The following is a 576,716-nucleotide window of genomic DNA, read 5'->3' as shown; positions in this document are numbered from 1 at the left end:
ACCCGGGTTCGATTCTGGGTACTGCCTGTGCGGAGTTTGCAAGTTCTCCCTGTGACTGTGTGGGTTTCCGCTGGGTGCTCCGGTTTCCTCCCACAGCCAAAGACTTGCAGGTGATAGGTAAATTGGCCATTGTAAATTGCCCCTAGTGTAGGTAGGTGGTAGGGAATATGGGATTACTGCAGGGTTAGTATAAATGGGTGGTTGTTGGTTGGCACAGACTCGGTGGGCCGAAGGGCCTGTTTCAGTGCTGTATCTCTAAATAAATAAAAATAGGACTGTTGCCATGTCTTATTGACAAAGGTGAAGAGTTCTACTCACCCTTGCTATTCTTGTGAGGTCTTCCAAGCATTTCCTGCACTGCATACAGGACCTGATGATGATGTTCCTGGTGATGAGACTCTCTTCAATCTCTCTCCAGGCCTCATATGCATCATGTTTATAGATCCTCCTCTTATTAACTGGAAACAGAATCCCCATCTTACCCTCATCTCTTCTATGAGGACGTCAAAGTCTTCAGAAAACTATGGGGCTTGCCAGTAACTTATCCTTCAGCAGCTTCTTCCTCCATCGCTCCAACATCAAAATTGGCTAAAAGGAAACGTAACCTCACTTTAATTCCCCTTTTAAATGGATCCCTTCTGGCCTATCAGAAATTGCGTCCTGAAAGTGGGCAGGTTTCCCATTGTATCAGCGAAACGGGTGGAAAATCCTCCAATCAAAATAAGACCAGGAACTAAAATAACCCAACTCTCAAATTTTATGCAGCAAATGAGTTTTGGACTCACCTTGCAACCCACTCACCCAAAACCCACCAAAGTTAAAATTGAGGCCTACAGGTCAAGAAAACAATTTTCGATTATAAGGGATCCTTCTTTGATGTAAAAGAAGGTCCTTTGAAGATTGTTGATGAGCAATATCTGAGTGGGTACACATTACTATAAACAATGAGTTAATGATTCAGGAGCTGTGTGTCTTCAGGGTTGTATAAACCTTACCTCCAAGGTGGATATCGGTCTCTTCAAGGTGAGGTCCAGAGCATGCACGGCAGCTGTTTGATTCTTGGCACCTATTAAAAGCAGAATTATAAGGTAAATTCAAAGATCCTGCACTACAAATGAGCAGCAGTAAAAACAGAAAATGCTGGAAATATTCAGCAGGTCTGGCAGCACGTGTGAAGAGAAAAGTAGGTCTGTGACCTTTCATCAGACTGTGTTCATCGTGACTGTGGTTCATAGATAGGGCTACAACACTGTAGCCCCACATCTCTTAACTATATTCCTTTCAAATGACAGTGTGAGATCAGTGAATGTATCCATATACTTTCAGATACCAATCACCAAGAGGAATTCACACAAAATAGCAATGCAGAGGATCACAATGAAAATAAACAATAAATTTTATTTTGTGTAGCCCAACATGGATTGAAACAAGAAAGAAAACCCAGTGAGGACAGATTTCCTATTAAATATGATGACATGGACCCATTGCATGCAGTCAACCACATTTATGTGTCACCTATGTCGAATAGGCTACAGAACTAAAAGATCTTCATACAGATGTCTCAGAGACATCTTTTGTTGAAAACGTTTTGTTAATTTAGATTTTCCCTAAGTATTTAAAATCACATAAAATAAGAGAAAAATGTGTTTCCATCACAAGTTAACATTGGAAATGATTATTTTCTGAACAAACAAGCACTGAGCTTTACGCTAAAATTCAGGAGTGGAGTCTTGCAATTTCATTATGTAGATATGCAAAAGTGATATACTGAGATGATACAAAAATTGGCCGTGTGGTTAATACTGAAGAAAAAAGCTGCAGACTGCAGGAAGATATCAATGGGACCGGCAGGTGGGCAGAAAAATAACAGATGGAATTCCGTCAGGAAAGGTGTGAGGTAATACATTTGGGCAGAGCAAACGAGGCAAGAATACACAATAAATGGTACGATACTGAGAAGTATAGAGGAACAGAGAAACCTTGGAGTGCATGGCCGCAGATCCCTGAAGGTAGCAGGACAGGTAGATACGGTGGTTAAGAAAGCATAGGGGATAATTTCCTTTATCAAATGAGGCATATAATATAAGAGTAGGGAGCCTATGCTAGAACTCTATAAAACACTAGTAAGGCCGCAATTAGAGTGCTGAATATAGTTCTGGTCATCGCATTACAGAAATAATTTGATTGCATTAAGCGGGATACAGAGGAGAGTTACAAGGATACTAATAGGAATGAAAATGTTAGATAAGAGGAAGGATTGAATAGGTTGGGAGGTCAGGCAGCATCTATGGAGAGAGAAACAGAGGGCTGAGTTTTCTGATCATGTTGCCAGGAGCTGCGACTGTTGTATGATTGCTTTAAGAGTCATGTCCTTTTAAGAACTCAGTATGCAAATGAGCTAAGTACCAGGGTGTAGTCATGTGACTAGACGCCATGTCCTCTCTGCATTGTAACACTCTGGACAAAGGTTCTGCATATATTTTGCTCTGTATTGTATATACTAGTTTAGCTGTTAATAAACACTCGAAAGATCTTCAAAGAACTGGAATCCAATTACCTCATCGTGTTGCTTAAGATAACACAAAGAATCTAATGATATGGTGGCAGCGGTGGTGACAAGACAAGATATAAGCTTGGTGATCATGGGTAAAACAGCAAAAAGGATTTAAGAGCAAAAGAGAAAACAGAAGAGAAAATTTGAAGCAACAAGCAAAGAAACTTTAAAACAAATACCTGAAAAGAGTAAAAGAAAGCTACATAGAGTCATAGAGTCAGACGGCACAGAAACAGGCCGTTTGGCCCAACGCACCTATCTATTTTAATCCCATTTTCCAGCACTTGGCCCGTAGCCTTGTATGCTAAGGCATTTCAAATGCTCATCTAAATACTTCTTAAATGTTGTGAGGGTTCCTGCCTCTACCACCCCTGCCGTCAGTGCGATCCAGATTCCAACCACTCTGAGTTAAAAATGTTTTCCTCAAATCCCCTCTAAACCTTCTGCCCTTACCTTAAATCTATGCCCCCTGGTTATTGACAACTCCACTAAGGGAAAAAGTTTCTTCCTATCTATGCCCCTCATAATTTTGTATACCTCAATCAGGTCCCCCTCAGTATTCTCTGCTCGAAGGAAAACAACCCTAGCTTATCCAGTCTCTCTTCATAGCTGAAATGCTCCACCTTAGGCAACATCCTGGTGAATCTCCTCTGCACCCTCTCCAGTGCAATCACATCCTTCCTATAGTGTGGCGACCAGAACTATACACAGTACTCCAGCTGTGGCTTAACAAGCATTTTATACAGCTCCATCATAACCTCCCTTTGCTTATATTCTATGCCTCAGCTAATAAAGGCAAGTATCCCATATGCCTTCCTAACCACCTTATCTACCTGTGCTGCTGCCTTCAGTGATCTATGGACAACTACACCAACGTCCCTCTGACCCTCTGTACTTTCTAGGGTCCTACCATCCAATGTATATTCCCTTGCCTTGTTAGTCCTCCCAAAATGCATCACCTCACACTTCTCAGAATTAAATTCCATTTGCCACTGCTCTGCCCATCTTATCAGACCATCTATATCGTCCTGTAATCTAAGGCCTTCCTCCTCACTATTTATGACACCACCAATTTTCATGTCATCTGCGAACTTACTGATCATACCTCCTATATTCACGTCTAAATCATTAATGTACACTACAAACAGCAAGGATCCGAGCACCAATCCCTGCGATACACCACTGGTCACAGTCTTCCACTCGCAAAAACAACCCTCGACCATCACCCTCTGCCTCCTGCCACTAAGCCAATTTTGGATCCAATTTGCCAAATTGTCCTGGATCCCATACCTTAGAAGGCTGAGAGCGGAAGCATTGCAGAAAAGCAGGTGATTGGGTGAGTCATTGTGCCAATGATCGAAAGATCCTGGTAAAAAAACGAGCCTTTGAAGAGTTTTTTAAAAATCATTTTCTAAAGGCTCTGTGTGAGCAAGAGAAAAAAAAAGAGGAAAACCCTGAAAAGTCACAAACTGAAAAAAAATTAAGTCCGATAGTGAAGTGAAAAAAAAAGCGCAGAAACCCCCAAACACAGCAGAGCCTCCATTAATGCAGCCACAGCTGAGAGGAAAAAAAAACATTAAACCAGTCAAGCATGAACAAGGTAAATAAACTCTAGCCAAAAAAAAGCAACTGGAACTATGAACAGTTCTATGAATTCCAATAAGCAGCTGTGTAAACATTTCAGCAAAGTAATGAAAGAGAAATAAACAAACAGGGAACACTGTCAAGCACCTGTTACACTACATTATATCAAGGCAACCTAAAAAAAATTAAGGGGTAACAGCACAGAGTTAATAGAACAAATTTTAAAACAAGTTTTAAGCCACAAATTAAAAAAGTCATAATAAACAGAGTGCTGAAGGCACACACAGAGCTGAACAAAGTTAAATATAGATTAAAAAGCAAAAGAACAGCAGAAGGATGTATGTCAAATTTCCCAGCATGAACTGGAAAGCCATTGATATCCTATCCGTGTTCAAACTTTTAAAACTCAGGATGCAGTTATGCTTCATAGACCAAGCATATAATTGTGCAAAGATGAGTGACAGGTCAGATGATTGGTCAGAATATAAAAAATGGCAGAGAATGATTAAAAGGTTAAATAGGAGAAAAAAATTAGAGTATGAGAGGAAGCTAGGTAGAAATGTAAAAACGGATAGCAAGAGTTTCTACAGGTATTTAAGAAGGAAAAGAGTAAGGAAAGTGAGTGTTGGTCCTCTGGAGAATGAGAATAGGGTGTTAATAGTAGATAATAAGGAAATGGCAGATGAAATAAACAAATATTTTACTTCTGTCTTCACTATAGAGGATACAAAAAACATTCCAGTCATAGCTATAAATCAGGAGGTTGAAGGAAGAAATTGGTGAAATTACAATCACCAGGAAAGCAGTACTGAGCAAACTGATGAAGCTGCGGGTTGACAAGTTTCTGGGTTCTGACGGGCTTCATCCTAGGGTCTTAAAAGAGGTGACTAATGTGCAAGTAGATGCATTGGTGTTAATTTTTCAGAATTCGCTAGATTCTGGAAAGGTTCCATCAGACTAGAAAGTTGCAAATACAACCCCTCTATTCAAGAAGTGGGGGGAAGCAGAAAACAGGCAACTGTAGGCCAGTTAGCTTGACGTTTGTCGTGGGGAAGGTGTTCGAATCGATCATTAAGGAGGCAATAGCTGGGCACTTAGAAAAACTCAAGGCAATCAGGATTAGTCAGCATGGTTTTGTGAAAGGGAAATTATGTTTAACCAATTTATTGATGTTCGTTGAAGGAGTAACATGCATTGTGGATAAAGGGGAGCCTGTTGATGTACTGTACTTGGATTTCCAGAAGGCATTTGACAAGGTGCCACATAAAAGGTTATTGTGCAAAGTAGAAGCTCATTGTGGAGGGGGTAACATGTTAGCATGATAGATGATTGGCTGGCTGGCAGAAAACAGGGAGTATGCATAAATGGGTCCTTTTCTAATTGCTAGGATGTGACAAGTGGAGTCCCGCAGGGGTCTGTGCTGGGGCCTCAACTTTTTACAATTTAAATCAATGACTTATGTTTCGAATGGGTAGTTAATTTAATTTTTTTCCCTCTGATCAAATTTCCCCGTTTTTTTCAACCATCTGTTTGTGACTAGATTAGTGATTGAATTTCTTTCCCTCTCTTAAACCCTAATAATAAATGACTGCATCAACAACATGGTTTTTAAAGTTAAAACAAAGATGTAGGGTTTATTAACACACTCTTAAACTGGGAAGGGGTTTAACTTCTCCACGCACACTTATAAGCATTCAGGGAAAGGTTAAAGGCATAAAGAAGGCAAGGACATTTACTACATAGAAACTTTGGTTGGACAGACTGGGCTTGTTTTCACTGGAGCTTAGAAGAGTGAGAGGAGACTTGATTGAAGTATCTAAGATCCTCAACAGTCTTGACAAGATGGATGTGGAAAGGATGTTTCCTCTTGTGGGTGAGTCCAGAACTAGGGGGCACTGCTTTAAAATTAAGGGTCGCTCTTTTAGGACAGAGATGAGGAGAATTTTTTTCTCTCAGTGGGTTGTGCGACTTCAGAATTCTTTGCCTCAGAAGGTGGTGGAGGCGGGTCATTGAATATTTTTAAGGTGGATGTTAGGCAAGGGAATCAAAGATTATCAGGGGTAGATGGGAGTGTGGAATTCGAGTCAGAAACAGATCAGCCATGGTCTTATTGAATGGCAGAGCAGGCTTGAGGGGTCGAATGGCCTACTGCTGCTCCTAATTTGTATGGTCATATGGTTGTATGGTTGCAGAACCAGAGAAGCAGTTTGTGAAAATACTGATAGCATATGGAAAGGAGGGGTTATACAGAATCAATACCTCTGGCTTATCTGAAGAGGACCAGAAAGATCCCACAAAGATATGGAAAGTGCTGGAAGATCAGTTTTGGGTAAGAGTGAATTTTAGAACTCATCGCCTGGAATTGATGTCCTACAGGCAACAGCCATCGGAATCAATTGATCTATTCATCAGTAGATATCGTTGAAAGGGCAATAAATGCAATTTTTCAGAAACTGAGCTGTAGGAGCGAATAATGGAGCTGGTGATTGTCTCAACATCTATTGAATTGTTTCAAAAAGACCTCTTGGAAAAAAGAAAGGTCACAGCATTGCTGTTCTGCTAGAAGATGGCAGGAAATATGAAGCCATTGTAGCTGAACAACAGTATCTGCAAACACTAGGTACAGCAGTATCAGCACGGTAACCAGGTCACAAAAAGCAAGCAAGCTGTGTGCTAAGTGTGGTCTATCCCACTCACCATGAGGTTGTCCTGCATTTCAAGATCTGTGCAAGTCGTGCGATGCAAAAGAACACTGGGCCCACCTATGCAAGAAATCTGGCTCCAAAGACACAGGCAGAAGTCAAAATAGAATGCAAACAAACAGAAGACAAGCACAGCAACATGGCAACAGCAGCAAGTAGATCGCCAGAGACCTGTGTAAACACAAGCCAATACACGAAGTCCACATTAAAATAAACCTATGACAAGACTCAGAGTGGAGCAATTCTCAGCCAGAAGACAAGCAGCCGTTTCACATTGTGAACCTGACACATTGTGTTGATGAAGTCAAACAACTGGAAGCTTTTGGTACTATTAATATCATGTGCCCAAAGAAAGTTGGCAAACACACACTCAGGACTAAGAATGACACAGGAGCAAGTGCAAATATCCTACCAGTTTGAATCCTTAAGGATATCTACTGGGGTCATTGGAAATTAATGATACAACCAACAACTACAAAGTTAACTGCATAAAATGGGTCACCCATCCCTTGCAGTGGCACACGAATAATGCGATGCAGCTATAGCAAGTCGGCATAGAAACCATAAATATTTTACCTGGTAGACACGAGCGGACCAGCTCTGGCAGGACTACCAGCATGTAAGAACCTCAACATCGTGACTATCCACGAGATCACCAAGGTACCCATTACAGCAGAAGAGACCAAAGGTACCCGCATTGAGTCAGTCCACCACCTACGACAAATGTACCCGGACAGGTTTGCGCCCATAAGAGATTTCAAAGGCGATGCCTTACTGCACCTGAGAGAGGATGCAATTCCATCAGCTAACCCTCCCAGAAAGTGCAGCGTGCATATACGAGAAAAGCTTAAACACGAGTTGGATAACATGGAACAAAATGGCATCATCCATCGTGTGCATCATCACACAGACTGGTGCAGCTCAATTACGTGCGTACTAAAGAAGGATGGAGCAATCAAGGTATGTCTAGATCTGAGGCATCTAAATCTCTCCCTAAAGAGATGCCCCCACAAGATTCTAACACTAGAGAAATTGAATCCCAAGTTCACAGGAACCAAATTCTTCTCCAAGTTGGATGCTAAACATGGATATTGGTCAGTACACTTAGCGAAGGAATCTCAGGAAGTCACCACGTTCAGGGCACCATTTGGAAGATATTGCTTCCAGAGACTACCCTTCGGCTTATCTGTCAGTCCAGCTCTGTTTCAGCAGCATATGGACAGAATTACAGAAAACGTGCCTGAATGTATATGCATTGCCGATGATATTGTGGTAATGCGCAAAACCAAAGAAGAGTAGATTGAAATCTTCATTCACTGATGGCAGTAGCTCATCGCGAAGGGCTCATTTTTAACAGCAATAGGTACAAGGTGAATGTAAGTCAGATCAATTTCTTTGGCTCCATCTATTCAGGTTGTGGAATCCGTCCTGACCCAGGCAAAGTTGAAGATGTAAGGCATATGCCTACTCCACAAGACAAAGATGATCTACAGAGCAGCCTTGGATTTTTCAACTTCTTGGCACCATACACTCCAAATTTTTCTGACAAAGCATCAGCATTGAGAGAGCTCTTAAAGAAAGACGTACCATATGTATAGCAGGAGAACCATCAGTATATGTTTGAGTCTCTCAAACAAGCATTGTCAGCAGAAACCTGTACCCTGCAGTACTATGATCCAAGAAAGAGGACTGTCCTGGAAGTCGACGCCTCACAGAAAAGGCTAGGAGCATGCATTCTACAGGATGGCAAACCAATGACATTTGGATCCAAAGGTTTATCCTCAGCACAATCCAATTACTCACACATAGAACGTGAAACACTTGCTCTGGAGTTTGGGATCACAAGGTTCCACTCCTACCTGTTGGGTAGTTCACTGTATAAACTAACGACAAACCACTGGAGTTGATCTGGCGCAAACCATTGACAAGCGCACCACCTCCACTACAGCAACTTTTAGTGAAAGTACAACTTCGACGTCTGCTACAAACCAGGAACCAAAGGGTCATCTCGTATGCACTGAGCAAATTGCCAAATCTGAACAAGAATGAGGAAGTCCCACTGGATCTACAAGTGGACAGCATGGACATCGAGGTGGAAGATGTGCTCAAAATCAATTTACTGCATTTTGGTCAGCACAAATGTGACCAGCTGCAATCAGAAACAGCCAATGACCCACAACTGAAGGCACTGCAGAGAGTCATCATAGAAGGATGGTCTGATACGATAAAAGAGGTGCCAGAAACTCTCAGATGCTTTTGGCCTTGTAGAGATGAAATCGGTGGGCTGAATCTCATAAGCCCAATGCCGATTTTGGCGGCAGAAGAAAAAATGGCGGCCCGCAAAGAGCCGTGATTCCAAGCGCGGCAGCTCATTTAAATAGCTGGGGCAGGCCGCCTCCGCCCCCCAATCACATGGAGGGGGCGGGCTGTTCGTCCCTGGCAATGGTGTCAGCTGCCCGTGTGCAGGTGCTGGCGCTATTTTTAAAGGGCTGTTAGCCCAAATGGCATATTTAAATATTTGTAAAAGATTTAATCAAATTAAATGAATACATCTCTTTCGACCCTCTCCCACCCCAGCAATAACAATTAAATTAATTATTTGCCCCTACCCCCAAAATACTTACCTTTACCATCTGACCTTCCTCCCCCCACAAACTACACAAGCTTTCAACTACATCCCTTCCCACCATCTCTTGCACCCATGACGTTAATTTAACCTCGTTCCCCACATACCCTGCCCCCCCGCCACACTGATAAATATGCCTCCTCCCCTCTCCCCACCAGTGTTGCGCCTCGTTTCCCTGGATGGGGATCCGAAGGCACGGGAGTGTTGGCCACCAGGCCAAAGATTTCCTATCTTTATACTTGTAAATTTTACGATCTCTATCCCTGTATAACTAATTTTGATATTATCCAATTTTACATGTTTTTACTTGTAACGTACGAGACTTATCTTTGGAAAGAAAGGGGATGTTGCATGATTGCTTTAAGAGTGATGTCCCTTCAAGAACGCAGTATGCTAATGAGCTAAGTACCAGGATGTAGTCATGTGACTAGAAGTCATATCCTCTCTACACTGTAACAGTCTGGACAAAGGTTCTGTATATAGTTTGCTCTGTATTGTTTATACCAGTTTAGCTGTTAATAAACCATCTAGAGATCTTCAAGGAACTGAAATCCACGTACCTCATCGTGTTGCTTAAGATAACACAAAGAATCACATGACAGCGGCAGGTGCACAAATGGTGACGCTCCCACTTGTCCCATGATCGGCAATGCTGCCACAATTACGCGGCAGGCGGCCATTTTGCATGATGGAGGCTGTCGTCCCTCTAATCGGGTGGTAGGGGCAGAAATTGAGACAGCGTTCATGGTGTCACCTGATGTAGGACAAGATGCTGATGCCATCTTTAAAAGCCTGCCAGTCCTGTATTCACTTTCTCTCTGCATGCGATAGCAGATTACTGAAGCAACACTTCTATGCTGTTCCAAAAAGTTAAAACTCAGCAAGCTGCCCCACTGGGCATCCTTCTGATCATGTCAGAGGTCCGAGCAAGGTTAGCCCTACTGTTCAGTGATGTTTTCCTGATTATTGTCCTCCAGGCTGCAAGGGAAAGGTGGGAGGTCTTCTTCCCCAGCGATGGCAAGAAGAGGACCTCTCACCTGACCTGGACAGAGATCGCAGAGGGGGTTAGTAGCCATGGGGGGTCACACAACGAAACTGAGTCCAGTGTACGAAGAGGGTCAATGACCTCCTGCATTTAGCAAAGGTAAGTGGCACATTCCAAATTGTTGGTATGATCTGGTTGTCATTACACAGTATGCCACGTGGGTGCCACTGCCATTTCAAAGACAGGGAGGTCATAGCAGATTGTTGGTAGATGACTGGCTGCATAAGTGAATCAAGTCTCCCTCGTTAATACCTCAGAAGCGGTTAGACCCATGACAAGTTGAGTCAGTATGCCAGACAAAGCGTCCCCCAGGTGTTAATGAAGCGCCCTTGTCAGTAGAACCATGATGTTGAACATGTGGCAATGTTAAATATCAGCATCCTTGCTCTTTCAGGAGGAGGGCCCATAACAGGAGGGAGATGACCAGGACCAGTGGTGGAGTGCCCAACCTGCATCCTTTAACACAGGCTGAATAGGAGGCACTGCAACTAGCCGGGAACCAAAAACGACACGCCATCTCAGACGTGGAGCTCAAGGTCACAGCGCAAGAGAGCGATTATTAACAATCAGATAAAAATGCAATAGTCATGGTGAATTAGCTCTGGTATGCTGTCCTTAATGGAATGTACGTAGCCTCGCCCACACATGTGTTGCTTTCATTGTATCTTGCAGCTCACCATTCACAGGAGACGACAGACCCCGAGAGACTGATGACAACCTCTGAGGACAAGGAACACTCAGACGATGCACTGTCCCACTCTCCTATACCTTCCACTAGCGCAAATACTTTCACCTTGGTGGGAATCTGTTTGGCTTCACAATCAGGGTCACAATCTGGTGAGAGCACAACACACACGCCCAAGCAGCTGGCTGAGGCTGAGGCAGCCGAGGCCTCCAACAGTCAGAGGACTGTGGGTGGCCAGGCCTATGCTGAGCCATAGGCTAATGATGATCCTCTGGTTTCGGCAGCACAGGGCATGCTGGAGGGAGTGCAGGGAGTGGTAAAGCAACATCTGGCAGAGGTGCCAGAGGCCATGAGTAGCCTTGAGCAGATGGTGGGGAGTCCATCCATGCCATTACTGCTGCCATGTCCCAGGCATATGCGCGCATGGCTTCATTCATCGAGAGGTTGGTGACCATCTTGGAAAGCCACATTCCACAGATGCGCCATGACCAGCAAACCTTCGCCTTGGCCATGAGGTCCACTCAGCAGTGGCAGGGCGAGAGGAGGACCAGGAGTCCGGAGAATGTTCCAGCTCTTAGTTCTTCTCCAGTCAGCAGGGAGGCTCCAAGGCGCCTTGAGAGGCAGGAGGAGGAGAGAATGTGCTCCACATCTCAGGTCTCCCCTGAGGGCGATTCGAGTGTGCACACCGGCTCCTCATCCCCTCCAAGCTCCAGCAGCCAGGCCCCTCCAGACCTCAGGCCCCTAGAAGACACCTGCTGAAGTCATCCCAAGCCAAGAGGCATCATCATCCACAGCCTGCCTCTAGTCCAGCTGCTATCACAGGGGATGTACCATATAGGAGCATACGCAAACGTTTAACAAAGACACCTTAACACACATAATGGGTATTCACGGGTGAAATAGCTACCTCATGTTTAAAGTAATTAACAGTTCATTGGTGCGAATTCTCAGCCTTCATTGATTTCTAACCACATTCCACCATGGCTTGAGTTTGACCCCTGCAATCCCCTCAGACACCTGAATTTATTGGCAAATTGACCACTAATATCATTAACATGCCAATGAGCACGATTACTTGCTTGAGGGCCAGGCAGTATGGAGGCAGAAAACTTGATACTACATGCATGAGGATGAGTTTTGGTCAGAGATATATTTATTGCAATCATGAATTTTGGAAACGCTCCATTATAAGGCTCTGCCTTGCCTCCCTTGCGCGCTGCTCAAGATGTCTGCCCTTCATCACTCAGTTAGGATCTTCCATGGCTGCTTGTCCTTGTGTGCCCTCTGTGTCCTCTTCATCAGAGGAAGTCTCATATTCCCACAAGTCTTCCTCTGGCAAAGCCACCCCCCTCTGTAGTGCCATCTTATGTAGAACACAGCAGACCACAATGATGCGCCAAACTTCCGTGTGGAATACTGAAGGACTCCACCAGATCTATCGAGGCAGCAGAACCGTATCTTCTTCACAGAAATGGCCTTCTCGATGGTCACTCTGATGGAGCCGTGACATGCATTGTCTTGCTCTTCAGCATCATTGCTGGGGTTCCTTACAGGCATAGAACCTACGTCCTCGATGGGTAGCCTTTATCTCCGAGAATCCACCCTTGAAAGTGAGCAGGGAGAGTCAACAGATGTGGATTCTGGGACCGTTGAAATATGAATTAGTCGTGGCAGCTTTCCGATAAAGAACAAAGAACAGTACAGCACAGGAACAGGCCATTCGGCCCTCCAAGCCTGCGCCGATCTTGATGCCTGCCTAAACTAAAACCTTCTGCACTTCCGGGGACCGTATCCCTCTGTTCCCATCCTATTCATGTATTTATCAAGATGCCTCTTAAACGTCATTATCGTACCTGCTTCCACCACCTCCCCCGGCAGCAAGTTCCAGGCACTCACCACCTTCTGTGTAAAGCACTTGCCTCGCACATCCCCTCTAAACTTTGCCCCTCGCACCTTAAACCTATGTCCCATATTAACTGACTCTTCCACCCTGGGAAAAAGCTTCTGACTATCCACTCTGTCCATGCCGCTCATAACTTTGTAAACCTTTATCATGTCACCCCTCCACCTCCGTCGTTCCAGTGAAAACAATCCGAGTTTATCCAACCTCTCCTCATAGCTAATGCCCTCCAGACCAGGCAACATCCTGGTAAACCTCTTCTGTATCCTCTCCAAAGCCTCCACGTCCTTCTGGTAGTGTGGCGACCAGAATTGCACGCAATATTCTAAGTGTGGCCTAACTAAAGTTCTGTACAGCTGCAGCATGACTTGCCAATTTTTATACTCTGTGCCCCGACCGATGAAGGCAAGCATGCCGTATGCCTTCTTGACTACCTTATCCACCTGCGTTGCCACTTTCAGTTACCTGTGGACCTGTACGCCCAGATCTCTCTGCCTGTCAATACTCATAAGGGTTCTGCCGTTTACTGTATATTTCCCACCTGCATTCGACCTTCCAAAATGCATTGCCTCACATTTGTCCGGATTAAACTCCATCTGCCATTTCTCCGCCCAAGTCTCCAACCGATCTATATCCTGCTGTATCCTCTGACAATCCTCATCACTATCCGCAACTCCACCAATCTTTGTGTCGTATTCAAACTTACTAATCAGACCAGCTACATTTTCCTCCAAATCATTTATATATACTACAAACAACAAAGGTCCCAGCACTGATCCCTGCGGAACACCACTAGTCACAGCCCTCCATTCAGAAAAGCACCCTTCCACTGCCACCCTCTGTCTTCTATGACTGAGCCAGTTCTGTACGCAAGTGGGTGCACACTTGCAGAAAGTGCTTTCTGTGGTCTCATACAAGTTGTACATTAATGGAATGAAAAGCCTTCCTGTTGATGAAGCCAGCTGGTTGATCTGTGGGAGCCTTGATGGCCATATGCATGCTGTTGATCACACCTTGGACCTGTGGGAATCTCGCAATGGCCCCAAATCCAAGGGCCCTCTCGGCCTGACTCAAGGTCTGTCCTGTAACGCACATACTCTCGCTGGCCCATCTGAACAGAGGATTGGTCACCTCCTTGATGTAGCGGTGTGCTGCGGATTGAAAGACACAAGAAATAGGAGCAGGAGTAGACCATTTGGCCCATCAAGCCTGCTCCACCATACAATACGGTCATGGCTGATCTTAGGCTTCAACTCCACTTTCCCACCCACTCGCCATATCCCTTGATTCCCCGAGAGACCAAAAATCTGTCTATCCCTGCTTTAAATGTATTCAATGATGGAGCATCCACAACTCTCTCGGGTAGAGAATTCCAAAGGTTCACAACCCTTTGAGTGAAGTAATTTCTCCTCATCTGAGTCTTAAAAGATCAGCCCCTTATCCTGAGACTGTGCCCCAGTGTTTTAGATTCCTTGACCAGTGGAAATAATCTCTCAGTGTCTACCCTATCCAGCCCCTTTAGAATCTTATATGTTTCAATGAGATCACCTCTCATTCTTCTAAACTCCAGAGAATACAGGCCCAATTTACTTAGTCTGTCATCATCGGTCAACCCCCTCATCTCAGGGACCAATCTAAGTGTACCTTCGCTGCACTGCCTCCGATGCAAGTATATCCTTTCTTAAATGTGGAGACTTAAACTGCACACAGTATTCCAGATGTGGTCTCACCAAAACCCTGTATAATTGCAACAAGACTTCTCTAGTCCTGTACTCCAATCCCCTTGCAATAAAGGCCAACATGCTATTTGCCTTCCTAATTGCTTGCTGTATCTATATGCTAACTTTCTGCATTCCTTGTACAAGCACGCCCAAATCTCTGAACATGAACACTTGCAAGTCGCACACTTTTTAAAAAATATTTTGCTTTTCTATTCTTATGACCAAAATGCATAACCACACACTTCCCTACATTATACTTCATCTGCCATCTCGTTGCCCATTCATTTAACCTGTCCATATCTCTTTGTAGCCTCTCTGTGTCCTTTACTCGACAGCTTATCTAGCCACCTACCTTTGTATCATCAGCAAACTTAGATACATTATTCTCTGCCTCTTCATCGAAGTCATTAATATTGATTGCAAATAGCTGAGGCCCCAGTACTGATCCTTGCGGCACTCCACTATTTACTGCCTGCCAACTTGAAAATGCCTCGTTTATGCCCACCTTTTGCTTCCTGTCTGTTAACCAATCCTCTATCCATGCTAATATATTTATCCCCATCTCCATGAGCCCTTATATTGCCTATTAACCTTTTGTGTGGTATCAAATACCTTTTGGAAATCCAGGTATACTACATCTACTGGTTCCCCTTTATCTACCCTACTAGTTACATCCTCCAAAACCTCTAATAAATTTGTCAAACAGGATTTCCCTTTAGTAAAACTATGTTGACTTGTTCTGATCATACTGTGTCTTTCTAAGTTCATTGTTAAGACTTTCTTAAGAATAGATTCCAGCATTTTCCCAATGACTCATATTAGGCTAACTGGTCTGTCGTTCCCTGTTTACTCTCTCCCTCCTTTCTTGAAAAGTGGTGTAACATTTGCCAAGTTCCAATCTTTTGGGACTGCTCCCGAATCCAAGGAATTTTGGAAAATCATAGCTAGTGCATCCACTATATCAGCAGCTATCTCTTTTAGAACCCTAGGGTGTAGATCATCAGGTCTTGGGGATTTGTCAGATTTTAGATTGATAAGTAAGGTAAAATTAGAGTATGAGAGAAAGCTAGCTAAAAATATAAAGACAGATGGTAATAGTTTCTATAGAATGTTTAAGCAAGGAAAGAGTTAACAACGTGAGCGTTGGTCCTATAAAAAGTGAGTCTGGGGAATTAATAATGGATAGTAAGGCGATGGCAGATGAATTGAAACAGATATTTTGCATCGGTCTTCACTATTGAGGATACAAGTAACATCCCAGTATTAGCTGTAAGTCAGGAAATGGAAGGGAGGGAGGAACTCAAGAAAATTACAATCACCAGGGAAGTGGTACTGAACAAATTGTTGGAGCTGCGGGCTGACAAGTGCCTGGGTCCTGATGGACTTCATCCGAGGGTGTTAAAAGAAGTGGCGATTGAGATAGTTGATGTGTTAGCTTTAGATTTTCAAAATTCCCTAGATTCAGGGAAGGTTCCGTTAGATTGGGAAATAGCGAATGTAACTCCTTTATTCAAAAAGAGAGGGAGGCAGAAAGCAGGAAACAGGCCAGTTAGCTTAACATCGGTCTTAGGGAAAATAATAGAAGCTATTATTAAAGGCAATCAGGCAGAGTCTACATGGTTTTATGAAAGGGAAATATTGTTTAACCAATTTATTGGAGTTCTTTGAGGGAGTTACATGTGCTGTGGATAAAGGGGAACCGGTGGATGTATTGTACTTAGATTTTCAGAAGGCATTTGATAAGGTGCCACATCAAAGGTTATTTCAGAAAATAAAAGCTCATGGTATAGGGAGTAACATTTTGGCATGGATAGAAGATTGGTTAACCAAAAGGAAACAGAGAGTAGGCATAAATGGGTTATTTTCTGGTTGGCAAGATGCAACAAGTGGTGTGCCACAGGGATCTGTGCTGGGGCTTCAACTTTTATAATTTATGTAAATGACTTAGATGAAGGGACCGAAGGTATGGTCACTAAATTTGCTGATGATACAAAGATAGGTAGGAAAGTAACTTGTGAAGAGGACATAAGGAGGCTACAAAGGGATATAGATAGGTTAAGTGAGTGGGCAAAGACCTGGCAAATGGAGTATAATGTGGGTAAGTGGGAAATTGTCCACTTTGGCAGGAAGAATAAAAAAGAAGCATATTATCTAAATGGTGAAAGATTGCAGAGCTCTGAGATGCAGAGGGATCTGGGTGTCCTAGTGCATGAATCGCAAAAGGTTAGTATGCAGGTACAGCATGAAATTAAGAAAGCTAATAGAATGTTATTGTTTATCATGAGGGGAATTGAATACAAAAGTAGGGAGGTTATGCTTCAGCTGTACGGGGCATTGGTGAGACCACATCTGGAGTACTATGTACAGTATTGGTCTCCCTATATAAGGAAGGATGTATATGCATTGAAGGCAGTACAGAGAAGGTTTACTAGACTAATACCTGGAATGGGCAGGCTGTCTTATGAGGAAAGGTTGGACAGGCTAGGCTTGTATCCACTGGAATTTAGAAGATTAAGAGGTGACCTGATTGAAACATAAGATCCTGATCGGTCTTGACAGGGTGGATGTGGAAAAGATGTTTCCCCTTGTGGGAAAATCTTGAACTATGGGTCACTGTTTAAAAATAAGGGGTCGCCCATTTAAAACAGAGATGAGGAGAATTTTTTTTTTCTCAGAGGGTTTTTGGAATTCTCTTCCTCAAAAGGCGGCGGCGGAAGCAGAGTCTTTAAATATTTTTTAAGGCAGCAGTAGATTGATTCTTGATAAGCAAGGGGGTGGAAGGTTATCGGGGGTAGGTGGAAATGTGGAGTAATCAGTTCAGCCATGAACCTATTGAATGGCAGAGCAGGCTCGAAGGGCCTTGTGGCCTTCTCCTGCTCCTAATTAGTTTGTTCGTATGTTCATGTGAGCCGCATGGAAGATAGCAGGATCCCCAAAGACACATTGTACAGCGAGCTCGCCACTGGTATCAGACCCACCGGCCGTCCATGTCTCCACTTTAAAGACGTCTGCAAACGCGACATGAAGTCCTGTGACATTGATCACAAGTCGTGGGAGTCAGTTGCCAGCGTTCGCCAGAGCTGGCGGGCAGCCATAAAGACAGGGCTAAAATGTGGCGAGTCGAAGAGACTTAGTAGTTGGCAGGAAAAAAGACAGAGGCGCAAGGGGAGAGCCAACTGTGCAACAGCCCCGACAAACAAATTTCTCTGCAGCACCTGTGGAAGAGCCTGTCACTCTAGAATTGGCCTTTATAGCCACTCCAGGCGCTGCTTCACAAACCACTGACCACCTCCAGGTGCGTATCCATTGTCTCTCAAGATAAGGAGGCCCAAAAAAGAATGTTCATAAGTTTCTCCAATTCGTTTTCTCTGCTGATATTCATTTCCTTAATTTCCTCACTCTTTTTAGCCCTTAGATTACTACCTGTTTCTGGTATGAAACGTGTGTCTTCTACCGTGAAGACAGACACAAAATATTTGTTCAATGCCTCTGCTATTTCCTCATTCCCATGATAAATTTTCCTGTCTCTGCTTCTAAGGGACCAACATTTACTTAAGCTACTCTGTTCCTTTTTATATACCTATGAAAGCTTTTACAATCTGTTTTTATCTTATTGGATAGTTTACTCTCATTCTATTTTATTCCTTTTTTATCAACTTTTTGGTGGCCCTTTGCTAGTTTCTAAAACACTCCCAGTCCTCAGACTTGCTACACTTTTTTTGTGACACTGTAGAGTCATAGAGAGATACAGCACTGAAACAAGCCCTTCAGCCCACCAAGTCTGTTCTGGCCATCAACCACCCATTTTAAACTAATCCTACATTAATCCCATATTCCCTACCACATCCCCACCTTCCCTCAATTCTCCTACCACCTACCTACAATACGGGCAATTTACAATGGCCAATTTACCTATCAACCTGCAAGTCTTTGGCTGTGAGAGGAAATGTACGAAGGTTTCCGCACCCGGCGGAAATCCACACGGTCAGAGGGAGAACTTGCAAACTCCGCACAGGCAGCATCCAGAACTGGACTCGGGTCGCTGGAGCTGTGAGGCTGCAGTGCTAATCACTGCGCCACTGTGCCACCCCGTCTTCTTTGAATCTAATACTATCCTTAACTTCCTGAGTGAGCCACAGATGTGCCTTTCTTGCAGAGTTTTTGTTTTTCAATGAAATGTATTTTTGTTGAACATTTTGAATTGTTTCTTTAAATGTTGTCCAATGTTCATTTACTGCCATACCTTTTAGTCTATTTAACCAATTTATCTTAGCCAGTTCTCCCCTCATACCTACATAATTGGCTTTGTTTAAGTTTAAGATTCTTGTTTGTGATTGAAATATGTCACTTTCAAACTTAACCCACACATGTCCCCGTTGGATCACTGGAATGATCCAGAGACATAAAAGTTTCGGGCTACAGTAATCTTCAGGGCACAGGTGCAAATTGTCATTGAGCAGCGCACAGAAGTCTGTGATGGCCTCTTGGACAGCCGCGGTCTTCTCCAGCAGTTCCGCTCAGGCACTGCAGGTACATCAGGTGAGTTCTATATACTCGCTGCTGTATCTGTGCTCTTTGTTGCATTCTTGGCTCCTGCTGCTCATGTCTGGGAGGCTCCTCTTGCACTGCAGCTGGCTCTTGGACCCGCCTCTAGCGGATTCGCCTCAGCACAGCATAGGGATCCTTGGACCTTTGGCTTCCTTCAAAGGTTTAATTTAACTATCTGTACAAAGATGTTGGAATTTTAGTTACAGGAAGCCTACATTAGCTCCATGATATGGATTGATGTTAGATCCATAACATTTCCAAAAGTACGAGCTATCATGAGTAAACCAACAGCATTTCAGCGCCCTGCACTAGCCTTCCAAAAGACAACCACCTCTACACTTAGAGTTCTTCCAATACCACCACCGCATCCCCCACCCCTGGTTCACAGGCACACCACTTGCAGAGTTCTCCCAACCTCCCCGCCCTCACAGACAATGAAGTTGCCGATTTCTTCCAACCAACCACTTCCCCTAGATAACAGCGGTAAAGTAAATGACACTTTCGAGTCACCGAGGACTCTTACCTCAGTGCCGCCAGCTTTTTAAAGATGCGAATCTGAAGGCACGTGAGTGCCACACGCCCAACACAAGATTGCGAATGCCTGGTAAGATCACTATTAATTCAATTCAGATGTATGCTAAAGAGTGTTTAACATAAGTAAATGCCAATGCTGTTGTGGTGGTGCAGAAGTAGAACCACAGCACTTCACCGCCTCCGACAGAATCAGAACACAGCATTATGGAGTCGAGTTCTGTGGCGGACGAATCCGCGTCAATTCTCCACCACCCCCACCCCCCCCATAAAAGCCTGTCTTACAGAGGAGCATAAAATTCAGCTCAGAGTTAATGTTTCATGTCTGTGACCTTCTAATGAAAAGATTACTGTAGCCCGAAACATTACCTCAGTTTCTCTCTTCACAGATGCTGCCTACCCTGCTGAATATTTCCAGCATTTTGTGTTTTTATTCAGATTTCCAGCATACACCCTATAGAAGCTGGGTTTATTTTCTTTGGAACAGAGCAGGCAGAGAGGAGATTTAACCGGGATCTATAAAATTATAAGGGGCCTAGATAGAGTGGAAAAGAAGGATTTACTACCCTTAGCAGGGAGGTCAATAACCAGGGGATATAAATTTAAAGTCATTTGTGGAAGGATTAGAGGGGAGTTGAGGAGAATTTTTTTCACCCAGAAGGTGGGGCAGGTCTGGAACTCATTGCCTGAAAGGATGGCAGAGGCAGAAACCTTCATACATTTACAAAATACTTGGATATGCACTTTAAGTTCCATAACCCACAGGGGTACAGATCAAGAGCTGGAAAGTGGGATTCAGTTGGATAGCTCTTTTTCGACTGGCACAGACAAGATGGGCCAAATGGGCTCCTTCTGTGTTGTAAACCTTCTATGTTTCTAACTGCTTGAATGTTTTTTTTTTTTAAAACAAGAATTAGCTTGACTTTGCCAGAAAAATACTGCCATCTTAATGATGCACACTGTTATGTGCAAATTGGCCAACAACTTCATATGATTCAAAGATATGCTGTGAGTTGCAGATCTCCAGAACTTGCTGTTCGATTTACACTGCACTGCACACAAACAGCATCTCACCCTTAGTTTTCATGTTATTTTTAAGAACTTACTGGATTTGCACATTAATTACCTATTCAACTTGCCATAGAATGTTAATTCTAGCACCCTTTTAACAATGTGATAATTGTTAATGCAATGTCAATCATCCTGTCTGGCCCAGAAAGAATACAATTGAAACTGTGGAGTCTCCTTCATATAGGTACTGAATTGCTCTTTGTGGGATGTGTCAGCTATGGCTCAGTTGGTAGCACTCCTATTTCTGAGTTGAATGTTGTGGGTTCCAATCACTGTAGTGCAGCATTGTTAGAGGTGTTGCTTCTCAGTCAGGCCTTAAACAAAGGCTCCATCTGCTTTCTTAGGTGAATGTCACAATGGTATTATGAAGAACAGCAGGGAAATTATCTCCAGTGGCCCAGTCAATATTCATCCCTCAATCAACATCACTAAAACAGATTATCTGGTCGATATCACATTGCTGTTTGTGGGAACTTGCTATGTGCAAATTGGCTGCTGCATTTCCTACATTACAAAAGTGACAACATTTTAAAAAGTGTTTCGTTGGCTGTAAAACACTTTGGGACACGTTGAGCTCATGAAAGACACTGAACAAATTTCAGTCTTTTTACTTTAAACATGTGAAATTAAAATTTTTAATTTTTTTTCTTAATTTTTCTGTCTCGCTTTTCTCTTTCTCTTTTAATCAAATCATTCTTTCCCTTTCTTTATTTTTCTTTCTATCCCTGATTTAATACTGAGTTCACCCAGTCTAATTCACCTGTCTTCTCTGCCACTCCTCTTTCCTTTTTTTAATCCTTCAATTTCATTGGTTAAGGAGATACGCTGTTGGCCCAACATTCACTAATGCCCCAGATGCCCTGTTGCTCTCACCACGCCATTATCAGTTCACACTTTCAGCAAGTTATTGAGCAAAACTTGTTAAACTGAAGGGTGCAAGGAAAAGTCTAACAGCGTATGCCACGAGATGCCCTAGTCCAGCAAGATCCAGCCCAATGTTTTAACTTCAGAACTGGCAGGCATCCTTGAAAGTTGTACAGAAAATAAACAAGTGGCGGGTAGTATTGCAAAAATTGACCTAGCCATTATAACAGGACTTAATTTAAACTCAGAAGAACAAAAGAACAAAGAAAATTACAGCACAGGAACAGGCCCTTCGGCCCTCCAAGCCTGCGCCGATCCAGATCCTCTATCTAAACCTGTCACCTATTTTCTAAGGGTCTGTATCTCTTTTCTTCCTGCCCATTCATGTATCTGTCTAGATACATCTTAAAAGACGCTATCGTGCCCGCATCTACCACCTCCGCTGGCAACGCGTTCCAGGCACCCACCACCCTCTGCGTAAAGAACTTTCCACGCATATCCCCCCTAAACTTTTCCCGTTTCACTTTGAACTCGTGTCCTCTAGTAATTGAATCCCCCACTCTGGGAAAAAGCCTCTTGCTATCCACCCTGTCTATACCTCTCATGATTTTGTACACCTCAATCAGGTCCCCCCTCAACCTCCGTCTTTCTAATGAAAATAATCCTAATCTACTCAACCTCTCTTCATAGCTAGCGCCCTCCATACCAGGCAACATCCAGAAGGTAGAAGATAAAAGTCAATTTGGAAAGCACCAAAGGGCAGAAACAGGACTCTTCATTAGAACAGAGGAGATACAGGAGTGATTTGATTGATATGTTTAAAATTATGAAGGGATGGAACATACTGGATAGAGACAGGCTGGTCCAGTGGTTGAGTGATCTAGAATAAGGGGACAGGGGCATAAGATTAAATGTAAGAGATTTAGCAGGAGCAGGAGTATTTTTTTTACACAAAGGTTTGTGAAGCTGTGGAATGCACATTGAATGGAGTTAATGATTGAAACAAAGACATGTCAACCTTAAAGAATATGCTAGATATGTAGTTGAAAGAAAAATGAATAAAGGCATATGGGAGCTGAGTAGGCATATGGAATTAGGACGACTGCTCGTTTGGAGGCTAAACATCAATACGAACTGGTTGGGCTTCGATGTTGTAGTTTCTATGTAATTATATGAAAATTCACCTTTCTTTAATCAATGAGTGATCAATCTCATTTCCCCATGGATGGCACATGAACAAGTTGCTGCATTAACAGAAGAGGCAGTCACTTTCTTCCCACAATTCTCCCTTTCCAATGGCATTAAAGGCTGCATGCATGGAGGAATTCTTGCACCTGGAAACAAAGCCATTATACAGGAAATTTTTATCAATAATTATTGCTTACCCCATATCTGTTCTACGGTCTCCTTCTATGCTGTATCATTCTGTGATACTTATTGTGGTCTAACAACTTACTGTGCACTTTCTACCATGTCTGGTGAATGTACAACACTATTTGGAACCTTTCTCGGTTTTTGCCTTCACAATTGCTGCATCCACTAGAGGGTGCTATTTCACCCTAAAGAGGACATTTCATTGGGCTGCATTTTGCATGTCCGCCACCGAGATCGTCATGGAACCGCCATGATATTAAATACGGCGGCTCATTTAAGTGGCTGGGCTAGACTGCCCCCCTCCCTGATCACATGGAGGGGGCGGGCGATCCATCCCCGGCAATGGAGTCAGGTGCCACTGCTTAGACGCTGATGCTATTTTTAAAAGGCTTCGAGACCTACATTGCAATTTAAAATTTAAAGAGCCATTGGGATGGAGTTTACCAGCCACCCGATGTCGGGGTGGTGGTGGGGAGGTCTGAACAATACCTCCGGGAGAGTCTGCCACAGGCTTTGACTGTGGGAAGGGCCTACCCCATTTTACGAGAGGTGGCGAGGCATTGTGCCGGCTGCAGGTGCAGGGATTGCACCTCATCAAAGCACTCGTAAGTGAGTTAAGAAGAGCACCAAGCTGTGCTTGGGGTTCTCGGGTGATTACAATAACTAAATGTTAATAAATCTTTCACTCACTCTTCCTGCTTCTTATTCTAATTCTTTGTACCCTGTGAGATTTCAACCCTTGCTCCCTCAATGGGCTTGAAGCAGTGGAGTAAGGCATGTCCGTTCAGCGCCTCAGCCTTGCGACTGTGCGCTATGCAGCTGGGCAATGGGTGATGGAGTGCAAAATGAAGGTGGGGAGGATGACAGCAGGACTAATTAAAGGTGAGGCTTTATTGGAATCTTTCTAAAAGGGCACGAGAGTCACAAGAAATGGCTATGTTTTGGCAGGGGGAGTGCGTCCCAAGTCTACCTTGGTCATATATCATTGCACCTTGCCTGTGGTTAAGGGGCTCCTCATCTTGCATCGCCTGGTCAGCTGGCTCCTTCATATCCTCATCATCAATGGAGCCATCATGGTCACTGATGTCCTCATCACTCAATGCCTCCCCACTCTGCAGCACAAGATTGTACCGTGCACAACAGACCACCAAGGTACATGAGATTTTTGCTGAGGCATACTATATTGGTCTAGGCATCTGAATTTCTTCTTCAGAAGGCCAATAGCCTGCTCAATGGTCGCTTCACTTGGCCAGTGGCAAGTGTTGTACCTCTCCTCTGCATTTGTGCGTGGGTTCCTCACAAATGTGAGTATCCATGTTTGCAATGGGTAGCCCTTGTCTCCCTGCAACCATCCCTGAAAGCAAGGCAGGGGTGAATGTAAAAGCTGTGGGTCTGGGACTCCTGATGATCTATTTCACACAGGTCTGCTCTTACCCCTTCATCTCCGTCCCAAACTCACCACCCCGCCAACCTCCGTATTCGACAGATCATCCTCCGCCATTTCCGCCACCTCCAGTGAACACAAGAACACAAGAAATAGGAGCAGGAGTAGATATTTTGGCCCATCGAGCCTGCTCTGCCATTCAAAATGATCATGGCTGATCTTAGGATTCAATTCCACTTTCCTGCCTGCTCGCCATATCCCTTGATTCCCTGAGAGACCAAAAATCTGTCTATCCCAGCTTTAAATGTATTCAATGATGGAGCATCGACAACCCTCTGGGTGAGAGAATTCCAAAAATTCACAACCCTTTGAGTGAAGTAATTTCTCCTCATCTCAGTCCTGAATGATCGGCCCCTTATCCTGAGACTGTGCCCCCGTGTTTTAGATTCCTTGACTAGTGAAAATAATCTCTTGGTGTCTACCCTATCCAGCCCCTTTCAAATTTTACATGTCTCAATTAGATCACCTCTCATTCTTCTTCATTCCAGAGAATACAGGCCCAATTTACTTAGTCTCTCATCAGAGATCAACCCCCTCATCCCAAGGACCAATCTAGTGAACCTTTGCTGCACTGCCTCCAATGCAAGTATATCCTTTCTTAAATGTGGAGACTTAAACTGCACACAGTATTCCAGATGTGGTTTCACAAAAACCCTGCACAATTATAGCAATACTTCTTTATTCCTGTACTCCAATCCCCTTGCAATAAAGGCCAACATGCCATTTGCCTTCCTAATTGCTTGCTGTACCTTCATGTTAACTTTCTGTGTTCCTTATCAAGCACACCCAAGTCTCTTTGAATATTGACACTTACAAGTTGCACACGTTTTAAAAAATATTCCACTTTTCTATTCTTACAACCAAAGTGCATAACCTCACACTTCCCTACATTATACTCCATCTGCCATCTGGTTGCTCACTCACTTAACCTGTCTATATCCCTTTGCAGCCTCTCTGTGTCTCTCTCACAGCTTACCTTTTCACCTACCTGTATCATCAACAAACTTAGATAGATTACTCTCTGTCTCTTCATCTAAGTCATTAATATTGATTGTAAATAGCTGAGGCCCCAGCACTGATCGTTGCAGCACTCCACTATTTACTGCCTGCCAACTTGAAATTGTCCCATTTATGCCCACTCGTTGCTTCCTGTTTGTTAACCAATCATCTATCCATGCTAATATATTACCCCTAACTCAATGAGCCCTTATCTTGCCAATTAACCTTTTGTGTGACAACTTATCAAATGCCTTTTGGAAATCCAGGTATACTACATCTACTGGTTCCCCTTTATCTACCTTACTAAAATCATCCTCAAAACACTGTAATAAATTTGTCAAACAGGATTTCCCTTGAGTAAAACAATGTTGACTTGTTGGAATCATAATATGCTTTTCTAAGTGCATTGTTTAGACTCTTTAATAATAGATTCCAACATTTTTCCAATGACTCATGTTAGGCTAACTGGCCTGTAGTTCCCTGTTTTCTCTCTCCCTCCTTTCTTGAAAAGTGGTGTAACATTTGCCAACTTCAAATCTGATGGAACTGGTCCCAAATCTAAGGAATTTTGGAAAGTCATAGATTGCACATCCACTATATCTGCAGCTATCTCTTTTAGAACCTCAGGACATAGGCCATTGGGTCCTCGAGATTTGTCAGATTTTTGTCCCTTATGTTTAGAGTCATAGAGTCGTACAGCATAAAAACAGGCCCTTCGGCCCACCGCATACATGCCGACCATAATGCCTATCTATACTAATCCCACCTGCCTGCATTAATTCCATATCCCTCTATGCCTTGCTCATTCAAGTACCTGTCCAGATGCCTTTTAAATGTCGCTACTGTTCCTGCCTCCACCATCTCTTCAGGCAGCTCATTCCAGATACCCACTATTCTTTGAGTGAAAAATTTACCCCTTTGATCCCCTTTAAACCTCCTCACTCTCACCTTAAATCTATGCCCTCTAGTTTTAGTCACCCCTACCATGGGAAACAGACTCTGGCTATCTACCCTATCTATGCCTCTCATAATTTTATATACCTCTAGCATGTCCCCTCTCAGCCTCCTTCGCTCCAGGGAAAACAGACCCAGCCTATCCAATCTCTCTTTATAACTCAAGCCCTCCAAACCAGGCAACATCCTTGTGAATCTTTTCTGCACCTTCTCTAGCTTAATCACATCTTTCCTGTAGTGCGGCGACTAGAACTGCGCACAGTACTCCAAATGCGGCCAAACCAACGTTATGTACAACTGTAACATGACGTCCCAACTCTTGTACTCAATGCCTCGGCCGATGAAGGCAAGCATGCCATACACCTTCTTCACCACCCTGTCGACCTGTGTTGCCACTTTCAGGGAGCTATGTACTTGCACGCCAAGGTGTCTGCTCAAGAAGACTCCCCAGGGCCCTGCCATTCACTGTATATGTCCTGCCCTGGTTTAACTTCCCAAAATGCATCACTTCACACTTGTCTGCGTTAAATTCCATTTGCCACTCCCTTGCCCACTTTCCCAGTTGATCTATATCCTGTTGTAACCTTAGACAACCTTCTTCACTGTCCACTAAATCACCAATTTTGGTGTCATCTGCAAACTTATTAATCATGCCCCTTAGATTCACATCCAAGTCATTAATATATATGACAAACAACAGAGGGCCTAGCACTGATCCCTGTGGCACACCACTGGTCACCGGCCTCCAATCTGAAAAACAACCCTCCAATACCACCCTCTGCCTCCTATCACCAAGTCAATTTTGTATCCAATTTGCTAGCTCACCCTGGATCCCACGTGTTCGAACCTTCTGGACCAGCCTACCATGCGGGACCTTGTCAAAAGCCTTGCTAAAGTCCATGTAGACAACATCCATCGCCTTGCCCTCATCAATCCTCTTGGTCACCTCCTCGAAAAACTCAATCAAATTCGTGAGACATGATTTCCCATGCACAAAGCCATGCTGACTATCCCTAATCAGGCCATGCCTTTCCAAATGCTTATAAATCCTGTCTCTCAGAATCCCTTCCAATAACTTTCCCACCACTGATGTAAGGCTCACCAGCCTGTAGTTCCCTGGCTTATCCCTGCTGCCCTTCTTAAATAAAGGCACAACATTGGCTATCCTCCAGTCTTCCGGTACCTCACCCCGTGGCTAACGATGATACAAAAATCTCTGCCAGGGCCCCAGCAATCTCTTCCCTTGCTTCCCATAGCATCCTAGGATACACCTGGTCAGGCCCTGGGGATTTATCCACCTTATTGCGCTTTTAAACCTCCAACACCTCCTCCTTTGTAATGTTGATATGCTCCAGGATATCGATGTTCCCTCCCTTGAACTCACTAGCTTCCATGACCTTCTCCACGGTAAATACAGACGAGAAATATTCATTTAAGACCTCGCCCATTTCCTGTGCCTCCACACCTAGATTGCCACACTGATCCTTAAGGGGACCTACTCTCTCCCCAGCTACCCTTTTACTCTTAATATACTTATAGAATCTTTTAGGATTCTCCTAGTCAAAAAGAAAAAGGAAGCATTCGTAAGGGCTGGAAGGCTAGGAACAGACGAATCCCTTGAGGAATATAAAGACAGTAGAAACGAACTTAAGCAAGGAGTCAGGAGGGCTAAAAGGGGTCATGAAAAGTCATTGGCAAACAACATTAAGGATAATCCCAAGGCTTTTTATACATATATAAAGAGCAAGAGGGTAACTAGGGAAAGGGTTGGCCCACTCAACGACAGAGAAGGCAATCTATGTCTGGAGCCAGAGGAAATGGGCGAGGTACTAAATGAGTACTTTACATCAGTATTCACCAAAGAGAAGGCCTAGGGAAGGGAGTGTAGATAGTCTCAGTCATCTCATTATCAAAAAGGAGGAGGTGTTGGGTGTCTTGCAAAGCATTAAGGTAGATAAGTCCCCAGGGCCTGATGGGATCTACCCCAGAATACTAAGGGAGGCAAGGGAAGAAATTGCTGGGGCCTTGACAGAAATCTTTGCATCCTCATTGGCTACAGGTGAGGTCCCAGAGGACTGGAGAATAGCCAATGTTGTTCCTTTGTTTAAGAAGGGTAGCAAGGATAATCCAGGAAATTATAGGCCAGTGAGCCTTACGTCAGTGGTAGGGAAATTATTAGAGAGGATTCTTCGGGACAGGATTTACTCCCATTTGGAAACAAACAAACTTATTAGCGAGAGGCAGCATGGTTTTGTGAAGGGGAGGTCGTGTCTCACTAATTTGATTGAATTTTTTGAGGAAGTGACAAAGATGATTGATGAAGGAAGGGCAGTGGATGTTATCTATATGGACTTCAGTAAAGCCTTTGACAAGGTCCCTCATGGCAGACTGGTACAAAAGGTGAAGTCACACAGGATCAGAGGTGACCTGGCAAGATGGATACAGAACTGGCTCAGTCATAGAAGACAGAGTGTGGCAGTGGAAGGGTGCTTTTCTGAATGGAGGGATGTGACTAGTGGTGTTCTGCAGGGATCAGTTCTGGGACCTTTGCTCTTTGTAGTATATATAAATGATTTGGAGGAAAATGTAGCTGGTCTGATTAGTAAGTTTGCGGACGACACAAAGGTTGGTGGAGTTGCGGATAGTGATGAGGATTGTCAGAGGATACAGCAGGATATAGATCGGTTGGACACTTGGGCGGAGAAATGGCAGATGGCGTTTAATCAGGACAAATGTGAGGTAATGCATTTTGGAAGATCTAATGCAGGTGGGAGGTATACAGCAAATGGCAGAACCCTTAGGAGTATTGACAGGCAGAGAGATCTGGGCGTACAGGTCCACAGGTCACTGAAAGTGGCAGCGCAGGTGGGTAAGGTAGTCAAGAAGGCATACGGCATGCTTGCCTTCATCGGTCGAGGCATAGAGTATAAAAATTGGCAAGTCATGCTGCAGCTGTACAGAACTTTAGTCAGGCCACACTTAGAATATTGCGTGAAATTCTGGTCGCCACACTACCAGAAGGACGTGGAGGCTTTGGAGAGGGTACAGGATGTTGCCTGGTCTGGAGGGCATTAGCTATGAGGAGAGGTTGGATAAACTTAGATTGTTTTCACTGGAACAACGGAGGTGGAGGGGTGACATGATAGAGGTTTACAAAGTTATGAGCGGCATGGACAGAGTGGATAGTCAGAAGCTTTTTCCCAGGGTGGAAGAGTCAGTTACTAGGGGACATAGGTTTAAGGTGAGAGGGGCAAAGTTTAGAGGGGATATGCGAGGCAAGTTCTTTACACAGAGGGTGGTGAGTGCCTGGAACTTGCTGCCGGGGGAGATGGTGGAAGCAGGTACGATAATGACGTTTAAGAGGCATCTTGACAAATACATGAATAGTATGGGAATAGAGGGATACGGTCCCCGGAAGTGCAGAAGGTTTTAGTTTAGGCAGGCATCAAGATCGGCGCAGGCTTGGAGGGCCGAATGGCCTGTTCCTGTGCTGTACTGTAGTTTGTTCTTTGTTCCTTTATCTTATCTGCCAGGGAAATCTCATGACCCCTTTTCGCCCTCCTAATTTCCTTCTTAAGTGTAGTCCTATATCCCCTATAATCCTTGAGGTACTCGCTCGATCCTAGCTGCTGTACCTGACATATGCCTCCTTCTTTGTCCTGACCAGACCCTCAATATTCCTCGTCAACCAAGGTTCCCTAAACATGCCAGCCTTGCCCTTCCATCAAACAGGAACATGCCAGCAATGAACTCTTCCTATCTCACTTTTAAAAGCCTTCCACTTGCCAGGTGTCCCTTTACCTGTAAATAGCCTCTCCCATTCAACTTTTGAGACTTCCTGTCTGATGCCATTGAAATTAGCCTTCCCCCAATTTAGTACTTCAACCTGAGGACCAGACCTATCCTGTTCCATAACTATTTGAAGCTAATAGAGTTATGGTCACTGGTCCCAAAGTGCTCCCCCACTGACACATCAATCGCCTGCCCATCCTCATATCCTAAGAAGAGGTTGAGTGTAGCCCCTTCTCTAGTCGGGCCACCCACATACTGCTTCAGAAAACTATCCAGGACACACTTAACAAATTCTTCCCCATCTGATTCCTTAGCACTAAGGCAGTCCCAGTCAATATTAGGGAAGTTAAAATCACCTACTATTACAACCCTATAATTCCTACACCTATCTGTGATTTCCCTACATATATGCTCCTCCACTTCCCTCTGACTATTGGGGGGCCTATAGTATAATCCCATCAAAGTGATCACCCCTTTCTTATTACTGAGTTCTACCCATATGGCCTCGCTGGACATTCCCCCCGGATATCCTCTCTAAGTACTGCCGTGATGTCCTCCCTAATCAATAGTACAACTCCCCCTCCTCTCTTACCTCCACCTCTGTCACGCCGGAAGCATCGGCACCCTGGAACATTGAGCTGCCAGTCCTGCCCATCCCTCAACAACGTTTCCGTAATAGCTATAATATAACAATCCCATGTACCAATCCGTGCTCTGAGTTCATCTGCCTTACCTGTAAGGCTTCTTGCATTAAAGTAAATGCAGTTTAGCCTACCAGACCTTCCACGCTCCCTGTCCTGCCCCTGCACGGCCTGCCTACTGGAATTGCTTGCTTTAACCTCTATATTTGCCTCAACTATTTCATCTGAAAGACTACTACTTTGGGTCCCATCCCCCTGCAAGAATAGTTTGAACCCTCCTGAGTAGTACTAGCAAACCTCCCCGCAAGATTCTCCAATACTTTTTCTCTGCTGATATTAATTTCCTTAATTTCGTCACTCTTTTTAGCCCCTACGTTACTGCCTATTTCACATATGGAACTTGTGTCTTCTACTGTGAAGACCGACATAAAATATTTGTTCAATGCCTAGGCCAGTTCTTCATTCACCATGATAATTTCTCCTGTCTCTGCTTCCAAGGGACCAACGTTTACTTTAGCTACTCTCTTCCTTTTGATACACCTATAAAAGCTCTTACAATCTATTTTGATGCTACTTGGCTAGTTTACTCTCATGTTCTATTTTTCCTTTATTATCAACTTTTTGGTAGCCCTTTGCTGGTTTCTAAAACACTCCCAATCCTCAAACTTGCTACTCTTTTTTGCAACATCGTAGGCCTTTTTACTTCATCTAATACTATCCTTAACTTCTTGAGTGAGCCACAGATGGGTCTCTTTGGCTGAGTTTTTGTTTTTCAAAGGAATGTATTTTTGTTGAACACCAACAAACACATCTTCCCCTCCCTTCGCTGTTCAGGATTCGGAAAGACCATTCCCTCCACATTACCCTGGTCCAATCCTCAATCACCCCCAACAGCACCCCCCTTTCCCATGGCACCTTTCCATGCAAGCACAGGAGATGTAATATATGCTCTTTTACCTCCTTTCTTCTCACCGTCTAGGGCCCCAAACATTCCTTCCAATTGAAACAGTAATTAACTAGTTCTTCTTCTTCTTCTTTGGCCTCCTTATCTCGAGAGACAATGGGTAAGCGCCTGGAGGTGGTCAGTGGTGTGTGGAGCAGCGCCTGCAGTGGCTATAAAGGCCAATTCTAGAGTGACAGGCTCTTCCACAGGTGCTGCAGAAAAATTTGATTGTCGGGGCTGTTACACAGTTGGCTCTTCCCTTGCGCCTCTAGTAACTAGTACTTCTTTGAATTTACTACATTGTATTTGCTGCTCACAATATGGACTCCTCTACATTGGGGAGACTAAATGCAGACTGGGTGACCACTTGGCAGAACATCTCTGTTCAATCCATAAGCTTGACCCCGAGCTTTCTGTCACTTGTCATTTGAATTCTTGACCTTGACTCTGAACTTTTTGTCCTTAGCCTGCTACAGCATTCCAATGAAGATCAACACAAGCTCGAGGAACAGCACGTCATCTTTCGACTAGAAACTTTACAGACTTCGGGGCTCAACATTTAGTTCAATAATTTTAGATCATAACCTCTGCCCCTATTTTTTCTTTTCTCATGTATTTTTCATTTGTTCATTTCTTTTTCTCCCTCTTGTTTCTTTCATAATCCCTTTATTTTGTGTTTGGATGGCTGCTATCCTGAGATTCACACCTCATCCAAATGCACCTTTCATAGACTCATAGAGTCATAGAGTTATACAGCACAGAAACAGGCCTTTTGGCCCATTGTGTCCATGCCGGCCATCAAGCACCTAACTATTCTAATCCCATTTTCCAGCACTTGGCCCGTAGCCTTGTATTCTATGGCGTTTCAAGTGCTCATCTAAATACTTCTTAAATGTTGTGAGGGATCCTGCCTCTACCACCCCTTCAGACAGTGTGTTCCAGGTTCCAACTACCCTCTGGGTGAATTTTTTTTCCTCAAATCACCTCGAAACCTTCTGCCCCTTACCTTAAATTTATGCCCCCTGGTTATTGACCCCTCTGCTAAGGGAAACAGTTTCTTCCTATCTAACCTATCAATGCCCCTCATAATTTTATATACCTCAATCATGTCCCCCGTCAGCCTTATCTGCTCTCATGAAAACAACCCTAGCCTTTTCAGTCTGTCTTCATAGCTGAAATGCTCCAGCCCAGGCAACATCCTGGTGAATCTCCTCTGCATCCTCTCCAGTGCAATCACATCCTTCCTATAGTGTGGTGCCCAGAACTGTACACAGTACTCCAGCTGTGGCCTAACAAGCATTTTATACAGCTCCATCATAACCTCGCTGCTCTTACATTCTGTGCCTCGGCTAATAAAGGTAAGTATCCCATATGCCTTCCTAACCATCTTATCTGCCTATACTGCTACCTTCTATGGGCAAGTATATTAAGGTCGCTCTGACCTTCTGTACTTCCTAGGGTCCTACCATCCATTGTATATTCCCTTGCTTTGTTAGTCCTCCCAAAATACATCACCTCACACTTGTCAGGATTAAATTCCATTTGCCACTGCTCCGCCCATCTTACCAGCCCATCTATATCATCCTGTAATCTCAGGCTTTCCTCCTCACTATTTACAATACCACCAATTTTCGTGTCATCTGCGAACTTACTGATCATACCTCCTACATTCACATCTAAATCATTAATGTACACTACAAACAGCAAGGGTCCCAGCACCGATCCCTGCGGTACACCACTGGTCACAGGCTTCCACTCACAAAAACAACCCTCGACCATTACCCTCTGCCTCCTGCCACTAAGCCAATTTTGGATCCAATTTGTCAAATTGCCCTGGATCCCATGAGCTCTTACCTTCTTAACCAATTTCCCATGCAGGACTTTATCAAAAGCCTTACTGAAGTCCATGTAGACTACATCAACTGCTTTATTCTCATCTACATATCTAGTCACCGCCTCGGAAAATTCAATCAGGTTAGTTAGACACCATCTCCCACTAACAAAGCCATGCTAACTTTCCCTGATTAATCACTGCCTCTCCAAGTGGAGATTAATCCTGTCCCTCAGAATTGTTTCCAATATTTTCCCAACCACTCATGTTAGACTCACCGGCCTGTAATTACCTGGTTTATCCCTGCTACCCTTCTTGAATAATGGCACCAGATTTGCTGTCCTCCAGTCTTCTGGTACCTTTCCTGTGGCCAGAGAGGATTTGAAAATTTGTGTCAGAGCCCCTGCTATCTCCTCCCTTGCCTCACATAACAGCCTGGGATACATCTCATCTAGGCCTCGGATTTATCCACTTTTAAGCTAAAAAGCTAATACTTCCTCCCTTTCAATGCTAATATGTTCAAGTATATCACAATTCCCTGCCCTGATCTCTACTACCTACATCGTCCTTCTCCATAGTGAACACAGATGAAAAGTAATCATTTATAACCTCACCTATTTCCTCCGGCTCCACACACAGATTGCCACTTTGATCCTTAATGGGCCCCATTCTTTCCCTGGTTATCCTCGCCCTTAATATACTTATAAAATGCCTTAGGATTTTCCTTTACCTTGCCTCCCCTCTTCGCTCTCCTAATTTTTTTTTTAGTACCCCCTACACTTTCTATACTCCTCCAGGGCCTCCACTGTTTTCAGCACTCTGAATCTGCCAAAAGCCTCCTTTTTTTTCCTGATCCAATCCTCTATATCCCTTGACATCCAGGGTTCCCTGGACTTGTTGGTCCTACCCTTCACCTTAACAGGTACATATTGGCTCTGAACCCTCACTATCTCCTCTTTGAATGACTCTTTTGTTTCTTTACTTGTCCCCTTGGCTTTGTACCATAAAAATATTTGTAATTTAATCTCTCCTGCCCTCCACCCTATCACAGACCTTCCCTTTTGTTCTTCTTTCCCCTCCCCCCTTTCACATGCTCAAAATCTGTTACACTTCTAACTTTTGACAGTTCTGATGAAAGGTCACAGACCTGAAACGTTAACTCTGTTTTTCTCTCCTCAGATTCTGCCAGACCTGGTGAGTATTTCCAGCACTTTCTGTTTTTGTTTCAGATTTCCAGCATCTGCAGTATTTTGCTTTTGTACTGCTGAAGTATGCCTGTGTTGTGGCTGCTTTCCAGGAACCATGCACACAACTGAAGGAGTAGCTTTCGGTGGTTGCAGACTAGTTGGTTATTGATGAAATGGAAACCCTTCCTGTTGCTGAAGGTCACTGACTGGTGTGTTGGAGCCTTGATGGCCACATGCACGCAATCGATGACACCTTGCAACTGGGGGAATCTAGCGATGGACCCAAACCCAATGGTCCTCTCTGCCTGACTCTTCGGATCAGTGTAGGATTGCACATAGGCACCAGCCCTCTTGAACTTGGCATTGGTCACCTCATTGATGCACTGGTGAGCTGCAGTTTGCTTGATTCCACACATGTCCTGTGGATCTCGGGAAAGAGCCAGAGAGGTAGAAGTTGAGTGCCACGGTGACCTTCTGCGCCACTGGCATTGGATGTCCAACATATCCCATGAGTCTCAGCTCACCCTGCAGCATGGCGCAGAGATCAATGATGGCCTCCCTGGAGAGCTGCTGTCTTTACTGACACAGTCGCTCGGACATTTGGAGAAAGTTCAGCCTTGGGCAGTAGATTCTGTCTTGGGAATAGGCCCTTCAGCATGCATGTAGCTGTTGGCATGCCTGTCTGCATCCTTCTGCGATGGATTCACCTCCCCACTCCCCCATTAGGCTGGCCCTCTTGCTGGTCGTGAGGTTAATGATATCCCACCAGTGCTTGGACCTCCTTCCCTCTGAGCTTCCTTGCCTCCTTAATGGGGGCCTGGGTGAATGAGGCCTGTGGCAGGTGTTTTCTCTCTAATTCCTAGGCCTTCCATAAGGCTGGCCCCACCCAACCCCCCCCCCCCCCCCCTCAAAACCTGTCCTTGAGCACCCTCCTCTGGGCAAGTGCCACTGCCCCTATGTGACCCTGGCCACATGCCCCCACATTCTTGGCACCTTCTACCACCTTCTGTTGATGTCTGGCAGTTCAATTTGTGCACCATCCTTCCTGCCACCATAGACTGGCTCTCCTGATGGCTTCGTTAGCGAGTCAGCACTTATCCCCCATTTCCTTACCACCTCGTTTCACCAGGCAGGGCTCTCAAGCCCCATAGTCCCCATGCGCCATTGATAAATTCAAAATGCCCCATAAGGTTTGAATTAATTGGCCTTTTAACTACCTCAATTGGTTTCCCGCCACCTCGATGTCAGAAGTCCTCCGTCCATTATTCCTGTCGCTGGTAAAGTCCAGAAGTGAGGTCAAGATGTTGGACTTCCGGCCAAACACAGTCACTCCCATTTTATGCCTCTCCCTCACCTGCGAACTCGCTCTAAGTGCCTGGTAAAATTCCAGCCATAGCGTCAGAGAGTCATGGGGGCATAGAAGGAGGCCATTGGGCCCATTGAGTCCATGCCGGTTCTCTGTTGGGCAATCCAATCAGTCCCATTCCCCCGCTCAATTCTCGTAGCCTTACAAGTTTATTTCCATCAAATGGCTATCCAATTTCCTTTTGAAATCTTTCATGCTCTCTGCTTCCACCACATTCTTGATAAACAGTTGTTTCAGTCCTCCTAACTGTCAACAGACAAAAGACAGATGCTCTATCCATGTTTTGTCTGTTCTGTGAACAGTTCAAAGTAACAAAGCAGTTTTTAATAAGCTCTGAGAATTCAGCCTTCAGTTTACTTGTCTTTTGGCAACTCTTGAATCAACACATGCTCAAAATGGCATTGTGGTTGCAAACATTGAAGTGCAAATTGACATAGGGCATATAAGATTAGAGAAATGAATGCGTGGCTCAAAGACTGGTGTGATAGAAGTTGGTTCATGTTCGTGGGACACTGGCACCAGTACTGGGGAAAGTGCAGGCTGTACCATTGGAACAGTCTACACCTGAACTGTGCTGGGGCTGGTGTCCTAGCAAGCTGCATAATTAGGGAAGTAGATAGGGTTTTAAACTAAATAGTGGGCCAAGGGTAAAATCTGGGAAGATGTGGTAAATCAAAGAGTAAAGACAACGCAAGAGAGAAAGGTATTAATATGGGAAATGCTAAACACATCATAACAGGAAGGGTTAGAGAGTACAAATCTAAGAGTAAATGAGCAGTCAAGGCTAGACATTACAAAAACAATAAAAGGACAAAATTAAAGGCTGTGTATCTGAATGCACATAGCATTCAACACAAAACAGATGAACTGAAAGCGCAAATAGAAATAATAAGTACAATCTGATAGCCATTACAGAGACATGGCTGCAGGATGACATAGATTGGGACCTGAATATTGAAGGGTACATGACATTTAAGAAGGTCAGGAAGCTAGGAAAAGGTGCCTCTGTTGATTATTGATGGTATTAGCACAATAGAGTGAGATGACCTAAGTTCAGGAAACTGGGATGTAGAAGCGGTTTGGGTGGAGAAGAGAAATGATGAAGGCAAGAACTCACTCATGGGAGTGGTGTACAGGCCACCTAACAGTAACCACAGTAGGACAGAGTATAAAGGAATAAATAATGGGAGCTTGACAGAAAGGTACGGCGATAATCACGGGGGATTTTAATCTATTTATGCACTGGAAAAATCAGATGGGCAAAGATAGCCCAGATGAGGAGTTCACAGAATGTTTTTGGGATAGTACATTCTGGGGCCAACCAGAGAGCAAGCTATACTCGACCTGGTATTGTACAATGAGATAGGATTAATTGATGTACTCATAGTAAAGGTGCCCCTAGGTAGCAGCAATCATAAAATGATTGAATTTTAAATTCAGTTTGAGGGAGAGAATAATGGGTCCAAGACTAGTATTTTAAACTTAAATAAGGGAAATTATGAGGGCATGAAAGCAGAGCTAGCTAAAGTGAACTGGCAAATTAGGGATATGCCAGTACAGATGTAGTGGCAGATATTTAAGGGGATATTTCAGAATACACAGAATCGATACATTCCAATGAGAAAGAAAAGTTCCAAGGGGAGGATCTGTGGTTGACTAAAAAAGGTTAAAGATAGTATCAAACTTAAAGTGAAAGTATATAATTGCGCAAAGATGGGTGGCAAGTCAGAGGATTGGACAACATATAAAGAACAGCAAAGAATGACTAAAAGATTGCTAAGGAGAGAAATATTAGAGTATGAGAAAAAGCTAGCTAGAAATATAAAAACAGGTAGTAAGAGATTCTTTAGATATTTAAAAAAAGAAAAGAGTTAACAAAGTGATGGTGGTCCTATAGAAAGTGAGTCAGGGGAATTAATAAGGGAAAACAAGGAGAAGGCAGATGAATTGAACAGGTATTTTGCCTCCGTCTTCACTATACAGGATACAATAACATCCCAGAAATAGCTGTAAGTCAGGAAATGGAAGGGAGGGAGGAACTCAAAAAAATTACAATAACTAGGGAAGTGGTACTGAGAAAATTGTTGGAACTGAGGGCTGACAAGTCCCTACATCCTGATGGACTTCATCCTAGGATCTTAAAAGAAGTGGCTAGTGAGATAGTTGATGTGTTGGTTTTAATTTTCCAAAATTATCTCGATTCAGGGAAGGTTCCATTAAACTGGATGTAAGAATGAATGTAACTTATTTATTCAAAAGGGGAGGGAGACAGAAAGCAGGAAACTACAGGCCGGTTAGCTTAACATCTGTCTGAGGGAAAATGTTAGAAGCTATTATTAAAGAAATTATAGCAGGGCACCTGGAAAAATTCAAAGTAATCAGGCAGAGTCAACATGGTTTTGTGAAAGGGAAATCATGTTTAACCAATTTATTGGAGTTCTTTGAAGAAATAATATGTGTTGTGGATAAAGGGAATTGGTGGGTGTACTGTACTTAGATTTCCAGAAGGCATTTGATAAAGTGCCACATCAAAGGTTATTACGGAAAATAAAAGCTCATGGTGTGGGGAGGTAACATATTGGCATGGATAGAAACATAGAAAATAGGAGCAGGAGGAGGCCATTCAGCCCTTCAAGCCATTCATTATGATCATGGCTGATCATCCAACTCAGTAACCTGTTCCTGTTTTCCCCCTATATCCTTTGATCCCTTTTGCCCCAAGAGCTATATCTAACACCTTCTTAAAAACATAAAATGTTTCGGCCTCAACTGCTTTCTGTGGTAGCGAATTCCACAGTCTCATCACTCTCTGGGTGAAGAAATTTCTCCTCATTTCAGCCCTAAAAGGTTTACCCCGTATCCTTCGACTATGACCCCTGGTTCTGGACTCCCCCACCATCGGGAACATCATTCTCGCATCTGCCCTGTCAAGTCCTGTTAGAATTTTATAGGTTTCTCTGAGATCCCCCTCACTCTTCTGTACTCCAGCGAATATAATCCTAACTGGCTCAATCTCTCCTCATACGTCAGTCCCGCCATCCCAGGATAAAAGTTTGGCTAGCTGGCAGGAAACAGAAAGTAGGCATAAATGGGTGATTTTCTGGTTGGCAAGATGTAACGAATGGTGTGCCACAGGGATCAGTGCCGGTGCCTCAACTTTTTACAATTTATATAAATGACTTAGATACAGGGACCGAAGGTACGGTTGCTAAATTTTCTGATGACACAAAGATAGGTCAGAAAATAAGTTGTGAAGAGAACATAAGGAGGCTACAAAGGGATATAGATCAGTTAAGTGAGTGGGCAAAGATCTGGCAAATGGAGTATAATGTGGGAAAAAGTAAAATTGTCCATTTTGGCAGGAAGAATAAAAAAAAGAAGCATATTATCTAAATGGTGAGAGATTGCAGAGCTCTGAGATGTAAAGGGATCTGGGTGTCCTTGTGCATGAATTGCAAAAGGTCTGTATGCAGGTTCAGCAAGTAAATAGGAAAGTGAATAGAATGTTATCTTTTATTGCGGGGGAATTGAATACAAAAGTAGGGATGTTATGCTTTAGTTATACAGGGCATTGGTGAGAACACATCTGTAGTACTGTGTACAGTGTTGGTGTCCTTATTTAAGGAAGGATGTAAATGTGCTGGAAGCAGTACAGAGAAGGTTTACTGGACAAATACCCAGAAAGGGCGTGTCATGAAGACCCCCACCTGTCAAGAATGAGGCATATTAATTTCATCAGAGGATCATTAATTTTAAACTATTGCTGGAGTGAAGAAATGATTTGTTTAAAAAGAGATCACCAGACACCTGGTTAGAGGACATTTGTATACTAAGAGACAGTGCTTGGAGAGACAAAGGAATTGCTCACTGATTCAATTAACAGAGATTGAGCTGGGCAATGGTGATCCACATCTTGCCAGTCTAAGAGACAGCACTACACCTACCACCCCCCCCCCCCCCCCACCCACCGAGAACTTTGAAATCCACAAATGCGGGAGTTTGCTTAAACAGTTATTCACATGACTAACCTGCTGGCCAACTTGGAGTTTTGAATTGAATTTGACAGTTTGGTCAGACTGCAGATTGTAACTGAACTTGGAATAAGACAGCCTCTCTCCTGGTTGGTTCTCTCTCGCTTTTTCACAAGCCTCCAGACCTACTGAAGTCGCTGAAACCTCAAGAGAGAAAAGACTCCTACATCGAAACAAGTTGAAGTGTGCACTGGGCCCCAACGAACAGTAAGTCTTACTGGCAACCAAAGACTCCACATTGAACATAAAGGACCATAAATAACTACTAGATATTGCCTCAAACTTTTCCACTTTATTCCTTCTACTTTTTCTGTCTCTATCAACGTGTGTGTTTATCGCGTATGCATGCTAGCATGGTCACATCGTGTACTCATAGTCGTTAACCGAGTTCGAGTTTAAGATTAATAAACTTCCACCTTTCTTATTTAAATCTAAGAAAACCTGTCTGATTTCATTGCCTTACAATTGGAAAGCAGTTAACAAGGATTCACTGAGGGGGGAACTAAAAACACGGTGTTTTTAAAGTTAAACCCTGCTCAGATTAAACCAGGCAAAGGCTGAGAGGGAACCCCTGGACCCCTATCTCACCTGGTTGTAACAATCAGGTTGTCTTATGAGGAAAGGTTGGACAGGCTAAGCTTGTATCCTCTGGAGTTCAGCAGAGTAAGAGGCAACTAGATTGAAATATATAAGATTCTGAGGGGTCTTGACAGGGTGGACGTGGAAAGGATGTTTCCCCTTGTGGGAGAATCTAGAACTAGGGGTCACTGTTTAAAAATAAGGGGTCGCCCATTTAAGACAGAGATGAGGAGAATTTTTTTCTCTCAGAAGGTAGTGAGTTTTTGGAACTGTCTTCCTCAAAAGGCAGTGCAAGCAGAGTCTTTAAATATTTTTAAGGCAGAGGAAGATAGATTCTTGAAAAGCAAGGTGGTGAAAGGTTATCAGGGGTAGGCTGGAATATGGACTTGAGGTTACAATCAGATTAGCCTTGATCTTATTGAATGGCGGAGCAGGCTCGAGGGCTCCTAATTTGTATGTTCATATGTAAGTACGTCAGGGAATAATATTCCAGATTTTCTTGTCAAATAACTGTGAGGCTGATGGCACTCACTGTTATTTATGAACAACTTCAAGCGAGGGGCAGATGCATGGTTAAGCTCAAATATCCAGAAGGTGCTGCCTGAGTTGTGCCCTTCGTTTCACAAAAATGGCATCTCACTGTCTGTCTCATTATTAAATGCATAGAATGTCCTGAAATTGCAGTATTTGTGTGGTAAACTAAACTCGTCATAGAAAATTAAGTCTTGTCCATTCCAATCTAAGTACCCTTTGAATGACATGATAAGTATTACTTACTGCGAAACAACCTCTCTGGCATAAAAAATAACTATCAAAATTGTTAAGACTCATTCCTTCAGGTTTTAATTACATTAGTACATAAGAAATAGGAGCAGGAGTCTGCTGCGCCATTTAACAAGATCATGGCTGACCCTCAACCTCAACTCCACTTTCATGTTTGATCTCAATCTCCCTTCATTCCCCTAGAATCTAAAAATCTATTAGTCTCAGCATTGAATATACTCATCAACTGAATATTCAAAACCCTCTGCGGTAGAGAATTCCAAAGATTCACAACCTTCTAAGTGAAGAAATTTCTTCTCATCTCAGACTTAAATGACTGCCCCGATATCCTGAGACCATGCCCCCTAGTTCTAGACCCTCCAGCCAGGGAAACAGCCTGTCAGCATCTACCCTGTCAAGCCCTTTCAGAATGTTAACATGCTTCAATTAAATCACCTCTCATTCTTCTCCTCATGGGGCAACCCTCTCATCCCAGGAATCAAACTAATGAACTTTTATTGCACCCCCTCTAAGGCAAGTATATCCTTCCTTTTGTACAGAGACCAGAACTGTGCACAGTACTCCAGATGTGGTTTTCAAAAAGTCCTGCACAATTGCAGCAAGACTTCTTACTCTTGTACTCCAATCCTCTTACATTAAAGGCCAACATACCATTTACCTTCCCAATTATGTCACTGTTGCTGGGTCAAAATCCAGGAACTCCCTTCCTAACAGCACTTTGGATACCACATATGGACTGCAGAGGTTCAAGAAGTCAGCTCACCACCACCTTCTCAAAGGCAATTAGGGATGGGCAACAAATTCACCACTCATTGTCCACAAAAGCATGCTGGGCCCTTTCAGTAAAATGTGCTTATCTCTGAAACTTCTCTGCTCCATTGCCAAATTCCTTCTCTGCCCCTTTAGGGTTGAATTTAGTGAGCTCCCAGAAAGGGGCACAGTTCCCGAATGTGAAGTGCTTGGATGGCCCACCGCGATCATGCGGCGGATGGCCATTTTACATACCTGAGGTGATGGCCTCCCCATCAACCAAGGCAGAAGGAAGACACCAGGTGGCCCCCTGGTTTAGCGAAGCCTCCTGGGAGATTCTCCTCCAGGCTGCAAGGGAAAGATGGGAGGTCCTGTTGCCAGCGATGGCAAGAAGCGGTCTTCCCACCTGACTAAGCAAGCCTGGAAGAGATGGCAGAGAAGGTCAGCAGTCATAGGGTCACTTCCCGGGCATGGATTCAGTGCAGGAAGAGAGTCAACGACCTAATTTGTTCTGCCAAGGTGAGTGCTCCATACCTGGTGGAAGGTGCAGGAGAGTCATCTGACTGCGGATCCTCCTCAGAGGTGGAATTTTGTCCCCCTTCCACTGGAATCTCCTGCGGTCGCTGACCTGTATGTGAGAACACAAACGTGTGGGTTAGGATGAGCAGATCTAGTCATGCCAACCATGTGTGATGTGGGTCTCTATAGTTGAACTGTGTGTCATTCCTCACTCTCTTGCGCGGAGACTCTAGTCTCACCATTCGATATGCAGTGGCCGCCCTGGGTCCCTGCCAGTTTAAGTGCCTCCTCCTCCACCATGGAGAGAGGCATAATGTCAGGCCAGTTTTGCATGAGGACTTGCAATCAGAATCTCGACATGGGGAGGGACGCACCACAAAAGCACTGGCAAAGGGGGTCAAGCATCCCCTCCTCCTGACAGATGCACGGCTGGAAGGGACAAGGGGCTGCCACTAGCAGAACTGCCATATTGATTTTTCAGTGAACTATGACTATCTCCCTCTTACCACCTACAGGACAAGTGGGCCCACAACACGAGGGAGACGTCAAAAACTGGCCTGACATTATGCCTCTCTCCATGGTGGAGGAGGAGGCACTTAAACTGGCACGGACCCAGGACAGCCACTGCATAGCGGATGGTGAGATTGGGGTCTCCGCGCAAGAGAGTGAGGAATGACTTCCATGAACATTACAGTTCCACTATGGAGACCCACATCACACATGGTTGGCATGACTAGATCTGCTCATCCTAACCCACACATGTTTGTGTTCTCACATACAGGTCAGCGATCTCAGGAGACTCCAGTGGAAGGGGGACAAAATTCCACCTCTGAGGAGGATCCGTGGTCACAGGATGCACTGTCACATGACTCTCCTGCACCTTCCACCAGCATAGATACTTTCACCTTGGTGCGTTTCCGCTTGGCTTTAGAATCAAGGTCACAAGCTGGTGAAAGCATCATACACGTGTCCAAGCATCTGGCTGATGCTGAGGCTGAGACAGCTGAGGCCTCTGGCAGTCGGAGGACTGTGGGTGGCCAGGCCCATGCTAATGATGAGCCTCTGGTGTTGGTGGCACAAGGCATGCTGGAGTTGCAGAGAGAGGTAATGCAACATCTGGTGGAGATGCCAGAGACCATGCACAGTCATGAGCGGACAATGGAGGAGTCCATCTATGCCTGACAGCTGCCATGTCTCAGGCGTGTGTGTGCACGGCTTCCTCCATTGAGAGGTTGGCGACCCTCCTGGGGAGCCAGATTGCACAAATGCGCACAGCCCTGCACATCATCAGCCATGAGTTCAACTCCACAGTGGCAAGACAAGAAAAGGACAAGGTACCTGGCGTCTTCTCCAGTTCCTCGTCTTCCTCTGATGAGCAGGGAGGTTCAAGTGAGCCTTAAAAGCAAGGAGGAGAGGCTGCCCTCCACAGCTGGGGTCTTCCCTCAGGGTGCTGAGTATGTGGACAGTGGCTCCTCAGCCCCTCAGCCAGTGAGCCCAGATCCAGCAGTTGTGCTGCCTGAAAATGAGTCCTGCACCTGTGCAGCAAACCCTCAGGCAGCCGGGGCCCTCCAGGCCTCAGGCAGCCAGACGATGGCTGCCAAAGTCATCACAGCCAAGGGGCAGCCTGATCAGCAGCCTGCCTCCAGCCCAGCTTCTGTCACAGGGAATCAAACTGCGTAGGAGCACTTGCAAATGTTTTAAGAAATCTACCTAGCCACACTTGGGGACTCACGCGGGTGTAGAACATATGTAATTTATCGATTAATTAAAAGTTCTTTTGTTAAAATCATTAATGATCATTGTTCAAAAGCTTTTTTCCATTATGCCTTTGTTGTGAGAAGTTGACTTCCCCCTTCCCCCTTAATGCAATGCCTATGTGCCCATAGCCGTCATTAACATATGGGGCTGAATTTTATTAGTCCGTCACACATCACGACATGCCCACATGCATCGGCCGCCGCTGAGCCCCCGAGATATTACGTGTGGTGGCTCAATAGCATAGCGGCAACTCGCGGATCCCCTTATATTACGTGGTGGGGGGGGCGGTATCCAGCACCATGATGGATGCTGACACAGCTGATTGTCATATGATGGGGCCTTATTTAAAGGCCAGCCTGCACCTACAGAGGACGCAGAACCAAGCAGCAGTTCGACTGCAGAAATCACTCCAGTATTGAAAAGATAACTTTACCTGCATGTGGACAGAGAGGTGTAGCAGGGTTGCACCATGGTTCAGTGATGCCTCCCTGACCACTCTCCTCCAGGCTGTGCAGGCAAGGTGGGTGGTCCTCTTCCCCAGTGATGGCAGGAAGAGGCCCTCCTGCCTGACCAAGGCAGCCTGGCTGGAGGTGACAGAGGAGATCAGTAGCCGCGGGGCCATCCACTGTGACTGGGTACAGTGCTGGAAAAGGATCAATGACCTGCGAAGAACTGCAAGAATAAGTGCCAATTTAATCAGGGCTCCACTGAAACTAGGTGTGCCCACAGAGAGTGGCACATATGTGACACTGCCATGCCGAAGAAAGGGAGGTTGGGCAGGGAGTAAAGAAGCAACATGAATGGTGCAATGTATGACAGAACTTTCCCTTGTCTGGTGCTCATAGAATGGCACCTACATGAGTGGCTCACTCAGTCGTCGACATGAAGCACCTTCCACCTTTCTGGCCAGCAACCACTTGTGACGTGTCACGCAGTTGAAATTTCATTGTTTTTATCTGCCTCCTTGCTGCTTCAGGTGAAGAGGGCGTACAATTCAAGGGAGGCTACCTGCACCGGTGGAGGCACACGAGACATACAAAGGCTCACAGATGCTGAGGAGGAGGCTCGGAGATAGCAGCAAGCCAGTTGCTGCACTCATTTGGTCATTTTGGACTTTGGGGTCCATGGTGAACAAACTTCCAATTGATATGAACAATGATCAATGTTGAATTTCAGTTCTGTGATGCAATGCTGTTCTAATTGTGAAATGATCTACATCAAGACTGACAATGTCCTCGTCCCATTGTGCCTTCCAGGTGCAAGCTGTGAGCCAACCCTGGCTGCGCGGGTGGCCTCCCACACCTCGGAGGAAGCAGTGTCCCATGACACAAACGCACCTTCCACCAGCACAGGTACAGCCACCTCGATGGGTATCCATTCAGCTTTTGAGTGTGGGTCACAATCTGGTGACAGCACTGCACACGCGCCCGAGCAGCTGACTGAGGCTGAGACGGCCGAAACTTCTGACAGTCGGAGGGCTGTGAGTGGCCAGGACCGTACTGACCCCCAGACTGATGAGGAGCCTCTGATGTCATGAGCACAGGGCATACTGGAGTTACAGAGAGGGGTAAGGCAACATCTGGTGCAGTCTATGCCCCCTTGTACCTTTGGTTATCCAGCAATGGTGCCGAAATCGATGGCCCTCTGGGCCTGGCTGTGAGGACCCAACCTGAAGCGAGCATACTCACTGGCCCTCTGGTGACCCCCCTGATGCAGCAGTGCACTGATGACTGTGTGACCCCACAGAGGTCTCCGGCGGGCCCCTTAAATGCTGCATAGGCGTAAAGGTTAAGAGCCACTGCTAATATGAGGTCCACAGTCTTAGGATGTCCACCGAAGCCCAGGGGCTGCAGATCACTGATGAGCAGGGCACAGAGATGTATCACCACCTCTCTGTACGTGCACAGTCGACTCTAACACTGGTGCTCTGACGTCTGCTGGTATGTCATGTAGGACCTGTAGATGCTCAGTGTTCTATTCTGGCGAGCTCCCCTTGGGGGCTGCTGCTCATGACCGGGGGCCTCTATGTGAACTGTACCTGCCTGTTGGTTTTGCCTGCAGCACATATGGATCCTCAGAAGAAGCAGATCGCACAATCTAGGATGAGCCAGACCCATTTCCATGTGATAAATAAAGTTGCATCCTTCATTTATTTGAAGGTTCCTAACAGGGCAGGGATTGGTGTTGATGGCTACATCAGTTGCTTTCATGGATCAACTATGTGACGTGGCATGGCATTGCCCATCTTAGCTCACACTAACAGTGGCACAGCATGACCACATAAAGATTCTACCAGCTGGATTGATTGCCCCCACCAGCCAGATAACCTTTATGCTCCTCCCGTTTCTGGCACCCTCCCCACACACAGAGTAACTAAAGTGCCATTGCACTTTCACAAACACAAACAAACAATGGCACAGAGGGTACACCATTTACGGAGGAAGGGTATGCAGTATCTCCCTTCATGCCTGCAGAGCTTTCCCTCCAGTAATCCCATTCCCCCACACCCCTCCCTTTTAGTATGCAGAGCTTAGACCCCGATCATCCCATCCTGCCTCCCACCTCCCTTTCAGAATGCAGAGTTAAGACCCCAATAATTCCAGACTTACTGGCACTGTGAGTGAGTACTCCTATTTCTGACGTCCCATCGACTTTTCAGATTTGTGAATGGGACGGCACTTGACAGCCGTCCGTTCAGTGAAAAATGCGTAAGTGTGGAGTGGCAGGCAGTGGGATGCATAATCAGGAAAGGTAAGTAGCACTTTACATATGGTAATTGGGGTCCTGCCGCTGAGCGGTGGTGGGTGGGGTGGCTGCTGCATAGAGGTCCTGCCTCCACCAGTAAATTGCAGCGGAGCCTTCTCAGCCTCGAGGGTCGAGGTGCGCCTCTCGCGGCAGAATTTTACGGCCCTCCCCGCCACAGCCCCTGACGTCAAAGGGCTGGTAAAATTCAGCCCATATTCTCCCATGGCCACTAACACACAATGCAGCTGGTCAAAAGTCTGGGAACACAAAAAGAAAAGAGGCGACAGACTGCATGCACTAAGGTGAGTTTTCATTGCAGTTTCTGTCGATGAACATCAAGGTGGTTGGAAGTGGGTTCTTATGAGGTTGTCTCTTGCCTCCTGGGCACATTGCTCAATCTGTCTGGCCTTTGGTGCAATGTCTTCAGCATCGAGTGCTGCTTGCACATTTCCCTCCTCTGTGTCCTCCTCATCAGTGGAAGGGTGTTGCTCAGGCATTTCATCTTCATGTAAGGCCTCCCCCCTCCACAGGGCTACATTGTTCAGAGAACAGCCAACCACTACGATACACAAGACCCACACTGGGACATATTTCAGAGGTCCACAGATTGATTCAGGCAGTGGAATCTCATCTTTAGTAGCCCAATAGCCTGCTCAATGGTCACTCTGGTGGAGCCGTGGCGAATGTTGTACCTCTGCTCCGCTGCATTGCAAGGGTTCCTTACAGGTGTGAGAAGCCAAGTCATCAATCGGTAGCCGTTTACCCCCAAGAATACATCCCTGAAGTCAGGCAGGAGGCCTGAAAAGCTGTGGCACCTGCGACTGTTGAACTATGAAAGCATCATGGCTGCTTCCCTGGAACTGGGCACAGACCTGCAGGAAACGCTTTAGGTGGTCACAGACCAGTTGAGCCTTGATTGAATGGAAGCCCTTCCTGTTGATGAGGACAGCTGTCTGGTCTGTGGGAGCCTTGATGGCCACATGCATGCAATCTATCACACCTTGCACCCAGGGAAATCCAGCAATGGCACCAAACCCGATGGCCCTCTTGGCCTGACTCTCAAGGTCAGTCCAGTAGCGCACATAGTCATCGGCCATCTTAAACAAGTCATTGGTAATCTCCTTGATCCAATAGTTGGCTGCTGTCTGGGAGACCCCACACATGTCCCTGGTGGATCCCTGGGAATAGCCAGGTGTGTAGAAGTTAAGTGCCACAGGGCCACTGACATACGGTGACCCCCAAATCCTATAGGTCGCAACTCATTCTACAGTAGGGTGCATAAGCCAGTGACGCCATCCTTGGAGAGGCAGAGCCTTCATTGGACAATCAGTCTTCATTGACAATGGTGCTTGGACACTTGGAGGTAGCTGATTCGAGTCCGGTAGATTCTCTGGCGCAATTGGGCCCTTCTTGGCATGGCCAGCTGCTATTGCTTTCATCATAGAGCTTCACTTTCAGGCGCAGCAGCCTGTTGGCCATCCCTTTGTCAGAGGTGCCGCATCACACCACAGGGGTCCAAAAAGACAGGGTGTTTGAGACCCATGCCAGCTGACCTGTGGGCTTACAGTGCTCTGTTGATCCAGAAATGACCCTGTTTTGACAACTGATCTTTTGAGAAATCTCTCAGCAGTGTCCCTGATGACATTCTTGCAGATAGTTGACCTTCCCTTCTAGCTGTATGAGCGAAAAAAGTTATCACACAGCAGTTTTGTTGCCCATTTCAGGCTCTCCTAACCCATTCGAAACCCTAGCAGAGCCACCAAGACCCGAGCCCCCTTGTACAGTCCCAAGACCCTGAGCCCCCTCGTACAACCCCAAGACTCTGAGCTTCATTGCAGAGCACACAGTATCACAGTCCAACAGCGGCCTGCTAACCCGCACCCACCCACCCCACTTCATCTGTGCAGCAATGCCTGGGTCTGCCTCCATGTTAATACTCTGAAGCCTCTTGTCTTGGTGCTGCCAAGTTTTAATGGCCGTAAAACTGAAGGCACATGAGTGCCGCCCGCCGTCCACTAAATCAGGAGCCAACCATTAAATCGCAAATAATGAGATATAAATGCACTAGAAACAACCTCTCATAAATTTACAGTCCTAGAGAGATACAGCACTGAAACAGACCCTTCAGCCCACTGAGTCTGTGCTGACCATCAACCACCCATTTATACTAATCCCATTTTTACCTCTCACATCCCCACCTTCCCTCAATTCTCCTACCACCTACCTACACTAGGGGCAATTTTTTACAATGGCCAATTTACCTATCAACCCACAAGTCTTTGGCATGTGGGAGGAAACCAGAACACACAGAGAAAACCCACATGGTCACAGGGAGAACTTGCAAACTCCACACAGGCAGTATCCAGAACCGAACCTGGATCACTGGAGCTACGAGACTGCTAACCACTGCGCCACCCCAAGCAGCTGCCCATTACATAGGCACAACATTGCCACCTTGGTGCTTTCTTGCCGCTGACAAAATCCGGAACCAACATTACAACGCCAGATTTCCAGACGGACAGTTCCAACACGATTCTCCATCCCCCATGCCATCATTTCCGCTCAAAATGGCGGGACTAAATTCAGCCCTTAGTGTGCAGCGTTGCACTGTCCACAGCTGGATTCATGAATTATGAATGTTCCTTACTGACTAAGTCAGTCATCTAATGCTAAACAGTAGTTCAGTAATATTATTGCAAGTTAGTTCTGATTGGGTTGTCAGTCAAGCAAATGTTCTCATAACACTGATTTCACAACAGCCACACTATTACAAATTATAATTTTTAACAAGTGCTTTACATAGCCAAATAATAACAAATACATTATTTGAACTGCAAAGAGGCATTTCACCCCTAGGAAAAGAAATTTAGCAAAATGAAAATGACTGCAAGTGATAATTATTTAAGCAACCAGAGTGCTGTGCTAGAAGAGAGTATGAATTAATGGGAAATGTTAATTACCCTACATTAAAGTGAAATGATATTAGGCAATTTTCAATGGGGAAAGTAAATCAATGACTCTGACTGCAGTAGAAAAGAGGCCATTCTTTATTTAGTATTTAGCAGTGAGCCTGAGATCATGAAAAAGTGAAGGTTGGGAGCACCATATGATTTGGTTCAATATTTTGGCTCAGGTGGGAGGAAAGAATAATAAAAACTAATGTAGGCGATTCCAAGAGAGTTGATCTTAAGATAAGTCAAGAACAATAATTACAGTAAATTGAGAAATACTGCAGGAAAAAAACACTGAGCATAAATGGGCTGGATACAGCATACAAAGCTCATGGAGCATAAATCATTCACACATGATGATCAGATTTCAGTTGGTTTAGCAAATTATTGCTGCAGATAATTTAATGTTAGTAGCAGATTTCAAGATGGGTCAATTTTTATGTATGAGGGGAAATGTGAGGAAGGCAGATTGGGGTACATGTTTGGTACTAAAAGGAATATGGTAGCATGGTTAACAAGTTGACTAAATGACTGAAAACAATAGTATTGCAGTTAATAAATATTTTTAAATCTGGAAAGATGTAAAGAAAATGCTGGAACCCATGGTTCATTCTTTTTTTCTCTACTTCTCTCATCTGCACATACACACTTGGAATTTCCTCAGAACTGCTCCTTCTCTACTGTTGTACCTGCATCTTGGAAAATATTCTACAATAAAAGTTTTTGCCACTACCTCACCTCTCATCAGTAAGCAACCTCACTTATTTTTCAATACTATGAAGGTAACCCAAACATCTCATTTCCTTTTCCAATTGTGCATTTTGAGTTGGTTTTCAAATGTCCTGTTATCATCCCTGATTTTTCTTTTGGCATCTGCTTATTTAAGATATAATTATTGATTTCTCTTCCTCTATAAAAAAAATAGCTTTATGTTTCTTTTATGCTTTCTCTGTGTCACAAGAACAACTTTTCTATTTATCTTTAACAATGAATACTTTTTTTTGTATCCATAGATGTCCTGTACCGTTACTTACAGTAGCACTCATGTCTTACATTCGTGGTCCTCCTAAAGTTCTATAATTTCTTTCAGATGAGACCCCATGCCTTCAATAGTTGACTGCAGGTTGAATCTTCCTGTAACATACTAAAGAATGTGTTGCCAACTTTACAGTATTAAGGGCCGTCTTTGTAACCAAAAACCTACTTGTATTTCTACAATACAGCAAAGAACAGTACCTCCAAAGCTTTGTTGATAAAATAACATTGACCCATTGTGTACAAAAAATTGTGTGCTTCACAGATGCATTAAACAAACTTTTGGACATTTACACTTGTGAAGTGGCTCATTAGTTGGGTCAGAAATGTTTAACTGTTTTTATTGAAAGTGCCTCATAATTAACTTTTTTTTTCATTTTCACTAATGAAAATACATTCTTAGGAACTGAACATGACTAAAGCAGATGTTCCTGCAATGTATTTAAGGGTTTGCAAATTACAATCAGATAATTTTTTCTGGCTTTTTCAGAGCATAAGAAAATATAGTTATTAATAACAAAAATGATGAAAAGTGTATCCAAAATTCTGTAAGGGCCTACAAGCAACAGTTCAGTCAAGAACCAAAGTAATTCATGATCCATAAAGCACTAGGATACATTAAAACCTACCTAAATGGACTAAAATAAATATACCATGAAATAAGGGTTGTTATGCTTGAAATATTATTGAAGCTTATTGGAAACAAAAGTGGTACGAGACGGTTGAGAAATAACAAATACAATTTTATTTTATTTTATTTTATTCGTTTTTATAGGAAAGAAGCCTAAACTTCAGCTCATTAATGTAATATCTAAAGTTAGTCAAAGATTAAAATGCAATATAAATAATTAATAGATAATTCAAAACCAACATATAGTAAAAGCAAAGGAAACTTAAGATTAATCAAATGATATAAAAGGTTACATATGTGAGAGTAAAAATTATACAGGATATAACTAACCTCTTTGGTCTGTAAACAAATTCTCTTGATTTAACTTATTACAGTGTTCTCACATTCCCTGGGTAATTCAATGGTAAATAATCAAAGCAAAATATACTTTCCTTTCAGTGGATGGTCACTCATTTACATTTTCCTGATTGTTGTAAATTATCTTATATTTTTCACATTTATTGTAGTGAGGCATTCCTAAGCTCATTCACGGATCACCTGACTACATAACTGTAATTTGAAAATAGTGTTAATTCTTTCAAATTTGCCATTTTGAGGTTCCTGACCAAGCAGTGATGCTCTTTTCAAAACTTAGTAGATACTCTCAGTGAAGGAAAGGTGTTTATAGAATGTAGTCAATTTCCAATTTACTGGAACTTCTCCCCATTTTCTGAGTTGACTTATAAAATGGCAGATTGATATTTCACTCCAGGTTTAATTATAAAATTATTCTTCACAGTTCCCTATCATTTATGCAATGTTTAAACAGTGCAAGATTCCAAGCATATATAGAAAATGCTGGAAATACTCAGCAGGTCTGGCAGCATCTTTGGAGGGAGAAGCAGAGTTACATTTCGAGTCAGATATGATTCTTCTTCAGAACCGAAGGAAGGTAGAAATGTGATGAGTTTTATGCCATTGAAAGAGGGGAGGGGAGGAAGAACAAAAGGGAAGGTCTGTGATCAGGTAGATGGTGAGAAAGATTAAAGGACAAAGATGTTGTAGAGCAATACTCCCTCTGGACTTTTATTTATTGATCAATATGCCGTAATCCGAAATGGTCACAACTGCATCCACTCATGCATTCATTAACACGCACACACACGCACACACACGTGTGCAACAGATAGAATGGGAAAAGGGCTAAGCAATTATAGGTGGGGGGGGGTCAGGTTAACCTGTTGAATTCTCTAGAAAGTAAACTCTCATTGGTTGCAGGCCTGAGATGTTTGTAGATTTCCCTCTTGATTGAAAGTTCAGTTGTATAAAGTGCAGATGTAGAATTCTACAGCAGGACACATCCATAGAAACATAGAAAAATAAGAGCAGGAGTAGCCCATTCGGCCCTTCGAGCCTGCCCCGCTATTCATTATGATCATGGCTGATCATCCAACTCAGTAACCTGTTCCCGCTTTCTCCCCATATCCTTTGATCCCTTTTGCCCCAAGAGCTATATCTAACTCCTTCTTGAAAACATACAATGTTTTGGCCTCAACTGCTTTCTGTGGTAGTGAATTCCATAGGCTCACCACTCTCTGGGTGAAGTAATTTCTCCTCATCTCAGTCCTGAAAGGTTTACCTCGTATCCTTAGTCTATGACCCTGGTTCTGGACTCCTCCACCATCCGGAACATCATTCTTGCATCTACCCTGTCAAGTCCTGTTAGAATTTTATAGATTTCTATGAGATCCCCCCTCACTCTTCTGAACTCCAGCGAAGATAATCCTAACCGACTGAATCTCTCCTCATACGTAAGTCCTGCCATCCCAGGAATCCCTTCTGGTTTGCTGGAAAACAAGCTTCTTGGATGCTGCTTTCTGGATGTCTCATTTTCTCTCTTTCTCTCTAGGCTCCCTTTTAAGTTAGAGATGTGTCACATCTCGCCTCCTGGTAGGAGATGCTCTGAGGCTTTCCCCCATGGTGATTGACAATGGCCCAGGACATGGCTACTTCAAACCTTCCTTGTTTCAGAAGAAACCATTCAATTTTAAAGGGTCTCTTGATGGGTTCAAGATGAGAATAATTCATTTATGATGTTTCCACTCCACACCAGAGGAACCCATTCAATTCTGGAATATTTTAGAATGGGTGTAGGATGGGTGCAATTGACACCTGTTAGCTTAGGAGGGAAAACCCTCCGCTGGCTGAAGTCATACCTAGCGCAAAGGAAGATGGTTGTGGTTGTTGGAGGTCAATCATCTCAGCTCCAGGACATCACTGCAGGAGTTCCTCAGGGTAGTGTCCTAGGCCCAACCATCTTCAGCTGCTTCATCAATGACCTTCCTTCAATCATAAGGTCAGAAGTGGGGATGTTTGCTGATGGTTGCACAATGTTCAGCACCATTCGTGACTCCTCAGATACTGAAGCAGTCCGTGTAGAAATGCAGCAAGACTTGGACAATATCCAGGCTTGGGCTGAGAAGTGGCAAGTAACATTCGTGCAACACATGTGCCAGGCAATGACCGTATCCAACAAGAGAGAATCTAACCATCTCCCCTTGACATTCAATGGCATTACCATCGCTGAATCCCCCACTATCAACATCCTAGGGGCTACCATTGACCAGAAACTGAACTGCAGTAGCCATATAAATACCATGGCGACAAGAGCAGGTCAGAGGCTAGGAATTCTGCGGCGAGTAACTTACCTCCTGACTCCCCAAAGCCTGTCCACAAGTCAGGAGTGTGATGGAATATTCTCCACTTGCCTGGATGGGTGCAGCTCCAACAACACTCAAGAAGCTCGACACCATCCAGGACAAAGCAGCCCGCTTGATTGTCACCCCATCTACAAACATTCACTCCCTCCACCACCGACGCACAGTGGCAGCAGTGTGTACCATCTACAAGATGCACTGCAGCAATGCATCAAGGCTCCTTAGACAGCACCTTCCAAACCCGCGACCTCTACCAACAAGAAGGACAAGGGCAGAAAATACATGGGAACACCACCACCTGCAAGTTCCCCTCCAAGTCACACACCATCCTGACTTGGAACTATATTGCCGTTCCTTCACTGTCGCTGGGTCAAAATCCTGGAACTCCCTTCCTAACAGCACTGTGGGTCTACCTACCCCAAATGGACTGCAGCGGTTCAAGAAGGCAGCTCACCACCACCTTCTCAAGGGCAATTAGGGATGGGCAATAAATGCTGGCCTGGCCAGTGACGCCCAGATACCATGAATGAATTTTTTTTTAAATGTCATCATCCCTGCAAAGTCCTCCTTACTAACAGCTGGGGGCCTGTGCCAAAATTGGGAGATCTGTCCCACAGACTAGTCAAGCAACAACCTCACATAGTTACACTCACAGAATCATACCTTGCAGAAAATGTCCCAGACACCACCAGCACCACCCCTGGGTATGGCCTGTCCCACCAGCAGGACAGACCCACCAGAGGTGGCGACACAGTGGTATACAGTCGGGAGGGAGTTGCCCTGGGAGCCTTCAACTATGACTCCGGACCCCATGAAGTCTCATGGTATCAGGTCAAACATGGGCAAGGAAACCTCTCACTGATTATCACCTACTGCCCCCTTTGACTGATGAATCAGTACTTCTCCATATTGAACACGAATTGGAAGAAGCACTGAGGGTAGCAAGGGGACAAAATGTACTCTAGGCGGGGGACGTCAATGCCCATTGCCAAGAGTGGCTCGGTAGCACTATTACTGACCGAGCTGGCCAAGTCCTAAAGGACATAGCTGCTAGACTGGATCTGTGGCAGGTGGTGAGGGAACCAACAAGAGGGGGAAAACCTACTTGACCTCGTCCTCATCAATCTACCTGTTGTAGAGATAGATAGATTCTTAATAAGGGAGTCAAGTTTATGAGGGGTTGGCAGGAAAGTGGAGTTGTGTCCACAAACAGATCAACCATGATCTTATAGAATGGCAGAGCAGACTCGAGGGGCCGAATAGCCTACTCCTGCTCCTAGTTCATATGTTTGTATAAAAGCAAAATACTGCGGATGCTGGAAATCTGAAATAAAAACAAGAAATGCTGGAACCACTCAGCAGGTCTGGCAGCATCTGTGGAAAGCACAGATGCTGCCAGACCTGCTGAGTGGTTCCAGCATTTCTTGTTTTTATTTCATATGTTTGTATGTTCGTTTGTACTTCCAGAGTGGCTACTGTGATGTCCTCGGGTGTGGAGTGAAGTTTAACTGAGTTTAGTATAAAATATGTGAGGCAAAGACTGAGACAGCAGCAGCAAGCTGTTGAACATAAAGGCTTCTTCTTTATTCTGTTACTTTCACTTTCTCTTTGCTAGCATGTGTGGTCTACAGCAGCCTCTAGAATACACAATGCAATTACAATTTCAAAACACTACAACACTACAGCCACCTCTGCTGCATCACAAAATTAACGAATTGTATCCTGACAACGCAGAGCATGTGCAGAGTGATTGCTGACATCATTGGTGCATCTGAACATTTGTTAACTTGCCAATATGTATGCATGAACAATGTCACCACATAATGACGTCAGACGTAATGACACCTGAGAGTTCCCCACCCCACAATGGCCACGATTACTGCCTCCATTCCCCCCCAACAATACCCCGCTCCCTCCCACGATCGCCGCTTCAATCGCTGCTTCTCTTTGCTGTTCCCTCTGCGCCTATCTGCTCGCTGTTCCCTTCCACTGCTCCTAACTGCTAGCTGCGCTATCCCGCCATTCTATCCCGCTCCCAACTGCTCGCCGTTCACTCCCCACCCCGCTGTTTACCCCGCTCTCCACTCACTCCCCACCTCACTGCTTGCACTCCACTCATTCCCACCCCCCTCCCCCATGCTGCTTTTCCAGGCGAAGAGTGAGTAGTGAGAGGGAGTGGCAAGTAGATAGGCACAGGAGGGAGCGGTGAAGGGAAGTGGCAATTGAAGCAGCGATCGCAGGAGGGAGCAGGGTACATTGTGAGGGATGGAGGCAGTGATTGCGGTCATTGAGGAGTGAGGAGCTTGGTTTCGATTTATTTCTTTGTGTTAAATTGAGCAGCGCCATCTTTATTCCTGGCAGCTGCCTGAGATGGCGCAGACAGTGATGTTTTAGTCAATGAAGCTGTATTTGCATATGTGCCAGTACTGCACCACCTAGTGGTTACGCTGTCAGAAAACACAGCCTAAAATTAAAGAACTGACACATCTTCGGACAATAACTTTTTCAGGTGGTCAAACACAAACTGATGATCTTCCTGCCAAAGAAAAGGAATATCTTTCTTAAGTAAATCTCTCAGCAACATAGCTTTGTGTGTAAAATTTGGGCTATACGGAGATAAAAAGTTGAAAAGACTCAAACATAGTTGGAGATATTCCTTGTCCTGAGGTACTGGCATAGAACCAATACCTTCCAGTTTGCTGGGATCAGGTTGAATGCCTTGACTCAAATAAATCGACCCAAAAAGATTTTTCTGGTAGATTGATCTTGCACTTGTGACTATTGAATACAAGCCCCTCTCTCCTTGCCGCCTGCATGAGTGTAAATTGCGGTCATACTCTTGTTTGGTCTTTCCCACAACAGCTATGTCATCTGTGATGCAGATACATTCTGATATTTGGCTGGTAATGCAATCCATGTGCTGTTGAAAAAGATCTTGGCTTATGGAAACACCAAAAGGAAGTCTCTGTAAACAGTAATGAACAAATGGAGTGCAGAATGTGATAACTCCTGGAAGTGTTTTGCCAGGTGGACTGAACAATACCCATTTTTCGCATCAAGCTTAGAAAAGAACTGCGCTGCCACAAACCTCAGGTTTAGTTCTTGCAAAGTGGGGACCTTGTATGGGCTATGTTTGAATGCCCTGTTCAATCTACGAGGATCCAAACAATCATAGATAGCCAACTCTCAGACACTTCTTCCGACCTCCCTCTGGACCATGATCCCACCACAGAACATTAAGCTACTGTCCACAGGACCATTACTGACCTCACCTCCTCCAGAGATCTTCCCTCTACAGCTTCCAACCTCATAGTCCCGCAACCCTGGACAGCCTGCTTCTACCTTCTTCCTAAAATCCACAAACAGGACTGTCCTGGTAGACCCATCTTTTCAGCCTGTTCCTGACCCACTGAACTTATTTCTTCCTAATTTGACTCTATCTTTTCTCCCCTGATTCAGTCTCTTCCCACTTACATGCATAACTCTTCTGACACCCTATGTCATTTTGATAATTTCCAGTTTCTTGGCCCTAACCGCATCCTCTTCACGATGGATGTCCAATCTCTCTACACCTCCATCCCCCACCAGGACAGTTTGAGGGTTCTCTGCTTCTTCCTTGAACAGAGGCCCAACCAGTCCCCATCCACCACCACCCTCGTCCGCCTGGCTGAACTTGTTCTCACATTGAATAACTTCTCCTTCAACTCCACTCACTTCCTTCAAGTAAAAGGTGTTGCTATGGGTACCCGTATGGGTCCTAGTTATGCCTGTCTTTTTGTGGAATATGTCGAACATTCCTTGTTCCAGTCCTACTCAGGCCCCCTTCCCCCAACTCTTTTTTCCACTACATTGATAACTGCATCGGTGCCATTTCCTGCTCCCGCCCCAAACTGGAAAACCTTATCAACTTTGCTCCCAATTTCTACCCTTCTCTCACCTTTGCATGGTCCATCTTCAACACTTCCCCTCCCTTCATTGACTTCTCTGTCTCCATCTCGGGAGATAAACTATCCACTGATATTCATTATAAGCCCATCGACTCCCACAGCTAACTTGACTACACTTCTTCACACCCTGCCTCCTGCAAGGACTCCATTCCATTCTCCCAGTTTCTCTGTCTCCGATGCATCTGCTCTGATGATGCAACCTTCCACAACAGCGCTTCTGATGTGTCTTCGTTTTTCCTCAACTGAGGATTCCTCCCACTGTGGTTGACAAGGCCTTCAATTGTGCCCAGCCCATTTCCTGCATTTCTACCCTCAGCCCTTCCCCTCCCTCCCAGAACCGCGACAGTGTTCCACATCCAGAGGATCATCCTCCACCATTCCCGCCACCTCCAGCGTGATGCCACCACCAGATATATCTTCCCTTCCCCTCCCCTGTCAGCGTTCCGAAGAGATTGCTACCTTCATGACACCCTGGTCTACTCCTCCATTACCTCCGATGCCTTGTCCCCTTCCCACGGCACCTTCCCCTGCATGCAACGGAGGTGCAATACCAGCCCTTTTACCTCCTCTCTCCTCACTATCCAAGGTCCCAAACACTCCTTTCAGGTGAAGCAGCAATTTACTTGTACTTCTTTCAATTTAGTATGCTGTATTCGCTGCTCACAATGCGGTCTCCTCTACATTGGGGAGACCAAACGCAAATTGGGTGATCGCTTTGCGGAACACCTCCACTCAGTCCGAAAGCATGACCCTGAGCTTCCAGTTGCTTGCCATTTTCAACACCTCACCCCCCTGCTCTCATGCTCATATCTCTGTCTTTGGCCTGCTCCAGTGTTCCAGTGAACATCAACGCAAGCTCGAGGAGCAGCACCTGATCTTTCGATTAGGCACTCTACAGACTTGCGTACTGAACATTGAGTTCAATAACGTCAGAGCATGACTGGCCTTTTTTTATATTTTATTTTTTAACCATGTACTTGCTTTTCATGTCATCAAAGTTACTCATTATTCCACTATTAACTGTCTCTCTGGACTAATGCTTTGTCTTTCACCACAAGCATTAACACACTCTTTGCATTTGTCCCATGACAGCTTTGTTATTTAATCTCTCCTGCCCTATCAAACACCTTCCCCTTTGTTCTGTCCCCCACTCCCCTTCCCTTCACTTGCTTAAAACCAAATTATTTTCTAACCTTTGCCAGTTCTAATGAAAGGTCACAGACCTGAAACATTAACTTTGCTTCTCTCTCCACAGATGCTGCCAGATCTGTTGAGTATTTCCAGCACTTTTTGTTTTTATTTCAGACCTCCGGCATCTGCAGTATTTTGCTTTTATATTATTATGGCTAGCTCTATCCTTTTTGACAACACAGATAATGGAACTATGTCAATCAGTGTGCTCTTATACCTTCCTAATGATTCTGTCTGCTTCCATTCTGTCAATCTTAATTTTGAGTTTGCTCTGTATGTGTATGCTGCACTTGTTGGTTGGATCAAATAATAGTGTTGCATCGTCACATAGATGCAATGTGGTGCCCCCTTTGAGACTGCCAATTCTATCAAAGCAGTTAGGATACTGTGAAGTAAGGTCACCGATAGAACTGATCGCTTTGCCTTCTACGATTGATCTGCTTCCCTGTTGATGGCTAATCCCATGTATCATAACTAGGGTTAAGTTTCTACGTGCCTGTAGGCCTGCAATTGCTGGTCCGGTAGTCTGAACAATGTGGAATACTTGGGATGTCCATGCCGACTGATTGTATCAACAGTCTAGCATGATGGAACCCAAGCACAGAATTGCTGACCTATTAGAAACTGTAAGCTGGGTGCTCATAGGTGTCACCATGGCTTGCCACATCTTTGGGTATATATTCTTGAGAATTTACAGAAGGAATATGTTTGCACTCGCCCCTGTATCAACTTTTGCCCATAGCACATGTTTGCCTTCTTTCCTAGGACATATAATCTGTAGGGATGCAAATGCTTCCAGTGGTGTAATGGAATCAATACATTCAGTGACATTCAATGTGTGAAAAGTTCGTTCCTCATGTCCTATGTAACCCTGATTGCCATCATCGTCATCTCCATGGTCATTTCCATTTGCTACCACATGGATTTGTCTTCTTTCATATCCAGAATGGTCCCTGTGCTTATTAGGGTGTGGTACCTTCTTGTTGTCCACTTGACTCTTGTCACGATTCTTGTTCATCCCATCAGGTTTAGCTCTCTTGCACTATTGCTTCCAGTGTCCTTTTGTGCCACATGCTTTGCACACAACATAGAGTGCTGGACAGCTCTTTGGTGCATGTAGCAGTCCGCATCTCTTATAGTTTTTCCAGACTTAGAACCTTTGGCCAATGTACCAATCGTTGGGGTAGAACACAAAGATTGCAGACTTTGTTGTCCTGCAATAATTGCTTCATACTTGCGTCCAGCCTTTACTAGTGAATCAATGGTGTAACCTTTAGGTTTCTCCAAGAGATTCTTCTGATATGCCTTGATCGACATTGAAGAATGACTAATTCAATGATTCGCTTTGCAAGTTCTGCTTCTGAGAAGCTGAAGTCACATCCCTTGTCTTGGCACCTGTTCACGAAATGATCAATAGATTTGTTGTTGATGAAAAGACATGAACTCAAGACGGTGAATCTGAAATTAATCTTGATCCTCAGTTGATTTTCCAGTATAGATCAAATCTTACTGGGATCTTTCTATTCCTCTTCAGATGTATTCAGCAGGTGAAAAATGTTGTTGCCTATAGCAATGCGAATCTTCACAGCTTGATTGCCGGCTAAGATACTGCCCCGCCGACGAACCACATCTTAACTCACTGTTTAAACAAGTTGAACTCGGAAACAAGATCAGCCGCTTTCCGCTTGATGGATGGAAATCAGCTTCAACTATTCAAAGTCCTGGGTAGACCACACCTGGAGTATTGTGAGCAATATTGGGCACCACACCTTAGGAATGATACATTGGCCTTGGAGGGAGTGCAGCATAAGTTTACCAGAATGCAAGGATTGCATTACAAGGAAAGATTACACAAACTAGGGTTGGATTCCCTGGAATTTAGAAGGTTAAGAGGTGATTTGATTGATGCTTTCAAGATATTAAGGGGAACAAATACGATATAGAGAGAGAAACTATTACTGTTGGTTGGGGAGTCTAAGACTATACTGGAAAATCAACTGAGGATCAAGATTAATTTCCGTATTCACCGTCTTGAGTTCATGTCTTTTCATCAACAACAAATCTAACAATTAGAGCCAGATCTTTCAGGAGTGAAATTAGGAAACACTTCTACACAAAGGGTGGTGGAATTTTCAAAGTCTCTTCTGCAAATGAGAATTGATGCAGGATCAATTATTAGTTTTAAATCTAAGGTTGATAGATTTTTGTTATCCAAATCTATTAAGGGATATGGGGCAAAGGTGGGTATATGGTGTTAGGTCGCAGATCAGCCATGGAGCAGGGACACAGAGCTAAATGGCTTCTTCCTGTTCCTATGTTCCTACAGGTAAGGTTGTTGTGCATGGAGTGGGGGAAAGTTACAGCTTTATGTTTACACCATCGGCAACTTATAAGTCAGAAATGAGTGTTAGCTGAGAGGGAATTGGGATGTGAGGTGTTTTTAGCCCCGGCACTGACCACAGTTTCAGCAAAGGCTGTCCCAATAATGGCCAATAACCTTTGTTTTATTCTTTCATAGGATGTGGGCAGTGCTGACAAGGCTGGCATTTGTTATCTTTTCCTCCATGGGGAGGTTAGGATATGCAGCCATGCCAGTCCCCCTCCGGTTAGCTCCGGTTGGCTTCACTTGTGCACCACCTTGTCCTGCAAGAGAAAGGGAAGTGTGTCAGTGAGTGCGGTGCAATCTATTTGGCTGATGTGGATATCATTGTTTAAATAGCTAGCAGTGTGTGAAACCTGTGAGGTGTGGGTGTGAGGCTTGCAGCAATGCTATTGGAGGTGAAGTATAGCAATGTTAAGTGTGTGGTCTGATTGATAGAAATTGTTGGTGGATGAGTGATGAAGATGTGGTGATTTGAGCAATGGCTGAGATTATTGGTGCAGCTGGTAGGATATGGCACTTGAAGATACACTCATTGACCTTGACCACTCTGTTCCCACTGCCTTTGAACTGTGTGTCTGGAAGGCTTCCTTCTCCCTGTGGATACAGCACAACTCTCCTTTTTACCTTCTCAAAGACCTTCAGTGCAGTGTACAAAAACCTTGGAGCCTGCTTTCTCCTCTGTTGTGCCATCCCCCACTCTTGCCCAGGTCAAATTCTCTGCAACCACAACTCTCAGCACCTGCTCCAGCCTCATTGCATCACCCTTTTAAGAGATGCAGGATAGCTTTAATTGGTGTTACTACTCATGATATTGGCACCCTTGCATCCCATTTGGAATTTGGGGTAACAGAGTCAATTAACCTTTTAACCCTTTCACTCTCAAGTTCTGAAATGATTCAAAGTGACAACACCCTTAATGGTAACAGTGGTTATATTTTATTCAGTCTAAGTAAGACTTGACACTTGCTAATGTCTGAGCAGTGGTATCAAAGCACAACAGCAGTACTATTATGCCTTGGGTAGAAGATCTCCACGTAATTACTCCCTGGTTGTGCTCCAGGTACAGTCGCATTGGTCAATGCAACATGTAATACCTCAACCATACCTGTGCTCGGGGAGTCTCCTCTTGTACTTTCATTACACAGCAAAGCCTATGGGGACCAATTTAACCCAATCATTCCTCACTATTATTTGAATGGTCCAATTGCAAAAGATATCCTGTATCCATCTGCCCACTCAGGTCAGTGTGTCCTGATCTCTGACTTCTCATGCTCTGACTCTTATCAGCTCATAGACATTTCAATGTCAAGCAAGAGCAATATGATGGACTTGGCACCCAGGTGTCCTCTCTAGGATTCAAGGCACTATTGTTTTCTCTGCCCTCTATCTGGGCCTCTGGAATTCTGCTAAGGTGTTATCACACAGGAGCTTGTCTGTTTTCATGCTCTGCTAGATTTCTGCTGAATTTTTACCTTCTTACCATTTGGTCAATGAAGGACCAAGTCACAATTCCCCATCAAGTCAACTGTCAGCCGCATTCACCCACGGTGTATATTACAAGTAGGAATAAAATAGTTTAGTATACGATTAAGTGCAACAATGAAAGTAAAGAAGTGTGCAGTCAGCCATATTATTTAAGATAATTTTTATTAATTAGCAAGAAAACCCGATGTAAGGATTTCTCAGGATTCTTACAAAGTCAATGAACAACACAGTTAGCATTGGCAGAGTTCATTCAAATGATCAGGCAGCACAAAGTTGTCATGCTGCCTGCATTGCAATCAACATCCATCACGATCACCCTCAACTGCTTGAGGACAGGCCAGGGACGATGTGGCCACTTGCTGCACAAATGGAACATGAAGACCAATTGAAATTGTGACTCTGGCTATCCAAGTCAGACCATCGCCAACATATTGAACTCTTGCCCTGAGAGATCCATTCCTGGTGGCATCACAAACAATCACACTGCATCAGCTGAAGCTGGATTGTTAACTCCAACATCAAACTATAACTGCTTCCCCAGCCATACAAATATATATGACATTCACAGCATCTGATTTTGGCACCTATCCAATTTAGCCCCCATGGTGTCATAATAGGCGTTTTGAAAAAGAATGTACTCCCTACCCATGCTTTTAAAATATTAAAAACTTAATTATTGGAAATGGAGCATTAGACATGTTTTTATTTCTCTCATGTACATAGTCTGGGAGAATGCAATTAGGAACCAGCCATTATAAACAATGGACTGATTCCAGTTAGCCATCTCATACAAATAGTTACAGTGAAAATGCACTCTAAGGGCATCATTTTGACTTTGAACATTAGTGAAAAAGGAACAATATCTATTTTGTCACCAGTTATACATCTCTCGCGATTGAAAATCTGGAGAGATGTACTACATGTAGCTGATCTGATATTGTCCCTTTTACATTATTGCCCAAAGTCAAAATTAAAGGGCAGAATTTTACCAACCCGCGGGTTCTGGGCTAGGAGGCCGGAGTGGGTGTGGGGAGGTTTTGTCGCAGCGGGCTGGGAGGTGGATTGGCTTCTCGCCACACGGAGGCAGGCAGCCAATTTAAATAATTAAGTCCACTATTGCGGCAATTCTTCGGGGTTGCCGGTATTTTGCTGGTAGCAAAACCACCGCAAGTGGAGGTCATCAGCATCGTGGAGGCGATCTCCCAGTGATCGTCTGGAGGCCATCGTCTCGAGAGGGCCGGTTGGGAGGAAAGACATTCCCCACAGCCCCAATGCTCCATCCGGAGGGGCATCCCCCCTTGGCCATCCAGAATATTAAAATAAAATGTTTCCATTTTGAGGCACCCTCACGCTCTTCAAGCTGCCTCAGCTACGCTCACCTCGCTCAGTCGGACTACCGCAGCTTCAGAGCTGCCGGCCTGCTGATCGGACCAGCAGCATCTACATCCGCAACACCGGACAGCCCACTTCTACCTCCTTCCTAAAATCCACAAACAGGACTGTCCTGGTAGACCCATCGTTTCAGCCTGTTCCTGCACCACTGAACATATTTCTTCCTATCTTGACTCTATCTTTTCTCCGTTGGTCCAGTCTCTTCCCACCTACATCCATGGCTCTTCTGGCGTCCTGCGTCATTTTGACAATTTCCAGTTTCTTGGCCCCAACCGCCTCCTCTTCACTATGGACGGCCAATCTCTCTACACCTTCATCCCCCACCAGGACGGTTTGAGGTCTCTCCGCTTCTTCCTTGAACAGAGGCCAAACCAGTCCGCCATCCACCATCACCCTTCCCCTCCCTCCCAGAACCGCGACAGGGTTCCCCTTGTCCTTACTATCCACCCCACCAGCCTCAACATCCAAAGGATTATCTTCCGCCATTTCCACCACGTCCAGCATGATGCCATTACTAAACGCATCTTCCCCTCCCCTGTCAGCATTCCAAAGGGATTGTTCCCTCCGTGGCATCCTGGTCCACTCCTCCATTACCCCCAACACCTCGTCCCCTTCCCACGCACCTTCCCATGCAATCGCAGGATGTGTAATACCTGCCCATTTACCTCCTCTCTCCTCACTATCCAGGGCTCCAAACACTCCTTTCAGGTGAAGCAGTGATTTACTTGTACTTCTTTCAATGTAGTATACTGTATTCGCTGCTCACAATGTGGTCTCCTCTACAATGGGGAGACCAAACACAGATTGGATGACCGCTTTGCGGAACACCTCCGCTCAGTCCAAAAGCATGACCCTGATCTTCCGGTTGCTTGCCATTTCAACGTTTCAACATCCCCACCTCCCCCCACTCTCATGCCCACATATCTGTCCTGGAATTGCTGCAATGTTCCAGTGAACATCAACGCAAGCTCGAGGAACAACAATTCATTTACCAATTAGGCACGCTACAGCCTGCCGGACTGAATATTGAGTTCAATAATTTCAGATCATGACAGGCCCCCCATTTTATTTTTAGTTATCTTTCCTTTCTTATTTGTTTATTTTATTTTATTTTATTTTGTTTCATCATTAATTTTTTTACAATGTGCCTGCCCACTGTTTTTTGTCATGTTTGTGCTTTGGGCCAGGCTGTTCCATGCTTCTGTCAATTAACACCCTCTATGCACTAATGCTTTGTTTTTCACCACACCATTAACAGGCTGTTTGTCCTTGCTCCATAACCTTCTGGTCAGTCATTTTCTGTGATCTTGTCCTATGAACACCTTCTCTTTGCTTATCTCTTGCCCCACCCCCGCTTTATTTGCTTAAAACCTATTACATTTCCAATATCTGCCCGTTCTGATGAAGGGTCACTGACCTGAAACATTAACTCTGCTTCTCTCTCTACATATGCTGCTCGACCTGCTGAGTATTTCCATCATTTCTTGTTTTCATATTCTATATCCCACCTGTTGTCCTGAATTGGACAGCGAGCCTGGAAGCAGCCAATTAGGAAGGCATTTCTGCGAACATTGCTGAGCTGGTTGCGCAGCTGGCAAGTGCAGGCTCAGACCCCATTTGGTTCCGACATTGGGGTCCTGAAGTCTGCGGTAAAATCCAGCCCAAAGGGTTAGCTGAATCAGGAATCAAATGTCCTGCAATGTTTCGGATCTCAACATCAATTTTACTTTTAGAATTGGTCAACTTGAAAGAAAATATTTGCTAATTTAATCGCATAGTCAATGAAGGTATTAAGCAAGCATTCTGAGTGAACTAGAATTTGCGATCTACTGGACTTTGGAAATCCTTTTGATTATTACTGCAGGGGATAAATTTAGCCCTCATTGGGATCTGCTGATATCAAAAGAAAGACTACCCACCAGCAGCTTCATGCTACTAGCAAGCTTGCAGGATATAGTGACAATACCTAAAGTAACTAAACCTCAACAAGCAAATTTACTAATGAAAGGTACAGGCAAAACAATTGAAAATGGTATAGCCTTGAAAGCATATTGAAGTTGAAATTACACTCAGCAACCCTGGTCACAAATCTGTTAACATGTTCATTTCTTCTTTCTGCTGTTTTAAATAAATTCATTTTATTTCAATTGAACAGAGAACCAGGCTGCCAATTCTCTGTCACCCATTTTGCATTATCAACCAGTACCAATTTCTACACTAATGTACCTAACTACATTCAAGATGTTTTCAATATTCAAGTCGTTTTCACATGCATCCATTCCCTGCTCTCACACCCCACTACCCTTTGCAACAGCATAATCTTTATCTCAACATGAGCAATGTCATGGGAAGCCTGCTGTTTTGTTTAATTCTTTTATAGAATTTCATCTGTGTCAGGTCTGACTAATCCATTTCAGCCCCCTACAGTTCTCACACTAGTCAGGCAGCAACAGCTACCAATCAGCTATGAGCAACCAGCATCATACCAAGCAGTGAAGAAATCACTCATTTTCTTCTTAACTGCAATTTGTGGAGGTCATCTTTCCTGTTAAAATATATGTAATGGAGGATTTTGTTAAAAGGGTGGGCTGGAGGACAGTTCAATACTTGCCACAAGAACCTGGGCAGCCACACTGATAGGCAGACTTATTATGTATTTGGTTTTCAAAGAATGTAAGTTTTGTCTGAATTATTGCAATGTATTTGCATCAAGTCCCTGTGGGAATTCTGTTACATCCTGTTACCTGTTACACACAGATCAGTTGTTAATGTCTAGAACCTAGTCACTGTATTTTATTGTCAGGAGAATTGGAGAGGGAGATTTCAGCTTGAACAATTCACTGTTCAATGAATTGTAAAGGAAAACTGTCAGAGGATGTACAGAAATCATATGCCTTTACACCAGTCATTTCCTCATTACTCTGGATTGTAAAGTTGGTGCAGTGATGAATTGTTCTACACTGTCCTAAAAGATTACATCATCAGCAATATGTGGCCCATTAAAGACTGACGGTTTACTTTGTGCCAAGATAATTTTTGCATAAGGGGAAAACAGAGTTGTGCATATTTGTCTTTTGGCTAACATCAGGGGCTGAATTGTAACATTCAGACCCACTCATAGTAGGGGAGGCTAATAACATGTTGGGAACCTGAAGCGCACTTGTCAGTGGCTTTTAACCTAGCCACTGCCTTTGCATATGACTTCTGCATTTTCCAACCAATTAGAGTGGGAGGGCATGAAGAAGACCCTCATCAGTCTATTTCCGCTCCACTATTTAAAGGGACACTACGAGGGTCAGAATTGAAGAATTGTAGAAATGTTATGAGAGAGCCAGGAACTTCAAGATGATGGCTCACCAAGGCACACCAACACTAAACTTCAGCAATGCTTCCCTGGATATGATTATGATGCTGTGGTCTGTAAGGGCCCACAGGGAGATTCTGTTCCCGTGGACAGGGGAAAAAAAGGTAGCGTCAGAAAACAAGCGCACATGCCTGGATCTCTTCTTTCTTTCCTTGCAGCACAGCGGCGCAGTAGTTAGCACCGTGGCCTCACAGCTCCAGGGACCCGGGTTCAATTCTGGGTACTGCCTGTGCGGAGTTTGCCAGTTCTCTCTGTGTCTGCGTGGGTTTTCGCCGGGTGCTCCGGTTTCCTCCCACATCCAAAGACTTGCAGGTGATAGGTAAATTGGCCGTTGTAAATTGCCCCTAGTGCAGGTAGGTGATAAGGAATATGGGATTACTGTAGGGTTAGTATAAATGGGTGGTTGTTGGTCGGCACAGACTCGGTGGGCCGAAGGGCCTGTTTCAGTGCTGTATCTCTAAAAAAAAAAATTAAAAATAAAAAGAGAGTACATAACACGATGGAGAGCCAGAGGACCAGGAGTGATGGCCACCCTGACAGCTGCAGAGGGGGAGGCACTGGAAATAAGCTGAATCTTGGCATGCCTGGTCATAGTAGATACAGAGATGGGGGTCCCCTAGCTACCTGCTTACAGAATTAAATATAAGACAGCCAAATGGTGTACAACGCTTACTCATGTAGACTTGATGTCAGCAGCCACTGAAATATAATAATCTCCACAATGATGACTTACCTCTCATCATGTCAATTCTAGTTCATGTCTTTCACCTCCCACAGGTCCGCAGAAGGTGTTGCTGGAGGAGGACGAAGATTCCTCAAACGAAGTCACGAACTCTGAGGAAGCACACTCCACCAGCACAGATAGAAACACCTTGGTGGGGTTGCCAAAACAGGTAGTTGGGTTGTCACATGGTGAAGCATATATCACAAGTGAATATTAATAGGTGTTGGAGACTGTACAGCAGTGAAGCATCTCCAATGGAAGGTGTAACATCTTACAAGCACTGCTCGCTGGATGAAGGTGCTGAGTCTTGGGGGTCATCGAAGAAGAGGACTATCCGGAGCAGCAGCAGAAAATGTGTGTGTTCCATCAGCCTTTCCAGATACATTGCACATGATTTGAGAGATTTTGGAGGAATTTGTCTTTAGCATGAGTATCATTATACCTCAGGAAACTGCAGGCCAGTTAGCTAGGAAACTACAGGCCAATTAGCTAGGAAACTATAGGCCAGTTAGCTTAACATCTGTGTTAGGGAAAATGTTAGAAGCTATTATTAAAGACAGTATAGCAGGGCATTTAGAAAAATTCAAGGTAATCAGGCAGGGTCAACATGGTTCAGTGAAAGGGGAATTATGTTTAACAAATTTATTGAAGTTCTTTGAGGGAGTTACATGTGCTGTGGATAAAGGGGAACTGGTGGATGTATTGTACTTAGATTTCCAGAAGGCATTTGATAAGGTGCCACTTCAAAGGTTATTTCAGAAAATAAAAGCTCATGGTGTAGGGGGTATAATATTGGCATGGCTAGAAGATTGGCTAGCTAACAGGAAACAGAGAGTAGGCATAAATGGGTCATTTTCTGGTTGGCAAGATGTAATGAGTGGCATACCACAGGGATCTGTGCTGGGGCCTCAACTTTTTACAATTCATGTAAATGACTTAGATGAAGGGACCGAAGATATGGTTGTTAAATTTGTTAATGACGCAAAGATAGGTAGGAAAGTAACTTGTGAAGAGGACATAATGGGGCTACAAAGGGATATAGATAGGTTAAGTGAGTGGGCAAAGACCTGGTGAATGGAATATAATGTGGAAAAGTGTGAAATTGTCCACTTTGGCAGGAAGAATAAAAAAACGAAGCATATTATCTAAATGGTGAGAGATTGCAGAGCTCTGAGATGCAGAGGGATCTGGCTGTCCTTGTGCATGAATCGCAAAAAGTTAGTATGCAGGTACAGCATGCAATTAGGAAAGCTAATAGAATGTTATCATTTATTGCGAGGGGAATACAAAAGTAGGGAGGTTATGCTTCAGCTATACAGGGCATTGGTGAGACCACATCTGGAGTACTGTGTAGAATATTGGTCTCTATATTTAAGAAAGAATGTAAATGTGTTGGAGGCAGTACAGAGAAGCTTTACCAGACTAATACCTGGAATGGGCAGGCTGTCTTGTGAGGAAAGATTGGACAAGCTTGGCTTGTATCCGCTGGAATCTAGAAGAGTAAGAGGTGCCTTAATTGAAACATAGAAGATCCTGAGGGGTCTTGACAGGGTGGATGTGGAAAAGATGTTTCCCCTTGTGGGAAAATCTCAAACTAAGGGGTCACTGTTTAAAAATAAGGGGTCGCCCATTTAAAACAGAGATGAGGAGACATTTTTTCTCTTAGAGGGTCGTGAATCTTTTGAATTCCCTTCCTCAAAAGGCGGTGGAAGCAGAGTTTTTGAATATTTTTAAGGCTGAGGTAGATAGATTCTTGATAAGCAAGGGGTTGGAAGGTTATTGGGGGATAGGTGGAAATGTGGAGTAATCAGTTCAGCCACGAACTTATTGAATGGTGGAGCAGGCTCGAAGGGCCAAGTGGCCTACTCCTGCTCCTAATTTGTATGTTTGTACGTTCATAGGCCTTGGCACTGATGTCTACATCCATGCAACGAGTGGCCACCTGCATGGAGCATCAGACGCAGCAGTCCACTGGCATGCTGGCTTTCACCAATAACCTACAGACTCATACTGCTATGACAGTGAGGATTGAGGAAAGCCTCACCTTTACCACTCAGCGCTTCACTGATATGCAGCAAAGTATTCTTGGCTCTTGGCGAGTAGAAACGTGGGGGTGGGCCATGAGAGGGCAGATGGAAAAAGGGCACATGGAAGTGGGAATTCTGCTCAACGCATTTCAACTCCTGATCCCTTACCACCTCCCCCTCCCGCAATCAGAGTTCCACATGATGCCTCATGTCCTGATAGTGGGGTCTGCTCCTGCATCGGTGTAGGTGGGGCAGTTTTTTGGGGGACACCCATAGGCTCCAAAACCCAAAAGTCGTCAACCAAGAGCACCTAAGCAGTCAAAGGAAGGATACGAACAACCTTCCTCTAGATCTGCTAAAACCACAGGGTTACTACTACATAGTAGTAGGAAAAGGAAGACAAAGGATTTGTAGTTGTATGAAGATATTCACTTGGGTATTTACCACAGTGTTACAGTGTTACATTTCTGTTCCATGTTTACGAAACATAAAATTTATTTCATATCTCCATTGCTCTGTTCTACCCATTGTTGCCTGCCTCCTGCCAAGTGGTCTTCTGCCTTGTAAAGTAATGTTATGAAAAGAGTTAAAGATAAGCACTGGGTGGCTGTGAGAGGGACCAATCGTTGCTTGTTGAACTGGTTTGTGCTATTTTAACCTGTCACCCGCAGGGAAGCCCACCCACCTTGCCAGGTTAAAACTCCCCTCATGGAGTCTATCACATATTCATAATGATTATTATTAGGACTTTTTTATTTATTTAGAAACACAGCACTGAAACAGGCCCTTCGGCCCACCGAGTCTGTGCCGACCATCAACCACCCATTTATACTAACCCTACACTAATCCCATATCCCTACCACATCCCCACCTTCCCTATATTCCCCTACCACCTACCTATACTAGGGGCAATTTACCTCTCAACCTGCAAGTCTTTGGCTGTGGGAGAAAACTCACGCAGTTCACAGGGAGAACTTGCAAACTCCGCACGGGTAGTACCCAGAATTGAACCCGGGTTGCTGGAGTTGTGAGGCTGCAGTGCTAACCACTGCGCCGACTTAGACTGACTGGTGTGGAAAATGCTATAAGCTCACGTCCCCCAAGTAAAAGCAATTGGTTATAATGTAGGAAGGGACTTTTGTGAGAAGTTTTTACAGTGACTTTTTAAAAATAAAATGGCTTGGTTTCTAGCTAAGTTTAGCAATTTTTGGGACTTTAAAACAACCTGTTTGTAGCTGGTGACTCAAAGAGCAACATGATCCCCATATAAAGTTGAAACAATTTTTTTTCAGTAATTTGATTGATTAGTTTTGTGATAATTCCTGGATCATGAATGGTAATTTAGGAAAAACAGCAATTTCATGACTTGGCTTTCTGCTGATTGGTCTGCCTAATGAATGGATCTGCTTTTCATTGATTCATATTTAGTCAATTGGATACTTAAGCCTACCCAAATCTAACATATAGTGGTTGCTTGACTCAATCATAGTTTTCTACCTTAGGTATGAGTGATACATTTGAGTGATGCTCCACTCTGGATATATGTTAAATGCAAATGTTAATTATGCAGATTATATGCAACTAAATGAAATTCTGTAGGAGTTAAATTAAAAATGAAATCAGCAATTTCAATAGAATTACAAATGCATCCACTGAATATGTTAATAACTGTATCTTTATTAATGCACCTTAATAAACATCACTACTTGATACAGAACAATGCTAAATTGTGAAGACACTTGTACCATTATCCAGGGTAACTTTATATAAAACACAATAATAAGTCTCCAACGTCAATTGATCAATGGCCTTTGATCCTGTTCCAGGTAGGCTTTGAGTAAAATGGCTGTAACAAATTCTAGAGCTTCAGGCCAGGGAGTGCGTAAGACCAATCAGGTGGCGGTGAAGGATAAGGAAGGAGGTACACCTGTTAATTGTACCTTCTTCATTAAGAAAATCCTTATTGATTGCTGTGGATTCCAAGCTGCAGACATCTTCTGCCTGCAGGACTTCCTCAGCAATGGATATTTCGACGTGATGTTCAAGAACATGGCGGGATGCATCAGGTTCCTGAAGGTGTTCATGGAGAAGGGAAACCAGGCGCCACTGTCGATCTTCACAGTGGAGCTGCTTTTCACACTGCCATCACAACATGACCGGGTGGTGACAATTCACCTGTATAACTCCCATGTTCCTGTCGTGGATGTACTCACCTTCCTCACCAGGTACGTCGAGGTGGCCGGCAGCAGCACTGATGTCAAGGACTCATTTGGGATTTGGACCAGCAAGTGGCAGATCAAGGTCACTTTGAAGGTCGATGCCAATGGAGCCATCATCCATCCTCCCTCCAGCTTCGCTATCAGGGGATGTCGAGGCTTCTTGGTCTATGCAGGACAGCCCAGAATTTGTCGCACCTGTGGCACATCTGGTCACGTGGCAGCCAACTGCAGCACAGTCGTCTGCAAGAACTGCAAGAAGGAAGGCCATCGGACCAAGGACTGTAAACAGAGTAAGTGCTGCAACCTGTGAAGTGGGGCAGGCCACCTCTACAAAACCTGCCCTAAACGGTGCCTCAGTTATGCTCAGTCGGCAAGGTCCAAGGAAAGGCTGGGAGAAGGAACAGTGAATGCATCTGGTGCTGAGAAGGAGACTAGCAACCCTCCCTGCAGTGAGGAAAGTCTACCTGAGAAGAAGAAGAAAAAGAAAGGGGAGGCAGCTGCAACCAGTGAGCCAACACCTACCCTGTGCCCGGAAACCCCTCCACTATAGACAGAATCAATGGAGGAGGAGGCAGCAGAAGGACAAACTGGTCAGTGGCAAGTGATACAAAGGAAAAACACAAAGTAAAAACCTCCAAAAAAGAATCAGGCCACCACCCAAACCAGTGGCAAGAGGAGGCTACCATCTGAGATGAACTACGGCCACCCCTCCTCATTGGATGAGGAAGGGCTGGAACGATGGCATCTGCAAAAGAAGCGGCAGAACTCAAAGGAGCTGGAAGATAAAGCTCCCCAGCTCCAGGGCACTGGAAGCTGTGATGGGCCCAGCGTGCCCCAAACCCAAAGCGCTGAACCCAGCGACATGTCCAGCGCATCCCAGCTCCAGGACATCGAGAGCAATGAAGCGTCTGGCACACTCCAGCTCTGGGAAGCCGGGAGCAATGATGTCTTCGAGGAGGAACAGAGGGGAAAGACACCAACAGCAGAGGACAGCCCAAGCCTTGCTGCCGACAAGACTCCCCCCCGATGTCACCCCAGCGGAACAAACCGCCCACGAGTAACCAGGAGGGGTTTCTGAGCCCAACGAATGTGAAACAGCTTGTGTACACTATGGGTATGCAAGAACATACCCAAGGACTGGGACTAGCAAGGACAACTGGTATGGGAAGCAACACTCAACTTTAAAATGGGTATAAAGATTGCTTCAATTAACGTGCATAGCATTAAATCCACTATGCGATGTGTTTCAACCTTGGACTACCTCGCCAAGGTCAAAGCCGACCTGCTGTTTCTGCAGGAGTGTGGAATACCACACCTCAGCAGCTACAGACAATGGTCGCGATGGTGGTCACACGGGACATCAATCTGGTCAGGGGGAAATGATTCCTGTTCCACCGGCCTGGGTATTCTGCTGCGGGGAGGCAACCTCATGATCTCTGAAGTTAAGGAGGTGGTAGGCAGTCGCATCCTCGTGGCAGATGTAATGTACAACAATTCTCCACTCCAGTTGATCAACGTTTATGCCCTGGCTTAATGCAGCAAGCGACTGACCGTCCTCCAGCAGCTCCCACTGCTGCTGGCAACTTCCAGACCAGTCATTCTAGGCGGTGACTTCAACTACATCATTAGCGCAGCTGAACGATCCGGCAGGGACGACAGCAAACTGGATGCTACGTCCAGATTCCTAATGGAAACAGTAAAAGATGCCAAGCTGCACGATGTCTTCAGCAATCCTGCGGAAGGAGCGCAGCGTAGATACACCTTGTCAAGACTGGACGGGCCTGCCCATTTCAGGATTGACTTCCTGTTTGTGTCCCGTGCTTTCACGGTCAGATCCACCGACGTCAAGATGGTGTTCTTCTCTGACCATTGCCTCTTACTGGCTGATTGTCACTTACAGGATGACTAGCAGGTTGGCAGGGGGACATGGAAGCTCAATGCTCCAGTGTTAACCCAAGAAAATGTTGAGGAACCCAAAAGGGATTACAAAGGTTGGAGAACCATGAAACTCCTCTTTGAGTCTCCAGTTCACTGGTGGGAGGCGATCAAGGAGAACATCAAGAGGTTCTTTATCTTCAAAGGTGTTTAGAGGGCGAGAGAGAGACAGAGGGAAATGTCCCGACTCCAGAAAAGAATGCAAATTCTGCTCCGGCTGCAGTCGATGGGGATCGAGGTCAAGGAGGATCTCCAAGAGGTGAAGAGCCAGCAGGCCTCGCTCTTTGCCACAGAGGCCTCCAAGATCATCATCTGGTCCAGAATCCACTCCATTGAGCAGGATGAGATGTGCTCACATTACCTCTTCCAAAAGGTACACACAGAGAGCTCTGTGATCAGCAGCCTGAAGGAAAAGGATGGCTCAGTAACGTCTTAGCAGTCCGACATACTAAGGATCAGCAAATCCTTTTATGTTGGGCTGTATGACGCGAAGCCCACGGACAGCAAGGCTTCCCAGTCTTTCCTGTCATCTATCACGGAGGTCTTAGATGACAGCAAGCGGGAGAAACTGGACAAACCGCTAACTATGGATGAGTTGACAAACGGCGTCAGATTCTTCGAGACGGGTAAAACTCCCGGAAGTGACGGCTTACCAGTTGAGTTGTATTCGGCTCTGTGGGACTGGGTCGGCCCGGACCTGCTGAAAGTATACGAGAGTATGCTTCTGGCTGGCAGCATGTCAGAATCCATGAGGAAAGGCATCATCGCCCTCATCTACAAGTGGAAGGGGTAGAGGGCGGAAATCAGAAATTGGCGGCCCATCTCACTGCTTAATGTTGACTACAAGATTCTGTCCAAAGTCATTGCCAGTTGGGTCAAGTCTGCTCTGGAGTTGGTGATTCACCCTGACCAAACCTGTACTGTACCTGGCAAGAAGATGTCGGATAGTCTCGCGCTACTCAGGGATACGATCTCCTATGTACAGGGCAGGAGGGTGGACACCTGCCTCCCTGTACATGGACGACGTTGCCGTCTTCTGCTCGGATCCGCTGTCTGTTCACAGACTGATGTGCATCTGCGACCAGTTCGAACCGGCCTCGGGAGCCAAAGTTAACCATGGCAAGACCGAGGCCATGTTCTTTGGGAACTGGGCCAACTGATCCTTTGTCCCCTTCACCGTCAGGTCAGACTACCTGAAGGTGCTGGGGATATGATCCGGAAGGGCCAGGGCGTGTACCTGGTCATATTGCCGTGGAATGCTCCATCCAGTTGGACCGTGCCGTATCACCTATCCTTTATGGGAAAGTTTCTGCAGAAAAACACCTTTGACCACAAATCCATCAGGCAATGGTCTGCACGGAATGTCCTCAAGGCCCTACAGGATAAGGAGATGGTGGATCCTGTCGGATGGTTCCCCGAGCAGACTGCCAAGGTCATTTGGCAGAACGCCTCATCACCAGAACTTTCAAACAAGCACTAAGACGTAGCTCAGATCCTTCTTGCATGCCCGGAGTCTCACCCACTCCGCATGCTGTCCTCGAGGTGGCTGTGGTGGGGAAGAGACAGTTGCTCACCTCCTTCTGTAACGTGTCTTTGCAAAGCAGGTGTGGAAAGAGATGCAGTGGTTTTTGTCGAGGTTCATCCCAAGCAGCTCTGTAACACAGGAGTCTGTGCTCTACGGGCTGTTCCCAGGGACGCACACTGAGATAAACATCAACTGCTGCTGGAGGACCATCAATTTGGTGAAAGACGCTCTTTGGTCTGCCCGAAACTTGCTGGTCTTCCAATGCAAAGAGCTGTCCACGACCGAGTGTTGAGACTGGCACATTCCAAGGTCCAGGACTACGTGCTGAGGGACGCACTAAAGCTTGGGGCAGCCACTGCAAAGATTCAATGGGGAAAGACCACTGTGTAATGTCCTCCTGCCATAGTGAACTGAGGGGCTGGACACATGGGAAACCCCTCGGGCTGTATACACCAAATATGGGTTTGCTGTAAAATGTACATGGCATGTAAAATGGAATGAAAGGGTTGTGAGACAACTCACTCCTGCATCGAAGAAAACTGATTTCCTTTGCACTTTTTGGAATGTCAACTTGGTGCTGTTTTGAACTGTTTTGTAATTTTTTTAACAGATTTTTATGAATAAAGTATATTTTTGGATAAAAAATATTGGATCCAGCATACGAATGTGTATAGCTGTGTATTTGTATTCTGTTTTTTCTGTAAGTAGAGTAGAAACAAAATTATAGGGCTGAATTTAGTGATGCCGTTTGGAGAAGGAATGGAGGTGTGGGTAGCCGGAGAATAGCATTAGATGAGTCCGCCCAGAAATCCGATGTCATGATGTTGGTTCCGGATTTAGTCAGCGGCGGGAAAGCACCAAGGCGGCGCTGCTGTGCCGACACAACGGATCTGCAATTTAAATTGCAAAACACTTATCTTTAATACATTTGCATGTATTGAAAGCGATTCAATGGGGGCTGAGAATTAAGTGGACGACGGGCAGCCGTCATGTGCCTTCAGATCCCCGGCCATTGAAAGCTGGTGGCACCGAGGCGAGGCCTCAGTGCCGCGAAGGGTAGGCAGCCATGACCAACATCGCATAGGGGAAGTGGCGGGGGTGGGGGGGGAGAGGAGGCAGTGCTGTGAACTCTGCATGGATGGGCTGGATCTCGGCTGGCAATACCGGGTGGGCTTGGTCTCAGCTGGCAGTACCAGGTGAATTAGATCTCAGGTTGCAGTACAGGGTGGGCTGGGTTTTGGCTGGTCATACTGGGTGAACTGGGTCTTGGGTGTTCTGCAAAGGGGGGCTTGATTTTGGGGGCCAGTATCAGGTGACGATAATGTTGGGTGGCAGTACTGCATGCCCAAACTGTTGGGTGAGAGGGCCCGTTACCCATACTGCTTGGTGAGAGGGTCAGCTATCAGCAAAAGTGGTACTGAGGGTTATTAGCGAGCCTGCTGAGAGAAGTAGCAAAAGGAAAGCTGCCAAGGCAGGGTCGTCTGTGCAAGGACAGCACTCTGGAGACCGACTGATCACCTGGCATGAGTCTCAAAGATCCTGTCTTCTTGGACCCCGGTGGCATGCTGCAGCACCTCCAATGGAGGGAGGGCCAGGAGGCAGCTGCCAGTGCCTGTGAAGCTCCACGGCGAGAGCAACAGCCGCTGGCCATACTAAGAAGGGCTCACCTGTGCCATAGAGTGTACCGGACTCAAATCAGCTACCTCCAAATGTCCAAGTGGATTTGTCAGCAAGGTCTACAGCTCTCCAGGGAGGCTGTGACTGACGTACTTGCCACACTGCAGGACAAGTTGCAACCTATGTGATTTGGTGGTCACCATACGCCTGTGGCCATGAAGATCACCATAGCACTTAATTTTTACGCGTCTGGACCATTTCATTGGGGACAAGTGTAGCATCTCCCAAGCTGCAGCCCGCCACTGCATCAAGGAGCTAACCAATGCCCTGTTCAAGAGGGCTGGAGACTATGTGACAACTGCACCGACTCTGACAGTGAGACTAAGAGGGCTATCGGATTCGTGGCCATCGCTGGATTCTTCCAGGTGCAAGGTGTGATAAATTGCACGCATGTGACTATCAAGGCTCCTACGGACCAGCCAGCTGCCTTCATCAACAGGAAGGGCTTCCATTCAATCAAATTTCAACTGGTCTGCGACCACCAAAAGCATTTCCTGCAGGTGTGTGCCCGTTTCTCAGGAAGCAGTCATGACTCCTACATCCTTCAACAGTCCCAGGTGCCACAGCTCTTCTGGCCCCCTGCTCGTCTTCAGGGATGGATTCTTGGGGACGAGGTAACCCATTGAAGACTTGGCTACTGACGCCTTTGAAGATCCCTCGCACTGCCGAAAGGAGGTACAATACTTAACATGGCTCCACCCGAGCGACCATCAAGCAGGCCAATGGGCTGCTGAAGATGAGATACCTATGCTTGGATCAATCCGGTGGAGATCTGCAGTATGCCCCAGTGAGGGTCTTGCGTATCGTGGTGGTCTGCTGTGCTCTGCAAAATCTAGCACTGCAGAGGGGGAGGCCTTACAGGGATGAGGACACGATTGAATGCCACTTATCCACTGATGAGGAGGACGCAGAGGAGGTTGATGAGTGGGGAGCACTGGATATTGAACCCCTGGCACCGGAGGCCAGGCACAATGAGCGATGGGCCAAGGAGGCAAGAGACAATCTCATACTTATCCACTTCCAGCCACCATGATGGCCTCTCAGAGTAAAATCAATAAAGACTCACCTCAATGCTTGCAGTCTGTTGTCTCCTTTCTACTTGTCTTCCATGTCTAGTGCCCAGCTGAACCACATGGTATGGCTCATGGGAGACTCTATTCAGATGAGGCCTGTGCTTACATTGCCTTCCACTAAGGGGGAAGGGTGAAGTCAGCAGCTCACAATTATTGCATGATAGAATAATCACTTTTACACAATGAAGGTTAATTTCAAAAACAAAAACTTTATTAGAGAAAACAAATGTCAAATGTCAAACATCTGTGAAACCCCAAGTGTCGCTAGGTAGTTTTCTTTATATGTTTACAAGTGCTTCTATGAGGTGTAACCCCTGCGCTAGCAGCTGGGCTGGAGGCAGAATGCTGATACGACTGCCCTTTCATCTGTGATGACTTCAGCAGCTGTTCCTGGCTGCCTGAAGACATTGAGGACCGGCACAGGCACAGGACTCTCCTCAGGTGTCGTGGCTACTAGAGTTGGGCCCAGTGGTGGAGGGGCTGAGGAACTGCTGTCCACACTCAAAGTGCCCTGAGGGGAGCCCCCAGCTGTGCAGGTCAGCCTCTCCTCCTCCCTTTCAGAGCTCGCTTGAACCTCCCTGATGACCAGAGAAGAATGAGGAGCTGGAGAAGCTGTGTCAAGCTCATGGCCAATGCAATGGTGTGCAGGACTGCGTGCATTTGTGGGATCTGGTTCTGCATGAGGGTTGCCAACCTCTCGATGGAGGAAGTCATGTGCTCACATGCCTGAGACAAGACAGCACTCATGGCATGGGGGATGGACTCCTCCATCATCTGCTTATGGCTGTGCATTGCATCTGGCATCTTAGCCAGATGTTGCCTTACTCCTGTCTGCAACTCCAGCATGCCCTGTGCTGACGACACCAGAAGCTCGTCATCAGCTTGGGGCTCAGCATGGGCCTGTCCATCCACAATCCTCCGACAGTCAGAGGCCTCGGCTGTCTCAGCCTCAGCCAGATGCTTGGGCGCGTGTGCGGTGCTTTCACCAGCTTGTGATCCTGATTCTAAATCCAAGCGGAAACCCACCGAGGTGAAAGTATCTGCGCTGGTGGAAGGTGCAGGAGATTCATGTGACAGTGTATCCTTTGAATGCAGTTCCTCCTCAGAAGTGGAATTAGGTCCCTCTCGCACTACAGTCTCCTGAAGATGCCAACCTGCAAGAGAGAACAGAGATATGTGTGAGGTTAGGATGTGCAGATCTCGTCATGCCAAATATGCTGATGTGGGTCTGCAGAAGTGAACTGTATGTGGATGGAAGACAATCCTCACTCTCTTGTGCGGAGACTCCAGTCTCACCATCTCACTCAGCCGCCACTAGTTCAAGTGCCTCTTCCTCAGCCGTGGAGAGAGCACTAATGTCCGTGATGTCTCCCTGCTTTTATGCGCCCTCTTGTCCTGCAAGTGGGAAGAGAGAGATAGTCATGCTTCGCAGAGACAGCAACATGACAGCTCTGCTCATGGCAGCCCCTTGTCCCCCACTGGGGTATCCTATATAGCTCATCCTCCTTTCAGCTCTCAGGGGAGTTAATGGGTATGAGCTGTGAATAAAAGTGGCCTGTGGACAAGATGCAGCTTTGCATCTGTCAGGATGAGGTGATTGAGGTGATGCATAAGCCCCTTTGTCAGCACTTTTATGGTGCCTCCCTCCCTATGTCCCGCTTCCTCCTGCATACCCACATACAAACCCTAAAAAGGAGAAGTATAGAGCTATCACCTTGACAGAACGAAAAAGGTCTTTGATCCTCTTGTGGCACTGTTCCCATGTTCGAAGGGGTGACCCCCACAGCTGCTGACCTCCTCCGCAATCTCCATCCAGGTTTGCTTGGTCAGGCGGGAGGACCTCTTATTGCCATCACTGGGGAAGAGGAGCTCCCGTCTTTCCCTTGCAGCCTGATGGAGAATCTCGAGGGAGGCATCGCTAAACCGTGGGCCACCCTGTGTCTTCCTTCAACCATGGTCACTGCAGGCTTGTGTTCAGCTCCTTGCCTATCAGATAGCAGAGGCAATTGGAGAGGTCCTGGTGCAGCAGAGGCAGCAGAAGGGGCCCTGGGGCAGTAGAGGATGTTCAGGAAGGCACTCCTTTAAACCAAGCAGGAGTGAATGCAGGGCTGGCAGGGTTTTAAATATGGTGCCAGCACCTGCTCCAGAGTCATCTGATGACATATTCAGCATCTCGAATCCCTCCCCATTGCATGATTGGCCGGGCCCCGCGCCTTCATTATTTTAATTGGCCACCCACCGTGTGATCGTGGTGGGCCAACTGCATACATGATGAGCGAGGCAGGTGCTCATTTCCAGGTCTGTCGCCAGGACCCACAACAGGTTCACTAAATCCAGCCCATAGAGTGCATTTCTGATCATATGACATGAAGATTATGCAAATAACATATTATAATTTTGATTGCATGATGGCAAACTAAAATGCTATGAACACTGTATTACTCATTATAAAGTCATAACTTTCTGTATTTCATGACCAATTTGAAAACTTAAAGTGCAGATTTATTCGGGTCTGTTTTATGGAACAATTCATTTTATTAAATTATATATTATTTTCTAACATGAGTTTAGTAATAATACATCACCACTAAGGTAGACTGTAATAATGTCATAAGCGTCTGTTTTAGCTCAGCCTCAATCCACATCACAGAAACTGAGCTAATAGTGGCAGAAATAAAAACAAGAAATGCTGGAACCACTCAGCAGGTCTGGCAGCATCTGTGGAAAGAGAAGCAGAGTTAACGTTTCGGGTCAGTGACCCTTCTTCGGAACTTCGGTTCCGAATAAAGGTCACTGGCTCGAAACGTTAACTCTGCTTCTCTTTCCACAGATGCTGCCAGACCTGCTGAGTGGTTCCAGCATTTCTTGTTTTTATTTCAGATTTCCAGCATCCGCAGTATTTTGTTTTTATTATAATAGTGACAGAGTTGGCTTTTAGAATGCAATCTATTGCTAGTTTAGAATGGTTGTTTGAATCATTCATTATCATAGGTGTATGCTATTTAGTTCTGTCACGCTGTGTTGATGACTTCAAATGTTCCCATTCATTAAGCTTACTAAATCCGTGTCTAACTACAAGGAAAATACTTTTTGCATTGACTTGGCAGTTGAGGAAAATTACACCAATTAATCAGTAAAGAGCTTTATCAAGGCTTTATGGAAGGAAAAAATCTGTTTTCTACCCTCACATTTTGCTATTTTCTAAATCCATTATTGGCAGTAAGAACTTTCAGAGCAGCATTCCGTTAACACTTTCTACCAACATTACTCCACTTTTCACCCACAAAGTGGAGGAAGTAAAATTAGGAAAGGCATGAATGTTGCATTCCAGGTTCAACGTGAAACATTCTCAGGTCAGGTTTAGAGTAATGTATCTTCTACTCTACCACAACAGTGTGCCTTATCCTCAACTTCAGAGAAACACCTCCTACTCCACTGTAATGTGGTATCTTTTCACTTCCCACACAACCATCTTCATGGCTTTCCTATGCAGCCAATTCAGTACTTACTGGCATCAAATTATGATTACTTTAATGCTTCAGATAAAGTTTGTTCAGATTTCCCACCTCCCTTCAGCTAATTCGAGATTTTCATTCCATTAGGCTGGGCTGTATTCCAACCAAGATTCCAGAGATAGCAACACAATATGCCAACTCACTAGCCTTCCTTATTGCTGCTTAACAAATTTAATTTGAAACACGTTTATTCTGATACAAGGAAGGTAATTCTGGGGAGTCATGTCTGCTGACCAGTTCAGTCATTTTGGATTGTTGTATCAGGACCTACTGACTTATTGAGTAATGCTAACATTATAATGTTATTAAGTCTACATGTGAAGAGGTAGCACAAAACATACCATAAAATGAGATGTGCAATTGCTCAGTGCCAGGATTCAAAATGCACTTTGCTGCACATAACATAATATTATATTCTAGATGTGATTTTCTAGCAAGCTTTTTTCCTGCAATTGAATCTCACAAACTTGATTTGTTCAGCTGTAGGATCTTGTCAAAGTTTAAGATTGCATCTTAAAAAGTAGTCCACTTGAATTAGAATTCTAATAGTCACACTGATACTTTTGTGGCAATAAAAAGAAATTTTGGATTAAAAAAACACCAACCAAAATATTGCAGTTTGCAGCTGAGTTCCTGTAATGTTTAATTGATTTGTGTTTGACTGTGTTAGTCTGTTCACTGATTGATGTTCACTGTGCTTAATTGCTTAGGCTTGTGGGAGGAGCTTAAGAGTTTAAGAAACTGAAACTACATACAAGAAAGTTCCGGTATAAACAGACTGAGTTCTGGTTGAGACAATGTGTAGAAATCTTGTAAGTGCTGAGATATTTTAAAGTACTTTAAATGAACTAGTGTCATCTTTGCATTGCACTGAGATAAATCAGATATGTAAAATATCGAGCAAACTGGTAAATACATACAGTTCCCAGCTGGACTAGAGGCAACTATTATGAGACCATTGTCAGGACGCCTTCTCACATCACTTGGGCTTACAAATCATCCACATGATGCATACTTCTTGTGTCACAGCTTTATATTATAAAATTCTATGTAACAAGTTTAATGGGAACTTTGATATTAAAATGTATACACATACATGTAATCTTTACCTGAATAATAACTTGCATTTTCTCTTCTCAACTTGAGATTTTTTTTTCAAATAAAAGTAAGCAGTTGAATTTTGAAAGCAAACAAAAATTCAAATTATCATCTGTATTTTGGCAATAGCCTATAATTAGAATATTTACATTTTTCTACAGCTGTGAGACAAACAAACAGACAGAAAAGGACAGGTGAGAGAGTGAAAGAGAGAGAGAGGGAGAGAGAGAAAGGCACAGACAAAGACAGAAGCAGGAACCAATCACAACATATCAAATGCAATGTTTGCAGAGATCCCTGAGAAAATCAAAATCTAGTGCTGTGAGTCATGGGGTCTCCCCTCCAAGTGCTGCCAGGCCTAAGTATTTTCTCTCCCTTTCCTGCTGACAGACACCAGGGGCAGAATTTGAACTTTCAGACCCGTTCACAGTGGGGGAGGCTAGCAACACATCAGGAACCTGAAAGTTTTAGCAATGCATTTGTCAGTGGTTCTTAACCTAGCCACTGCATTTGCACCTGATTTCTGGATTACACAACCAATTAGTATGGGTGAGTGGGATGATGATTTGCATTAGTCTATTTTAGTTCCAATATTTAAAAGAGCCCTGCAAGGGTCAAAGTTGAAGCATTGTAGAAATGTTACGACAAAACCAGGAACTTCACAGATGGAGGCCTTAATGTGGAAAGGCAGCACAATTCTTCAGCAATGCATCTCTGGACATCATACTGCAAGGGCCCACCAGGAGATTCTGTTTCTCGCAGAGGAGAGGGAAAAAGAGCCTCAGAAAACAAGCAGGCATGGCTGGAAGTGACCAAGGAAGGCAGAAGCAAGAGTGTGGTGGCTTGCATCCAGAGATTCAATGACTTGATCAGGGCAGGAAAGGTAAGAGGCATGGCACATTCAAGTACCCCCCAAAATACCCTTTATCTTCCTTCCACAGCCTTCTCCTGCAATCCTCAGACCAGCACACATTGCAGGTGCAGTCATTGCTCTCTGTTGAACCAGCTGCTCACGTCCCCATCTGAACAGCCACCACTAACACTCAACCTTATCTTCAAACAATGTCACACCCATTCCTCACAGTGACTCTCCACAAATGTTGTCCTTCTATCCTCTCAAAACACTCCACAGCTCACACTCAGAGGTTGATTCTTTCTTGCAGGAAAGGAGAGAACAAAACACCAGGGAGTGACAGAAAATTGGAGGTAGCCATCCAATCATATCCATCATGACAGTTAAGAAGGAGGAGGCACTGGAGATAAGCTAGGTCTCAGCATGCCTGGCCATTAGCAATGGTAAGATGGGGATCTCCTAGCTACTTTCTGACAGAATTAAATATAATACAGCCATATGGTATATGACACTCACTCATGTAGACGTGACATCAGCAATCACTGAAATATGATGAACTGTACAATGATAACTTAGTAACCTGTCAACTTGCCAGTCTTTCATCTCCCACAGATTCTACAAGTGCCACACTGGAAATGGTGCCAGAGAAGGACAAAGACTCCTCAGAGGAGCTCAATCACTCTGAGGAGGCACAGTCACATGACTCAAGCACACCCTCATCTAGCTCAGATACACACACCTCGGTGGGACGATCCAAGGCATTGTTACATGGTGAAGCACACGACACAAGTGAGTAGCAATAAGCAAGTGAGCATCAGGACACAAGGACAGTGATAGAGAGTCCCCATCAGAGGCCCATGAGCCTCCAAGCTCTACTCAACTGATGCTGAGCCCTGGGGGTCGTTGACAAAGAGGACTATTCTGGAGCAGCAGTAGAAAATGTGTGACGTTCTGGCAGCCTTTCCATAGGCATTGCACATGACTGGAGATTGGAGGAGTCCATCTCTAGCATTAGTACCATGATGTCTCAGGCCTTCATGCTGATGTCTACATCCATGGAATGAGTGGCCACCTGCATGGAACATCTGATGTGGCAGGCAACTGAGTGTATGCTGGACCGCAGAGCTTAGTGAGGATTGAGGCAAGTCTCACCTTGGCTGTTCAGCACCTCACTGAGTTGCAGCAAAGTGCTCTCCAGTTGTTGGCTAGCAGGAAAGTGGGGTGGGCCATGAGAGGGCAGATGGAGAAAGGGCAGATGGAAGTGGGGACTCTCCTTAAAGCACTCCTGACCTCTTGACCAACTGCGGCAGATTAACTGAAGGGTGCCCAAATCAGTCCATCCTGGGATCCCTGGCAGCTAAGAGAGTGGTTGTGGCACCCTTGACACACCAAGCTTCTCCTCCTGCTCCTCCTCTTCCTCCTCCTCTGATGATGATGCAGGCGCTGCTCTAATCCTTGCTGCTGTGCAATATGCAAGGCGTGGACCACTACCATTCTGGACACCCTTGCTGGTACATTCTGAAGGTGGCCCCAGATCTGTCTAAGCACCTGAATTTCATCTTCAGCATCCCAACTGTTTGCTAAAGTACATAAGAACATAAGAAATAGGAGCAGGAGTAGGCCATTCAGCCCCTCAAGCCTGCCCCGTCATTCAATAAGATCATGGCTGATCTGCCCCAGACCTCAACTCCTCTTTCATGCCAGCTCGTCCTCGCCCTCAACTCCCCGAGATTTCAAAAATCGATCTACCTCCTCTTTAAATACTTTCAGTGATCTAGCCTCCACAACTCTCTGGGGTAGAGAATTTCCAGACATTCACTACCCTCTGAGAGAAGAAATTCCTTCGTATCTCAGTTTTAAATGAGTGCCCCCTTATTCTGTAACTATGTCCACTAGTTTGAGATTCCCCCACTATTGGAAACATTTTCTCAACATCTACCCTGTCAAGCCCCCTTAGAATCTTGTGCGTTTCAAGAAGATCACTCCTCATTCTTCTAAACTCCAATGAATAAAGGCTTACCCTGTTTAACCGTTCTTGATAAGTCAACCCTTCATCCCTGGAAGCAGCCTAGTGAATTTCTTTTGTACTGCCTCCAATGCCAGTATATTCTTTCTTAAATCTGTACACAGTACTCCACCTGCGGCCTCACCAACACCCTATACAGTTGTAACAAGACTTAGGTATTTGTAAACTCCAATCCCCGAGCAATAAAGGCCAAAATTCCATTTGCCTTCTTAATTACTTGCTGCACTTACATGCTAACTTTTTGTATGCACAAGAACACCCGATCCCTCTGTGCTGCACTTTTTTGGAGTCTCTCTCCATTTAAATAATAGTCTGCCTTTTGAATCTTTCTACCAAAGTGCATGACCTCATACTTTCCTACATTAAACTCCATCTGCCAAGTTTTTGCCCACTCACTCAACCTATCTATATCCCCTTGCAGATTCCTTATGTCCTCATCACAACATGCCCTCCCACCTATTTTTGTTTCATCAGCAAATCTAGATATATTACACTCTGCCCCCTCCTCCAAGTCATTAATATAGATAGTAAATAATTGAGGCCCGAGGACTGATCCTTGTGGCACTCCACTAGTTACGTCTTTCCAACCTGAAAAAGACCCATTAATCCTGAATCTCTGTCTTCTGTGAGTTATCCAATCCTCAATCCATGCTAATACATACTCCCAATACTGTGAGCTCCTATAATAAAAGCAAAATACTGCAGATGCTGGAAATCTGAAACAAAAACAAGAAATGCTGGAACCTCTCAGCAGGTCCGGCAGCATCTGTGCAAAGAGAAGCAGAGTTAACGTTTTGTGTCAGTGACCCTTCTTCGGAACTGACAAATATTAGAAAAGTCACAGGTTATAAGCAAGTGAGGTGGGGGTGGGGCAAGAGATAACAAAGGAGGTCTAGATTGGACCAGGCCACATAGCTGACCAAAAGGTCACAGAGCAAAGGCAAACAATATGTTAATGGTGTGTTGAAAGACAAAGCATTAGTAGATGTGGCTGTGAAAACACCAGGAGGGAAATAGAAAGCAATGAAGGTGAACAAGGTAAAAGAGACAAACGAAAATCCTGTCGGAGAGAAGAGCAGAACTTCTTCAAGGTAGGCATTCCTGGAAGAGAAGTGGCAGTGAATTAAACACTAAAATAAAAGCAAAATACTGCGGATGCTGGAAATCTGAAATAAAAACAAGAAATGCTGGAAATACTCAGCAGGTCTGGCAGCAACCGCTGTGAGCTCCTATCTTGTGCAATAAACTTTTCTGTGGCACCTTATTGAATGCCTTCTGGAAATCCAAATACACTACATCTACCAGTTCCCCTTTATCAACTCTGCTTATTATATCCTCAAAGAATTCTAGCAAATTTATCAAACATGATTTCCCTTTCACAAAACCATGTTGACTCTGTTTGATTGCATTAAGCTTTTCTAAATGTCCTGCTATTTCTTCCTTAATAATGGACTGTGGCATTTTCCCTATGACCAATGTTAGGCTGACTGGCCTATAATTTTCTGTTTTTTGTCTCCCTCCCTTCTTGAACAGGGGCGTCACATTAGCAGTTTTCCAATCCGCTGGGACCCTCCCGGAATCCAGTGAGTTCTGGAATATGCCACTTCCTTTAAAACCCTTGGATGCAGGCCATCCGGTCCTGGTGACTTGTCTGCTTTTAGTCCCATTAGTTTGTCAAATACTTTGTCCCTCATGATAGAGACTGTTACAAGATCTTTCCTCCCATTAGCTCCTTGCTTATCTGATATCCGTGGGATGTTTATAGTGTCCTCCACCGTGAAGACCAATGCAAAATATTGGTTTAAATTATCTGCCATTTCCCTATTCCCCGTTATCAATTCTCCAGTCGCATCCTCCAAGGGTCGCACGCTCACTTTAACTACTCTCTTTCTTTTTATATACCTGTAGAAGCTCTTGCTGTTTGTTTTTATATTTCTTGCCAATTTACTTTCATGATCAATTTTCTCCCTCTTTATTAGCTTTTTAGTCATCTGCTGCTTGTTCCTAAAAAATTCTCAATCCTCTGGCCTACCACTAGTCTTCACCGCTTTGTATGCCTTAGTTTTTGATTGGATACTCTCCTTGACCACCTTTTTTAACCATGGGTGATTCATCCTTCTCATCGAGTCCTTCTTTTTGACCGGGATACAACTCTGGTGCTCTTATGGCTTCTATTGTACCTTTCCTGGGTGCCAGTAATAGGGCTCCTCACAGGTGTTTTCAGCCAAATCTTTGGAGGGTAGCCCTTGTTTCCAAGGATCAGTCCGCGGACTCTGCTTTGAGGCATGAATATCTGTGGGAGACTTGACTGGTGCAGGATGAAGGCATCAGGCACAGACATGCATGATGATCATTCAGTGGTTGCAGATCAAATGAACATTGATGAAGTGGAATCAGTTAATAAATACTCCTTGATGATCATGCGTGCAACCTATGGCTCCCTAGACTTGTGGGAATCCAGCCAGTGCAACAAATCTGAGTGCCTTCTCAGTCTGACTGATTTCATCAATCGGGAAGTGCACATAAGTGACGGCCCTGGCAAACATGGCATCAGTCACCTGGGAGATGCACTTTTGGGCAACAAAATGTGAGATTCTACAAGTAACACCAGCAGATCCCTGGAAAGAGCCAGGGGTGAAGTAATTAAGAGCTGTGGTGACCTTCACCACCACTCACTACTGGCAATGTGTGCTCACCTGATCCACTTGGCAGGAGGTCTTCTTCCAGGAGGCTGCAAATGTCAGCAACCACCTTACAGGAAGGTCTGAGCCTCCTGAGGCACTGGTGCTCAGTTATATCCAGAAAGCTAATCTTCTGCCTGTATACCCTTTGCTGGGGTATTGCCTTATGCGAGCTGGAGCTCTGTGCTCATCTCCTCTGTCTTGTGGAGTGGCAGGTGGTTGAGGAGAAGGCTGCTGTTGCCCCTGCTGGTGCCGCTCCTGCTGTTGCTTCTGGTATTGCTGGTACTGCTCTGTAGTTCCTTATCAGAGGTCCAAGGCACAGCCGCAAAAGCAGCTTTCATGCTACTGTGAAGGCTGACAGCTGGGATATGCGTATCAAAGGCACAAAACTCCAAGACAACAGAAAGCCTTGGAAATCATCTCCAAAGCAACAAAACTGCACTCTCAGAACAAGACCTGTGAGCAAAAGACTTTCACTTAGACAGGGAGTAGCTGTCAGATCTCAGTATTTAAAGCCTTTTTTGGCTGCCAATTGCTTAGCACCATCAATTCCCATTGATCTCTCAGCTTGTTTTACCTGGTGAGTTCCAAGAACTGCAGGAAACCTGCACACTCAGAGTTAACGTCAGAATCCTGGGTTAAATCTGCATATTTAAATACCAGGCCCATCTGCTCCAAGGACGTTTCCCATAAGCTAAAGAACACCCTTGAATTAAAGGCACAAGTTGTTGGGTTCCTGTCGGTCTCCTGACATGCCAGCAGTTTCAGCTACCTGCACAGAAACCAATGCACATTGGCAGGTTAAAATTGTGCCTCCAGGAATCCACCAGAGAGCCAAACATTACATTCCACCTTGTGCTGTTCCAAACATCAGGTTTACTTTCAATGGTTCTGCAAAACACAGTGATACCAGATCAAAGGACCTTCTCCTTCCAGGTTGCCAAATACCAACAGTCAAACTCCAGGACACCTACACAGTCATAGGACTATTCTCAAGTGCCTCCAGAGCCCAGTGCTATCAAGGTACAGAACTTCTCCCCAAATTCAGCCCTGCCCCAGAGACCCTCCCCAATACTGCTAAATACCAGGCATCTACCTTTAACTAGTATATTTGGCATGCCATCTTGTCAAGTATGCTCAGCTTTAAAATGGTAAAGGATAAAAGTTACCTACATATAAATAAATGAATATATAAAATAAAGACACTCATTTACAGTTTTCACAGAATAGTGGAATTTAATCACTATCATCAGAATACCATTTAATCAAAACAAAATTTGACTTATTTAGTCACTGCATAATATTAACCCTGATGTTATCACCTACATGGCATAAGCAGTCATATTATTATAAAACAATAAACCCTCTGACTCACTGAGTATGTATACAGACTCAATGGCCTTGAAATTCCTGACATCCTGTTGCACCACTCGCCTGACCTCGGATTCACTCTGTCTCAAATCTTGGTGCAAGTCAATAGCAATAAAGGGGGCATGTGTGCCCATGCCATTTAAAGTTCTCTCTGGGCCAAGGAATTTCAGAGCGACATTGTGTGACTCTGTTGGGAGTGAGGAGGCAGGAACGGTAGTTTAACTGAAGATTATGATTTTTTTTCAAAACCTCACTGAACTGACAATTGTCACTTGCCAAACTGATATGCAGAAACCAACAAGGTGGGTTTTACTTCTTCTAGGATCTCATCCTGGCAAACAGCGTCCATTTGCCTCATGCAGGGGGAATTTCCAGTGGGTGTAAAGGAAGTGCTACTGATAGAGTTCCTGGTGGCTGATGTCACCCACCAGCTCTGCCTCCCCTTCTCATGTGACCATGGGTGGGAACAGGTAGAAGAACAATCCACCCCACTCTCCCCATTTCTTCAGGACCTGGTATATCACAAAAATAGGGTAATGATCTGGCAGTACCTCTCCTTGTCCAGAAAGTGATGACTTTAGGTTTGCAGAGACCAGGGATTTCCCACCTCCTGTCTTTGGCCAAAAGAAAAATTGTGTACCAAACCTTTATTTTTAAAATCTGGCGAGTAGAAATAGCACGGTGATGTTATATCTAAGTGAACTGATGGTTTACTTCATCCAGTTTACATCATTGTTCTTTATTAAAAAGGCCGAACACTTTATCCTACAATATGTCAGTGAAGTAAGCACTTGAATTTGTGTACAATATTTTATCACATTCTCAAAACATCCCAAAGAATTTCACGGCCATTGAATTACTTCTGCAATATTGTCACTGTTGTTATGTAGGAAAAAGCAGCCAATTTGTACACAGTAAATACAAGATAATCTGTTGGTGGTGGTGCCGATTGACACTCAAATGTTGACCCGGACAGGGGAAGAACTTTTTGCCCTTTAAATAGTGGAAAGGAGACTTTATACGTTCACCTAGACAGACTGAAGTGCTTATTGTAAGTCTCATCTGAAATGTAATGTTGGCATAAAGTTTCCTGATAGTGACCCCTGTAATCATGTTGTTTATAGTATTGGTGTTAGCGTTTCATACATTAAGCTGCTAAGTAGTTAATTAGACAAGACAGTTGTGAGGTTAGGTAGTGTCATTCATTGTTTGTTGGCCAGCTACTGCTGTTAGTTGTGGATCTATAATAACTTTCACACCGCTGATATCAACTAGACGCAAATGTTAACATTATGCAGAGATGCACTGCTGTCATTGAAACATATCTTACTGTACAATCAACAAAACGTCCAAAAGTAATTTGACAAACACCATCTGCCAACGATGCCTACCGAGCAATCGACTGACATTCTCTTCACATGACCGGATTTGTCTATCAGTCCCAGATTAGGTTTTGCAGAAGAGATTAGGAGCAATCAGCCTGATTTGTGCTACCGTCCGCTGATCACTGGCGTGCTTCCCCACTTCTCCCCGTAAACCATAGCCTCATACCGGGGAAATACGAGGCTCCCCTGAGCTAAACTCCAACACCCACTGTTTTTAATCGGCCTGGTTAATAACCTTTTCCATATAATACAAACACAACACATAGACTGCTTGCCTTATTATTGTGACTATTAAAAATATGCAATGCAATTACGTAATCTGTTTTTTCGAATACATTCTGAGCGATTCTATTCGTTTTAGAAAACGTGTTCTTTTTTTAATTGAAAGGAGAAATTGGGTTGCTTTACTAAGCCGAACCAGCGCGGCGTTTATTTTTAGTTGCCACTGGTCACACGGCAAATAGCATTAAAGAGAGATTTATGCAAATCAACTAGAGAAGATCTGCTCCCCTGGAATTAGATTGTGTTTCCAGATCGAGTGGAAAGGCAAATACTTATTAAATGTATAAAATGTATAGAAATTGACACATTAAAATATTAAACACTTTGCTGGCTTGCGGCGGCGAAGCAACATGTTTGAGAACATAGCCCCATCCTGCGGCTTTGAGTTAAAGATAGAATTCAACACGGTCACATCTATTGATATGACCTACAAAAGGAGAAGCACACCATCCGTTGCTCGATCAGTTACACTTCGGATTTGTTTCACATATCACGCAGTTAAAATGACCTGCAGGTGGAGGGGTTGCTATCTGGATCTAGTTCAATCCTGCTATTGGCTTCGCAATGCTGAGATGAGAGATGAAATGTTTGAATTGATACAGGCATTGATTCCTTGCACGTTTCGACTCTTTTTTTAGTTCTCTTGCAAACCGGCGACTGGTTTTATTACGCCAATGAGCAACCTTTCACTTTTCTTGGCGCCACCTTTCGTGATCATCATGTTAAAAGTACATGTGGGCTGCTGGCGGGTGCCTGCTGAATCCTCGCCTCTGCTCTGAATGTTTCCGTGTATTTGACTTTGCACATGATAGCGAGTGAGACTGTTACTGTTCAGAGAGAAAGAGAGATCTCCGGTTTTGTGTTGTGAGCTGCTTTAGTGTGAGACGTGGGTTGTTTCTTGGGGGGGTCAGTGCGCAGGCGTCATTAATCTGTCCATGGTACAAGGCTCTGGGTTAGGATGGGATCATTCTCTGCTCTCATCTCTCTCTCTCTATGTCTGTATCAGCAGGGAAACGAGGCGACCAGTCACCGGGCTCCGGCTTTCCGAACATCTACTGCCTGATCTTGCAATCGCCAACTTCTTGTTGGGTCTTATCTTGTCCCTTCGCACTCCCCACCCTGATCTGTGCCTCCTCTCTGAATCGTTGCCTCTTCTGACATTTCAAGGCGGAGTGGGTGGGTTTGGGGGTGGGTTTGAGGCTCTCAGTCATTCTCATCGGCCTGAGGACTTGGTCAGAACTGCAAACCCTACGAGAGCAAGGAGAGGGGGTGAAAAGAGTCACACGAGGTGTTTTTGTTTTGAATGGCAATGACATGGAGGAAATACCGTTTCGCAAAGTCAAGACAAGAAGGAAGAAGTGTCCCTGCGCCCCGGGCTCGCCTCTGGACACGATCGGCTGCGAGGACGAGTTTGACTGCAAGGAGCTGGAGTCCCTGTTTCAGAATTACAACCTGAAGCTGGAGCAGACAGCGACTCTCAAAGCTTTAGCCATCCTCATCATCATGACAGCTACCCTGGCCATCGTGGAGTTAATGTCCGGCCCATGGTTGACCATATCCAAGGGCTCGCACCCGGTGCACTGCATCATCTTCGTGTCGCTTTTCATTGTCACCAACGTCAAATACCTGCAGGTCACCCAGCTCCAGCAGATCGTCAAGCTCACGTTGCTCTTCGCCTTTACTTTCTCTTTCCTCTGCTGCCCCTTTTCGCTCGGAGCCTACGGCTTGGAGCCGCCGACCTCCTCAGAGCACGGCATGTGGCAGCTCATGTTGGTCACTTTTGTCGCCTACTCCCTGCTGCCCGTCCGGACCTTGCTGGCGATAATCTTCGGGCTGATGGTGGCCGTTTCCCACATCATAGTCACTGCCACCTCGGTGACATCCAGAAGACAACGACTCTGGCGCACGGTAAGTCCTGCTTCACACTCCTCCCCATTCTGTTACTGCAGGAAAACAACTGCTTTAGTGTTTTTTTTTCAAGTAGGACTTTAAACAAAATCTTCGAAAGCATTGTATCTCAGTGCCCTTGGATAAACTTTGAAACATTTTCCAAGTTTTGTTTCGAGGATTCAAGAATCCTTTCCATACTGGGAAATCACTATATAACTGAAGAATACTACAAGACCAGAGACAACTGTTAAAGTTCTGAAACAAAAACACTAAGTGCTGGAAATACTCAGCTGGTCAGGCAGCATCTATGGAGAGAGAAGCAGAGTTAATGTTTCAGGTCTGTGACCCTTCATCAGAGCTGTTAAAGTTGATCAGAAAGCTAGTGACTTTCATTTTCGTAAAAAAAAATCAGCTCCTGTTTATGATTAAAATGATGGATCGTGTAAGAATTATAATTTTATCACCCTTCCCCATCCCATCATTGACAAGGGCCTGCCTGACTACAGAACAGCCACCATTTAATGTCGGTAAATAATTGGTTAATTGTTCATTCTGTGCGGACTGGCTCTAACGCCACACATCAGCACACTGAGCATCCGTTATACCTTGGCCTTTTAATGCAAAAGTATCACTCCCCAATAACAAACTCTGTAAAGCACCTTAGATAAAGATTACGAATTAGAAGCCAGGATACCGTTTGTAATAGTCTGACGGGCGGACTTCAGAAACTGGACTATTGTTTTTGTGAATGGCGGTGACTCCTTCTGCTGACCTCTGTCAAACATTGCATTCATCTCTACATACACTCTGAAAATGATGCGTATCTTTTGTCTAGTGCCAATTATAAGTTACTGATTGAACCGTCACTTCAATGTCCTAAATCAACTTTAAAACATTTTTCCAGTTTTGTTCAGAGTTAGCTAGTGAGTCCCTGCGAAGATTCGGAGCCTTAAAATAAAAGCAAAATACTGCGGATGCTGGAAATCTGAAATAAAAACAAGAAATGCTGGAATCACTCAGCAGGTCTGGCAGCATCTGTGGAAAGAGAAGCAGAGTTAACGTTTCGGGTCAGTGACCCTTCTTCGGAACTCGGACTCAGATTCGGAGCCTATTCCCTGCAGCTCATATAATTCGACACTCAGGACTGATATCCATCACTGAGTAGGAAAGCTCTCGTTCCGGGTAAATAACAGTCAGTAATGTAAATCAGGAACACTTTAGACTCCAGATCTGAACATTGATAAGCGATGACACTGGGAATTTGAGCGAAGGGGTCATTGTAGAAAGTGTCTGCATTGAACAGAGCGCAGACTGGAAGGGTCAGGTTTTGGTGGATGAGTCTGTGTGAAATAATTAACCATAATTAATGTTAGCAAATTACATTTACTCGTCCATAAGGATCTTGGAAGGGCGATGAACAATCGGAAACGGTGCCAGTTTTACCCACTAATGTAACAGTTCATGAAAGGAATTCATCTTGCATTTTGGTTTGTACTAATCAGCCACAGGGATTGATTGGAATACATGTTTTGTGTTCTGCTCCGTAGCTTGTGGCCAATGCTGTTCTATTTGCCAGTGTGAATGTGTCCGGGGTGTTCGTCAGAATCCTGACGGAGAGAGCCCAGAGGAAAGCCTTTCTACAGGCGAGGAACTGCATCGAGGAACGTCTTCGTCTGGAAGATGAAAACGAGAAACAGGTCAGTGGTTTGGTTGTGAAGATAGAGAAACTAAAGATTGCGCAGAAACAGAGATACAAGTAAAAAATGAGCTGTGTGTGAAAAGGGGAATATATCACAATATGAAGTTGTCGCACATTCTCACATGCGTATTGTAAATTTAACGAAAATGAAAGTCTTATATGACATATGTATGTAAATTATACAAATACAATGTAAACTAAGGATAATATACTGATGAATAAATTGTTGTTGAAAGACAGAAAGCGAAATAGTGTGAAATTGAGAAAGATTATGAAATATCTGTAATATTCTGCAGGATTATTAGTGTTGCTAATTAGTTGGGCTTCCGAAGTGCGCAATATTCATTACTGTACCACTGTTTATATTTACTTTTTTTTAATAGCCATCGCTTAGTTTGATCTGAACAGGCTATTGTGTAAAACCTAATACACACATCACATTTTTCAAATGCACATTCCCACGTCTCCAGGTTTTCCTTTTCCATGGGCATTTTATATGTTCAAGGTATTTTCCCTGACGTATTTCATCAGAATTGCAATATGTGTACACAGTCTTAAGTGTCCCTTATAAGTACTAAAAACAGAAACGTCTGTTGGAAATCTGAAATCAGATCAAAAAATGCTGAAAACACTCAGCAGGTCAGCCAGACAGCATCTGTGGAGAGAACAGATGAATTTCCTGGGCCTTTCTGCCACATGATAACCATAACTTTGCCAGAAGGAAAACCCCATTTATGCAGGTCAGAACATATCTGATAAAGGGTTAACTTGTCTGTTCTTGCCACAAATGCTGACTGACCTGCTAAATGTTACCAGCATATTCTGTTTCTGTTATGTGTTCAATATTTTACTTGACATTAATATATATGCTGGAGGGATTCTTGATATATTTTATTATAAGACTATCAACACTTTTCTATTTTGAGGTAAGGAAAGACTTGAGATACTGGAACTATTTCCACTGGAGCAAAGAAGGCTAAAATAAGATTTATGAGGTGTTCAAAGTTATGAAGGGCTTTGATAATGTAAATAGGGAAAAACTATTTACCTGGATGGCGGGGGGGGGGGGGGGGGGGGGGGAGGGGGGGTGGGGGTCGGTGATGAAGGTTCATCAATTTAAAGTGCTCACTAAGAGAGTGAGGAGAGCAGTTAGGAGAAATTTCTTTATGGCAGAGAGTTGACATTTTCTGCAGGAAGTGCCTAAGACAGAGACATTGTACTTTTAAAGGAAAATAGATAAATATTTGAAGCAGATGACAAAACAAGGCTATGGGACTGTGGGATTAGGTTTGGATTGTTCTTGCAAAGAGTAAGCACAAACACAATAGGCTGGGTGGCCTGCTTCTGTGGTATCAATTTTTATGGCTGTACGTCTTCAAAGAGTATTATTAGAGGAATATTGCATTTACTTTCAAGTTGTAACTGTCTACTGATGGAAAGTAAGTTGTTTCCTAATGAAACAAAGTTTTTAGATTGTCAGATTGATAGCGTAGAGGTTCAGTCCCAATGACCAGGAAATAGAACGATTCATATTTTAAATAAAATTAAATAAGTCAATAAATGTTTGCAGGATTTTCTTTTTAGAATGTGTTTAGAATATGTGCTTTGAGTTAACAATCAAAATAAACTGGTGAAAATTAGTAAAATGAAAGCTTTAGTGTGGCTAACATTGCAGAATGCACAATGTACAAATCAAAACTGATTCAAGTAGATTCCCACTTGGACACTATAATTAAGTCTATAGTCTCAGGCGTTTTAAGCACAATGTGAATGCATTAGATTGAGTTAACTGATAAAAAAAAATGATTAGTAAAGTGCAGTGCACTATGATGTGTGATCTGCCAGTTGGATAATCGTCACATTCAGCACATATATTGATCACAAACTAAAAATATCTCTTTTAGAAATGTTTAAATGAATCATTCTGTTACCTTTAAAAAAAATTCTGAATTACGATAGTAAGAAAAGTCAGGGAAAAAGCCCTGTGAAACTTACTCATGGCGTTTCCTCCTGATCTGGACAATACAGCCCCATGTCATAAAATTGAATAGAGTCAATTTATTAATTACAACACTTGTGAACTAAGATTCCTGACTTCAGGAATGGATGCCAAGACTGGCACAAATAGAAAGAGCTGTTTGAGCTCCAGAGTCCAAAGCAGTTTGGCTCCCTGGCCCAATAAAGAAATCCTGTTTGACTCCAAAGGCAAAGAAAATATCAGTTGAAAATAAACTTTGGTACACTAGTGGCCTATCTTGCATTAATCAGCAGGTCCTCTTTCACATTCTCTATGTAAAGAGCATTTTCATGCAGCCTAGCTGACTGACGCTTGATGAAGGTGGAAATACTTTACTGAGTGCAGTCAGCAGAAAACCTTGTGGAGCACATCTACTTAGTTCCTCAGCTCCTCGATGTCTGTATAGTTGCAACCCGAAGAGAGGTAAATTTTTTAGAATGGTCAAACTTGGGCCTGTGTTTAACTGTAAATTGTATAACTCAAGTGACTTCTAGGACACATGTTCTTTAGGGGTTAGCCTGCTTACTGCCAGTGGGAGTGCATCTGGTTTCAATGAAATGCCAGTCAGGTTACTACTGCAGAAAAGTTCTTTACAGGACAATTAATCATAAAAGTTGGCACTGTGTTTTAAACAAACACTGTAGGGCATACAAAGGAGGACAGCTCTCTGCATTACAAATATTTCATCTGGAGTCTGTTTGCCTTCCTGCCCAGCTACATGTTCAATTTCTTAATTTTCCATGGAATTTTATGGAAAAATATATTAAGTGGTATATCTATACTTGTCTTAATTTGTTAGCTGCAAATCTTACTGCCTATATAAGTATTCCAATCTATTATGTCTTCACTAATCTACTTTCTTTCACTAATGATTTTTGCTTTATCTTGTATAGTTGATCTTAGATTAGCTTATACCGTAGCGATACATATAACAAATGCTCTGAATGCTATTTGTTGTAACTATTGGAAACATCATTTGTGCACAATGATTTCTAGAATAAATGCGTGAGATTGTTATGTTACTTTATATGTAAAAAGTTTGCTTTTCTAAATATATCAATTCACTTTGTCAAGGTCTCTGTAACCCCAAAAAGAGTCAATTCCTTAGGAAAGCCTTAGAAAATCAATTTAATTTTATTTTAAAATTTGATTTCCCTTAGGGAAATCCCTTACTCGCAGGATGATGTACAATTTGACATTTTATACAATACTTTTAGGGGATCAGTTGAATAAAATTGCATTAATTCACATTAGATAATATGCAAATGAATAAATTATAATAATGAGAGATATCTAAATACTTTTAGTGATTTCTTAAAACTTATACCTGCATACTTGTAAAGTTTTTTTTTTAAATGTTCCAATAATTTAAAAAAAACCTACCTCTATATCATCTATAATGTTAATGTGTAATTTTCCACAGGAAAGACTTCTAATGAGCCTGTTGCCTAGAAATGTGGCAATGGAAATGAAGGAAGATTTCTTGAAACCTCCGGAAAGGATATTTCATAAAATATACATCCAAAGACATGACAATGTCAGGTAGATCAGTCTGCTTTTGTATTTTCTCTTTCGATGATATTACAACTAATTCTATTACTTATGTGTATAGTTGATGTTTATGATTGAATACCTGGCAAGTGCTATATTAAATATCCTCAACATCTCGCAGCACAGAAGTCCACAAAACTTCACATGAACCTGTAACCTCAAGAACAAATTACTGTAAATTTATAATGCAAAGAACTTAAGAATGAATTAGACACCTACTATTTATTTATTAACAGTGTTAAATAAGAGTAAAAATCTCCTTATATTTTTTCAAATTGCTGCTTGTGTCTTAATACTTATTCACTATGAAATTCCAAACTGGGCTATGGATGCCTAGAACTCTTAAGCTATAAAACATCAGTTACACAGTCCAAATGAAAACAGTATTATAGTAATTTTGAGACTAATTAAAAATGAATTATTATCAAATAATATAGCTTGAGTGGTTCAGAACTCATCAAAGTTACTCAATGGTACTATAATGTTTTACTTTTGTTTTGGTGCCTCAATCATGAGTTTTCAAATAAGCATAATACCTGGAACAGTTTAATATGAAAATCTCACGTCTGCACTGTCATTCTGCCAGCCATTGTAGTTTGTATTGAAGTTAAACTGTATTATAATAATAGTCATGTTTTATAATGCCTTTCTTGTTGGAAGATTTTAAAATGCATTTTACACAATTATATACTTTTTTAAGCTGAAATGCTGCAGTGCAAAGTTAAAACTGAGATCCCATTTGCCTGTCATGACGGTTCAGATGGATTGTAAGGATCCCATGACAGCATTCAAAGGAGACTAGGGCATTTTACTGCTGTCTGGTAACATTCCTCAAAAGCTCCTCAATTTTAATGCCACATGTGGGAACGGCATTTCAGAAAAGTGCTGGAGAGTTGGGCTCAATAAATCTGTTACTATTGGAACAATTATGAGATAGACAACTGATTAAATTTAACACAAAGTGTATCAAATGATGCCGTAGAAACACTGTGCAGCTCTTTCAAGGATAATGTAGAGAATCTATAGTCTAAAAGTGCAAAAATTATATATTCTCCAAGGGCTGTTTTTGTTTATGATAAATTATATTATTTAGACATGGCAAAGCAAGTTATTATAAGCACTGGGCTTTACTACTGACCCCAATTCAGATTTTGGAATTAACCTCAGATTTACCATTAGTGATATTGGATTGATAACAGAAAGGTGCAGTTAAATTCTAATTACATTTGCAATTTGTCCATGATCATTGATGATTTGTGAATTATCAACAACATCCTGGAGATAACTGTAAGGGTACTTTTCAAGAATGTACACAGCAGTTTGATCTATTTTAAATTCAAAGGTCTACTGTTATCCTCTCTTTTCGAAACAGTAATCAGTTCTCTATTGAATGGTAGTGCTACTCTCTCTGAATGAACCTGACCTGTGTACACAGCGGGTCCACTTCTGAGTGGTAATACTGCTTTCAAGCTCTTTAGATTGTCACTATCATCATTGTGATGTGTGATAATGAGTATCCAAAAAATTTTGGCTTTGGATCAATGCTGGAGGGTTGGGAGAAACAACAATATTATTTATGACAATCATTGCCAATAATGCCATTGCAATCAATTCCTAGTCATTGTCTCTTTATACAGCATGGTGTTGTACACATAAACACGCAAGTCAGGATTTTTATTTAAATGCGAGGGTCGAAACCTTGCCCTCGGGTCAGTGTGCTGGTTTCCTGATGCAAAACTGACATGCTGACAGTTTAAAAGGCTCCAAGGAGAGCAGGAAGAGACAATCTGCCCGAAATAGATAAATAGCTAGTTAAGGCTGTTTAATAAGCTTGTTGTCAGCTCGTTAACAGCAAGTTTAGAGTGTTCTTTTAAAGGCACGGGCCTTACTCCGCGGAGCCGCTGTGATATTAAATGCAGCGGCTCATTTGCATGGCCAGGGAGGACTGCCCCCCCCCACTCCCCATGACATGGAGGGGTGGGCGGTCTGTCCCTGGTAACGGTGTCCAGTGCCATTGTGCAGGCGCCAACGCCATTTTTAAAGGGCTTTAAACCCTTACACTTAATTTGAATTTTTAAAGAAATGGTCACTTAGAATTTATTCAAATAAATTAAATAAATGTTTCAAGGCCTTCTCCAACCCACAATGACCAAACAGTTCATTCCTTGCCCTATCCCCCTCTCCCCAAAATACATACCTTGTGCACCTCACCTATCCCCCTCCAAACTTCAATCTTTAACCCTTCCCACAACCCCCTTGACCAATGACATTAGTTTTACCCCGCTGTCCCACTCCGCGCTGAGAAACCTACCTGCTCCACCCCCCCACCCGTGTTTCACCTTACATCAACAGACGGAGGTCCGATGGCACAGAGTGCCAGCCGCCGGCTCCAAATGGCAATGGAACGGTCGGCGGGTGCAGGTAAGTATTTAATTCAGTAATTTGCATTTTATAAATATGTAAATTTGGCTCCTATCTCTGCTGGCAATATGGGGCCAGGATCCCCTGTTGCAACTTCAGACGTCGGGGGGTGGGGGTGGGGGTGGGGGGGCGGTGCTGTAAAATCCAGCCCAGAGTCTCAATCACAAGAGGGATGAGGAGGCACTAACACAGCAGGGAGTGCGTCAAGATGGCACGTCAACAGCAAGAGGCACCATTGAAGAGGGAAGGCTCAGAGAAAGCCCTCAGCCACAGACAACCAGTGGTACATCGTCAGGGGAATCATCTGTAATATCTCTTCACACTGAAGAAGGGTACTTTGGGGAACGGCTTTGGCAGGGTGGGTGGTGTGGGTGGCCAGGCCCTTCTGCATACAGGCCTCACTGGTTCATGAGAGAGGTGTTCAGGAAGACTCCAAATTCCAATTGAAAGGAAAGAAAGACTTAACAGGAAATGGGTTTAAGCTGCTCCAAGATGGGATTGACTAGTGATGAGGAGCAGCATCGGTAGGAGCAGAGGCAGACCTCTGGGCAACAGGGGTGCAGGAGTGAGGAACAAGGGGCAGGAGGGCAATGAAGGCGAAACCATCACCAGAGGGTCCAGCGCCAAAGGAGAAGCTACCGTGACATGTCGCAGCATCTGTGCCTGTGGGAAATATAAGAGAAGGTGGTCATGAGAGATCAGCACAATCAACAGGTGCTTCTGCTGCTTAAAATAATGAGATGACAGCTCATACATTGACAGCTCTTTGCACAGGAGGATTGCCATGCATCGCCTGAACCTTGAGATGTTGAGATCCTTTCACCCTGTCTATGATGAACTCCCATCTTTCCATCTTCAATGTCCCGGTACCTTGCAACTCTGGCCAGATCAAGGGCCAACTCCTCAAAATGCATCAGTGACACAAGCTGAGGCACCCCACTGTCCAAATGTGCCCTCTTGCTCCCCCTGGTGCTGTTCTCCCACTTGGCCTGCGAGGTGAAGAAAGATGCTGTTAGGACAATGCCTCTCTCCCTCATCACTTGCAGCTTTTCATTTGCATATGATGTTGCAATCTTCACTGTATCCTGTTGTCTAATAGCGTTAGGGATATGAACTATGTTTATGGGTCATCAATGCTGTTTTGCGCACATCTCTCCCATGGTCAGGAGAACTCTATGCGTCTTCAGGATGCCCCTCTCTCTTTTGCATTCTGGTGACTACTGGACAGGAGGCATGCCATCGGGGTCCATCTTTGGACTCACCTTGCCAGACCTAAGTAGGTCATTGAAACGTTTTTTGCACTGGACTCAGTTCCTCCTCACTACTCCTCTGCTGCTGGCCTCATGAGCCATCTCCAGTCATACCTTCTTGGTCAGCCTTGCAGACTTTCTCATGCTGGGAACAGGATGCTTCTCCATGCTGTCACTGCCTCCAGCAGCACCTCAAGTGAGGTATCAGAAAAACTGGGGTAAAACCAAGAAATGCTGGAAATACTCAGCAGGTCTGGCAGCATCTGTGGAGAGAGAAGCAGAGTTAACATTTCAGGTCAGTGACCCTTCATCAGAACTGGGGTGTTGCCATGGCATGGGAGCCCTCTGTACCTACTGCCCTCCACTCAGCTGTTCCTTCCATTATTGAGACGTGCAGCAACCGCAGCAATGGCTGCCGCTCGCCCTTTAAATTGGGCCCGCTGCTTCCTGTGTCCTACCTCTTTCCTGCGTCTGCTGCTGCTAATTGAATGGCGAACACAACTCTGAGCCAATTAAGTGAACTTACAATCGAAATAGCAACGTGCGTGCATTGCTGATGCGTTGCAGGGTCAGGGCCCTGAAATGAACACGATGTCAGGGTCTCGACACCAGAATTGAAATCCTGCCCATAGTGTCACTTCAACCAGCTGTGTACTCATATGGGATGCTTCCTTATATCAATGAGCCTGTCACATTTTAGGGATGCTTGCTCATTCTTCCTCAGCAAATTCCAGACCATAAAAATATATTCATGCATACAAACCTGAATACCAACATGAAATGCATCTAAGATAAACTTATAGTTGAGCCTTAACTACTCGCTAATTTTGGTGTGTTTTTGGATATTTATTTTCTTTTGCGTGCTTTCAGTCTCCACTGTAACTACTGGAATAAATTTCCTTCTGCATCCCAATCCTTTGAAACTAACGCACTAATGTGTAACCCACTCCCCGTCTCTGATATAATGAAAGATTCATGCCATTGTAGTAACTGATTATTTGGGATATTTCACACATTACTGGCTGTGATGATATCCTATCATTTGCAACATTCTTGACTTAAGTCCCACAGACCCTAAAGTTGAAAGCTGAATATTTTTGAAAGACTGCTCTGACCATGAAAAGATTGCTGGTTGTCTGTAATGCTGATTCTTTCTTTGTGTTTGTAAACCCCCACCACAATTATCTTACAAAATGTAATCCACAACCCCTCTCAGTAAATCATAATGAATTAGAAATCTAACAAGATGCAGGTTCCAATACTACAGCCATATCTGGAATGTTTATGTTTCACATTTTGAGATAATTGAGACGAGTATGCCCTCCGTTATTTTAGACATTTTATGGGATAGAGAAAGACTTGGTGCAGCAAACAGTCAAATGATTTATTATTACTTCGAAGGCTGTGCGGTTATGTTTCAGACTTAATGAAATATATATGACAGGAGTCCCACAACACTTCTTGTAATGACATCTCGATTGTGTATACAAATAAAACTGAATTGCCATTTTTTGAGGCAAGTATTTGCACTCTGATGCATATAAGCACATTGTGTTAAAAGAAATACAGCTGTACGTTTCAAGTATGTGTATAATGGATAAAATCAACAGTGCAGAAATAGTACTTAAATATACTATGATAGAATTTCAGTGGTTATTTGAAATTTGTGGTGGGGGAGAGCTTTCAAAAAATTTTGACCTCATTCTTAACAATTACAACAACTTGCTTTTATAAAGCACCTTTAACATAAAAAAACATTCCAAGTTGTTACGTTTTATACCCCAAGCATGAAAAAACAAGACTCATGATTTCTGTATGTATAGGCTTGATGCAAGCTCGCTGCCCAGATCGATTTTAGTTTCACTTTTGGAACCATGCCCCCTCAGGGTTGACTGACAGCATAGTGAGCAGTTTTACAAACCCAGCACAGAGGAATCAATCACTGAGCAATCAGACACAACCTATTCTCCCTCTTGTAGACTAAGGAGCTTATTTTGAATTAAACATTCATAAGCATCAAACAGGTGTATATTGAGTTATTTCTTAGAATCCGTTTCTTCCTCTAAGTACGCAAATAATCTTCGCGATATGGAAGTCTCCTATAATGGTGCCAAGATCGATAAAGACATGGTTGTGGTTCAGCGCCATCATTTTGATGAGGTAGATGATCAATATCATGATTGCTAATCAGGAAAGGAAGTGTATCCTTGTAGTCACGATAGTCACAATCTCTAGGTCTGCTCACAATCAAGTGTCACACATTCTACCTGGTGTTGTCATCCCAGAGATAAGCATTGGTACCAAGCATCCGCTTTATCAGCTTAGCTTGCGATAGAGATGACGTGAGCTTGTGGTTGCAATTTGGAGTTTGATGCGAACCCAATCTCCGACTGCGAATCGTGGTTTCCTTGTGCGTGTTCGCTTATTGGAGTATGTTTTTACGTTGTCTTGTTGCTTCGCAATTTCTTCTGCTTTCGCTCTGACTTGCGCAGTGGATGGCGGTGGCGGCTGACCAATCATAGGTCTGGCTACTGTCTCTCTGCTCAGAGCGTGTGTGGTGGATGTATATGTGTGAAGTAGGATATGAATGGATTGTTCAAACATTTTCCCCTCCGGCATGCTAGCTCTCAAACTGTCCTTGATCACCCTGTTGAAATGTTTGACGCCACCATTCGATTGTGGGTTGTATGGTAATGTCAGATGATGGTGAATTCCGTAACTTGCTCAGAACTATGTGAGCTAACTGGAAACAAACTGTGGTCCATTGTCTGTAGTGATAGTCTCTGGCAAACCCCACTTTGTAAATGAAAAATACTGCAGATGCTGGAAATCTGAAATAAAAACACAAAATGCTGGAAATACCCTGCAGGTCTGGCAAAATCTGTGGAGAGAGAAGCAGAGTTAATATTTCAGGTCTGTGACCTTTCAGTTCTGATGAAACTCTGCTTCTCTCTCCACAGATTTTACCAGACCTGCAGAGTATTTCCAGCATTTTCTGTTTATATCTCACTTTGTAAACAACTTATTTAGAATGCCAATGACCGAATTGATGGTTATGGAATTTGTTGTAGCGATTTTCGGCCACTTGATATATAGATCATGAACAACTAGCAAAGAAACATTGATTGCTAGGGGCTGCATGCGCTTCTCTAAAACTATCGACTTGAAGTTGTTGCCATAGTTTTGTTGCCCATGGGGTTGGTTGTCGAGGTGCAGGATTTTTCACTGAGTGTACATGCTACACAGTTTCTGATGAACTCTGCTATGCAGTGACCTATTGCTGGACACCAGATTACTTCACGGGATTGTTGTTTCATCTTAACACCCGTATGTCCTTCCTGAGTAAGATGCAACACCTGCTGCTGTAGCGCTTTTGGGAGAACCACTTGAGTTGCCATCAAACAATGTGAGCTCATTGTGTACTCTGTAGTACAGGACCAGTTCTTCCTCTATTTTGGGAGTCCAGTCAGTTTTTAGGTACTGGCTTAATTTGTGTGGTACGCTGTCTGCTGCCAACTCTGCCTTCAAATCCTCTCACATCACAAGATTCGTGGTCGCGTGCAAAATCACTGCGACTAAGTAGCATTCAATGTCACAAGTCGCTTGGTTATCGCTAATGCTGTCTGCAATAGTAGTGCGTCTAAGCATGTCAGCTACTCAGTTTCATGAACCTATGAGATACTTGACCTCAAAGTTGTACTGATGAAGGCAATCAGACCATCAGTAGATGCATTGAAGTCGATGACCAGATCCTGACATGGCTAACAATGTAGTCAGTGCTAGGTCATCAATGCGGAGGGTAAGCTTCCTACCATAGAGATACATATGCCAATGTTCACAAGCATAGTTGCAGGCTAGTGCTTCCTGCTCTCCAGTGGAGTATTTGCGTCCAGTTTCCGACAACGGCCGTGATGCGTACTCCATTGGTCGTTTGCTTCCTGCAATGTACTGTGAGAGTCCAGCTCCTATCACATTGCCTGATGCATTTGGTGCAATGTACGTTTCTGCATGTGGGTTGAAATGCGCAAGGCCTGGCGGAGATGCCATCTTTGCCTTTAATGTGTCAAATGCTGTTTGCTCTGTGATTGCCCATTCTCATTGTGTATCTTTGTGCAGTAGCTTTCGAAGAGGCTCCACAATCTCTGCGTAATTGGGCACAAATTTGTGATAAAAGTTGGTAGTGCTGAGGAACGATGCCAACTCTTTCATAATATAACCAGGTTGGAAGCACATGAATGGCCTTGATGTTGTTGTACTTAGGCTTTACTCCAGCTGTTGTCACTTTGTACCCAAGAAAGTCAATCTTGGATGTCGTGAATGTGCATTTGTCCTTGTTGAGTGTCAGACTGTGTTGTGCGAGTCGAGTGAGCATCGCAGATAAACGTGGATTGTGTTTCACTTAGTCCCTTCCATGGATGACAATGTCGTCGAGAAGGTTGAGCATCCCCTCAATATCTGACAAGACTGAAGAAACAATCTGTTGAAACACACTAGGTGCTGAACGTAGTCCATACGGCTTTGTGCAATACTGAAACACACCATCATGTGTAACAAAGGCTGTAAGATATCGTCTTCTCTCTGCTAGTGGTATCTGAAGAGAGCTCCCTTGCATGTGGAGCTTTGTAAAGACTGTGGTTGAAATTATGCCAATAGTTCTTGGATAGTAGGGAGCGGGTACCTGTCCAGAATAATTGTTTTGTTGACCGACTTAAGGTCAACACATAGTCTAAGTTCTCCATCGCGCAATGACTAGGTTCGATATCCATGGGGAAAAGTTGATTCATTCAGTAATACTGTCTGCTTCCAGTTGTTTCAGCTCCTGTGACACATCAGCGTGGATTGCAAATGGCAACCGTCTCACATTTTGTGAAACAGGCGGAATTGACCTTTCGACACGAGGAGCATGACAGTGCCCCTTAATCTCCCCAAATCCGGTGAATAAGGAAGGATACTGTAGCATCGATCACATTAATGTATGCTCCGGTGGGGTCTGCAAGTTTGAAGCCAAGCTTATCAAACAGGTCTACCCCCATAAGGCTCCTGCCTTTGGCCACATTGAATGTGTACTTGTTTAGGTTGACATTTTTGTAGCGGACTGGAACTGTGATCATTCCAGAAACTAGGTTAATCAAGTCATTGTAAGCTTGACGAGTGTCTGTCGCAGGAGTGAAAGTTTTGAAAAATAATGACGGTAGAGGTCTTCGCTCAATATGGATACTTTTGCACCCAACATCAAATGCCTGTGATCGTGACTGTGCAATTCCTGATGTGACCCCTGTACATGGGACTGGGCACTTTACTGTCTGCAATAGAATACACGTACTGTATTTCGCTCTTAGGAATAGGTTCCTCCATGTGTCGAACTGACTTAGAATTCTTCTTTGACGACCTGCATACCTTTGTGAAGTGATTCATCTTTGAGCACGAGTTGCACTTTTTCCCTTGTGCCAGACATGGTCTTTTGAAGTCGTTGGTACCTCCACAATTTGTGCACATTTTAAAGGGTGCCTGACCATGATAGGGCAAGTGTTGATGAGCCTGCTGAGGCCTCTTTGTTTGTAACCCTTGCACTTAAACTGATTGAGCAAGCTGTGTCTGCGACCCTGAGCCTGAGGGTGTATTTTTGTGCAACAACTTCAAATCTAAAATGGCGGATTCGATTTGGACAGCTAAGGTCATGGCCCTTTCCAAAGTCATATCATCACCCTCCATGAGCAGGTGTTCCCTAATTCGTGGGATTGAAGTGTTTTCAATTTGTTAGTCACAAATTAGTTTGCATGCCAAATTTGCATAAAGAATCCAAATGATACAATGCTGCCACATATTGTTTTATGGGCTCACCATTTCCCTGACAGCTCTAGCAGAACGTGTTTCAGTCAATCATCACACCTTTCTTCGGGCCAAAATATTTTCCGTCTTTTTGAATGTAGACGTATCATCTGTTAGCTGCTCGAATATACGCTAGCCCTCTGCTCTGAGGCAATGCACAATATCGCTTTCTTGGGGTCGCTGCTACATCCATACCATCCAGACCCGTAACAAGCAAGAAGGTTTCAAACACAAAAATCCATCTGCCCACGGAATGGAAGGATCTCCCGGCGATAATGGGAAAGGGCTGGGGCCGATAAATTTAAATTCTCGCCATCTTCATTGCCAGATGTTATGTTTCGTACCCCAAGCATGAAGAAACTAGACTCACGATTTCTGTGTTTGTAGGCTTTATTCAGATGGCTGCCCAGATCGGTTTTAGTTTTACTTTTGGAACCACGCCCCCTCAAGGTTGACTGACAGCATAGTGAGCAGTCTCACAAACACAGTACAGAGCAATCAATCACTGAGCAATGAAACACAACACAGGTCATTTCACTGAAGTGTTACCAGAAAAAAGTTGGCTACAAAACCAAAGAGGTAACATTATGGCAAAAAGCTTCATCAAAGAGGTAGTTTTTAAGAAGGGTCTTAAGGGAGGAGAGAGTTGGAGAGGCAGAGTTTTGGGAGGGAATTCCAGAGCTGAGGGCCTTGATGGCTGAAGGATGTCTGTCAGTGGTGGATCATATTGTGCAAGGGATTCACTAGAGGCCAGTTCTCAGACAAATGAAGAGTTCTCGGAAGGATGCAGGGCTGGAGTCCATTGCAGAGATGGGGAGCAGTAAGGCCATTTAGTGGGGTGGGTGAGATGTCATTTGAAGACAGAAGAGAATTTTAAATTGGAGAGTTTGAGGACTAGGAGCCAATGTAGGTCAGCGAGCACAGGGATGATGAGTGAACGGGACTTAGTTCGAGATTAGGGATGTGCAGTCGGATTTTCGATGAGCTTATGGTGAGGTTAGGTAAAAGATGCAAGAGGAGAGTGTTGGAATTGTCGAGTCTGGAGGTGACAAAGGTAGGAATGAGGGTTTCAGCAGCAGATGGACTAAGGCAGGGATAGAGATGGGTGATGTTACAGAGATGAAAGTAGTCAGTCATTTTACTGCAGAGGATATATGCTCAGAACCTCAATTCAGTGTGAAATAGGTTGCCAAGGTTGCGAACAAAAAGCATTAACCTGAGGTAGTGGCAGGGAGGAGGATGGAATCATTGGCAAGTATACAAATTTTGTGGTGGAGACTCGAGACAATGCTTTTAGTTTTCCCAAAGTTTAATTGAATGAAATTGTAGCTCATCCAAAATTGGATGTCAGAGGAGTAGGCTGACAACATGAAGGCAGTGGACGGCTTATGTTAAATGGTAGAGAAGTAGAGCAGTGTATTGCAGAGTACATGTGGAACCTGATGCCATGGGCTGGATTTTTAAGACCCCGTGGAGACAGGATTGCAGGCAGGGGTTCCATGAAAATAGGGGGAGCCGCATCAGGACAGCTCCCTGATGCATTCCTGGCACCGGGGTTCTCTCCCTGGGTCAGGCTGGTAACAGGATCGGCTGCCTGCTCCATGGAGGCGAGAAGCCAATTAAAGTGACTAAGGCCCCAATTAGAGGTGATTTTGCAGTTCAATGGAACTCTCCCACTGACGGAGCAGCCCCTCCATCGCACGCAGAGACCGCCAAATCATTGGAGGCGGCCTCCCTGTGGTAGGCTGGGGGACTAGCACAGCCCGAGTCTCCATCACCCAGTGATAGGGCCTCGTGGATGAAGGGTCACAATCCAATCCTGTGGAGGGGTTTCCCTTCCATCCCAATGTCCCTACCATTTCGGGAGTCTTCAGTGAAGCCCCCTTTTTGTTTTTCAGCAAGGGCAGCTCCATGTTGAGGCCCGACCTGCTTCAACAGCGCCCATTTCTCCTGGCGGGGCAGCTGAGACTCCAGAGTTGCCAGCCCTCTGATTGGTCCAGCAGGATAGGGTGCCTGCCTGCCATTCTTAATAGGACGGTGAGTGTATAGGCGGCCAACTGGGAGGCTGCCTCCCAGAAGATTGTGCCACCGATCTCGCTACCAGCATGTGCAGGCTCGGGACCATCATTTAGTTCCAACTTGGGGTCCCAAAGCCTGTGGAAAAATCTTGCCCCATGTCTTTGGTTGATGTCACAGAAGGGAAGGGTTAAATATAGACCCTTTGGGGACTACAGAGTTAACAGTGTGGGAGTGTGAAGAGAAGCCATTATTGGAGATTCTCTGGCTATGTTTGGCAAGGTAAACGCAGAAAGAAGTGAAAGAAGTCCCACTCAGCTCAACAATGATGGAGGAAAAGCTTTGGAGGAGTATAGTGTAGTTAACCTTGTTGAAGGCTGCAATGAAGTTGAAAAGATAAGGATGGATAAGAGTGGATAGTGCATTATGTTCACAGGATGTAATTTGTGATTTTGATGAGGGATGTTTCTGTATTAGGGCAGGGACAGAAACCTGGTTGGAGAGACTTAATCATGGAATTATGGGAAAGATGAGTACAGTTTTTTAAATTTATACATATATACTTTCAGGCCACTTTTACAGCAACTTTGAAATAATGCATATTTATATAGTTTGCAAATAGGGATTTAAATTAGGTTATGTCCTCTGCCATCTTAGACTGTAAGTTAAAATGCTGATTAGCAAATTCAAAATGGCTGTCTCATTAGAAAATGTAAGAAAAATGTATTGTTTGTGAATTTAAAATAGCTATAATTATGAAATAATCAGGAAAGGAAAGTTATTGCAAGAGTTAAAATTTGATGATGTTTTGGTTGTGTTAATCTGATGGACTATTAGCCATTGCTTTTGAAAACAAAAAAATCATAATTGCCAAGAAAAAGAGAAGTCTGAAATATTTTGTCTAATTTTAAGAACAATTTTTTTTGGAATGTTACAAATTAGTACTTTATGACAAATCATATATAATTATTTAAATTGTAACGAAGAAATTCTATTTTAGAATTTTCATCAACATTGGGTCTCTTCAATCAGTGCCTTGTTATAATGGAGACAACAATCTATCTATTATAAATTAGGTAGATAATGAAATGATTAACACATTGATACATGTAATTTCTTCACAGGCTGGAATTGATGAGAAGTTTATAAATATTCAGTGGCGAGTGGGAGCCTGATGACTGCTGTTCACGTGTTATATAAGCCCACTCTGAATGTTTCAAATTTCATATGTTCAAAATAAATATGTTTTTGGCAATGATGGAATCATTCTTCATAAACAGTCCCAGTTGCTTCCATATCAGAGTAAAACAGAGTTATGCCTAGTGCAATTCGCCTGAAATCGGCCAAACCAGCACAAATTACATCCAGTGGAGATCGAGTTTTGATAATCTTTTGCACACTTGTTTAAAAAACATCATGCGAGAAGCCAGCCTGGCTGCAAAATTGGTCAACCCCCAGATCAAATTAATCACCACTACGAGTTTCCACTAATTGTGCATATTTTCAGGCCTTTGAGATCGCTGTAAAATTAAAGTGGCTCTTTTGAGTGCGAAGTGAGAGAAAATGTGATAAGTTAAAGAGAGAAGAGAAGGCAAGAAAGCAAGGTGGCAAGGTAGCAATAAGGGTAATGCTAATCAGAGTGTGTCAGGCAGGGACAGAGCATACAAATTTAAGAGTGCACCAGCAAATAAAGCTAGAGGTTGTGAAAATAATAAAAAGACAGAATTAAACGCACTCTATCTGAATGCACACAGCATTTGCAACAAGGTAGATGAACTGAGAGCATAAATAGAAGTAAACAGTTATGATCTAATTGCCATTACGGAGACGTGGCTGCAGGGTGACCAAGGCTGGGAACTGAATGTTCAAGGGTATTCGACTTTTCAGGAGGATAGACAAAAAGGAAAAGGAGGTGGGGTAGCGCTGTTAATAAAGGATGAGATCAGTACATTAGTGAGAGAGTATCTTAGATCGAAAGATGAAGATGTAGAATCAATTTGGATAGAGCTAAGAAACAGCAAGGGGCAGCAAGCATTGGGAGGAGTTGTTTACAGGACTGTTTTTCAGGAATGATTCTGCCATTACCAAAAACATATTTATTTTGTATATATGAAATTTGAAACATTCAGAGTGAGCTTATTTAACATATTTATAGTGGAAATGTAAGGCACGGTATAAATCAGGAAATTAGAGGCGCATGTAACAAGGGTAATACAGTAATTATGGGGGTCTTTGATCTACATATAGACTGGGTAAACATAATTAGCACCAATGCAGTGGAGAAGGAATTCCTGGAATGTTTACAAGATGATTTTCTAGAACAGTATGTTGAGGAACCCAGTAGAGAACCAGATATTTTAAATCTGGTATTGTGCAATGAGAAAGGAAACATTAATAATCTTATTGAAAAGGAGCTTCTAGGGAAGAGTGACCATAATATGATAGAATTTTACTTTAAGTTTGTAAGTGATGTAGTTCAATCCAAAGCGAGGGTCATAAATCTAAACAAAGGAAACTATGATGGTATGAGAGGCAAGTTGGCTGTGGTAGATTGGGAAACAACATTAGAAGGTTTAAAATAAAAGCAAAATACTGCAGATGCTGGAAATCTGAAATAAAACAAGAAATGCTGGAAATATTCAGCAGTTCTGGCAGCAACTGTGGAGAGAGAAGCAGAGTTAACGTTTCAGGTCAGTGACCCTTCTTCAGAAATAACAAATATTAGAAATGTAAAAGATTTTAAGCAAGTAAAGTAGGGGGTGGGGCAAGAGATAACAAAAGAGATGGTGTTGATAGGACAAGGTCACAGAGAATAACTGACCAGAAGGTCATGGAACAAAGGCAAACAGTATGTTAATGGTGTGCTGAAAGACAAAGCGTTAGTACAGAGAGGGTGTGAATAAACTGTAAAGCACAAAGCACTCCAAGCACAACATTAAAAAATGTAAAAAAACAGAAATAGTAGGTAGGCACAGTAGAAACAAACTAAACACACTAAAATACCTAAAATAAAATAACCAAATAAAAATGAAAAAAGAAAAAAAGAAAAAATAACTAAACATAAAAAGCGAGGGCCTGTCATGCTCTGAAATTATTGAATTCAATGTTCAGTCCGGCAGGCTGTAGCGTGCCGAATCGGTAAATGAGATGCTGGCAGAGTCAGGGGAATTTATGGTGGGGAATAAGGAAATGGCAGAGAAACTAAACAAATACTTTGGGCTGGATTTTAAGAGCTCGCCACCGATCTTGGCAGCGAGCTCAAAAAATGGCGGCCTGCACGCATGAGACACATGCCAAAGAGCTGTTGCAATCTCCCGCTCATTTAAATAGCTGGGCGGTCCGCCCACCCCCTCTTCCCAATCATGTGGAGTGTGCGGGCTGTCCATCCCCATTTTTAAAGGGCAGCCAGCCCTGCTTTCAGATTTAAATTTTAAGAGCTACAACCCCCCCCTCCCCACAAGTTCTCAAATAAATCTTTAATGCCCTTTACCACCCCCCAATAACAATTACATTAACTATTTGTCCTGCCCCCACACAAAACACTTACATTTTAAATTTGACCTTCCCCCCACCCCCAGACTGTACAAAGTTTAAAGTTAAACCCTGCATCCATTATGTTTATTTGACCCTGTTCCCTCGCCACCCCACACTGAGGGCTGAATTTTACCGGTCCCTCAATGCCACAGTGGTGGTGTGGGGGCCGGTAAAATTCTGTTCAGAGAGGTCCGCCTCAACCTGCAACGTCGAGAAGGGCCCACTGCAAATTACCGGCAGCGGGGGGACCTCGGTGTGGCCCCCTCCCACCGCACGGCAGCGGCACCACTGTTAGCATATGGTAAATGGTACTTACCTTTGCTGATTATGCAGCCCACTGCCTCTCCATTGACACTTACTGATTTTTCGATGAACGGGCAGCCATCACGTGCCGTCCCGTTCACGATTGGAAAAGCTGGTGGGTCCACAGAGGCAGTAGGTAAGTTTCTTTTCAGGGGTCTCACTCTGCATTCCTAAAGAGAGGAGGGATGGGGGCATTACAGGGGTCACACTCTGCATATTGGAATGGAGGAGGTAGGGGGTAATACACAGGGGTCTCACTCTGCATTCTTAAAGGAAGGAGGGGGGCAGACAGGGATCTCACTCTGCATACTGGAAGGGAGGGGGGAATACACAGGGGTCTCACTCTGCATTCTTAAAGGGAGGAGGGGGAGGGGGAATACACAAGGGTCTCACTCTGCATTCTTAAAGGGAGGGTGTCTGGGATTACTGGAGGAAAAGCACTGCAGGCATGAAGGGAGGTACTGTGTACCATTCCTCTGTCAACAGTGTACACTCTGTGTTTGTTTGTGTTTGTGAAGGAGCAATGGCACACTAGGCACCCTGTGTGTGGGGAGGGTGCCAGAAAGGGCAGGAGCATTAAGGTTATATGGATGGTGGGGGCAATTTATTCAGCTGGTAGGATCTTGATGTGGTCATGCTGTGCCACTCTGAGTGTTGGCCAAGATGGGCAATGCCATGACACGTCACATCGTTGATCCAGGAAAGCAGCGGATGTACCCGTCAGTACCAATCCCTGCCCTGTTAGGAACCTTCGAATACATGAAGGATTCAACTTTATTTATCACAAGGAAATAGGTAAAGTTCAGCCCTGAGAATCTTACCTCCTCCTCCCTCCCCACCAGTGTCATGCCAGCTTTCCCCAGATGGGAAATTGAAGGTACAGGAGTGACGGCCACCACCCGGAAGATGATAGGCATGTTGGTATGTTTATTTAAATGTATTCATTTTATTGATTTAAATATTGAAATTCAGGTCCCGTTGCCCAGCGGCAAGGAGGCCGTCACAGAGCCTCGCTGCCGTTGAGAGCTTTGTGCTGGTCCCACCCGGCATCAGCCTCCATGGTGTGCTGCTGTTGGATACATATTCCGGCCCCCCCGCCAGGGAGCCCCACGTCGTGGTCTTGGTAAAATCCAGCCTTTTGTGTCTGTCTTCACAGAGGAAGATACAAAAAACCTCCTAGGAATACTGGAGAACCAAGGGACTAGTGAGAAAGAGGACCTGAAAGAAATTAGTATTAGTAATAAAGTAGTACTGGAGTAATGGGACTGAAAGTTGATAAATCCCCTGGACCTGATGATCAAAGTTCCGGAGTGTTGAAAGAGGCGGCTGTAGAGATAGTAGATGCATTAATGATCATCTTCCAAAATTCTATAGATTCTGGAGCGGTTCCTGAAGATTGGAAGGTAGCAAATATAACCCCACAATTTAAGAAAGGAGGGAGAGAGAAAATGGGGAACTACAGACCTGTTAGCCTGACATCAGTAGTAGGGAAAATGCTAGAATTTATTATAAAGGATGTGATAACAGGAAACTTAGAAAATCATGGTAGGATAGATGGATTTATGAAAGGAAAATCACGTTTGACAAACCTCTTGGAGTTTTTTGAGGATGTAACTCGCAGAATAAATAAGGGGGAACCAGTGGATGTGGTGTATTTGGATTTTCAGAAGGCTTTCGATAAGGTCCCACACAAGAGGATAGTAAGCAAAATTAAAGCACATGGGATTGGAGGTAATATGCTGGCATGGATTGAGAATTGGTTAATGGACAGAAAACAAGTTGGCAAGCTGTGACTAGAGGGGTACCACAAGGATCAGTTCTTGGGCCCTAGCTATTCACAATATATCAATGATTTGGATGTGGGACTAAATGTAATATTTCCAAGTTTGCTGATGACAAAACTAGGTGGAAATGTGTGTTGTGAGGAGGATGCAAATAGGCTTTAAGGGAATATAGACAGGCTATGCGAGTGGGCAAGAACTTGGCAGATGGAATACAATGTGGAAAAATGTGAATTTGTCCAATTTGGTAGGAAAACAGAAATGCAGAGTATTTCTTAAATGGAGCGAGATTGGGAAGTGTTGATGTCCAAAGGGACCTTGGTTTCCTTGTTCATAAGTCACTGAAAGCTAATATGCAGGTGCAGCAAGCAATTAGGAAGGCAAATGGTATGTTGGTCTTTATCACAAGAGGAATTGAGCACAGGAGTAAAGAAGTCTTGCTGCAATTGTATAGAGCCTTGGTGAGACCACACCTGGAGTATTGTGTACAGTTTTGGTCTCCTTACCTAAGGAAGGGTATACTTGCTATAGAGGGAGTGCAACAAAGGTTCACCAGATTTATTTCTGGGATGGCAGTATTGTCCTCTGAGGAGAGATTGAAGAGATTGAGCCTGTATTCTCTAGTGTTTAGAGGGCTTGACAGGGTAGATGCAGGCAGGATGTTTCCCCTGGCTGGGGTTTCTAGAACCAGGGGACACAGTCTCAGAATAAGAGGTAGGCCATTTAGAAGTGAAATGAGGAGGAATTTATTCACTCAGTGGGTGGTGAATCTTTGGAATTCTGTACCCCAAAGAGTCATGGAGGCTCAGTCATTGAGTACGTTCAGGACGGAGATCGATAGATTTCTAGATATTAAAGATATCAAGTGATATGGGGATAATGCGGGAAAATGGTGTTGAGGTAGAAGATCAGCCATGATCTAATTGAATGGGAGACCAGGCTCGAGGGATCAAATGGCCTACTTTTGCTCCGATTTCCTCTGTTTCTATGTTAGAACATAGAACATAGAACATAGAACAGTACAGCACAGTACAGGCCCTTCGGCCCACGATGTTGTGCCGAACCTTTAACCTACTCTAGGATCAAACTACCTACATACCCTTCATACTACTGTCATCCATGTACCTATCCAAGAGTCGCTTAAACGTCCCTAATGTATCTGCTACCTACCTCTGACATCTCCCCGAAACCTTCCTCCAATCACCTTAAAATTATGCCCCCTGGTGATAGCCCTTTCCACCCTGGGAAAAAGTCTCTAGCTATCCACTCTATCTATGCCTCTCATCATCTTGTACCCCTCTATCAAGTCAGCTCTCATCCTTCTTCGCTCCAATGAGAAAAGCCCGAGCTCCCTCAACCTTTCTTCGTAAGACATGCCCTCCAGTCCAGGCAGCATCCTGGTAAATCTCCTCTGCACCCTCTCTAAAGCTTCCACATCCTTCCTATAATGAGGCGACCAGAACTGAACACAATATTCCAAGTGTGGTCGAACCAAGGCTTTATAGAGCTGCAGCATAACCTCGCGGCTCTTAAACTCAATCCCCCTGTTAATGAAAGCCAACACACCATACGCTTTCTTAACAACCCTATCAACTTAGGTGGCAACTTTGAGCGATCTATGGACATGGACCCCAAGATCCCTCTGTTCCTCCACACTACCAAGAATCCTGTCTTTAAGCCTGTATTCTGCATTCAAATTCGACCTTCCAAAATGAATCACTTCACACTTTTCCAGGTTGAACTCCATCTGCCACTTCTCAGCCCAGCTCTGCATCCTGTCAATGTCCCGTTGCAACCTACAAAAGCCTTCCACACTATCCACAACTCCAGCAACCTTCGTGTCATCGGCAAACTTGCTAACCCAGCCTTCCACTTCCTCATCCAAGTCATTTATAAAAATCACAAAGAGCAGAGGTCCCAGAACAGATCCCTGCGGAACACCACTGGTCACCGAGCTCCAAGCTGAATACTTTCCATCTCCAACAACCCTCTGTCTTCTATGGGCCAGCCAATTCTGTATCCAAACAGCCAACTTTTCATGTATCCCATGCCTCCTTACTTTCTGAATGAGCCTACCATGGGGAACCTTATCAAACGCCTTGCTAAAATCCATATACACCACATCCACTGCTCTTCCTTCATCAACGTGTTTTGTCACATCTTCAAAGAATTCAATAAGGCTTGTGAGGCATGACCTGCCCCTTACAAAGCCATGCTGACTGTCTCTAATCAAACTATGCTTTTCCAAATAATCATAAATCCTGTCTTTCAGAATCCTCTCCAATAATTTGCCCACTACCGACGTAAGACTGACTGGTCTATAATTCCCAGGGTTATCCCTATTCCCTTTCTTGAACAAGGGAATAACATTTGCCACCCTCCAATCATCTGGTACTACTCTAGTGGACAGTGAGGACGCAAAGATCACCGCCAAAGGCACGGCAATCTCTTCCCTTGCTTCCCGTAATATCCTTGGGTATATCCCATCTGGCCCCGGGGACCTATCTGTCCTCATGTCTTTCAAAATTTCCAGCACATCCTCCCTCTTAACATCAACCTGTTCGAGCATATCAGCCTGTTTCACGCTGTCCTCACAAACGACCAGGTCTCTCTCACTAGTGAATACTGAAACAAAGTATTCATTTAGGACCTCCCCTACCTCCTCCGACTCCAGGCACAAGTTCTCTCCACTATCCCTGATCGGCCCTACCCTCACTCTGGCCATCCTCTTGTTCCTCACATAAGTGTAGAACGCCTTGGGATTTTCCTTAATCCTACCCGCCAAGACTTTTTCATGTCCCCTTCTCGCTCTCCTAAGTCCATTCTTCAGTTCCTTCCTGGCTACCTTGTAACCCTCTAGAGCCCTGTCTGATCCTTGCTTCCTCAACCTTAAGTAAGCTTCCTTCTTCCTCTTGACTAGCTGTTCCACATCTCTTGTCATCCAAGGTTCCTTCACCCTACCATCCCTTCCTTGCCTCATCGGGACAAATCTATCCAGCAGTCGCAGCAAGTGCTCCCTAAACAACCTCCACATTTCTGTGGTGCATTTCCCTGAGAACATCTGTTTCCAATTTATGCTCCCCAGTTCCTGCCTAATAGCATTGTAATTTCCCCTCCCCCAATTAAATATTTTCCCATTCCGTCTGCTCCTGTCCCTCTCCATGACTATAGTAAAGGTCAGGGAGTTGTGATCACTATCACCGAAATGCTCTCCCACCGAGAGATCTGCCACCTGGCCTGGTTCGTTGCCAAGCACCAAATCCAACATAGCCTCCTCTCTAGTTGCTAAGACTCTTATTGGCATCTTCCAAAAGCTTTTGGCTATATATTTTTAATTTACTGAGAAACTCACTACTGTGCGCCAACTTAACTAGCAAATGGTTCTGTACAGATTTTTTTAAGGTCAGTTTCATTATTCAAAATTGGGTTACTCCCAGATGGTGGTCTAGACACTGATTAAACATTTTTAGTTGTATTAATAATATTACAGCAAGTTACCACTCTTAAATGTATCATGGAATATTTTTTGAAGCAAACTTTAAAAAAGAATTACTTTCTACACTGCTATCTGATTGCATCAGTTCATAGCAGATTTTACGGTTGGTGATATGTAAACGAGTTTGAGCAGAAACTTGGGAAAAGAAAACTCTTCCCAAAAATAGCACAATTTTGGGTGGAGCTTGTATCTGGATTACCCAATGCGCTCAAAGCGGAAACTCTACTCCATTATCGAATTAAATTGCACATTTCTGCAGAGGTAATTTGGATGTTTTCTAATTGATGAAATTTTGGTACATTTTCTTTAAAAGGCTCTGAAAATATTATACTTTGGAATATGCTATTTGCATATAAGCAGTCATTTAATAAATAATTCTTAAATGAATCAAAGCTAAAAAAAATTCAAATGCGACCTCACCTGAGTGTTCAGATGTTCCTGTCGTACCCTAAAGTTGTGGCAAAGCAGTTAGGAGTGCCTCTGGAGGACTGGACTGCTCAGTCCTGTATTTCACACATTTGTCCAGATGTGCAAGCAGCATGGGTGTTTGCTGGGGAATATTAAAACTCTCCTTGAACTGTCACACAGCATTTCCTGCTGCTAATGCCCTTGTTAATATAGCTGTTGCATCAAATTAGTTTTGAAGTCAATTCCAATTAAACAAATGGAAGCAACTGTGATTTCATTTTCACATCAACTGAATGAATAAAATATTGTAACCAAATGTACCTATGTTAGTAAACCTATACTCTCTGATGTAGGTGAGTGTATAACATTAGTGCATTTGTCTTATTCTCCTTGGTTGAACGTTAAATTGAGTGAATGCTGATGAGTGTAATAGTGCATAATTAATTACTGTTAACAGTTCTGTAAAGCTTACAGTTTCTCCCTTATAATTTTATAGACCAGTTGCACTGTCAGTATTGCATCTGGACAAAGTTTTGGAACCGGGGGGATCTGTACCGATGGGACGGTCTCCACCTGAACCGATCTGGAACCAGTGTTCTCACGAAACGGATAAATAGAGTGGTCTCTAGGACTTTAAATTAGTGACTCGGGGGGAAGGGAAAGGGAAAACGACAGGGAGTATGATGGTAAATAAAATGGTAAGCAGTAGGTTAACATGTGTGCAGGAGGGTTTAAGTTCAAGGCAGACTATGAAAGAATCAGAAAGGAAGGATAACTCAGGAGTTATTAGAGATGTTGGAAATCATGAGGGTAAGAAAGCTAGCATAAAGGCACTTTACCTGAATGCTCGTAGCATTCGTAATAAGGTTGATGAGTTAACGGCACAAATCATCGCGAATGAATATGATTTGGTAGCCATTAAGGAGACATGGTTACAGGTTGGTCATGACTAAGAGTTAAATATCCAGGGGTACCAGACTATTCGGAAGGACAGACAGGAAGGTAAGGGAGGTGGTGTAGCTCTGATATTCAAGGACGACATCAGGGCGGTGCTGAGAGATGATATAGGTTCTATGGAGAATGAGGTTGAATCCATTTGGGTGGAAATTAGAAACTCTAAGAAGAAAAAGTTATTGATAGGCGTAGTCTATAGGCCACCAAATAATAACATCACATTGGGGCGGGCAATAAACAAAGAAATAACTAATGCCTGTAAAAATGGTACGGCAATTATCATGGGGGATTTTAATCTACATATAGATTGGTCGAACCAGCTCAGTCAGGGTAGCCTTGAGGAGGAGTTTGTTGAGTGCATCCGTGATAGTTTTCTTGAACAGTATGTAATGGAACCGACAAGGGAGCAAGCTATCCTAGATCTAGTCCTGTGTAATAAGACAGGAATAATTAATGACCTCATAGTTAGGGATCCTCTTGGAAGGAGTGATCACAGTATGGTTGAATTTAGAATACAGATGGAGAGTGTGAAGATAAAATCCAATACCAGGGTCCTGCGCTTGAACAAGGGGGACTACAATAGAATGAGGGAGGACTTGGCTAAAGTAGACTGGAAACAAAGATTTTATGGTGGGACAGTTGACGAGCAGTGGAGGACTTTCAAAGCAATTTTCAAAGTGCTCAGCAAAAGTATATTCCAGTGAAAAGGAAGGACTGGAAGAAAAGGGGTAATCTGCCATGGGTGTCTAAGGAAATAAGGGAGGCTATCAAATTGAAAAAGAAGGCATACAAAGTGGCCAAAAACAGCATGAAACTAGAAGATTGGGAAAACTTTAAAGGTCAACAGAGAGCCACAAAAAGGGCTATAAAGAAAAGTAAGATAGAACATGAGAAAAAACTAGCACAGAATATAAAGACAGATAGCAAAAGTTTCTATAAATATATAAAACGAAAAAGAGTGGCTAAAGTAAACGTTGGTCCTTTAGAGGATGAGAAGGGGAATTTATTTATAGGATATGATGAAATGGCCGAGGCATTGAGCAGGTATTTTGTATCGGTCTTCACAGTGGAGGACATTAATAACATGCCAGTAATTGACAAAGAGACGAACGTAGGTGAGGACCTGGAAACAATCATTATTACGGAAGAGGTAGTGTTGGGCAAGCTAATGGAGCTAAGGATTGAAAAGTCTCCTGGCCCTGATGGAATGCATCCTAGGGTACTAAAAGAGATGGCGGGAGAGATAGCAGGTGCACTGGCGATAATTTTCCAAAATTCACTGGACTCTGGGGTAGTTAGTCCCAGCAGATTGGAAAACAGCAGATGTGATGCCACTGTTTAAAAAGGGAGGTAGACAAAGGATGGGGAATTATAGACCGGTTAGCTTAACCTCTGTAGTGGGGAAGATGCTTGAGTTTATTATCAAGGAAGAAATAGCAGGGCATCTCGATAGGAATTGTCCCGTTGGGCAGACGCAGCATGGGTTCATGAAGGGCAGGTCATGCTTGACAAATCTTTTGGAATTCTATGATGACATTACGAGCAAGGTGGACAATGGGGACCCAGTGGATGTGGTGCACCTAGATTTCCAAAAAGCCTTCGACAAGGTGCCGCACAAGAGGCTGCTGTATAAAATAAGGATGCATGGCGTTAGGGGTAAAGTATTAGCATGGATAGAGGATTGGTTGACTGACAGGAAGCAGAGAGTGGGGATAAATGAGTGCGATTCTGGTTGGCAATCAGTCACTAGTGGTGTGCCTCAGGGATCGGTGTTGGGTCTGCAATTATTTACAATTTATATAGATGATTTGGAGTTGGGGACCACTTGTGGGGTGTCAAAGTTTGCAGATGATGCTAAGATGAGTGGCAGAGCAAAGTGTGCAGATGACTGTCAAACTTTGCAGAGGAACATAGATACATTGAGTGAGTGGGCAAAGGACTGGCAGATGGAATACAATGTTAATAAATGTGAAGTCATTCATTTCGGTAGGAGTAACAGTAAAAAGGATTATTACTTGAATGGTAAAAAGTTGCAGCATGCTGCTATGCAGAGGGACCTGGGTGTCCTTGTGCATGAATCGCAGAAGGTTGGTCTGCAAGTACAGCAAGTAATTAGGAAGGCAAATGGAATTTTGTCCTTCATTGCTAAAGGGATTGAGTTTAAAAGCAGAGAGGTTATGTTGCAGCTGTATAAGGTACTGGTGAGGCCGCACCTGGAATACTGTGTGCAGTTTTGGTCTCCTTACTTGAGAAAGGATGTACTGGCACTGGAGAGGGTGCAGAGGAGGTTCACTAGGTTGATTCCGGAGTTGAGGGGGTTGGCTTATGAGGAGAGACTGAGTAGATTGGGATTATATTCATTGGAATTCAGAAGAATGAGGGGGGATCTTATAGAAACATATAAAATCATGAAGGGAATAGATAAGATACAAGTGGAGAGTATGTTTCCACTGGCAGGTGAAGCTAGGACAAGAGGGCATAGCCTCAAGATTAGAGGGAGCAGATTTAGGACTGAATTAAGAAGGAACTTCTTCACCCAGAGGGTTGTTAATCTCTGGAATTCCTTGCCCAGTGAAGTAGTTGACGCTTCTTCAGTAAACATTTTTAAAGCTAAGGTAGATATCTTTTTGAATAATAAAGGAATTAAGGGATACGGTGAGAACCCGGGTAAGTGGATCTGAGTCCACGAAAAGATCAGCCATGATCTTATTGAATGGCGGAGCAGGCTCGAGGGGCCGGACGGCCTACTCCTGCTCCTAGTACTTATGATCTTATGATCTTATGATCAAAGCAACTTTAGTTGCACAAAAATGTAAAACTGGAAGTAGAACTTAACAGTCTGATCAGTAACCTGAATGGACATGTTGGAGTCTAAATTCAACATTGCTGTGCCCGTTTTCAGATCACAGACATTTGGGCAACTGCTAAATTGGTTGGAGTCTTTTTTTTAGGCAACCGTAGCAGCCTCCTGAAATGAGGACAGACCTCATTTCTATATTTTTGATTCAGATGCCTAAATTCGTTGAGACTTATCAGAGACAAAATCTTTATTCATTCACAGGATGTGGGTGTCACTGGCAAGGCATGACATTTATTGTCCATTCCTAATTGCCCTTGAGCAGGTGGTCGTAAAGCACCACTTGAACTGCCAGAGTTCATGTGGATTAAAGTTTCTTGTCGTGGACTTGACACAACTGATTGGCTTGCTAGGCCACTTCAGAGGAGAGTTAAGAGCCAATCACATTGCTGTGGGTCTGGAGTTATACGTAGGCCAGACTAGATAAGGACAACAGGTTTCCTTCCTTAAGGACATTAGTGAACCAGTTGACTTTTTGCAACAATGTGATAGTTTCATGCCCACTATTAATGATATGAGCTTGTTATTTCACATTGTTTTAACTGACTGAACTTAAATGCCCCAACTGCCATGGTGGGATTTGAACTCATGGCCTGCATTTTGTTCTCCCCAAGGCGTCAGGTTCTGTGGCGCGGGGGACCTGAAGATGGCTCCGGATGAAGCCCGCCACGGGACGGCCCTGCCTGATCCTCCTAATGGCAGAGAGGCTCCGTGGTGGCCCCCCATGCTGCTGGGCGATGGGACTTCAATTAAAATATTCATTTCAATAAAATTAACACATTTAAATAGACTTACCTGCGATCATGAGGGCCCACCGTGATCTGTGGTTTGTTTATTTGTTTAGAGATACAGCACTGAAACAGGCCCTTCGGCCCACCCAGTCTGTGCTGGCCATCAACCACCCATTTATACTAATCCTACACTAATTCCATATTCCTACCACATCCCCACCTGTCCCTATATTTCCCTACCACCTACCTATACTAGGGGCAATTGCTAATGGCCAATTTACCTATCAACCTGCAAGTCTTTTGGCATGTGGGAGGAAACCAGAGCACCCGGAGGAAACCCACGCAGATACAGGGAGAACTTACACACTCCAGAAAGGCAGTACCCAGAATTGAACCCAGGTCACAGGAGCTGTGAAGCTGCAGTGCTAACCACTGCGCCACTGTGCCACTGGTGCGTTGGTCGGCACTCCCGCGCCTTCGAATTTCTGTCTGGGGAAGCAACGCACCACACTGGTGGGGAGGGGGGAGGAGGTAAGATTTTCAGTGCGGGAGCGAGGGGGATGGGGTCAAATAAATGTAATGAGTGCAGGGGATGGTGGAAAGGGTTGAACTTTAAACTTTCTGTAGTTTGAGGGGGGAGGTCAGATGTAAAAGATAAATGTTTTGGAGGGGAAGGGCAAATAGTTACTGTAATTGTTATGGGGGGTGGGCAAGGTGCATTATAAGTGTATTTATTTAATTTTGGGGCTTACTTATTTAAAAATTTAAATGTGCTGGCAGGATTGGCTGCCCTTTAAAAATGGCGCCAGCGACTGCACACAGGTAGCTGATGCCATTGCCGGCAACGGACAGTCCGCTCGCTCGCTCCCTCCACGTGACTGGGGGGGTCTGGGGGGGGTTTGCAGGCCATCCCGGCTATTTAAACAAGCCACCGCGTGGGAGATTCCAGCAGCCATTTTATGAGCTCGCCACCGGCAGCAGAAGTGGGCTCTTAAAACCCAGCCCATGTCTCCGGATTATTCGACCAGGCTTTCGATTTCAAGCCCAGTTACATAACCAAAAAGGCCTAAAACTTCCTGAAATATACTTTTTGTAGTGTTGGAAGAAGCAAGCATACTTCTCCTGAGTACAGAAAACAACTGTGGGCTGCTGCCGGCTCCTCCCAGATCTCCTTTCCAATTGCTTCCCCCATTCTACTCTTACTTGTGGGCCTTGGCACTGTCCGAAATTGATTAGGTCCCAGTTGGGGTGACTGATTGGCGTGCGAAGTTTATTGGAATTATGATGATCAGGATGAAAGATGTGTTTAAGATGGTCCTCGCTTCTCTCTGTTCTGGTGTGCCATTGCTGTGTGCCAACAGAATCGTGCATAGTTTCAGCTAAAGAATTTAGGCCCCATAATGGCAAGAGGTGTGACCTTTGCATGTTCAACCTGTCTGTTACCCCAATGTGTTTTGTTGAATGGTAATTTTCTTTGGTCCACTGGCTGGAGATCTGAACTTGTATTTTTAAAAAAACATTTTAAAAAGACAAGCTGCCAGCAAAATCATCTTTTCAGCTTAAAATGATCACCTAATTTGCAACACTGTATCCCACACTGCAATGCTTGTGAGGAGAGAGACGAAATATCTTCTCAGTCCCCAGCAAGAACCAATACCCAGGAACTATCTGTTCTTCCAGCATGCAGGGAAATACTGCCAACTGCTATGTTTGAATGACTGAGTGACTGTCATGTGACAAGCTCTTCCCCAACTGTGGTTTTAAGCCAGTGTTCTCTGCAGCAAAGGAGAAGCAAATGGACTCTGACATGAGCAAACAATAAGTGGGGATCTCTCTCGCTCTCCATTCCAGCTTGAAAGCTTTCAGATCCTGCCTGTTGACTGACCACCTTTGCATACTCCATCACTGTCTCCAAGACACCCACTGAACCAGTCTTCTGCCTCTTCAAACTAAAAGCCTCAGGACCGCCGAATTCAGCTGGAAGTCAGCCGAATCATCAAACACCACAGACTGTGTACCACTTTTTTCCTACGGACTCTAACTCAACCAATCTACCTTTCCTCTCTCTGTAACCTATTTGTGTGTGTGTAAACTCCCAGAGTGTGTGTGTGAGTGAAAGTTGGCGCATTGTTTATTATTTTATTAATTCGGTATAGGTACAATAAAGTTAACCTCTTGCTTTGTTAACTCAAGGAAACCTGTCCGATTAGTTCTTGTTATGATCATAGCAAGTAAGTAATCAAACATCTACTGAATTAGTCAGTACAACCACTTTAAAAAAGAAGTAAACCTGTTGTAGTCAAACAAGGAGAGGGAAAAGAGGGAAGCACTTTGACCCCTCCTCACTTGAACATAACAGAACTTCGGGGGATCACATCAGGGATCAAACCCAAAGACAAATGGGAAATTGGAAGTGGGAAACCAAATTGATCCCTAGCAATAATTTAAAAACTTCAATACAGATTTTCAGTACTAGAGTACTAAAATGTCCACATTCGAGGCCAATACCTTCCAAGAATAGTGAAGTAACCTGGACCAGGTTAAAAGCTGTATTTGTTGAATGTAGCTGGGCAGTAAGAGATTACTATCCATCCAAAAGCTAGGAAGCCTGAAATCCTAAAACTTGTGGCCAACCATTTCAAAATTGAAACTGAAGAATCGGAGACAGGCATAGAATATGAAACAGACAAAGTAACATTAGCTAAGATACAGCTAGAACAGAGGAGACTAAAATTAGAGTTCCAAGAAAAAGAAAGAGCTTTCCAGGAATGGGAAAAAGGTGAATTTCAGGAATGGAAAGAAGAGAGGGAATTCAAGTTAAGGCAGTTCGAACTGAATAGGGGAAGACCCAATGTACCCAGTGAAGGAGTTACCCCTAGCTCTTAAAGTTCTCCCAGTTGATACCAAAGTTCAATAAGGGAGATGTGAAAGCATTTTTCATTTCTTTTTAAAAGCTTGCAAAACAGTTGAAGTGACTAGTAGACAGCTGTTATTGCAAAGCAAGCTAACAGGAAAAGCCCATGAGGTTTATTCACTGTTGCCTGATGAGAGTTCATCAGATTATGAGATGACTAAAAATGCTATCCTGAGTGCATACAAGCTAGTACCGGAGGCATACCGCCAAAAGTTCTGAACTCTCCAAAAGCAGCCAGAACAAACTTAAATTGAGTTTGAAAGTATTAAGCGACTCACTTTCGATTGATGGATAAGATCACTTATGATAGAGTCCACCTATGAAAACCTCAGAGAGGTGATCCTGCTCGAGGAGTTCATAAACTTGCTTGCCCTTTCCATAAGAAACCACGCGGAGGAACAAAAGGTTCCAAAAGCCAGACAGGCAGCAATCTTGGCTGATAATTATATACTTATTCACATGCCCTTTCCCCAAGGGAATCCCTTCCCTAGTCACCTCCAAAAACCTGAAAAGGATAGAAGGTGGGAGGGTGATAGGAGGATGAACAGCCATGAACGAGAAGGGAGAGCTGGAAACACAGGTGGCACTCCTCAGGCCAAAAAGGCTGCTGCTGAGAACAGGAGTGATGCCCAGAAGCCTGTATGTTTCCATTGTAACGAGGCAGGTCACTTTTCAGCTGACTGTTGGAAGTTATGGGGAAAACCCATAAGTTGAGTCAGGGCACACCAGATCAGTGCAGGAAAAGGGGCCCTGCTGGAAAGCACAGCAGACCAGGCTGTGGCTTTAACTGTGGCAGTAAAACTCAGTAAACCTACCACAGAGAATGTGGGGAAACTTAATAAAATCCCTGAGAGTTATCAAGATTTTGTGTCCAGCGGAAAAGTGTCCCCATACCTCTCAAGTAAAGTATGGCCTTTCCCCCAGAGAGTGCATTGAATTCTAGAGTGCTAGTAAATGGTATTGGAGGAAAGTATACGCCCATACCTTTATACCGGTTGCAGCTGAAGTGCGAGCTTAATTCAGGACTGGTAGCCATGGGGATTGTCCCTAGTTTACCTGTGGATGGGGTCAACCTGCTCCTGGGTAATGATCTGGTGGGGGTGCCCACATTCAGAGGCCACTGAGGAACCCCCACGATACTTTGTGCGGGGGCACATTTAAATAGTAGGGATGGAGCGCCCGCCCCCGATGAAGTGTAGCGGTGGCCTCCGCGTCTCCTGCAATGGCTTCCGGCGCCACCGAGCAGGCACCGGCACTATTTTTAAAGGGTTTTAAACCCTTAGAATTAATTTAAATATTTAAAGAAAAACATTACTGATTTTTATTAAATATAAAATTACATGATGGAGGCCCTTTCCCAACCCCTCCAATGGTCGTTTCATTGCCCGAAATGACCATCAATTGGCATTTCATTTACCCGAACTTTCCTTCCCAACTTTCAATCTTTTGCCCTTCAACCCCTTCCAACCATCCCCACATCCAATAAAAATTGATTTCCCTGCTCCTCCACCCCTCCCGCCCTGAAATCTGTATTGCTTCCCCCCTCTCCACCAGGTTCTCGCCTCGGAACCTTGTGCAGAGTTCCGAAGGTACGCAAAGGCCGAACAGAGGCCGTAAAATTGACATGGGATGGCAGGTAAGCCAATTTGAATATATTTAATGGCAATCTACATATGGAGATGAAGGGCTTATCACCAGGCGGGGTGGGGGGGGCTGCACCGAGGTCACCCCGACGCCGGTAATATACGGTGGGCCCTTCTCGACATCGCGGGTCAAGGCGGGCCTCTGCCTGCAGAATTTTACTGGCCCCTGTGCCGCAACTCGCGGTGTCGAGGGGTTGGCAAAATTCAGCCCCATGTGTTACTGCTATTACCAATACAGGGAGAACCATTGAATGCCCGGTTCAATGGCCAGTACAGAGTAATAAAGAGAATTAGCTTGGTGAATTATATAATTGACACCCCAGATTGTAGGAAAAAGCAAAGGCTGCACCACATGAATATGTTAAAATGGTTTCATAGCTGGGAAGGGGACAAACAAGCACAGGTCTGTCAGGCAGTCAGGAAAGAGGAGGGCACAAGGGACAGTGAGGATGGGTTAGAGGGAAGCCTGGTGGATTCCCAAATCGAACCCACTACCATCCAGTTCTTGAAATTGGACACCGTACTATTTAAATGCAGAACAGAAAGGAGACCTAACAAGGCTGCTCACAGCATTTAGCGGGATCTACAGGGACAAACCAAGGTGCACAACCCTATTTCTACGTGATTTGGATGTAGGTGAGACCCCACCCATAAAACAAAACCCCTATCGCCTAGGTCCCAGGAAACTGATCCAAGTTCGGGAGGAATTTCAGACTGAAGACCTAGAAATTAAAGATTTAAATTCTGAAAGGAGACACAGAAAAGCACATAAGCCGAAGGAAAACCCTATGCCCAAAAGGTTTTTCTGGCAGATTTGGAGGGTGGTGATGGGGTGGTGACTGCAAGTCAAGTATCCAAACTGGGGAGGAAATGTGGGCCAGGCTGGACGAGCACAGAAAAAAAACGTACAAAAAGCACAGGATGATTTTTACTAAATTATGAACAATTTGAATCTAGGGTTGAGTTGTCTGATATAGAGAAACTGGAAAAGGAAGATATTGTAGAAATACATGAGGAAATTCAGAGTTTGTTGGAGCACAAGCTGATTGAGCCCAGTCAGAGCAGTTGGAGTTCCCCAGTCGTGCCCAACTCCCCAAGGCTGCTTAGACAGCACCTTTCAAACCCACGACCTCTACCAACTAGAAGGACAAGGGCAGTAGATGCACAGGAACACCACCACCTGCAAGTTCCCCTCCAAGCCATACAACATCCTGTCTTGGAACTATATCACTGTTCCATCACTGTCGCTGGGTCAAGATCCTGGAACTCCCTTACGAACAGCACTGTGGGTATACCTACACTCCAAGGACTGCAGCAGTTCAAGAAGTCATCCACCACAACCTTCTCAAGGACAATTAAGGATGGGCAATCAATTCTGGCCTAGCCATCGATGCCCACATCCCCCGAACGAATAAAAAAAACTTATTTGTGTGTGTGTAAACCTCCAGAGTTTGTGTGAGAGTGTAATTTGGCATGTTGTTTATTGTTTTAGTGCAGCTTAAGTACAATAAAGTTAACGTCTTTCTTTGTTAACTCAAGAAAACCTGTCCGATTGGTTCTCATTATCATCATAGCAAGTAAGTAATAAAACACCTACTCAATTGGCCAGTACATCCACTTTGACCCCACCTCACTTGAATGTAACACTGTCCCACAATCAACTAATCATTGCTCTGCCCATTAGTTTCAAGATAAATGCTAACCACTCAATGATTCTTTCAAATTGCTGATGAGAAACCTTTAGTGGGATTTTTGTATCTGTCTCTAAACCAGACTGAGGTCAGTCTTGGTTTAAGATTAACTTAATATGGCTTGGATTTTGATGTCAGCGGTGAAGTGGCACCACTCACCGCTGACCTCAAAGAAAGTTGCCCACAGGGCGGCACAGTGGCGCAGTGGTTAGCACCGCAGCCTCACAGCTCCAGCGACCCGGGTTCAATTCCGGGTACTGCCTGTGTGGAGTTTGCAAGTTCTCCCTGTGTCTGCGTGGGTTTCCTCCGGGTGCTCCGGTTTCCTCCCACAAGCCAAAGACTTGCAGGTTGATAGGTAAATTGGCCATTAGAAATTGCCCCTAGTATAGGTAGGTGGTAGGGAAAATATAGGGACAGGTGGGGATGTGGTAGGAATATGGGATTAGTGTAGGATTAGTATAAGTGGGTGGTTGATGGTCGGCACAGACTCGGTGGGCCGAAGGGCCTGTTTCAGTGCTGTATCTCTAAACTAAACTAAACTAAACTAAAATCTAGTGATCTCTGTAGCATGGATTTCACCTTTTCTGCATTAATTTGATTCTGATGGCAATGATTAGGATCTCCAGTGTCCAGCAACAGTGATGTCAGGTAAGCAGCAAATAACATTGAAAAATTCTCAGTCAACAAAGCAGGAAGTAAAATATATTGATTATCTTTCATTTTTTAATCATTTTACAGTGCATTAAATAAAGATTAGGGCATACATATAGGATTAAGGTGGAAACTGAAATATAAACAAACATATAAAAAAATTATATTGAAAGCCAATGCAATTTTTATCACAATGGAGAAATTTGACATTTCAAAATTGTAAAATTAGTTTTTCAAGGCCAGAGTGGTTGTTCAGCATTAATTATGAACTTAGAATGCCATGAAAAACCCAGTGTCATGACCGAGGCGGGAGGAGTACATTGTCTTTTCTAGTTTCACTTCTCCACTGATCACAGCATTTCTTTTTTTAAATGTTTACCCAGTTACTGATGCATTCAATCATATACTCTACTTTTTATCCCAGAATAAAATACACCAACCAGGTTTCTTTTCTAAACAGAATTATCAGTTTGTTATAAAACAAGACTTAACCATTAACAAAGCAAAGCATTGAGACACAGATTGAAATATGAAAGTTCCCCTTTTTAAATTCCCCACACACAAACTCACACATACACTGAAAAAAATACAGAGATTCTCTCTGCAGAGGTCTGTTACAAAAAAAAAGACAAAAAAGAATACTTTGGCCAAATACTTACTAATTCTTGAAGAAAAAAGAGAAGATATGGAAAGATGTCAGTTGTCCCTTTTTGGTCTGGCATCCCTTATACACCTAGACAGCTGTCACTGGGATCTTTCTAGAGCAGTTCTTTTCAGGCGAGGTTGAGGATCAGTTTGGCAGGATTTCCAGGAGAAATGTGGCATCAGGGGTTTCTGGCAGGCTTTTCAGGAGAAATGCAGCATCAGTTTCTCTATTTCTTAGACTTGATTCTCATGAAGTTCTCAAAGAGATGGAAGAGGGTGAGCTGATGGTGACTCCTCTCTTGGCTGGTTTTCTCCAACTGTCTTAAAAACAGTTCACACCCCAAAACATTGTCCAAAGTGAAACCAAAAACAATATCTCAAGAGTCAAGCCTTTTGACGCCTATAAATCTTGACCTGTTGCTTCTCTGTAAACATCTTCCCCAGATAACCAAGATTTCTGTTGTTGATTGCTTAAAGCACATGACTCTCAACAAGGCTGTTTTTAAACAACATCTCAGTGTCCGTTCAATGTACTGTCAACAACAAAGCAAAGTCCAGCTTCCATGAAATCTTCAGTCTTCCAATGAATCCATCTCCACAATTTAAATATAAGTCTTCAAAAACATAGGCTGGAATTTTACGCCGCCCCAGCATGTCAGATGGTGGCGTGGGGGTGACGTAACATTGAAGGGCAGGCTCCGGGAGGCCTACCCCACCCCGATTCTGCCTCCGGACATGTTTACGGAGGTCAGGCGGGGGGTGGGAAACGGCCCGCCTGCCCGAGGCCAATCAAGACCTTTAAGTGGCCACTTAATGGCCACTTAAGGGCCACTTAAGGGCTGTCGCCCGCCTCCACAGGTATTTTACTGTACAATTACAGCCTTTACGGTGGATGCGCGACTCCGACGTGAAAGTCGGTGGCGAACCCGCTTCTGCCTAGTCTGGGGATCCCTCCCATATTTTACGGGTCCCCAGGCTTTAATTGTCCCGAGGCGGAACTTCCACCCACTTGAGGGAGGAGGTCCCGCCTCAGTGAGCTGCCAGTCAATCAGCGGGCCGGCAGCTCTTAGTCCCAGCAGCGCCACTGCGAGTGGTGGTCACTGCTGGGACTGCAGCTAAGCCGACACCATGGATCGAGGAGGGAAGGTAAGGAGGGGCATGCCTCACCGGGGGATCGGTCCTTCCCTGGTGAGGCTGGAGTGGGCCTTTGGGGGGATGGAGGGGGTCTTGGGTCCCGGGGGTAGGTTGGGAGGCTGGGGTGGCCCTCAATTGGGCACCCTGTGCCTGACTGCCATGGTCCCCCCCGGGGCGCGGAAATGTCGGCAGTTATTGCTGGGTGGCCTTTCATGTCCCCAGCACACCCGCTTGCCATGGGTAAAATACCCGTGGAGGCGGGTGAGGGCCCTTAAGTGTCCACTTAAGGGTCTTGATTGGCCTTGGGCGGGGGGGGGTGCAATTTCCACCCCCCCCCCCCCCCCCCCGCCTGACCTCCATAAATTTGTCCGGAGGCGGCATCGGGGCGGGTAGGCCTCCCAGAGCCTGCCGCTCAATTTTACGCCGCCCCCATGCCACCATCCAACCCGCTAGGGCAGCGTAAGATTCCGGCCATATACTTAACAAATGATATAGGAGCACTTTCATAACACCAGTTACATTTCATTCAATAAGATATGACTTTTTCAAGGTTTTGTACAGTGGTACTAACAGCGTAAAAGTGGAAGTTAGCATCAATTCAAATGATTTCAAAAGATTTCTGTTTGCAGGGACTTAAAAAATGCACCCTGTGGAGGAGCAAAGAATCACTGGCAGCAACTTCTGGATTTTTGCATTTAGCTGTGCATGTGTGGATGCCAGAAATTTCTGTCAGTTTCACATTTGCAATGATAGTGAATGCTGCTAGTTTCATTATGATCACAAAGTTCAGGCCATTAAGAAGCAGAACTAAATAACGGCGGCACAGTGGCGCAGTGGTTAGCACCGCAGCCTCACAGCTCCAGCGACCCGGGTTCAATTCTGGGTACGACCTGTGTGGAGTTTACAAGGTCTCCGTGGGTTTTCTCCGGGTGCTCCGGTTTTCTGCCAAAAGACTTGCAGGTTGGTAGGTAAATTGGCCATTATAAATTGCCCCTAGTATAGGTAGGTGGTAGGGAAATATAGGGACAGGTGGGGATGTGGTAGGAATATGGGATTAGTGTAAGATTAGTATAAATGGGTGGTTGATGGTCGGTACAGACTCGGTGGGCCGAAGGGCCTGTTTCAGTGCTGTATAACTAAACTAAACATTTAGTTTCAGTCTTACAAGAACCTTTATAGAGACTCTATGGAATATTCCAAGCAAATTCCTTTTTTGTCGCCTGAATATTTTAAGGGGAAGTAATTAATCCTATGATTGACAATGATTTTGTACCACTCCTTGACCTGGAGTGGACACATTTTCTCAGCGTTAAATTGTTGGGTATTATAACCTTGCTCTCACCTTTCCTGATTTACTCTTAGCTTCAACAGGTAATGTATAAAGGCTAGAGGCTAACCTACCAGAATTCATGTAACAGCCCTGAATCCAAATGAACATTGCATGGGATATTTTTGTCGATATGATTGTGTTACGACCAGGTGAGAAAGGTGTCTAGTCCAGCCTTCACCTGGTCTTACCGTAACAGGGTTTTATTTCTAAACATACTGTTTTTAGCTCCCCCTTGGTGAATCCTTGTTCACCGCTTTCCAATTACAAGGCAAAGAAACAAGCACAAACAGGCTTTCTTAGGTTTAAAGAAGAAAAGTTGAAATTTATTAAACTTGAACTTGAACTCCAATTCAGTTGACACCTATGGATATACACCGCACCCATGCCAGCATGCATATGTGATGCAAATAGAGAGAGAAAAGAGCAGAAGAAAAAATAAAGTGGAAAAACAGTTTGAGGCAGTATCTGAAGAGTTTTTGTTATGGTTTCTTCGAGCTCACTGTGGACTCCTTGATTGTAGGTAGATCTTGCTTTTCGTTGGGGCCCAGTATTCTTATTAAACCTTGTTTGCTGTAGGAGACTTTTCTCTCTTGGGGTTCATGTGTCTTCAGTGGATTCAAAGGATTCAGAGAAAGAGGTGGGAGCAGACAGGAGAGATCTTCTCAGTCCAGGAGCAAACAGACACTCTGAGTTCAAACAGTTTGTACAATTCAAAAAACCCCAGGTTGGCAGGCAGGTTAGTCATGTGACTAACTGGTCTGACCATGTCTTGGATTGTATCATCTTAGCAGTCTCTGGAATGCTCCTCTTACACACAATACCTGGTGATCAAGGTCCATTATGGGTTGAATGTGTCAGGGAATGATCCTTTGTCCTTCCAATCACCATCTGTTAATATGCAAATGTCTTTTCCAGCCATGGCTGATCTGTTTAACAAGTCCTCTCTTCACTCCAGTAACAGTTTAAAATCAATGTTCATGACAAACTTAATGTGCCTCACTCTTGGCAGGTGGGGGCCTAGCATGACAATTGAAATAAAACTTCCATATTTTTATTAACAGAATGTTAGGCAAAATAGCCAGAGTATATGTATTAAGTAGGTTAATTTAGTATTTGACAGTGGCATCTCTTTCCGTTACAGTGTGATTAAGGCATCCATTTTCTCCATAGTTATCATGTATCAGGATTAGAATCATTTCTGTAAATATAGTAAATTACAGCTGTGCAAATGAGATACACCACTTTAAGTTAGTCACAAATGATAAGCATCAGATCCTAAAAGTTGCAAAGGATTTATAGAATTAAGTCTCCTTTCACACAGTTTAAGTTAATTAATTGGTTGCATTCACACAAGCGCAGAGAATGCATATTAATTGTAGCAGCACTACGTAGGTTATGGTTACTGGCACAGCCCCAAAGGGAACTGTGGTGTGTTTATTTCTCATCATGATCTTTATCAATACTGTGAACAGTCACTAGGAGTCCTTAACTTTGCTGATGTTCAGGAGTTGGAACTTTTTGAAGAGAAGATTAACATCTGGAATAAATTTGCAGTTAGCTTGGATTTAATGCAGGCTTTTGAAAGGGAGCTGGATGAATTCCTGCAAGTGGAAGATATCTTGCCTTGTAGAAGGTGGGCAAGGACAGGAGTCATTTGTGTATCTGTTAGTAAAGTCTCCTGGACTTGTTTGGTTGCCTTCAGGGAGCAGAGAAAAATTTCCCAGAGCTTTTTTCCTAACTTGGTCGAAGTTTTTTTCTCTTTCTTGCCTCCCCCTGGATACTATGCGACTGAACGGATGGGTTGATGGTGCATGTAAACTGGAAGGACCAGTTGATATCCTCTGACCAATGTATGTCCATTACAAGACTGAGGATTTTTTGAACACTTGTTTATAAGTAAACAAATCAAAGGACTTGTTTGTATTTTTTCCATTGTAAAACTATTCATTACCACAGATAATTTAAACTGATTTCAAAAATGTTATTTAAGCTGACAACTTTGACACATTTCCTTTGAATCTAGTTACTTTTCTGTGGGTTGTGAGATTTCTCTCTAGACTTTTAATTTCTTATGACGACATTTCTACCATACTACTTTATTTCTCTGAGTGGAAGAAGTAGCATTGTGAAGGTGAGGTCGCCAAAAACATTACAAATGAGAAAATCATATTCACATTAGGTAAATGACAATTGTAAGTGAGTTACACATTTACATATATGATTTGAGGAAAAGTAACTGTTAGAATTAGACATTTCAAAAATCAAATCCAATTCTGTGGAGCAGAACTGTTTTGACACCAGTTATGTTAAGAGTGAGGATGATGTGATTCAACAACTTTCCTTGTATTCAGTGGGCACTGAACACATGCTTAATGGTTAAAATGTGAACTTCAGTTGGAAAGTAAAACATTTTATTTGGCTTTGGATAGAATACAGGCTAGTCTTTTTTAATTGCAAAGACTCCATTGACAGGTTTGAGGAATGATTTTAAAATACAAGTTTTATTGACATAAATTTAATAACAGCAAGTATTATCATTGGTGAAGAAATGTCTGGCCATGTCATTTGTTTCCTCTGGGATATCAGCAACGTGCACGGCAACATTCCTGTTTATAATATGAAAATATATAATCTGCAACAAAATGAGAGTATTTGTTAATCTAACATGTTACCAAACAGGTTAATAAAATTTTCTGTCAACTCCATAAATTAAATGAGCTGATCTTAAGCAAAATGAACTTTATGCAGTTTGTGCTGTTTGCAGATATCATTTCAGTTAAACACAATATGCAATTTGTGTCCCATTATTTTTGACTTTTTGTGCTTAAAACAAGTGACATTTGGAATATAACTGCACAAAAGTAGTATGGTACCTGACTTTCATCTACTGGGGTCAATCAGTTTGAAGTGAGTAAGAACACTTGTTAATGAGACCACAATGGAAAAGTACTGAGAGTACTCAGACAAGGGATTCCCAATGGGAAACACATTGGTGGCAAAAATGGTGCAGGGGAAAAAATAAATTTAAACAATTGTTTCAACAAAGGTTTATTGAAAACCTAAGTGCCAAAAGAAAAAAACACAAAAAAAGGAACCATAAATGGCTTAAAAGCACTGATTAAATCTTCTTACCACCACTTTAAGATTCTCCATGCAGCTCAGCATCCAACAATCCTGACCATTCATTTATATCGTTGGATCGGTGTGAACCCAGCTAAAGACCAGTGAAAGATGCAGGTCGATGGCGCTTCCTTCAACTGGCCCACCGGAAAAATGTGTGATGCACAAAAGGAAATGAGACTAGATGTTGTGAGCACCTACCCCCTTTCTCAATGCTATAACATTGATGAACTTGCACACAAGACAGAAATTAACCCCCTGATCTGATCTCCATATTATGAAAGAACTGTTTGATTGAAATTCATTTTTGCAGTCGGCTTTGAACATTCCTGTTGGCACTACATAAGATCTTCACTGTCATGCCTAGATTTTACTTGCAGCTATTTGGAAAAACAGGACTCACATTTGATTTTTCTCCTCCCCCAGCATCTTGTTTGCGGATATTGTGGGCTTCACCAGTCTGGCATCGCAGTGCACAGCACAGGAATTAGTCAAGCTTTTAAACGAACTCTTTGGCAAGTTTGATGAGCTAGCCACGGTGAGCATTTTTAAAAATAATTTTCCAGCTACTTTTACTTTGGCTTTTGTTTAATTTTCTCTTGATTGGTCAGTGAAGAAGGTTCCTTTGGATTTCACTTCTCTGTGTTGCCAAGGATGTATATTATTTAATGATTACTAACAAAAATAGATTGCAGGCTATCAGGACATTTGCTTTTAGTGACCTCCCAATAAACACTTCCTATTGCATGTTAATGTCTTGGACTTCAACCTGCATTAAGAGACCACTAATCTGATTGAGAAAGAAAACCTATCATCTATAGTTAGGTATCACTGTACAATAATAATTTGAATAGAGTGGTAAATGCTTGCTAATTTACAACAAATTAATCAATTCAGCCTCCAGTGTATTCAGTAATGCTTTGAATATATATGTGTTGTGAAATGCAATTTTTACCTTCATTTTGTTCAGACAGCTTTCTTTATTCCAGCATTTTCCAGTGCCTCCTCAGCAAAAACTGAAGTGAGAAATGTTCAACAAATGCTACTGAATAAACGTGAGAACTCCTTGGGGGGGGGAGTCAGCGGCAAAATCTGAAGCCTTCCTTGTTCAGCTACTCATAAGAAGCTGATGTGACAGGCAATAGCAGCATCTTGCCCAATCTGATTTTTACTCTCTCCTGCAGTGACTTCTCCCTGTTCAGGAGCTGAGCAGAGTAGAAGATTAAATGTATTTCTTCTCACTCAAATCCTGCTACAGTTTGTCTTCTAAGTGTAGTGCTATCACAGAAATTGAATGCATTTTCCTTTCGTGAAATACTGCAAAGCTGTGTTAACAATATTGCAGAACAACATGTTTTTAAGTTACCCCTATTTGAAAACATTGCATTTTGAAGTCCCAACCAGAGTAACTATCCTGGCAAATGACAGGTTCTTAGGCATTTTAAGAACACAGGAACTGGAATAAGCCATTCAACCCCTTGAGCCTGCTCGTCAATTGAATTAGATCATGGCTGATCGGTACCTCAACTCTACCTGCATTTGTTCGATATTGCCTAATACCACTTTGAAATTTAATTGAGGCACAACTTTGCCGATATGTGTAAAGCCTCAAAATCAAGGTTGCTATTTTGGAAATGTAACACAGCACGTAATCCTTTTAGGAATCTAGTGAAGGTCTAAAACCTATGGTCCAAGGATGAAAAGAGAAAGGACAGAATAAAGTAATGGTTAGATTATGCAAATATTGGGCATAAAATGCCTGTAGACCAGAGAAGAAATTGAAGACTTAAGGTATGCATCGCAGATGCTTTGGCTGATTGAATACTTTATTGAAGTTTTGAATGTTACGAAGTTTAGCCAGTGTATGCATTACATTTTTTCAAACAAATTGTTATAAGAACACTAGTTTCTGCATATCCCAACAAGTATATGCCAAGGAACCAGATGAAACCTTAACACTCTCACATTACTTCTCACTTTGGAATTATCTAGGGTTTACTGCTCAGTTTTAGGTCTAGAAGATAATGAAATCTGAATCAGCTCATCAAAATGCTTTACAATCCTGGTTTGGATTAAATTTGTCTTTATTTCACCCACCCTCATGTAGCATACCCACAATTCACTTAATGAGTGAGGTAACCCTTTCTGGTCAAATTATCAAGGGGCAAGTGAGAGAATGGGCTGAATTTTACCAGCCCCCTAGACAGAGATCAATAGACTTTTGGGTACTAACGGAATTAAAGGATATAGGGATAATGCGGGAAGGCACAGTTTAGATAGAAGAGCAGCTATGATCTTATTGAATAGCAGAGTCGGTATTAGTTTGACCAGCTTTGCTCGTCTGCTGCTTCCCAGCATTTAGTACAACTACTATTCCATTTTGTGTAAGTTAAACTATGTTTTGAGAACACATCTACGCAAATTAAAAAGTTTGGGATGAGATAGCAGAAGCACTATTTCATATACATATAAAAGTTCAGTAGAAAAGGGAATAATGTCTGAGGACTGGGACAGCTAATGTGATTCCTCTATTTAAAAAGTGAGATAGAACAAGTCCAGGGAGTTATAGAGCAATTAGTTTAATGTCAGTTGGAGGAAAGATGTAATAGAATGAACATCTAGATGGGAATTTTATCTTGGTGGCGGGGGTCTCGACCATTGGCTAAAGCGCCGGCGAGAGCCCTGCATCACCTTCTCTGGGGATGGCCATCCGGATTCTGTGTCAATAAGGCACTTAAGGTGGACAGTGATGGTCCTTCAACAGGATTAAGGACCCCGCTGATGGAGGTCCCGCCTGTTGAGAGCTGTCGGCCAACCAGAGGCCGGCATCTCTTACATTGAACAATGCCACCGCGGAGGCAGTGGCTGGTGCAGGTACTGAACTCACCGGAGGTGCTGGACCCCAGCCACAGCTAAGTCAGGGCAGGAGGGTTTCTTGGGGTAGGGTTTGTAGGGGAAGGGGCTGTAGGGGGCGTTGGCAGCAAGGGCAGGGAGTTGGCTCTCGGATTGCCCCCCTCATGATGCCAGGTCTCTTCATCAAGCACTAAGTGCCTTTTAACGAGGGACCCCCCCCCCCCCCCCACCCACACACAACCCAGGAGCTGGCAAGCAACCTGCACGGGTTTGCTTGACATGCTCCCTGTGCAGTGTCAGGCCCGCCTGACGCTGAATTAATACTGGCGGCAGTGGGATGAGGCCCTTAATTGGGCATTAAGTGCCCACTTAAGGAACTCAATTGGCAGTGGGGTGGAAAGGCCAATCCCCGGACTTCATTTGGGTGGAGTCGGGAAGGTGATGGGGTCCCCCAACCGGGTCCAATTAACTGCTGTCCCGCCTCCCCACGTGACGCGGGAGAGCATAAAGTACCCCACGCCCAGAAACTGAAATATATTCAAGTATAGTCAGTATGGATTTCAAAAGGAAAGGGCATGCTTCACCAATGTTACTGAAATCTTTGAAGAAGTAACTGAAAGGGCTGATCAGGGAAATGAAGTAGATGTAATATATTTCGATTTTCAAAAGGTCTTTGATAAAGGTACCACATAATAGATCCATGAATAAGGTCAAAACATTTGGAGTAAGGGGACACATAGCAGAATGAATAGCAAGTTGGCTACAAAACAGAACACAGAGAGTAGAGGTTTAAGGTAGTTACTCAGACTGGCAAAGGTGTGAAGAGGTGCGTTCCACAGCGATCAGTGCTAGGATCATTTGTTCATCATTTCCATAAATTTTTTTTTATTTGTTTAGGGGATGTGGGCATCACTGGCTCGGCCAGCATTTATTGCCCATCCCAAATTGCACTTGCGAAGGTGGTGGTGAGCTGCCTTTTTGAACTGCTGCAGTCTTTGGGGTGCAGGTACACCAACTGTGCTAGTGGGAATGAGTTGAAGGATTTTAACTCAGCGACAGTGAAGGAACGGCGATATAGTTCCAAGTCAGAATGGTGTGTGGCTTGGAGAGAAACTAGCAAGTGGTGGGTGTTCCCATGCATCTGCTGACCTTATCCTTATAGGTGGTTGAGATCGCGAGTTTGGCAGGTACTGTCGAAGGAGCCTTGGTGAGTTGCTGCAGTGCATCTTGTAGATGGTACACATTGCTGCCACTGTGCATCAGTGGTAGAGGGAGTGAATGTTGATGATGGGGGATGGGGTGCCAATCAAATGGACTGCTTTGTCCAGGAGGCTGTCAAGCTTCTTGAGTGTTGTTGGAGCTGCACCAATCCAGGCAAGTGCAGAGTATTCCATCACACTTCTGACTTGTGTCTTGTAGATGGTGGACAGGCTTTGGTGAGTTACTCGCCACAGAATTCCCAGCCTCTGACCTGCTCTTGCAGCTACAAAATTTATCTGGCTGGTCCAGTTAAGTCTCTGGTCAATGGTAATCCCCAGGATGTTGATAGTGGGGGATACAGTGATGGTAATGCCATTGAACGTCAAGGGGAGACGGTTAGATTCTCTCTTGTTTGTGATGGTCATTGCCTGGAACTTGCTTGTTGAGAATGTTACTTGCCACTTATCAGCCCAAGCCTGGATGTTGCCCAGGTCTTGCTGCATCTGGACATGGGCAACTTCAGTATCTGAGGAGTCGCGAATGCTGAACATTGTGCAATCAGCAGTGAACATCCCCAAATCTGACCTTATGATGGAGGGAAGGTCATTGCTAGAGCAGTTGAAGATGGTTGGGCCGAGGACACTACCCTGAGGAACTCCTGCACTGATGGCCTGGGACTGAGATAATTGACCTCCAACAACCACAACCACCTTCCTTTGCGCTAGGTATGACTCCAACCAGTGGATAGTTTTCCCCCTGATTCCCATTGACTCCAGTTTTACTAGGGCTCCTTGATGCCATATTGGGTCAAATACCGCCTTGATGTCAAGGGCAGTCACTCTCAGTTCAAGTCTGGAGTTTAGCTCTGTTGTCCATGTTTGGACGAAGGCTGTAATGAGGTCAGGGGCGAAGTGATGATGGCAAAACCCAAACTGAGCGTCAGTGAGCAGCTTATTGCTTAGCAAGTGCCACTTAATAGCATTATCGATAACCCCTTCCATCACTTTGATGATGATCAGGAGTAGACTGATGGGACTGGATTGGATTTGTCCTGCTTTTGATTTACAGTATATACCTGGGCAATTTTCCACATTGCTGGGCAGATGCCAGTGTTGTCGCTGTACTGGAACAGCTTGGCTAGGGGCATGGCTAGTTCTGGAGCACAAGTCTTCTGTACTATTGCCGGACTGTTGTCAGGGCTCACAGCCTTTGCAGTATCCAGTGCCTTCAGCCGTTTCTTGATATCATGTGGAGTGAATCCGATTGGCTGAAGACTGGCATCTGTGATGCTTTGGACCTCAGGAGGAGGCCGAGATGGATCATCCACTGTGCACTTCCGGCTGAAGATGGATGCAAATGTTTCAGCCTTGTCTTTTGCACTGAAATGCAGGGCTCCCCCATCATTGCGGATGGGGATATTTGTGGAACCACCTCCTACTGTCAGCTGTTTAATTGTCCACCACCATTCACGACTGGATGTGGCAGGACTGCAGAGCTTAGATCTGATCTGTTAGTTGTGGGATCGCTTAGCCCTGTCTATTGTATGCTGCTTCCACTATTTGGCACGCAAGTAGTCCTGAGTTGTAGCTTCACCAGGCTGATACCTCATTTTTAGATATGCCTGGTGCTGCTCCTGACATGCCCTCCTACATTTTTCATTGAACCAGGGTTGGTCCCCAGCTTGATGGTAATGATAGAGTGGGGGATATGCCGGGCCATAAGGCTACAGATTGTGTTTGAATACAATTCTGCTGCTGCTGATGGCCCACAGCGCCTCATGGATGTCCAATTTTGAGGTGCCAGATCTGCTTGAAATCTCTCCCATTTAGCCCGATGGTAGTGCAAAACAACACGGTGGGTAACCCTCATTGTGAAGATGGGACTTTGTCTCCACAAGGACAGTACCAATACTGTCATGGACAGATGCATCTACGACAGGTAGATTGGTAAGGATGAGGTCAAGTAAGTTTTTCCCTCTTGGTGGTTCCCTCACCCCTGCTGGAGACACATTCTAGCAGCTATGTCCTTTAGGGCTCGGTCAGTAGTGGTGCTACCGAGCCACTCTTGGTGTTGGACGTTGGAGTCCCCTACCTAGAGTACATCTTGTGTCCTTGCTACCCTCAGTGCTTCTTCCAATTGGTGTTCAACATAGAGAAACACTGATTCATCAGCTGAGGAGGGGGCAGTAGTTGGTAATCTTGGTTTTCTTGCCCATGTTTGATGTTATGTCATGAGACTTCATGGGGTCCAGAGTCAATGCTGAGTACTCCCAGGGTGACTCCCTCCCAACTGTACACCACTGCACCCCCACCTCTGGTGAGTCTGTCCTGTCAGTGGGACAGGAAATACCCAGGGATGGTGATGGCGGTGTATGGGACATTGTCTGCAGGGTATGATTCCGTGAGTATGACTATGTCAGGCTGTTGCTTGACTAGTCTGTGGGACAGCCTCCAGATGTTAGTAAGGAGGACTTTGCAGAGTCCACAGGGCTGGGTTTGCCGTTGTCATTACCGTTGCCTTGGTCGATGCCCGGTGGTTCGTCTGGTTTCATTCCTTTTCTTAGACTTTGCAGTGGTTTGATACAACTGAGTGACTTGCGAGGCCATTTCAGAGGACATTTAAGAGTCAACCACATTGCTGTGGGTCTGGAGTCACATGTAGGCCAGACCAGGTAAGGATGGCAGATTTCCTTCCTTAAAGGACATTAGTGTATCAGAAAGGTTTTTACAACAAGCGACAATGGTTTCATGGTCACCACTAGACTAACTTGTTTTTAATTACTGTTTTTTTATATTAATTTGAATTCAAATTCCACCATCTGCCACCATTTGGACTCGGGAAATACTGCAACAAAATACAAGACGACGTTCAAAGATTTGCAGAATGAGACTGCAATTGGCAAATGAACCTCAATGTAGATAAGTGTGAGTTGGTAAATTTTGGTAGAAAGAATCAGGAGATCATATACTCCTTGGAAGAGAAGGGCTGAATTTTCCAATCAGGGTGGGGTTGGATTGGAGGCAGGCAGGCCTGCGATTTGGCACTGCCAGTTGTCATGCTGGTTCTCTGCCACGATCCCGACTCTGAGCCGTTTTCAAAGATGCTGGGTCATGGTCAGATCGGCTGCCCATTAGCAAGTGGTGGGTAGCCAATTATCTGCAAATTAATTGAATTACTGGGCCTATTGAGGCCCCGTTCCTGTACTTACTGGGATTTCCAGTTGATAATGCAGCAGCCCACAGTAGCTGGACCATGCTAAGCCAAAGTGGTGGGCTCAGGGAAGGAATGGGGGTGGGCTGCGATTGTTTACACGGAGACCCCCCCCCCCCCCCACCCCATCCCGCATCAGTAATAACTGCTGATCCACAGCTGCAGCTGTTGGCTCTCCACTGGAGGGGTTGCCCCTCTAGGGTCATCACCAGACAGCTGTGGCCATTTTAAAAATAAAAGAAAACTTAACTGGCCTTCTCCCTCTTTCTCTATCTTCAGATCGGCACTTCTCATTTGGGTGGTGGGGAGGCCAATCTGAGTGCTGGAGGGTCTCACATTGGCCCTCCAGTATTAGGAGACCACCAGCTATCCCTGATTGGAAGGCAAGCCTGCTCCCTGGCCTTTAATTGCCTCCCCCGTTCAAAATTTGCTGGGTGTGTCTAAACCACACCGTGCGGGGTCGGGACCTGGAACTAGCCCCCATGTTGGGTTCTCGACTCCTCAATGTAAATCCAGTCCTTAGTGTTTGAATGGGGTAGAGGAGCAGAGGTATATAGGGGTATAGATAAACAAATTATTAAGATTACCAATGCAGGTTAATAACACCATGAAAAAAAACAAAGTGCTGGGGTTCATTTCTAGAGTGATATAACTGAGAAGTTGTATTAAACTTGTATATAACCTTGGTTAAACCACACTTGAAGTGCTATCAACAGTTCTGGTCTTGATATTGTCATGAAGATCCCCACCTGCCAAGAATGAGGCATATTAATTTCATCATATGAACATTAATTTTAAACTGTTGCTGGAGTGAAGAAATTACTTGTTTAAAAAGAGATCACCAGACACTTGGCTGGAAATACATTTGCATACTAAGAGACAGTGCTTGGAGAGACAAAATAATTTCTCACTGATTCAATTAACAGAGATTGGGCTGGGCAATGGTGATCCTCATCTCGTCGGGGTAAGAGTCAGCACTACACCGCCACCACCCCCCCCCCCCCCCCCCCCCCCCAGCTGCTCACTGAGAGTTTTGAAATCCACAAACACAGGAGTCGTTAAATCAGTTAGTCACATGACTAGCCTGCTGGCCAGTCTGGAGTTTTGAATTGTGCTCACAGGAGTTTGAACAGATGACAGATTGCAGCTGAAGCTGGAACAAGAAATCCTCTCTCCTGGCTGGCTGTCTCTCACTTTCTCACAAGCCTCCGGACCCACTGAAGACACGTAAACCTCAAGAGAGAAAAGACTAAAACATCGAAACAATTAAAATGTGCACTGGGCCCCAATGAACAGCAAGACTTACCGGCAACCAAAAACTCAACATCAAACTCAAAGGACTGTAACTACAATCCATCCATTGCCTCAAACTTTTCCCCTTCATTCTTTTCTACTTTTTCTGTCTCTATCTGCATGTGTGTTTATCGCATGTGCATGCTAGCATGGTCGCGTCGCGTATTCGTAGTCCTTACCTGAATTAGAGTTTAAGATTAATAAACTTCCACCTTTCTTGTTTAAATCTAAAAAAACCTGTCTGATTTCTTTGCCTTACAATTGGAAAGCGATGAACAAGGATTCACTGAGGGGTAGCTAAAAATGTGTTTTTAAGAATTAAACCCTGTTATGGTTAAACCAGGCAAAGGCTGAGAGGGAACCCCTAGACCCCTTTCTGACCTGCTCGTAACAGAAATTTGGGGGTCAGCGTCCTGAATTTGACCCTCAGACAAACGAGGAAATTGGAAGTGGGAAGTCAAATTGATCCCAAACAAAATGAGAAAAAGATTTCAATACAGGTTTTCTTGTGGTTGTGTGTGCCAGAATACTAACATGTCTGCGACTGAAACCAGTAACTCCCCAAGATAGGGTGAAGTAACTTGGGATAACTTAAAAGCACTGTCTGTGGAGGAGTTGAAGAAAATGGCTGAGCAGTGTGGGAACACTATCTGGGCCAAGGCTAGAAAGTCTGAATTCCGAAGAGTAGTGGGCAACCATTTTTCCCTTGAATCTGAAGAAGCAGCAACAGGGATAAAAATAGACTCCGGCAGGGTATTGCTCGCAAAGATACAGTTGGAACAGAGGAAACTTGAACGTCAGGGAAGAGAAAAAGAATGAGAGAGACAGGAGAGAGAGAAAGAAGGAGCCTTCCAGATGGAACGTGAAGAAAAAGAGAGAGAGGAGAGAGAGAGAAAGACCCTTCCAGAAGTAATGCGAAGAGAGAGAGCTAAGGCGGCTTGAGTTAACTAGGGGGTGACAAAGTAACCCCTGTGAAAGCATGGCCGATATGGAGGAGTGTAATTCAGGGCTGGGTACAGAATTGTTAAAACTTTCACAACTGATCCCCAAATTCAATGAGGGAGATGTGGAAGCGTTTTATGTGTCTTTTGAAAAGTTGGCAAGGCAGTTAAAGTGGCTGGCTGAGGCTTGGACTCTCCTGCTACAAAGCAAGCTAACCGGAAAAGCCCATGAGGTTTATTCCATGTTGCCAGTTGAGAGTTCATCCAATTATGAGCTGACAAAAAATGCTATCCTCGGGGTATATGAGTTAGTACCAGATGCCTATTGCCAAATGTTTAGAACGCTCAAGAAGCAAGCTGATCAAACTTACCTGGAGTTTGAGAGAAATAAGCAGCTGGTTTTTGACCAGTGGCTGAGGGCTCTTAAAGTGCAGCTCATCTATGAAAATCTCAGGGAAGTAATTTTTCTTGAGGAATTTAAAAACTCTCTCCCACTTTCCCTAAAGACACATGTAGAGGAGCAGAAGGTTCATAGAGCCCGGCAAGCCGCAGTCATGGCTGATGAGTTTGATCTCATCTATAAGTCATTTCCCAGGGTAAAACCTTTCCTAGTCACCCCAACAAATCTGAAAAGGACAATGGGTGGGAAGGTGATAGAAACCTAAGCAGTCCTGGGAGAGAAAGAAAAGCAGGAGACACAGGGGGTAATCCTCCAGCCGAAAAGGAAGGTGCTGTAAGTAGGAGTGAGACCCAGAGACTTGTGTGCTTCCATTGTTATAAAGTAGGGCATTTAAGAGCTGATTGCTGGAAAATAAAGGGGAAACCTGTAGGGTTAATCAGGACACACCCGCTCAGTGACAGAGAAGGGACTCTGATGGAAAGCACAGCAGAACAAGCTGTGGCTTTAACTGCAGTAAGAGTGAGGCCCAGAACTCTACTGCTGCAAGTGCAGGAAAATTTAATAGGATTTCTAAAGGTTATCAGGGTTTTGTGTCTGAAGGGAAAGTAACCCCATACCCCTTGAGTGGGGCAAGCAAGGCCATAGTAATTTTCAGGGACACAGCAGCCACTAGATCCCTTTTACTGGGAAAAGGCCTGACCTTTACCCCAGAAAGTGCAGTAAACACCAGAATGATGATGAATGGTATTGGAGGGCATTATATGGCTGTACTTTTACACAGGGTGCATTTGGAGTATGACCTAGTTTTGGGACCGGTGACCGTAGGGATTGTCCCTAGTTTGCCTGTGGACGGGGTTGACCTGCTCCTAGGTAATGATTTGGTGGGAATGAAGGTGGTAGCTTCCCCAGTAGTGAAAGAGAGACTGCAGGAGGTCAGAGAGACAAGGCAGTGGCAGGAGACGGTCCCCTGCAGTTTTCCTAAATGTGTAATGAATCAGGCCAAGAGCAAACCAGCTCCCCTAGAGGAGACTCAAATTAGCACTGCAGGCAGATGACCATGAGGTCTGTCTAAGACTTCCTTTGGAAAGTTAGAAGACCCAAGGAATGAATTAAATGAATCTTCCCTAGCTGAGGCTCAGTGAGCCGACTCCAGTACTGAGAGAGATAGCACAGGCTGCCCAGTCTGAAATTGAAGCAGAGGGAGTCCCTGACCTCTACTATTTAAAGAATGAGGTACTGATGAGCAAATGGAGTTCTCCTCACAGACCTGAGGGCAGGGAATGGACAGTGGTTCACCAGTTAGTGGTGCCGCAGAGGTACCAGAGAGAAACATTAAGAAGGGCCCACGAGACTACAGTGGCTGTACATGTCGGTAAACGAAAAACCAAAGCCCGCATAAGACAGCGGTTTGACTGGCCAGAACTCCACAAAGATGTGGTGTAGTACTGCAGGAGTTGCCACATGTGCCAGGTTGAGGGGAAACCCCAACCTACAATGAAACCTGCACCCCTAAGTCCTCTATCAGTGTTTGGAGGACCCTCCAGCAGAGGGCTGGTGAACTATAAGGAACCCCTGCCGAGAACAAAAGGAGAAAGGCAGGAACAAGGCCGGCAAAAGGTTAGAAAATAAAGCGGAAAAAGGGACAAAGAGGGCAGGTTAAAGGAAGTCGTGAGGAATCCCGGATGAAAACCCCTCCTGTCTGGTCAGCGAAACCCAAAGTATTTGAAAAGTTAGACCCCACATCCTCCTATGTAAATGCACACAATAGAAACACCCCACCAGAGTGGCCAACAGCATTTACAGGAACCTGCAGAGATAAAGAAAGTCCTCGATTGCGGAGAAATCGTGAGGATGATGCCTCACCTAGTCGAGGTGCCTCAGGGAGTATAGTAGAATCTGGGCAAATACCTGCAAGCAGGAGTGTCCCAGGGGACAAAGGGAAGATTAGCAAAGAATTATCCCCCCACGGTCAGGAGAAAAGGGAACCAACCATCCCCTAAGGTGAAAAGCCCTTGCATAACTCATCAAAGCACTGAAAGTGAGTTCAGAGCAGAACTGTCCACTGTTGCCACCCCTGAGCAGAACTCTAATGTAGGGCTAATTAAATCTAACCCTGCCCTACAAACCTCAACAAGAACAAAGAAACTCTCGGCAGTCACAGAAATGCGCAAACTGAAAAATTTCCCCAAAAAACACATGTTTATTGGGCTGCCAAAAAGGGTAGTTTAAAACAGCACTGCTACCAAGAAAAGACAGACTGTAACAACTGTTAGGATTTCTGAATGAATGAGAGAGATGCATATGTTTTTTCCTGTACTTTTCCTGTACTCTAGTCCCTTTTAATGAAATGCTCTTTAAAAAAAAAATTGCATTCCATTCTGCTGGGTGTGAAGCTGTCATGAAGACCCCCACCTGCCAAGAATGAGGCGTATTAATTTCGTCATATGAACATTAATTTTAAACTGTTGCTGGAGTGAAGAAATAACTTGTTTAAAAAGAGATCACCAGACACTTGGCTGGAAAAAAAATTGCATACGAAGAGACAGTGCTTGGAGAGACAAAAGAATTGCTCACTGATTCAATTAACAGAGATTGGGCTGACGATGGTGACCCACATCTTGTCGGGGTAAGAGATAGCACTACACCCGCTTCCCCACCGAGAGCTTTGAAATCCACAAACGCAGGAGTGGTTAAACCAGTTAATCACATGATTAGCCTGCTGGCCAACTTGGAGTTTTGAATTGTGCTCACAGGTCAGTTTGAACAGACGGCAGATTGCAACTGAAGCTGGAACAAGAAATCCTCTCTCCTGGCTCTCTCTCTCTCTCACTTTCTCACAAGCCTCCAGACCCATTGAAGACACGTAAACCTCAAGAGAGAAAAGACTAAAACATCGAAACAGATGTTTTTAAAGCGTGCACTGGGCCCCAATGAGCAGCAAGACTTACCGGCAACCAAAGACTCAACATCAAAATCAAAGGACTGTAACTACAATCCATCCATTGCCTCAAACGTTTCCCCTTCATTCTTTTCTACTTTTTCTGTCTCTATCTGCGTGTGTGTTTATCGCATATGCATGCTAGCGTGGTCGCGTCGCGTATTCGTAGCCCTTACCCGAATTAGTGTGTAAGATTAATAAACTTCCACCTTTTTTGTTTAAATCTAAGAAAACCTGTCTGATTTCTTTGCCTAAGAATTGGAAAGGGTGAACAAGGATTCACTGAGGGGGAGTTAAAAACATGGTGTTTTAAAGAATTAAACCCTGTTATGGTTAAACCAGGCAAAGGCACCCCTAGAACCCCTACACCCCTTTCTCACCACTTCGTAACAATATTAAAAGAAGGATATAGAGGCACTGGTGAAGGTGCAAAAAAGATTTACTAAATTGATACCAGAACTGAGCTTATACCTATCAGAAACGATTGAACAGGCTAATGCTAATTTCTCTAGAAAAAAAGAGATTGAAGGGTGACCTGATCGAGGTCTTTAAGAGTATCAAAAGTTTTGATAGAGTAGACTTAGGTAAGATCTTTCCACTTGTTGGCGAGACCAAAACTAGAGGCCATAAATATAAGATAGTCACTAATAAATCCAATAGGGAATTCAAGAGAAACCTCTTTACCCAGAGAGTGTCAAGAATGTGGAACTTGCTACCACAAGGATAGTTGAGATGATAGCATAGATGCATTTAAGGGGAAGAAGATATATAAATGAGGAAAAAAGGAATAGACGAATATGTTGATGGGATTAGATGAAGTAAGGTGGGAGGAGATTCATGTGGAATGTAAGCAACCCATTGGGCCGAATGGCCTATTTCTGTGCTGTAAATACCCTGCAGTATTATGTAATTTCAGGCAGCTTACAGAGCATTTCTCTTATGAATCTTGATGTTTCCCTCTTGGCAACTTTTGGAGCATTTTCCCCACATTATGTTTTATTTATTTTTTTAAAATTTATTTTATTTAGAGATACAGCACTGAAACAGACCCTTCGGCCCACTGAGTCTATGCCAACGAACAACCACCCATTTATACTAATCCTACATTAATCCCATGTTCCCTACCACATCCCCACCATTCTCCTACCACCTACCTACACTAGGGGCAATTTACAATGGCCAATTTACCTATCAACCTGCAAGTCTTTGGCTGTGGGAGGAAACCGGAGCACCCGGCGGAAACCCATGTGGTCACAGGGAGAACTTGCAAACTCCACACAGGCAGGACCCAGAACTGAACCTGGGTCGCTGGAGCTATGAGGCTGCGGTGCTAACCACTGCACCACTGTGCCGCCCCGTTTTTTTTTATAATCTCAAGACACCCTCCAATAGCACACCCACGTGATCATTCCTCAAGTATTTTTTATTTTTATGTGCTCAGAGCTTGCATACATTTTGGTCTTTTAAAGTTGAAATAATAAAACTAACCACAATGTTGCTATTTGTCAGTGTCTGTAGATTGAACCCTTGTGACTTTCTCACATCCACCATATGTTCCAACATCTATCAACTTAATTTCCTGAATCTGCTGAGCATGTAGTATTATGAATTTGGTTACTAACAGTGCTAATATATCAATTTTGCTTTATAAAGTTCAACCTTTACACTGGAGCTATATTAAATCACTATTACTGAATTCAATAACTAATATCATTTGTAATGAATTCAGTTACATTGAATTCAAGATAAAACATTTTAGACAATCCATAATCCAAGAACACGTACAAATTTCCTCACTTACTGTATATTCCCTTATTTTTAAAAAATAAGATTATCCATCTCTTTTAGAATCAATATTAATTACTTAAGAAAAAGAACTTGTCTAATTTATACAAAAGCAAAATAAGCAGATGCTGGAACTCTGAAATCAAAACAGAAGAAGTTGGAAATACTCAGCAGGACTGGCAGCATCTGTGGCGAGAGAAAAAGAGTTAATGTATCAGGCCTGACTTTACAGGTAGGTTTCTACTGCAAAAACCCAAAAAATTAAATACAAATCTAAATTGTTGCTAGATTCATGTATGGAGTTCAAAGGGATATTGTGATGAGTAAAAGAACATCTGTTCTACTTTATGTAAATGCTTGGTAAAGTTTAGTTAAAGACAGGAAAGTAAGAAATTATGCTGAGTCACATGAGCATAGAATTATAGCAATATAATATTTTACAGCACAGGAGGTGGCAATTTGGCCAATTATGCTTCTATCAGCTCTATTAAGATTTATCCACTTGGTTCTACTTCCCTGTCCTTTCCCCATATTGCTTAACATTCTTTTTGAATGTTTATCCACCTCTGATTCAAGGCTATTATTGATTCTCCCTTCACCGTTGTTTCTGTTCGGGCATCCTGTGTCCTAACAACCCTCCAACATCAGAAGTAAATTTTCTAAAAGTCAGTTCAATCCTTTGGTGATGCTCTTCAAATTATGCCCTTTAGTTAACAACTTCTTGACCAATGAAAATAGGCTTCCCTATTACCCTCTTCATTTGGATGGCAAACCAATCAGTGTGTGTGTCCTACTTAAACACTTGGGCCATGAGGTTTTGCTTTGGTTGCAATCAGCAGTCTGGACACAAATTGTGCTAATTTTAGGAAGTGTTTTTTTTTTGGCAAGTTTCTGTTTAAAATTATTTGCACATCAATGAAATCTTCCATGAACCAGCATAATTGGGCAGTATTTTAGAAGGTAAATATTTTCTTGTATTAAAAATACTCCTTGCTATACTTAAGAGTGGTGCAGTTTTATTTATGGAGTAAAAATGGGTTTATCATCAAAAGCATTTAATCAGAGTGTTTAGTTCACCACCTATGAGTAACCCGATTTTAAATAACTGAAAATTACTTTTAAAAAAAACTATACAATACGATTTACTGGTTACATTTGTGCACAGTAGTCAGTTTCTTCGTAACTTAAAAACAGAATTAAAAGCCTTTAAAAGGTGCCTATTAGTGTCACTGCGCCTAAACTGAACAGATCCTTGAAGGGTCGCAAATGAGTGCAATTAACCAGGACTTGCAATGGTGATTAATTTGACCTGGGGAGGTGTCTGTTATTATGGGCGGGACTGGCTTCTAGCATGATTTTAAAAAAAAAACTAGCGCAGAAGTTTACGGAAATTTGATTGGCGCCGGACGTAACTTGCTCTTGAAATTCCTCGATCCTTTGCGCTGATTTGGATGAATTGCGCTGAAAGCAACTGCACAACTCGCACATAAATCGATTTTTGGTTCGAAATATATCTTCCTGATATCTTTCCCTAATCAAGTAAATAAAAATAATTATAAAAAAAAGACTGCAACTCCATTAAGATCAGTTTTGCCAAAGCAGTCATTTGGCTTTGTTTCCAGTTTATAAATGCTGACTGTTTGATCATTATACCAAACCAGTGATTAGAAACAATAATACATAGCTTTCTAAGAATGATGAAGTATCTAGTCCTGGTTTGAATTATCAAATAAATGGAACAGAGATGTGACATTAAGCCGTTATCCATTGAGCTGCTTGGAAGATCTGTTAGAGACCTTGCCAGAAATTACATGAGTAGTAATAGATTTATATACAAGAATTGGTAATTGCCTCCATTGCAAAAGATGAGGAAACACAAGATGGATTATTGTGCTGCTAATTTGAATTTGGACCAATATAATCTATTCTTGAAATTGAAACTATTTTCTCACAATTGATCTGGTTTACATTTATAATAATCTCTCAGGTATTTCTATCTTGTTATGATCCCCATGAAGATCACAAACCAAAAGAATCCAATACACTGACCGGCCCCCCAATTTCAGAAAAAAAAACTGACAAGATATCACCTTTTATAAATTTTACTTTAATATATAGAGCTCAAAGCTTATAAGTTAATTATCAGATGCAACAAAGATAGATCTCACTGATCCTTTGAGCAATCATCTCAGCAAGGCTGGCACCAGATACAGCCACAAAGTCCTTCAGCTCTCAGAACTTTCCAGGTAGATCTCCAGATCCTGTCTTCCAACATGCAGACACAGATGGTGATGCCTTCTTGTCGATAGTGAATCTTTTTTATAATTATTTTTATTTACTTCATTGGGGAAAGATATCAGGAAGATATACTTCGAACTAAGAGTTGATCTGTTTTGTGGGGTAGGTGTTTACACTAAGCTGTGCTGCACAATTCATCCAAATCAGTGCAAAGGATTGAGGAATTTCAAGCACAAGTTACATCCAGTGCCAATCGAATTTCTGTGATTTTTTTTTTTTTGGCTTGTTTTAAAAAATCGTGTTGAAAGCCAGCCCTGCCCACAACACCAGCCACACCCCCAGGTCAAATTAGTTTAAGTTTAAAGATACAGCACTGAAACAGGCCCTTCGGCCCACCGAGTCTGTGCCAACCATCAACCACCCATTTATACTAATCCTACACTAATCCCATATTCCTACCACATCCACACCTGTCCCTATATTTCCCTACCACCTACCTATACTAGGGGCAATTTATAATGGCCAATTTACCTATCAACCTGCAAGTCTTTGGCATGTGGGAGGAAACCGGAGCACCCCGGAGGAAACCCACGCGGACACAGGGAGAACTTGAAAACTCCACACAGGCAGTACCCAGAATTGAACCCGGGTCGCTGGAGCTGTGAGGCTGCGGTGCAGTGCTAACCACTGCGCCACTGTGCCCGCTTCCCAGGAAGCAGCCATGATGCCACCATATTTTGACAGTCCCAGGGGACACAGCTTTTCAAGCCCCTCCACTCGCCTTCAGGGATAGATTCTAGGGGTCAAAGGCTACTCAATGAAAACATGACTAATCATGGCCTTCTGGTCCTCCCTCCATTGGAGGCACAGCATCACACTATGGGGGTCCAAAAAGACAGAGTGTATGAGATGCATTTCAGGTGATGAGCAGCTGCAAAGACGATCCTGTTTTGGCAGCTGCCCCTTTGCTATTCCTCCTGGAAGACTCACTGATGATCCTCAGTTCCCACCCTTGCTGATAGCCGACTTTCTCACTGAGGAATATGAGCACCAGATGCTCTCACCCAACAGCTTGGCCACCTGATACAGCCACCCAAACTTAGCCCCCCCTTGCAGACCACACAAGACCCAGTTCACCCAGTACTGGCATCCAAAACCCAGCCTACCTATGTGGAGCACACAGTCCTGTAGGCTGACAATGGCCTGCATTCCCCCCTCTTCCTCGATGCAGTACTGTTCATGGCTGCTTACCCATCATAGAACTGTGGCCTTACCTTGATGCCGCCAGCTTTCAACAGCTGGGGATCTGAAGGCACGTGAGGGCCGCCCGTTTTTCACTTAATTCCAAGCCCTCCATTGAATCACTTACAATTACATGGTAATGTATTATAACTATATATTCTGCAATTTAAATTACACTCCCATCGCATCAGGATGGCACCACTGCCTTGGTGCTTTCCCGCTGCTGATTAAATCCAGAACTGACATCATGATGCTGGATTTCTGGGTGGACGCATTCAGCGCAATTCTCTGGCCCCTGGCGCCGCCATTCCCGCTCCAAACGGCCTCACTAAATTCAGCACGTGAACTTCATCACACCTTCCCCCTTGGGGAAAAAGAAAGCTTTACTGTAGTAATGTTTTCTTTATAACAGTTACAAAAATACAGTATCAAACATTTTTAACCAATAGATTATTACATACGGTACAGGTAACATTATCATATTCCACAATTACCTATATCATATTTACAAACCCATAAGGTTTAATCAATAACAAAATTAGAATTAGCAGGATTCAAACATCATGAAATTATCATAACGCAAAGCCTTTTTCTGTCTTACACATCTGGATAGAGCATCAGCAATTTATTTGTTTTCCCTACAATGTGTATAATTTTTAGGGTTAATGGCTGTAACATTAAACTCCAGAGAAATAGCCAGATGTTCTTTGTTCTGAACTTTTCTAGAAACACAAGTTGGTTGTGATCTGTATAAACCAGTATTTCCCCCTGACTATTGGTTACATAGACCTCAAACTGTTGTAGACCCAGTACAAGACTCGATGGCAAGTACTTTCTTTGATGTTTATTAAGCTTCCTAGAGAAGTAGCTAACAGTCCATTCCATACCAGCATCATCATCTTGGTTTCTTGATCAAAATGGCCTTTAACTTCACATTGCCATTTGGCATCGAACTTCATGTTTTTCTTTAATAGATTCATCAATGAGGTGACTACAGTGCTGAAATTAGGGATAAATTTCCTGTAGAACCCACACATACCTAGAAATCGTAACAATTCTTTCTTTGTCTTGGGTACAGGAAAATCTATTATTGCCTGAACCTTGACCTCTCATGGTAACACTTGACATTGATCCACAACATGTCCTAAATAAGTCACATTGCCCTTGGCAAACTCACTCTTTGCCAGGTTTATGATAAGGTTAGCTTTGGCCAGCCTGTCAAATAGAGCTCTTAAATGTCGGACTTGATCACTCTATGTGTCGCTGTACACCAAAAGTTCACCAATGTACGCAACACAATTACTCAATTCGGCAATCTCTTGATTGGATAATCTTTTAAATGTAGCCGGTGCAGTTTTTATGCCAAATGCCATGACCTTACATTGGAACAAACCATCTGGTGTCATAAAAGTAGAAATTTATTTTGCTTGGTCGATCCAGGGGACTTACCAATATTCTTCAAGCAAATCAATCTTGCTAACAAAGGTTAAGTTCACCACTCTATCAATACAATTCTCAAGCCTTGGAATTGGATAGAAATCTGTTTTTGTTACAGCATTTACCTTTTGGTAATCTATGCAGAATCTTTGAGAACCATCTGGTTTTGGTAACAAAATAACAAGAGAACACTAATTACTTTGGGTTCAATTATATCATTACTTAACATGTATTGAACCTCCTCACTGACTTTGGCCAATGTACTAGGCTTAAGTCTGTAGGGATTTTGTTTAATTGGTTTAGCTTCCCCTACATCAATTTAATGAATAGCCAGAGAAGCACGACCTGGCTTATCTGCGCATACAGGCTTATATTCCCTCAATAGGACAGTTATATCTTTCCTCTGTTGCTCAGGTAGATGGTGTAGCACCTCATTCAGACCCTCTAACACCTCTGCATTCACTAGCTTCACCACATGAGGCTCAATCTGAGAACTCTCAGTCTCAGACTCATCATCTGGTTCATCACATGCACCAGTATCACCATCTGTATTCTCTACCACCTGTGCTACTGGCTGACTATGTTCACGGACATAATACCTCTTCAGCATATTCACATGACACACCCATTGACTTTTCCGTCTGTCTGGGGTACTACCTGGACAGTTCACAGCACTGAGTTTCCTTTTGATACAATATGGTCCACTAAATCTAGTTTTCAATGGTTCACCAGGCATATGCAACAAGACTAGCACCGTGGGCTGGATTTTACCAAGCCCACGACGTCGGGCTCAATGGCGGGGGTGGGGATGCGGAAGGTTGTTCTGGCAGAGGCCCGCCATGGAGGCCGATGCTGGGAGGGGCCCATCCTCCTAGCGGTGGTGAGGCTCTGTGGCGGTCCCCTACCGCTGGGCAACGGGACCTGTATTTAAATATTTAAATTACTGACATGCGTAAATTTAAATACATTTACCTTAAATCTTCCAACCATGCCGCGATATTCAGCGCGGTGGCTGGCACTCCCGCGCCTTCAGTTTGCTGTCTGGGGAAAGCCAGTGTGACCCTGTTGGGGATGGGGGAGGAGTTTAGATTTTCAGTGCGGTGGGGGGGGTGGGCAGCAGGGTAAAATAAACATAATGGTGTAGGGGATGGTGGGAAGGGGGTAACAAACTTTGTGCCGTCTGTGGGGGTGGAAAGGTCAAATTTAAATGGTGTTTTGGGGTAAGAGCAAATAGTTAATGTAATTGTTATTGGGGGATGGGAAAGGGGCATTAACAATTTATTGTATACATTTTGGGGGGATACTGCTTTAAAAATTCAAATTGACAGGCAGGGCTGGCTACCCTTTAAAAATGGTGCCAGCGTCTGCGCACAGGCAGCTGATGCCATTGCTGGCATCGGACAACCTGCCCTCTCCACGTGATTAGGGTTTTGGGGGGGGGGGCGCAGTGTGGGCCATCCTGCCTATTTAAATAAGCCGCCGAGCAGGAGATCGCGGTGGCTCTTGGCCAACATTTTTTGAGCTTGCTGCTGAGATCCAGCTCCTTATCTCTGGGTTGAAAACTATGTACCTTAGCTGTTGTATCTGCTTGGGTTTTCATCACCTGCTGAGAAGCCTTGAGATTCTCTCTGGCAATCTCACAAGCCTTTGAGTGTCTTTCTTGGAACTCTGACCCATAATCTAGGAGGGTAGTTTCCATCTCCAGTGCCAAAAAAATCCTTCTTAATGAGTTTAAGGGGCTCCCTAACCTCATGCCCAAAGACCAATTCGAAAGGAATGAAACCAGAATTTGGTGTGTTCTTAGTTGCGAATAACAAAAATGATATCCCTTTATCCCAATCCTTTGGCTACTCAAAACAGTAGGCCCTAATCATACTGTTTAGGGTTTGGTGATATCTCTCCAAAGCACCTTGGGACTGTGGGTGAAAAGCAGACAACTTGTGCTGCTTCACTCCCAAATTACACATGACTTCCTGCAATACACCTAACATGAAATTTGATCCCTGGTCAGACTGAATTTCTTTTGGAAACCCATACCTAGTGAAAAACTGGACCAACATCTCAATCATATCTTTCACTGTGATCTGCTTCAATAGTACTGCCTCTGGAAATCAAGTGGACAAATCCTTGATGGTTAGGAGATAATTATGACCCAACTTAGTTGTAGGTAAAGGTCTAACACAATTCACAAGAACACTACTAAATGGTTCATCAAATGCAGGTATCGGTATTAATGGTGCTGGTTTCATTGAAGGTTGTGGCTTGCCAATCATCTGACATGTACGACATGTCTTACAGAAATCAACCACATCCCTGTGAAGCTGCAGCCAGTAAAAATGCACCATTACTCTAGCCTGTGTCTTCCGGATACCCAAATGACCTCCATTTGGAATCTCATGGGCAGTTCTCAAAACTTCACTGCGGTAGGAAGGAGGGGAAACAATTTGATGGACTACAGCCCAATCCTCATCATTGGGCCTCTGGGGAGGTCTCCACATCCTCATCAAAATGTCATTCTTGATGTAATAAGGATATTACTCAGGGACCTTTTTATCCTCTGCCTCAGAGCACGCAATCTGAGATAAGCTCCTCAAATCAGGGTCTGCCTGTTGTGCCACAATCAAGGAAGATCAGCTCAGCAATTCACCATTGTTAGCCTTGGAGCTTTTACCACCAACATCCCCATCCAAATCCTTGAAAAATCTTTCTGCTAACCAAACACCTGAATTGTCCTCCACAATAACTGAATCCAGCTCATCTTGTTTAACCCTATGAGCCTGCGACCTAGTCACAACACAATCTGGGAATATTCTGGGATATTCTTCCTGCAAAACTTTGGTTTCGGTGTCTTAGCTGGCTTCTCTGAAGCCACCCAGCCAAGTCATTTCCTAGCAGAAAATCTCTACCCTCAATGGGCAAACTAGAAATGACACGGACGGTAACAGGACCAGTGACCAAGTCACATTTTAAATCAACCCTATATAAGGGAACAGGTCAGTAGGTTCCATCAACCCACTGAACTAACACCTTCACATTCAGCGAATTTTAAATCAACCCTATATAAGGGAACAGGTCAGTAGGTTCCATCAATCCACTGAACTAACACCTTCACATTCAGCGAATTACCAGAGAAGAAAATCATGTCACCTGTCAACATCAGCGACTGTGCTGCCCCTATATCTCTAAGGATAACAATTGACTTGCCTGCCTCATCAGACAAACATGGGAATACTTCACCCTCAAATAGAAAACTTCTATAGTTTTCTGCAACCTGATTCACTCTATCAGTGAACGTGGGAGAAACTACCTCCTTGTCATGAACGTTACCTGCTAGGACAGTATTTCCTGGGGGGACACCATGTGACTGTATACATGCAACGGGCTTGTTTCTCCATTTCCAACACAGCCTTCACATATCTTTTATGACAAAAGTAGCATGTTGGTCCCCTCGACCCAAACTTTTCCTCCCGCCTTTCTCATTTACTAGCCTGAGGTGTGTCTGTGTCTGTACCTTTGCCATCTTTCTCAACAGAACCAGATCCCTTTTCATTATCAAACTTCCTACCTCTCCAATTTCTCTGACAGCTTCCAGATTGGGGCATGTGACTACTGCTTTGTGAATCAATTCTTAATAATCTGCCATTACTGCAGCATCCCTTACTTTACCAATTTTATGTTCTTCCAGTTGGGACCTTATTTCTGAAGGGACACTATTTTTGAACTTTTCCATCAGAATCACTTCCCTAAGGCTCTCAAAGTCTTGTGCAATCTTCATCGATCTATATTACCTATCGAGCACCATTTCCTTCTCTAGAAAATTCCACATATGTCTGCCCGCTTCCTTTTTAAATTTCTGAATTTCTGTCTGTAGACCTCAGCACCAATTCATAGGCATTGAGAACAGCAGTCTTCCCTTTGTCATAGTCTCGTGAGTGAGCATCTGAAAGAAATGAGTATACCTCCAAAGCTTTCCCTATGAAAGCACTCTATAGGAGCATTGTCCAAGATAATTTAGGCCACTCTAGATTCATGGCAATTTTCTCACATGACACAAAGTACATTTCTACTCCCTCCTCACTAAATTTAGGTACCAAGCGTATATTCTTTGCCAAATCAAAACTAGGAGGAGTTTGCTCTGGGTCAACTTCCACCTCCATTGTATGTTCACTGACTTTGAGCTTTTCCCTTTCCAATTCTAATTGCTCCCTTTCCCTTTCTCTTTCAAATACAGTTTTTTTTTCATTTCTCTTTCTCTTTCTAATTCAAATTCAAGTTTTCGCAGTTTGCTTTCTTCTTTTTCTTTTTCTTCTCTTTCCCTTTCGAATTTCATCTCTATTTTGAATTGAATTCTGGGCTAGTTCTACTTCAACAGTCACAGAAACATCCTTTTCTTGCTCCAGCTTCAAGTGAGGAGCCAATTCTTGGATTATCTCTGCTTTCTTAGCCCCTAGGCTTCCATTAACCCCTACATGCTCTGCCATAGCAATCAAATCAACTTTTTTTTTCAATTGTGGCAATGTACTGAGAGACAAATCTTCTCTCTTAATGATTGCTTGTACATAATTGTACTGTTGCTGCTTACCCACTGAATACAGCCAAAGTAAATGTGAAATCTTGCATGTTTAAACACTGGAAAATTCCAGTGAACCGGTTTCACAACCCAGTCTTAGAGAGATCCCAGATGAACCCCCAATTTTGCTGTGTCCCTGTGGAGATGACAAACCAAAAGAATCCAATGCACCGAACGCAATTTAGAAGAAAAAAACAAATGGACAAGATTTCACTTTTATAAATTTTACTTTAACACTCAATCCAAAACCAACATAAATTAAACCTTAACTAACAGTTAAATCACGGTTGAGATATAAATATATATAGGATAAAGATTACATGTTAACCATCAGATGCAACAAAGATAGATGTCACGGATCCTCTGGGCAGTCCTCTCAGCAAAGATGACACCAGTTAGGGCCACAAAGTAATTCAGATCTCTGAACTTTTCAGGCAGATCTCCAGATCCTGTCTTCCAAGATACAGACACAGATGTGATGCTTTCTTGTCGATAGTGAGTGCTGCAGTCTTCCTTTCAATGTTTCAGTCTTGTCACCTCTGGAATGTCCTCAGCCCTGCTCACAACAGTCTTGATGGTGTGGTTTCACTAGTAACTGTTCAAGGCACCAGGAACAGCTGTTGCAACTCGTATTTGCCAAAGACCAGCTCCCAGAAAACAGGTTAAAAAACAGCATGCTGCTTGACATCAAGGGATATGGGGATAATGCGGGAAAGTGGCATTGAGGTAGATGATCAGCCATGATCTAATTGAATGGCGGAGCAGGCTTGATGGGCTGAATGGCCTACTCCTGCTCCTATGTGCCTATGTTCAACATTTCAGTCTGTAATCTTATAAACTGAAACCTGAGCTCCAGTCACATGTCTCTGGTCAAATGACTGTTTTACTTGGTTTCATGCAGTTTTGATTTCCCCAGCTTTCAGTTTAATTTTCCAGTAAAGGACTGTCTCAGAAAAAATACAAGCTTTGCGTTCAAGGTCAGTGCACCTAGCAGTACATTCAACCAGCCAACTATTCAGATAGCAGTCTGCACATGCGGACTCCATCACAATCTTGAAATTATTTACCTATGTACCATGCCCATGTGATTAGTATGTCCAAGAAGGTAGTAAGACGAGCTGTTCACAAGCCTTGGTAGGAGGTGGGACATTCAACTTTTTAATATTCTTTCTTGGGATGTGAGCATCACTGGGAAGTCCAGTATTTATTGCCTACCCCGAGTTGCCCTTGAGGAGGTGGTGGTGAGCTTTATCTTGGACCACAGGACAGATGTAATTTTACTCATCGCAATGCCACTTAGAACTCTTTGCATAAAGTTAGCAACAATTTAAATTATTTTGAGTATTTCTGTAGGAGAATCTGTAGGATCTCAATGTCTTTTCAGTGTTATTTTATGTATTTTGAGCTTGCAAGCAAAATTGCACCGTACTTTGTCCTGAAGAATACAACAAAACAATAAATTGCATTTATTGAGTACCTTTAACATAGGAAAACAGCCAAAGGTCCTTGACAGCCAAAGAAGGGGATATTAACAGAGTGACCAAAAGCTTATATTGAAATACTTTGAGTGTGTAGCACAAAAACAGGCCATTTGGTACAATTGGTGTAAGCCAGCATTTATGCGCTACATGGGCTTTCTCCCACCATATCACCTTTTTCTCTCATTTGCACCGAGTGTTGCTGGAGGGCACAGAGTGTGAAGAAGGGAGTTTGGTAACTGAGGGCGTACGGTAAGGAGGGGAGCGATAAATTAAGAGAAAGTAAATTTGTCTGCACTGAGAGCTACTTTGAGTGCACAATGTGTCAAGTGGAAGTTGGTGTGTGAGGGAATTCATTGAGGGAGGGTCTACTATCTTGTTCTTTCTTTTGCTACCTTTTTTCATCTTCCAGTAGCTACCTCTCTCTTTGGTACAGGGGAAGAAGCTGATTGGTGAGTAACTAGTAAGTTATTCTACTTCTAATTGCAATAAATAGTTTTTAAAGTTATGGTATGGCAGGTCAGCTTGGCCAAGTGGAATGTATATCCTGTGGTATGTGGGAAGTCATGGGCATAGGACACCATGTGTCCTAGACAAACACATCTGCAGGAAGTGTCACTGACTGTAGGAGCTGGAGCTCCGGGTTTCAGAGCTTGAGCTCTGGGTTTCAGAACTTGAGCGGTGGCTAGAGTCACTGTGGTGCATCCACGAGGCAGAGGACTACGTGGATAGGGCAGTGGTCACACTGCAGGATAGGAGCATGCAGGCAGAGAGGGAATGGGTGACCGCCAGGCAGTCTAGGAGAATCAGGCAGGCAGTGCAAGAGTCTCACATGGCCAAGCTATCTCAAGCGCCACTGGCTCAGTAGGGTGCATATGCTGGGATGTTGGCCGCCTCGAGGACTTCTGCGTTGGAGATACGGTCCTACCACCTGATGCCAAGGATTCTCCGGAGGCAGCTAAGATGGAATGAGTTGCGACGTCGCTCTTGGCTGACATACGTTGTCCAGGCCTCGCTGCCATAGAGCAAGGTACTGAGGACACAGGCTTGAAACACTCGGACTTTTGTGTTCCGTGTCAGTGCACCATTTTCCCACACCCTCTTGACCAGTCTGGACATAGCAGCGGACGCCTTTCCCATGCGCTTGTTGATTTCTGCATCGAGAGACAGGTTACTGGTGATAGTTGAGCCTAGGTAGGTAAACTCTTGAACCACTTCCAGAGCATGGTTGCTGATATTGATGGTGGAGCATTTCTGACGTTCTGTCCCATGATGTTCATTTTCTTGAGGCTGATGGTTTGGGCAAATTCGTTGCAGGCAGCCACATCCCTTTCGATGAGTCTCTGCAGGCACTGTTCTGTGTGGGATGTTAATGCAGCATCGTCAGCAAAGAGGAGTTCCCTGATGAGGGCCTTCCGTTACTTGGTCTTCACTCTAAGACAGGCAAGGTTGAAGAACCTGCCATCTGATATTGTGTGGAGGAAAATTCCTTCTTCTGAAGACTTGAACACATGTGAGAGCAGCAGTGAGAAGAAGATCCCAAATAGTGTAGGTGCGAGAACACAGCCCTGTTTCACGCCACTCAGGATAGGAAAGGGGTTTGATGAGGTACCGCTATGCTGAATTGTGCCTTTCATATTGTCATCGAATGAGGTGATGATACTTAGTAGCTTTTACTAGTAGTCTGAAGAGACCACATCTGCTGACGAGGTCAAAGGCTTTGGTGAGATCTATGAAAGCAACGTAGAGGGGCATCTGTTGTTCATGGCATTTCTCCTGTAGCTGGCGAAGGGAGAGCATGTCAATGGTCAATCTCTCTGCTCGAAAGCCACACTGCGCCTCAGGGTAGACATGCTCAGCCAGCTTCTGGAGTCTGTTTAAAACGACTCAAGCAAAGACTTTCCCCACTATGCTGAGCAGGGAGATTCAACGGTAGTTCTTGCAGTCACCACGGTCGCCCTTGTTCTTATAGAGTGTGATGATATTGGCATCGCGCATGACCTGTGGTACTGCTCCCTCATTCCAGCACAGGCAAAGCAGTTCATGGAGTGCTGAGAGTATAGCAGGCTTGGCACTCTTGATTATTTCGGGGTAATGCCGTCCTTTCTAGGGGCTTTTCCACTGGCTACAGAATCAATGGCATCACTGAGTTCCAATTTTGTTGGCTTTTCATCCAGGTCATTCATGACTGGCGGAGACTGGGCTGCATTGAGGGCAGTATCAGTGACAACATTTTCCCTGTTGTACAGTTCTAGGTAGTGCTCCACCCAGTGGTCCATTTGCTTGCGTTGGTCGGTGATCGTGTCCCCTGATTTAGACTTGAGGGGGGCGATCTTCTTGATGGTTGGCCCAAAAGCTCTCTTAATGCCATTATACATTCCTCTGATGTTTCCGGTGTTGGAGGCCAGCTGAATACCACTGCATGGGTGTTGCCAGAGTCATTTGCACAGCGTCTGGCTGTTCTTTGTGCAGCGCTTCTGGCTACTTTAAGTGCTACGGATGTTAACTCGCTGGGGGCTTTCTTGCTTTCTTGTAGTTCAACAATGCAATGCGCTTAGTGGCTATGACAGGTTCTAGCTCTTCAAAATGAGATTGAAACCAGTCTGCATTCTGCTTCTCACATTTGCTAAAGGTGGTCATTGCTGAGTCATGGATGGCGTCTCTGATGTGGGCCCACTTGGTCTCTGCATCCCCTGCAGGAGTGTTTTGAAGGGCTTTTTCAAGTGAATTTAGAAACTTATGTAACAGCTGTGGGTGAGAAATTCTGTTAGTGTTGATGCGCGGGTGGCCCCCTTCTGCTTGGAGTGATGTAGCTTCTTTGGTTTGAGTCTAACTTTGCTGCACGCCAGGGAATGGTCAGTGTCACAGTCCGCACTGTGGAAGCTGCGTGTGATTTGGACACTGTTTATGGAGGCTCGCCTTGTGACAATGAGGTCCAGCTGGTGTATATGAATATGAACGTAAACTGGCAAAAAACATAAAAACGGACTGTAAAAGCTTCTATAGGTATTAGGTATGTAAAAAGGAAATGTTTGGTTAAGACAAATGTGGGTCCATTACAGGCAGAGTCAGGAAAATTTATAATGGGGAATAGAGAAATGGCAGAGAAGCTAAATGATTACTTTGTGTCTGTCTTCACTGAGGAAGATACAAAAAATCTCCCAAAATTAGAGATCCAAGGGACTAGGGATAATGAGGAATTGAAGGACATTAGTATTAGTAAGAAGGTTGCATTGGAGAAAATAATGGGGCTGAAGGTTAATAAGTCCACAGGGCCTGATATTGGATTTAGACAGACATGGTGAGTGGGCAAGAACGCAGCAGATTGAATATAATGTGGAAAAATGTGAGGTTATCCATTTTGGTAGGAGGAAGAGATGCGCAGAGTATTTCTTAAATAGTAAGAGATTAAAAAATGTAGATGTATAAAGGACCTGGGTATCCTCATCAATAAGTCACTGAAAGCTAACAAGCAGGTGCAGCAAGCAATTAGGAAGGCTAATGGTATGTTAGCCTTTATCGCAAGAGGATTTGAGTACAGGAGTAGTGAAGTCTTGCTTCAATTGTGCAGAAGCTTGGTTAGACCTCACCAGGAGTACTGTGTGCAGTTTTGGGCGCCTTACCTTAGGAAGGATATTATTGCCATAGAGAGAGTGCAATGAAGGTTCACCAGACTTGCTCCTGGATGGCAGCGGTGTCTTATGAAGAGAGATTGAGGAAACTGGGCCTGTATTCTCTGGAGTTTTGAAGAATGAGAGCTGATCTCATTGAAACCTACAAAATATTGAAAGGGATAGACAGAGCAGATGCAGGTATGATGTTTCCCCTGGTTTGGGATTCTAGAACCAGGGGACACAATTTCAAAATAAGGGGGAAGCCACTTAGGACTGGGATGAGGAGAAATTTCTTTACTCAGAGGGTTGTGAATCTTTGGGATTCTCTACCCCAGAGGGCTGTGGAAGTTCAGTCATTGAGCATGTTTAAAGTAGAGATTGACAGATTTCTGAATACCAATGACATAAATGGATATGGGGATAGTGTGGGAAAAGGCATTGAAGTGGATGATCAGCCATGATCATATTGAATGGCGGTGCATGCTCGATGGGCTAAATGGCTGATTCCTTATCCTGTGCTTATCTAGCTTTACCTTGAGTGGATTCCATCGCCAGGAGCTCTGTCACCTCCACAATATCCAGCCATGTATTCCATGGGAGTCTATCCAAGGTTGATACAGGTCTAACATTAACTGCTCTGCTTTTAAGTTCTATCCGTCTAGAATTGAACCTCGGTGCTTGTTTTTTATGGCGTTAACCTGCATTGCTAATTTGAGTGATTTGTGTATCTGTACAGCTCGATCCCTTTTATCATTATGACTTATACTATGCAAGGAGTAAGTGACCTCTTCATTCTTCCTCCCAAATACAGCATCCCACACTTGTCTATATTGAAATGCATTTTCCAATTACATGTCCATTCTGCAAGCTTATGAATGTACTCCCTGTATTTTGTTCCATTCTCCCTTTGCATAACTACACGTCCCAATTTTAAAATTGTACTTCTGATTACAGAGTCGAAATAATTAATGCAAATTGTGAACAACAGTGCTCTCAGCATTAATCTCTGTGGAACACCACCGCCACATTTTGCCAGTCTTTGTTGCTCCCGTTAACACCTGCTCTATGTTTTCTGTTTTGTAGCCAACTTGCTGTCCATTCTTCTACTCGTCTCCTGACTCCACATGTTTTGACCTTAGTCATGAGTCTACTATCCTTATTCCTTATCGAAGGCCTTTTAAATATCCAAATATATTACATTTTCTGCAATAACCTTCTCCACTCTTTGTGTTACTACTTCAAAGCATTCAATTGGGTTGGTCAAGCATGACCTTCTCTTTTCAAATCCATGCTGACTACTTGATTTTATTTTTGGTTGCTGTTGTTTTTCTGTTTTATCTTTGAGTATGAATTCCATTATCTTTCCTTCCGCTGACATTAAACGAACTGGGCTATAGTTCCTGTACTTGTTCTATCTCCCTTTTTAAATATAGGAATCACATTAGCAGTCTACCAGTCCTTCGGCACTATTCCCCTTCCTAATAAATTTTTATGTATCTATAATAGTGGCTTCATTCTCTCTTGCCTAACACCTTTGATAAGTGTGAATGCAATCATCTGGACCAGGTGTTTTATCCTCTCTAGATTTGATCAGTTTGTCAATTATCTCCCTCCGTTCTATTTGAAATGTCTTTTTGATCACTTCTTCTAATGGCATTCCCACCTTGTTAGTTTCCTTGGTAAATACTGAGGCAAAGTAATTATTCAATATTTCTGCCATTTTGCTGACATGACACATGAGTTTATCTTGTGTATCATTTAGTGGCCCTATCCATATCCTGATTTTTCTTTTGTTATTTATGTGCCTGTAGAATAATTTACTATTACTTTTTATATTCCTCAACAATTTAATTCCACAGTTGTTTTTTGACTTCTGTCCTAACCTCTTCATATTTCCTTCTATCATCCTCCTTTATTGTTATGTATTAGCGTATGCCTTTTTCTTTAGTTTCAATTTTATTTTTACCTCTTTATTCATCCAAGGTGCTTCATTGTTGGCTAGTTGTGTTTTTTTTTAGCAGAATATATTTTTAGCAGAATAAATTTTATATTGATCACCATTTTAAATAGTTCCCATTGATGTTCTGTCAATTTTTTTTCCCGTTTTTTTCCAGTTCCAGTCTCATTCCCATAAAATTAGCTTTTTTTCCAATCTATCACTTTGGTCCTCTTCTTACTTATGTATTTCTCAATTATTATTTTAAAGTGTATAATGCTATGATTGCTATTACCTAGATCTCCCCTACGCTTACTTCTCTGATCTGCTTTGGTTCATTTCCCATTATTAGATCCAGTCGTGATCCTTTCTTGTTGGGCTTGTTACATACTGGGTAAGAACAGAGTCCTGAACACACTGTAAAAATCCCATTCCCCTTTCTTTACCTTTTTTGGCAGATTATTCTGGGGTAGTTAAAATCTCCCATTATTATTCTCTGGGGGAGAAATTAGTTGCGTAGCACTGCTTGTGGTGTCAATTCACCAGGACAGGCAGCATTGCAGGCTGCTATCAGTGCAGCCTGTGCAGCATTCTTCAATTATATCAATGAAGAGTGTTGCATGGGCCATGCAGGTTGCAGGCCATGACACTGCCTGCCCTGGTGACTCGACACATGTCTGTGTAGGCATTACACAAATAAATATCTCCCTCTATGTCTTTTGTCATTTCATAGATTTGCCTACATGTTGCTTCCTCCTTCCCCTTCCACTATGAAATTGTATTTAGATTACCCCTATTAACCTGATCAATCCCTTCTTATCCTTATTTTTCTTCTTTTTCAATATCTGTTAGTTTCCTTTTTCCTACTGCCTTTATATTATCACAAATTAATATAGCTATGCCATCCCCAGTTCTTCTTTCCTTGCCCTATCTGAATAGAATATATCCTGCAATGGTTAACTGACAGTCAGGTTCTAGCAGGTTAAAAAGGTAGGTTTTAAAGGATGAGAGATTGGTTGAAAGGCAGAGATGTTTAGGTAGGGAATTCTGGAGTTTAGGGCCCAGACAACTGAAGGCACAGTGTCCAATGTCGAAATAGAGTATATACAAGAGGACAGAGTTAGAAGAATGCAGATTTCTTAGAGGACTGTAGGAGGCGACAGAGATAGGTGGAGCTGAGGCCATGGAGAGGTTTGAACATTTATTTAATTTAGAGATACAGCACTGAAACAGGCCCTTTGGCCCACCAAGTCTGTGCTGACCAACAACTACCCATTTATACTAATCCTACATTAATCCCATATTCCTTACCACATCCCCACCATTCTCCTACCACCTACTTACACTAGGGCCAATTTACAATGGCCAATTTACCTATCACCCTGCAAGTCTTTGTCTGTGGGAGGAAACTGGAGCACTCGGCAGAAACCCACGCAGTCACGTGGAGAGCTTGTAAACTCCGCACAGGCAGTACCCAGAACTGAACCCGGTTAGCTTCGGTGCTAACCACTGTGCCGCCCTGAGGATGAGGATAAGAATTTTTAAATCTAGACATCGATGAACTGGAAGCCAATGATGGTCAGCGAGCACCAAGCACAGGAGGGATCGGTGAATGGTACTTACAATGGTTTAGGAAATGGGCAGGAGAGTTTTGGTGGAGTGCAAGTGTATGGAGGGTGGAAGATAGGATAGGGTTTCAGCAGCAGTTAAGCCGAGGCTGGGTAGAGACAGGCAATGTTAGAGAGAGATGGTCTTTGTGATGGAGAGGATATAGCTCAATCAAATAGTTCGCAACCTCAGTGTCGTGTGTGGTTCAGCCTGTGACAGTGGCCAAGGAGGGTGATGGAAATGCTGGTGAGGGAACAGAGCTGGTGATGGAATAGAGCTGGTGATAGGGGCTGAAGACAATAGCTTTGGTCTCCCCAATGTTTCATTGGGGGAAATTGTGACTCATCCAGGTGGTGGTGATCTTCTTGGACTGCATTATAGATACTCCCACAGTGCTGTCAGTTGCAAAAGTTTCACCCGTATTGATGAAGAAACAGCATATCCGAGTCAGGATGGTGCATGACTTGGAGGGAAGCTTGTAGGTGATGGTGTTCCCATGCACCTGCTGCCCTTGTCTTTCTAGGTGGTGGAGGTCGTGGGTTTGGGAGATGCTGCCAAAGAAGCCTTGGCAACTTGCAACAGTGAATCCTATAGATAGTAGTGGGAGGAGTAGATATTTAATGTGGTGGATGGGTTGCTGACCAAACAGACTGTTTTGTCCTGGATAGTGTCAAGTATCTTGAGTGCTACTGGAGCTGAATCGATCCAGGAAATGGAAAGTACTCCATCATACTCATCTAAGCTAACTGTAAAAAAAAAAGTTCTGAAAAAAATGAACAGAATATCAAGGGGATAAGTTTGTGAACCCTGGTGACAGGCAAGTAAGGCTGCTGAAGGATGCCAGAAAGGAGATGGCAGAAGCTCAAGCAAAATTTTGTAAACCTCCTAAGATATTTGAATTGCTCCAGTGGACTGGAGGGTAGCCGATGTAACACCTGCATCCAAGAAGAGTGAGACAGATAAACAGGACGACGACAGACCAGTAAGTTTAATTTCAGTTCTTAGCAAACTTTTTCACATTAATTTTCATTCCTGAGCAGGAATATCTGGGAGTATTAGCAGGGAGGGTTATCTAATTTTAATGGCTGGACCTCATTGGCATGCCACATGCCGACTTCCCAACCAAAGCAGCCAGGAAGGCAACAAGATGAGACTTCCCAGTTATTAAAATTGGGTGGCTTAGAGGCCACTGCTGGGGACTCACAGGAATGTTCTCGGGCAGAATGCAAGTAGATTGGTGAAGCTCAGCAGGGAAATTGTGGTCTGAAGAGAGGGGATGAAGCCCAGAGCAGTGAGAGACCGGAGATCTCTGAGTGGGGCCTGGAGGAGCACCCATGTTCATCCTAGCCCACAGGAAACCTCAAATAAATTTTTAAAACTTACCTTAATGGGCATTCTTCTGGCCTTGATGCAGCTCCCAGAGGCTTTGGCCTGGCAGGGAAGTCACCACATATTTCCCTGCTTAGGCTTCAAGTAAAAATAGTGTTCACTTGGCAGTATATGTCACTGGATCTCAATCTACACATTTAACAAAGGACCTAGTCAGCTTCCAATGGGTATCCTTGCTGTCTGCAAGCTAAAATTACAGTCAGACAGATAGGGTGGGAACAGACTGGGAAAATTCCCCTGTTCCATTTCGGCTGCTTTCCCCCAAACCCTGACTATTTTCTGTTGGTTGAGGAAGAGTTAAAATTGACCCATTAGAATCTACAACTCAAGATAACAGTAGCAATAAAAGATGCAATTAACCAGGTAGAAACAGAATCCATATGGATTGAGCTAAAAACATAAAAATGGACTGTAAAAGCTTCTATAGGTACGTAAAAAGGAAACATTTGGCTAAGACAAATGTGAGTCCATTTCAGGCAGAGTCTGCAGAATTTATAATGGGGAATAGAGAAATGGCAGAGAAGCTAAATGATTATGTTGTGTCTGTCTTCACTGAGGAATATACAAGAAATCTCCCAGGATTAGAGATCCAAAGGACTAGGGAGAATGAGGAATTGAAGGAAATTAGTATTAGTAAGAAGGTTATATTGAAGAAATTAATGGGGTTGAAGGTTGATAAGTCCCCAGGACCTGATATTTTACATCCCAGAGTATTGTAAGAGGTAGCTATGGAGATAATGGGTGTATTGGTGATCATCTTACAAAATTCTAAAGATTCTGGAATGGTTCCTGCAGATTGGAAGGTAGCAAATGTCACCCCACTATTTAAGAAGGGAGGGAGAGAGAAAACAGAGAACTACAGATCTGTGAGCATGACATCAGTAGTAGGGAAAATGCTAGAAGCTATTCTAAAGGATGTGATAAAAGGACACTTGGATAATAATGATCTGATTGGGCATAGTTAACATGGATTTATGAATGGGAAATCATGTTTGACGAATCTGTTGGAGTTTTTTGAGGATGTGACTAACAGAATTGATGGAGGGGAGTTGGTGGACGTGGTATACTTGGATTTTCAGAAGGATTTGATAAAGTTCCCCACAGGAGGTTGGTTAGCAAAATTAAAGCACATGGAATAGGAAGTAATATACTGGCATGGATTAAGATTTTGTTAACAGGCAGAAAACAGGTTCACGAATGACACAAAATTAGGTGGAAATGTGTGTTCTGAGGTAAATGCAAAGTAGCTTCAAGGGGATTTGGACAGACTTAGTGAGTGGGCAAGAACATGGCAGATGGAATATAATGTGGAAAAATGTGAGGTTATCCATTTTGGTAGGAGGAAGAGATGTGCAGAGTAATTCTTAAATGGTAAGAAATTAGAAAGCGTAGATGTACAAAGGGACCTGAGTGTCCTCGTCAATAAGTCACTGAAAGCTAGCATGCAGGTGCAGCAAGCAATTAGGAAGGCTAATGGTATGTTAGCCTTTATCACAAGAGGATTTGAGTACAGGAGTAGTGAAGTCTTGCTTCAATTGTATAGAACCTTGGTTAGACTGCACCTGGAGTACTGAGTGCAGTTCTGGTCCCCTTACCTTAGGAAGGATATTATTGCCATAGAGGGCATGCAACGAAGGTTCACCAGACTTGTTCCTGTGATTACGGGACTGTCCTATGGAGAGAGATTGGGGAAACTGGCCCTGTATTCTCTAGAGTTTCGAAAAATGAGAGTTGATCTCATTGAAATCTACAAAATACTTAAAGGGATAGACAGAGCAGATGCAGGTAAGATGTTTCCCCTGGTTGGGGATTCTAGAATCAGGGGACACAATTTCAAAATAAGGGATACACCACATCGGACTGAGATGAGGAGAAATTTCTTTACTCAGAGGGTTGTGAATGTTTGGAATTCTCTACCCCAGAAGGCTATGGAAGCTTAGTGTTTGAGTAGGTTTAAAGCAGAGATTGACAGATTTCTAAGTACCAATGACATAAAGGGATATGGGGTTAATGTGGGAAAAAGGCATTGAAGTGGATGATCAGCCATGATCGTATTGAATGGTGCAGCAGGCTCAACGGGCTAAATGGCCTACTCCTGTCCCTGTGTTCCTAAATAATAGTTGGGACCCAGCACATCATTGAGTGGTGCGCTACAGACTACCCAATAGTGGAAAGGAAGTGGAGAGAAAAACATATAGTCAAATATATGAAGAGGGTAAAAAAAAGCAAATCATAATCATGGGGTATTTAAACTACCCCAAAATAAATAGGCTTGGAGAGTAAATGAAAGGGGAGAAGGGGATGCCATTTTTACAGTGCTCACAAGACTCTTTTCTGACCCAATATGTAAGTCCAACAAGGGAGGTAGTACTCTTAGACCTATTAATGGGAAAGTAAATGGAGCAGATGAGAGTAGTAAGTGTGGGAGAACATCTAGGAAGTAATGATTAAAATATCATAAGCTGGAAGATGAGTGAGAAGGATTTAAATAGTGCAAAGAGTAAATTAATTGGCAAAAAGCTAACCATGAGGGAATGAGAATGGAAATAAGGATGGTAAACTGAAGAAAAATATTGTCAGATGAAGAGGTAGAACAAAAGGGGGCAGTATTTAAAGGTGAAATCAATAAGTCAAGAATTGGATGCCATGGATAAATGAAGACATGATAGTAAAATTGAATGTAAAAGAAAAAGCATGGACATTTAGATAAACAATAAAGGAGAGGATGGCAAAAAGGAATATGAGCTTAGGAAAGAGATTAAAAAGGCAATTAGGAAAGGAAACAAAATATTATTTAAAATATCAAAGAATTTTAAATATTAAATTATTCTACAGGCAGTTAAGTAACAAAAGCAAAATTAATTAGGAATAAAGCCACTAAGGAATGAGCAAGATTGACTCATAGAAAATAATATTGAAATGGCAGGGATACTGAATAGAACATCAATACAGAAAATGCTGGAAATACTCAGCAGATCTGGCAGCATTTGTGGAGAGAAAAGTAGAGTTAATGTTTCAGGTCAATGACCTTTAACCAGACTGGGTGATCACTTTGCTGATCACCTCCGTTCAGTCCATAATTGTGATCCTAAGCATCCGGTTGACTATTTTAATTCTCTGCTCCATTCCTCTTCTGACCTTTCTGTCCTTGGCCTCCTACACTTTTCCAATGAAGTTCAATATAAGCTTGAGGAACAGCACCTCATCTTTCGAGAAGGCATTTTACAACCTTCCGGACCCAACAAGGAGTTCAAAAATTTCAGATCATAACCTCTTTCACTTCCTTGTTTTTTTTTGTTTTTTAGATGGCAGCCACTGGTGATGATTCTGCTATTGCCATTTACACCTCCTCTAGACACATATTTTGTTTTTTTTTCTTGTCCCATTGCAATCTCCTTTTGCCTTGCACCATTATCCCTTTTGTCATTTAATCTCTCTGTCTTCACCCTATAATGGACCACCCCTTTTGTTGTTCCCCCTCCCCCTATTCAAAGCACTCTTGATGAAAGGTCATCAACCTGAAATGTCAACTCTATTTTTCACTCACTACAGATGCTGCCGGACCATTGAATATTTCCAGTATTTTCTGTTCATATTTCAAATTTCCAGCATCCGGAGAGGTGAACCAAGAGGAAATGACAACTGTGGAAGTTGTCAAGAGGATATTACAATAATTAAGATCGATAGAAAGGAAATATGAAACAAATATTAAACAAATTAGCCAGACTTAAAGGAGGACACTATAGTGGGTCCAGATGAATTGCACCAGTGGATGTTCAAAGAAACTAGGGTTGTGATAATAGAAGCACAAGTATCTATAAATAAAACTTTAATAGAAAAAGTAATGGTGCCACATGACTGTTGGACAGCAAATATAATTTATATTTTCAAAAAAGAAGATAGAACTTAACCAGGGAACTGCAGACCAGTTGGCTCAATGTCTGTGGTAGGAAAGATGCGAGAATCTTTGCTAAAAGATCAGATAAAAAACATCAAGAGGTGGAGAATATAATAGAGCGAGTATAGATTTCTAAAAGGAACGTTATGTTTAACCAACTTGATAGAATTCTTTGAAGTCACAGGAAGAGTAGATGAGGGCAATTCAGTGGATGTGGTAAAAAATGACTTTAGAAGGCTTTCAATAAGAATTAGAATTAGAACATTACAGCACAGTACAGGCCCTTCGGCCCTCAATGTTGCGCCGACCTGTGAAACCATCTGACCTACACTATTCCATTTTCATCCATATGTCTATCCAATGACCACTTAAATGCCCTTAAAGTTGGCGAGTCTACTACTGTTGCAGGCAGGGCGTTCCACGCCCCTACTACTCTCTGAGTAAAGAAACTACCTCTGACATCTGTCCTATATCTATCACCCCTCAACTTAAAGCTATGTCCCCTCGTGTTTGCCATCACCATCCGAGGAAAAAGACTCTCACTATCCACCCTATCTAACCCTCTGATTATCGTATATGTCTCTATTAAGTCACCTCTCCTCCTCCTTCTCTCCAACGAAAACAACCTCAAGTCCCTCAGCCTTTCCTCGTCAGACCTTCCCTCCATACCAGGCAACATCCTAGTAAATCTCCTCTGCACCCTTTCCATAGCTTCCACATCCTTCCTATAATGCGGTGACCAGAACTGCATGCAATACTCCAGGTGCGGTCTCACCAGAGTTTTATACAGCCGCAGCATGACCTCGTGGCTCCGAAACTCGATCCCCCTACTAATAAAAGCTAACACACCATATGCCTTCTTAACAGCCCTATTAACCTGGGTAGCAACCTTCAGGGATTTATGCACCTGGACACCAAGATCTCTCTGTTCATCTACACTACCAAGAATCTTCCCATTAGCCCAGTACTCTGCATTCCTGTTACTCCTTCCAAACTGAATCACCTCGCACTTTTCCGCATTAAACTCCATTTGCCATCTCTCAGCCCAGCTCTGCAGCCTATCTATGTCCCTCTGTACCCTACAACATCCTTCGGCACTATCCACAACTCCACCGACCTTAGTGTCATCCGCAAATTTACTAACCCACCCTTCTACACCCTCTTCCAGGTCATTTATAAAAATGACAAACAGCAGTGGCCCCAAAACAGATCCTTGCGGTACACCACTAGAAACTAAACTCCAGGATGAACATTTGCCATCAACCACCAGCCTCTGTCTTCTTTCAGCTAGCCAATTTCTGATCCAAAGCTCTAAATCACCTTCAACCCCGTACTTCCGTATTTTCTGCAATAGCCTACCATGGGGAACCTTATCAAACACCTTACTGAAATCCATATAGACCACATCCACTGCTTTACCCTCATCCACCTGTTTGGTCACCTTCTCAAAAAACTCAATAAGGTTTGTGAGGCACGACCTACCCTTCACAAAACCGTGCTGACTATCGCTAATGAACTTAATTCTTTTCAAGATGATTATAAATCCTGTCTCTCATAACCTTTTCCAACATTTTACCCACAACCGAAGTAAGGCTCACAGGTCTATAATTACCAGGGCTGTCTCTACTCCCCTTCTTGAACAAGGGGACAACATTTGCTATCCTCCAGTCTTCCGGCACTATTCCTGTCGACAATGACGACATAAAGATCAAGGACAAAGGCTCTGCAATCTCCTCCCTAGCTTCCCAGAGAATCCTAGGATAAATCCCATCTGGCCCTGGGGACTTATCTATTTTCACACTTTCCAAAATTGATAACACCTCCTCCTTGTGAACCTCAATCCCATCTAGCCTAGTAGCCTGAATCTCAGTATTCTCCTCGACAACATTTTCTTTCTCTACTGTAAATACTGACGCAAAATATTCATTTAACACTTCCCCTATCTCCTCTGATTCCACACACAACTTCCCACTACTATCCTTGATTGGCCCTAATCTAACTCTAGTCATTCTTTTATTCCTGATATACCTATAGAAAGCCTTAGGATTTTCCCTGATCCTATCCGCCAATGACTTCTCGTGTCCTCTCCTTGCTCTTCTTAGCTCTCCCTTTAGATCCTTCCTGGCTAGCTTGTAACTCTCAAGCACCCTAACTGAGCCTTCACGTCTCATCCTAACATAGGCCTTCTTCTTCCTCTTGACAAGCGCTTCAACTTCTTTAGTAAACCACGGCTCCCTCGCTCGACAACTTCCTCCCTGCCTCACAGGTACATACTTATCAAGGACACATTTCGATTGTGCCCATCCCCTGCAGTTTCCTTCCCCATCCTACGCATCCTAAATCTTGCCTAATCGCATCATAATTTCCTTTCCCCCAGCTATAATTTTTGCCCTGCGGTATATACCTGTCCCTGCCCATCGCTAAGGTAAACCTAACCGAATTGTGATCACTATCACCAAAGTGCTCACCTACATCTAAATCTAACACCTGGCCGGGTTCATTACCCAGTATCAAATCCAATGTGGCATCGCCCCTGGTTGGCCTGTCTACATACTGTGTCAGAAAACCCTCCTGCACACACTGGACAAAAACTGACCCATCTAAAGTACTCGAACTATAGTATTTCTAGTCGATATTTGGAAAGTTAAAGTCCCCCATAACAACTACCCTGTTACTCTCGCCCCTGTCGAGAATCATCTTCGCTATCCTTTCCTCTACATCTCTGGAACTATTTGGAGGTCTATAAAAGACTCCCAACAGGGTGACCTCACCTCTCCTGTTTCTAACCTCGGCCCATACTACCTCAGTAGACGAGTCCTCAAACGTCCTTTCTGTCGCTGTAATACTGTCCTTGATTAACAATGCCACACCCCCCCCTCTTTTACCATCTTCTCTGTTCTTACTGAAACATCTAAATCCCGGAACCTGCAACATCCATTCCTGCCCCTGCTCTACCCATGTCTCCGAAATGGCCACTACATCGAGATCCCAGGTACCAACCCATGCTGCAAGCTCACCCACCTTATTCCGGATGCTCCTGGCGTTGAAGTAGACACACTTTAAACCAGGTTCTTGCTTGCCAGTGCCCTCTTGCGTCCTTGTAACCTTATCCCTGACCTCACTACTCTCAACATCCTGTACACTGGCACTACATTTTAGGTTCGCATTCCCCTGCTGAATTAGTTTAAACCCCCCCGAAGAGCACTAGCAAATCTCCCCCCCAGGATATTGGTACCCCTCTGGTTCAGGTGACGACCATCCTGTTTGTAGAGGTCCCACCTACCCCAGAAAGATAAGGTGCTGTATAAGAGACTCCTGACAAATGTCAGGCATGTAGAGTCAGAGACTAGGTAAAAGAATGGATTGAAAGATGGTTGCAGAACAGAAAATGGAAGAGAGGAGTTAGAGGAGGTTTCTCAGCCTGGCAGAAAGTGGGAAAGGTGTCCGACAGGGGTCCACACTGGGACCAATGTTAATTAATAAATAATTCTTGCTCAGAAGTTGAGGTATAGTGTTGAATTTTGCAGGAGATACCAAATTGGGTCTTGTAGCTAATAATGTGGAGGACTGCACCAATTATACAGGAAAACAGAAAAAGTTTTGCTGTTTGAGTGAATAGCAAAATAAAGTCAATGTAGCAAATTGTGAGGTTATTTTTCGTAGCAGGAAAAAGGAAGTCAATTAGAAGAGAAGAAACTAAATGGGGTAGTCAAATAAAGAAATCAAGGAACACATACATAAAACACTAAAAATAACAAAACAAGTTGATAACGCCATAAAGCCAGCAAAGTATTGGGAGGTACCAGAGGAATAGTATATAAAAGCGAGGAATTTTAATAGAAAAGCAAAATACTGGGGATCCTGGAAATCTGAGACACAAACAGAACATACTGGAAGTACTCAGCAAGTCAGACGGCATCTGTCGAGAGAAAGACAGAGTTAGTATTTCAGGTTGATGACCTTTCATATAGAACCTTGCTTAGAGCATGCCTGGTGTACAGATTTAAGGTGATAGGTAGAAGGATTAGAGGGGACATGAGGAAAAACGTTTTCACCCAGAGGGTAGTGGGTGTCTGGAATTCACTGATAGGAATGGTGGTGGAGGCAGAAACCCTCAATTCCTTTAAAAGGTGCCTGGACATGCACCTGAAGTGCTGTAACCGGCAAGGCTATGGACCAGATGCTGGAAGGTGGGCGGCTAGTTTTTTTCAGCCGGCACGGACACGACGGGCTGAATGGCCTCCTTCTGTGCCGTAATTTTTCTATGGTTCTATGGTACTCTGTGTTATTTGGATTTTCAAACTAAAAAATGATATTGACGTACTGGAGAATGTGGTGAAAAGATTCACAATGATGTTACTGAACATGAGGATGTAAATATAAGGAAAGATTGTGCAGGCTGGGAATATTAAGAGAAGACCTGATAGAGGTCTTGAAAATTATGAAGGGATTTGATGAGGTGGGTGTGGATGTTTCCACTTCTCAGTGAATCCAAAGCAAGGGGCATAATTATAACATAACCACTAACAGATCAAGTGAAGAATTTAATAGAAAGTCTTGGAAAGAGAGTGGTGAGAATATAGAACACACTGCTACATGGAGTAGTTGAAGCAGGTAAAATTAATGCATTTAAGGGGAGATGTGATGCATACATAAGAGAGAAGGGAATAGAGGGGTACAAGGGCAGGGTGGGAAGAGGTGATTAGAGTGGAAACAGGTTTGTGTGGACTATAAACCAGTTGAGCTGAATGTCCTGTTTTAGTGCTGTAGATTTGATGAAATTCTATGACATTAGATGAAGTGAGATTTTAAATGCAGACTAATCAAGAATAGCTAGCATTAGGATTTGTTAAAGGCAGGTGACATTTAAAATGGGTGTTTTTGAAGAAGTAACCAATTAAATAGGGATATTACGGTAAGTGCAATGCATTTGGATTTTCAGAAGGCATTCCATAAGATTTTTCACAATTTGTCACAAAAATTCAGATGTTTTGTGCAGGTGGATTTAAAAAATTTTTATTATTCATTCTTGGGATGTGAGCGTCACTGGCTAGGCCAGCATTTATTGCCCATCCCTAGTTGCCCTTGGGAAGTGCAGCAGCATGGATAAAAAGCTGGATGATAGACAGTAAATAAAGCATTAAGGGTGTTTGGAGACGGTTTGAAAGTGGTGCACTCCAGGCATCAGTGCTGGGCAGTGAGCAAAATATCAAAATTTGCTGATAGTGAAGAGGGGCTTTGGCAAAAAGTAAGGAAAACTGTAAAACACTTCAGGTTAGTGGAATGGGCAGACAGGTGGCAGATATAATTTAGTGCTGAGAAGTATGAGGTAACTGGGAAGATAAACAAGTAATGGAAGTATAAAGTCAATCAAGAGCCCTTGAAGATTACAGTTAAAGCTATGGGTTCAAATAGATAATTTCTTGAAAGTATGAGAGCAAGTAGATAGGACCATAAAAAAAGAGTAATTTCATTTTGGGTTTTATAAATGGGCATGTAGATTGTAAGAGTAAAAAATTTAATGACCAATTTGTACAAGGTGATTATAGGCCATAGTCAGAGTACTGTGTGCAATACAGAAAGAGCATTAAAGCCATAGAGAGCACACAGCAATGATGCCAGAGAGAAAAACCTATAGTTAGGAAAAGAAACTTAAAATATTATGATTATTTCCATAGGAACAGAAAAAGCTAAGGAGTTTTGACAAATATTTTTAAATTATGAAGGGTTTTTATGAAGTGAATAGGGAAAGACTACATCTTCTGGCTGGTGAGAAACCACAAATTTAAAATTATTAATAAGGAGAAGATTTAGGGGAAAATAATTTATTTACAGAATTGTTGGACCGTGGAATGCATTGTCAGAGAAAGTAAAGGCATTGACCATTGCATTTTTAAAGCAAAATTGGATAAAAATTTGAAGCAGAGACAGGTAATTGGCTATGGTGTGAGCTAGCACAGACAAGGTGGGCTGAATGGGTTCCTTCTGTGCTGTAAATTTCTATTGTTCAATGGATTGACCGCTCTCTGATTTTTCCCCTCTGCTCAGTGTTTTTCATGGCTAAGCACAGAATCTTACTAGTTGATAAAGCACATTTGCGCCGCTTTGAGCATTGTGATTTTACTTGCTGGCATACTGAGTTGGCAGAGATTATGTGTAACAATTAACCCGGGTTATAATACATTGCTTGCTGAAGTTTAAGCAGGAATCCCACAACATTACCAAATACAAAGTCAATTTTGTACAGGCTAAATGAATCAAATTTATTTACACATGGAACTAGGAGCCCTGAACGTCGGGATCTGTGGCAGGGGGTGCCTGAAGATGGCCCTGGATGAGGCCCACCATGGACCTTGATGCCTGCAGGGTCTGGCCCGATCCTCCCAGCAGCAGCGGAGCTCTGTGGCAGCATGCCCCTCTCCCCCCCCACCGCCCCCCCCTCCCACTGCTTGGTGACGGGACCACAATCACCATAAGCAAATGAATAAAATTAATAGATTTGCATGTACTTATCCTTAATTTTGAAGGCCCACCGTGATCTTTGGCCCGGTGGCTGACACTCCCGTGCCTTCGGATCCCCGTCCGGGGAAACGAGGTGCCACACAGTTGGGGAGGGGGGAGGAGGTAGGTTTATCAGTCCGGGAGGAGTGGGGGACAGCATCAAATAAACGTAATGGGTGTAGGGGATGGTGGGAAGGGTTGTACTTTAAACTTTATGCAGCTGGTGGGGGAAAGGTCAGATGTTACAGGTAAGTGTTTTTGGGGAGGATTGGCAAATAGTTAATTTAATTGTTATTGGGGGATGGGAGAGGGGCAAAAGAAATATATTTATTTAATTTTATTCAATTTGTCTTTAAATATTTAAATAAGCCGGTAGGGCTGACTACCCTTTAAAAAGGCATCAGCGCCTGCGCACGGGCAGCTGACGCCATTGCCGGGGATGGACAGTCGCCCTCTCCATGTGATAGGAGGGGGGGGGGTGTGCGGCCTGCCCCGGCTATTTAAATGAGCCGTTGCACTTGAGATTACGGCGGCTCTTTGGCATGCGGCCCTCACGGGCAGGCTGCCGTTTTTGGAGCTCGTTGCCAAGATGGGTGGCGAGCTCATAAAAACCAGCCCATAGAGATAATAAACAATACAATAAAGTGCAATAAATCTTTCCACAATTGATTTCATAAAGGTCTTTAGCCCTGTTCAGAATATTGTGCTCTGGTCAAAATCTAGGCACTCTTCCCCTTGCTGAATCTCACTGTGCTTATTTTTATCAACTTATTACTAATGAAATGTGGCAAAATAATCTCAATATGATAATAAAATAATAGAAGACCGGACATTATTGTGCCCTTGTTGCTGGGGCAGAAACCTCAGTTACCAAGACAATGATTCAATTCTATTTTGGTCACATGTTACTGAGACTACCAAAGCAATTTTATTCTGTTTGGAAAGATGAGTCTTGGAGGTGGTCTAATTGAAGTTTTTAGGATGAGAAAAATGATTGATAAAGCTAATTCAGGCAGTTTGTTCACTGCGGCAAAGGGCTTGAATTCCAAGGGAAAACAAGTTAAAAAGCAAGAAGATAAAAGCAAAGAAAGAAATCAGGTGGAACTCCTTTATGTAAAGACACATAGACTTGAGGAAAATGTTCTCAGGGAATGATATTCAGTCAAACAATTTAAATTCTAGAGACAAAGGTATTCCTGAAGACAGAAGACATTGGTCAGTAAGGAAGGTAGCTGTAAATATGAGTGGCACAACATTTGTATGCTTTGTGCTCGTTTTATGAGTGGCCATAGAGGTCGAAAATGGTCCTCTGCTCACATGCACACTTTGGGCTGAATTTTATGGGCACCCCTGTTTCGAAGACAGGTGGACCCAGAGAACTGTAAGGAGTGATGGGAGCAGAGGGCCCATCGCCTCCCTGTCACAATGCATTTTTGTCGTTGGTGGAATAGGCCGACAACAACCTCCCACTCAGAGGCCACTTAAGGGCCTCTTCCTGCCGCAGCTGGGATTTAAAAAAAATCGATGACCTCCCTATGGGCTTGGTGGGGAGCCCTCCTCCATGGGCATCTGTGGCCCCATGGAGGGCTCCTGCCAGGAAAACCTGCAACTCCCTGAACCCCCTCCTCCTCCAGAACTTAACGCCCACCCTCCCACACCGCCTCACTTACCTTGGATCCAGGCTCCAGTACTGGGCCTGGGTCCAGGGCCTCTGCAGTACTGGCAGTGGCCACTGCTCCCAGTGGCGCTGCCGATACTGCTGAGCTGCCGGCCCTGTGATTGGCTGGCAGCTTTTGGAGGTGGGAACCCCATCTTCAAAGGAACGGGGATGCCAGTGCTGGGCTGTTAATTGGCCTGGCGCCATAGAATCGCTCTGGGGGTCGCTCCAGCTGCCCAAGATGGGATTCCCCCTGCCATTTCGGCCCACCATGGGCACAAAATCCAGCCCTTCTGATGCGAGTCACTCCAATCACAATGTTGAACATAAAATAAAAGCAAAATACTGCAGATGCTGGAAATCTGAAATAAAAACAGAAAGTGCTAGAAAAACTCAGCACGTCTGACAGCATCGGTGGAGAGAGAAGCAGTGTTAAGGTTTCAGGTCAGTGACCTTTCATCAGAACTGGCAAAGGTTAGAAATGTAATAGGTTTTAAACAAGTAAAGTAATCTTTGGAAGATGTGTGATTGGACCGAGGACCGGAGAGATTAACCGCCAAAATCATGGGACAAAAGCAAAGAGAGTGTCATAGTGATGTGATGAAAGACAAAGCATTTGTGCAGAGGGAGTGTTAATGACAGAATAATGAGCAGCACGAGCCAAAAGCACAAACATGAAAAAAAAAAATAGGCAGGTACATGTTAAAAAAAAGATGGAACAAAATAAAATAAAATAAAAACAAAAAAGGGCCAGTCATACTCTTTCAGACTCAGACAAATCAATTGCTCCCAGACATGGGTGCAGTAGTAGGTATTCCCCTGGCAATACAGCATGATTAGGAGAATGAGCAGAGAACATGCAGAGCATGGCAAGCTGCTAGAAGAGGGAGGAGGAGGAATAGGAGGGGGAGAAGGGCTCTCAGCAGGAAGCCATATCCCTTCAAGGTGTTCTGAAAGCAGTTCCCTACCTGAACTTCAATGAGGAGTGTGTGAGAAGTCTGCACTTCAGTCAGGACATCCTCACTGAAATCTGCCACTTGCTGCAGCCACGGTTACAACCTCAGAGCAAGGTAAGGCTCACAATGCCAGTGGCTGTGAAAATGACAGTGGCCATGAACATTTATGCTCCTTCCAGGCTGGCGGAGATATTTGCACATTCTCATAATTTGCCATCCACTGATACATAAGGGAGGTCACTAAAGCTCTCTATTCATAGAGAGCTGATAACATTTCATTTTTTCTTGCCCAAGAGCAGCAGGTGGACTGAGCAAGCAGGATTGCAGGCATCCCCATGGTGCAGGTTATTGGCTGTGTGCAAGTCGTTTTCTGGGTTCTGCATGTCAACTATGAGAAGTACTCAACTGTTCCCCGATGTCCAGTTGATTTGGGACCAATGGTAGTGAATCATGCAGATCAATGCTGAGTATCCCGGCAGTAGTCATGCTAGCTTCATTCTGTGGCAGTCCACTGTACCATCTACATTCGAGCTATCAAGACAACAGAAGGGTGGCTATTGGGCGACAAGGGCTTTCTGTTGAATATGTGGCTGATGAATCCAGTGCAGAACCCATACACACGTGGACTGTATGCATAAAATGAAAGCCATGCTACCACACGGAATATGGTAGAGTAGACCAATGGGGTGCTAAAAGAATACTTCAGCTGCCTGGATTGCTTTGGAGGAGCTCTGAGTATTCAGCAAAATGAGTTTCAAGATTTAGGTGGTTTGCTGTATGCTGCACAACCTCATCATCATGGCTATGCAGCTCTTGTCAGCAGCTATACAGTGAGCAGCTGTGGCATAGGAGGAGGAGAAGCAGGACAAAGAGGAGGAGGAGGAACAAGAAGAGGAAGGAGGAGGCAACCTGGGCCAGACTAGTCTTTTCCTATGTCAGAGTGATTTGTTCAAAGGTTTTCACCACCTGCTCCAACTACAATGTGCCTTCCCTTTAACAGTTGAAGACTGGTTTGAAGTAGTGCAGGCTAACTTTAACTCATGCTAACCTCTCAACTTTGGCCTCCCTGCTGAGGTGTGGAGGCACTCAACAGTGTGGTTAGTGCTGGCTGCATACTACAATCAAGGTAATGAGCCAGCAGCACAAAGTTGGTGTGCTGACTGCATCCCACTGAATGGGCACAGGGTAATTGCCTTTCAGGGTCTATCCAATTTAGTTTCTTTTATCTGGCAGGCCTTCTGGCCCTTTGCGGATAGACCACATCTCTCCTCCTCTCCACTTTCTCGGCCGAGGCCTCCAGTGCGGAGTGAGAAAAGTTCTGAGTCCGCACTGTCCCATGTTGTGCCTTTCTCTGGTTAGATTCAGTTGTAGAATGACTTCCAGAACCTACTTCTGTCATATTGTCCCCCCCTATTTAAGAAGTGCAGGCTGGCTTTAAGTAGCCTGGGATTGTTTTAACTGCTGCTCGCCTCTCATGATTTTCAGCCACTCAACAGTGCAGTTAGCAGAGGCTGCATGCTGCAATCATGTAAATTAGCAGGCAGTATGAAGTTAACATAACTGCCTGCAATGGACATGGGTTAATCCCACATTGCGATCCCTGTGTCATTAAGCCCAACAAGGCGACCCCTTTTATGGAGATCAACTAACCTAACCACCTCCTGGTGTAATTGAGATCAATCCAAAAAGCACAGTCTAGTTGGACCGAATGGTGCTTCCTATTCCTGCAAATTCTTATCATATTTATATATAGTCTAATGAGTATATGAATAATGTTATTTGCATAGATCTCTCAGAGTACATGCAGAAGAAGCACGGCTTATATTTGTATTGAGAATGATAATTAACCTGCTGGGTGCTAAAGGAAACTCTTTTAACTGCCGACAATGCAAGCTTCAGAGCCATGGAAATTTTTTCCACTCGAAGCTGCAAATTTCTCGTTATATTTTAAGCATAAAAATGTTTTAAATAATAGGTCCAAATAGGACTATACCTTTTAGTTTTAAACATTCATGATCCTAACCAATCTATTTTTGGTCTGCATAATTCAGTAAATAAGCCACCTACAGACACAGCTTCCTCTCAACTTCAAAGTGTGGGATTGTTTTCAGTTGATTTGTCGGCAGTGTTGCAACAGATTAGAGGGAGAATTATTCAGCGCTAAGATTGTGCTGTGTCTGGTGGAGTGCTTGATGTTACTCTAAGGTGGAAAAAGAGTTCTACTTCTTCCTCATCAATGAGCACAAAAAATTGCCAAAATGTTATCACCATTCTTCAGAAGATGAGGAAATTATGTACTGGTCAAACTCTTTGCCAGCTTTTTAAATTAAATTCACATATAATAAAAAGATCGGGATGAGGAAGGTGAACAGGCTTCCAGAAATGTCAGTCAGTGTAATGTGCAAAACTGCCACTATGCTGTCCATTGTGTGTACAATCCCAGGATTACCTACCTAGATTGATTGAAGAGAAGAGCAGTGCTATGGCAGACTATGGTTCAGTGTGAATGATATTTTGCAATGGTGCTGTGGCCCATAAGCCACCTCCCAATCATCAGCAAAGTGATGGAAGGTGTCATTGACAATGCTATCAAGCAGCACTTACTCAGCTATAACCTGCTCACTGATGCTCAGTTTGGGTTCCACCAGGGTCTTGCAGCTCCAGACTTCATTACAGCCTTGGTCCAAACATGGGACAAAAGAGCTGAACTCAAGAGGAGAAGTGAGAGTGACTGCCCTTGACATCAAGGCAGCATTTGATTGAGTGTGGTAACAAGGAGCCCTGGCAAAATTGAAGGGCAGTGGGAATCAGAGAAAAACTCTCCAGTGGTTGGAGTCATACCTAGCACAAAGGAATATGGTTGTGGTTGTTGGAGGCCAATCATCTCAGTCCCACAACATTGCTGCAGGAGTTCCTCAGCATTGTGTCTGAGGCCCAGCCATCTTCAGTTGTTTCATCAATAACCTTCCCTCCATCATAGGTCAGAAGTGGGGATGATTGCTGATGATTGCACAATGTTCAGTACCATTTGCAACTCCTCAGATACTGAAGCAGTCCGTGACCATATGCATCAAGACCTGAACAGCATTCAAGCTTAGGCTGATATGTAACATTCGCGCCACACAAGTGCCACACAATGGCCATCTCCAACAAGAGAGAATTCAACCATCTCTCCCATGACATTCAATGGTATTACCATCACTGAATCCCCCACTATCAACATCCTGGGGGTTACTATTGACCAGAAACTGAACTGGACCAGCCACATAAATACTCTGGCTAGACGAGCAGGTCAAAGGTTGGGAATTCTGCAGCAATTAGCTCACCTCCTGACTCCCCAAAGCCTGTTCGCCATCTACAAGGCACAAGACAAGAGTGTGATGGAATACTCTCCACTTGCCTGGATGAGTGCAGCTCCAACAACACTCAAGAAGCTTGACACCATCCAGGTCAGTCTGCTTGATTGGCACCTCATCCACCAACTTAAACATTCATTGCTGCATCACCAGCACACAGTGGAGCAGTGTGTACCATCTACGAGATGCTATGCAACAACTCCTTCGATAGCACCTTCCGAACACATGTCCTCTACCACCTACAAGGACAAGGGCAGTAGACGCATGGGAACAACATCACCTGCAAGTTCCAGTCCAAGCCACACACCATCGTGATTTGGAACTATATCACTGTTCCTTCACTGTCACTGGATCAAAATCCTGCAAATCCTTTCCTAACAGCACTGTGGGAGTACCCGCACCAGATGGACTACAGTGGTTCAAGAAGGCGGCTCACCACAACCTACTCAAGGGCAATTAGGGATGGGCAACAAACGCTGGCCTAGCCAGCGACGCTCACATCCCATGAGAAAATAAAAAAATCCTGGGATAGGTGTGCGGGTGGCAGGGTAGGGGGAATGTTCAGAGGATGTCGAAACTGGGAAATATGTTGTTAGGTGCCAGCTATAGATTTGAGATGACATTTTGCTTCTTTTCCTTCTCACTATATATTACTTGTCACCAAATTATATCATGAAACTCTCATATCACTCCTTCTCCTGGAGATAACATGTGAACTCCTTAGGAAATAATTCTAACCCCTCTCCCCTGAAGGCACCAGGGCCATGTCAGACAATGTCTTGAAGGTATTGGCTTAAATAGAGGAATCCACAACCTGCACACTAGCTTTGCAGCACTGCTGCCAAGAGATACAGCCACTCAATCCTGTGCAAGCTATTGGAATACAACAACTAGCCATGTCAAGTAGTGCTGCTATTCAGATAGCACTTAGAAGAAGCTCAAGGCCAGCCTGAAGAGCTCACAGATCATGAACAGGTACCAAGAAGGGGCTGAGGGGTAAGAAACTACTTGCACACACACAGCACGTGTTTTCATTAAAATTATAGTAGCAGTAAATTTGTTGCTTGCATGCCAACATTGTTTTTAGCAAGGAATGGAAATGGTGTTTATCAGGTAGCTTGAATGAGGGTTGAGGTATTTGCACACATGTTGGTCTGCAGATCATGTCAGATTTGTGCTGGGAAGGGGACAGATGTTGATGAGTTTATTCATGCAGTGACCAGACGTAGTAAAGAAGAAATGGTCCCCTATATCAGAGTGACAAGAATATTTCTTACAGCCAGAAATGTGTTGTCTTTAAGCTACTGCTCCTGTTTTAATGCTCGTGTCCTAAATATACTTTCATCCCTTGGAGCCTCCATGAAGAGTCTTAATTTTAAGGCTAGGTTATGCTGTAGATAGTACACCAGCACAAGTTTTGAAGACTAAATGTTATCGCAGGATGTCTACAGATGAAAGTCCTCTTTAATATGCCTATGGCATGTTTAATGGTGACTCTGGTAGATGAATGGAGCTTGTTATAGTACTGCTCAGATGAAGTTCTGAGAAGAGCTTGAATGACATCTGCTAAAACTGCCATAACATCATTCAGCTGGATGGGACTGCCCTTCCCTGGTTTCATTCTTATCTGTCCAGTCATAGCCAGAGAATTGCCTGCAGTGGCTTCTCTTCCCGCTCCAGCACAGTTACCTCTGAAGTCCCCCAAGGATCTATTCTCAGTCTCCTATTTCTCACCTACATGCTGCTCATCAGCAGCATCATTTGAAAACACAACACCAGATTCTGCATACATACTGATGATACCCAGCTGAATGTTACCATTACCTCTCTTTGATCCCTACACTGTTTCTGATTTGTCATGCTGCTTGCCTGACATGCAGTACTGGATGAGCAGATATTTCTTCCAACTAAATATTACAAAAACTGAAGCCATTGTCTTTGTCCTTGCCACAAACTACATTCCCCAGCCACCAACCCCTTCCCTCTTCCTGGCCATTTTCTGAAGCTGAACCAGAATTTTCACAACCTTGGTGTCCTGTTTGACCCCGAGATGAACATCCTACCACATATCCATTCTATCACCAAGATCGTCTACATTCACCTTTGTAATATCGCCTGTCTCAGACTCTGCCTCAGCTCATCTGCTGCTGAAACCCTCATCTGTACCTTTATTACCCCGAGATTTGACTATTCTAATGCTCTCCTAGATGCACTCACATCTTCCACCCTCCATAAACTTGAATTCATCCAAAACTCTGCTGCCTTTATCCTAACTTGCTCCTGCTCACCTATTACCCTTGTGCTCACTAACCTTTATTGACTCTTGATCAGGCAATGCCTTGATTATAAAATTCTCATTCTTATTTTCAAATACTTCCACGACCTTGGCCCTCCCTAGCTTTGTCACCTCCTCCAGCCCCACAATTCTCCGAAATATCGCAATCCTCCAATTCTGGCATCTTGCTAATCCCAGTATTAATTGCTCCACCATTGACAGCCCTGCTTTCAGCTGCCTGGGCTCCAAAATCTGGAATTCCCTCTCTAGACCTGTAAGCCTCACTAGCTCTCTTTCCTCCGTTAAGATGCTCCTTAAAACCTACCTCTTTGACCAAGTCTTTGGCCACCTGTCCTAAGATTTCCTTTTGTTTTTTTATATTCTGTCATGGGATGTGGGCATTGCTGGCTAGGCCAGCATTGTTTCCTATCCATAATTTCCCTTGAGAAGGTGGTGGTGAGCTGCCTTCTTGAACCGCTGCAGTCCATGTAGGGTAGGTACACCCACAGTGCTGTCAGGAAGGGAGTTCCAGGATTTTGACCCAGTGACAGTGAAGGAACAGCAGTATAATTCCAAGTCAGGATGGTGTGTCACTTGGAGGGGAAAATGCAGGTGTTGGTGTTCCCATGCATCTGCTGCCCTTGTCCTTTTAGTTGGTAGAGGTCGTGGGTTTGGAAGGTGCTGTCAAAGGAGGCTTGGCGAGTTGCTGTACAGCATCTGTGGATGGTACACACGGCTGCCACTGTGCGCCAGTGGTGGAGGGAGAGAAAGTTGAAGGTGGTGGATGGATGCCGATCAAGCTGGCTGCTTTGTCCTGGATGGTGTTGAGCTTCTTGACTATTGGAGCTGCATTCAACCAGTCAAGTGGAGAGTACTCCATCACACTCCTGACTTGTGTTTTGTAGATGGTGGACAGGCTTTGGGGAGTCAGGAAGTGAGTTACTTGCCATAGAATTCCCACCCTCTGACCTGCTCTTGTAGTCACCGTATTTATATGGCTGGTCCATTTAAGTTTCTGTTCAATAGTAACCCCCAGGATGTTGATAGTGGGGGATTCAGTGATGATAATGCTGTTGGACGTCAATAGGAGATGGTTAGATTCTCTTTTGTTGCAGATGGTCATTGCCTGGCACAAATGTTACTTGCCACTTATCAGCCCAAGCCTGACTGCTGTCCAAGTCTTCCTGCATGCGGGCACGGACTGCTTCACTATCTGAGGAATTGCGAATGGTGCTGAACACTATGCAATCATTAGCGAACATCCCCGCTTTGGACCTTATGTTGGAGGAAAGGTCATTGATGAAGCAGCTGAAGATGGTTGGACCTAGGACACTACCCTGAGGAACTCCTGAAGTGATGTCCTGTGACTGAGATGATTGGCCTCCAACAACGACAACCGTCTTCCTTTATGCTAGGTATGACTCCAGTCAGTGAAGAGTTTCCCCCGATTTCCATTGACTTTAATTTTGTTTGGACTCCTTGATTCCACACACGGTCAAATGCTGCATAATGTCAAGGTCAGTCTCACTAACCTCACCTCTAGAATTCAGCTCTTTTGTCGATGTTTGGACCAAGGCTTTAATGAGGTCTGGATGCTGAGTGGCTTTGGCAGAACCCAATGTGAGCATCAGTGAGCAGGTTATTGGTGAGCAAGTGCCACTTGATAGCGCTGTCAATGACACCTTCCATCACTTTTCTGATGATCGAGAGGAGACTAATGAGGTGGTAACTGACTGGATTGGATTTATCCTACTTTTTGCGGACAAGATTTACCCTGGGCAATTTATCACAATGTCAGGTACATGCCCGTGTTGTAGCTGTACTGGAACAGCTTGACTAGAAGCTCAGCTAGTTCTGGAGCACAAGTCTTCAGTACTACAGCCGGGATGTTGTCAGGGCTCCTAGCCTTTTCTGTATCCATTTGTAGTATCAAAGTTTGTTTGATTAAGCTCCTCTGATGTACCATGGGATGTTTTGCTACATTAATGTCGCAATGTAAATGCGGGATGTTGTTGTTGTTGAGTTTCGAACTCAGCTGGATTTCATTCCTGTGGAGGCTGTGTGGGATAGAAATTTAGATCGCAGCATGTCAGGTCAGCTCCCCGAAGTGTTCCTGCCTCTGGGCCAATTTCCCAGAGGCTGGCTGTGAGTAGAATCAGCTGCCTGCCCACCCACAGGAGGTGGGCAGTCAATTAAGACAGTTAAGGCCTCAATTAAAGACCATTTTCAGAGAGGGCGTTAAGTTTCCAGCATCGCCCCCAATGCATCAGGAGTCCAGCAACGCATTGGAGACGGCTTCACTGCGGGACATCTGAGCTGTGTAACTTTTGAGGCCTTTTAATCATTTACTGGCAGTAATTCTCAAGGTTCACATATCCCCAAACGGAAAGGATGCCATTGCAACCACTTCAAGGAGACTGATGTCTCTGCTACTGCTGTACCTGATGCAACGATGGCTGCTCATCCCCAAATGAAGGCACTTCCATTGCTCTGCTGCTGCTGCTTCTGTTGCTGACCCCTCAGCAGTGCCCATACTGTGAAGATGGTCGGTGGCCATAGCCACTGGCCGATCTGAATGCACCTCCCAACTCTGGAATGGGCTGCCGCCACTAATTGGACGGGGCTCCCGGCCGCAGTCTGTTAATTTAGTTGCCTCTCATAAGATTGCACCGGGGGATGGAACTCGGACACCAGTGTGTTTGGGACCTGGAAATGGTCCCAACAGCCAAGATTTTTATAAGTCCAGAAGATCCTTGCCATCAAATTGGAGCAGCCACCTAGAGATTTGCCTTTCTGAGCTAAAGAGTGCTGGCACCTAGACAGCTTTAAAATGAAGGCATTTTGACATTTGTCAAGAAAGCAAGCATTCACTTGCATGGCTGGTGCTGCTGGTTACAAACAAGCTGCACACAAAGAGAGTGAAATCCTTTGTTGTTGAATTGCTCAGGGACAATGATCCAACAAGTGCATATTGCTGTGTGGTTGCAGTCTATTGCTTCTTTATTTTTTTATTTAGAAATACAGCACTAAAACAGGCCCTTCGGCCCACCAAGTCTGTGCCGACCATCGGTCACCCATTTATACTAATCCTACATTAATCCCATATTCCTACCACATCCCCACCTTCCCTCAATTCCCCTACCTATACTAGGGGCAATTTACAATGACTAATTTACCTATCAACCTGCAAGTCTTTGGCTGTGGGAGGAAACTGGAGCACCCGGCAGAAACCCACGCAGTCACAGGGAGAACTTGCAAACTCTGCACAGGCAGTACCCAGAGTCAAACCCAGGTCGCTGGAGCTATGAGGCTGTGGTGCTAACCACTGTGCCACTTCTTAGACCTTGGGGAAACTTCCCCTTCAGTAAAAGTGCATTACCCTATGTTACAGCTATTTTTCCATTGGGAATCTGATGAGATTTTGAGCTCGAGTGATATATATCCATGACTTGATGGATAGATGCGCACCTTTTTGACTTGCATTACAGAGAATTCTCCCAATACAAATAAGGTGGAATGGTAGGAAATGCAACATTAACACATCATTTGCATGCACTTACCTCAAATTGGTCACGTGCTTATGCTGGTTCCTAAATGCGATAGTGGAAAATAAGGGGGTGCAATAGTGGGCAATGAATCTGTGTAAAAGATGTCTGTCTCATTTCCCTCTGCTGCATGCCTGATTAGTAGTGCAAATTTTAAAAAGGCCAGGGTCAATCTAGGTTTAGCTATCTCGGCTCATTATGAATTTTTGTAGGGTGAGCACTTGGTATAAATTTGGATTGTTAACAATTTATGAGACAATGAGAGTGAAATCCATTTTGGGCAGCAGTGGAAAATGGACGATAGCAAACTTGTTGCCCGTTTTATATCCCGCCCAATCTTCTGTTCCATTGAAGTCAATAGAAGTCATTGCCTTCAGGTGAGGTGTAGAATGGGTTGATGATTCTCTATCACCTATTTTGCACTGCTGCTCAAGACCAATTTCAACCCCAACATTGGGAGTTAGCTGTGGCTCAGTGTCTAGCACTCTCACCTTTGAGTCAAAAAGATGTGGGTTAAAGCCCCACTCCAGAGAATTAAACACATAGACTGCGATTATGTGAGGGCCCCTGACACGGGGATGGAGGGGGGTGGCATGGAGTATTGCGACGGGTGGTTGTGGGGGGGTCGGCGGGGTGGAGGGCCCATTGCCTCCCTGTTGCCCGGCAATCATCCTAGGGCTGGGATAGGCCGACGACAGTCTTCCCATGCAGAGGCCAATTGAGGCCCTTAAGTGGCCCATTAATGGCCAATTAAGGGCCTCTACCTGCCAAGGGGCCTCCACTGTGTGGGGAGGATGCTTTGCAACACTCAGCACCCTCACTGTAGGCTGTGAAGGGGAGGGGGGCAGGTCCCTCCTTCGTGGGCAATTTGTGGCCCATGGAGGACCCCCACCAGGAACAACTTTACCCCTCCCCAGGACCCCTATCCCTTTAAACTGAACGACCACCCCCCACCCACCCTCGCTGGGGTCTTCCAGACTGGACCCGACGACCCCGCCTCACCTGCCAATGTTCTGGGTTTTCACAGTTGGGCCTGTGTTCGAGGCTTCTGTAGTACCAGCTGTGGCCACCGCTCCTGGTGACGTTGCCGATACTGCTAAGGTGCTGGCCCTCTGATTGGCTAGCAGCTCATGTAGGCGGGATCCCCATCCCGTTAAAGTCTTTAAAGGGATGGAGAACCTGCCTCCTAAAACCTGGATTCAAAAAGACCAGAGGATCGCTCTAGGGTGGGCAGAGGCAAAAAAGGCAGAGGTGGGGTTCCCTCTGCTTTTTTGGCCCAGCACTGGAAACCCTGGGTGCAGAATAAAATCCAGCCCATAATCCAAACATTCTCCAGTGCTGCACTGTTGGAGGTTCCGTCTTTCAGATGAGGCATTAAGCTGAGGCGATGTTTTATATTATGTATCTAAGACATTTTTGCAGTGTGATTGAATCAGATTTTGTTCATTGTATTTATGTTTTATCTGGTAATTTGTAATTTTCTAGAGAAAGGGAGAGAGCTACTATTTTGAGATGTGATTGATACTGCAACAAAAGAAGACACAGTGGGCGGCACAGTGGTGCAGTGGTTAGCACTGCAGCCTCACAGCTCCAGCAACCCAGGTTCAATTCCGGGTACTGCCTGTGTGGAGTTTGCAAGTTCTCCCTGTGTCTGCGTGGGTTTTCTCCGGGTGCTCCGGTTTCCTCCCACAAGCCAAAAAGACTTGCAGGTTGATAGGTAAATTGGCCATTATAAATTGTCACTAGTATAGGTAGGTGGTAGGGAAATATAGGGACAGGTGGGGATGTTTGGTGGGAATATGGGATTAGTGTAGGATTAGTCTCAATGGGTGGTTGACGGTCGGCACAGACTCGGTGGGCCGAAGGGCCTGTTTCAGTGCTGTATCTCTAATCTAAGACATTGAGCTGGATTTTATGCTCTCCCTCACAGTGAGCTTGAAGGTGGGGAGAGCATTTAACCAGGGCGCGGGGGGATGGAGGTGGGTGGGGACCCCACCATCTTCCTGAGCCCACTCCAATTAAATCCATGGCAGTGAGGTTTGTGGACAGCCTCCCCATCGCACTGCCAATTGAGGCCCTTAAGTAGGCAAGTAACGCCATTTTAATGGCTTCTTTCCACCGCCCCCAGTATTAGCCCAGCAGTGGGCAGGCCTGTCGCCATAGGGGCAGCATGACAAGCAAATCCATGCAGGTTGCTTACCAGCTCCCAGGGGAGGGACAGTGGTGGGGGCGGGGTGGGGTGGTGTAGGTTGCTGCCAACCCCCTTACACTCCCCTATCTCACGACCTCTACCCCGTGTAACACCTCCCACCATGACTCACCTGTGTCCTGGGTCCTCCACAATCCTAGGCCTCGGGTAGGTGCATTACCAGCAGCAACCATTGCTTCTGCTGTAAAAGAGCTGATTGGCCGGCAGCTCTCAGTGGGCGGGAACTCCATCGCCAGGGTCCTTAATCCTGAGCAAGGCCCACTGCTCCCCAGCAAAGTGCCTAATTGGCTTGTGATGGCAGCAGACTTTCCCACAAAGAGGCAACGCGGGGCTCTCGCCAGCTCTTCAGCCAGTGGGCGAGACTCCCGTCGCCTACATAAAATACCGCCCATTAAATCCAGTAAGTAGATTGCTGCAAATTGGGTAATTGTGGCACTTCATTTCATGTGATTCAAGCACAGCTTACTAAACCAAAATACAACTTAAATTTTTCAGGGGACAAGACCAATTAACAGAAACCCCTGTTAAACTGCTGTTAATTTTTTAAAAAACACATTTTAATAGCAGGTAAGCTGTATATCTACTTCCAACAACATTAACTTAAAATGCCTCACTGAGTGCAGCGTGATTCTCCTGCCAACTTTGTCCTCATTCCTCTCATTACCTCCTCGAACCTTTACAACCCTGCGAGGATTCTTTCCTGCTTAATTCTGGCCTCTTGAGCACTCCGGATTTTAATCTCTCCATTACTGGTGACTATTCTTTTAGCTGCCAAGGTGCTAAACTTTGGAATTCCCTCCCTAAACCTCTCCGCCTCTCTTCCTCTCTTTCCTCCTTTGAGACACTCTTTAAAAGCGAACCCTCAGACCAAGCTTTTGGTCATCTGCTCTAACATCTCCTTTTGTGGTTCAGTGTCAAATGTTGTTTGATTATGCTCCTGTGAAGTGTCTTGGGATGTTTTACCACATTAAAGATGCAGTATAAATCTAAGTTGTTGTTGGTCACTTCCTGCCTATTATGTGACTGATATGAGAAATTCAATGCAGTAGATGACAGGTGTGACTCAAAATGAAGTACATTTATCTGTGATGTGTCATGTTGTTGGCTTTATTTTCCTGTTGGCAATAATTATAGGGTTGAAAACCAGGTCAGCTAAGTAATAGCCGAACTTATACTAATACACCCGAGCACTGTCAGATACTATGCAGGATTTTCCTCAACTTCACCACAGTTTAGTGGCAGTAATAGGTCAGGTAGGTTGGGAAATTAAGCACGACTCTATTTCTACCTTTATCAAATTTCTGCCACAAGTGATAATATTCCCTCGAAATGCCCATTGAATTCTGGATGGACTTATTCAAATTCAGGTCTGCTGTGGATGCTTGCTTGGATTCATTGGCATCATTTGCTTCTGTAAATAGTCTGAGCATCTTGCTTTAATGGGAATTGACTCAAAATGCCCTACATTTACTCGTACAATAGTAGGACCCAGGGGTGCAACAAAAGTACCCCCTTGTGACCTGAACTAGATAGTCATGTCGTTTGCACATGCATAGATGCCCCTGGATTCTTTCTGAAGTTGTACTGAGAAAACACTGGGTAAGATGAGGCCTGATATGAAATCAGTACACTACTTTATTTCACTGTGAGTAAATAAATATAATAACAGTTATGACCAGATGCACTGAGCTAAATCAGAGCAACTTGCCTTTGAGTGATAACACAAAATAATAAACATGCTATGCTTCTCATCATAAATAGGCCATCTTACTTGAGTTGAACAAAAGTACTTTAAATTAAACTGCTGCATTCACCTCTTCCTGGTAAATTATCCTCCTTGCAGCTTTCTATTTAAAAAAAAATAAAATACACCTTTGCAGCCTGTGTCTCTTTCTTGCCTTTTGTTTAATTATCCTCTATTCATAGATGGAAGGGAAGGCCTGAAAAGCTCAATACTGAATGCCTGGGAGTATAGGTTTCCCTATATAGTGGATGTAGGATGTTTATCAATTATCAAGTCAAACTAATGAATTGCTTACAGACTTCGAGGAAAATAACTTAAATAGCATACTAACCATCTCATCTAGGTAGCTTTCTCCCCGCCCCAAAACATGTGAGTACACTTTGCTTAAAAACACCAATATTAAAAGTAACTATTTTCCCAATTTTTTTTCATGGAAAAGTAGTCAAAAAATCCTGAAACATGATAAGAAATAGTGATGCAGTGGCATCAAATGTTGCATTTTCTTTCATTACCACCATTAGCAATGCCAGACATCAACAATGCCTACATACAAATAGCATCAAGTGTTAAAGATCCATCTCAGTGAGTCTGATTAAACATAGGCCAAAATCTCTCCTGACATGTGCTGGAAATTGGATGGGAATGGCTGCTTTAAGCTGTTGGCAGTGCCAGGGTTCTGCAACCATAGCAATGTCCAGAGTCCTCCTCCTGGTGGCTTAATTTAATTTAATCTGACCCCAAGATTATTTCATTAGGGTCAGTAGTGTTTAACAGTCAAGCAAGATGTGAAACCTTCCCTGTCAAATTTATGCAGAGAATCCTGGCTATAGGGAAATCTAGACAAGGACAATTTTCCTCTGCTTTATCACCCCAGGAACACATGCCCTGGGCATAAAGTAAACAAAAAAGGCAGAGATGTTTTACACTGATCTCTACCCCCTTTGTTTTGCTGGCAGACTCCTAGGAGTTTCCCCAATAGGAGGGAAGAGGGTCAGTAATACTGGTCTTATTAAGTATCAGCCCACTCAGATCTGAACAGGGACTATGTGGAAACCTAGGCCAGCCAGAAGGTAAGTTTTGCTTTTCCTTCCACAGGACCAATGGGTCAGACATAGCATAGTGTAGGCCTTTTAGGCTGATGCTTTTGGACACAGCCAGAAGGCCACAAACTGGACAGCCATTACCATTGCTGAAGACCTGAAAAAAGTTCCTCTCCCATTTCCGGCTACTAGGTCTTTGACTTCAGGACTTCCTGTTGTGTGTTGTTGTTGTATTTGTACCTTTGCTAGGGTGTTCTGGAGAAAGTCTTAGACTCCGGATAAAGTCAACTAACAACTCTAATATTTACATTTACTGTATACATTCTCCCCAAGCCTCCTAAGATAGCATCCTCTTGTTTCGACTAGGTGAGAAAGGTGTCTAGGGGTTTGTCACCTGGTCTTATTGTAACAGGGTTTAATTTTAAACACTGTGTTTTGAGCTCCCCCTTTGTGAATTCTTGTTTACAGCTTTCCAATTATAAGGCAAAGAAATTAGCACAAACAGGCGTTCTTTGGTTTAAAGAAGAAAAGTGAAATTTATTAAACTTAAACTCTAATACGGTTCATGCCTACGGATATACGACGTGCCCATGCTAGCATGCACATGTGAGATACACATGCAGATAGGGACAGAAAAGAGAAGAAAAGATAAAGTGGAACAGTTTGAGGCAATATCTTGTTACTGTGCTTCACTCACGGTATAGTCCTTTTGTAGGTAACTCTTGCGTTTCATTGGGGCCCCGTATTCTGCTTAAACCTTGTTCACGTAGGAAACTTTTCTCTCTTTGACGTTCACGTGAATTCACAAGATTCAGTTCCCTGATAGATGAGCAGGCAGACAGGAGAGGAGGTAATTTTTGCTTCAGTTCCAGGAGCAAACGGCATTCTGAGTTCAAATTCTGTTTTAACAGTTTAAAACTCCCCTAGTTGGCCAGCAGGTGGTCACGTGACCGACAGGTTTGACCAGGTCTCTTCTGTATATTGGGGCAGGGACTGTTTCCTTTGTTTCAACACCATCTGGTACTATGCAAATATCCTTCCAGCCAGGGGATTGCAATTTAAGTTTTAATGTTCATGTGGCAAAATCATGTGTGCCTCAGCCTTGGCAGGTGGGTGTGGGGGGGGGGGGGTTGGGGGGGGGAGGTTTGCCTGACGCTCCGTGCTGCTATCTCTTCTTCTACTCAAGCCCATACCATGTGACTGTTACATCCTCACTCTTACATTGGGAGGGGTCTTTCTCACTGTCTTCAGTAAACCCTTTACATCCTTATACTACATCTCCACACCCCCACCCCCAAGTCTTTATCCAACAATTTCTCAAACATATATACATACGTTCATGACTTATGTACTACCCTTTCTCCCCCCAAGTCTTTGACTCCACAGATTTAGTCTGATAAGATGTTTGACAACTCTCCCCAATCTGGTTATAGTATGTCTGGGACGATAAGTAGTCTTCTATGTAACTCTGGATTGCTGATTTGGTTGAACCGAGGGTAGCATTCTGTTTGATTTGGTTTGGGTTTGTTCATCTTCCTCTGGGTCTTCCAAATGAATTATTGGCTGTTGCTTTTGGGGAATAGGAATGATAGTCCTCCAATTTCTTCATATGTTCCCTTCAGTCATGTGTATCACATACGATTGCTGATAGTCTTTGTGTTTATGGTTTACTGTGCCTTCCCTTTCCAGGTCATGGATCTATACTCTAATTTGGGTAAGCTTCGCGCTCAAAATCTGCTATATATATTTCCGGGTTTGTTTCCTTCTACAGGAGTTTTCCCTATCTCATACTTTCTCGTAGTCTTGAGCCTTCAATCCAGGAATCAATTTCTGAGGCAACACTGGAAGCTGTGTTCTTAACTTCCTGCTCATCAGTAATTCTGCTGGTGATAACCCACACATTAACAGTATTGAATGATAAATTAGAAGTGAGATTGGAAGAACCTCAGTTTTCTTTACTTTCTGCCTTACCATTAGACTGTGGATATCTAGGTGAGCTTTTGAGATGCTGAAAGCCCATCTTCACTGCAAACCAAGTAAAACATTCTTGGAAACTGTGGTCTGTTGTCTGATATTATTTCATCCAGTTGTTTTGACAGATCCTGATAACTACTTTGGTGGTCTTAGAATGTAATCTTCAGACCTCTATCTGCCTTGAAAAGTAATCAATGATGAGTATATATGTATTCACACTACACATGAAAAGATCCATACCTAGCCTATGTCAAGGTCTGGTTGGAAATTTCGGAGTTAAGAGGTTTGCGCTGTTCTGTCCTCTGTGTTGCACATATCTGACAGTTCTGGATCATGGCCTCAATGTCCTTAGTTATTCCAGGCCACCATACTGAAGATTGTACCCTCACTTTGCACATGGCCTTGGTGTGGACGATCTAAGATATTAGATCTCATTGAACTAGGAGTAACAATTCTGTCACTGTAAACAAATAAATCGTTGATTATGGTAAAGTATTTCCTATACTCAAGGAATGTCTTCATTGTTCTTCCTCCTGGACTTTCTTGTGGTGACGCATGTGTACAATACTGACTAATGCGAATGCATTCTTCATCACTTTTTGAGGCTTATTGTATTTCTCGCAACTTCTGTGTGCTTGCTGGCCAATTTTGTTCCGTACGTTGCAAATATGATTCTATGTCGCACACGAAATTCACGTCTTCCTGTCTGGGATGGTCTACTGTTGCCCTTGATAGTGTATCGGCTGATGATTGCAACATCCCTTGGACGTATACTATCTCATATGTATACCTCATCAACCTTAGATGAAATCTTTGCATGTATGGAGGCATTTTTGCAATTTCCTTTTCATCCAACAAGGATACCAAAGGTTTATGGTCTGTCTCGATGACAGCACATAATCTGATAATGCAGTCTGAAAATATTTCACATGCCCATTTGATGGCTAGAGCTTTGTTTTCTAGAACTGCATAGCATGTCTCTGTTTCTGACAAAGCTCGTCATACATGGAATATTGGGCTATGGGAACCATAAATTTGCTCATAAAAAAGTACTGCACCCAGCTAAGGAGGTTTAGTTTAGTTTAGAGATACAGCACTGAAACAGGCCCTTCGGCCCACCGAGTCTGTGCCGACCATCAACCACCCATTTTATACTAATCCTACACTAATCCCATATTCCTACCACATCCCCACCTGTCCCTATATTTCCCGACCACCTACCTATACTAGGGGCAATTTATAATGGCCAATTAACCTATCAACCAGCAAGTCTTTGGCATGTGGGAGGAAACCGGAGCACCCGGAGGAAACCCACGCAGACACAGAGAGAACTTGCAAACTCCACACAGGCAGTACCCAGGATTGAACCCGGGTCGCTGGAGCTGTGAGGCTGCGGTGCTAACCACTGTGCCACTGTGCCGCCCTTTTTTTTTGCCGCTATCATCGTAGGTAGTGTAGGGTTGTCGTGTGCCAAGATGTTCAGAGAAATAAGCATCTCTTTAATTTTCTGGAATGCTTGTTCTTGGTAGGAATTCCAACACCACGCTTGCTGTCTTCTGAGCAGTTGTCTCAGTTGTTATGCTAGGCCCCCATCTGCCAAGAATGAGGCACATTAGTTTTATCATGAACATTGATTTTAAGCTGTTACTGGAGTGAAGAAAGGACTTGTTAAGCAGATCAGCCATGGATTGAAAAGATATTTGCATATTAACAGATGGTGATTGGAAAGACAAAGGACCATTCCCTGACACATTCAACCCACAATGGATCTTGATCACCAGATATTGTGTGTAAGAGGAGCATTCCAGGCCCTACTAAGATGATACAATCCACAGAGCCAAGACGTGGTCAGACCAGTTAGTCACAAGTCTAACCTGCTTGGCACCCTGGGGTTTTCTGAATTGTACAAACAGTTTGAACTGAGAGTGTCTGTTTGTTCCTGGACTGAGAAGATCTCTCTTGTCTGCTCCCATCTCTTTCTCATGACACATGAACCCCAAGAGAGAAAAGTCTCCTACAACGAACAAGGTTTAAGAAGAATACCGGGCCCCAACGAAAAGCAAGATCTAGCTACAATCAAGGACTCTACAGTGAGCTCGAAAAACTGTAAAAAAAACTCTTCGGATATTGCCTCAAACTTTTCCACTTTATTTTTCTTCTGTTACTTTTTGTCTCTATTTGCAAGCATATATCGTGTATGCATGCTAGCATGGCCGCATCGTGTATCCGTAGGTGTCAACCGAATTAAAGTTTAAGTTTAATAAATTTCAACTTTTCTTCTTTAAACCTAAGAAAGCCTATTTGTGCTGGTTTTTTTGCCTTATAATTGGAAAGCGGTGAACAAGGATTCACAAAGGGGGAGCTAAAAACACAGTGTGTTTAAAAATAAAACCCTGTTACAGTAAGACCAGGTGAAGGCTGAAAGGGAACCCTAGACACCTTTCTCACCTGGTCACAACAGAAATTTGGGTGCTAGCATCCAGAATTGACCCACAGACAAATGAGAGAAATTGGAAGTGGGAAGCCAAATTGTTCCCAATCAAAAAAGAGCAAGATTTCAATGCAGGTTTTGTTGTGGTTGTGTGTGATTGAATACTAACATGTCTGCAACTTAAGCTAGTAGCTCCCCAAGCCAGGGTGAAGTAACTTGGGATAAGTTAAAAGCACTGTCTATGGAGAAGTTGAGGAAAATGGCTGAGCAGTGTGGGATCACTGTACGTTGCAAGGCGAGGATGTCTGAACTCTTACGGCTAGTGGCCAACCATTTTTCCCTTGAATCTGAAGAAGCAGAAGCAGTGTTAGAAGTAAACCCAGACAGGGTACTGCTAGCAAAGATACAATTGGAACAAAGGAAACTTGAATTCGAAGAAAGGGACCGAGAAAGAGAAAGAAAGAGACAGGAGAGTGAGAAAGAGAGAGCCTTCCAGAAGGACTGTGAAAAGAAAGAAAGCGAGAGAGAGAAAGAACATTCCGGAAGGAATGTGAAGCAAGAGAGCTGAAGCGGCTTGAGTTAACGAGGGAGCGGCATAGTAACCCCAGTGAAAGCATGGCTAATATGGAGGAGCGTAATTCAGGGCTGCATACAGAATTGTTAAAACTAGCTCAATTAATTCCAAAATTCAATGAGGAAGATGTAGAAGGATTTTTTGTGTCACTTGAGAAACTGACAAGGCAGCTAAAATGGCCAGCTGAGACCTGGCCTCCTTTACTGCAAAGCAAGCTAATCGGAAAAGCCCATGAGATTTATTCCTTGTTGCCAAATTAAAGTTCATCAAATTATGAACTGACAAAAAAATGCTATCCTCGGGGCATATGAATTAGTACCCGAAGCCGATCGCCAAAAGTTTAGAACCCACATGAAGCAAGCTCATCAAACTTATCTGGAGTTTGAAAGAAGTAAGCAGCTGGCTTTTGACCGGTGGCTGAGGGCTCTTAACGTACAGCTCAGCTATGAGAATCTCAGAGAAGTAATTCTGTTAGAGGAATTTAAATACTCTCCCACTCTCTCCATAAAGACCCATGTAGAGGAGCAGCGGGTTCAGAGAGCCCGGCAATCGGCCATTCTAGCTGATGGGTTTGCTTTAATTTATAAATCGGTTTCCCAGGGGAGTACTTTCCCTAGTCATCCCCACAAATACGAAAGGGTCAAAGGGTGGGAAGATGATAGGAGCCCAAGCAATCCTGGGAGAGAAAGGGAATCAGGACACACAGGAGGCCCTCTTCTAGCCAAAAAGGAAGGTGCTGTTAGCAAGTGTGAGACCCAGAGACCTATGTGCTTTCATTGTAATAAAGTAGGGCATTTAAAGGCTGACAGCTGGAAACTAAAGGGAAAACCTGTCGGGTTAATCAGGGTCCACCCACTCAGTGAAGAAGAGAACTGATGGAAAGCACAGCAGAACAAGCTGTGGCTATAACTGCACTAAGAGTGAGACCCAGGAAGCTTACAGCTGCAAGTGCAGGAAACTTTAATAGGATTCCTGAGGGTTATCAAGGTTTTGTGTCTGAAGGGTAAGTGACCCCATATCCCTCGAGTGGGGTAAGCAAGCCCATAGTAATTCTCAGGGACACAGGGGCCACTAGATCTCTTTTACTTGAAAAAGGCCTGATCTTTCCCCCAGAGAGTGCAGTGAGCACCAGAATGCTGGTGAACGGTACTGGAGGGCAGTGTACCTTTACACCGGGTGCACCTAGAGTGCGACCTAGTTTCGGCTTGGTGACCGTAGGGATTGTCTCTAGTTTGCCTATGGACGGGGTTGACCTGCTCCTAGGTAATGATCTAGTGGGGGTGAAGGTGGTAGCCCCCCCAGTAGGGAAAGAAAGACCGCAGGAGGTCAGAGAGACAGGGTTGTGGCAGGAGATGGTTCCCTGCAGTTTCCCTGAATATGTAGTTGATCAGGCCCTGATCAATCCTGCTCCCCCAGAGGAGACTAAATTGGCACTGCAGGCAGATGACCAGGTCTGTCTGTCTGTGACTTTCTTTGAAATGTTAGGAGACCTAGGGAATGAATTAAATGGATTTTCCCTAGCTGAGGCTCAGCGAGCTGACCCAGTATTGCAAGAGTTAGCACAGGCTGCCCAGGCTGAAAGTGAAGCAGAGGGAGTCACTGATTGCTACTATTTAAAGAATGAGGTACTGATGAGGAAATGGAGTTCTCCTCACACACCTGAGAGCAAGATGTGGACAGTAGTTCACCAGTTAGTGGTGCCGCAGAGTTACTGGAGGAAAATATTGAGAAGGGCCCACGAGACTACAGTGGCTGTACATGCCGGTATACGAAAGACCAAAGCCTGAATAAGTCAGCAGTTTGACTGGCCAAAACTCCACAAAGATGTGGTGGAGTACTGCAGGCATTGCCACATGTGCCAGGTTGAGGGAATCCCCAACTGACAGTGAAACCTGAACCTCTAAGTCCTGTATCGGTGTTAGGAGGACCCTCCAGCAGAGGGCTGGTAAACTGTAAGGGACCCCCACCGAGAGCAAAAGGGGACAGGCAGACACAAGGCTGGCAAAAGGTTAGAAAGGGAAGGGGTAAAAGCGACCAAGACAGGTTAAAGGAAGTCTGGGAGGAATCCCGGATGAAAACCCCGACTGTCCGGTCAGCCAACCCCGGAAGATTTGAAAAGTTAGACCCCACATCCTCCTATGTAAATGCAGACACTAGAAGCACCCCACCAGAGTTGTTAACAGCTTTTACAGGAATCTGCAGAGACAATGAAAGACCTCTAGGGGACACAGAAACCATGAGGCTGATGCCTCACCTAGTCAAAGTACCACAGTGGCGTGCAGGAGAGTTTGCACAAATACCTGCAGGCAGCAATGTCCCAGAGGACAAAGGAGAGATTAGCAAAGAATCCTCCCCCGCAGTCAGAAAAAAGAAAACCACCCATCCCCCTAATGTCAAAAGCCTTTGCATGATTCAGCAAAGCACTGAAGGAGAGTTCAGGATAGTTCACTACTGACTCGGCTGAAAAAAAAAATTACCTCAGCTGGAACAAAGACCCTAGGCAGACATGGAAATGGGCAAATGGAAGAGAAACTTCCCCAAAAAAGAACATGTTTATTTGGATGCCAAAAAGGGACAATTTTAGCAGGTTTTAGGATTTACAAATGAATGGGAATGAATGAGAGAAATGCATTTTTTTTTCTGTATCTTATATTTTCTTTCAACCCTTTTAATGAAATGCGCCTTTTCTCAAATTGCATTTCATTCAGGTGTGGAGGTGTCATGCTAGGCCCCCACCTGCCAAGAATGAGGCACATTAATTTTGTCATGAACATTGATTTCAAACTGTTACTGGAGTGAAGAGAGGACTTGTTAAACAGATCACCATGGCTGGAAAAGACATTTGCATATTAACAGATGGTGATTGGAAGGACAAAGGAACATTCCCTGACACATTCAACCCACAATGGACCTTGATCACCAGGTATTGTGAGTAAGAGGAGCATTCCAGAGACTGCTAAGATGATACAATCCACAGAGCCAAGACGTGGTCAGAATAGTTAGTCACATGACTAACCTGCTTGGCAACCTGGGGTTTTCTGAATTGTACAAACTGCTTGAACTGAGAATGTCTGTTTGTTCCTGGACTGAGAAGATCTCTCCTGTCTTCTCCCATCTCTTTCTCACAAGCCTCTGAATCCACTGAAAACACATGAACCCCAAGAGAGAAAAGTCTCCTACAGTGAACAAGGTTTAAGAAGAAGACTGGGCCCTAATGAAAAGCAAGATCTACCTACAATCAAGGACTCTACAGTGAGCTGAAAAACCGTAACAAAAACTCTTCAGATATTGCTTCAAACCTCTCCACTTTATTTTGCTTCTGCTCTTTTCTGTCTGTATCTGCGTATGTGTATCACGTATGCATGCTAGCGTGGGTGCATCATGTATCCGTAGGCGTCAACCGAATTGGAATTTAAGTTTAAGTTTAATAAATTTCAACTTTTCTTCTTTAAACCTAAGAAAGCCTGTTTGGGCTGGTTTCTTTGCCTTATAATTGGAAAGCGGTGAACAAGGATTCATCAAGGGGAGCTAAAAACACGGTGTGTTTAAAAATAAAACCCTGTTATGGTAAGACCAGGTGAAGGCTGAGACTGGTTGTAACACAGTGGATCTGTTATCTGTGCTGGGTAAGGTAGAATCTTTGCTAATTGATTTACCATCCCCAGGAATCTCTGGAGCTGTTGAATGGTAGTAGGAAGAAGAAATTCTGTTCTGGCCCTTGTCTTCTGTGGATCTGCCATTATACCTTCACTGCTCACTATTTGTCCCAACAAATGAATCGATGGCTTGGAAAATTTGCACTTCTCGTTTAGAGTTAGGCCTGCTTCTTGAAGTCTCTGTAGAACTGTTCAAACTCTTTGATCGTATTCCTCTACTCATCCATGTGGCAAATAATTCCTTTGAGCCCTTCTAAGATGTTGGACAAAGGCTATTGAAAGGTCTCTGGTGCAGATGTTATTCCAAACAGTAACCTATTGAAACAGAACTGCCCAAAACCTGTTATAAATGTGGTCAGTAATTTTGAAGTCTCATCTAGGGGTATCTGCCAAAACTCACTATTGGTATTGTTTCATAAACATGGTGCTCTGAGAGAGTTTCGCTAAACTGTGATCAACTGTGGACATTGGGTGAATCTCATGCACTACTGCTTTGTTGAGCTACCTTAAATCCATGTAAACACACAGAGTTCCATTTTGCTTTGGGGCAGGAATCATGGCCGAACACCACTCCGTTGGTTCTTTTACTGGAGAGATAATACCCATTCTTATCACCTCTTACAGTTGTTCTTGGACGTTGGTCAACAATGGTGAGGTATCCTTCTTGGTGTGAAGATACACACTGGCCTGGCCCCTTCCTTCAGTGTGATCCTGGACTCCATCTTGAGTCTTCTGAGCCCTGTAAAAAGCTTTGGGTATTCTGCTTGAAAGCAATCGTTTACCTTTGTTTGCTTGACTTTCTTTATCTTCTTAATGAACTGCAGTTCTAAACATGCATTTCTACTCAGTAAGGAAAATTCTTGATTATGCATGACATATAAGGTCTCTACCAGTTGTCTTCCTCTATGCTGAAGAGTTGCTTGGAATTTGCCTTTTACTCTCAATTGTATTTTGGCTAGACCATACAACTGTATATCTGCCTGTTGTAGGCAATGCCTCATTACACATGGCTCTTGGTCAAATAGCACTGTGATGCTAGCCCCTGTGTCAAGTTTAAAATTCATGAGGTGTCCATTCACGTAGATGTCTGCCATCCAGAAACCTTGCTCTGGGTTACTAATTTCTCCCAGGAAATCTCCTGGTTCTTTCTCATCTGTATATTGATGTACTTGATTCACTGCTCTTTGCTTGAAGGTCTTCTGCTTTGTACCCTTAAGCAAAGAAATTTTGCTCTGGCACATTTTCCCATAACGCCCAGTCTTTTTTTTACAATTAAAACACTAGGCTTTACTTGCTGGACCATCCCGTCTGTGTGTCTTCCTGGCTCCACAACATTGGCATGGTTTCCCTGTGTCATGCACCTTCTCAACTGTATGTGGTTTCTTTTCCACAAAGTGTTTCTCCGACTTTGGCCTCACAAACTGTACTGGCATTGGACTTCTTCTCATCCATGGTTTGTCTTCAGCTCGTAGAATGGCCTTATTCTGTTTGCAAACTTCAGCCTGTCTCACAATCTGAATGGCCTTTTCCAGTGTAAGGTCTTCCTTGGATTGCAAAAGGTGTAATAAGGATTCATTAACTATGCCGATGATCATCCAGTATCTAATTAGTTCTGCCTTTAATTGGCCGTATTTGCATCCTTCCACCAATCTATACAGATTATTAATATAGAAATCTAGGGATATTAAATTTGGCTCTTTCCAAGATTTTATTCTTGCCAAGATTGGATTGCTGTATTCTACTTGCAGACTACCACGCTTCTGTGGTGCAGCATGTATTTCTATGTTCTGACTCACCGCAGCTCCAGAGCTCTTCACAGCCTCTGCTGCAGGTAAATAGTTTTCTTCCTGTACCGGGCCAATATTTATCTTTACATTTCTCTGTTGTTCAGCACTGTTTAACCACTGCTTTACTGCTGTTTTACTGTTGCCACCATATAGTGTGGTGTTGTTGTATTTGTAGCATTGCTAGGGAATTATGGAGAAAATCTTAGACTCCGGATAATGTCAACTAATAACTCTTTATCATTTACATTTACTATGTACACACTCCACAAGCCTCCGAAGCTAGCATCCTCTCTGCTGCTCTCTCTTCTCCTCAAGCCCATACCACGTGACTCACTCTTACAGTGGGAGGGGTTGCTCTTGCTATCTTCAGTATTAACCCTTTACATCTTGATACTACACTTTCCATCTGCTTATCACCCAGGCAGAGAAGAAGGAAAATCAACTCCTCTGTGTTGGTCTATCTTTTTCCAATTGAAACTATCAGTGACATAGTTTGGCCAGAAAACTTTTATGGTAAGTCAACAATGTATCAGTTAAGCCAAGGCTCGTGAGCCAGATCCAGTTCGCATTGAAGATTAGAGAAAGAACAGTTATGTTTCATGCGTTATCATCTGAGGAGGGATAGTTATGCCTGTAACTACTATAATTCCATAGTGTGTTTTTATTTCTCTTCACTTATCTATTTACTGATTAATAAATATGTTTGGCAACTTGTAGCTTAAGGCATGGTCGAGTGAAGGGTTTATTCTACTGCCTTCGAAAGAAGATTACATGAGAGCATTTGGCATAACCAGCAAGTCAAAATACGTAAGCAAGAGTTTCTGTTTAATCCCTGGGCTCAATATAAATTTCCTACATTTTGGGCAGGTAAAGATATTCCAAGTCATAGAGAGTAAAGCCTTGCCAATGTATTTAAGATTGCTGAACTTGAGACAAGCATCTAAAGCCTAAAACTTCAAAAATACACGAACAGACTTGAAGCCATATTCTATTGCTCCATGGATATTGCTTTAATGTACTGTGTACCACAATGTGACCCTCATTTTTTGCTATTTCCTATGAAGTGCCAGCGTTGGTTCAGTGGTAACACTCTTTCCTCTAAGTCAGAAAGTTGTGGTTTCTACATTCCACTTCAGGAACTTGAGCAGATACTCTAGGCTGACAGTTCAGTGCAGTACTCAGGGAATGCAGCAATATCATACGTGCCATCGTTCAGATGAGACGGTAAACTGAAGTTTTATCTCAAGAAATGCTGGAACCACTCAGTAGGTCTGGCAGCATCTGTGGAAAGAGAAGCAGAGTTAACGTTTCGGGTACTTCTCTTTCCACAGATGCTGCCAGACCTGCTGAGTGGTTCCAGCATTTCTTGTTCTTATTTCAGATTTCCAGCATCCGCAGTATTTTGCTTTTATTGAAGTTTTATCTCCCTGTTCAGGTGGACATAAAAGATCCCATGGCACTAGTCGAAGGAGAATAGGGACGATCTCCCCACTGTCCTGACCAGTCTTTATCCCTCAATTAACATCAATAAAAACAGATTTTCTGGCCATTATCTCATTGCTGTTTTTGCAAAATGGCTGCTGCATTGTGATACAATAGAACAGTGACTATACTTCAAGAGTACTTTGGGACACCCTGAGGATGTGAAAGATGATATATAAATGCATATTTTTCTTTATTTTGTAAGTTATTTTATGTCTCACTTTAGGTCCAAATACTGCTTGATTACAACATTTAGTGGCAATTTGCTAGTAGACTCCCGTCTGTGCCATGATTGAATTTCTGTTGGTTACTGTCTAAGCTGACAGTCTTTTTATTTATGTCCCTCAGGAAAAACTATGCTTGGTAACTTGGCCAAATAGTACAACTGGTGGCATGTACCATGTGCAAGGTTTGAAGGGGGAGTCACATCCCCCCTCTCTGCAGTGTATTGCATTAGTGCAGTAACACACATTGCAACTGTACAGTTCATGCTATTGTTTTAGCTTTTTGTGCTCACTCTCTTTGGGGATAGCATGTTAATTAAAGTTGTTAAATGGTTATGTTATTCATGCTTGACAAATGAAGGCAGAAAATTATTCATTGATAAATTCTCATTTAGCACATTTGTAAGCTGGAACAAACATATTAAATTATATTTACATTATAACAATTGTAACTTTCCCATGGTGTCAATCATGGTTAATTACAGCATATGGTATATGTTTGTTGTATATTATGCATTGAAATGAATGGAGATGATAATTTGGAAAATATTTTGAGAATGAGCTCACAGTAGAGTAAGTCCTAGTTTTTTATTCATTGAGTCTTGGGAGCGAGGGGATGGAATTTTATGCTCTCCCCCATGGTGGCTTTGGAGGCGGGGAGAGCATGTAATCAGGTGGGATGGTGACAGGGGCCCTCCCACCTTCCCGCCTCTGCCAAAATTAAGTCTGGGGCCGGGGCGGCAAGACCTATGATCGGTTTTCCCGCCGTGTCGCCAATTGAGGCCCTTAAGTGGGCAATTAATGCACCATTAAGAACCTCACCCCACTGCCACTGCAATTACCCCAGTGGCGGGTGGGCCTGTCGTCGCACGGGAAGCACGGCAAGAAAAAACGTGCGGGTTCTTTGCTGGCTGCGGGGTGGAGTGTTGGGAGGGTTTCTTGTTAAAAGGCACTTAGTGAGGGACCCAGCATCAGGAAGTTGGGGGGCCTGCTGAGAGCCACCCCCCTGCCCTTGTTGACCCTCCTACAACCCCCTCCTGTGACCCCCACCCTTCGAGGCCCCTACTGCCCTGGCCGACCTGCAGTCTGGGTCCAGCGCTGCTCCTGGGCCTCAAGTGGGTGCTCCACTGGCAGCAGCCACCATCTCTGCAGGTGGGACTTCCATCATCAGGGTCCTTGATCCTGTGGAAGGCCCGCTGCTGTCCAGTTAAGTGCCTAATTAGCACTTGATTCGGCAGGCCTCCCATAGAAGGGGCAACATTGGGCTCTCAGTGGTACTTTTGCCAGAGGTTGAGACCACCATCGCTCAGATAAAATCCTGGCCATAGAGTCATAATGCAACAGAAGGAGTCCATTCAGCCCATCGAGTCCATACAGCTCTCTGTAGAGCAATCCAGTCAGTCGCAATCCCCGCTCCATCCCTGTAGCACTACAAGTTTATTTCCCTCAAGTGCCCATCCAATTATCTTTTTAAATTGCTTCCTGGAAATGGTGAGCCAATCATAGAACATAGAACAGTACAGCATAGTACAGACCCTTCGGCCCACGATGTTGTGCCGAACCTTTAACCTACTCTAAGATCAAACTAACGATCTACCCTTCATTCTACTATCATCCATGTACCTATCCAAGAGTCGCTTAAATGTCCCTAATGTATTTGCTTCTACCACCACCGCTGGCAGCGCATTCCACGCACCCACCACTCTCTGTGTAAAGAACCTACCTCTGACATCTCCCCGAAACCTTCCTCCAATCACCTTAAAATTATGCCCCCTGATGATAGCCCTTTCCGCCCTGGGAAAAAGTCTCTGGCTATCCACTCTATCTATGCCTCTCATCATCTTGCACCCCTCTATCAAGTCACCTCTCATCCTTCTTCGCTCCAATGAGAAAAGCCCTTGCTCCCTCAATCTTTCTTCGTAAGACATGCCCTCCAGTCCAGGCAGCATCCTGGTAAATCTCCTCTGCACCCTCTCTAAAGCTTCCACATCCTTCCTATAATGAGGCGACCAGAACTGAACACAATATTCCAAGTGTGGTCGAACCAGGGCCTTATAGAGCTGCAGCATAACCTCGCGGCTCGTAAACTCAATCCCCCTGTTAATGAAAGCCAACACACCATACGCCTTCTTAACAACCCTATCAACTTGGGTGGCAACTTTGAGCGATCTATGGACATGGACCCCAAGATCCCTCTGTTCCTCCACACTACCAAGAATCCTGTCTTTAAGCCTGTATTCAGCATTCAAATTCAACCTTCCAAAATGAATCACTTCACACTTTTCCAGGTTGAACTCCATCTGCCACTTCTCAGCCCAGCTCTGCATCCCGTCAATGTCCCGTTGCAACCTACAACAGCCTTCCACACTATCCACAACTCCAGCAACCTTCGTGTCATCGGCAAACTTGCTAACCCAGCCTTCCACTTCCTCATCCAAGTCATTTATAAAAATCACAAAGAGCAGAGGTCCCAGAACAGATCCCTGCGGAACACCACTGGTCACCGAGCTCCATGCTGAATACTTTCCATCTACTACCACCCTCTGTCTTCTTTGGTCCAGCCAATTTTGTATCCAGACAGCCAACTTCCCCTGTATCCCATGCCTCCTCACTTTCTGAATGAGCCTACCATGGGGAACCTTATCAAACGCCTTGCTAAAATCCATATACACCACATCCACTGCTCTTCCTTCATCAATGTGTTTTGTCACATCTTCAAAGAATTCAATAAGGCTTGTGAGGCATGACCTGCCCCTCACAAAGCCATGCTGACTGTCTCTAATCAAACCATGCTTTTCCAAAAAATCATAAATCCTGTCTCTCAGAATCCTCTCCAATAATTTGCCCACTACTGATGTAAGACTGACTGATCTATAATTCCCAGGGTTATCCCTATTCCCTTTCTTGAACAAGGGAACAACATTTGCCACCCTCCAATCATCCGGTACTACTCCAGTGGACAGTGAGGACGCAAAGATCATCGCCAAAGGCGCAGCAATCTCTTCCCTCGCTTCCTGTAATATCCTTGGGTATATCCCGTCTGGCCCCAGGGACTTATCTGTCCTCATATCATTCAAAATTTCCAGCACATCCTCCCTCTTAACCTCATCCTGTTCGAGCATCTCAGCCTGTTCCACGCTGTCCTCACAAACGACCAGGTCCCTCTCACTAGTGAATACTGAAGCAAAGTATTCATTTAGGACCTCCCCTACCTCCTCCGACTCCAGGCACAAGTTCCTTCCACTATCCCTGATCGGCCCTACCCTCACTCTGGCCATCCTCTTGTTCCTCACATAAGTGTAGAACGCCTTGGGATTTTCCTTAATCCTAGCCGCCAAGACTTTTTCATGTCCCCTTCTAGTTCTCCTAAGTCCATTCTTCAGTTCCTTCCTGGCTACCTTGTAACCCTCTAGAGCCCTGTCTGATCCTTGCTTCCTCAACCTTAAGTAAGCTTCCTTCTTCCTCTTGACTAGCTGTTCCATATCTCTTGTCATCCAAGGTTCCTTCACCCTACCATCCCTTCCTTGCCTCATCGGGACAAACCTATCCAGCAGTCGCAGCAAGTGCTCCCTAAACAACCTCCACATTTCTGTGGTGCATTTCCCTGAGAACATCTGTTCCCAGTTTATGCTCCCCAGTTCCTGCCTAATAGCATTGTAATGCCCCCTCCCCGAATTAAATATTTTCCCATCCCGTCTGCTCCTGTCCCTCTCCATGACTATAGTAAAGGTCAGGGAGTTGTGATCACTATCACCGAAATGCTCTCCCACCGAGAGATCTGCCACCTGGCCTGGTTCGTTGCCAAGCACCAAGTCCAACATAGCCTCCCCTCTAGTCGGCCTATCTACATATTGAGTCAGGAAACCTTCCTGGACACGCCTGACAAAAACTGCTCCATCCAAACTATTTGCACTAAGGAGGTTCCAATCAATATTAGGGAAGTTGAAGTCACCCATGACAACAGCCCTGTTACTTCTGCACCTTTCCAAAATCTGCCTCCCAATCTGTTCCTCCGTGTCTCTGTTGCTATTGGGGGGGTCTATAGAAAACTCCCAACAAAGTGACTGCTCCTTTTCTGTTTCTGACTTCCACCCATAATGACTCAGTAGACAAACCCTCCTCGACGACCTCCCTTTCTGCAGCTGTGATACTATCCCTGATTAGCAATGCCACTCCCCCACCTCTTTTACCTCCCTCCCTATTCCTTTTGAAACATATAAAGCCCGGAACATCCAACATCCATTCCTGCCCCTGTGATATCCACATCTCCGTAATGGTCACAACATCGCTACACACATTGCTACAACAACTGCGACACACATGCTATTTTTAAGACAGATTTCACTTGACTGCAGTTAGTTTAAACTGTATTGGAGATTTCATGCACTTTTAGTTCCTTTATGTACCAGTTTAGACTTATTTTTCCTTTTTTAGTGCACTAAACAGGAATACACAAGTCTACTCATTGCACTTTCTTAGTGGTTATATGGAGAACAACTAACACAATTAAACTGCCAGTCAGAATGCACCTGGAATAATGCTGCTGAATCATTGACTACTGTGATGTCCTTGGGACTGGCGTGAGGTTGAGCCAAGGTTGCTGTAAGATATGTGAGACAAAGACTGAAGACAGCAATAGCAGGCTGTTTTTATTATTCTTCTGTCTTAGTTTCACTTTCACTTTCTCTTTGCGAGCATGTGTGTTTTATAGCAGCCTCCAGAGCATGCAATGCACAATGCAATTGCAATTTCAGAACATTACAACACTACATCCCTGCCCTTTTTAGTAAATGAGAACATAGCATGTTTAAATGGTTTGTTTCCAAAAACGTAAACAATAAACTTAAACATAAATTGTTTATTTCAGAGCATAGTCACTTCAGTATGGTGGCCGTTTTCTCTCACAACTAGGATATCGACTGACATCAGATGTAGTCTCATTTGACTCATGTTCTTCATCTGAGGAGTTGATATTGGAATCATCGTATTCAGTGCTTACAAGTGATGTTTTCAGTGCTTTGAAGAATGGCACATTTCCTGTGATGATTTGTGAACTGCACTTTGCCGTGATCATTGATCCTTTTGTGTTGGTCACAACAAATGTTTGGATGTCATAAGGGGTTGTTTGTCTTCCAATATGACCATCACATTTCATTTTATCTCCTGGCTTTAGCAGTGTAGCTCTAAATTTCATGTTTTGCTCTCCATGTACCTTCATTCAATCCTTCTGTTCTCAATCACATTCATGTACATGTTGATCATTAGCTCCACAGGGTAGCTCAGGTAAACGTGTACACGTAGAATGCGCAAAGAGGAGTGTAGCTGGAGGTTTTCCAGTAGTCCAGTAGTTGGGCGGAGAAATGGCAGATGGAGTTTAATCCGGACAAATGTGAGGTAATGCATTTTGGAAGGTCTAATGCAGGTGGGAAGTATACAGTAAATGGCAGAACCCTTAGGAGTATTGACAGGCAGATCGATCTGGGCGTACAGGTCCACAGGTCACGGAAAGTGGCAACGCAGGTGGATGAGGTAGTCAAGAAGGCATACGGCATGCTTGCCTTCATCGGGCGGGGCATAGAGTATAAAAATTGGCAAGTCATGCTGCAGCTGTACAGGACTTTAGTTAGGCCACACTTAGAATATTGCGTGCAATTCTGGTCACCACACTACCAGAAGGACGTGGAGGCTTTGGAGAGGGTACAGAAGAGGTTTACCAGGATGTTGCTTGGTCTGGAGGGCAATAGCTATGAGGAGAGGTTGGATAAACTCGGATTGTTTTCACTGGAACGACGGAGGTGGAGGGCGACATGATAGAGGTTTACAAAGTTATGAGCGGCATGGACAGAGTGGATAGTCGGAAGCTTTTTCCCAGGGTGGAAGAGTCAGTTACTAGGGGACATAGGTTTAAGGTGAGAGGGGCAAAGTTTAGAGGGGATGTGCAAGGCAAGTTCTTTACACAGAGGGTGGTGAGTGCCTGGAACTTGCTGCCGGGGGAGGTGGTGGAAGCAGGTACGATAGCGACGTTTAAGAGGCATCTTGACAAATACATGAATAGGAAGGGAATAGAGGGATACGGTCCCCGGAAGTGCAGAAGGTTTTAGTTTAGGCAGGCATCAAGATCGGCGCAGGCTTGGAGGGCCGAATGGCCTGTTCCTGTGCTGTACTGTTCTTTGTTCTTTGTTCTAGTCGAGTGAGGTGTCGCTCTGTAATTAAGAAGAAAAATATATCGTTTTTGCTTCCATGACTTGTTCTCAGCTGTAGCTGCACGTATCACTTTTTTCAATATTTGTACAAATCTCTCAACTTCACCATTAATTCTTGGCCAATGGGGTGTGATTTTCCGATGAGTGAACCCTAGGTAGTGTTTGAATTTGTTGAATGGGGGTCCATTGTCACTTCTTACCATATGACGGATTCCAAACAAAGCAAAGATCTGATCAAGCTTTGGGATGACTGATTTCGTTGAAGTTGACATAACTAATTCCATGATTGGGAATCTGCTGTAGTCATCAGTGACAACAAGCAGGTGCTCACCTGTGGGCAAATCTGTGAAATCAACAGTGACTTCAATCCATGGTCCTGGAAGTAGTTCAGACAGCTTGAGAGGATCATGAAGATTTGACATTGTAGTTGCTTGACATAGCAAAAGCTGACTTTGTGCTCTGCGATGTGGTCAATTCCTGGGAACCATACCTTTTCCCTAAGGAGTTGTTTGGTTTTGACTATTCCCTGGTATCCATTATGTACTATATTAACAACACATTCCCTCAATGAGTGTGGAATGACCATACAGTTGTTGCATAATATAAGATCAAATGTTGTTGTAACGGTGAACATTTCAAACATTGTGAAGACATTTTAGTGTGTGTGTGATTTTGTTTGCAGATGCTTCCTTGATCATTTCTTTCCAGTTTCATGATTCCATAACCTTCATACATAATTGCAAAACCTCATCTTGTTTTGTTGCTGCTTTGATACTTTGGCACTGCATTTATGCTTAGTTAAAATGTTGTTCAGCAACCTTCTCCTCACGACTAGTTGAGCTGACTGTTGGTAACGGATGTCAGGAAAGGTAGTCTGCTGGGTTGAGCTTGTCTGGCTGATACTCAACCTGGAACTCGTACTCGTGTAGTTTGTGTATCCAACATTCTATTCGAGTGGGTGGTTTGCTGCGTAGATTGTTGAACAAGCTCACTAGTGGTCTTTGATCAGTTATTACTTTAAATTCTCTTCCATATAAAATAGAGAGGAATGTGTAAGATACCCCATGTGATTGAGAGTACTTCTCTCTCTGTTTGTGAATAGTGTTGCTCTACAGCAGGGTTGTCCAACATACAGCCCAAGGGCCAGGATCCAGCCTGCCAGAGGTTTCCATCTGGCCCACACATTTATTTCACTGATGAGAACTTTTCCATGGACTTCTTCTTCCAGACAGGCTTTTAAAAAGAAAATCGCAAGTCAGTTTCACAGTTCATAAATGCTGCATGAGAGCAGGAACAGTGGTTTCCCAACTCGGACAGATTCGGGGTTTTCCGACTTTTTTAAAGGCCGCCGGAAAACCTGAGTCTGTGCGAAGTTCAGAAACCGCTGTTCCCGATGTCAGCACCTGTCAGCTGTGAAACTCAGCACAATGTTTTTTTTTAAAATTGACCAATGGTAAAGCTGCTGTGCTGAGTGCTTTCGCTCCCTGTAAATGTCAGCGAGAGAGAGAGAGGGGACAGAGCTAGAGAGAGGGAGAGAGAGAGAGAGAGACCGGGGGGGGGGGGGGTGGAAACGGGGAGAGAGAGGGGTAGAGTGAGAGAGAGAGGAGGGGAGGGGGGGACAGAGAGAGAGGGCAACACAGAGAGAAAGATAGGGGGACAGAGAGAGAGGGGGAGACAAATAGAGAGAGGGGGGACAGAGAGACAGAGGGGTAGACGGAGAGAGAGAAAGAGGGGGGACACAGAGAGCGAAGGTGACATGGTGGGGTGGGGAACAGCACAGAGAGGGGAGAACAGTGGGAGAGAAAGAGTCAGCGAGAGAGAGAGTCAGAGAGAGAGAGAGAGAGAGAGGGAGGGAGAGTGATCAAGATCACTCCTGACAGATGGACAGCTGCATCGCCACAAGTTTGCGGGCAAACATTGACTACTTGTGCAAGCAAAATATTCCAGGTATCTCATTAAATCAGTGTCCAACACAGTGATGAGAAAGCAAGTCAATAAATGAATCTCCTCATTTAAAGCTTATTCACAAAAATGCATATTTGTTGTTATTTTGATTAATAATAAGATAAACTTTTAATGCCTTTATCTTTCTGAAATTGTCTCATCGCTCGCCCCATGTAAGACAAAAGTTGTAATGTGGCCCCCCACGCGAAAAGGCTGGACAGCCCTGTTCTACAGGCATTAACGATCTGCTTGCCATCGCAATGATTGATGGGTTACCTGTCTTGTCTTTTTGTACGAATACTGCACCATAGCCAACTGGGCTTGCACCCACAACTAGCTGGGCGGTTTTCTCAATGTCAAAATAGGCATTTGTGCAACTTGCTGACAAACGTCATTTGATCTTGTGTACCCTCTGTTTGTGTGATTTAGTCCATTCCCACTTGGTCACTTTTGTCAGATTGTGTAAGGGGGTAGATAGCGTAGTGAGGTTCACAATGAAACGACTGCAATATGTGACGAGTCCTAGTAGACTCCGGACTTCCTGCACGTTTGTAGGATCCGCAGCTTTTGCAATGGCTTCAACTTTCCATGGATCAGGTGATACTCCTTCACAAATGAATGCATGACTGAAGAATTTAATTCTCCTTTCATGAAATAAACACTTGTCTTTGTTCAAGTTGAAGGTTCATTCTCTAAGACGTTGTAGGCATGCATGTCGACATGTTTTGAGTTCACTTTCGGTGTGGCCATAGATGAGAATAGCATCACTGATGTTTAGCGTGCCTTCAAATCCTTGAAGTACAGATTGAATCAAGTGCTGAAATACTTCAGCTGTTGAGCTGACTCCAAGGTTGAGCCTCTTGTATTGGAAAAGTCCGATGTGAGTAGAGAATACAGTAAGATATCTCGATTCTTCTGCAAGTTAAAATGCTGTCTGTGAAATTGACAAAAACCTTCCAAAATGTTCATACCTGAAAGCAATGTTTCCATTTTTTTCCCATCCTTTGCTGTTTATCTCATCATCATTGTGATTTCCTCGGGAATGGAGTGAGATTTAACCAAGCTTGGTGTAAGAAATGTGAGGCGAAGACTGAGACAGAAGTAGCGGGCTGTTGAACATGAAGGCTTTTTTAAAATTATTCTTCTAAGTTTCACTTTCTGTTTGCTAGCATGTGTGTTCTTCAACAGGCTCCAGAGCACACAATGCACAATGCAATTGCAATTTCAAAACTTACTCCCTTAATACACACAAAACACTAAAAAAAATGTTCAATGCATCAATTCAGTGTAACAAATCATGAGTCACAGATGGACCAAGCAGATCCCAAAAAATTTTCCTTCACAGATGAGGCTCCGCTGGTCGTTACCAGAAGGCACGAGAGAATGACAACGTGCCCCCTTTGGATCAAAAGTGTAAACCATTATAAATTGAGGTCCAATGAGCACCAAACTACAGGATGTGGAAAGGAAACAGTGTGGGTGCAATCCTCTGATTGCACAACGTGACGTCAGCACAGAGGTAGAGTGAAACTTTCATCCACCTTCGAGTAGCAACACTGATCCAGCTGTGAATTGTGGTCGGCCATTTTACATAGATTTTTTTATTCTTTCATGGGATGTGGACATCGCTGGCAAGGCCAGAATTTGTTGCCCATCCCTAATTGCCCTTGAGAAAGTGGTGTTGAGCTGCCTTCTTCAACTGCTGCAGTCCATCTGGTGCAGGTGCACCCGTAAAGCTGTTTGGCAGAGAGTTCCAGAATTTTGATCCAGTGACAGTGAAAGAACGGTGATATATTTCCAAGTCAGGATGGTGTGTGACTTTGAGGGGAACTGGGTTGTGTTCCCATGCACTTACTGTCCTTGCCCTTCTATGTGGTAGTTGCTGCCAGTTTGGAAGGTGCTGTCGAAGGAGGCATGGTGAGTTGCTGTACTGCATCTTGTATATGGTACCCACTACTGCCACTGTGCGTCGGTGGTGGAGGGAGGTGGTGCTGATCAAGTAAACTGCTTTGTCCCAGATGGTGTCGAGCTTCCTGAGTGTTATTGCATTCTTCCAGGCAAGTGGAGAGTATTCCTTCACACTCCTGACTTGTAGATGGTGGACAGGCTTTGGAGAGTCAGGAGGTGAGTTATTTACCACAGAATTCCCAGCCTCTGACCTGGCCTTGTAGCCACAGTACTTATGTGGCCGCTCCAGTTCAGTTTCTGGTCAATGGGAACCTCGCAGGATGTTGATGGTGGGGGATTCAGCAATGTTAATGCCGTTGAATGTCAAAGGGAGATGGTTAGATTCTCTCTTGTTGGAGATGGTCATTGCCTGGCACTTGTGTGGCACAAATGTTATTTGCCACTTATCAGTCCAAGCCTGGATATTGTCCAGGTCTTGCTGCATATGGACACTGACTAGGTACTTAGTGGAAAGGTAAAACAAAAAGATACAAAGAGATGGGAATGAGGTTCCCAACAAAGCTAATAGGAGTGAATGAACTGTCTAAAAGTTTGAGTTGGGAGTGAAAAGTGAAGGGTTAGGGGAAGAGGAAGGCACAGGGAGGAAGTGGGAGATGGGGCCAGAAAATATCATGAGAAGCATCAGAACCCTGATGGAATAACAGGATTTAAAATCTGCTGCTGTTTAAAGGGGAAAGAAGGCAATCTGGATGACAAGGATGGCAGCTAGGTTGAAAACAATGAGTGACAAACCTCAAGGGCTTGTTTGGGATCGGGACTGGAGACCTACTAAAAATATACTTTGTGGCAGGAAGTAGCTATGGCAGTGCATTCCACCACCTTGACTCCCAGGACCTATTTGCAGTGCAGAAAGAGTAAGGTAAGTTATCAGCTGTCATGATTTTTTCTTGCTGTCTCTTTATATGCTTCTAATTGAGATGAAAGTGGGATCTGACAGTCAGGAGTGGAGCATTGACAGAACTCAAGTCCCAGGTCCTGAGCCTGTAGTTTCAAATCTCTGTGGTCCTGCTCTAAAGAGAAGCATGCTGGGTGACCAATCACACTCGATGGAAGCACTGAGGACCATCTCTGAAGACCAGAGACAGATGGCAGGAGTCAACATCAGAAGAATTTAATGCAGTGCAGAACCAGTAGGAGTGGTTGGTGTACCACAAACATCTGCATCCATTTCACCTGACCGTAAATCCTCTAGACTAGCTCGTGCATCTTATTTAGATGCTTTGAGCACTGGCCTTCAATTCTTGGGGGACTATTTTGAGAGAATGCTGACAACTGACTTCAGAGAACTTCTGAGTGTTATCTGTCAGGGCCTGCAGGTTCTAACTATCATAATGTTCACCTTTCCGCTAATCAGTGGGCACTCAGATCTAGGACTCAATACTAGTCACACGATTAGAGTCCATCTCATAATGTCATCCTTTCTCCTAATAACAGCCCAGGTGACTTTTCCACCCAGCCCCCTCAGATGCCTAGTCCTGTTCAGCAGGCTACAGGCCAGGCTGTACACACACCGATAGTGACAACATAGCCTGCCAAAGAGTTCTCCTGGGACTCACACCATGAAATAAGGACCCCTCAATTCCAAGAAGCTCAGGGTAGCACACCACAATCTTGCACACCACTAGTCTCTCTGGATTTCTGAGAAAAAAAAGTCATAGAGTCGGACAGCATAGAAACAGGCCCTTCGGCCCACCGCGTCCATGCTGACCAGAATACCTATCTATACTAATCCCACCTGCCTGCATTAATTCCATATCCTTCTATGCCTTGCTCATTCAAGTACCTGTCCAAATGCCTCTTAAATGTTGCTACTGTTGCTGCCTCCACCACCTCCTTGTTGCTACTGTTGCTGCCTCCACCACCTCCTTTGGCAACTCATTCCAGATACCCACTATTCTTTGAGTGAAAAATTTACCCCTTTGATCCCCTTTAAACCTTATCCCCCTCACCTTAAATCTATGCCCTCTAGTTCTAGTCACCCCTACCATGGGAAACAGACTCTGGCTATCTACCCTATCTATGCCTCTCATAATTTTATATACCTCTATCATGTCCGCTCTCAGCTTCCTTCGCTCCAGGGAAAACACCCAGCCTATCCAATCTCTCATTGTAACTCAAGCTCTCCAAACCAGGCAACATCCTCATGAATCTTTTCTGCACCCTCTCTAGCATAATCACATCTTTCCTGTAGTGCGGCGACCAGAACTGCACACAGTACTCCAAATGCGGCCTAACCAACGTTATGTACAACTGTAACATGACGTCCCAACTCTTGTACTCAATGCCTCGGCCGATGAAGGCAAGCATGTCATACACCTTCTTCACCACCCTTTCTACCTGTGTTGCCACTTTCAGGGAACTATGTACTTGCACGCCAAGGTCACTCTGCTCAAGAACACTCCCCAGGGCCCTGCCATTCACTGTATATGTCCTGCCCTGGTTTAACTTCCCAAAATGCATCACTTCGCACTTGTCTGCATTAAATTCCATTTGCAATCCCTTGCCCACTTTCCCAGTTGATCTATATCCTGTTGTAACCTTAGACAACCTTCTTCACTGTCCACTATACCACCAATTTTGGTGTCATCTGCAAACTTACTAAACATGCCCCCTCATTCACATCCAAGTCATTAATATATATGACAAACGACAGAGGGCCCAGCACCGATCCCTGCGGCACACCACTGGTCATCAGCCTCCAATCTGAAAAACAACCCTCCACTACCACCCTCTGCCTCCTATCACCAAGCCAATTTTGTATCCAATTTGCTAGCTCACCCTGGATCCCATGTGTTCGAACCTTCTGGACCAGCCTACCATGCGGGACCTTGTCAAAGGCCTTGCTAAAGTCCATGTAGACAATGTCCATCACCCTGCCCTCATCAATCCTCTTGGTCACCTCCTCAAAAAACTCAATCAAATTCGTGAGACATGATCTCCCACGCACAAAGCCATGCTGACTATGGCTAATCAGACCTTGCCTTTCCAAATGCATATAAATCCTGTCTCTCAGAATCCCTTCCAATAACTTTCCTACCACTGAGGTAAGGCTCACCGGCCTGTAGTTCCCTAGCTTATCCCTGCTGCCCTTCTTAAATAAAGGCACAACATTAGCTATCCTTCAGTCTTCCGGTACCTCACCCGTGGCTAACGATGATACAAAAATCTCTGCCAGGGCTCCAGCAATCTCCTCCCTTGTTTTGCATTGCATCCTAGGATACACCTGGTCAGGCCCCGGGGATTTATCCACCTTAATGCGCTTCAAAACCTCCAACACCTCCTCCTTTGTAATGTTGATATGCTCCAGGATATCGCTGTTCCCTCCCTTGAACTCACTAGCATCCATGACCTTCTCCACGGTAAATACAGATGAGAAGTATTCATTTAAGACCTCGCCCATTTCCTGTGGCTCCACACATAGATTACCACACTGATCCTTAAGGGGATCTACTCACTCCCTAGCTAACCTTTTACTCTTAATATACTTATAGAATCTTTTAGGATTCTCCTTTATCTTATCTGCCAGGGATATCTCATGGCCCCTTTTCGCCCTCCTAATTTCCTTCTTAAGTATACTCCAACATCCCCTATACTCCTCGAGGGACTCGCTTGATCCCAGCTGCCTATACCTGACATATGCCTCCTTCTTTGTCCTGACCAGACCCTCAATATCCCTCGTCAACCAAGGTTCCCTAAACTTGCCAGCCTTGCCCTTCCGTCTAACAGGAACATGCCGGCCCTGAACTCTTCCTATCTCCCTTTTAAAAGTCTCCCACTTGCCAGACGTCCCTTTACCTGTAAACAGCCTCTCCCATTCACCTTTTGAGAGTTCCTGTCTGATGCCATTGAAATTAGCCTTCCCCCAATTTTGGACTTCAACCTGAGGACCAGTCCTATCCTTTTCCATAACTACCTTGAAGCTAATAGAGTTATGGTCACTGGTCCCAAAGTGCTCCTCCACTGACAGACCAACCACCTGCCCATCCTCATTTCCTAAGAGGAGGTCAAGTGTCGCCCATCCTCTAGTCGGGCCACCCACATACTGCTTCAGAAAACTATCCTGGACACACTTAACAAATTCTTCCCCATCTGATCCCTTAGCACTAAGGCAGTCCCAGTAAATATTAAGGAAGTTAAAATCACCTACTATTACAACCCTATAATTCCTACAGCTATCTGTGATTTCCCTACATATATGCTCCTCCAATTCCCTCTGGACTATTGGGGGGCCTATGGTATAATCCCATCAAAGTGATCACCCCTTTGTTATTTCTATGTTCTACCCATATGGCCTCGCTGGACGTTCCCCTCCCCCCCCGGGATATCCTCTCTAAGTACTGCCGTGATGTCCTCCCTAATCAATAGTGCAACTCCCCCTCCTTTCTTGCCTCCACCTCTGTCACGCCGGAAGCATCGGTACCCTGGAACATTGAGCTGCCAGTCCTGCCCATCCCTCAACCACATTTCCGTAATAGCTATAATATCGCAATCCCATGTATCGATCCATGCTCTGAGTTCATCTGCCTTACCTGTAAGGCTTCTTGCATTAAAGTAAATGCAGTTTAGCCTACCAGACCTTCCACGCTCCCTTTCCTGCCCCTGCCTGGCCTGCTTACTGGACTTGCTTGCTTTAACCTCTACATTTGCCTTAACTATCTCATCGGAGAGACTATTACTTTGGGTCCCACCCCCCTGAAAGACTAGTGTAAACCTTCCCGAGTAGTACTAGCAAACCTCCCCGCAAGGATATTGGTCCCCTTCCAGTTTAAATGCAACCTGTCCCTCTTGTACAGGTCACTTCTGCACTAGAAGAGATCCCAATGATCCAAGTAGCTGAAGCCCTCCTGCCTACACCAGCTCTTCAGCCATGCATTCGTTTGCCTTATCCTCTTATTCCTACCCTCACTAGCATGTGGCACAGGGAGTAATCCTGAGATTACAACCCTAGAGGTCCTGCTTTTTAACCTTCTGCCTAACTCCCTATATTCACTTTGCAGGACCTCATCTCTCTTCCTGCCTATGTCGTTAGTACCAATATGGACCACGACCTCAGGCTACTCACCCTCCCTTTTCAGAATGTCCTGCAGCTGCTCTGAGATATCCTTGACCCTAGCACCAGGGAGGCAACATACCATCCTGGAGTCTCACTTGCGGCCACAGAAACGCCTATCTGCACCCCTTACGATAGAATCACCTATCACTACAGCTCTTCCACTCCTTTTCCTCCCCTGCTGTGCAGCAGAGACCTCCGTGGTGCCACGACCTTGGCTGTTGCTGCTTTCCCTGGGTCATCAACCCCCCTCCCCCAACTGTATCCAAAGCGGTATATCTGTTTGAGAGGGGGATGGCCACAGGGGACTCCTGCACTACCTGCCTGCGCCTACTACTCCGTCTGGTGGTCACCCATCCCTTTTCTGCCTGTGCTGCCATTACCTGCGGTGTGACCACCTCACTAAACGTGCTATCCACGACGTCCTCAGCATCGCGGATGCTCCACAGTGAATCCACCCGCAGCTCCGGCTCCGTAATGCGGGTAGACAGTAGCTGCAGATGGATACACTTCCTGCACACATGGTCATCAGGGACACTGGAAGCATCCCTGATTTCCCACATAGCACAGGAGGAGCATATCACGGGGCTGAGCTCTCCTGCCATGACTTACCCTTAGGTTAATTAGTTACTCCCTTAATTAAAAAATACTAATTACACTTGGGGCCTTGTTCCACCCACTCCAATCTAATGTCCTTAATAAGCTACACTAAATTTTAAAAAAACACTTTAGTAGTACTCACCTTATCACCAGAGGATTTTTTTCAACAAAAAAAAACTTTCCCCTTATTTTTTTAAAGATATTTAAATGCACTAACAGCAGTGACTCACCAACCAATCACCTTGCAGCTCTCTTCTGACGTGACTGTTGGTTTTGTTTTAAAAACTCCGGCATGCTGGAAGAGGTTCAACTGTTCTCCGCTCCCGGTAGGTAAGTATTGTCATCTCCGAAAGCATCATGCCCACTTTTTCAAATAAGGGCTCACTTATGGTTGTAGATGAGAAACAACACAGTCCACTTGAGTATGTAGCACAAGAGAACAGCATAGTGGCAGCACAAGAAACATATTGCAGATATTCACTCTTCTGTTCAGAAAAGCAAAAACTTAACATTGTAATAACGACATTAAAAAATTGTTTTGTGTGCAACAATGTAGAAAAGAACATTTAAACTTGGAAGAACATCTGGGCAAAGCTATGTTATGTTTTCTGCCCTGTTACAGAAAGGACTTAGTGTAGGAGATGAGGGAAAACCATCCTTTCATGAATTTCCATTGTACCTGACCTGCTTCAGGCACTCACATATGTACTGTAATAGGTTCATGTTCTCCTTCATCTTCTTTCTGCTGCTTCCCCTTCAACAATATAGGGACAGGTGGGGATGTGGTAGGAATATGGAATTAGTGTAGGATTAGTATAAGTGGGTGGTTGATGGTCGGCACAGACTCGTTGGGCCGAAGGGCCTGTTTCAGTGCTGTATCTCTAAACTAAACTAAACTAAAATACTTTATATTCCTCTTTCAAAAGAAATGTTATGTGGCACACAGTGTGTTTCAATTATTCCCATCTTGGATCATCCTGCAAGGCAACACAGAGCTGCTGAAAATTCGAAATATTTTAAGCCAAAAGTGGACTTGTTAGAAATTCAGGGGTTTTTGGCTTCAGGGGTGTCAGTCACCCTGCATGTGGTTTTGTATACAAAATTATGAGGGGCATAGATAGGGTAGATAGGAAGAAACTTTTTCCGTTCGAGGAGGTGTCAATAACCAGGGGGCATAGATTTAAGGTAAGGGGCAGGAGGTTTTGAGGGGATTTGAGGAAAAAAAAATTCATCCCGAGGGTGGTTGGAATCTGGAACACACTGCCTGATGGGGTGGTAGAGGCAGGAACCCTCACAACATTTAAGAAGTATTTAGATGAGCACGTGAAATGCCATAACATACAAGGCTATGGGCCAAGTGCTGGAAAATGGGATTAAAATAGATAGGCTTGATGGCCTGCACAGACACGTTGGGCCGAAGGGCCTGTTTCTGTGCTGTATAACTCTATTACTCTATGGTCTGAACATTTCACCTTTGTTTTATAACCTTATATTTGTAGCATATCAGTAACACCACTACTGACTGAGCTGGCCAAGTCCTAAAGGACATAGCTGCTAGTCTGGGTCTGCGGCAGGTGGTGAGGGAACCAATAAGAGGGGAAAAAACACTTGACCTCATCCTCACTGTTAGCGGGAATGAATCTAGAAGAATCACTCGACACTCAGGTCTGCTCCAATGTCAAACAGTTTATTTAGTTACGCCAGCGGGGAGCAGGTCACTGGGCTGTCCAGATGCCCCTCCACTGAACAAAGGAAAATCATCCATACTTATACATTTTCAAACAGTTACTCAGCCCATCCCGGCCGGACATGGTCCAATCACAACGATTATTGATGATATACATTGATTATTCGAGCCAATAGAAGCGGTTACTAGGCATAGAGGGGCTGCATGACCGGCCCATACACAGATAGGGGATTACCCATGATGTTTTCACCTCGTTACAGGCTAGCACCTTTGTCAGCATTCCACAAGGGTGTCTGCTTTTCATTTTAATTAGCCTTTTGTTTGAGATTGGATTACTCAGCTCCTGTGGAATGTGGTCAAGTTCACTGAGCCCCATGGTGCTTTGCAACCTCCTCAGTGTTCACTAATATTATATGTTACTGGTTACTCAAATAATATTTAAACAGTATGATATTTACTGCAGGTGCCTCTGCGCTTGGGAATACCGTACAACAATCCCCCCTTTCGGCAGGAGACTAACCCTAGTCTTCCCAACCGACACTATTTATTATTGTTTTTTTTGGTTTTTTTTTAACCCTTTAAACTCGCCTGGTATTCCCTGCCTGGCCAGTCACGTGATTTCAGGAATTCCGGTCGTACTATATCATATTAATGTGATCCAAATGACTTATTCCCCTGGATAGACAAATTGTCTGTCTTGCTTTTGCTCTAGTTTTCACCCTCCTTCTACACATATCGCCTGCATGATCGGCAGGCCAGTATGCCCCATGTTATGGCCAGTCTCAACTGTACTCCGACTAGCACATGAGAAACTATCCGAATCCAGGGGTGGATATTCACATTCATCCCCCAATCCCAAATCTTCTCCTACCAACTCCGGTCCTGCAATTCTGAGTCCGTATCTTTCTCTAGCTTTTTGATTTTTGTCTGCAGTTGGTGGTAGAGTTTTACGGATTGGCTCACCCTGAGCCTTAATTCCCTTAGTACTTCGGCCAGGTGTGGGATGGGGACTGGTTCTGGTTCCTTGTAATCCTGTAGGTGGTCATGGAGATAATCAGTGACGTTAATGATCTTGGTACCTCTACGCCAAACCTGGATAATTCGGGCTTGCCCTATCGTGACTGGTCGTAAGGGCGTAAAGCAAAAATTTGAAAATGGGATAGGGCATTGTAGATTATTGTAGCGGTAGGAACTTTCTGTGGTGTAAACGCAGTATTTACCTTTACCTCCGTAGATTGTTCTTGCAAAATGCTTTGGGGCAGGTATGATCTCTATGACACAACCATCGGTTCGATTAAACCCACATTCATCCAAGTCTCCCTGTCCCACCGGGTGGGGACATACTGTAATATCTCCCCTCTGCTTGCATCCCGTAAGGGAAATTCCATACAGCGTGTTATTCCTAAGTATGGCAGAGGCTCCAGTTAGATAGTATCGAAGGGAGGTGTTGCCCCGTACAACTCCAATATTTTCCAATTGGTAGTAGGGAATGTTAAAGCAGCATCGTCAGCAAAGAGGAGTTCTCTGATGAGGACTTTCCGTACTTTGGACTTCGCTCTTAGACGGGCAAGGTTGAACAACCTGCCCCCTGATCTTGTGTGGAGGAAAATTCCTTCTTCAGAGGATTTGAACGCATGTGAAAGCAGCAGGGAGAAGAAAATCCCAAAAAGTGTGGGTGCGAGAACACAGCCCTGTTTCACACCACTCAGGATAGGAAAGGGCTCTGATGAGGAGCCACCATGTTGAATTGTGCCTTTCATATTGTCATGGAATGAGGTGATGATACTTAGTAGCTTTGGTGGACATCCGATCTTTTCTAGTAGTCTGAAGAGACCACGTCTGCTGACGAGGTCAAAGGCTTTGGTGAGATCAATGAAAGCAATGTAGAGGGGCATCTGTTGTTCACGGCATTTCTCCTGTATCTGACGAAGGGAAGCATGTCAATGGTCGATCTCTCTGCACGAAAGCCACACTGTGCCTCAGGGTAGACGCGCTCGGCCAGCTTCTGGAGCCTGTTCAGAGCGACTCGAGCAAAGACATCTCACACTGAAGAGTGCCTGCAGAGTCTCATCGACAGGTTTGCGTCTGCCTGCAATGAATTTGGCCTAACCATCAGCCTCAAGAAAACGAACATCATGGGGCAGGACGTCAGAAATGCTCCATCCATCAATATTGGCGACCACGCTCTGGAAGTGGTTCAAGAGTTCACCTACCTAGGCTCAACTATCACCAGTAACCTGTCTCTAGATGCAGAAATCAACAAGCGCATGGGTAAGGCTTCCACTGCTATGTCCAGACTGGCCAAGAGAGTGTGGGAAAATGGCGCACTGACACGGAACACAAAAGTCCGAGTGTATCAGGCCTGTGTCCTCAGTACCTTGCTCTACGGCAGCGAGGCCTGGACAACGTATGCCAGCCAAGAGCGACGTCTCAATTCATTCCATCTTCGCTGCCTTCGGAGAATACTTGGCATCAGGTGGCAGGACTATATCTCCAACACAGAAGTCCTTGAAGCGGCCAACACCCCCAGCTTATACACACTACTGAGTCAGCGGCGCTTGAGATGGCTTGGCCATGTGAGCCGCATGGAAGATGGCAGGATCCCCAAAGACACATTGTACAGCGAGCTCGCCACTGGTATCAGACCCACCGGCCATCCATGTCTCCGCTATAAAGACGTCTGCAAACGCGACATGAAATCTTGTGACATTGATCACAAGTCGTGGGAGTCAGTTGCCAGCATTCGCCAGAGCTGGTGGGCAGCCATAAAGACAGGGCTAAATTGTGGCGAGTCGAAGAGACTTAGTAGTTGGCAGGAAAAAAGACAGAGGCGCAAGGGGAGAGCCAACTGTGCAACAGCCCCGACAAACAAATTTCTCTGCAGCACCTGTGGAAGAGCCTGTCACTCCAGAATTGGCCTTTGTAGCCACTCCAGGCGCTGCTTCACAAACCACTGACCACCTCCAGGCGCGTATCCATTGTCTCTCGAGATAAGGAGGCCCAAAAGAAGTAGGGAAATGGCCCAGAATCCCGTGTGACTACAGGGATCAACAGGACTACCCCCACTCCGGTAGCTTTTCCCAATTCGCAGTCTGGGATCAGTGGATATACTCTGGTAAGTCCTTTCGGAGTACAATTGTCCAGTGTCCCTTTTCTCTCGGCTAGCCGAGCCAGATGTGGGCTGTCTATCCAATCGGGCACCTCCCCCCTTTGGATCTGATCGAGGTTGTGTCGTGTCTGTCCCACCATCCACAAGCCATTAGCGTGACCGAGTTGTCCCTGCCTTAGCTTTGCGGCATCTTCCCGTTCTCTATCTATGAGGTGGTTGATGGTTCTGGCATGTGCCTCTAATATCGTAATTCCGTCTAATTGTATCTCTGTGCCCTCTTCTCCTAGATTGGTCTGATCCTCCTGATTTTTCTCTGCTCTCTTTAAGAGTCCCTTCATTAATCCTTTAAGGTGTTCCATCTTTTCATTCAGGCCTTGTATATAAACAAACAAAGAACAAAGATAATTACAGCACAGGAACAGGCCCTTCGGCCCTCCAAGCCTGCGCCGATCCAGATCCTCTCTCTAAACATGTCGCCTATTTTCTAAGGTTCTGTATCTCTTTTCTTCCTGCCCATTCATGTATCTGTCTAGATACATCTTAAAAGACTCCATCGTGCCCGCATCTACCACCTCCGCTGGCAATGCGTTCCAGGTGCCCACCACCCTCTGCGTAAAGAACTTTCCACGCATATCCCCCCTAAACTTTTCCCCTAATGAGTTTACTATGGAGGCACCGGTATTGAATCCGGTAGCAACGTCATTAACTATCCCCCTCTTTGTTCTATAAAGCTGATCCTGGCCTCTAAATCTAGTGGCACCCATGGCATCGGCAGCCTGCTGCATTACAATCTTATTAAAACACTATACATATTTCTTGCCTGTTCCGTACAATATCCTGGCATTTGCATCCCTGAGATATCGACCAGGACAGGCACAATCTCTTGTTTAACATTATCATACAACGCTTCCCCTCGGCTCGATGTACCCACACACATCCATGTTCCTTTCAACTTTCCTTATCATCTGTTGCCCAATGGGAGAGGCACAAACAATTCCAAAGACACAGCTCTCAGTTACCCCTTCCCCTTTCTGTCTGGTCACGCAGTTAGCACAGTCATCTGTGGAACACCATACACATACTGCATCTTTGCCCGGATTCACCGTAAGCCATGCAGTCAAGTAGGTTTACTCGCCGTTATACACTTCCCATCCAACATGTTGTGCAATGCCCCATAGTTCATATAGTCCATATTAATACTCCTTTCATTAATCCGTTGTGCATCCATTACCGGGTCTTTGTTCTTCCTCTCCGGATATTAGCATCAGGCCCCACAGCCACTGCAGTCCGGTTCTTTCCCATTCACCACTAGTGGTTATATCTGTAATTTAAACACACTGCCCTGGTGGTCACCAGGTGTTAGTACTTGTCCATGTTGTGAGTATCCCCCGATGAGGGATACATGTCTACCTGTGGGGACCGAACATATCCTGGGGAATCCAGGAGTTAATGTATATTCTTATCATCTCTACTCTTTCGAAATTATCTATATGGTCCCATCACGCTCAGGCTTCATTCCCCACAATCCTTGCCCAGTTAGTAGCCCATCTAATAATAATCCAAATGCCTATCAACACTACCATTATTCCCAGCCCCCCGTGTAGTCCATTCTCAAGTGTATTCTTCCATTCCCGGTATCTCTTTGCGTACCAGGTGGTGTTTATTTCGGAGTCTATCATTTGCTGTTGTCTTTATATACCTTCAGTTGGGACCAATGTTTCCATCGGCCCTTCCCTTTACCATTACTTTGTCTCCCACAACAGGCACCTTTGTCTGTTCCTCTATCATGTTTCTATAGAACCTCCTGCCTCACCTTGTGCAGTTGTCTGCACAACTCCTTCAAAAATCTTTTAACCCTTTCTCTTGCGGGTCCTATTTCCTCACTACCTGCCATGACATCCCCTGGCAGCCTCATTGCCCTTCCTGTCATTATTAAGGTGTTTAATTTATCCTGATTATTATAAAGTCATTTTCTCTGAGTTGTCTCACTGCACTGGCTGCATTAAACATTTCATGCCATGCTGTTTCTCAAGTCAGTAAACATGTTTGAGACCCGTTCGTCAGGTGATCTTATCAAAAGATCAAAAATGGCCAGACTTTCAAATGTAGCTCTCCTAAAAACTCATATCTCCAAGAGAAACTAACAATTGCCAGTCTTATCTACACTTTCCTGACTTTCACTGTAAAATTCTAGACTTAGATTAGATTTTTTTTTAGATTAGAGATACAGCACTGAAACAGGCCCTTCGGCCCACCGAGTCTGTGCCGAACATCAACCACCCATTTATACTAATCCTACACTAATCCCATGTTCCTACCAAACATCCCCACCTGTCCCTATCTTGGAAATTTCACACTATATTAATTTAGCTGTTTGAATTCTAATTTCATCATTTGTTTATACCCAGAATTCCTTTATTAGCTCTTGCATCAGCCAGATCTAATTGCCAATTCCTATTAATTATAATTGTATTTCATTTTGAGCCCTGGAGAACCTTTACAATCAATATTCACAATTCCTTAAAATAGAAATCAAACATTTCCATTTGATTCCAGGCATTACTATATATTTTTTTACCTTAGATGACATTTTAATTCCTTAAATAACTTGCCAAATTAAAGCTGGATTTTTGACATCTCAGATTATTCCAAATTCAAATAACAGTAAATTTCCCTTTGAATGCTTTAAATAACCACTCATATCAATTTAATTTTGTTTACCGATTCCAATTTCTTATGCCCAGACTTGGTGATATTGCATTTTTTTTAGTAAAGACAGAAGTGCTTGCAACTATTTCTCCTTCTCAAGCACTTAGTCTCATTGATAAAGATAGTTGCAGCAAGGTTAATGTCTTGCTTGTCTCCAAATGGGCGGAGCAAAGCATTCTCCGCTGCGTCGCTTTACGTAACCCTTTTTTTTAATAGAAAAGAACTAAATTCCATTTTAAATGTTTTTTGGTATCCTTAGGATTTTCAAACAACAAAATCTTTAGTAACATTATCGACTTCAAAGGAAACCATCTCCATCAGGAAAGACAGCATTTTAGATTAAATTCCAATTGTTTCCAAACTTTTAGCATCTTTTGTAAGAGGTTTCTAATCCAAGGATTTTTTTTATAACAAAGATGATTCCAAATTCCAATTCACTGCAATAAATATTTAAAAATCAAAACTGCCGATGTTATATGAGTGAGTCCTATGTCCGGAACTTAAGACTCCCCCAAAACTCGACATGCTAAACTTGAAAGTTCATTGTGGTTGCAAATGACATTTCCAGTTTTTTTTTCAACTAAACAGGTCAATTAACCTTAACAGTATTAATTTAATTCAGACTTATTAACTTATAATACTTATTAACTACACACAGAACAGAATAGCACGTGCTTTTTTTTTAAAGATAGGTAAGTTACGTCATTTTTTCTTGTTCTTCGGGCGCCTTTTCAAATGACTAATAAAACCAAAAACTAAAGAAAAAGTTATTTAACATTCTTACAACAAAAGACTTAACAGCAGCTCCTTACACAAACTTTAATCTTTCCCATTATCTCCTTTGCTTATCCTTCTCTCCCTTAAAACCAATATCCAATTCCTGACATTTGCTACTTAAAACAGTCAGTAAAACATGTCTTTAATTTAAACTCCAAAAAACTAGAACAGATTTTAAACTGGAACTCCAATTAAAGCAGGAGTTGTAAACTTCAAATTGGATTTCTGCCAAACATCTTCAGACCTTCAAGGCTGAAGCTTATCTCTTAGAAAATTGTTCATTGCCTTTTCACAGTTGCAAAACCAACTTTTAAAATAATAAAACTTTAACTTAAAATATAATTCAAGTTTATATCCCATTCCTGGGTGCACAATCTTAAATCAAAATGAACACACGCAACAATCACTTTTCACACTCATTCAATTCCAAACAACTTAATAGACTCATGCTTTCAACATTAAAGCCAGACAACAAAGGGTTAACGACAGTCAGTTCTACAGAACACAAGTTCCACAGAACACAAACTGCACATCCCAGACATTCAATTCATTCGTGGACACTTCCAACATTCTCACAGTTGAATCAAAGACATTAACTTGTTTTCTCTCTAAAACATAGTCTTTTATGTCGCTCTGCCATAAACTTAGTGAATGCTTTTCTTCTTTTTGTCACCACTCCCTTTGTTTTGCAACAGGGTCGTGGGGATTCCAATTAGATTTAATCATCTTATCGATCAACTTTTTATGTTTCTCTGCCAGGTGGCAGGTAAGGGACCCCTCTGGCCCCGCTCGAGCTCTATCTTTTCACTGGCCAGGCTTGGGTAGGATTAGAACCATTAGAATCTACTCTCAGAGGTCCGCTTTTAACCTAGCGCAACTTGTAGTAGACCGTCTCCTGGCTAACTGTCGGGTCACAAGTCTGTCCGTATTTCATACAACAAGCTTATGATATATATACGCATACATATATTCCAAACCCTCCCTGACAGTGCCTACGTCTCTTAACGAACTGCCTACCACCGTTTGACCATTGTTCAGATCCTGTTCACAAACTTGGCATTCGTCGGTCGCGAAACACCACCCGGCCCCGGGATAAGCTTTAAACATACTCACCCGGTATTCCTGATGGCATTAACGACTGCCGAATCCTGTTCTCAAGTTCGGGATCAGGCTTCAGCCAACTCCCCCTTGCCCCTTTACGTTCCCTTTGCCCACTTAATTCCTGGCCTTAACCTGGGACTCAGTCCTCTGAATTTCCGGCTCAGGCTGGGTGATTGGGATATCAGGGTCGCAGAAGAGTTGACTTACACCTGATCCTGCCGACTACGCCAATTGTTAGCGGGAATGAATCTAGAAGAATCACTCGACACTCAGGTCTGCTCCAATGTCAAACAGTTTATTTAGTTACGCCAGCGGGGTGCAGGTCACTGGGCTGTCCAGATGCCTCTCCACTGAACAAAGGAAAATCATCCATACTTATACATTTTCAAACAGTTACTCAGCCCATCCCGGCCGGACATGGTCCAATCATAACGATTATTGATGATATACATTGATTATTCGAGCCAATAGAAGCGGTTACTAGGCATAGAGGGGCTGCATGACCGGCCCATACACAGATAGGGGATTACTCATAATGTTTTCACCTCGTTACAGGCTAGCACCTTTGTCAGCATTCCACAAGGGTGTCTGCTTTTCATTTTAATTAGCCTTTTGTTTGAGATTGGATTACTCAGCTCCTGTGGAATGTGGTCAAGTTCACTGAGCCCCATGGTGCTTTGCAACCTCCTCACTGTTCACTAATATTATATGTTACTGGTTACTCAAATAATATTTAAACAGTATGATATTTACTGCAGGTGCCTCTGCGCTTGGGAATATCCTACAACACTCACCGATGTACCTGTCGCAGATGGATCTGTCCATGACAGTATTAATAGGAGTGACCACTGCACAGTTCTTTGGAGTTGAAGTTCTGTCTTCACATTGAAGATAGCATAGTGATAATGTCATTGGACTAGGAATCCAGAGCCCAGGCTAATGCTTTGGGGACATGGGTTCGAATCCCACCATCAGATGGTGAAATTTGAATTCAATTAATAAATCTGGAATTAAAAAGCTAGTCTAATGATGACCTTGAAACGATTGTCGATTGTTGTAAAAACCCATCTTGTTCACTAATGTTCTTTAGGGAAGGAAATCTGCTATCCTTACCTGATCTAGCCTACATGTGACTCCAGACCCACAGCAATGTGATTGGCTCTTATAATGCCCTCTGAAATGGCCTAGCAAGCCACTCAGTTCAAGGGCAATTAGGGATGCGAAATAAATGCTGGCCGAGCCAGCGAAGCCCACATCCCATAAATGAATTTTTAAAAATACACACCATCATGCTGTGTTGCACTATAACCGTGCTAAAAGGGATAGATTTCAAACAGATCTAAAAACTCAAAACTGATCATCCATGCTGTGAGCCATCAGCAGCAGCAGAATTGTATTTAGCCACAATCTGTAACCTCATGGCCATCAAGCCAGGGGACCAACCCTGATTCAATAAAAAGTGTAGGAGGGCATGCCAGGAGCAACAGCAGGCATACCTCTAAATGAGGTGTCAGCTTGGTGAAGTGACAAAACAGGACTACTTACATGCCAAACAGCGGAAGCAGCATGTGATAGACAGAGCTAAGCGATCCCACAGCCAATGGATCAGATCTAATCTTTGCAGTCCTGCCACATCCAGACGTGAATGGTGGTGGTCAATTAAACAACTAACTGGAAACCAGAGGAGGAGGTTCCACAAATATCCCCATCCTCAACAATGGGGGAGCCCAGCACATCAGTGCAAAAGATAAGGCTGAAGCATTTGCAACAATCTTCAGCTAGAAGTGCCGAGTGGATGATCCACCTTGGCCTCCTCCTGAGATCCCCAGCATCACAGATGCCAGTCTTCAGCCAATCCAATTCACTCCACACGATATCAAGAAACAGCTGAAGGCACTGGATACTGCAAAGGCTATGGGCCCTGCCAACATTCCGGCAATAGTACTGAAGACTTGTGCTCCAGAACTAGCCACACACCTAGCCAAGCTGTTCCAGTACAGCCACAACACTGGCATCTACCCGGCAATGTGGAAAATTGCCATGTATGTCCTGTACGCAAAAAGCAAGACAAGTCCAACCTGGCCAATTATCGCTCTATCAGTCTGCTCTCGATCATCAGTAAAGTGATGGAAGTGGCCATCAACAGTGCCATCAAGCGGCACTTGCTCAGGAACAAGCTGTTCACTGACACTCTGTTTTGGTTCCACTAGGACCACTCAGCTCCTGACCTCATTAGTCTTTGTCTAAACATGGACGAAAGAACTGAACTCCAGAGCTGAGGTGAGAGTGACTGCCCTTGACACCAAGGCAGCATTTGACTGAGTATGGCATCAAGGAGCCCTAGCAAAACTGGAGTCAATGGGAATCAGGAGGAAAACTCTTTGCTGGTTGGAGTCATACCTAAAACAAAGGAAGATGGTTGTGGCTGTTGGAGGTCAATCATCTCAGTCCCAGGACATCACTGCAGGAGTTCCTCAGGGTAGTGTCCCAGGCCCAATCATCTTCAACTGCTTCATCAATGACCTTCCATCCATCATAAGGTTGGAAGTGGGAATGTTTGCTGATGATTGCACAATTTTCAGTACCATTCACAACTCCTCAGATACTAAAGCAGCCAGTGTCCTGGTGCAGCAAAACTTGGACAACATCCAGGCTTGGGCTGATAAGTGGCAAGTAACATTCACGCCACACAAGTGCCAGGTAATGACCATCTCAAACAAGAGAGAATCTAACCATTTTCCCTTGATGTTCAATGGCATTACCATCGCTGAATCCCCCACTATCAACATCCTTTGGCTTACCAGTGACTAGAAACTGAACTGGACCAGCCACAAAAATTCTGTAGCTACAAGAGAAGGTCTGAGGCTGGGAATTCTGTGGCAAGTAGCTCACCTCCTGACTCCCCAATGCCTGTCCATCATCTACAAGGCACAAGTCAGGAGTGTGATGGAATACTCTGCACTTGCCTGGATGGGTGCAGCTCCAGCAGCACTCAAGAAGTTTGACACGATCCAGGACAAAGCAGCCCGCTTGATTGGCACCCCATCCACTACCTTCAACATTCATTCCCTTCACCACTGATGCACAGTGGCAGCAGTGTTTAGCATATGCAAGATACACTGCAGCTACTCACCAGGGCTTCTTCTACAGCACTTTCAAAACATGTGACCTCTATCAGCTGGAAGGACAAGGGCCGCAGATTCATGGGAACACCACCAACTGCAAGTTTCCTTCCAAGCCACACATCATCCTGACTTGGAGTTATAGCACCGTTCCTTTACTGTCACTGGATCAAAATCCTGTAACTCCCATCCTAACAGCACTGTTGGTGTCCCTACACCCCAAGGACTACAGCAGTTCAAGAAGGCAGCTCAACACCACCATTAGGGATGGGCAACAAATGCTGGCCTAGCCAGCAATGCCCACATCCCAGGAACAAATAAAAATAAATTATAGTGTAACCTTGGGGCTGCCCTGAATTGGATGTTCCTGTCTTTCGCACATGCACTTCCTCAATATCCCTAAAAGTGGACCGAGCAATCACTTATGATATGGCCACATGTGTATTATTTAGCTGCTTTATTTCACAGTGATTGAACATACAGAGCAACAGTTATGGTCTCCTTAATTCAGTTTAACTTGACATCGTGCAATAACACAAAATAATGAACAAGATGTGGTTGTAATTTAAACTTTTGACTTTTCACTTAGGATGTAACCTGACCCCACTGGATGTGAAGCATTTATTGACAATTTATGATGGAGCTGTATAAAATGCTAGTTAGGCCACAGCTGGAGTACTGTGTACAGTTCTGGTCACCACACCATAGGAAGGATGTGATTGCATTGGAAAGGGTGCAGAGGAGATTCACCAGGATATTGCCTGGGCTGGAGCATTTCAGCTATGAAGAGAGACTGAATAGGCTAGGGTTGTTTTCCTTAGAGCAGAGAAGGCTGAGGGGAACCTGATTGAGGTATACAAAATTATGAGGAGCATAGATAGGGTAGATAGGAAGAGACTTTTTCCCTTAGCGGAGGGGTCAATAACCAGGGAGCATAGATATAAGGTAAGGGGCAGAAGGTTTCGAAGGGATTTGAGGAAAAACCTTTTCACCCAGAGGGTGGTTGGAATCTGGAACGCACTGCCTGAAGAGGTGGAAGAGGCAGGAACCCTCACAACATTTAAGAAGTATTTAGATGAGCACTTGAAACGCCATAGCATACAAGGCTACAGGCCAAGTGCGGGAAAATGGAATTAGAATAGATAGGTGCTTGAGGGCCGGCACGGACACGATAGGCCAAAGGGCCTGTTTCTGTGCTGTATGACAAACTAAATAACTGCTCATTATTCATAGTTCGTATTGAAATATCAAACTTAGCTCATTACTCTGGATTAGTCCCAGTGCTAAATGCTAGAAAGAGTAGAAATAGGAAATTAGGGATGATCAATGCATGACTTGAAGCATGGGCAGGAGGGAGGGCTTCAGATTCTAGGGGCATTGGACCAGTTCTGGGGCAGAAGGATGGTGTGCACCTCAACAGGACTGGGACCAATGTCCTCAAGGGGCGATTCACTTTTATGGTTGGGGAGGGTTGAAACTAAATTGGCAGGGGGATGGGCACCAGCATATAGAAGTAGAAAAGAGGAATATTGTGAGCAGGTTTGAGAGTGCTGGAGAAGGGAGTAGTTCTGTATTAGATGGGAGCGGACTTTTTTCTTTATTCATTCATGGGATGTGGGCATCGCTGGCCAGGCTAGCATTATTGCCCATCCCTAATTGCCCTTGAGAAAGTGGTGGTGAGCTGCCTTCTTGAACGGCTGCCGTCCATGTGGGGTAGGTACACTCACAGTGCTGTTAGGAAGGGAGTTCCAGGATTTTGACCCAGCGAAGGAACGGCGATATAGTTCCAAGTCAGGATGGTGTGTGACTTGGAGGGAACTTGCAGGTGGTGGTGTTCCCATACATTTGCTGCCCTTGTCCTTCTTGTTGGTAGAGGTCGCGGGTTTGGAAGGTGCTGTCTAAGGAGCCTTGGTGCGTTACTGCAGTACATCTTGTAGATGGTACATACTGTTGCCACTGTGCGTTGGCGGTGGAGGGAGTGAATGTTTGTAGATGGGGTCCCAATCAAGTGGGCTGCTTTGTCCTGCATGGTGTCGAGCTTCTTGAGTGTTGTTGGAGCTGTACCCATCCAGGCAAGTGGAGAATATTCCATCATACTCCTGACTTGTGCCTTGTAGATGGTGGACAGGCTTTGGGGAGTCAGGAGATGAGTTACTCGCTGCAGGATTCCTAGCCTCTGACCTGCTCTTGTAGCCACGGTATTTTTTTGGCTACTCCAGTCCAGTTTCTGGTCAATGGTAGCCCCTAGGATGTTGATAGTGGGGGATTCAGCGATGGTAATGCCGTTGAATGTCAAGGGGTGATGGTTAGATTCTCTCTTGTTGGAGATGGTCATTGCCTGGCACTTGTGTGGCGCGAATTTTACTTGCCACATACCAGCCCAAGCCTGGATATTGTCCAGGTCTTGCTGCATTTCTACACGGACTGCTTCAGTATCTGAGGAGTCATGAATGGCGCTGAACATTGTGCAATCATCAGCGAACATCCTCACTGCTGACCTTATGATTGAAGGAAGGTCATTGATGAAGCAGCTGAAGATGGTTGGGCCTAGGACACTACCCTGAGTAACTCCTGCAGTGATGTCCTGGAGCTAAGATGATTGACCTCCAACAACCACAACCATCTTCCTTTGCGCTAGGTATGACTCCAGCCAGTGGAGGGTTTTCCCCCTGATTCCCATTGACCTCAGTTTTGTTAGGGTTCCTTGATGCCATACTCGGTCAAATGCTGCCGTGATGTCAAGGGCAGTCAGTCTCACCTCACCTCTTGAGTTCAGCTCTTTTTCCATGTTTGAACCAAGGCTGTAATGAGGTCAGGAGCTGAGTGGCCCTGGCGGAACCCAAACTGAGTGTCACTGAGCAGGGTATTGCTAAGCAAGTGCTGCTTGATGGCACTGTTGAAGATACCTTCCATCACTTTACTGATGATTGAGAGTAGGCTGATGGGGCGGTAATTGGCCGGGTTGGATTTGTCCTGCTTTTTGTGTACAGGACATTTCCTGGGCAATTTTCCACATTGCAGGGTAGATGCCAGTGTTGTCGCTGTACTGGAACAGCTTGGCTAGGGCCGCGACAAGTTCTGGAGCACAGGTCTTCAGCGCTATTGCCAGAATATTGTCAGGGCCCATAGCCTTTGCTTCAGACTTATCTTTTGTACTGATGTGCTGGGCTCCCCCATCATTGAGGATGGGGTGTTTAATTGTCCACCACCATTCACGTCTGGATGTGGCAGGACTGCAGAGCTTAGATCTGATCCATTGGTTATGGGATCGCTTAGCTCTGTCTGTCGCATGCTGCCTACGCAGCTTGGCATGCAGATAGTCCTGTGTTGTAGCTTCATCAGGTTGACACTTCATCTTGAGGTATGCTTGGTGTTGCTCCTGACATGCCCCCTGCACTCTTTATTGATACCAGGGTTGGTCTCCTGGCTTGATGGTAATGGTAGAGTGGGGGATATGCCGGGCCATGAGCTTACAGATTGTGGTTGAGTACAATTCTATGAATTCTGCTGCTGCCGATGGCCCACAGGGCCTCATGGATGCCCAGTTTTGCATTGCTAGATCTGAGAAGGACTACCAGGAATGCAAAGAAAGGATTACAATGCATATGTGCAAATGCACAAAGTGTGGTGAATAAAATTGGTGAGCTACAAGCACTCATAACATTATGGGAATATGATATAGTGACAATAATGGAAACATGGCTTGAAAATGGTGAGGACTGGATGTTTAATATACAAGCATATGAAGAGTTGAGAAAAGAAAGAGAAGGAAAATTGGGAGGTGGAGTTGCAGTACTGATTAGGGAAGACATTGCACTGTTGTAAAGGGAGCATGTCCTTTTGGAGGCAAGGACAGAAACCATTTGGTTAGAGTTGAGAAGCAAAAAGGATATGATCACACTACTAGGGGTATGCCATAGGCCTCCAAATAGTGAGCAATGGAGGAGCAAATCTGCAGGGAAATCACAAAGATGTGCAAGAACTATAGAATAGTGATACTAGGGGACTTTAATTACCCAAATATCAATTGGGATAATTTTAGGGTAAAGACTAAGGAGGGGGAGGAATTTCTGAAATGTGTTGAGGAGAACTTCCTTGATCAGTATGTTCTCAGCTCAACTGGAAAGGAGACATTGCTGGATCTGGTGCTGGGAAATGAGTTGGGCGAAGTGGACCAAGGGCTGAATTTTATGAGCCTCCCAATATCGAGGATCTTGGCGGGGGGGCCTGGAAAATTTTTACGGGAGAGGCCCGCCATGAGCCTCGATGCCGGAGAGGCCCCGCCCCATTTTACCAGCAGTGGCAAGGCCTCGAGGTTGCCCCCCCCCCCCCCCCCACCGCTCAGCAAGAAAGCTAATTAACATATTTAAATAAATAATAATTAAAGAATAATTACTTACCTCATCATGACGGCCATCCCACACCAATATTCCGGCCAGTTGCCAGAAGTTCTGCATCTTTGGATCTCCGTTCGGAGATCCAAGGTGTAACACTGGTGGGGAGGAGGCAGGAGTGAAATTTTCAGGTCGGGAGTTAGGTTGGGTATGGCAAAAACTCAAGCGAATGGTGGAGGGGATGGTGGGAAGGGGTTGAAGGGTAAAGTGAAGAAAGTTCGGTGGGGAATGGTCGGAATTGAATTTTTAATATTTTTGGCTGGAAAGGGCTATTTAGATATTGATTACTCATTGTGGGGAAGGGGGTGGAGAGGGGATTTAAACTGATAATAAAGTTTTAACTTTAATTTTTTCCCACCTGTCACTTTAAACATTAAAATTAAAATGAAGGGCCTGAAGCCCTTTAAAAATTGCACTGGCGCTAGCACGGTGGCATCAGACGCTGTTGCCAGACATGGTGCTCCTGCCCCCTCTGTGTCATCCGAGATGGGCGCTCTGCCCTCTCCACGCTAATGAGCCGCCGCACAAAATATTGCGGCGGCTCTGCGACACACGTCTTGCGTATGCGCCGTGCACTTTTTGAAATGAAAATTCAGTTCCAAGTGTCTGTGGAGGAGCACTTGGGTGAGAGTGATCATTGTTGAATAAGGTTTAGACTAGAAATGCAGAAAAACAAGGAACAACATAAGGTAGAATGTTTAGATTGGAAAAGGGCTAATTTCAATGCATGGGATCTAGCCAGGGTAGAATGGAACCAAAGACTGACAGGAAGAGCTGTATTGGAACAATAAGTTATCTTTAAGGAAGAGATGCTTCAGATGCTACAGGCTAGGTACATTCCCACAAAGGTGAAAGGTAAGGGAACCAAATTCTGGGCTCCTTGGATGTCGCAGGAGATAGAGATTATGATGAAACAAAAGAAAGAGTGTACGATGCATGTCAGATGAATTCTTCAAGTGAGAACCAGGTCTTATACAATAAGTTAAAAGGGGAGATGAAGAGGAAAATAAGACTGGCAAAGAGAGAATATGAGAATAGAATGGCAGTCAACATAAAAGGGAACCCAAAAATCTTCTACCGGCATGCAAATAGTAAGCGGGTAGGAAGAGGCCTCGTAGGGACAAAGAGGGTAATATATGCTTAGAGGTGCAGGGAAAGGCTAATAATGAGTACTTTGTATCAGTATTCACTAATGAAGTAGAAACTGACAAAATATCAGTGGAAGCGGAGAGGGCAGAGGCAATGGATAGGGTAAAAATTGAGAGGGGGGAGACACTAAAAAGGCTGGCTATACTTAGGTTAGAAAAGCCACTGGTCCAGATGGCTTGCATCCCAATTTGCTAAGGGAAGTGAGGATGGAGATAGGGGAAGGGTTTGCCATAATCCTCTCGGGGGAAGGGCTAGAGGATTAGAGAGTGGCAGTTGTGACAACCTTATTCAAAAAGGGTGTAAGGACAGTCCTAGCAACTACAGGCCAGTTATTTTAACATCAGTGGTGGGTGAGACTTTAGAAACAATAATCAGGCAAAAAATCAACTGGCACTTGGAGAGGTTTGAGTTAATTAAGGATGGCCAGCATGGATTTGTAAAAGGCAAATCATGCTTGACTAACCGAATTTAATTTTTTGTTGAAGTAACAGAGAAGGTTAATGAAGGTAATGCAGTGGATGTTGTTTATTTGGATTTTAAAAAAGTGTTTGATAAGGTATTGCATAAAAGGCTGTTTAACAAAATTGAGGCTCATGGAATAGGAGGGTCAGTGTCCAATTGGATAAACAATTGGCTAAAGGACAGAAAACAGCGAGTTGTAGTAAAAGGTTGCTTTTCAGACTGGAGGATGGTAGACAGTGTTGTTGCCCAAGGGTCAGTACTGGGACCACTGCTTTTTTTGCTATATATAAATGACTTGAATCTTGGAATACAAAGTAGAATCTCAAAATTTGCCAATGACACCAAACTTGGAGGTGTAGAAAACAGTAAGGATGATATGAAATGCCTGCAACAGGACATAGATAGTCCAGCATAATGGGCAGAGAGATGGCAGATGGAATTTAATACTGCCAAGTATGAGGTGATGCATTTTGGCAGAAGGAAAGAGAGAGGCAATATATACTTAATGGCACAGTTCTAAAAAGTGTGCAGGAGCAGAAAGACCTGGGGGTGCATGTGCATCAATCTTTGAAGGTGGCAGGGAATATTGAGAGAGTGGTTAGTAAAGCATGTGACATTTTGGGCTTCATAAATAGAGGCATTGAGTACAAAAGTATATGGGAAGTTATGCCGAACCTTTATAAAGCTCTGGTTAGACCCCAACTGGGGTATTGCATCCACTTCTGGTTGCCAGGATCCAGTTGAAAATTATATAGGCTGTAGTTGTGACCAGTTAGACTTGTTTCTGGCTCAACTCGTTCCATTTGAGACCAGAGTATTAACTTGCAAAAAGTGTACATTAAGCGCCATTAAGAAGTGAAAATTGTCTGTGTGGTGTCTGCTGTGGACATGCAGTGAAGCTAAAAACACTCTTGACTACACTGTTCATTTCAAATGTTATTGTGATGCAGAAAAGCACAAAACACAGTTAAATAGCAAAAATCAAATTAAAACACAGTGCTGAAATCAAGACACAAGTAAACACAGCAGTTAAGTGCAAAAAGTTAAATTACATTTGTAATCAAAATACAAATCTTAAACACTAATTACATTTAGACAATGGTTTCCGTGCAACAAGTCAACAGAATAAATGCTTAAGCAAACTGCTTAACGATAGGTGACAGTAAACAAGCCGCTTTCAATCCTTGCTCCTCAAAGCTGCCTGGACACTGGTGATGTTGTCTTCAGGCCTTCTCTGATGTCTTCTTCTATTCTGGCTTCTTTTGTGTGAGTCTTCTTCTGTGGTTCTTGCTGAGTCTTTGTCTCTGCCTGTTCTGTATTTCTTAGGACCCTGCTGTTGTATCTTTTTTTCAGAGCTATTCCTGTGCAAAATTGCAAATTTTTTGTAGCTTTCCCTTCCTGACCTTACATCAATTGAACTTTTTTCCTCACTTGATTGGTTTCTCCTGTTTCACCCCAGACCTAATAGCACCGTCTGTTGCAACAGAACTTTCATAAAACGCGTTTAAAAACTACTAATACAACAATCTTTTCAATAAAAACCTTTTCCAGAAATGACTTTAAACATTTTTCCAGTCTTTCCATTCAAAACATGAATTATATGTATTTACTCCTAATTAATCAGAACCTGAATTTAAACATATTTTACACCTTATCACTGAGCTGTTTCGAGAACAAGGTGCAGCAATGCAGAATACAGTACAATTCAATGGAGATCATGTAGGCAACTCTGAAAAAAATATATACAAAAGCAGGATCCTAAGAACCAAAGAACACACAGGCAGAGACAGAGACACAGGGGATTTTTTAAGCTGCAGGCAATCTTACTGGTTTGATTACATCAATCCAGTTGGTTCCAGTTCAAATATTTTGCTTTAGACTGATTGCAGTTGAGGCAGCTATATGTCAACTGGCTCCACTTAATTCCAACTGCTTCCATTTTGCCTACCAACTGGTTCCAGATGAAACAATCGGTAAGCCAACTGGCACCAGTTGAGCCCAAATGGCTCTAGTTAAAGTCGACTGGGCAACTGGAAATACCAAATGGTTCAAATTCTTACCAGTTAAGATTGCCAGTTATCCCAGCTGTGTCCAGACAACAGTAGTTGAGACCACTTATTTGCAGTTGAGACCAGAAAAGACCAGTTATGACCTATTGACAATTCTAACTGGTTTCAACTGGTCTGGAAATATGTGGAGCTGCCAGCCCTCTGATTGGCTAGCAGCTCTTGCAGGTGGGATCTCTGCCTTTCAATAGGTGGGAGCCCCGATGTCAGGCAGTTAACTGCCTGATGGATACAGAATCGGCTCAGGCTCCCGGAAATGGCCAAGGCGGGGTTGCCCCCAGCTTTCTGGCCTGATGTCAGGACCACTGCTGCGCCAACAAAATTCAGCCCAAAAAGGCTTAATTTGCTCTGAGCATTAGAACAAGCCACTGTTCACGAGACACAAAATTACAGATTTTAATCTTACCCACTCAGTGGAAATCAAACATTCTCACCAAGAAATGTTCTCTACCAGAGCTTTTGATTTTGACCTGTTCCTCTGAATGGGTGAGAAAGACACCTGGCTGAAACTGGTCAGGTTATTCTTTAAAAATGCAGATCAGACTTTGATGACATCATCAAGGCTGACTGCTATTTTAACCAGAGGTCTGTGCAGGACTTTCTTACCAGACTAACCTAGTGGGATGATGAGTCAGTCCATAAAAGACCTAATAAGGTAAGTGATTTTTATTTTACTTGTGGAGCCAGGGGGAGTCAAAGTGCTCTTCCAAGCCCCATGAGAAAGTTTACTCCGCCCCTGGCCAAGGCTTTCCCCCTTTAGCAGTCGTAAGCCCCTTCCAAACCCTCTTCCAGCGACTTCTCCGAGTTTCTTTGGTCCCTAGAGACACCCTTCTGCTGCCAAACATTCCACTGCCACTTCCTGCAGCTGCGGGTGAGAAACTGATTAATTCTATGCAGATGAGTCCTGGGAGTTGAGATTTCCCAGTCCACAGGCTGTCCCAGTTAGGATGCTTAGCTGTTCCCAAACCTGCACCACTACCATCTTGAAACACTCCTAAAATTGTTCCTGAGATTGATAGGTGCAATACCAATTAACCCAGTTACTTAATTAGTTTTGTTTTCTGCACATCAACAACAATTAACAGTAAATATGCAAATTTACTCAGCATTTACAAGAATCATGCATTGCATTCATATCCTGCAACTGAAGCTTGTGTAAGAACACCAGAGGGAGCAGGGATGAGCAAAGCAGATTGATTACTATTTACTGGACCTTTTGGAAGAGACAACAGAAGACTGCAGTCTAAGAGATAGGAAGGGTTAAGAGGCAGACCTTCAAGACTCAATGGTACCTGAGTACCACCAAAGTGCCCCTTGCTTGGATCTCAGTGACGAATGATATTAAAGAAGGCTGTACTTCAACTGGAACATACCCTCAGAATGTAGCTCCTGGATGGCAGCTGCCAAACTTGGCTTGTATTCTCGAGTGTAGAAGACTGAGGGGTAATCTGATTGAGGCACTTAAAATGTTAACAGGATTGGATTGGGTAGGTTAATTTTAGAGAAACTTATCCTCTGTTGGAACAACCCAGAATGGTGAGACATAATTTTAAAATTAAGAGCTAAGCCATTTAGACGACAAATCAGGGAGCACTTTTCATACATAGGAGAAATTTGGAAATCACTCCCCCAAACAGTTGTGGATGCTGGGACAATTGTAGCTTTTAAAACTGAGATTGGCAGATTTTTGATTAGTAAGGGTATCAAGGGATATGGATCAAAGAAGGGTAAATGAAGTTGAAGTGCACATCAGCCATAATCGAATTAAATGGCAGAGCAGGCTTGAGGGGCTGAATGGCCTACTCCTGTTCCTATGACAGTAGGTGCTTGAAATGACATGGTCCCCAGTGCTAAAATGCCTTATCTTGTTGAGTACAGAAAAAAAATAAAAGATTATTAGAAAAATAGAAAATAGGAGCAGGAGTAGGCCATTTGGCCCTTCAAGCCTGCTCCGCCATTCATTATGATCATGGCTGATCATCCAACTCAGTAACCTGTTCCCACTTTCACCCCATACCCTTTGACCCCTTTAGACCCAAGAGCTATATCTAACTCCTTTTTGAAAATTTTTTGGCCTCAACTGCTTATTACAGTTAATACTCATTTTTCAGGAAATGCTCACAACATAACCAGTTTCTGAATTGCTCGGGAATGAAAATAAAATGACAAGGTTGGCTCCCAGAAGCCATAAAGGAGATGCTGTGGGAGGTGCAGCCTATCTGATGAGATGTTAAACAGATGCGCCATCTGCCCTCTCAGGTGGGCATTAAAGATCCTGTGGCATTATTCAAAAAGAGCAGATGTATTTTCTGTGGATCAGTCAGTCCCCACGAGAAAGCATCCACATTGATGATCAACAGTTGGCAAGACAAATATGTAGTACAACACTGTTAAATTTTGGGATCATTTGACCACTTTTTGGATTTGTTAATAGAGTCCCTTTTAATATTTGTTTTTTAAAGCAGGGTATTTGGACAATCATGTTAAAAGAGCTCCACAAGAATAGACAGTTAAGATAGGCATAGAGTCATAGAGTGATCTATGGCACAGAAGGAGGCCATTCAGCCCATTGAGTCCATGCCGGCTCACCACAGAGCTATCCAGTCAGTCACACTCTCCCACTTGATCCCCATAGCCCTGCAAGTCTATTTCCTTCAAGTGGCCATCCAATTTCCTTTTGAAGTCATTGACAGTCTCCACTTGCACCACCCTTGTAGGCAGCGAGTTGCAGGTCATAATCACCCACTGTGTAAAAAAGTTCTTCCTCATATTCCCCCTGCATCTCTTGCCCAAAATCTTAAATGTGACCTCTAGTCCTTGTACCATTAGTTAATGGGAACAGCTTTTCCTTGTCGAAATTATCTAACCCAGTCATAATCTTGTACACTTCTATTAAATCGCCCCTCAATCTCCTTTGTTCTAAGAGAACAAGCCCAACTTTTCCAACATAAGTGTGTAACGAAAATCCCCCATCCCTGGAACCATTCTGGTAAATCTCCTCTGCACCCTCTCAAGGACCATCACCGGGAGCGGTGGCTAGTGCTGGGAATGCACCCGGCCGAAAACAGCATCAGGGACACCATCCTGGAACCCAGGTGAGTGGGGTTAGGGTCACCGAGGCCAGTCAGGCAGGCCCCAGCTGGGGGGGGAGGGGCCTGTCATGAGGACTGGGGTGTCTTTCTGAGAGGATGGCCCTTGCTGCTGTGGGGGTGGCGGTGGTGACGAGGATGGTGGGGGTTCCTCCGAGAGCCACAGGGGGCCAGATCATGAGGACCCCCCGAGCACTCAGGGAGGCCGCCAGCGTTTTCTGTGCAGTGTCCCCATGCAGCGGCGCCCCCCCCCTTCCCCGCCGTTGCTGGCAGAATACCAGCAGCGGCAGGAAGAGGTACGCAAGTGGCCCTTATTGACTGGTTAAGGGCCTCAATTGGCCTCTGGACAGGAAGGCCGTCCTTGACCTTGCCCATGACTGAGAAAATTGCACACTGTCAAGAATGTGACGGGCATGCCGCTTCCCCCACTCTCCCTCTTGACTCCCCATCCCCTCACCTCCCAACCATTTCCCGAAGGCCCATTAAATTCCACCTTTAGGGCTGGATTTTATACTCTCCCGCATGGCCAGTTTGAAGATGGGGAGAGCATTTAATCAGGTGGCATGGTGGCAGGTTGGGACTCCACCACTCTCTTATCTCTACTTCAATTAAGTCTGTGGCAGGAAGGCCCATGGATGGCCTTCCCACCCTGCTGCCAATTGAGGCCCTGAAATGGACAATTAGTGTCCAATTAAGGGCCACATCCCACCGTCACCGGTGGGTTGCTTGCTGGCTCCCTGATGGGGTGTCCCTCGTTCAAAGGCAATGGGGTGTCCCTTGAGGCCCTTTGTGCTTGATCGACGGACCTAGCATTGGGAAGGGGGGGGGTGCTCGCTCAATCTCAGCGAGCACCTCCCCCCCCCCACCCCCGGTCCTGCTGCCAACCCCTTACACGCCCTCCCCCATGACTCCCACCCTGTGAAACCCCTCCCACCATGACTTACCTGTGGCCTGGGCCCCTCGACAATCCTCTGGGGCGGTGCTGCTCAGTAAAAAAGCAGCTGGCTGTGATTGGCTGGTTGTTCTCAGTAAGCAGTACTTCCGTCGCTGGGGTCCTTAATACTGGGGAGGGCCCGCTGCTGCCCAGTTAAGTGCCTGATTGGCGTGTAATGCAGTGGGCCTTCCTGAAAAGTGACACATGGGGCTCTTGTTGGCTCTTCAGCTGGTGGCCGTGACCCCCATCGCCTACATAAAATACTGCCCTTAGTGTGTGTGTTGTTTGAGATTATATAAACAGCTCAGAGAAAAAAACTGCACTGAATTGCACCAAGTATATAGGCCTTGATATTAATGTTTAAAAAGGACCAAGGATGTTAAAAAGTAAAACTTGTGGAAAATGATTCCAAACAACCACACAGGTGTCTGCCACCTTTTTTTTACGGCAGCAGCTATGAGGGCATCCAAGTGTCACACCAGCAGGAAGTGGGACACTAAATTAATATAAATAAAATGGCTCCCACAATGCAATTGTAAACCCTATTTGAAATTTACCGATGCTGCATGGCTTTCCCAGGGGTCGAGATATTCGGCAGTGAAAGGGAAGTGGGAGCTTCCAGGTCCCCCCAACTGCCTCCTCCACCCACTCCTCCTCGGGCCCCTCAAGGACAGTATTGGCCTCCCTCAGTCGATTGCTGAGCCTCCCATCCTGACACACTAAGCCTCGATTGCCGATCTCCCCCCTTTCCCCCCACAATTGTCCCCAAGGGTCTTCGGCTGTGGCCTCCTGCTGATGGTGTCCCTCTTGCCTGTTGTCCAGAGTGTTCATTAAGTTCAGTGGGACCTCTATGTCCCAACCTTGTCAAGTTCTTCAGCCATTTTGGCTTCACCTGTACCCTCCCTTTCTTCCAATAAATATTGTTGCCAAAGAATACTATATGCATTTAAATGATGGATAAGGCAGGGCAGCAATTTTGGAAGGCAGGATGTGATGTGGGGAAAGGTAAACTTAGGTGATCATCCATGAGAATGAGGCCAGAAATATTGTTATAACTATCAGAACATTACACTTTAGTTGACACCCTCCTATCTCATAGAGATATAAAACAATTACACAGTTGTGAATGGGTTTAAGTGAGGGAAGAGAAACTTCTATTCATGATGATAATTATCAGAAGATTACAGCATATCTTCCACCAAGTGATATCATCATTAAAATTACACATATAGTTTTTTCAGTCATTCATGGGATTTGGGCATTATTTGCAAGGCCAGCATTTATCGGCACCCAACTTGCCCTTAAAAGGTGGTGGTGAGCCACCTTGTTGAACCACTGCAGTCTGTGTGATGAAGCCACTGTAACAGCGCTGTTAGGTAGGGAGTTCTGGAATTTTGACCCAGTAACGATGAAGGAACGGAGATATATTTCCAAGTCAGGATGGTGTGTGACTTGAAGGGGAACTTGCAGGTGATAATGGTTTTCCCATGCTCTTTACTGCCCTTGTCTTTCTAGGCGACAGAGGTTGGGGGTTTGGGAGATGTTTTTAAAGAAACCTTTGTGAGTTGCAGCAGTGCATCTTGTAGATGGTACACACTGCAAACACGTTGCTCCAGTGGTGGAGGGAGTGAATATTTAAGATGGTAGATGGGGTGCCCATCCAGTGACTAGTGAACAGTAAAAGTAGCCCTTTAACATCCCATAAGCAAATGCATGTGCCCATCACGGGACTGTACCTGTGTATTGCAGAATTATTTTTTACCTGAATACTAATTTGTATCTCCAAGAGAGGGCACTTGTATCTAGCATTATTGAGGATACTCATTGACTGGCAAGAATCCCCAATACAGATACAGAACTAATCCCTAATCTATGATACAGAATTAATTCAAAATTCTGCTAATAGACTGAAATAGAATAAAAACAGTGACTCAAAGCAGACATGCAAAGAGATGCTGGCTTTAGTTATGTGATGAAATAAACTTTGATTGAGAATAAGAATTTTCAAGCCTCATTAAATATTTCAGTGATTGCGATTGTTGCCGTAGTGTTCAACCTGAAAATCGAAAATAATCATGATGGCGAAAGATCTCCCATATGTACTTTGGGTAGCAAAATCTTTTTAAAAAGAGAAATCAATGAATTATTTATTTTCTATTTCGAGTTCAAATTATTTTACCCGATTGCTTATCAAAAAAGAATTTAGGAAATTACAGACTGTCTCTGTATACAGTTGTATTCTCTGAATAAACAGAATTACTATTCAATTACACTAATGCAGATTAAATCTTCCATTGTTTGTACATTTATTTAAAGCCATGAGGTCTAATTGTAGCAAAACACTGCCTGAAATGCAAGAAGACTTACTAATTTGATTGAAGAAAATACATACAGTGGCTCAATCAGATGAGAAACAAAGGCCCCAGTCTGTGAGGCCAGGCAGAAGGAGTGACTGAAGAAAACTTTTGGAGGTGCTGAGATGGTCAGGATCAGGACTGGGAAGATGGAAGGAGGGCAGGATGACAACAAAATAAGCAACCAGGGAATCCATAGGGAGAGCATGTGCCCAGGCAATTCAAATTAAAATGTTTAGAAAGTAAATTAGTTACCCGTAAGCGTTACAGAACATGTTGGAGACAGAGTTCAAAGGGAGACTCCAGAACCTCACTACACATTGTCACATATTAGCCAGAGACTACAATTACATCCTTACAGGCTGCTCTTTACATACAGAACTTAATTTCCAGTTGTTCAGTGTTTCAGTATTAAATGCTGATATAAAATGAGGACCAAAAATGATCACAGTTGGAAGTTGGGCAGGAAGTGCACTAGAACACAAGGGCTGGGAGTTTCCTCCATGTTTGCCTGCAGAGACACACATTTTCTCAGCAGAAACTAATTGCATAACTCAAGAGATTGTGAAATTTTGGTCGTAGGTGAGTCACCTATCTAACTACAAAGAGCTCAGGTCTCCTCGATATTTCACTTCCGTCCCTCAAACCTTTCATTGGTACAAATTTCTGCCCAGAGAATTGGTAATACCCCCAAATCTCAAATGTGAGTATCCTCCTCCAATTGCACATGCTCTGAACACTGTGGCAAGATGTTCAGTTACAGCAGGTACAGTCATTTTACTGGTGCTTTTTCAGCATTTTTAAAAAGATTATCCTCACTGAGACTTGTTCTGTGGTTTTTAATGCATTTTTATGGAATATGTTTAAGTCACATTAAAAATGGAAATGTTCCCCCAATCGCAGGTTCTGAAACAATCTGCGATGCATGTTTAAGAACCTACAATGGGTTAAATTATTTGCCAATTAATTTTTCATAAGAAATACATGGGGCAGGATTTTTGTTTTGGGGTCGGGACGCCGGGATCAAATGCGAATCCCTACCCCGCACCATGTTGGAAACAATTTTCCAAGGAATGGCCAATTAATGGCCAGAGGGCGCACTTTCTGTCCAATTAAGGACTGCGGGCGGGCTCCCAATGCTGGAGGGTGACTAGGAGGCTGACCAGCACTGAGATGGTGGCAGCCTGCCAATGCAGGTAAGGGAGAGGGCACCTCATGATGGAGGTGCCCTCTCAGCACTTTTAAATGTTTTGAAAATAAAAATGGTCAGTGCTGCCCTGACCGATATTGTGGAGGGAAAACTTCCTACTGGGCGGCCTGCAGTCACAAGTGTGATCATCTTTCTGCACTGGCAGCGGGGTGGGAGGGTTTTAAATTATTCTGGAGTGCTGGCTCCCTGGTCTGTCAACGGGGGGCCACCTCCTTTTACTTTCCATGTTTCAGCTGCTCTGGGGGGGTGGCGCTCCTGTTGACTGGAAAAATCCAGTCGTCACAGGAGAGGGGCCTATTTGCTTCAATTGGCTACCAGCTGCTTGCCGACAGGTAGCCGTTGTGTCTTTGACCTGGCCAATTGAAAATGGGCCGGAGGCTGGAAGATGATGACAAACCAGCATGCCATTCTCCAACAATGATTTTTCTACTTGGCTGCCTCTGGTCCCACCTCCGCTGCCATTGCAAAATCCGGCCCATGGTGTGAATTCAGGGCTTTCTTTGGGCTTTAATTGTTTCCGTTGATTTCTGCCCATTTTAAGTTCACGTGTATTTTAATGCGATTGGGATGATATTTGGACCTAAATTGACATTGGCAAAATAGGTGCAAGATTGGTTGCATTTCTGGGTTGCGCCCAAGGATTTAATGGGATACATTATGAAATGTACCCTGGGATACTCCTATCTGTCTGGTGTTCTGGGCCTAGATTTTCATATGCAATTATGCTGTCCCTCTGCTGTAACTGTAGAGGATTGGATCAGGAGATTCTTCAGGGGCTGCTTCACCCGCACCACATTCCTCCTCCACAATGTCGGTCTGGCAGCTGTAGCCATTTTTTATTTTCAAAACAATTTGTGAGACTTTTCAGCGGAAGTGATGTCAAGAGTAACAACAATGCACTCAATGAGCAGGCATGTATAATCTGATAAATTTCTCTTCATTTGCACCTTAGCAACCATGGGAGTTTGGAGCATGACTGCACATGCATGACATTCACGGTTGCTTGGGTGTTGGAGTATAGAATGGATTTAAAAATTGAAGTGCTGTTTCCCCCTACACAACATATTTCACTGGCTAAGACAGTATTTTAAATATATAGTGTCACAGTCAAGTGAGGAGGGGTCGAAGGACTTCCCTCTTTTCCCTCTCCTTGTTTGACCATAACAGGTTTAATTTTTTCTGAAAGTGGTGTACTGGCCAATTCAGTAGGTGTTTGATTATTTACTTGCTATGATCGTAACACGAACCAATTGGTCAATTTTTGAGTTAACAAAGAAAGAGGTTAACTTTATTGTACCTAAGCTGAACTAATAAAAATAATAAATAATGTGCCGACTTTCACTCACACACACACACTGGAGGTTTGCACACACACAAATAGGTTACAGAGTGGGGAAAGGTAGATTGGCTGAGTTAGAGTCCATAGTAAAAAGGGGTATACAGTCTGTGGCATTTGGTGATTCAGCTGGTTTCTAGCTGAATTCAGTGGTCCTGAGGCTTTTAGTTTGAAGAGGTCTTTTCGTGACAGCAATGCAGATGATTTCCACCAACAGTATTTCTGATTGTAGCCAGAGTATGCAAAGTCAACAGGCAGGATTTGAAAGCTTTCAAGCTGGAATGGACAGAGAGAGAGAGAGAGAGGGAGGGAGAGAGAGAGACACTACTTAGTGTCTGCACATGTCAGAGTCCAAAAACTTCTCCTTTGCTGCAGAGAAAACACCAGCTTAAAAACCACAGATGGGGAGGGGCTTGTCACATGACAGTCATTCAGTGATTCAAACATAGCAGTTAGCAGCATTTCTTCTTCTTCTTGCTAAAAGAAAGAGAACAAGCAGTTCCCTTATACTTCCTTGGTCTTGGTTCTTGCTGGGGAATTAGCAGACATTTCGTCTCACTCCTCACAATCCTTGCATGTAGGATCCGGTGTTGCAAATTAGGTGATCATCCTAAATTGCTAGCAAAGTCATCTTTTTGTAAATGCCTTTTTTAGAAAAAATAATAAATTCAGATCTCCAATCAGTGGATTAAAGAAAATTATCATTCAACAAAGCACATTGGCGTAACTATATACATTTTTCTTTGCCATTTCCAGGCAGCCCTATGGCTGCCAACTACCCTACACTGCAGCATGAGCCAAAGGCCTGCAGCAGCAATTCTCTGGCCCTTCCCAGGACAAAAACTGGGGAGCCAGCCTAAATGTTGCTAAAAGCTGGCCACAGAAAATCTGCCCTGATTCCACCAAGGTGAAAATTCCTGACTTTGATTTCCAAATGGCAGTTATGACGATTATGCATGTCAGTCAGACATTATTTTAAAACAAATAACTATTCAAATTAAAACAATATTACTTATGGCAGCTTACTCAGACGCAAAAAACCTCTAAAGTTTTCATAATTTTAATTATAGTTCGTTTTCATTCAATCAATTTGATTTTTACCTAATATGCTTTCATGTGTGAATTCTGAAAATACTTTTTGAAGCACATTCACAAAAGAATCTATGAGGGTTAGGGTTTACTTTCTTAAATATAAAATGTGTTACATGTCCTTTTTCTCTTTCTCTGTGGCAGGAGAACCACTGTCGAAGGATTAAAATACTTGGGGATTGCTATTATTGTGTGTCAGGTCTTACTCAGCCGAAAACAGACCACGCTCATTGCTGTGTTGAAATGGGATTAGATATGATTGACACAATCACGTAAGTAATCCATCTTCAAAGGAGAATATTGTCGTGTGTCAATTTCAATCATAATTTTTTTAAATAAGTAAAAAGCACAAGGACATCAGTCCAGACTCTCAACAGCTAATCATGGTTATTAGCAGTTCTCAAAGGTTGATAATTTCTCTCATAAATATGAATGAATAAAAATAACTTGTAACAGTAACATAATTCAGTGTCCGTCAGTGCTATATCAGATCTTTAACAGTAGCACACCGAGATTAGAAGGAGAATATTTTTTTTTGTCAAAGTCACATTTGACAAAGGTAAAGTCACTTTGTCCTTCCTGACCTAAGCCCTGTGATTCAGATTTTTGCAGCAAAGGCTACCATATTTTGGCAGTCAAGTAGCTTACTTACCAATCACTTAATGACCTCAAGCCGGATCTTGGCTTGGCCCAGTTGTAACTGCTGCCTGTAGGGAGATAAGCCTCACTAACCTCACAATGGAGGCTTTGTTAGGCATTCACATTATGTGAGGAAGGAGATTCTTAACATGCTCTAAAACTTTTACACTGAAAAAATCTCAACTTAGAACTAACAACATTAATATTTGAGGTGCTGTTAGAAAGGCACAGGTTGGGTTGGTTGGCATCCTTCCATCTACAAAAGGTAATGGACACGCAGCAAACAAATCCATTTAGGTGGGGTGTCTTCTCTTGGTGCACCTTGGCACAACACTGTTATAAATTAGTGGATCTCATGTGCTAGATTGTTCAATAAGGAAAGGAGTATTATACCGTGTATGTATTATGCTGCTGCTAAAGTGCAGCTCCAAAAAACTTGGTGTCACCATTTTGATGTGGGAGTAGACGGTATCATGCTGAGGAAACTACAGGCTGTCTGCCACGGTGCAGCATTAATCATCCCGTTCTCATCGACATCTGGATTGCAGCCATTTTGAGTCTTTTTTCATTACATCATCATAGATCAAGGGGCAATGTGGAAGTGTTTAAAATTATGAAAGGGTGGGAAAGGGTAGATTGAAGCAGAGTTTTTCCACTCGTTGAGGGATCAGGAAAGATGGACCATTAAGATTAAAAGTAAGAGATTTAGAAATGAGAACAGGAGAAACGTCTTCATGCAGAAAGTTGTGAATTTCATTTCCAGGGTTAGTGGTTGAGGTAGAAGTTATACCAACATTAAAGGTTAGATTGGACAGATGGATGAAGGGAAAGGTGTTAAAGGGATATAGGAACACTCCAGGTAAATTTGAATAGGACTATTTGCTCACATGGACTGTTGGGCCAAATGGCCTGTTTCTATGTTGTAATTCAAATGTGTTTCCTACTTGCCCCACTGTGCTTCCTAGTCTCTTCTGGCCTTTCTTACCTTCACCTCTTCTTGCTCCTATTCTGCTATTTATTCCTTGCTCTCCACTAGTTAGAACTGTAAAATCATACAGCACTAAAGGAGGCCTTTCAATGCAAAGTATCTGTGCTGGCTCTTTGAAAGAGCTATCCAATTCATGCAACTTCCTTGCTCTTTCCCCATAGCCCTGCATTTTTTTTCCTTTACTAGTATAGATACAATTCCCTTTTGAAAGTTATTATTCAATCAACTTCCACCACCCTTTCAGGCAGTGCATTCCATATTGTAACTCACAATGTAAAAAAATGTTCCCTTCATCTCCCCCTGCTTCTTTTGCCAGTTACCTTAAATCTAATCCTCTGGTTACTGACCTTCCTGCCAAAGAAAACAGATTCTTCCTACTCACTTTATCAAAATGCTTCATAATTTTGAACTCTTCTATTAAATTTTCCCCAGACTCTCCACATAACTGAAGTCCCCCATCTGTGGAACCTGGTAAATCACCTTTGCACTAAGCCCTTGACATCCTTGCTAAAATGAGGTGCTGAGAATTGGACACAATACTCCAGCTGAGTCCTAACCAGTGATTTATAAATGTTTAGCATAACTTTAGAAATGTTTAGCATGACCCCAATATTTATTGGGAGTTGACCAGGGTGTGGGAGAGGCCAAAAGTGGCCGAAGAGCCCACCAAGATTGGGGATGGAGAGCTCCTGCCAAATCTAATAGCAGGATCCCATTATCATTTTTGTTTTCACTTTCTGTTTGGCTGCTGGTCAAATTGACAGCCTGGCCACAGCCAGGAGAGAAAACCAGTGGCAGAACGCACAGCAAGGGACCCTTGGGGACATTACCTGACAATTGGGAGCGGAGGAAGTTTGGAGATCAAGGCATGGTGGAGGGAGAGACCACAATCGTCAAGGGGGGGGCTGAAGGCTTCGTTGAGGGGCTGAGGGCACACTCATGGTCCTCCTGGCCCCTCAAGGAGTACTAGAAAGGCATGAGAAGCCGGCAGCATCCCCTCACCTTTCACTATTGGGTTTCCTGGCCCTGGGAAGCATACTGTGGAAGTCGATTTAAGTATGTTATGAAGTGTCCCGCCTCTTCACGGTGGGACAAATGAACGCCATGACATCCAGAGCATTGAAAAAGGTAACAGGCATGTGTGAGACATTTTGGGGTGGCATTCCCCTATGTAAGTCTTTAAATACCCTCCCAAACCTGTACTCAACTACTGGGGGGTATGAGGAAGGTGCTGGAGGGAGGTTACTATCAAGGCCTATTCCTCTATAAGCTAAGTATTTTGCATGCTTTTATAACTGCCTTATCAATCTGTCCTGCCACCTTCAAATGTTTTTGTAGATACTTTTGTATGGACTTTCTCTTCTTGAAACTCCTTTAAAATTGTACTATTCAGTTTCTATTGCCTCTCCTCATTCTTTCTTCCAAAATATAGTTCACACTTCCCTGTCTTAAATTTCATCTGCCACGTGTCTGCTGATTTTACTAGTCTATCTGCGTCCTCTTGAAGTCTGCTACTAACCTCCTCTCTGTTTACTACGGGCTGTGAAGCCGGCGGCCTTCCGACACAGAAACGCCGCCGCAGAGCCCCCTGATATTACGTCTGAAGGCTCATTTAAATGGAGAGGGTGGAGCGGCCGCCCCCGATGACATGGGGGTGGGGGCCGCCACGTCCCCGACAACGGCGTTCGTGCCACTGAGCAGGCGCCAGCGCCATTTGTAAAGGGCTTGTAGCCCTTCAGTGACATTTAAATTTTTAAAGTGACATGGTTTCAATTCAATTAAAATAAAATGTTATTAAAACTTCAAATCCCCTCTCCTGCCCCCCAATGCATAAATAAATAGTCTTATGCCTTATCCCCCTCAAAAAAGTGAGCTCTCACTCACGACCTTTCTCCCCCGAACTTTATTCTCTTTGATCCTAAACCCCTTCCCACCATCCCCATAGCCAATAAGCATTGATTTTCCCGCTCCGCCCCACTGCCCTGATAATTTTATTCCTCCCCCCTCTCCACCAGTGCCTCACCTCGGAACTCCGTGGGATGGCTGCCGGCAGCAGGTAAGTTCATTTGCATTTTAAGTAACCTAATTTCCATATTTTAATGAAGGCCCCGCCACCAAGCGGTGGAGGGGGGGCTGCACCGAGGCCTCACCGTCGCTGCTAGTATCAGGTGGGGCCCTCTTGGCGTCGTGGGCCGTGGAGGACCACTCCCGCTAGCATTTTACAGGCCTCCCCGCCACGATCCAAAGCGTCGAGGGGCTGATAAAATCCGGCCCTACATTTCTGGGTTTCATGTCATCTGCGAACTTTGAAATTATGCCCTAAATATCCAAGTCCAGGACATAAAAATATATCAAAAAGAGCAATAATCCTAATCCTAATAACCCTGGGCAACACCACCAAGGTTCCCTCTATAATTCCCTCTAGTCTGAAGAAGGAGAACACCATTGGTCTCTGTTTCTGTCCCTTAGTCAATTTCATATCCACACTGTCACTGCCCCACGGGCTTCAATTTTGCAAACACGTCCACTTTGTGACATTTTATCAAATGCCTCTTCAACCCTCATTTTCAACCCTTACCTTCTCAACCCTTAGTGTCACTTCATCAAAAAAACTCAAGTTCAAGTTTCTAAGACATAGGGCTGAATTTTACCAGCCCCCTGACGCCGTGGTCGCAGTGCGGTGGCCAGTAAAATTTTGCGTGGAGAGGCCCATCTTGACCCGTGACACTGAGAAGAGCCCACCACATATTACCGGTGGCGGGGGGAGCTTGGTGCAGCCCCCCTCTACCTGTTGGTGGGCCCTTCATCTGCATATTCAAATGAACATAAATGAGATACTAATAAACTTATGTGCAAGTGGCGGACGTCCCAAGCCGATTTTACGGCCTCCGTTCGGCCTTAGCGCGCCTTGGGAACTCCGCACGCCTTCGGAACTCCGCACAGAGTTTTGAGGCGAGAACCTGGTGTAGGGGGGAAGGAATAAAATTTTCAGGGCTGGAGGGTTGGAGGAATGGGGAAAACATTTATTATTGGCTGTGGAAATGGTGGGAAGGGGTTGAGGGTCAAAGGGAACAAATTTCAGGGAGGAAAGTTCGTGATGCTAACAAGATTTTATCATGGCGGTAGAGGGCAATTAATGTATGATTTACCCATTGGGGGGTGGGATACGTGCTTGACACCTGACATAACATTTTATTTTTAATTCCCGGAGATCGGGACCTTTAAATTTTACAATATAACTGAAGGGCTTGAAGCCCTTTAAAAATGTCGCCGGTGCCTGCACGGTGGTGCCAGACGCCATTGACGGGGATGCAGCAGCCGCCCCTATACATCATCGGGGGCAGTCACTCCGCCCCTACTATTTAAATGTTCCCCCGTGTGAATATCACAGGGGCTCCTCGGCGGCACTTCCTTGTCGGAAGGCCACCGAGTTGAAAGCGCACTGCCGAGGAATGTGGCACGTGATTAAAATTCAGCCCATAATCTGTCTTTAACAAATCTATACAGGCTATTATTTACTAACAAGTGACAATTATTGTCTGTAAAAGTTTTCCCACCTACAGTGCTCGACTGACTGACTTGTAGTTGCCAAGTTTATCCCTCTCCTTTTTGATCAAGGCTGTTACACTTGCAATCCTCTGGCACCACTCCCGTGTCCAAGGAGGATTGAAAGATTGTGGCTGGAGCCTCTGCAATTTTTATTCTTACTTCTCTCGGAAACCTCAGATGCATCCAATCTGGACCGTGTGACTTTTCAAATTTGAGCATTGCAGCCTTTTCCACCATGCTCTTTATTTTTATCTGACCTAATTTTTCTACTCCCTCCTCCTTTACCGTGACATTGGCAGCAACCTCTTTTTAAAGACAAGATGCAAAATTCTCATTAAGTACTTCAGCCATGCACTCTGTCTCCAAAAGAGCATCTCACTTTTGGTCCCTAACCAGCCCCACATTTCCTTTGACTATCTTTCTACTATTTATATATTTATAAAAACCATTTGTGTTCCTTTTTTGTTATCTCCTGATCTTTTCTCGTACACTCTGCTCCTCTGATTTCCTTTGCAGCTCTCTCTGCACTTTTTGTTTTCTGCTGCTGCGTTATGAACCTGACATTTATCATAAACCACCTTTCTTTGTTTTATTTTAATTTCTATATCTTTAGTCATCCAGGGAGCTCTAGTTTTGGATACCCTTCATTTCCCCCTCATAGGAATGTGTCCAGTCAGTGCCTATCACTTCCTTGAAAGCCTTCCTTTGCTTATTTCCCTTTTTACCAGCCAATCTTCATTTCCATTCAATTTGAGCCAGATCCCTTTTCCACTCAATGAAGCGAGCTCTCTTCCAGTTGAACATCTTCAACTTTGATTGTTCCTTGTCCCACATTCAAACCAAAATATATTTAAGACTTATCTTGCTGGGCTTCTTCTGGCACCCAGTCCAAATTTGGCCTGATGGGGAAGCCACCACTGCTCACCAGCTCAGGCCTTGCATTAAAATAGCAGGTCTGCCTGCAATGATGTCCTCAGACCCCAATCTCCATATTTAAAGAGGACCCTGCTCGCTTGGTGAGGGTATCCTTGCTGCCTACATATTGAAATTACATTTGGTCAGATTGAGGCAGGAAAGGAGAGTTTAGTCCCCCATTCTATTTTAACTGTCCCCTTGCCCAGTTTCCACCAGGAAGGGGGAATTAAAATCAAGGCAACGTTTTATTTTTTATTTTTATTTTAGGGGCGGCACAGTGGCGCAGTGGTTAGCACCGCAGCCTCACAGCTCCAGGGACCCGGCTTCAATTCTGGGTACTGCCTGTGTTGAGTTTGCAAGTTCTCCCTGTGTCTGCGTGGGTTTCCTCTGGGTGCTCCGGTTTCCTCCCACATGCCAAAGACTTGCAGGTGATAGGTAAATTGGCTGTTATAAATTGCCCCTAGTGTAGGTAGGTGGTGGGGCATATGGGATTACTGTAGGGTTAGTATAAATGGGTGGTTGATGGTCGGCACAGACTCGGTGGGCCGAAGGGCCTGTTTCAGTGCTGTATCTCTAAAAAAAAAACTGGTGTCTCTACTACGCATTTTGTCATCATTTTAAAGACTCCAACCATTTCTCCTTAAAGGTTATGGTCTGTTAGCAAATTCACTGAGTGTACCTTGATAACCAAGTTTCCTAAGACTTGACATCATTCTGGTGGCTCTCCTCTGAACCTTCTCCAAGGGTCTGATAACCTTCAGCATATGAATTGAGCACAGTGTACTAGATTTTGCCATTACAGGGACTTTTTTATAGCAAGTATCATATTTCCAGTTTTGTATTTAATTATCCTAGCTCTATGGCCTTGTGACACTGGTTATGAACCTTCAATGTTTCATGAGCTACTATTACCAGCCCCTCCTCCTGCTCTGCAGCTGTAAGTGGGTAATATTGCATAATATATAAATGTCTGGAATTATCCCAGCTCCGAGGCATCTCAATGCATTTATCCACATTGAATTACATCGACCCATTTCCCCAATGTAACTATATTAGGCTGCAGTCTGTTTGTTTCATTCAAAGACCTAATTGCTTCACATTTTTGTGTAACTAGATAATTTAAGAATTATCCCCTGATGCCTTCATCTAAATAATTGATAAAGATGGTGAAGAGCAACAGTCCCAACATGAATCCCTGCAGGACTCTATTACTGACTGAACCCCATGCAGTGCTGCTACTTTAAATAACTGTGCTTTGCTTTGACTATGTGAATTTTCTAATTCTCCAGCCAACATAAAATCTGCCCAGTGAATCTATTGGATACCATTATACTTAACAGCCTCTGTGCAATACCTTATCGAAGATTATTTGGTAATTCAGATATGCAGGACTCAAAATTCCTGGGTATGGAGAAATGCTGAGCTCTGTCTCCCTGAGGAAGGTGGGGCTCGGAATATTGGCCAGAACCCATCACCACTGGGCACAGACACTCTTCACCAACTTTCCCAGTTCATAAGAACATAAGAAATTGGATGGAACTAGGACAGTCAGCCATTCGAGCCTGTCTCTCGAGCATTCAAGAAGATCATGGCTGATTTTCAACCTCAACTCCACTTTCCTGCCTTATCCCCATATCCCTTGATTCCCTTAATATCCAAAAATCTATGGATTTCTGTCTTGAATATTCTTCATGACTGAGCATTCACAGCTCTCTGGGTAGAGAATTACAAAAATTCAAAAACCTTCTGAGTGAAGAAATTGTTCTGCATCTCAGTCCAAAATGGCTGATTCCTTATCCTGAGACTATGGACTGGATTTTATAGGGGCCGTGACATCGGGATCCATGGCAGGGAGGGCATGAAGATTGACCCGGATGAGGCCCACCACCGACCTCGACGCTAGCAGAGCCCGTCCCGATCTTGGCGGTGGCGAGGCCTCGTGGCGGCCCCCCCCCCGCTGCTCGGTGACGGGCCCATCATTTAAATATTCAAATTAATTTATATACCTTAGTTAATGAAGTTCCCGTCACCTCCTGAAATGCTGCTGCGATCTTCATCTCGGCAATTGGCACTTCCGGGCCTTCAAATCCCCGTTCGGGGAAACGAGGTGTGACATCTGTGGGAGGGGGGAGAAGGTAAGTTTATCAATGCGGGGTGGGGAGTGGGATCTAACTTACTTGATTGGTCTGGGGGGTGATGCAAAGGGGTAAAGGTAAAAGGTCTGAACTTTGCGGGGTGCGGGAAAGGTCATATATTCAAGCTAAATATTTCAGGGAGGGGAAGGGCAGGAATAACATGTAATACTATTTGTGGGGGGCGGGTGGTGGTGGGTGGGAGAGGGCCTGGAATGATTTTTAAAATTATTTTTATTGACTTTAAATTCACTGTCTCTGTGAAAATTTCAATTGTCATTTCGGACTCTAGGACTCAAATGGTGCCGGTGCCTGCACAGTGGCACCGAATGGCCGGCTTGCCTGCCCCCTCCACATCATCGGGGGGTAGGGGGTGCGGTTCGCACCAGGCATGTTAGTGAGCCACCGCGTTTATTGCGGCGGCTCTGCGGAGTGAAAGCTGTGTGTGCAGGCTGCCATCTTTTACAGCCGTATGATTCCTAGTTCTGTGCTCTCCATCCAAGGGTAACAGCCTCTCTATGTTTGCCTGTCAAGTCCTCTAAAAATTGTAACCATTTCAATGAGATCTACTCACTGTCTCTTCATAGGATAACCTGTCATCCCAGGAATCAATCCAGTGAATCTTCATTTCATTCCCTCCAAGGCAATTATATCCTTCCTTGGGTAAGGCGACTAAAACTTAACACAATACCTCAGGTGTGGTCTCACAAAAGCCTCATATAATTGTATCAAAATAGTTTCCTCCCTTTTCTTTGTCAATTCAACCGAGCACAATTGTCCCCCTTCTTGAATGAAGGTTGATGCAGAAATAGAAACGACAGATGAATTTATTGAGGTAAAGATACTTTGACCTGTAGGAAATCAAAACCTGTTGATTCAAGATAGCTCAGGTGAGCTTCAGGGTATAAGAAAAAACATATCGACATGTAACTCCTCAGGATCACAGTTGGAGTAGAAAGTAGGGAAATTGGAAGGGGTAAATTATGTAGCATTTACACCACAGAAACAAGTGGCCTATGCCACTGTTTATGTTCCACATGAGCCACCTCTCACCCTACTTCATCTAACCCTATCAAAATATCCCTCTTGTACTAATCTAGCTTTGTCTTAAATGTATCTATGTTATTCCTCTCAATTACGTCTTGTGATAGCAAGTTCCACATTCTAACCACTTTTTGGGTGAAGAATTTTCATCCTTATTGGATTTATCAGTGATTATCTTATATTTTTTATTTTTATATATTTTTTATATTTTTATATTTGTTCTGGTCTCCCCCTCAAGACAAATGGAAAAATCTTCTTTACGTCTATCCTATCAAACCCTTTTATAATCGTAAAGACTGTTATCAGGTCAATCCTCTCCTCAGCCTGCCCTTTTCTAGAGAAAAGAGTCCCAGCCTATTCAATCTTTCCTGGTACGTATAACCTCTCAGTTCTGTTTTCATCCTCTTCAGGAAAATATGAACCTTGAATGTTGGTGAGGTAGAGAGGGGCAGCAAGGCAAAGTGCTTAGGGGAGAAGGTTCTAATGGGGTAAAAGCATATTGGTTAAAAGACTGGTATCCAATGATGGAATGAGGGGAATGCAAAGAAGTTGTCCATATTATGAGAAACAAACAGGATGTAGATTTGGAGGTTCCCCAGCCAGTATAGAATAAGCCTTTGAAAAGGCATAAAAAGAATAAGGATCTAATTGATACATTGGAGTACAGGAAGTGAATGGGTTTTGGCAAGGTGATAGGTTGCATGGAAGAGGACTCAGGCCACAGATTGAAGTGTACATGACGGACTTAAGTAGTGATGGGAGTGAAATATGAGCATAAGTGGTCAATGTTCCAGAGAATATCATCTTGGTAACAGACTGGTTGTGAGGTTTAAACCTAAGTTCAGTTGAACAGAAGCTGCAACACCATTGATTTCAACCTGGCAATTTGATGAAATTGGAGCCTAAGGCTCGCAAGAGACAAACAAAAGTACCTCTGTTTCACTATAGCAACTGTAGGAAATTCTGACTCATTGAAGACTTGAGGTTGGAAAAGGTACTTAATACACAAACAACCCTGGAGTCAATGGTGTGGTTGTGGAGAGGCTGGAGTTGGCTATTACCAGCAAACAGGTTGATACTTGCCCTAAGCTCGGGCATAGTGTTGGCAAGGGGCTTTGCAGACAATGAATAGACCATGGGAAGAGAAGCTAATGGAGGATTTGCATTGGAAACATGGTAAAATGACACCATTACAAGTACAGTGCTTATATACATAGAATTGCATAGATTATACAACATAGAAACTGACCATTCACTCCAACTCGTCAGTGCTGATGTTTAGTCTCCTCCCATTCTATCAAACTCATCTCAGCTTGTCAGCGTACCTTTCATTTGCTTTTCCCTCATATACTTGTCTACAAGTAAAGGAGACCAACAAGGCATGGGTGTGCAGTCCCTGCTCCCTGTACCCTAAACTCCATGACTGCCAGGAGTGCATCCCTGCAGATTTTCTAGGCCTATGAATTGTGGATTTGAACATAAAACCTGACTAATGTTTGCCTGCAAGATTCCTTCAGAGCCTTTTTTGGCAGTTGTAGCCATGGGCTAGATTTTCTGCCTCTTGACTGTGAATGGATTGGAAAATCTAGAACTATGCTGTGGTAAAAGAAGTCCAATCTAGATCAGAGGCTGTGCTTTCTAAATGGTAATATCATTGACACTGCTAGTGGAATTCAAGGGGGTAACAGCCTGGATACAAACAGTTGATGTGATGGAAGAAAATTAGAAGAAACGAGAAAAAGCGAAATGAGTTGCTTACTCTGACAATACTAGCAAGTTGTAATAATGCAATATATATATATAAAACAATAGAAGACAACAAGAATTTTCAGCTCAAGCAGTTCAGGGATTGTCAAACAGTTTATAATTTTACAAGAAGTTCCAAGAAGTAACTTTATGACTTTCTTCCAGGAAGGACTTTCCCCACCTGGGAGAGCATATCAGGAATTCAGGTGTGGAGGTTTGTGGGCCCCATAAGATTTTCCATTCATCAGTTTAAATTTGTAAAGTGTACCCTCTAGTTCCATTACAACTGCAATGGCATGCCTTTGTCGAACAAGCAATCTGAGAATTTTTCCGAACAGGCAATTGACAGGAAGAGCAGGAATTTATGACAAGCATGAAAACAAATAAATCTTCAGCTTGTGCTGCCTCCTTCCTGTGTCCAAATGATGGTGAATATTAGCAGGTAATAATGTGCTAGACTTATGATGTTGTATACTCTTGACAGATGAATACTGTCCTTGTAAATGCCACTAATTGCTGCCAAAACGCCACTAAACAGTGAACTATTACAATGTGATTTATTTACATCTGTCAGGCTGTGCTTTGTTCAGCTTTGCTTAAATGGATTATAGCATATGACAGTTATGGATTTAATAATTGAGATTACAGTTTCCTATCCAGTGGTTTATATTTTTGTCTCTCTTGATTTTGTTATCTTCCTTGTTTCAGTCCTTGAATTGTTTTCTTTTTTCATGAACTTTATCAAAATAGACAGGTTTTTCTTTGTTTGTCGTATCTTATTAAAAGTTATATGTATATGCTAGCAATAGCTAAGAGCTAACAATGACCGAAGCTTTGAATATACCCTTTAGAAGTAGAGCATAAGCCATCTACAATGTAGTTTTTAGTTTTCCAAAGCACGATATGGCTAGACTGAGCAAAGAATCTTGGACCCAACATTCCTCTTTTTATCAAAAAATGGGAGAAATATCAGTTTTCTGCCCAAAATTATTGAACCACTCATAACATTGCATGAATACATACTTTTTGAAAGCTGTCTCGTATGTCAGGACAGGATTGCGGCTGCCTACAACGAATTTGGCCTAACCATCAGCCTCAAGAAAACGAACATCATGGGACAGGACGTCAGAAATGCTCCATCCATCAATATCGGCGACCACGCTCTGGAAATGGTTCAAGAGTTCACCTACCTAGGCTCAAGTATCACCTGTAACCTGTCTCTCGATGCAGAAATCAACAAGCGCATGGGAAACGCGTCTGCTGCTATGTCCAGACTGGCCAAGAGGTTGTGGGAAAATGGCGCACTGACATGGGACACAAAAGTCTGAGTGTTTCAAGCAGGAGTGCATTGGGGACTGTCCTGACATTTATCGTCCCCCCCTGCCCCTGACCCCTCCAGCCTCCTTGCTCAGCACCCAGGGCCAATAAAATCCTGGCCACAGTTCCAATCCCTCTTGGGCTGCAACATAACAGAGACATGGAGCAGAGGCAGCACAGAGGGGAAGTTGTGCGCAGAGGGAGAAGGAGGAGGGCTTTCAACAGAAGGCCCTACCCATCAAGGGTCTTTAGAGAGCGCTTCTCCTACCTCCATCTCAGCCAGGAGCAATGTCTGAGGGGGCTATGATTCACCAGCAGGTGGTCCCTGAACTGTCCTTCCTCCTTCAACAGGATCTACAGCCGCACAGCAGGGCAAGGACAGCACTGCCAGTGGCCATCACCAATTTCTGTAAATGCAGATCCTTCCTGGTAGGAGCGGGTGACATTGACAGCATTTCACAGTTTGCCATGCATCAGGGAAGTGACAGAGGCCCTCTACGCTAGGAGAGGAGAGTTTACCGTCTTCTTTCTTAACAGAGCGAATCGGGGGAATGAGCATGTGGCTTTGACTGGCAGTGGGATTTCCAAAGGTGCACGGAGTCATCAACTACATGCACGTGGGTCTGCAGGTCACTCGTGTAAATGGGGGATGTACCGGAACTGGAACTCTATCAACATGCAGTTGTTGTGCGACTGTGCACATAACATCATGTTGGTGAATGCCAGCTTTCCTGGCAGTAGTGTAGGAAATATAGGAAACTAATGTAGACAGACAATTTTTGCACAGCAAGGTTGCATGAACAGCAATGAGATAATGACCAGATAATGTATTTTACTGATCCTGGTTGAGGGATAAATGTTGAGCAGGACATGGGGGAGAACTCCCCTGCACTTCTTCGAATAGTGGTGTGAGATCATTAACCACCTGAGAAGGCTGACGGGACTTGGTATAGTGTCTCATCTGAAAGACGGTACTTCTGATAATGCAATGCTCCCTCAGTACTCCACTTTAACATCAGCTTAGATTATGTGCTCAGGTTTCTGAAATGGGGCTTGAGCCCACTGATGCAGAGGCGAGAGTCATTAGGTAATGACTGCAGCAAAGAAGATTCTTGCTGCTGCTGTAAGTCCATCAGAATTAGATATAAATAGAGAGACATTTGTGTCCCTGCAGATAATCAATTAGCTATCTGTGCTACTCACTCAACCAAGGGATCACTTAGCAGTTGGACACATCCACAGAAGTTCATGGCACACAAGGAGCAAATGCAACAAATACAATAAAATGTACAGAGGTAGCAGTACAAAATTGAAGGAATTTAATTCAATTTTAATGTATCTTGCAATGTAATTTTTTAATTTGGAGGAAACAATGTATTACATGTCTAAGAACTGAGCAATGTAGTGGCGGCTTCTAAGATGCCCCATGTGGTATCTTGAAGTTTTCCATGCATAGAAGTCATATGTGCCAACCTAAAAAAAAATTAACAAAAGCCTATGAACAGCTGCAGAAAAGCTGTTCCAGCTTCCAGAAATCTGACAATTCAAATAGTAAGCAACAATTAATAAATATCCCAGAATAAAAGCTTGTGACTAGTGTTACGACCAGTTGAGGCAGGGTCTTGGGAACACCTCTCAGCCTTTTCCTGGTTTGGCGGTAACAGGGTTTAATTTTTAAAACAGCGTTTTTTTAGTTTCCTCCAGTGAATCCTTGCTCACTGCTCTCTAATTGTAATGACAATGAAATTAACTAGACAGGTTTTCTCAGATTTAAACAAGAAAGGTGTAAGTTTATTATTTTTAAAACTCTAATTCAGTTAAAACCATTAAAAATACACAACAAGACCACGCTAGCATGTATACGCGATAAACACACATGCAAATAGAAGCAGAGGAGGAGAAAGAAATTTGTTTCTTTGTCACCCTTCAACCAATAGCAACCAGAGTGTCAGAAGGCCAGCTTGGAAAGCCTGCACTAACAGCAGCCAGCATTCTGCAGTCTGAAACCAGATACTGGAGCAGCTAGCAGTAGGTGGCTACGAGCATCACAAGGGTCCCAACATGAGCAACAGTGGCCTTCCACCAGCTGTGCTGAAACCACTGGAGCAGCACTTCATAGGAGTAATTGAGTTTGTAACCCTTTTATGAAAATCACTACAGGCTGATCATTTGGGGTGACAAAACAATACATTACAAAATTGTGTTTGCAATTAAAACCAACTCATTTATTACCCTTGGGGCTTCAATTTATATATGGCCGGAATTTTACACCCCCTGCCCCCCCCTTGCAGGAGCGGGCTGCAGGTGGTGGGGGGGGGGGCCGCGAGGGCAGCAGGGGGCATGTAAAATTAAGTGGGAGATGGGGGTTGCCATTCCCGTCACCTTCCCGCTCCCGCTGCAATCTATGAGTGGCGGCGGCAGTGACTTAAGGCCCACCTGTGCCAGACCAATTAAGGTCCTTAAGTGGGCAATTAATTGCCACTTAAGAGCCTCCTCCTGCCACTGCTGGTATATTACCAGCGGTGGGCGGGCAGCTCAGGACCTCAGGAGGCCACCCAGTAAAACCTGGCAGCCTCCTTGTGGCCTGGTGGGGGGCCCTCCTAATCGGCCACCCTGTGCCCCACAGCACACGCCTCCCCTAGTGTAGCACATTCTCACCCCTCAACCTTGCCTCACCGGGGCCCACACACTTACTTCCTCCATTGCTGCTCCTCTTGCTGGGTGCAGTCCCAGCATTGGCAACTGCTCCTGGTGGCACTGCTGGCATTGAAGAGCTGCTGGCCCACTGATTAGCTGGCAGCTCTTAGAGGCAGGACTTCCTTAATTGGCAAGGGCCTGGGCTATGTAAAATCACTGCAGAGGCGATCTTGTCCCGACTTTTTGCCCAGTGGGCAGGGCCTCCAGCCTGATGTAAAATTCCAGCCATAGTTTCTTTTCATTGCAGTTTCTTAGTCTGCATTGTCAGTAAGTCTTTGATATTGAGATTTCATTGTTCTTTAATGAAGAATCAAGGAAGTGGGTAAGCAAGGACTGTTGATAAAGAGGGGCTTTTTGTCATTTTCAGGTAAGGGGTTTAAGCAGGTCATCCCAACATATTGCTCTATTAACTGCTCCCTGACCTGTCTAGCTGCAGTGTGTTGTACTGCCCTTCCTTCTTGTAGTTTATTTATTTAGAGATACAGCACTGAAACAGGCCCTTGGCCCACCGAGTCTCTGCCAACCAACAACCACCCATTTATACTAATCCGACATTAATCACATATTCCCTACCACATCCCCACATTCTCCTACCACCTACCCTAGGGACAATTTACAATGGCCAATTTATATATCAACCTGCGAGTCTTTGGCTGTGGGAGGAATCCGGAGCACCCGGTAGAAACCCACGCAGTCACAGGGAGAACTTGCAAACTCCACACAGGCAGTACCCAGAACTGAACCTGGGTTACTGGAGCTGCAAGGCTGCAGTGCTAACCACAGCACCACTCTGCCACCCTTGTAGCTCTCTTTTGTTTTCTCGTCTGATGATGCCTCTTGTTGTTGTGCCTTCTCAAACTCCAATCCTCTTTGCATTGCGAGGTTGTGCAGAATGCAGCAAACTACATTGATGCCACCCACTCTGTCGGGAGCTCCCAGAGCAATCAAGGCACCAGAATCCTTGATTCAATATGCCAAAGGCTTGTTCCACAATGTTCAAAGAACAAAGGACAAAGAGAACAAAGAAAATTACAGCACAGGAACAGGCCCTTCGGCCCTCCAAGCCTGCGCCGATCCAGATCCTCTATCTAAACATGTCGCCTATTTTCTAAGGGTCTGTATCTCTTTGCTTCCTGCCCATTCATGTATCTGTCTAGATACATCTTAAAAGACGCAATCGTGCCCGCGTCTACCACCTCCGCTGGCAACGTGTTCCAGGCACCCACCACCCTCTGCGTAAAGAACTTTCCACGCATATCCCCCCTAAACTTTTCCCCTCTCACTTTGAACTCGTGACCCCTAGTAATTGAATCCCCCACTCTGGGAAAAAGCTTCTTGCTATCCACCCTGTCTATACCGCTCATGATTTTGTACGCCTCAATCAGGTCCCCCCTCAACCTCCGTCTTTCTAATGAAAATAATCCTAATCTACTCAACAGCTTTTCATAGCTAGCGCCCTCCATACCAGGCAACATCCTGGTGAACCTCCTCTGCACCCTCTCCAAAGCATCAACATCCTTTTGGTAATGTGGCGACCAGAACTGCACGCAGTATTCCAAATGTGGCCGAACCAAATTCTTATACAACTGTAACATGACCTGCCAACTCTTGTACTCAATACCCTGTCCGATGAAGGAAAGCATGCCGTATGCCTTCTTGACCACTCTATTGACCTGCGTTACCACCTTCAGGGAACAATGGACCTGAACACCCAAATCTCTCTGTACATCAATTTTCCCCAGGACCTTTCCATTTAGTGTATAGTTCACTCTTGAATTGGATCTTCCAAAATGCATCACCTCGCATTTGCCCGGATTGAACTCCATCTGCCATTTCTCTGCCAACTCTCCAATCTATCTATATTCTGCTGTATTCTCTGACAGTCCCCTTCACTATCTGCTACTCCACCAATCTTAGTGTCGTCTGAAAACTTGCTAATCAGACCACCTATATTTTCCTCCAAATCATTTATGTATATCACAAACAACAGTGCTCCCAGCACGGATCCCTGTGGAACACCACTGGTCACACGTCTCCATTTTGAGAAACTCCCTTCCACTGCTACTCTCTGTCTCCTGTTGCCCAGCCAGTTCTTTATCCATCTAGCTAGTACACCCTGGACCCCATGCGACTTCACTTTCTCCATCAGCCTACCATGGGGAACCTTATCAAACGCCTTACTGAAGTCCATGTATATGACATCTACAGCCCTTCCCTCATCAATCAACTTTGTCACTTCCTCAAAGAATTTTATTAAGTTGGTAAGCCATGACCTTCCCTGCACAAAACCATGTTGCCTATTTTCTTCCAAATGGGAATAGATCCTATCCCTCAGTATCTTCTCCAGCAGCTTCCCTACCACTGACGTCAGGCTCACCGGTCTATAATTACCTGGATTTTCCCTGCTACCCTTCCTGATGGTCCCATGGTTCTGATTGTCCCTGAACTGAGCAGGTATGGGGAGGCAGCAGAGGGACATCATTGGCCAGTCTGTACAGGGTATCCCTAACAGCCATCCTCTGAAATTACTGGATGGGTGGAATAAACAGGGACTTGAAGCCTGTGACAGAATGAAGGCACACTCCAACAAATTGGCACAAACTTGCATCATCCTCATGCAATGATCACACTCCAGTTAAAGATTGATGACATGGAAACTCTTCCTGTTCACATAAGTTGCTCGTCATCTTCTGGTGCTCTGAAAGCTACATGACTGTTGTCTACTATGTCCATAAGAGAAGCTAGCCTCTGCTGCAAATCCCAGAGCCAACTCATTCTAACAGTTGGCACCCATTGGGAAGGTAATGTACTGGTTTGTTCTAAAGAGAAGGGCATTGGTGACCTGCTTGATGCAGCTGTTGTGAAGAGTGGCAGATGAGGGCAACGTCCCCTGTAACAGCCTTGGAGGAGATTGGTGTGAAAATGTTAGGATGGTGGTGACTGGAAAACCATGGCCACTTGTTTTAGCTGGCAGCAGGTCCAATTGGATGTAGTTACATAGATCAACAACAGCTTGCTTGGTGAAGTGCAGCCTCCTGATGCAGTGATCTCAGCAATATCCAGGGAATTGACTCTTGCCCTAGAGTCCCTGTGGGATGGGTAAGACCTTGTGCTCACCTGTAGTGTTTTTACGGGTCTACCTGCTGCTCATCTTGGTTGTTGAGACTGTTGCAGCTGCTACTCTTCCTTCAACTGTTCCTATATCCAAAGGAATGAATGAAAAATGACAGCTATAATAAACAGTGAGTACTTAACGAGGGCAAGTAAGCGGGAAAGAATCGGAACAAAGCAAATTCTAAGCATTGGAAATCAAAACCTCGGAAATCCACGAATTGCAATTAGTTGGCCAGTTAAAATGGTGATTGGAAGTTTCTCAATGGTAATAGGTAGTAAGTTGTATTTTGATAAATACAATTGCTCATCTGCCCTGTTCTTTCTGGCTGTTTTGATTTAAAACTGGGGACTTGATTTTTGTGCTATTGAGAGGAAGTGCACAGTAAGTCGAACACAGCTGAACACTGAAAACATTAACGTAGGAATGAACTGCAGCTCATGGTAATAACAGACACTTGCTCGAAACGATGAACCCTATAGTCTTGCAATTGAGGACTCACTAATTCAAACAAGAGGTCAGGTGACTTATTAATTCCCTTAAAAGTCTGCTGGCAAATGCCAGAATAAGCCAGCACAGCACACAACCTTTCAGCCTACACACAGATTTTCAGCATTCATGAACACAATCAACATGAGTTGCTGGATTTTAAGAGTTCACCGCTGATGTCAGCGGCGAGCTCAAAAAATGGCACAAGCTGCACGCCAAAGAGCCGCTGCAATCTTGAGCGCAGTGGCTCATTTAAATAGCTGGGGCAGCCCCTCCACCCCAGTGCCTATCTCGGGGAGGGGGCGGGCTGTTTGCCCCCGGCAATGGTGTCAGCTGCCTGTGCGCAGCTGCTGGTGCCATTTTTAAAGGGCATCCAGCCCTGCTACCTAATTTAAATTTTTAAACACATACCCCCCAGAATTAAATGCATTAAATTTCTTATGCCCCTTTCCCACCCACCCCCAATAACAATTACGTTAACTATTTTCCCTTTCCCCCCTCAAAACACTTATATTTTACATCTGATCGTCCACCCCCCAAACTGCATAAAGTTAGAAGTTCAACCCTTGCCACCATTCCCTCTACCCATTTGACCCCGTTCCCCACCCCCCGCACTATAAATCTTACATCCTTCCCCCTCCCCGCGAGTGTTATGCCGCCTTTCCCCAGACGGGGATTTGAAGGCGCGGGAGTGCCGGCCGTCGTGCCGAAGATCGCGGTGGGCTCTCAGGATTGCAGGTAAGTCTATGTTAATTCATTCATTTTATTTATTTGAATATTTTAATTGAGGTCCCGTCGCCCAGCGGTGGGGGTTGGGGGAGGGCACCACGGAGCCTCGCTGCCGCCATGAGGATTGGGCTGGGCCCTCCCGGTGTCGAGGTTTGTGGCGGGCCTCATCCGGACCTATCTTCAGGCGCCTCCCCCGCCCCGCACAGAACTTAATGCCGGGGGAGAACAAGATCCATCCCAATGGAAACAGCTTTAACAGTAAGTGTCTTCGGCTGCAAAAAGCACTGACTTCAGTCAGCAAGAACACTGAAAAGGCTGAGCAAACTCTAGCTCTCCATATCAAGCATTGAGGGCTGGCATATATGAAAAGTTGAGAATGGATTTGGAAGGCAGCAACTTGTTCAAGGACTTTGGAGAGGAAAGGGAGTTTGGAGATGAGTCAGTAGTTTGCAAGGGCAGTGGGGCCAAGGGTTGGTTTTTTTGAAGAGAGGAGTGATTTAAAGGAGATTTAAAGGAGAGAGGGACAGCAGCTGAAGAAAGAGAACCATTAACAATATCGGCTAACATGGGGACCAGGTGGGGTAGTTGGGTGATTAGCAGCTTAGAGGGAATAGGATCGAGGGAACAGGAGGTAGGTCTCAGGGACAATATGAGCACAGTGAGGGCATGAGGGGAGTTAGGAGATAAAGTAGAGGAATATGCAAGTTCAGTTATTCACTGACTTTGACCACTTATGTGAGGTCATTGAATATTTTGTGGCACAGCAGCCAGGTCCTCAGCAACAGATGCTGTCAGACGTTGACCTCCATGGCTATCTGCACCCTTTACAATATATGCCTGGTGGGTCTCCCGGCCCGCTGTGGATAAATGACCTCTTTGCTTGTTTCTACCTCCTAAACTAAGGCCTCTAAGCATCGCATTGGAGTACCTGGAAGCCTTCTATCTAGTCTTTGGCACTATTGGTACTCTAATTCCTGCGCTGAAACATTTTTTGGTAAGGTTTTGCAAGCTGCTGCAGCCTGAATGCTCCTTCCGTTTAAGAGTGGCAGTCTGCCTTTAAGAAGTGCAGGCTAGCTGTAACTTGGGCGAGCCAAACATGCACCTGAGACCCCTGCTGAGCCTATAGCCTGTCAGTAGTGCGTCTAGCACTGAGCTACATGCGACAATGGTTTGCTGCTGTCTGCATCATTTTGACCGGGCAAGGGGTAATTGTAGTATAAGGGTTTGAAAGGGTTAATGTCTGGGACAGAGATAGTAACACCTCCCACTGTGATGATGTAAGAGATGACATGAGAGAGAGACTTGAAGAGAAGAGAAGCAGTATGGCTGCACTAGAGTTAGACATACTTTTGCAAAGCTGTATATAGTTCTTCAATATGAAATAAGCTAGTGATTGTTAAAACTTACCAGTAATCTCTCCTAGCTAGACTAACCAAACATGCAGTATGGTGAATCATGGTGGTTCTTGCCATACAACATTGTGGCAGCTGTGAAGAACCCAGAAAACTATGAAGAACAAATTTAAAGAAGGTTGGAAAGTCAGACCTGAAAAAAGTGGCGCCAAAACTGCAGAACTCGAGAAGAGGCTGTGAGGAGCTCCAGGGCTGCTCCATGGACGAAGTTGAGGCACGGAGAGTCGGGGAGTCAGCTTGCATAGGCATTCAGGCTGCACCACACAGGTATGGTGGTCTGTGTGAAACAAAAATCCTAGTCCAGCGTTTGCAGGCGTCGAGTCGGACAAACAAGCAACGGTCGGGGATCTAGTGAGTAACTCTTAAAAAGGGTAGAAAATTGATTGTAATGGCGCACTGGGTAGGCAGCACCAGGAAAACCAGATCCCTAGCAAGGGAAGATCCAAGCTCGATGCCATTACACGTGGCGACCGACAGGCAGCACAACAAAAAGCAGCTGCAAATACTCGATACTCCAGGGGAAGGGAGTGAAGAGATTGTTTAAATAATGCAGCAAAGCTGTGTTCAAGAAATAAATACCTAGTCTAGCAGAGAGATTCCCCAGGGAATGACAATGACTGCAGCAAGGGTCAGTGCGAGGCTGAGCAAAGTGGCAAAACTTCCAATACTGGAAGGCAAATTTAAAACAGCAAGTTGTCATGAAGACCCCACCTGCCACGAATGAGACATATTACTTTTGTCATATGAACATTGATTTTAAAACTGTTGCTGGAATGAAGAGATGACCTGTTTAAAGAGATCAGCAGTGGCTGGAAAACATTTTGCGTACTAAGAGACAGTGCCTGGAGACAATAGAATGGCTCCCTGGTCCAATTAACCCAAATGGATTTTGATCACCAGATATTGAATGTGTAAGAAAACCAGCATTCCAGGGTGTCTGCTAAAATGGAGAATCCACAAAGGCAGGAGTTTGTTAAAACAGCTGGTCACATGACTAACCTGCTGGTCCAGGTTTTTGTTTGAACTGGTCACAGCACAGTTTGGGGCATATTGCAACTGAACTTGGAAGAAGAGAGCCTTTCACCTGGCTAGCTCTCTCTCTCTCACTCACAAATCTCTGGATCCACTGAAATCACTTACAACTCAAGAGCAAAAAGACTCCTACATTGAAACAAGTTTTAAAGTGTACACTGGACCCCAACAAAATGGCAAGAGTTACCTGCAATCAAAGACTCTACATTGAACTCAAAGGACAGTAGATAAATCCCAGCTATTGCCACAAACTTTTCCCCTTTATTCTTTCTACTTTTCAGTCTGTATCTGCGTGTGTGTTTATCGCGTATGCATGCTAGCGTGGTCACGTCGCCTATTTGTAGTCGTTAACTGAGTTAGAGTTTAAGGTTAATAAACTTCCACCTTTTTTGTTTAAATCTAAGAAAACCTGTCTGGTTGATTTCTTTGCCTTACAATTGGAAAGCAGTGAACAAGGATTCACTGAGTGGGAGCTAAAAACAGAGTTTTTAAAATTAAACCCTGTTACGGTTAAACCAGGCAAAGGCTGAGAAGGAACCCCAAAACCCATTTCTCACCTGGTCATAACAAAGTAAACTACCTAGAAAGCTTAGAAAAGATATGGATCTTAAATCTATGCTACCAGAGAGGTTTGGACACATGGAAGGACCAAATCAAACTTAAAACTGGTCACTTTGGAGAAAACGATTTTTGAGGTACAGAATTGCTTCCAAATCAGACAGCAAATCTGAAGCAGAACAAGTTAATGCATTACTTTATTCCATAGGAGCAATAGAAGACGATGCTATTGCAAGACAAGGCATTAATGAGACATCAGATAAATTTGAAGAAGTTTTAAAAGCCTTTGATAATTATTTCAACCTGAGGAGCAACAAGATTCTAGAAAGGGCCAAATTCAACAGAAGCATCCAGAAACCAGGTGAACTGGTAGATGCTTTTATGAATGACTTTACAGTCTGGTTGGAGGTTGTGAATATGGAGACCGAAAAGCAGAATTAATATGAGACCACATTGTAGTAGGTATTGCTGATGAATCCCTATCAGATTTATTGCAGTCTAAGGGAGACCTCACCCTAGAAAAAAAACATACAGCTGGTTAGACAAGCAGAAGTCCGTAAGCAGAACACAGCAATCCTGAGAGGTGAAGAAAAACCTTGGTTCAGGAAACCTTCAGTGACCATACAGTTCCTTAAGCACAGGACTGTAAAAGAAGCACCAGAAAAGGAGGTACACTTGGGAGGGAAAGTGCAAGACACCATAAAAGCCTACCAGTGCCAAAAAGACCCACAGGCATGAGCAGTGTCCCACAAGCAAAACAGAATGCTTTCACTGCAAGAAAGTTGGCCAGTTTGGGAAGATATGCCAAAGTAAAACCCCGACTTTCACAGGTTCTAAAGGAAAAGTCTTCATGCATAGAGCTATTAATGAAGTAGAAGAATCTCCATCAGATGAGTAATCAAAAAACTTCCTTGGTGAGATCAATGACCCTAATCATGCATCCTGGAAAGCAGATATATATGTCAATGGGCATATCACCAACATTAAACTAGACACTGGAGCAAGTGTAATGGTCTTATCAGACAAAGAAACATGGTTATCAAGGCATTTCCTGCAACCAGCAGAAACTCATTTTCACAGTCGAGAAGGGATTGAACTGAGAGTCAAGGGAAAGCTACAGGCAACACTCTAGTTCAAGGGAAAGCAGATATTGGAAACACTCTATGTTCTATAGAATCAAGAATTTTCTCTTTTAAGTAAAGAGCTTAGTTAGACCTTAATCTTATCAGGAAAGTGGAAGAAGTTAAGCAGCAAGAATCCAGGAGTCACTTCCAAAATGGCTTTCCAAAATTATTTACTGGTCTAGGAAGACTTAAGACTGAATATATTACTATTTTACAAAAAGATGCCAAACCCTAAAGCCTCGGAAGATACCACACCCACGAATGAAGCAAGTCTAATATGGATTAGCACCATCAGAACTATTGATGGGAAGGAAGTTCAGAACACAACTTCCCATCCTACCCAAAAAAATTACTTCCAGGGCTAGAAGTCCAGGATTATCACAGACTTCAAGCAGTAATCATCTGGAGAGATGAGAATCAATAGCAATCTTCTTTATTACATACTTCAGAAGGTACTATAAGAAGAAACAGGAGAAATCTGATTTCTATTCATCAAAGACATCAATCAGTCACACATTTGGATGAACCAGATGTTGAAACTGAAATTCAGAAAGCACCCGATATGACAATGAAGGCCATCCAATTCAAGAAACAAGAGCTCAGAGAAAGATTACTGATCTTCCATGTCTGACAACAGCATGATCGTGAGAGTTGTGAAGCCAATTGACGAATTAAATCTTGGGGGAAGATGGGGTAGGATGTAAAATTAAAAATGAATGTACAAAAAAAATATGGACAAAGACTTGGGGGGAGATATAGTATAAGGGTTTGAAAGGGTTAATGTCTGGAACAGTATAACACTGCCCACTGTGATGTTGTAAGAGATGACATGAGAGAGACTTGAAGTGAAGAGAAACAGTATAACTTTAGTGGAGTTAGACATACTTCTGTAAAGCTGTAAAGAGTTTTTTAATATGTAATAAACTAATTATTGGTAAAACTTACTGAAGACTCAGTGATCTCTCCTAACTAGACTAACCAAACATACAACAGCTATCACGTATCGCGATACACCTGAAAACTGACACTATCAAGTTTTTAGCCACTCGACTTTATGCAATCACAGAATCACAGAATTGTTATAGTGCAGAAGGAGGGCATTCAGTCCATCATGTCCACACTGGCTCTCCGATAGAGCAATTCCCTCAGTTCCATTCCTCCGCCTTCTCCCCATAACCCTGCATATTCTTCCTTTTCATATAACAGTCTAATTCCCTTTTGAATGCTTCAACTGAAACTGCCTCCACCACATTCTCAGGCAGTGCATTCCAAACTTTAACTATTCACTGCATGAAAAAGGCTTTCCTCATGTCACTTTTGCTTCTCTTATCAAATACTTTAAATCTGTGCCCTCTCATTCTCGATCCTTTCATGAGTGGGAACAGTTTCTCTCCATCTACTCTGTCCAGACACCTCATGATTTTGAATACCTCTATCAAATCACCTCTCAGCCTTCTCTTCAAGGAAAGCAGTCCTAACTTCTCCAATCTATCTTCATAATTGAAATGCCTCATCCTTGGAACCAATCTCGTAAATCTTTTCTGTACTCTTTCTAATGCCCTCAAGTCTTTCCTAAAGTGCGCCGCCCAGAATTGGATGCAATGCTCCAACTGAGGCCGAACTAGTGTCTTATACAAGTTCAACATAACTTCCTTGCTCTTGTACTCTATGCCGCTATTAATAAAGCCCAGGACACTGTATGCTTTATTGACCGCTCTCTCAATCTGTCCTGCCACTTTCAATGACTTTTGCACCCAGGTCCGTCTGCTCCTGCACCCCCTTTAGAATTGTACCCTTTATTCTATATTGTCTCTCCATGTTCTTCCTACCAAAATGAATCACTTCACATTTCTTTGCATTGAACTTCATCTGCCACCTGTGTGCCCATTCCACCAATTTGTCTATCTCCTTTTGAAGTTCTACACTATCCTCCTCACAGTTCACAATACTTCCAAGTTTTGTATCATCCACAAACTTTGAAATTGTGCCCGATACACCAAGGTCTAGGTCATTAATATATATCAGTAAAAGCAAGGGTTCCAACACTGATCCCTGGGGACCTCCACTACAAACCTTCCTCCAGCCCGAAAAACATCCATTAACCACGACTCTTTGTTCCCTGTCACTCAGCCAATTTCATATCCATGTTGCTACTGTTCCTTTTATTCCAAGAGCTACAAGTTTGCTCACAAGTCTGTTGTGTGACACTGTATCAAATGCCTTTTGACAGTCCATGTACACCACATCAACAGCATTGCCCTCAACAACCCTCTCTGTTACCTCCTCAAAAAACTCCAGCAAGTTAGTTAAACATGACTTTCCCTCATGAAATCCATGCTGGTTTTCCTTAATTAACTCACATTTGTTGATGTGACTATTGATTTTGTCCTGAATTATTTTTTCTCTAAGTTTTCCCACCATCGAAGTTAACTGACTGGCCTGTAATTGCTGGGCTTATCTTTACACCCTTTTTTGAACAAGGGTGTAACATTTGCAATTCTCCAGTCCTCTGGCACCACCCCCGAGTCTAAGGAAGACTGAAAAATTATGGCCAGTGCCTCTGCCATTTCCATCCTCACTTCCTTCAGCATCCTTGGATGCATCTCATCTGGTCTTGGTGTTTTACCCACTTTAAGTACAGACAACCAATCTAATACTTCCTCTTGCTACAGTGTTCCAGTGAACATCAACGCAAGCTCGAGGAACAGCATCTCATTTACGGATTAGGCACACTGCAGCCTGCCGGACTGAACATTGAGTTCAATAATTTCAGAGCATGACGGGCCCCCCATTTTACTTTTATTTTTAGTTATTTTTTTATTTTTCCTTTTTTTATATATTTTTTTGTGTTTATTTTATTTTATTTCATCTTAATTTGTTCAGTTTGCTTACCCACTTTTTTTCATGTTTGCTGTTCAATTTTCAGTCCATTAACACCCTATCTGTACTAATGCATCGTCTTTCAACACACCATTAACATATTGTTTGCCTTTACTCCATGACTTTCTGGTCAACTATTCTGTGACCTTGTCCTTTGTTATCTGCACCTTCTCCTTTGTTATCTCTTGCCCCACCCCCACTTTACTTACTTATAATCTTTTACATTTCTAATATTTGCCAGTTCTGAAGAAGGGTCACTGACCTGAAACGGTAACTCTGCTTCTCTCTCCCACAGATGCTGCCAGACCTGCTGAGTGTTTCTAGCATTTCTTGTTTTTATTTCAGATTTCCAGCATCCGCAGTATTTTGCTTTTATTATAATACTTCCTCTTTATCAATTTTAAACCCCTCTAGTGTCTGACTTACCTCCTCTTTCAACATTGCCTGGGTTGTACCTTCTTCCTTGGTAAAGAGAAATGCAAGGTATTCATTTAATACCTCAGCTATGCCCTCTTCCTCCATTTGCAAATCCCCTTTCTGGTCCATAATTGGCCCCACTCCTCCTTTTACCACAGGTGATAGTGAATTGGGCGCCCATTTTATATCTCTCCCGATTTTATTTCCATTGACCTCAATGGAAGTAAATGAGAGTTGAAAAATGGGGTGCTGATTCACTATCACCCATTTTATACCATCGCACAATGTCAAGATCTACCCTACCAACATTTCCACACTCATCTCTAACAGAACTTCCTCAATGAAATGCTCTCATGATCCACATCAGCGCACCTCCATACCAGAAATTAGAAGTTACAACCTGAGAGTTTGTTTTTGTATATATAAAAGAATAGATTTTGGTTATGGGATTATTATTGCCAATTATGTATCCACATTTTATGTCATATTTCATAATGCATTTAAAGTTAGCCTTTATAGGCAAACAGGATGGACATTGGTTCGCAGAGGATTATTATACCTGCATTCCAGACATTGCTAATGCACTAGTCATTTATCAACAGTGCAGCATAGGACAAAAAAAAAATCACCCCACACTTTCTAAAGCTGTGCTGTAAGATATGAAAAATGTGCTACCTCATACATCTCTCCCCACATCAAGGATTAATAACAGGTTAGCATTTTGTATGCACATTCATGTTGCTGGTTCCTGACTGTAGCACCTTTTCCTCCCCCACCTGTGCCTTCAAGGTTATTTGGGAGGTCCCGATAACCTCTTGCTCATCTCAGCAGTTATATCTGCTGACTGTTGCAGACTTTGCTATGGAGTTTATAAATATGTGCTCTATTTAATACCATGAATAAGGAACTGCATAACTCATGAGTGCCACAAGTGAGTGAACTATGAAACTCCTACTCTCAATGATGATAAATTTCATGTTTTTGTCTAACTACAGAGTAAATATTTATAAATTGCATAGCTTGAATTGCCTTGTGACAGCAGCCATCTCGTACAAGAAGGTAATTTTTGTTTTCTAATGGTGGTGGAGACTACACCTCATTACCAACCTGTATGTGGCTGGAAATGATTAGTTAGATTGACACGAGGAATAGGAAGCTTGTCCTGTTGCTCGACTTTCAAGTGATTGGAGGATTCATGTATGGTCATGGAATTCAGGACTGAACAAACGTACAGACCTAATATCAACCGCTGCCCAGATTGGACTATATTTTAATGAGTTTTCAATCCAAAGAGGCCCATTTAGTGAACAAGCTGCAAAACATCGCAAAAATCATTCATTTATTTATTTAGCAATTAAAACGGTATCTGCCTTACAATAAGTACTTTAAGTTCACATTCCTTCCAGTGGTTGCTGCATCCCTCCAGATCTTTCAAAGTCGATAAAGAGGGTAGCATTTCCCAGCCCATCATTAAGTCAATGGTAGCAGTTGAACAGGTAAGATGCCTTCTGAAAAGTGTGAGTTGTAACAGTATCACTCATTTCATCATCTGCTGCAAACAGGTCATGACTGTAATAACACAGATTGCTTGAGCATTAATAAAATGCTTCATAGAAAGTTATGTGATATGTCTAGAATTCACTGGTGACTTGGAGCTTCACTCATGAAACGGATATCACATTCCTCGACTAGTTACAAAGATATTATTGTTTGTGTAGTCATTCTGAAATATAGTATGCTAATATTCATAGCTGTGCAGGCAAAAATAGTATCAAAAGATCCTTATATACACTCAACAGGGGGCCCAAGTTCATGCAAGGCTCGCACAAGTTAAAACTAGCCTGTAATTCTTAAAGGCAAGCTTCACCACTGAAAGTGGAGATAAATTCTGGCTGCAGCAAGTGTTGGAACTGTCTTTGTAAGTGTGTCTCACAAGGAAGAAAATGTTGGAATTGAACAGCAGGCAAGAGAGAGGGCTCGCAGGTTCTTTAATGCAGTGCTGGAGGCCTTAGTCCAGGAGGTTGTAAAGAGGAGAGAGATCATGTTTCCACATGGGGCCAGGAGTCCCTCCAGGCACACACTGTGAAGGGAATGGGAGCAGGTAGCCACAGAGGTCATTGCAAGGAGTGTGGCCCCAAGGGCCAAGTTGCAGTGCCTCAAAATGTTCAGTGGCCTTACACAAGTGATGAAGGTCAGTAATTGCATCTTCAAAAGCCATATCCCACCCATTGAACGACCAACGTCACACATTGCTCAATGCACCACACCCCTATTACTCACCCATCATCAATCCCCAGCAATCAGGACTCATGCCTATCATTCATATTCTTCATCTCAGCCTCACACACAGACCACTGCTTCAAGCCTCACACTCACATCTCACAAGTCCCACATATCTCCAGCTATTCAGCTATGACATGTACATCACCCAAATACATTGCAACACACTCACTGACACACTTCCCTTGCTCTTGCAGGACAATGTGCCAAATAACAGGAGGGATCAGTAGAGGAGTGGAGGGGTGGGGGTGGGAGGGGGGAGACAGGCAAAACTCCATTTCCTGAACCCCCTTGGTGCTGTGAATTATTGGGCCAGCAGTGACGGAGGGCATTGCATTCAGGATGACAGTATGTTCCTGCTCATGAAACCTCTCAAATGCCTTCATTCTGTTCTCTGGTATGAATTACAAACTGCAGATAGTGTAACCATGAACATCTTGCTTTTTACCCACTCCCACTTCCCTCACCCCGACCCTCCCCTCTGCATTTATGCTTTCAGATACACAAGAACTGCTACCTGGTCAGCTAGTGCAGCCTCACCCTGAAGGGCATGAGGAACAACAGATGTCTGCTGTACAAGCCTCGTAGTCTGATTTGATACTTTCAGCCAGCAGCTCAGATACTGGCACTGCATGCACTTTAGAGGGTAGGGTAGAGGTAGGATCATCATGTGATGAGTCACCAGGCGTGAGTGGACGACAGCAAGTCCAGGGGAAAGAATAGCATGTGTGCCAGCTACCCGCAGATGATGACATCAGTGGGGCAACATACAGAAGTAGGCTGATGGGGATGCACACAGAGATGCTTGGTGCATTGGCAGGCCTTCTATTGAACCTGTTGTCACTGTCAAGGAGCATGGAGGAGTCCAGCTCCAACTTGGCACAGGGCTTTGTTCAGAGCTTGGAGCTCATCAGCCTGGAAATGGCCAAGTCCATGACAAAACTTGTGGACCCAGCCTTGATGCCGCATCTGATGGCTGATATTTCAGCTTCCATTGCAGCACACGCAGAAGCCACCCAATGTCTGAGTGCTGCAGTGGAAGCTCAGAGTGAGGTTACGAAATCGATGCTTGTTGGCATGCAAGACCAGCTTGGTGCCATGCAAGCTCAGACTTGTGGTGTATTGTTCATTTATTGTTCATTTGATATGCAGCGTATTGTTCATTTGAGGCCATAGTACATGCTTGGTGTAGCATACAAAATGTGGCACTGGAGAGAGTCGATAATAGAGATTCAGTTTACAGCAGCAATCTAGAAGGTAGTGCCATGTGTTTCTTCCAGAGAGTTGCATTAACAGATCTACAATGTGAGATCTTACAATGGTGACGAGGATGTGCATTTACTTTATAACCAGGCAAAATTTGCTCTGTTTTCAATCGTGAACTACAGGTAATGCAGATTGTCAAATATGGACAGTGTTGAGGTTTGTACACAGTAGGCCTTGTATCTTTGTACAACTAATGCAGGACAGACATTTTGTCTCATACCCCAATGCAAGGGTAATTTGGTCTGCTGAAACCTTAGGAAAGAATTTATTTCAGGCTTGCAGCACACCACAAGATGTATATTTGTTTCTTCCACCTGCCATTATTACTTTTGATGACTTCTGTGTGATAATGCCTACGGAACTCTATCCTTGATCACGCAGTATTGCTGCACTGACAATTAAGATGGCAACAGCTATTCCCAACCTATCACATTTTGACTACGCTCCGAGTTGTCATTCGTGTTCCCTTGTTGGCAGAAATGGTTGTGATGATTTGAAGATGCAATGGTGGGTTTTGAAATCACCGATGATAAGAGAAAAAACTTCACTATGGAAGTGAAGAATTGGAAAACATTTTTGAGATGCTTACACCTGCGCAAGACGACTATGATTCAGAAAAAAATGTACTAACAACTTATTTCTTATTTCACACCCAAGAAAAATGCAATATATGAAACAATTATTTTCTGATGATACAAGCAAGAATGGAATGAGACAATTGATCAATATTGCACAAGATTGAGACAACTGGCAACCAAATGTGACTTTGGGGACATCGAACATGGTGAACGGGAAATCAAAGCACAAATAATTGGAGGTCACCTTGTCAATTATGCAGAAAACCACTTGAGAAAGACAAAAAACTGTTAGAGCTGCTGGAGTTAGCAAGTTTGCTATCCCTTTCAGAGTCCAGAGCTGTTGAAGTTGAGGCTGCCAACAACTGTCACACTTCAAGCTCAACTCCTGTGAACAGTATTCACTGCTCAGGTGCAAGGCAACTGTAATATTCTGATAACTATCAAGGCTTAGAGTCTGACGGTTAAAATAACGGGAGCTTATTGAACACATCTTGCATCTAAGGTATCATCTACAACTATCTACAAGGTTCTGCACAGATTACATTACATCACATCCTGTCATGATGCACAGTCTATTTACATAATCTGTTCAGTAACAACCATATCATACATTATATTGCAGCAACCATCTGCAAAGCAACAATAGGCGTCTTGCAAACAGGACCATAACCTGTCCAAGCAATCCTTCGACTGTGGTGGTACTTATCCAAACCAATCAGTATTCCCTGCTGCTTGCAAGCAGTGTAAAGCTTTATGGGAAATTCAACCATTTTGTTCACATTTGCCACTTATCAGTAAAATCAGCTGTTCAGACCAATACTAGCAAAACAGTGAGAGAATGTAGCCAATGTAGAGATAGATGACCCTGAATATACTTTAGTGATCTCCTCCAGACACAGCAACCAGCCATGTGTGACAGTGAACATTGGCTGCTCAAAGATTGATGCTTTCATAGATACAGAGCATCTCTCAACGTCATGGGAGATAAAGCGTTCAACAAACTTCAGGACTACCCTATCCTTTGCAAACCAGGAATAAAAAAATCTTCCCCTATAACAGAAACAAACCACTGAAACTTCTTGGGAGTTTTTAAATGCCAGTGACATTCAAAGCCACCAGAATGAATGCTGTACTCTCTGTCATATCTGGAGAAAGTGACACGCTTGTCAGTTTCCACACAGCAGCAGATATGTGCTTGATTGCAGTCACATATGCAGTTCCTATGCATGCCAACATATTCTTGAACTGTGTGGTGACCACTTCATGGGTATCGGCAAACTGATGGGTGCTACATGCTAGCTGCATGTAGATCCCAAGGTGCGTCCAGTGTGTGTCAACATCGACAAATATAGTTCCATGTCAGAAAGCAGACAGAGAAGGAACTTCAGTCCCTGCTTGATCCTGACAACTTTGAGAATGTTAGGAATGAACTCATCCCATGCAAATTGTCAAGAAACTCAAGAGTGAGAACAAGATCAGAACCTACGTCGATAAACAGTCACCAAACCAAGCAATGCAAAGAGAAAGATATTTGACACTGGCAATTGATAATATCATAGGGAAAGTGAATGGTGCCAAACATTTTGCTAAACTTGACCTCAATGCAGGCTACTATCAAATCAAGCTTGAAGAAGAATTGAGGTACCTTGCAGTGTTCTCCACTCACATTGGGTTTTTTCGATACAAGAGGCTCAACTTTGGAGTCAACTTAGCAGCTGAGGAACTTCAGCACATGATTCAATCTGCACTGCAAGGACTTGAGGGTGCGCTAAATATCAGCGATGACATTCTCATCTACGGTCGCACTGAAAGTGAACTCGAGACACTCCTTCATGCATGCCTACAAAGTCTTGAAGAATGCAACTCACCCTAAACAAAGCCTGTTCAATGAAAGCAGAATTGAATTCTTCAGGTCATGTATTCAGCGGTGAAGGAATATCACCTGATCTACAGAAAGTGCAAACACTGCGGATTCTACGAACATGCATGAAGTCTGGAGTCTGCTTGGGCTCATCACATACTGCAGTCATTTCATTCCTGACCTCGCTATGCTGTCTGCCCCCCCTACTCAATCTGACAAAAGAGACCACCAAGTGGGAGTGGACTAAATCACACAAACAGGCTGTACACCAGATCAAGCAATGGTTGTCAGCAAGTTGCACAAAAGCCTACTTCGTTCTTGAGAAAACCACCCAGTTAGTTGTGGATATGAACCTGGTTGGCATTTCTCATACAGAAAGATAAAGCTGGTCACCCATCAATGGCAAGCAGATTAGTAATGCCTATAGATTTATTTAGATTTAGAGATACAGCACTGAAACAGGCCAATCAGCCCAACAAGTCTGTGCCGACCATTAACCACCCATTTATACTAATCCTACACTAATCCCATATTCCTACCACATCCTCACCTGTCCCTATATTCCCCTACCACCTACCTATACTAGGGGCAATTTATAATGGCCAATTTACCTATCAACCTGCAAGTCTTTTGGCTGTGGGAGGAAACCGGAGCACCCGGAGGAAACCCACGCAGACACAGGGAGAACTTGCAAACTCCACACAGGCAGTACCCAGAATTGAACCCGGGTCGCTGGAGCTGTGAGGCTGCGGTGCTAACCAATGCGCCACTGTGCCGCCCACCTGTAGAACAATGATATTTGAAAACAGAGAGAGAAGCACTTTCAATCACATGAGTATCCTACACTTTCATTTCTACTTGTAAGGAAGCGAGTTTGAAGTGATAACCAATCATAGGCCACTAGTGAGCCTGTTCAACAATCTGCATAGCAAACTACCTACTCGAATAGAACATTGGATACTCAAATTACAAGAGTACAAGTTCCGTGGTGAGTATCAGCCAGGCTAGCTTATCCCAGCAGGCTACCTTTTGTGCCATCCTTTGCCAACAATCAGTCCTACTAGTCACAAAGAACATACTGCTGAATGATATCTTAACTATGTGAACCTAAACGCAGTGCCAAAGTCACTAAAATTAACTGACATCAAAGTGGCAACCAAACAAGATGAAGCATGCAGCTATGTATGACAGCTATAGAATCACAAAACTGGAAAGATGTGATAGAAAGAGTGTCTACAAATGAAGTCGCTTGCAACTACAAGGTCTTCATAATGTTCAAAATTATCTCACCGTTTCCACCACTTCTCATCTCGTGTTACATGGCAACTGCATTGTTATTCCACAGTCATTGCAAGAATGTGTTGTAGAATTAGCACATGAGGGTCAGCAGGGAATTATCAAAACCAAGCAACTTCTCTGAGGAAAGGTATGGTTCCTGGGAATTGGCTGCATGGTGGAGCAAAAAATCAGTCAGTGTGTGCTATGTCAAGCAACCATAATGTCAGATTTTCGTGAGCCGCTCAACATGACTGAGCTACTGCAGGCCCATGGATTGAAATTAGCGTAGACTTCACAGACTTGCCCACTGACAAGCACTTGCTTGTTGTCATTGATGACGACAGCAGAGGGTACAGAGGAGATTTACGAGGATGTAAATCTACTACCACCCAGCAGATTCCCAGTTGCAGGAATAGTTATGTCTACCTCAGCGAAAGCAGTTATCCCAAAGCTTGACCAAATATTCACTTTGTTTGAAGTCAAACAGTGAGAAGTGACAATGGACCCCCATTCAACAGCAATGAGTTCAGTAAATTCACAATCTACCTGGGCTTCACCAGGAAAACATCACACCCTATTGGCCAAGAGCTCATGGAGAAGTTATGAGATCCATGCATACCTTGAAAAAGGTGATCTGTACAGCTACTACTGAGAGATAGCAATGGAAGCAGGAGTTGTATAGTTTTCTTTGCAATTACAGAGTGACTCCTCACTCGATCATGGGAAAGCATCCAGCTCCATTCATCTTTGCACATCCTATGCGCATACGTCTTCCTGAGCTACCCCTCAAAGCTAATGATCAACACGTTTGCAAGTTTGATTGAGGACAGAACAATCCCATGAATCATAGAAAGTTTACGGCACAGGAAGAGGTCACTTGACCTCTGTTCCGACCGAAAAACCTTCCACCCATTCTAATCCCGTCTTCCAGCATTTGGTCTGTAGCCCTGCAGATTACAGCACTTGAGCTGCATATCCGACTTCTTTTGAATGAGTTAAGGGTTTCTGCCTCAACTACCCTTTCAGGCAGTGAGTTCCAGACCCCCACCACCATCTGGGTGAAAAAACTTTTCCTCATCTCCCCTCTAATCTTTCTACCAATCACTTTAAATCTATGCCCCCTAGTCAATGATCTCTCTGCTAAGGTGACTAGAAACTTCACCTCCATTCTATCCGACCCCTCACAGTTTTGTACTTCGCAATCAAATCTCCCCTCAGCCTTCTCTGTTCCATGGAGAACAACCCCAGCCTACCCAATCTTACCTCATAGCTGCATTTTTCCAGTCCCAGCAACGGCCTCATAAATCTCCTCTGTACCCTCTATAGTGCAATTACATCCTTTCTAGAATGAAGTGACCAGAACTGCACACAGTACTCAAGTTGTGGCCTAACCAATGATTTATACAGTTCCAGCATAGCCACCCTGCCCTTATATTTTATACCTCGGCTAATAAAGGGAAGGATTCCATATGCCTTTTTAACCACCTATCCACCTGTCCTGCTATCTTCAGGGATCTATGGACATTTACTCCAAGGTCCCTCACTTCCTCTACACCTCTCTGTATTTTCCCATTAATCGTGTATTCCTTTGCCTTGTTTGACCCCCCAAAATGCATCACCTCACACTTCTCCAGGTTGAATTCCATTTGCCACTTTCTGCCCATCTGACCAGACCATCACTATCTTCCTGCAGCCTACAGCTATCCTCCTCACTACCTACGACAAGACCAATCCTTGTGTCATCTGCACACTTCTTGATCATGCCTCCACATTTACGTCCAAATTGTTAGTATATACCACAAAAAGCAGAGAACCCAGTACTGAGCCCTGCAGAGCGCCACTGGAAACAGCCCGCTAGTCACAAAAAATACCTGTCAACAATTACTCTTTGTTTCCTGTCACTGATTCAATTTTGTATCCACCTTGCTGCATTTCCCTGGATCCCATGGAATTTTATTTTTTTAACCAGTCTGCCATGTGGGACCTTGTCAAAAGCCTTGCTAAAATCCATGTAGACCACGTCAACTGCACTACCCTCATCTATCTTCCTTGTTACTTCTTCAAAAATTTTAATCAATTTGGTCAGACAAGATCTTCCCTTAACAAATCCATGCTGACTATCCTTAATTAATCTGTACTTTTCTAAGTGACAGGTTATCCTGTCTCTCAGATTAGATACCAATAATTTGCCCACTACTGAGGTTAGACTGACTGGCCTGTAATTATTTGGTCTATCGCTCGCTCCCTTTTTAAACAGAAGTACAATGTTAGCAGTCCTCCAATCCTCCACATCTGTATCCAGAGAGGACAGGAAAATGATGGTCAGATGTTCCGCTATTTCCCCTCTTGCTTCTTTTAACAGCCTGGGGTACATTTCATCTGGCCCTGGTTATTTATCAACTTCCAAGGATGCTAGTCCCATTAATATGTCCTCTCTCCTGTTGTGACCAGGTGAGAGAGGGTTCTAGGAGTTCCCTCTCAGCCTTTGCCTGGTTTAACCAAAACAGAGTTTAATTTTAAAAACACTGTTTGTAGCTCCCCCTCAGTGAATCCTTGTTCACTGCTTTCCAATTGCAAGGCAAAGAAATCAAATCAGACGGATTTTCTTAGATTTAAACAAGAAAGGTCGAAGTTTATTAGTCTTAAACTCTAATTCAGTTCATGACTACAAATATGCGACACGTCCAGGCTAGCATGCATACGCGATAAAGACGCACGCAGATAAAGACAGAAAAAGTAGAAAGAATAAAGGGGAAAAGTTTGAGGCAATAGCTGGGTGCATTTACTGTCCTTTGAGTTCAATGTGGAGTCTTTGGTTGCCAGTAAGTCTTGCTGTTCTTTGGGGCCCAGTGCACGCTGTAACTTGTTTTGATGTAGGAGTCTTTTCTCTCTTGAGGTTCAAGCGACTTCAGTGGGTCTTTTTCCATAATTATGTTAAAACTGACTGAATTATGATCACTACCACCATTCCTTCCACCTGCCCATCTTCATTTCCTAAAACTAAGTCTAAAAGTACACCCTCTTTTGTTGGACTTGCTACATACTGGCCAAAAAAGTTCTCCTGAATGCACCTCATAAATTCTGTTCCCTCAATTCCTTTCACACTAAAACTATCACAGTTAATATTGGGGTAGTTAAAATCCCTACTATCACTGCTCTATTGTATGAAAGCAAATACAGAGTGAAACATGAAGTTCAGAACTACACTGCTAAAGCCAGGAGACAAAGTGCTTGTAAAATGTGATGGTTATGTTAGAAAACAAACAACCCCTATGACATCCAACCATTTGTTGTGACCAACACAAAAGGATCACTGATCACTTCTAAGTGTGAATTGCAAATCATCACACAAAACGCTTCATTCTTCAAAGTGTTACAAACACCATCCACGTGCGTTGCCTACAATCCAGACATCGACATTTCAGATGAAGCACGTGAGTTAAATGAGACAACACCTGATGTCACAAGTTAATATCCTACTCATGCACAGAAACGTCCACCATACTTAAGTGCTTATGTTACAAATTGAAGTAATGTCCAAAAAGAACAATGTAAGCAAACCATTGAAACTCTCATTTATCAAGAAGGGGAAGAATGTCATCCATTGTTCATTTATTGTTCATTTGATATGTAATGTGCAGTTCATTTGAAGTCACCATACATGCTTGGTGTAGCATGCAAAATGTGACACTAGAGGGAGTCGATAATAAAGGTTCAGTTGACAGCAGCAATCCAGAAGCTGGTGTCATGTGTTTCTTAAAGAGATTTACAATCGCAGATCTACAATGTGAGATCTTACAAGACCGCTGTCTTCATGGCTGCAGATACCATTGCTGAAAGGGCTCACGCAGCAATCCAGCAATCTGTGCTCCAGCAAATTACTGGGATTGGTGAGGTGCTACCCCTTGGGAGTGGCAGTGATTCAGTGCTGCACAAACCTGCTGTTCTCTCTCAGGATGACAGCATTCATGCTCCTACCACTAGTACTCTGCCAATGCCTTGCTGTTGCTTCTCAGCTAACCAGCTGATACTGATACTGCTCATGCTGAGGTGTTGTAGTCCATAGCTGGGCCTCAAGACCCAGAGCTGCTTGAAGTCATCCTGCAAGGCCATCTGCAGTCTCTCAACTGAAAATTAGCAGCCTTTCACCAGCCATCCTGCAGCCACTGGGGTGGCACTGTGCAGGAGTTCTAGGCCAGGCAAAGGCACCCACAAGACAGGCACTAAGGGTGAATAGTTTATTTTTATATATAATATTGGAAGTGTTGTTGGATAAAACTGTTCTGGAATTTTTTTTATGGTGTCTTTTATTTCAGGCTTTTGGCCAAGAGGATGCTGTCTTTAGCAGAGGGATGTTAAGGTGGGGAATTCTGGAGCAATGGTAATGTGGGGACGTTTTCACTGGAACCGGTATCTGATGAACTGCTCACAGACTGCCTGTTTGGAGTGATGATCTCCCAGATGCATCCTCCCTTCCTCCTCCTCCTCCTCTTCCTGCATTTCCTCCTCCATTTCATCCTCCTCCTCCTCCCATTCTTTCTCATCTTCTTCTTCCTCTTGAGGTGCTCGTTGTAGAGCCAGTGCCAAGTGCTGTGCTCTCATTGTTGTCAGGTTGTGTAGAACGCAGCAGACCACCATGAATTTGGAGATGTGATCTGCCAAGTATTGTAGGGTTGCCCTTGAGCAGTCCAGGATGAAGAACTGCCATTTCAGTATGCTGATTTTTCGCTCTATGATGTTCCTGGTAGCAGCCTGGTTCACATTGTACAAGGATTGCCCATGTGTGGTTGGGTGATGGAGGGGTGTCATGAGACGCAACCCTCTGGTTTGTTGTGGTGGCTTGCATGGTGGGAATGGCTGTTTGCCACAAGATATAAGCATCGTGGCAGCTGCCAGAATTGTGGGCATTCACCAACAAAAACAACAACAGCAACTGGTATTTATATAGTGCCTTTAAAGTAATAAATATCCCAAGATGCTGCACAAGAGTTTTATAAAGCAAAATTTGATGTCGAGCCACAAAAGGAGATCTTAGGGCAGATGACCAAAACTTTGGTCAAACAGTAGATTTTAATGAGCATCTTAAAAGAGGAAAGTGAAGTAAGCGAGGCTGACAGGTTTAGGGAGGAAATTCCAAAGCTTGGGGCCGAGTCAACTGAAGGCATGTTCACCAATGTTAGAGCAAATAAAATCAGGGATGCTCAAGAGATCTGAATTAGAGGAGCATAGGTATCGCAGAGGGTTGTGGGGCTGGAGGAGATTACAGAGATAGGGAGAGGTGAGGTCATGGAGGAATTTGAAAACAAGGATGAGGTATTGCTTGACTGGGAGCCAATGTGTGTCAAGGAGCATAGGGATGATGGGTGAATGGAACTTGGTGCAAGTAAGGACATCGGCAGCAGAGTTTTGGATGACTTCAAGTTTACAGAGGGTAGAATGTGGGAGACCAGCCAGGAGTGCATTGGAACAATCAAGTCTGGAGGTAACAAAGGCATGAATGAGGGTTTCAGCAGCAGTTGAGCTGAGGCATGGGGGAAGTCAGTGTAGAATGTTCTCTGTGCATGGTCAAACACCAACTGCATGCTAAGGGAGTGGAATGCTTTGCAGTTTCGGTACATTTCCTCGTTGGAATGTGGCATCCGCAGAGCCACGTGGTGCAGTCAATGGCTCCCTGCACCATTGGGAATTCCACTATCCTGGAAAAGCCACATACCTGTTCTTGCAACTACCCTCTGCATAGAGGGAAGACAATGAAGTCTCCTCTCGTTGCGTACAGGGCCTCGCTGACTACTGATGCAGCAATGTATGGTACACTGAGAGATATTGGCAATGTCACCAGCTCCAGCCTGGAAGGATTGTGAGGCATAGAAATTGAGGGTGTTGGTGACCTTGACAGCTATGGACCTGGTGATCGAGGTGGCACAGTTCAGTAACCACCTCCTTAGTGCATTGTTGCCACCTCAGACACTGCTCCTGGCTGAGGTGGAGGTAGGAGAAGAGCTCTCAAGACCATAGGATGGGTATGGCCCTCTGTTGTGAGCCCTCCTCCTCCTCCTCCCCCTCTGCACAGCTTCTCTCTGTAGTCTGTGCTCCATCTCCCTGTTATGCTGCAGCTCAAGAGGGACTACAACTTTCGCATGAGTAAGAGCAAGCTTTCTGCTCAAGGGCCTTCAAAAACCATTCAACTCCTTGCAAAGGTCCAGCACCACTCCCATCTGACTCAAAGAACTTTTGACAGCTCCTCCAATGACAAGCACACATCACTTCCACTAAGTGTTACTTTGCAGCAGCAAAGTCAAAAGCACCTCACCTGAAAGTCGCCTGCTGGTGCCTTTAAACAGCACTTGTGGGGGCTCCCACGTAAAACTGAATGCGTGTTCAGCTGAGAGTGTTTAAGAGAGGGCGTTAACAGGAACTGAGAGGTCCATCAGGACAGATTGAGTGTCAAATCAACTTTCAACACAGATCCGCCCACTCTGCATGTTTCTGGCAAATGCATGGGACGCCCCCGCTTTCGCCCTTCCTAAGATGGTGATTGGCACGGGACACACCAGAAGTCAAGAGGCGGGGGCTCCCATAGCACCTCGACCAGCAGCACTGCACAGCTGAATTTTGTGGCTTCTTGGTCACAGAGTGGTATTAAAAAAGTCCTATCACTGCCTTTCCATTCCCACAGCTAGATCTTGGTGATTGGTACACAGGCTACATTCATAGTGAAAGAGAGTAAAACATAATCAAAGCACCTGTAATTTTTTTTTAAGTACTTCTGAGTTATGATCTCAGTTTTCATATAACTACAATTCTGTTTGACAGATATTGAGCTTTTAACGTCTTTGTTTCCAAGAGGTTTTATTTTACGCTGTGGTATTTTAGTCATTGCTATTGTTCTCATAATGCTCATAATGGCCCAGTCACTGGGAATTTTACTCAGTCACAAATGCCATAGATTTGTAACATAAACAAAACTGTACAGTAGCATTGTTAAAAAAATGCACTTTAATTTACTGAAATAGCTGTTTTCTATTTAACACTTTTTTGTTTTGCTTATTATAAATGTAAATGCTGTACTCATGAAAATAAAACAAGCAATATTTGATTTTAAATTTCACATAAAAATAATTGTAAATTAGAAAGAATGGGTAGAGTTTCCACTTCCACTAATAAGTGATAACGTCAAAAATTGCAGCAAAAGGTTTTGGAGCTTTAATTCTATCTTTTAATATTACTTGATATATTTGAGTGGTTATATTACAGATTTACCACAAAAAATAAGCATTCTTTTCTTATCTGTGTCAATCCACCAACTGTTTGTAACCCAATTTTAAATGACTGAAATATACAAACTATTTTCTTGTTAGATCAGGGTAAAGTAGTCAGTTCCTTTCATCAATTAAAAAAAAATTAAAAACCTTTCAAAACATACTGTTGGTGTCCTTATGCCCAAAACATCCAGCTGAAATTTTGGAGTCTCCTTGAGGGCCTGCCAACGATACAATTAGCAGAAATGCCCAATGGTAATTAATTCACTCTGCTGGCATGGCCAGTTTTGTGGGCGGGTTCTGCTTCTGGCATGATGCTTTTTGAACTAGTGCAAAAGATTGTGGGCAATGCTGTTGATGTGGTGTACGTGGACTTTCAAAAAACATTTGCTCAAGTGCCACACAACAGACTTGTGAGCAAAGTTATAGCTCATGGAATAAAAGGGACAGTAGCAACATGGATACAAAATTGACTGAGTAACAGGAAACAGAGAGTAGTGGTCAATGGATGTTTTTCGGGCTGGAGGAAGGTTTGTAATGGAGTTCCCCAAGGATCAGTGTTAGGACCTTTGCTGCTCCTGATATATATTAATGACCGAGATCTTGGCGTACAGGGCACAATTTAAAGATTTGCTGATGATACAAAACTTGGAAACATTGTGCACTGTGAGGAGGATAGTGTAGCACTTCACAAAGGCATAGACGGGTTGGTGAAATGGGCGGACAGGTGGCAGATGAAATTTAATGTGGAGAATTGTGAAGTGCTTCATTTTAAAACGGGAAGAACATGGAGAAACAATATAAAATAAAGGGTGCAATTCTAAATGGGGTGCAGGAGCAGAGGGACCTAGGTGTATATGTGCATAAGTCTTTGAAGGTGGCAGGACAGGTTGAGAGAGTGGTCAAAACTGGGCTTCATTAATAGGGGCATAGAGTATGAAAGCAAGGAAGTTATGTTAAACTTTTATAGAACACTGGTTTGGCCTCAACTGAAGTAATGTGTCCAGTTCTGGGCACCACACTTTAGGAAAAATGTGAAGGCATTTGTGAGAGTGGAGAAACGGTTCTCAGGAACGGTTTGAGGGATGAGGACCTTCAGTTATGTGGATAAATTGAGGAAGTTGGGGCTGTTTTATTTGGAGAAGAGAAGGTTGAGAGGAGATGTGATAGAGGCATTCAAAATCATGAGGAGTCTGGACAGGGTAGATGGGGAAAAACTGTTCTCATTGGTGGAGGGATTGAGAACAAGAGGGGACAGATTTAAGGTAATTGGCAAAAGAAGCAAAAGCGACATGAGGAAACGCTTTTTCATAACCTGGAATGCACTGCCTGAGAGTGTGGTGGAGGTTTGTTCAATTGAGGCATTCAAGAGGGAATTGGATTGTTGTTTGAAAAGGAAGGATGTGCAGGGCTATGGGGAGAAGGCTGGGGAATAGCACTAGGTAAATTGCTGTTTTGGAGAACTGGCGCAGACACGACAGGTGAAATGGCCTCCTCTGTGCTGCAACAATTCTGTGATTCTGTGAAATTCGGTTGCGCTTAACGTAATTTCTGCTTAAAATTCCATGATCTTTTGCGCCAGTTAGACCGAAATGGGGAGATTTGCCCTAATCAAAAAAGCACAATAAAGCAGAAACTCCAAGCCAGTGTATTTAATCTAACTTAATGGCCCAGATTTTGCTGTAGTACGGCATCTAATGGCATCTACCATTAGTTAGACCTCCCCTTGCACATTTAGATTGTTAATACTTTGCGTGGCAAGTTGCTGAAAGTGCAAGCTGATAACAGTGCAGTGCAGGAAACAGGGCATCGGAGATCTGAATGAACAGAGCAAGCAACTGGGAATCACCTTAAAACAATTACACTGAAGCATTGTGAAATTAGCAGCATAATGACTGAGAAAGAAGTTGAATGAGAGTGGGTGAGTTCAATATTAAGTCAGGTGCAGAAAGAGAAGTGAGGAGAGGGAATGAAAGATTGGGTTAAGAGAAACAAACAAGAGACAGAAAGGAAAAGTAAAAAATAAATTACATTAAATTAGACATTTTTAAAATCTCCAACAACAACAATTAACATGCTAGTAATAGTTAATTTTCAGTGCCATAGAGGTTGATTGGAAGTAATTAACACATATCACTTGGTTAAAAGGGTATTTAACCTTGAAATGATAAGACTTAACTTTGTGGTAGGTTTAGTTCATTTGTAGCATGCAAATATCAAAACTTCACACTATTCAATAAATTCAATGGTGAGACGAATACCGAGATTGAACACCTCTTCAGCAGTTTCAGTATCTTTGCATAAATAATGGAGAGCATCTTTGACCTCACTGTAATTTTAAAGCAAAATCTGACCCAATGTAATTGAAAGCATTAGGGCTAATTCCACAATCCTTGTATTCCTGGCAGAGAAGCCATTGTCAAAAGAAGAGTTAAGTGGAGTTGGAACTAGAATACTGTAATGCCAATTCTCTGGCTGATTTTTTCCACCAGCAGAGTTCTTGCTCAGAGTGTAGCACCACAGAATTAACTCTATCGTTTTAATTTTAGAATTGTGTTCACTTTGTGAGAATTTTTGAACAAGAATTAGGAACAATAAAGCAGTTGCAAGTAATGCATTTATTTCTAAAGATAATGGGATGAATTTATTTGGGGTTTTCCTGATCGTCTGCCACAATTTTACTGAAACAGCCATGGAAACCCTGGTTAAACAGCAGAAACAGCCATTTTTCCTGGGGATTCCATGACTTTACCACTTGAGAGAACCCCCAATATCCTAATTGCCGATACAAATGAGTTGGGGAGGTCCGAGCTTCAGTTTCTAGTCTCTGCTGTGTTAGCCAGCCTCAGCTGGGAGAGTGAGAGTGATACAGTTAGCCTCAAAGCTCCTAGGATAGGAAAGGGAAAACTAGTGCAGGTTCCTGCTCAAGAACATTATCCAATGATCTTTGATGGAAGGTGTGCATGTGTGGATCGGCAGTGTTGTTGTGTAGGATTAAGTAGCCTTTTGACAGCACTCGCCAGGTTGACCCTTGAATAGCCACTTGGGTAAGGCACTGGATAGCTATTGATGTTTGTGAAGCTGTATCCAGTACAAATCAGTGTTTTCAGAACAGCAAATGAAAAATTGGAAAAGCAAAACAAAATCCTAAACTGTAAAAAATAATCAGTCTCAACATATCATAAATGTAACTTTATAAGAATGACTAAATTAAAACAAAAGCTGAGGGTTTCTTCATTTTACTGCATAATATTTGTCTCATCAGTAATGTTTATTGTACAAGGTCATTGACCATCTACATGGAAGCTGCAATTAGACTGAAGTCCTGTGTTCCTTAATAATTATTAAGAAAATGAATAACATTTTTTAATATAAAACAGAAAGTGCTGGAAATACTCAGCAGGTCTGGGAGCAACTGTGTAATTTATTTTATTTTAGTTTGTTGCATCATTCAATTTTTTTTACCATGTGCCTACCCACTGTTTTATTCATGTTTGTGCTTTTGGCTAGGGCTTTCATTATTCTGTCATTTAATACCCTCTCTGCACTAACGCTTTGTCTTTCACTACACCATTAACACACTCTTTGCCTTTGCTCCATGACCTCCTTGTCAGCTATTCTCTGTGACCCTCTGTCCGATCACCTTCCCTTTTGTTCTCTTTTGCCCCACCCCTGCTTTATTTGATTAAAACCTATTACATTTCTAACCTTTGCCAGTTCTGATGAAAGGTCACTGACCTGAAACGTTCATTCTGCTTCTCTCTCCACAAATGCTGGCAACCTGCTGAGTATTTCCAGCACTTTTTGTTTTTATTTCAGATTTCCAGCATCTGCAGTATTTTGCTTTTATAACTTTTTTTTAGTTTGCTTTCCAATGTAACATTGGATTAAAAAATATATGTCATAGTTTTCAAGATAATGATCCAAACACTTTGTTGAAGCATAAAATAATCTAGGTGATGCTGTGTCATGGCTTTTACTGAGAGTCATGCTATGGTGCACTATTTGCCTAATGATGCAGACAGTAGAATAAATGTAGAATGGTTTATCGAGTCATTACTCTGTGGTGTAATGTGAAGGAAACAGTAGGATACCTGGAAGTTAAAGTCAAATGTTTGACTGAGTTGTAACAGAACAATTGAAAGCTTTATTGTCTACTTGTTGGTAACATGAAGGTGCTCGCTGTTTCACATATTGCGTAATGTATTAGGAAAATTATTGAGGACAGAAAGGGCATGAAAATCAAAGCTGAAGGGCTCCTTAATTAAATGAGGATGAATGGATGCGAAGGTGCTTTGTGTTGAACCAGCCATGGAGAACGAGGGAATATGACAATATGATATCTAAATGCACATTCCATTTGCAGAATTACTTCAAGTTTAGACTTATGAGGACACAATTATCTAGGTCACTGAATGTGGACTTGGTTGAAGCATTTAAACTAGACAGATAGGCTGAATTTTACCAGCCCCTTGGCACTATGGGCCGCGGCGGGGAGCTCCATAAAATTCAGCAGGGAGAGGCCCGCCTCAACCCCCAACGTCAAGAAGGGCCCGCCGCATATTACCAGCGGCGGGGCCTTCATCTAAATATTTAAATGAACAATAATGAGATTTAAATTAACTTACCTGCAGGCGGCGGCCGTCCCACTTCGATTTTACGTCCGCCAAATGCACCTCACACGTATGGAGTTCCGAGGTGAGAACCTGGTGGAGAGGGGGGAGGAATAAAATTTTCAGGGTAGGAGTGGGTGGGGGAGCAGGAAAAACTATTTTTATTGGCTGTGAGTATGGTGGGAAGGAGTTGAGGGTCAAAGGGAACAAATTTCGGGGGGACAGTTTGGGATATTAAAAGTTTATTATGGGGGAGAGGGCAATTAATATAGAAATTACCCATTGGGGGGGTGGGAGACGGGATTTAGAGTTCATATTAAAATTTATTTTCATTTCCCAGAGATCGGGATCTTCAAATTTTAAAATGTTACTGAAGGGCTTGAAGCCCTTTAAAAATTGTGCTGGCGCATGCGCAGTGGCACCGGACGCGGTTGCCATGGATGTGGCTGTCGCCCCCTCTACATCATCGGGGGCAGCTGCTCTGCACGCTCTATTTAAATCAGCCTCCGACGATGTAGAGGGGGCGCCAGCCACGTCCATGGCAATGGCGTCCTGCGCCACTGCGCAGGCAGCAGCACAATTTTTAAAGGGCTTCAAGCCCTTCTGTGTCGGAAGGCTGCCGAGTTCAAAGCGCAATAAAATCCAGCCCAGATTTCTAAGTTTACAATGAACTTTGTCTCAAAGTCAAAGAGGAGTTGAAAGTAGTCTGAATGAGTACTGTGCATTAACCAGACTATGAGGGTAAGCTTGATGGGTTGAATTGATTGTATTTGCTTCTACTGTTTTTGTAATATAGTGCTCATGTGCTGGTTTGCAACATTTTTAATTTCCTTGCAATGAAACAGCAAATGACAATCTAATTAAAGAAGTAAGTTTAAAGTTAGATCTTACATATAGCATGTGCTGTTTTAAGACTGTGTAGAAGACTATTGAATGAAAGTTATTCTAGCAGCAAGGAAAAAGTGGTAAGCTTCAAAGCTTTTGTTCCTGATACTAATGTGTCTTCATCAAGTGATCAGTATACAGCAAATTCTCATTTAAAATGATCTTAGGAAATGTTGACAATGGATGGCAGGCTTTAATCAGATATTTAAAAGTGTTCTGGACCTGGAAAAGGTTCTTTGTTTGACAGACGTTGTTGCAGATATAAAAGTGGATGACAAATCTTCAATACCAGATCTGAGTTGAGAAATATGCCATGGAGATTGAATTGGGTAAATTAGATGTGTGCAAATTGGCATCCTGCCTATTAAGAGGCACATAGAATAATTTTCTGTTCTTTTTTTTTTGTAGTCTGTATAATGCCACTGCTGCAGCCATGTTTTGCTCTGGTCTTGGGGATTGGTCTGACCTGACAATTCATACTCCTGCAGCAGTTAATGAAATTGCTTGTCAGGCAGCAGGTGAATTTTGGTAATCATGTGTAAATACGAGATACCTCAAACCAGGGAGCCTGTCTGTATCTCTTGATTCTTGCAATCCATGGTTTTAAAATCCCTGTGACTGCTTATCAGGAGTCAAACTATCTGTAGAGGATACAAATATTAATGTTTTAAATATGCCAAATTTGCCCAACAATAATTTTCCTAACTTTTAATTTCCTAATGAAATACTTAAAGCAGAAAATAATCAGACATCAAGCTTAATGGCATTTAAACCAACTCTTAAATCACAATGAATAGTAGTTAACACACTGGGATGACTGCTGCTTGCCTGGTGATACTTTAACAAATCTACTGTGATCTTAATCACAGGAAGAGCTACACTCTCACTTGGAAGCAGTAATGACAGCTTAAAGGAGAGCAGTTCAGAACTTGTCAGACACTTGCTTGGCTTAACTCTTATAAACTGATCTGCTTAAGGGCTGCGGTTTTAATAAGACTGCTCCTAAACCATGAAATATCTCCTATCCACAACTTGGATATAATAGACATATTAATTCCATAATATATGGGAGTAGAGCGGAAGAGTGTGGAATCAGGTCAATCTCTGGTCTTTCTAGCAGCTCCTTACTCCTCCTCCTCCAGATCCAGGGAGCATTCGTTTAAGCAGTTTGTGTGTCCTAAGAAGAGTCCTCAGAAGCACCGATTCTCTGCATCCTCTTCCAGTTGTCTCATGGAACCACGGTAAGTCCTTTTCTGTTGTCCCGCTCAATCAATTAGCACCATTGATCCTATTCCCAGTAAATCATTTTGTTCAAGCCCAACTCCCAGTGTTAGTGACTCATTGACAGTATCATTACCAGATCATTTGTTATCAGTACTGGAAAAGATTTTATACAGAGTATTTAGGAGACCGATTAGTCTTGGTTTGCATAAAGGAGGTCTTGAGAATCCTATCTACTGTTCAGTCTTTCTTATCTCATGCAAGTCTCATGTTACTTAACACTTTCTCCTGCCGTAAGTGGCCGGTGAGCAACCTTGAACACAAAATCTGTGTTGCTCCATTTTCCTGGATTCTGGAACGTATTTCTGCACCAGATATCAAGAGTTGGGGGGCTATTATTTGCTCAGAAGAATTTCTGTCAAAACGTTTCTACAAAAACCTCAAAACATGTGCAATAACTTCAGCTGCATATTCCTAGCAAACCTTCCTTCCAAATGAGATGTTTCTTACTTTTCTGGGTATAGCTATTCCAGTGGAAAGCCATGATGTTTTGGCTCTCTATGTGCCCAAGCAAATTTCCTGTGCTGCATTATGTCTATCTCTTCTGATTTATATGTCGATCAGCTTCTCTGTTTGCAGCAGATTTATTGAAGGCTATCTATATCTATTTAAAAGTACTTTGTAGGCACTAAAAGTTTGTACAGAGCCTTCCCTCTTGGTTTGATGTCCTCACATTCTGTTATTCCATTCTGCGTCTTTTGCACTTGCTCCTTTGCACTCAGTTGTCTACCATTCAGGATTCACTCCCAGTTTTCCTTCCAATTGCCAATTTTGAGATCTTAGCTTAAAAGCTGGGATCCACTACTATGCTTCTTACTACCACCATGGTATCTAGGTGAGCTGCACAAGCCTTGATAAACCAATTGAAGCTTGAATCGGTACGGGCAATCTTTTATGTGAATTGGAATTAGTTCCCATATAACTTATATTAGTTGTCCTTAAAGTAATCCCTTTGGCCATGTTTGAACCTGAAGATCCATGGCATTCCAGATTCTTGGCAACCATCTTCAAGACGGACATGCAAACAAAACATGTTGAGAGCTGAACCATCCTGAAGATATTAAAGCAATTTTGGAATGCAGTTTGCAAGAAGAATTTTAGGTAAAAAGTGACAGAACTGAGTAACTAATCTTTAAACAGCTTGTGTACCTTAACGTGGAATTTTATAATGAGATTACAATCAATGGTCATGCTGTGTACCATATATCTGAAGATAGGTACCGTTGGAAGGCAATGCAATATGTTCCAGCTGGAAAAAGATTATGAGGGTGACCAGAGTTAAGATATCGAAACTGTGATGCAAATGAAAGATGGCATGAGGAGCTGGCAGGAAGGACAGCATGGTAGTTAGGGTTTGTGGCATCCATGGCCAGCCCAGTTATGATGATTGCCTCACTAGATTTTTATAGCAATAATAAGTCACCCATGACTTCTTACCATTCAGTAGAATTTATTTGATTCCTTTCAGACACCTTATGCATGAATCATAGCCTTTTCTCACCTCATCAAAACATTCTCAGATGGAAATAGAAAAATTTTGATGTTCACGAGTGACCTGGTTTCTTGCCTTCTACTGCCTGTACACATGATCCTTCAGAGCCGCATCCTCTTTTGCAGGAGATAGAATTATATCTGTAGAGGTAGTTAGAACATTGAAACATATTCAGTTTCTATTTTATACCTTGGTAGGCTATCTTGAAAATTTAATTTTAGTTCCAAAATGTTCTCCCTACCAAGAAATCCTCCTGTGTTACTTCTGCTTTTGGTCACAAGTTCTCTTACTCTTGTTAAGAAAAGCCTTCTGGTAGCTGAACATTCTGAATGAAATATACTTCCAGGCTCAATAGGTACTTACTTTCAGTAAATATGGTCACAAAGGAATCTCCTGTTTCAGTCTACACTGTTTGAATTATTCCTTAACCTGGCAGCCAGGAATGGACATGTTAACATAAATAACTTTGTCTATTTTGCATTATATCAGTTTAGCCATTTGATTTCCTTTATTGACCACTGCACCCTTAATCCTAACCTTCTGGTCCATTATATGTGCAAAAATAGATTTCCTTTGTTAAGTCCCGTGCTGTTTCCTTAGTGAGAAAACCTTACCATCAGTGGTTGTTCAAAAAACAAATGAAATAGTTACAAAAATTTTGTCTGCTTTTCCAGCTTATTTCCACTAATTTTTAATATTACTGAGTCCCATAGCATGAGAGCTAATTAGAAAAGGTGAACTAATAAAATTGTTTAAGCATCCTAAACTGCTGATTGTAATGACTGTATATAATGCTTTAATTCAGCTCTTTCACACCATCAGGCTTAGTAACTACATTAATCCAGTACTACCAACTACATCATTGTCACTTTGCAGTTAAATAAAAGTATATCAAAAATACAAAAGATTCAAAAGTTACTTTTAATTTTCTGTATTTTCTGGTATTTAAAAGAAATGTTAAGAGTGAGACTCTCACATAAATTGTTGTCTTTTTAGCAAAGGAACATCTTCAATCAAGGGCCATTCTTTCCTTTGGCCCTCCCAACACATACTTGGAGTGCATGGAAGGAAATTGTGCATTCTCCCCCCACCCCACGATTGACTTTTTACCCATTTATGTTCAAGGATCCTCTACAACTCACCCTGTTCACAAGAAGATATTCTTATATTATGCTTCTCATAATTTTTCTATTTGTTTAAAGACATAAAAAGCTGAGATAGCCCCTGATCAATTCATTGACATCTGAGTAAAAGAATTTTAGGCTTCTATTTATTGTGGATCTCAAGTCAAGAGCTTGAAAAAAATCTCCTTTCAGGCGAAGAGTTCATTTTAGATAGAGAGGTGTAAAACTGATATCAGAAGTCCCTTACACCTTCATAAATTTAAGGTGCTGACATTTCTATTTTTCTGAAAAATGGATGCAATGGCAGAATTTTGTCATAATTAATGAGCTATTAATGAAATTGCAGCATTGCATATTTTCAAAATGTAGTTCTGAGAAAACAATTTTGTTAGCAGCAATGTGTAAAAAAAAGAAACTGATCACAAAATGCCCATCATAATGATACTTTAACAGTTTGCAAGAAGCTAATTTACTACTTAACTGATATAATTGAGAAAAAGCCTCTTGATTAAACTATAGCATGCACAATTGCAGCAGAAAACAACAAAATGCCAGCAGAGAAAAGAAGATTTTATTGTTCAGGCAATGCAATTGCTGGTGACCTCTGTAGTGCATTTAGGTAGCGCCTTTTGTGGCCTCAGGACATCCCAAAGCACTTTAAAGCTAATTAAATACTTTTGAAGCATTGTCCCTGTTGTAATGTAAAAAAATGCAACAACTAGTTTGCACACAGTAAGTACCCACAAACAGTAATGAGATAATGATTAGATAATCTGTATGAGTGATTTTGGTTGAGGGATAAACGTTAGCCAGGTTATCGAGGAGAACTAAAAAGAAATAACTTGCATTTATGTAGCACATTTCACAATCTCAAGATGTCTCAGAGTGATTTACATCCAATGAAGTGTTGGAATGTAGAAACTAGAACACCCAATTTTTGCATAGCAATCTCCCACGAACAATAATGTGATAATGACCAGATAAATCAGTTTTAATGATAGACAGTTGAGGGATAAATATTAGCCAGAACACCAGGGTTTCCCCTGCTCTTCGAAATTATGCTATGGGATATTTTACGTTCAACTGAAAGGACAGACAGAGCCTTGGCTTAATGCTTTGTCCGAAAGACGACACCTCCAGCAATGCAGTGTTCCCTTTGTACTGCACTAGAGTGTCAGCATGGATTATATATGCAAAAGAAGAGGCAAACATGGGAATCCATGATTGAGATGTTGAATTTTGTAGCAATTACAAAAAGGACCTGACAGGAAATGAAAAAGAAGCTGCAACACCTCAAAGAGAGCACAAAGGTAAGATATAAATATTTCTGTAAACTACCAGCTCACGACATATATGTGTATGATGCAAAGTTGTAGTTGCAAATGGTATATGGGAAAATAAAGACATATTGACAGAAAAAAATATATAACAAAATGACAGCAATAAAAATGACGTGATTATACAGATTTCATTATGCATGCGATGATGAAAGTAAGAGTGTATTCCAGGAATGAATTTCTCTGGCTCAAATCAACTATTCTTAATCATCATTGATCAAAATAATATTTGGTGACAATTCAGTGCCCAAATGGATGAATGTGCTTATTTGCTGATGATGCCCCATCTGCTCTCTTCACAGAGAAAAGAGAACCTGTTGCTCTCCAGCAGAACCTGAAGAGTACCACTTATAAGCACATCAAGCATTACCACCACCTCCACCATTCCATCCACACAGCTCATATGCTTAAGGGCAAAACACATGTATAATTGAAAGGCAAAGGTGGTGAACCCCTAAAAGAAAATCTGCTAATGGTGTATGAGCATGCTATTATAGATCTGCGATTAAATCAGAAAATACTGAAAGTACACGAGAAAACATCCATTTCTGTTGTCACCCTCCATTAGAACTCAAAATCAGCAAGCTTCTTTTTGTAGGGTTGAAAAAAAAATGAGCGAACAAGGAAATAAATAGCTGATACTTCAGTTGCAGAGGGGAAGTTCTGATAGAATAGCCTGTTACTGAACCCATTGACTTCTCTTCCATGATCAGGGGGTTATCTGTTATTCCTACCCTCCTCTTTTACTTTGCTGTTGCTCCTGATGTGTATTTCTAGTATTTTATATTTTCAGTTTTCCAGCATTTGGTAATAATCATTTTGATTCAATTGTGAATCTGTTTGGGAGGGAAGGCTTACAAAGCATGGGGCCTGTGGATATTGTAGGAGAACACAGAACTCATGGCATGATACTATTAAGATAGTCGATGGTTTACATAATATGTAACATGAACATATCCATACAGTAATTGTGTATTACAAAGCATATAATGAAAATACAGTTTGGATAAACATATTTATTTATGCGTAATGTATTATACGTTCTATTCAAGACAATTTGGAGCAGGGAATCTATGTGTGGAGCCAGAGGAAATGGGCGAGGTACTAAATGAGTACTTTGCATCAGTATTCACCAAGGAGAAGGACTTGGTGGATGATAAGCCTACGGAAGGGAGTGCAGATAGTCTCAGTCATCTCATTATCAAAAAGGAGGAGGTGTTGGGTGTCTTGCAAAGTATTAAGGTAGATAAGTCCCCAGGGCCTGATGGGATCTACCCCAGAATACTGAGGGAGGCAAGGGAAGAAATTGCTGGGGCCTTGACAGAAATCTTTGCATCCTCATTGGCTACAGGTGAGGTCCCAGAGGACTGGAGAATAGCCAATGTTGTTCCTTTGTTTAAGAAGGGTGGCAAGGATAATCCAGGAAATTATAGGCCGGTGAGCCTTACGTCAGTGGTAGGGAAATTATTAGAGAGGATTCTTCGGGACAGGATTTACTCCCATTTGGAAACAAATGGACTTATTAGCAAGAGGCAGCATGGTATTGTGAAGGGGAGGTCATGTCTCACTAATTTGATTGAGTTTTTTGAGGAAGTGACGAAGATGATTGATGAAGGAAGGGCAGTGGATGTTATCTATATGGACTTCAGTAAAGCCTTTGACAAGGTCCCTCATGGCAGACTGGTACAAAAGGTGAAGTCACACAGGATCAGAGGTGAGCTGGCAAGATGGATACAGAACTGGCTCGGTCATAGAAGACAGAGGGTAGCAGTGGAAGGGTGCTTTTCTGAATTGAGGGATGTGACTCGTGGTGTTCCGCAGGGATCAGTTCTGGGACCTTTGCTGTTTGTAGTATATATAAATGATTTGGAGGAAAATGTAGCTGGTCTGATTAGTAAGTTTGCGGATGAAACAAAGGTTGGTGGGGTTGCGCACAGTGATGAGGATTGTCAGAGGATACAGCAGGATATAGATCGGTTGGAGACTTGGGCGGAGAAATGGCAGATGGAGTTTAATCCGGACAAATGTGAGGTAATACATTTTGGAAGGTCTAATGCAGGTGGGACGTATACAGTAAATGGCAGAACCCTTAGGAGTATTGACAGGCAGATCGATCTGGGCGTACAGGTCCACAGGTCACTGAAAGTTGCAACGCAGGTGGATAAGGTAGTCAAGAAGGCATACGGCATGCTTGCCTTCATCGGTCGGGGCATGAATATAAAAATTGGCAAGTCATGCTGCAACTGTACAGAACTTTAGTTAGGCCACACTTAGAATATTGTGTGTAATTCTGGTCGCCACACTACCAGAAGGACGTGGAGGCTTTGGAGAGGGTACAGAGGAGGTTTACCAGGATGTTGCCTGGTCTGGAGGGCATTAGCTGTGAGGAGAGGTTGGATAAACTCGGATTGTTTTCACTGGAACGACAGAGGTGGAGGGGCGACATGATAGAGGTTTACAAAGTTATAAGCGGCATGGACAGAGTGGATAGTCAGAAGCTTTTTCCCAGGGTGGAAGAGTCAGTTACTAGGGCACATAGGTTTAAGGTGAGAGGGGCAAAGTTTAGAGGGGATGTGCGAGGCAAGTTCTTTACACAGAGGGTGGTGAGTGCCTGGAACTTGTTGCCGGGGGAGGTGGTGGAAGCAGGTACCATAAAGACGTTTAAGAGGCATCTTGACAAATACATGAATAGGATGGGAATAGAGGGATACAGACCAATGGAAGTGCAGAAGGTTTTAGTTTAGGCAGGCATCAAGATCGGCGCAGGCTTGGAGGGCCGAATGGCCTGTTCCTGTGCTGTACTGTTCTTTGTTCTTTGTACTGATGGGTGCCATAATTTTGGATGCGCTGCCCTTGTAATAATGGGGTAGAAATAGATAAGCGTGTGTTGTTTTTCAGGAGATAAAAGGACACTACACATACCAATTTAGCAGTGGGACAGTTCAATCTGCTAAATTCATTGGTCCCATTTTTTAGACAGAATTCAGACAGAAGACAGTGAACAGTGACATCACAGGAAAGCTGTAAGGTAATTGGTTGGTGAGTAACTGTTGTTAGGGAGAATCTGTAAATAGCTGGTTAGTACACTACTATTGGGGTGCGTGTGTAAATAGCTACAAATTAGAAAAATAAAATTAAAATTTATGGAACTACCTTATAATTAATTAAGGCACACAGGCAGAAAGGAACAGCTGGTAAGTGTACTGTTCTGTTTTATTTTAGAGCAGTAAAGTTTATTACTGAGGTTAATACTACGATTGGTAACATTTTAGTATTGGTAAGGTATAATAATAGTGGTAAGGTAGATTAGTTTTGGTAAGTGGACAACACAGATAGGTGATTGGCTGGGTGAGACTTTGGAACTACAAACAGCGCAAAAGGGGAGAGAGAGCGCCGAGGCACAGGGAGCGAGTTGGTGAGTATCTGGTGGGTATTTTCTTACTTTCTTATTTTCTTTTTTTTTGCTGAGTTTTATTTTTTCTCGAACATTTAAGTCTAACTAGGAATTAGAAACTAAAATACCAGTTGTCGGTAGGTGGTTACCTGTTTGTTCATTCTATTTATATCCATTTTATTGTGTTTATTTAACTTCCAATTTTTAGTGCAGTAAATAAATAATTCGAGGCATGGCAGGGCTGTTCATACTCATCGAATGCACATCCTGTGCCATGTGGGGACTCCAGGACCCTACTGGGGTCCTGGACAACTACATGTGCCTAAAGTGCCACAAAATGCAAAATCCTGAGTACTGAATCTTGGAACTCAAGGAGCAGCTGGTGTCAGTGTTGTGCATTCGTGAGGATGAGAGATACGATGATAGCACATTTCAGGAGATGGTCACTTCACAGCTTGAGAGAGCGCAGGCACAGAGGGACAGGTGGCTGCCAGATGTATAACAAGGACATGCAGGTAGTGCAGGAGTCCCCAAAAGGCATCCCACTTTCAAACTGGTATTCAGTTCTGAGTACTGATGGGAGAGAGGGTTCCTCTGGAGAGTGCAGAGAGAGTCATAACCAGAGTGCCATGGGTGGCTCAGCTGTGCAGGGAGGGAGGGGAAAAGACAGGAGACCAATAGCCGTCGGGAATTCTCTAGTTAGGGGAACAGCCAGGTGTTTCTGTGGTCACAGACATGATTCAAGGGTGATATGTTGCCTCCCTGGTGCAAAGGGTCTTTGATATCACCAAGCAGCTACAGAGCCTTCTGGAGGGCGAGGGTGCATTGCCAAAAGTCATCATCCACATTGGTACCAATGATATAGGTAGAAAAAGGGATGAGGTCCTGCAGGTTGAGTTCAGGGAGTTAGGAAAGCGATTAGTAAACAGGACCTCAAAGGTTGTAATCTCCAGATTACTCCCAAGGCCACATACTAGTGAGTATAGAAATAGGACTGTTCCCTGCTGGGGTACAGACCTTGTGCAGAGGTGATACCAGCCAGAATTGCACTGGATAGTCCATATCTCTAAGGAGCCCTCCATCCATTCTTTCTTTCTGATTAAAGAGCTGCATCATTTAAGCTTCAGAGAGAAAGTATAATGCCTATCCCCTTAGGACCATGTATTTAAATGTATTATTTTCTAATGATGCTTTTATGTTGTATGAGCATAAGAAATAGAAGGCAGAGGAGAAGCCCATACTGCCCCTTGAGCTTGCTCTGCCATTCAGTAAGATCATGGCTAAGTTTTTACAACAACTCCACTTTTCTGGGCTAGCCCCCCATCCCTTAGCACCCAAAAATCTATCTGTCTCAGTCTTGAATATATTCATTAACTGAGCATCCACAACCCTCTGGGGTAGAGAATTTGAAAGATTCACAACATTTTGAGTTTTTTATTCATTGGTTCGTGAAATGTGGGTCTCGCTGGCTAGGCCAGAATTTATTGCCCATCCCTAATTGCCCTTGAGAAGATGGCGGTGAGATGCCTTCCTAAACCGCTGCAGTCTTTGGGGTGTAGGTACACCCACAGTGCTGTTGGGAAAGGAGTTCCAGGATTTTGACCCAAGTCAGGATGGTGTGTGGCTTGGAAGGGAACTTGCAGGTGGTGGTGTTCCCTTGCATCTGCTGCCCTTGTCCTTCTAGGTGGTAGAGGTCGCAGGTTTGGAAGGTGCTGTTGAAGGAGCCTTGGTGAGTTGCTGTAGTGCATCTTGTATATGGTACACACTGCTGCCACTGTGTGTCGGCGGTGGGGCGAGTGAATATTGAAGGTGGTGAATGGGATGCCAATCAAGCGGGCTACTTTGTCCTGGATGGTGCCCAGATTCTTGAGTGTTGTTGGAGCTGCACCCATCCAGGCAAATGGAGAATATTCCATCACACCCCTGACTTGTGCCTTGTAGATGGTGGACAGGCATTGGGGTGACAGGAGGTGGGTTACTGGCTGCAGAATTCCCAGCCTTTGACCTGCTCTTGTCGCCACATCATTTGTGTGGCTAGTCCAGTTCAGTTTCTGGTCAATGGTGGCTCCCAGGATGTTGATAGTGGGGGATTCAGCAATGGTAATTCCATTGAGTGTCAAGGGGAGATGATTAGATTCTGTTTTGTTTGAGATGGTCATTGCCTGCCACTTGTGTGGCGCGGATGTGACTTGCCACTTATCAGCCCAAGCCTGGATGTTGTCCAGGTCTTGCTGCATATGAACATGGGTTGTTTCAGTATCTGAGGAGTCGTGAATGGTGCTGAACATTGTGCAATCATCAGCGAACATCCCCACTTCTAGCATTTTGATGGAGGGAAAATCATTGATGAAGCAGCTGAAGATAATTGGGCCAAGGACAGTACCCTGAGGAACTCCTGCACTGATGTCCTGACACTGAGATGATTGACCTCCAACAATCACAACCATGTCCCTTTGTGATAGTTATGACTCCAACCAGCGGAGAGCATTCCCTCTGATTCCCATTGAAGAGTGAAGAGATTTCTCCTCATCTCAGCCTAAATGATTGACCCCTTATTCTGAGACTATGACCACTAATTCTATGCTCTCCAGCCAGGGGAAAGAGCCTCTCAGTATCTACTCTGACAAGCCCACTAGAATGTTATACATTTCAATGAGATCACGTGATTTTTTTTAAATTCCAGAGAACGTAGGCCCATTCTACCTCATCCCTCCTCATGGGATGGCCATTTCATCCAGGAATCAATCTAGTGAGGCTTTGTTGTACGCACTGTAGGAAATCTAGGGAATTCTGGAAGATCAAAACGAATGCATCCACAATCTCTGCAGCTACTACTTTTAAACACCCCAGGATGTAGGTGATCAGATCTGGGGAAATTGTTGACTTTGTCAGCTTTTAGTCCTGTAATTTCTCCAGTCCACTTTCGCCAGATCACCTCTCAGCTTTGTAAAATTTGCCTTCCCCTAATTTAGAACTTTTACTATAATAAAAGCAAAATACTGCAGATGCTGGAAATCTGAAATAAAAACAGAAAGTGTTGAAAATACTCAGCAGGTCAGGCAGCATCTATGGAGAGACAAACTTCTCTCTCCACAGATGCTGCCTGACCTGCTGAGTATTTCCAACACTTTCTGTTTTTATTTTAGAACTTTTACTCCTGTTTTATCTTTGTCCCTTTCCATGATTATGCTAAAACTATCTATTATGGTCACTATCTCCAAAATGGTCACCCACTGCTATTTCATCCACTTGACCAGCATTTGCTTATCTCTTCCTTTTTCCATACTTGTAAAAGCTCTTACAATCTGTTTTTATATATCTTGCCAGTTTATAATCTATTTCTTCATCTTTATCAATTTCTTGCTCATCTTTTGATGATTTTTAGGAGCATCCCAATTGTCAGGCTTACTACTTCTTTTAGCAACATTGTAAGACTTCTTTGAATCAATACTATTTTTTCATATTTATTCACTAGATATGAGCATTGCTGGCAAGGTCAGCATTTATTGATCATTCTTAATTGCCCTTGAGAAGGTGGTGGTGAGACTGTGTGGTGAAGATACTCCCATAGAGATGTTGGGTTGTGAGTTCCAGCAATTTGACCCAGTGACAATTGAGAAAACAACAATATATTTCCAAGTCAGGATGATGCGTGACTGGTATGAAATGTGGAGGTGATGGTGTTCCCATGTGCCTGCTACCCTTGTGGTAGAGGTTGTGGGTTTGGGAGGTGATGCAGAAGCAGCCTTGGTGAGTTTCTACAGTGCATTTTGTAAATGGTGCACACGGCTGCTACTGTGCACTGGTGGGGGAGGGAGTGAATTTTTAAGGTTGTGGATAGGATGCCAATGAAATGCTTTGTCCTGGATGGTGTCAAGCTTCTTGAGTGTTGTTGGAGCTGCACATCCAGGTGATTGGAATGAATTCCATCACTCTCCTGACTTTTGTCTTGTAGATACTGGAAAAGATTTGGGCATTCCCTCATCATGACCTACGCAGCATCTTCTTCCTTGGTAAAAACAGATGCAAAGTATTCATTTAATACCTCAGCTATTCCCCCTGCCTCCATGTGTAAATTCCCCTTTTGGTCCCTAATTGGCCATACTCCACTATTTACCACCCTTTTGCTATTTTTATGCCCATAGAAGACTTTGGGATTCCCTTTTTATGTTAACTGCCAGTCTCTTTTCATACTCTTTCTTTGTTTCTCTTATTTGCTTCTTCTCTGAACCTTCGATATTTGGCCTGGTTCTCCATTGTATGATCTGTAATAAGCACACTTTTCTTCTTCATCTTAATCTCTATCTCTTTAGTCATCCATGGAGCTCTGGATTTGTTTGCCCTATCTTTCCTCTTTGAGGGAATATACCTTGACAGTGCCTGAATGATCTCTTTTTTTGCAGATAGTCCATTGTCCAGCTATCATTTTACCTGCCAACCTTTGATTCTAATTTATTCAGCCCAGATCTATTCTTACCCAATTGAATTTGGCTTCCCCCAGTTAATTGTTCTTACTCTTGATTGTTCTTTGTCCTCTCCCATAGTCAACCTAAATCTTATGATACAATGATGATTGTCCCCTAAATGTTGTCCTGCTGACACTTGATCCACTTGGCCCACCTTCTTCCCAAGGACCAGGTCCAGCATTGCTTCCTTTCTCATTGGACTGGAAACATACTGCCATAGAAAATTTTCCTGACCACACTCTAGGAACTCTTGCCCTTCTCTGCCCTTTACACTACTACTGTCTCAGTCTATATTCGGATAATTAAAGTCCCCCATTATAACTACCTTATAATTCTTGCATCTCTCTGTAATTTCCTTGCAAATTTGTTCCTCGACATCCTTTTCACTAGTTGGTGGCCTAAAGGCTACACCGAGAAATATATTGCACCTTTCATGTTACTTAGCTCTAGCCAAATAGATTCTGTCCTTGACCCCTCTGGGACATCCTCTCTCTCAAGCATTGTAATACTCTCCTTAATCAATACTGCTACTCCTCCTTTTCTTCCTTTCCTAGCTTTCCTGAACACCTTCTGTCCAGGAATATTTAACACCCAGACCCTGTCCAACTTTGAACCAGGTCTCCGCTATAGCCACAACATCTTATTCCCACATGTCAGTCTGCGACTGTAACTCACCAATCTTATGAACAACACTCCGTGCATTCACATACATGCACATTAACCCTGATTTAGACTTTATTACTTCCTCCCTTACACTGGCCCCACATAATAACTTACTATTCCCTATTGTAGTGTTATCTATATCTCCCAGTATTCTTTCCACTTTGGGAGTACTGTCCAACACTCTCACCTTATCCACCATATTCCTCTTTTCATTGCTATATGCTGGTGCCCATCCCCCTGCCAATTTAGTTTAAACCCTCCCCAACCACACTAGTGAACTGCTCAGTGAGGACATTGGACCTAGTCCTCCTGAGGTTTAACCCGTCCCTTTTGCATAGGTGCCTCCTACCCCAGAACTGGTCCCAATGCCCCAAGAATCTGAAACCCTTCCTCCTGCACCATGCCTCAAGCCACACATTGATCCTCCCTATCTTTCTATTTCTATTCTCACTCACACGTGGTACTGTGAGTAATCCAGAGATTACTACCCTTGAGGTCCTACTCTTTTTTTCCTCCTTAGCTCCTGAAAATCTGGCTGTAGGACCTTAATACCTGCCTTTGCTATGTTGTTGGTACCAACATGCACCACAACTTCTGGCTCACTTCCTTTCCCCTGCAGAATATCCTGCAACCACTCTGTGATGTCCTAGATTCACGATAATGGTTACAGAAATGCTTATCTGTCCCCCTGACTGTGGAATTACCGATAACAACTGCATTTCTGCACTTTGCTGCTCCCTCCTGTACACTCCCTTGCCCATTGGTGCCATGGTCTGGACTACACTCCTTCAAGGTGACGTCACTCTCAGAGCTGAGTACCAGTTTGAAAATGGCACACACCCTGAAGAAACCTGCACCTCCTACTTCTTCCTACTCTTACGGATGGCCACCCACCTATTATCCTGAACTCTTACTGCCTGTGGGGTGACCGACTCCTGGAAAATATGATCCAAGAAACTCTCCTGCTTGCTGATGCTCCACAGTGATTCCAACTGCCCCATAAGCCCAGAAATCCTGAGCTTGAGCTGAAGTGTCCTGAAGTTTCCACATACTGCAGAAATTGCGAGCAAAAAGGTGACAGCTGTCCATCCATGGTCTAAAATAAAAACCCTCTATTCCCTTTTTAAACTACCAGTTGTAATTAATGCCTCTAGTCCTGCTCTGGGCTTATACTCTTATTACAACACTTATTATTACACTACCCCGACTGCAAAATTTTTAATTTCCTAGCTCCTAATTTGAACCAATACCCTCCCTTCTGGTCTCCGTCTATATTTGGTAAACTGAAATCTGCCTCAGCTTTTACTTTATATACGAATGAATCGATCAAATCTTGTTTTATATTTGATTAATTTAGATTAACTTAAAAGCTTACCAATAAACCCAGCCCAGCCTGTTTTCTGTTTCCCCGCGCTTTCTGTTGATTATGATCTCACTTTTCAATTTTTCATTTGCCTTTGAACCTCCCGCTCCTCACCCGCTGCTTCTTTTCGAATCTCCCAGCTTTTAATGCTTTTTAAATCCTCTCCTCTCCCGCTGCTTCTCTCCGAATCTCCCAGCTTTTAATGCTTTTTAAATCCTCTCCTCTCCCGCTGCTTCTCTCCGAATCTCCCAGCTTTTAATGCTTTTTAAATCCTCTCCTCTCCTGCTGCTTCTCTTCGAATCTCCCAGCTTTTAGTGCTTTTTAAATCCTCTCCTCTCCTGCTGCTTCTCTTCAAATCTCCCAGCTTTTAATGCTTTTTAAATCCTCTCCTCACCTGCTGCTTCTCTTCGAATCTCCCAGCTTTTAGTGCTTTTTAAATCCTCTCCTCTCCTGCTGCTTCTCTCCGAATCTCCCAGCTTTCAGTGCTTTTTAAATCCTCTCCTTACCTGCTGCTTCTCTCCGGATCTCCCAGCTTTCAGTGCTTTTTAAATCCTCTCCTCTCCTGCTGCTTCTCTCCGAATCTCCCAGCTTTCAGTGCTTTTTAAATCCTCTCCTCTCCTGCTGCTTCTCTTCGAATCTCCCAGCTTTTATTGCTTTTTAAATCCTCTCCTCTCCTGCTGCTTCTCTTCGAATCTCCCAGCTTTTAATGCTTTTTAAATCCTCTCCTCTCCCGCTGCTTCTCTCCGAATCTCCCAGCTTTTAATGCTTTTTAAATCCTCTCCTCACCCACTGCTTCTCTCCGAACCTCCCAGCTTTTAATGCTTTTTAAATCCTCTCCTCACCTGCTGCTTCTCTCCGAATCTCCCAGCTTTTATTGCTTTTTAAATCCTCTCCTCTCCTGCTGCTTCTCTTCGAATCTCCCAGCTTTTAATGCTTTTTAAATCCTCTCCTCTCCCGCTGCTTCTCTTCGAATCTCCCAGCTTTCAGTGCTTTTTAAATCCTCTCCTCTCCTGCTGCTTCTCTTCGAATCTCCCAGCTTTTAGTGCTTTTTAAATCCTCTCCTCTCCTGCTGCTTCTCTCCGGATCTCCCAGCTTTTAGTGCTTTTTAAATCCTCTCCTCTCCTGCTGCTTTTCTTCGAATCTCCCAGCTGTTAATGCTTTTTAAATCCTCTCCTCTCCTGCTGCTTCTCTCCGGATCTCCCAGCTTTTGGTGCTTTTTAAATCCTCTCCTCTCCTGCTGCTTCTCTTCGAATCTCCCAGCTTTTAATGCTTTTTAAATCCTCTCCTCTCCTGCTGCTTCTCTCCGAATCTCCCAGCTTTTAGTGCTTTTTAAATCCTCTCCTCTCCGAATCTCCCAGCTTTTAGTGCTTTTTAAATCCTCTCTTCTCCCGCTGCTTCTCTTCGAATCTCCCAGCTTTTATTGCTTTTTAAATCCTGTCCTCACCCGCTGCTTCTCTCTGAATCTCCCATCTTTCAGTGCTTTTTAAATCCTCTCCTCTCCTGCTGCTTCTCTCCGAATCTCCCAGCTTTTATTGCTTTTTAAATCCTCTCCTCTCCTGCTGCTTCTCTTCGAATCTCCCAGCTTTTAATGCTTTTTAAATCCTCTCCTCTCCCGCTGCTTCTCTTCGAATCTCCCAGCTTTCAGTGCTTTTTAAATCCTCTCCTCTCCTGCTGCTTCTCTTCGAATCTCCCAGCTTTTAGTGCTTTTTAAATCCTCTCCTCTCCTGCTGCTTCTCTCCGGATCTCCCAGCTTTTAGTGCTTTTTAAATCCTCTCCTCTCCTGCTGCTTTTCTTCGAATCTCCCAGCTGTTAATGCTTTTTAAATCCTTTCCTCTCCTGCTGCTTCTCTCCGGATCTCCCAGCTTTTGGTGCTTTTTAAATCCTCTCCTCTCCTGCTGCTTCTCTTCGAATCTCCCAGCTTTTAATGCTTTTTAAATCCTCTCCTCTCCTGCTGCTTCTCTCCGAATCTCCCAGCTTTTAGTGCTTTTTAAATCCTCTCCTCTCCGAATCTCCCAGCTTTTAGTGCTTTTTAAATCCTCTCCTCTCCCGCTGCTTCTCTTCGAATCTCCCAGCTTTTATTGCTTTTTAAATCCTGTCCTCACCCGCTGCTTCTCTCTGAATCTCCCATCTTTCAGTGCTTTTTAAATCCTCTCCTCTCCTGCTGCTTCTCTTCGAATCTCCCAGCTTTTAGTGCTTTTTAAATCCTCTCCTCACCTGCTGCTTCTCTTCGAATCTCCCAGCTTTTAATGCTTTTTAAATCCTCTCCTCACCCGCTGCTTCTCTCCGAATCTCCCAGCTTTTAGTGCTTTTTAAATCCTCTCCTCACCCGCTGCTTCTCTTCGAATCTCCCAGCTTTTAATGCTTTTTAAATCCTCTCCTCACCCGCTGCTTCTCTTCGAATCTCCCAGCTTTTAATGCTTTTTAAATCCTCTCCTCTCCTGCTGCTTCTCTCCGAATCTCCCAGCTTTTAGTGCTTTTTAAATCCTCTCCTCTCCGAATCTCCCAGCTTTTAGTGCTTTTTAAATCCTCTCCTCTCCCGCTGCTTCTCTTCGAATCTCCCAGCTTTTATTGCTTTTTAAATCCTGTCCTCACCCGCTGCTTCTCTCTGAATCTCCCATCTTTCAGTGCTTTTTAAATCCTCTCCTCTCCTGCTGCTTCTCTTCGAATCTTCCAGCTTTTAGTGCTTTTTAAATCCTCTCCTCACCTGCTGCTTCTCTTCGAATCTCCCAGCTTTTAATGCTTTTTAAATCCTCTCCTCACCCGCTGCTTCTCTCCGAATCTCCCAGCTTTTAGTGCTTTTTAAATCCTCTCCTCTCCTGCTGCTTCTCTTCGAATCTCCCAGCTTTTAGTGCTTTTTAAATCCTCTCCTCACCCGCTGCTTCTCTTTGGATCTCCCAGCTTTTATTGCTTTTTAAATCCTCTCCTCTCCTGCTGCTTCTCTTTGAATCTCCCAGCTTTTAATGCTTTTTAAATCCTCTCCTCTCCTGCTGCTTTTCTTCGAATCTCCCAGCTTTTAGTGCTTTTTAAATCCTCTCCTCTCCCGCTGCTTCTCTCCGAATCTCCCATCTTTTAGTGCTTTTTAAATCCTCTCCTCTCCTCCTGCTTCTCTCCGAATCTCCCAGCTTTTAGTGCTTTTTAAATCCTCTCCTCTCCTGCTGCTTCTCTCCGAATCTCCCATCTTTTAGTGCTTTTTAAATCTTCTCCTCTCCTCCTGCTTCTCTCCGAATCTCCCATCTTTTAGTGCTTTTTCAATCCTCTCCTCTCCTGCTGCTTCTCTCCGGATCTCCCAGCTTTTAGTGCTTTTTAAATCCTCTCCTCTCCTGCTGCTTCTCTCCGAATCTCCCAGCTTTTAATGCTTTTTAAATCCTCTCCTCTCCTGCTGCTTCTCTCCGAATCTCCCAGCTTTTAGTGTTTTTTAAATCCTCTCCTCTCCGAATCTCCCAGCTTTTAGTGCTTTTTAAATCCTCTCCTCACCCGCTGCTTCTCTCTGAATCTCCCAACTTTTGGTGCTTTTTAAATCCTCTCCTCTCCTGCTGCTTCTCTCCGAATCTCCCAGCTTGTAGTGCTTTTTAAATCCTCTCCTCTCCGAATCTCCCAGCTTTTAGTGCTTTTTAAATCCTCTCCTCACCCGCTGCTTCTCTCTGAATCTCCTAGCTTTTGGTGCTTTTTAAATCGTCTCCTCACCTGCTGCTTCTCTCCGAATCTCCCAGCTTTTATTGCTTTTTAAATCCTCTCCTCTCCTGCTGCTTCTCTTCGAATCTCCCAGCTTTTAATGCTTTTTAAATCCTCTCCTCTCCCACTGCTTCTCTCCGAATCTCCCAGCTTTTAATGCTTTTTAAATCCTCTCCTCACCTGCTGCTTCTCTCCGAATCTCCCAGCTTTTATTGCTTTTTAAATCCTCTCCTCTCCTGCTGCTTCTCTTCGAATCTCCCAGCTTTTAATGCTTTTTAAATCCTCTCCTCTCCCGCTGCTTCTCTTCGAATCTCCCAGCTTTCAGTGCTTTTTAAATCCTCTCCTCTCCTGCTGCTTCTCTTCGAATCTCCCAGCTTTTAGTGCTTTTTAAATCCTCTCCTCACCCGCTGCTTCTCTCTGAATCTCCCATCTTTCAGTGCTTTTTAAATCCTCTCCTCACCTGCTGCTTCTCTCCGAATCTCCCAGCTTTTAGTGCTTTTTAAATCCTCTCCTCACCCGCTGCTTCTCTCTGAATCTCCCATCTTTCAGTGCTTTTTAAATCCTCTCCTCACCCGCTGCTTCTCTCTGAATCTCCCATCTTTCAGTGCTTTTTAAATCCTCTCCTCACCCACTGCTTCTCTCCGAATCTCCCAGCTTTTAATGCTTTTTAAATCCTCTCCTCACCCGCTGCTTCTCTCCGAATCTCCCAGCTTTTAGTGCTTTTTAAATCCTCTCCTCTCCTGCTGCTTCTCTTCGAATCTCTCAGCTTTTAGTGCTTTTTAAATCCTCTCCTCACCCGCTGCTTCTCTTTGGATCTCCCAGCTTTTATTGCTTTTTAAATCCTCTCCTCTCCCGCTGCTTCTCTCCGAATCTCCCATCTTTTAGTGCTTTTTAAATCCTCTCCTCTCCTCCTGCTTCTCTCCGGATCTCCCAGCTTTTAGTGCTTTTTAAATCCTCTCCTCTCCTGCTGCTTTTCTTCGAATCTCCCAGCTTTTAGTGCTTTTTAAATCCTCTCCTCTCCTGCTGCTTTTCTTCGAATCTCCCAGCTTTTAGTGCTTTTTAAATCCTCTCCTCTCCTGCTGCTTCTCTCCGAATCTCCCAGCTTTTAGTGCTTTTTAAATCCTCTCCTCTCCTGCTGCTTCTCTTCGAATCTCCCAGCTTTTATTGCTTTTTAAATCCTCTCCTCACCTGCTGCTTCTCTCCGGATCTCCCAGCTTTTGGTGCTTTTTAAATCCTCTCCTCTCCTGCTGCTTCTCTTCGAATCTCCCAGCTTTTAATGCTTTTTAAATCCTCTCCTCTCCTGCTGCTTCTCTCCGAATCTCCCAGCTTTTAGTGCTTTTTAAATCCTCTCCTCTCCGAATCTCCCAGCTTTTAGTGCTTTTTAAATCCTCTCCTCACCCGCTGCTTCTCTCTGAATCTCCTAGCTTTTGGTGCTTTTTAAATCCTCTCCTCTCCTGCTGCTTCTCTCCGAATCTCCCAGCTTTTAGTGTTTTTTAAATCCTCTCCTCACCCACTGATTCTTTCTGAATCTCCCAGCTTTTAGTGCTTTTTAAATCCTCTCCTCTCCTGCTGCTTCTCTCCGAATCTCCCAGCTTTTAGTGCTTTTAAAATCCTCTCCTGTCCCGCTGCTTCTCTCTGAATTTCCAAGGTTTCGGCACACTTTTTAAATGCTCTCCTCTCCCAGTTGCTCTCTCAATCTGTCCTGACCTTCAATGATTTATGTACATATACACCCAGGTCTCTCTGTTCCTGCATCCCCTTCAGAATTGCACCCTTCATTTTTTATTGGGTCTCTGCATTCTTCATGCCAAAAGTAATCACTTCACACTTCTCTGCATTAAATTTCATCTGCCACTTGTCCGCCCATTCCACCAACCTGTCTATGTTATTTTGAAGTTCTACACTATCATACTCACTGTGCACCATGTTTCCAAGTTTTGTATCAGCCAGAAATCTTGAAATTGTACCTTGTACACCTAGATCCATGTGTTTAATATGTCAGGAACAGCAAGGGTCCTAACACGAGCCCTTGGGGAACTCCACTATAAACCTTCCATCAGTCTGGAAAACATCCATTAACAACTACTTTCTGTTTCCTGTCACTCAGCCAATTTCATATCCATGTTGCTACTGTCCCTTTTGTTCCATGAGCTATAACTTTGCTCACAAGTCTGTTGTGTGGCACTTTATCTAATGCATTTTGGATATCTGTGTACACCACATGAACAGCATTGCCCTGATCAACATGTTCTGATACCTCATTCAAAAACTCCAGCAAGTTAGTTAAACACGAATTGCCCTTCACAATTCCATGCTGGCTTTCCCTAATTAACCCACATTTGCTCAAGTGACTATTAATTTCGTCCCAAATTATCATTTCTAAAAGCTTCCCTGCCACTGAAATTAAACTGACTGGTCTATAGTTGCTGGGCTTACCTTTACACACTTTTTTGAAAAAGGGTATAACATTTGCAAATCTCCAGTCCTATGGCACCACCCCTGAATCTAACAAAGATTGGAAAATGATGGCTAGTGCCTCCACAATTTCCACTTTTACTTCCCTCAGTCTTACCTGCATCTCATCCAGCCCTGGTGCTTTATCAACTTTAAGTACCGCTCTCCTATCCAATACTTCCTCCTTATCAATTTTACACTCTATAAGTGCCTGAATTACCTCCTCTTTGACCATGACCTGCACAGAATCTTCTTCCTTGGTAAAGACAGATGCAAAGTATTCATTTAATACCTTAATCTGCCCCTGTCTCCAAGCTTAAATTCCATTTTTGGTCCCTAATCAGCCACACTCCTCCTTTTACCACCTTTTTACTATTAATATGTTTATAGAAGACTTTTGAATTCCCATTTATATTAGCTACCAATCTCTTTTCATACTCGATCTTTGCTTCTCTTATTTGCTTTTTTACTTCTTCCCTGAATCTTCTATATTCCAGCTGGTCTTCCATTGTATTATCCACCTGACATCTGTCATAAGAACACTTTTCTTCTTCATCTTCATCTCTATCTCTTTTGTCATCCAGGGAGCTCTGGATATGTCAACTTAATCCACATGGCCCACCTCATTTCCAAGAACCAGATTTAGCAGTGCCTCCTTTCTTTTTGGCCTAGAAACATACTGCTGTAGAAAATTCTCCTGAGCACACTCTTGTCCCTCTCTACCCTTTACATTACCACGATCCCAGTGTATATTCAGATAAAGTCTGCCATTATAACTACTCTATAATTATTGCACCTGTAATTTCCTTGCAAATTTGATCCTCTACATCTTTCCCACAGGTTAGTGGCCTAAAGACTACGCTAAGCAATGTAATTGTACCTTTTTTGTTCCTGAGCTCTAGCCAAATAGATTCGGTCCTTAACCCCTCTGAGACATCCTCTCTCTCCAGCACTGCAGTGTTCTCCTTAATCAAAACTGTCACCCCTCCTCCTTTCCTTCCTTTCCTATCTTTCCTGAATACCTTGCATCCAGGAATATTTAGTCCTCCCCTTCTTTGAACCAGGCCTCGGTTATCACCACAATGTCACAGTTCCATGTGGCTATCTGCACCTGCAGCTCACTAACCTTATTCACTACACTTTGCGTATTCACATACATGAACAGTAACCCTAATTTAGACTTTATTAATTTCCCTCTTATTCTGACCCCACCTAATAACTTACTATTTCCTACTCTAGGACAATCTGTCTCTCCCAATTCTCTCTGAACCTTGGTGTACCTCTCTTGTATTATCTCCTGGTCCCACGCCCCTGCTGCCAAGTTAGTTTAAAACCTCCCTCATAGCACTAGCAAATTGCCCCTGAAGGAATTTTGCCCCAGTCCTGTTCAGGTGCAACCCATCCGGCCTATACAGGTCCCATCTCATCCAGAACTGGTCTCTGTGTCCCAAGAATCTGAAACCTTCCCTGCTGCACCATCTTTCCAGCTATGCATTCATCTGCCCTATCCTCCTTTTTCTGTACTCACTTGCGCATGGTACTGGGAGTAATCCAGAGATTACTACTTTTGAGGTCCCACTTGCTAATTTCTCACCTAGTTCCCTAAATTCTGACTGCAGGACCACATCCTTTTATGTAATTGGTACCAATGTGGACCATGACCACTGGCTGTTCACCCTCCCCCCTCGGGTGTGCTATAGCCGTTCAGTGACATCCTTGAGCTTGGCACAAAAGAGACAACATACCATCCTGAATTCACATCTGTGGCTACAGAAATGCTTGCCTATTCCCTAACTATTGTATCTCCTATCACTATTGCTCTTCCAGTCTTTTGTGTGCCTCCCTCTGCATCTGAGCCATCTGTGGTGCCATGGAGTTGGCTCTGGCTGCACTCCCCAGATGAACCATCACTTTCCTCAGTATTCAGAACTGAATACTTGTTGGAGAGTGAGATGCACTCGGGGGGTCCTGCAGTACCTGCTTGTTTCTTCTTGACTATCTGGCGGTCACTCATTCCCTCTCTTCCTTCACTATCTTAAACTGTGTGGTGACCACATCTCTAAACGTGCTATCCACAGAGCTTTCAACCTCATGGATGCACCGCAGTGACACCAACTGTTGTTCAATTTCTGAAACGCGGAGCTCGAGCTGCGGCAATTGACAACACTTCCTGCACATGTGGTTATCCAAGAGACAGGAAGCATCCCAGAGTTCCCACATCGCACAAGATGTGCACTCCAGAGGTTGGAACAGCCCTACCATTCCTCTATCTATTATATAATAAACCTTAGTACTATGAATAAACCTTGCTAGTACAAGTAAATCTTGCTACTACTAATAATTACCTGAGTTTCGAGAGAAAAATAAGTTTAAAAAGTAAAAGGAGAGCACTGCTATCCCAGACAACCATATCTCCACTAAGTGTCTGCAGCTCAAGCAACTTCGGCTCAGAGTTGTGGAGCTGGAGTCCAAGCTGCAGACATTGCGGGGCATTAGGGAGGGAAAGAGTTACCTAGGCACTTTGTTCCGGAAGGCAGTCACACCCCTTAGATTAAGTAGAACTTTACAGTTGGTTAATGGTCCGGGACAGGAGGGTGTGACTATGTATCAGGCAGTTTAGGGGATCCAGGATGTAGTGAAAGAAGAGCCTTGACCTTTGACTTTCACCAACAGGTATGAGGGACTTGTGACTCGAGAGCAAGGATTATGAGCAAACTGATCATGGCACTATGGAGCAAGAGGCCATTCAAGTGGGGGAATTGAAAAGGAATGTTATAGTAATAGGAGACAGTATAGTCAGAGGATAGATACTGTTCACTGAAGCCAATACTGGGAGTTCTGAAGGTTGTGTTGTCTGTACAGTATCAGGATTAGGGACATCACCTCGCGACTGGAAATGAACTTGAAGTGGGAAGGGGAGAATCCAGTTGTTGTGGTTGAAAGTTTGAGGAGTTAGGGTCCAAATTTAAAAAGAAACCTCAAAAGTAATAATCTCTGGATTGTTACCTGAGCTGCAAGCCAGTTAGCATAGCGATAAACAGATAAGAAGGTTAAATGTGTGGCTGAAGGAGTGATGTGAGAGGCAGGGGTTTTGCCTCATGGGCCACTGGCACCAGTGTTGGGAAAGAGGGAGCTGTTCAGTTGGGAGGGGCTCCACTTAAACCGGGCTGGGGCCAGTCTCCTGGTGAATTGAATTATTGGGCTGTAGATGCGGCTTTAAACGAATAAAGGGGGGAGGCTTGGGTGTGAGGTGGAGGGGGGCTGGGTGGTGAGAGGATTCAAGAAAGGGTAAATTCACAAGCAGCAAGGGAAATGTCAAGGCTCCAGAGCACAGGAGTGTTTTGTGTAAAAATAAGCAGAGTAGGTCAGGAAGGGCAGTGAGAGTAATAAAGGTAATAAGGCAATAGTGACTAAGGTGACATCATGGAAAATTAGAAAAAATGTCAAAACTAAAGGCACTATATCTGACTGCATGAAGCATTCACAACAAATTTAGAAAAATATAATGGCATAGATAGAAATTAATAGGTCTGATCTCATAGCCAGTATGGAGAGATGGTTGCAAAGTGACCAAAGTTGAGCATTAAATATTCTAGGATACTTAACTTTTAGAAGAGATAGACAAAATTTAAAATGAGGTGCAGCCCTGATAATAAAGGATAGGATAAAGACAGTAGAGAGAAAGGATCTTGACTCATAAAATCAAGAAGTCGACTCAGTTTGGGTGAAGCTAAGAAACAGCAAGGGGCAGGAAACATTGGTGAGAGTTGTTTATAGGCCCCCTAACAATAGCTGTAATTTAGGGCAGGGTATGAATCAGGAAATTAGCGTGGCATGTAGTAAGGGTAATGCAGTAACCAAAGGGAACTTTAATCTTCATCTAGACAGGGCAAACCCAACTTGCAGTAATAGAGTGGAGGACGAGTTCATGGAATGTATAAAAGAGAGTTTTCTGGATCAATATGTCAAGGAACCAACTCGGGAACAGACTATTTTGGATCTAATATTGTGCAATGTGAAAGGGTTAATTAATAACCTTGTAGTACAGGTAACTCTAGCGAAGAATAAACATAATATGATTGAATTTATTTTGAGTTTGCAAGTAATTTAGTTAAATCTGAAACTAGGGTCTTAAATATAAACAAAATAAACTATGAGTGTAGGTGGGGCCAGTTGACTATGATAGATTAGGAAACTACATTAAATTATATGTTGGAAGACAAGCAATGACTAGCATTTAAAGAATTAATACATCATTTGCAACAAATATACATTCCTTTAAGGCACAAAAATGTCACAGAGAAAGTTGTCCAATCATGGTGAACAAGATAGTATCAGGTCAAAGGAAGAGTCATAGAGTCATTTACGGCTCAGAAGAAGGCCATTCAGCCCATCGAGTCCATGCCGGCTCTTCACAGAGCTATGCAGTCAGTCCCATTGTTTATAATGTTGCCAAAAGAAGTAGTGAGCCTGAGAATTGGGAGTATTTTAGAATTCAGCAAAGGATGACCAAGAATTTGATAAGGAAGAAGAAAAAGGAATATGAGAGTAGACTAGCAAGAAACAGAAAAACAGATTGCAACATTTCTATTGGTATGTAAATAGTACGAGGTAATGAAAGTAAATGTGGGCCCATTATAGGAAGAGACAGGTGAAATTATAAGGGGGAATAAGGAAATGGAAGAGACATTAAACAAATACTTTGTACCCATCTTCACGGTCGAAGACACAAAAAAAAATCTGGAAACAATGGGGAACAAAGGTTCTAAGGAGAATGAGGAACTTAAAATCTGGAAATGTAAAGAAATAGAAAGGAGAAATTAATGGGACTATGTGGTGACAAATCTCCTGGACCTGACAACCTGCATCATAGGGGATTTAAAAGTGATAGCTGCAAAGATAGTGGATGTATTGGTTTTGATCTTCCAGAGTTCCCAAGATTTTAGAACCGCCCCCAAGGATTGGAAGGTACCAAACATAATCCTCTTATTTAAGAAAGGAGGAAGAGAGAAAACAGGAAACTATAGGCCAGTTAGCCTAACATCTGTAATAGGCAAAATACTAGAATCTATTATTAGATTTAGATTTAGATTTAGAGATACAGCACTGAAACAGGCCCTTCGGCCCACCAAGTCTGTGCCGACCATTAACCACCCATTTATACTAATCCTATATTCCTACCACATCCTAGGGACATAGTAATAGGGCACTTGGAAAGTCATAATATGATTAAGCCAAGTCAACATAGATTTATGAAAGGAAAATCATGTTTGAAAAATCTGTTAAAGTTTTTTGAAGATGTAACTAGTTGCGTTGAAAGGGGGAACCAATAGATGTAGTGCATTTGGATTTTCAAAAAGCATTTGATAAGGTGCCACACAAGAGGCTGTTACACAAAATTAGGACTCATGGGCTTGATGGAAATGTATTAGTATGGATTGAGGATTGGTTAATGGACAGAAATCAGAGAATCGGAATAAATGGGACATGTTCAGATTGATAGGTTGTAAATAGGGTGGTACAGCAAGGATCAGTACTTTTGCTATTTACAATCTATATTAATGACTTAACTGAGGGAACTGAGTGTAATGTGTCCAAGTTTGCTGATGATACAAAGTTAGGTGGGAAAGTAAGCACTGTGGAGAACACAAAGAAGCTGCAGAGGGATATAGATAGCTATCCAAAGTTATCCACTTTGGTAGGAAAAATAAAAAAATGCAGAATATGTTCTGAATGGTGAGAGCCTAGGAAATGTGTGCATTCAGAAGGACTTGGGTGTCCTTGTACATGAATCACAGAAGTTTAACATGCAGGTACAGCAAGCAATTAGGAAGGCCAATGGTATGTTGGCTTTTGTTACAAAGGGACTATAGAATAAGAGTAAAGAAGTCATATTACAATTATACAGGACATTGGTGAGGCCACACATAGAAACATAGAAAATAGGAGCAGGAGTTGGCTATTTGCCCCTTCGAGCCTGCTCCACCATTCATTATAATCGTGGCTGATCATCCAACTCAGTAACCTGTTCCCGCTTTCCTCCCTAGAATCCTGCGTGCAGTTTTGATCTCCTTGCCTAAGGAAGGACATACTTTCCCTAGAGGGAGTACAGTAAAGGTTCACTTCAATGGTTCCTGGGATGAGGGAATTGTCCTATGAGGAGAGATTGAGTAGACTCGGCCTATATTCCCTGGAGTTTAGAAGAATGAAAGGTGGAGTTTAGGTCGAAGATCAGCCATAAGATCGTTTAATGGCAGATGAGGCTTGAGGGGCCAAATAGCCTACTCCTGCTCCTGTTTCTTATGTTCTTATGGCAATACTTGGATGGTCATTGCCGCATAAAAATTGAGGGAAAGGTAGTCTTCACTCCCACTGATACTGCAATGTGGTTCATTGACAGGCGCAGCTGGTCTTTTTGGACCAGATGGTACAGACTCCATACTGACTTAATCTTCCTTATCATCCAAGGTATCTGAGTGTGCTTTATTAGTCCTGCTGCCTGACATAGTACCTGCTGTGAGTTATGTACATTTTCTGTACTTTTGGATCGCTCTCTTAAGTTCCACTATTAAATCCACAGCTATAGCTGCTGTGCTCCTCTGCACTATTCACTTCTACCACTGCTGTACCAATATCTCAAAACTTTTGAATAGTTTCACTCATACCAGCTCTAACCTAAGGTAAAATACTTACTTTTCAATGATCCTCCAAAGCTGTGCAAATCAGCTTTAATTTTTTTGCAGTTGGCTTTAATGCAACGACTGAAATAAATTTGATTGAACATTTCTCATAATTTTTGTCAGTGCTATATAATCTATTTTGGATGAGCTGAAATCTTGACGGCAGACCTAGCCATGGTGAAATAGTTCATTCGGACTTTCTGTTGTTGCTATACCACTTTTTACTCACTTATGCTGCTTTTGTATTACAACTTACTCATTCAGTAATGTTAGTCTGTTGCACTGCTCAGTATCCTATTGTTTTATCCAACTATGAACCAGGGGTTATATATGGAACTGCCGATGAAAAACAGATTTCCTCTGACTGCCATTTATAGTGAAATTGTAAATGAGTGTAAGAAAGGCAATTATTATTTTGTTACATATAATCATAGCTTTGCTTTGATGGCACAGAAAGACCTCTGATAGATTATCCAACAAAAATATAAGTAAGGAAGACAAAGACAGGTTTGTAAAAGGTAATTCACCTGCTTAGCCTGGAACTAATAAAATAATAGTGAAGGAAAGTTATACATGAAAACCACAAAAAATGCTGCTTTTATATAAACTGAAAGCTTTAGTATCAATAGAAACTAATATATATCCATTAATCCATAGGTTTTTCAAGCATGGGCCTAGCACTTAATGAAATGGATTAATTATTGCTCTTTGAAATAAAAGGCAGTATTTTAACCCTCTGCACCTGGTAGAAATTGGGCAGAATGGAAGTTAAAACCAAAGCTGTTCACTTGCTGCTCTTTCTCTGCTGCTTGGCTATTTTAAAGCTAGGCAGCTGGACATGCCCCTGAGTCAGGCAGAAGCTTCATGAATTTATACTAATGAGGTCCCTATTGTGTAAATATTTCCCTGGAGCCATTTTATTAGACAATTGGATGGAACATCCACCACGGATGCTTCGCTCAGTAGAAGCTACCGGAGCTCCAACAACTGCCCCAAAAGGTAAGTGCAAAACCTCTATTTGTGGGACCAGGAGAAGCAGAATTCTCTTCTAATCGGGTTGCTACATCTATTTCCCATCCTAAACTTCCCTTGAGAAGGTGGTGTTGATCTGCCACCTTGAACTGCTGCAGTTCGTGTGGTGTAAGTACACACACAGTGCTGTTAGAGAGGGAGTTCCAGGATTTTGACTCAGTGAAGATGAAGGAATGATGATATATTCCCAAGTTAGGATGGTATGTGACTTGGAGAGGAAATTGCAGGTAGTGGTGTTCCCCAAGTGTCTGCTGCCTTGTTCTTCTAGGTGGTAGATGTGAGTTGGATTATAATCCTAACCCCTATTTGAGGCTATTCCGGAGAAAGAGGGTAACTAGAGAAAGGATTGGCCCACTAAAGGACAAAGGAGGAATGTTATGCTTGGACTCAGAGAAAATGGGTGAGATTCTAAACGAGTACTTTGCATCGGTATTCACCGAGGAGAGGGACATGACGGATGTTGAGGTTAGGAACAGATGTTTGATTACTCTAGGTCAAGTCGGCATAAGGAGGGAGGAAGTGTTGGGTATTCTAAAGGGCATTAAGGTGGACAAGTCCCCAGGTCCGGATGGGATCTATCCCAGGTTACTGAGGGAAGCGAGAGAGGAAATAGCTGGGGCCTTAACAGATATCTTTGCAGCATCCTTAAACACGGGTGAGGTCCCGGAGGACTGGAGAATTGCTAATGTTGTCCCCTTGTTTAAGAAGGGTAGCAGGGATAATCCAGGTAATTATAGACCGGTGAGCCTGACTTCAGTGGTAGGGAAGCTGCTGGAGAAGATACTGAGGGATAGGATCTATTCCCATTTGGAAGAAAATGGGCTCATCAGTGATAGGCAACATGGTTTTGTGCAGGGAAGGTCATGTCTTACCAACTTAATAGAATTCTTTGAGGAAGTGACAAAGTTGATTGATGAGGGAAGGGCTGTCGATGTCATATACATGGACTTCAGTAAGGCGTTTGATAAGGTTCCCCATGGCAGGCTGATGGAGAAAGTGAAGGCGCTTGGGGTCCAAGGTGTACTAGCTAGATGGATAAAGAACTGGCTGGGCAACAGGAGACAGAGAGTAGCAGTAGAAGGGAGTTTCTCAAAATGGAGACGTGTGACCAGTGGTGTTCCACAGGGATCCGTGCTGGGACCACTGTTGTTTGTGATATACATTAATGATTTGGAGGAAAGTATAGGTGGACTGATTAGCAAATTTGCAGACGACACTAAGATTGGTGGAGTAGCAGATAGTGAAGGGGACTGTCAGAGAATACAGCAGAATATAGATAGATTGGAGAGTTGGGCAGAGAAATGGCAGATGGAGTTCAATCAGGGCAAATGTGAGGTGATGCATTTTGGAAGATCCAATTCAAGAGTGAACTATACAGTAAATGGAAAAGTCCTGGGGAAAATTGATGTCCAGAGAGATTTGGGTGTTCAGGTCCACTATTCCCTGAAGGTGGCAACGCAGGTAAATAGAGTGGTCAAGAAGGCATACGGCATGCTTTCCTTCATCGGACGGGGCATTGAGTACAAGAGTTGGCAGGTCATGTTACAGTTGTATAGGACTTTGGTTCGGCCACATTTGGAATACTGCGTACAGTTCTGGTCGCCACATTATCAAAAGGATGTGGATGCTTTGGAGAGGGTGCAGAGGAGGTTCACCAGGATGTTGCCTGGTATGGAGGGCGCTAGCTATGAAGAGAGGTTGAGCAGATTAGGATTATTTTCATTAGAAAGACGGAGGTTGAGGGGGGACCTGATTGAGGTGTACAAAATCATGAGAGGTATAGACAGGGTGGATAGCAAGAGGCTTTTTCCCAGAGTGGGGGTTTCAATTACTAGAGGACACGAGTTCAAAGTGAAAGGGGAAAAGTTTAGGGGGGATATGCGTGGAAAGTTCTTTACGCAGAGGGTGGTGGGCACCTGGAACGCATTGCCAGCGGAGGTGGTAGATGCGGGCACGATGGAGTCTTTTAAGATGTATCTAGACAGATACATGAATGGGCAGGAAGAAAAGAGATACAGAACCTTAGAAAATAGGCGACATGTTTAGAGAGAGGATCTGGATCGGCGCAGGCTTGGAGGGCCGAAGGGCCTGTTCCTGTGCTGTAATTATCTTTGTTCTTTGTTCTTTTTGTTCAGACATACTTCTCAGATGATCACTGTCATTTAAGGTTGAGAAAGACAGATCCAAAAGACCCTTGAATGGGTCTGAAGGTCTGATCTAACTCTCCCCAAAAGAAAGGAACCTGCTGAGAATAGTACCATCCTCCCGATAATGATACAATCGACCACTCCAGTCAAAGCTCCCAATCAAAATATACGATTCTGATTGTGATGGGAGAAATACACTGATAATTCAATCCCGCCGCTCCATATATCGCCTAACATATCTTTTAAAACTATCCAAACTAAAGAAAGACCCAGCCAAATTATACCATCTATTAATCCCTGAATGAGGCTAACCAAGCCAGGTGTCTTTAAATCAACAAATTAGCTCTTTAATTAGAAGAACTAAATTCTTAAACACTATGAAGATATAAATAACATTTAGAATAGAAAAAATTAGAGTCCTTGCAAATTTGCAGTCCGATGCTGCTTGAATATTCCTCACAGAATGTTGCTTGAAGTCCTCACAGTCGTCCAATGTGGGGAAAAAAGGTTCTTCCACATAGAACAGACCATAGTCTAACTTCAGCAGTAGGTGATGCTTTCCTTCTTCAGCAAATTTCAACAATTAATGACTTGCAAAAACTTTCAATAGAATCAAGCTGACTTTGGAGTTTTTGAGGGATTAAAGATTGTCACAGTCTAACTTCCCTTTCTTCAATTTAAATTACCAGAGATCTCTGTTTTCGCTTGATATTTTTTTAGAATTTTGAGAGATAATAATTAAACAGACTAAATTTCTCTTCCTTCAGTTTAAATGGTTGAGAGCTCTTTTTCCAGGTGCTGTCATCACAACTGTTTGTGTCCTCTGTGTCTGTGTTCTGTTAGAACAAAATGTCCTCAACTAAAAGCCAGTTCAAAACTGAATTGTAACATATGTATCGCATGAGACTCACTCCCAGTGGCTGTATCTATGGTAACGACAATACACCCTTTGAATCGCAGTCTCCAAATGGCTGTTTATAAGGCAACAAAAATGCACCTTCCTATAACTGCTGAGGCTTGCTGGTTCTTAAAGGAATACTGATCCCTTGCAAGCCTTAAAGGCAAACGGCATATTCTGAAAAAAAAAACTACAGGACCATGACAATAGACTAACAAGTTTCAGCCAGATTATAATAACCTGGACATTATAAGGGTCCAGGAATCTCTCCTCAGTAATGTACCTCCCCACTAAAGAATGTAAAGAGATGGGTTCACCAGTTAGTGATACAGAAGTCTATGTGAGACAATACAATTTTGAAATTATATAAAAGTTTCTTAAAGAACTGAACATGCAATTCACAGTGGGTGAGATAGTTAAACGCAACATTAATAGTTCTAGGAAAAAACAGTACAATCTTGTTTATAGTAGAGAATCCAATTTTTAAATCTAAGTATTGTTACAGTAAAATATTTAAGATATCCATCAATTATTAAAGTAATATTAACCTTAAATCCCCGAGTAGAAGACTACAGAGTTTAGTGAGATACCTCTTAACATTTAAGAAGTTTTTAGATGAGCACTTGAAACGCCATAGCATACAAGGCTACAGGCCAAGTGCTGGAAAATGAGATTAGAATAGTTAGGTGCTTGATGGCCGGCATGGACACGATAGGCCGAAGGGCCTGTTTCTGTGCTGTATAACTCTATGACCTCTGTCCCAGTTAAGGGGAGAACTATCATCACCTCATCCCAATAACCATACCATTACCATGAGAGACGTTGGAGTGTGTCCAGTGAATCTAAAAATCTAATGTGTTTTCCAATAATTATACTTTTTCACATTGCATAACTTTTTTCCATATGGGGGTGCTACCTCTTCTACAAGTAAGTTTGACTCCGTTATTTCCCAATTAAGGCTGTATTACTGTTGATTTCTAAGTAAGATCCACGTTCTTTGATTTCTAAGAAAGATAAGCTGGTAGCAAGCTGCGAGCCTCTCATTATGGTCAATTTTTGATTAGTCTGTGTTTCAAGATTATAATCCAGTTTTTTGGGTTTGATCAGTTTTGTCAACAATTCAGTTGACTGTGGTTTATGGCTGTCCACATAAAATCATCTTTATCAACAAATACACTGTGGTAGCTTTCGTGACAGTTTGTAAAACTATGTTAACAATGTTTTACCATGTGGTAGTGATTGTGACATTAGGGAGTGAATCCTTCTTATCAGAAGCTGCCTCTATGTTCAAGATGAGGCAAGTCCTTCAACACAAAGGCATGTACAGAGGCATGTTCAAGAACTTTTTAGGAAGATGAATCCTTTTTTAAAGTTTTTTAATTCCTCATTCATAGGAAAATTATTCTTCTAACTTATAATCCTCATTATGACCAGATTCCTTTACAGAAGGTGTGGGTTTGAAAGATACTGTTGAAGAAATGGGCAGGCAAATAGCAGGTGAAATTTTATGCAGAAAAGTGATACTTTTTGTAAGGAAGAGTAAGAAGAGGCAATGTAAACTACATGGGACAATCTTAAAGGGTGTGCAGGAACAGAGACCTGGGGGTCAACAGATACAAATGTTTTAAGGTGCCAGCATAGGTAGCTTAAGGCTGTTAGAGAAAGCATATAGGATCTGTGGTTTTATAAATCACGAGTTAGGCCTCAGGTGGAATACTGGCCAAATCAGGGCACCATGTTTTAGATATAATGTCAAAGCCTTGCAGAGATTTATTAGAATGGTACAAGGAGCTGGATTTTGTGCAGGAGGCAGGGCACCTGGTGCAGACCGAAAAGTCGGGGGGAACACCGCCTCTGCATTTTTTTCAAACCCCTGGAGCGATCCTCTGGTCTTTTGGGGTCAAGGTTTAAGACACGATCTCACTCCATTTAAAGACTTTACCCGGACTGGGATTTCGCCTCCAAGACCTGCTGGCCAATCACTGGGCCGGCAGCTCAACAATATTGGCAGCACCACCAGGAGCAGTGATCACTGCTGGTACTGCAGAGATCTCGGACCCAGGCCCAGCACTGGAACCCCAGAGAAGCGGTAGGTGAGGCAGGAGTGGTGGGGGGCCAGTCCGAAAGACCCCAGCAAGAGGGTGGGCATTTTGTTCAAGGGGAGAGGGGGTGTCCCAGGAGGTACAGTTGTTCCCGGTGGGGGTCCTCTGTTGGCCATAAATTGCCCACAAAGGAGGGACCCCCCCCACAAGTCTGCAAGGTGGGCGCCTTGTTTTCCAAGGCATCATCCCCACATGGCGGGGAACCCCCACCACCCGCTGCTAAGAGCCCAGTGGTGGCGGGAAGAGGCTCTTATTTGGCGTCTGGCCGGGAAGGTCGTTATTGGCCTATCCTGCCTCCGGGGCAATCGGAACTAGGAATCCCGGCATCTTGTTCCGTAGCGGATGATTCTGCCCTGGTTCTCCGGCCCCACCCTGCCACGAAAACTGTCGTTGGGACGAGAACAGAATCCGATTCAAGGGATGAGAGACTTCAGTTATGTGAACAGACTAGAGAAGCAGGATTTGTTGTTCAAGCAAAGATACTAAGGGGAGATTTAATCGAGGTGTTCAGAATTATGAAGGTTTTGATAGAGTAAATAGGGAAAAAACTATTTCCACTGGTAAGAGGGTTGTTAACTACGGACATAGCTTTAAGGTAACTGGCAAAATAAACAGATGGGAGATGAGGAGAATTTTTATTTTTACACAGCATTTTGTTATGATCTTGAATGCCCTGTCTGAAAGGGTGGTGGAAACACATTCAATAGTAAATTTTAAAATGGAGTTACATAGTTACTACGGTAGTGAGATTGTTAATGTGAAAAATACAAGATATGAACCCTCAGACCAATTTAAAGAATTGCATGAAAAGATTTCACATTTTAAGACTTTTGTTCTAACAACTAAACTAAAAGAAATCCCCATTAACTAAATAGTACTTTGTAAGTAGTGATACCCCAAATTAGAGAGAAAGATATTTTCTTTACTTATTAAAATACTTGAAAACCTCACACCACACTTATATGTTAAACAGTCCTTTTTGATGGCAAAATCCTTTGTGGTTAAAAGTCCCAAGCTCCTCCCAGTAGCAATGGGTTGGATCTCCCATAACTCTTCAAAAATCAATGTCCCCTTCGCTCACTTCTCTGAACACTTCCGATCCAGATGTCCGTGAATAAGGCGAATCCTGGTGATCATGCTGGTCTTCTACATCTCCGCAAGCTTCAACTTTCAAACCAGGTTCAAGTCTTTGCAGCCTTTTACAGTATCAGGCTTCTAAGAGCAGGTGTTCCCCCCCGCTCTCTCTCGCTTTTAGCGGCCACCACTACTTGTCTTCCTTACAATCTGCTCTGAGGCTGCAACTACTGGTTTCCTTTCTTACAGCCTGTCTGCTTCAGAAAATCTATTAAATTTATCTGGACTCCAAAGTCAGTAGCTTATTGTCCTGTTCCAATATGCAAAGTCCAGAAGTCTGGTTTCATAGAGTCAGCCTGTATCTTCCATTGTTCCCAGGTGTTAACGGCCACTTGGTATATTTGCATCTTCATAATCACTGATCCCCTTATTCACGACCTGAAAGTCTGGGAGGGTGAAACCCATTGTTATTCAGGTGTTACCCCTGCAGTCTCCTTTTTTTCAAAATAAATCTTTGATTTGTCTTGTCCTTTAGCAGAGTAGATGTAAGGTCACTTGACCTTCCAGACTCCATCTTAAACCTTTAAAAATCACAATTTTTAAAACATAATCATCTTACAAAGTCCAGCATTCACAACAACATATACACCTGAAGGGGAAACAAAATTTCAGGACAATGGGTAAAGAGCATTGGACTGGGACAAATTTCACCACCCTTTTAAAGAGCTGGCACAGACAAAATGGGCCAAATAGATTTTTTCTGTAATAAAAGCAAAATACTGAGGCTTCTGGAAATCCAAAATAAAAACAGGAAGTGCTGGAAACACTCAGCAGGTGTGGCAGCATCCAGTGCCTGCCTTAAGCTTGGTTTTTCATGTTTGTGCGACTGGACAGAGCTGTTCATTATTCTGCCATTAACACTCTAGACTAGTGCTTTGTCTTTCACTGCAACTATTAACACTCCCTTTTACTTTGTCCCATGACAGCTTTGTTAATTAATCTCTCCTGCCCTCTACCCTATCGCACACCTTTCCTTTGTTTTCACCCCCCCCCCCCCACTCTGCCCCACTTAAAGCCTATTACATTTCTAACCTTTGCCAATTCTGATGAACGGTCACTGTCCTGAAACATTAACTCTGCTTCTCTCTCCACAGATGCTGCCTGACCTGCTGAATGTTTCCAGCATTTTCTGTTTTTATTTCAGATTTTTTCTGTGCTGTATGATTCTATGATTCTGTGATAAAAATGGAGGAGAGGGCAGGGAAATGGAATTATAATAGTAGAAGCAAGGTATGGTCGGCTTAATTCTGTTTTGTAGGGCAGGATTATTTTCCCCCGTGAGAGCGAGCATCGAGGCAGGCAGGCATGTAGATTCATGCTGCGGGTCAGTGTGCTGGTTTGATGGCTCCATCCCAGCCCCGAGCCAGTTTCCTAGAGGTGGGAATTGGGTGTAGGGGGAGCGGGGTTTGGTGGCGGTGGTAGAGCTACCCACCCGCTAGTGCCTGTTCGCCGCCAATTGAAGTGATTTCAAGGCCACTTAAGGCCTATTGGCAGAGGCTGACTGAATTTTTCTAGGCCCCGAGATGCACTGGGGACTTGGCCAGCTGCCTGCAGGCGGCCCCCTGCAACAGAATGGGGTGGGGTGGGGGGGCGGTTTGAGGGCCAGGCCAGCACACCAAGCAGGCTTTTAGCCCCCTCTGCTTCCCACATGCCTGGCCACAGCTGCGACCAGCAGCCAGCCTGTGGAGGGGCTCCCCCTCCACAGTGGTGGCCTGGCTGTTCAGTCTTTTTTTTATTTAAAATTTTAAAAAGTTGGAGAGAGGGTGCCGTCAATTTTGTGATGCTGGCAGGGCTCCCAGCACTGGGCTGAAAAGGCAGGAGGAATTCTGCTTCAGCCATTTTGAGCCCCGCACCGCCCCCAGACATGATTCTACCATACCCTCCCAATTAACAGCCTGGCACAGGGATCCCTCTCCCTTTAAAGTTGGAGATCCCTCCTCCAAGAGCTGCCAGCCAATCAGAGGGCCGGCAGCTCAGTAGTATGAGTGAGGCCAGTGGGATCGGTGGCCACTACTGGTACTGCACCAGGCCTCAGACCCAGGCACAGCACTAGAGTCCCGGACAACAGGTAAGTGAGGTGATGTGACGGGGCCAGTCAGGCAGGCCCCGGCAATGGGGGGGGCGGTGGGGGAGCTGGTGCACATTGGGTGACTTGTCTGCTGCCCCCCTCTCCACCCCACAAGCCAGGTCGTCTCGTTTACTGGGCGACCTCCCCGCATGGTGGACGCCTTCCGCCTAATGCCAGTGGTGGGAGGGAAGAGGCGGCGGGTAGGCCGTATTTGGCTTATCCTGCCACTGACAAAATTGCGATGCAACATGAAGGCAATGGGCCCTCCCCCCCCCACCCCCCTCCTCTGCCTCCCATCTAAATTCTACGGGCCCCCCACCCTGCGCCCCCATCTCCTAGCCTGTCTCCGGGGGCCCCATAAATTTCAGCCCTGTGTGTACTGTGCCAGAATAGTGAAATATAACCATTGTGTCTGGAAGCAGTTTATTGGGCTCTGGATATCTTGCAGCAGTATGGCTATAGCTCAGACTTGGCTTTATAAACAGATGTTGAAACAGGTTTAGAAAACTACTTATGCACTAGATTTAAAAACAGAAAATATGTGTCGTTATTTAAAGGTGAAAGACTAATTGCTTTACCCACAAGTATCCCATTAACTGGTGTGTGCTTTGTACTTTAGAATGAGGCACACTGTAGTAAAAGTCACAGTTAATGCAAAATATTGACTTAGCTTGAAAAGTACCAGTTTCCTTACTTGCATCAATTTGCTAGTTCCAGTCTTGTTGATGACTAACTACAGTGAATACATTCAAAACATAACATATTATGTCGCATAAATACAAATGACAGGAAGCGTATAAAATAATGTGAAAGTGGGGTGAACTAAGGAATAGAAAGTGAAAGGAATGAAATAACAGAGGAAATTGCTAATATGAGGAAATGTGCAGAACTATCATCATAGTAAAAGGACTGGCCTTATTTTTATGATCTTTATTGTTTTATATTTTTGCTTTTTTCAATGAATGCTTTCGAGATAGTTTCTTAGAGCAGCACGCTTTTTTCCCAAAGATATACTTTATTTATAAAAATTTGCAAAAATACATTACAAAACAGTTCAAAATTCACGTTTCAGAAAATACAATAGAAATCAGATTTCTTCGATACAGAAACATGAGGTGCCTCACAGTTCTTGCCATTCCATTTTATATGCAATGTACATTTGTATTACACAGCAAAAAACATTTTGGTGCATACAGCCCGAGGGGTTTTACATGGGTTTCAGTCCCTCGGTAGACTATGGCGGGAGGACCTTACACAGTGGTCTTTCCCCGTTGAGTCTTTGCAGCGGCAGCCCCAAGCTTTAGTGTGTCCCTCAGCACATAGTCCTAGACCTTGGAATGTGCCAGTCTGCAACACTCGGTCGTGGACAACTTTTTGCTGTGGAAGACCAGCAAGTTTCACACAGAGTGTGTCCTTCACCTAGTTAATGGTCCTCCAGCAACAGTTGGTGTTTATCTCGGTGTGCGTCCCTAGGAACAGCCCGTAGAGCACAGACACCTGTGTTAGAGTTGCTTGCGATGAAACTCGACAAAAACCACTACATCTCTTTACAGACCTGCTTTGCAAATGCACATTCCAGAAGGAGGTGGATGACAGTCTCTTCCCCACCACAGCCACCTTGAGGACAGTGTACAGAGGCCGTAAGAATCCTGGCGTGCAGGAAGGATCTGACGGGGAGGGCTCTTCTCACCACCGGCCAAGCTACGTCTTGCTGTTTGTTTGAAAGTTCTTCTACTGCCTGATGGATTTGTGGTCAAAGGTGTTTTTCTGCACAAACCTTTCCATGAAGGATAGGTGGTACGGCATGGTCCAACTGAATGGAGAGTTCCGCTGCGATGTGGCCAGACCCATCCTTCACAGCACAGAGGACAGATAGAACCTGAGCACATATTGACACTTGGTGTTTGCCTACTGGGGTTCTACGCACAGTTTAATGCAGCCGCACACATCAGGAAGAGAGAGACATTGGGTACGTTTTATCTCCCTTTATCCAGAGGTTTGAACATTGTGTCCCTCCAGACACGGTCCATTTTTGATCTACAGATAAAGATGGCTCGGGTGACCGCCACGGCGCAGGAGTGGGGTATACACCACATCCAATAACAACGTGAGCACCTCGCACCTGATGATCAGGTTCTTACCCACAATGGAGAGAGGACGCTGCTCCCACATGCTCAGTTTATGTTTTATCATGGCTAGATGCTCCTTCCAGTTTTGGGTGCATGTCCCGCCCCCTCTGAACCATATCCCCAGCACGTTCAGGTAGTCTGACCTGACGGTGAAGGGGACAAAGGATCGGTCAGCCCAGTTCCCAAAGAACATGGCCTCGCTCTTGCCACGATTTATTTTGGCTCCCGAGGCCTGTTCGAACTGGTCGCAGATGCACATCAGCCTGTGAACGGACAGCAGATCCGAACAGAAAACAGCGACGTCGTCCATGTACAGGGAGGCTTTAACCTGAGTGCCTCTACTGCCTGGGATTGTCACCCCTCTTATGCCCGCATCCTTCCTAATAGACTCAGCAAAAGGTTCGATACAGCAAACAAACAAGACAGGAGAGAGAGGACAGCCCTGACTGACTCCAGATTTGATCGGGAAACTTTCTGATTCCCACCCATTAATTGAGACTGCGCTACTGATGTTTGTGTAGAGCAGTTGGATCCAATTATGGATTCCCTCCTGAAACCCCATTTTGGAAAGCACGTCCATCTTGTAGGTATGCGATATCCTGTCAAAAGCCTTCTCCTGGTCCAAGCTGATGAGGCAGGTGTCCACCCTCCTCTCCTGCACATAGGTGATCGTATCCCTGAGTAGTGCGAGGCTATCAGAGATCTTCTTGCTGGATACAGTGCAGGTCTGATCAGGGTGAATCACCAACTACAGAGCAGACTTAACCCGACTGGCGATGACTTTCTACAGAATCTTGTAATCAACATTAAGCTCTGAGATGAACCACCGATTTCTGATATCCACCCTCTCCCCCTTCTGCTTGTAGATGAGGGTGATGATGCCTTTCATCATGGATTCTGACATGCTACCAGCCAGAAGCATACTCTTGTACACTTCCAACAGGCCTGGGCCTATCCAGTCTCACAGAGTTGAATACAACTCAACTGGCAAGCCGTCGCTTCCGGGAATTTTAATCATCTCGAAGGACCTGATGGTCTTTGTCAGCTCATCCAGAGTTAGCGATTTGTCCAGACTCTCCTGCAGGGATCTGTGCTGGGGCCTCAACGTTTTACAATTTATATAAATGACTTAGATGAGGCGAGCAATGGCATGTTAGATAAATTTGCATATGACACAAAGATAGGTAGGAAAGTGCTTTGTAAAGAGGACATAGGGAGGTTGCAGACTGATATAGATAGGTTGAGTGAGTGGGTGAAAATCTGGCAGATAGAGTATAATGTGGCAAAATGTGAAGTTTTTCCATGTGGCAGGAAGAATAAAAAAACAGACTATTACTTAAAATGGAGAAGGACAGCAGAATTCCGAGGTGCAGAAGGATCTAGGTGTTCCAGTGCATGAGTCATAAAAAGTTAGGTATAGCAAGTAAGAAAGAAAGATAATAGAATGCTATCCTTTATTATGAGAAGAATTGAAAATAAAAGTAAGGATGTTATGCTTCATATATACAGGGAATTGGTGAGACCACATCTTAAATACGGTGTGCAGTTTTGGTCTCCTTATTTAAGGAAGGCTGTAGATGCATTGGAGTCAGTTCTGAGGAGGTTTACTAGATTGATACCTGGAATGAGTGGGTTGTCTTATAAAGAAAGGTTGGACAGACTGGGTTTGTTTTCACCGGAGTTGAGAAAAGTGAGGGGAGACTTGATTGAAGTATATAAGATCCTGAACGGTCTTGACAAGGTGGATGTGGAAAGGATGCTTCTTCTTGTGGGTGAGTCCGGAACTAGGAGGAACTATTTGAAAATTAGGGGTCACCATTTTAGGACAGAGACGAGGAGAAATTTTTTCTCTCAGAGGGTTGTGTGACTTTGGAACTCTCTGCCTCAGAAGGTGGTGGAGGCGGAGTCATTGAATATTTTTAAGGCGGAGGTAGATAGATTCTTGTTAGGCAAGGGAATCAAAGGTTATTGGGGTAGATGGGAGTATGGAATTCGAGACACAAACAGATGAGCCATGATCTTATTGAATGGCAGAGCAGGCTAGAGGGACCTACTTCTGCTCCTAATTCGTATGTTCGTATGTAAAGAGGTCAGAATACCACTGAAATGATATCATTGCAACTCTACAGTTTTCCCTCCTTCTCCCTCACTCCTGGGGCTGGTTTTAAGGAGCACCCGATGTCGGGATCCTGGCTAGGGGGGGGCATGACGATGGAACTGGATGAGGCCCGCCATGGACCTCGACGCTGTCAGGGCCCAGACCGATCCTCCTGGTGGCGGCAAGGCACCGTGGTGGCCTCCCCACCACTGGGCAACGGGACCACAATTTGAAAATTTAAATCAATTTAATTAATTAATTTAAAGATACCTAGGTTCCTCTTGATGTCCCGCTGCGATCTTCAGCTCAGCAGCCGGCACTCCCACACCTTTGCATCCCTGTCCGGGGAAACAAGGTGCAACACTGGTGAGCAGGGGGGAGAAGGTAAGTTTATCAGTGCGAGGGCGGGGTGGGGGTAACAGGGTCAAATAAACGTCATGGGTGGAGAGGATGATGGAAAGGGTTGCAGTTTAAAGTTTGTGCAGTTTGGGGGGGGGGGCGCGGAAGGTCAGTGGGTAAAAGTATGTGTTTTGGGGGGGAGGCAAATGCTTAATTTTATTGTTCTTGGGGGGGGGGGGTGGAACAGGGGCAAAAGAAATGTATTTATTTAATTTAATTCAATCTATCTTTAAATATTTAAATAAGCTGGTAGGGCTGACAGCTCTGTAAAAATGGCATCAGTGCCTGAGCACAGGCAGCTGACGCCATTGCCGGGGACGGACAGTCCACCCCCTCCACATGATCGGGGCACCCCAGCTTTTTAAATGAGCTGTTGCACTTGAGATTGCGGCGGCTCTTTGGCTTGCAGCCCATATGGGCGGGCCGCCATTTTTGAAATGAGCTTATAAAATTCAGCCCCTGATAACACTAGATGTCAGTGCCCTAACAAACAGAGCTGTTTAGCTGGACAGGCAAAGGAAGTCTTACTAGTGGACTGTGCTGGTAAACATTGGACTTATAGTAGTTCTTGTGCCTTAGCTCATTCCAATCTGCATCTAAGGCCTTTAGGCTTAGTTAAGTGTTGTGTATCTCTATGGGGAGAAAATGTATACTTTGTGTTGGGCAAGCAGAAACTCAAATGGATTTCTCAGAAGATTGGCACACAGAAACTCAACTTAACTGATTTCTCAGAAGATTGGCACACAGAAACTCAACTGATTTCTCAGAAGTTTGGTTAGGCAACTATTAAGCATGATGATGATGATGATGTGTTTCTAAGTGAGTCAGACATCTGGCTGATCAAAACAGGAAGTCACCAAACTATCTCTAGAAAATTGTTTATTATTGATTTACTAAAACCTACACAATATAAAGAAAAGAACAAAGATTGTATAACAAAATAATTGATTAGTTCAGTACAGTATATGTACTTGTATAATTTTCTTATGCCTGTAAGATAGATATTCCCTGTATCCTTCAAAAATTAAGAATGTTCACAACATCATTACCTTGTTTATCTGTAGGTTGTTTTCATTAAATTGAAATTATTGCCTGAAATGTGCCTCATGGTGTGCACTTTTAATGATCATTACTAAATACAGTTTTAAACGATCTACCAAATGTCACAAGTAGACTTCCGTGAAATGTCATTAGAAGAGAATATCCATTACTGCCCCTCAGAATGGGAATTGCTTACTGACATTTATTCCAGTAATGAGTTGAGTTCTTTAAAATCCTTACCATTCTAGTGATAATGGTAGTGTTAATAGCTTCTAATCCAAACCCTAACATCCTGTCCCTAACACCCTGAACCAAAACCCTAACCCTTCATCTGAAATGTTGGGCTTGTTTTTCAGGCCCTGCTGGGGTCGGGAGTGGAGGTGGCAGCGAGGTTGGTGGAGGGTAGCATACCAGTTCCCCAGCTCCATTCAACCCCTGGGCCCTTTTTGCAGAGGAGAGATGTGGGGTGCTAGCAGGGTAACCAGCCTGCAGATGGTGGATGCCAACTCTGCTCATTAAGAACCTATTGATGCCAATTAAAAGAGGCTGATTGGAATTTTTCAATTGGCCTCCAGGTTCTCACAGGCAGCGAGGGCCAATTTAGCTGCCTGGAGGCGGCTTCCCAGCGGCAAGCCGGGGGCCAGCTCTCCAGGCAGGCCTAAAGGCCCTCCCTGCCTTCCTAGGTGCTGCAGCAACCACAGACCACCTTGCAGACAGGTTCCCCACACAACAGTGGTGGCCTGGCTGCAAAACCCATTCCTAAGTTTAAATTTTTAAAAAGTTGGAGACAGGGTGCCTCCATTTTGAATCAGCCTCTCCCTTACTTACCCTCGATTGTAGGCTGCTGCTCCTTTCAAATGGAAGGCCTCTAATTGACCCTCCAACTTTGAGAGCCTTTCTGCCATCCATAAATGGACAGCAAGCCCACCCTCTAGCCATTAATTGGCTGCCCTGGAGAAAATCACAAAGAGTGACTGTTTCCCACCCAGTGTGGGCTGTTAACCCACTGTGCTGCATTTTACATTCGGCAGCGGACATATGCAATATTCAGTGCAGCAGCTCAATTAAATGGCTGGGGCAGACTGTCCACCCTGATGACATGGAGGGGGTGGGCTGTCCATCCCCGGCAATGGTGTCAGCAGCCTTTGCGCAGGCACTGACGCCATTTGTAAAGGGCTTCGAGCCCTTCAATTTAAATTTTTAAAGGTAAATGCAATAAAAAATTTAGATCCATTTAAATTACCCCTCTTCCATCTCCCCAGTATCCATAAAATTAATTACTTGACCTCTCCTCCACAAAACACTTCCCCTGCCCACCTGACCATCACCCTGCAAAGTTCATAAACTTTAATCTGTACCTCTTCCCACCATCCCCTACACCAATGAAATGACTCTGACACTGCTCCCCGTCCCCGCACAAAAAACTTACCTGCTCCCCCCCCTCCCCACCAGTGTTCCGCCTCGGATCCCCAGACGGGGATCCGAAGGCGTGGGAGTGCTAGCTGCTGGCACCAATATTGCTCCAGGACGGACTGGGAGCGCAACAGTCATTAATTCAGGTATTTAAATTATTTTACATATGTAAATTGAGCTCCTGTCGCCAAGTGGCGGGGGGGGTGCCACTATGAGGCATGCTGCCACCAGCAATATGAAGCTGGGCCTTCCTGGCATCGAGGTTCATGGCAGGCCTCTCCTGGAGGCATTGTCGGCCCCCCCCACCTCCGTCAGGACCTCAGACATCAGGGGGCCTGTAAAATTCAGTCCACTATTTCAGCTTGACGATGGAGTTCAGAAGCTGACAGGGAAAATCCTGCCCATTAACGCTGATTTTCTCTTCACAGATGCTGCCTGATCTGCTGAGCATTTCCAGCATTTTCTGTTTTTATTTCAGATTTCCAGTATCCTCAGTATTTTGCTTTTGCATCAATGTAATGGATGTTAGGAACATTGGAACATAGGAGCAGGAATAGGCCATTCAGTCCATTGAGCCTGCTCCGCCATTCAATATGATCATGACTGATCATCCACTTCAACGCCTTTTTCCCACACTATTCCCATATCCCTTTTTGTCATTCATATTTAGAAATCTGTCAGTCTCTGCTTTAAACATACTCAATAACTGAGCTTCCACAGCCCTCTGGGGTAGAGAATTCCAAAAATTCGCAACACTCTGAGTAAAGAAATTTGCCTCATCTCAGTCTTAAGTGGCTTCCCCCTTATTTTGAAATTGTGTCCCCTGGTTCTAGACTCCCCAACCAGGGGAAACATCTTACTTACATCTACCCTGTGTATCCCTTTAATATTTTGTAGGTTTCAGTGAGATCACATCTCAGTCTTTGAAACTCTAGAGAATACACACCCAGTTTCCCTAATCTCTCATCATAGGACAGTCCCGCCATCCTGGGAACAAGTCTGGTGAACCTTCGTTGCACTCCCTCCATGGCAATAATATCCTTCCTAAGGTAAGGGGATCAAAACTACACACAGTACTCCAGGTGCAGTCTAACCAAGGTTCTATGCAATTGAAGCAAGACTTTGCTACTCCTGTACTCAAATCCTCTTGCAATAAAGGCTAACATACCATTAGGCTTCCTAATTGCTTGGTACACCTGCATGCTGACTTTCACTGATTTGTTGACGAGGACACCCAGGTCCCTTTGTACATCTACACTTGCAAACCCTGGGCATTCTGTGCGATACTGATGTCTTGGGCCAGATTTTCTAATCAAATCCCATTGAACATAATGGACATCCCTGATGGTTCTCTGTATTTTCTTTTTGCATTTTTTCTATTATATTAAATGCATTTATTTGGCAGAGGATATACATTGAGCTCCTACTAGAAATAAAACTGTAGCTCGAGCTAAACAAATCTAAGTATGGAAGAAGGGTAATTGTATTGTCTTTGTGATTTGGTTTACCACTGTTCTGTGTATGTGAATGTACTGTCATTACAATAATACAGGAGGAAGTGTTCTGTGTGGTGTGGCAGACTACAGAGACTCAGTGAGGGTCTGTCAATGCACCGGTCAGGTTATTTATATCAGTCTGCGAGCTAAGGATGAGGCAGAAACACTGGGCTGTATGGATTTAGGCCATATTTGACTTAATTCAGACCATTTTATAAGAATCTGTCCCTTTAACAAAATGATTGTGTGTTTACACAAAAAGGTAATATTTCACTGTCTTTTTATATGGAATATCCAAAATTTATTTTGGTCATTGGTTGTTCTTTGGTAATCTTGCCAAGATGCTTCGAGGGATCTTCTTGTAGAATTACATTATTTTTGCATGATATTTTTCTCCTGTTAGCATTTTATCTCAGTCCTACTTACTATAAGAGATTCTAGAATATTACAGTACAAGGGAGTACTGTGTACAGTGAATGCAAATTTTAGATTACATTTAAAATGAGATTTCTGATTATACAATGGCCTTGGTCCTTAGGCCATTGTGCTAACATCAACATGATCTCACTATTTTGGTGGGATCTTATTTTGGATCTTGTCAGGTGCATTAGATAAGGAGAGTATAGTTGGAAAAATTATTTTACTAATCTAGAGAAGTTTATGATGACTGTTGAGTACAAGAATTTTCTTTACTTTTAAACATTTTAAGAGCCCGACGCCAAAATAGACGTCGAGCACAAAAGTTGGCAGCACGCACACATGGGCCCACATCGCGGAACCACCACGATTGCAAACGCATCATTCCTGCCCTTTTCCACCCCGGAATACCTCCTGTTAAAATTTGACCATTCCCCCACCAAAGTTCGGACCCTCCCATCACTCCCCGACCAATCCGAAGCATTTTAAACCTGCTCCCCCACCTATCCCCACACCGAACAGAGAAAATCACCTGATCCCCCCCTACCCACTGGAGTGGAGCCTCGATTCCCCGAACGGGAATTTGAAGGCACGGCATTGCCGGCCGCTGGAATGAAGATACCAACCTGCTGGCAGACTCACTGCAGCCTGCATATTCATTAGAGGTGAGTAGCTATTTACTTATTTTATTGTGGGTCCCCGAGGCCTCGCCGCCGCCAAGAACAGTACGGGACCTGCCGGCGTCGGGGTTGGTGGTGGGCCTCCTTCGTTCCTATCTTCATTTAAAATCCAACCCATGGAGTTAAATATACACCCAGCTTTCATTTGCTGATACAACTTGCCTTCAGAGTCAAATTTCATAATGGAAAGCAAACAAAACTACCAAACACAATAAAATACAAAAAAGGAAATAATGGACTGAATCTTGCTGGAAAAATAAAGTTAATTACATCATTAATTCAGAAAAATGTTCAGCAAATTCAGGGGATTAATAGATACTCCATGAGTTGCAAATCTCCATAATTTGCTGGGCAATGTACACTGCTCCACTGTTAGCATCTCAGCCTTAGCCTTCCCATTATTTGCTGGATTTGCATATTAATTGTCCATTAAACGGTGGAGCAGTAGGTTCGGGCTGGAACAGTGCAAGTACCTTTTTAATGATGTGATAATTGTTAGTGTATTGCCATCAACCAAGAGCGACGTCTCAATTCATTCCATCTTTGCTGCCTCCGGAGAATACTTGGCATCAGGTGGCAGGACCGTATTTCCAACACAGAAGTCCTTGAGGCGGCCAACATCCCCAGCTTATACACCCTACCGAGTCAGCGGCGCTTGAGATGGCTTGGCCATGTGAGCCGCATGGAAGATGGCAGGATCCCCAAAGACACATTGTACAGCGAGCTCGCCACTGGTATCAGACCCACCGGCCGTCCATGTCTCTGCTTTAAAGACGTCTGCAAACGCGACATGAAGTCCTGTGACATTGATCACAAGTCGTGGGAGTCAGTTGCCAGCATTCGCCAGAGCTGGCGGGCAGCCATAAAGGCGGGGCTTAAGTGTGGCGAGTCGAAGAGACTTAGCAGTTGGCAGGAAAAAAGACAGAGGCGCAAGGCGAGAGCCCCCAACTGTGTAACAGCCCCGATAAACAAATTTTTCTGCAGCACCTGTGGAAGAGCCTGTCACTCAAGAATTGGCCTTTGTAGCCACTCCAGGCGCTGCTCCACACACCACTGACCACCTCCAGGCACTTACCCATTGTCTCTCAAGATAAGGAGGCCAAAGAAGATTGCCATCAACCTCTCTGGCTCCAAAAGTGAACAATTTAAGCTGTTCAATTTAATTTCTACATGAAGTAAATTATTGCTACAAGTTTTAAAAAATGTTGAATTTTACATTTTTTAAATGTTTTCTTACTTTTTCATTCTGCCTCTTTTTTCTCTCGATCTTAATCCAATCTTCCTTTTCTTCTCTTTATTTTCTTTCTATACCTGATATGACATCGAGTTCAACCAGCCTAATTCACACTCCTTCATTGTGTTATGGCCGCAGGGTGAGGGGTATGGGTGGTTCCCACTGTTCAACTCCCACCAGAGCACAGCAAGTGTTTTTGTCAGGCTGCGTTGGCTTACAGCACAACCACTAGGTGGCACAGTACTGGCGCATGCACAAATGCAGCCTCATCCACAGAAACATCAATGTATCCGACGTCTCAGGCAACTGCCAGTAATAAAAATGGTGCTGCTCAATTCATCACAAAGAACTAATTAAACTCAAATCCCCTCAATTACTGCGATTGCTGTCTCCATCCCACTCCCAACAGTACCCTGCTCCCTCCTGCCATTGTGCTTCTATTCATCACTCGCTCACGTGCCTGTCTACTCATTGCTTGAACATCGCCTTACCGCTGCCTTCCCTCAACCACTCGCTCCTGGCCTCGCTGTTGCATTCCCTCAGCCACTCACTTATGGCCTCGCCACTTCCTCCCCACCTTGGCCCCTTGCTCTGCGCTTCCCCTCTCTTCCCCCCACCTTAGCCGCTCACTCCCTGCCTTGCCGCTGCCTTCCCTCAGCTACTCGTTCCTGCCTTCGCCGCATCCCACACTTGGCCAATCGCTCCCCGCTTCGCCGCTTCGACCACTCGCTCCATGCCTTGCCGTTTCGGCCGCTTGTTGCCTGCTCCCCCACTCACCCCAGCTGCTTGCTCCTGGCCTCGCTGCTTCCCCCTCAGCTGCAGACTCTTTGCCTCGCCGCTGCCTTCCTTCAGCCACTCGCTTCCCCCAACCTTGGCCGCTCGCTCCCCGCTCCCTCACTCCCCACCCACCCCAGCCGCTCTTTCCAGGCCACGCCAATTCCCCCCTCTCGGCCACTCCTTCCCGCATTGCCCCATTACCCCTCGGCTGCTCGTTCCCCGCCTTGCCACTTCGGCAGCTCATTCCCGGCCCCCTACCCCACCCTCATCACTTCTTCAGGTGGTGCAGCAGGGAGCAATCGGACAGGGGGGAAAAGCAGAGTGAGCCGGACCAAGTGGCTTTGGGGGGGATGTGACGAGGGCAGGAGCGAGTGGCCGAGGGGGGGAAGTGGCGAGGGAGGGGGCGCGTGGCTTGAGGGGGTGAAGTGGCGAGGGCAGGAGCGGGTGGCTGGGGGGGGGTGGGGAAGTGGTGAGGGCTGAAGGAGGTGGCTGAGGGAAGGCAGCGGGAAATTGAAAGCAGCGATTGAAGCGGGGATGGCGAGAGACAGCGGGGTACTGTTCACAGGAATGGAGGCAGCGATCGCGGCTATTGAGGGGTGGGGATATCAAAGCGTGATGACCTCAGCGTGCATGCGCGCATTCATACAGGCAGGCTGGCAAATGTTCGCACGCACTGATGACGTCCAAGATCACTCTGTGCATGATCTGTGTTGTCAGGATCACTATGATTTTTCTCTTTGGGTTTTAATCCTTTGTGTTTTATTTGTCAAATAAACAGACAGTGACAGGTTTTCTTGTAGGTTTAATACAGAAGATTAATTATTTATCAATTAATAATGCCTTATCCTGAAATTGTCACAATTGCACCCACTCATGCATTCACTTCTGCGCATGCACGCATACACACAAGAAAAGACAGATAGAGAGGAAAAGAGGTAAGTGGTTTGAAGTGAGGTAGGATTTTGGGGTTCACGGTGAACCTGTTGAAATCTCTCTGAGGTCAAGTTCTCTTTAATTGCAGGCCTCAGGAGTTTGTAGATTTCTCTGTTGGTGGAAAGTTCAGTTTGAAGACAGTGTCTCACTTCCAGTTCATTGATGCACAAGTTGAAATGTAGAATTCACAGCAGGGTGCCTTCCTTTCATTTTGTTGGATTTTCTACCAGCTCTCAGCTGGACAAGACAATAATGCTTTTTCCTGGTTCTCCAGCTCTCTCTCTCTCCAGAGAGCTACTTTTAAGGTCAAAATAGTTTCAGACCTTTGCCACTGTTGGGATACAGAGATTTTCCACCTTGTCGTAACTGACAATGGTCCAGACTGTGGCTACTTCACACTTTCTTTGTTTCAGAAGAAGCCTTTCAATTCAAAAATGTCTCTTGATGGGTTTACAATGGGTACAACTGACACCTCTTAGCTTGGAATGTATTTTTTTGTTTGAACCAGACAATAGACAGTTTTGTTACAGTCAGTTGAGGACAGGTCAAAGGGCTCCCCTCTTCCCCCCCCCCCCCCCCCCCCTTGTTTGACCACAATAGGTTTAATTTTTTTTTAAAGTGGATGTACTAGTCAATTCAGTAGGTATTTGATTGGTTCTTGTTATAATCATGGCAAGAAAGTAATCGGACAGGTATTCTTGAGTTATACGAAAAAAGAGGTTGACTATATTGTACTTAAACCAAACTATGTAAAATAATAAACTACGCTCCAACTTTCACACACACATACACACACTAGTGGTTTACACACACACAAATAGGTGACAGAGTGGGGAAAGGTAGTTTGGTTGAGTTAGAGTCCATAGGAAAAAGGGGGAAACAGTTTGTGGAGTTTGGTTATTCGGCTGGCTCCGAGCTGAATTCGGTGATCCTGAGGCTTTTAGTTTGAAGCGATCGATGACTGAGTCAATGGGTCGCTTGCAGAGAGCAACGCAGCTGATTTCCTCCAAGGGGGTTTCTGATTGTAACTGAAGTATGCAGAGGTAGTCAGTCAGCAGGCAGGGTTTGAAGCTTGCAAACTGGAATGGAGAGAGAGAGAGAGAGAAGGGCCCACCACTTGGGTCTGCACATGTCAGAGTCCAGATTCTTCTCCTTGCTGCTGCAGAGAAACATCAGCTTAATACCACAGATGGGTGGAGGGGGGAGGGGGTAATGGGGGCTTGTCATATGACAGTCACCCAGTGATTCAAGGATGGTAGTTAGCAGTGTATTTCTTCTTGCTAAAAACAATGGGCAGTTCCCTTAAACTTCCTGGTTCTTGGTTCTTGCTGGGATGAGCAGCCCTTTCGTCTCCACCTCACAGGCCTTGCAATGTATGATACAATGTTGCAAATTAGCTGGCCATCTTAAGCTGCTGGCAAAGTCATCTCTTACCTATTCCTTTTTAAATGTCTTTGAAAAAACAGATCTCCAGTCAGTGGATTAAAGAAAATTATTATTCAACAAAGCACATTGGTGTGATAGTTTGAATATACAAAACCAGGTCTTTTGAGGTTTTTTTCAGGTCTTTAGCCTGCTCCAATGTTCCAGTGAACATCAACGCAAGCTCGAGGAGCAGCACTTGATCTTTTGATTAGGCACTTTACAGCCTTGCGGACTGAACATTTAGTTCAGCAACTTCAGAACATGACTGGCCTTTTTTTATTATTTTATTTTTTAACCACGTGCCTACTTTTCATAAAAGCAAAATACTACAGATACTGGAAATCTGAAACAAAAACAAAAAGTACTTTCTATCACAGTATTTCTATCACTTTTTGTTTTTGTGCCTGCTTTTCATGTAGTCAGAGCTGCTCATTATTCTGCTATTAACAGTCTCTCTGGACTAATGCTTTGTCTTTCACCACAAACATTAACACACGCTTAGTCTTTGTCTCAGGACAGCTTTGTTATGTAATCTCTCCTGCCCTATCAAACAGAACTCATGATGAAAGGTCACAGACCTGAAACATTAACTCTGTTTCTCTCTCCACAGATGCTGCCAGACCTGCTGAGTATTACCAGTACTTTCTGTTTTTATTTTGGATTTTCAAATGAATGTTGATGGGCCTACTTCGAGCCATTTTTTCTGTTTGTTTACTTCCTTTGCTGCCCACTTATTACTATACTGCTTTGTCCTGCAAAAATAGAAACACAATAGGAATCTCAAGTGTCAGAAATACTGTAATTGACCAGCAGTAAGTAAAGAATGAGTCATGAACAAATAAAGACAATGCCTAATGTTCACACGTCTCAAAAAGGAACAGCACTTCTCCACTAAGACGCCTATCTATTCAGTTGGTTCTGAATTGACAGCAAACTCATCCACCTTAAACAATAGTTCCATTGACACATAGTCCTAGATTCATATCCTCAATTCTCTACTGGGGAGCCACGAAGATGTTGAGTTACAGACCCAGCTGGTTTATTAATCTCATTTGAATCAAGGAGTTCATGTGCTTATCATTCTCTGTCCCATCAATGTAGGAATTCACAGATCTGTAAATAATGTATTGGCACCAAATAATTAATAATCTTAAAATATGACCTTACTGTTTTAGGTCTGTAGCTGAAGCTACTGAAGTTGATCTCAACATGCGTGTGGGTCTACATACAGGGAGAGTGCTGTGTGGGGTCCTAGGTCTCCGCAAGTGGCAGTATGATGTGTGGTCCAATGATGTTACTCTAGCAAATGTAATGGAAGCTGGTGGCCTACCTGGGTAAGTGACATTTTCATTGACAACTTAGACAAAGAAACTGTAAATCGCTATTGGGTGAGTACTAGCTGACAGGTTAATGGCAAGATTATTTAGATAAATATTCAGTGGGATTCTTATGAAGCTGCTAAACATTTTCATGTTGCTTAATAATAGTCTGTAATTACTGTTAGGATTTTTATCCAATCTGTAATCAATGGAGAAAGCTCTGTATTTGAAATGTGCCTTTCATGTCATTCCATTCAGCTGTCTTCAGCTTTCTTTTTTCTTTCTTTTTCTTCTCACTTTTTCCATTGTTCTATTTTGTTCACTTCCTTTCTGATAGTTTTAGAAGCAAGTTGAAATTAGAATGCAGAGAGCACTATGGGGGAAGGTTTCCTTTATGAAATGAAATTAAAGGACTGCTTTATGATTTTTCGAAATGTGGTGTGAAGCAGAAACATTTTTTCCTTTGCACTCTTAGCAGAGCGGCAGAGGATACCACCAGAGGGCTGAATTTTATTCTCCCGCCTCCGGAAAAAAAATGGTTGCCCGCATATGCGGGCTGCACACCGCCATGCTGCCGCAATCTGGCGCGTGGCGGCTCATTAAAAATGCAGGGTGGCCCGCCCCGCCAATCATGTGGTGGGGACGGGCTCTGCGATGCCAGCAACGCCGTCAGTTGCCTCTGTGCAGCCTCTGGGACTATTTTTAATGGGCTGCCAAACCTGCACAGTTGAACCCCATACTCTTCAATACACTGAAAATTAATTTCTGACCTGCCACTCCCCCAAACACAATGAAAATAAATGGATGCCCCATTCCCCCAAGCTCAAAACACTTACATTGTTGATTTGACCTTTCCCCCCAACAACTGTACAAAATGCAGAGGTCATCCCTTCCCCCTCCCCCTACACTGGAAATGCAGAGTTGACCACGTTCCCCCCCCCACCCCCCACCTTCACTAGTAATCCTAAATTCCCCCCTTCCCCACCTCCGTGGTGCCAGCTTTCCCTGGACAGGAAAGTGAAGGTGTGTGAGTGCTGTCTGTCGCACTGAAGATCGCGGACAGCCGGAAAGATAGCGCTGAAAGGTATGTAAACGTATGCCTATCCTTTACTTAAATATTTAAAGTTGGGTTCCGTCGTTGAGTGGCAGGGGGTTGGGGCCGCCATGGAGCCTCGCGCCACCGGGAAGATTGGGCCCAGGTTGTCGGTGTCAGGCTTCATGGCCGGCTGCTGCCACTGCGATCTTCCGGCCCTCCCCGCCACGGAGCCCAACACCGGGAGCTCAACAAAATCGAGCCCAGAGTTTCAGGGCAGGTCTCAGTTCTGTTGAATGCTCGTGGGGTTTGAACCAGGAAGTAAGAGGTGATTAGGTTTCAAAGTGCTTCTTTGAGGGGTTCTTTGTGCTTCCCTGACTTGGTCTTTTACCACAATGCCTTCTAATCATGGTCAATATTTTGGAATTCCCTGCCTAGCCACTTTGTGGAAGCACCACACCAGATGCACTTTAGTAAATCAAGGACAAAGCCAAACATAACCTACTCAAAACAGCTAGGAAGGGTAAAAAGCTAGCTTTTCCAGCATTGCCTACATCCTGGGCTGGATTTTGTGTAGCAGGTGGGGGGGCTCCCAGCACCAGCCCCGCGTCTGCATTTTCGCAGCCCCCCGGAGTGATCCTCCAGTGTTATTCAGTTAAAGATTCACGAGCCAGGAACCCCACCCCTTTAAAGAGGGGAAACCCGCTTCCATGAGTTGCCGGTCACTGGATGCGGTGGTCACTGCCGGTACTGCAGAGGCCTCTGACCTTGGCCCAGCGCTGGAACCCCAGACAAGTGGTAAGTAAGGCAGGGTCACCAGGGCTTGTCCAGGAGGCCCCAGTGAGGGGCTGGTGGGTGGTGGTGACCGTGAAGTCCTGGGGGTGGGGGGTCCCGGGGGTAAAATTGTTCCCAGCGGGGATTCTCTGTGGGCCACAAATAGCCCATGGAGCACCCCCCCCACCAAACCCACAGGGAGGACGTCGAGTGTTGCAAGGCGTCCTCCCTGCATGGCGGAGCCCCCTCACCCTCTCCCCCCCCATGAATAGGCCACTTAAGGGCCTCAAATAGCCTCTGGACAGGAAGGCCATCATCGGCCTACCCTGCCCCCGGGAAGATCATTTGGCGATGTGGTGGCGACCGGCCCTCCACCCCCGCCTCTCCCCACCACCCAGTGTGATACTCCATGCCCACCTGCTCCTTCTCCATCTTGGGAGGCCAATAAAATCCCAGCCCCTGAGAACATTTTTTCAAAAGTTAGTATATTTTATTTTTCTTAGGAACATAGGAATAGAAGTATTCAGCCTCATGAGCCTGTTTCGCCATTCAGTTAGATCATGTCTTACCTATAAGTCAGCTCCCTGCACCTTTGCTCTATATTCCTTGATAGCCTTAATTAACAAAAATAAATTACCTTTAAAATTTCTATTTCCTGTACATCCAGTGCCTTTTAAGGAAGGATTCTAGATTCTCACTACCCTTTTGTGTGAAGAAGTGCTTCTTCATTTAACTCCTAAATATCCTACCTGTAATTTTATGATTGTGCCTCTTGTTCTGCATTATCCCACCAGAGAAAATAGTTTCTCTGTATCTACCTGCCAAATCCCTTTATCATTTTAAACACCTCGATTAGATCACTGCACAACCTTCTAACCTCAAGGGAATACAAGCCACGTTTATGTATGTCTATGGTGAAGAGCTGAGACACCAGCACAGATCCCTGGGGAACACCACTCATCAGATCCCACCAGTCAGAGATTGTTCCCTTTAGCTCTCTTCCATCTTTTATATCCCAACAAATTACAGACTCATGTCAAAAGGTTAACCTCTATTCCACGTGCTTTTATTTTTGCTAATAAACTATCGTGCAGAACCTTATTAAACACCTTCTTGAAGTCCGTATAGCTGACATTATTGACAGTGCCCTATCCACCATGTTCAATGACCTCCTCAAAAAATTCAACTAGGTTGGTAATACATGACTTACCCTTCACTAATCCATGCCGACTTTCTTTCATCAGCTTATTCTTGTCCAGATGCTCAGTAATTCTGTCCATGATGATAGATTCCAGTAGCATCACTGCAATTGATGGTAAACTGATGGGTTTGTAGTAACCTGGTTTATCAGTCCCTCCCTTCTTAAATAATGGAGTGACATTTACAATTTTGTCATCCAAATGCACAATTCCTGAAGCTAAATTCCAGCTGTGGAAAAAAGGTTCTTCACACAATTTGAATCTTTCATTTTATCAAATCTTGTAAATGGAAAAAAAAATGATAATTATAGGAGCACACAATTGAAACCAGTTGGAAAATCCTGTCTGAAGCAAAATTATACTATTCCTCATGTTGCCAATAAAGGGATTACCAGTATTGATTTAAACAGTTTAAGCGTCGATCTGTATGGTACCATTAAATGCATCGACTACAAAATGATAGTTGATTTAATCATAAGGGGCAACATTTTCTGGATTTAGAAAATATTCAGCTGTTGGGACCGTTTTTGAGTCCTGACCCCATTTGCAGCAGCAACACTCCTTCCAGTTCAATCTTGCAGAAGGTGGATAATTAAGAATCCGTCTCCGAGATCGCTCTCCAATAATGGACAGCGGGTGACCTGAGGAGGCGGGAGGTTGATTCAGTGTGTCCCATTACAAGGGCAGCTAGCAGCCTTAACTGTGTCTGCAGTGAGAGTGTTGCTGAGGGAAATACAGCAGGAGTGGGAGGGATGCAATAGAGGTGTGATCAGTCTAATGGGAGTGGCTGCCACTTCATAACCCCTAGCACTATCGGAGAGATCAGTCTCCAGGAGCTTCTCATACATTGGCAAGCCTCTGCCAGCGGAACACATCAGTCTTGACATTTTTGTTGTTCAAGGTTAGAAAACCTTGAACTCCCAGGCCGCTTTGACCTCCCGCTGTAAAGCCACCTCGTCTAACACAGTGTGGGGCCTATGCGACGCTGGGAAAATTGCAATGTCGGTAAAAGATTGTAGTTAATTGCCTTATTATTCACCTCAATTGGCTTCCTGTCGCTTCTGGGTAGGTTGCTGACATCAGACTCAGCCTGCTCCTGGAAGAAGGAACATCTTGGCAAACCGGCTTGAGGCATTTTTCCTCTAATTTTGCTGAGCCCCCTGCCTCCAAACATGCCTCCATAGGTCTGGTAAAATTCCATCCCCATCCCATCCCAGGTCTCTCCTTGCAAAATGGATCTCAAAAAGATTAAAGCAAACTGAAAGTTAAATGTTCTGGGCTAGAGTTGTCAGCTATTTATAGTCAAATTCATTATGAAGAGATACATAAAAGCAGATATTCCTACAAATTTCTGTTATACAGCCAAATACAAATTATAAACAAGGGAGAAATGTGGAACCACTGCAGAAGTTTATTTTTTTAACATGGAGAAAGGAGTTAGATTTTTGGAAGGGAATATTTGCACTTTATATATCTGTATCCATCATTGATAGGTCAGCAATGGCATGATTTGGATCAAGAAAAGAATACTGTCAACGCTGTCCTAACAACGTTCCTTAACCTCCAGGACATAATCTCCCACTCAACCAGCATTCCAATTGCCACACCATCCATACTGAATTCTTCTTTGAGTAAGATTACCAATTTGGTGCCATTTGTTGTGCATTTAGCAGTTTTTTATGTACGTGTCCATGGCAGATGAAACAGCTCAAACCCCTAATCCATCAGAAAGTGGAGACTTGCACTCCAGCAGCCTCAGCTAGACTTTCAGAGGTGAATGGTCAGTCTGCTAACCAACTGTAACAACCAAATCCTGGGAATTTGTTTTCTTTCTCATTCATTGCTTAGTGAATTGGCCTTACTTTATCTTGCCTAAAAGAAAATTCACATAAACAGCAGCCAGAAAGAGAAAAAGAGCTGTGACCAAATGTTGAGTCTTTGAAAGCAACAAAAGAATGATGTACCAGAGCCAGGGGAGATGCGCAGTGATGTTATTTGCAAGAAAGTTATATTGTTTGTTAGGCTGTCAATGCTGGAAAGGAGCAGCTCCATGTAACTGGAATTTTCAGACCTTTGTGAAATGTAGAATTTATGTTCTATGTGTATGAACTAATAACTCATAAGTTTGGATGACTCACATTTAAATGAGTTGTGGATGGTGTAACATTTCTTTCACTAAATTACTGTTTATGTAGCATGTTCTAAAGTAATGAAACATTAGATATGAAATGTTGAATAAATTATACCAAATGATGGAAAATGTGACAATTTTTCATATAGATATGTGTAATTACAAAAAAGGAACCATGCAATCTGTCCACCCACACATTCTGGGTAAAAAAAAGAAGAAAAAAAAAAGTCCTGGAGTCTATTGTATTGAAGTGTACTAGATCGTTTGCAGTTTTAAAATATGACTTTTCTTCATATGTGCATATTTTGTATTCTCCTCTCCCCGCCCTCTCCAGTATGATTCCCCAGACAGGACAGTAAGTTGATAATTGACCCAGTCACTAAGCAATGTCCCAGAATGTCTCAAGTCAACTCTTCGTCCAATCGTTTTCCTTTCTCTCTGCCGCCACTGTCTGCATTTGCCTTTTCTCCTTAGTGAAATCTCAGGAAGTGGGGAATTGTTTGTGTGTGTGTGTGTGTGTGTGTGTGTGTGTGTGTGTGTGTGTGTGTGTGTGTGTGTGTGTGTGTGTGTGTGTGTGTGTGTGTGTGTGTGTGTGTGTGTGTGTGTGTGTGTGTGTGTGTGTGTGTGTGTGTGTGTTTTTAAGTGTAAAAACTTAAACCAACTACATATTAAAAAATAATTTAAACACCAGCACACAATGAATGCCTGTGAAGAAGCACCACTTCAGAGGTCCTTCGTTCCAGAAAGTTACCTCAATGACAGTGTACATGTGAATCCAAGACTAACCTGTATGAAGATAAGAAGTTGACTGAACTTGTAATAGTTGGTACCAATGGAATTATTGTATCAGTATCCATCCAGTTCTAAGTACTAATTTCCAAATGTATTTGTGGGTCTGCTGAAGATGGGCAAAATAGGGAAAGGTATAGAGGGGAAAAGGGTCAGCATGTGGTGGGGAGGAAACTATATTGTAACTTCCTATAACTGCTCTAGCTACATTTTTACACCTTTTATTATACAGATGGCCATTCCCCTTAGCTTATGTTTTCCTTCGGTAAATGAACAGCTACTCCATGAGAAAATAGGGGTTGTCAGCAAAAGAATATTGTGCCACATGAGGTGTCAGCTGTCAGTCAGTACAGGATAAGATGACCCACTGTGAAGGGAGGAATAAAATGGCATGGAGTCAGATACCTGGTTAAGGATAACAGGAATTAGCCATTTAATTTCCACTTGTAACAATATATTTGCCAAAATTAATACATGATTGCATTGTAGCTTTTTAGTATGTTTCCAGTGCATAATCCAAAACAAATGTGTAACAAAATTGACAAATTATTAAATTGTATTCATCAGCTCTATTATCCATCATTGATAAAACATAACCCTCAGCTACACAACAAAATTATGTTTTCTCAAAGTTTCATGTGCTCCTGACAATTCCATAGTTTTTTCTGGAATGTTTTGCTATTTTTAACATCTAGCTATTTTTAGTTTTCAGGAAAAAGAAGTAAAACCTAAACAGAATGCAACATTTCTAAATGGCTTTGATGGCATTATTGGGTACTTGTAAAGGCTTGGGTTAAATACCAATAGGTTCTATAACTCTCAAATTACTTGAGAGCAATAATTAGGGGCCTTCATAACTCCCTGGTGAAGACACTATGCTTGTTTATGTTCATAATCAATTCAGTGATCGGCTGCAGTGTTACTTTTGTTTAATATCTTCACTTTGGTTTTAGAAAGGTTCATATAACAAAGACCACCTTGGAGTGCCTGAATGGAGATTATGAAGTGGAAGCAGGATATGGGCACGAGAGAAACAGTTTCCTTAAAAAGCATAACATTGAAACCTTCTTCATCGTGCCCTCTCATCGAAGGAAAGTGAGTCAAAAACTGATCTCTGGATTCACAGTTCAGATTTAAACCTATGGAAATATTACATTGAAATGTCAAGATACAACTGAGATTCCAGTTACTGAATTGTGTTAAATGACAAGAATTACTAAATTAGTACTTGAGTTATGTTTTCAACCTTAAACCATGACATATTTACATGGGATGATCTTTAATTTCTGCCCAAAATTGGGCACAACGACAGTGGACAGGCTATGCTCCTTCCTCATTGGTGTCAGCATGAGGCATGAGCCATTTTGAAGCCTGATTCTCATTAGCATGCTGCCAATGAGTTGCAAGCGCCAAGCAGGTGACCCGTGACAATTCACCGGTTGTGGGAGAGCAGGACAGCTGGTTGGATCTGGGGATGAGGGTAGTGGAAGGAGGCGGCGGGGGGTGGTGGTGGGTGGGGTGGGGAATGATCTATGGTGGCTTTGAACAGCCTTCCAGTGGTTCAGTGTTTATTTGGGGGGCCCAGCACTCCTGCTCCTCCTGGGTGCATCCAAAAAAGTTTCTTGGCTGATTTTTGAGTGGTAACCTGTATTCCCTTAAAGGGTATGCAGGGTAAGTTATTCAAATAATTCTATTTAACCCAATAAAGATAAATATTGCTAGAAAATGTAAATGCCGATTGTGCAATTATTCTGTTCCACATCAGAAGTTGGATTTACTCCAATCTAGGTAAAGGATATGAAAGTTTCCTCATGATAGGTAGCAAGGGCTAGAAATTAAATTAATTCAGAATGCAGTGTTGAGGTAATGACTGCTGTAGAAAAAAATGTCTCTTGGAGTTTGGGTGCAGATACCATAGCTGTTTTGTAAGATTACAATGTTACATTCTCACACTACAGAATGCATTGAGGTTGGGTTTATTAACTGACAAAGATTTGAAATACTCCTTTCATGAGGATTTAGATGCCAATTTTGTATCATTGATTTTCATTCAGTCTTTTATATACTCAGAAATAGCACTAATTTGGAACATTTTTCACCAGATTGTAATTTGGTATGTGCATTAGACCCAGTATACACACTATTAACTGTTAAGCAGTTGTAATTTTGTGGATTAGTAATAATTAATACTATAAGCTTGCTCCTGGAAGTATATTTTTGTTTGCTACCTATTTGTTAATTAGTAATTAATGTGGACCATGTCAATTTACTCAGTATTTAATTTATTTCAATATTGGGTTAATTTCTCCCATTTAAAATCTGACATTCATGCACAAGAGGGAACCAAAAAATATTCACTGAGCAGAGAAAAAAATGTTGCTTAAAGGAGTCTCTTTGGTAACTTGGAGGAAGAAGAGCAGCAACAGCATGAGATGATGGCCTAAGCCTCGGAGGTTTGTGGCAATAGGCTATATCACCCACCTGGACTTCAGCAGTGAATGATGCCTGAGGGATTTCTCATTGACCAGGATAAAATCTCAGATTTTTACTGACTCCTGAAACAAAATGTGCAGCCACAGAGCAATCTGGATAGTTCTTTCAGTAGAAGTCATATTGACAACAATAATTAATTTCTATGCCATTGTGTGCTTCTGAGCATCAATAGTAGATATAGCTTATAACAGCCAGTGTACAATTCACCATTGAGATTACAAGATGCGTGCTTCTACCATAATATGACAGATTAACTACAGTAGCAGCATACAGAACTAGTTAAAGAGGTTGTAGTTAGCTGCCTAAGCTCTATGGTCTGGAGTTCCCTCCCTAAACATCTTCACCTCTCTATCTTTATCTCCTCCTTTAACACACTCTTTAAAGCCTACTTCTTTGACCAAGCTTTTGGTCACCTGTCCGAATATCTCCTTATGTGGCTCAATGCCAAAGTTTGTTTGATAGAGTTCCTGTGAACTGACTTCAGATATTTTCCTACATAAACACTATATAAATGCAAGTTGTTGATCCAGCTTTACCATGTGGCATCCCTTGAACACCACTGACTGCAGTAACATCACCATTTGTTCACCTGCTGACGAAGCCCACAATTTTACCAAGAGAGTCCCAGTTTCCTCAATATTCAGATGCTAACTCCCGTGGAAGATAATGTAAGCCAACACTCATTTTTAGAAAAGGGCATATTATGTACGCCATGTGGTGAGGAGTGTGAGTGGTTCCCACTGTTCAACTCCCACCTGACTGCAGCAAGTGTTTTCTTTTGTTATTAGGGTTTTAACCCCTTAGTGTTTTTGTCAAATAAACAGGGAGCGACAGGTTTTCTTGTCAGTTTAAAACAGAAGATTAATTATTTATTGGACATTATGCCTTATCCCGAAATTATCACAATTACATCCACTCACACATTCACTCGTGCACACATACTCATAAGAAGAGACAGATAGAGAAGAAAAGGGGTAAGTGGTTTGAAGTGAGGTAGGGTTTCAGGGTTCATGGTAAACCTGTTGAATTCTCTCGGAGGTCAAGTTCTCATTAGTTGCAAGCCTGAGGTGTTCGTAGATTTCTCTGTTGGTTGAAAGTTCAGTTTGAAGACATAGGATCACTTCCAATTCACTGCTGCACAAGTTGAAAATGTGAAATTCACAGCCGGGTACCTTCCTTCTTGGCATGTTGGATTTTCTCCCAGCCCTCAGCTGGACAAGCTTTGGTGATGCTTCTTCCTGGGTCTCTCTCTCTCTCTCTCGCTCCAGAGAGCTACCTTTTAAGGTCAAAAATGGTTTCACACCTTTGCCTCTGTTGGTAGACTTTTCCTCCATGTGATGGCCGACAGTAGCCCATGGTTGTGGCTACTTCACACCTTCTTTGTTTCAGAAGAACCCATTCAATTCAGAAATGTCTCTTGATGGGTTTAGGATGGCTACAATTAACCCCTCATAGATTTGAATGTATTATTTTTTCCTTGCTAGGCAGCAGCCATTTTGAAACACATTGTCCACTTTTTTTTTAAAGTCCATTTTTATAACTCTGCAGATTGAGTTCTCATAGTTTCAATCGCAGCACTTTATGTGAGCATCACACATCCTCCAAATGGGAAAAAAAAGAAATTCCTTGGATTTCATTTTTTTTTGGTTTAAAAGGAACAAAAGAAAGCTGAAAGGTATAGGGGTCACACCACTGCACACATGGCACCCACACCTCAAACTGACAACTGCTACAGCTGGAATTTCTGTAATAGCCATTTCTTTGTTCAACCTAAAGTTTTACATGATTCTTTCTTTGGATGAGGTACAATTGTAATTAAATTTTCCTTTCTGGGTGTTGAAGTTTTGCCCAGGAATGCTTCTGTTTAGAACATTTTGTGTTCTCTTTTATCTTGTTCCCACCTTTACTGTTCCAAGGCATGAGATATGTAAATTTATGTTACTGCATTGTTCTGGGTTGCTTTCAAATTCCACTGTCTGCTGAGGCTTTAACCCCTTAACTGCTGTTCCACAACACATGGGTTTAATAGTTTCGGTTCCGGCACATTGCTAATTCTTATCTCCAGGGTGATAATGGGTGATGAATTATTTTTTAGCCCCTGTGAGGTGTTTGGGTTCTCACCTGCACTTTGTCTTTAGTGACTTCTGAATCTGTTTGGCTGGGTTTAGTTGGCTCTGGATTGAAAACCTGACCCTTTGATTTTTCAGTGGGCACATCCACAATTACCTCACTTTTAGCTTTCCGGTGGCTTTCACAAGTGTTGTTTACTTTAGGGTATTTTATCTTACCTTTTCCTTTTACTTCAGGGATGGGTTTTGTCCTAATCTGCCCCATGTCCTCTGGGATACTATTACTTGTGCACCTGCGCCGTGGCGCCGGGCACTGTTGCCGGGGATGGAGCGCTGCCCCCTCTACATCATCGGGGGTGGTAGCTCTGCCCCCTCCATTTAAATGAGCCTCCGTGTGAAATATTGCAGGTGACGGCTGCTCCCTGCAGGTGGACCACCGAGAGCAAAGTACACCTCCACATTTGCGGCGCGCTAGTAACATTCAGGCCCAAGGATCACTTCCAATTCACTGTTGCACGAGTTGAAAATGATGAATCCACAGAAAGGTTCTTTCCTTCTTGGCATGTTCAATTTTTTATACCAGCTGTCAGCTGGACAGGCTGTTGCGATGCTTTTTCCTGGCTTGCTCTCTCTCTCTCTCTCTCTCTCTCTGTCCAGAGAGCTACCTTTTAAGGTCAAAAATGGTTTCACACCTTTGCCTCTGTTGGGAGACACAGATTTTTCTCAATGTGGTGGCTGACTTTAGCCCATGGATGTGGCTACTTCATACCTTCTTTGTTTCAGAAGAGCCCATTCAGTACAAAAATGTCTCTTGATGGGTTTAGGGTGGGTGCAATTGACACCTGTTGCTTTGGATGTATTCTTTTGTCCTTGCCAAGCCTCACACAGCTTGAATACACGAACCAGGGGCTGGATTTTTCAAACTCACCGCCGATTCCAAGAATGGTGCGGCACATGTGCGAGATGTGCGCCACAGGATCAGCGGCTCATTAACATGGATGGGCGGAACAACCTCCCCCGATAAAGTAGAAGGGGAGGGCACTCCATCCCCTGCAATGGCGTCTGGCTCCACCGTGCAATTTCCTAACTCTTCAAGGAGAAAGCTGCAATGCATCTTACAGATCACAATTGGAATAACAATGTATAAGTTACTTTGTCAAGAACACAGGAGCTGCTGCAGTTTCATTTCAACATTCTGTATCATTCCAAAACATTGGCATAGAATATTGGCTGAAAATATTCAGAAACCATTTTTCCTTATATTGAACTCTGTTCTATATATGATAGGATTGTCACTACAAAATCACTCCTTTTTTATTCATTCACAGGATATGGGCATCACTGGCAAGACTAGCATTTATTGCCCATCCCGAATTTCCCGAGAGAAGGTGGTGGTGAATTGCCTTTGTGAACCAGTGCAGTCCATGTGGTGTATGTACACCCACAGTGCTGTTAGGAAGGAAGTTCCAGGATTTTAACACAGCATTATTGAAAGAACAGCAATATACTTCCAAATCAGGATGGTGTGTGACTTGGATAGAAACTTGCTGGTGGTGGTGTTCCCATGCATCTGCTGCCCTTCTCCTTCTAGGTGGTAGAGGTCGTGGGTTTGGGAGGCACTGTCTAAGAAACCTTGGCAAGTTGCTGCAGTGCATCTTGTAACTGGTGCACTCCGCAGTCACGGTCCAGCAGTGGTTGAGGGGTAATTGCTTAGGGTGATGGATGGGGTACTAATCTAGCAGGTCACTTTGACCTGGATGGTATCGAGCTTCTTCAGTGTTGTTGGGGATGCTCTCATCCAGTCAAGTGGTGAGTATTCTATCACACTTCTGACTGCCTTGTCGAAGGTGGAAAGGTTTTGAGGAGTCAGGAGGTGAGTCGCTCACTGTAGAATAGCCAGACTTTGACCTGCTCTTGTAGTCACAGTATTTTTGTGGCTGGTCCATTTATGTTTCTGGTCAATGGTAACTCCCAGGATGTAGATGGCGGGGAATTCGGCAATGGTAATGCCATTGATCATCAAGGTGAGGTAGTTAGATCCTCTCTTGTTAGAGATGGTCATTGCCTGCCACTTGTGTGGTATGAATGTTACTTGCTACTTATCAGCCCAAGCCTGAATGTTGTCCAGTTCTTGCTGCATGTGGACATGGACTGCTTCATTATCTGAGGAGTTGTGAATGGAACTGAACACTGTGCAATCATCAGCGAACATCTCACTTGTGACCATATGATGGAGGGAAGGTCATTGATGTTCTTTATATTGCAGACGTTCAAAAGTAGAGTAACTATCCTATGCACACACAGTTCTCATATTAAATGTAACAGGGGAGTAGATATCAACAGAAATTAGCTTGAGCCATGTGGTTCTTTGTTTTGGTTGTTAAATTACCCATCATAAACTCACAAGCACATGAAAATAGTTAATTCCTTGTAAAGTATTTCATAGGGACAGTGGAAAACACCTAACCTTTGTCATGTTGAACTTGTATATGGCTTTGCTGAGGCCACATCTAGAGTACTGCATTCCAGATTATGGGAAAGATATAGAATTTTTGGAGGGGGGAATCTTAGTGGAGGGATATGAGGCTGATTTCTGAATTTGGGGGCTGAGTTAGTTAGGAAAATGATCTATTCTGTAGAGAAGAGGCCGAATTGGAGAAACTTGATGAAGATATTTAGAGAGTTAGAATAACTTGGATCCAGAAATGATCTGTCAGGAACAGGATTTAAGGACTATGAAACAAAAGTTCAACCTTAAGAGGGTGATAGACTTGTGGAAAAGATTACCAGTGGGCTTGGCACAATAGAAAATAACAGGCTTTAAGAAGGACTGGATGAATTCCTATTGAGAGACATTGGAAGGCAGTTACTTCCAGAATCATTAAATTGATAGGCTGCTTGGAAGGATAGGCTACATGGACCAATGTTCTCCCCCTGTCCAGAAAATACTGTGATTACATATCCAATATCGGCAAGCAAAATTCGCTTCTCCCCATCTTGTTTGTTCAGGTTAAAGGTAATTTGTAAAAATCTTTCCAGCATAGCAAACAACCCACTGACTATGTAGAACAACAATTCCAACTACATGATTTCCCACCCCTCCCTCCACATTCTCACCTCTCACTCCCCATTCCCAGAGCAAAATATTTTTCAGAATTCAAAAACAAACAAACTGCCTCAACCCTTTGTCCTGCATTGTTCCCAGTACAAGTGCAGTCATGCCGAGATGCCCGAATATGTTAATCTATTCCCACAAGCAATAAGCAATCAAAAAGTATATTAGCTTCTCAAAATATATATGTGATTTACACTTTTGAAAATTCAATTAAAAGATAAGCATTTTCTCTCTTCCCCCTTTCTTGTATCTCCCTGTATCCCAAATTATCCCTGCCTAAAAAGGAAAGGTTTCCAAATAGTCATCTTTTAAACCAACCACTCAGAAGTCAAAGTTTACTGTTTTACTATAATACCATGGTGGAGACTATCTGCCATTTGACTATGAAGGAGTGGAAACCTAATCCTCCTTTGTTCTGTATCAAAATTAAGTCAGTTTATTGACCACTCAATGAATCAATTTCTTAATGGGGAGGTTTTCATGGGTCTGCATTCAGACACACTTGGTGCATGGGTACAGCAAGTATCGCAAAATCAACCCAATTGAATTGTATGCCTGTAAAAGAAACAGCCTGATTTTCCTCCCATTTTTTTCAACAGGAAAATCTCCCCTTACAAATATGTGTGGGGATGTGGATACTTTTTTTAAACCTTATTGAAAAATTTGTAATTAAAGTCGTGTTTGGAGTATGTGAAATTATATTCCATGTTACGCTAAAGATAATGGCTTGTAATGTGCAAGTTAATCTGAAAATGATTTTTATCTTTGATATAAAAGCTCCTATGCAGTAGAGCTGTTCAGCTTATGCTTTCATTTTCTAAAGTCAGGATTCTCAACCATTTTGCTTCTGAGGATCCCTCTCATGTTTTAAAAGTTCTACAGAGCCCCTGTAGCACAATACAAATATTTTTGTATAAAAATTAGTCATACAATTAAACATATATTATATATATATTATCCATTCATGGAATATGGGCATTGCTGGTAAGGCCAGCATTTATTGCCCATCCCTAATTGCCCTTGAGAAGATGGTGGTGGTTATTATTGTACTATTTACAAAATATGAAACTTGGATGATTGAATTAAGGTGTACTGAATGGCCTACCTCATATGTAGTTATCGCAATCTTGTAGAAAGGCCCTAGGACTTAATTTAGTTAGTACTAAATCAGTTTAGTCAGACTTGCAAGTGTTGGTCCCATGGTATTTAATGGATAGGTTGCAGAGTAATTCTGGTATGCTATGATTGGGAAATTTCTATGCTTGCAGCAGGGCGGGATAATGTCTCAAGTAATTTGCCCCAGCTTCCTTCATAAAATTTTAAATAATGTATCCCGCAAGGAGCTGTATGTTTCTAAACTGACGCAGATCTCGATATAAGTGGAGATGTCTATAAAGATGTTAATAAATATTCAACATAATTTTTTGAAAGTTAAGAAGAAGTATCAAAGTTCTGAAAAGGGTCTGTTAATTTTTAATCACTGGAAAGTTTGTGACCAACAGTCAAACGGGATCATGCAGGAGGGCCAGACACTGTATAAAAAAAATGGCAGCCAGCTTTGCAGCAAGAGAATAGATGTAGCATCTATGAAAATAACTTGAAGAAATATTTCGGTATTTATTCAGTTTGCTTTCTAATAGTTACTACATTGAAACCCAGTTTTAATAATAACAAAAACCAAAAGTGATACAACAGCACACACATGTAGCTTAATGTTAAGATCACCCTGACAGTGGTTCCTCCCCCTGCTATCAGTATTATTCATTTCCAGCCAATGGTATTGATTCCCACTTGTGGGGGTCAGCACATCTATGTCTGTGTTGGTCATATTTGATGCAGAGGGACTGCGCCGGTTTCTCGTCCATCTCGATGAGGGCGAGAGGTCACAATCGCTCGTGCAAGTCTACGATGTATTGCGGCTGCTCTGTGGATAATCCAGGCTCAGGCTGCACGAGCAGGTTCAGATACTCCCAATTTTTCATAGGCTCTGCACTCCTCATCCTCAATTTTTATGGTTTGTACTAAATTGTTTTCCCAGAGCTCTGCTCCCCTGTTGTAAATATGGGCACAAAGAGCATTGCTGCCAGTCAGTGATAAGAGGTAATGCCAAGCAGAGGGTAGTGTAAGCTACAAAGTTATTTTTAGCAGACCCTTTGAAACCTTCTCGCGGATCCCTGGCAGTCCATGGGTCCCTGGTTGTGAGCCCCTGCTGTAAACCACTTAAACATGCTACTCCTTTCAATTTTCCCTCTGTCCTGCTGGGAGATATCACAGCACACCTAACCTTTTGACGCAGCTCATGTAGGGAATTCAATAGAGAAAGATTCGAGTTTACATCCATTGACCCTGTGTTGCAACATACCTGAGAAAAGCATTTTAACTCCTATTGAAGAGTAGGGGCAGAAGCTGGCTAATGAGGAATGCTGGCATTAGTAAATAGAACCTTTTTCCATTTTAACACGCTCACTGTCATAATCAAACACTCATAAGCCAAATATAGCATGGGAAAGTGATATGGCAGAGCTCCCTCTAGTCTATCTTAACAATACATCTTCAGCGAGCATCTGAAGAGCAATCCCGCCAGCACCAATTTGACATTTCCATTCTCATTTCACATACAACTAACCTAAGGGACTCTTTTAGTAGGTCTGCCAATTTGATGTCAATTAGTATTGACTTGTGGTTAGTTCTGTGCTTTCGGCTTGGAGCCATTAGGAAATGTGTTGAGACAGCTCAAGTTATGCACAGAAGTACATAGAAGTTACAACATGGAAACAGGCCATTTGGTCCAATTAGTTCTTACTGGTGTTCTAATCACAATTACCCACCCTGTTCTCATAATCCTGCAACCTCTTTTCCTTCATCCACCTATCCAATCTAATCATGCATGTTGACAGTTCCTGCCTCAACATTAACACTGAAAATGAATGCTATAGTCTCACAGTTCTTTATGTGAAGAGTTTTCTGCTGCCTTCTGATCTAAATCTTACATTCTGTGACTCCTTGGTTTTGACTCCTCATCTACTAGAAAGTCTTTTATCTATCCTATAATTTTAAAAGCACTCCTTTTATATTAACCCATAATCTTTGTTGTTACAACAACAAAAAAAGACTCCAACTTTCTTGGTATGTGTATTTTGATAGCAGTTAGCATTCTAATAAATCTGTGTCATACTCTCACTAAGGCCTCAACACCCTTCCTAGGTATGGAGCTCAATACTGTGCATACTAGTATAACTGAGGTCTTAGTAAGATTTTGTAAGGGTAATCGTTACCTCTTTGTTTTTACATTCTCTGCCTCTTGCAATAAAAGCTAGAATTCTTTTTTTTCTCAGTCTTATGAATCTGAGATGTTGCCTTTAATGTTCTGTGAACGTTTACCCCCAAATCCTCTGCTCTTTCACAGCATCAGGCATATTTCTTTTCAATGTATACATCTGCTGTTATTTCTTAGTATAATGCTGCTGTTATTTCTTTTACCAAAATGTATCAACGTACACTTACTGACATTGAATTCCATCTGCCACTTTTTAACCCATTCCCCATCTTATCAATATCCCTTTTGCACTTTCGTTTGGTCTTCTAAAGAATTAACTATAAACCTTTACATCCAGCAAAGAGGGAGGAGAGTTCTACTTTCTAAGTTTGAGTTAGGTTTGAACCCAACTCTCAGGGGTGAAAAGCAAGGCATTTAAACATGCAAATGGCATTGTCTTAAAACTACAATACTTTACCTGTTACAGATATGTTTAGCATTTTTTTCTCTTTTTGGCAGATTTTTCCTGGGTTGATTCTCTCAGACATAAAACCAGCAAAGAGGATGAAATTTAAAACAGTCTGTTACTTACTTGTTCAACTCATGCACTGTCGTAAGATGTTCAAAGCTGAAATCCCTTTTTCCAATGTGATGACGTGTGAGGATGATGACAAGGTAAGCAACGTATCAGAACAATTTTATTCTGATTTTTGTTGATGTACCTGACTGCTTTGAACTAATGAGATCCTCATTTGACAAGGAAATGTGTCAAGGAAGAAGTGCTATTTTCCGCCATTCCTGCCTATTTCTTTTGAAAGTCATTGCCTTCTATATATTCTTGTCCAACAGAATCTCTCAGCATGCCCATTGTGCTGATTGAAAGCTGCTATTTATTTATATCCTCAACACCCTACCCAGCTGGCATGAAGTGGATGAAGCTTTATTATTTGTTTCCTAAATGATACTGCACAGATGTGGATTAACATCAGCAAAAGGAAGACACTAATTCAAACCTAAATATAGGCTCAAGCTACAAATTAGCATTATCAAAATAGTTTGCTTATATTTAAATCATAGCAATTGGAGAGGATAAGAAAGATATGATAGCTTGTAAGGGACTGAAAATAATATATTAAGCAAGTTATTTTTGGTTGTCAGACATTCTACATGAATGCATTCCATTTTTCCAAATTCAGTTGCTTGTTTTCAATTAAGATACGATGTGATTGGCATCCTTCCATCTGACAGAGATGATGGGAATGCAGATTCAGAACTTTGGTGAGGTCAGATGAGAAGATACAATGTGGAACATTTACATAAGTTACTTGCAAGAAAGTAAATTATTTGCCTTTGATATGTTGCTGGTTAAACGTAGCTCAATAGGTGACAGCAGAATATTGTTCTTCCAGCTAAAGATTCATCATTGCTAAGCCCAAACTGACTGGCATTCTACCTTTTTTGCCTTCAGTAGGTAAGGTCTGACATTTCTTGGTCAGGCCTTTAATTGCAATACGAGGCAGTAGTGAAGTGTTGTATTTCAGGGCAAAACAAACCTGGTAGAACCCATCTCATCCCCTGGATGACTGGCAGTGACAGTGGCTGTGGAGAACTCTGTCTTCTAATTGTCTTCATGTTCCTATGCTGCTTGCTGATTTAAAAAGTGTAGTATTGGGAATGAGCAGATGAGAGAACATAAAGGGGAAATAATGAAGAGAAACTGTCAGTGAGGCAGGTATGTAATGATGAATCTTTGCCTGAAACATAGGGGTAAAAAGAATTGCCATAAGACCACTGTATCATTTCTGTGAAAGATGAGCTCTAGAAATGGGTAAGTTTGTAGTTTGACAGTACTCACCAAATAAAAGCTGTTAATTCACTCACATCTGCATGTATCAGCTCTGATATATTAATGCTGTAAACTGAATAAACTGTGCTAACCATAGTAGTGGGGTTAATATTTGAGACTAACATCATGTGTTGGTGCTGGAAAAGCTGGTGTTCCTTTATATTTTTTAAGGTATATTGATACTCTCAATACAATTGGTAACTTTTCCTCCATTCTCTAATATTAGCAAAAAAAGTTGGGTGAGTATACAGTGAGGTTCCCAATTTCTTTGGAACATTTGCGAATAAAGGAAAATAGATTACATGTTAAAAAGTGTACTACAATATGTGATAATACTGGATACTAATGTAACTGGATCCACTGTTGTTGTAAACCTATTGTTTGCCAAATTTGGCATCATAGCAACCATAGGGTTGCCGTTTTGATACCAAAATGGTGTCTGTGTTGTGTGTGCACACTACCGGTCAGGTGTGTGCTGGACACTACTTTGGTGAGGGTGGTAGCACAGGCGTGAAGACCGTGCGCTGCAAGAATGCAGTGTAGTTAGATCACTGGCCTTTTCGACCTCACTGCCCTGGCTAACAACTTCTCTTAACCTCACACAACTGAACATGTGTTCAGCAGCAGGAAGGAGTCCCCCACCAGGGATCATCAACTGCTTTCAGGTTAGTTGCTGATTAATTTCTACTGGTTATATCTCAGTTTGTAGAAGTGCTGTGAGTTTTCTACTGTTGTTCAAAGTTGGTGAAGTCGACAGGGAGTGGTGCTGCATGTTGAGAAGGCCTTGGTTCTGACTTCGAGGGCTCTGGTCAGACCATTTGCTCCCCCTTGGCCTGCAGCATGATGGGGAGACTGAGCAGAAACAGCACAGAAAAAGACCAGCTGCTCATAGAGGGAGGAGGAGGAGGAAGAGAAGGGCCTTCGGCAGGAAGCCTTATCCACCTAGGATCTTCCAAGAGTATTTCTCTTATCTCAACCTAAGCGAGGAACAGTGTATGCATTGTCTCCATTTTCTGAAGGAAGTGCTGAATAAAATCTACCAGCTCTTGCAGGCAGACCTGCAGTCTCAGAGCAGGCTGAGGACAGTGCTGTAGTGGCTGTGAAGGTGAACGTAGCCATGAGTTTCTTCGCATCGGGATCCTACCGGATTGGAGCAGGTGATGTCTCTAACATTTCCCAATTTGCTGTCCACTGCTGCATAAGGCTGATGCTCCGCGTGCCAGGAAAGGGTAGTACATTGTCTTCCCTCTGAGCAGAGAGAAGCAGTTGGGTTGTGCACATGGCTTTGCCAGAATAGCAGGCTTTCCCACTGTGCAGGGTGACATTGAATGCGCACATATGGCTTTGTGGGCACTGCATCTTAATGCAGAGATGTACTGCAACTGCATAGGGTTCCACTCCCTCAATGTGCAGTATGCAACCAAACCATACGTGACCGGCATGCATTTAATGAGAGCCATTCTGTCACCCGAAACATCAACGAACAGACTGTTGGACCTCTAAAATAATGGTTCGGTTGCCTGGACCGCCCTGGAGGACCCAATGCAGTATTCACTGGAGGGTGTATAACAACTTGTTTTGGTGTGCTGTATCCTGCACAGCCCACAACCAGGGATATGCTGAGCGACTCAGGACCAGGAGGAGGAAAAGGAGGAGGAAGAGGAAGAGGAGGTGAAATGGGAGGAGGAGGAAGGGGGAGGCTACCAACACATCCCCTTTCTGGCCTGGCTGTCCATGATCGCCTGATCTGGCTATAGTTCCACTGAACAAAACCCCATTTCACAACAGTCACGTCCCTTATCATCCCTCTGTCATGGACCATCACAGCATCCTCCTGGCCACAATACTGAAATAAAATTCATTGAAAAACAACCATTCCAAACAGACCATTCAATATTCCATACAAAGGTCAACTAATCACCCTTGTGCATTCCCTTAGTGCCTGTTTTGAAGGTGCCTTTGCCTGGCCTAGTGCTCTTATGTAGTGCTGCCCCAGTGGCTGGTGGAAGGCTGCTGACTTTCAGTGAGGAGACTGCAGATAGCCTTGCAGGACAATCTCGGGCAGTTCTGGTCCGAGAGGACGCAGCTTCGGACTGCACCACTTCAGTTTGGGCGACAGTAGCTAGGTCTGGCTAGCTGAAAGGCAACAGCAAGGGCACTGGTGGCATTGCAGTGGTGTGAGCATGAATGCTGTCATCCTGAGAGAGGACAGCAGGTTCATGCCTCCCAGACTCACTGTCCCTCTTCTGGGTGACATCAAAGCATCCTAGTAACCTGTTGGAGGGCAGATTGCTGAACTGCTCTAAGAGCCTGAAAGCCCCTGTGAGCACTGGTATCTGCAGACATGATGGCAGCAGTCTATGCCTGCATGGCAGAAAGCTCAGCTTGCATGACCTTAATCTGAGCTTCTGCTGCAGCACTCAGACATTGGATTGCTTCTTCTAGTGTTGCAACAGAAGCTGAAACATCAGCCATCAGATGTTGCATCTTAGTTGGGTCTGAAAATGTTCTCATGGAGTTGGCCAACATTTCCACACTGGAACAGATGGTCTACAAGCTCTATGAAAAGCCCTGTGCCAGGTTGGAGCCTGCCTCCTCTCATAGAGATATAGAGTCATTTATGGCACAGAAGGAGGCTATTCAGCCCATCGAGTCTAGGCCGGCTCTCAGTAAAGCAATCCAGTCAGTCCCATTCCCCTTCTCTATCCCCTAAGCCTTGCAAATTTGTTTCCTTCAAGTGCCTACCCAATTTCCTTTTGAAATCACTTATTGTCTCTGCTTCCACCACCCTCGTGGGCAGCAAGTTACAGGTCATTACCATTCGCTGTGTAAAAAAGTTCTTCATCACATTCCCCCTGCATCTCTTGCCCAAAACCTTAAATCTGTGTTCCCTAGTCATTGTACCACCAATGGGAACTGTTTTTCTTTGTCTACCTTATCCAAACCAGTCATAATCTTGTACACCTCTATCAAATCTCCCCTCAATCATCTTTGCTCCAAGGAGAACAACCCCGGCTTCTCCAACCTAACCTTGAAACTAAAATCCTCCATCCCTGGAACCATTCTGGTAAAAACCCTCAGCACCCTCTCAAGGACCGGACCCTCACATCCTTCCTAAGGTGTGGTGATCAAAACTGGACACAATATCTAGTTGGAGCCTAACCAGAGCTTTATAAAGGTTCAGTATAGACTTTCCTGCTTTTTAGATTAGATTAGATTAGAGATACAGCACTGAAACAGGCCCTTCGGCTCACCGAGTCTGTGCCGAACATCAACCACCCATTTATACTAATCCTACACTAATCCCATATTCCTACCAAACATCCCCACCTGTCCCTATATTTCCCTACCACCTACCTATACTAGTGACAATTTATAATGGCCAATTTACCTATCAACCTGCAAGTCTTTTGGCTTGTGGGAGGAAACCGGAGCACCCGGAGAAAACCCACGCAGACACAGGGAGAACTTGCAAACTCCACACAGGCAGTACCCGGAATCGAACCCGGGTCCCTGGAGCTGTGAGGCTGCGGTGCTAACCACTGCGCCACTGTGCAATGCTCCTTGACAATGCCATCAGACTTTCTGGCAGTCCTGCCAATGTACCAAGCATTTCATTGTGCATACCCATCAACCTTTTTCTATACACTGTCAGTCAAAGTCCTCATCTGAGTCCCCTGCAGCAGAACTCATCTGTGAGCTTGCCCTCTGTGGAAATGGCACCTGTGCAACCCTTTCCTCCTGCCCTGATTGCAGGCCACTTGTGCCTGGTGACTCATCACATACAGATTCAGCCTCAATGCTACCCCCTATTTATGCACAGTGCCAGTATCTGAACTGGTTCCTGTGACTATGAGGTCAAGGAAGAGTGTTTCATCATCATCAGTCTCCTGCTCCTTTTTGACTCACACTCACACACCACTGCATGGCCAGGTGGCATTTCATGGGTATCCGAAAGGAGAAAGGCACAACAGTAGGGTTGTGATGAGGGAAGGGGAGGAAAGCAAAGTTGCATGCTTAGACCATCTGCAGCTTGTAAATCAGAAGAGATTATTAGATGAGAAGGTGGTTGGATGTAAGAAGGTAGATTAGGTAGGAAAATTCTGCCATCGTCAATGGCATGGCATCATCCCAATAATTGCCAGCACCATTTTTTATGGGGGTGATGACATGCAGCGTGCCTGTTCCCCCTCCGCTTAGGTGTTGCTACGTCGCCCTGCAAGAGAGAGGGAAGTGTGTCAGTGAGTGTGGTGCTCTGGTTTGGGTGATGTGCCAGTTAGGGCTGAAGAGCGGGCAGTGTGTGCAAGCTGTGAAATGTGAGTTGGAGCTTGCAAAAAATGTGAAGTATGTGAGGGTGAGGTAAAGTTATGAATGTGAGGTCTGAGTCATGCATGATAGAGAATGTTGGTAGGTGAATGAAGAAGTATGTGAGGCTGGTGTTATATTTGTTACATTTGAAAATGCATTGACTTACCTTGACCATTCGTGTGATGTCATTACACTTCTTCCTGCATTGCAGCCAGGTTCTCCAAGCTAGACTGCTTGCATTGACAGCAAAGGCTATCAGCTCCCACTGCCTTCTAGGATGGTCTCCTTGCCCCCTGTGGATAGAGGACCTCTTGCCTCCTGTCCACCTCCTGAACCAAGGCCTCCAGTGTGAATCAGAGTATCTTGAAGCATATTCTCTGCATAAACCTGGGACCCTTGCTGAGGCATACAACCACTCAGCAGCATGTTTAGTGCTGAGCTGTATGCCACTAGCATTTAAATTAGCAGGCAGCTAATCCTGGATCACAATTCCCGTGCCCAGTTTTGGGCCTTATCAATTTTTCCACTATACCTTAATCTACACAATACCTGCAGTGTTTACAGCCTGCTGTGCAGTGTTGAATCATGGTGGCATGAAGCATGTGAAAATGTTTTTGTAATTTGTTTTTAGACCACATTACTGAATGTAATAAAGTAGATGCATGATTCATTTGTGAAAATAATAATCTGAGAACTGAGCTGCTCCTGTGAACTGACTGAATCATTACTGAGAGGATTTTCAAAGAATTGGCCTGTCTGTAGAGGTGAAAGGCAATCTGCACAACATAATGAAGAGTATCAAGACAGCTCAGACCTTCAAAATTATAATAGGTATAAGTACAACAAACTAATGATTTAATTTGTTAAAGAACAGTGAGTGGTATTGTTCTGCTTGCAATTCTTTTGGGCCTCCTTATCTCGAGAGACAATGGATACGCGCCTGGAGGTGGTCAGTGGTTTGTGAAGCAGCGCCTGGAGTGGCTATAAAGGCCAATTCTGGAGTGACAGGCTCTTCCACAGGTGCTGCAGAGAAATTTGTTTGTTGGGGCTGTTGCACAGTTGGCTCTCTCCTTGCACTTCTGTCTTTTTTCCTGCCAACTGCTAAGTCTCTTCGACTCACCATGCTTTAGCCCCGCCTTTATGGTTGCCCGCCAGCTCTGGCGATCGCTGGCAACTGACTCCCACGACTTGTGATCAATGTCACAGGACTTCATGTCACGTTTGCAGACGTCTTTAAAGTGGAGACATGGACGGCCGGTGGGTCTGGTACCAGTGACGAGCTCGCTGTACAGTGTGTCCTTGGGGATCCTGCCATCTTCCATGCGGCTCACATGGCCAAGCCATCTCGAGTGCCGCTGGCTTAGTAGGGTGTATATGCTGGGGATGTTGCCCGCCTCGAGGACTTCTGTGTTGGAGATACGGTCCTGCCACCTGATGCCAAGGATTCTCCGGAGGCAGCGAAGATGGAATGAATTGAGACGTCGCTCTTGGCTGACTTACGTTGTTCAGGCCTCGCTGCCGTAGAGCAAGGTACTGAGGACACAGGCTTGATACACTTGGACTTTTGTGTTCTGTGTCAGTGTGCCATTTTCCCACACTCTCTTGGCCAGTCTGGACATAGCAGAGGAAGCCTTTCCCATGCGCTTGTTTAATTGTGCATCGAGAGACAGGTTACTGGTGATAGTTGAGCTTAGGTAGGTGAACTCTTGAACCACTTCCATAGTGTGGTCGCCGATATTGATGGATGGAGCATTTCTGAAGTCCTGTCCCATGATGTTCGTTTTCTTGAGGCTGATGGTTAGGCCAAATGATGAGTCTCTGCAGACACTCTTCAGTGTGAGATGTTAATGCAGCATCATCAGCAAAGAGGAGTTCCCTGATGAGGACTTTCCGTACTTTGGTCTTCGCTTTTAGATGGGCAAGGTACCATTGATGTAATACACTGATGGTGGTCAATTCCTCGCTCACAAGATGGAAAATATGACCAATGTTCTCTGTAAGCTGCGCACACGTACAGCTCTGCAGCAACTCTGAAGGTACCACACAGCTGGGTATAAATAGCTAATCAGGCAGAGTCAACATGATTTTGTGAAAGGGAAATCATGTTTAACCAATTTATTGAATTTCATTTGAGGGAGATACATTTGCTGTGGATAAAGGGGAACCAGTGGATGTATTGTACTTAGATTTCCAGAAGGCATTTGCTAAGGTGCCACATGAAAGGTTATTGCAGAAAATAAAAGCTCATAGTGTAGGGGGTGACATATTGGCGTGGATAGAAGATTAGCTAGCTAATAGGAAACAGAGAGTAGGCATAAATGGGTCATTTTCTGGTTGGCAAGATGTAATGGGTGATGTGCCACAGGGATCTGTGCTGGGGCCTCAACTTTTTACAATTTATATAAATGACTTAGATGAAAGGACCAAAGGTATGTTTGCTAAATTTGCTGATGACACAAAGATAGGTAGGAAAGTAACTTGTGAAGAGGACATAAGGGAGCTACAAAGGAATATAGATAGGTTAAGTGAGTGGGCAAAGACCTGGCAAATGGAGTATAATGTGGGAAAGTGGGAAATTGTCCACTTTGGCAGGATGAATAAAAAAGAAGCATATTATCTAAATGGTGAGAGATTGCAGAGCTCTGAGTTGCAGATGGATCTGGGTGTCCTAGTGCATGAATCAAAAAAGGTTAGTATGGAGGTACAGCACATAATTAGGAATGTATTGTAGGCATGTAACTAGGAAAGCTAATAGAATGTTATTATTTATCGCGAGGGGAATTGAATACAAAAGTAGGGAGGTTATGCTTCAGCTATACAGAGACCACATCTGGAGTACTGTGTACAGTACTGGTCTCCTTATTTAAGGAAGGATGTAAATGCATTGAAGGCAGTACAGAGAAGGTTTACTGGACTAATACCTGGAATGGGCAGGCTGTCTTATGAGGAAAGATTGGACAGGCTCGGCTTGTCTCCGCTGTAATTTAGAAGAGTAAGAGGCAACTCGATTGAAATATCTAAGATCCTGAGGGATCTTGACAAGGTGGATGTGGAAAGGATGTTTCCTCTTGTGGGAGAATCTAGAACTAGGGGTCACTGTTTAAAAATAAGTGGTCGCCCATTTAAAATAGAGATGAGGAGAATGTTTTCTCTTAGAGTGTTATGAGTCTTTGGAACTCTCTTCCTCAAAAGGCGATGGAAGCAGAGTCTTTAAATATTTTTAAGGCAGAGGTAGATAGATTCTTGAAAAGCAAGAGGATGGAAGGTTATCGGAAGGTAGGTGGAAATGTGGAGTAATCAGTTCAGCCATGAACTTATTGAATGGTGGAGCAGGCTCGAAGGACCGAGTGGCCTACTCCTGCTCCTAATTCGTATGTTCTTATGTTCGATATTTAATGTGGTGGCTCATTTACATGGCCGGGACGCGCCGCCACCCCCCCTCCCCAGATGACATGGAGGGGCCAGGCAGTCTGTCACCAGCAATGGCTTCAGGCACCATTGCGCAGGCGCCAATGCCATTTTTAAAGGGCTTCAAGCCCTTCTGTTTCGTTTACATATTTAAAGATAAAGGCATTGTAAATTAAATTTGAAACATTAAATAAATGTTTGTAGCCCCTCTCCGCCTCCTCCCCCCGATAACCACACACCATTCTGTGCTCTCTCCCCCACAAAATACTTACCTTGTGAATGTGACCTTCTCCCCTCCCAAAGTTCACAAACTATTATCTTTAACCCTTCCCACCATCCCCTCTACCAATCATATTAGTTTGATCCCGCTCCCTTCAGGTAAGTATTTCATTCATTTATTTTCATAAATTTGCATATTTAGATTGGCTTCCTGTCGCCGAGTGCAGGTGGGCTGCTATGAGGCCTCACCGCTGCCGGCAATATCAGGCTGGGCCTTCCTGGTGTCGTGGCCTGTGGCAGGACTCTTCCAAAGAAATTTTACAGGCAACCCCCAACACCCCCCCCCCCCCACGCCCGCCACCACCCCTGATGTCAATGGGCCTGTAAAATCCATCACAATATTTCAATGGTGCAGCTCCACTTTTGCTCTCCCTTCGTACATCTTTACTATGAGCAAAATTCTGCAGCACCTTCAATCTAATTTCTGCAGGATATCCAAGCAAATTCATTTCGGCAAGAGATAGCAGATTCTCCAGTGGCACAGAGAAGCCATCCTGGTGTCAGTGATTTCCATCACTTCCTTTTCCTCTATATCTGTAATGCAAAGGAGGTGTAAGCTTTGTCCAGTTCTCCAAGATACAGAAAATTGTTGCAGAAAGTCCAATCACACTGACTACACTTCGCAGCCACATGGAGGTTGGTTTGGATTCTATTTCAGGGAGGTAACCTTTCACAAGGAGATGCTCTTCATAACTCTGAGCTGATAGGGATGTGTGCAAATTAATTTGTTAGTCTTAGACTTGATGCTGTCTGAAATTCACTGCGTGTGTTCAACTTAGTAGAGACTAGAGCAGGTAGCAGGTATTGTAAGCACAGTGGGAAAGCGAATTGTGAGAAGGAGCGGAATTTAAATGGTATCTCAAGTGTGGGAATAGGGTGGAATCTTACGAGACCTGCAGAGGCAGTGGTGGAGGTGGGACTGGGAGAGAAATCCAAAAGGTCGCCGTCGGGTCGGCGGGCCAATGTGTTCCCTCCTCCAGGCGCTCTTAAAGGAGGCAGGGTAGTGACAGAAGTGGCTCCCTGCCGGGCAGTGGCTGGTAACCTGTTGGTGGCAGTTAACTAACCACTTGGGGCCAGATTAGAGATGTCGCTGTGATCTTACCGGCAGGGCTTGGGCTCCACACTGTAACAAAACCCGGCAGGTCATTGGGAGCAGCCTCTCACTGGCTGGCCAGGGGGCCAGCGAGGCCTCCTTTATTTATACCCACCCCAAGCCACTTTGCCAAAGGGCCACAGCTGCAGCCACAGGCCATCCTAAGGAGAGGTTTCCCCTCCATAATGATGGCCTGGCAGCTGTGGCCACAAATAATTTTAATAATTTCATATATCTTCCAAGGGCACCTCCACCTTGAAGCAGCCTCGCCTTCTCCTGCCTGCTGCAGCAGCACAAAATACTCCTGGTCAGCTTGTTGGCAGGACATCACTGCAGGCCCTCCCATTGGGCCAGTTGGGTGCCTGCTTCGCCTGCCATCCTTAAATGGACATTGCTCCCAGAGGTGGCCTCTTAATTGGTGGGCGGATAGCAGGGTTGAAACCACTTTTGGTTCCAACATCAGCAAACCTTCAAAGACGGTAAGATTCGGCTCGTATTGTAGGGAGAAAAAATAAATAAAATTAGCAAGTGAGAAATCCTTGGGTTCATTTCTACAACTGCAGAACCTCTGAACACCTTGACTATGGACAAACGTTACCCTAGACTCAGTTTTGAGGTGCAGTTATGCTGCCACTTATGCATCAGTATAAAGTGACTTTGGATTTACAGCTTTGCAAAATTGTCAATGTAACTCAGCACACAGAAAAGCACATTAAAGCCCTGAGGTCTAAGATCCCCTTCAGGTCTTTCACATTGGTTTGAGTTTTCACCAAATGCACTACAGCTACAGGCTAAGCTGCTTTATTACAACCCTTAGTATCTCTCTTGGATTTTTCAAATTTCTTTTTAAAGCAATGTTACCCAAAGCTTTTCCCTTTTTGTATATATGTCTAATTTGTTGAGTCACTGTACTACTTAGGTTAGCTTGATATGCTTGTTTTTAATCATATTCAATATTCAACTTGAAGCTTATGTTCTCTGAATTATGAATGTCATTTTGATTCATTTAACTCCAGTAAATAAAAATTAATTTAAAAAAATACTGTTAATTTTTGTTATTATTGGCTATACCTAAGATTCAATTGGATAATAATGTCTCAGTAGAAAACTGAATGCATTTTTGCAATCAGTGCTTCTGTCGTTCAGATAGCTGGAAAGTGGCATCCTTCTTTAGACCTCTTGTTGGGTTTTAACAATATAAATGGGAAGAGCTGATGCATGGACACTGGTCTCTGCAATTTGAACTAAAAAAGCACAAAGTGTAAAAAATTCCTTAACCTGTATAATAGTACTAAATCCTGTGTCATCAATTAGGTGAGTAATGTGGGTGATTACCTTACATTTACCATTAATGTAACCTTAATTGCTACAGACGAAATAATGTCAGTGGAAATTTCACATATCTTATATAAATGAAATGCATAGTAGAGGCAGGAGTGGAATGCTTTTCTATCCAGGACAAAGATCATGCAATTTACTGATATTGTTTTTTTTCCCCCCTTAAGGAAAACCCAGGTATTCTGTTATTCTTTATTGTATATTTTCTGTGTTAGCTGTGTCCAATGGACAGATCTTCAGATAAATGTTTGCACCCTTGAAAATTGATGTGCTTCTTTCATTGAACTGCTGTGCAATGGGCCAGCTTTTATGCGGTGTGTACTGCAGTTAAAGTACTTGAAAAAATGTCCTCTGCTGAATAAGTCCAGATAAAAGTAGTATAGCAATGTCATATTTATCAAATACTATTGAAACTATTTTCTAGAAATTACTTGACTGCTAAAGTGAACCAAGAAAATATCAAGACCTACGAAACAGATAAAGGCAAAAGAGGCTCTGCCTCTCATCCTGTTGTCTGGATCAGGTTCTGAACTGGGGCTATAAATGTGATATGGATTGAAAATTGGTCTGTAGCAGAGTGGTCCTTTCTCAACCTGTCACTAATTAAAATGTTTTCTTTTATTTACAAAGAGAAGAGCACTGAGGACAGCATCTGAAAAACTCAGGAATCGATCATCTTTTTCTACAAATGTTATGCACAACACTCCAGGAACGCGAGTGAATCGATATATCAGTCGGTTAATTGAAGCTCGGCAAACAGAGTCTGAAATGGCAGATTTACATTTTGTTACTTTAAAGTACAAACAAACTGAAAGGGAGCAGAAAGTAAGTTATTTTTATAAAACAAGATAACCATGCAGTTTTTTTAAAGGTTTATACTAGTCTACTTGAAAGGGAAAACTTTCCTGGGATTTCACCCAAGCACATCATCTAGGTCATCTGGGTGTAACACCAAATGATTGGAAATTTAGCCAGGCTGCTTTACAGACAACCATTCTGACCCATAGGGCTGGATGTAAATGCACAGGCAACTGGGATGGGGCGGGGGGAGGGGGGCCAATAGATCATGGAAAACCTGGACATAAGTGCAACACATCTGCCAGTGGCTTTTAGCTAAGCCACCTCATTATCATTTTACTTCTGGTTTCACAAGCAATTAATGTCAACAGGCATGATGATAATGTGCTTGACATGATTTTAACTCCAGTATTTTAATGGACACTAACAACATCCAAGTTGAAGAAGTTTGGAGTTGGCATGGAGAGCCACAGACCTGCTGATATGAAGTCATAAAGGCTGCGCCCCACTTCAGCAATGCCTGCCTGGATGCTGTAGGGGCCCAGAGGGAGATACTCTTGCCTTCTGACAAGAGGAAGAAGCCTGCAGGTAACTGAAAGAAGGCATGGCTGGAGGTTGCCCCGAAGATCAGCAGCAGGAGCATGGTGCCATGTTCCTCAATTAAATACAGAAAACCGTTCAATGATCTAAGCAGGCAGAAGAGGTGAGCACAGTGCCACATTCACCTACATCCTGATGTGTGTATCACCCCAACCCCCTCGCTCTGTCTTCGCAAGCATACTCCAACACATCAGTCCTCACAACAACTTATCTTGCAGGTACCTCATCCCTTTCTGTCTATGAACTTATTTGTATCCCTATCTAACCATCCACCACTGACACTCACACTCACTCTTATGCAATGCTGTACCTGTCCCTCATAGTCACCCTTAACAAATGCTGTCTATCCTTCAGGTGAACACATGCCATTACCTTACTAATAGGTCTATTTATTTCTTCCTTGCAGGAGAAGAGAACAGAGAACACCAGGGAGAGGCAGAGAGCCAGAGATGGGCGCCCATCCATCTCTCAATTAGCATCCACTGAGGAGGAGGTGCTGGAGATCAGTGGAGCGGTGGCATGCTTGGCCATCAGAGGTGGGGAAATGGAGTCCTACTAGCTGTCTCGTGACAGAATTAAATCCCAGCCAATCACTTGGTCTATCACACACTGACATGTTGGCTTGATTTCAAGAGCCACTGAAATATGATCATGTACAGAATGATAACTTTGAGCATGTCTTTTATCCCATCATACGTCCAGCAGGAGGTGAACCAGGTTGTCCATGACGATGACAACAACTCCTCACAGGAGCTCACCACCTCAGGTGGTGCACCATCACAAGATTTATGCAAATCATGCATCAGTGCACTTCATTGGGAGAATGTAGGAGATGTTGGGCTGAATTTTATGGGTCCCACGGAGACAGGTTCAGAGATGGGGACCCCATAGAATTGTGACAGGAGCAAGCAGTGGAGGGCCAGTCACCTTCCCAGCACACCAGAATTAATTCGCGGTGGGATAAACTGGTGATGGCCTTCCCACCCAAAGGGCAATTGAAGCCTAAAGAGGCCTATTAACAATCACTTAAAGGCCTCTTCCACCCCGCCCCTGGAATTAAGCCAGTGCTGGGGTGAGTGGAAGGGTGGGGGGGCACCGTTATGTGGGAGACTGCCCAGTAAAACGAGATGACTGCCCTGCTGTTTTGGGGGGCCATTCCTCCATGGACAATATATAGCCCATGGTGGGCTCCCGCCAGCAAACAAACCACCTCCCTGTACCCACCTCCCCTGTACTCAACGCCCACCCTTCCCTCCCCACCATTGCCAGGGCCTTCTGGACTGGTCCTGGTGACCTCGCTTCACTTACCTGAGGTCCGATGATCCAGCACTGGGCCTGGTTCTAAGGCCTCCTGCAGTACCAGCAGTGGTCAATGCTCCCGGTGGTGCTGTCGATATTACTGAGCTGCTGGCCCTGTGATTAAGGACAGGGATCCTGTGCTGGGCTGTTAACTGCCCAGGCAATGTAGAATCTCGCCGGGGGCCTCCAAATGGCCAAGGCAGGATTTCCCCCCACCTTTTCGGCGTAGCAAAATTAAGCCCGATGGGTTTTAACATGGTGACTCGCACTTCACAAGTGAGCAACTGCAGATGCTGGAGTCGGGGGGAGCAGTGGAGAGTCCACATCGGAGGGTGCAGCCTTCTCCAAGCTCTGCTCAGCTGAACCTAGGACTATCGATGAAATGGATACTCTGGAGTGAAAGCAGAGTGCGTGTGAAGTACTGGCAGGCTTGCAGAGAGGTTGGAGGAACCTGCTTCAAGCATGAGTTGCATGGCGTCGCATGCTTTGCGATGATGTCATCTCCAACAGAAAGAGAGACCAATTGCATGGAGCAACACACAAGTGCATGCAGGCCTTCTCCAATGGCTTGTACACTATGAATGTAGAATCATATAATAATAGAATGGTTACAACACAGAAGGAGGCCATTTGGCCTGTTTTGTCCTTGCCAGCTCTCTGCCAAAGCAACTCACCGAGTCCCATTCTCCCGCCTTTTCCCTGTAGCCCTGCAAATATTTTCTCTTCAGATAATCATCCAATTCTCTTTTTTGAAAGCCATGATTCAGGGGCCATACTGGACCTGGTGTTGGGGAATGAGCCCGGCCAGGTGGTTGAAGTTTCAGTAGGGGACTACTTTGGGAATAGTGATCACAATTCTGTAAGTTTTAGAATACTCATGGACAAAGACGAGAGTGGTCCGAAAGGAAGAGTGCTAAATTGGGGGAAGGCCAACTATACCAAAATTCTGCAGGAGCTGGGGAATGTAGATTGGGAGCAGCTGTTTGAAGATAAATCCACATTTGATATGTGGGAGGCTTTTAAAGAGAGGTTGATTAGCGTGCAGGAGAGACATGTTCCTGTGAAAATGAGGGATAGAAATGGCAAGATTAGGGAACCATGGATGACAGGTGAAATTGTGAAACTAGCTAAGAGGAAAAAGGAAGCATACATAAGGTCTAGGAGGCTGAAGAAAGACGAAGCTTTGGAAGAATATCGGGAATGTAGGACCAATCTGAAACGAGGAATTAAGAGGGCTAAAAGGGGTCATGAAATATCTTTAGCAAACAGGGTTAAGGAAAATCTCAAAGCCTTTTATTCATATATAAGGAGCAAGAGGGTAACTAGAGAAAGGATTGGCCCACTCAAGGACAAAGGAGGAAAATTATGCATGGAGTCAGAGAAAATGGGTGAGATTCTTTGCATCGGTATTCACCGAGGAGAGGGACATGACGGATGTTGAGGTTAGGGACAGATGTTTGATTACTCTAGGTCAAGTCGGCATAAGGAGGGAGGAAGTGTTGGGTATTCTAAAAGGCATTAAGGTGGACAAGTCCCCAGGTCCGGATGGGATCTATCCCAGGTTACTGAGGGAAGCGAGAGAGGAAATAGCTGGGGCCTTAACAGATATCTTTGCAGCATCCTTAAACACGGGTGAGGTCCTGGAGGACTGGAGAATTGCTAATGTTGTCCCCTTGTTTAAGAAGGGTAGCAGGGATAATCCAGGTAATTATAGACCGGTGAGCCTGACGTCAGTGGTAGGGAAGCTGCTGAAGAAGATACTGAGGGATAGGATCTATTCCCATTTGGAAGAAAATGGGCTTATCAGTGATAGGCAACATGGTTTTGTGCAGGGAAGGTCATGTCTTACCAACTTAATAGAATTCTTTGAGGAAGTGACAAAGTTGATTGATGAGGGAAGGGCTGTAGATGTCATATACATGGACTTCAGTAAGGCGTTTGATGCGGTTCCCCATGGTAGGTTGATGGAGAAAGTGAAGTCGCATGGGGTCCAGGGTGTACTAGCTAGATGGATAAAGCACTGGCTGGGCAACAGGAGACAGAGAGTAGCAGTGGAAGGGAGTTTCTCAAAATGGAGACGTGTGACCAGTGGTGTTCCACAGGGATCCGTGCTGGGACCACTGTTGTTTGTGATATACATAAATGATTTGGAGGAAAGTATAGGTGGTCTGATTAGCAAGTTTGCAGACGACACTAAGATTGGTGGAGTAGCAGATAGTGAAGGGGACTGTCAGAGAATACAGCAGAATATAGATAGATGGGAGAGTTAGGCAGAGAAATGGCAGATGGAGTTCAATCCGGGCAAATGCGAGGTGATGCATTTTGGAAGATCCAATTCAAGAGTGAACTATACAATAAATGGAAAAGTCCTGGGGAAAATTGATGTACAGAGAGATTTGGGTGTTCAGGTCCATTGTTCCCTGAAGGTGGCAACGCAGGTCAATAGAGTGGTCAAGAAGGCATACGGCATGCTTTCCTTCATCGGACGGGGTATTGAGTACAAGAGTTGGCAGGTCATGTTACAGTTGTATAGGACTTTGGTTCAGCCACATTTGGAATACTGCGTGCAGTTCTGGTCGCCACATTACCAAAAGGATGTAGATGCTTTGGAGAGGGTGCAGAGGAGGTTCACCAGGATGTTGCCTGGTATGGAGGGCGCTAGTTATGAAGAGAGGTTGAGTAGATTAGGATTATTTTCATTAGAAAGACGGAGGTTGAGGGGGGACCTGATTGAGGTGTACAAAATCATGAGAGGTATAGACAGGGTGGATAGCAAGAAGCTTTTTCCCAGAGTGGGGGATTCAATTACTAGGGGTCACGAGTTCAAAGTGAGAGGGGAAAAGTTTTGGGGGGATATGCGTGGAAAGTTCTTTACGCAGAGGGTGGTGGGTGCCTGGAACGCGTTGCCAGCGGAGGTGGTAGACGCGGGCACGATAGCGTCTTTTAAGATGTATCTAGACAGATACATGAATGGGCAGGAAGCAAAGAGATACAGACCCTTAGAAAATAGGCGACAGGTTTGGATAGAGGATCTGGATCGGCGCAGGCTTGGAGGGCCGAAGGGCCTGTTCTTGTGCTGTAATTTTCTTTGTTCTTTGCCTCCACCAAACTCTCAGGTAGTGCATTCCAGATCCTAACCACTCGCTGCGTATTAAAGATTTTCCTCATGTTGCTGTTGCTTCTTTTGCCAATCACCTTAAATCGGTGTCCTCTCTTTCTCGACTCTTCCACCAACGGGAACACTTTCTCCCTATCTACTCTGTCTAGACACCTCATGATTTTGAACACCTCTATCAAATCTCCTCGTAATCTTTTCTTCTGTTGGTAGAACAGCCCCAGCTTCTCCAGTCTATCCACATAACTGAAGACCCTCATCTCTGGAAACATTCTCGTAAATCTTTTCTGCACCTTCTCTAATGCCTTCACACCCTTCCTAAAGTGTGGTGCCCAGAATTGGACACAATTGCGGCCAAACCAATATTGTATGAAGGTTCACCATAACTTCCCTGCTTGTGTACTCTATGCCCCTACTTATAAAGCCCACGATCCTGTAAGATTTATTAACGTTTTTTTCAATCTGCCCTGCCACCTTCAATGATTTGTACACATATACGCCAGGCCCCACTGCCGTTAAAATTGTATCCTTTATTTTATATTGCCTCTCCCCCTTCTTCCTGCCAAAATGTATCACTTCACACTTCTCTGCATTAAATCTCATCTGCCAGGTGTCTGCCCATTTCACCACCCTGTCTATAACCTTTTGAGGTTTATCACTATCCGCCTCAGAGTTCACAATACTTACAAGTTTTGTGTCATCTGTAAATTTTCTAATTCTATCCTGCACACCCAAGTCTAGGTCATTAATATAGATCAAGAAAAGCAGTGGTCCTAATACCAACCCCTGGGGAACCCCATTATATACTTTCTTCTATTCTGAAAAACAACCGTTCATCACTACTCTCAGTTCCCTGTCACTCAGCCAACTTGGTATGCATGCTGCCACTGTCCCTTTTATTCTATGACTTTGACCTTGCTCACAAGCCTGTTCTGTGGCACTTTAGCAAACACTTTTTGGAATTCCATGTATACCACATCAAACACATTACCTTCATCAACCCACTCTGTTCCCTCATCAAAAACTCAATCAAGTTAGTTAAACACAATTTGCCCTCATCAGATCCATGCAGACTTTCCTTAAGTCATCCACGTTTGTCCAATTTTGTGCTGAATTATAATTTCTAAAAGCTTTCCCACCATTGAAGTTAAACTGACTGTCCTCGAGTTGCTGGGCTCATCATTACACCTTTTTTGAACAAGGGTGTAACATTTGTAATTCTCCAGTCATCTGGCAGCACCCCTGTATCTAAGGAGGATTGGAAGATTATGACCAGTGCCTCCTCAATTTCCATACTTACTTCCTTCAGTATCTTCAGATGCATCTGATCCAGTCAAAGTGTCTTACCAGCTTTAAATACAGCCATAAATAAAAGCAAAATACTGCAGATGCTGGAAATCTGAAATAAAAACAAGAAATGCTGGAAATACTCAGCTAGTCTGGCAGCATCTGTGGAGAGGTACAGCCAGCCTATCTAATACCTCCTCTAATATAATGCCCTTATTCAAAAAGGGAGGGAGGCAGAAAGTAGGAACCTATGGACCAGTTAGTTTAACATCTGTCGTTGGGAAATTGTTAGAATCCATTATTAAGGAAGGAATAACTGGACATTTAGAAAGTCAAAACCCAATCCATCAGAGTCAGCACGGTTTTATGAAGGGTAAATCATGTTTGGCTAATTTGCTAGAGTGCTTCAAAGATGAATATTGGGGATCCTGTAGATGTCGTATATCTGGACTTCCAGAAGGCATTTGATAAGGTGCCGCACAAAAGGTTAATACACAAGGTAATATCACATGGGGTTAGGGGCAATTTATTAGCTTCAATAAAGGATTGGCTAACCAACAGAAAACAGAGAGTCAGGATAAATGGGTCCTTTTCTGGTTGGCAAGATGTAACTAGTGGGGTGACACAGGGTTCGGTCCTCGGGCCCCAACTATTTACAATCTATATTAATGACTTGGATGCAGGGAATAGAAGGTACTATAGCCAAATTTGCAGATGACACTAAAATAGGTGGGATAGTAAGTTGCAAGAAAGAAATAAGAAATTTACAAATGGATGTGGATAGGTTAGGTGAATGGGCCAAAATTTGGCAGATGGAGTTTAACGTGGATAAGTGTGAGGTTATCCATTTTGGTCAGAAGAATAGAAAGGCAAATTATTATCGAAATGGAGAGAAACTTCAGAGTGCTTCAGTCCAGAGGGATCTGGATGTCCTCGTGCATGAATCGCAGAAAACTAGTATGCAGGTACAGCAGGTAATAAGGAAGGCAAATGGAATTTTGGCATTTATTGCGAAAGGAATAGAGTATAAAAGTAGGGAAGTGTTGCTGCAACTGTACAAGGCATTCGTGAGACCGCACCTGGAGTATTGCATATAGTTTTGGTCCCCTTACTTGAGGAGGGATGTAGTTGCATTGGAGGCAGTTCAAAGGAGGTTCACAAGATTGATTCCAGAGATGAGGGGTTTGTTTTATGAAGAGAGATTAAGCAGTTTAGGCCTTTCCTCTCTAGAGTTTAGAAGAATGAGAGGAGATCAAATTGAGGTATATAAGATGATTAAGGAGATTGACAAAGTAGACGTAGAGAGAATGCTTCCTCTGGTGGGGCAATCTAGAACAAAATGTCATAGTTTTCGGATAAGGGGTAGCAGATTTAAAACAGAGATGAGGAGAAATTACTTCTCTCAAACGGCCGTGAGTCTGTGGAATTCACTACCCCAGAGTGTGGTGGATGCCGGGACATTGAGTAAATTTAAGGAGGAGATAGACAGATTTTTAATTAGTAATGCGTTGAAGGGTTATGGAGAACGGGCAGGAAAGTGGAGTTGAGGCCGAGATGAGATCAGCCATGATCGTATTGAATGGCGGAGCAGGCTTAAGGGGCTGAATTGCCTACTGCTCCTAGTTCTTATGTTCTTATGTTTATCAATTTTTTGCCCATACAGTGCCTCAACTACCTCCTCTTCCTTGGTAAAGACAGATGCGAAGTATTCATTTGGTACCTCATCCATGCCCTCTGCCTCCATGCGTAAATCCCCTTTTTGGTCCCTAATCTGCCCCACTCCTACTTTTAGCTACCTTTTATTATTTATGTGCCTATGCAAGACATTTGGATTTCCTTTTATGTTAGCTGCAAGTTTCTTCTCATACTCTTTCTTTGCTTCTTTTTTTACACTTCCTCTTTTAATTTTCTACATTCAGCCTGATTCTCACTTGTATTGTCAACCTGACATCTGTCATATGCACCCTTTTTCTGTTATCTTACTCTCTATCTCTTTCATCATCCAGGGAGCTCTGCCTTTGTTTGTCCTACCTTTCCCCCTCGTGGGAATGTACCTCGACTGTCATAGAGTCATAGAGTTATACAGCATAGAAACAGGCCCTTCGGCCCATCGTGTCTGTGCTGGCCATCAAGCATCTATCTATTCTAATCCCATTTTCCAGCACTTGGCCCGTAGCCTGCTATGCTATGACCTTTCAAGTGCTCATCTAAATACTTCTTCAATGTTGTGAGGGTTCCTGCCTCTACCACCCCTTCAGGTAGTGTGTTCCAGATTCCAACCACCCTCTGGGTGAAAAATTTGTTCCTCAAATCCCCTCTAAACCTCCTGCCCCTTACTTTAAATCTATGTCCCCTGGTAATTGATCCCTCTGCTAAGGGAAAAGGTTTCTTTCTATCTATCCCATCTATGCCCCTCATAATTTTGTACACCTCAATCATGTGCCCCCTCAGCGTTCTCTGCTCTAAGGAAAACAACCCTAGCCTATCCAATCTCTCTTCATAACTGAAATGCTCCAGCCCAGGCAACATCCTGGTGAATCTCCTCTGCAGCTTCTCCAGTGCAATCACATCCTTCCTATGGTGTGGAGCCCAGAACTTTACATAGTACTCCAGCTGTGGCCTAACTAGCGTTTTATACAGCTCCATCATAACCTCCCTGCTCTCATATTCTGTGCCTCGGCTAATAAAGGCAAGTATCCCATATGCCTTCCTAACCACCTTATCTACCTATGCTGCTGTCTTCAGTGATCTATGGACAAGGACACCAAGGTCCCTCTGACCTTCTGTACTTCCTAGGGTCCTACCATCTATTGTATATTCCCTTGCCTTGTTAGTCCTCCCAAAATGCATCACCTCACACTTCTCAGGAGTAAATTCCATTTGCCACTGCTCCGTCCATCTTACCAGTCCATCTATATCTCCCTGTAATCTAAGGATTTCTTCCTCACTGTTTATGGCACCACCAATTTTCGTGTCATCTGCGAACTTACTGATAATATCCCTCTATATTCACATCTAAATCATTAATGTACACTGGTCAAGGGCTTCCACTCGCAAAAACAACCCTCGACCATCACCCTCTGCCTCCTGCCAATTTTGGATCCAATTTGCCAAATTTCCCTGGATCCCATGGGCTCTTACCTTCTTAACCAATCTCCTAGGCAGGACCTTATCAAAAGCCTTACTAGAGTCCATGTAAACTACATCAACTGCCCAACCCTCATCTACACATCTAGTCACCTCCTTGAAAAATTCAACCAAGTTTGTTAGACACGATCTCCCCCTGACAAAGCCTTGCTGATTAATCCCTGATTAATCACTGCCTCTCTAGGGGGAGATTAATCCTGCCCCTCAGAATTTTTTCCAATAGTTTCCCTATCACTGATGTTAGACTCACTGGCCTGTAATTACCTGGCTTATCCCTGCTACCCTTCTTGAATAATTACACCAAATTGCTGTCCTCCAGTCCTCTGGTACCTCTCCTGTGGCCTGCGAGGATTTGAAAATTTGTGTCAGAGCCCCTGCTTTCTCCTCCCATGCCTCACATAACAGCTCACCTGGGCCTGGGGATTTATCCATCTTTAAGCTTGCTAAAACAGCTAATACTTCCTCCCTATCAATGCTAATTTGTTCAAGTATATCACAAACCCCCTCCCTGATCTCTACACCTACATCGTCCTTCTCCATAGTGAACACAGATGAAAAATACTAATTTAAAACCTCACCTGTGTCCTCGGGCTCCACACACACATTGCCATTTTGGTCCCTAATGGGCCCTACTCTTTCCCTGGTTATCCTCTTGCCCTTAATATACTTATAAAATGCCTTCAGATTTTCCTTTATCTTGCACGCCAATGTTTTTTCATGCCGCCTCTTCGCTGTCCTAATTACTTTTTTTTAGTACCCCCGCTACACTTTCTATACTCCTCTAGGGCCTCCGCTGTTTTCAGCACTCTGAATCTGCCAAAAGCCTCCTTTTTTTTCCTTATCCAATCCTCCATATCCCTTGACATCCAGGGTTCCACAGACTTGTTGGTCCTACCCTTCACCTTTACGGGAACATGTTGGCCCTGAACTCTCACTATTTTCTTTTTGAATGACTCCCACTGTTCTGATGTCGACTTTCCTACAAGTAGCTGCTCCCAGTCCACTTTGGCCAGATCCTGTTTTATCATATTGAAATTGGCCTTCTCCAAATTCAGTATTTTTATTTCTGGTCCCTCTTTGCCCTTTTCCATAACTACCTTAAATCTTACAGCGTTATGGTCACTATCCCCAAAATGCTCCCCCACTGACACTTCTACCACTTGTCTGGCTTCATTCCCTGGGATTAGGTCCAGTACCGCCCCTTCTCTTGCAGGACTTTCTACATGCTGGCTCAAAAAGCTCTCCTGTATGCACTTTAAGAATTCCGCCCCCTTTCAGCCTTTTGCACTAAGACTATCCCAGTTGATATTGGGGAAGTTGAAATCCCCTACTATTATTACCCTATTATTTTTACACCTCGCTGAGATTTGCCTCCATATCTACTCCTCTATCTCTCCCTGACTGTTTGGAGGCCTGTAGTACACTCCCAGCCAAGTGATTGCCAGCTTTTTGTTTATAAATTCTCCACATATGGCCTCATTTAGGAACCTTCTAAGACATCATCCCTCCTTACTTCAGCAATTGACTCCTTGATCAACAGTGCAATGCCACCTCCTCTTTTACACCCTCCCCTGTCACGTCTGAAGATTCTATACCCTGGAATATTGAGCCAGTCCTGCCCCTCCCTCAACCATGTTTCTGTGATAACAACAATATCACAATCCCATGTGCTAATCCATGCCCTCAATTCATCTGCCTTACTAGTAAGACTCCTTGCGTTAAAATAGATGCAATCCAGCCTTACATTGTTCGCTTGTGCCTTAAGAGGTCTCTATTTGCTCTGCCTTCCAGACTGACTCAGTTTCTCTTCTATATTTGACTGTGCATCACCCCTTATTGTACCTCCACTCTGTATCCCACCCCCCTGCCAAATTAGTTTAACCCTCCCCCACCCCCAACAGCACTAGCAAACCTCCTAGTAAGGATGTTGGTTCCGTTCCGGTTCAGGTGCAAACCGTCCAATTTGTACAGGTCCCATCTTTGCCAGAAACAGACCCAGTGATCCAGGAAACTAAAGCCCTCCCTCCTGCACCATCTCTTCAGCCACGCATTCATCTGCTCTATCCTCCTATTCCTATACTCACTAGCACATGGCACTGGGAGTAATCCAGAGATTACAACCTTTGAGGTCCTGCTTTTTAATCTGCTACCTAGCTCCCTAAATTCTTGTTGCAGGACCTCATCCCTCTTTCTACCTATGTCATTGGTACCAATGTGTACCACGACCTCTGACTGTTCACCTTCCCCCTTCAGAATGTCCTGCAGCCGCTCCGTGACATCCTTGACCCTAGCACTGGGGAGGCAACATACCATCCTGGAGTCACATTTGTGGCCACAGAAATACCTATCTGTACCCCTTACAATAGAATCCCCATCACTATAGCCCTGCCACTCTTCTTCCTTCCATCCTGTGAAGCTGAACCGCCCATTGTGGATGAATTTGTCTCTTGCTGCTTTCACCTGCGCCATCTCCCCCAACAATATACAAAGCGATATATCTGTTAGAGAGGGTGATGGCCACAGGGGACTCCTGCACCACCTGCCTTCCTCTACTCTGCCTGGTGTTCACCCATTCCCTTCCTGCCTTTGCAGCATTTACCTGCGGTGTGACCATGTCACTAAATGACTATAGCTGAACTATCTCCTCTTTAAACACATTGTTCCATTGCCAACCTTTGCTTCCAATTTACTGTTCTCACCCATTGAAGTTGGCTGTCCCCCGATTAATTATTTTTACTCTGGATTGCTACTTGTCCTTATCTTATGATACTATGGTCACTGTCCCCTAAATGGTTTCCTGTTGACATTTAGTCCACTTCACCCACGTCATTCTCAGAACCAGATCCAACAATGCTTCCTTCCTGGTTGGGCCAGAAACATACTGATCTAGAAAATTCTCCTGACCCACCTCAGAAACTCTTCCCCCATTCTGCCCTTTATACTATTACTATCCTAGTCTATATTAGGATAATTAAAGTCCCCCATTATAACTACTCTATAAATCTTGCAGCTCTCTAATTCCCTTGCAAATTTGTACTTCTGTATCTTTCCCACTAGTTGGTGGCCTATAGAATATACCCAGCAATGTAATGGTACCTCTATTGTTTCTTAGCTCTAACCAAATAGATTCAGGCTTGAGCCTTCCAGGAAATCTTCTCACTCCAGCACTGTAACATTATCCTTAATATTGCTACCCCTCCTTTTTCCCTTCCCTATCTTTCCTGAACACCCTGAGGGAAATTTTATGCTCTCCCCTGCGGCAGGTTTGGAGGCTGGGAGAGCATAAAATCAGGTGGGAGGGTGGCGTGGGATCCCGCCACCTTCCCACCTCTGCCAAAATTATGCCTGTGAGCAGCCTCCCTACCCCGCCGCCAATTGAGGCCCTTAACTGGGCAATTAATGCCTAATTAAGGGCCCCATCCCACCGTTGCCGTAATTAGTCATGTGGTGGACGGCCCTGCTGCCACACAGGAAGCACGACACGATAAATCTTGCTGGCTGCTCCCCAGCTCTGGTGGGGGCGGGGATGGTCGGTGGGGAGTGGTCGTGGTGGGGGGGTGAGGGTGTTTAGTGCCTGAACAAAGGACCTGGCATTGGGAAGGAAGGGGCCACTGAGAGTCACCACTCTGCCCTTGTTAACAACCCCCCTACACCCCCTGCCCCCCGCGACCACCACCCTGCAAGATCTCTCCCGCCCTGACTTACCTGTGGCCTGAGTCCACTGATGTTCCTGGGCCTCGGGTAGGTGCTCCACCGGCAGTGGTGCAGGCCTCTGATTGGCTGGCGGCTCTCCGGTGGTGGGACTTCCGTCACAGGGGTCCTTGATCGCTTGTAAGTCCTGCTGCTGTCCATTTAAGTGCTTATTTGGCACTAGATTCAGTGGGACTTCCTCAGAAGAGGTGATATAGGGTTCTCTGCATCGCATTTTCTGGATGTCGAGACCACGGTCACTAGCATAAAATCCTGGCCCTTGTATCCAGGAATATTTAGTGCCCAGTCCTGCCCTTTTTTGAGCCAGGTCCCCCTTATCGCCACAACATGATCATCCCGTGCGGCTATCTTTGCCTGCAGCTAACCAACCTGATTTATCACACTCCATGTGTTCACTAAGATGCATGGTAAACCTAATTTAGGCCTTATTGCATTCCCTCTTACTCGGACCCCACCTAATACCTTACTATTTCTTACTCTGGTGCTCTCTGTCTCTCCCAGTTCTTTGTGTACTTTGTTTTTCTTCTTTAATGTTACACCCTGGTTCCCCTCCCCCTGCCAAGTTAGTTTTAACCCTCCCCAATGGCACTAGCAAATCGCCCCACAAGTTCATTGGTCCTGACTCTGTTCAGGTGCAACCCGCCTGGCCTGTACAGTTCCCAACATCTCTATAACTGGTACCAATGTCCCAGGAATCTGAAGCCTTCCCTCCTGCACCATCCCTCCAGCCACACATTCATCTGCTCTATCCTCCCATTTCTGTACTCATGAATTCTTCACACCGGTAATGATCCAGAGATTAAACCTTTGAGGTCATGCTTGCTAATTTCTTTCCTAGATCCCTTAAATCTGCCTGCAGGACAACATCCCTCTAACTACCTATGTCTTTGGTACTGATATAGACCATGATCTCTGCCTGTTCAACCTCATCCCTCAGAGTGCTCTGTAGCCACTCAGAGACATCCTTGACCCTGGCACCAGGGAGGAACATATCATACTGGATTCATGTCTGCGGCTAAAGAAACCCTTGTCAGTTTCCCTGACTATAGAACCGCCTAGCAGTATTGCTTTCCCAATTTTTCTCCTGACCCCCTGTACAGCTGAGCCAGTTGTGGTGCCATGGACTTGACTCTGGCTACACTCCCCAAAGGATCCATCCCTCTCACCAGTATTCAAAACTGAATATTGATTGGAGAGTGAGATGGGCTCAGGGGACTCCTGCACTACCTGCCTGATCCCCCTTGACTGTTTGGCAGTGACCCATTCCCTCCCATCTGCAAACCCTAAAACTGTAGGAACAGCATATCTATAAACGTGCTATCCACAAAACTCTCAGCCTCACTGTTGCACCACCGCAGTGACACCAGCTACTGCTCAAGCCCCAAAACTGCTCTAGCTCACGGCACTTCCTGCACATATTGTTGCCTAGGACATGAGAAGCATCCTGGAGTTCCCACATGGAACAGGATGTGCATTTCACAGGACCAAGATGCCCTGCCATGCCTCTATTTATTAGACTATTATTAGCTAAGCTGTTCCAGTAGAGCTACAACACTGGCATCTACCCAGCAATGTGGAAAATTGCCCAGGTATGTCCTGTGCACAAAAACCAGGACAAATCCAATTCGGCCAATTATCGCCCTATCAGTCTACTGTCGATCATCAGCAAAGTGATGGAAGGGATTGTCGACAGTGCTATCAAGTGGCACTTGCTCAGCAATAACCTGCTCATTGACTCTCAGGTTGGTTTCTGTAAGGGCCACTCAGCTCCTGACCTCATTACAGCCTTGGTCCAAACATGGACAAAAGAACTGAACTCCAGAGATGAGGTAAAGTGACTGCCCTTGACATCATGGCAGCATTTGACTGAGTATGGCATCAAGGAGCGCTAGCAAAACTGGAGTCAATGGAAATCAGGGGGAAAACTCTCCGCTGGCTGGGGTCATACTTAACATAAAGGAAGATTTTTGTAGTTGTTGGAGGTCAGTATCCTGGGCCCAACCATCTTCAATTGCTTCATCAATGACCTTCCCTCCATCATAAGGTCAGAAGTGGGGATGTTCGCTTATGATTGCACAATGTTCAACACCATTCGCGACTCCTCATATACTGAAGCAGCCCATGTCCAGATGCAGCAAGACCTGGACAACATCCAGGTTTGGTCCGATATGTGCCAAGTAACATTCACGCCATACAAGTTTAAGGCAATGACCATCTCAAACAAGAGAAAATCTAATCCTCTCCCCTTGAGATGTTGACTTGATGTTCAATGGGATTACCATCGCTGAATCCCCCACTATCAACATCCTGGGGGTTACTATTGACCAGAAACTGAACTGGATCAGCCATATAAATCATGTGGCTACAAGAGTAGGTCAGAGGCTGGGAATTTTGCAGTGAATTACTCACCTCCTGTCTCTCCAATGCCAGTCCACCATCTACAAGGCACAAGTCAGGAGTGTGATGGAGTACTTTCCACTTACCTGGATGAGTGCAGCTCCCTACAACTCTCAAGAAGCTTGACACCATCCAGAACAAAACAGCCTGTTTGATTGGCACCCCATTCACCACCTTCAACATTCACTCCCTTCACCACAGATGCACAGTGGCAGTAGTGTGTACAAGATGCACTGCAGCAACTCACCCAGGCTCCTTCGACAGCACCATCCAAACCTTCGACCTCTCCCACCTAGAAGGACAAGGGCAGCAGATGCATGGGAACACCAACACCTGCAAGTTCCCCTCCAAGTCACACACCATCCTGACTTGGAACTATATCGCCATTTCTTCACTGTCGCTGGATCAGAATCCTGGAACTCTCTTCCAAACAACACTGTTGGTGTACATTAACCCCAAAGATTGCAGCAGTTCAAGAATGAGGCTCACCATAACTTTCTCAAGGGCAATTGGGGATGGGCAATAAATTTTGACCTAGTTAGCGATGCCCACATCTTATAAATGAATAAAAAAAAAGACTTGCCAGCGACTCACCAGTCAGCTGCTGAAGTCACTTTATATTATAGGGATGTTAACTTAAATGTTTTTACTTACCTTTTATTATCTTATATACCTCAGATTTTAATTTACTAAAACATTTAGAACTCTTTAGTGTTCTTATCCCCTGTTATTTAATTTTAACTAATCCCCTAGATTTGATTAATTCATTGGGCACTGAACAAGGCAAGGGAATGTACAATGGATGGTTGGACCCTAGGAAGTACAGAGGATCAGAGGGACCTTGGTGTACTTGTCTATAGATCACTGAAGGCAGCAGCACAGGTAGATAAGGTGGTTAGGAAGGCAAATGGGATACTTGCCTTGATTAGTCGAGGTATAGAATATAAGAGCAGGAAGCAGGAAGGTTGTGATGGAGCTGTATAAAATGCTAGTTAGACCACAGCTGGAGTACTGTGTACGGTTCTGGTCGCCACACTATAGGAAGGATGTGATTGCATTGGAGAGGGTGCAGAGGAGATTCACCAGGATGTTGCCTGGGCTGGAGCATTTCAGCTATGAAGAGAGGCTGAATAGGCTCGGGTTGTTTTTCTTAGAGCAGAAAAGGCTGAGGGGGGACCTGATTGAGGTATACAAAATTATGAGGGGCATAGATAGGGTAGATAGGAAGAAACTTTTTCCCTTAGCGGAGGAGTCAATAACCAGGGGGTATAGATTTAAGGTAAGGGGCAGAAGGTTTAGAGGGGATTTAAGGAAAAATGTTTTCACCCAGAGGGTGGTTGGAATCTGGAACACACTGCCTGAAGGGGTGGTAGAGGCAGGAACCCTCACAACATTTAAGAAGTATTTAGATGAGCACTTGAAAGGTCATAGCATAGAAGGTTATGGGCCAAGTGCTGGAAAATGGGATTAGAATAGATAGGTGCTTGATGGCTGGCACGGACATGATGGGCCAAAGGGCCTGTTTCTGTGCTGTATAACTCTATGACTCTATGACCTCTGTCCCAGTTAAGGGGAGAACTATCGTCGCCTCACCCCAATAACCATACCATTACCATGAGAGATGTTGGAGTGTGTCCAGTGAATCTAAAAATCTAATGTGTGTTCCAATATTTATACTTTTTTTCAAGTTGCATAACTTTTATTCCATATGGGGGCGCTACCTCTTCTACAAGTAAGTTTGACCCCTTTATTTCCCAAATAAGGCTGTATTACTGTTGATTTCTAAGTAAGATCCACATTCTTTGATTTCTAAGAAAGATAAGCTAGTAGCAAGCTGCGAGCCTGTCATGATGGTCAATTTTTGATTAGTCTGTGTTTCAAGATTAGAATCCAGTTTTTTGGGTTTGGTCAGTTTTGTCAACAATTCAGTTGACTGTGGTTTGTGGCTGTCCACATAAAATCACCTTATCAAATATTACACTGTGGTAGCTTTCGTGACAGTTTGTAAAGCGGCACAGTGGTGCAGTGGTTAGCACCGCAGCCTCACAGCTCCAGGGACCCGGGTTCGATTCCGGGTACTGCCTGTGTGGAGTTTGCAAGTTCTCCCTGTGTCTGCGTGGGTTTTCTCCGGGTGCTCCGGTTTCCTCCCACAAGCCAAAAGACTTGCAGGTTGATAGGTAAATTGGCCATTATAAATTGTCACTAGTATAGGTAGGTGGTAGGGAAATATAGGGACAGGTGGGGATGTTTGGTAGGAATATGGGATTAGTGCAGGATTAGTATAAATGGGTGGTTGATGTTCGGCACAGACTCGGTGGGCCGAAGGGCCTGTTTCAGTGCTGTATCTCTAATCTAATCTAAAACTATGTTATCAAGGCTACAGGCCAAGTGCTGGAAAATGGGATTCGAATAGATAGGTGCTTGATGGCTGGCACGGACACGATGGGCTGAAGGGCCTGTTTCTGTGCTGTATAACGCTATGACTCTATGACACTGTTCATAATTACACAATAAATTATCAAAATATTTTTAGTTTTTATACTAATTTATTCATCAAGTCTTACTTTATTTTAATTAATTTAGATTAAATTAAAAGCTTGCCAATATACTCACCCCATGTGACTCTATGTCCTGTGATGTCATGTCTTTTCATCTTCCTGTTCACTCTGCTCCTAGCTTCCTTTATGCTATTCCGCTCCGCTCCACTCCCGGGTGCCTTTATGTTGCTCCGCTTCCCTCTGCCCTCAGCCTTCTTTATGTTACTTCACACCACTCCCAGAGTCCTTTATGCTCCTCCGCTCCTGGCCTCCTTTATGCTACTCCGCTCCGCTCCTGGCCTCCTTTACGCTGCTCTGCTCCAATCCGGCCTCCTTTATGTTACTCCACTTCCCTCTGTTCTCAGTCTCCTTTATGCTATTGTGCTCTACTTCTGGCGTCCTTTATGCTGCTCCAGTCTGCTCCGCTCCTGGAGGCGTCCTTTATGCTACTCTCCTCCGATTCTAGTCTCCTTTATACTCTTTTTTTGTTGATTTATTCTCACCGAGCTTTCTCTCTCACTCTCTCCCTATCACCTTATATCGGATGACTTATACCCTAGCCTTGGTCTTTCATTGCCCCACTGATCTGTAGCAAAATATTCTTTGGTTCTTCCTAGCAGGGAATTGTGGATGAGCCACGAGAGGGACGATGGGTGAAAGGGGACATGGAAGTGAGGACTTGGCTAAAACTATTTTCACTTCTCACCCATTCATCTGTTTCCCTCCCTCCAAACCACCCCCAGTGAGTACCCTACAGGCTGCCTTGTGTCCTGATGGCTGAGACTGCCCCTGTACAGGTGCAGGTGAGACAGTCTGTGGCAGGGCCCTCACAGGCTCCAAAGCCCAGAGGACTTCAGCTAAGAGCAGCTCAACAGTTAAAGTAAGATTCTGAGCAGCCTGCCTCTACCTGTGCTGAAGCCACAGTTGTTGCACTATGGAGAAGTGCAAGGAAAAGGAAGAGTAAAGGTTTGCACAAGGATATGCATGTGGCTGTCTTAGACATTGTTGGAATGTTTACATTTGAGTCACATAAATATTTTTCTCTTGCATCACTTTCCCATCTTTCCATTTTTGGTTGCTGGCAAGTGGCTTTTTCAGTTTTATGATGAAGAATGGGAAGACATGAATTGACACTGAGCAACGGGGACTGGGAAGGAGAGGCTTGGCTTTTTGAAGGACTGCTTTGTATTAGTGGCAATTGGTGGGGGTTGTGGGCGGAGCAAAAGTGTCTTTTGCATGTGGTTGTTGGATGGGTGCACTTGCGGAACCGAGGTGTACAACAATAATAAGGGCATCCTGTGCATCCCAGGCATTAATGTGTGCCACTGGTTCCTGCTTGGAATTGTCCAAAGAGGCTTTGTGCCTTGTTCCTTCTGTAGGTCCAAACCTCGCTTCTGTGCAATGTTGTGCAGAGTGTAGCGCCCCACAGTCATTCGGGAGACCCTGGCTGGCACATTCACCAGATCTGATTCACCATTCACTAGGCACCTGAAGCGCATCTTCAGCAAGTTGATGGCTTGTTCAGTGACACATTGGTGGTTATATGGCATTCATTGTATAGCTGCCAGGCCTCATTCCTCAGTTTCTTAGAGGTGTCATTAGCCACATTTTAATTTATACTCACTTAAAATGCCTAGCAGCCAGCTGGGAAGTCTGCTTCAAGATGCATAGAAATCAGGGAGGATGGACCGCTGCAAGATAAAAGCATCATGGCAGCTGCCTGGGAATCTTGCACACACCTGCATAAAGATTTTTTTTGGTTGTACACTAGCTGCACATTGATGGAGTGGAAGCCCTTGCAGTTGATGAATATTCCTGGGGGATTTATAGGTGCCTTAATTTCCATGTGCATGCAGTCAATGTTGCTCTGCACCTGTGGGAAACCAGCCAATCACAAAAACTGAGCGTCCACTCATTCTGAGTGTCATCGGTGGCAAAGTTGATATAATTGCTGTCCCTGGAAAAGAAACAATCAGTCACCTGTCTTACTCATTTGTTGGTCGGCAACTGGGAAATCTTAAATATGTCTGCTGCAGAGCCCTGGAAGGATCTAGAGGCAAAAATGTTGACAGTTGGGGTTGCTTTGACAGCCACTGGTAAAGTGTGGCCACCAGGTTCATTTGCTAGCAAGTCTTGTTCCAGCAGACTGCAAATGTCTGCCACCACCTGACACAACACCATGAGCCTCCTATGACCCTGGCGTTCCGACATTTCAAGGAAGCTTATCCTCTGCCTGTAGTCTCTGTGTGCCGGGTACAGCCTCCTGCGAGTGACACCTCTCTGTTGCTCGCCGCTCTCCTGTGGAGCTGCAGGTCTGTGAGCAGCAGGCTGTTACTGGCACTGCTGTTCCTGCTGCTGATCATCATCATTATAGGTCCAAATTAACACAGCATAAGTGGCACCCATGCTGATCTGATAGATCAGAGCTCCAAAGTGCAGATTAGACCTCTGAACCTCCAAAGTGTGTAAAGTAACCTCAGCACAGATACTGTGAAAAAACTCTTTCACACAAGCAGGTAAGAGAGCAGCTGTGAGGACTGAACACATATTGGCATGTTTCCCTGACATGGCTACAGCCCCCTTAATTGCTGCCATGTTCTTATCTTGCTTTCACTGACGAGATCCAGGAAGCCCGGAAACCTATAGAGCCAAAATTAAACTGCAAAACCCATGTCAATATCACTGTATTTGAGGAATTAACATATCCGAATTGACAACCTGCCTCTCCCGAATGGGTTACACACACACAGTCTGACAAGCTGCAGTGAAATGCAGAAGCCAGCGAGTTGGAGCCAGCTTCCCGACATGCTCGGGATTTTTCCTGATTTAACCCTCCATCCGTACCAAATCTCATACACTTGCTGATGTTAATAGTCCCCCATAGTTTGCCTCAGCATCTCTTGGTGAGGCAGGAGGAGGAGGAATCAGCCAGTATTCCCAATCCTAATTGCTGTCCAGTAGCCTAAACTGGAAAGTGTTCACGTGCAGTTGTTGAATCATGGCAGGATTTACCTTGGCTATAAAACATCTCATGGTAAAACTGCCTGAAAACTTTTGTGGTCTAGACTCGTGTGTGGAAATGGATGAGGTATTAGAGCATATGTGCCTGTATCTCAACATAAGTCAATACTTGCAAGAGGAGAGGGGAGAAGCAATGAAATTAGTTGATAAGTGGCAGAATATGGAATTATCTGCCACAAACTTTTGATGAAGCAGAGTCCATAAATTCTTTTGAAAGAGAATTAGATTGTTTCTTGAAAAAAGAGAAATATTAAAGACGATACGGAGATTGCAAGCACACTGTGGAGAAAAGCACTGTGTGGAGAAAAGCACTGACATAAGGCTGGCAGGCTAAATTTTCGATTCTCTACCCTAACATTTAATGATTCTATGACTAATTAGTCAAAAACAAAGTTTAATCAGATTTATTTCTGTGTGGAAATTAAAATAAAAACCTAAGAAATTAGAATTTTTGGTTGCAGGTGGACAATAATTAAAGAGGAACATGAGAGTTTGGTGCTCTTGCTGCAGAGGTATTTTTCCAGAGTGTTTTTCCCCTTATTGGCTTTGGATTTTTTCTGTTTAGTTTGTCTTTCCCAGGAGAATTCTGAGGGATGGGGTGGAGGCACTGAAGGGGAGGGCAGAAGTGCTGTCTTTTCTTGCCTGTCAATTTTGCTTGTTTGTATTCTGTAATTTTGTAAAATCCACATGCACACCTTCTAGCAGGAATCATTGCATAGTGATTAGATGCGGGAACATTGGCTGATTTTTCCACTCCATAGCTCAGGAGCAATGGGGACAATTTCTTCTGTTTGCCATTTGTCACAAAATTATAAGTGCACGAAATGTGTTTATAATTTCACTATAAATACTAACAGGTAAAAAGCTTCTCAAACAAGATTTTGTTTTAAATAGCAAACAGAGAAGAAAAAAATTGATCATTGAGGCTGATTTTAACAGCTGAGCCAGGCTGCATCTTAGATAGGCTAACTGAGCACAGGGCAAGGATTGGCTGGGAGCCTTTAGCTTATATAGGTCAGTAAAACAGCATGCAGTGCATTTACAGGCTGAACACTCAAAGGAGCTTAAAGAAGATTGCAAGATAAATACAGAACGCAAATGCTATTCAACCCTATAGTTTCCCATTGCAGAATCTAGATGCTTCTTAAATGATTCAACTATTTTATCTAATGGTCTATTCCAATTGTTTGTGTGAAAGGGAACTTTCTGATATCAGTCCTAAACTTCCCTTTTAATGAGTTGAACCTATGTCACCTTGTCCTACGGTCACAATTGAATTTAAAGTAACATTCCACATTTCCCTTTTCCAGTCCCTTAACTATCATATACTTCTATAAGGTCACCTCTCAGACATCTCTTTTCAATGCTGAGAATAACACAAGAGCACAAGAAATAGGAGCAGGAGGAGACCATATGGCCCATCGAGCCTGCTCCACCATTCAAAATGATCATGGCTGATCTTAGGCCTCAACTCCACCTTCCCGCCCTCTCGCTATATACCTTGATTCCCTGAGAGACCCTGAGAGAAGCTCAGGTTACTCAAGTCTTTCCTCATAATGCAGATGTTTGACACGGGGATCACTTTGTGCCTCTTCTCTGCACTGCCTCCAATGCTTGAAGATATCCCGTGTGTCTTAGAGCCCTGAAAAATACTCAAAGTGTGGTCTGACCAGTGCATTGTACAGTTAGAGTTCCATTTCCTCTAACTTGTATTCTGCTATTTTGATTATGCTGTTCAATAACATTTTATTGTCTTTGTTAATAGCTGCTCTGCACTGGTTGGTCATGTTGAGTGTTGATTCAGCAAAGACTCCTATGTTTTTTTTTTAATTCTTAGCACTTTCAATACCATTCATGAAATATGTATGTTGCTTATTTTATTAACGTGATCAAAATGGAATGGGTTCTCCAATGATTTCTTGCTGCTGAGCTTTATCAGAATTTCTTTCCTGTGTCTGCCGCTTCAAGACATGGAGACAGGCTTTTATGGGATTAGATGATGCTGGTCTATCAGTTTTCACTAGAAAATGGAATTTGTGGTCTTGCCAGTTTAGAGGAAGAGAACATTTTACTAAACACCAAAGCACTTTTACACTAAGTGGCATAACAAGAGGGTAATGCAAGGAACTAGCAAGTCCAAGTACTTGTACTCCAGTATCTATAGCCAAAGGGAGTCATGGAGTGGTGTTAATACATTAGAAGGAAGCAATTCAATTGTAAAGAGTAGAGGTGATAAAGGTGGCAGCTTAGGAGATCATAATATCCCTAAATTACATTGCACTCCCAGTCTGAGATAATTCCCTTTGTTAAGGTAGAGACTGGCTCATTATTGCAATTTACTGGCTTGTTAATGATTGCAATTAGATGGACCACTTTGTATTTCCCTTGATGCCTGATGGAGCAGCTTTTTCAAGTGCAGGAAATTTGAACCCACCGATTTTAATGTGCGCATATAATGGCACTGCACCAGCCCAACCCATCAGTGTGCATTGGTTCTGCCCCCTCCATGTTTGGACAGGCTAATGCCTATACATTCATGACATACATCATGAGAACATAGTCCAAGCTGTTTGCTTTCTTGAAAATTGATTACTGACAGCTGTCTAATATTATGTGGGGGTTAGTGTCTTCTTTCCTATTCTTCATTCTTTCCAAGAGATTTGAATTTCACTGAGTGTTTAATTTGTGCATTTTGCTCCTGTATAACTGAAAAATACAGTGTTTAATATCTTAAATATTGCATTAACAGTGACTAGTTCATTTCATATAATACACTTGACATTGTACTTTGGAGTAGTCCAGATATATAATGCACTGTTCTCTATATAATGGCCCAGATTTTGAGATTGAAATAATGGTGAGGCTAACAATGCTCACCGTTATTATAAGTGAATTGGACAGTAACTTCCACCATCCGCACATGTACAGTTAAACATGGAAATCAGGAATTTGCTGTCCCAGTTGCCTTGCCCCATCACAAGCTTTGCTATACCGGAACCTCAACAAGAGACTCAGCATTCACATACACGCAACAGTGTGAAGTTGCAATACTTACTCACTAAACATGCCAAAAAAGTTAGGGCTTGTCTATTCAAACATAAGTAAATTTTTAACGGCATGCTAAGTCTTAATTACTGCCAAACAACCGCTCTGGCACTGAAAATTTATATAGTGTTACTTGACATTGTATTTTGTAGGACACCAGATATATAATTCACTGTTCGCTATATAATGGCCTGGATTTTGAGGTTGAAACAATGGTGAGACTAGCAGCGCTCACCATTATAAAGGAGTGAATTGGACAGTAACTTCCACCATCCACAAATATAGAGTCTCATTTCTTCAGATTTTAATAAAAAAAATTAAAATAGGAAACATTTTGTTTTACTTTTTCTTCTTTTATTTCTCTGTTAATCTCATCTTTTTTCCCTCTTTATTTTGTTTTCTGTACATGATTTTACATTGAATTAAATATTCTAACTTATACTTCCTGGTTTAGACTCTGTCTAAAAATTCAATAGCCTCCGAATAGAGGCGCCGGGAATCCAACGCGTGATTAACCCCGCCCATTCAAAGTAATACACGCAGCTCACAAACTTTGGGATGCCTGCTAATTTAAATGATATTGCTGTGCAGCCCAGCGCAAGGCATGCTGTTAAATGGCTGCAAACCTTAATTGGGGCTCAAGTTCATGCAAGGCTAACACCACTTAAAGCCAACCTGCACTGCTTAAATTGGAGGTGCATTCTGGCTGCAGCAAGTACTGGAAGCCATGAAATTATCATCGATCATCGTAAAAATCAATCTGGTTCACTAATGTCCTTTAGGGAAGCAAATCTGCTGTCCGTACCTGGTCTGGTCAACATGTGACTCCAGATCCATAGCAATGTAGTTGACTCTTAACTGCTTTCTGAAATAGCCTAGCAAGCCACTCAGTTGTTGAGGGCAATTAGGGATGGCCAGTGCCAGTGACACCCACATCCCATAAAAGAATGTTAAAAAAAAAGTGTCCAACCTACAGTAGAGTAAAGATAGCACAACATGGCAGAGAGTGGACTCCCAGATTTTCTAATGCAGCACTCGAGGCCCTAGTGTAGGAGGTAGACAGAACGAGAGTTCTTCTTGCCCACGGGAGATTGGGGGGGGTGGTGGTGGGGGTTACCAGGAGACCCTCCAAATAACCACTTAGAAGGGAATGGGAGCAGATAGCCACAGACGTCAATGCAAACAGTGTCACCCTGAAGACCTGGATGCAGTTCTGCAAGAAGCTTAATGACTTCACATGAGTGGTCAAGGTCAGTAAATGCATCTTCACATGCCATATTCTTACAAATGAACCACTAGCCTTACACACTGCTCTATTCGCAACACCCCTTCACTCATTTACCAACATTCTCTATCAAGCATCACTCATAACTAACATTCATAGCTTCACCTCACCCTCACACACTTAGCACTGCTGAAAGCCTCACATCCACATCTCACAGCTTGCACGCACTGCCAGCTATTCAATCATGCAGCCACATCACCTAAGCAGATTGCACCATACTCACTGACACACTTCCCTCTCTCTTGCAGGGCATGGTGGCACAAAACCACAAGCCACAGCAGGTAATCAGTGGGTGACAAGCAAGGCTGCATGTCTTCACCCCCATGGAGGAGATGGTGGTCGCCATAATTGTTGTATCCGTTGCTGAAACTGTGGCCAGCAGTGGGGCTGAGAACATCGAAGATGACAGTATGTTCCTAATTAATCTACCTTCTTCCCCCTCATCCCACAACCTGTTTTGATATGCAAGTTGGAGATGGTGTCAGATGATCTCCCCCTCCCCTTACCACAATAATACCATTATGGTTTTCTCCTTTTAGATACCGAAGAACCTGGCCAGGCAGTGTTGCAGGAGCATGAAGGCCAAGAGGAACAGGACACTGATGATGAAGACACACTATCAATCGATCTCACACTCGCAGCCACTAGCTCAGATACAGGCACTGTGCGTACTTTAGAGGGCAGCATGGAAGCAGAATCTGCAGTTGGTGAGTCCCTGGGCACATGTAGTCTGTAACCAGAGCAGGGGGAAAGGATGGTGTGGGTGCTTGCTCTCCAGAGGACAGGATTACATGTGAATTCCACTGTAGAGGACTCAGATGAGGACTTCAATGGGGTGACATATAGGAGAATGCTGATGAACATGCATACAGAAATGCTTGGTGCATTGGCTGGCCTGTCACACAGCCTGCTGTCACTGTCAAGGATCATGAAGGAGTCCGGCACCAACTCAGGAGACATTTGAGCCTATCCTTTCCAGCATTGAAGTGGTGGCCAACTCCATGAGAACACTTCTAGAGCTGACCACGATGCAGAAACTGATGACCAATATCTCAGCTTCCACTGCAGCACAAGTGGAAGCCACCCAAAATCTCAATGCTGCAGTGGAAGCTCAGACTGAGGTCATGAAATCTCAGCTTTTTGCCATGCAGGCTCAGATGCTACCATCATGGCTGTGGAGACCAGTGCTTAAAGAGGTTTGCAGGGTGTCACAGCTGTCCAGCAATCTGTCCTCCAACAGATTACTAGGATTGTTGATGTGCCACCCTGGGGGAGTGGCAGAGGCTCTGTAAAGCACAGACCTGCTGTCTTCTCTCAGGGTGACAGCATTTGTGCGCCCACCACAATGGCCCCACTTTAGCCTTTCAGCCAGCTAGCCTAGGCTGCTGCCTTCCATGCCGAGGTAGGCAAAGTGAGTTGAGTGGGTGAGTCCAAAGCTGGGCCCTCAAGGCCCAGAGTTGCTTGAGGAAATCCTGCAAGGCCATCTGCAGACCCCTCCATTGAAAGTCAGCAGCCTTTCAGCAGCCCTGCTGCAGACACTGGGGTAGCACTGCATAGGATCAGAAGGCCAAGCAAAGGTAATTGCAAGACAGCCACAAAGGGAATGCACACGGGTGAATATTTAAATTTTGGAATATTGGAAGCGTTGGTGGATAAAGTTGGTATGGAATGCATATTTTGTGGTTATTTTTATTTCAGTATTGTGACCAAAAGGATGCTGTGATGGTCTGTAACAAAGGAATGGTAAGGTGTGGGATTGCTATACAATGGGGATTTGGGGCTGTGTTCACAGGAACCAGCCCAGCCGAATATGAATGATCCAGCTGCCTCCTCCCTTTCTCCTCCCCCTCACGGTCCTGTTTCTCCTCCTCTTTCCCCTTCTCCTCTTCCTTATTCTCATCTTCCTCTTCCACCTCCTCCTGAGCTGTATTCCCACTGGCAAGGGCTGTGCCCTCATGATGGCTGGTTTGTAGAGGGTATAGCAGACGACTACGAGTCAGAACAAATGCTCTCGCAAGTCCTAGAGGGGTCCTCCAGAGTGGTAAATTGAGTGGAATTGTCACTTCAGCACCCCAATGATCTGTTCAATGATGTTTCTCCTGGCAGCATGGCTCTTGTTATAGGCACGCTGGCCACATATAGTTAGGCTGCGTACCGCAGTCCTGAGCCAGGTGTAAAACTGATAGCCCTTGTCATCCAACAGCCACCGTCTGGTTTGATATGGTGACTCAAATACTGAGAGAATAGCAGACTGGCACAGAATGAAAGCATCATGATTGCTGCCAGGATCACGGCATTCACCAGCTGAGCATGGTCGCACACCAACTGCACATTGTTATGATGGTGCGTCGATATTTTTTGTTAAGTTTTTTTGAGGATGCATGTATTTTAGAATGATGGACATTGTTTTATTTGGGAAAACTGAAAAAGAGTCCATGGATTTTTCTTTTCGCTGGGATCATTGAAAGGACACTGAGAGGTCTTGTTTGAAAACAACATTTACTGGAAGTCACTTGTCTTCAGATAAATACCCAGCAGGGGCTTTGGCTTTTTGACATTGGGGGAGAAGTTTACAGAGAAGTGACAGGTCAAGATTTATAGGGGTCAGGAGGCTTGGCTCTTGAGATTGTTACGACCAGGTGAGAAAGGTGTCCAGGGATCCCTTTCAGTCTTCATGTGGTCTTACCGTAACAGGGTTTAATTCTCAAAACATCATGTTTTTACCTCCCCTCTTGGTGAATCCTTGTTCCCCACTTTCCAATTATAAGGCAAAGAAACCAGCAAAAACAGGTTTTCTTAGGTTTAAAGAATAAAAGTTGAAATTTATTAAACTTGAACTTAAACTCTAATTCGGTTGACGCCTACGGATACACAACGTGCCCACGCTAGCATGCATGCACGATACACACTTACAAATAGAGACAGAAAAGAGCAGAAGAAAAATAAAGTGAAACAGTTTGAGGCAATATCTGAAGAGTTTTTGTTATGGTTTTCCGAGCTCACTGCAGAGTCCTTGATTGGAGGTAGATCTTGCTTTTCGTTGGGGCCCAGTATTTTTCTTAAACCTTGTTCACTGTAGGAGACTTTTCTGTCTTGGGGTTCATGTGTCTTCAGTGGATTCAGAGGCTTGTGAGAAAGAGATGGGAGCAGACAGGAGAGATCTTGTCAGTCCAGGAGCAAACAGTCTTTCTGAGTTCAAACTCTCTGTGGCTAGTTCAAAAAACCCTGGAACAGCCAGTTAGTTATGTGACCAGCTGGTCCAACCAGTCCTGGCCCCTGTGGATTGCATCACCTCAGCAGGCCCTGGACATCACTTCCCCACCCCCCCCCCCCCCACCCCCCGCCACCCGCCTCACTGTCCGGTGATCAATATCCATTGTGGGTTGAATGTGTCAGGAAATGGTCCTTTGTCTACATAAGCACCATCTGTTAGTATGCAAATGTTCTTTTTCCAGCCATGGCTGTTCTGTTAACAAGTCATTTCCTTGCTCCAGCAACAGTTCAAAATCAATGTTCATATGATAAAACCAATGTGCCTCATTCTTGGCAGCTGGGAGCATGCATGACAAGATATTGTTTTTGGTTTTGCTTTGAACAGTGTTGGGGTGTGAACTATTTTGAAGGGAATTGGAGAAAACTAGCCAATAGAGCAATCATCATCACCACCCTCTTCCAACTCTTTGAGAACTTCCTGAGAATCAAGTGTAAGAAATAGAAACACTGATGCTGCATTTCTCCTGAAAAGCCTGCCAAACTGATCTTCAATGTCGCCAAAAAAGAAGTGTTCTAGAAAGAACAGCCGTCTACGTGCATTTGGGACACCAAACTAAAAAAGGGACAACTGACATCTTTCCATATCTTTTCTTTTTTCTTCAAGAATTAGCAAATATTTGGCCAAAGTATTCCTTTTTGTCTTTTTTTGTAACAGAGCTCTAAAGAGAGAATCTCTAATTTTGGGATAACCGGTGTGTGTGTGTGGCTAAGGTAAAAGGGAACTTTCATATTTCAATGTGTGTTAATACTTTGCTTCATTACTGGTTAAGTCTTGTTTTATAATAAACTGATAATTTTGTTCTTTATTAAAGAAACCCGGTTGGTGTATTTTCTTCTTGGATAAAGAGTAGAGTCTATGATTGACCGTATCAGTAACTGGGCAAACATTTAAATGTATGTTGTGACCTGTGGAGAAGTGTAACTAGAAAAGTGCACGTCTCCCACTTCAGTCGTAACATATAATTGGTGACTCGTCCAGGTTAACCCAATGCCGATGACATGCAATTGTAGGTGGGGTAATAATAGTAGAATAAAAAGGAAAAGGAAAAAACAGGTTTCTTGTGCATTAGAGTAAAGTTTACACTATTGGAATGTCTTTGTTAGTTGCTACAACCTTTCTGGGGAAGGATGATGTATCCCTGAGTGATTTGAGAAACTTAACCAAGGTTAGGATTTTGCAGACCTGTTGGCATTAAAGTTAAAACCAGGAGCTAAGAAAGCAGACATAATTGAAGTAAGAGCACAGCATTTGCAATTGGACGAAGAGTGAAATTGAATTCGCTAAAATTCAATTGTAGATGAAGCAGCTTAAACTTGAGGAAAGGGCAAAAGAGAGAGCATTTCAAAGGTAGCACGCAGAGTTGCAGGAGAGCAAAAGGGAAAGAGAAAGAGAGGAAAAGGAGAGAGAAAGGGAATACCAGATTAGAAGGCTGGAACTAGAGAAAAAAGGATACCCTTGACTTCGATGAAAATTGAGGTGCGGAAAGACCTGTGTCCAGCCCAGGACCCAGTAGAAAGCTGTTTACATTTGTAGAAGCCCTCCTGAAATTTGAAGAATGGGACATAGAGGCATTTTTATTTTTTTTCAAAAGATAGCCAGACAGATGAAGTGGTCGAAGGAAAGCTGTACGCTGCTTATGCAAAGCAGGTTGTTGGGCAGAGTTCATGGAGTTTATGCCATGCTTTCTGAGAAGGCTTCTGCAAATTATGAGGTGGCAAAAAAGGCTATTCTCACTGCTTATGAGTTGGTCCCTGAAGGCAGAAATTTCAGAACCTCCGGAGACAGCCTCGGCAAACTTATATAGAATTTGAGAGGGTAAAACAAATTAATTTTGATTGTTGGATAATGGCACTAAAGGTAGAGGCCAATATGAGAACCTTAGGAAACTAATTCCACTGGAAGAATTTAAAAATTCACTCCCTCCGTTAGTAAGAACACATGTAAAGCACTAAAACTTTTTGACAGTCAGACAGGCAGCGGAAATCGCTGATGATTATGAGCCTTATAAGCCCAAACCCTTTGTCTGTCACCCCCACAAACCCGAGAAGGATCGAAGGTGGTCGGAAGGCAAATAGCCAGGAACAAGAAAAGACAGCTGGAAACACCCCGGAATCTCTTCAGGCCAGAAAGCAAGATGCTGAGGGTGGAAGTGAGGTCCGCAAGCCTAAGTGCTACTGTTTACACAAGGTGGGACACCTTTGTGCGGAATGCTGGAAGTTGTGGGACGTATTGGGGTACCAAAGAGAAAGGGGCCCTGACTGAGAGTATGGCAGATCAGGCTGTAGCTCTGACTGCAGCTGGAAGGCCAAGTACAAAAACTGTTGTGAATTTGGGGCAGGTGGTGGTGTAGTGGTAATGTCACTGAATTAGTAATCTACAGACCCAGGCTAATGCCCTGGGGACATGGGTTCAAATCCTACTACAGCGGCTGGTGGAATTTAAATTCAATTAATTAATTAATTAAACTTTTTCATGCAGCGAGTGGTTAAGGTCTGGAATGTGTTGCCTGAGAACATAATGGAGGCTGGTTCAATTGATGCATTCAAAAGGGTGTTAGACAGTTATGTGAAAAGGAAGAATATGCAGGGTTATGGGGAGAAGGCAGGGGAATGGAACTGAGGGAATTGCCCTTTCGGAGAGCTGCTGTGGACACGATGGGCCGAATGACCTCCTTTTGCACTGTAACAATTCTGTGATCCTGTGTGGGGGATGTGAATAAGATACCTGAGAATTATAGGGACTTCTTGTCAAAAGGAAAAGTAACTCCTTATTCCTCAAGTGAGGCAGATAAACCTAGAATTATACTTAGGGATACAAGAGCTACCCAAACACTTTTGCTGGGAAAAGGCATAACCTTTCCACCAGAGTACACATTGAATGCCAAGGTTTTAGTGAATGGTATTGGAGAGGAGCTTATACCCTCACCTTTGTATCGGGTGTAACTCGAGTGTGACCTAATGTTTGGAACAGTAACTGTAGGTGTTGTCCATAGTTTGCCAGTAGACAGAGTTGACCTACTCCTGGGCAATGATTTGGCTGGAGCGAAGATAGTAGCTTCTCCAGTAGTCACAGAAAAAACAAGTGAAGTTAAGGAGACAGAACGGTTGCAGGCAAAGGTTCCAGAAATTTTTTCCTTCATGTGTTGTTTCCCGAGCAATGGCTAAACAAGTTCCAATGTTGGAAGTAAAGTTTACAGCACAGGTAGATAGCTGAATACCTGGAATTTTCTTTGGAGATTTGGTTAATTCGAAGGAAATGGTCAATAAATCTTCTCTGATCAAGGCTCAGCAAGCCAATCCAGAGTTAAATAAAGGTGGCATAATCGGCTCTAACAGAAACTGAAGCAAAGGGAGTTCTGGAGGCTACTATATTAAAAATGGGTTTCTGATGAGGAAGTGGAGACCTCCTCACAGACCTGCGGATGAAAAATGGATGGTTGTTCACCAGATAGTTGTACTACCCAAGTATCGCTTGGAAATATTAAAGATAGCCCATGAAATTCCAATAGCGGGACGTGTGGGGATCTGGATGACCTCCATGACTGGAAGGAAGTGGTGTGCCTTGAAGCAGTCACAACAAATGCCTTCCCCACATGCAGCACCACTCCCTGCAGACTTCACCAACTGTAACCAACACCTCAAAACACCCAGCACTTCTACAAACTCAAACAGAGCGAGTAGAAAATAAGCAACAACTAACCTGCAAGTTGTTGATGTGCCCTTTAAATAGTGCTGGTGAGGGGGGGCAGGGTGTGGGGTGGGGGGGTGGGTCTTTCCTGTGGCTGGATACATGTTCATCTCTGTGAGGTCAAGAGAGGACTTTAGCTAGAGCAGTGAGGTTGAAAATGGCAGCACTGATATCAAATCAGCGTTACTTGCTGACTGGTGTCACCATCTGCCAACGCTGTATACTTCCAGTGCACATTTCTAATGCCCGACTAACATCCTTACCAAGATGTTGTTCGGCACAGGCTGCATTGAAAGTGTGCACACGTTGCACAGATGCCCTTTTGGTACCAAAACAGCAATTGTAATGTTGAAACCACGGGAGCCCAATTTTGTGGCCTGCATCTGTGTCTCACTGAGGAATTTTCAATATGGAACACAAAGCTCCCAGTTCCCCTGTAGATGGCCCATGCATTTTCAGCTCTCTGATTGCCACCAATCACCGTATAAAAGCACACAGAAGATCTTTAGATAAGTGTAAATGCAATGAACGATGAGTACCGTTCATTCGTCGCTGATGGCAAAATCTGGGCCAATATATCAAAATTAATCCCTAACTCTGTAAGAAGAACTATTTTTGTGTCTAATCTTGATGTCATTTTTGGTTAAATACAGTCAGTTTTTAAAAGAGAATTTTGTTAAAGTTTCATCTGTCTAACCCCTGAATGCCCCATGTGGATGCACAGACATTTATCTCTAGTTCACAATAAAGATTTTCTTTCACTCTTCCACCCACAGTATCATCAGCTTCATGATGAATATTTTACCAGTGCAGTCATCCTCTCGTTAATACTTGCTGCCTTATTTGGCCTTCTGTATCTTCTCATAATACCGCAGTAAGTATTCTCTATACTTTCTCAATATAACTGCCCTTTTTACTAATCTAAAACATTGCTATTTATTTGTTTGTAAGTACATGTTTCCTTTTATGTTTCTCTGTTAGGAGCACCGTGGTCCTTGTCCTCCTGGTCTTCTGCATTTGCTTCCTGGTTGCCTGCATTATGTATCTCCAAGTCACTCAAGTGCAGGTAAACTAGGTTGTATTTTACATTTCTTGATTTGAGTGTTAAGAGGATCACATCAACATGTTTTCTGACACTAGTTCCAAAGTGATGCTCAGTTTTAGTTCATAGCTCTTGCTAGAGAGTACTACAGAGTTGGAAGAGGGTGGGATACTTTTGCAATTGAACTGAGAGTCTTTTTTGGCTGGGGAGATCACATCAGCAGCAACAGAAAAACATACAGGTCACATGTTTTGCTGAATCAAGTTTTTCAAGTTTATATCTTTTGGTAAGGTTTTGGGCTTATCAAAGTAAGCAACATCGAAGTTGGGAATGGGACACTTTAGCATTTTGCCCCCCAATTATCTGCATTGGGTTGAGTGCAGGAGGATATTTAAATATGCTAATTGAGGTCCTACACTGCTTGTTGGACCCCGTTTGCAATTTTCAGGTATAAATGGGCAGAGCCTATGTCATGCATGCTCCATCCATCTGTTTTAGGCATGGGTGAGTATTCCCTAACAATTGCCCTTTAAATAGAATGCTGGTGAACTCAAGAAAAATCCCAGAAATTTTTAGGGAAGCCTTTTTGTGGGTCCTCTAGGAGAAAAAATACTGCGTCCCACTGACGGCCGCCTATGCTTAGCCCCCTTTGGAAATGGTTCGCCCACCACCCCGTTCACCATCCCCCCTCCCCCCACCCGCCACAACCCTACCTACCAGCTCAGTGTGGGAGCGTGCCAATTACTCATTCTCCCACAGTTGAACTGCAGCGGGGCACCCACTTGGCAACCACGTCTTGCCCACCGCATTTAAATGAGGCCCACAATCCGAAAATTGCTCAGGCGGCCCAGCTGCTCCCCTGACTTTTCACCCGGTTCAGGCAGAAGTTGTGCTAATCTAATATTGAAAGAGTACAGTAGTGTTTCGTTTCTTACATTTTCTTTGTAATGACATACAGTTTATAATACGGCAGTGGTTGGAATGTGGAACTTGCTACCACAAGGATTATTTAAGGTGAATAGCATAGATGCATTTAAAGGAAAGTTAGATAGGTACATGAGGGAGAAAGGAATAGAAGGATATGTTGGATGAAGTAAGGCAGATGATGTGTAAACACTGGCATTGACCTATTGGGTGAAATGACCTGTTTCTTTCCTGTAAATACTGTGCAATGTCAGACACCAAGAGATTCTACATCCAGTCATTTACTGTACTAAGTTACCACAGGCGTCTTATGAAATCCTGTTGAGACAATCATCTTTGACAACTCTGCATGACTCACATGGAAATGTCACAAGGTTTTGTTTAAGAGCAATAGCTTCACTTGTGATTGTGATTGAAGTGGAAAAAGATTTACTCAAATTGGATGAAAAGAAGGTGGAAAGCCACCTTTTGGGACTGACAGGAGAGCAGTGATTTTTATCTTATTGGGGTAGAAGGAACAGCCAATACACTGCAGGTTTAAATTTAAAAAAGATAGATGGAGCTTCTAGACTGATGGGGATTGATGAGATAAAGGAGAAAGGGAATCATTATCACAGCTGAGAACAATTAAGAAGGGATGACAGATAATTAAGATTTGAGAGGAGAAAGATATACCAAGAATTATTAAAATCCAGCAAACCTCTACATGGATCACAGTAATTGAAAACTCAGATTTTCCTCTGATGGTTTTCTGGTGAGAAAGCACCAAACTCTGCTTCCACCCATCAGTATAACTCCTCCCGGGTCTAGCCCAGATCATAGCACCATCATTATATTTCTGGTGGCATCCTGGCACTGTTAGAACCCTCTATAGATAGTCTTTCTTCAGTGCTGCTACAGCTGCTGATAGGGCCAAGGCAGCTGTAATACATCAGTAACAGTGTAGCTCACTGGAAGGTCTGAGGCTGGTACCTCTTCAGGGCACCAAACCAGCATTTTTTTAATTCACAAGATGTGGGTGTTGCCAGCAAGGCCAGCATTTATTGCCCATCTGTAATTGTCCTTGAGAAGGTGGTGGGGAGCTGCCACCTTCAATACAACTGAGTGGCTTGCTAAGCATTTAAGAGTCAACCACATTACTATGGGTCTGGAGTTATATAGAGGCTAAATTGGGTAAGGACAGTAGATTTACTTCCCTAAATGACATTAGTGAACCAGTTGGCTTTTTACAACTATCCTGGAGTTTTATGACTTTTCATTCCTCAGCTATCATTGTCCGATTTGAATTTATAGCTTCCAGATTACAAGCCCAGTAATATAATCACTATGCTACCACAGTTCCTTTCTAACAGTTTGAAACTCTTCAGGTGATGTTCCATGATTCCCTCTATGTGATTTCCTTAAGTGAAGTACAGTAATTCTCATCCTTGTGGGTCTGCAGCTCTTGATGGGCGCACATGTGATTGGTCTGCTTGCTTCTCCTCCCTGGCATCAACTTCCTCCTTAAGGTATACCCATACACAAAGAGAAAAGGAGGATGTGTTAGCATTAGCTATACAGCTATTGGTTTTAAATACATTAGCAAGGCCATGCATTGCCTTACAGCAGACAGACAGATGGAGTTGCCGATAGTTATTGATTATTTTGATAGGAACTAACACTCAATTTGCAGTGAACAATTGGCATCAAGGTCTCAATGGCCTTCATCTCAATTATTCAAGGGCTAATACATGTCTGATGCAGGTTCTCTTATAAAGATTATGACCAGTCTACTCCTAGAAAATAGAGTCATGGAGTCATTTACTGCACAGAGGGAGGCCATTCAGCTCATCGAGTCTATGCCAGCTCTCACTAGAGCAATCCAATCAGTCCTATTCCCTGCTCGATTCCTGTAGCCCTGCAAGTTTATTTCCTACATGTGCCCATCCAATTTCCTTTTGAAATCATTGATTGTCTCCACCTCAACAACCTTTGTGGTTAACGAGTTCTAGATCATTACCACTTGCCGCATAAAAACGTTCTTCCTCTAATTCCCCCTGCGTCTCTTACCCAAAGCCTTCAATCTGTGTTCCTTTGTCCTTGTATCATCAGTTAATGGGAACAGTTTTTACTTGCCCAACTTATCTAAGCCTGTCATTATCTTGTACACCTCTATTAAATCTCCCCTCAATCTCCTTTGCTTCAAGGAGAACGATCGCTGCGTTTCTAACCTTGTAACTAAAATACCCCATCCCCGGAACCATTCTGGTAAATCTCCTCAGCACCATCTCAAGGACCCTCACATCCTTCCAAAAGAACTGGAAGCAATACTCTAGTTGGGGCCTAACCAGAGCTTTATAAAGGTTCACCATAACTACCCTGCTTTTGTACTTTATGCCTCTATTTATGAAGCCCAAGATCCATATACTTTGCTAACCACTCTCTCAGTATGCTCTGCCACCTTCAAAGATCGGTGCACATGCATCCCCAGGTCCCTCTGTTCCTGCACAATCTTTAGAACTGTGCCATTAAGTCTATATTGTCCCTCCTTATTCCTTCTGCCAAAATGCATAACCTTACACTTGACTGTATTAAATTCCATCTGCCACTTGACTGTCCATTCTTCTAATCTATCTATGTCCTGTTGGAGGGCGTTCATATAATCCCCAAATGCTTTCAACATTAGCAGTGAAGACACGGTGTGATAGCACGTTCAGTGTCCATTACCCCTATAATTGAGAACATGAAAGAAGCCTTTGAGTGAGTGAACAAGTTTTGTGAGTGGAAGAAAGCCTTGGTCTTTCCCAGACAACAAGTTAGAGCAGCACTGTTACTGACATATTAGTGAATGTTGAGACCAATACTTTCCAGACTGCATTGCTGATGTGGCATCATACTGTGGGCTGAGTATCTACTGCATGCATAGTGCAAACATTCCTTGTAGTGAGCACCATTTACTGAAGTTTACATTGGTATTCTTCCTCAGTGCTGAGAACCTTTTGTCTATTTAATTCATGATTTTTTGATATGGAACCCTACATTCGCTCTGTTCACCACCTTTACTCACTGCACTAGGTGGCTGTGCCTTCAGTTGCCTAGGCCCTAAGCTCTAGAATTCCCTGCCTAAACCTCTCTGCCTCCCTAACTCACTTTCTTTCTTTAAGATATTCCTTAAGACCAAGCTTTTGGTCCTAATCTCTCCTTATGTGTCTCTTTGTCATATTTTGTTATGTAATGCCTCTGTGAAGCATGTTGGGACATTTTATTGCATTAAAGGCGCAATGTAAATACAAATTGTTGTTGTTATTGTGGCTAAGTCATGCTTGCTGCACAGTAGTTCTGCTAAAAGGGCTCCCAATGCCTCAAAATTATTACTTTCCTGAGTGCTACCTCATGCAGCCTTTCTTCAGTGAAAATAATAGTTCCTGCAGCTCCGAAACAATTTCCTTTACACAATCGTCATCCTCTATCAAAAAATGTATAGCACATCAAGAGGCCTTTAAAAGCTGCTGCACGATTGTTTTCATACCCCCAGCCCCCAGGGTGACTCAGTACTACCTATACAAATAAAACTTGATCTAACTATTTAAATGAATTGGCTACATTGACTCCAGGGCATTGGTCCAGCACAGGTGTGCCTGTAAGTGCAAATGATTTCTTGCCTTGATTGTGGAAATGTCCCTAATGGAACTATTTGTTTTGTCATGGTGAGCCAGAGCATATACTGTCTTATAAAGATAGGAGTATGATATCAGGTACTGTGAAATGTATTATTCTGCTGTGAAGTGACAGCAGAGTGTTTAACATGTCTGTAACATCCCAAGATTAATTAGAGGCTAATTTCTCTTGGAGAAAGTTTAATTTCAGAGTTCAAATACAGTGAGTTTTTTTGAAGCTGTGGAAGGTTCTCTCTGAATTTTAATATTTAGCTTCCTTTGCCTTTCGGGGTGATTCTGTGATCTTATGCTTCCAACAGGGAATCACATTTGCATAGGTCAGAGAATCAGGACTATAGTGTTCTAAGCCCTACTTTCTATCTCTATCAGTGCTTCCTGCACTGTGCCAGGAGTGAGGGATCACAGAATTACAGATTGTCTTATGCTTTACTCTTAAAATGTAACAGAAAAATTTGCATTTATGACAATTGAAGTCTGACAAACGCATCACTAATGTTAAGTAAGAACGTTATATTGAAATATCTCACAAGGGTCATTTTGTGAAATATAATTGATTACCTCTTTAGTGTTTTCCAGGGTGCCTGACAATACAAATTCGAACAATAATCTGCGTCTTTATAGTGGTCTTGACTTATTCTGTTGCCCAGGGATGTGTGGTAAGCAAATGTCATACTAATTTAACCTTTTAATTACATCAAATGCCTATCTGCATGAACAATGGCTTTTGGCAATGAATGTAAATCCTGTTATGAAAACTGTAGAGTCATTATGACACAGAAGGCCAGCATTTGGCCTATTGAGTCCATGTTGACACTCTCTAGAGCAGTCCAATCAGTCCCATTCCGTCGCTCTATCCCCGTAGCCCTGCAAGTTTATTTCCCTCAAGTGCCTATCCAATTCCCTTTTGAAATCGTTCATCGTTTCCACTTCCACCACCCTTGTAGGCAGTGAGTTCCAGGTCATTATCGCTCGCTGCATAAAAGAGTATTTCCTCATATCCCCTCTGTGTCTCGTACCCAAAACCTTAAATCTGTGTCTCATTGTTCTTGTACCATCAGCTAATGGGAACAACTTTTCTTTGTCCACCTTATTGAAACTTGTCATAATCTTGTACACCTCTATCAAATCTCCCCTCAACCTCCTTTACTCCAAGGAGAACAACCCCAGCTTCTCCAACCTAACCTTGTAGCTAAAATCCTTCATCTCCAGAACCTGAAACTGAGCAACATTACTTTCCAGGTTTCTATTTTGGTCATTTGAGACATTGGTACACATAGATTTCTGTTGAATTATCTGTGTTTAGGATGCTGTTTAACTACCTATAGATGGGACTCCATCCCAATGGCTCAAAGGGGCCTCCCATACAGATTGGAAATGAGGTTTAATCTCAGCCAGGGCAGTGCTATATGTGGTTTCAGTGCCTTTAGATTTAAAAAAAGAGAAAATCAGGAAGAATTTCTGCTCCTAGTTGCTACACAGTACTCTTACTGGAAATATTGACTGGATGAGGGAGGATTGTTGGCCAGAACACCAGGAGACCAGTGGAATTGCAACTGTATGGATGTCATGTGTGACAGAATTAGGTCTGGTGAAATGTCCTCACAAATGTGTGAGCCTTTACAATGAGTGCTGACACTCAAGGGTCTTACATGAATAATGGCTTGCAACATGAAGTTATCAAGGAGACTTCATACAAGCAGAACTAAAACCTAACAATGAGTCAGTGGCCCCAGAATTCTGGGGGGTCCATCTCCACTGGCAGAACTGGTGAAGTGGACTCCCATTGCACACAAAGAAACTTGCAAACTTTAGCCTGCTCTGCTCTGCTTTTGCGGTCTTGGAGGACCCGTAAATCAGCTTCTCAGAAATTACTTCTGCCACCACTTGATTGAGGTTAACAAAAGACCAGCGACATCGTTACGAGCTCAGTTGAGACCATTAACTTTAATAACAAGCGATATGAACTCCCCTGACCAATTAAAGAATCGCACAACAGGATTCCACGTTTTAAGACTTTTACAATAACAACTAGACTAAAAGCCAACATTAACTAGATAGTACTTAGTAAGGAGCGAATACATTAAATTACAGAGAAAGGTATTTCCCATGAACTTATTAAAACACTTGGAAATTCCACACCACATTTATACATTACACTGTGTTCTCATCACATCGGTATCTTTGCAGTTAAAAGTCCCAAACTCCTCCCAGTTGCAATAGGTTGGATCTCCCAGTGTCCTTAACAATGCCAATGCCCTCTTCACTTACTTCTTCCGAGCACACTTGACTGGTCCTATGTTACTAAGGCAATTTCTGGTGACCCTGTTGGTCTTTTCTACTCCGCAAACCTCGAATCTTCGAACCGGGTTCAAATCATAGCAGCCTTTTGCTGTATCAGTGTTCTGAGAGCAGCTGTTTTCTCTCTATCTCTTCTAAGGCTGCCCCTGCTGGTTTCTTCATGTCTTACTTTCTTGCTTACAGCCTGTTAGACTTAGGAAAGCTTATTGAATTTATCCAGAATCAAAAGTCAATAGTCGTTTTCCTTTTACAATATTTATAGTCCATAAGTTTCCCCTCATCAAAACCACCTGGGCCTTCCTTTGTTTACAGGTGTTAACAATTGCAACTCAGATTTGCATTTTCCAAGCCACTGGCTCCCTGTTTACGATCTGAGAGTCTGGGAGAGCGAAACCCATTGTCCTTTCAGGTGTTACAACTTTGTACTCTGCTTTTAAAATGGTCTTTGATCTGGGTTCCTTGTTTGCATGTCAACCAAGATCCCTAGCTTGTCTCTGGGCTGGATTTTGTTGAGTTCCCGTCATCGGGCTCCGTGCCGGGGCGGGGTGCCAGAAGGTCGGAGTGGCAGCGGCCCGCTATGGAGCCTGACGCTGGGAATGATGGGCCCGATCGTCCTGGCAGCAGATAAGGTCTGTGGCGGCATATCCGCCACTCCGTGACTGGACGCAGATTTCAATATCCAAATCAGCTATTTAAATACATTTAAATGGAAGCCAGAGTGATCCTACCAGCAGTTCTGGATCTTTCGAGCGACATGCGGCACTCCCGAGCCTTCACTTTCCTGTCCAGGGAAAGCTGGTACCACCGAGGTAGGGAAGGGGGGAGCTCTGCATTTGTAGTGAAGTGAGGGGGCGAAGGGTTGAACTCTGTACTTAGGTCAGTTGGGTGGGGTGGGGTGAAAGGGGTCAACTCTGCATTTAGTGCAGTTGGGATGGAAAAGGGGTAATCAGAGCTTTTCTGGTGTAGTTGGGGGGGGCGCAGGGGAGATGGGTCAAATTTTATTTTTTGTTGCAGTTAGGCGGGGGTGGACGGGGTCAACTTTGATCTGTCAACGTAGGCCTGGCAGCCCTTTAAAAATGACGCCACGGCTGTACAGAAACGAGCGATGCCATTGACGGTGTCACTGAGGCAGCTCCCACCACATGAGTTACGAGGAGGAGGCAGCTGCCCCGCATATTACAATAAACCACCGGGCTGAAAATCACGGTGGCATGGCAGTGCGCGGCCCATGCAGGCAGGCTGCCATTTTTATCGAACTGGGCAGGCTGGCCGGCACAAAAACAAAATTCAGCCCTTGGTGTGAGGTCACATGACTCCTCCAAATCCATTTTACACTGCATTAAAAATCACAGTTTTTAAAACATAACCATACTACAAAGTCCAGTGCTCATAACAACATCTAGATAAGTTGGAATGATATGCAGCTCCCTGAACTTTACATGCTGCACCGTTAATCAGATGTTAACTTAATAACTACTGTTACGACTGAGGTGGGAGGAGTGCATTGTTTATTCTAGTTCCATTTCTCCACGGGTCACAACATATATTTAAATTTTTTCCCACTTACCGATGCGATCAATGATCGACTCTATTTTTATCCCAGAATAAAACTCACCAACCAGGTTTCTTTAATAAACAGCAAAATTATCAGTTTATTGTAAAACAAGTTTTAACCCTTAATGAATTAAAGCATAAACACACAGATTGAAATATTAAAGTTCACTTTTTAACTTATCTCCTCACACACACACACCAGGAAAAATAACAGGGATTTGCATTTTAGAGCTCCATTACAAAAAAGAAACAGACAAAAAACACTTAGGTTAAATACTTGCTAATTCATGAAGAAGAAAGAGAAGATATGGAAAGATGTCCTTTGTTTTGGTTTGGCATCCCAAATGCATATGGAAGGCTGTCACTGGGATCTTCCTAGAATAGTTCTTATCAGGCGATGTTGAAGATCAGTTTGTGTAGGCTTTCAGGAAATACAGCAACAGAGGTTTCAGACACAGGCCTTACAGGAGGAATGCAGCCACAGTTTCAGTCTGCTTCTTACACTTACTTTTCAGCTCCTCGAGAGATGGAAAACTGTCAGGCTTTTTCCAAACTGCTGGAACAGACTGAGTTGGGGTGGTTTGTTCTTCTTGGCAAGTTTTCTCCAACTGTCTTTTCAAACCATTGTCCATAGCAAAACCATAAGCAATGTCACAAGTGACAAGCCTCCTGACCTCTATAAACCTTGACCTTCACTTCTCTGCAAGCATCTTTCCCCAAGTCAAAAACAACCCCTGCTGAGTAATTATCTGCCGACAAGTGCCTTCCAATAATTGACTGCTTTCAAGCTCAGTCCAAAAACCTCCCTTAAAAAAACACACACACAAAGTTCCAGCATCTATGGAATCTTTTCAGTTTTGAAACACAAATCTTCAAAATTTACCAAGGAAAAGGAAGCACTCGTAACACTACACTAATATATCATTAACTTCCATGGTTTTCAATTGTCCTTTTTCACAATGTTTTCAAGTGCTCATTCTGTATTCATTTGTTATTTTTTTTCACAGAACTTTCCTTTGAGGATTTCTCAATGTTTATATTCCATAGTCGACAGGAGAAGTGGAACAAGGGGAGAAAGTGGGAGTAACATTGTGGGATAAGAATTGTTATAGCTCTAGAGCAGTAATGTCCTTCAGATAAGACATGAAATTAAGGTGCTGCCTCTCTGTTCAGGTAGATCCCAAGGCAATAAATTGAAGAGAAGTGTCCTGATGAATATTCCTTCCTTAACCAGAAAAATAACTGGATTAACTAGTCAGCTACATCACAGATGTTTGTGGGGAATCATACCAACAACATTACTGCAGTTTCCTTTAATAACAACAGTTGCTGAATTTCAAAATGTAATTCATTTTGTGAAACACTTTGAAACACAAAATAAGGCATTAAATAAGTGCATATTGTGACTTAAGCTTGATGACATTGTGATCAGTGTTCCTTAGTAGAGATAGCATGGGGACACATTTCAACTTGACCACCTTGGCAATATGTGTTAGAATGGATTGCCCATCCGTTGTAGAACTCATCAAATTTTCATGCCATTTAATTCAACATCATGTGAACTCAAATTGAAGCTCTGACATATCCCTTTTGTTGAGGTCTTGATCAATGGATTAAGTCCTTAAACTAGTGGAGCATCTATCCAGTCCTCGGTTTATAATTCACTAATCTAATTTCAATGACTTCTGCCTGGGTCATGCAAATCCACTTGTAGTGGAGGTTTAGAATATTCAGCTTCATAACTCTTTCCTTTAATAGATAAGTGGCAAAACTTCAGAATTTTTTTTAGCCACCATGTATATCATTAGTGGAGAACAAGAACAGCAAAAGTACAAGCCAATAATTAGCAAGTAAGTGTCTTCTAAAGTATGAAGGTGTTCATTGCTTTAAACATTCCATTTCTTCACAGATTGTAATGTACTAAGACAAAGGAAACAGTCATTTCTTATTATAAAATTGTACTTTAAGTAGTCTTAGGATTTTTAAAGGGAAAAATGGCAATCCTTGTTACTTTATTGTGTTTTTACACAGGTTGGCTGCATGCCTTGGTTATGGACTACCAACTCTAGCAGCACCATTGTTATTATTGCCCCTGATGGACTCAATAAAACGATGACTGAATTGCCCTGTGATGCAGCCCATTATGCTTTTCTTGCTTGTGTTGTCGGAACACTAAGTCTTGCAATATTCCTGCGCATATCTTCATTACCAAAAATGATCCTACTACTCATCGTCACTATTTTGTATATAGTAGTTTTTGAGATTAGCGGATACAGAAGAGCAATGGGGTAAGTATTTAAATATTTCAAGATACTATCAATTTAGCTTCATATTACATCTATAGCTTATCCGAATGATATATTTATCAATGTTATAAATTAAACAGTGTGTGTAAGTTAAGTTTGCAGTAGATTAGATTATGTTATGAATAATGATTAAAAGGACAGAATATTTTTTCTTGTTATGTAGTGTTCCATACAAACCTGTATTGGGCAAGTAAAAGCACCACACTCTTACAGTTAAGAGAAGAGAAAAATACAGATGCTGTTCACTAAAAGCATGTTTATTTTTCACTACATATAGAACCCTCAGCTGTTCTGTGTGGTCAATCAGGCATGTTTAAAAATAGGCCTTAAAACGTCACTGACTGTAATTTCCAGAATAATCCATATAGCTAGTTCAAGGATTTGTTTATTGCTCTTATACCTGCCAGATATGTATTTAGCAAATGGGATCCTTAGATTTGTTCTAACCAAAGAAATTTAATTCATTATTTGTAATGGAGAGGTTCTATATTAATTTCTTGTACACAATATATTTCTCATCTGATGAGTAGTTGATACTGAATGGTTTTAATAAATTTGTTTTATGTTCTGTTCATTTCTGAAGACGTGGCTCATTTTATATAAGAGGATATGAATCTATTTTGGCAATCCTGCTTTTCTCTTGTGCTCTTGCACTTCACTCCAGACAGTTGGACCTAAAGTTACGTTTAGACTACCTCTGGGCAGTACAGGTAAGCTATAAAACTGTTACCTGTTTTTGAACTCAATGAAACTCAATGGGAGAAAGGAGATAAACGTATCCATAAGAGAAAATCTTAAATACTGGAAATGTGAAATAGAAAAAAAAATGTACAATTACATCAAAAACAAAAACAGCTCAAACGTAATAGTCTTTTGTTTGAATTTGCTTTGAAGCTTCTTCAACTATCCTGAGATCAATAATTTAATTCTTCCTTGAATGTTTTTCACACACCTACTGTTTTATATTATGTTCGTAATAATGATTTTACAGGAACAGCACAATCAAAGGTGCAGCATCCCTAAAAAGAAATGCCCTGTTGGTAACAGTGAATGAATAGGATTGGAAACATAATGTTGCAATAAAGTGCATACATCTCTTACCAATGGGTTTTTATTTGGGGCCTTTGTAAATAAATGGAATTGATCTATAAGAGATACAAGACCAGTTTTGTATTGTATAAAAGGAATTGGGACGTGTGGAAGTTAGAACTGAGATTTGCAATATTTCTGGATAATCCATAGGTTTCAGAATTTTCTGGAGGAGGGAGTAGTGTCATATAAACTGTGCCAATTCTGAATGTTGATGAATTAAAGGAAAAAAAGGAACCACTTTCTATATTCATGCAAAATTCCCAATTGTCCTCACATTTTATACAAAATTCCACTTTCTTTAGGCACTTGAGTTGCAATTTTAATGTAAGAGCTTCAATATTGCTTCCACCCGCATTTTAATTTGTAATTTAAATGGAAATGAAAATACACAAAATGCAGCACAGAAACAAGCTATTCTGCCCACCAGTCTGTGTTGACATCAACCATCCTGTTGAACACATAGTTACAATTACAGTTACTGACCCTGCTTTCTGTAGGAGGAGAAACAGTCCCGGAAGGAGGAAAGAAAAGTGACTCTGTTTTTGAGGAGACAGTGTCAACTGTGACTCAGTTGGTAGCACTCTCGCCGCTGAGTTACAAAGTTCTGCATTCAACTCCGACTCCAGGGCTTGAGTACAAAAGTCAAAGCTGATGCTCCAGTGCAGTACTGGGGGAGTGCTGCACTGTCAGAGGTGCCGTCTTTCAGATGAGACGTTAAACCAAAGCCCCATCTGCTTACTCGGGTGGATGCAAGATATTCCACGGCACTATTTCAAAGAAGAGCAAGGGAGTTATCCCTGGTGTCCTGGCCAATATTCATCTCTCAATCAACATCACAAAAACAGATTATGGTCATTATCACATTGTTGTTTGTGGGAGTTTGCTGTGCGCATACTGTCTGCTGTGTTTTCTGCATTACAACAGTGACTACACTTCAAAAGTACTTCATTGGCTGTAAGAGATGTCTGGTGGTCGTGAAAGACACTATATAAATGCAAGTCATTTTTTTTGTAAACACACTCACCCAAGTCCCGAAACCAGTATTTGGATCTCCACATAGCAAAAGTATGTTTTACCAAAGAAGCAGTAGGAAACCTGTGCCAGTTACTGCAAGATGATGTGCCCAGACAGCTCTGCCCATGGCTGTAAAAGTGATGACTGCACTCAGCTTTTATGCCACAGGCTCATTTCAAGCAGTCACTAAGGATCTGTGCAATAACACTCAGGGTGTTCACCAGCGATATATCCATCAGATACATTTCCTAGGAGAGCTGGGGAATATATCCAATCTGGCTAGAATGAGATAGGGCAAAGCAGTAAGAGAAGTGGCAAGTACTGTCACTGCCATTTCCCTCCACATGGCGCATGAGACACTTTTCTGAAGCTTCCAGCATTGGGCATCCATTTTTCTCTCTCTCTCGCTCTCTCTCTCTCTTTCACCTTTTCTGCATTTTATCAACTTGCTTCTGCAGGTTAGCCTCATTAACATTTTCTGCTCTTTTCTACACCTTCCCCTGCCCTGCTTTCTTCTTTGAGAGTCTCTAGGTCATCTACCTGACAGCTCAGTCTTGCAATATGTTCAGTACTTCACTGCTACTCCTCAGCCTGTTTGCAATATTCCCTTCCAGACCTGTCAATCAAATTTCAGGCCCCCATCCCCTTCACCCAGTAATGTAGTCCGATGTCACATGAGTGTTGCACTACTGAAGAACTTGTGGGTATTTAAATTAGCAAACCCCACATTCTCTGGTGAACTCAAGACTGCAAGTGATCAGTAAGTGGAAGTCCTGCCTCAATTGAGGAATGCTGGTGTAGATAGTATTGTGAATTGTCAGGGTCATAGTGTGTGAGTAAATTAAGTCTTTGAATGCAGTGCAAGTTACTAAAGGCTTATACACCATTAAGTAGGTGTGTAACCTTGGTATAAAATGTTGCTTTTGTGAAGATTCATATTGTTTGAAAACAGAGAAAATGAATGGTGTAGTGGCGTCAGATACAGGCATTTTTACCTCTGGGATTTGGTTGCAAGTTCAATCTGTACCGATGGCATAAAAGTCTCCACTCCCTGATGGGTGCAAACGTGCCAAGTTTCAAGGTTTCAAAGCTTCTAGCATGCATAAGTCCCCAGAATTACATGCCTCCAATTGATTACTATTTGAAGGTCTCACTCAGAAACCATAAGGATGGTTGGATGGACAACAGAAATTACATTGGTGCTCTCTGAGGTTAATTTAAGTGTCAATGCTGCACTGAGCTATATCTGATATTGCAAAAATGAGAAAAAAATCAATACATTGGCATTTATTGGCTTTATAATTTTAAAAAAACCTTCATAAATAGAGAACATAGAGGTATGTGGGAAGTGTCAAGTTCACCACAGAGACAGCACTGGTGAGTATTAAAGCTGTTGTTCAATAGTTAAATGTTTCACAGCTCCATATCCTGTTACATAAACTAGGGAAAATCATCAGATAATAACTTTGATCTTTTTAATTATAGGACTCATTGGGAGTGTTTTATACTGCCTGTTATATCACTTGAATTAATTTAATTCTCTATTTCCCTCTCCATCTCCTAAGTTTGTAATTGGCCAATGAAGTAGCAATGGATGTCAGTAGTAAAATGGAAATTAAGAAAACAACACATCTTACTTTATGTTTTAGAAAGAGTATATGTTCCCTGTGGTTTGATTAAAATTGGTTTCTAATCCGAGAGAGAAATAAAAAGCTTGACTAGAAGTGGAGCACTAGAAGACAAATGAGAGCACGTCTTAAACTGAAATCGAGTTACTTGACAGAATGTAAAAGAACTGCATGCACTTTCATTTTAATGAAATTTTATTCTGCACATTAAGTAAGTGCCTGAATACTATCTTTATCAAGTGCTTTCTTTTTCTGTTTTCATCTTGCTTTCTGAGCATTGAGTGGGAGTGTATATAATAGCATGGTGGCTGGCTGAAGCCGTGGGAGAGAAACACTTACTAATGGTGCAAACATAGCAAACCAAAGAGGAGTTTTTTTGTAAATAGCAATCACCATTAAGTATTTACAATGTTTGGCATATTGAGGAAAGACGCATTAACTGCTAAAGGTATTGAAATGAATGTACCTATATAGGGCCAACGTGAGTACACTGGGTTAGATGGGAGGATTATTGTTGTAAAACAGCTCACTTGATGCTACTCAGCACTGAATACATACATTATTATTATTCAGCAATTTTCACAATGGCATCCACCCTTACACATGGGTAAATTAGTTTGAGATTTGTAATGCAGGAATGTTATGAATTTGATAGACTATAAACCACAAAATACAATATGTTGTAAAACCCAGATACATTTCTAAAGTACTGCAGCATCAGTGCTATGGATATTCATTATGCAAAACCTAAATACCATGTCACCTTGTTGATGATGAGTCTCACAGTACAGAGTGGCCTTGCGTTAGTTAGGTTTTGATATTTGTTGTGAATCAAAATACGCAGATAGATCTTGCACTAAGGATAGAAACTTTTTTTAAACTGTTATTAGTAAACAGTCATAAGCCTTGAGTCTCCGCTTTCAGCACAATTGCCAGTCTGGGTGAAAATTGTGCCCAAAATTGCACTAATTTTGAGAAGGGCTTTTTCCCCCTCAGGTTTCCAATTTATAAAAGGTAGGTCATGCCTGACAAACCTGATTGAATATGTTTGAAGAGGTGAGTAGAGTAGTTCACAGGGAAATGACTATGGAATATGTCTATGGGCTTGCAGAAAGCATTTGATAAACTCCCTCATAAGAGACTGTTAGGTAAGGTTGAAGCCATGGAATTGAAGGCAAATCATTAACCTGGTTAGGAAATTGGCTGAGTGGCAGGAGAACAAGAGTAGTGGTGATGAGCACACTAATTGGCGAGGTGTGACTAGTGATGTCCCACAAGGATCTGTGTTGGGGCCTCTACTATTCACCATACTTATTACCGACTTAAATGATGGGATAGAAAGCCACATATCCAAATTTGCCATTGACACAAAGCTAGGCAGCATAAAATTACAAAGAAATATTGACGGATTAAATGAACGGGCAAAACTGTAGCAAATGGGTTTTAATATAGGCAAATGTGAGGTCATCCACTTTGAACCTAAAAAGGATAGAACAAAGTACTTTCTAAATGGTGAAAAGCTGGAAACACTTGTTCCGATCAAGTGAGGAGGGGTTGAAGGGCTTCCCTTTTTTCCCTTTCCTTGTTTGACCACATGGAATGGAGAGAGGGAGAGAGAGAATGACCCCCACTTAGGGTCTGCTCATGTCAAAGTCCAGTTGCTTCTTCTCTACTACAGACAAAACACCAGCTTAAAATCACATGACAGTCTCTCAGTGATTCAAACATAGCAGTTAGCAGTATTTCTTTTTGCTGAGAGAACAGGTAGTTCCTTTAAACTTCCTGGGTTTTGGTTCTTCCTGGGAAATTAACAGACGTTTTTTCTTTCTCCTCACAAGCATTGCAGTGTAGGATACAAAGTTGCAAACTAGGTGATCATCTCAAGCTGAAAGGATGAATTTGCTGGCAGCTTGTCTTTTTAAAAATGTCTTAAAAAAAACTAATTCAGATCTCCAGCCAGTGGACCAAAGAAATTATCATTCAATATTGGAGTGTAACGTCCCCATCACGAGAAATGAAATGTGACAACAGGAACAATACATTTCATTAAGAGGCCACACATTTTTTTAAAAACTGTACACACACACTCATCAGTCTCACTGTCTTAGCCATACTTTTTTTTTGCATCCAGGATTGTGCACGAGCACAACTGGGGAGCTCTAACTGCTTTGACTGGGTTCAATTCGTTTGGGCACCAGCATACACTGAATTTCCTCGTGTATTTCTACAATATCTTCATTTCCCATTTTCTCTATATCAGTGAACTCAACCCTGGATTCAAAGTTGTTCGAAACCTTGTGAAGATCAACCAGTGCTTTTTGAACATGGTTTTTCCTGTGCTCCACCAGGCCAACAGCTTGCTTTGCAGAGCACTTTGCAAACTAACTGTCACCTAGTAAAATGGTGACTTCATTTGTGTGGATTAGATGTCCTGGCATGAATGCAAATGGGCTCACTGGCAGCATAGCATCATAAGACACTTTATCAGGCAAAGTTTTGAGCCTGCCTTGAAGTGCTTCATAGTCATTTTGCCCTTTAACCCAGTGCTGGATTTTTTTCCTTGCAGCTTGAGACCACCTATCTATTTCATCCTGCATCTCTTCCTGTTGTTCCAACTCATCCAGCCTGGACCACAATTCCTCCTCAGTTAGGATACTTGATTTACAGTCACCACCACCACCACCCTCCAAATCTATCACTAAAACCTTTTTGGGCTCAGGATTTTTCTTAGGCTTATGAACTTTTCTGTGTCTCCCTTCAGAATTTAAATCTTTAATTTCTAGGTCTTCATTCTGAATTTCCTCCCGACCCTGGGTCAGTTTCCTGGGACCCAGGCGATAGGGAATTTGTTTTATGGGAGGGGTCTCTCTTACATCCACATGGTCTACGTTTAGGGTTTTGCACCCTGGTTTGTCCCTGCAGATCCCTTTAAACGCTGGGAGTACCCTTACAGTCATAGAGTCATAGAGTTATGCAGTGCAGAAACAGGCCCTTCAGCCCATCGTGTCGTGTCTGGTCTGCGTTTAAATAGGAGAGTACGGTGTCTGATTTCCCTAATATTTCAGTGTTAGCTAACTGGATGGTAGGGGGCTCGATTTGGGAATCCTCTATGCCTCCCTCTAACCCGCCCTCACTGTCCCTTTCACCCTCCTCTCTCCTGACTGCCTGACAGACTTGTGCTTGTTTGTCCCCTTCCCAGCTGTGATACCATTTTAACATATTGATGTGGCACAGCCTTTGCTTTTTCCTATGATCTGGGGTGTCAATTATATAATTCACCTGGCGAATTCTCTTTTATTTCTCTTTCAATGGTTCTCCCTGTATTGGTAGTAGCACTAACACATGGTCTCTGGGCTGAAATGTTCTGGCCTTGACATGTTTATCCGCCTGCCTTTTCTTAGTTGTCTGGGAGGTTTTTAGGTGTTCCTGAGCCACCCCACAGGCTCTCGTGAGCCGTTCTCGGAACATGGAGATGTAATCTAACAGGGAATACTCATCCCTGGGTCCTAAAAACCTCTCCTTGATTAGTTTTAAAGGACCTCTCACCTAATGTCCATAAACTAATTCAAAGGGACTAGAGCCAGTGGACTCATTAGGTGAGTCTCTGGTAGCAAACAGAAGCAATCCCAGCCCTTTGTTCCAGTCATGGGGGTACTCATAGCAGTATGCCCTGATCATTGTCTTTAAGGTCTGGTGGTACCGCTTCAAAGCCCCTTGTGACTGTGGTGATAAGCTGAGGACTTTAGCTGGGTTATGCCCAGATTACCCATGAACTTTTGAAAAATACTGGACATAAAATTTGTGCCCTGATCTGACTGGATCTCAGCAGGCAGCCCATATCGAGTGAAGAATTGGGTTGGCCCCTCCATCACTACCTCGGCAGAAATAGTTCTTAGAGGGATATCCTCTGGAAATCGGGCAGCCACATCTATAATGGTGAGAAGCTTTTGGTAGCCCCCTTTTGTTTTTGACAGGGCTCTCACACACTCTACCAGCACTCTGCTAAATGGTTCTCCAAAAGCCGGTAGGGGAATTAGGGGTGCAGGTTTTATTGGAAGTTGAGGCTTCCCCACAACCTGGCACATGTGGCAAGTCTTACAGAACTCCACCACTTTCCTTGTGGAGTTGTGGCCAGTGAAAATGCTGTCTTATGCGGGCTTGGGCTTTTCTGATAGCAACATGTCCAGCCATTGGAATCTCATGGACTATTTTCAATATTTCCTTATGGTACCTCGGCAGCACCACTACCTGGTGAACCACTGTCCACTCTTCATCTGCAGGTCTGTGAGGAGGTCTCCACTTCCTCATCAGCACCTCATCCTTTAAAGAGTAGCACTCTGGAACTCCCTCTGCTTCAGCTTCAGTATGGTCAGTCTGTGCGTACATTTTAAACCCTGGGTCGTTTTGCTGAGCCTCGACCAAGGAAGACCTGTTTAATCCATCCTCTGGACCCTCTAGCTTCCCAAAGAAGGTTTCAGATAACCAGACAGTTGGGTCATCTGTCTGCAATGCCAGTTCAGCCTCCTCTGACTTGTTTGGCCACGGACCAAGTCACCACACAGTCAGGAGAAATGCCAGGGGGGGATTCTTTCCTGTAACTGCTCTGTCTCCCTGACCTCTTTCGGTCTCTCTAAAACCACTGGGGAGGCTACCCCTTTGCCCCACTGGATCATTACCCAGGAGCAGGTCAACCCCCTCCACAGGTAAACTAGGGACAATCCCCATGGTTACTGGTCCTGAAACAAGGTTGCACTCCAGGTGCACCCAGTAAAAAGGTATGGGCATATAATGTCCTCTGATACAGTTTACTAGCACTCAAGCATTCAATGCACTCTCTGGGGGAAAGGTCATGCCTTTTCCCAGCAGAAGGGATTGGGTGGCCCCTGTATCCCAAAGTATGACTATGGGCTTACTCACCTCACTCAAGGGGTATGGGGTCACTTTTCCTCTGGACATAAAATCCTGGTAACTCTCAGGGATTTTGTTAAGTTTTCCCACACTCTCAGAGGTAGATTTACTGAGTTTTACTGCCGCTGTTAAAGCCACAGCCTGGTCTGCTGTGCTTTCCAGCAGGACTCCTTTTCCTGCACTGGTCTGGTGTGCCCTGACTAAACCTATGGATTTTCCCCATAACTTCCACCAGTCAGTTCAAAGGTGACCTGCCTTGTTACGATGGAAACATGCAGGCTTCCGGGCATCACTCCTGTTCTCAGCACCTTCCTTTGTTTTGCCTGAGGACAGCCCCTTGTGTTTCCAGCTCTCCCTACTTGCTCATGGCTGTTCATCCTCATATCACTCTCCCACCTTCTATCCTTTTCAGGTTTTTGGAGGTGACTAGGGAAAGGTTTCTCTTGGGGTAAGGGCATGTGAATAAGTGTATAATCATCAGCCAGGATTGCTGCCTGCCTGGCTTTTGGAAACTTTTGTTCTCCACATGGTTTCTTATGGAAAGGGGAAGCAAGTTTTTGAACTTCTCGAGGAGGATAACGTCTTTGAGGTTTTCATAGGTGGACTCTATCTTAAGTGCCCATATCCATCGGTCAAAAGCGAGTTGCTTTATCCTTTTGATGTAACTTGGTTCCAGCTGCTTTTGGAGGGTTCATAACGTTTGGCGGTATGCCTCTGGTACCAGCTCGTATGCACTCAGGATAGCATTTTTAGTCATCTCATAATCTGATGAACTCTCATCACACAACAATGAATAAACCTCATGGGCTTTTCCTGTCAGTTTGCTTTACAATAACAGTGTCCAGTTCTCTGCTGGCTACTTCAACTGTTTTGCAGGTTTATCAAACAGATGAAAAATACTTCCACATCCCCCTCATTGAACTTTGGTATCAATTGGGAGAACATTAAGAGCTTAGCACCCAGTCCTGAGCTAGGGATAACTCCCTCACTAGCGGTGCCTTCACTGGTACATTGGGTCAGTTTGAGCTGCCTTAACTCCCTTTGGAAAGCTTTTTTTTCCTTTTCATCCCCTTTTTCTCTTTCTTCCCTTTCTTTTTCTCCCTCCCTTTCTTTTTCCCTTTACTGGAATTCTAACTCCTCTTTCTCTCTCTTGAAAGCTCTTTCTTTTTCTTGGAATTCTAATTCTAATCTCCTCTGTTCTAGTTGTACCTTAACTCATGTTAGTTTGTCTGTTTCAGATTCTATGCCTGTCTCTGGTTCTTCAGTGTAAATTTTAAAATGATTGGCCAGAAGTTTTAGGATTTTAGGTTTCCTAGCTTTTGGATAGATAGTAATAGCTAATTGCCCAGCTACATTCCTCAACTCTTCAACAGATGGGGCTTTTAACCTGGTCCAAGTTACTTCACTCTGTTCTAGGAAGGTACTGGCCTCAAATATGGACATTTTAGTACTCTAGCATTGAAAACTACAAGAAAACCTGTATTGAAGTTTTTAAATTATTACTAGGAATCAATTTGGTTTCTCGTTTCCAATTTCTGGTTTGATCCCAGACGTAAGCCCCCACACAGAGGTGAGGTGAGAGTGACTGCCCTTGATATCAAGGCAGCATTTGACCGAGCATGGCATCAAGGAGCCCTAGCAAAACTAAGGTCAATGGGAATCAGGGGGAAAACCCTCCGCTGGCTGGAGGCATACCTAGTGCAAAGGAAGATGGTTGTGGTAGTTGGAGGTCAATCATCTGAGCTCCAGGACATCACTGCAGGAGTTCCTCAGGGTAGTGTCCTAGGCCCAACCATCTTCAGCTGCTTCATCAATGATCTTCCTTCAATCATAAGGTCAGAAATGGGGATGTTCGCTGATGATTGCACAATGTTCAGCACCATTCGTGACTCCTCAGATACTGAAGCAATCCGTGTAGAAATGCAGTAAGACTTGGAAAATATCCAGGCTTGGGCTGATAGGTGGCAAGTAACATTCGCGCCACACAAGTGCCAGGCAATGACCATCTCTAACAAGAGAGAATCTAACCATCTCCCCTTGACATTCAATGGCATTACCATCGCTGAATCCCCCACTATCAACATCCTAAGGGCTACCAATGACCAGAAACTGAACTGGAGTAGCCATATAAATACCGTGGCTGCAAGAGCAGGTCACAGGCTATGAATCCTGCAGCGAGTAGCTCACCTTCTGACTCCCCAAAGCCTGTCCACTATCTACAAAGCATGTCAGGAGTGTGATGGAATACTCTCCACTTGCCTGGATGGGTGCAGCTCCAACAACACTCAAGAAGCTCGACACAATCCAGGACAAAGCAGCTCGCATGATTGGCACCCCATCTGCAAACATTCACTCCCTCCACCATCAACGCACAGTGGCATCAGTGTTTACCATCTACAAGATGCACTGCAGCAATGCACCAAGACTCCTTAGACAGCACCTTCCAAACCCGCGACCTCTACCAATTAGAAGGACATGCAAATGCATGGGAACACCAACACCTGCAAGTTCCCCTCCAAGTCACACACCATCCTGACTTGGAACTATATCGCTGTTCCTTCACTGTCGCTGGGTCAAAATCCTGGAACTCCCTTCCTAACAGCACTGTGGGTGTACCTACCCCACATGGACTGCAGCGGTTCAAGAAGGCAGCTCACCACCACCTTCTCAAAGGCAATTAAGGATGGGTAATAAATGCTGGCCTGGCCAGCGATGCCCACATCCCATGAATGAATAATAAAAAAAATTCTGTTGGGGTCAAGTGAGGAGGGGTCGAAGGGCTTCCCTCATTTCCCTCTCCTCGTTTGACCATGAAAGGTTTAATTCCTTCTTAAAGTGGATCTACTGGCCAATTCAGTAGGTACTTATGTGCTGTGATAATAACAAGAACCAATCGGACAGGTTTTCTTGAGTTAACAAAGAAAGAGGCTATCTTTATTGTACCTAAAATGAACTAAAAAAAGTAAAAAAAAACAATGCGGCAACTTTTACTCTGACACACACACTAGAAGGTTACACACACACAAATAGGTCACAGAGAGGCGAAAGGTAGATTGGTTGATTTAGAGTCCATAAAAAGGTATACAGTCTGTGAAGTTTGGTAATTCGGCTGGCTTCTAGCTGAATTTCGTGGTCCTGTGGCTTTTAGCTTGATCGTGTGTCTTGGAGATAGCGATGTGGATGATTTCCTCCAATGGGGTTTCTGATTGTAGCTGGAGTATGCAAACATGGTCAGTCAACAAGCAGGATTTGAAAGGTTTCAAGCTGGAATAGCGAGAGAGCGGGACCCCCACTTGAGGTCTTGCTCATGTCAGAGTCCAGTTGCTTCTCCTCTGCTGCAGAGAAAACACCAGCTTAAAACCACAGATGGGGAGGGGCTTGTCACATGACAGTCACTCAGTGATTCAAACATAGCAGTATTTCTTCTTATCGCTGAGAGAACAGGTAGTTCCTTTAAACTTCTTGGTTCTTGCTGGGAAATTAGCAGACATTTCGTCTCTCTCCTCACAAGCGTTGCAGTGTAGGATACTGTGTTGCAAACTAGATGATCACCTTAAGCCAAAAGAATGACTTTGCTAGCATCTTGTCTTTTTAAAAATGTCTTTAAAAAATACAAATTCTGATCCCCAGCCAGCGGACCAAAGAAAATTAGCATTCAACAAAACACATTGGCTGTAACACACTGTTATAATGTCATGAACAGGTACAGAAAATAATTGAAAAGGCTCACGGAATTCTGGCCTTTATATCTGGAGATCTAGAATACAGGGGGGTAGATGTTATGCTTCAGTTATACAAAGCCATGGTTAGATCACACCTGGAGTATTGTGAGCAGTTCTGGGCACCACACCTTAGGAAGAATATTTGGCCATGGAGGGAGTGCAGTGTAAGTTTACCAGAATAATACCTGGACTGCAAGGGTTAAATTATGGGGAGAAATTACACAAACTAGGGTTGTGTTCCCTGGAATTCAGACTGATGATTGGGGTTGATTTGATCGAAAGTTTTGAGTAATAAACAGGAACAGATGGAACAGATAGAGAGAAACTAATTTCACTGATTGGGAAGTCTCGGAGTAGGGAGTATAATATAAAATTAGAACCAGCTCTTTCAGGAATGAAATCAGGAAACATTCCGACACATTGCTAGATCAATTATAAATTTTAAATCTAAGAATTTTAAATCTAAGATTGATAGATGTTTGTCAACCAAAGGTATTAAGGAGTCTCTGGAGTTAGGTCACAGATCAGCCATAAATGTCAGAACAGGCTTGAGGGGCGAAAACTCTGCTTCTGTTCCTATGTTCCTAAACTCATTTACATATCATCAAGCATACAATCTGCCATGAACTCGTGCAATTGCACAGAATTTTGGAATGTAATTGTTAAAACAAATTGCTTTAAAAGTACTCCTTGATGTGTTTAAGTGTAGTAACTTTTTAAAGTTTGATTAATACAGCTGAAAATGGGTTTATCACAAAAGATAAGCATTTTAATCAGAGTGCCTAGTGCATCCCCTGTGAGGAACTCCATTTTAAATAGTGAAAATTACTCTAAAAAATCTAAACAGAACCATTTACTAGTCATATTGGGATACAGCTTCTTAGAAAATGAAATATTTAGATAGATAGATAGACAGATAGAGAGATAGATAGATCGATATATTCAAAAGCTTTTAAAATGTGCCTTTTGGTGTCTTGTGCCTAGAAAAAACAACTTTATTTTAAGAGTCTGCATGAAGGCCTGCAAATGAGAACAGTTAGCAGAAATTTGCCACGGTGATTAATTCAGTCTGGAGACGTGGCCAGATTTGGGGGTGGGGGCCTCTTCAAGCACAATGCTTTTGAAACTAGTGCAAAAGATCGCAGAAACTCCATTTGTGCAGGGTGTAATTTGTTAAAATTCCACGATCTTTGGTGCTGGTTTAGCCAATTTCAGGTGAATTACACTGAAAAAGCCAACGCAGTGGAGTAGAAACTTCAGGCCATACTGTTAAATCAAATTATACATCATTGAGTGTTCAGGTCATTCAGGTTATTATATTCATGGCGCAAGTGTACATCTAATCAACTGAGGTTCTAAACAGCCATAGAATAAGCTTTGATATTGAATGGTCCAGTTACAGTCCTGAAATAAAAACAGAAAATATTGGAAATGCACAATAGGTCAGGCAGCATCTGTGTAGAGAGAAATAATTAATATTTCAGGTTGATGACCTTTAATCAGAACTGGAAAAGTCGAGATTAACAGATTTTAAGCAGTACAGAGGTAAGGAAAGGAGGAGGAGAGGAAAGAACACAAGGGAAGGTCTCTGATAGGGTGAGATCAAATGAAAACAGGATGATGATGCAAGACCGAAGGGGGTGGTGTAAATGGCAACTGCAGAATTATTACCAACAGGTGCTGTCCAAAAAAATAGGAGCAGTGGTTAAGATCTGAAATGGTTAAACTTAGTGTTGAGTCCAGAGCCTGTGAAGTACCCAGTTGAAAGATGAGATGCTAATAATCGAGCTTCTGTTGCATTTCATTAGAACAGTGTAGGAGGTCAAGGACAGAAAGGTCAGACTGGAATTGGGGTGAAGAATTAAAATGACAGATGACTGGAAGTAGGTCACACTTGCAGACTGAATGGAAATGTTCCGCAAAGCAATCAGCCAATCTGGGTTTTGTATCCCCAATGTAGAGGAGAGAGCAATGAGCAGTGAATGCAGTATACTAAATTGAAAGATATACAAGTAAATCTATGTTTCACTTGGAAGGAGTGTTTGGTTCCTGGATGGCAAGAAGATAGGAGATAAAAGACCAGATGTTGCATCTCCTGCACTTGCACAGGGAGGTGCCGTGGGAAGAGGGAGGGGTTGTTGGGGGTGTGTAAAGAGTGGATTACGGTGTCATGGAGGGAACATTCCCTTCAGAATACTGAAAGGGGAGGGGATTATTGTCTTTGGTGGTGGCATCTCACTGGTAGTGGCAGAAAATAATCTGTTAAATGTAGATGCTGGTGGGGTGGAAGCTGAGGTCAAGGGGAACCCATTGTGGTTCTGGGAGGGGAGAGAATGGGTGAGAGCAGAAGTGCAGGAAATGGGACAGACCAGGTCAAGGATCTTGTCAAACACAGTGGTGGGGAAGGTGGAACCCTCAGTTGAGGAAAAAGGAAGATATATAAGTTCTGTAACCTCATAGCTCAGCTGTAATAAACAATGAGGAGGATAGTAACAAACATCTGGAGGCCATAGACAAATTGGTGAAATGGGTCGATACTTGGCAGATAAAATTTACCACAAAGAAGTGTGAAGTGAAAAATTTTGGTCAGAAGAATGAGGAGTCACAATATGAATTAAAGGTTGCAAATGTAAATGGAGTACAGGAACACAGAAATCTAGTGGTGCAAGTATACAAATGTTTGAAGGTGACATGACAATTTGAGAAGGATGTGAAAAAAACACATCAGGGATCCATGGCTTTATTAATAAAACAAGGAAATTATACTATACCTCTAAAAACACTGGTTAGGCTTCAGCTGGAGTTCTAGACATTACATATTAGCAAGAATGTCAAGGCCTTAGAGAGGGTGCAAAAGAGATTTACTAGAATAGTACCAGGGATGAGGAACTTGAGTTATGTGGAGAGACTGGTGAAGCTGAGAAGGTTCAGATGAGATTTTGGTGGGGTCATTCAAAACCATAAATAGTTTTGATAAAATAAATAAAAAGAAACTATTCTCAGTGGCAGAAAGATTGTTAACCAGAGGGCACAGATTTAAAGTGATTGTCAAAAAAACGAGGGGTGATATGAGGAAAGGGTTTTATTGTAATCTGGAATGCACTGCCTGAAAGGATGTTTGAAGAAGCCTCAGTAGTAACTTTCAAAAGGAAATTGAAATAAATAAGGAAATACAATTACAGTGCTACGAGTAAAAAAAGAGGGCAGTGGGTCCAATTCAAGGGCTCTACCAAAGAACTGGCCCAAGAACAATCATCTAAATGGACACCTTCTATACTGTTCGGATCAGTGACCCTTCTTCGGAACTGACAAATATTAAAAATGTCACAGGTTATAAGCAAGTGAGGTGGGGATGGGGCAAGAGATAACAAAGGAGAAGGTGTAGATTGGACAAGGCCACATAGCTGACCAAAAGGTCATGTGGCTTTGTCCAATCTGCACCTTCTCCTTTGTTATCTCTTGCCCCACCCCCACCTCACTTGCTTAGAACCTGTGACATTTTTAATATTTGTCAGTTCCGAAGAAGGGTCACTGACCCGAAACATCAACTCTGCTTCTGTTTCTACAGATGCTGCCAGACCTGCTGAGTGGTTCCAGCATTTCTTGTTTTTATTTCAGATTTCCAGCATCTGCAGTATTTTGCTTTTATCCTTCTATACTGTATCATTCTATGATTCTATCAAGTATTTGAAAAACCATCTTGGTGAAATCATGCCATGTCAAACTATTGCAAAAGTTTGGGTGTTCATATGAAATACTTTTGCCTGGTATTTTAGCAGAGCTGTATTTTGTTTCCTGTTGCTCTCTTGAGTGTACATAATACCATCACTTGGTGCAATGGGAAAAAACATTTAATACACACACCCACACACGTTTGATGTTTAAAAAAAAGACGAAAAGTAGTTAGTCAATTATGCAGTTCTTTGGATAATTCATTTTGATTCTGCAGATAGACATGGCAAAACAAGAGTTATTAAGCCAAATTATAGGTACTAAGGAGCTGATGGTAATGTTAAATGCAACATCTGGCTGGAGAGCTCATCTGCAACAACTGGGGATTGTTTTAGTAGGAATTAATGAGAGCACTTAAGGGCAAGTGTGGACAGTAAATACATCTGTTGACAGACTTAGAAATAGCGCTGTTTCAGTAAGCCGCCAGTAGTTAAAAGACCGCTGAGGACCATGTGAGCCTGTGAAATGAAATGTTTGACTCCTCTGTGCACACCAAGTATTGTAGTTTAAAGCCGTAGTAATGAGGGAAGCTATCCATTATGATCTATTCAAGATTGAAAATGCACATTAAAGTTGCTGCATGATAACTGTCACCAGAGGCATAAATATCCGCAGGCCTTCGCTCCTGGCTTACGTAACAGAATTTACCTGCTGGCTACCTCCAGTCAGGGTCAGTCAGGGGGTCAGCATTGGAAGATACACCTTGCACATAAGCAAAGGCAGATCTAGGAACCACCTTTCCAGTGAATGGGTCTGCATCCTAGCACTGCTGTAAGAAATATAGCTAAAGACCTACAGGACCTCAGCTGATATAAGACCAATAGCTATGCACTATGTTCTTTGAGGATATAACAAGCGGGGTGGATGAAGGGGAACCAGTAGATGTATTTTGATTTCCAAAAGACATTCGATAAGGTGTCACACAAAAGGTTACTGCAGAAGATAACAAGTCATGGTGTTGGGGGTGATATATTAGCATAGGTAGAGGATTGGCTAACTAACAGGAAACAGAGTTGGGATAAATGGGCCATTTTCAGGTTGGCAAACTGCAACTGGTGGGGTGCCACGGGGATCAGTTCTGGGGCTTCAACTATTTCCAATCTGTATTAATGATTTGGATGAAGGGACTGAGTGTATTGTAGCCAAATTAGCTGACAATACAAAGAGAATAGTAAAACAAGTTGTGAGGAGGAGACAAAGGGTGGAATTGTATGCTCTCCCCTGCGGCGGGTTTGGAGGTGGGGAGAGTATAAAATCGGGTGGGAGAGTGACGGGGTTGCAGGGGAGTGGGATTCCTGGCACCATCCGCCTCCGCCGAAATCTAGTCTGGGGTAGGAAGGCCTGTGAATGGCAATTGAGACCCTTAACTGGGCAAATAACCCCCAATGAAGGGCCTTAATCCATCTCAGACGCAATTAGCTGAGCGGCAGGTGGCCCTCTCGCCACAAAAAATCATGCAGGCTGCTTCCCAACACAGGTGGGTGGGTCCCTTGTTAAAAGGCACTTAGTGCCTGAACGAGGGATCCAGCATTGGGAAGGGGGGGTGCCCACTGAGAGCCACCCCCCCTACCCTTGCTAGCGAAACCCCCTACACCCTCCTCCCCTGCAACCCCCACACCATGAGACCCCTCCCGACCTGATTTACCTGTGTTCTGGGTCCAGCAGCTCTCCTGTGCCTCCGGTAGGTGCTCTTCTGGCAGCAGCCACTGCCTCTATGGTGGTGCTGCTCAGTGGAAGAGCTGCTGGCCTCAGATTGGTCGGCAGCTCTCCAAGGGCGGGACTTCCGGTGACGGAGTCCTTAATCCTGCAGAAATTCTGCTGATGTCCACTTAAGTGCCTGTTTGACACTAGATTCGGCAGGCCTTCCAGAGAAGAGGCGACACAGGGATTTCGGCGTCGCTTTTTCTGCACATCGAGACCTCCGCCCCCACATAAAATCTAGATCAAAGAGTCTGCAAAGGGATATAGATAGGATAAGTGAGTGGGAAAACATTTGGCAGATGGAGCATAATGTGGGAATATGTAAGGTTGTCCATTTTGATGGGAAGAATAGAAAAGCAGAATATTATTTACATGAAGAAAGACTGCAGAATGCCGCAGTACAGAGGGATCTGGGTATCCTTGTACATGAATTACAAAAGGATAGCATGCAGGTGCAGCAAGTAATTAAGAAGGCAAATGGAATGTTGGCATTTATTACAAGGGAAATGGAGTATGAAAGTAGGGAAGTCTTGCTACAACTCTACAGTGCATTGGTGAGACCACACCTAGAGTACTGTGTGCAGTTTTGGTTTCCTTATTTAAGGAGGGACATACTTGCATTGAAAGCAGTTCAGAGAAGATTCATGAAGTTGATTCCTGGGTGAAGGATTTGTCTTATAAGGAAAGGTTGAGCAGGTTGGGCCTATACTCATTGGAGTTTAGAAGAATGAGAGGTGATCTTATTGAAACATTTAAGAATCTGATAGAGCTTGACAAGGTAGATGCTGAGTGGATGTTTCCCCTTGTGGGGGAATCTAGAACCCAGGGGCACAGTTTCAAAATAAGAGGGGTCTCCCATTTAAGTCAGAGATGAGGAGGAATTTCTACTCTCAGAGGGTCATTAATCTTTGGAATTCTCTACCCCAGAGAGCAGTGGATGCTGGGTCATTGAATGTATTCAAGGCTCAGTTAGACAGATTTTTGATCCACAAGGGAATCAAGGCTTACAGGGAGCAGGCAGGAAAATAGAGTTAAGGCCACAATCAGATCAGCGATGATCTTATTGAATGGCAGAGCAGGCTTCAGGGGTCAAATGGCCTCCTCCTGCTCCTATTTCTTATGTTATTATATTCTTAGCAAGCGCCCAATGCATTGGACTGCTGCCAGGATTGCCTGCACACAACATTGTGCCACATGGAGGAGTGCACCTGCAATTGGTCGGGTCCTCATGTTTGACACTGAATCACAGCAGGCATCATGGACTGTGTAATCACTGTGCACTGGAGCCAATCTCTCACTTACCGGCCTTTAGTGTCCCTTTGATGGAAGCGCAGACTGCTGCCATTACAGCTCTAGGTTCTGTCATCTTCTCCAACTTGCTAAGCATCTAGGAAAGCATGGTTAGGGGCTACCAAACTGTCATCAGGGCTGGATTTTGGACCCCTGCCAGAGCCAGGATCAGAGGTCAAATATTAGCCCCACCGATCGCATACCAGTTCCCCAACTCCATCCCACCTCCAGGCGATTTTTGCAGAGGCAGGATCGGGGGCTGGCAGGGTTACCCACCCACAAGGGTATGGTAGCCAATAAACTCATTAAGAGCCTCATTGAGTCTACTTAAAGGAGGCCAACTGGAATTTTCCAGTCAGCCTTCAGGCTCCCGCACAGTTTAGGTGCCCGGAGGGTGTGAAGGCAGCATCAGGCTACCCTGTAGAGGTGTTCCCATCCACCCACCCCCAACTCACCGCCCCCAACATTGGTGGCCTGGTTGCTGAATATATTTTTTAATTAATTATTTAAAATTGTTTGAGAGAGGGCGCCTCCATCTTGAAGTGCCCTCTCTATTAACCTCCATTACAGTCTTCTTTTTATTCAGTCATGGGATGTGGCATCACTGGCCAGGACAGCATTTATTGCCCATCCCGAATTGCCCTTCATAAGGTGATAGTGAGCCACCTTTTTGAACCACTGCAGTTCATCTGGTGTAGGTACACCCACAGTGTTGTTAGGAAGGGAGTTCCAGGGTTTTGACCCAGCAATAGTGAAAAAACGGCAATATAGTTCCAAGTCAGGATGGTGTGTGACTTGGAGGGGAGCTTGCAGGAGGTGGTGTTCCCTTGCAACTGCTGTCCTTGCCTTTCTAGGTAGTAGAGGTCACAGGTTTGGAAGCTGCTGTCTAAGGAGCCTTGGTGCATTGCTGCAGTGCATCTTGAAGATGGTACACACTGCTGCCACTGTGCGGCAGTGGTGGAGGGAGTTACTGTTCATCTATGGGGTGCCAATCAACTTTGTCCTGGGTGGTTTTGAGCTTCTTGAATGTTGTTGGAGCTGCACCCATCCAGGCAAGTGGAGAGTATTCCATCACACTCCTGACTTGTGCATTGTAGACAGACAGTGGACAGGCTTTGGGGAGTCAGGAGGTGAGTTACTCACCGCAAGATTCCTAGCCTCTGACCTGTTCTTTTTTTTTTTTAGAGATACAGCACTGAAACAGGCCCTTCAGCCCACCGAGTCTGTGCCAACCAACAACCACCCATTTATACTAATCCTACATTAATCCCATATTCCCTACCACATCCCCACCATTCTCCTACCACCTACCTACACTAGGGGCAATTTACAATGGCCAATGTACCTATCAATCTGCAGGTCTTTGGCTGTGGGAGGAAACCGGAGCACCCGGCGGAAACCCACGCGGTCACAGGGAGAACTTGCAAACTCCACACAGGCAGTACCCAGAACTGAACCCGGGTCACTGGAGCTGTGAGGCTGCAGTGCTAACCAGTGCGCCACCCCAAAGTATTTGCCTCGGTGATAACATCTAGAGATGGTGACTTTTTTTTTTATTTGTTTGTGGGCGTTTCTGGCTAGGCCAGCATTTATTGCCCTTGAACTTTAAGCCCTTGCATTTTAAGAGTCAATACATTGCTGTGGATCTGGAGTCACACGTCGGCCAGACAAGGTAAGGACAGCAAATTTACCTTCCCTAAATCGACAGTGGTTTCATGGTCACCATTAAACTAGCTTTTTAAATTCCAGATTTATTAATTGAATTCAAATTTCACCATTTGCTGTGATGGAATTTGAACCCATGTCCCCAGAGCATTAGCCTGAGCTCTGGACTACTTATCCAGTGACATTACCAGAAAGCCACTGTATTTGTATGGCTACTCCAATTCAGTTTCTGGTCAATGGTAACCCCCAGGATGTTGATCGTAGGGGATTCAGTGATCGTAATACCATTGAATGTCAAGGGAAGATGGTCAGATTCATCATTTACAGGCTGCTGCACCTCTTAAGCTGGAAGGCCTCTGATTGGCCCCTCAGCTTCGAAAAACCACCCACTATCCTTAATTAAATGGTGAACCTGTCTCCAAGCCAATTAAGGGGGCTACCCCTTAAAAATTCCAATGAATGACTGTTTCTCCCTGCCTCGGGAGCAGGTTCAGGGCCTGGAAACAGTCCTGACCTCTGTTTTCTGTCCCCGGTGGGAAGATCCAGCCCTCTGTTCTCACGAAGAGTAACTGGAGTGCTGAGGTGCAGATCCCTGTGAATGGCCAGCATGCCATGTAAGAGATACATTCTGTCTCCTCACAGGATGACAGGCTGCCTGCCCCGGTGCCGGCCCCTCCGCCTCTGCTCATGTTGGTGCCATAGGGCCTGCTTTGTCAGACTGCCCTGACGATTGCTGTGATGCTGCAGTCTGCAGCCAGATCCTGTTAAACCTGAGCTTCTGGTGGTCGCCCACAGTGGCCATCTGAGGGACCTTATTGGATGCATAGCAGCCTTGTACCTCCCATGTTGCAACAACTGGGATAGCACCAGTAGAGCATAGGACCACATAAAAGAGACCCTAAGACAGACACAAAATGCTTGCATCAGGGTTACTATTAGCTTTTATATTTGTTTGATAGTAATTTAAAATCATAGCTTTGGACAAAATTTTTGTTGTGCAGAGTTTCCTGCTAGTTTCCAGCATTTGCTTGCAATGTGATGTGATAGAAAAACCTATGCCGGTGATCAAGCTGAAGTTATACGAGAGTGGAAGGGCTGGATCTCAAAGAAGGATCTCTTGGTGAAGGGAGGGGATAAGGATGATTCAACTAGTGTCCCTTTATCTGCTGACATATAGTTCTGGAACCTCGCAGGATTGGAGGCCCTTGCCCCTCCTTGGCATTCTGCTCGTCTTCCTGCTTCTCTACATTTTCCCTCACTGAATTTCAGGAACACAGTTACCTTCAGAGCAGTTACCTTCAGAGACCCAGGCAATGAAGTGTAAGACCTGGTGCTGGTTTCCAGTTGGTGCTGCCAGAGCTTTGGTGATGCGGAGCTGCCAGACACACTGTTCCCCCCTTAACTGGATGTAAAATGCTCTTATTCTGTAAACTGGTGGGGTAAGGCCACCTGCAACCTCTACTGCTTCACCTTTTTCTCTCTGCAGGCATCTCTACTCTTGCTTGCTGCTCTTTCTCCTGTGGTCCTTCATTCTCCAGTCTCAAGACTGGAAATTGGATGTTGCTCCTGGATTTTTCAATGGGCTGCTTCTGCCAGTTCCTCCACCACCCAGACGAGGCATCCATGACTACTGTATGACTCACCCTGCTCCTACGTACCTGCCAGTATCTTCCTCTTGAGCAGGTAAGACACATAAAACTGTCTCACTCTTTCCACCCTCAAAGTCCCGCGGGGACAGGTGGAGAACATAAGAAATAGGAGCAGGAGTAGACCATATAACCCCTTGAGCCTGCTCTGCCATTCAATACTGCTGATCCTTGGACTCAACTCCACTTTCCCGCCTGCTCCCCATATCCCTTGATTCCCTGAGAGACCAAAAATCTGTCTATCTCAGTCTTAAATATATTCATTCAACGAGGGAGCAACCACAACCCTCTGGCGTACAGAATTCCAAAGATTCACAGCCCTTTGAGTGAAGAAATTTCTCCTCATCTCTGTCCTAAACGATCAGTCCTTTATCCTGAGACTGTGCCCCTGTATTCTAGGCTCCCCAGGTGGGGAAACAACCTCTCAATGTTTACCTTGTCAAGATCCTGCAGAATCTTGTATGTTTCATATTCTTGAATGTTCTCTCATTCTTCTTAACTCCAGAGAATATAGGCCCAATTTACTCAGTCTCTCATCATAGGACAACCTTCTGATCCCAGGGACCAATCTAGTTCAGCATTTCTGTACCGCCTCCAGTGCAAGTATATCCTTCCTTAAATATGGAGGCTGAAACTGCGCGCAGTTCTCCAGGTGTGATCTCACCAAAGCCTTGTACAATTGTAGCAACACTTCCTTATTCTTATACTCCAATCCCCTTGCAATAAATGCCAACTTGCCATTTGCCTTCCTAATTGCTTGCTGTACCTGCATACTGACCTTCTGTGTTCTTTGTACGAGTTCACCCAAGTCTCTCCGAACATCAATATTTACAAGTTTAATGCCTTTTAAAAATATTCTGCTTTTCTATTCTTACTACCAAAGTGAATAATCTCACACTTCCCCACATTATACTCCATCTGCCACCTTGTTGTCCAGTCACTTAGCTTGTCCATAACTCTTTGCAGTCTGTTTGTGTCCTCCTCACAGCTTACATTCCCACCTAGTTTTGAATCACCAGCAAACTTAGATTCGTTACTCTCGGTCTCTTCATCAAAGTCATTAATAAAGGTCCTGCCAATTCCAGAGTTATGGTGGGCAAGCACCAAAAAGGCTGTGGATTTTATGTTTCTAGAAGGCTGGGTAAAGCAGATGTCCTCTACTGAATTAAGAAGATTAACTATTTTTATTAAACAATGATAAAAGTGCACGTCCCCACCCATGGCTGGAAGATACCAATCAGAGAAAAAAAAATTACATGAATGAAGAGGAAAGCTTTGTCTTGTTATGGCGGCAATTGTTTTGTTTTCTGTTTGAAGTGACACATATTATGAAGTAATCCAAAATAGCCTAAATCAAATAGATCTGAAATGGCCCAAAGTGTCATTGCTAATTAGTTCTAATATCACATATACCAATATTAAAAAATGACTAAAATAAAAGCAAAATACTGCAGATGCTGGAAATCTGAAATAAAAACAAGAAATGTTGGAAATACTCAGCAGGTCTGGCAGCATCTGTGGAGAGAGAAACAGAGTTAACGTTTCTGGTCAGTGACCCTTCATCAGAACTGACCTGAAACATTAACTCTGCTTCTCTCTCCACAGATGCTGCCAGACCTGCTGAGTATTTCCAATATTTCTTGTTTTTATTTAAAAAATGACTGCTGTGCTTGGGTTTGAAATGAAAATCAGTGAACTATGAAGAGTCCAGCATTTTAGAGGTCTGTGACTTCTGTCTCTTCAGTTATTTTACCCCATCCCTTCCTTTGGAAGTTATTTTTGTGCACTAATTAGGTCACAGCACATCATTTCATGACAGAGAGGTTTAAGTGGGTAAAGTTTTACAACCACTCATTGTGAAACACATTGTATGTTGATTTTGATTTTCTATCTCTACAGCTCTGTTCCTTTCTACATTGCCTAAGATTGAAAATCCACCATTTAGTATATTAGAAACTCACAGTTTGTGCCAGTATAGGGAAGGAATTTCAAGTCTATTTCCTTTGCACAAATAAGCTCAGAAGTTTTGGGAGCCTGCTCAGCCTTCAGAAGTGCAGTGGAGCAGGACTTCCAGCTGCCTGTTTGCTGAGGCCCTGGCTCTAACTACCAGGCACAGTGGCATTTTGAGAATAGGGCAGTCTCGATACCAGTAACGGTACTACTGGAGTGCCTGCCCTATGTGTGCAGCGATAGTTTCAAACGGCATTTTGCCACTCCATTGAGGGGAGTGAGGAGGCACAGGCCAGTCTAGCCTAAGTTTTCAAAATCCAATATTTAAAATGCTCTATGCTTCAATGATGATGTGCCACATCCCTGATTTTAACTACCCCACTTGAACCAGGGGAGTTGGGGCAGTTAAAATATTGAGAATCACTCACTTTGATCCCATTTTCTTCCCATCATGATCCTGTATTAACCTGCTCTTTTGAGCAGGTGAGCAGGACATCCACAGGAAGGAAGTGAGGTCCTACTTTAACTATTTCAGGTGAAGCCTGAATGAAGGGGACAGTGTCGGCTTCCCAGTTAGGCAAAACTGCATCCTGGACCAGAGTTACAGAAGTTAAGCTTGGAATTTATTTTTCAGGTTTCCTTTAGCTCAAGAGTGCTCCTCTGGATCCGACCACAAGCAGACTGCCAACCCCGATCACGGCCACCTCCTCCCCATTACTGCCAGACCCATCACTTACTGCCGTGGACTGTTCCTGCTGACCAGCCGAGCTTTCAATCTGGCCAGTTTTGGAGCAGGAGTCTGCATTCTTTTGTTTATAGGTGGCCTTGCCTTTAAGATTGACAGAGCCTCCGTCACCATGTCCTCAGCAGGTTCATCATCTGCTATTGGGCTCCACCGCACCCTCCCCTCCTCTCCGTTAATGTCTGGGCAAAAAGATCTGAGACTGATTGTTGTTCAGATACAGCACTGTGGAGCCCAATCACTGCACTTGTTCAGCAGGTATGCCTGCAAGTGTACTTACTGTTGGCCATATGATGGGTGAAACTGGCTGGATTTTTTGAGAGTCTAATATCCCACCAGGGCAACCTCTGCAGGAGGCATCACTTATGTGGGGAGCTGGGGGGTGAAAGTTATGAAAGGGGCTCGTTGGAATTTCTCTGTCACCAAGGAGGGACTGAAATTTGCTGGAAACAGGATGCAATGAAAATTCATCCCCCCGCTTGAATCACAATGATTCCGAAAATTCAAGGCCATATATCCAAAGAAACCTAGGACCATAACCTTTCCAACAGCACAAACAATTTTACTATACTGCAACATATTTAGATTTCTTTAGTCTTTTTGATTTTATCATGCTCTCGGTTTTTCAATACTTTGATTTCTGAAATGTAACATGAAAACTAGATCTTCCAATTGGGACATTTATTTCTTTATCTCCTGATGTTGTTTAAAGTGCTGTCAAGTCTCTTTATTGATTTGAGAGTTTGCACATTACTGGGCTAAATTTTAACTGCCAAAAATGGGTAGATGTGGGTCAGGTGGAAGGCTCAAGTGATACAAACCTGAATCCAGATCCCACTCCACCTTCAACCCGCCCACCTCCAGGCGGGATGGGGGTAGGCGACCAACCCACTCCCAGGGAAGGTGATTTGGCTTCTAAATATTATAATGAGGCTGTGTGCCACATACTTATCCACCATTTCAAAGTTAAGTCTGGCCAGCCTCAGGAAACCAGCCAGTTAAAGGGAGGTGTGGAATACTGGATCCAGAAGGTAAGTGCCTTTCTATTTACCTGCTGGATCCAGTGTACCTACATTGATAAACCCATGTGTTCAGACACCTCCCCGACCCGACCCTGTTCTCTCCTCCATTCTCCCACAGACTGCTCTGACCTCCTCCCCTCCCCCCCCGCCCCACTCCCTCCCACCTCCGCCCTCCAATCTGGCCCCCCTGACATGACGTGGACACCCCTCCCCGCCCCCCCAGGATCGGACCGCTGCACCTAGATCAGAATCACTCCACTCGCCCCAGGTCCAGAATTGGACTCCCCCACTCCTGGAGTCAGGGATCGTCCGGCAGCATCTTCTCTAGTGCTCCCCACACAAAAACCCCATAGCAGGCTGGGGAATCCTGATTTCCGAGTTTCCCACATGCTACTGGACTCCCCCGCTCCCAGTGGGATGAAAAGTTAAAATTCCCCCTTACAAATCAGCACGGAAAAATGGGAAATAAAATGTTATCGTCGAACATTTTAGAGTTTTCGTCCAAAAGAAAAAAAAAATTATCTGTCGCATTACTGCTTAATTTATTCTGCTTACTTTACTGACACTAAATTTGGTGTGACATTTTAATTGCACTGAGAACAAAACTGGCATTTTCAATCCTTAATCATCTCTATCGTTCTTACTGGGGGAGGAATTCCTGTGTAACAAATCGTACATCTATTCTTTGTAAAACCAGTTTATGATTTTGTTATACATAATGCAGAGAGGGACTCTCCTCCTCCCTTCAATAAATTGAAGTAATGCCCTTGAAGAAATAATGGTTTGAATCTCTTTAGTAGCCTACTTGAGATCAGCACTTCTGGAGTAACTGGATGTTGAGCACAGAGCAAAAAAATATCTATTCAAATGTCCTAACTGTCTAATAGACCAGTCCAGAAATTAATATACATCTTTTAAATAAACAAAGACTCATGGCTGTTTTGTAATTATAACATCAGCTGCGGATGGGTTTTCAAACAAAGGACCTTGTCCTCAGCACTGAGGATAATCATGGAGCCAGCACAAAGAAAGCCAAGACATCTATTTTCTGATGTCCTATCCTTTTCATAGAACAAATGTGAGCTGTGCAGCATTGCTTGCCCAGGGGAGTGAAAATACCACCTCCACCTACTTTGCTTCAGTCCAATGATACAATAGCACTGGCAGAAATGGACTCGATACATGTGACATTTTAGCCATTGACTAGTTTCTTAATAATGTTACTGTTGCAATATAGGGCGGAATCATTTGATAGTTTATTTTCAGGAGCCGGGAACATTTCCAGTTCCTGACTATGCAAGTGTTTGCAGTGCGCCCTCCGGGGCGATCTTCTGGGAGGTGGCCTCCTAATTGGCTGCGTCTGCCATCGAGTTAAGGACGTTGGGTAGGTTCCTAAGGTTGCAAGCCCAACCAGAGAGGCTGCAGCTGGGGATAGATGAGAGTCCCACTGGGACAGGTGGGCAGGCTCGGGCAGAAAAGAAGCGCTCTCAGATGCATGAATAAAATTCCTAAAATGACGAGGTCCCAAGCCAGTTGGTCCATTGGAGTGGAGAGGAAACCCAGTTTCCTGGAGACTCCCAGGAGAGTCTGAAAGACTCGTTTCGGCTGCAGATGCTGATTTTCATCCCTGTAGCCCCGTCATTGGGTCATGGAGTAAAAACAAGAAATGCTGGAACCACTCAGCAGATCTGGCAGCATCTGTGGAAAGAGAAGCAGAGTTGCTTCTCTGCTTCTCTTTCCACAGATGCTGCCAGACCTGTTGAGTGGTTCCAGCATTTCTTGTTTTTATTTCAGATTTCCAGCATCCACAGTATTTTGCTTTTATATTGGGTCATGGAGTCTTGGCTCCAATGGTCCCTTGACCTGCCACCAGAGGCTGTCTCCACAGAGCTACCAGTCTCCGCACTCAGCAGGGGTCCTTTTTGATGCTGACAAGATCCCAGCGGAGTCCTCACTGTCCCCACCCTACACATTATTGGATACTTAATTGGCCTAAGCGGCTACATGTGACTTGCGGAACTGAAAAGGTGTTGGGGTACCGACCGAATGCCCTAATCTCCGATCTTGTTCAAATTCAGCAATTTAACAATTAATTTGACTACTATTCAACCGTAAGGTAGAATGCCAGAGAGTTCAATACTGTTGTAGTCCGATAATCTCACTTTTCTAGCAGTAGTCAGTGGATAACAATTAGCAGCAGAATTCCTTGCTGATCTCCCCTCTTGCCACTTTTTAGCTTGGGAGTAACACTGAATTGTAGTGTTCCCATTGTCGCCCAATCTTAAGTTGATCATGTCTGTGCAGACTTGCAATTGAAGTTGGGAAACTCCTGGTCTTTATGGCCCAGTATCATACCAGGTAATGAATTTGCTCGACAAATGCTGATCCTTAAATTGGAAGAGATAAAAGTAAGTGAAGATATGAAGCAAAAAGAAAGATTTGTGTTAATATAGTGCATTTCACTTCCTCAGGACATCCCAAAGTGGTTTACAACCAATTCATTACTTTTAAAGCATAGTTTCTGTTGCATGGTAGGGAAGCACAGCCATTAATTTGTGTCTATCAAGGCCCAACAGTACTACTGAGATAAATAACCGCTTAATCTATTTTGATGATGTACATGTCTGATAGTTATTGAATAGTAACTCAAAAAGTAAATTCAGAAGGCAGACAAGCTGTCTTATTACAATATGTACACAATTACACTGTAAGAATTTTCTTCAAGTCCATTTTGAATTTCTGCAGATATAGCTACCATTTAATGTTAGTTCCAATAATATAACTTCAAAATATTTTAAGTAAACAGGCTAACATTGTGAGTCGCCATTATCAAATGGTAGCATAGTGGTAATATTACTGGACCAATAATCCCAAAGCCCGCTTTAATGCTCCAGAGACGAGTTCAAATCCCACCATTCAATTAATTAATTATATCTGGAATAAAATGCTAGTCTCATTAATATTGATCATGAAACTACTGGATTGTTGTAAGAATCCATCTGGTTCACTAATGCCCTTCAGGGAGAGGAAATTTGTTGTCCTTACCTGGTCTGGCCAACATGTGACTCCAGACCTACAGCAATGTGGTTGACTCTTAACTGCCCTCAGAAATGGCCGAGCAAGCCACTCAGTTGTATCTAACCACTACAGAAAAGTCAAAAGACGAATAAAACTGGATGGACCACCTGGCATCAACCTAGACAATGGAATCGATAAAGGCACACCCTGCAAAGTCCTGCTCAATAACATTTGGAGACCTGTGCCAAAATTGGACACTCGCAGGCCAGAACAGAGGTGGCGGCACTAGTCAGGAAGGAAGGGCCCTAGGCATTCTCAGCATTGAGTTCGGACCCCATGAAGTCTCATGGCATCAGATTGAGCATGGGCAAGAAAACCTCCTGCTAGTTACTGCCCACCATTTCGCACATGGCTAATGACACTCTTCCACCACCACCTGACCACACATGGCTAGCACTCCTACAATGACATCAATGCTGCTCCTACAGATGTCATGGAGCAGACCCGTGATATCCTGAAAGAATGGTACTACTCGGGAGCCCTCAGTCCTCACCAGAACATGTCCTCTAATTCAGGGTGGTCTGCTATGTCCTACAGTGACAGTGGTAGTGTCATCCTGAGAGAGAATAGCAGGTTTGTGCACCACAGACCCATTGCCATTCCCCTGGAGTGGTGCCCCGGCAGTCCACATTATCTACTGGAGCACTGATTGCTGGACTTCTGTGAGACCCGGTGAGCAATGGTATCTGCAACCATGATGGCAGCAGTCTGAGCCTGCATGGCACCAAGATGGGCTTGCATGGCCACAAGTAGAGATATCATCACCTCAGTTTGAGCTTCCACCGTGACACTCAGATCTTGGGTGGTTTCTGCCTGAGCTGTGACATCGGCCATCAGACGCTGCATCTCGGATGGGTCTTTGAATGCTGTCATGATCCCAGCAGCTGTGGGACCAGGCCCTTAATTGGCCATTAATAGGTCACTTAAGGGCCTCAACTGGCCTCCGGGTAGAAAGGCCGTCGTTGACCTATCCTGCCCCCAGGAAGATCGCTTGGTGATGGGGAGACAATGGGCCCTCTGTCCCGCCGCTCCCCCCACCACTCGTGATGCTCCGTGCCCTCCCATCTCCTTCCCCACCTCAGGGGGGCCCTTAAAATCTCAGCCATAAAGTTTCAGCATTACTTCCTTGTTTTTCTACTCTATAAAGCCCAAGATCCCGTATGCTTTTTTTAATGCCTTTCTCAAGCTGCCATGCCACCTTTAGCAATTTGTGCATATATACCCCCAGGTTTCTCTGTTCCTGCACCCCTTTAGAATTGTACATTTTATTTTATATTGCCTTTCCTCTTTCTTAGCGTCATAGTCCGGACTTTTGTTGGAGTAGTAGGGGCCCCGAAGATGGGCCTGAAAGCCAAGGGCAACCCCACCTCGGCTGGTCATTGGTCCCCCGGCCGCATTTTCCATTTGTCTGGCAACTAATCAGTTGTGGTTGGGGCTCCCGTCCCTTTAAAGGAAGGGAGCTCGCACCCAACAGCTGCCAGCCAATTGGAGGGTCAGCAGCTCTTCAGTCTCAGCAGCATCACTGCAGCAGTGGCCACAGCTGGGACTGCACCAGCAGAGAGGATTCCATGGGTGCAGGCTGCCCTCGCTACTGGTAAGTGAGGTCTGGGGTTGCCAGGGCCAGTCAGGCAGGCACCAGCGAGGTGGAGGTAGGGGTTGGTGAGGGCAGAGGATGGAGGGTTGATGCAGGGCAGCCAATGCCGCCGAGGCCCCTCCGTTGGTCACAGAGTGCCCAATATGGAGGGCCAGCCACCCACCCCCAACCCCCCACTTAAGTGGCTCAATTAATTTCTGGCGGGAGGGCCGTCCTCCACCTTTCCCACCGGTGGCAGAATGCCATGGCAACAGGAAGATGCCAGCCCCGCCTTCCCTCACCATTTTATGGGCCCCCACCACCGTTTTCCAGCCTGTCCCTAGAGGGCTGGTAAAATTCAGCCCTTAGAGTCATCGGGCTGGACTTTATTTGCATGCCGCACTCCCCGATGGCACACTTTGAACTCGGCGGCCTTCCAACGCAGAAGTGCTGCCGCACAGCCCCCGCGTTATTATGCGCAGGGGCTGATTTAAATAGAGGGCCAGAAGAGCCACCCTGATGATGCCGCATCCCCGGCAACGGCATCTGGCACCACCGCGCAGGTGCCAGTGCCGTTTTTAAAGGGCTTCAAGCCCTGCAGTAACATTTTTAAATGTAAAGGTCCCGATCTCTGAGAAATGAAAATAAATTTTAATTTCAGCTCTAAATCCCGTCTCCCACCCCACAATGGATAATTTACATGTCAATTGCCCTCTCCCCCCATAATACACTTTTATTAATATCCTGAACTTTTCCCCCCGAAATTTGTTCCCTTTGACCCTCAACCCCTTCCCACCATCCCCACAGCCAATAAAAATTGTTTTCTCTGCTCCCTCACCCCTCCTGCCCTGAAAATGTTATGTCTCCTAATGTAATGTCTCCTAATAGGCTCCTCCCTACCTATTACTACCTGTTTACTATTTACATGCCAGTAGAAGATTTTTGGGTTCCCTTTTATGTTAACTGTCATTCTATTCTCATATTCTCTCTTTGCCAGTCTTATTTTCCTCTTCACTTCTCCTGTCAACTTATTGTATTTGGCCTGTTTCTCACTTAAAGAATTCACCTGACATTCACCTGCATCATATTCCCTGTTATACCAATGTGCTTTGTTGAATGATAATTTTCTTTAATCCACTGACTGGAGATCTGAATTTATATATTTTTTAAAGACATTTAAAAAAGTAAAGCTACAAGGATGACTTTGCTGGCAGCTTAAGATGAACACCTAATTTGCAACACTGTATCCTACATTGCAAAGGACTGTGAGGAGGGAGATGAAATGGCTGCATTTACCAGCAAGAACCAAGATCCAGGAGGTTTAAGGGAACTGCTTGTTCGTTTTATTTTTAGCATGGAGCTTTTTTGACCTGGGGAAGATATTTCAAGTTAAGTTACAGGTCAAGATTTATAGGGGTCAGGAGGCTTGACTCTTGAGATATTGTTTTTGGCTTCGCTTTGGACAGTCGATTGGGGTATCGACAATGGTTTGTAAGGAGTTTTAAAAAATAAACCTGCCCAGGACAAAACCCCAAAAAACCCCAGCTCAGCCTTTTTCCATCTCTTTGAAGAACCTGTCAGCTTTTCCATCTCGATGAGATGCTCTGAGAAGCAAGTGTAAGAAAGAGAGAAATTGATGCTGCATTCCTCCTGAAAAGCCTGCCAGAAACCACTATTGCCAGGTTTCTTCTGGAAAGCCTGCCAAACTGATCCTCAACATATCAGAAAAGAATTGTTCTAGAAGGATCCCAGTGACAGCAGTCTACGAGTATTTGGGACGTCAAACCAAAAAGGAACAACTGACACCTTTCCATATCTTATCTTTTGTTTTGTAATAGAGCTCTAAAGAGAAAATCTCTTTATTTTTCAGTTAACATGTGAGTGAGTGAGTGTGTGTGTGAGGGGCTCAGGTAAAAGGGAACTTTCATATTTATATCTATGTGTTAATGCTTTGCTTCATTACTGGTTAAGTCTTGTTTTATAATAAACTGATCATTTTGTTGTTTATTAAAGAAACCTGGTTGGTGTATTTTATTCTGGGATAAAAATAGAGTCTATGATTGACCGTATCATAACTGGGTAAACATTTAAATGTATGTTGTGTCCTGTGGAGAAGTAGAACTAGAAAAAGAGTGCACTCCTCTCGCCTCAGTCGTAACAGTGTGTAAACCTCTAGAGTGTGTTAGAGTGAAAGTTGGCGCGTTGTTTATTATTTTTATTAGTTCAGTTTAGGTACAATAAAGTTAACCTCTTTCTTTGTTGAATTCAAGAAAACCTGTCCGATTGGTTACATACTTGCTATGATCATAACAAAAACCAAACAGCTACTGAATTGGCCAGTACATCCACTTTAAGAAAGAATTAAACCTGTTGTGATCTAACAAGGAGAGGGAAAAGAGGGAAGCCCTTCAACCCCTCCTCACTTGACTGTAACACTTCATACTTCTCTGTTGACTTTCATCTGCGATGTATCTGCCCATTTCCTCCTGAAGTCTGATACTACCCTCCTTCTTGTTAACTACATTTCTGAGTTTTGTGTCATCTACAAACTTGGAAATTATGCCTGGAATACCCAAGTCCAGGTCAATAATATATACCAAAAAGAGCAGGGTCCTAATACTGATCCTTGGGGAACACTACTGTATACATCCCTCCAGTTTGACAAACAATTGTTCACCATTACTCTCTGGTTTCTGTCTCTTAGACAACTTTGTATTCATGCTGCCATTGTCTCTTTAATCCCACGGGCTTTAATTTTGCAAACAAGTCTATTATGCGATACTTTGTCAAATGCCTTTTAAACTCCATATCCACATTGACCGCACTACCCTCGTCAACCCTTTCCATTACATCACCAAAGAACTAAATCAAGTTAGTTAAACACAATTTGCCATTAACAAATCCATGTTGACTTTCATTTATCAGTCCAAAATTTTCCAAATGCCAATTAATGTTGTTCCAGATTATTGTCCCTAAAGGTTTTCTCATCACCAATACTAGGCTGACTGGCCTGTAGCGTCAGGATTATCCCTCTCCCTTTTTTAAACAGTGGTTTAATATTTGAACATAAGAATGTAAGAATATAAGAAATAGGAGCAGGAGTAGACCATTTGGACCCTCGAGCCTACTCCGCCATTCGATACAATCATGGCTGATCTTCTGCCTCAACTCCACTTTCCCACCCAATCCCCATATCTCTTGATTCCCTGAGAGACCAAAAATCTGTCTCAGCCTTGAATATACTCAACAATAGAGCACAATGGGGAAGAAAATTCCAAATATTCACAAACCTTTGAGTGAACAGATTTCTCCTTATCTCAGTCCTAAATGATTAACCCTTTATACTGAGACTGTGCCCGATTGTTCTTGATTCCCCAGCCAGATGAAACAACCTATTAGAGTCTACCTTGTCAAGCCCCTTCAGAATCTTGTATGTTTCAATGAGATCACCTCTCATTCTTCTAAGCTCCAGAGAGTATAGGCCCAATTTACTCAGCCTCTCATCCCAGCAAACAATCTAGTGAACCTTTGTTTTGCCACCTCCAATCCATGTAGATCCTTCCTTAACTATTGAGACCAAAACTGCAAACAGTACTCTAGGTGTGGACCCTTTATAATTGTAGCAAAACTTCCTTGTTCTTGTACTCCAGTCCCCTTGCAATAAAGGCCACATGCCATTTGTCTTCCTAATTGCTTGCTGTACCTGCATGCTAACTTTTTGTGTTCAGTGTACAAGTCTAACCAAGTCTCTCTGAACATCAACATTTAAAAGTTGCATGCCTTTTAAAAAATATTCTGCTTTCCTAATCTTACTACCAAAGTGAATAACCTCACACTTCCACACATTATATACCACCGACTACCTTGTTGCTCACTCAGTTAACCTGTGCATATCTCTTTGATGCCTCTTTGTGTCCTCCTCACAGCTTACATTCTCATCTCACAAACTTGTCAGCAAACTTGCTCTCTTCACCGATGTCATTGATATAGATTGTAAATAGCTGAGGCCCCAGCACTGAACCTTGGGGCACTCCACTATTTACACCTTGCTAAATTGAAAATGCCCCATTTATCTCTACTCTCTGTATCCTGCCTGTTAACCAGTCTTCCATCATGCTAATATATGACCCCCAACTCCAAGAGCCCTTATCTTGCATATTAACCTTTTCTATGACACCTTATTGAATACCAAGGAGGATTGGAAGATTGTGGCCAGAGCCTCCATACTTTTCCACCCTTACTTCCCTGTAACCAAATATGCATCCCCTTTGGACTGGTTGACTTTTCTATTTTGAGGATGGCAAACATTTGAAGTGGCTCCTCCTTATCTATTTTTATCCTATCTAATATTGCTGCTGCTCCTCCTTTACTGCTACATCAGCAGCTTCCTCTTCTCTGCTGAAGACAGATGCAAAATACTGATTTAATACCTCATCCATGCCTTCTGCCTCTGGTAGAATATGTCCTTTTTGATCCCTAATTGACCCCCTCCTTCCTTTGACTAGACTTATTACTATTGTAATGCACATTGGAGGTGTGATGATACAATGTTTATGGAATAACACTGAGGAATTATGGAAAAAAAACAGACTTTCTTTAAAAAATGAACCCTTAATTTGAAAAAGTGAACAATGGACCAAAATGGCCACTGAAGAGAAGGGGGGTTAACCTTTGTATATTCAAATAGTCTGACAAAGCCAAAGGACAAATCTTCAAAGTTAAAAGGTAATAATGAAACCCATCTCAGACCTATCAAAGGAACATTCCAAAATTGACTCTTCTTCTAAAACAAAAAAGATATGAAGTAGCCATGTCCTGGGCCATTGTGCAATCATCACGGGAGAGAAACCAGAATGTCTCCTAACAGGAGCTGAGAAGACAGTTTTACCTTTTAAAACAAGACAGCCAGAAAGAGAGAGAGAGAGACACACTGACCCAGAAGTATTCCAGAAAGCCAGAAAACACTTTCCCTGCTGGAAAGAAATCCAACATCTACATCATACAGCAGAGTGAGAGCTAGAAGTGACCCACCATCTTCAACAGAACCTTCAATCAAGAGAGAAATCTACAATCATCACAGGCCTGCAACCCTCTATAACTCGAGTCTCAAGAAAATCCAACAGGTTTATCATAAACCTTCTCCCCACACTAAAACCCACCTAACTCTGTCCATTCTCTATCTGTTCCTTCTTGTGCGTATGTGTTTGTGCGAGCGAATGTTGTGGTCTAACAAGGAGAGGGAAAAGAGGGAAGCTCTTCGACCCCTCCTCACTTGACCGTAATCATCATATTCTCTATCTCCGCTACTGCCAGTATTGCAGAGGCCTTAGACCTAAGCCCAGCGCTGGAACCCCGGACCTCACAGTCCGGAAGGCTGTGGGGGGGGGCGGTGGTGGGTGGTTCTGCAGTCCAGGGGAGGGGGGTCCCAGAGTGTCAACTGGTTTCTGCCGGGTGTCTTCCATGGGCCACAGATTGCTCACGGAGGAGGGACACCCCCACAAGCCCACAGTGAGAGCACCTCATGTTACAAGGCATCCTCCCTGTGTGGCGAAAGTCCCCTCCCACCTCCTGCTCCTGGTCATAGCTCAGTGATGGTGTGACGAGGCCCTTAATTGGCCATTAATAGGGGAGGGGCCTCAATTGGCCTCTGGGCGGGAAGGCCATTATTTTCTTATCCCACCGCCGGGAAGATAGTTTGGCTACAGGGAGGCAATGGGCCCCTCACGCACCCCCACCCCCGCGCCCCTGCCACAATACTTCGTGTCCCCCCACCTCTGACCCCACCTCAGGGGGCCACATGAAATCCCAGCCATTATGTGACACTTTATCAAATGCTTATTGGAAGTCCTCAGAGACCACAACAACCGTATTGCCCTCATCCATCCTCTCTGTTACTTCAAAAAACTCAAAACAAGTTAGTTAAACATGATTTGCCTTGAACAGATCCATGCTGGCTTTCCTTAATAAATCCACAGTTGTCCAAGTAACTGTCAATTTGGTTCTGGATTATTGTTTCTGAAGCTTCCCCACTACTGAGGTTAAACTGACTCATCTGTAGTTACTGGATTATCCTTACACCCTTTTTTGAACAAAGGTATATATTCTCCAGTCCTCTAGCACTATCCCCTTATCTAAGGAGGATTGGAAGATTATGACCAGTAGTTCTGCAATTTCCACCCTTATTTTGCTCAGCAACCTAGGATGCATCCCATCTGGACCTGGTGACTAATCTACTTTAAGTACAGCCAGCTTTTCTAACACCTCTTTATCAATTTTTAAGCACATCCAGTATCTCATCTACATCCTCTTTCACTGTGACTTTGGCAGCATAATCTTCCTTGGCAAAGACAGATGCAAAGTACTTATTCAGCACTCAGCCACGATATTTTACATCACCAATGATGTGTTGTATTTCAAACTGGCAAAGGTACAGCAAAGCTATCATTTGTGACATGAGCAAATGGCATTAACCAGGAAGCCCTGTAAATCCAGTCTTATTTTGTGAGGTATGCAGGTTAACACTGTCCCTTCCCTAAACTTATAAATCCCAAATTTAAATCAGTCTAGGGAATTTGCTGGCTGCTTTATTCGTTAAGTTATGTGCCACTTATATTTAGAATGATAGGGGTTCAATATAAATTGCCATAATCTTGGTGGAAGTTCAACAGAAATACATATTTACATGCATAAAAGGACAAAAATTATGGCGGCAGAGCAGAATAAGCCCAAAGGAAATTCATTGTAAATGCAGGAAATTCCCCATCCCACAAAAGAATTCTTACAGCTCATTAAAGCAGCAGTCTAATAAAGACATAATCGCTTTCCTCCACGTATTTCTCAGATACAATGTTTGTCTCATTTGTTATTATGAATACTTTGTCATAAGTCAATGGAGCCATGAACACATATAATGTATTTCCTCTTTCAGGCTGAAGAAGAGAGAGATGACATGGAACGGGTAAAGCTCGACAACAAACGGATTCTCTTCAATTTACTTCCAGCCCATGTTGCACAGCATTTTTTGCTGTCCAATCCACGAAACATGGTGAGACAACCCTTATTATTAAAATCTTTTGCCACTTCAACAAATGACTTCTTTGAAATTTAGGCAATTTTTCATCTCACTGAACATAACAGACGTATAATATTAACTACCAGCACATGATGTTTTATTAAACTGAATCATGGTATTGTTCTGAGTAAGAATACTGCTTTTGTTGGTAAAGAATATTCCTTATTTTGAATTTATTTTTAAATGTTGTTCACAAAGTATAAGGCAATGATAATATGTTCAGCTGGAAACAGAAACTGTTGGAGCTCATTTTGTTTTGAGTTACCAAAAACACCACTAAATATATTGGATAGTAGGAGAGAGTTTATCGAAATAACATATCCAATTGTTGTCAAGCGTATTGAGTGATAAGAATTTGAAACTTAATTTAAGGGATTATGCAGAGAGTTAAATTTTAGAATCAAGTCATTAGCTTTGCCCAGTTCCTCAATGAGTCTTTATGCATTCAGATGGCCTGCTATTTTTAGCAGTATAATCCCTGGATTTACAGCGAGAGAGCTCAGTTTCAAAACCAGCCTTGATACAGTTGCTAACCCTCTCATGGGTGAGTTTTGACCAGCTCTTGAATAAGCAACTACATCAAGCACCTTGCTACAGTCACCTTGTTATATATTTTTTTAAATATCAGGTAGTGTGATTTCATAGATGTCATTTCATAAATGTATATGTGCACGGTTTTTGGTCCCAGATGGCTCCTGGGCTGGAAGCTCCCTAGGAAGCTCCCTTGCTGTTCAACTCTATCCATGGCCATCTGCTCCCATCCCTAACGTTTTCTCCCCCAATCTGCCCTCTTAAACTGTTTAAATTCCCCTGGCTCTTTAAATCAGTTCATTTTAGCCCTATCTAAAAGTTAACAGTTAGTTTAGTGTATGTTACCTGGGCCCACTGCCCTCCCCCAGCCACACCTGCTCTTTGTTTTCTCAATGAAATTGATCCGGATGAAATTGACGAGCACAGCTGCCGATACTTCAATCTCCGATCCTGCTGTCTTCACAGTCCAGAGTGTCTGCAGCCACGGCATGCGGTAAGTCCATTGAGGTGAAGAAGGAGCTGCGGGACCCGAGAGAAGTCCTGTGAAAAGGTGCCCCGAACACCCAAAACATCCACGAACGGCACCCCCGGCCGCAACTTCAAAGCGCCCGCGGGAGATGGCTCGGAGAGCATCTGCAGCGCACTGTCGGCAATGCTGCATGCCTTTATTTAAACCACTGCAGAAAAAAAAAACCCTTAGCAAATGTAATCACCTCTAAGTCTGCCAAATGATGCTTCACCTCCCGAAGGACGTGGATGAGCTTTCCGGACGTCGATGGTGGGCACTGAGGAAATGGCTTATTACCTGCACCAGATTCCACCCCCCCTTTACCCCCCTTCCACCCCCCCCCCACCCCCGTCCCCTTCCCTGCTCCACCCTCTCAGCTCACCCCCTCACAACCCCGTCCCAGCCCACCCCCCCCTCGCACCATCTTCACCCCGCACCCCCTTCCCCTGCACCCCCCCCCACCCCCTCCCTCTACCCCTCCCCCTTGCATCCCCTCCTCCCACCGGCACCATCCTACACCTGTGTAGGGGCCCCAACAACCCCACTGCCTTGTGGGCGTCTCGGGAGAGACCAAGGCTAAGGGAGTAAACCCTAACAGAAAATCCGGAGCGGAACCCCGTAGGCGGTCATGTGTCACCTTTGGCATGTTTCCGGCAGTTCCTGCAGCCATACTGGTGCCAAACGTCGTGTCCTGCACTCCTTTGGACCCCACCAGAAAGGCCGAGAGGGGGGTTTTGACGACTGGGCAACTCTCAACCTCCATAAATTTGCCCAGGCATGCGCCATGGAGAGGTCACTCCATAGTTGCCTCACAGCGACTAAAACAACACGGAAGGCAGCAGTTACGGGTTATAAGTCCAGATAAATTGGCGTAGAAACTGGGCGCCACGGGTTGCCTTTGTCGGTGGGAGAGGTCATTGCACCTCACTGGACAGCTACCGCCCGCCTCAAACCGTGCAGCCCCCGGTCAATAAGGTTCTGTCCCGCCACAGTCTGCCTGCTTCAATGGGTGCTTGGAGCTCAGGGTCATTGCCCGAAAGGTGGACTGATACACCGCACCAAACAACATGAAAAAAGGAAAGAAGGTACCAGCCCTTCGCTTTGCAAGCTGGAACGTCAGAACTATGTGTCCTGGCCTGTCGGAAGACCTTACACAAATCAACGATTCTCGGAAGACCGCCATCATTAACAACGAGCTCAGTAGATTCAATGTGGACATTGCAGCACTTCAGGAGACTCGCCTCCCCGCGAGTGGCTCTCTAGCAGAGCAAGACTACACCTTCTTCTGGCAGGGCAGGGATCCTGAAGAACCAAGACAGCATGGAGTGGGCTTCGCCATCAGAAACTCCTTGCTCAGCATGATAGAGCCTCCCTCAAATGGCTCGGAACGCATACTGTCCATCCGACTGCTCACCACCTCTGGTCCAGTACACCTACTCAGCATCTATGCTCCAACACTCTGCTCCGCACCTGAAGCTAAAGACCAGTTCTATGAACAACTCCATAACATCATTAGCAGCATCCCCAACACCGAACACCTATTCCTGCTGGGGGACTTTAATGCCAGGGTTGGGGCCGACCATGACTCATGGCCCTCCTGCCTTGGGCGCTATGGCGTTGGAAGGATGAATGAGAACGGGCAGAGACTGCTTGAGTTGTGTACCTATCATAACCTCTGCATCACCAACTCGTTCTTTCACACTAAACCCTGTCACCAGGTTTCATGGAGGCACCCAAGATCACGTCGTTGGCACCAGCTAGACCTCATTGTCACAAGGCGAGCCGCCTTAAACAGTGTTCAAATCACACGCAGCTTCCACAGTGCGGACTGCGACACCGACCACTCCCTGGTGTGCAGCAAGGTTAGACTCAGACCAAAGAAGTTGCATCATTCCAAGCAGAAGGGCCACCCGCGCATCAACACGAGCAGAATTTCTCACCCACAGCTGTTACAAAAATTTCTAAATTCACTTGTAACAGCCCTTCAAAACACTCCCACAGGGGATGCTGAGACCAAGTGGGCCCACATCAGAGACGCCATCTATGAGTCAGCTTTGACCACCTACGGCAAAAGTGCGAAGAGAAATGCAGACTGGTTTCAATCTCATAATGAAGAGCTGGAACCTGTCATAGCCGCTAAGCGCATTGCACTTTTGAACTACAAGAAAGCCCCCAGCGATTTAACATCCGCAGCACTTAAAGCAGCCAGAAGTACTGCACAAAGAACAGCTAGGCGTTGCGCAAACGACTACTGGCAACACCTATGCAGTCATATTCAGCTGGCCTCAGACACTGGAAACATCAGAGGAATGTATGATGGCATGAAGAGAGCTCTTGGGCCAACCATCAAGAAGATCACCCCCCTCAAATCTAAATCGGGGGACATAATCACTGACCAACGCAAACAGATGGACCGCTGGGTTGAGCACTACCTAGAACTGTACTCCAGGGAGAATGCTGTCACTGAGACTGCCCTCAATGCAGCCCAGCCTCTACCAGTCATGGATGAGCTGGACATACAGCCAACCAAATCGGAACTCAGTGATGCCATTGATTCCCTAGCCAGCGGAAAAGCCCCTGGGAAGGACAGCATTACCCCTGAAATAATCAAGAGTGCCAAGCCTGCTATACTCTCAGCACTACATGAACTGCTATGCCTGTGCTGGGACGAGGGAGCAGTACCCCAGGACATGCGCGATGCCAACATCATCACCCTCTATAAAAACAAAGGTGACCGCGGTGACTGCAACAACTACCGTGGAATCTCCCTGCTCAGCATAGTGGGGAAAGTCTTTGCTCGAGTCGCTCTGAACAGGCTCCAGAAGCTGGCCGAGCGCGTCTACCCTGAGGCACAGTGTGGCTTTCGTGCAGAGAGATCGACTATTGACATGCTGTTCTCCCTTCATCAGATACAGGAGAAATGCCGTGAACAACAGATGCCCCTCTACATTGCTTTCATTGATCTCACCAAAGCCTTTGACCTCGTCAGCAGACGTGGTCTCTTCAGACTACTAGAAAAGATCGGATGTCCACCAAAGCTACTAAGTATCATCACCTCATTCCATGACAATATGAAAGGCACAATTCAACATGGTGGCTCCTCATCAGAGCCCTTTCCTATCCTGAGTGGTGTGAAACAGGGCTGTGTTCTCGCACCCACACTTTTTGGGATTTTCTTCTCCCTGCTGCTTTCACATGCGTTCAAATCCTCTGAAGAAGGAATTTTCCTCCACACAAGATCAGGGGGCAGGTTGTTCAACCTTGCCCGTCTAAGAGCGAAGTCCAAAGTACGGAAAGTCCTCATCAGAGAACTCCTCTTTGCTGACGATGCTGCTTTAACATCTCACACTGAAGAATGCCTGCAGAGTCTCATCGACAGGTTTGCGTCTGCCTGCAATGAATTTGGCCTAACCATCAGCCTCAAGAAAACGAACATCATGGGGCAGGATGTCAGAAATGCTCCATCCATCAATATTGGCGACCACGCTCTGGAAGTGGTTCAAGAGTTCACCTACCTAGGCTCAACTATCACCAGTAACCTGTCTCTAGATGCAGAAATCAACAAGCGCATGGGTAAGGCTTCCACTGCTATGTCCAGACTGGCCAAGAGAGTGTGGGAAAATGGCGCACTGACACGGAACACAAAAGTCCGAGTGTATCAGGCCTGTGTCCTCAGTACCTTGCTCTACGGCAGCGAGGCCTGGACAACGTATGCCAGCCAAGAGCGACGTCTCAATTCATTCCATCTTCGCTGCCTTCGGAGAATACTTGGCATCAGGTGGCAGGACTATATCTCCAACACAGAAGTCCTTGAAGCGGCCAACACCCCCAGCTTATACACACTACTGAGTCAGCGGCGCTTGAGATGGCTTGGCCATGTGAGCCGCATGGAAGATGGCAGGATCCCCAAAGACACATTGTACAGCGAGCTCGCCACTGGTATCAGACCCACCGGCCGTCCATGTCTCCGTTATAAAGACGTCTGCAAACGTGACATGAAATCGTGTGACATTGATCACAAGTCGTGGGAGTCAGTTGCCAGCATTCGCCAGAGCTGGCGGGCAGCCATAAAGACAGGGCTAAATTGTGGCGAGTCGAAGAGACTTAGTAGTTGGCAGGAAAAAAGACAGAGGCGCAAGGGGAGAGCCAACTGTGCAACAGCCCCAACAAACAAATTTCTCTGCAGCACCTGTGGAAGAGCCTGTCACTCCAGAATTGGCCTTTATAGCCACTCCAGGCGCTGCTTCACAAACCACTGACCACCTCCAGGCGCGTATCCATTGTCTCTCGAGATAAGGAGGCCCAAAAGAAAAAAAAAAGAAAGAATATGTGCACTGTTTATACTATATTATGTGAAATTTCAATTAAAATTGTATAATCTTCTGTGATCCTCAAAATCTAATATACAAATGGACCTGATTCTTTCAAGAGCAAATAAGCCATGAAGGTATCCCTGTTTCTGACATTACTCACAACATTTAAATAATGTTTTTCAGCTATTTCTTCCAATTCAAGCTTTTTCTTCTCACTACAGTTACCTCACAAGGGATATTATTTAAAAAAAAACAACTGTTCACATTACAAACCATTAGAATAGGTAAAGCTATGACTTTGCCCTCTTCATAATGGAGAAATTATTCATTAATGCTATTAACTATTGTCAACAGCGGAAAAACTGAATAGAATCACAGAATCAGAATCACAGAATAATACAGTGCAGAAGAAGCCCTTCGGCCCATCGAGTCTGCACCGATGCATTAAAGACACCTGACCTGTCTCCCTAATCCCATTTGCCTGCACTTGGCCCATAGCCTTGAATGTTATGACATGCCAAGTGCTCATCCAGGTACTTTTTAAAGGATGTGAGACAACCCGCCTCTACCACCCTCCCAGGCAGTGCATTCCAGACTGTCACCACCCTCTGGGTAAAAAAGACCTTCCTCAAATCCCCCTTAAACCTCCTGCCCCTCACCTTAAACTTGTGTCCCCTCGTAACTGACCCTTCAACAAAGGGGAACAGCTGCTCCCTATCCACCCTGTCCATGCCCCTCATAATCTTGTACACCTCGATCAGGCCACCCCTCAGTCTTCTCTGCTCCAGCGAAAACACTGATCCTACACCCCACATAGTCATCTATGTCGTTTATATAAATGACAAACAATAGGGGACCCAGCACAGACCCCTGTGGTACACCACTGGACACTGGCCTCCAGTCACTAAAACAGCCATCTGTCATCACTCTCTGTCTCCTACAGCTAAGCCAATTTTGAATCCACCTTATCAAGTTACCTTGTATCCCATGTGCATTTGCTTTCTTGATAAGTCTCCCATGTGGGGCCTTGTCAAAGGCTTTGCTGAAATCCATGTAAACTACATCAGCTGCACTACCCTCATCTACATACCTGGTCACATGCTCAAAAAATTCAATCAAATTTGTTAGGCATGACCTCCCTCTGACAAAGCCATGCTGAATATTCCTAATCAAATTTTGCCCCTCCAAGTGGAGATAGATTCTCTCCTTCAGAATTTTCTCCAATAGTTTCCCTACCACTGACGTGAGACTCACCGGTCTGTAGTTCCCTGGCTTATCTCTACAACCTTTCTTAAGTTGTGGGACCACATTAGCTGTTCTCCAGTCCTCTGGCACCTCCCCCGTGGCCAGAGAGGAATTAAAAATTTGGGTCAGAGCCCCTGCAATCTGCACTCTTGCCTCCCACAGCATCCTGGGACGCAAATCGTCCTAACGTGGAGATTTGTCCACTTTTAAGCCTGCCAAAACCTCCAATACCTTGTCACTCCCTATGACAATTTGCTCAAGAACCTCACAGTCTCTCTCTCTGAGTTCCATATCTACATCCTCATTCTCTTGGGTGAAGACAGATGTGAAGTATTCGTTCAACACCCTACCAATGTCCTCTGGCTCCACCCACAGATTTCCCCCTTGGTCCCTAATGGGTCCTACTCTTTCCCTGGTTATCCTCTTCCCATTGATATACTTATAGAATATCTTGGGATTTTCCCTACTTTTACCAGCCAGAGCTTTCTCATATCCCCTCTTTGCTCTCCTAATTGCTTTCTTAATCTCCATCCTATACTTTCTGTACTCCACTAATGCTTCCATTGATTTGCTCTCCTTGTATTTGCTAAAAGCCTCTCTTTTCCTTCTCATCATACCCTGAATGTTTCTGGTCATCCATGGTTCTCTGGGCTTGTTGCTCCTACCTAGTACCCTAGAGGGAACATGTTGGTCCTGTACCCTCCCCATTTCCTTTTTGCATGCCCCCCACTACTCTTCTGTAGATTTCCTGACAAGTAACTCTTTCCAATCTACCTTGGCCAGATCCTGCCTTATTTTACTGAAATTCGCTCTCCCCCAATACCCCGGGATATTGAGCTGCCAATCCTGCCCCTCCCTCAACCATGTCTCCGTGATGGCTACTATATCACAATTCCACATCTCAATCCTTGCCCTTAACTCATCCGTTTTACCTGTAATACTCCTGGCATTAAAGTAGAGGCCATCCATCCTGGTCTTCCTCCCTTGAAACTTACTTCCGCTGTATTCCCTCTGACTTGTTTGCTTTCCTGTGTTTAGCTGTTCTACTAGGAGTCTGTCCCCTCCCCCTGCCAAATTAGTTTAAACTCCTCCCAACAGCACTAGCAAACCCACCATCAAGGATGTTAGTCCCCCTCTGGTTCAGATGTAGACCGTCCCACTTGTACAGGTCCCACCTTCCTCAGAAACAGTCCCAGTGGTCCAGGAATCTAAAACCCTCCCGCCTGCACCAACTCTTAAGCCACGCATTCACCTGTGCTATTCTCCTACTTCTATACTCGCTACCACGTGGCACTGGGAGTATTCCAGAGATTACAACCTGAGAGGTCCTGCTTTTTAGTCTACTGCCTAACTCCCTGCATTCTTGATGCAAGACCTCATCGCTCTTTCTACCTATGTCATTGGTACCAACATGTATCATGACCTCTGCCTTATCACCCTCCCCCTTCAGGATGCCCTGCAGCCGTTCAGTGACATCCCGGACCCTGGCACCAGGGAGGCAACACACCATCCTGGAGTCACGTTAACGGCCACAGTAGCGCCTACCTGTTCCTCTGACTATAGAATCCCCTATAACTATTGCTCTTCCTCTCTTTCCCCCTTCCTGTGCAGACAGGCTGCTTGTGGTGCCAGAAGCTTGGCTCTGTCCACACTCCCTGGAGGAACCAGCCTCATCAGCCTCCAAAATGGAATACCGATTTGCAAGCGGGACCCCAGGGGACTCCTGAATTACCTGCCTGTTTCTCTTGGACTGCCTGGTGGTCACCCATTCCCTTCCTTCCTCAAGTCCCTTCAGCTGCGGTGTGACCACCTCTCTAAACGTGCTATCCACGATGCTTTCAGACTCTCAGATGCTCCACAGTGTTTCCAGCCACCATTCCAGCTCTGAAACCCGAGCTTCCAGGAGCTGCAGCTGGACACACTTCCTGCACACATGCTGGTCCTGAGGACTGGAGATGTTCCTGGATTCCCACATGCAGCGAGAGGAGCAAACCACGGCTTTAAGCTCTCCTGCCATGACTAAACCCTTTACATTTAAAACTTTTAATTTAAATAGATCTGTCCAATAAATGTTTGAAATCACACACCGATGTTTTCTGAAGTGAATCAGAAATATGGTGAAATAATTATTTATAAATGTATTTTTTACTTAATTTTACATATATGTATATATATACACACATATATATATATATATATATACACATATATATATACACATATATATATATATACACATATATGTATGTATATACATATATATATATATATATAAAAAAGGGGAGATGAAAAGATGAACTGGTCCATCCAGCCTGTCCCATTTGGTATGGTACAACCACATGCACTGTTGACCCACCCCAACCGACATTGGATACACATTAGACCAATTTAGGAAAAATTTTGGCAAATTTCTCTCTCAGCCTCAGACAATCAGATAACTGCAGAAGGTTGCATTAATATTTTAATCTTTACTAATCATGCCTACTGTCTGTAGCTTGAGATGTCCTGTACTCCTAAAAGTGTATCCAGCTTCCTTTTGAAGGCCTTTCGTGAATCCGTACTCCATTAAGTTCCAGAGTTGATGACTAAGCAAAAAGTATTATCTGGTGTCTAAACTAACTTATCTTATTTTGCAATGATACCCATCAGTCCAGCCCTCTCTGCCTATCTACCAATCCACTGGGAGAATGAATGAATTAAAACAAACCTTATTTCAACCTAATTTTTAAAGACTTCAGTCATGTGCTCTTGAAGTCTGTACTACTATATAATAAAAGTCACAGTCTGTCCTGACAATGAAGACTTGGCATCAATCTGGTGGTACTCCTCTGAACCTTTTCCAGTTCCTCACTCTCCCCCACTATACGAATGGACTAAAATTGGGCACAGAAATTAAGATCAATATCTTATAAATGTAAAGTATTGCCTCAGCTATCATTCTAATGCCCTATTGCCTTCTCTACAGCCTCACTACACTGATAATGGACTCTCAGGGCTGGATTTTATGCAGCAGGCAGGGCTCCCGGCACTGGGCTGAAAAGTTGGGAAAACCCCGCCTCTGCATTTTTTCTGACCCCCGGAGCGATCCTGCAGTCTTTTGGGGTCAAGGTTTAAGGAGACAGGATCCCTGTCCTTTTAAACACTTAATTGCAATGGGGACCCATCCCCAAGAGCTGCTGGCCAGTCACAGGGCCAGCAGCTTAACGGCATCGGCAGCGCCACCGTGGGTGATGGCCACTGCTGGTACTGCAGAGGCCTCGGACCCAGGTCCAGTGTTGGAACCCAGACCTGAGGTAGGTGAGGCAGGGTTGCCGGGGCTGATCTGGAAAGCCCCGGTGAGGGGGTTTGGAGGGATGGGCGTTCGGTCCAGGAGGAGGAGGGTCCCAGGGGGACAGTCGTTCCTGGGTGGAAAGGGGTGTCCTCCGTGGGCCATGAATTACCCACGAAGGAGGGATCCCCTACCCCAAAGCCAGCAGGGAGGGTGCCTCATTTCCAAGCTATAGAAAGCTATCTCTATACCAAGGGCCATTCTCCCAGTGGACTTAAATCAGCCTGCAATCGATTTATTTCATCCCAAATCCTAAATTCTGCACAAATCTTTGTGTGAAAAACACATTTAAGGGGGTGAATTTAAATTCCCCAAAAACCTGTTGGTTGGGGTTGGGTGAGATGTTAAAATTTTTTAAAATCTCAATCCTGACCCCAGTCTACCTCCATCCCACCACTATTTAAATATTTTACTCCTTACCACTCAGTTTTTCAGTGCGAGGAGTGCTGTTTTGGCTCCCAAATGGTGTCCAAGGCGCTCATGCACACTTATGGTGCAAGGCACGCTTGATGCCACTTTGATGAGTGATGAAGCATGGATGCAGGGAGCAACCACTGGAAGTATGCAGAGTAGGCAGATCGTGATGCCAATCCGCATGTAACGATGAATTGGCACCGTGCTGCCATGTTGGAGTTCAACTCTCCAGCCAATGCCATCCCTTAACCTCATACAACTGAACACATGTTCAGCAGCAGGTAGGAGCTCCCACCACACCTATTTAAAAGGATCATCAACTATTTACAGGTTAGTTAATAAATGATTTCTACTGGCTGTTGCTGCAACTGTGGAAGTATTTGGTGGTCACTGAATGTTCTTTGTAGTTATGAATGTCTACAGGGAGTGGTATGACGTGCTGAAAGACTTTGTTGTGGCTTCAAGGATTCTGCACAAACCACTTGCTCTTAGACATGGGTGCAATACTTTGCATCACCCTTGGACTACAGCATGTCATGCAGACCCCAAGTACCAAGAATGAGGCATATTAATTTTGTCAGATGAACATTGATTTTAAACTGTTGCTGGAGTGAAGAAATGACTTGTTTGAAGGTCACCAGATACTGGGCTGGAAGGACATTTGCGTGCTAAGAGACGCTGCTTGTGGAGACAAAGGACTATTCCCTGATCCAATTAACCCAAATGGATTTTGATCACCAGACATTGAAGGTGTAAGGAAGTGCATTCCAGGGCCTGCTAAGGTCATACAATCCACAAACCTCACAGGAGAGACTGTTCCAAATAAGGAACTAGTCACATGACTAACCTGTTGGGCAACCTGTGTTTTTTTGAATTGTGCCACACAGAAAGGAACAGAAGCTGTGAGTGCAACTGAAGCTGGAACAAGGATGCCTCTCACTCACTTGCTTCCTGCCAAGCCGTTGGATCCACGGAAGACACGTACACCACAAGAGTGAAAAGACTCCTACATTGGAACAAGTTGAAGCGTGAACTGGGCCCCAACGAATAGCAGGACTCACCGGCAACCAAAGACTCCACATTAAACTTAAAGGACTGTAACTACCAGATATTACCTCAAATGTTTCCCCTTTATTCCTTCTACTTTTTCTGTCTCTATCTGCTTGTATGTTTATCACGTATGCATGCTAGCATGGTCGTGTTGTGTATTCGTAGTCATTAACCGGATTAGAGTTTAAGATTAATAAACTTCCACCTTTCTTGTTTAAATCTAAGGAAACCTGTCTGATTTCTTTGCCTTACAATTGGAGCAGTGAACAAGGATTCACTGAAGGGCAAGCTAAAAACAGTGTTTTAAAATTAAACCCTGTTACGGTTAAACCAGGCAAAGGCTGAGAGGGAACCCCTAGACCCCTTCTCACCTGGTCTTAACAAGCATAACAGGGAGAATGAGCAGAAGTGACACAAAAGCAGAAGCTGCTGGAAGATGGAGGAGGGGGAGAAAGGCTCTCAGCAAGAGGTCCCAGCAATTCTTCTACCTGAACTTCAGTGAGGAACAGTGTGCTGTGCTTCACTAAGGACATCCTCACTGATACCTGCCACCTGCTGCAGCCTCACTTGCAACCTCAGAGCAGGGAGAAGATGGCATTGCCAGTGGCTGTGATCATGAAATTTTATGTCTCAGGCTGTTTCCAGGCTGGAACAGGCAGTATTTGCAACATCTCGCAGTTTGCCGTCCACTGTTGAATAAGAGAGATCACTGAGGCTCTATATTCCAAGGATATGAATCTATTTAATTTGCTTTTGTTAGAGAAAAACAGTGTTACGACCAGGTGAGAAAGAGGCCTAGGGGTTCCCTCTCAGCCTTTGCCTGGTTAACACTGTGTTTTTAGCTTCCCCTCAGTGAATCGTTGTTCATTGCTCCAATTGTAAGGCAAAGAAATCAATCAAACAGGTTTTCTCAGATTTAAACAAGAAAAGTGAAAGTTTATTAATCTTAAACTCTAATTCGGTTTACGACTACGAATATGCGACACGATCACACTAGCATGCATACGCAATAAACACACACACAGATAGAATAAGAAAAAGTAGGAAGAATAAAGGGGGAAAGTGTGAGGCAATAACTAGGTGTATTTACAGTCCTTTGAGTTTAATGTGGAGTCTTTAATTACCGGTAAGTCTTACTGTTCATTGGGGCCCAGTGCACACTCTAACTTGTTTCAATGTAGGAGTCTTTTCTCTCTTGAGGTTTAAGCGACTTCAGTGGGTCCAGAGGTTTGTGAGAAAGCGAGAGAGAGTCAGCCAGGAGAGAGGCTCTCTTGTTCCAGGTTCAGTTATAATCTACAGTCTGTCTTCAAACTGTCCTGTGAGCACAATTCAAAACTCCAAGTTGGCCAGCAGATTAGTCATATGACTAACCCCTTATTTGGGAACAACCGCTCCTGCGGTTTGTAGATTTCATAGTTCTCGGTGTGGAGGAGCGGGGGGAGGGAGGGGGGTATCGTGCTGTCTCTTACACGTTACAAGATGTGGATCACCATTGACCAGACCAATCTCTGTTAACTGAATCAGTGAGTAGTGCTTTTGTCTCTCCAAGCACTTTCGCTTAGTATGCAAATGTTCTCCAGCCAAATGTCTGGTGATCTCTTTAAAAAAAGTAATTTCTTCACTCCAGCAACAGTTTAAAATTAATGTTCATATGACAAAATTAATATGCCTCATTCTTGGCAGGTGGGGGTCTACACGACAGCAGACATAGCAACAATGGGCGGCACAGTGGTTAGCACCGCAGCCTTACAGCTCCAGCGACCCAGGTTCAATTCTGGGTACTGCCTGTGTGGAGTTTGCAAGTTCTCCCTGTGTTTGCGTGGGTTTCCTCCGGGTGCTCCGGTTTCTTCCCACATGCCAAAGACTTGCAGGTTGGTAGGTAAATTGGCCATTCCAAATTGCCCCTAGCATAGGTAGGTGGTAGGGAAATATAGAGACAGGTGGGGATGTGGTAGGAATATGGGATTAGTGTAGGATTAGTATAAATGGGTGGTTGACGGTCGGCACAGACTCGGTGGGCCGAAGGGCCTGTTTCAGTGCTGTATCTCTAAACTAAAAAAACTAAACAATGCAGCTTGGGGAGGACTACAGTCTTCCCCATGATGCAGCATGCCACTGACTGTACACACGCTGCTTTGCGGGCACTGCATGTCAGCTCTGAGATATACCACAACCGGAAGGGATTCCACTCCCTCAGCATCAAGCTGGTGAATGAGCACACACAGCACATCATACAGACTAATGCCTGGTATCCTGACAACAGTGATGATGCTTTCATTCTGTGGCAGCCCACCATGCCATCTATATTTGCAGACAACGACAAACCAGAGGTGGCTACTGGGCAACAAGGGCTATCTGCTGACCACAAACCAGATGACTCCAGTACGCAACTCATGCACACACAGGGCTGAATTTCTGGAAATAGGCGCCGTTCCCATGTGTCATATGGGAGGCGAGACACCAAGTATGTTGTCAGATGACTCCCGAGCAGGTGCCCACCCTTGCTGATAGATGACCCTCTCATCCAGCAGTAAAATAAAAGCAAAATACTGAGGATGCTGAAAATTTGAAATAAAAACAGATCGTGCTGGAAATACTCAACAGGTCAGGGAGCATCTGTGGAGAGAGAAACAGAGTTAACATTTCAGGTCTGTGACCTTTCATCAGAACTCTGATGACCCTGACCTCACTTGCAGAGCTCCAGAGAGTCCGACTCCCCCTCCTCCCTTGCAGAGCTCCCAAGACCCCGACCCACCTTGCAGAACTCCAGAGAGCCCGACCTACCTTGCAGAGCTTAAGAGACCCTGACACCCCTTCCCCCCCACCCCCCACCTTGCAGAACTACCGAGACTCTGACCCCTCTTGCAGAGCGCACAGCAACAGTCAGAAAATGGCCACTGCACCCCCCTCTTCCCCTATGCAGCACTGTTCATGGCTGCCTATCTGTCATGGCACTGGAGCCTCTTACCTCAGTGCAGCCAGCTTTTAATGGTCGTGAACCGGAAGACACGTGATTGCCACCTGTCATCCAATAAATCACAAACCCACCATTAAATTGAGGTGAGTTCGATGCTAACAGATTACAATCAGCTGCTCAGCAATTTAAATTAGATTCCTGTTGCGTTGGTGCTTTCCCTCCGCTGACAAAATCTGGAACCAACATCACGACTCTGGATTTCCGGGCGGACAGTTCCGACACGATTCTCTGTCCCTTCACTCCATAGTTCCCTCTTTAAACGCCTGCATTAAATACTGTCTATGGGTACATGCATATAATGAAAGCAATGCTGCAACACACAATGTGATTGAGCATACCAGTGGTTTGCTTAAACAATGCTTCCACTGCCTGGGCCGCACTGGAGGAGCCCTGCAGTACTCAGCAGAGCAATTGTCAAGATTTGTAGTGGTCTGCTACATGCTAAATAACCTTGCTATCATGAGGGGACAGTCCAGGCCACCAGCTATATGGCAACCAACTGAGGAGAAGACAAATGGAGGAGGCAACCGACACAGCCCCTTTCTGGCTGGTCTGTCCATGATTGATATATCTGACTGTAATATCTTTGAAAAAAACTCCAGTCCCCAGTGACAAACTATTCTACACCTTACCTTCCCTCTGTTACTGACCATCACAACATCTGCTTGGCCGCAATACAAAAATAAAAGCCAACCAAAAATAAACTGTCCAAACACAAATTGATAAATGAAATCATGCTAAATTACATGCAAATGTCAACTAATCACCCATACACATTCTCTTACTTCCTCTTTTCCATATGCCTTGGCCTATGCAGGGCTACCCCAGTGGAAAGCTGCTGACTTTCAGTGGAGGAGAGTGTAGAAGACTTTGCAGGATGACCTCAAGCAGCTCTGGTATTAGAAGGGCTGACTTCAGATTTCGCCATTTTGGCATGGGCAGAAGTCTGGGCTGGCTGGCTGACAGGCAACAGCAACAACTGGTGGAGTGGCAGTGATAGGAGAACAAATAACGCCATCCTGAGAGAAAACAACAGGTTCATGCCCTACAATGCTACTGCCACTGTCCCAGGGCAGTGCCTCAGCAATCCTAGTAACCTGTTGGAGGACAGATTGCTGGACTGCTGTGACACCTTGCAAATCCCTTTGGACACTATTATTTGCAGCCATAATGGCAGCAGACTGAGCCTGCATGGCAATAAGCTATGCCTATCCCCAAATGATTAGGTGCTGCCACATCCAGTTATGCAACAACTTGTCTTGCTGGAGAGAGTAAAGTGTTTCAGTGCGTGTGGTGCAATCTGTTTGGGTGATGTGCCTATCATAGTTAAATAACTAGCAGTGTGTATAAGCTGTGAGATGTGGGTGTAAGGCTTGCAGCAGTGCTAAGTGTGTGAGGGTGAGGTGAAGCTGTGAATATTAGGAATGAGTTGTGATTGATTGAAATTGTTGCTGGGTGAGCTGGGTGTAGTGGATTGAGCAGTGTGTGAAATTTGTAATGCAATTAGTAAGATATGGCATTTGAAGACACATTCACTGACCTTGACCACTCATGAAATCATTGAATTTTTTGCGTCACTGCATCCAGGTCTCAGTATCACTCACCATGCGAGGAGTCCAAAATGGGAAACAGCATTCCAAATGAGGCCTCACCAAGGTCTTGCAGAGGAAAAAATAGTCTTCTTTGCCTCATAGTCAATTGTCCTATAAATGCACCCCAACAACCTAATCGCTTTAGCTAATGCCATGAAGCAATAAAGATTTATGTATTAGAAACCTCAGAGTGGAGCTGCAGCAGTTCAAGAAGGCAGTTCACCACCACCTTCTCACGGGCAATTAGGGATGGGCAATAAATGCTGGCCTGGCCAGCGATGCCCACATCCCCTGAATGAATAAAAAAAGATTGCTTTCATTTTCCACCATTTTTTATGTGTTTTCCCGAAGGTGTATGTACACTGAACATTTGTCTTGCCTGAATGTATAACACTTCACTTATCCAATTAAACACCATTTACCAGTCATGAGCGCAGTCCCCCAATACATCAAGATCCACCTGAAGCAGTTGAGCATCACGTACATTCCTAACACTTGCACAAATCTTAGTATCATCCGTATATTTGCAGATCGTGCTCCCAAGACCTAGATCTAATAAGAATAGTAAAGAACAATGGCCCCTACACTGATCCCTGCAGGATACCATCTACAAAAAGATGAAAATCCATCAATAACTATTTTCTGCCCATGTCCTTCCAGCCAGTTCTCAATCCAGCTCAATACATTACCACTAATACTTTGATCTTGTAAAGAAGCCTCTTGCACGGTATATTGTCAAAACCTCTTTTGGAAGTCTAAGTGGATGATGTCTCATTCACCATCTTGGTGACTTCTTCAAAAAAAAACAGATTTGTAAGACATGACCTGTTTTTGAAGCCATGTTGGGTGCCCTAATATATATCCCTCTATCCAACTAATCATATTGCATCCCTAATGATTCCCTCAAGCAACTTTCCTATTACTGAGCTCAAATAATCAGCCAGTGGTTACATAGGTTTATCTTGTTTTTTTAAAGAAATGGAACTTCATAATTTTGACCACCTCCATTAAATTTCCCCTTAACTTTCTCTACTCTAAGAAGAACAACCCATCTTCTCTAGTCTGACTACGTAACTGAAGTCCCTGGCACCATTCTAGTAAACCCTCTCTAAAGCCTTGACACAGTCGTCTCAGTGGCAATTAGGGATGGGCAATAAATGCTGCCCTTGCCAGTCATACCCACATCCCATGAATGAATTGGTGCTGAGAATTGGGCACAATGCTACAGCTGGGGCCTAACCAGTGATTTTTAAAGGTTTCGCATAATATCCTTACTTTTGTCTCTATTGCTTCTGTTTATAAAACTAAGGATTCTGTATGGTTTTTAAACAGCCTTCTTGACTTGCCCTGCAATCTTCAAACATTTATGTATATATGCCCATTATTCCTGCATCCTTGTTAAAATTGTACCATTTTGTTCATGTGTCAGTTGTGGCTTAGTTGGTAATACCCTTGCCTCTGAGTTGTGGGTTCAAGTCTCATTCGAGAAACTTGAGCATAATACTCCAGGCTGACATTCCAGTGGAGTACTGAAGGAGTGCTGCACCATCGGAAGTACCGTCTTTTGGGCGAGACATTACAAACAGACGAATTAGGAGCAGGAATAGGCCACTGGGCCCCTTGAGCCTGCTCCGCCATTCAATAACATCATGGCCGATCTGATTGTAACCTCGACTCCACATTCCCACCTACCCCCGATAACCTTTCAGCCCCTTGCTTATCAAGAATCTATCTACTTCTTCGTTAAAAATATTTAAAGACTCTGCTTCCATTGCCTTTCGAGGAAGAGAGTTCCAAAGACTTTTTTTTTTGTTCATGGAATGTGAATGTCGCTGGCTAGGCCAGCATTTAACGCTCATCTGTAATTGCCCTTCAGAAGGTGGTGGTGAGCTGCCTTCTTGAACCACTGCAGTCCATGTGGGGTAGGTAAATGGAGTTACATGTTAGGAAGGGAGTTCCAGGATTTTGACTCATGACTCTCAGAGAAAATATTTCTCCGCAACTCTGTCTTAAATGGACGACCCATTATTTTTAAATACTGACCCCTAGTTCGAGATTCTCCCACATGGGGAAACATCCTTTCCACATCCACTTTGTCAAGACCCCTCAGGATCTTATCTGTTTCAATCAACTCGCCTCTTACTCTTCTAAACTCCAACAAATACAGGCCTTGCCAGTCCAACCTTTCCTCATATTTCAACCTGCCTATTGCAGGTATCAGTCTAGTAAACCTTCTCTGAACTGCTTCCAACGCGTTTACATCCTTCCTTAAATAAGGAGACCAATACAGTACTCCAGATGTGGTCTCACCAATGCCCTGTATAACTGAAGCATAATCTCCCTACTTTTGTATTCAATTCCCCTTGCAATAAATCATAACATTCTATTAGCTTTCCTCATTACTTGTTGAACCTGCAGAGTAAACCTTTGCGATTCATGCACCAGGACACCCAGATCCCTCTGCACCTCAGAGCTCTACAATCTCTCACCATTTAGATAATATGCTTCTTTTTTATTCTTCCTGCCAAAATGAACAATTTCACATTTTCCCACATTATTTGCTAGATCTTTGCTCACTCACTTAACCTATCTATATCCCTTTGTAGCCTCCATATGACCTCTACACAACTTACTTTCCTACCTATCTTTGTGTCATCAGCAAATTTAGCAACCATACCTTCGGTCCCTTCATCCAAGTCATTTAAATAATATGTAAAAAGTTGAGGCCCCAGCACTGATCCCTGTGGCACACAACTCATTACATCTTGCCAACTGGAAAATGACCCATTTATACCTATTCTGTTTCCTGTTAGCTAGCTAATCTTCTATCCATGCCAATATGTTACCCCCTATACCTTGAGGTTTTTTTTTACACAATAGCCTTTGATGTAGCACCTTATCTACTGGAAATTAAGTACAGTGCATCCACCAGTTCCCCTAAATCCACAGCACATATTACTTCTTCAAAGAACTGAACATTAAACCAAGGCTCTGTATGCTCACGGGGAGGCGGCAGCGTCGTGATAATGTCACTGGACTAGTAATTATGAGACCTAGGCAATGCTCTGGGGACATGGGTTCGAATCCCACCATGGCAGATGGTGAAATTTGAATTCCATTAATAAAAAATCTGGAATTGAAAAACTAGTCTAATGGTGACCATGCAATCATTATCAGTTGTTGCAAAAACCCATCTGGTTCATTAATGTCCTTTAGGGAAGGAAACCTGTTGTCCCTACCTGGTCTGGCCTACATGTGACTCTAGTCTCTTAAATGCCTTTTGATATGGTGAGCAAACCACTCAGTTGTATCAAACCACTACAAAGTATATTGGTACACCCCAAGGACTGCAGTGGTTCAAGAAGGCAGCTCACCACCACCTTCTCAAGGGCAATTAGGAATGGACAATAAATGCTGGCATAGCCAGTGAATGAATAAAAAAATCTCTCAGGTGGATGTAAAAGATCCCATGGCACGATTTCAAAGGACAGGGGAGTTATCCCCAGTGCCTTGGGCAGTGTACAGGAAGCACCTCAAAGCACTGGAGTCATTTCATCAAAGCTGCCTGCGGAAGATCCCTCATGTTGGACTGAATTTTACATGCTGCGGGGAGAGGCCCGCCTCGATCGGCGACGTCGAGATGGGCCCGTCGCATTTTACCGGCGGTGGTGGGACCTCGGTGCGGCCACCACCCCACCCCCCCCGCCAAACGGCGGTGGCACCACAATTAGCATATGGTAATGCTTACTTACCAATGCGGATTATGCATCCCGCCGCCCCACCACCGATACTGCCGGATTTTTTGTTGAATGGGCAGCTGTCAGGTGTCGTCCCGTTCACGATCTAAAAAGCCGGCGGGTCCTCACACTGCATTCCGGAAGGGGGGGGCGGGAATATGCAGGGGTCTCACTCTGAATTCTGAAAGGGAGGGGGTCTGAGATTACTGGAGGGAAAAGGGAGGTAACGTGTACCATCCCTCTGTTAACGGTGCATGCTCTGTGTTTGTAAGGGGGCAATGGCACACTAGGCACCCTGTGTATGGGGAGGGTGCCAGAAAGGTCAGGAGCATTAAGGTGTTATGGATAGAGGGGGCAATCGATTCAGCTGGTAGGATCTTGATGTGGTCATATTGTGCCACTCTGAGTGTTGGCCAAGATGGGCAACGCCATGGCACACCACATAGTTGATCCAAGAAAGCAGCTGGTGTACCTGTCAACACCAATCTATGCCCTGTTAGGAACCTTGGAATACAAGCAGGGTTCAACTTTATTTATCACATGGAAATAGGTATAGCTCATCCTACATTGTGTGATCCTCTGCACATGAGGATTCGTATGCGCCAGAGGCAATGCAAACAGGCAGGTGTGATCTACATAGAGGCCCCTGATTGTGAGCAGCAGCCCCAAGGGGAGCTCGCCATTACAGTTGCCGTGCATCTACAGGCCCCACATGACATGCCATCAGAAGTCAGGGCACCAGTGTCAGAGGAAATATTGCAAATAGAGAGGGTGGTGACAATGCTCTGTGCCCTGCTCAAGGATGACCTGCAGCCCATGGACTTTGGTGGACATCCCATGCCTTTGTTCGTCATAGTGACAGCAGTTCTCAAGCCTGACGCCTCTGCAGCCTTTTAGGGGTCCAGCTTTGTGGGGGCACAAAGTCAGCAGTGCACCGCTGCATCAGGGAGGTCACCAATACCCTGCACCGGAGGGCCAGTGAGGATGTCCGCTTCAGGACGGACTCTCACAGCCAGGCCCAGAGGGCCATTGGTTCTGGCACCATTGCCGGAGAACCATAGGTTATAATGTTCATAGACTGCACTCATGTGGCCATCAGGCCTACTGGCAGGCTACCACCTGCAGACGTCACCATTAAAGGAGCCCTCTCAATCTAGGTGAAACTGGTATGTGAACACCACAGTTGCTTGCAGCGAATGTGTGACCGCTTCTCAGGCAGCTGCCATGACACCTGGATCTTGCGCCAGTCCCAGCTGCCACTGCTGTTCACTGAATTGGCTCAGATGGAGGGGTGACTTCTTGGAGATATCCTTTGCAGATATGGCTCCCGATACCAGTGAGAGACTCCACCACTGCTGCAGAGGAGAGATACAACGCCAGCCACTGAGCTACATGAGCCACCATTGAGCAAGAGATCGGCATGCTGAAAGAGTGCCTCCAATGCCTGTATGGATAGGGAGATGCCCTGTACTACAGGTCAAAAAGGCCAGCTCCTTTCTTTGCTGATCTGCACAACTATGCACCCAATAGGCCTGGCATGATGAGGAGAGACTCAATAAGATTCCTCCTCGGACTTGAGGATGCTGAGGACCTACAATATGAAAGGCACATGGGAAAGCAGATGGCACCCAGGCTCTGCACGCAGGGCTAGCAGCGAGATAGGGATGTCCGGCGGTGGCTTATCAGACAAAGGCTGTCTGCTCCATAGGAACCGACATGAGCTGTGCAAGCCACACATCACCCTCACTCATCTGCTGTGCACCAGTCCACATCTGCAGCAACCTTTTAGAGGCAGCAGCTGTCTGAGCCAATGTCCATGTCACTGCATCCGTGGAGATGCTCATGTGTAATGGTGGCATGGCAATGATGTTTTATTGCATACATTGGCTCTTCTGAAGGGCCAACGGTGCAAAGGGATGTGATATTGGCACTACATGCTGACACACATCATTCGCACAGAGAAAAGGACACACATGTTCGTGAGGAACATTTAGTGAAAGAGGTATTTACATTGCTGTGACAACCGTGCATTCCCATTTGTGTCAGTGTGTTCTCTGTAAACCTTTGTAATACCTTTTATGGTGTATTTAAGTCCCACATCCTGGAATGTGCATATTTAAGATTATTCACCCAGGTGCAGCACACCTACAAGAAGGAATGTTACACTTGAGTGGGAGACGAGGATCACAACTTCACAGGACACAGCAGAGTAAGTATGTGGCAGCAAAGCGGAAAGTGCTGGGGTCACTCGGCAGGTCAAGCAGCATCTGTGGAGAGAGAAGCAGAGTTAACTTTCAGGTCTGTGGATTTGACAAGTTAACTCTGCTCCTCTCTCCACAGATGCTGCCTGACCTGCTGGATTACTGCAGCACTCTCTGCTTTGCTGCCAGATTGACATCAGCCCCACTCTTCAGCAGTCAGGTAAGTATTCTTTGACAGCTGTCAGGAAGAGGGTGCTGGGCTGCTCAAAATAGGGCCCCAGCACCTGCGGCACAACTGTCAAAGGGTTCCTCACTGCACCGAATATCCTGCCTCTCCCCACGTAATATCTGGGCGGTGGGAGAGGCTCGGTGCAGTGATGCTAATGAGCCCCCGTGCGTAATATCGCGAATGGCGGCACCCCAATAAAATTCAGCCCATTAAGTGAGTGGACAGGTGCACCAACGTCAGTGTCCTCTCACAAGCAGGTACCACAAGCATCGAGGCTATGATTATCCGCCATCAGGTTCATTGGGTTGGTCATATAGTTCAGATATCAGACACAGGCCTCCCAAAGTAGTTCATTTTCTCGCAGCTCAGTCAGGGCAGATGCACCAGAGGAGGACAAAAGAAGCACTTCAAAGATGTGCTGAAAGCCAACATGAAGAAATACAACATTGACATCCTGGACCGACCCAGATGGAGGCAGAGTCTTTGGGAAAGATCCCAGAATTTTGAGACCCATTGATGACAAAATGAAGAGGAAAAGTGAGAACAGCAAAAGGAACAAGTCATAACCCCTGGCCAATATTTCTCCCTCATTCAACATCACTAAAAAAAAAACAGATTATCTGGTCATCATAATGTTGCTGTTTGTGGGAGCTTGCTGTGTGTACATTGGCTGCTATAGTCAACAGTGACTGTACTTCAAAAGTACTTCATTGGCTTTTACACGCTTTAGGAAATTTCAAAGTCATGAAAAGTCTTTTTCTTTTCTCCTCAATCTTCTTATCAAATTACATCACTTTACATTTCTCTGCACTAAATTGCATTTGCCATGTGTCTGCCCATTTCACCAGTCTGTCTATGTCCACCTCATGTCCATGACTATTCTCCTCATTTGTTTACTACATTTCCAAGTTTAGTGTCATCTGCAAACTTTGAAAATATACCCTAGTCCAGCTCATTGATATATATCAAATAGAGTAGTGGTCCTAGTACAGACCTCTGGAGGACACCACTGTGTACTCCCCACCAGTCTGAAAAACAACCATTCACCACTACTGTCTGCTTTCTATCCCTTAGGCAGTTTTACATTCACGGCGACACTATCCTTTTAATCACATGGACTTCAAGTTGCTAATAAGTATGGTACTTTAGTAAATGCCTTTTGAAAATTCATATACACAACATGCATTACCTTCATCAATCTTCCCTTGTTACTTCATCAAAAAACTCAAGTTAGTCAAACACAATTTGTCTTTAACAATTCCTTTCTGGCTGGCATTCTTTAATCCATATTTTTTCAAGTGACAGTTAATTTTGTCACAGATTATTGTCTCTGAAAGTTTCCCCACCACCAACATTAGGCTGACTGGCCCAGAGTTACTGAGTTTCCCCCTCCCCTCTTTTTGTTTGAATAGGGTTGCAATATTTGGGTTTTTCAACAGTATAGCATGGCATGGTTAATACTTGGTGAGAACAGGCTAGTACTATTACAGTAAAAGAAGAAATAAAATATGTTCAGATTTGTTTTATCCAAGGTAAAGAAATACTTGAATATTGAATATTTCATGTTGATATCTGAAGAATTATTGTAACTCTGAGTACCTCTACTGGAGCAATGCAGTAAATACAATGCTCCTATGGACTAATATCCATATTGTCTCCCTTATCTTTGGCAAGTTACCTGATGGTTCGAGAAGGAAAGACATGAGAAAGATCACTTTCTTATACTAATGTAGTATACTTCTTAATTAATTAAATAGGATACAGCATAGTCAGAACACATTCAGCTGTCCACAGCAATACAGAAAAGGGTACAAGGACAGGAATTGCACACAGCAGATTTCTTCTGAACATTTTAGACTGTCAGACAAAATTCCTCTCTGTGATATTCATAATTTGTGCTAAGTCTAGTCTGTGTCTAGGAGGGGACACTCCCTCCTTCTCAACTACCTGTTTGATTCAATGTGACACTTAACCTCCATATGTTGTTCATTGCAGGACCTCTACTACCAGTCATATTCACAAGTGGGTGTGATGTTTGCCTCAATTCCCAATTTTAATGACTTTTATATTGAACTAGATGGTAATAACATGGGAGTTGAATGCTTGCGCCTCTTGAATGAAATAATAGCTGACTTTGACGAGGTACATTTAATTTTATGTTAACCATACTAAATGATAAAAGTCTTGATTTATGAAATGTTTGAACAATGCTCTTTTTTATAATTCTTGTAAATGTGCTTACATCTTTCTTTTGGTGCAAAAGTTAATGGACAAGGAATGCTATAAGGACATAGAGAAAATCAAAACAATTGGCAGCACTTATATGGGAGCTGTTGGACTCGTACCTACAACTGGAATGAAGGTGAGCAATTGGGTTTTAAGTTTTCTAGTTAATGGTGATACATTTTTTCCAAGCACACACAGAAAAAACAACCAATCAAGCAGTTGCATCTCCTATTCCATAAATATAAGGATAAACCAAAAATACCTCAGAGCAATGGAAGAAATGTTGATTACAAACAAATGTAAACTAACCCTGATCTAGTTTCTCAATGTTATAACACAGCAAGTTGGACATCCCTTTCCTGTTTGGTTTGTAAAGGCAGACTTTACTATTGCTGTAATTGCAGTTATACCAAGTGCAGTTCTCCAATGTTCACAGGCAGAATCAACTGAACAGCCATGAGTAATACTAAGGGTGCTGTACGTTTACCCATTTATAAATGGTTATCATTGAGTCTCGATATCATTCAGGTTTCAGCTTTCCAAACGTCAGCTGCTTTGAGTGGAGACTGTACTTCCAGATTTGCATACACTTTATTTTCATGCCGATAGTTTCCTACGTAGGACTATATTGCATTATTTAGTGGCGTAAAAATGTTATTGTAAGGTTGGAAAGTAATACCTGCATATGCATAGACAAAAGTATTATTCAAAATGTGACATATTACAGATATCCAAGGTATTGGTCATCTACTTTAGAATTGTACAACAAAGGCAGATAGAAATACGAAATGCTGGAAACAGTCAGCGAGCGGGTCAGACACCATCCATCAAGAGAACACAAGCTGACCTTTTACATGTGGAATTCTTTTTCAGGTCTGGAAGATATGGCAAATGAACAACATTTAAAAAGGAATAAGAAAAGGGGGAAAAAAGATGCAGTGATCTGACAAACAGAAGAAAAGAAATAGAATGACCTGCAAAGTGCTGTGATAAAGAACAGGAGATGGTTAAATGGCAAAATGATTTGTGCATGGAGTCCATTTAACCATCGTTGGTTCTCCACCTAAGCAGGTGACTTTATAGGTCATTCTATTCCACTACCCTCACCCCACCCTATGTGTGGTCCTTGTTATTTTTTTGACCCTTTGCATTTTTTAAATGTTGTGCATCTGTAATATCTTCCCGTTTTGAGGAAGGGTTCCACACTGGAAACCTCAGCTTGTGTTCTCTCAACAGATGCTGCCTGAGCCATTCCACCATTTTCTGTTTTGTTTCAGATTTCCAGCATCTTCAGTATTTTGTTTCTTGTTCATATTATGAAGGAAGAATTATCCTTCATGGTGACATACAAACATTCTACATCGTCACAAGAAACAAATTAAAAACAGTCCTGAGAAGCAATGGTGCAAGCACGCAAATCACCTTATTAAAACCGGATACAGATATACTCTGGCACTCACATATGTTAGCAACCTGGCAATTCTCTCTATTATTTAGAAATTTATAGGAAGCTATAGCTAGTTCCAACAAGTCATTAGCAACTCAGAACTAGAAAAGAGAAGATCACAAGTCAGTCAAGTGGTCATTAGAGACTAAATTAAAGCAATTCTACAACCTTAATTACTAATAGTAAATATCTTGTTCACCTAAGTAATATTCAATAGTTTATATTGAGGCTGGAATTTTTCTGTTGTTAGATGGGAGCCATCCACTGACTGAAAAGTTGGTGGCGATCCCGCCCCTGCTGGGCCTGAGATCCAGGCCCTTAATTGGTTTGAGGCGGAGCTTTCACCTCATTGAGGCAGGCACTCCCATCTAATGGGGAATGGGGAGCATTTTTTAAAATTCTTTTTTGGGATGTGGACATCGCTGGCAAGGCCAGCATTTGCTGCCCATCCCTAATTGCCCTTCACAACTGGGTGACTTGCTAGACGGCACAGGGGCGCAGTGGTTAACACTGCAACCTCACAGCTCCAGCAATCCGGGTTCAGTTCGAGTTACTGCCTGTGCGGAGTTTGCGAGTTCTCCCTGTGTCTGCGTGGGTTTCCACCGGGTGTTCCAGTTTCCTCCCACAACCAAAGACTTGCAGGTAAATAGGTAAATTGGCCATTGTAAATTGCCCCTAGTGTAGGTAGGTGGTAGGAGAATGGTGGGGATGTGGTAGAGAACATGGGGTTAATGTAGGATTAGTATAAATGGGTGGTTGTTGGTCGGCACAGACTTGGTGGGCCGAAGGGCCTGTTTCAGTGCTGTATCTTAAAATAAAATAAAAATTCAGAGGGCAGTTAAGAGTCAAACACATTGCTGTGGGTCTGAGGTCACATGTAAACCAGACCGGGTAAGCACGGCAGATTTCCTTCCCTAAAGGACATTCGTGAACCAGATGGGTTTTTATGAAATTGATGATAGTTTCATGGCACCATTATTGAGATTAGCTTTCAATTCCAGATTTTAATTAATTGAATTTAAATTCCACCAGCTGCTGAGGTGGAATTTGAACCCATGTCCCCAGGGCATTAGCCTGGGCCTCTGGATTACTAGGCCAGTGACATTACCACTATGCCACCATCTCCCCATTTGGGTGTTGGGGGTAGTTGGGGCATCGGGTGCGGCCCTTTGTCGGGCACAGGCTGCCTGATCAGGAGGGAACCCCCGCACCCCCACCAGGCCGTCAAAAAGCCACCTACTTTTAACAGGCAGGTTTTCTCGGGCCTGGGCCGCCCACCTGCCAATGGTAAAATCCCCGTAGTGGCAGGCGGAGGCCCTTAAGTGGCCGTTAACTGGCCACTGAAGGGCCTTGATTGGCCTGGGGCGGGCAGCCAATTTCCCGCTGCCGCCCTGCATAAAATGGCGGCAGAGGTGAGAGCGGGCCTGGAAGGGCCCCCCAAGCCTCCCACTCCCCCCCCCCTCCCCATCACCAGCCGCTCTTTGCGCGGAGGGGGGAGAGGGGGGAGTTCCCGCCTCTTTTAGTGTCACAAATGTAGTTATATTCCAAATGTATTTTGCTCCATGTTATCACAATTGGCTATTCAGCAGGCTTTGTCATAGATTAAATCTCAACCATGTTGTTGTCCAGTCAAACTATCTTGCAGTGGAACAATTGATATCAAAAACTAAGTCCAACATAATTATGGCAATAATATTTAAAGCACAGCATCAAACAATTATATTTGTGAATATTGAATCACTGTAATGGTTTCATTAGGTGTAAACAATTATCCTGTTAGGTCAAGCCATTAATTCAACTATTTTTAAACTTGACAAAGTTGTAAAACAAAGTAACAAATTTACTATATCCCTCATAAATTTTACTAATGTACCTATGTATGCAAAACATATACACAGATCGGATTAATGCTACTTTTGATCTGCTGTATGAATATGATATTCAGTTTGCTCCTTTTGATCCTGATGATTCACTGCATATTTATTGGACTCAATAAACCAAAGTTGCCATTTACACTACAACTGTAGCATTGGTTTTCATTGGCACTGCAATTATAATTGTTTGAATCTGGTGTCAGAGTCGAAGCCTAGCAAAGTGAGACTTGCTGAAGGAGGTAATCTCACTCTGCTTCACTTCAGAGTGAGTTGGGGTTGTGACAAATGGGCCTGGAGTTTTTGCGTGGTTGCTCTGGCTTTCCCAGTGCAATTCACACAAAATCTGGCAAACCTACACAAAAGATTACATAATTTTAATTAGGTTCAGTGCAATTCGAGTTTCCATGAACTGTTGCGCTTGTTTAAAAAAATGGCTGTGTTTGCTGACAACGTAACCACTAGGTGCCACTTGAACATCACTGTCTGCGACGTTCAGGCAGCTGCCAGGATTAAAAATGGCGCTGCTCAATATATCACAGAAAATATAACTGCTCAATTTATCACAGATTTATCACCCCGCTCTCCAGCCTCTCGCCTACCCCCCACCACCAACCCCCCCAACTCTCTGGCCTCTCGCACCCTGCTTCCCACACCCCCACACTCCAGCCTCTCATTCCCTGCCCCCCTGCTCTCTGGACGCTCACTCCCCGCCCTCTTCTAGCTGCTAGTTCCAGGCCGTGCCACTTATCCTCTCTCAGCCACTCGCTCCCATATTCCATCATTCTTCGTGCGCTGCCCAAAGAAGCAAGGCGGCCCAGGAGGGGTGACAGGTCGACGTAGGAGCGAGTGGCCGAGAGGAGGGAAGCGGGCCTTGAGCTAGCGGCTGGAGGATAGCAGGACGGCAGGAATCAAGCAGCCGGAGAGCGGGGTTAGGGGGGTGAAGTGCGGGAAGCAAGGAGCAGGGAACAATCAGACGCTTTACCGTGCATGCGCGAACAGCAAGCACATGCGCCAAGACCGAACAGGCACATTACGCGATGACGTTTCCCCACGCATGCGCCAACCAGTCCTGCCAAGACGGCAGTCTGCGTATGCGCAGAGAGCAGGAGCCCGTTTGCGCATGTGTGCAGCTTGCAGTGCTCTGATGACATCGGCGAGCCGCTGCGTTGTCAGGAGTCACTTTGTAAAAAAATACTGTGCTAAAAGCCAGCCCCACCCACAAATCTGGCTACACCCCCAGTTCGAATTACTCACCATTATGAGTTTGCACTAATTGCACCTGATTATGAGTCTTCAAGGAGGGTCATAAAATGAAGCTTTGTTTTAGGTACAAGGACACAAATGGCATGTTTTAAAAGCTTTTGAATGTATATTTTTCTTAATTTACTATTACTATGACTAATTTCTTCCAGTGTGACTAAAAAAAATACAAAAATATATACTTAACATCATTTTCAGTTATTTGAAATTAAGTTACTCCAGGTGGTGGACTCTGATTAAAAATGCTTATTTTCTGTGATCAATCCATCTTGACTGTACTAATAAAACTGCACCGAGTTGCCACTCTTCAATATATCGAGCAATACTTTTAAAACAAAGATTTTTTTTTAATCACCTTCTAAAACCTGGCCAATTGTGCTGGTTCATGGCAGATTTTATATTCGATGATATGCAAATGAAATTGAGTAGAATGCTTGAGAACAAAAGCTTTGCAAAACCACTGCAATTTTGAGCATAATTTGCACCTATTGTACCCAAAACAGAAATCCTACCGAAAGGATTTCCACCCCATAAGTTTAGCATTTGTACAATGTTGAAAAAAATTGCTTCGTATCAATGTAAATTTGAACTGTGATTGCAATGTCAATATAGCACTGTAGTCCTCTTGAATTATATGTTGTATACTCAAAGCAATCTAAATATATACAATCATAATTCAAGTGAATTACCAAGTTTTTTATCATTATCAAACTGTTTCCAGGCCCAATTTTCCCCTTGTGTTTAGAATATTGAACATCTGGAAATGCTTACCAGACAGTAACTTAATCAAGCGGTGGACATGTCAAAAGCCATTAGAGGATTTTTTTTATTATTAAATCCAATAACAGTCATCTGGGCCCCAATAATTGATTACAGCCTCCAAATCACTCCCTGGAATTTGCTATATTTATTTGTGATATATCTTTTTTACCTGTTAAGTGGGGGTTTTATCTGGGTTTAATTAGTCTTCGGGCTGGCAACTTTTTGTGAGTGTGTCATCTATTAGTGAGTGCACATAGTATTTACACAAGATAGATTAACTTTGTAGACTGATTGCTACAGAGAACATGGAAAAAATGGATCCTGTCATGCGTTTTTTAGATGAAAAATGAGTGTTGGGGGATCACTTTCTAAGCATGATCTCTCACACCCCATCTCTTTCAGAAGTGCACCTGCTGCCAGATTGGAAATTGACAATTTCCAAATGTCCAGGATGCCTGCCTGAGACAAGTGCTAAGATCCTTGATATGCTAATCAAGGTACTTATATATGTTTTGAGACCACACTCCTAAACGATCTTGATTTGCGCCGATCATAATTTGCACTTAAAATGCGATATTTTGCGCTGATTTGCTTGATTTCAGGTGAAATGCACTAAAAAAAAACAGCGCAGCCAGGTGAAAACTTGAGGCCAACTGGTTTAGTTTTGCTCATGTTGACCTGGAAGAAATTTTAATTCAGGTCAAAATGATATTCTGGTCACACATATTACTGATGATGAAAAAATGAGAATTGGTATTAATGTTAGGCCCCACTGTTACTCTAAGGCTGCTTTTCTGGAAGAAGAGTAATGGAGTGAACCTTAAATCCATTGGGGTGGGGAGGTCCAGATCCCATTTCAAATTATGGGGATTGAGTTATCTGAATATGTAGGATGGGCACAACACATCAGGAAGGCACCTCAAACTGCAGGATGGAATGTTAGTGGCACTATTCCATTCCTGCAAAGGAACAGGAGTAGGCCACCCAGCTTCTCCAGCCTGTTCAACCATTCAGCAAGATCATGGTTGATCAATATGTCAAGTTCATCTATCTGCCTTTGATCCGTGTTCCTTTTTACCTTTAACGAATAAAATCTATTGATCACAGTCTTAACATATTAATTGACACAGCAGCCACAGTCTTTAAGGGGCAAATAAAAATCCAGAGGAGAAGCTCTCAAAGACCCCAGCAAAAATCTTTGTATTTACATTTTCTCCACCCAATGAATCAAGTCGGCCCCTTGAGGAAGATGATATACCTCTATCTGGGATCAATTACCTTTCCCTAATAAAGGTCTCGGGCCTTCACAATGCACTTAGTGGGACTCAGGGCAGCTGTCATTCTTATTAGGATAAAATTCCCAAGATAACTCAGGAACTCTCCCAGACACATCTCCTTTACAAGAATGGGGTAACAGTCAGATAATCCACCCACTTCTCCCACTCACAGTAAATTGGGAGGTGGAAGAAATAGGATGGAGTTGAGTTCCCTCCCAGATTCTGGCACAGGCTGGTAACCCACCATGGATCAGAATTTTGAGGCCCCAATAAATTTTTCCAACATGTAACTCTGCTTGCTGATCCATTTCATATAGAATCAAGATTTTAGTTAAATCATAACTAACAACACATGCTATAATAAATAAGATGCCAAAATAAATCCCCTTGAGCTGAATGTGGTATTTAAATATAATAGGAAAAAAAAATTCTGAAAGAGAAAAAGATAGTTAGTATGTTGAGTTATGATGAAGGGTTGTAAAAGAATTGATGTTATTTTGGGCTGAATTTTGTTGAGGTCCCAATGTCAGGAGCTATGGAGGCGGGGGGGGGGGGGGTGGTGGTGGGGTGGTGGGGGGTGCAGAAGATCGTACCAGCAGTGGTGAGGCTCGGTGGTGGCCCCTACCCCTCGCCGCTGTGCAACAGGAACCGACTTTAAATATTAAATACCACATCTGGAGTACCGTATACAGTATTGATCTCCTTATTTAAGGAAGGATGTAAATGGGAAGCAGTTCAAAGAAGGTTTACTAGACTGATAACTGGAATGGGCGGGCTATCATATGAGGAAAGATTGGACAGGTTAGGCTAGTATCCGCTGGAATTTAGAAGAGTAAGAGGCGACTTGGTTTTAAACATACAAGATCCTGAGGGGTTTTGACAGAGTGGATGTGGAAAGGATGTTTCACCTTGTGGGGGAATCTGGAACCAGCGGTCACTGTTTGAAAATAAGGGGTCACCCATTTAAGACAGAGATGAAGAGAAATTTTTTCTCTCAGAGGGTCGTGAGTCTTTGGAACTCTCTTCCTCAAAAGGCGCTGGAAGCAGAGTCTTTGAATATTTTTAAGACAGAGGTAGATAGATTCTTGATAAGCAAGGGGGTGAAAGGTTATCGGGTTTGGTGATAATGTGGAGAAATCAGTTCAGCCATGAACATATTGAATGGCGGAGCAGAGCAGGCTCGAAGTGCCGAGTGACCTACTCCTGCTCCTAATTCGGATGTTAGTATTTAACTAAAGGAAATGAATATATTTAAATAAAATTGACAGCAATCTTATCGGCTGCCTGGGATCTTCCATGCGGTGACTAGCACTCACGTGCCTTCACTTTCCAGTCCAGGGAAAGCTGGTGCCAGCGAGGTGGGGAAGGGGTGTACTTAGGATTTTTAGTGGGGGGGAGGGGGAATGGATGGCTTCAAATCAGCATGTATAGTCTAGGAGAGTGGCGGAAGGGGTAACCTCTGCACTTTGAACATTTGGTGGGGGGAAAGGTCAAATCTTGCATGTAAGTGTTTTGGAGAGGGTGCGGAGAGAGCAACTATTATATGCAAGTATTATTGGGGGTGCGGGGGGAGGAAAGGGACGATTTTTTTTGCAGTGTACTTGGGAGGGTATGGGTTTAAATATTAAAATTTAGCAACAGGTCTGGCTGCCCTTTAAAAATTGCGCCAGCGCCTGTGCAGAGGTAGCTGATGCCATTGCCAGTGTCGCAGAGCCCACCCACCACATGATTGGCGGGGGGGGGCGGGGTCCCGACCGGCATATTATCTTTAGTTGCCATGCACTAGATCGTGGCGGCATGGAGGCGGGAACGTTAAATCCAGCCCTTTAACTTATTTCAGATTTCCAACATTTGCTGTTTTGGTGGATAAACTTGTCTTAACACTAAATTTGCCTTCCTCCCCCTCCCACCTCTAATTTTCTGTCCTGTTCACCACTCCTGTCATGAAGATGTCAACAGAACTCCAGTTCAAGGTAGTGTTATGACAGTGAGTCTGTTAGCATGAAACCACAAAATATGATCTCTCCAGACCAATTAAGAATTGCATGACAAGATTTCATGTTTTAAATCTTTTATTATAACAACTAAACTAAAAGAAATCCCCATTAACTAAATAGTACTTTGTAAGTTGCTGATACCCCAAATTACAAAGAAAGGTATCTTCTTTACTTATTGAAGCACTTGAAAACCTCACGCCACACTTATACGTTACACAGTCCTCCTTGATGATGATATTTTTTCAGTTAAAAGTCCCAAACTCCTCCCAGTTGCAATGGGTTGGATCTCCCAGACCTTTCTCAAAGTTAATGTCCTCTTGGTTCACCTCTCTGAGCACTTTTGACCTGGACGTCTGGGAATAAGGTGATCCCTGGTGATCCTGATTGGTCTTTTACTTCTCCACAAATTTCAACTTTCAAAACAGGTTCAAGTCTTTGCAGCCTTGCACTGCATCAGTCTGCTGAGAGCAGGTGTTCCCGTTTTCTCTCCCTTGAAGCTGCCACCACTGGGTCGTCTTCCCTACAGCCTCTCTGCCTTCAGAAAATCAGTTGAATTTATCTGGAAACAAGAGTCAATAGCCAGTTGTCCTTTCCAATATGCAAAGTCCACAAGTCTGGCTGCAGCAGAGCCAGCTGAGCTTCCTATTGTTTCTTGGTGTTAGCAGCTGCCATTCATTTACATTCTCAGAGTCACTGACTCCTTGTTTATAATCTGAAAGTCTGGGAGGGTGAAACCTATTGTTCTTCAGGTGTTATACCCCTGCAATCTCTGCTTTACAAAAAAAAAAATGTTTTTGATTTGGGCTCCTTGTTGTCCTAGCAACCAAGATTCCTGTCTGGTCTTTCGGCAGAGTTGATGTGAGGTCACATCAGTAAATGGTTGCTTTTCAGACTGGAGGATGATATACATTGGTGTTCACCAAGGGTCAGTGCTGGGACCATTGCTTTTCTTGCTTTTTTAATAAATGACTTGGATCTTGGAATATAGAGTAGAATCTCAAAATTTGCTGATGACACCAAACTTGCAGATGCAACAAACAGTGAGGATGATACAAACTGCCTGCAACAGGACATAGATGGGCTAAGCAGAATGTGCAGAGAGGTGGCAGATGAAAATAAATACTGACAATTGTGAGGTGATACATTTTGGCAGAAAGAATAGAGAGAGGCAATATATACTTAAGGTACAGTTATAAAGAATGTATAGGAACAGAGAGACCTGGGGGCAGGGACAGGCACTGACATGTTGCACCAAGGACATTTGACGAATTTATTGACTTAGTCACAAACATGGGGGCAATTAATCTGAATATAAAGTGTATAGCCAATCTAATGCCATCAAAACATAGTCCAATTTTAAACACATTTTTTCCTATAAATAAAATAGCTAAACATACAAATATCAATGGAGAGCAGCACAACTGTATTAGCTAGCAAGCTAGCAAGCAAAATAGTGTGCAATGCCAATGCGAATTACTTTTGTTGACAGAATAGAGCTCGCTACACCATGTCATGGGGTGGTAGATGAACCTTGTTGCATGACCTCTGTGGATTCACACTGTGCCAGGAGTGCAAATTCATCCAATAAACCATAAAACTCAAGGAGAGAATTATTATTGTGGTTATTGAGGTGAGGCAGTAGAAAAATCAGCAATAGGAAGACAGACAATTTCTCACACTGCTGTTGTTACAAGACAATTTAACCCATGGCCAATGTTTGTGCAACTTCTCCACCTGCTTATAATATGTGTCTGAACATAGGGCAGCCAACAAAAGGGCAGGGATCTCCAAGTCTAGGATAATTTTATAGGATGAAACAGATGGTACTTCAGAAGAGTCATGAAAAACAGAAAAGCAGAGTGGGACAGGAAGGGACAGAGAGATTAATCGTAGGTAGCCAAGACTAGTTTATTCATCTTGACAGGTTGTTAAACTAGGTCCTGGATTCTAAAATACAGAAACAACAGAATCTCTCATGGACAAAATGTCATTTGCTTACTAAAGCTTTTGACAAAACTAGATAGACACAATTACAAATAAAGATCACCCTTCAGTTTCTCCAACAAAGTGATCATGTTAAATGCACTTATGTCTATATCTCAGTCTATCACTGTTGATTACGATTCAGTTCCGACAAGATAATTATTAACAAAAAGCTTTTCTGCAAAACGTTCAGCAGTTGTTATTGCATGTATTGTTCAATTACAAAATGTTTAGTCACTATCTGTAATATTGTACTCCAGACTAACTAATTTATGTCCAAGCCAAATCTCTTACCTGTTAGCAAAGGTGCACTTATAATGTGATACAGATAATTTTTAAATGACATTGGCCACTCATGTTATCTGCCCTCAAACTGGATAGTAAATGATATACATTGCAATTACTCATCTTTGACATACTTGTAAAACTTGTCCTTTAATCAAATATGCAGCAAAAAAATCAGTTAATGACTCTTTCTAACATGGTCATTGAAACATAATTTTTTATTATATCTTCCCCGACAGTTTTTAAAACTGCAAATGCAGCATGGATTTTGTTAAGGAATCGTAGACAGTTTGTCAGAGATTAAGGTTTATTAAAGCTATCCGTTACATTGTATTTACTAACTATTGTGTATGGATCAGCAACATCTTGTTTCCACCAATATCACTCAGCCCTAATATACCATACCCTTGTATTAATGAGGAACTTACAGTACTGACTTCTAGAGATTCCTTGGATTTTCTTGCCTGTTTTCCCCTTTATACAATTTCTGAAACAATGTGATTCCAAATGGATAGCAGCGGAATTGTGACGTTTATAGAGAAATAAAAGTCCAGTAACTTTCAACATGTCACTGAGCTTGTGTTCCAAGTGAAAGTAATGCATGCCAGAGAGTAAAAATCAAGGCATTCCCTAAGTGATTTTTGCCATTTTAAAATGAGTTTACATGACACAAGCCTTTAAACTTGTGTTTTAAAATAACCTATCTGCTAAGTTATTTTAAAACACAAGCTTAAAGACTTGGAGCAGGGGTGTCCAACCTTTTTTGTGTGGGGGGCCATATTACAATCTTTGTCTTACACAGGGGGCCAGTGAGACAATTCCAGAAAGATAAAGACATTAAAAATATATCTTACTATTAATCAAAACAACAACAGATGGGCATCATTTGTGAAGAAGCTTTAAATGATAAGGCTATTTTATTGACTTACTTTCTTGTCACCATGTTGGACACTGATTTAGTGAGATATGTGTTTTTTTTTGCTTGCACAAGTGGTCAATGTCTGCCTGCACACTTATGTAGTGATGCAGAGTATTGCAGATAGATGGAGTGATCTTGATTACTCTCTCTCTCCCTCCTCTCTCTCTGTCTGTCTGTCTCTCTCTTTGTGTCTCTCTCCCTCCCTCTGTGTTGTCGCCCCCCGTGTTGTTTCCCCCCCCCCCCGCCATGTGTTGCTTCCTCCCCTCTCTGTATTGCTTCCCCTCTTTCTATCCCCTCTCTCTCTCTCTCTCTCTCTTACCCCCCCCCCCCCCAACAGATACCTCTCTCTCTCTCCACCCATTCTCTCTCTCTGTCACCCTCTCTCCCCCCACTCTCTCCCACTCCTCCCGCTCTCTGACCGCTTCTGAACTCCGGACAACTTTGTGGTTTTCCAGCGGACTTTTTAAAAAAAATTGGAACCTACCCAGAAAGCCCAAATCTGTCCAAAGTTCAGAAAGCACTGTCTCTGCTTCAGCACCTGACAGCTGTGAAACTGACACTTGTGATGTTTTTTAAAAGGCGGTCCATAGAAGCCAATAGGAAATTTCTCAAGCCTGCAATTACCAGTCATGGACCCTAAAATTGCTTACGATGGATACTGGTGTCCATGTACGGACACGTTGTCAACCCCTGCCACGGGGTTTTAGATCTTTGAAGGTGGCAGGACATATTGAGAGAGTAAAGCATATGGGACATTGGGCTTCATTAATAGAGACATTGAGCAAAAAAGCAGGGAAGTTAAGCTGAACCTTAATACAGCTCTGGCTAGGCCTCAACTCGAGTATTGTATCCAGTTGTGGTCACCACACTTCAGGAAGGATTGTGACGGTCCTTGAGAGGAAGAGTAGATTTACCAGAACGTTTCCAGGGATGGAGGATTTCAGTTACAAGGTTAGGTTGGAAAAACTATGTTTGTTCTCCTTAGAACAAAAAAGATTGAAAGGAGATTTAAAATAAGTGTACAAGACTTTGATAGGCTTAGGTAAGTTAGGCAAGGAAAAACTGTTCCCATTAACAAATGGCACAAGGACTTGGGGGCACAGATTGAATGTTTTGGGCAAAAGTTACAGGGGGAATATGAGGAAGCACTTTTTTACGCAGTGGATGGTAATGACCTGGAACTCGCTGTCCACTAGAGTGGTGGAAGCAGAAACAATCAACGACCTCAAGAGGAAGTTGGATGGCCACCTGAGAGAAATAGATTTGCTGGGCTATGGGGATTGAGCCGGGGAGTGGGATTGATTGCATAGCTCCACAGAGAGCCGGCATGATCTCAGTGGGCTGAGTGGCCTCCGTCTATGCTGTAAATGACTCTATGGGGGGGACTTTTTTCCTGGCGGTGGGGGTCCAAACATCCACAGCAACTGATGCCGAGGTGCCCATTTCACCTCTTCTACGGTAAGTGCCAATCAGGCATTAATATGGACAGCGACAAGCCTTCCATGGGATCAAGGACCCCATCACCGGAAGTCTTGCCCTTGCACAGCTGATGGCCAATCAGAGGCCACCAGATGCAGTGGCACTGTGGAGGCGGTGGCTGCTGCTGTAAGTGCACCTACTGGAGGCCGAAGAGTGTCGCTGGAACCAGGCTTCAGGTGGGTCAGGCGGGAGGGTTCTCGTGGGGTGGGGGTCGCGGGGATGGGGGGGTTAGTAGTAAGGGCAAGGGAATGGCCCACAGCAAGCCCCCCCCCCGTTTCCTGATGCCAGTCTGTCATTCACCAGGTTTAACGAGGGACCCCCCCCCCTCACCCCCTGCACCCCACCGGGAGCTGGGAAGCAGCCTGCACAGTTTTTTGTGCAGTGCATCCTGAACAGTCACAGGCCTGCCCACTGCGCAGCTAATTGTGGCTGCGGTGGGAAGAGGCCCTCAATTGGGGGTTAATTGCCCAGTTAAGGGCCTCAATTCGTAACAGGGCCGGAAGTCCATTCACAAGACATCCCGCCTCGGACTAAATTTTGGCAGAGCTGGGATGGTGGCAGGAACCCAACCCACCATCCCACCCGAATTTATGCTCTCCCCGCCTCCAAACCCGCCATGGGGGAGAGCATAAACTCCCCCCATGACTCTATAACTCGATGGCATGAACTTCTCTGACTCCATCTTACGCTGCATTAAAAATCAGTTTTTAAAACATTATCATATCACAAAGTCCATGGTTCATAACAGTAGCCTTATCATGTGTGAACCATAACTGTGAACTTTGGTTGGCTATTCTCTTGTAAGGCATCAGAGCTGAGCTCTACCCTTGTTTAATGATATCACAACAGCACATTGCATTAGGGAATCACTGGATAGTGATCAGAAGTAGAAAAGATGGTGATCAAAATTTGAATCTTGTCTGATAGTTTCCTGCCTAGCTGAGAAAATTGGAGGCCAATTATAGGTCTTGGACTGCTGCTCTAGCAGAGTTAAAATGACTCAGCACAGAATAGGTATGAAACTGGATACCTTCTGAATCTGTGTGGTTCAGTTGCACATCACACCAAGTATTCACTTATTGGCCCATTGTGGAAATACCACAAATGGACCTTCACCAGACAGAGGACCATAAAATTCTTCCTACTACTTTTGAGCGAAACTCACCATCCTAACACAATTGAAAATCAAAAACAAAAATCAAAATCAAAAACAAGCAGCAAGAACTCAGCAGAACTCATCATCCTAAACCAACTGAAAATCAAAAATAAGCAGCAAGATTTGCTTTATATTTACTAAAATGGTTACTTTTTCAAAAACATCCCTCTAGGCTTTGTTAGTTATCCAGCAGCTGCAGTGTATGCATCACAGTACCACAACAGGCACTAGAACTTCACCCTGCAAAGTAACATGATGAAAAATAATAGGTTTTGATGTTCACTGCATCCATCCCTGTGATCTATTCCCTGTGTTTCTGTTTTCAAGCAAAAAGTTATCCTATAGTTGGAGCAGGAATGGGAAGGGTGGGGCTGACTCTAGAGTGGTGGAAGTGGTCAGGAGAAAAATGACTACTTTGATATTAACTGTATAAGTAGATGTATATTATTTCTGAGCTTTGCCTCTCAGAGTATAGATTGTGGAGGCTGGTTTCAGGAATAAGAGCCTGTTCAGTATAGTATTCAAGCAACACCCATATTTTATATGAATTGTATAAATACATGCAACTCTAAATAAATCTAAAGGGTGTCTGGGCTCCAATATGTGATGAACAGGCTGTGTTCATGAAGATGCAACTATATATCACTCTCAGCTTTTTTCATTAGCAGTAAAGCACTTTAGCAGTGACATCTTGTTTTCCATGACAAAATCTCATTACATCAGGGCCCAGCTGATTGAGGATTACTGGCTACCACTTTGACAAGTTGAAGTTAGTTACAATAAACAGCTAACTCCACTTGAAATTGCTGCATTCTTGTTGCTGATTCAACGGGTGATGCAAAGACTCTATTATCCAAAGAATGCACTGCACTGCTCTTGTTCATGAGCTTGTAAACCTGATCAGAAACCAGCAGCATACTCGGTACAAACACAATAGTTGCTGCAGTTTAATTGAGAGAAACAAGTCCTTAAAAGTCAGATTAAAGAGTCTGGCCATTGCCCAGACATTGATATATGCTTTTTATAAAACTAAAGTACCAATTTCCAAGATTTCAAATGACATATCACACTGTTCATGACAGGCTGAACAGTGCAAAATGAGTTTACAGATTTTGACCAAAAATGGTAGAAATTTCATTGTAACAGGATCATCGATCTATTATTTGTTGATACCAAATTCAGACATTGAAATGTTTTCACAGCAATGATTCAGAATGATCCAGCTCATCTATGTATGAGAAAGATCTAGCTTTAAAGTCTTCTGAATGTAATAAATGAGTTGCCATTCTTCAGGCTTTTATTTAGTTTGTGTGTATATATGGATAATTTTGTTAGAAATGTATTTGAATTATGCTTTCATCTTATCTGGTTTGAATGCAAGTTTTTTTTTAAAGATATTTTCTAATACTCTCCATTATTCTATGCTGTATTCCAGACATGGCTGGCCTACATCATGAAAATGCTATAAACAGAGAACAAGTGTTAACCCTTAAACTGCTGGCACCCAGCCACTGGGACAACCATTTTTGTTTGTTTCCTGCTCATGCATTGTGGCACAGAAGTAAATTGCATTAAGAGTAACACAACTACTCAGGAACAATATTATCACTAAAATTAAAAAAACCCACTTAATTAACATCTTAAAGATCACATAAAAATGAGACATTTAAACATATTTGTTGTTTGTGCCTTGTTTCCTCCTGTTATTTCTATCCTTTTTAATGTATTTTATAGTTAGCTTTAGTTTTATTCTTTTTCCCCATCTCCTATTCTATGCATTATAAATCTATACTTTTTTAAAGAATTAAATCCTTACCTCCTCTTCTGCCTTCCAGCTCGCAGCTTCCATTTTAGAAGTAGTCAGTTTCTTTTTTAAAAGGTAGTGTTTTTATTGTTATAAATCTAACTTGAAGATCAGCTTTCTGGTAATTATGGCCGGATTTTTACTCCCCACAAAGAGCGGGTTGGTAGTGGGGGGGGTGGGGGGGGTTGTAAATGAAGTGGGAGGCTCGGGGGGCCACTTAATGGCCTCCGCCCACCGCCATGGGGATTTTATCATTGGCAGATGAGCGGCCCAGGCCCGAGAAAAGCCACCTGTCAAAAGTAGGTGGCTTTCTGACGGCCTTGGAGGGGTGGGGGGGGGCCTCCTGCTAGGGCAGCCGATGTCCCAATGCCCAACATGCCTCCCCCCCCCCCCTGTAATTGATTCTACTTGCCTCGCTGGGGCCCAACCGATCACCCTTGGTGAGACCCCAAAAACCTACCCTTTCCCGGGGCCATCCTTCCTCTTCTTCCTGAAGCTGGGTTGCAGTCCCAGCAGTGGCCACCGCTCCCGGAGGTGCTGTTGGGACTAAGCTGATTGGCTGGCAGCTCCATTAGGCAGGACTTCCTGAGGCCTGCTTGTTTTTAAAGCAGTACTGATCTTTTTCTGTCTAAAAACACACCACATATTTCCCAGAGATAAAAAAGCATCATGACAGTGTTGTGAGGAAGATGCAAAGGGCTGAAAGGGGATTTGGACAGACTTAGTGAGTGGGAAAGAACGTGGCAGATGGAATATAATGTGGAAAAATGTGAGGTTATCCACTTTGGTAGGAGGAATAGATGTGCAGAGTATTTCTTAAATGGTAAGAGATCAGAAAGTGTAGATGTACAAAAGGACCTGGGTGTCCTCGTCAAGAAGTCATTGAAAGCTAGCATGCAGATGCAGCAAGCAATTAGGAAGGCTAATGGTATGTTAGCCTTTATCGCAAGAGGATTTGACTACAGGAGTAGTGAAGTCTTGCTTCAATTGTATAGAACCTTGGTTATACTGCACCTGGAGTACTGTGTGCAGTTTTGGTCCCCTTACCTTAGGAAGGATATTATTGCCATAGAGGGAATGCAACAAAGGTTCACCAGACTTGTTCCCGGGATGGCGAGACTGTCCTATGAAGAGAGATTGGGGAAACTGGGTCTGTATTCTCTAGAGTTTTGAAGAATGAGAGGTGATCTCATTGAAACTCACAAAATACTTAAAGGGTAGATGCAGGTAAGATGTTTCCCCTGGGTGGGGATTCTAGAACCAGGGGACACAATTTCAAAATAAGGGGGAAGCCACTTAGGACAGAGATGAGGAGAACTTTCTTTACTCAGAGGGTTGTGAATCTTTGGAATTCTCTACCCCAGAGGGCTGTGGAAACTCAGTCATCGAGTATGTTTAAAGCAGAGATTGACAAATTTCTAAATACCTATGACATAAAGGGATATTGGGTAATGTGGGAAAAAGGCATTGAAGTGGATGATCAGCCGTGATCGTATTGAATGGAGGAGCAGGCTCAATGGGCTGAATGGCCTACTCCTGCTCCTATGTTCCTACACACCTGTGATTTTCCCTGAATTGGCCAATTAATGGCCAGAGAACAGGCCTGCGGCTGCAACTGAAGCCAGGCACTTGTGGGGAGAGGCGCCTCTAAGTTGCACTGTCCCCCGCTGCCTTCGGGGACTTGGAGTCTGACAGGGATTTTCCAGTCGGCCTCCAACAATTGGCCTTAAGTGACCATTAACAGGGTTAATTGGCTGCCTGGGGGTGGGATGGAGCCAGGGAACCAGCACGCCAGCCTGCCTGCTTCCGTGCCCATTTCCGGAGGGGCCTAAAAATCCAGACCTGGAACTCAAGCTTCTGAAGATTAAAAATTAGTGGGTCAAATTGTTGATGTAAAAATCACCTCCAGACACTGACGTGCTTGGATATGGAAGGTTACTTGCCAGTCAACATTTCATCCATACAGAAAAGATTTAAATACTCATCCTTAATATTATCTTTCCAAGTTCTAAGAAAAATATGCAGTAGCTTGAAGTAACAAGGAAACAGCTCCACCTACTCTATGTTGTCCTGCGATTTCTAGGGCTTTTCCCAAGGTGAAGTGGGGAGGGGTGTCAGTTGGTAGTAAGCATGGAAATGTCCCTACTACACTAATGATCACTTTAACAAAAGCTACAGACCCATCATGGGAGGTAAGCTTGATTTTGCAGGCTCAACTTTAGTTGCATACTGTGGGTGAACTCCCTGCCCATATTGGGATAAATTTAAAGGAAATCAGCCAATTAAAGGTCTCTAGCTATATATATATAGGTAATAAAAATCTTGGGAGCTTTTTACATAGGCTGCTAATATTATAAGTATATACTTCAATGTTTATAAAAGTCCTTTGGGTAATAAAGAAACCTGGTAAAACCTGGTAATGTAAACATGGAGGTAAGAAACATTGCTGGTGCAATGTTTGCAGTGTTGGATGGCTTGTGAAGTGGAACTGGTGCAGAATTAGAAAGTAATGAGGAAGGTGGCCTTTTTTGCCACTCCACTGCATTCTCTCCACAGTACACCATTGCTGTATGTCTGGAAGGAAGTGAAGGAAAAGCAGTTTAAACCACAGCCAATCATTAGCGATGGTGCATGTTAGCAGCAAGTGCTCTTCGATCAGATGCCACAGTTCAGTATCTTTTTGTCTACTGATCCTTAAGTTTATATAGCCTGCTCTGCATCATCACTGACAGGTAGATGCACGTCTGCTGTAAATGAAAGTGGGATGGTGTGCATGGTGTCCCTCCATAGCTCCTGCTCCCTAAAAGTATGAATAAAGGAGGATGCCCTTTTGAAAATGCAGTATCACGGGCACACCAAAAGGTAATTGTGCCAGGAAACCTGATCAGCTATGTGGAAACAGAAAAGAAGACAAAAATGTTTAGAAGTAGCCTTAAAATGCTGCTACAAATGTTACTATTGGGAACTTTTAAATGTATAAATAACACACTGTAGCCACCATGGATGCTATACCAGCATGAACACAGGGGGCTGCATTTTAAGAGTCCGCATCTATTTTGGCAGTGGACGTAAAAAAATGCGGACCACTCGCATGGGCACCGCGTCACGGAGCCACCGCGATTTCAAATGCAGCGGCTCATTTGCATGGCTGCAGCACCCGCTCCCTGCAATGACGTGAGGGGGCAGGTGAGCCGTTGCATGCAACAGTGTCCAGCGTCTGGCGCCAATGTACCTGCGCCGGCGCCATTTTTAAAGGTCTTACAGTCCTCAGTGGGCATTTACAATTTAAAGGACCAGGTAAGTTAAATTTCCGCAAAACAGAATTAAGTGACCTTTACATGCATTTTCCCAACCGCCCCCCAATGGAATTTCCAAACATTTCTGCCCTTTTTCACCCCGGAATTCAAATATTGTGAATTTGACCTCCCCCCCACCCCCAAAGTTTGGCAACTTTGACCTTTACTCTTTCCCATCACCACCCTGACCAATCCGCATCGTTGTTACCCTGCTCGCCCCCTCCCACTCAGAGAAAAAAATCCTCCTTCCCCCTCTCCACAGGTGTCATGCCAAGTTTCCCCGAACGGGTATTCGAAGGCGTGGCATTGTCAGCTGCCCGAATGAAGATCGGTGCGGCGATTAAGGAGGCGACAGGGCCCTGTAGATGAGTTTACATATTGAAATGGGGGCCCTGTCGCTGAGCGGCAGGGTGGCTGCCACGAGGCCTTGCAGACAGGGCCTGCTGCCGTTGGGGTCAGTGGGGGGCCTCCGCCGCACCGATCTTCATTGTCCCCCCACAATCGTTCCTGATGGTGGATGGGATTTAAAATCCAGCCCTGGGCATTTAAATGATACCATCAGTGCAAATTTTAGTATAATTAACTGGTGGGCGATTATGTTGGCTGTATAAAGCCCATTTGGATGGGGTGGTTAATAGGTGGAAATCTGGTGCAGTGGATCTCTATGCATTTTTCCAATAAGTTATATCTCTTTTAAGCTGGTTAATTAAACATAACCATTCAAAAAACTTACCTTAATGCTTTAATTCCTCCAGTGACTCGGTGGGTTTGGGCAGTGAGCAGTTGATCTATACAGATCAGGAATAATATGAGTCTTCAGTTTAGTTAAGGAGGGGAAAATTGTACAAGCATGACAGCATTGGTCTAGTGACATCTGTCGAAAGTGTGATTGTGCAGGTGGTAGGTGAGGGACAGGATTGCTCTTGGCTTTGGTACGCTCAGAGACAAAATAGTCCACTGATCGTCAACGTTATATAGAAACTTGGTTAGACCCCACTTCGAGGACTGCACAGAGTTCTAGTCTCCATATTACAAAAAAAAGGATGTAGAAGCAGTGGACAAAGTACAAAAAAGATTTACAGGGATGATACCAGAATTCAGAGGGTGCAACTATCAGGAAAGATTGAACAGGCTGGAGCTCTTTTCTGTAGAAAAGAGAAGACTGAGAAGTAACCTGATGGAAGTCTTTAAAATTATGAAGGGTTTGATCAGGCAGGCATTGAGAGAATGCTTCCACTCGTGGGGGAGTCCAAAACGAGAAGACATAATGGTAAGATGGTCATCAATAAAGCCAAAAAGGAATTCAGGAGAAACGTTTCTACTCAGAAAGTAGTGAGAATGTGTGGAATTTGCTACCATTTGGAGTGGTTGAGGCAATTAGCATAGATGCATTGACAAAGAAGCTGGATAAATACATGAGGGAAAATTGAATTGAAGGATATAGTGATAGGGTGAGATTAAATAAGATAGGAGGAGGTTCGTGTGGATCATACACATCTGCCTAGACCTGCTGGGCTGAATGGCCTGTTTCTGAGCTGTATGATCTGTGTAAAAGGCATGAAGCTTACATGAATAATGGCCATTATTGTCTAATAGCCACCAATGGAACAACAAGGAAAACACTAGCAAAACAAATTGGTGTGAAAGGGAACAGTGGCCTTGAAAATCCCTGGGCCTTTAATCCCACTATATGTCCCACTGTGAACCTCTGCTGCTGACCCTGTCAAAGTATCTGGGATTTTGGCAGTTATCTTCTTGAAATTGGGAGGTGTCCATGCCATTGTAGGTGCATCTTAGTAATCATTTGTTTTTGTGCTGGCAGCCTCAGCCCCATACCCAAACTTGGAAGCACTTTTAACATGGGGCCAATTCCCTAATGGAGCTGAAGATTTTCTTCAAGGATCAAGCCCAAGACTCAGGCCTGAACCCTGGTTTGGCTTTACTGCTGATGGTGGGGCTAGTATACTTGCTTCTACTTGCAGTATTAACAACCCAGCAGAACCCAGGCTAAGGTCAAAGAAACCCCTGACCTGGGAGTTTTGCTCTTCTCAAAAACTTGCAATAGAATCTTTTATGTTCAACCGACAGATGGAGCTTTATTTTTTTTAATTCTTTTATGGGATAGGGGCATCGCTGGCAAGGCCAGCATTGTTGCCCATCCCTAATTGTCCTTGACTGAGTGGCTTGCTAGGCCATTTCAGAGGGCAGTTAAGAGGTTAATCTCATTTACTAGAGCACAAGTCAAGCAGGGCACACAGTGCCACCTGCAGGAATCTGAACCCACCGATATTTGTGAGTTCAGGTCACTGCCAAAGCCCTAATGTTTCTCCGCCACAAGAAGGTTCCTGCACCCAAGAGCAGGGAAAGAAAGTATCGCTGCATGGTAATGATTTGAAAATTCTCCTGCTGTCCTAAAACAGCAGCCAGAAGACTTAAGTCCAAATAATCTTACTTGCTGGGTCTGTGAAAATGTATCAACTTTTTTGGAGTTGAGAGGAGGTTATTGGCAGTACCTTCCAATGTCCAAGACCAAGAGGAGATCCAGGAAAATGAGGAGACACCATTCCAATTTCACTTGAATTGTATTTGAATACATCCTCCGGTTGCAGGCAAAAGTACTCTGGCTTCCTCAGGGAAACTCAAGGAAGTGCGCATTAACTGCAAAGGAGACATAGAGCTGACATAATGGGTCATTGCCCTTTTTTCCTCTATTTTGCATCCAGAAAATAGGCGTACTTTGAAGGCAAAGCAAAGAAACATCAACTCCAAAATCTCATGCGGCTTTCTGATTGTTAAATGTTGTTCTGATGTTAAATGTTGGAGATTGATTTCAGATAATAGAAAATGAATGTACCATTTTGGCTCCTCAGATGCAAAAACAAAACCAAAAGTGCTTGAATAGTTAAGTAGATCAGAACCTTCATTATGGGACGCACTGGATCTTCGTCATCGGAAAATCTTTCTATTTAAATCGATGAAATCATCGGTAAATTAAATCAACAAATGTGTCCGACTTGAGATCAAAGAAACCAATAGTATAGTCTGTGCTACATGTATGACCCCTTTGAACCAATCTCAATTAACAAACTAAGAAAATTAACAGTTCCGACCAAGTGCAATGTCATAATAGGTCAGAATGTAAATGTCTTTCTGATATATAGTTCTACATCTGGTGCTTTGAACTAAAAGTTTAAAATGTAGATATTTATACAATGACCATTTTGAAAACATTTCTTTATCTTTTTCAAACTATAGGCAAAACGATCAATTTATTCCCACCTGAGTACACTGGCAGATTTTGCAATAGATATGTTTGATGTTCTAGATGAAATCAACTATCAATCATACAATGACTTTGTCTTAAGAGTTGGTAAGTAGTTCTCTTGGAACTATTAGTGTTGTCTTACTTTCTAATTAAGTGGATAATTCTATATACTGCATAGTGTTAAAATAGTCCATGCATATGGGTATGTGTATGTAGCTGTTTAAATGGATTTAGTTGAGTTATTATGTACTAATCATGAGCAATACATTCAACAAGAGTTTGATAATACATCTGTGTGGTTCACAACAAAACATTATAAAATGACATCGAAAAATATAAAACTATACTTTGATTATAAAACTATAGAGGTTCATCTAGCTCCCCTGAAATGTAACAAAAGAGGAAAAGGTTGCAGGTTATTTATCTCTGCTAGAGTAGGGATAGAGACTCCCCTTGCGTTATGGAGGGGAAACGTTCCAACTGGCTTCCCGTTGCTAATTGTGAGCCAATGATTCCTTCTGGAATGAGTGTGTGCTTTTAAGTGCATGTGTATGTGCATTGCTGTATATGAATGCTGAGCGAAGCTCAGGGTAAGGCTCAGCTCTCCATGGTCAAATAGCATGCCAACATTCATTGCCTATGAGATTTGTTGGCACCATCCCATTTTTCAGGCACAATACGAGCACCGAGCATCAAATATGGCTGGCAGCACATGCACATTCATTCCATGTTGAATATGTCCCACCCATCCTATTGGATCAGTCTGCTCCTTAGATATCCAGAGAGTAATCCAAAAGTGTATTAAATAATGAGTAAAATATTTGTATAAGGGTCCAATGCTTTTATAGGACCTTTTTAAGTTATTGGTCTGCCCCAGCACCTGATTCACCACTTGCTCAGTAACTCATGGCACTAACAGGCAAGTAGGACCCTACATCAGTGTTATTTAAAGGGTCATGCCATACCTGTTGGTTGGTAGTTTATTCTTTTAGGCCAGTAGTTAGCTTTTTGGCAATTTTTAGTTTGTTTTCTGGCTTATAAACTTAATTTTGATTTCTGAGAAAAAGATTTTTCAAGTGCTGAACTGTTTTTGGTTGTCTTCTAAACGTACCCTATCAATTCTTTCAATGATCTTAAACACCTCACTTAGATCACCCCTTAATCTTCTTTACTCAGGCAAATACAAGTTTAGTCTACTCATCTTGTCTGCATAATTTAACCTTTTAGCCTGGTATCATTCTGGCAAATCTACGCTGCACCCCCTCCAAGGCCAATATATCCTTCCTGAGTTACAGTGTCCAGAACTGAATGCAGTTCACAAGGTGCAGAGTAACCAGAATTACTCTACAGAATAAAATTTCTCCTGTCCAGTCTGGACAATAGCTGGTCATATTAAATTTGTGAAATTAAGGGTCCAAGTTTTTTACTCAATTGCCTTTAGAAGCCAGGAAACATTTTGAACTTTTCTTGGAAGAGTTAACCAAATGCATTTGGGGAGATGCCATGACATTGCAGATTGTACTTGGCCTATTGGAAAAATTGAGTTTGAGATCCAGATGGCTTTCTCCGTATTCTGTAATTTCTTATGTCTTTGTATTGTTTCATTATAAATTGCATTTGACATTTTAGCCAAAAATAATGTGTAATTGGCTTAATACCATTTACATTTCAAGAATCTATTAGCACTTGCTGCCTTCCTTTGATATCAATTTTTTTCTTACAGTTTGTAAGATTGAGGATGAACATTCAGATCTACAAAACATTGTTCTTTTTCTTTTGTTTACAAAGGTATAAATGTTGGACCTGTAGTGGCAGGTGTAATTGGAGCAAGGCGGCCACAGTACGACATCTGGGGAAACACTGTAAATGTTGCCAGCAGAATGGATAGTACAGGGGTTCAAGGCAAAATACAAGTTAGTAAATTACTGTGACAAAACAGTATAGGAAATGCCGAATTGAATATATTGGAGTTTATTGATACATAAACTTTTTAATCCAGCACAGTTTTTTCTCAATAAATTATTATTTATTATAATCCTCAGCAATATTTTTTATTTTGTGTGCTTTACCTTATTGAATAAATAATGAAATATCCATATTATATACATGGCTACTGCAAACTGCAGAAGATAAAAATGCATAGAAGTCTAAAGTTCTGCATATAGAATAATTGGTGGTTGACAATAAGGCTAAGAATGAGGACCATACAGAACCAGAAGGACTATTTTATGTCCATCAAACTGGTCCCAAGGTCCAGAAGATATTTCTTTCTCATAACCTTCACTCACTTTGCTTGCTTTTCTCGTATCCTCAGGTACTGCTCCTGTTTTCAAACGTAGAGGTGTCCACTTTCACTCACCTATTCCTTAACTGCCCTCATATATAATACCTTGAGGCAGATGCCTTGCCTCGCTGTAGAGCCCCATTTTTATTTATGATTGCATTCATAATTAATATTTTCTTGTCTCACCTTAAGATTCCACTTCTATTTTAGGAAAGGAACCCTTTCATTCTTTGATTTATTCTGTTCACCTCTCCCCCTTGGCTTACTACTTAAAATTTTCCTCCACTGCCCAATGAATGCACCCTGTCTACAAGGATTAACACCAGTGAGCTTCAGCTTACCTCTAGTGAAACCCATACCAGCTGAGTAGCTTTTCCCTTGCCCAGAAATGATCTCAATGTCCTAGGAATTGTTATATTTATTCTGAGTTGCTAGATATGTTATGTATATCTGATTTATCTCAGAGCAATGCAGATATCACACTTCTACTAAATGTTTATTTACAACACTTTAAAGTATCTCAGCTCTCACTAGATCTCAGCACAATGTCTTCTCAAAACACTCTGTCTTTCTTGTCGAAGATCCAAGCTCTGTCTTTTAGTTTCAGTTTCAAACTCTTCAGCTCCACTCATAGGCTTAAGTAATCATCACAGTGAACACAGATAAGTGGACAGACTAATATAATCAAACCCAGATCAATCAAACACTACATTTTCCCCCCTTTTAACTAAAGGCATTATTTTTAATTAAAGTATTCTAGACATCAAACATATATTCATCAAGTTAATTCTTAGTGTTCAATTTGTCTGTTTTCTCTAGGTACAGTAATAGTCTTTGAGATAGGAAGGTCTCTTAGGTCTGCAATTAGATTTATGAATTTGAGGTGGATCTGATTGATCAGCTTGATGAGATGGATTATTAACATCACTCATCGGAAAAGGAAATGTATCCTCATAACCACTATCCTCAAAATATCCTGGTCTGTTCCCTATCAAACGTCTCACATTCCACTTAGTGTTGTCATCCAACAGATAAGCATTGGTAGCAAGCAAACATTTAATCTGCTTTGGACCTGATACTGACAAAGCAATTTTGTGGTCGTGATTTGGCTGTTTGATTCGAACCCAATGTCCAACTTTAAATTGTGATTCCCTTGTGATTCCCATTTGTCAAAGTTTGCTTTTGCTTTACCTTGTTGCTTTGTGATTTTATCTGCTTTTTGATATTCTCGTTAACTGGTAGTGATGGCTTAAGAATGGTCAGTGCCATGCGAAAGTTATGACTTGTCGTAAGTTCGGCTGATGTCTTTCCAGTCAGAGAGTGTATAGGCTTTACTCCAGCTACTGTCACTCTGTAACCTGGAAAGTCAATCTCGGGTGCTGCAAATGTGCATTTGTCCTTGTTTAGTGTCAAATTGTGTTTTGCGAGTCGAGTGAGCACCGCTGATAATCATTGACCATGTTCATCTTTGTCCCTTCCGTGGACAGCAACATCATCAAGTAGGTTGAGTGTTCCCTCAACATCTGACAAGACTGAAGAAACTATCTTCTGGAATGTGTTAGATGCTGAACTTAGCCCATAGGACATTCTGCGGTACTGAAACACACCTTCATGGGTAACAAAAGCTGTAAAATATTGGTTTTGTTCTGCTAGAGGTATCTGAAGATAACTCCATCGCATATCAAGCTTTTGGGAAGACTGTGGAGTCATGAAATGATGCTGACAGTTCTTAAATTGTAGGAAGTGGATACTTTTCTGGTATGATAGCTTTGTTGACTGCCTTAAGGTCAATGCATGTTCTAAGTTTGCCATTTTTTCGTTGTACAATGAAAAGATTTGATATCCACGATGGACTCAATTTGCTCAATGATACCATCTTTTTTAAGTCGTTTTAGCTCCTGTGACACTTCAGCACAGATTGAAAACGGCAACCGTCTCAAATTTTGTGAAACTGGTCAAATTGATGTGTCAACGTGGGGAGCATGACAGTACCCTTAGATCTCCTCAAATGCAGTAAATAAGGAAGGATACTAGCATGTATTTTCTGCATCATCAGTCCCATTAATGTGTGCTCCGGTGGGGTCTTCAAGTTTGAATCCAAGCCTATTGAAAAGGTTTACTCCCTTAAGGCTTTGACCTTTAGCTACACAGAAAGTGAACTTGTCCAGGGTGATGTTTTTTCAGCGTACTGGAACTGTGATCATCCCCGAAACTGGAATGACCATATCGTCAGAAGCTTGAAGAGTGTCTGTTGTAGGAGTGAGAGAATTGCAGAAAATATCGATGGTAGAGTTGGTCACTCAACATAGATACTTCTGCGCCAACATCGATAAGCAGTGACATTGAGATGCCTGCAATCTTGACTGAGCACTCCTTAAAGTGACCTGGTGCTTTACATTTTGTGATGGTATGTACACGTTGTACCTCACTCTCAGGAAGAGACTCTCCCACATATCAAACCAATGAAGCCTTTTTCTTTGACGACCTCCATGTCTTTGCAAAATGGTTCCATTTTAAACGTGAGTTACACTTCCTCCCTCGGGTTGGACATGCATTGTGACTTGATGAGCATTTCCACAATTTAGGCACAGTTTTGAAGGTAACTGACCATGATGGAGCATATTTTGATGAAGTTGCTGAGGTCTTCTAGTCCTTAACCATGAACTCTTGAACTTTAATGTGGCCTCTCAATTCGTAAAAGTTGATCTGAAGGAAACCATCCTACTTTTTCCTATATTGTTGATTTCCATGTGAGCCACAGTTTCTGATTGCTATATTGCCTATTTCAGGAGTTCTTCCATTTTGTTGCCGACCCTGTCACCTGGGAGGCGTCATGTCAGTCAAGATTCTGCAGTGCAGCAGTAAAACATTGGGCCTATCCTCCTGTCATTTTTTTGGATTGTCTAACTCTTGTCCCCATAAATAACTGCTCACTCCACAATACTATGGTGTTTATTTCCTTACCCTGTGTCATTATTCTCATCCACATCATCAGGAAAGCCATTGGACAAGCTCAAACTCCTAGTGGCTTCCTATAGTTACTGCTCCCTTTTCCTTCTCAGCCCACTGTCAATTCGCATCTAATCTTGTTCTTTACTACACTTTTCAATCTTGACTCTCTGGACCATCTTCTGGAACATGCTTTACAGAAATCCTTCCTCCTCTTTTATGTTGTGGAGTTTAGCCAAGATGTGTCCAAACTAGCTAGTTTTTTGCACAAGCTATGAACTTCATTCATAATAAATCAAGAATCCATGAGCTTGCAAATTTACCCATGTCATGCATGTTATGCACATCATGGTTTTCCCCCTCCCTTTACTATTATCTCCTTGTATGTACTTATTGTCCAAGCTTGTGGTGAGATTACCTTGCTTTCAATGCTTTTTAAAAAAATATTAAAATAAGATTCTTCGAAAAATATTTCCACATGTGCCCGATCCAATTTTACAACATTAATAAATTATATAAATCCTAACATAAAATGGCAGCATTCTCCCTTTTATTCTATTTTTAAATGATTATAACCTATATTATTTTATCTTTTCCATGGCTTCATTCATAGAAAAGAACTACTTAAAATATCTAATTCTGCTGCCTCCTCAGTCCATTTTGCAGGTGGTAGTAACATGAAAAACATTGACCTCTGATTGGTACAAGCTAGCTCTGATTGCCAGCATTCAGTAATAAAAGGTAGACATGTAAATATTGATGTGCTCATGTCCCATATACAACTTGATCATTCTTTGATACAAATTTTTTTAATGAAATATGAAAAAGTTAACAGTTATTTTATGTGTCTATTATTAGTTTGTTTCAAAAAATGATAATTGATTTTTAAAGATGGGATGGTTCCAATTTTCTCCCCAATCCACATGGAAATTCTCAGTTCTCAAAGCAGCGGGGGTTAAAGACTCAATTATGGAAACCATGAAAATCTCCAATGTGCTGTCCAGTAATTTGCAGAGATTCCTCTGGGAGACCAGGATGGGGTGCGGATGGATTTTGGGGGAGGAGGTTGGAGGGCTGGGATGATGGGTGGAACGGGTGAAGTGCTTGCAGATTCAGCAGACACAAGCAAAGGTTGAGTATGATAGTGAGGCTGGAGGGTGCATTACCACCTTCCTGCTTTATATCCATCCTGAACACCAGAATGGCACCCATTTTGAGGGTTGCCTAGAAGGTGTGGGGTTTAGAACCTGCACCCAATCCCTCTGGTGCAAGCAGCAAAGATTAAGGATGAAGGAAGGTACATCCTGTTTTCTTTCAGGAGCAGAGGGACGGGTCTGCCAAGGGAGGCTTCCTAAATGTAACTTTTGGACAGCAGCCAAAAGACCCCAAAGTCATTATCTTTCAGGCCTGCAGCATTGCTGTACCTATTTCCAAGTACAAGGTCCTTCAGAAAGGTCGACCTCCATCAGGGGCACTTTGGACCTAGCCTAATGACCTGAACCCACATATATGGCTGGATTCAGTTCAAGTTTGTCTCAGCACAAGTTTGGTATATACCACTTGAACACTTGATTAATGTCCACTGTGCATGTGTCGGGGTTAGCTGATTAATTTACTGAGTTATTGTTGAATTTAGGTTTTGGAAGTGTGTGTGATGTGTAATAAGAGGTTGTCTAACTACTAATCTCCAGGTAACAGAAGATGTCCATCGAATACTCAATAAACATAATTATGAGTTTGTCTGTCGGGGCAAAGTCAGTGTAAAAGGAAAAGGAGAAATGCTGACATATTTCCTCGAAGGAAAAGTGAATACTAATCCACAAACAAGCTCAACAAATTTAGTGCGAAAATTGTATCCAGATGGAAGAGCAAAACTAGGGACAAGCTGTCCCTCAGTGTCATCAGTAGCCAGCTTCACAGTAAAGGCTGGACTTGGAGCACTTCAGGCCTCTACAATGCAAACAAATCAATCTGTGCATTATACTCCACCCATACCAGTTGTTGAACAAGCATCATAGATTATGGCATAAAAATGAAGTCTGCACTTTGAGCTGGTAAGTGGGTGAAAATCAGTTAATGATGACGGGATACACTGATCTTTCCAAAAGATTTTGGCATTTGGAAGTCAGGCACTGAAGAGAGGAATGTTTTCCTGGAACAATCGCCAGAAGGATATGGGTCATCAGTGCCAAGAATCGCTGCGAATTGAACCAAAGACTAAAACTTTGGGTGTTGTTATGAAATACAATTCTTGGAATGGCAAATTAAGGGCTAACTATCTGTTAGAAGAAGTAAAGAACTACATTCCTGGCATAAAGAATTACCTTTCTAAATAAAATGAAGAATCATAGAAGTCTGAATCAACTATAACTAAAATTTCTACATTTTAAAGTGTCTGCATGTTTTCTAAATGTACAGAACACATTTTACCACATGAACTTTGAGTTATAAAATTAGTACTCATTTTTACTTCAGTGGCCAATAGATGGTTCCAAGCATTATCAAAATATATGTGTGATATTGCCTTATTTGTTTTCTTTTTCAAATATGTATAGCATTTTCAAAGTCTGCCTTTTTCATATAATTCTTTGTAAGAATTTATTGTATGTAATTTCTGTAAATAATTTTATTAATTAAGCAGTACAGATTGTGTATGACATATGAAAAAGCACATGCCAGGTGAATATTTAATTTTTTTTATACCAATTGCAACTTATGTAAGCATGACTGCTGACATGCTTTAAAAGCTGCAGTATTCCTTTAATTGACCTCCATAACTCATGTTCAGACCTATCAAATATCAAAACTATGGAACTCCCATTGAACATAGATAATCTCTGCTAGAAGGTTACTGGCAGTTTACAGTGACACAGCACTTACTGAATGGCGAAAACCTTTACCTACCATTTTATCCCCAAGCGCCAAAACAATTACAGTAGCAATAAACCTCAGCTGTAAGAATATATATTTAACATTCTGTAGAGATTACAAGATGTTAATGGGTTCATCCTGCACTACTGACTTCTGATAATTTCACAATCTTGTCAGCATAGGCATCACATAGTGAAGACTGCAGCTCAACGGGTGGGAGAAGCAGTTTGGAAACTGAACATTGTGGCCTCTGTATTAAGTCAAATGTTTTACAAACCATTTATTTTATGCTTTGTCACACAAATAAAAACACTGCTATGTGTATAAGTTTTTTAAACTATAATTAGCTTGCTAATTTTCCATATTTAAATACGGGTCTATTTTTATGTGCATATTGAATATTGTAGAATATCTTTCAGTCTCTTTTGGAACTGTAAGAATGATCTAAAGAATCAAATATTTGTCCTACCTTTTATGTTAAAAGTGGATAATATTCATGGAAATGTTTAATGTGAATGTAAATTTATAATTATAACTTTTATACTGAGTGTTTGCACTATTATAATTTCTCTTGGTCATATGAAAAAGTAAAAAAAAACAGTTTGAAGAAAAAAGCTTTTTTGTTTCTTTGCATTTTAAAATATTTACGATGATGTCTTTGATTAACTTTGCTTTGTCGAAGTATTTCAATTTTACTTGAAAATGCAAAATGTTTAGATAATGGATTTGAGTTAGAAGTCTTCAGTAAGTCTTCTTCTAAGGTACACCTTTTCTATTGTTATCACCAATACTAGACATTGATACCAAGAATCATCTCTATGCTTGGAAAACCCTCCCACCCTCTTCATGAAAGTATTTGCTAATTGGCAAAATGTGCATTTCTGTTATTGTTTGGCAAGTGATTGTTTTGTAAATAGTTGAAGTTTTCTGTCAAAATTCTGCAAACAATCATGAAAAGTTCTATTTTACAACGTGCTAGCAGTTGTTTTAAGATAGGCATTACTTCTATAATTAAAAGTCTTGTAATCCAATTGGCATCTGTAATATACGTTTTACAAAAACATTACACATGAAAGTATGGGACTCAAAATTATTCATTTCTGCCAGGATATCTGGGATGCTTTTTTTAATACAACAGCATTTTCAGTTGCGGATTTTTAAATGGAATCTGTTTCTGCCAGGTTGCCCATAATGACAGTGGCCTTAATAATATTGGGCAGGGGCTCCATATGATTTACCTGCCAGTAATGCTGGGTTTTTCAGCTACAGGTGGTACAGTAAGTATGGTAGACAGGAGCATAAAATTATAAAGTGAGTTTACTAGATTAAGAAGTGGAGAAACTGTGACAGTTGGATTTCAATGCCTGCAAGTGTCAGCTCATCCCATTTTGGACCAAAAAGGAATAGATCTGGGTATTTTCTAAATGGTAAAAAGCTAGTAACAGTGAAAGTCCAAAAAGATTTATAGGTCTATGTACATAGATCACAAAAATGTAGTGGTCAGGTGAAAAACATAATCAAAAAGATTAATGGACTTTAATGATGTGAAGCATGCTGGGCACCATATTGATAAAGGGATTAGCATGCGCTCACTTAACGTTGGCCAGAAGTATGCAGAGCAGGCAGATCATGATGTCAGTTGATGCTGCCATTTTGCAGCTCCATGCTCCAGCCAATGCCCTCTCTTAACCTCGCATAGCTGAGCATGACATTAAGCAGCATGAAGGATGCCATACCAGTGCTATTTAAAGGAATCATCAGCTCCCAGATATGGGTGTGCTACTAAGCCTTCCTCTTGGAATTGAGCATAACTGACAGAATCCACAGACACCATGTTACGTAGGAAAAGTTGCGAGAGAAGGAGGATGAGGATGAAAAGGGCTCTCAACAGGAGGCCATATCCACCCATGTTGTTCAGGGAAAAATTCTCCTACCTGAACCATAGAGACAATCAATGTTTCAGATGTTTGTGCTTCAGTCAGGGGATTATCACTGAAATCTACCAACTGTTGCAGCCATAACTCCAACCTCAGAGCAGGGCAAGAACTGTAATTCCAATGGCTATGAAGGTGCCTATGGCTATGAACTTATATGCATGTGACTCTTTCCATGCTGCTGCTGGAAATATTTGCAACATCTTTCAGTTTGCAGTGCACTGTTACATAAGGGAAGCCAGTGAGGTTCTCTATTCAAAGAGAGATAACTTCAATTCATTCCTCTTGCCAGAGATAAACAGACAGAGCAAGCACAAAGGTTTGCAAAGAGTGCAGGCTTCCCCATGATGCAGGGTGCCATTGCCTGCATGCATAATGCTTTACATGTGCCTCATATCAATTTTTTCCTCTGTGGATTGCCACTTTGACATGGTGGAGAGGCTTATGCGCTCCGACGATCCCTTGAGCGATGCCGTCAGAAGTTCCTTGCTCCTGATAGGGCCACCCACGGCGGCAAGGTTGGGGGAGGTGCCAGAAAAGTACGGTTCAAAAAGTCCTCAATGGCAGAAGAGGCAAAGAAAGGCTGTGCATCTCACGACTGTGAAGGCGGAAGAAGGCTGCAGGGCAAGATGATCCTGGTCATTATGATTCAACATGTCATCGAAATTTGACCACCAATCCGTCATGATTGTATGGAAAATGATGGTGCCTCAAGGTCCCCACATTAAACAAAGTCACATGCAGGCTTCTACCAGAGTCTATTTGCCAACTTCTGTGGTGATTTGAATTGACGATGGGAACAGGGCTGTGAACCTGGGAGTCCGTAGTCAAGAATCTTCACATAGGCAACAGATTCATGAAGGTCATTAGACACCTGTGTTGGGACAGAGGTGTCTTTGGGCAGCAGCATCTGTGACTGAGCGGTCCTCTTCAGGATACCCTCTGCTCACCCCAAATGGGGAGGGGGCTAGAAAAGGTGCCCTAAAAATAGGCTGTCGCACTTTCTCCTGGCTTAGCACTTTTGCATTATTGATGGGGAACTTCCAAATCAGAATATTGAAATCTGCTGGTATCAGCAACTTGAGATGCATAAAGATTAATAGGACTATGGATTTGTAAGTGGTCCCTGAGAATCCATGATATACGTTTATGAAGAGATAAAGGCAAAAGTTTGGGCCAGCAAATAATTATAATTAACAATTCTAGATCTTATTTTCACATTTTGAAATATGAAAAGGGCTCACAAGCGATGGTAAGCCATCCAGTTACATTGAGGTAAATTTTTGTTTTCACCTCCTGGGCAGTAATTTGATGGAAATGATCACTCCCCCATCGTAGAACCCAGCTAATTGGCTTCAATGGGTTTTATAACAGATGGGTGAACCCCTCTGTCAGATTATTGCCACAGTGGTGAAAGCATAACAAAGGACCTCACTGTCTCTCTCATAAGCTAGCCAAACATTTACAGATATACAAAGACACATGGGCATGGGAGTGAGACCCTTCAAATTACATATAATTTAAGGCAAAGAACCAAGTCATTCGGCCCAACAGTTCTGAGCTGGTGTTTATGCTACACAAAAGCTCCTTCCCACCATACTTCATCTCATCTATCTACATATCCTCTATTCCTTTCTAATGTTTATTTAGCTTCTCCTTAATGGGATCTATGTTAATCAACTTAACAACTCCTTGAGTGGTTCCGCATTCTAACCATTCTCTGGATAAAGAAATTTCTCCTAAATTCTTGATTAGATTATTAGTGATTATCTTATATTTATGGCCTGTAGTTTTGGACTTCCCATGAATGACACCAACATTATCATATTGGAAAAGGCAGTAATTTGGGGGTGTATGACGTTCCTGTTTCAGCTAGTTATTGAGTTAGCCTGTCAATTACTTGGCTAGTGATCTAAAGATGTGATCTAAATTTGTTTTGTTGCTTGAACAATATCAACAAGATTCTTTGAAAAACAGGTAAAATCCGAAAATGCTGAAAATGCATAGCAGGTCTGTCAGGTTAACCTATCGCTACGCTTTTATTTGCTGTTTATATCAAGCATTTCCTGCTTTCTAAATTCAAATTTTCACCATATATTCAGAGATTTTGTTTTTATCTTTTATATGTAGACAATGGGATCTTTACAACTGAATCAAATAAACATAGAACTATTCTCTGCCCATATCATATGAGTTCTCTTCATAATTTCCCAAAAATTGGTTTAAGCCTGGAAACTATTGTCGTATGAATTAACTGGTTAAATATCTCCCTTAAAATAAAAGCAGCAGGAGTTTGCTAAGAATATGTTAAAAGTTCATATAATGACCACAAAGTTTCTAAGCTTAAATTCTCAGTTGAGAAATTGCTAATCAATCACAAAGTGGAAATGGATACTGAGGAATGATAGGTAAGATAATAATTTGATTGAGGCATCAGATGATATAACTTGTGAAGGGGAAGCTTATGCAGTTCATAACTATTATTTGAAGGCTCATTCACCAGTATTAACTCTACAACAACAACAAATACAAAAACAACTTATTTTTTATTGCCTTGAATGTAACAAAGTGTCTCAAGATGCTTCACAGGAGCATTATAAAACAAAATATGACACTGAACCACATAAGGGATATTAGGTCAGATGACCAAAAGCTTGGTCAAAGAGGTAGATTTGAAGGAGCGCCTCAAGGGAGAAAAGCGAGGTGCAGAGGCAGAGAGGTGTAGGGAGGGTTATCCTAGGACCTAGGTAACTGAAGGCGCTGCCATCAATGGCAGAGCAATTAAAGTTGGGGATGTTCAAGAGGACAGAATTAGATGACTGCAGATATCTCGGAGGGTTGTGGGGCTTGTGGAAGTTACAGAGATGTGGAGGGGGGGTGGGTTGCGGCGCGGGGGCTCGTAAAATGCTACAGGGAGAGGCCCGCCTCGAGCCGCAACGTTGATATGAGTGGCATGCTGATTATGCAGCCAGCCGCCTCTCCACCGGATTTTTCGTTGAACGGGTGGCCGTCATGTGCCATCCCGTTTACGGTCTGAAAAGCCAGCAGGTCCTCATTCTGCATTATGAAAGGGGGGGGGATACACAGGGGTCTAACTCTGCATTCTGGAAGGGAGAAGGGAGGGGGGAAGACACAGGGGTCTAACTCTGCATTCTGGAAGGGAGGAGGGAGGGGGGATACACAGGGGTCTAACTCTGCATTCTGGAAGGGAGAAGGCAGGGGGGATACACAGGGGTCTAACTCTGCATTCTTGGAGGGAGGGGGGATACACAGGGGTTTCACTCTGCATTCTGAAAGGGAGGAGGGAGGGGGGATACTCAGGGGTTGCACTCCGCATTCTGAAAGGGAGGGGGTCTGGTATTACTGGAGGGAAAGCTGTGCTGGCATGAAGGGAGGTACTGTGTACCATCCCTCCAATAACAGTGTACGCTCTGTGTTTGTGAGGGGGCAATGGCACACTAGGCACCCTATGTGTGGGGAGGGTGCCAGAAAGGTCAGGAGCATTAAGGTGTTATGGTTGATAGGGGCAATCGATTCAGCTGGTAGGATCTTGATGTGGTCATGTTGTGTAACTCTGAGTGTTGGCCAAGATGGGCAATGCCATGGCACACCACATAGTTGATCCAGGAAAGCAGCTGATGTACTCGTCAACACCAATCCATGCCCTGTTAGGAACCTTGGAATACAAGCAGGGTTCAACTTTAATTATCACATGGAAATAGGTATGGCTCATTGTGTGATCCTCTGCACTTGAGGATCTGTATGCGCCAGAGGCAATATCAACAAGCAGGGGCGATCCACATAGAGGCCCATGGTCTTGAGCAGCAGCCCCCAAGGGGAGCTCGCCATTATGGTTGCCGTGCATCTACAGGCCCCACTTGACAAATTTGTAGAGTGCATCAGGGATTGTTTCTTAGAACAATACGTTGCAGAACCAGCTATTTTAGATCTGGTAATGTGTAATGAGGTAGGATTAATAAGAGATTTCATAGTTAAGGATCCTCTAAGGGCAAACGATCATAACATGGTAGAATTTCAAATTCAGTTTGAGGGTGAGCAACTCAGGTCTCAAACCAGTGTCTTCAACTTAAACAAGGGCAATGACAGAGGTATGAAGAAAGAGCTGTCTAAAGCGGGCTGGGAAAATAGACTACAGGGGAAATCAGTAGATGAGCAGTGGCAGACTTTTAAGCAGATATTTCATAACAACCAGCAAACATTTATTCCGGTAAGAAGGAAGGATTCGAAGAGAACGATGAACCACCCGTGGATAACAAAGGAAGTTAAGGAGAGTATCAAATCAAAAACAAAGGTGTACAAAGCGGCAAAAGCTAATGGTAGGCCAGAGAGTTGGGATTTATTTCGAAACCAGCTGCAGATGACTAAAAAAATTAATAAAGAGGGAGAAAATTGATTATGAGAGTAAATTGCCAGTCAGAGCTTCTACAGGTATATAAAAAGGAAAAGAGTAGCTAAAGTAAGTGTGGGACCCTTAGAGGATTAGACTGGGGAATTAGTAACAGGGAACAGGGAAATGACAGATAATTTAAACCAATATTTTGCATCGGTCTTCACCATGGAGGAGACTATAAACATCCCAACAATAATAGATAAGCAAGTTGTAAATGGGAGGGAGGAACTTGTAACAATCTCTATCATGAGGGAAAAGATGCTTGACAAACTGATGGGACTAAAGGCAGACAAGTCGCCAGGACCTGATGGTCTGCATCCAAGGGTTTTAAAAGAAGTGGCTGCAGAGATAGTGGAGACATTGGTCATAATATACCAAAACTCATTGGATTCCGGTAGTGGATTGGAAAACTGCTAATGTGATGCCCCTATTCAAGAAAGGAGGGAGAAACAAAGCAGGAAACTATAGACCAGTTCGCTTACTATCTGTCATTGGGAAAATGCGAGAGTCCATTATTAAGGAAAAAATAGCAGGACATTTAGAAAAACCTAATGCAATCAAACAGAGCCAACATGGTTTTATGAAAGGGAAATCATGTTTGACAAATTTGTTAGAGTTCTTTGAGGATATAACAAGCAGAGTGGATAAAGGGGAACCGGTAGATGTAGTGTATTTGGATTTTCAGAAGGCATTTGATAAAGAGCCACATAAAAGGTTATTGCACAAAATAGGAGCTCAGGGTATTGGGGGTAATGTGTTGGCGTGAATTGAGGATTGGCTAACACACAGAAGGCAGAGGGTTGGGATCAATGGGTCTTTTTCAGGTTGAAAAGCCATAACTAGTGGGGTGCCACAAGAATCGGTCCTAGGGCCTCAACTATTTACTATTTATATTAATGACCTGGAGGATGGGACAGAGTGTAGTGTATCCAAATTTGCTGACGATGCAAAAATAGGTGGGAAGGCATGTTTTTATGAGGACACAAGGAATCTTCAAAGGGATATAGATAGGTTAAGTGAGTAGGCAAAAACTTGGCAGAGGGTGTTCAGTGTGGGAAAGTGTGTGGTACTCCACTTTAGTAGGAAGAATAAAAAGGCAGAGCATTATTTAGATGGAGAAAGACTACAAAATACTGCAGTACAGAGGGATCTGGGTGTCCTTGTACATGGAACACAAAAAGTTAGCATGCAGGTCCAGCAAGTAATTAGGAAGGGAAATGGAATTTTGGCCTTTATTGCTAGGGGTTTAGAGTTTAAAAATAGGGAAGTCTTGTTACAAATGTACAGGGTGTTGGTGAGGCCACACCTGGAGTACTGCGTCCAATTTTGGTCCCCGTATTTAAGGAAGGATATACTAGCTTTGGAGACAGTTCACTAGGCTGATTTCTGGGATGAAGGGGTTGTCTTATCAAGAACTGCTAAACAAGTTAGGCCTTTATTCATTGGGGTTTAGAAGAATGAGAGGTGAACTGATTGAAACATATAAGATCCTAAGGGGGCTTGACAGGAAATATGTTTCCACTGGTGGGGGAATCTCGAACTAGGGGACATAGTTACAGAATAAGGGGACACTCATTTAAAACTGAGATGCGAAGAAATTTCTTCTCTCAGAGGGTGGTGAATCTCTGGAATTCTCTACCTCAGAGAGTTGTGGAGGCTAGGTCACTAAATGTATTTAAGGAGGAGGTGGATAGATTTTTGAAATCTTGGGGAGTCGAAGGTTATGTGGAGCAGGCCCGAAAGAGGTGTTGAGACCTGGGACAGATCATCCATTATCTTATTGAATGGCAGGGCAGGCTTCAGGGTCTGAATGGCCTACTCCTGCTCCTATTTCTTATGTTCTTATATTCTTATGACATGCCATCGGATGTCAGAACACCAGTGTCAGAGGAGATTGCGCATATAGAGAGGGTGGTGACAGGTCTCTGTGCCCTGCTCAAGGATAATCTGCAGTGCATGGGCTTCGGTGAACATCCCATGCCTTTGTTCCTCATAGTAGCAGCAGTTCTGAAGCTTGACGACTTTGCAGCCTTTTAGGGCCCCACCAGAGACCTTCATGGGGGTCGCACTGTCAGCAGTGCACCGCTGCATCAGGGAGGTCACCAATGCCCTGCACCGGAGGACCAGTGAGTATATCTGCCTCAGGACGGACTCACACAGCCAGGCCCAGAGGGCCATTGGTTCTGGCACCATTGCTGGAAAACCATAGGTTGTAATGCTCATAGACTGCACTCCTGTGGCCATCAGGCCTACTGCCAGACTACCACCTGCAGATGTCACCATTAAAGGATCCCTCTCAATCGAGGTGAAGCTGGGATGTGAACACCGCAGATGCTTGCAGCGAATGTGTGACCGCTTCTCAGGCAGCTGCCATGACAGCTGGATCTTGCGCCAGTCCGGGCAGCCACCGCTGTTCACTGAATTGGCTCAGATGGAGGGGTGGCTTCTTGGAGATAAGAGCTATCCTTTGCAGACATGGCTTCCGACACCAGTGAGAGACTCCACCACGGCTGCAGAGGAGAGATATAACGCCAGCCACTGAGCTATATGAGCCACCATTGAGCAGGAGATCGGCATGCTGAAAGAGCGCCTCCAATGCCTGTATGGATAGGGTGATGCCTTGTACTACAGGTCAAAAAGGCCAGCTCCTTTCTTTGCTGCTCTGTACAACTACGCACCCAATAGGGGCCAGGACTGGCATGATGAGGAGAGATGTCAACAGGATTCCTTCTCGGACTATGAAGACTCTAAGGACCTACAATATGAAAGGCGCATGGGAGGGCAGATGGCACCCAGGCTCTGCATGCAGGGCTAGCAGTGAGGTAGGGACGTACGGAAGTGGCTTATGAGACAAAGGCTGTCTGCTCCATAGGAACCGACATGAACTCTGCAAGCCACACATCACCCTCGCTCACCTGCTGTGCACCAGTCCACATCTGCAGCATCCCTGCGTGAACCATTTGAGGCAGCAGCTGTCTGATCCAATGTCCATGTCACTGCATCCGTGGAGATGCTCATGTGTAATGGTGGCATGGCAATGATGTTATTGCATACGTTGGCTCTTCTGAAGGGCCAACGGTGCAAAGGGATGTGACATTGGCACTACATACTGACACACATCATTCGCACAGAGAAAAGGACGCACATGTTGGTGAGGAACATTTGGTGAAAGAGGTATTTACATTGCTGTCACACCCGTGCATCCCCATTTGTGTCAGTGTGTTCTCTGCAAACCTCTGTAACACCTTTTATGGTGTATTTAAGTCCCATGTCCTGGAATGTGCAAATTTAAGATTATTCATCCAGGTGCAGCACGCCTACAAGAAGGAGCGTTACACTTGAGTGGGAGAAGAGGATCACAACTTCACAGGACACTGGGACACAGCAGAGTAAGTATGGAGCAGCAAAGCAGAAAGTGCTGGGGTAACTCAGCAGGTCAGGCAGCATGGAGAGAGAAGCAGAGTTAACTTTCAGGTCTGTGAACTTGGACAAGTTAACTCTGCTACTCTCTCCACCGATGCTGCCTGACCTGCTGGATTTCTGCAGCGCTTTCTGCTTTGCTGCCAGATTGACAGCAGCCCCACTCTTCAGCAGTGAGGTAAGTATTCTTTGACAGCTGTCAGGAACCAGGTGCAGGGGCGCTTAAAATAGGTCCCCAGCACCTGCGGCACATCTGTCAAAGACTCTCACTGCGCCGAATGTCCTGCCTCTCCCCACATAATATTGGGGTGAGGCTTGGCACAGCAATGCTAATGAGCCCCCGTGCAAGTTAGCGCCTTCCGGCAACTCCTGCAACCAAATAGGCCCCAGATGTGTAGGCTTTCGTTGTCCCTCTGGACATCAGCCTACGAGGTCGAGAGGGGGGCGTAGATGCTAGGCAAGTCTGCACATCCAAAAATCATGCCTAGGCTATGCAGCAAACAAAGAAAGGTAACCTTTCGGCTTGGAAGCTGGAATGTGAGGACTATGTGCCCTGGAATAAACAACAACTCACACTCCACAGCAAGTGTACACAAGAGACAACCCTGATTGACCATGAGCTACACAAGCTTGATGTCAACATTGCTGCTCTACAAGAAACAAGATTAGCCGACACAGGCTCTATTCAAGAGGCTAATTACACCTTCTACTGGCATGGAAAGTGTGCTGAAGTTCGCCATGAGCATGGTGTAGGCTTCACAGTGAAGAATTGGCTGACACAGTCAACTGAGTCACCAGCAACAACCTCGGAGTGCCTCATCTCCCTGCAGCTATCATCTGATGGAGAGTCAGTCAACATCATATGCATCTACGCAGCAACTCCAAATGCTAGCATTTCAGATAAAGAGCATTTCTATGATTCCCTAGGTAACAATGTGAGGAACATCCCAAATGGCGAGAGGCTGTTCTTCCTAGGTAACTTCAACGCATGTGATTCATAGCCAACATGCCTCGGTCGTCACTGTAAGTCAATGCATTATTTACCTTAATAGTATTAATCACTCTTAATCATGTAAACCGTGCTTTTATCTCTTTCATATTAATGAATGTAAGCTGGCTGTGGTGGAGTCCTGTGGGTCGAGGTTGTCTCATGGGTGGTAAGAAGATGGAGCTATGAAGGGAGAATTCTGACCAAAGATATTATTGCTGGGATAGTTTTAACTAAAACAGACACACACACAGACATGTCATGGCATATCCCTGAGATGGTGGATTGCCACAGACACTTCGTCTACAGAAATTGAACTAGATAATGGCCACTCAGGGATGCTTGAATGGCCTTCTTCTTGCCCCAAGATACAGTGATCACACCCATTATTGACATGCTCCTGGAGACATTCCCCTGCTGAGGGCAGGATATGAACACATGGGGTATTTGTGGATGGCCAGGGTGGGATTAATAACCTAATCAGATGATCTGATTTAAGGCATTGCCTGATATACCAAGGACCAGGATCATAAAGGTGTCTCAAGCCACAGCCCTCAAGGACATTGTTACTGCAGTCGGTAGAGTAGCTCGGTCAAACATTCTGACGTTGCACCTGGAAATCTGTCAAAAAATTGACCACCTGAGACGAACCCTAGCTCGCGAGATTCCTGAGCAACCAGTGTCATTGTGAGTATGTGCTATTGCTTAGAGATTTAATAAAGGTGTATCACATTTAGTAAAACAGTATCCAAGTTGTTGTGTGCCATTGATATCAAGAGTGAAGACAAGAACCTTGAGACCAGAGAGGAGGGTCTTACATCATGGAATACACAAAATCAACAACAACGGACAACTCCTTCTTGAGCTTTGTGCCCTGAATGAACTCTGCATCACCAACACTTTCTTCCAGGGCAGTCATCATCACAAGGTATCCTGGCATCACTCAAAGTCTGGATATTGGCACCAACTAGACCTAGTCATCACGAGGAGTGATCTGCCCTGTGTTCTTCAAACCCGCACCTACCACAGCACAGATTGCAACACTGACCACATTTATCAACAGCAGAGTGAAGGTGCACCCTTGAAAGTTGTACAGCTCCAAACGTGACGTGCACAAGCAATTATGCCAAATACCAGCACCAATACCATACTTGCTACCTACCAAAGCCATAACAGGAAGCGCCGATGCTGACATAGCTGACGCTTGGAAGTCATTAAGCTCAATCATCTATGAAGCAGCAGATGCATGACTTGGTAAAGGTGAAACCTGCAACAAGGGCTAGTTTGAGACCTACTCAGCTGAGATATCTGCCATTGATGCAAAAAACAAACCCTGCATGATACACAACATAAACCCAACAGCTAAGATACTACATGATGTGAAATTAATCAAGATAGCCGTGCAAAAGACAGGGAGATATTGCGCAAACAATCACTGGATCAACTTATGTCAAGAAATCCAAACTGCATGTGACAAAGGAAATCTATGCACAATGTTCAAAGGGATCAAAAGGGCACTTGGCTCTGCCATCACCAAAGTTGCTCGCCTGAAGTCGGCAGATGGTGAAGTTTTCACCAACAGAAGTAAACAGATGGCCCGCTGGGCTGAACAGTATGAGTCCCATGAGTCAGACACCTCGGCTGCGCGCGTACTGTCCTGCAACTTCCTGTCTTGGATGTGTTAGACGAAGAACCCTCATCACTGGAGCTCGAGAAGGCCATAGACAGCATAGCAAACAGAAGGGCACTGGGCAAGGACGGAATGCCAGCCAAATTGCTCAAGCATGGAAAGTCCCATCTATTGCCATACCTTTATGACCTTCTCTGCTGGAAAGTAGGCTCTGTTTCACAGGAGATGCGTGACACCAAAATCATCACACTATACAAAAATGACACAGGAGACTGCAACAATTGCAAGAGCATTTCACTCCTTAGCATCATGGGAAAGGCCTTTGCTAGGGTCATATTTAAAACTCCATCTACTTTGAGACCAAGTTTACTCAGAAGCACAATGAGGTTTCCATGCCAACAGATATACTGTGGATATGATCTTCTCCATATGCCAGCTACAAGAAAATTGTAGCGAACAGAGAATACCCCTTTACCTTACTTTTGTAGATCTCACTAAGGCAGTCGACACCATCAGCAGTGCAGGCCTTACAAGATGTTGTAAAAATTAGCTTCCGCCTGAAGCTCCTCAATCTCATCCGCTCCTTCCACGACAAAATGCACTGCACTGTATAGTTTGATGGCTCCACTTCCAACAGTATCAGAGTGAAGAATGGAGTGAAACAGGGTTGTGTCCTAGCCCCCCATTCTGTTTGGCATCTTCTTATCCATGCTCCTGACCTTTGTCTTTCATGCAGATATGGAAGGAGCACACTAGGTCAGATGGCAAGCTCTACAATCTATCAAGGATGAAAGTGAAGACAAAATCACATTGTGTCCTAGAATCATAGAAAGTTTAAGGCACAGAAAGAGGCCACATGGCCCATTGTGTCTGTGCCAGCGGAAAAATGATCCACATATCCTAATCCCACCTTCCAGCCTTTGGTCCGTAGCCCTGCAGATTACGGAACTTGAGGTGCATATCCAGACTCCTTTTGAATGAGTTGAGGGTCCATGCCTCAACTACCCTTTTAGGCAGTGTGTTCCAGACTCCCACCACCCTCTGGGTGAAAAAGTATTTCCTCATCTCCCCTCTAATTTTTCTACCAATCACTTTAAATCTATGCCCCCTCATCACTGGTCTTCTCTGCTAAGGTGACTAGAACCTTCATCTCCACTCTATCCAGGCCCCTCAAAATTTTGTACATTTCAATTAGATCTCTCCTCAGCCTCCACTGTTCCAAGGAGAACAAACCCAGCCTATCCAATCTTTCCTCACAGCTACATTTTTTCATGTCCTCATAAATTTCCTCTGTACCTTCTCTAGTGCAATTACATCCTTTGGTGAGGTGATCAGAATTGAACATAGTATTCAAGTTGTGGCCTAAGCAATGAGTTATACAGTTCCAGCATAACCTCCCTGCTCTTATATTCTATACCTCGGCTATTAAAGGAAAGGATTCCATATGCCTTCTTAACCACCTTATCAACCTGTCCTGCTACCTCCAAGGTCCCTCACTTCCTCTACACTTCTCAGTATTTTCCCATTAATCGTGTATTCCTTTGCCTTGTTTGAACTCCCCAAATACAACACCTCACACTTCTCCAGGTTGAATTCCATTTGCCACTTTTCTGCCCATCTGACCAGACCATCAATATCTTCCTGCAGCCTACAGCTATCCTCCTCGCTATCTATGACATGGATAATCTTTGTGTCTTCTGCAAACTTCTTGATCATGCCCCCGAGATTTACATCCAAATCATTAATATACACCACAAAAAGCAGGAGACCCAGTCCTGAGCCCTGTGGAATTCCACTGGAAACAGCCTTCCGGTCACAAAATCACCTATCACCCATAGCCCTTTGTTTCCTGCCACTGACCCAATTGTGTATTCACCTTGCTGCATTTCCCTGGATCCCATGAGATTTTATTTTTTTAACCAACCCGCCATGTGGGACCTTGTCAAAAGCCTTGCTAAAATTCATGTCGACCACATCAACTGCACTACCCTCATCTAGGGGAGGCGGTGGCGTAGTGGTATTGTCACTGGACTAGTAACCCAGAGACCCAAGGTATTTCTCTGGGGACATGGGTTCAAATCCCACCACAGCAGAAGGTGGAATTTGAATTCAATTAATAAATCTGGAATTAAAAAGCTAGTCTAATGATGGCCATGAAACCATTGTCCATTGTTGTAAAAACCCATCCAGTTCACTAATGTCCTTCAGGGAAGGAAATCTGTTGGCCTTACCTGGTCTGGCCTACATGTGACTCCAGACCCACAGCAATGTGGTTGACTCTTACATGCCCTCTGAAATGGCCTAGCAAGCCATTCAGTTGTATCAAACCGCTATGAAGCCAATAAAAAGGAATGAAACCAGACCGACCACCCAGCATCGACCTGGGCACCAGAAACGACAATGGCAAACCCAGCCCTGTCGACCCTGCAAAGTCCTCCTTACTAACATCTGGGGGCCTGTGCCAAAGTTGGGAGACTAGTCAAGCAACAGCCTGACAAAGTCATACTCACAGAATCATACCTGACAGACAATGTCCCAGACACTGCCATCACCATCCCCGGGTATGTCCTGTCCCACTGGCAGGACAGACCCAGCAGAGGTGATGGCACAGTGGTCTACAGTAGGGAGGGAGTTGCCCTGGGAGTCCTCAACATCAACTCTGGACCCCATGAAGTCTCATGGCATCAGGTCAAACATGGACAAGGAAACCTCCTGCTGATTACCACCTACCGCCCTCCTTCAGCTGATGAGTCAGGACTCCTCCATGTTGAACAGCACTTGGAGGAAGCACTGAGGGTGGCAAGGGCACTCTGGGTGGGTTACTTCAATGTCCATCACCAAGAGTGGCTTGGTAGCACCACTACTGACCGAGTTGGCCGAGTCCTAAAGGACATATCTGCTAGACTGGGTAAGTGGTGAGGGAACCAACAAGAGGAGAAAACATACTTGGCCTCGTCCTCACCAATCTGCCTGCCGCAGATGCATCTGTCCGTGACAGCATTGGTAGGAGTGACCACCGCACAGTCATTGTGGAGACGAAGTCCCACCTTCACATTGAGGATACCCTCCTTCGTGTTGTGTGGCACTACCACCATGTTAAATGGGATAGATTTCAAACAGATCTAGCGATGCAAAACTGGGCATCCATGAGGCGCTGTGGGCCATCAGTAGCAGCAGAATTGTACTCAACCACAATCTGTAACCTCATGGTCCTGCATATCCCCCACTCTACCATTACCATCAAGCCAGGAGACCAACCCTGGTTCAATGAAGGGCATGCCAGGAGCAGCACCAGGTATACCTCAAAATGAGGTGTCAACCTGGAGAAGCTACAACACAGGACTATCTGTGTGCCAAACGGCGTAAGCAGCATGCGATAGACAGAGCTAAGCGATCCCATAACCAACGGATCAGATCTAAGCTCTGCAGTCCTGCTGCATCCAGATGTGAATGGTGTTGGACAATTAAAGAACTAACTGGAGGCTCCAGAAATATCCCCATCCTCAATAATGGGGGAGCCCAGCACATCAGTGCAAAAGATAAGGCTGAAGCATTTACAACAATCTTTAGCCAGAAGTGCTGGGTTGATGGTCCATCTCGGCCTCCTCCTGAAGTCCCCAGCATCACAGATGCCAGACTTCAGCCAATTCGATTCACTCCGCGTGATATCAAGAAACGACTGAAGGCACTGGATACTACAAAGGATATGGGCCCTGACAATATTCCGGCAATAGTATTGAAGATCTGTGCTCCAGAACTTGTCGCGCCCCTAGCCAAGCTGTTCCAGTACAGCTACAACACTAGCATCTACCCGGCAATGTGGAAAATTGCCCAGGTATGTCCTGTACACAAAAAGCAGGACAAGTCCAACCCGGCCAATTACCGCCCCATCAGCCTACTCTCAATCATCAGTAAAATGATGGAAGGTGTCATCAAGAGTGCCATCAAGCGGCACTTGCTTAGCAATAACTTGCTCAGTGATGCTCAGTTTGGGTGCCGCCAGGGCCACTCAGCTCCTGACCTCATTATAGCCTTGGTTCAAACATGGACAAAAGAGCTGAACACAAGAGGTGAGGTGAGAGTGACTGCCCTTGACATCAAGGCAGCATTTGACCGAGTATGGCATCAAGGAGCCCTAGCAAAACTGAGGTCAATGGGAATCGGGGGAAAACCCTCCACTGGCTGAAGTCATATCTAGCGCAAAGGAAGATGGTTATGGTTGTTGGAGGTCAATCATCTCAGCTCCAGGACATCACTGCAGGAGTTCCTCAGGGTAGTGTCCGAGGCCCAACCATCTTCAGCTGCTTCATCAATGACCTACCTTCAATCATAAGGTCAGAAGTGGGGATGTTTGCTGATGATTGCACAATGTGCAGCACCATTCGTGACTCCTCAGATACTGAAGCAGTCCATGTAGAAATGCAGCAAGACCTGGACAATATCCAGGCTTGGGCTGATAAGTGGCAAGTAACATTCACGCCACACAAGTGCCAGGCAATGACGATCTCCAACAAGAGAGAATCTAAACATCTCCCCTTGACATTCAATGGTATTATCATTGCTGAATCCCCCACTATCAACATCCCAGGGGCTACCATTGACCAGAAACTGAACTGACGTAGCCATATAAATAGACCACCACCGACGCACAGTGGCAGCAGTGCATACCATCTACAAGATGCACTGCAGCAACGCACCAAGGCTCCTTGGACAGCACCTTCCAAACCCAAGACCTCTACCAATTAGAAGGACAAGGGCAGCAAATGCATGGGAACACACCACCTGCAAGTTCCCCTCCAAGTCACACGCCTTCCTGACTTGGAACTATATCGCCATTCCTTCACTGTCGCTGGGTCAAAATCCTGGAACTCCCTTCCTAACAGCACTGTGGGTGTACCTACCCCACATGGACTGCAGCGGTTCAAGAAGGCAGCTCACCACCACCTTCTCAAGGTCAATTAGGGATGGGCAATAAATGCTGGCCTGGCTAGCGATGCCCTCATCCCACGAATGAACAAAAAAAAATCTATCTTCTTTGTTACTTCCTCAAGAAATTCAGTTAAGTTGGTCAAACAAGATCTTCCCTTAACCAATGAATGCTGACTATCCTTTGTTTACACTGGAGTGCTGACTTGGGACTGCATTAGAGTGCTAAAGTGGGAGTTTTGTGACTGAGGGTAATTAAGGGTTAGTTTTATCTAAAGTCTAGTCTTTCTTTTATTTTGCAAATTAACTTAACAGTTGCTGTCTGGGTTGGAGAAGGTGAGTTTTAGACCAGCTTTAAACAGAGTTCACTCAGGCTTTGCTTGCAGATGCACCTTGTTAAATAGATAACTGGCTTTAACCAGTTTTCAGGGGCTAGAGTCAGACAGTATAAAATCTTACAGTGCTGACTTTGTTTGCACTGGAGTGCTGACTTGGGGCTGCATTAGAGTGCTAACGTGGGAGTTTTGTGACTGAGGGAATTCGGTGAGGAGGGAGCGAGGAGCTCTTTTCATTTCCTGCGTGTCCTCAAAGATGTGAGGGGAGCCGAGAGTTTCCAAAGAACACAGCTGACTGGTGACTAAGTCCTGGTGGGTATTTTTCAAACTGGATTGAATTGTAAGTCATTGTGTAAGCAAGACTCAGTTGATTTATTTTTTTTATTATAACAGTCTTCTAAAGTTTGAACTTTAAAGGGTTTAGTCATGGCAGGAAAGCTTAAAGCCGTGGTTTGCTCCCCTTGCTGCACGTGGGAATCCGGGAACATTTCCAGTCCCCAGGACCAGAATGTGTGCAGGAAGTGTGTCCAGCTGCAGCTCCTGGAAGCTCGGATTTCAGAGCTGGAACGGCGGCTGGAAACACTGTGGAGCATCCGCGAGTCTGAAAGCATCGTGGATAGCACGTTAAGAGAGGTGGTCACACCGCAGCTGAAGGGACTTGAGGAAGGAAGGGAATGGGTAACCACCAGGCAGTCCAAGAGAAACAGGCAGGTAGTTCAGGAGTCCCCTGGTGTCTCGTTTGCAATTCGGTATTCCATTTTGGAGGCTGATGAGGCTGGTTCCTCCAACGAGTGCGGACAGAGCCAAGCTTCTGGCACCACAAGCAGCCTGTCTGTACAGGAAGGGGGAAAGAGAGGAAGAGCAATAGTAATAGGGGATTCTATAGTCAGGGGAACAGATGGCGCTACTGTGGCTGTCAACGTGACTCCAGGGTGGTGTGTTGCCTCCCTGGTGCCAGGGTCCGGGATGTCACTGAATAGCTGCAGGGCATCCTGAAGGGGGAGGGTGATAAGGCAGAGGTCATGATACATGTTGGTACCAATGACATAGGTAGAAAGAGCGATGAGGTCTTGCATCAAGAATTCAGGGAGTTAGGCAGTAAACTAAAAAGCAGGACCTCTCAGGTTGTAATCTCTGGAATACTCCCAGTGCCACATGCTAGCGAGTATAGAAATAGGAGAATAGCACAGAAGAATGCGTGGCTTAAGAGTTGGTGCAGGAGGGAGGGTTTTAGATTCCTGGACCACTGGGGGAGGTGGGACCTGTACAAGTGGGACGGTCTACATCTGAACCAGAGGGGGACTAACATCCTTGCAGGCGGGTTTGCTAGTGCTGTTGGGAGGAGTTTAAACTAATTTGGCAGGGGGAGGGGACACAGACTCCGAGCAGAATAGGGACACAGCTAAACACAGGAAAGCAAACAAGTCAGAGGGAATACAGCAGAAGTAAGTTTCAAGGGAGTAAGACCAGGATGGATGGCCTCTACTTTAATGCCAGGAGTATTACAGGTAAAACGGATGAGTTAAGGGCAAGGATTGACACGTGGAATTGTGATATAGTAGCCATCACGGAGACATGGTTGAGGGAGGGGCAGGATTGGCAGCTCAATATCCCAGGATATAGAATCTTCAGGCGAGACAGAGGAGGGCTTAAAAGAGGAGGGGGCATTACAATATAAATGAAGAAGTCAGTTACTGCAGTAAGGAGAGATGATATCTTGGAGGGGGCATCAAATGAAGCATTATGGGTAGAGTTTAGGAATAAAAAAGGGACAGCCACATTGCTCGGTGTTTATTATAGACCCCCAGATAGTCAGCGGGAAATTGAGGAGCAAATATGTGTGCAATTCGCAGAGGAGTGTAAAAACAATAATAGGGTAATTATGTTAGGTGATTTCAACTTTCCCAACATTAATTCGGATCGTCATCGTGTTAAGGGTTTAGATGGAGTGGAGTTCTTACAATGTATACAGGACAACTTTTTAGCTCAATATGTCGAAAATCCATCAAGGGAGGGTGCAGTGCTGGACCTAATTCTGGGGAATGAAGACGGACAGGTGGTTGATGTGTTGGTGGGGGTGCATTTTGGTGATCGCGACCACAACATGGTACAATTTAAGCTTGTTATGGAGAAAGAAATAGACAAGTTGCAAAAAAGGCTTTGGATTGGGGGGAGCAAATTTTAGTAAAATAAGTCAGGATCTGGCCAAGGTAGACTGGAAAGAGTTACTTGTTGAGAAATCTACCGAAGAGCAGTGGGGGGCATGCAAAAAGGAAATGGGGAGGGTACAGGACCAACATGTTCCCTCTCGGGTAATAGGTAGGAGCAACAAGCCCAGAGAACCATGGATGACCAGAAACATTCAGGGTACGATGAGAAGGAAACGAGAGGCTTTTAGCAAATACAAGGAGAACAAATCAATGGAAGCATTAGTGGAGTACAGAAAGTGTAGTATGGAGATTAAGAAAGCAATTAGGAGAGCAAAGAGGGGATATGAGAAAGCTCTGGCTGGTAAAAGTAGGGAAAATCCCGAGATATTCTATAAGTACATCAATGAGAAGAGGATAACCAGGGAGAGAGTAGGACCCATTAGGGACCAAGGGGGAAATCTGTGGGTGGAGCCAGAGGACATTGGTAGGATGTTGAACGAATACTTCACATCTGTCTTCACCCAAGAGAATGAGGACGTAGATGTGGAACTCAGAGAGAGAGAGACTGTGAGGTTCTTGAGCAAATTGTCATAGGGAGTGACAAGGTATTGGAGGTTTTGGCAGGCTTAAAAGTGGACAGATTCCAGGTCCGGACGATTTGTGTCCCAGGATGCTATGGGAGGTAGGGTGGAGATGGCAGGGGCTCTGACCCAAATTTTAAATTCCTCTCTAGCCACGGGGGAGGTGCCAGAGGACTGGAGAACAGCTAATGTGATCCCACTATTTAAGAAAGGTTGTAGCGATAAGCCAGGGAACTAGACCTGTGAGTCTCACGTCAGTGGTAGGGAAACTATTGGAGAAAATTCTGAAGGAATCTATCTCCACCTGGAGAGGCAAAATTTGATTAGGAATAGTCAGCAAGGCTTTGTCAGAGGGAGGTCATGCCTCACAAACTTGATTGAATTTTTTGAGCATGTGACCAGGTATGTAGATGAGGGTAGTGCAGTTGATGTAGCTTACATGGATTTCAGCAAAGCCTTTGACAAGTTCCCACATGGGAGACTTATCAAGAAAGCAAGTGCACATGGGATACAGGGTAACTTGATAAGGTGGATTCAAAATTGGCTTCTCTGTAGGAGACAGAGAGTGATGACAGACGGCTGTTTTAGTGACAAGAAGCCAGTGTCCAGTGGCGTACCACAGGGATCTATGCTGGGTCCCCTATTGTTTGTCATTTATATAAGCAACATAGATGACTATGTGGGGGGTGGTAGGATCAGTAAGTTCGCGGATGACACAAAGATTGGCCGAGGTTGAGTGAGATTGAGTGTCTTGGGTTCCAGGAAGATATAGATGGGATGGTCAAATGGGCAGAAAAGTGGCAGATGGAATTTAACCCTGAACAGTGTGAGGTGATACACTTTGGAAGGAGTAATGTGAAACGGAAGTATTCAATGAATGGCCTGACACTGGGAAGTTCCGAGGAACAAAGGGAACTTGGCGTGTTTGTCCATAGATCCCTGAAGGCAGAAGGGCAGGTTGATAGGGTGGTAAAAAAGTCATATGGGACACTTGCCTTTATCAATTGAGGCATAGATTACAAAAGCAGGGAGGTCATGTTGGAGTTGTATAGAACCTTGGTAAGGCCACAGCTGGAGTACTGTGCAATTCTGGTCGCCACGTTATAGGATGGATGGATGTGATTGCACTGGAAGGGGTGCAGAGGCGATTCACCAGAATGTTACCTGGTATGGAACATTTAAGCTATGAAGAGAGGTTAGATAGGCTTGGGTTGTTTTAGCTGGAGCAGAAAGACTGAGGGGTGACCTGATCGAGGTGTACAAGATTATGAGGGGCATTGACAGGGTGGATAGGGAGCAGCTGTTCCCCTTAGTTGAAGGGTCAGTTACGAGGGGACACAAGTTCAAGGTGAGGGGCAGGAGGTTTAAAGGGGATTTGAGAAAGAACCTTTTTACCCAGAGGGTGGTGACGGTTTGGAATGCACTGCCTGGGAAGGTGGTCGAGGCGGGTTGCCTCACATCCTTTAAAAAGTACCTGCAAGAGCACTTGGCACATCATCAAATTCAAGGCTATGGGCCAAGTGATGACAAATGGGATTAGGTAGACAGGTCAGGTGTCTTTGATGCATCAGTGCAGACTCGTTGGACCGAAGGGCCTCTTCTGCATTGCATTATTCTGTGATTCTGTGATTAACTTGTGCCTTTCTTTATCCTGTCTCTCAGAATAAATTCCAATAATTTGCGCACTACTGAGGTTAGACTGACTGGCCTGTAATTATTTGGTCTATCCTTTGCTCCCTTTTTAAACAGAGGTACAATGTTAGCAGTTCTCCAATCGTCCGGCATCACACCTGTATCCAGTGAGGACTGGAAAATGATGGTCAGACCTTCTGCTATTTCCTCCCTTGCTTCTTTTAACAGCCAAGGGTATATTTCATTTGGCGCTGGTGATTTATCAACTTTCAAAGATGCTAATCCCATTAATACTTCTTCTCTCCCTGTGTTTATCACATCCAATACTTCACAATCCTCCTTAACTACAATATCTGCATTGTTCCCCTCTTTTGTGAAGACAGATGCAAAGTATTCATGAAGAACCATACCAACATCTTCTGCCCCTACACATAGGTGACCTTTTTGGTCTACTATTGGCCCTTCTCCTTAGTTATCCTCTTACTCTTAATGTACAGGTAAAACATCTTTGGATTCACCTTGATTTTACTTGCCAATATTCTTTCATGCCCTCTCTTTGCTTTCCTAATTTCCTTTTTGATTTCACCCCTCCACTTTCTATACTCCTCTCGGCTTTCTGTAGTACTGAGTTCTCAGTGTCGGACATAAGCTTTCCTTTTCTGCCTTATCTTACCCTGTAGGCTCTTTGACATCCAGGGGGTTCTAGATTTGGCCGTCTCACCATTTTTCTTTGTGGGAACATGTTTACTCTGAACCTCTTGAATCTCCCCTTTGAATGCCTCCCACTGTTCTGACACTAATTTACCTTCAAGTAGCTGTTTCCAGTCCATTTTCGCTAAATCACTCCTCAGGTTAGTAAAATTGGCCTTGCCCCAATTGAGAACTCTAACTCCTGTTCTATCTCTGTCCTTTTCCATAATTATGTTAAAACTGACTGAATTATGATCACTGCCACCAAAATGCTCTCCCACTGCTACCCCTTACACCTGCCCATCTTCATTTCCTAAAACGAAGTCTAAAAACTGATTGCCCCCTTTTTGTCTCTTAGCTCAATCCATATGGCCTCATTTGATGAACCTTCCAACATATCATCCCTCCTCACAGCTGGAATAGTTTCCTTGAACAAAATTGCCACTCCCCCTCCTTTCTTATCCCCCTCCCTATCACGTCTGAAACCAGAAACGTTGAGCTGCCATTCCTGTCCCTCCTTAAGCCATGTTTCTGTAACAGCTATGATATCATACTGTAACATGTCTATCTGTGCCCTCAGCTCATCTGCTTTATTTGCTATACTCCTTGCATTGAAATAGATACCCTTGAGCACTGCCAAACTTTTTTTTATTTTCTAACCTTTGTTTCCTCTGTCTTCCAGACTCATCCATTAATTTTCTGCCTTCCATTTTCATTTCTGACTTTGTCACAACTGAGTCTACCCTCAGGTCCCCATCCCCTGCCAAACTAGTTTAAATCCTCCCCAACAGCTCTAGAAAAACGTCCCACAAGGAACTCAGACAGGCTCTGTTCAGATGCAATCCATCCGGCTTGTAAAGGTCCCATCTCCCCAGAGCTGATCCCAATGTCCCAGGAATCTAAAGCCCTCCCTCCTGCATCATCTTTCCAGCCACACATTCATCTGTCTTATCCTTCTATTTCTATACTCACCTGCGTGTGGCACTGGGAGTAATCTGGAGATTACTACATTTGAGGTCCTGCTTGCTAATTTCTTACCTAGCTCCCTAAATTCTGACTGTAGGACCACATCATTCTTTCTACCTATGTCGTTGGTTCTGATGTGGACCATGACTGCTGGCTGTCCACCCTCCTCCTTCAGGATGCTCTGCAGCCGTTCAGTGACATCCTTGACCCTGGCACTAGGGAGGCAACACACCATCCTGGATTCATGTCTGAGGTCACAGATGTGCCTGTCTGATCCTATTGAATCACCTATCACTATGGCTCTTCCAGTCTTCGCTGTACACCCTTGTACAGCTGAGCCACCCGTGGTGCCATGGACTTGGCTCTAGCTGCACTCCCCAGGTGAAGCATCACTGTCCTCAGTATTCAGAACTGAATACCTGTTGGAGAGTGAGAAGCACTCAGGGGTCTCCTGCACTTCCTGCCTGATTCTTTTGGACTGCCTGGCGGCCACCCATTCCCTCTCTCCCTGCATACTCTCAAGCTGTGGGGTGACCACATGCTATCCACGTAGCTCTCATCCTCATGAATGCACTGTAGTGTCGCCAGCTGCCGCTCAAGTTCCAAAACCTGGAGCTCAAGCTGCCACAATTGACAACACTTCCTGCACAAATGGTTCTCTAGGATATGGGAAATATCCTGGAGCCCCCACATAGCACAGGAGGTGCACTCTCAAGGTTGAAGCACCCCTGCCATTCCTTTATTTATTAGTTGACCCTTTGTTACTGCTAAAAAAAACCTTGCCAATACTACAACACATTGGAATTATTAATAAAACCTTACTAGTACTGATAAATCCTACCAAAAATCAATATAGTTCACTAGTTAAAATAAACCTTACTCAAAAAAATACCAGCTACTCACCTGTTCAAAATACTCACCAGCTACTCACTTGTTCGAAAGTTATACTTTGCTTGATTACACAGATATGTAGATCTTCCTACTGGTAATAGACCTTACCAATGCTAATAAAGCTTGCCAATTCTAATAAATCTTACTACTAATAGTAAACCTTACAAATACTGATAAACGCTAATAATACTTAATACAACTTATGTACTAAGTTGTCCGAATTTGAGTGAATACACTCCCTGCTGGTCTCTCTCTCTCACTCTATTATAAATTATAAAATCCACTTTAGTTTTTATCAAGTCTTATTTTATATTTGATTGATTGAGATTAAGTTAAATTAAAAGCTTACCGGTAAACTCACCCCGGCGGCTTTCTGTTTCCTTGCTCTCTCTCTGTCGACTGTGATGTCACTCTGATGTCACTTTTCAATTTTTTTTCCCTTGCTCTGCTCCTGCTGTTCTCTGTCTTTCTCCCTCTGGTCTCCGATTTCTTGGCGTGCTTTTTAAAGCTCTGTTCCCGTTGTGTTCTCTCTCTCTCTCTGTGGTCTCCGATTTCTTGGCATGCTTTTTAAACCTCTGCTCCCGCTATGTTCTCTCACTCTCTGTGGTCTCCGATTTCTTGGCATGCTTTTTAAACCTCTGCTCCCGCTATGTTCTCTCACTCTCTCTGTGGTCTCCGATTTCTTGGCATGCTTTTTAAAGCTCTGCTACTGCTGTGTTCTCTCTCTATCTCTCTCTCTGGTCTCCGATTTCGTGGCATGCTTTTTAAAGCTCTTCTCCCGCTGTGTTCTCTCTCTCTCTCTCTCTGTCTCTGGAGGCCCTGAGCAGAATACTCCTCTATGCTGATGATGCTGTACTAGTCATTCACACGGAAACTCAGCTAAAAAGACTCATGGACTGTCTCTCCCATGCCTGGAACTTGTTCTACTTGACTATAAGCATCAAGAAAATTGTGCTCATGCGACAAGGGGCTGAATTTTAATAGTGCGCCGCATATCGCGGCGGCGCGTTTTGAAGTCGGGGGCCTGCCCACACTGAGCGGCTGCCGCAGAGCCCCTGTGATATTTTGTGCGGGGACTCATTTAAATGGAGGGGGTGGAAGGTTGCCCCCTATGACGTAGAGGGGGTGGCCACTGTGTCCATGGCAACGACGTCCGATGCCACCACGCCAGTGCCGGCGCCATTTTTGAAGGGCTTCGAGTCCTAAGATGAAATTTTAATATTTAAAGGGGAATTAATTTACACCTCATTTTAAAATTTTATTGAAACCTTTCAACCCACCCCGCAATGTCCGTTTTAGGCCCACCCATCCTGAATAAACTTTACTTTACCTTCCTCCTCAACCTCGTAACATTTGCCCTTCAACCCCTTCTCACCACTCCCACAGCCAATAAAAAGTGTTTTCCCTGCTCCTCCACCCCACCCACCCTGAAATTTTCAGTCCTCCCCCATCCCTGCCAGTGTCTCGCCTCAGAATTCCATACGGAGTTCCGAAGACGTGTGAGGTACCACTGGCAGCTGTAAAATTGGCGTGGGACAGCCACTGTGACCAGGTCAGTTAATCTGCATTTCGTTTTAATGAATTTTAATATTTAAATGAAGGCCCCGCCGCTTGGAGGCAGGGGGCCCGCACCACCTGCCGGGGCCGTTTCGGCGTCGTAGGTTGTGCCAGGCCTCTCCTGCAAGTATTTTAGGGCCCTGCCACCACGGCCCACAATGTCGATGGGCTGGTAAAATTCAGCCCAAATTGTTGTATCTCCGACCCTGATTACACTAAATAACATCTCACTGGAAGTGGTTAGCAAATTCTGCTACCTTGGATCCACGGTGACAGACAATCTGTCCCTTGATGCATAGCTCGATATGCACATGGGGGAAGCAGCTACCACCTTTGATTTGTGAAACGCAGATGGGATAACACCAAGCTGACGCTTAGGACCAAGCTGATGGTTTATAAGGCCTGTGCTGTCAGCACCTTGCTGTATGGCAGTGAAACATGGGTGACTTACAGTTTCCAGGAAAAGAAGCTCAATAATTTCCATCTTTGTTGTCTGCAGTGCATTATGAGTATATCCTGGCAGTATAAAATCACAAATGCAGCAGTTCTTTCAAAGGCAGAGCTCCTAAGTGTGTTGGCACTAATCAAACATAGATGGCTTCTGTGGATCGGATGCATCCGCAGGATGGAAGACGATTACACATGAAAGGACCTTCTGTATGGTGAGGTAGCTGGGGCCAGGCAACCAGTGGGGTGCCAAAGTTCTGCTTCAAGGATGTTTGCAAGCATGACATGAAGGCCCAAAATATCGACTATCGCACTTGGGAGTCACTAGTTGGTGAAAGAGGGAAATAGCGACACATCCTGTGGATTGGCATGCACTACCACAACAATCAGTGGCGACAGCAGCTTGGCATCAGATGGCAATGCTGAAAACAACAACACACAGTGTCACTTGGCAGCTTCATGTGTGGCACTTGTGGCAGAACCAAATGTAACCCCACTATTTAAGAAAGGAGGGAGAAAGAAAACGGGGAACTATAGACCTGTTAGCCTGACATCAGTAGCAGGGAAAATACTAGAATCTGTTATAAAAGATGTGATAACTAGACATTTAGAAAAGAATGGTAGGATTGGACAGAGTCAACATGGATTTATGAAAGGGAAATCATGTTTGACAAACCTCTTGAAGTTTTTTGAGGATGTAACTAGCAGAATAGATAAGGGGGAACCATTGCATGTGGTGCTTTTGGATTTTCAGAAGGCTTCCAATAAGGTCCCACAAAAGAGGTTAGTATGCAAAATTAGAGCACATGGGATTGGGGGTAATATATGGCATGGATTGAGAACTGGTTAATGGACAGAAAACACAGAGTAGAAGTGAGCAGGTCATTCTCAGGTTGGCAGGCTGTGTCTAGTTGGGTACTGCAAGGATCATTGCTTGCGCCCCAGCTATTCACAATCTACATCAATGACTTGGATGTGGGGACCAAATATAATATTTCCAAGTTTGCGGATGACGCAAAACTAGATGGGAATGTGACTTGTGAGGAGAATGCAGAGAGGCTTCAAGGGGATTTAGATGGGCTGAGTGAGTGGGCAAGAGCATGTCAAATGGAATATAATGTGGAAAAATGTGAAGCTATCCACTTTGGTAGGAAAAATAGACATGCAGGGGCCTGACTTTTACCTCTTGCGGTGGGTCCACAGTCCGGGAGGTGGAAGCAGATGCCGAACTTGCTCCCGCTCCGCGCTCCGCGCTCAGCTGCCGCCCCAATCGAAAGCTAAGGTTTCAATTAGCATCTCGGCAGCGGATTAGTGGCTGTAAAGGGTGCGCCCGGGCGGGAGGGTGAGTGTCAGCGGGGATGGGGCTGGAGCCAGAAGAAAGTGCTGAAAGTCATTTAAAAGGGTTTTCAGCACCATCAGTGAATCTGAGAGGGCTACTTAGATCAAGGAGGACGGTGGGAGGAGTTTGAGCTGAGCAGAAGGAAGAGACCTGGCTGAGGGGGAAAGGAGTGTAATAGCAATTAAAGGGATGACCCATCCATAAATCTACTGGAGACTTTTGAGGACCAGAACCCACTTGCAGCAATAACAGACAGAGGCAACTGCATGGCTCCAATGTTCTCAGAAGACTCCCTGCATGTCCTCCTCCAGGCGGCTGAGGCAAGGCAGAAGGTCCTCTTCCCAGCAGACAGAAGGAGGAGACCTCCTCAAGTCACCAAGAAGGCATGGTTGGAGCTTGCGGAGGAGATCAGCAGCCATGGGGCTGTGAGGAGAACATGGCTCCAGTGCTGCAAGCGGTTCAATTACCTTCTGCGCCAGGGTAAGGGGCATGTCACAGTCATCGCAGCTATGAGCTAATACAGGAGGGTCACCAGGTGTTGATGCTGCAAAGTCGAAGCCATTTATCTGGACTGAATGGCTGCAGTCCTGTTGTGGGCCATATGCTGGGCACATTTAAGACGCACAATGGTCCAGAAGTGTGCCAACCGTGCACTTCAATGGCAGTGGTTCAAGATGCAGCATGCAGCACAGGGCATGAGCGGGTGCTTCTTCAAGTCAAGGAACTGAACTGATTTCCATGTGTTTCCACAGGAGAAGAGAGCAGAGAATGCCCGAGAGAGGGTATGGACCGGTGGCGGTGTAGCCAACATCACAATTCTAACCAGTGTGGAGGAGGAGGCATTGTTGCTTGCAGGGGAGGATGAAGGATGCTCAGTAACCGATGGTGAGACTGAGCACCTGGCCAGGAGGGTGAGTTCCCCAGAGTGCAGGCAAGGGTCGGGGTGGTGGTGTTTTGCCTCAAGCAATGAGTCACACACATATGGCCACACTGCAGTCTATGACATGTTCTTCCATCCGGAGTGTTGCTCACGCCTGATCATTATGTTTTCCCCTACAGGTGAAACACAGCAGCAGCCAGGCAGAGTCTCTGTGGCACATCCGTCCACCTCTGAGGAGGAGGGGGGGAGCTCAGAGGGTGCAGCGTCACATCCTTTCCCCGCACCAACCACCAGCTCAAAAACAATCACCTTGGTTGGACTTTTAGCGTCCTTGGATTTGTGGTCACAACCTGGTACCAGCACCGTACAAGTACCAGACCAGCTGCCAGAGGCAGTATCGGCCGAAGCCTCTGACATACGGAGGACTGTGGGAGGCCAGGCCACTGCTGAGCCCCATGCTGATAATGAGCCTCTGATGACATCCATTCAGTGGGAGATGCTGCAGGTGCAGTGTGAGGTGCGTGGAGATCTGGCGGAGATACCAGAGATAATGCATGCTCTGGCTCGGATGTTGGAGATCACCATCCAGGGCATGAGTTCAGTACACTCCCTGACATCTGAGCGACTGGCTTCCTCCATTGACAGATTTGTGACTGCTGTGGAGGGCCCGATCCTGCAGGCCCTCACACAGAAAGTGAGCTCCATGGACCAGTGCCTCAGCAAGCTGTCGACGAGGCTCCTGCGACATCCAAAAGTTGCTCATCCTTCTGAGGTCAGTAGGGAGGCCCAATTGAGTCTCACGAGGGCACAGGAGCAGCAGCAGTATGCATCTGGGGGCTTCTCTCAGGGCGCTCCTGATGCATGCAGCGGCCCCTTGTCCCCTCTGCCAGTGACATTAGCACCTCAGAATCACAGGGTGTCGGAGAACGGTCTTGAGATTGTTCAAGGTCACCTCAACATGCCGGGGCCTTCACAGCCTCGGGCAGGCAGAGGATGCTGCCAAGGTCATCCCAAGCCATGGGGCATCCTGTGCAGCCAACTGCCTCTGCCGTGGCTGGCGGCAAGGCGTCATTGACACATGTGTGCACTTGCAAACGTTTCAAGAGATCACAGTAACTGCACTTAGGGGTCACTGGTGTGATTTAGAATGATTTATTGTTAAACTTCACATAAAGTGATCTTGTTGTCCTGCATGAGATGGAGACTTGGAGGAGGAGACATATTTGGGCCTTGTTGTGTTTGAGGGAAAGGTGGACCATTGCAGCTGTGATTTGCAGCTGCAGGTGAGCGCTTTAGCGCTTCCAGCTGATGTAAATGCCTCATTTCAGACTGACATGTCAGCCGATGGGTGATGAGCTTCCGATCAGGAGAAACGCCTTTGTATTAGACCCTCCCGAGCCTCCCTTGCGTTCAACTCCTGCAAAGCTCCAACTCCTTCCCCCCGCCATTCAGGTGGCTGTGTGCCCTCCTCCTCAACCCTTTCACCATCCTCATCTGAGGATGCCTCGTGCTGAGCAATGTCCTCATCCTCAATGGCCTCCCCCCTCTGCAACGCAAGGTTATGTCAGGCGCAGCAGATGACAACAATGTGAGATACCCTTGCTGGTGAGTACTGGAGGGCACTACCTGAGTGATCCAGGCACCTAAATCTCATTTTTAGAAGACGTATGCTCTGCTCTATGGTCACTCTGGTGGTTGCATGGCTCGCATTGTACCGTTCCTCTGCTTCATTCCATTGGTTCCTCACAGGTGTCATCAGCTATGTCTTCAGCAGGTAATCTCGGTCACCAAATATCCATCCTTGCAGGTGGGTAGGGGTGGGGGGATTGGTGGGGAGAGGGTTGAATAGTGCTGGAGCCTAGAAGTTCCAGAGAATGAATCCATCGTGACTGCTTCCAGGATAACGAGCACACACCTGCAATATACCCCTACGGTGGTCACAGACAATTTGCACATTCATTGAGTGAAACCCCTTGCGATTAATGAAAGCCCCTGACAGACCTGCAGCTGTTCTGATGGCCACATGTGTACAGTCAATCGTGCCTTGGACCATGGGAAACCTAGCGATTGTGCTGAAGCCTCTGGCTGTCTCGGCCTGACTGGCAGAGTCTGTCTGGAACTTGATGAACTGGTTGGCACGCCTAAATATGGCATCAGTTACCATCTTTAATACAGTGTTGTGCTGATGACTGTGAGATTCCGCACATGTCTCCTGTGGAAGCCTGGAAGGAGCCTGATGTAGAGAAGTTCAAAGCGACTGTGACCTTTAGTGTGACCGGCATTGGATGGCCACCCACGCAGTTGGAAGCGACCTCCGCTGCCAGCATCGCACACATCTGCACATCTGCAGAAAGCTCAACCGCGGGTGGTAGACTCTGCCTACTGGGTAGACTCGTCTCCTCACAGGTGGTTGCTCCCGGCACATTCTATGACCTTCTGCCCCTCCCCGATTACAAGGCTGCATTTGGCCAGCAGGTCGCTGATTTTACTGGCCAGTTGTCCTCCTGTCCCTCCTTGTGGCTTTCTCTTCCTCACTAGAGGAGCCACCTCCAGATTGGACAATTCCTATGGCTACAGTGTCCCAAAGATGTAATTGTGGACAGGTATTTGTTCCCTGCTGCAAGGACAGGCATTCACAACCCTCTCCCCTACACAGAATAAATCACTGATGCTGTGGCCCTACCAGGAATTTCACTCACTCAGGTGAACCCTGAAGAACCAACAATATCAGCCCTGACCTTGCAGTTAACGCAGAAATCTACCAGATATAAATGAAAAATGCAGTACCTCCAACTCCTTCACAGACACACTGGTTGCCGCTCCTGACTCCCCCTTCAACCCATTTGCCAGACATAAAATGTGACAGCCGATGTAAAATGGCTGTTAACTGGATTTTCAAGTACTTCAATTGTCCCTTAATTGTTGTAAATTGGACGGCGATCCGCGCCTCCATCTCGCCTGCCATCCGACCTGCGTAAGATGGGGTTTGGGCGCCAAGACGTCAGGGACCCGACTTGCCATTTTTCTATTTGGCCGCCTCAGAGGACGCCCTACTTCAGAAGGTAAAATTTTGGCCAGAGTATTTCTTAAATGGTGAGAGATTGGAAAGTGTTGATCTCCAAAGGGACCTGGGTGTCCTTGTTCATAAGTCACTGAAAGCTAACATATAGGCACAGGAAGCAATTAGGAAGGCAAATGGTATGTTGGCCTTTATTGCAAGAGGATTTCAGTACAGGAGTAAAGAAATCTTACTGCAATTGTTTAAAGCCTTGGTGAGACCACATCTGGAATATTGTGTACATTTTTGGTCTCCATACCTAAGGAAGGTTCTACTTACCATAGAGGGAGTGTAACAAAGGTTCACCAGACTGATTCCTGGGATGGTAGGATTATCCTATGAGTAGAAATTGAGGAGACTGGGCCTATATTCTCTAGAGTTTAGAAGAATGAGAGATAATCTAATTGAAGCATACATAATTCTTACAGGGCTCGAAAAGGTTGATGCAGGAAAGATGTTTCCCCTGGTTGGGGGGTCTAGAACAGAGGATACAGTCTCAGAATAAGGGATAGGACATTTAGTATGGAGATGGGAAGAAATATCTTCATTTAGAAGATGATCAATCTTTGGAATTCTCTACCCCAGAGTATTGTGGAGGCTCAGACATTGAGTATGTTCAAGACAGAGATAGATAGATTTCTAGATATCAAGAGATATGGGGATAATGTGGGAAAATGATGTTGAAGTAGAAGATCAGTTATGATCTAGCTGAATGGTGGAGCAGGCTCGAGGGGCCAAATGGCCTACTCCTGCTCCGATTTCCTATGTTCCTAACCTGCCTCTCAAGGATTGACCTTCACAGCCATGCACCAAGAGAAGACACTCCATTTAAATGGATTGTTTGCTGCCTGCCCAACATCTTTCGTAGAAGGAAGGATGCCAAAAACACACCACCCTGACTTGGAAGCATATCACCGTTCCTTCAATGTCACTGGATCAAAGTCCTGAAACTCCCTCCCTAACAGCACTGTGGGTGTATCCACACCAGATGGACTGCAGCAGTTCAAGAAGGCAGCTCACCAATACCTTTTCAAGGGCAGTTAAGGATGGGCAACAACTGCTGGCCTTGTCGGTGATGCCCACATCCCATGAAACAAATTTTAAAAAAATCCTTGGGGGGCACCAGAGTCAACGGTGCAGGAGCAGGAAGAGAAGCTATTGCAAGTGATACTCAGGCGCGATTAGATAGATAAGAATGGAACAAGGTGAGAGCAGTACCACTCAGCTGGACAAAAGTGGAGAGGCATCGGAGAAGGATGGTGTGGTCAACCATGTCAAAGGCTGCAGACAGGTTGAGAAGGACGGGGAGGGAAAGTTTAGCTTTTTCACCGTCACCGCTAACACCTACCCAGTGACCATTTTCTTCCCATTTTGTGGATGAATTTTGTGCAGCTGGAGGTTTGGAAAATGGCTCACAAACAATGGTGCTATAATAATTGCAAGTTACCGTACATCTGAGAAAACAGCCTTGACATCACTCAGTCATTCGAGCAGATAGAATACTGTCCTTTCATCTATGGAATGTGGTGTAATATTATGTCTAAACAGAAGCTTACTTTTGTGTAAAATGTTCTATGTAAAAATAATTGGGAACTCCCTACTCAGTTCACAGTCTGGATGAATCCACCAACCAAAATTGTATTTTGATACCGAATTGACAATCTTACTGAGGAAGGCGATAAAAGTGACTGGTGTGGAAAAGTGGGAAAAAAACAAAATACACTTGGAAATGCTCTTCTTATTGATGTGATTAATAATATTAATATTATTGGGGCAGAACAGAGAGAAATTTATTTATTTATTTTTATTCATTCATGGGATGTGGGCAACGCTGGCTAGGCCAGCATTTATTGCCCATCCCTAATTGACCTTGAGAAGGTGGTGGTGAGGTGCCTTCTTGAACTGCTGCAGTCCATTTGGGGTAGGTACACCCACAGTGCCGTTAGGAAGGGAGTTCCAGGATTTTGACCCAGCGACAGTGAAGGAACAGCGATATAGTTCCAAGTCAGGATGGTGTGTGACTTGGAGGGGAACTTGCAGGTGGTGGTGTTCCCATATATTTGCTGCCCTTGTCCTTCTAGGTGGTAGAGGTCACGGGTTTGGAAGGTGCTGTCCAAGGAGCCTTGGTGCATTGCTGAGGAAGGCATCTAACCACCCAAACTTGAACTAAGAATGCTTGACAGAAACATACTGTAAAAAGTTAAAAAGTGATCCATTCCATTGTATATCAACAATGATATTGTTCAACTTGATCAGCATAAGAACTCAAAAATCTGAATACAATTTTTTGGTTCAACTGTTTAATTTTGTCAGCAATTGGTATCATGCATTTCTCCTAATTTGTCCTTTCTTTCCTTACAGCACTACATTTATGTACACCACCTGCAGACATCTGGAACTTCACCTAAGTAGTGAATTCTTCATGTGTAGGCATTAGCAGGCTATTTTCCCATGGCCTAATGCTGGCATGTAAGCATGCAGATTTTCTATTGATAGCAATCAAAAACAAAACTGGCTGGGCTGTTTTTTGTTTCTTGGCCCTGGGTGCTGAAGCTAATTAGAGCACCTCAACTTCTTCCACAATTAGGACAACTAACTCTGGCCTGGAACATTCTGGTCAGTATTATTACCTCACCTGGCAGTGCCATTACCCACTAGGTCAGCATGAAAGTTCCTGGTGCCAAATTTGGCACCAAGCATCAATGCACTCTATGGTCAAAATCTTGTGGAGCTGGCGGGATTCCCGGCACTGGGCCAAAAAGGTGGAGGGAACCTAGCGTCAGCCATTTCATGCTCCCTGCCCCGGCGTGATCCTCAATTGTTCCGGAGGTGAAGTTTCCATCGCTGGGATCACTGTCCGGGATCAGCCTTCAAGAGCTGCTGGCCAATCAGAGGGGTCAGTCTGGAAGGCCTCAGCAAGGAGGGGGTGGGGCTTGGGTGTGAGGTCCAGGGAGAGGGGGTCAATGGAGGTGGTGGGTTTGCCTGTGGGGGTCCACGGTGGGTCACAGATTGCCCACAGAGGAGAGACCCCCTTCCCCCCAGAAGCCCACAGGGAGCGTACCTTGTTTTATAAGGCACCCTTCCTGCATGGCAAAGGCAGCCACCACTACTGGTTTGATCCCAGCAGTGTCAAGAAGAGGTCCTTAAGTGGCTGTTAATAGGCCACTTCAGGGCTTCAATTGGCCTCTGGGCGGGAAGGCCGTCATCGGCCTATCCCACCCCTGACAAAATCGCTTAGCGACGGGGCTATGAAGGGCCATCCGCTCCTGCTACCTGTCGTGATTTCCCATTTTTTCTTTTTTTTTTGCTGGTTTGTTTTTTTTATCTTTCCCTCTTGTTTCTTTCTTAATCCTTTGTGTTCAGATGGCTGCTATCTTGCCATTTACACCTCATCCTGACACATCTTTTGTTTCTTTACTTGTCCCATTACCACTCCGCTTGGCTTTGTGCCATCAAACCTTTTGTCATTTAATCTCTCCTTCCCTTCACCCTATCACAGACCTTTCCTTTTATTCTTCTTCCCCCCTTCCTACTTTCACTTGCTCAAAACCTGTTACATTTCTAACCTTTGACAGTTCTGATGAAAGGTCACAGCTGAAACATTAATTCTGTTTCTCTCTCCACAAATGCTACCTGACCCATGATAATGCTTGCGAGCTGAGCTAGATCTCTTTTAAAGAAGCAACTCTGTTTTATTTGTCTGTTTCGGCCTTAAAGAAATACAATACTGGCACAACAATTGAGGGGAATTAATTATCTGTGGCCTGGCTCTGCCGAGTTGTCTGGCGATCCAAAACAATTATTTTTGGCTCAACAATCAAAGGGAGAATTCATGATGAGCTGAACGCCCATTGACTCAGATAATCAGCTTTTCCATGCCAAGTCTGTCAACAAGCATTTGATAAAGATTAACAGTACAATTGTCTCTTTATTGTTAGTGTATGAGTCATTTCAGTAATGTCAAGTTAAATGTATGGACTTCCAAACTTTTCAGGTAATGGCATACTCAGAAGCAAAGCCATTGTTAGGATTGTCTATACCAGAAACATTATTCAACATTTTCAATATATCAGACTATACATTTTCATATTGATTGTGACATATGATACATCAGTCTGATCACTACCATTCTACCCTACACGAATTAAGAAAGCAAATTCTAGCCACACCTACACCACCCATTATGGCAAAGCTGGTTAAAGTAGTGAAAACCTGAGCTATATAGACCAGAATATTTCCAAATTTGATTTATGGGGCTAAATAAGGCACCCATTTTTGGGTACCGGTGTCAGGATTTACAATCTGCCCATGACTGTTCCCATTGAGGAAGGCAGCACGCAAACTTTGTGCTGTCTCGTTATTTACATGATTTCAGCATGCTGCCCAGCATGACCCATGCTGTTATAAAAACAAGAAATGCTGGAAATACTCAACAGGTCTGGCAGCATCTGTGGAGAGAGAAGCAGAATTAACATTTCAGGTCAGAGACCTTTCATCAGAACTCATATTGTTGGCTGGCTGCACGCTGAACAGGGGGTCTTACAGCATGCAAAGCAAGCATGTGTAGCAGCTAGCCTCCAGCTCTTAAAGGAAGTCTGTCCCCCTTAAAGGGAATCTGCATTGAATGAAAGGAGGCTACTGCTGACCTTCAGTGCTGCATTTGGAGAGAAGGGAAATGGAATGCCAGGGCAGAGAGAGGGCACCACAGTTCACAAATGCAGTGCTGGATGCCTCAGGAGAACAGGACGACATATGTTTTGTTTCTGTGGGGGATCAGGATACCCCCAAGAAATGCCCTCCAAAAGGAATGGGAGCAGGTGGCAAGGGAAGTCAACACCATGAGTCTTGCCTCAAGGACCTGGCAGCAGTCCCGAAAGAAGTTTATTGACCTTGCATGAGTGGTCAAAGTCAGTGAATGCATCTTCAAAGGATATCTCATACCTACCACACTACCAACCTCTCACACTGCTCAATGCATGACATCCCCATCACTCATCCATCAGCAGTCCCTAGCATCCAGGGCTCATGCCCGACATTTAGATATTCCATCTCATACTCACAAACCTTCCAATGCTGCCAACCTCACACTGATCTTTCACTGCCTCCACATGCCTCCAGATATTCAGCTATGATAGGCACATCACCAAAATAAAGTGCAATACAATCACTGATATTATTCCCTCTCTCTTGCAGGACAAGGTTGCCCACAATAAAAGTGAACAAAGTCAAAATGGCAGGGGACAGCCACGTTCTGAACCTGACAGAGGAGATAGTGCTTCACATCATGGGGCCGGCAGTGATAGAGCCCACAGTATTCAGCATCACTGAGAGCATTCAGGATGAGGGTATGTTACTGCCTTATGCCCCTTCCCACCTCACCCTCATTTTGCTATCTGGCATGATGTGCATGCAGTAGATGGTGTGACCATGGACCTCTTGCTTTACACCCCGACCACTGCTGATTAACGTCACAATCTGACCTCTCCTCATGTGGCCAGAGCACACATAGCCCTGCCAAGCATGGAACGCTGCACAGGATGTTGGACGTGGCCGGCAGAGTGACCCATGCCATATTATGCCTTTGGGGCTTTCGTAGCACCAGCACCAGCGGCACTAAGGAGCCCAATTTTGCAGGCATGGTCTGCGTTAAGTTAGCTGATCTGAGCCAGGGCAGCAATAGGAATGCAACAATTGGCATAGGAATACCTAGATTAGGAAGGGGAAAATTGCACAACATTTCTGTTCTTGAATATGTGGTAGTTAAATGAAGATACAATAAATGCAGCTGTAATTACATTGAATTACATAGAAATTATAACATAGAATCAGGCTGTTTAGCCCAATCAGTTCATGTTTGCGTTTATCCAGCACATGAGAAGTCATTCTAAATACATGTCTCATTCTGCTGTCATATCCCTGTACCCTACTTTCTTGCAACCATCTATATCACCCATTCTTAGCAACTGACATTGCTCTACTTCAATCATAGTAGTGCATTCCACAACCTTACACTCTTTATGCCAGACAGACTCTCCTTCCCTCTGTCCTAAATCTCTTGCAGCGAAATGATAATCCATATTGTTGAAAAGCCAGGCAATACTTACCATCTAGGTTTGTACTTGAAGAATGGTCATTCAGGCAAGGTGTCAGAGAATTACCAGTACCTGTGGAATAGCACCCAGCAATAGCGAGGACCTTCTGGAGAGGATGGGAAGAGAAGATAGCAGCAGCTAAAAAAGACTTACACCTGCTGTTCACAAATCAAATGAGACTCAAAATAAGTTTCTGTTTAAATTTTTGAGGTTTTTATTTGGTGACTTAAGTGGATTGGGCAATAGAACATTGTTTTTCCACCTAGTGTTACTGTTAAGCAATCTCAGGTCACCACACCAGAGGATCATCTTTCCATTACTAGCAGCGAGCGCTGTGTCAACCTACACAACTCAATGTCCTTCAGCACAAGGAGCAAGCGCCAAAAGAAATAATGGGCTTGAGGAAATCCCAGTTCCGTCAGCTCCAGAACATTGTTTGAATTAGTGGGATTCAATGACAAAATCAGAAAGTATGTAGAAGTGTATCATTGTGACCACAGGCTCTGCAGCAGTCACCAGGCAGAGATAAACAGAATTATTGAAACTTGTGTTTTTTTGTATTCGTTCATGGAATGCAGGTGTCACTGGCGAGCCCAGCATTTATTGCCCATCCCTAATTGACGTTGAGAAGGTGGTGGTGAGCTGCCTTCTTGAACCGCTGCAGTCCGTGTGGGGTAGGTAGACCCACAGTACTGTTAGGAAGGGAGTTCCAGGATTTTGACCCAGCAACAGTGAAGGAACGGCAATATCGTTCCAAGTCAGGATGGTGTGTGGCTTGGAGGGGAACTTGCAGGTGGGAGTGTTCCCATGCACCTGCTGTCCTTGTCCTTCTAGGTGGTAGAGGTCGCAGGTTTGGAAGGTGATGGCTAAAGAGCCTTGGTACATTGCTACAGTGCATCTTGTAGATTGTACACACTGCTGCCTCTGTGCGTCGGTGGTGGAAGGAGTGAATATTTGTGGATGGGGTGCCAATCAAGCAGGCTGCTTTGTCCTGGAAGGTGTCGGGTTTCTTGAGTGTTCTTGGAGCTGCACCATCCAAGCAAGTGGAGAGTATTGCATCACACTCCTGACTTGTGCCTTGTAGATGGTGGACAGGTTTTGGGGAGTCAGGAGGTGAGTTACGCACTGCAGGATTCCTAGCCTCTGACCTGCTCTTGTAGCCACAGTACTTATGTGGCTACTCCAATTTAGTTTCTGGTCAATGGTAACCCCCAGGATGTTGATAGTGGGGGATTCAACTTAATGCTATTGAATGTCAAGGGGAGATGGTTAGATTCTCTCTTGTTGGAGAACGTCATTGCCTGGCACTTGTGTGATGCAAATGTTACTTGCCACTTATCAGTCCAAGCCTGGATATTGTCCAGGTCTTGCTGCATTTCTACACAGCCTGCTTCCGTGTCTGAGGAGTTGTGAATGATGCTGAACATTGTGCAATCATCAGCGAACATCCCCACTTCTGACTTTATGATTGAAGGAAGGTCATTGTTGAAGCAGCTGAAGATGGTTGGGCCAAGGACACTACCCTGAGGAACTCCTTCAGAGATGTCCTGGAGCTGAGATGATTGACTTCCAACAACCGCAACCATCTTCCTTTGTGCTAAGTATGAGTCAAACCAACGGACAGTTTTCCCCTTGATTCCCATTGACTCCAATTTTGCTGGAACTCCTTGATGCCATACTAGGTCAACTTCTGCCTAGGTGTCAAGGGCAGTCACTCTCATCTCACCTCTTGAGTTCAGCTCTTTTGTCCATGCTTGAACCAAGGCTGAAATTAGGTCAGGAGCTGAGCGGCCCTGGCGGCACCCAAACTGAGTGTCACTGGGAAGGTTATTGCTAAGCAAGTGCCGCTTTATAGCCCAGTCGTCGACACCTTCCATCACTTTACTGATGATCGAGTGTAGATTGATGGGGCAGTAATTGGCCGGGTTGGATTTTTCCTGTTGTTTGTGTACAGGACATACCTGGACAATTTTCCGCATTGCCGGGTAAATACCAGTGTTGTAGCTGTACTGAAACAGCTAGGGATGTGACAAGTTCTGGAGCACAGGTCTTCAGTACTATTGCCGGAATGTTATCAGGGTCCATAGCCTTTGCAGTATCCAGGGCCTTCAGTTGTTTCTTGATATCACACAGTGTGAATCAAATTGGCTGAAGACTGGCATCTGTGATGCTGGGGACTTCAGGAGGAGGCCGAGATAGAATTCCACTTTGCACTTCTGGCTGAAGGTTGTTGCAAATGCTTCAGCCTTATCTTTTGCACTGATGTGCTGGGCACCCCCATCATTGAAGATGAGGATATTTGTGGAGCCACCTCCTCCAGTTAGTGGTTTAGTTATCCACCACCATTCATGACTGGATGTGGCAGGACTGCAGATCTTAGATCTGATTTGTTAGTTGTGGGATTGCTTAGCTCTGTCTATCGCATGCTGCTTGCGCTGTTTGGCATGCAAGTAGTCCTGGGTTGTAGCTTCACCAGGTTGACACCCCATTTTGAGGTATGCCTGGTGTTGCTCCTGACATGTCCTCCTGCACTCTTCATTGAACCAGGGTTGGTCTCCTGGCTTGATGGTAATGGTAGAGTGGGGGATATGCCGGGCCATGAGGTTACAGATTGTGATTGAGTACAATTCTGCTGCTACGGATTTCCCACAGCGCCTCATGGATGCCCAGTTTTGCATTGCTAGATCTGTTCAAAATCTATCCCATTTAGCATGGTGGTAGTGCCACACAACACGATGGAGGGTATCCTCAATGTGAAGACTGGACTTTGTCTTCACAAGGACTATGCGGTGGTCACTCCTACCAATACTGTCATGGACAGATGCATCTGCGGCAGGCAGATTGGTGAGGACGAGAGCAAGTATGTTTTTCCCTTTTGTTGGTTCTCTCACCACCTACTGCAGACACAGTCTAGCAATTGTGTCCTTTAGGACACAGTAGTGGTGCTACCAAGCTACTCTTGGTGATGGACATTGAAGCCCCCCCCCCCCCATCCAGAGTATATTCAGTGTCTTTGCCATCCTCAGTGCTTCCTCCCAGTGGTGATCAACAGGGAGGAGCGCTGATTCATCAGCTGGGTGGGGGGGGGGGGGGGGGGGGTTGCGTCTTAGGTGGTAATCAGCAGGAGGTTTCCTTGCCCATGTTTGACCTGAAGCCATGAGACTTCATGGGGGCCTGAGTTGATGTTGAGGTCTCCCAGGACAACTCCCTCCCGACTGTATACCACTATGCCGCCACCTCTGCTGGGTCTGTCCTGCTGGTGGGATAAGACATACCCGGGGATGGTGATGGCAGATTCTGGAACATTGTCTGTCAGGTATGATTCTGTGCGTATGACTATGTCAGTCTGTTGCTTGGCTAGTCTGTGGGACAACTCTTTCAACTTTGGCACAAGCCCCAGATGTTAGTAAGGAGGACTTTGCGGGATTGACAGGACTGGGTTTTCTGTCGTCATTTCCAGTGCCTAGGTCGATGTTAGGTGGTCCGTCCGGTTTCATTCCTTATTGACTTTGTCGTGGTTTGATACAACTGAGTGGCTTGCTCGGCCATTTCTCAGGGCATTTAAGAGTCAACTACATTGGGGGTAGATACTTTAAGTAGCGTTCTTGCCTCTGAGTTGGTGGTTGACTGTTCAAGTCCCACTCCAAAGAACCGTGTACAAAATTTAGGCCTTTACTCCAGTGCTGCACTGTCGGAGGTTTCATTCTTCAGATGAAACATTAGACTGGGGCCCCATCTTCCTTCTCAGATGGAAATAGTAGGTCCAATGGTACTATTTCACAGAACAGCAGGAAGTTCTCAGTGGTGCTGTAGCAAAGCACAGTGGCGCAGTGGTTAACACTGCAGCCTCACAGCTCCAGGGGCCCGGGTTCGATTCTGGGTACTGCCTGTGTGGAGTTTGCAAGTTCTCCCTGTGTCTGCGTGGGTTTCCTCTGGGTGCTCCGGTTTCCTCCCACATGCCAAAGACTTGCAGTTTGATAGGTTAATTGGCCATCATAAATTGCCCCTAGTATAGGTAGGTGGTAAAGAAATATAAAGGGACCGGTGGGGATGTTATTGGAATATGGGATTCGTGCAGGATTAGTATAAATGGGTGGTTGATGGTCGGCACAGACTCGGTGGGCCGAAGGGCCTGTTTCAGTGCTGTATCTCTAAACTAAACTAAACTAAACTAAATATTTTTCTCTCAACCAACATCATTAAACCATATTTGCCTGGATTTTATCGTCAGTGGTGAAGGGATGGTTCTCTCTACTGCCTTTGAAGAAAGATGCCCACAAAGATTAAGCAAGCTCTGTGGCATTTTTTTTATTTGTTTGTGGGATGTGGGCATTGCTGGCTAGGCCAGCATTTGTTGCCCATCCCCAATTGCCCTTGCACTGAGTGGCGTGCTAGGCCATTTCAGAGGGCATTTTAAGAGTCAACCACATTGCTGTGGGTCTGGAGTCACATGTAGGTCAGACCAGGTAAGGACAGCAGATTTCCTTCCCTAAAGGACATTAGTGAACCAGATGGGCTTTTACAACAATCAGTGATAGCTTCACGGCACTATTAGACTAGCTTTTAAATTCCCAGATTAATTGAATTCAAATTTCACCATCTGCCATGGTGGGCAGTAGCCTGGGTTTCTGGGTTACTAATCCAGTGACATTACCACTACGCCACCACCTCCCCCGTCGACTTCCCCTAATGCAATGACAATTTCAGTTTGGTGTCATCAATCGGGGATCTCCAGTATCCAGGAACAGTGAAATCATCAAGCAAGCTGAGCAGGCAATCAGATTGAAGATTTCGCACAGACTGCAAACGAGGATGGAAAAAGCACTGATTATCATTCACTTTTTAGTCATTTTACAGAGAGCAAAGTAAAGATTGGGAAATACACAGGGGATTAAAATAAAAGCTGAAATATAAACAACTTTTAAAAAAATGAATTTTTATTGTTTTAAAATTCGATGAAACTTTTATCATGGAATGGAGGGAATGACACTCCAGGTTTCCAAAATTTGTTTTTCAGCGCCAGAGAGGTTGTTCAGCAGTAAATATGACTCAAAGGCCAGAGTTTTGTCAGAAGGCTCGAGGTCCCACTGCCGGGACCGAAAGTGGGTCCTGAGCCTGCACGAGCAGAAGTTGGGACCGTGGTTGGGAATTTACAAAGAGTGACCAATTAAGAAGCCACTGCCAGGACTGTCATCCAGTGAAAGATGGCAGCCTGCCTCTCAGAGCTGTCAGTCCAATCACCTGCGCCACAGATAGAAATGGCCGCTGCTAAGGTTGCAGGGAGAAGAAGAGTGTGTCACCTTGTTGAGACACCCTCGAAGGGAAGGTAAACATTTTTTTTTCAATTTCCCAGGGCCAGGTAGGCAGGCTCCGATCATCGGAGTTGTGAACCTTCCAGCAGTGATGTCAGAGCTGTGAGGATGGCCATTGCCATGGCCATGGTGGGGGGCCCATGGGCCATGGAGCAGCAATAAAGGCTCCTCCCCAGAATCCTCTGGGAGGCCACCTCGAAAAAACCTGGCGGTCAGCCCAAATGGCGGGGGCCCATCCCGATGCCAGTAAAATGCTGGCTGGGGTGGACAGTGGCGCCTAATACCCACCTTTGCTTGATGGGCAGCCATGCCGCTGCAATTCTTACTTCTGGGAATATGCCTTGGTGGTGGGAAGACATCAAGCTTCCCTCCTGACACCTTCCGCCGCCATTTTACCAGCTCTCCCACCTCCCAGCCCAACTCCAGAGGGCCGGTAAGATCCAACCCAAAAACTCAGTTACAGCTTATTCAACAAGGCTTAACTTTTCAATATAAAAACAGAACATGCTGGAAATACTCAGCAGGTCTGGCAGCATCTGTGGAGAAGGAAGCAGAGTTAATATTGTGGGTTAACGACCTTTTATCAGAACTGGGAAAACTAAAGAAAAGGCATAATTGGCTTGGGGACGAGGTTGATGCCCAATTGGAGGCGCCAGGATCAATCTGCAGGCTGGGCCTGGAAACCGAGGCTAACGGTAAAAGGAAAATGGCAGCCACGACTGGGATTGGTGTTGCCTGAAGGTATGGAGCAGCAGGGAGCTCAAAGGACCAGTGCTGGCATGGGCAAGCGTCCCAGGGTGACACGATTTTCTGATGCCTCCCTTGAGACATTAGCAGATGCACTGGCTGACAGGAGACATGTCATTTTCCTGGTGTCTGGAAGGTGAAATACCCCGAGAGACAAAGAAGGCATGGTTGAAGGAGCCACATAGGTCAAGAGCCAGGGACTCACCAGAAGGGCATGGGTCCAATGCAGGAAGAGATTCAATGACCTCTTGCAGTCTGGTAAGGTGAGAGGCCAGCGGTACCCGGGTGATAGGTCACCAACTCTGTGAAAACCAGCATGCATATGAGCTGACCACACAGCGGGCTGAATTTTATGAGTGCGCCGCAATTCACAGCGACGCACTGTAAGAATGGCGTGCATCCCGTGCAGATGCGCCGTCCCTGAGCCCCCACGATATTATGTGTGGTGACTCATTTAAATAGAGGGGTCGGAGTGGCCGCCCCCAATGTCATAGAGGGTGCAGCCTCCGCGTGCCCGGCAACAGCATCCGGCGCCACCGTGCAGGTGCCAGCGCCATTTTTAAAGGGCTTTAAGCCCTTAAAAATAAGTTTAATTTATAAAGGGTAAAGGGTACATATCAACAGTTTCTAATACATTTACAAATAAGTGATCGAGGCCCTTCCCCAAACCCCCGCCATGGTCATTTCAGGCAATGAAATGACAAACAATTGATTTATCTAATACCCGAACTGTCCCCCCCAACCTTCAATGTTTTGCCCTTCAACCCCTTCCCACATCCAATAAAAACTGATTTCCCCGCTCCTCCACTCCTCTCACCCTGAAATTTTATTACTCCCCCTCGCCACCAGGTTCTCGCCTGGACGTCCGTGTGGAGTTCAGAAGGCACGCGGATCACGAATGGCAGCCGTAATATCGGAGTGGGATAGCCGCCGCCTGCAGGTAAGTTTATTTAAATATTTTAAATGTTCATTTACATATGCTGATGAAGGACCCACCGCCAGGTGGCGGGGGGTGAGGGGGGGCCACACTGAGGTCCCCCCGCCGTCAGTAATATGCGGCGGGCCCTTCTTGATGTCGCAGGTCGAGGCGGGCCTCTCCCTGCAGCATTTTACCAGCCCCCGCTCCGTGACCCGTGGCATCGAGGGATCGGTAAAATTCAGCCCAGAATGTCCTTAGTTCTCCCTAACATTGTCAGATCAACTGTCCAGTCGCATCACTGAGATGGCAGTCACCCTCACCTCTGGGGCGCTATTCAGAAGGGGACATCACTGAACAGCATGTCAGCACACATTTATGTTGTGCATGTCATGCTGGGAGAGATGAGGGGGGGCAGCTTACTGATGAATTATTCTCCCCTCATTCTGCAAGAGAAGCGATCCCATAATGCTCGTGAAATGGCCAGAATAGGTGGGGGTGTGTCCCAACTCCATACTCTGATGCTAATGGAAGAGATTGTGCTGGAGCTCACCAGGGTTGCCCACGAGACACTCAGAGGGAGATGACTAGATGGGAGGCCGTGCGCAACAGGGTCACTGGAAAGCTCTTTCGTGAGCTGAAGGCCACCAAGGAGACTCCTGCCCAATGCGTGTTATTGATCTTAGACTGTTGTCATCTGAGGGGATGGTTGTGCTGGGGCACTTGTTGAGTTGGACGAGTCCTCATTTCTATTTTCTTGTGTTTCCCACAGGGCCAGTTGCAGAGGGGGAGCTAAATGCACTTGCCCAATCAGTGCTGCCGTCCTCAGTGGGGGGACACTCACCAGAACCAGCACCGTCACATCATACCTCGGCACCTTCCACACACTCAACGCGGTTGGGGCCCAGAGAAGCGTAGAAAGGGGAGCATTGGGTGAACTTCACATCATGTGTGAGCAGGAGGAAGAGGATGAGGCAAAGTCAGCTATGGGCAGTTTCCTTCGGAGGACGGAGGACAGACACAGCGATGCTCTACTTGGTGAAGATGCTGGGCCTCAGTTGTCACAGACAAGGAGGGTCTTCCTGAGAACCAGAGGCACATAACTTCCTGTTTGTCAGAGTTTCCCGAGGCCTTGAGGAGCCATGGGAAGGCAATGGAGGAGTCCATGCAGGGCATATGCTCTGTAATGACTCAGGGATTCGATCACATGAGCTCCTCCATTGAGAGATTGGGCAACCTGTTGGAGAGCCATACACAGCACCACTCTGAGTGGGTACAGGAATAGCATGCTGACATCTACAGAAAGAGTGAAACACTCTTTAGCATTGACCACCCAGTGTCACTGATGGGGCAGAGATGCTCGGAGTGGACCTCAGCCAGCATCCAAGGGCGCCAGGAAAGGGCTGAGATGGTCGTAGTGGCAGATGAAGAGGCTACCCCTCAGGGGACACCGGCATCAATCTTCGGTCCATTCACCACCTCCGACTCAGGAACCATCAGTGTGTCAAGGCCGTGTGATAGAACCGTCCCTGCAATGACATAGGAACAGAGGATTTAGGAGCAGTAGTAGGTTATTCGGCCCCTTGAGCCTGCTCTGCCATTCAATAAAATCATGGCTGATCTGGTTGTGGTCTCAACTCCACTTTCCTGACTGCTGCCCATAACCCTTGACTCCCTTGTCTATCAAAAATCTATCTAACTCAGCCTTGAATAATTTCAATAACCCAGCCTCTACTGCTTTCTGCGGAAAAGAATTCCACAGACTAATGACCAGCTGAGAGAAAAAAAAAATTCTCCTTGTCTCCGTCATAAAATGGAGACCTCGTATTCTTAAACTGTGTCCCCTAGTTCTAGTCTCCCCCACAAAAGGAAACATCCTCCCAGTATCCGCTCTATCAAGTTCCTTCAGGATCTTGTATATTTCAATAAGATCACCTCTCATTCTTCTAAACTCCAATGGGTATAAGCCCAACCTGTTCAATCTTTCTTCATAACATAAGACTTTCATCCCTGGAATGATTCAAGTGAACCTACTCTGAACTCCTTTGAATGCAATTATATCCTTTTTCAAATAAGTAGACCAAAACTGTACACAGTACTCTAGATGTGTTCTCATCAAGGTCCTGTACACCTGCAGCAAAACTTCCCTACTTTTTATTCCATTCCCCTTGCAATAAACACCAACATTGCATTTGCCTTCCTAATCACTTGCTGTACCTGCATACTAACCTTTTGTAATTCATGTACCAGGACACCTAGATCCCCCTGTACCACCGAGTTCTGCAATCTCTCTCCATTTAAATAGTATACTGCTTTTCTGTTCTTCCGGCCAAAGTGGACAAGTTCACATTTTCCCACTTTATACTCCATCTGCCAAATTTTGCCCACTCACTTAACCTATCTGTAACTCTTTGTAAACTCTTTAGCTCCTCTTGACAACTTACTCTCCTACTTATCTTTGTAAATTTATTTACCATACATTCGGTCCCTTCATCCAAGTCTTTGATATAAATTGTAAGTAGTTGAGGCCCCAACACTGTTCCTTGTGGCACTCCACTAGTTACAGCTTGCCAACCCAAAAAATACCCATTTATCCTTACTCTCTGTTTCCTGTTAGTTAACCAATCCTTTATCCATGCTAATATGTTACCCCCTATACCATGTGGGAATTCATCAATGGCACGGGTCAAGATCCAAATATATTCCAGTCGTCAGATTCCCAACGCCAGAATGAAAATTCAGCCCTGGATGTTGCTGTCATATTTACATAGTAATGATGGCAACTGCTGACAGTTTTGCTGTCATTGCAACCACAAATTCTGGGCCAACCTGGTCTTTCTGGCATTGCTGTTTGTGTGAGCTTGCTGTGCACAAATTGACTACTGTGTTTCCTACCTTACAACAGTGATTACTCTTCAAAAGTACTTCATTGACTGTAAAGTGTTTTGAGTCGTTCTGAGGTCATGAAAGGCCCTACATGATTGCAAGTTTTTCCTTTTACCTTTTGGTGCATTTTGTTTCATGTGGTACTTTGGCAGTAGATTGTGATTCTGAAGCATCTGTCCTCAATTTTATCTTGTCCTTTATGCTACTGTGACATTTGTTCCTGGGAAGGGGAGAGTACAAAATGGAAATTAATCTATAGCATCAGCAGGTTATATTTTGGTATATGGACAAGAACACTATTGTGCTGTTATACTGTTATAAATGCCTGCCCAAGGTGGAGGCTATTAAACATTTGAACCTTTACTACAACTACATTAGGTTATGGTTGTGTGAGTTAACTACCTAGCTGAGGATATACCTTAGTGTGTAGATAACAGCATTCTTAATTGGGTTTCTCCTGTGTAAACTAATTGCTAAGCTCAAACATGCCTTAATTGTGTAGAAAAGGGATGTGAAACAAGTGGCCTTTGTGGGAAATTGTAGCTGAGTATGAGATAACAAGAAAATGCATGTGAACAGATGTTCTGTGTTGAAATAAATGGTGGCTGGGTTTGAGATAACAGAGGAAGGCAGGAATGGCTGTAGGGTATCCTTGAACAAAGATAACAATGAATTAAATGAGAAAAGGTTAAATATAAATATGACTTTATGAGCCACAGTATTTAGAATGGACCTAGTTTAAGAGCAGCTTGATAACAACACATCTGTTCCCCAGGTCAAGCAATGGTAATTTGTTCTCGATCTGCACAGTACTTGTAAATAAATTCCGTTGAATTAAACTTCTCTGTGAATGTGCTTATTTCCAATGTCTGAAGTCTATTGATTATACAAACAAGAACCAGTGCCGTAAACAATAGATTAATTTGAGATTGAGGAAGTATAGTCCTCGGGAAGTCATCTCTCCCTAGAGTTTACAAGGCACTACTTAGTTCCAAAGAAAGTTCTTGATTTGTAAGTATCAAACCAGGTCCCACTGGCCTAGTCTAGTGGTGCTGTTATACAAGGCTTTGAAACTGCTTATGAAAAATGTGTCTAGGAGCTCTTTATTGTATCAGATTGCGAACAAAGCTAACAGAGCTAACATATGACTCCAAGCCCACAGCAATATGGTTGACTCTTAACTGCCCTCTGAAATGATTTAGCAAGCCACTCTGTTGTCAAGGGCAATTAGGAATGCGCAAGAAATGCTGGCCTTGCCAGCGACGTTCACATCTCATGAAAGAATTTAAAAAACTCCTCATATCTCTTAATTCCGAGAGAATAAAAATCTGTTTATCCCAGCCTTGAATGATGGAGCATCTACAATCTTCTGTGTCCAAGAACTCCAAAGTTTCACAACCCTTTGCGTGAAGAAATTTTCCTCATCTCAGTCCTAAATGATCGACCCTTTATTCTGAAGCTGTGCCCCAATTCCACAGCTAGAGAAAACAATCTCTCACTGTCTACCCTGTCACTTCCCTTCAGAATCTTGTATGTTTCAATGAGATCAACTGTTATTCTTCTAAAATCTGGGAAGTATAGGTCCAACTTACTCAGCCTCTCATCACAGGACAACCCTCTCACTCCAGGAAACAATTGCTTTACTGTATGGCCTCCAGGGCAATTGCATCCTTCCTTAGAAATGGAGACCAAAACTGCACACTGTACTCCAGGTGTGGTCTTGTCATATAGTCAGAGTCACAAAGTCATTATGGCACAGAAGGTGACCATTCATAGAATCATAGAATGGTTACAGCATAGAAGGAGGCCATTCAGCCTGTCATGTCCATGCGGCTCTCTGCAAGAGCAACTCACCTAATCCCACTTCCCCCACCTTTTCCCAATAGCCCTGCAAATTTTTTTCTCTTCAGATAATTATCCAGTTCTCTTTTCAAGGCATCGATTGAATCTGCCTCCGCCACACTCTCAGGCAGTGTATTCTGGATCCTATACACTTGCTGCGTAAAAAAGATTTCCCTCATGTCGTTGCTACTTCTTTTGCCAATCACATTAAATCAGTGCCCTCTGGTTCCAGATCCTTCCGCCAATGGGAACATGGGAGCAGTTTCTCCCTATCTATTCTGTCCAGACCCTTCATGATTTTGAACACCTCTATCAATCTCCTCTTAATCTTTTCTTTACCAATGAGAACAGATGCAGCTATTCCAACCTATCCACATAACTGAAGTTCCTCATCCCTGGAACCATTCTTGTGAATCTTTTCTGCACTCTCTCTAATTCCTTAACATCCATCTGGAAGTGTGTTGCCCAGAACGGGACACAATACTCCAGTTGAGGCTGAACCAGTATTTTATACAGATTTATCATAACGTCCTTGCTTTTGTACTCTATGCCCCTATTTATAAAGCTCAAGTTCCAATATGCTTTACTAACTGCTTTCTCAACCTGCCCTGCAACCTTCAATTTTTTGTGCACATATAATCCAAGGTCCCTCTGCTCCTGCATCCCCTTTAGAAGTGCACCCTTTATTTTATATTGCCTCTCCTAATTCTTCCTACCAAAATGAATCAATTTACACTTCTCTGCATTAAATTTCATCTACCACTTGGGCACCCATTCATCCAGCCTGTCTATGTTCTCTCAAAGTTTATTAGTATCCTCCTTACAGATCACAATACTCCCAAGTTTTATGTCATCCGAATTCGGCCCATCGAGTCCATATTAGCAACAAAAACATAAATGCTGGAGAAACTCAGCAGGTCTGGCAGCATCTGTGGAGAGAGAAGCAAAATTAACATGTCAGGTATGGGACCTTTCATCAGAACTGGCAAAGGTTAGAAAAGAATTAGGTTTTAAGCAAGTGAAGGGGAGTGCGGTGGGGAAGAGAACAAAAGGAAAGGTGTTTGATAGGACAGAGGGAGGTTGATTAAATAACAAAGCTGTCCTGGGACAAAGGCAAAGTGTGTGTTAATGCTTGTGGTGAAAGACAAAGCATTAGTCCAGAGAGACTGTTAATAGTGCAATAATGAGCAGTTACCTGACTACATGAAAAGCAGGCACATGGTTAAAAAATAAAATATTAAAAAAGGCCAGTCATGCTCTGAAGTTATTGAACTCAATGTTCAGTCCACAAGGTGTAGCGTGCCTAATTAAAAGATTAGGTGCTGCTCCTCGAGCTTGCGTAAATGTTCACTGGAGCACTGGAGCAGGTCAAAGACACAAATGTTGGCATGAGATCAGGGGGGAGTATTCAAATGGCAAGCGACTGGAAGCTCAGGGTCATGCTTTCAGACTGAGCAGAGGTGTTCAGCAAAGTGGTCACCCAATCTGCGTTTGGTCTCCCCAATGTAGAGGAGACTGGATTGTGAGCAGCAAATACAGTCTAACTAAATTGAAAGTACAAGTAAATCACTGCTTCACCTGAAAGGAGTGTTTGGGGCCTTGGATAGTGAGGAGAGAGGAGGTAAAAGGGCCGGTATTACACCTTCTGCGGTTGCATGGCAAGGTGAAATGGGAAGGGGATGAGGTGTCGGGGTAATGGAGAAGTGGACCAGGGTGTCGCGGAGGGAAAGATCCCTTCGGAATGCTGACAGGGGAGGG

At 43.9% G+C, this 576,716-nt stretch overlaps 1 protein-coding gene across 1 annotated transcript; it reads left to right on the top strand.

Moving 5' to 3' along the window:
• Positions 1 to 94,307: 94,307 nt before the first annotated feature.
• Positions 94,308 to 524,475, top strand: LOC137380783 (adenylate cyclase type 1-like). The gene is made up of 21 exons (XM_068053137.1): positions 94,308 to 94,901; positions 96,431 to 96,580; positions 100,023 to 100,141; positions 139,285 to 139,396; positions 258,797 to 258,924; positions 306,595 to 306,693; positions 357,977 to 358,135; positions 365,000 to 365,141; positions 375,499 to 375,654; positions 387,882 to 388,076; positions 421,231 to 421,328; positions 421,436 to 421,520; positions 426,643 to 426,732; positions 431,960 to 432,216; positions 432,818 to 432,944; positions 469,926 to 470,042; positions 494,190 to 494,336; positions 494,458 to 494,556; positions 517,215 to 517,329; positions 519,013 to 519,137; positions 524,149 to 524,475. Exons 1-21 carry the CDS (start codon positions 94,308 to 94,310, stop codon positions 524,473 to 524,475), a joined length of 3,441 nt encoding a protein of 1,146 aa, XP_067909238.1.
• The last annotated feature ends 52,241 nt before the right edge of the window (positions 524,476 to 576,716 follow it).

Source organism: Heterodontus francisci, chromosome 2 (genome assembly GCF_036365525.1).
Source record: "Heterodontus francisci isolate sHetFra1 chromosome 2, sHetFra1.hap1, whole genome shotgun sequence".
Taxonomy (NCBI): domain Eukaryota; kingdom Metazoa; phylum Chordata; class Chondrichthyes; order Heterodontiformes; family Heterodontidae; genus Heterodontus; species Heterodontus francisci.
The sequence above is the reverse complement of the archived record's forward strand: the minus strand, read 5'-3'. Positions and strand labels throughout refer to the sequence as shown.

Excerpts from the sequence above, each read along its gene's own strand:
- LOC137380783 (XM_068053137.1), top strand. The coding sequence starts at position 94,308 with ATGGAGGAAATACCGTTTCGCAAAGTCAAGACAAGAAGGAAGAAGTGT. Across the intron at positions 306,694-357,976 it reads AGTTGTCTCATGGAACCACG|GTCTGTAGCTGAAGCTACTG; the intron begins GTAAGTCCTTTT and ends TTACTGTTTTAG. Across the intron at positions 388,077-421,230 it reads AAACTGAAAGGGAGCAGAAA|TATCATCAGCTTCATGATGA; the intron begins GTAAGTTATTTT and ends TTCCACCCACAG.